Here is a 527,211-nt window from a genome sequence, read left to right as displayed (position 1 = left end):
AAACTAATATCAGGGAGGAAAGATCCAAACCTGAGGTGCTTTTGTGGCTTTTTTTTTTTTTTCCTGGGGCCAGCTTTCGGCCATGTTTCCAATGATCAGTCTGTACGCCTAGTTATACACTAAATGCATAAACTGTGTGTGCTACAAATGATGTTTTTCTAGCCTGTCCGTATAGCCTATTAAACCAGAGTTGGCAGTTTTCCATCCCTTAGGAGAAGCATTTGGCATAAATAATATTGTCATTTGGGAAGGCTAGACATGGTCTGAAGAAGTGACCTTGTATAAATATTGTCTGAGGTATGACTGAGGCTAAATTATATGACAGGGAGCTAGTATAGTCTGGGCTCTGGGCCCTCCTGGTAATGAAGTCGCTTCTTGTAGTAATGGAACTATTTGAATTGAAAATGTAATCAAATATATCAGATGCTATTAAAAACACAGGAACCAGCCCATTTGTGTACCTCTAGAGTCCAAAGGATGGCAAAGTGGTCCTGGAATTTCTTTGTCATTCCAATGGCTTTGTCTTTTCAAGAGACAAACTGTCCTAGAAAGTGCCTTTTCTCTTCACCACAGAATTGCACCCCCCCCCCCCCCCGCCCCGTGTTGAGACGGCTGAACAGGCCAGGCAGCTGTTGATCCTCCACCCACGTCTGGGATGAGCAGTGGGCACAGAGCTGGCTTTTTGTGGGTAAACTGGTGTATCATCAGTAGCACAATACAACCCCCCACAGCCAGTTTATTTCCATTCTCCTCCCACCATCCTTGTTTAGAATTTTACTTCCTCTTTCCTGGCTGACGTTACTCGAATAGCCTACTAAGTATATAGGACTCCTGCCCTTCAGCTTTCTCTTCCTTTTAACTGATTCACCAGAAAAGCATGACTTTATTTTCATCAATTCATCGATCTATTCATTTATTCCTTCGACAGATATTTGTTGAATGTCAACTGTGTGTCAACCATTTAGCTCTCTGCTATAATAAGATTTACAGTCCAATGGGGCAGGCAGATATTAGACAAATAATCCCAGGATCCAATAGACAATTATAAACTGGTGTGAACATTCTGTGGGAATGAAGCGTGATTCTTTGATACTATAAAACAAAAAAACTCTCTCTGGATGGAGGTGCAGGGGAGGCTTCTCTGAGGAAATGATAATTAAGTTGCAATGTGACTATGTATAGGTGTGGGGTTTAGCTGGGCAAAGGAGTAAGCTGGAGAGTAGGGACAGAATGGGGTGGGTAGAGTGTTTCCCAAAAAAAGGAGCTGGCCATGGCAGGGAGCAGAATTGTGCCATCTGAGGAATGGAGAGAAGGCCACTGTCACCGGCATATGGAGAATGAGGGCCACACCAGGTGGGCTATGTAAGGCATATTAAGAATTATGGTCTATGTCTACCGGCTATGGAAAGCCATGAAAGAGTGTGTAAGTAGGCTGTGATTGGATCAGATTTGCATTGAGAAAAGACCACTTGGGCCCCAGTGGGGAGGATTGATTGGCAGTGGCCAAAAGGGTCAGGAAGATAATAGTGGACCCAGTTATTAGCATTGGGGTGAGAAATAGGTTTGAACATTGTTTATGTGGGGAGAAAAAGACACAGTGTGTGATGATGGATTGGACATGAGGGAGAGGATGATTGAGAGACTCCGATTCATGCAGCTGGATTGGTTGAGCAGCCATTTACCAAATGGGAGATTACTGGAAGAGAGGAATCATGAGCTGGGACCTCGAATTAGAACCAAACTTGACGATTTTTCAAGGAATAGTAAGGAGGAGGGCAGGAGGAGATGAAAATGCAGAGATCCCAGACTGGATCATGGAGAGCCTTATAGCCCACTGGAAAAGGATTTAGCTTTTAACTGAGTTGGGAAGCTACTGGGGGGCTTTGATCAAAGGAATTACATGATCTGACGTGACACTTTTGAGAGATTACTGTGGCTGCTCTATGGAGAAAACGTAAGGCCAACCTCAAGGAGATCATTTGGGTAAAAATTACAATAATCCAAGTGGAAGATGGTGGTGTAAATGATGCCTTACATCAGAAGTGGTAGCTGAGAAGTGATAAGAAGTAGTAGAACCTGGATAGGTTTTTAATGTAGTACCAGCAGCATTTTCTGATGGTTTGAATGTAGTGAGAAAGAAAGGGTGAAAGATGACACAAAGATTTTTGGCTTAAGCTATCGGAAAGATGGATTGCCATTCACCAGAGCTGTAGAAGATGGATGGAAATTCAGGGATTTGGTTTTGAATATTACATGTGAGACCCTTATTAGATATCCAAGTGGAAAGATTAAGGAGGCTGTTGTACATACGGCCTAAACTTCAAAGAACATATATAGCATAAAAACATAAATTTGGTTATATTTGAGGTATAGATAGATGATACTCAAACTCATAAGAAAGAATGAGTTCGCCAGAGGAGAAAGGATAATTAGAGAAGAATTGAAAATGTTTTAGAAGCTAAGCATAAAGGAGAAAATCTAGTTGGTGATCAAGGTTGATATCACCGGTAATAAGACCTACTGACATCATGTACCCCTTGCTGTGATGCACTGGGAAGGCTGTAACATCACTTCTGTGGTATTTTTGCCCCCCCCCAAAAAATGCATAACCATCTAACCATGAGAAAACATCGGACATCCAAATTGGGAGACAGTCTACGAAATAATTGACCGGCACTTTTCAAAAGGCCAAGGTCATGAAAGATCATGAATTTCTGGAAACTCACATATTAAAGAAACTAAACAGGCATGACAAGAAAATACAATGTGAGATCCCAGATTGGATCCCGGAACAGAAAAAGGATGTTAGTGGGAAAACTGCTGAAATTCAAATAAAGACCGTAGTTCAGTTAATAATATTGTAACAATGGTATTTTCCTGGTTTGGATCCTTGTACTATGGTCATATAAAATGTAAACACTAAGGGAAACTGGCTTAAAGAAATGGGGGAAGCTGGCTTAAAGAAATGGGGGAAGTTTCTGTCTTATTTTTTTTTTTTTTGCAGCTACTTGTCTCTGAGTCTAAAATTATTCCAAAAGAAAAAGTTTTAAAAATTAGGTTCATGGCTTTTAGGCATGCACCCCCCAAGGATGTGGCTGCCCTCGCCTCTAGTCTTTCTAGCTTGGCATAGACATGCTGGAGACGTAGGCAGGACCACCCATTGGGGCCTTTAGAGTGTGTTAAGGATTTTGGACTTTCCTCTAAAAGCGGGTGCAGGATTAAGCAGGGAACATGGAAGAAGATGGGAAACTAGACATGTTTGTTTTAGGCAAAAAAGAGACAAGAAAACAGAATAAATACTGGGTTAGGCCCAGATTCAGGCAAACACCCAGTTACTCTCAATTATTCATCCTGTTCTCCAAACAGAATTGACCATGAGTTAGTTCATGACTCACAAGGGTGTTAGCACATTGTAACGTCTGGCTGGGAAGATTGCTCAAATCCCAAAGGATTATCCTTGTGGAGCCTTGCAAGCGTCCTGTTTTCTCCTGGCACTCCCACAGTTCAGGCATAACTGTAGAGGGGATTTTAAGCTTGTAAGCCTGAAAGGTAAATCGTGTGTGCGTTGCTTCTCATCCTCCCTGTCCAGAATGATTCTAGAACAAAGGCTGCAGCTGGATTGAGATACCAACCTACAGTGAATGAGGAAATGATCATTAGGAATGAGGCAAGAGACTCCTCCTGCACCCGCCTTCTCAGCCAACCCCACTGGGGGAGAGGGCTGCAGTGAGGTGGGGTGGGGTGGGAAGTATTAAAGATTCCATCACATCAAGGTTCCCAAGAGTGTTGTGGACCAGTTGGAGATGGTGACTGAGAAGTGCTAATTAGAAAATTATATATTAAATATTAGCCTTGGGGAGAATTGTAAAAGTGGTTCATAGAGGAGACAGAGGTTTTCTGAAGCTGGGGAGGCGCTGCCTTGGCCCACAAAAAAGGGTGAACCATTGAGACAGATGTGCTCTTTAATCTGCCCACTGTCCTATGGGGAATGGACGAAAATCAGAGAATCCCTGGAGTGTCGGGTAAGGTCACCTGTGCACCCTCCTTACCACCAAGCTCTCTCATTGCCTGGCCTGGCAGGAAAGTGCACGTCAGCACTAACGGCTAGGTCTGTTCTCAGAGACTCTGAAATCATGCAGTCTAATACCCTAAGACGTAGATCCTACAAAATGCTACAATTAGTGGTAGCTGTCAATTCCTGAATACTTACTACGTGCTAGGCCCTTATAGAGTTGTTCCTAATCCTTTTAGCAACTCTTTGAAGTAGTCATTATCATCCCCACATCACAGGGGATCTTAACTGGTGAGGAAATTGAGGCTTAGCTTGTCTGAGGTCCTACAACCAGTGAGGGGCTGAGCCAGGATTTGAACCCAGGCCTGGCTTCCCACAGAATCCCCCATGCTCTCCACTAAACTTAACAATGTTGAACGAACCCATGGAGTCAGAAGTCATCCCCGTGAGCGCAGTAGTGACTCTGGAAGGGCCGTGACTGGTGCTGACCCAGTGTTATAGGCCTGTACCAGTGTGCAGGGTTTCAGGAAGTTTCCCCAGGGCTGTGGAATGGGCAGCCCATGACTCCTCTGGCCAGATTCGGGGGAGGCCACCTGAAGGCCCTGCTGCTGCAGTTTACCAGCCCTGGGGGGTGTGAAGAGCGAGGGGGAAGGGCACGAAGAATCATGACCAGCACACCTGGGCTCCTCATGTTGGAAACTCCTGAGGATGTCTGTCAACGTTGGCCTGAAGCTACATTTCTGGCTTATGTTTGGGTGGCTTACCAAGCCTCAAAGGCGGAAAGAACAAATCACGCTGAGCATCTGACAGTGAGTGAAGTCCAGGGTTCTATCTGGCCCTTTGCCATAGACTCGACACGTGACAAGGAGCAGAGAAGCTCCCGCCTTACCATCAAAGTCTGTCATGTGCCCTAGCTGTCCCATGGAGGAAAAGGTAGCCAGGCCTCAATTCCACTTTCTGGAAGGAACCCCTTTGATGCAGAATGACGGAGAAGTCCAGGCCCACAAAAGTCGTCCTGTACCCCAGGCTACCACACTGATACGATAGGTCGGCCATGAACCCTCCCTTTCCCCGAAGCTCGAGCAACAGGGCAAGAGAATTTTGGGGTGTTAGGAACATTTTAACAAGTCGGTGTTTTGCAGAAAAGGTAAAGGAGGAAGAAAAAAAAAGTCACCTTCTCCTTATGGGTATTGAGGAGACAGTAAAGCATGAACTCTGTAGAACCATTGATCCCATCACACCCCTGCCTTTTCCTTATTCTGTCTCCCACTTTTGCTTTTCTCAGCCTCTGCTCCAGCTCTGTCACCGCCTTGCTGGTCTGCTCTTACGTGTTTCCTTGCTGCCCATCACCACGGTGGCTCCTGCGTGTCCTTCATGACTCAGCCCAGTGGTCCCCCTGGGGACGCCTCCCCTGTCTCCCTGGGCTGCTGCCAGCTGTAGCCTAGACCTCTCTACATGCATGTCCCACTGGCTTCTACTGACCTGACCTGACCTCCACCTCCACCTGGCTTCCTTAGCACTTGGCCTCCACCAACCATCTTGGATTCTTCTCTCTCTGCTTCCTTTATTCATTCACCCAGTAAGTCCTTGTCCATTCGTTTGGAGAAGAAGAAGATTAAACCCTTCCTAGACATTAGGTAGTGTCAAAAGCACCCTACGTGTGTTAACTCATTTAAGCCTCGCAACCCTAAGGTGGACCCTGTCGTACTATTGCTTTACAGGTGAGGAAGTGGGGGCAGAAGAGGATAAGCAATTTGCCTAAAGTCACACAGCTCTGAGCGATGGAGCCACAAGTAGAACTACAAAGCCCTCGTTTCCTAAATATGTCTCAGTCCCCTCAGGCCACCATAATCTCCTTTCCCCCTGCAGTCTAGCTCCTCAAGGCAGCCAGAATGATTTTTTTGTGAGTAAACTCTCCTTAAACCCTTCTGGCTTCTTATTTCCCTCCAGACAGGGTCCAAATTTCTTAGAGCAACAGAGAAGACACTCCCCATGTGCCTCTGCCCACCTTCCAGCCTTGCTCCGTGCGGCTCCTCACCTCTACCCCCAAGGCCAGGACTTCCTGCGTGTGCAGCCCTGTGGCCTCCTCTTCTCTCTGCCCGGTCAATTTCTCTTCGCCCTCGCATCTCAGCTTAGATGTCACTTCTTTCAGCAAGTTCTCCCTGGACCCCTGACCCTGTCGTCCCACCACGCCATCCAGTGCTTAGCCCTTTGCAACAACTATTGAGACGCTCACAAGGCCTGCTCCATTCCTCCGACTCCTCCGTTAGCGAGCTGTAAGCTCTGAGGGCAGATCCTGGCTCTTGTTCTCAGTGAATCCCTCACCTTTTCCTACACCTTCCCACTTTTATACCACACAAAATTGCCAGATTTGTGAGCAAAGGTGGTAGTGCATGACATGGAAGAGGGGAGCACAAAGGGAAGTTGCCACTCTTCCCTTGACACAATACCAACTTCCACTCCCCAGGGGGACACTACGCCTTTCTGGAACTTTTTGCATGACAGCCTGCCTGGCTTTAAATCCTTTGTCCTGCACATATCTACCAACCTGCGGGCGGCGTGAGAGTTCAGGCTACCTGTAGTTCCTTCCAGGTGTCATCACTACTCACTCACTGGCTTTTGGACTTGGATGACACGCTACAACGCCTCACTTTACTCATCTGGAAAAGACCACCTGGATTTCAGTTTTTGGCAGTATAACAAATTAGATGCACTGACTAACCCTTCCAACAGAAGCAACTAAAATGAAAGAGGAGGGGGAAGAAAAGTGTTTTTTTAACCACATTATTAAAGTGTCTTAAAAATAAAGAATCTGGGGATCCCTGGGTGGCTCACTGGTTTAGCGCCTGCCTTTGGCCCAGGGCGCGATCCTGGAGTCCCGGAATCGAGTCCCACGTCAGGCTCCTGGCATGGAGCCTGCTTCTCCCTCCTCCTGTCTCTGCCTCTTTCTCTCTCTCTCTATGTCTATCATAAATAAATAAATAAATAAATAAATAAATAAATAAATAAATCTTAAAAAAAAAAGAACCACTTTAAAAGAAAGAAAGAAAGAAAGAAAGAAAGAGAAAGAAAAAGAAAGAAAGAAAGAAAGAAGAAAGAAAGAAAGAAAAGAAAGAAAGAAAGAAAGAAAGAAAGAAAGGAAAGAAAGAAAGAAAGAAAGAAAAAAGAATCTGTGAATCCCTGGGATCCCTGGGTGGCTTAGCGGTTAAAGTGTCTGCCTTCTGCCCAGGCTGTGATCCTGGGGTCCCGGGATCGAGTCCCACATCGGGCTCCCTGCATGGAGCCTGCTTCTCCCTCTGCCTGTGTCTCTGCCTCTCTCTCTCTCTCTCTCTCTACCCGCCCCCCGTGTGTGTGTGTGTGTGTGTGTGTGTGTGTGTGTCTCATGAATAAATAAATAAAACCTTAAAAGAAAAATCTGTGAATCCCAAAAGTGAGATGAGAGCAGGAACCCAGAAGTAATTCAGGAACAAAATATTCACTCCGATTTTCACTCTGAGGTTTTTGCCTAGGCCAGGATACTTGAACTTCTCTTTGGATGGACGTGCAGGACTTGAGAGGTAGGAGATAAAGCCTTGAGCTTGCCCCAAGTGGAGATTGAATCAGATGCCCTAGCATAAACTGGGATCCCAAAGGCATGAACTGGGGAGAAAAAAACCCTGCTACACAGAAGGCAAGAGCAAGGATGGACAAGCAATATAATATTTGCTTATATTGACCGAGTCCCTGGGTGGAGGGACAAAACAAGTCCTCCCCCCAAGATTATATAACCAGAACTGAGCCCTCGGAAGGATTTATCAATCTGAATTCATGCCACCGGTGTGGTCGAAAAATGTTGCCTGAAGCAGCAATTTAAAGTAGTACCAGAATAGTGCCCCCAGGAGACAGGCAGCAGTAATTTGAATCTTCTTGAAAGGAACTCAGCTTCAACTCAAGCCTTTAACATTTTCTCCAGATAAAGTTACAAGGAAAATGAACAACTCATGATAAAATAAAACTCAAAAAGCGTCCTAGGAAAACAGTACACTGTGAATGAAAACAAAAAAGAAAGAAAAGAGAGCACGAAGGAAAATTGCCATTACGAAAATATTTAATAGGTGAAAAGAAGACATTCTGAACAACTTTATACCAATTAATTTGAAAACTTAGATGAAATGGGTTGAATCCTAGGAAAATAAAAAACTCGGAAAAACTGACTCAAAAAGTAGAAAATCTGTAAAAACAAAAATAAACAAAAAATCCCAGAAAGTCTGAATAGTCCTACAGTAGCTACATTAGCATTTTTTTTTTTTTTTTGGAATTGTCCTACCTTAATTTTAAAAAGACATAATTAGTAATTCAAAAGCTTTCCACACACTCAAAACAAAGAGCCACCAGACTCAAATGACTCAGAAAAGTATTTGATAAATTTTAGCATCTACTCATGATTAAAGAAAGAACACTGGAGATAAAAAGGGGTCGTACCTAACCTGGAAAACCGTATCCACAAAAATTTCTACAGAAAACATTTAATTTCAAAGGAAATATTGAAAGTGTTTTTATCTTTTTAAGTTTAATCTCCCTAATATGGGACTCAAACTCATACCCCCAGGTCAAGAGTCACATGCTCTTCCCACTGAGCCATCCAAGCACCCCAAACATGAAAATGTTCTATTTCAGATTCCTCCCCACCCAAAAGAAGGTCCATTAGACATGCAGTATTTTACTGGAGAATCCTAATCAATGTAGTGACTAGAAAATTAGAAAAGATTAGAAAGGAAAAAAAAATAAATAACATTGTTTATATAGCTAGTGCTTGAAATTTTAAATGAGAAGAAAGGCTCTGAACACTCCAAAGGATCTATGGATTGAGGATGAATAAGTGAGTTTGCGAAAGAGTGGACACACAAGCAATATATGAATAGTCAATCACATCATCAGTGCTCAGTAAAAAAAAGTATTTTAAAGAAAATAATCATTTATGAAAACACCAAAATATAAGTAGGAACAAATCTAAGAAGAAAACGTGAAACTGTTTTGTGAAGAAAATTATAGAACTATATTGAGAAATTAAAGAAGACCTAATAAATGGAGCCCTATTGCTGATTTTTCAACAGGAAGCTTCAATAGCTTTAGTACTGTTAAATATAGAGATTCAGTAGAGTTCTAGTCAGTATTCTCCAGAGATTGTCCTGGACCCTGACAAATTACTACTAGAATTTTTAAAAAAGATTTTATTTATTTATTCATGAGAGACACAGAGAGGAAGAGGCAGAGACACAGACAGAGGGAAAAGCAGGCTCCATGCAGGGAGCCCGACGTGGGACTCAATCCTGGCCCTCCGGGGTCACACCGTGAGCCAAAGGCAGACTATCAACCGCTGAGCCACCCAGGTGCCCCTTTACTAGAATTTTTACGAAAGAGCAGGAGTCCTAGAATAGCCAATACTCTTGGGAAGACAAAGAGAAGCTGGGGGATTGGCCAGACAAGATATCAAGACCTAATAAAGCTATAGGAATTAAGTCCATGTGATTTTGATGCAGAGACTAAGGACCAACAGAACAGAATAGAGGAATCCAAACAAACTTGTACATATGGAAACTCGAATTAAGACAAAGTAGCCATTGGAGTGCCTGGGTGGCTCAGTCGGTTAAGACTAAGTAGCCATTGCTGTCGCACGGAAAGAAAGAAATGGTGTCAGGACGTTTGGTTATCCATGTGCAAAAACCTGAAGTTCAGTCTCAATTTACACCAGATACAAACAGCAAGCTCAAGTGGAGTAAAGACTTAAATACCAAAGGCAAAGGTATAAGCTTTTAGAGGATAAATTAGAAGAATATCTTTAGGACATTCTAAGAGTAAAGATGGATTTCTTTAAGCAAAATACAAAAACATAGACCATAAAGTAAATATCGAAAAATTCAGTTCTGTTAAAGGTCTGTCATCAAAAGACATCTTAATTAAGGGGCCCCTGGATGGCTCTGTTGGTTAAGTGTCTGCCTTTGGTGCAGGTCATGATCCCGGGGTCCAGGTCATGATCCCGGGGTCCAGGGATCTCAGCAAGGAGCCTGCTTCTCCCTTTCCTTCTGCTTGCTGTTCCCCTTGTTTGTTCTTTCTCTGTCATAATAACTAAATAACATCTTTTTTTTTTAAAGACATCATATAGAGAATAAAAAGAAAAGTCATAAAGATGAAGAAGATATTTCAGCACATAAAATCAATAATCAAAAAGCCTAGTACCCAGGGTATTTCAAAAATTAATTTCAAATGGGCAAAAACCTTAATTCTGATAAATCCAGATATTGGCCAATCTGTAAAGAGCCCTTTCATTCACTGTTAGCAGCAATGTAAGTTGGTACAAGCATCTCAAAAGCACTTTGGCATTCCCTAGCAAAGTTATAACGTGCTTATTCTAAACCCATCTATTATATTTCTGAGTAGGTAGCTGAGGAAAATTCTGCCTGTGTGCCCTGAAAGACATGCGAAGAATGTATTAGCAGCATCGTTCTCGATAGCTCCAATTGATAACACCCCAAATATCCATAGAGTAGAATAGATGGTGGTTTTCCATTCAACGGAAAGTTACACAGCAGAGAAAAATGATCGAGCTACTTTCATATGTGTCAATCTTTAAAAACGTAATGAGAATTGAAAGAGATAAGACTACGACAGGCAGTACGATTCCATTTATAGATAGAACAGAATTGGCAAAACTAAATGTTGCGCTCTAAGAGACGCATGCGTAGTTGGTAAGCTCTAAAGAAAAGCAGGGCTGTGATTAAAACACAGTTCAGATGCTGGGGGTTTTTTTGCAAGGAAGAGAGGGTGGTATCATTGGTGAGAAGCCCGCAGATACCTCTAAGATACTGGTAATATTCTGTTTCTTATCCGGGACAGAGGTGACACATCCTCTCATTTTAAAAAAAAATTACGTATGAAATTTATTCATTTTAAAAATAGGTGTATTCTGCAATTAATTGAAAACTCCAGTTTCTGCTGCTGTGGCAAAGATTGGATGACACGAGGTGTACCAAGTGCCAGGCATCTAAGAAGTGCTCAATATGATATGTGTCTAAATTTAAAAAATAGGATCAAATAACTCTTCCCTGAGGCCTGGAGAGGGTGAGACAGGGAGGCACAGAGGAGTGGGCTGTGGATAGCAGGACAGATTCCTATGGGCCCCAAGTAAGGATGCAAAGACTTGGACGTTGGCTGGAGCTCATCCAGTCCTTGAAGAATCTGCCAAGTGAAGCAGGCAGACACATTCCAGAAGATGGCATGTTTACAACTTCTTGGCCCACACCATTGCCATAAAAGCAGCCTGCCCAAATCCCTTTCTTCTTATCCACAAATGAGCCCCAGGATATTATACCTTTCCTGGGAGGAAATATTGTTTTCTAAGAGGAGATGAGCCTCATTCACTCTGGCTCCTCTCCCCTCAACAGCCATGCAGAGATTTAGCAGGGGATGATGTGGCCATCAGACAGGGCTTATCCACCGCACCTCTCCCTCCCCATGGGTGGAGGGTCTCAAACACACTGGCTGGAGGCCAGGTCTCCCTTTGGTGGGAGGGGGGGAGCTCAAGGTCTTTTAACAAACCTTAACTGAGCATCTGTTAAATGTAAGACAGTTTGACCAACACATGGTGTTATGGGTTGAAGTGTGATCCCCCAAAATATGTTGAAGTCCTAACTCCCAGTGCCTGTAAATGTGGCCTTCTGGAAATAGAGTCTTTGTGGATGATCAGGTTAAGATGAGGTCATTAGGCTGGGCCCTAGTCCGAAGTGACAGTCTCCTTATGAAAGGGAAATATGGACGCAGGCACATGGGAAGATTAGCATTCCCCTGCCACGAGCAAAGGAACCTACCAGAAGCTGGGAGAGAGTCCCAGAACTGCCCACACCTTGGAATTCCACCTCCAGAACTATGAGCTCCCCAATTTGTGATATTTTATTTTGGCAACCCCGGGAAACTAATACAAGAGGGTGGAAATAGAAAGGAGGGAGATAGGACTTCCTGCCCTCCAGGAGCTTGCTGTCTCCAAGGGGAGTCATATTTCAAGCAGAAGGAAATAAATAACAGAAAAGAAAGGCAAGGAAGGTGTTCTGGCCGTGTGTAAGCTAGAGAGGGAGGGGTTCTAACTGTACAGTACACAGTTTCACACTTATGTTGACTTATCCTTTCTTCCGCATGCTCACTCATTTACTCATGGGGGCTGTGGAATATATTGAAGACTCCAGGCTTTGAAGTAAAATAAAAGTTCATATTTCAGGTCAGTTGGTTCCTAGTTGTGTGATACGAGGAAAGTTTCCCTCATTTATAAGATGAGGGTAATCATGCTACCTGATGGTGCCTGACGCATTGTGAGGCTCCATAAACGGAGACAACCCGCAGGAGTGGCAGCGTCACTCTCCACCCAACCTAAGTTTACTGTATCTACTATGAGCCAGACTCCGTGTGAGGGATATAAAAATAGGCAACAGTTCCCGCCTTCGCGGAGATCACAGTCTAGCCCCCTCCTGGCTTGGGCACAGATGTAAAGCAAACAGCACCCTAGTAGAATAAATCCTGATAGGCATCAAGGGAGTGTCTGCCCTGAATGAGGGGATCAGGGTAAAGGCAGACAAGGGGTGGTGCTTGAGATGCATTTTGAAGGATGAGTAAGAGTTTGTTGGGGAAGGGCCATCCCAAGGAGTCGGAAGACGTGTGTACAAAGCAACAGAAGCAGGAGAGAATAGGCGACATTTGGAGAAGAGCAGTTCGGTGCAGCTGAGACATAGGATCCTACGTAAGAGAGAATCTTGGGAGGATGGAGCAGGGCCACATTGTAAAAAGTTCTATATGCCAACCTGAGGAGTATGGACTTCATCTATGGGCAATGAGAGCTTCTTTTTTTTTTTTTTTTTTTTTTTCAGTAGGCTTGAATTCAAGACCCTGAATCAAGCAAGACCTGAGCTGAGATCAGGAGTCAGATGCCTGACTGACTGAGCCACCCAGGCACCTGGGCAATGAGAGATATTGAAGGACTTTTCATTCTTAATAATGGACGGTAACCAAGGGAGCGACGCTGCAAGGCTCACTTTTAGATGTGTCGTTGTGGTATTAGTGTGGGGGTGAGAAAAGAGGCAGGGGAGCCTCTTAGGAGGTTATCACATTAGTCAAGACCACGAGCTCTGAAGCCTGGGGCTGAGTCAGTGGTGGTGGGGTAGACTTGGGGAAATAGAAGACAGTGTGAGCTGACATCTGCGATGCCGTCCAGCTGCCCAGCATTTCTCAAACATCCTCCCTATGGTTGGGGAATTTCCCAACTTAGTGTCCATCCTCAAAGAACAAGCCAGAAACCCACTCTCCCAGCGTTTCTGTCAGATGGGGCACAGGCATATAATCTGGGCTCTGCCCATCAGGACTTTGTTTTTGGGAAAGAGGGTTGTGAAGAGTCCGTTCTGATGAGGTTAGTGGTGGGCCGCTGTGGGCCACAGTCCCTCTTCCCCCAGGGTCTGCCTGCAACGCACAGTGGGCCAGCAGTAGCAGCAGCAGGGTTCCTACAAGCCAGCCAGGCTCACAGGCCCTCCTAAACCAGCTTGAGTGGCTTCTGGTGTTTGTAACTAAGAACACAATCAGATGCAAGTAGGAATGACAGGACTTGGTGATAGATTGGGGGTGAGAGAGAGAGCATTAAATCTACCGTGATGCCTAGATCTCTGCCTTGGGTGCCTAGGTGAGTGGTAGTGCTGTTAATTAAGCTTGGGAATGAGGAGGGAAGGGCAGCTTGGCGAAGAGAACAAGGAGTAATAATAATAATGAGCTCAGTTTCCAACATGCTGGGTGGGAGTTCCCTTTGGGACAGATGGGCCATAGACAGATATGTGGGATATATGGACCTGGGTATCAGCAAGGAAGTCTAAATATGAATTTTAGACTTGTTGAAATATATTTATTCATTAAATTAATTGAACACTTGAAATGTTCCGGTCACTGAGGAAACAACTATAAATAAAATAAGATACCTGCTCTCATGAAATTTATCATTTAATAGGATAAATCATAAGTAAACAAGTATGAGACGTGGTTTTGGGGTGATATGTACTACAAAAAAGAGTGATGATCGGAGATGGGGTTGGGATAGCTCTTATTTTAGAAGTGTGTCCGAGGATGTTGTCTCTGTGGAGAAGACATTTGAACAGAATTAGGAGTGGGCTCTAAAAAGGTTGGGGACTAGGGAAAAGCAATCTAGGCAAAGGGAATAGCAAATGCAAAGGGATAATAAGCTTAGAGCATTTAAGGAACAGCAAAAAGGCCAACGTGGCTAGAGTTTAATGAGCAAGAGGAGAGTAGTAGCAGATGACCTGGCAGAGATAGGGACCAGGTCATGGAGTGTCTACACTGTTGACCATGATGAGGAATTTTTATTTCATTCTCAGTTTGATTGGAAGCCATGAGAGGGTTCCAAGCAAGGAGAGAAATGATGTGGTTTATGCTTTTAAAGATCACTGCTTCCACGTGGAGTAGCATCTTTGAGGGAGCAAGAGTAGAAGAAAATAGACCAGCTGGGAGGCTAGCACAATAATCCAGGCAGGAGATGGTGGTGGCTCAGATGCACGAGGTGATGGGGATGGCGGGTCCTGAGAAATGGCTAAATGCTGGGTGTCCAGAGAAGAGAAAACCAAGAGGACTTGCCAGTGGGATTGCTGTGGATGTTAGGGAGGGAGAGGTGTTGGATGACTGCCATGTGCTTGGCCAATGGACCTAGGTAACCCATGGTATGCTTTAATGGGGTGGGTGAGTGCTGGTTGGGGAGCGGCGGTAGAAACAAAATAGTTTGGGTCTGGATGTAAGTTGGAGATGTCTATTAGATACCAAAGTGGAAAAGCTGGAGCAAGACTGATCAATTTGGAAGTCATCGTCTCAGAGACAGGATTTAGCCATGTCCCTCCCCTCCCCCATAAATCCGTTCTCAAATCCCCCCTGCAGCCTTGGGGGGAAGCTTCCTGTCACGGGTGACTTATGAAAGGAGTTTTTATCTGGCACAAGTCTTTCCCCAGGAGGTCTGTTTTGGCCTACCACGAGTAAAATCTAGAAAATAGAAAAAGCAGAAAACCAAGGCAAGACATTATAAAGAAAAGGACACTGTACTGCATCACATTATGAGCTTAAAAATTGCAAGTTGAGTATATCAAATATGTGCCCTACATGTTTTAGGATTTAAACTTCTGTAAGGCAGCAGTTGTTCTGTATTGTGTCTTCTTGGGAGGCAGTTTAGAGACCTGGTTAAAATCACCGGCCTTAGAATCCCACTTCTTGCGTCCACCTTAGAAATATGTAATTTTGGTCTAGTTATTAAATATCTCAGCACCTCAGTCACCTCATATGTGAAGTGGAGGTTGTAGTAAAACTACCATCTTAGGACTATTGTAGAGATTAAATGACTGACTGAGTGTGACTAAAGCCCTAAGGAGGGTGCCCGTTTTGAATGAACTCAATAACCATTGGCTGTTAGTACCTATTATGTGTTCTACAGGAACATAGACATATTGCAGACTCCACCCAGGAAAGGCTTAAGCAGAGGCTGGAATATTCCTATAAAAATGTAGGAGAAACACCATATTGGGAGAAGGATAGTTTCTGGGCCTCCAACCTTCTAATTTTGGGTTCTTTTTCAATGATGTAAATTCCGTGCTGCCTGGGAGCATGGTGTGTTGACTGAGCGTATGATAAACTGAAACTGGTGAACAGGGGACTTCTTGGTTTCCTTTTGATGCCAACTTTTTTTTCTTAAGATGCTTACACTTATCCCAGATGCCGGATGATGGATCTGCTTTCCCTGCCTCTGTTACTCTCCTATGGATTCTTGATTCTTTAGGCAAGAGTCTGCTAGCCAGCTGCCCATAAGGATTAATCTTGCCTCAATCCTTCTGGGTAGTATTCACATTTTAGCGGAGGCCACCGTGACAAGTTTGCAAAGGTGAGTAGTGATGGGCACAGCAGGTGAGGGAGGCCATTGCAGACCCCACACTGGACACTATAGTATTTGGGGTAGGGATGTAGGGATTTGGACAGTTGTAGGTCCCTGTGGCCCATGCTGCTGGAGCCCTTGGGAAAGTTATTCTAGAAGGAACTAGACATATTTAAAATCTAAGCTCTTGGAAAGAGGAAATGAAGTTTGTATACCCACTGGTTGTTACCATGCTTGGATATAGCACTGGACTCTACTTTCTCTGGAAGGAATGGATGAGATCTTTAAGTCTGGGGCACCTGGATGGCTCAGTGGTTGAGCATCTGCCTTTGGCTCAGATCACAATCCTGGGGACCCGGGATCGAGTCCCACAATGGGCTCCCTACAGGGAGTCCGCTTCTCCCTCTGCCTGTGTCTCTGCCTCTCTCTGTGTGTCTTTCATGAATAAATAAATACAATCTTTTAAAAAAAGATCTTTAAGTCTGAGCATAAAGAGAGTAAAACTCCTTTGCAGCTGTGTCTAAGTGTTGCACTGCTATTCTGGGGTACGTACCATATCCCTGCACTTGTTTCAGAAAATCTAGGTCAATGTATGTGCTTTGCATTTAACACACACACACACACACACACACACACACACACACACACAGGAACCTAACCATACGGTCTCAACTCCAGGTGGCCTTTTTTCTCTGCTTTTCTTTTCTTTACTTTTTTCTTTCTTTCGTTCTCTCTTGAATTAAATCTGTTCAGTATCTTTAATAATTCTATCACTTCTAAGTCCTTCCACAAAGGGCATTACAGTTCTCCAGTTTATTGCAGACATCTCTCTAAAAAAAGAGCCATCCTTAGTGCTGAAGCTCTAACACAAATGTTTAGTTCCTGGCACTACACTCTAAAGCAAAATGAGTAACATCTTATTTGAGTAAAACGAATTATAATATCTCACTGGGGAATATACCCAGCACATTTTTTCTATATATATATCTATCTACATCCAATGGTAGTCATTTATGGGCTAATTTAAAAACAAATGCAGATTTCAAAAAAAAAATTAAAGCCATGTTTTGCCCAGGAATAGTATCATATACATGCCCTATAGCAGATACTAGGCGGCCAAACTTCAATGGCAAGACTCTAAGCTGTGAGTTTGGTATTGGCCACCTTTTCTCGCTGCCTTGGAATCCGGCGGCGAGTGATGTTGAGAAACCACCTTGTTGCCACCCTTTCTCTTCCTTATGGGCGACTCCACTGTAACAGAATATTCATATCCTGAAGGTGCAAGACGGAGCAAAAAGCCTCCCACCAATCCTCTGGATGTCACAACGTTCTGTTTGATAAATTCTGTTGCTTCTTCGCTTATATTGTAGATTCCTTATTCGCTCGTTTCTTGATCTGTCCTTTTGCCTTGTTTCCTTCTTTTTTTCAGCTGTCTTCCAGTCAGTCTGCACGTAGCCTCTGAAGGGAAGGAAAGCCACCACGACTGCAGGTGTGCAAGTTTTCCAACTTTCTGGAACAAAAATCCCTCACACCAGCCAGTCCCTCCACCCTTTGCAATCCGGGGGGGGGGCTACTGAGTATTCTTCTACTGTGGGTCTGGGACTGTGGCCAAGCATGTGATTCCACTACTGGTTTCTCCTTGCAGACGCAGTTGAATCCAACACTTCAGAAGACTCGTCTTTGCTTTCCTACACTTGGGGAGGGGGTTCCTTCCGGTTCTGGGTTGCCATGATACCGCTGGCCCAGGTGGCTCCTTTCAGGTGTAACTGCACCAAACCTCACTCTCTCCCCTGCCCCTCCCTCACAGAGGCTGTGAGGAGTGTGGTCCTTGTCTAGGTATTTAATGGAGGAGGGTCTCACGAGGAGAAATGTCAACACTGTCCCTGGGTCTTTGTGTAACCAAATAAAGCAAATGTAGTGCATGATTCCTGATTAGGTCCTGAATTTAAAAAAAAAAAAAAAAAGAAAGAAGAAGAAAGAAAGAAAAGAAAGAAAGAAAGAAAGAAAGAAAGAAAGAAAGAAAGAAAGAAGAAAGAAAGAAAGAATGAAAACTGTCAAAGATATTTAGGGATAATTGAAGACCGTTGAATATGGATTGAATATTGATTAGCTCCTCACTATGCAGGATGTGGACCACTGACCACACCAGCAGCATCACCTGGGAGCTTGTAAGAAATGCAGCTTCAAGCCCCACTCTATGGTCTACATGTGCCTTGAAGGTTGAGAGGCATGTGTGTGAGTACATATGCTCATCCCAAAGTAGAAGAATCTGGGGGTATGTCTGTAACCTTGAGTGAAGGAGATGCTTTCAAAGGAACAGACCCCTAGACTCCTACAAGGCATGCTGGAGCCATTAGAGTCTTCTCCTAGGTGGGATAGACCAGGCATGGAGGAGGTCTATGCACTGAGAAAAGGGGGAATGATGGAATTAGACCAACCCCACAGGGAGACTCCCAAAGGTGCCTGGGGATTCACTGCACTAATGGACAAGAAGTCAATAAGGTTAGGAGTTGGGGTGTGTCCCCTTAACTTGATGGGGATTTTTTTTTTCCCTTTGTTGGATGACACAGCTTAAAATTCCTTCCTTCGTGTGTTGTAATTCCCTCTGGTTTTCCCCAACCCTAAGGTTGGACAACACCCCTACAACGTTGTGTGTCGGTGACCGAGGAGAAGCCCCTGTGGTCACAGCCCTCCATGGAGGCCTTTGTGGGAGTAGCAGCATCACTGGCAGGGGGCAGGGGTCGCCGGGGTCCAGGCTGCATTTTCCAGCAGGGTCGGTGAGCCCCTGCCACTCCTGTGTCTCATTCTTTAAGTGTCTCCATCTCCTCACAGGGCCGGAGGCTTGTGGTCAGGATCACTAACCCTGAGCCCTTCTCTCTGATTGCCAAATCACAGAAGGGGCAGCGTGAGGATGAGCCTCCCCCAAGTCCCCTATTTCCATATCTAAAGAGGATTTGATTCATGCTGGGGCATTTATTAAAAAGAGAGAGAGAGAGAGAGAAAGAGACCAGCATGAACTGAAAAGGACTGAGAAATTACATCCTCTCATTCTTGTTTCCAAATTCCACTCAGGTTTGGAACTTATTTGAACAATTTTCATCCTGAAACATGAAAAGGTGGAGGAATCCAGCCTCTTTCTGCTCACAGTAGACAAAGATAAGCATCTCTCCACAAAGGTACGAGATTATGTTACCCTTCTGGAATCCTGGTAGCCAATTCCAGTTGTTTTTGAAGCACAATGCTACCCATGAGGCCTAAACCAAAAGAACCAGACATTCCAGATTGACTCAAATAATTCCATTTTTTAAATGTAATGTTCTGGCACCTTTATGATTTCCATATTTGTTCCAGTTTTCATCACACCCTGTGATACTGAATGGCAAGATCAGGAACAGAATGCTTCTTTGAATAACTCAGCTGCCTTCCTACCTTGTGGCTGTCAGGTATAGGACACAGTGTGTCAGGAATGCAAGGAAAACACAATTGCCATTCAAGAAGTTAATTCTCTCTCAACACATATAAAGAGGGGAAAAGTTGTTTTGTGGTTTATTTATTGTGGGGAGGGGAAGTTTTCTTAAAACAAAACAAAACAAAACAAAACAAAAAAACAAGCCAAAACAAACAAACAAACAAACAAACAAAACCCCACACCACCCAAAGGAAGGAAATTCTTAATGGAAACCATGGATCTTTAATGAACTTTTTACTTCTGCATAATTTGAGATTTATTAAGAGCCAAACTAAAACCTATTTTGTTTTTCATTGTGTCTTATAAGTAGAGGAAAAAATGACATTAGTCACTATGTATTGAGCCATATGACTCTCAAATACATAGTAACTTGGCTTTACATGCAAGTCACATTGCTTCTAGAAACCCCAGGATAGGAAGGTTAAATTCTTTTCATTTTCTTTGGCACTATCTGGAAACATTCACAGCTCAGAGCTGGGATGTCCATCCTATAGTTTATGCAGCGTAGCTGCATAGTCTCGGACTCTACAGAACAAGAGTTTACAACCAAACTGGAAAAACAGCTCTCCTGCGCTACATCTAGTCTAGTCTAGTCTATGTAGGCCAGACTTTATCAGTTTTTGGTACTCCATGTGATAATCACCGCTTGCCAAACACGCTTGTCTGAATTATTCCATAAAACATGCTTGATAAATGGACTTATCAAGACCACTAGGTCTTGAAGAACTTAAATTAGTCCCAGATGACTCCCTTTTCAGTTAAAAGATAAATTTAAATAAAATGTGAATGTAAACATATTTTCGACTCAGAGTTCTGTTTTAACCGCTGAAGCACATTCTGGCACTAAGCACTGTATCTATTTTTGACGTTTTATGGGTTTTGCGTTTGTTGGAGACAAGATCTCAGGTGGCCGCATCTATTTTTTATATTTATGACTCTTTTGTATTTGCTGGAAACAAACAAGTTTCAATTTTCTATCTGTAAAATGAAATAATAACAGATGCTTCGCAAGGATCTGAGGATGAGTACATAAGATAGTAGACATAAGGTGTTTGTCACAATGCTGGGCACATAGTGAGTGTTGAGTAAATGTCACAACTTAATTCCCTTAGCTTGTGGAAGATATACACAACACTTGAAAGGTGATGCAAATATATTCATTTCTATTGGTTTTCAATTTAATGTGTTTTTCTCTCATTGTAAAATAATGGGTTTGGGGGCAACTGGGAGGCTCAGTAGGTTAGGCATCTGCCTTTAGCTCAGGTCATGACCCCGAGGTTCTGGGAACAGCCCTGCATCGGCCTCCCTGCTCAGCGGGGAGCCTGCTTCTCCCTCTCCCTCTGCCCATACTCCCCCCACCCCACCCCAACCGCTCATGCTCTCTCTCAAATAAATGAACAAATGAAAATTCTTAAAAAAAAAATAATGGGTCTAAAAGTATTTGATTTATTTATTTGACAGAGAGAGAGCAGGAACAGGGGGAGGAGGAGAAGGAGAGGGAGAAGCGGCTCCCCGCTGAACAGGGAGCCCAGTGTGGGGCTTGATCCCAGGACCCTGAGATCATGACCCAAGCCCAAGGCAGACACTCAACTACCTGAGCCACGCAGGCACCCCAGAGCTTTTTTTTTTTTTTTTTTTTTTTTGCATATTAGTTGTTTTAAATTTTTTTTTTTTTTTAGTTGTTTTAAAATTTTAAGGCTCTTACTGATCTGCTAATAAAGCCTTCTGCGTTTCCAGTGCTACTTCACTACGTTTCTCATGCTCCTAACTCACCATTTGGACAGAGCCAAGCTGGTCCTGTTATCCCCTCCACAGTTTCTTTTCCAGTTCTATAATTGATATATAACACAGTGTAAATTTAAGGTATATTGTCATGTATTGACTCATACATTTTTTAAAAAGATTATTTATTTATTCATGAGAAACACAGAGAGAAAGGCAGAGACCAAGGCAGAGGGAGAAGCAGGTTCCATGCAGGGAGCCCGATGTGGGGCTTGATCCCAGGATCGCGGATTCTGAGCTGAAGGCAGATGCTCCACCACTGAGCCACCCAGGCGTGCCTTGAATCACACATTTATACATTGCAAAATGCTTACCATCATAGGATTAAGTACCGCCTCCATCACATCACATAATTACTATTTTTTCTTTTTTTGTAGTAAGAACATTTAAGATTTACCCTCTTAGGAACTTTCAAGTTTATAATACAGTATTATTAACTGTAACCATCGTGCTATCCATGAGCTCCCCCAGAATGTATTCGTTTTCTAATGAATATGAAACCAGAAGTTTGTACTCTTTGGCCAACATCTCCCTATTGCCTACCTCCTACCCCTGGCCTCTGGTAACCACCATTCTACTCTCTGTTTCTAAGAATTCTGCTTTTTACTTTTTTCTTAGCCTTTTACTTTTAATTTTTTAAAGTAAGCTCTATGTGCAACATGAGGCTTGAACTCATGCCCCTGAGATCAAGAGTCAGATGCTCAACCTACTGAGCCAGCCAGGCGCCCCGAATTCAACTTTTTTAGATTCCATATATAAGTGAGATCATACAGCATTTATCTTTCTCTGACTTATTTCACTCAGCATAATGCCTTCAAAGTCCATACATGTTGCCAAAAATAGCAAGATGTTCTTTCTTGTGACTGAATAATTTTTCACCATATATATGAATAATATTATTCTTAGCAATATTTATAACTAATATTTGTATATGTGTGCTTGTGTGTGTCACATCTTATCGGTTCCTCCACTGATGGCCCTTCATGGGCATTTAGGTTGTTTCCATACCATGGCTATTGACTCCACAGTTTCTTCTATTATTTTTTTTCCCTGTCGAGAAAGCTTCTTCCGGTTCCCTTTATTATGATCCTGCTTTTCCTTTAAGGTCTGATTCACCCATTTTTTTCCTCTTGCAAAGTCATTTTTGATTCCCTTAGTCTAAAAGTAGTATCTCCCTTACAGTCATTCTAATGACATTGAAAAGGTTTTTTTTTTTTTTTAAATTCAAGTTTAAAATAGGATTAGATTTACAGAAAAGTTGCAAAGATTGTACAGAGGATTCCTATATACACCTTAGCTCACGTTCCCTAAGGTTCCCATCTTACATTACTATGGTAGTGCCACATGGATTCAGCCCTTTTAACTTACGCTGCAGCAGACTCAACTGTGAGCTCCTTGAAGCCAGGCTCTGTGGCCACTGATTTAGTGAGTTCTGTAATGTGTGTAAAGTTTGTGTTACCGTTGTGTACTGAGTGGGCATTAAGCAGTATTTGTTCGGTGAATAATTGCCTTCATTGCCTGAACTGCCTACTTCAACGGAAGCCCTCAGTTTGTTTTTGCTTATTGTAAGCCAGCTTTGTGTTGAAGCAGAACTTACATGCGGAAAACCGTGATCACAAATATAGAGGTCAAGCTGAATTTTCCCAAAGTGGACACACTCATGTAACTATCGCTAAGATCTTCCAACAGAACATTTCCTGCATATTTTCTTTCCCCGGAAGCCCCCCAGCACAGCCCTCTAGCCGTCCACTATGACTTCTTCCATTGCCCTCCGTTTTAGTGTAACAGCGGGTCACGGTGTCATGGTTCGTGATGATAACGTAACTCTCTTTTATATTGTTATCATATCCATGCAAAGTGGTTTGGATCTATCTATTACAAAATTCACGGCTTGATTAAAGGAAGTACCATGAGGCGAATTTTCCAACCGCCAAACAATGTCCATTGTCCTTGTAGTTTATAGAGTTTCTTCATCAAGGCCCAGCTTAGAGTTGGGTGTACCCACTTTGGGCTGAAAGACAATCCCAGCCTGAAAACATCAGTCAGGCCACTGTAGGAAGTCGGATATAAACCATTTTGGTTTCTGTTCCCTTAGAAACACATGGAACAAAATAAAGTTTGCCAAATGGAAATATACAAAAACCACTGGGGAAATAAATGTTATTTTTAAGCTTCCAAGAGGCTATCACAAATAATTGGGAGGAGAGTGGAAAGAATTCAAAAAGCAGGTGACCTTTGAACAGACAGAGCACAGCAGGGCTAGCAAGTGCCTGGAGAATGTTGGGACTCATAGAAAGAGATGCTGGGACACCTGGCCGGGCAGGACGGACCTCAGTGGACGTGATGAGAATGGAGCCGGCCTCTCCTCGTTCTACGAGAGAGCTGGACAGCAGAAAGAGAACCATCCTCCAGGAATGAGAGCTGTGAGAACCCCTGGGTACTAAAAAAAGGAGCTGACTTGGAGATCTGGGAGCTGGTCGTCTGTTGTTGGCAGCCAGGTCTGGGGCGTCACCCTTAGGACACTGGTTTTCTTCTACTCTCAGAGCAAAGAGCACCCTGTGGAGACACGGTGGTGACCCGTCCCCTAGGTGGAGACCACAGAGGCAGGACAAGTGGGTTAGAAGGAGATTGGCGGCACTGTCAGGACAGACAGCTGCCCTGCCAAGGGGACAGGGAGGAGGGCAGGCATCTCTTCTGGGCTCAGAGGGAAAAGAAAGCCACCGCGGCCTGTCTCTGTCCTTCTGAACTCACATCACTGCTTCCCTGCCAGTTCTCAGACGGGTCAAGACTTGACAGCTACTTTGCAAAGTATATGCCAGTGACACAAATGGCCTGCTTTGTGGTGTGTATTTAAAACAAGACAGAAAGCGTTGCCAGTTGGTCAGGCTAGCTTTCCACACAGATAGCATTGGCTCGACTAGAGACAGTTTGTGCCACGTTTTCTCTCATAAAGGAAAAGCCTCCACAGGCTGAGCAAAGAGAGATGCAGAGGGAGACGCCAAGAGCTGGCCGTTCCTGGGTTACAGCCTTCCCTTGGGTTACAGACGATCACAATTCCAAGCACACCAGGGACCTGTTGTGTTTTTGTATTCACATAACTACTAGCGTCGCATGCCCTTTACGAAGCAGACTAACCAACAATCGTATGTGGAAGACCTTCTGGAAAAAAGGCCCTGGGAACTTGAACGTAGTCTTTAACCAGCAGCCTTTCTCCCACACCCCCTTTTTAAAAATTTTATTTATTTATTCATGTGAGAGAGAGAGAGAGAGGCAGAGACACAGGCAGAAGGAGAAGCAGGCTCCATGCAGGGAGCTGGATGTGGCACTTGATCCTGGGTCTCCAGGATCACGCCCTGGGTTGAATGCGGCACTAAACCGCTGGGCCCTGCCCCGGGCTGCCCACCCTCTCTTTCTACCACCACAACTTTCAGTCAAGGTGACTTGCAGGAGGTTAATAGAAGTAGGCATCTGGGGCAACTGGGTGGCTCAGCGGTTGAGCGTCTGCCTCCAGCCCAGGGTGTGATCTTTGAGTCCTGGGATCGAGTCCTGCATCAGGCTCGCTGCATGGAGCCTGCTTCTCCCTCTGCCTGTGTCTCTGCCTCTCTCTCTCTCTTTCTCTGTGTCTTTCATAAATAAATAAATAAAATCTTAAAAAGCAAAAGAAGTAGGCATATGCAGGAGCTCACAGAGAGGCACTGGGTGGCTCATTGGCTTCGTTTATCCTAGGCATCTGGGATCCTACGAAAACATGTCAATCTCTTTCTAGAGGGGCAGGTCACAGCAAGGCAAAAAGGGCACTAAGCAGTGTCACTCTTCCTTAAGCCAGTTCTTTCTCTGCATTTCTTTGATTTTTTTTTTATAAGAGAATGAAACAAGGAGACTTTTCCTATATAATGTATACATACCTATACACATACATTTCCTATATAATACATACCCGCTAAGAGCTTGTGCCTAACAATTAAACCTGAATGTTCAACACCCGTGTTCTAAAAATCACCAGGTGCTCATCTCCATGGAGAGTTCACAGGAGGACCAGCTCACTGTTTTTCCTTGGTCTCTCTGCCTCGAGGGAGAGATGCACTGTCCTCTGCACTCACCTCCACCTCCATCGGGAACCCTGTGGCCTCCCACTTCACAGGCACAGAAGCTCATCCTACTGTTCAGCCCCATCAACCCTCTATGCTGACTCTACCATCAGTAGTGTGGAAAAGAGCAGAGATATCCAAGTTTCTATCCTTCCCGAACATACTCTGGGTGAAATTCTTAGGTGGGACTTGTGAGCTCCACCGACCAACCAACAAGCCCCAAACCCGGGGGCCGGTGCCCACCTGCCGGTACAAATGAGAGCCCTATTAGGTGTCTCTACATTGAAATTGTATTTAATTAACTGATGCTACACCCACTTTCTGAGCTTCAAAGCGGTGCCTGCTCAAAGTACGGAATAGGTTTCTGCTGCGGTATCAAGTGCAAAAAAAAAAAAAAAAAAAAAAGATAGGATGCAAAATAATGTATTTATTACGTGAATGGAGCTCGGCAATGCTTGAAACTGAAAAATCTGTTGCAGAAGAAAGAAGAAGGAAAAGGGGGAGAAGGAGGAAAAGGAGAAGAGGAGGAGGAGGACGAGGAGGAAAAGGTGGAAAAGGAAGAGGAGGAGGAGGAAAAGGAGAAGGAAGAGGAGGAGGAGGAGGCAGGGAAGAGGCGGCGGCAGCGGCCAAGGGCGGCCGCGCAGGGTCCCCGCCGACCGGGGCTCCCCGAGCTCCCGCCTGCCCCGCAGCCTGAGCCCGACACGCCGCGGCCCCGCGAGGACCCGCCGAGCGCCCCGACCGAGCAGCGGGGAGGAGCGCGTGTCCCGGGAGCTCGGCCGCCGCGCATGCGCCTCGGGTCCCGCCGGGCCGCGGGAGGAGATCCGGCGCAGGCGCAGTCCGGCCCCCCCGCCGCGGGGCGCCACCTGCTCGCCGTGGCCCAGCCTCGCGCCCGCGGCCGCCCCCTCCCCCTCCGCGCGGCGGCCCCGCGCCCCGCCCCGAGCTCAGGCCTCCCGCGGGTGGCGGACGGCGTGGTGCGAGCGGCCGCGGGGGCCGGGCCTGCAGGGGAGGAGGGGGGCGCCCGAGGGGACAGTGCGGGGTCAGGGGGTGCAGCCCCAGCGGCCCGTCCGCCACCTGCTGAGCAGAGCCCGGTGGGGGCGAGGGGGGGGCCGGACCTGGAGGGGGGAGGGGGCTAGGGAGGAGGGGGAGGAGCCCCGGAGGGGGGAGGGGGCTGGGGGACGGGGAGGGAGCCCCGGAGGGGGTAGGGGCGGGGTGGGAGGGAGCCCCGGAGGGGGTAGGGGGGAGGAGCCCTGGAGGGGGTAGGGGCGGGGTCGGGGGAGCCCCGGAGGTGGGGTGATGGGGGAGGGAGAGGAGCCCCGGCGGGGGTAGGAGCGAGGAGGGGGATGAGGGGGGAAGGAGGAGGAACCCCGGACCTGGAGGGGGTGGGGGTGTGGGGAGGAGTCTTAGAGGGGGTGGGGTGAGGGGGGAGGGAGCCCCGGAGCCAGAGGGGTGGGGGGTGGGGGGATGGTGGGGAGCCCCGGACCCGGAGGGAGCCCTGGAAGGGGTGGGGGGAGGAGCCCCGGACCCAGACCCGGGGGTGTGGGGGGGCCCTGCCCGGCTGGCATCGCCCAGAAGTAGCCCCGACCAGGTGCCCTACAGGGATGGGTTTTAACCGCATCAAGGCTTCTCACAGGCTCTTCTCTTTTTTTTTTACTTTCTCTTACAAAACAGAGGTCTCATTAGGGTCGTTTCATGAGCTTCCCCAGGATGCTCTGCATCATGTTCGACTGCCTTGGCAAGGAGAAGGGACTTCTTTTTTTTTTTCTTTCCTGAATCTTCGATCACCATTGGCGTCTCAGGCCTTTAAATCCTTCGAAGTCACATCCATGTTCCCCAACCGCGGTGCTCCCTTGCTTATTTATATTTCTTTGGCTGGCGTGTGGCATCCTTTCTGTCTCTTGGGCCCAGGGGGCTGGGACGTGGGGGCAAGGTTCCCAAGCCTTAATCAGCAGCTTGAGTTCCTGTGACCTGTTTTGGAATTCATAGTAACCAGAGTCAACAGCCAACGCGGGTTAGGAGAAACAGCGGCAGGTTTCTGGAGTTCAGAAGAGATAACCCAGTTCCAAGACATGGGAAGAAGAGAGAAGGATGTTGGGTAGTTGCTAAAGTCAGAGCTTCTCAGGCTGGGGTTATCACCAGAACCACCCAGGCAACTTAAAAATACAGGCTTCCAGGGTCGGGATTGGGGCAGACATGGGTGTTTTTCAAAAACTTGAGGGATTCCGACCTCAGCAGAGGCAGGGCCCGCCGGTTTAGGGCTCGGGCTGTTGTGCATCAAGGGCAATACTGTGTGTCGGGGGCTGGAGTTGCTGATCATGAGGCTCTGGAGATACGTTTGGCCCAGTTTGCCAGAATTATACTTAGTGTTAGATGTGACCTGAAGATTTGGGACTCAGCTGAAGGGATCTGAGAGGAGGACAGACCAAAGTACCCACCTCCTGAGTGACTAGGAAGCAAAGGTTGCAGGTCCCTAAACCCCGAGTAAGGGTGGTGGGCTCGGGTCAAGGAACCATCAGTGGAGAGCGATGGTAACAGGAGGATCCAGGGGAGCTGCACAGCCCTGCTGAGCACCCCCTGACCTGATTCCTGGCTCTCACCATAGGCAGGAACTGTGAGTTCAAGCTTACAGCCACCTAAAAGTCACAATTAGACAAGGGTTCTAAGCTAGGTAAGCTTTGACTGAAGGAGGTAATATCAGTAATAATTGGTAACACAAATGCTATTGTGGTTTATTGGGCTCTGTGCTAAACACTTTACAAGAACGAGCTGATTTAATCCCTCACAATGATCTTTTGAGGTAAACCAGGTGTCCAGTTTACAGATGAGGAAACCAAAGCTCAGAGCATTAAAAAAAAAAAAAAAAAGCTCCGAGTGTTTAGGTGAATCGTCTAAGAAGTCCCAACTGGTTGGTGGCAGAGACAGAACTTGAACATGTCTGTTTGTGGAATGTGAGTTCTTTTGATGTGAGACTTCCCATTTCAGAGGCCTCTTTAGTCCCAGAGTGGAGTTGAGTGCAAGTCAAAGAGTGAAGTGATGGTCAGAGAAGCTCAGGAATGAATGATGAATAAATGCTAAAATATGCAAAGAGCAGTTAATTTGAAAACTCATGTCTTATATAATTGGGGTCATTTTTTCTTTTTAAAAAATGTATTAAATTTAGAGAGAAAGAGAGACAGAGATGGTATGCACACAATCAGAGGGAGGGGCAGAGGGAAAGAGCATGCCAAGCAGACTCCCTGTTGAGCAGGGAGCCTGGCACAGGGTTCCGTCTCAGAACCCTGAGATCATGACCTGAGCCCAAATCAAGAATTGGATGCTCAACCAACCGAGCCACCCGGGGCGCCGCAGTGTTGTTGTTTCAATTTGTATTCATAGTCTGAGATCTTAATAGGTCTGTGACACCTTAATATTAACCTGAGGATTAGGTAAGGCACATAATAAGCCAAATCAGTGGGCCTGGAGGATAGGTTCTAAATCTTAGTTCTAAATTTTATTTTAATAAACAACTGTTCATACCTTTCCAGAATCATTTAAAAAAAAAACTGGTATAATTTTGTTAATAGAGCTTTCACATGTTAGCAGTGTCTCTAAAGTGGTCACCAACTGGGTTCAAGAAGGAGATTGGCAATGACTTGGAAACTATGTGGCCCTTGTAACATGGGCTTGAGAGTCCAGTGAAGGAAGAGTAAAGGAAATGACAAAGCACCCTTTGGAGGATGATGACAGAAATCTACGTAGGAAAATAATCACACCTTGGGGATCTTGGAGGGTCTGCAAGCACTACTGATTACTCACCAGTTGTAAGCTCTCCCAGCATTAATCCATCTTGGCAGTGGGAAGGACATTACCACATGACTGCATTGCCTGCTGGCTTCTTACAAACTCCTGGCTGGAAAAGAAAATGAGTGAATATTCACTCTGGAAGATGGAATTGTTTCCTGTGTAGAGTCTACCTCATGGAGGTCCTTCAGGCAAGTAAACCAGGTTTTAAAATTTTATTTTTCTGCTGACCACGTTCCAACAAATTCTCAAGCATCTAATTCCTATCTTGGAAGAGTTTCCCATAAGGTTCAACCAGACTCCTGTCAGGCCAGTGGCCACTAAGGTGACTGTTTTTTTTTTCACTATTGTAATTTTAGACTTGGTTGGAAGTGTCAAACCTTGCCCCCATCATATTGGCCGAGAAAGGGAAAAAACATCTACTTGGTTCTTGAAGGTGCTTTAACATTTTCAGGTCAATGTTTCTTCATTTTTAGTACCTGAGATGGTTGGAGGAAAAGTGCACTTATAGAAAAACAAAACATTTTTCCTCCTATTGGTGGGATATGTTTTATTCACAAATAATGAGGATAATGTGGGATACAAGGCAAACGGAATGGGCACTCAGATGCTGGAAGACTTCTTTGGCCACCGTGGGTTTTGAAATGGCTGCCTCTTTCTGGACTAGCCAGGGAAAGAAGCCAATAAGTTCAAGAGACGTTGTCTTAGATATTTAAAGGTGGGAGGAGGAGAGAGAAGAGGGGAGAGAGGAGTATGTTTTCCACGCTAGCGTATTACTAACCCCTGTTAGCAGAGAGGAGGTTTTCTTTGAAGAGAGGCACTAAATGCTTTTCCCACATTCTGCATACGGAGAGTGTTCACTCAGGAGCTGGAGGCAGGTCATGGGCCATATTAGAAGGTCATCCAGGAACACGATCTTCCCCTAGCCTGGTAGGTCATGATGGTCTCAGTCTTAAACATGGGACTCTCCCTAGCCTGTGGAGAGACACCTTAGCTACCCATACAGCTTACAGGGCTGTGATGAATGTCTTTGTTCCTCATCCTACTGGATGGCTATTGAATCGTAGGCTTGGTGAAGAACCGTCGTGAACTTCAGCGTGCTGCAGAAGGGTGGAGGCCAGGGGCAGAGGGCTGTGGTCCTCTGCCAGAAGTCTCCTTGGTTGCTGTGGAGTCTGAACTTCCAGATCCTTTTCCTGGACAAGCCATGGGCTTCTACATGTGCGATAGAACATCTCATGGCCCAAGTCACGGGTTATTGTCTTGTTACTGCATCTAGAGGCCTGTGCTCCAAGTTTTGCAGGAAGATAAGTATTTCCTGGAATATATGGGAAACAGTGAAGTGGAGCAGATTAAGTTGTATGGAAGCCCTTTGAGCTTCCACCCGGAAAAATGCCTTAGCTCCAAAGGACATTCTATCTCAGGGAAGGAATATTGCCCAGATTACTCAGAACCAGAGCCTCAGAACAGAGCCCACCAAAAACAGAAGCAGAACAGGAATTGCTAGTAGGAAAGGGACAAAGAGAAATCAGGATTGAGAGTAGGAGGAGAGAATCCCAAGAAGGTAGATTTGAATTTGGCAAGAAGAGTATCAGGGGTGCTCTTTGGGAGAGCAGTTCGCTGGGGTGTCATGTCAGTAGGACTCGCAGAACCATTTGGGCTGGCTGGCAAATGGAGAAGCTGGAGAGTGAGGGGGGACAGAAGGAAGAGCTGTCTATGGGGTTGTGCCCTTGATCACTGCACAAGGGTACCGCCACTAAGGGGACGTGATTCACGTCACCCGCAACATAGATTTGATAGTTACTATCTCCATTTTTCTTGCAGATGCGACGAAGTGTCTTGTTCCAACAAAATCAATATATCATCACAATTTTCTGACACACGGAAGTAACGTGTCTTGGGGAATGAGTGCCTTTTTCTAATTCACACAAAGGCACCATATGAGCTAGAAATGACCCTGAGGAATAAAAGTACATACTCAAAAGGCATCTCAATGCTATCAATAAGCTATAGAATCGTTGACATAATTAAAGAGAATATATATTTTTTTACCGTTCTCAATACCGTGGAGGCATTGAAGGTCAATATTTTTATGTGAGTGATAAGAATAAAATGAATATTTCTCTTTTAACCTGTATCAAAAAGCATGTACTTATTATGTACTTTCTGTGTTTTTGAAAATTTGTGAAGGTTTTCTTTGGCAATCCTATCTTGTCCTAACCCTTTCCCACTTGGGCATGAGATCATTTTCTGTGGTTGCCTGATGAGATTTGAAAGTGGCAGGAGAATGGATAAGTGGAAAAGAACCACTCCTCAGGTCAAAACCACTTGGCTTACTTGTGTATCCTCCATGTGTTTCAAAAGCATCGTTTGAAGCATATAAAAAGTAAATTTGATTTTCAGTTGTGACACCTTAGGTAAGTAATGAGGGCCTCTCACGAAATTCTCCCGATTTTTCTTCCCTGGAAGAAGATTGAAGAGAATGAATTGATTTTAAGGCAAATGCAACTGTAGTATCGGATAAAAAACAAAACAAAACAAAACACTGATGTTTCTCGTACTGTAGTATAGTCGTTGCTGCCAAAAAAAGCGGCACCTAAGAGCTGATATGTAGAGAACAAACACTCTAATCTTGATGTTATGATGGAGGACGTTTCACTGATTAGCCTTTTGAATAACTAGTTACCTATCAACTAATTTCAAGGTATTTCTTATAAAATGATGGCTGTGGGAAGATTAGATTTAAATACCTGGATAAATCACCCATTGTTTCAGTGACCTCAACTGTTCCCCAACCCCCCCTTCAATGTGATAAATAAGTGACTCACTTAACCTTGGAGCACTAGAAAGATTTACCAAGATCATTTGTTACATTTCCCCATCATGTAAACATTGTGTTTAGGAAGGGCTCTAGTGGGAAGTGAACTGAGGACAGACAAGCTGTCCTACTTGCTTTCGAGGCTGCTCGGGTTGTTTGCATAGATGTTCTTGACTTGATGTTTTTGTGGAAAATTCTGCACATCAAAGAACACAGTGAATTTACCTAGGAGCTTGTTACGTAAAGGAATAACGAAGGGATATGACTCTTAAGTTGAGAAAAGAAAATTAAATCTGTTTTTTAAGTATTTTAGATTCATGTGTCCAGTAGATGTTTTACATTCTCTAGCTTTCTGCTTTAGGGCAGCACGTCGAAGTACAATTTTCGGAAAACAGGCATCATAATTAGTTGGGAGGGCTTGTAAAACAAAACAAAACAAAACAAAACAAAACAAAACAAAACAAAACAAAACACCAATAGCTTCTTGGGCTTCTACCTCAGATCAATGGTCATGTCATTTCTGAGGCCTGGGAAGCTGATTTTGACAAGTTTCCTGACCCCTCTGCCTCCTCCAGGGTGATTTTGAAACACAATGATGTATTTATGATCTTACATTCTGTTTTATTCCTCTGGTTGAAGGAGGTGGGGAGAGAGAGAGAGAGAGAGATCGATTCTCAGTTTTGTACCAAACCATGAACAAAGCGAGATGAACGTCTGTGGAAGGTTCTTTTCTCTGTTGAAATGAACAGGGACATTGTTGGAGAAAACCTGGGTGTGTTCATAAAGGGCACACAACGGCTGTGTAGGCTGATAGGCCTGGGGCTGTAAATATTTGAAACTGCAAATTTGTAAAACCATGAATTGCATGGATATTTAGAATATTTTTTTTAATACACATGAGCACGCTATTATACAACTAGCATAGTTTGAATCTAACAGATTGGAATTTGTGTCTCCTTATAAAGATAAACTTGATTCTTATCAAATAAGATCCTTCGAATTTTTAAAACTCTGCAGAACATCTACACCAAGCGTTGAACATTCCAAGGTTTCATAAATTAAGGACTTCAAAAAATCCATTGTAACTCCTCGGATTCAGCCATTAGTTTGTGCCTTCTAACAGGCTTTCCTAACGTCAGTGTACTGTGTAGGCTCTGATGATCTCACGTCATCTAATTTGTTCCTACCCGTATGCATCTTAAGTTTACGTTACATGCTGGATAAGAGCAACTGCCATTAAAATACCATCCTTTTAGACTTTTCACTGAAATCGTGTCTACCTGTCACACTGAATCCATAAAAATCTCAATCCTTTTATGAATTTGGACATGAAAGAAGATCAGTGTTGGTGGCTCATGAACGATGAAGGACCCTGACTATGAGAGACGTGTTTGTGGTTCAAGTTCCCTCTGCCTGTGGGCCCGGCTGTGGCCTCTGAATCAGAGGTTGAAGGGAGGAGTCTCTTGGGGATCCCCTCTTGCTTTCCTACTGTGGTGAGGCTGAAGGCAGCTGCTTTCCCAGGCCTCAGCACTTCCAACCTGAGGGTGATGTGCGGTTTCACTCCCTTGTCTAGCCATCATGACTTCCTGTTCTTTTTCTGTAATGTTTTTCAGATCTGCTCCTTCCTGTAGCTTTCCCAAGCCTCCTTCTGGTCCAGGCTCTAATTACCTCACACACACCTGCACTCTCCTAACATCCTCTTTCCTGTCTGCAACTTTTCCTCTATTTATTTATTTATTTATTTATTTATTTATTTATTTATTTATTTATTTAATTTTTATTTCTCAGAGTTGTTAGAATCCTCTTCCCGAAGCATCCTTTCCATCACATTCCTCCTCCAGCAGCTCCCAGTTGCATCAAATCTAAGCTCCAGGTCCTCTGCTCCTAAGCCCCCTCTCATTGCCGGGGCCATTATCTCCTTTACAGCTGGACTCCACTCCAGCCAAGCAAACGTCCTGACACCATGTCTATACGATGCTGTAACATCTGGTTAATCCAGTCAACTCTGTCAAATCTTCAGTTAATCATCTGGATGTTTTGTCTACAAGATGCCAAACATCTGGATTGACTGAAGAAATTCACTATATCGATAGAGATTTTTTTTTTTAAACTGAATTGACCAGATGTTTTGGCATTATGCAGACACATTGCTGTCTCCTACATTTATCTTAATAGCTTGTCTGCGCAGCGTCCTCTCCACCTGAAGCACGACCTGTCTTCTCAATGCCATGTTCTCCCTTCCTTCCGAATTATGGTAAAAATTGCCTCTGCCACGAGGCAGTTCTAGTTTAATGCCACCAAACTAAAATCTTGATTCATGCTAGTATTTTTACACATAAGATTCATGTCACAGGAGATCACTGTGCTCTGTATTTTATTTTTGGGTGTGGTCTTCCCCCTTTGCCTCACTAGATTATGAACTCTATAGGTACGGGTAAGGTGTGCCATCAAACAATCTGCTGTGTAATGAGAGGCACGGTATCCTAGTGATCGAGGGCAAAACTCTGGGAGTCAGCTTTGAGTTCTAGCTCCCCTGCTACCGTGTGACCCAGACAAATTATTGAACTTCTCTAAGCCTCGGATCTCCTCCTCATTTACAAAATGGAAATAATAATAGAGCCTGCTCAATTAGAGTTGTTTATAAAGATTGAAAGAGTTACTACAGATAAATGCCTTCAACAGGGTTTGGCATAAACTATCCATTAAATCTTTGCTCTTATTGTTAATAAGCTTTGTAAGAACTCCGTTTTCTTGTCTATCCTTTCTTTTGACTGTGACGGGAAAGGCAGCTGTTATTGTTCCCATGTGAGAGCAAAGAAAACAGATATTAGAAGGTTCTATTATTTGCCCATTAAACCAGTTGCAGGTCTGAAACCTTATAGCCTTACTTTCTGCACTTACATGTTGGCCCTCAGTTCTTTCTAGTCTCGGGAATTAGATTATTGCTTTCTATAAAGAACAGGTACTCAGGGAATATGGGTAGAAATGTGTTTCCCTACAGAGCAGTGGTTCCCCAAAACTGGTCTGTGAGCCAATGCCCATCGGTGACAAAGTATCTTATGTTAAAATGAGAAAAAGACAATGTAGTAAGGTTTTCCTAAAGCTGAATTTATTCAAATGTTAGAGCTGTGCCTGAACTGAGGTTGAATCCTTCATTTTTAGTGTAAAAGTGTTCTAACTCTGTGAAATGATAGTGATATTAAATTATAAAATGTGGAATAACAGGATATTGGATACTATTTGCTTATTATTTTTAAAGATTTTATTTATTTATTCATGAGAGACACAGAGAGGCAGAGACACAGGCAGAGGGAGAAGCAGGCTCCCTGTGGGGAGCCTGATGTGGAATTCGATCCCAAATTCGATCCCAGGACCTCAGGATCATGACCTGAGCTGAAGGCAGATGCTCAACCACTGAGCCACCCGGGTGTCTTGATACTTTTTAAAAAGTACTGGTTGATTTATTCATTCAATAGGTATTTATTGAGTGTCTACTATTTGTTAGACATGGTTCTGGGCACTGGAACAATAGTAAAGTAAACTTACAACAATTCTCGCACTCATGTAGGGCACTCTGGGGTAGGAAATTGGATGATAAATAATAAGTAAAGAACCTCTCTAAGGAGGAAAAAATAGAACGAGATGAAACCAGACAGAGAGACCATAAGAGAGTCTTTTTTTTTAAGATTTTATTTATTTGTTCATGAGACACACAGAAAGAGAGGCAGAGACATAGGCAGAGGCAGAGGGAGATGCAAGCAGGCTCCATGCAGGGATCCTGATGCGGGACTCGATCCCGGAGCCCCAGGACCACGCTCTGGGCCGAAGGCAGATGCGCCTACCACTGAGCCACCCAGGCGTCCTGCCATGAGAGACTCTTAATCATAGTAAACAAACTGAGGGTTTCTGGAGAGGAGGGGAGTATGGGGATAGGGAACCTGGGTGATGGATGTTAAGGAGGGCAGGGGGTGTAATGAGCCCCGGGTGTTGTATAAGACAGATGAATCACTGACCTCTCCCTCTGGAACCAATGATACACTCTATCTTAATTAATTGAATTGAAATTTAAAAAAAGAAAAAAAAAAAAGAGAAAGCTCTCTAAGGCTCAGTTTCCTCATCTGTGAAACGATAACAAGGGCCCCTGCTGATAGGGTTGTTTGTAAGAGTTAAATACATTAATGAGACAAAATGCTTAGGTGTTTCTAGTATTACTGTATATAACGGGAGGTGGAGATTTAGAAAGATGAGCACCTGGGGAAGAGGTGGGTTGCAGTTTTAAAGTAGAGCTGTTACTGTCGGCCTCACTGAACGAGCGTCCGTTTAAGCAGACTTGACGGGGCTGAGGGAGTTCGCCATTGGGACATCCTGAGGAGAGTGTTTCAGGCAGAGGGCTCAGTCAGTCTTGTAGCCATTGTGAATGTGTGGGCTTTTAATCCCACTTCTGGGGGAAGTTCTGAGGGAACTTCTGAAGGGTTTTGAACACAGGAGTGTAACTATGTGACTTCTGTTTTTTATTTTTAATTTTTTAATTTTTTTGTGACTTCTGTTTTAAGAAGTTTCCCTTGGCTGCTATGTTAATAATAAATTAAAGCAAAACAAGTGCGAAGCAGGGAGACTCGCTATAGTGCTCTTATTGTGGTCCACGTACAAGGTGACGGTCCCTTGACAGGGTGGTCACAGTGGGAAGTGGTAAATAATGGTGCACTTCTGCATATAGTTTGAAGGTACAGCCAACAGAATATCATAACAGAATCATGTGGGGTGTGATGTAAAGACAGGAGTCCAAATATCTAGCCTGAGCACCTGGAACAATGGCGTCGCCAATGCAGAGATGGGCGACAGTGTGGATGAAGCAGGACTGGTGAAGACAGGACTAGGAAGTGCAGAGGAGAGTTTAGTTTTGGACATGCCACTGATGGGACATAAAGTCCATTCAATGAAATGTGAAACTTCACTCTGAAATGGACTTGGGCCTCAATACTATCATGTATAACTTGTCTAAGTTAATTAAAAAATCACTTGTTGGGGATCCCTGGGTGGCGCAGCGGTTTAGCGCCTGCCTTTGGCCCAGGGTGTGATCCTGGAGACCCGGGATCGAATCCCATGTCGGGCTCCCAGTGCATGGAGCCTGCATCTCCCTCTGCCTGTGTCTCTGCCTCTCTCTCTCTCTGTGACTATCATAAATAAATAAAAATTAAAAAAAAAATCACTTGTTGAATTCTTTAGTTGCTCGCGAGATAGTATCCATTCTTAATCAGTCTACTCATTTACAGTAATAATATAACTTTAGGACAGAGATAAAATGATCCTATTCCTCTTACCCTAAATAGAATATCTCCTCAAAACTGACGTTTTATTTATTTATTTATTTATTTATTTAAATATTTTATTTATTTCTTCATGAGAGACACAGAGAGGCAGAAATACAGGCAGAGGGAGATGCAGGCTCCATGCAGGGAGCCCGATCCCAGGACTCCAGGATCACACCCTGGACCAAAGGCAGGCGCTAAACTGCTGAGTCATCCAGGGATCCTCAAAAATGACAAATTAAAGAACAATTTGTACACATCCAAAAATGAGTAAACTCACAAATGTTTACTCTCACTCATAACTGTTGAGAACTAACCATAAAATATATTCTACTTTAGTCATTTATTTTCTTTTTCTTTTTTTTTTTTTAAATTTATTTATGATAGTCAGAGAGAGAGAGAGAGAGGCAGAGACATAGGCAGAGGGAGAAGCAGGCTCCATGCACCGAGAGCCCGACGTGGGATTCAATCCTGGGTCTTCAGGATCACGCCCTGGGCCAAAGGCAGGCACTAAACCGCTGCGCCACCCAGGGATCCCAGTCATTTATTTTCTATACAAGATACCCTTCATTTCAAATATATTGTCATTAAAACATTTGAATAGGATAGTGAAGCTCCAACTAGGCTAACTCTAGAAAATAAGTGGGAAAGTCACTTAAGAGTTTCCTGCTCTGAAAACTATTTTAATTATTAAAACAGAACTTCAGCAGGTATCATTTTTGGCATCATGAAAATGAGAGACTATAATTTTCTAAAAGACCCAGAATACCTTGTGACTGGTGCTGAGAAGAAAGCCCCTAGAATTTTTTTTTTTTTTCTGAACAAGTAACATGAATTAATACCATGATCTAACCTTAAAGGAATAATTCCCAGCAGATGTGGAGAGAGACCAGATTCCTGTCTGCATTTTAATTAGAAGCCAGTCTTCTTTTCTCTCCAGGTAGGATTCTCTATTCCTAACCCAAAATAACCTTTAAAAAAATTAAATGAATTGGTATGTTATCACTTATAGGAAATAACTCAAAGAACTATAATTACATTTCTTTTCTTCCTCCCTCCTTTTTTTTTTTTTTTGCGAGATGTAGTTGCTTCTTGAGTTGGACATATGACTGAGGCAAAAATGACAGGCAGAGGGAAAAATAAATGTGAGCCAAGTGGCTTTGGAAAACTTTGTTGAAAGAGAATCTAAAGATACACACTAGTCATCAAAACATAGGATGCAGATGTTACTAGAACTTAGAACTTGACCAAATTTTGTGAAATACTCACATAAAAAAGAAATACACATGAAGATTGTGATCTTGGAAAAAGTTTAAAAGCTTTTGTGAGTTCTTTAGTGCCCGTGCAAGAGTTTCTATATGAGCTTTTAGCTCGCGGTAAAAACAGAATGGGAAAAATCACCAGTTGTATATTGGGGTTTCCTTTGGTGGCTTGAAGTCAGCCATGGTATTTACACCATGGAAATCTGCAAATGCTACAAATCAGGGCTTTTTAAAAAATTTTTTCTTTCCATTTTTTTTAGGGAGCCAGTTTACCAGCACACCACTGAAAATAACTGCACAGGGATTAACGAAACCCTTAGCACCTGTAACAAAGATATTCCTTGTATGGTTTTGGTGAGGGGGGCTTGGGGGAAATAAATGAGTATTCTTTCTGTAAACAAGGACTTCTAAAACCCACCTTTGTAAGATGTGGTGTTTAATTCTTTCTTTTGCAATTAAAATCTCACCAAATTCTTATTTGAGAAGATTTCTCTACAATATGGCGTCTGTTTCACTTCTTTTCATTAAGAAGTAAAAGAAGATAAACTATGTATGTGTGGCAGGAAAGCTTCCTGCTTTCTAGTAAGTAGAAGTAGTACCACCTGATAAACTGTATAAAGTCACTGGAATGGAGTCAAAGCCATAGAGAAGCTACCAGACTTTTTTTTTTCTTTTTGTGAATGACAGTGTTAAAGAATGTAACCCCTCTCAACTTCTCTACACCCCGTACATACAAATTGCTCGTACTGATACAACCCTCAATCGTGACTCACTTCACACCTCTATTTTTTTTTTTCTTTCTTGTTATCACCAAGATTAAACAGCATGTTTGGGCAGTAGTCTGCATTCATCTAACCTTTTCCATCCAGGCCACACTGATACAACAGAACAGGTTTATGTACCTCACACGTCAGATCCTATCAAGAAACTTGGTAGTGACAGTTTGATAAGGACACCGTAGCTTATTGAACTTGTTCTAAAAACAACAGCAGCAAACCACTCATCTCACACGTTTTAGTGACCTTGTTCTATGGTGTCCCCATTTTTAACTGCAGGAGATGTATTGCTGGGTGGCTTCAGAGCATATAACAAAGCTGAGGCATGTGACAAGGTGTGTTTTGATATTACGCCACTAAAAATGCTGCATTTACTTCAATAACCTATTGAGAAAGGAGAGGTCTAGGGTTGGTGTTAACGTCCACCTTGCCAACCGATGTAATCAAAGTGAAAAAATGGCTAGTCAGAAAATGAGAAAAAAATTGCCAGGAGTTGCTTTTCTCTTTGATCTTCAGAAGGTCCAGGCTTGTGATAGACCATGAACTGTTTCAGGGTAACATCCCTACAGCAAGACACAGCAAGAAAAGTAAACTCAAATAAACATAAAATCAGAGTGAACTATAAAGCTCAATTTTCTTACATGGTTTTTGTTTTTTTGTCTCTGATTTATTTATTTATTTATTTTTGGCCCAAACACATTCTTGAGGCATGCCAAAGACTTTACTATAAGCACATTTAATACCATATTTAACTATATTATTAAGCTTTAAAAATTGTTATTGCTGTTATGTAGTCAAGTTCAAAGTGAATTTTATTATCATGGTGAAATTTTTGGATGGGATTCAAATCTCTGTAAAATTTCAGATTTTTCTACTCCTTGTGGTGAAAGCAGGATAAGGAGCATTTGACTAACCTGAGGGTTTAATGTTATCATGCAGTTATCTTTCTGAATCTAAAATATTATCCTTCTGGCATGTGCTCTGGAGGCCTGTGGCCCCCTCTGTTCTTAAAGATGGACACATTCAGGGAGAAACAGAACCCCTTTAGGATTCTTCGATACAAACAAATCCAGTGCTGATCTATTTCACAATAACCAACAGAAACTTTGTGAGTTTGGAAAACATAATTTTGCTTTGTGACTATCTGTAAAACAACTGATATCACAACTCTGTGGTGAGGGGAAGGCAGGGCACACTTCTAAACACCGGCCTATGTTTTGGTGGGTTTGTGTCTAATCGCTCTGCTTTGGAGTGGGTTGGTACTTCCTCAGAACACCCCTATCTTATCCCCCCTCCTCCTCTTTGAAGAAACTTTCTTCTACTTCTGAAACAAAAAGAAAGTGTTCTTGTTAGTATTGGGAGTCGTCCTCTGTCTTCTCACCTCAGGTTCTGGATGTGATCACAAAGGAAAAAAATACGAAATATTTAAGGCCTACTAGAACTATAGAGGCAATAATATAATGAGGACTGAGTCCCCAGCATCTTCCTTGAGAAATGAACCATTACAAACACAGTTGAAGCCCATGTTATTGTTGCCTCCTTAGAGGTAATTACTATTTTCATACATGTTTTTATACTTTTGCTACATGTGTACATCCATACAAAACTGAATGCTGTGTTGCATGGTTTTTTGTTTTGTTTTTAAGATTTTATTTATTCATGTCAGAGAGAGAGGCAGAGACACCGGCAGAGGGAGAAGCAGGCTCCCTGTAGGAGGAGCCCGATGTGGGACTTGATCTGGGGAATCCGGGATCATGCCCTGAGCTGGAGGCAGATGCTCAACTGCTGAGCCACCCAAGCATCCCTGCGTTGCATGTTTTGAATTATTAGATAGATGGTTCCCTTTTATCCACATTATTTTTAAGGTAAGCTAACACTCTTGTTTATTGGTCATCACTATACAGTATTCCATAGTTCTGATACACAGTAATTTAGTTGTTATACATTCTTGTGTTGATGCTTCGGTGTATATTTAGTGCAGGCCTCCTTGAGGAATGTGTGGGGATTTCTTTAGGGGACAGACCGAGGATTAGAATTTTTGGATAACCGGATATGCATGTCTTTAACTTCTCTAGATATTGCCATGCTCCAAAGACTGAATCATCAGCAGCGAAGCCAGCATCTGTGTCACACACCCTCTGGGTTCGAAGTTTCAGATTCCGTAGTCTGAAGTGGGGCAGTGGTAGTGGTGGGGAGCGTGGCAAGAGTGGGCATTTCCAACGGGGCTCCAAGTGATACTGCTGCCGCTGCAGTGTAGTAACCGGGACCACATTTTGAGAGCAAGTGCTCTAGAGAGAGAGTCTACTGGATTACTTATATCGGGAAAAAGAAAGTCCATGAGACCTTATCTGAGAAGAGGTAACTGAAAGTCAGCCTGTGGTATACTGTGAGGATTCAGATTCTAGAAAGACTGAGTGGAATATAGATAACATATACTAAATAACCAGTATGAGTGGTCGTCATCAAAGGCTAAACCGATGAATTCTGTTGCTAGAATGGGACCCCTAAGTGAGCTCCTGCTCTTGCTGTGCTGAGAAGGGCAGAGGCGTGGACAGGTGGCCCAGTGTCAAGCCAAGGTGGCCAGTGTCGGGCCAGGGTGTGCAGAAGCTTGGCTGCTGTTACTTAGTATCTCAGTGTTTTGATTACATCAAACCCAGGCATTGGCTTAGATGCAGGTGAGAATATCCCCTTGGGATCCCTCCAGCTTTAAGGCCTGGCGCTATGGAGTCAGAATGATTTGGCTAGTTTTAGATGCTTATATCCAAAACACAACAACAAAATCAATCTTTACATTATGTAATTTTTTTAAAAATTATATTCCAAATTTAGTACTGTGGTAACAGAATGCCGGGGAGCTTTCCCTTAAATATTCTTTCTAGCAAGGACTTCTTATAAAAAAATCTTAACAAAGCCTTCACATATTTTAAGATAAAAAGACACACACGGGTTGGCACAGTCTACAAATAGTTAACAAACATGTAAACTGGCAGGAAAGTTCTCTTTTTTCAGATTTAGCAATATAAAAGGTCAAATGGGGGGTGGGGTGGGAAGCATGTACCAGTAACCAAAATCATTCCACAATTTATACAAGAAGATAATTGTTTTTTAAAACCAGACAACAGGTTCGGAAATACTTCTTTTAACACCCTTAAGTGATGCTGTTGGGAACAATGGCTGTTACAAGGCCATTTGTCGCAGGCACGTTTCTAGCTAGCTCTAGTTAACATTACTGTAATTTTATCTTCTCTCTTTTTTCTCTCTCATCAGCTTTTTGCTTTCTTCTCGTCTTCTCTTATTCACTGGATTCCGAGGATCATAGATTTCAAATGTGTCTGAATCTTGCATGCTTGCGTCCTTCACTTTTCTGCTTTTATCCTCAAACTGAAGTACATGTGACATCCTGAAGAGGGGAGAGATGGATGGTTCAGTGATTTTGGCAGGAGAACAGAAAGTAGACGTTTTATACTATACTGTCCTTGGCATAATGCACCATAGGGTACAGGACACCAACATGCGCTTGTTGTTTATTGGTGCTTACACCGCATGGAAACACCTCAGAAGACACTTAAATTTGAAAAATGTGTCTGGAGTTTGTTCTGTTGGTTTGTATTTTTTAGTAAAGAGTCTCTTTGCCTCAGTCTTCACTTGAAGGTCCTTTCCTGATGGGAGGTTAAAGGAATTGTACCAGAATGTTCCTTCACCTAAACTCAGAGAACATTTTGCCAGCTTCCTTTAAATAAAGGGCACGCTCACTTAGCCAGAGAGGGCAGGGCGGCAGAGCACAACTCCTGACAATAAACCAGCCCTATCTGATCTTTTTGTTTTCAGTAGTTAAAGGGGTCAAGACTCAGGAATGTGTTAAGAAAATTCTTGTTCAAATGATGTTATGACTGCCTTTTCAGGGGAGCTGCAGGGTTAAAAACAAAAAATGATTTTTTTTTTCGTGCAAAAGGAAACTAAGCTTTGGCATAGCTCCATGGACTAATTTCCTCCTCTTACTGTTGATTACAACAAATTTAACCATCCTGCTTTTCCCACTTTATCAAATGCTTACTGGTCTTAAGGTATCAACATGTGCTTGAGTCCTAAGTGGTCATAAGCTGGCTATCCGTAGCAGCAGGGAAATATGTAAGTGATTAGCTCTGCCCCCATTAGGAGGTGTCAGAAATAAATGGGGAAGTCAAAGACCAGATTTCAGAGCAACTGAATGAATTTGGAAAGAGAAAAGTCAGTTTTGATATATAAACAAAACTACTAAAGCTTTTCCCACTTGTTATTTAAGCACTTTTAAAGTGGGCATACCCAACACTTTTATCACAGCTGATAGGGCTAAATTGCCTATAGGATTAACACTCCCCATACACCCGCTGTAACTTTCACATGAAACCCAAATATTACATTAATTTCTTTTTCCCTGAATAAGCAGGGATTTGGGCAGTAGGTACCAGTACAAGTCCGCCACCCCTTTTCCTTGCAGTAGCAGAAATGCTGAGTGAAGCTTACTTATGTGAAAACTCTCACGGATATATTCAGATTTTGAAGAAAACATTTTGGTGACAAATAAAATGTTATAGTATTAATGATACTGAAGTTACTAAGGGTTCAGTAGCTACTGTTCTCAAGGGCTAGCAAGTTGAGTCTTAACTACCATTCCCATCCCTTCTATCCCAGAAAAGCTTGCTGGGATGCAGTTAGTACAAGTGATATTATTATATGGATGACTTAGAGTCTACTTTAACTTACTAAATGAAGTAAATCACATTCACATTTCTATACTTTATTATTATCTTTATTTTCTATACTTTTTGTACTTTATTTCTATATAACTAATATGTAATTTGCATTAAATTTCATAACTAATTTCAATAACTAATGTTCAATATGAACATGCCATATCACCTGTAAGAACTGCTGAATCCTTACACTTCTTTTGCTTGAGTGAGTATCTTTATTTAGAAAAAGGCATCATATGAGATCTTGCCATTTACAATACGGGTGGACCTAGAGGGTGTTATGTTTACTGAAATAAGTCAATGACAAATACCGTATTATTTCACTTAGATGTAGAATCTAAAAAAACAAAACAAATCAATAAACAGAATCAGACCTATAAATACAGAGAACAAACTTACCGTTGCCCAGAGGGGGTAGGGGTGGGAGGATGGGCCACATGGGTAAAGGGGAATGGGTCGTACAGGCTTCCACTTACGGAATGAATAGGTCATGGAAATAAAAGGCACAGCATAAGGAATATAGTCAATATTGTAATAGTGTTGCATGATGACAGATGGCAGCCACACTTGTGGTGAGCATAGTATAAGGTATAGATACTTGAATCACTATGTTGTACACCTAAATCTAATGTAACATTGTATGGCAACTATATCCAAAAGGAAGGGAGGGAGGGAGGGAAGGAAAGAAAGAAGGAAAGAAGGAAAGAAGGAAAGAAGGAGAAAAGGAAAGGGAGGAACAAAGAAGGAAAGAAAAATAGAAGCAAAACAACAGAAAAAGAAAATCAGTAAGTATAGTTACCTCCTTACCATAGCAATGACAGTGGAAAAACCATGCTGGACAGGTAATTTCAAGAATGGTGATATTGAGGCCTTTGCTTCCTAAATTTCCACTTTAAATTGTTTCTATCTTCTTTGAAAATGATCAGATATATTTAATGGAAGAAATGGAAAAAAGAGCTCTGAATTAAGCTTATGATAACAGAATAAATAGCACCAATTTTATTATGGATAATCATGCAATTTAGTAGGATAAATTTGTAGATTCTTTGTGGGAGGAGGATGTAGGGTGTTCAAGGGAGTACAACATAGGATCGTTGCTTATTTAAATAGATTCCTCAAGTGTGACTTTCTTACACTTTGAATTTCCTGCAGTGTTAGCTTCTGAAAATAAAATAATCCCAACTCCTAGAAAAAGGCGGATTGTTCTACATTCATGGTAACCAGGGACTACTAGAACTGGTTTGAAACATACTCAAACTGGATTTAATCAATTAATGATGATTTGCCTAGGCCTAAAGGATCAGTGACAACTCAGTTCAGTAAACACACCTCTGAAAGCCAACTAATCAGTGCCGGCCTTATGCTTTTGACAGTTGGTCAATCAGTGGTGGACTGTCGAGTAAACATTTCTGAAAGCTGGCCAATCACTGAGAGCCTCTGGTGCATAATGGGGCTTCTGAGGCTGATAACCCCTAATAATCCCTGACCCCAAAACTCTGTGTAAGATTTGCAACCCACTTTGCTCAGAGACTGTGCCTAAAAGCATAACTCTTCCTTACTTAATAAATTAAACCTTTTGTTTCAGGTAAACAAGAGGTGGTCTTTTTCTTCGACACTTCTGATAATCTGTCCTGCATTTCCTACAAAGTATACTTTTTAGGAATTGTATTTCTACTCTTGAGGAACAAGTTTAGAAGGATGGCAGGATGTCCTTTTAAAGGTCCTTTACCACACATCGTGGGGAGTACAGACCTTGCACTGCATTTCAGTAAGTGCTTAGCAAATAAATGATTCTTGTGCAGATACCTAACCCAGGTAAGTAGCTTGAAACCAGGAAGTACCTGAAACATGCCCTTTAAAACAATTTTATTTAATACTCCTGTACTGATAGTAAAAAACAAAACCACTGTCTTTAGTTAACTTATTAATAGCTTTCTATATACACATTTTTCTATTTCAAAAATTATTGCTCGGGGATCCCTGGGTGGCGCAGCGGTTTGGCACCTGCCTTTGGCCCAGGGCGCGATCCTGGAGACCCGGGATCGAATCCCACGTCAGGCTCCCGGTGCATGGAGCCTGCTTCTCCCTCTGCCTGTATATCTGCCTCTCTCTCTCTCTCTGTGACTATCATAAATAAATAAAAATTAAAAAAAAAATTTAAAAAAAAAATTATTGCTCTTTCCAAAAATGCAGATGGATTTTTTTTTTTGTAATATCCATTTCTATTAGGGACTGTCCACATTTCAAAAATGACTTTACCAGAACTTGTCAATTAAAACCTTATAGGCACCTTCTTCCTTTCTCTCCCATGAGAGAATCTTGCAACTACTGGATTTAGCTCCGGTATAAGAAATGAACTTAGACATGTGAACAACAGCACAAAGTCCACAAAGAGAAACAGATTTTCCTACAAATTTGAAAAAAAACAGAAAGCTGTAAATTAAAGTAGCTGTCTTTTTCAACTGTTTGTTTCATACACCACTGCACTAAACAAGTCCAACATTTTGATTAATAACAAACCTAAACCCAGAGGAAAGAAGGGGCTATCAGCTTACACACTACTTCAGCTTTAATATCATAATACTTAGCATGGCTGGTTACTCAGCAATAATATTTAATCTTTAATAGAAATAAAAGCATAATCAAAATGGTTCACCCATTTATCTTTCAACATGCTTTGGTCACTTCATTTTAAACAGCAAAACAAAACAGTTATTATGATTTTCAGCATAATAAACTCCTGACCTATGCGCCTCCATAAATCACAGACTGCACGAATTGAAAGCATGCCCACATTTTACAGTCTCCTGTGAGAATACACATGCAGACTTATACTACAGCCTTAACTCAAGTACATAAGGGTCTGGTCATTTACAGTTTTGTACGTCCCAATAACTCAATACTATTCACTCTGTGTCTGGTCATGGAACTGGCCCAACAAGAGCAGTTAATTTTTTGGAATTAATTGCACACTGATCATTTACATGTGACCATCTTAGGACTTGTTCACTTGAAGGTAAAAAAATTTAGTTCTGATTAGTAAAAAAATTTACATAAGCTCGCATTCTCCAGTAACATTGACTTTAGTGTGTTACAGAAATATGGAGGCTTGCCATTTTCATAGAGGTTATTTGGTAGAATAAAGTTGTTTTTTTTTTTTTTTCAAATGGGATTGTATGAGATTATAAATGAAAGCAAACAACTGATTCTTTAAAAAGGACCTGGACCTTGACTAAACTCACTCATTCGACATTGAGTTTTTAAAGTTCTCCCACAATCATGAAATAGATTAAGAAACAACAAATAATATTAATAGAAAACAGGAGAGGTACTCATTCTCAAACATACAGTAAATAGTACAATACAGAATTCCAGTATTAATAATTTGTTTCTAAAATGCAGTAAGATTATTTATGCTTATTTAATGTAAACAGCCATCTTTTTCTTTGGAAATTCTTTTTTCTTTCTTTCTTTCTTTTTTTCCTTTGGAAATTCTATAGACCACTCCTTCCCAATTCTCTCCAATTTAGGAACTTACCACCCCACCTTAGATTTTTGTAGGTGTTCTGTTCTACATGTGTACTATTTCTCCTTCTTCTAATCCTCCAAAGGTTCTAAAATAATCTTAATTTTTTTTTTTTTTTTAATTAGGTAGACTCCACACCCAACATGGGGCTTGAACTTACAACCCGGAGATCGAGAGTCACAGGCTCTATTGACTGAGCCAGCCAGGTGTCCCTTAAGTGATCTTTCTTAGACATTTCTTTGACCAGAAATGATTGACTGCTGGATTAGACTGAACTACCTTAGCCGGACCCTTAAAACTCTTAGCAACTGCATCTTCCTATCTCACTAACCTTATTTTGTTTCTTTCATCAATTACCCTTTTGAAACTGGCTGTTTACTTAATTGTGAACAGACTGTCAGTTATTCCAGACGGTTTGAATCTTGTTCACAGCTGTATTCCCACTGCTGAGAGTGGTGATTTGTGTTGTAAGGCAAAGCCTCCAGGTCCTTTGTACTGGCCAGCCCTGCTGGCTGGTGCTTGCAGGTTTGCTAAACTAGTACTTGGTCTCCTTTTGTGGGCAGAGAATATCTCTTATTTCTGTGATAAACTTAAAAATGTCTAATAGCTCTGTAGGAAGTCTCAGGCTCAGCACAAGCCCCCCCTTCTTTCATGACCTCTCATAGCTCAGCACATACCGACTGCTGTTTGCCACTGTGCCCCTGTCACTTAGCGGCTAGTTGTCACTCCTCATAGACTGCGGTGGGACGGTGCCTTGTGTTCTTTTCCACTGACTGTGGTTCCTAATGTAAAACTAGATAGGCTGTGTTTTTTTTCTTTTTTAATTTTTTTATTAAGTAAACTCTGTGTGCAACATGGGCTTGAACTCACGACCTCGAGGGAACCAAGCAGGTGTCCCTTAATAGATATATATATATTTTAAGCAGTTTCTCACAGACTGATCCTAGAGCCCTGCACCAGACACAGGCTGCACATTAGAATCACTTGGGTAGCTTTAAGAACTATGCTAGGCTTCTACCTCCGGAGGTATGGATTTAATTGTGCTGGGTTGGGGCCCCAGTACTGGTAACAAAATTTTTTCTTGGTGATTTAAAAATACAGCCAAAGTTAAGACCACAGAACTAAAGTTTAAGAACCTTTACATTTCCACATTGATTTATTTCATGAGCCATTTGTTCTGGCTCCTTCCGAGATGAACAGCAAGTTCCTAATGACAAACCACTCACATACTTGAAGAAGCCTAAGTGGCCTCTGTGTCCATTAACTGAATAATTTCAAGTGTATTATCCTTTTATTATATGTGCTTTGAAGATAAGGCAAGAAACTAGATTCAGTTATTCACTCAGAAAATATCTGAGGATTTTTTTATGTGTGAGACCCTGCCTGTGTCAGACCCCAGGGACACAAAACCAAATATGACCCAGACCCTGCCATCCTAAGGTGAACAGTCTGTTAGGGAGATGAACACAAAGACACCAGAACAAGTGCACATTTTGGAATTGCCTGCAAAGTGTGAGGTGACAACAAGAACATCCACTGACACAACTCTACAAAAAGCTTTCCCGTGGTGTCTGCTATGATCTTCAGAGTAGTAACTGTATGGGGCAGGCAGGAAAGATGTCATCATCCCCACTGTGCAGGCAACTTGTGAGACTCATGGTCAAGAAACTTGTAGCTGGTAAGCAGTTGATGAGGGGCTCTACTGAATGTCTTCAGAGGTAAGAAATTTTCCCAACGTGAAGATGGATTTGACTTTAGGAATAAATAAAAAGTTAATTCAGTGTTAAGCCGAGTAAGCAGGATAAAAAAATCAGATTGGGTAGTATTCATTTTAGAATAAAAAATTTTTAAAAATGCAACTATAAAGAGACAAGCATGTCTCCCAGGCTGGCCTTTAAAACTATTCCCAGAGAAGTTCTAAATGTCCTGAGCAGTGTGGGAGGCTGTTTGGGAAAAGGTACCTCTCTTTTAGATGAACACTTGTTTAAAAGAAAAAAAAAAGTAATTAATTTCCATTGTAAATTTTTATCCCATTATTGCCTCTAATCACTGCTCACTAGGATCTCAGTCTCCGTTTCTTCTTTTACTTCCTAAAATGAGGATGCTAGGTTGGGACACCCTGTTCAGCTGGAGGTTCCCAGGGTGGGAGAGCCAAGGGCCCAGGGCCTGACTTTGTAAGGGTAGATCTCTGGCAGTCTCCTGTCAGGCATCTAATTGCTAAGGAGTGCCTTGTGGTTGATGATGATAGCCAGGTCTTTTCTGTTATTTATATATTTTTTTCAAAGATGCAAATCTAGCCATGAGAACTCTTCTGTTTTAAATCCTTCAGTGCTCCCCACTGTCTATAGAATGAAACCCAAATTTCTTATGTGGCCTCTCTATAATTTGGCTTTTGCTTCCAAGTTCCTGTGTCACCTTCTCTGATCACAATTATACTCCAGACATCCCGAATTACTTGCGGTTTCCTGAACAAAAACTGCTTTCTCCTGCCTGCTTACTAGCTCTCTACGGTGATACACTTCCTCCCTTGTGCTGGCTGAGGTGTCATCCCCTGTGGGAGCCAGTCCCTGATTCCTCTCCTGGACTGTCCTCTTCTTCCAGTGGTGTTAGGCCCTCTTCTGCACATCTCTCTAGTTTAGGCTCCCTCACTAGACTCTAGTTGGCTCTGTTTTACTTGCCTTTATACCAGCACCAGTCACCAATGCTTGGCAAGAAAAATACCCTCAATGTATTTTTGATGAATAAATAAATGTTTCTGGGTTACCAGTCACTTCAAAAATATTTGGCTAGAATTCTGGTTTTGTTCACCATTCTCCCTGATAATTTTTTTTTTTTTAAAGATTTTACCTATTTATTCATGAGAGACACGGAGAGAGGCAGAGACACAGGCAGAGGGAGAAGCAGGCTCCCCCAAGTGAGCCTGATGTGGGACTGAGCCTGATGTGAGACTCGATTCCAGGGCTCTGGGATCACGCCCTGAGCCAAAGGCAGATGCTCAACTGCTGAGCCGCCCATGTGCCCCTCTCCCTGATAGTATTAATGTATAATTCCAAATTATTTAGCCATTATGTTTATAAACCGTTGAGTTTTCTAGGTTAATAACTCTCAAACTCCACAAGACCATAGGAAAGGCTAAAACAAAGTATTTCCACCACTAATAACTTCATGCTATGAAAATCCAACACTTCTCTTCCTCAATTGGCCACTTAAATTGCCTAATGATTAGCATTTGTCTTTTGTACTCTTGGTCTTTGAGGGATGAAGGGTGGGGGGAACCACATGTACTGTCCTCAGACAGCCTCCCTCTACTTGGGCTGAAAGGCCTTGCCATTCTTTGGGAAACTTTGTCATCCACATAATTTGTCTTTAGCATATTGTGTTGACAGCTTCTCATTTCTCTGTTAAATTAGAATTCCTAAGAAACCCAACTAAATTACTTCTGGTTATAATTTAAGCTTATCATTCTATAGGGCTTTAGATAAGAAACTTAAATGATCTGATGGAAGGTTTTTTTGAGGGGGAAGACTGAAAAGGAGATTAGCATTTGAAAAGCAAAAACAGCCCTTTTGTTTTTAAAGAAAAATTTTAGCAAGGCAAAACAGTTTTCAAGTTTTGCCACATTTGATTCTTTGACAGGACCACACCCTGCTCTGTATCATCATAGATGGCCTGCAACATACTCTTTCCATGTCACTTCTCTGGAATGTCCTACCACCCTCTTCCCACTGGTCCGTGTCCCCTGTCCTTTCAAAGTCCAGTGTAATTCCCATTTCGTCCTAAAAATCTCTGACTGCCCTGGGTTTCAGGATCTGCTCTTACTTTGGAGTTTACCTGATACTTCTATGAAATGGTGCATCACAGCTGAAGACCTGGGTTTGAGTTGTACTTCAATCACTAAATGTTACTAAAAGAGTCACGTTGCTTTTCAGGCTTGTTTCTTCATGTAAAGAGGAGATGGTGATATGCACCCTAGCTACCTCACATAATTAGAACAAGATTCCAGTAAGTCCAACACTTACTATCTGAATTTATTTTGTGTGTGCTACATACAAACTGTGCTTATATAAAGTTATCCTTTTATAACATCTATTACACCGCGTAGACTTTTTCAGATGCTTCCCTGTACACCATCATGCACACATAACTTATTTGATCTCACCTAACTTTAGAAGCTTATACGTATATTTTAAAATATATCCAGTCTATACTAGACTACAAGCCATTCGAAGAGTAGAAACTGTTTACAGAATCAAAGAATGATAGAAATTTTGCTTTTATAACTTTCATAGCACGGTTGACATATATTCACTGGTTTTATGTTTTTTCTTTGTCCAAAGTAACACAATCCTTAGAAGAAAAAAGAAAAAATGATCTGTGATGCCATAGCTCATCAATAACTACTGTGAACATACAGGCACATGACCTCCTATACTTTTCCTACACCTCTGTGTGTACATGTGTATGCAGACATGTATTTCAAAGAATCAGATGTTGGTAAAGTGTTTGCCTTTGGCTCAAGTAGTGATCTCAGGGTCCTGGGATCAAGCCCCACATCAGGCTCCCTGCTCAGCGGGTTGTCTGTTTCTTCTTTTCCTTCTGCCCCTCCTCTCTGCTCATGTGTCCACGAGCTCTCTTTCTCAAATAAATAAATGAAATCTAAAAAACCCCACAAAACTGTCTAGTATTTGATCCTACAGATAATTTACAGACAACCCTGTGTTGTAAGATTCTTAGGCTTGTTCAAATTTTCACCTTTATAAACAAAATGCTGCTAACAATTTTCTTATTTGTAGAAATTTTGGGGAGGACAGGCTAGTTCAACATTCTTTCTTTTGGTAGCATAATTCTTTTTCTTTCAGAAATGACCCTTCACCACTCTGAGTCCATGTTGTTGGAGTGGGATGACACCCCCTGTCCATTTCCCAGAAAGGGGACACATGGAATAGGTCTGCCCGGAATAACCAGTGATTATATCAGGGCATGGGCATTTGAATTTGAAAAGGCCAAACAAAACTGGTTCAAGACCTTTTCCTGGAACTACTGGGTTGACCGTAACATAATCCTAGAGGTTCTGAAGGTCATCTTTGCCACCCCCTAGGCGAAGCTGGCTTATGAATGAGGCCAGTTGAGAGAAAGATGGAGCCAGGAGACAGAGAGGAGCGATTCCTGACACTGGTTGAGTTTGCTGATTTAGTCATGCCCTAGCTCTACGCTATAAGCTTTCCATGCTAATAAATACCCCATTTTTGTTTAAGATATTTCTATCATTTGTAACAGAGAATCTTCACTAACGCTTAGGATATATTCCCAGAAGTAGAATTCTTAGGACAGATTTGTACATTTTTAAGGTATTTCATACAAATGGTCTAACTTCACTCCAGAGAGGATTTATCAATTTACAGTCTCATTGGCAGAATGCGTTAGTTTGCTTTAATAGCTTTTGTTTTCTCCTTTTCCCCATGTTTTTGGCTATCTGTATTTCTTCTGTGATAGGTGTGTGCATCCTTTGCCCATTGAAAAGAATGTGATATTCATCCTTTCCTTAAGGATTTGCGAGAACTTTTACTATATTAAAAATGTAAACTTATACTCATCACATAAATTGCAAATACCTTTGCTAATTTGTCATTTGTCCTTTAATTTTAATCTTTCCCAGATGCCAAAATTATGATAATAAAATCAGCGGAATGGGATACCGTATAGGGTGGATTATTCTAGAAATGAAATTGGAACAACTAGGTGTCCTTTAATTTTTTTCGTTGAGTTTTACTTACCTATCTCCTTTCTTCCTCCCTCCATCCCTCTTTCCTACCATCCATATAGAACTTTAGAATTTTTTATATAGTCATTGTGAGCAGCCTCTTCCTTTGTGGTCTTTAAAGTCATGGTTAAGTCTTTCTACACATTAATACCATGTAAATATCCACCTATGTTTTCAACAGCACTTTCACAGTTCTCTTTTTCATTTGTTAATCTTTTATCAATTTAGATTTTTTTTTTAGTTTATGTGGCTAGATAAAGTTCTAATTTAATTATTTTTTCCAAGTGGCTACCTCATTGTTCCAACTTTTCTAGAATAATCCATTCTATACAGATCTATCCAACAAGAGGACTTAACAATCCTCAATATATATGCCCCGAATGTGGGAGCTGCCAAATATTTAAACCAATTAATAACCAAACTGAAGAAATACTTTGATAAAAATACACTTATACTTGGTGACTTCAATCTAGCTCTCTCTATACTAGATAGGTCTTCTAAGCACAACATATCCAAAGAAACGAGAGCTTTAAATGATACACTGGACCAGATGGATTTCACAGATATCTACAGAACTTTACATCCAAACTCAACTGAATACACATTCTTCTCAAGTGCACATGGAACTTTCTCCAGAATAGACCACATACTGGGTCACAAATAGGGTCTGAACTGATACCAAAAGATCGGGATAGTCCCCTGTATATTCTCAGACCATAATGCCTTGAAATTAGAACTTAATCACAACAAGAAGTTTGGAAGGACCACAAACACGTGGAGGTTAAGGACCATCCTGCTAAAAGATGAAAAGGTCAACCAGGAAATTAAGGAAGAATTAAAAAGATTCATGGAAACTAATGAGAGAATGAAGATACAACCGTTCAAAATCTTTGGGATGCAGCAAAAGCAGTCCTGAGGGGGAAATACATCGCAATACAAGCATCCATTCAAAAACTGGAAAGATCTCAAATTCAAAAGCTCACCTTACACATAAAGGAACTAGAGAAAAAGCAACAAATAGACCCCACCCCCAGCAGAAGAAGACAGTTAATTAAAATTCGAGCAGAACTCAATGATATCGAGACCAAAAGAACTGTGGAACAGATCAACAGAACCAGGAGTTGGTTCTTTGAAATAATTAATAAGATAGATAAACCATTAGCCAACCTTATTAAAAAGAAGAGAGAGAAGACTCAAATTAATAAAATCATGAATGAGAAAGGAGAGATCACTACCAACACCAAGGAAATACAAACGATTTTAAAAACATATTATGAACAACTGTACGCCAATAAATTAGGAAATCTAGAAGAAATGGACGCATTCCTGGAAAGCCACAAACTACCAAAACTGGAGCAGGAAGAAATAGAAAACCTGAACAGGCCAATAACCAGGGAGGAAATTGAAGCAGTCATCAAAAACCTCCCAAGACACAAGAGTCCAGGGCCAGATGGCTTCCCAGGGGAATTCTATCAAACGTTTAAAGAAGAAATCATACCTATTCTACTAAAGCTTTTTGGAAAGATAGAAAGAGATGGAGTACTTCCAAATTCGTTCTATGAGGCCAGCATCACCTTAATTCCGAAACCAGACAAAGACCCCACCAAAAAGGAGAATTACAGACCAATATCCCTGATGAACATGGATGCAAAAATTCTCAACAAGATACTAGCCAATAGGATCCAACAACACATTAAGAAAATTATTCATCATGACCAAGTAGGATTTATCCCTGGGACACAAGGCTGGTTCAACACTCGTAAAACCATCAATGTGATTCATCATATCAGCAAGAGAAAAACCAAGAACCATATAATACTCTCATTAGATGCAGAGAAAGCATTTGACAAAATACAGCATCCATTCCTGATCAAAACCCTTTAGAGTGTTGGGATAGAGGGAACTTTCCTCGACATCTTAAAAGCCATCTACGAAAAGCCCACAGCAAATATCATTCTCAATGGGGAAGCACTGGGAGCCTTTCCCCTAAGATCAGGAACAAGACAGGGATGTCCACTCTCACCACTGCTGTTCAACATAGTACTGGAAGTCCTAGCCTCAGCAATCAGACAACAAAAAGACATTAAAGGCATTCAAATTGGCAAAGAAGAAGTCAAACTCTCCCTCTTCGCCGATGACATGATACTCTACGTAGAAAACCCAAAAGCCTCCACCCCAAGATTGCTAGAACTCATACAGCAATTTGGTAGCCTGGCAGGATACAAAATCAATGCCCAGAAATCAATGGCATTTCTATACACTAACAATGAGACTGAAGAAAGAGAAATTAAGGAGTCAATCCCATTTACAATTGCACCCAAAAGCATAAGATACCTAGGAATAAACCTAACCAAAGAGGTAAAAGATCTATACCCTAAAAACTATAGAACACTTCTGAAAGAAATTGAGGAAGACACAAAGAGATGGAAAAATATTCTATGCTCATGGATTGGCAGAATTAATATTGTAAAAATGTCAATGTTACCCAGGGCAATTTACCCAGGGCAGTTTTTTATTGTTGAGGAGAGCTCTTGGTGCCTTTATTGAGTTACTTTAATCCCTATCAAAATATCATGGACTTTCTTCAGAGAGTTAGAACAAATTATTTTAAGATTTGTGTGGAATCAGAAAAGACCCCGAATAGCTAGGGGAATTTTAAAAAAGAAAACCATAGCTGGGGGCATCACAATGCCAGATTTCAGGTTGTACTCCAAAGCTGTGGTCATCAAGACAGTGTGGTACTGGCACAAAAACAGACACATAGATCAATGGAACAGAATAGAGAACCCAGAAGTGGACCCTGAAATGTATGGTCATCTAATATTCGATAAAGGAGGAAAGACTATCCACTGGAAGAAAGACAGTCTCTTCAATAAATGGTGCTGGGAAAATTGGACATCCACATGCAGAAGAATGAAACTGGACCACTCTCTTTCACCATACACAAAGATAAACTCAAAATGGATGAGAGATCTAAATGTGAGACAAGAGTCCATCAAAATCATAGAAGAGAACACAGGCAACACCCTCTTTGAACTTGGCCACAGTAACTTTTTGCAAGATACATCCACAAAGGCAAAAGAAACAAAAGCAAAAATGAACTATTGGGACTTCATCAAGATAAGAAGCTTTTGCACAACAAAGGATACAGTCAACAAAACTAAAAGACAACCTACAGAATGGGAGAAGATATTTGCAAATGACATATCAGATAAAGGGCTAGTTTCCAAAATCTATAAAGAACTTATTAAACTCAACACCAAAGAAACAAACAATCCAATCATGAAATGGGCAAAAGACATGAAGAGAAATCTCACAGAGGAAGACATGGACATGGCCAACATGCACATGAGAAAATGCTCTGCATCACTTGCCATCAGGGAAATACAAATCAAAACCACAATGAGATACCACCTCACACCAGTGAGAATGGGGAAAATTAACAAGGCAGGAAACAACAAATGTTGGAGAGGATGTGGAGAAAAGGGAACCCTCTTACACTGTTGGTGGGAATGTGAACTGGTGCAACCACTCTGGAAAACTGTGTGGAGGTTCCTCAAAGAGTTAAAAATAGACCTGCCCTACGACCCAGCAATTGCACTGTTGGGGATTTACCCCAAAGATTCAGATGCAATGAAACGTCGGGACACCTGCACCCCGATGTTTCTATCAGCAATGGCCACAATAGCCAAACTGTGGAAGGAGCCTTGGTGTCCATCGAAAGATGAATGGATAAAGAAGATGTGGTTTATGTATACAATGGAATATTACTCAGCAATTAGAAACGACAAATACCCACCATTTGCTTCAACGTGGATGGAACTGGAGGGTATTATGATGAGTGAAATAAGTCAATCGGAGAAGGACAGTGTATGTTCTCATTCATTTGGGGAATATGAATAAGTGTATGTTCTCATTCATTTGGGGAAACGAACTAGGGGTGGTGGAAGGGGAGGAGGGCGGGTGTTGGAGGGGAATGGGTGACGGGCACTGAGGTGGACACTTGACGGGATGAGCACTGGGTGTTTTTCTGTATGTTGGTAAATTGAACACCAATAAAAATTAATTTAAAAAAATCCATTCTATACAGTATCCCATCCCACTGATTTAATTATCATAATTTTGGCATTTGACTAGGAAAGACCATTACCTTCTTACTCTTAAAAAAACATTTCTCAAAATTTATTTTTTAAAATAGATTTTTTTCAAGAGGTTTAGATTTACAGAAAAATAGTACAGACAGTTCCCTTATACTCCCAAACCAATTTTCCCTATTATTATTTTCTCATGTTAGTATGGTACATTTGTTACACTTAATGAACCAATATTGATATCTTATTATTAAATCCATAGTTTATTTATGTTTCCTTAGTGTTATGGACTAAATTTTGTTCCCCCAAATTTATAAGTTGAAGACCTAACTCCTGACATGACTGCATTTGAAAATATGGCCTTTACAGAAGTATTTAAGATAAAAATGTCATTTGGCAATACATGCAAACATTGAATAATTACATTGCACATCTGAAACTAGTATTTTATTTTATTTTTTTTAAAGATTTTATTTATTCATGAAAGACAGAGAGAGAGAGAGAGAGAGAGAGAGAGATAGGCAGAGACACAGGCAGAGGGAGAAGCAGGCTCCATGCAGGGACCCCAATGTGGGACTCGATCTGGGGACTCCAGGATCACACCCTGGGCCAAAGGCAGGCACCAAACCGCTAAGCCACCCAGGGATCCCTAAAACTAGTATTTTATATGCTAATTATACCTCTATTTAAAAAAGGACTCCATGAGCTCCAGAAGGTGTGCCTTAATCCAAAGAGCACTAGTATCCTTAAAAGAAGAGGAAGAACCACTAGGAGCACATGCCATATGATAACAATGAGAAAGTGGCTAACTGTGAGCCAAGGAAAGAGGTCTCACTAGAAATCAACCCTGCTGACACTTTCATCTTTGACTTCTAGCCTCTAAACCTATGAGAAAATAAATTTGTATTGTTTAAGCCTGTATTGTTAAGCCTGTTAAGTCTGTGGTATTTTGTTATGGTAGCCCTAGGAGACTAATACATTTAGCTTTCACCTAATGTCCCTTCTTCTGTTCCAGGATCCCGCTAAGGGTATCACATTACGTTTAGTTGTCATGTCTCCTTAGGCTCTTCTTAGCCTATGGTGATTTCTCAGAATTTCCTTGTTTTGATCACTTTGACAGTTTAGAGGCATACTGGTTGGGTATTCTGAAGGATGCCTACATTATTGAAAGTTATCTGATGATTTTCTCATGATCAGAGTGGGCTTATGGGCTATTGGGAGAAAGACCACAATGTAAAGTGCAATTTTCATTACATTATATACAGGGTAAATGCTATTGACATGATTAATGATGCTGATGTTGACTTTGATCACCTTACTGAGTGCTTGTCACTTTTCTCCACCCTTAAAGTTATATTCCACGCGCTGCTTTCCATGTTGTACTCTTTGGAGGGAACTTACTATGCATAGCCAATACCTAAGGAGTGAGAAGTTATGCTTTCCTACTCTTTTTATTTAAAAAATTCTTGGCTATTTTTGCATGCATATTTTTCTTCCTCCTTCAGCTGATATTTTTATTTGGATGTTAGGTTCATGATTAATTTTGAGATAATTTGGTTTTTGTTAAAAATTAAGCATTCTAGACACATAGCATACCTATCTATTAGCCGTAAAACAGGTTGTGTTTTCTTAATTTAAAAATACATGTTTTGGGGGGCACTTGGGTGGCTCAGTTGGTTAGGTATCTGCTTTTGGCTCAGGTCATGAACTCAGGGTCCTGGGATGGAGCCTCACATCGGGCTCCCTGCCTAGTGGGGAGTCTACTTTTCTCTCTCTCCCTCTGCCTCCCCTACTTGTCCCCTTTTTCTCTCAAATAAATAAAAATCTTTAAAAATATTTTTTCTTTTTTTCCCTTCCCCTCCCCCAAAAACATATTTTCTAAGTGATTATTTCAGAGCACTGATTGATTAACTGATACTGATTTTTGTGTATTTATTTTGTATCTGGCCACAATACTGAAGTCTTAGAACTTTTGGTAGATAACCGGATTTTCTAGATCAGCAAATGACTTGCTTTCCCTCCAATCCATTTTAGATATAAGTAACTAAAGAGAAGCTAGTGAACTTATTTATCAAACTGAAGCCTGCCTCCCAGTTCATAGTCTAGAAACTTTGGAAGCCTAAGGATGACAGATACTTTTACAGGTACTTTTGCTGCTAATGAAAAATAGAGATAAAAATAATTTCTGGAGAATCTGGGTAACTATGTTAAACATTTGGTACTTAAAACAATTCTAAGAAACTATCTAATATATACTTTATTAGATATAAGTATATGTAATATCTTATATCTAATAATAAACTTTCAGTTTTACTTCAAATGAATTAGTCAAAACTAGCCATATAGAGAATAATGACATTATCAACCCAAATATTACAACTATTTTTCTTCTGTGATTTTACTTTTGATACTGTTTAAAATGTAAATGACAGTTTTGTTTAAACGTTTTGACGTTTTCATATGATTTCAAGAATATATTTTAAGACATCAGATGATTCATTCTGACAGCATTTTAATTATCAAAATGTAATATTTAGGTAAAAACCTTATGAACTTTTAATTTTAGAACACTTCTCCATCACTGATTACAAGTAACTTAGGATTCTCTTTTCACAAATGTTCAAAGCTTCTTTAGGAATTAAGAAGTTAAAGGGTTAAACTATCATTCCATATGAAAATAGTGTGGATCTTTTTCAACATGAATTAGATAGCTATACAAGATAAAGAAATCAAGGAGGAAGAGAACAAAAGAAGACTCAAAATGGGAAACAGAAACAGTGACAAAGGAAGCAGAGAAAAATGCAGACAGAAATGTCCAAAACTTAGGAGATTTAAAAATTGACAGGAGGACAATAGAAATGAAAAATTAAAAAAAATATTTTTAAATATTTGAAATACAAATGAAGATAAGTATAGGAAAACAGAACATTAGGTAAACTACAAGAGATGCTAGTCCATGGAAAAAGAAAACAAAGATGAACACTAGTGGAATTTCTTTTTCTGTTCATCGTTAACATGGGAACACTTCCTTTGTTCTGAATTTTGAATGAATGTTAATATTTCTCCATTGGTTTGGAGTTTGAAAAGCCAACTCTTAAAAAACAATTTGCTTCCCTCATTTAAAAAAAAAATAATCCTCATATTATAGAATGTTGTTAATAAGTATTGAGTATTGTTGGAGCAAAAGTGAAAGATGTAATTTTTAAAATATCTTCATCAGCATGGGAATAATTTCTCAGCTTTCTTCCCTATCTAGCATGCTTCACACTCAGTAGGACACAGGTGGAAGGATTTAAGAGGCTTTCCAGAATAAATCTGTAATATGCATTCTTACACCTGCCCTCGGGTTTAACCAACTGCTCAGCCAATAATATTTAATCTGTGGCTGGTGAACTAACAAAACAACTTGGGAAGATGGAGTTCTCAGTCAAAAAGGCCTGGTAAGCAGCTGGTGTACATGGCTATCTGCCCGTCTCTCTGAGAACAAATCCATGAACAAAAGCAAACTTACCTAATGTGTAGAAATTTATTTCAGGTCAAACTGTATGAAAGTAGAGTCTATACAGAAGAGTTTTCTTTATTTAGAAGGAAAAAGCAGAAAAAGAGATAACTTCAGGGATTGGACAGAGAGAGAGAGCTTAGAAATAAAATAACCACCTTTCCACAGTCAGCTCTTAGTTATGACAAACCTCATTGGTCTTCTGCAGCATTATTTATAGTCCTTTAGAAAATGAACACTAATTAGGGAATGAGATCTATAATCATATTCCTTCTTACTTCATTTTTATCACTACCTTAGAACTTGCCTAAGAGAGGAATGGAAGAAAATATTTACGTTATATTGAGCTTATAATTCCATTCTCTAAAGTGATGTGTTTGTGCGTTATATTTAAATTCTATTTTCAACTGATATACCCCCCACCCCACCCCTTTTATAAGTACCAGCCTCAAGGAAAAAAAAATAGTATTTCATTCATGAGGCATTCATGTTCACCACAAAACATCAAATCGCAAATTTATTTATCTCAGAAAGAATTATGACAGAAACTAAAAACTACTGCAACTTATTATAGTTTGGGTTAATTAAGAAAAGGTCATAAAAAGCTGTCAAACATTATAGAAATGGTATAAACGCTTTTTTTTTTAGAAATGGTATAAATTCTAATCATTATTTTGATAGATCTACTGACCATCAAATATAGCGAAATTAGTTTTCAAAACTAATGACAAAATAAGAAATGAGAATAACTAAAAAATGTATTGAGCACTGACACCCTGCTAAATCCTCTAAAAAAAAGTATTTCATTTAATTGGGCAACCTGGGTGGCTCAGCGGTTGAGCGTCTGCCTTTGGCCTGGGGTGTGATCCTGGAGACCCGGGATCGAGTCCCATGTCAGGCTCCCTGCATGGTGCCTGCTTCCTCCTCTGCCTGTGTCTCTGCCTCTCTCTCTGTGTCCCTCATGAATAAATAAAAAAAATCTTTTTTAAAAAAAAGTATTTCATTTAATCCACAAACCAACCTATCAGAAAGGTACTATTATTATCCTCAGATTACAGTTTAAGGAACAGGATTAGAAAAGTTATGCAATTTGCTTGAAATCACACAGCTAGTAAATTTCCAAGTGGGGATTCAAATCAGGTCTGACTCCAAATCCCATACTAATAACCACTCTACTCTTTATATTCCCATGGAAAATTATGAGTAAATGTGGCAGGAACTTCTTGTTTAAGTTAAACTTTTAAATAGCTTTCTGAATTTTAATTATTCAAATAATATAGAGTTTTAATATTAAGGACACGGACTTAATATCTGCCATGATTTAAAGGGGGAATGGGGATCCTTGGGTGGCTCAGCAGTTTAGCACCACCTTCAGACCAGGGCGTGATCCTGGAGACCCGGGATCAAGTCCCACATAGGGCTCCCTGCAAGGAGCCTGCTTCTCCCTCTATCTGTGTCTCTGCCTCAATCTCTCTCTCTCTCTCTCTCTCTCTCATGAATAAATAAATAAAATCTAAAAAATAATAAAGGCGGATAGACAATTTTTTACCAAAAACTTATAATTTTTTTTAAAGATTTTATTTATTTATTCATGAGAGAGAGAGAGAGAGAGAGAGAGAGAGAGGCAGAGACACATAGGGAGAAGCTGGCTCCATGCAGGGAGCCCGACGTGGGACTCGATCTGGGGACTCCAGGATCACGCCCTGGGCAGAAGGCAGCGCTAAACTGCTGAGCCACCTGGGCTACCTGACCAAATATTTATAATAAAGTCCTGAAGTCACTTGTTTGGCCTTGTTACTACAGTTTAAAAAATAAAAACACTGCTTTATAAGCAAATATGAAAAATATGTAGGCTACTTCAGTTAGAGGAATTGTTACAATATAAAATCACACACGCAACATAAAAACTATTGAGCCAAGCATGATTAGCTATTTTTGAGATCTACTACTTCCTAGCTATGAGATCTTGACCAAAGTTATTTAACCTTTTTGTGCCTCAGATTCTTCCCATATGATTTCAGCATAAGAATAACATCTAGCTTATATGTTTGAAAAAGACTAGTGCTTTATAAATGTTCAGTATGAGCGAGCTTCTTCTTATACCTTTTAGATCTACCAAAAATCAGCTCAAGCCCAAATTCTACATATCATGGCCAACTGAATTAGCTGCACACAAAGAACAGAACATTATTATTATATTTAACTCGATTATCTGCATCAATACCAGAGAGGATAAGGGACGTTAATAATTCAAAATGGTAGGAATATTATTAACAAATGTTTTTGGAAGATTTTGTGGCTTGTATTTATATATGGCCATCCTAGATGTCCTGGGGTTTGACATCATGTAAAATAAAAGTGTTATCTACTGTATGACTTTGTTAATCCTTTGTGCTTTTTTGTTCAGTATCAGGGAGATGGAAAAAATTCTGATCAAACTTCTCATAAAAAAAAATATAAACCTATACTATAAAATGGCAATCAAATATCCTAGATTTTGTTCTTTTTTATTCCTCATGCTACTTATTTTCCACATGCAATCTTTTCCATTACTTTGAAGGTAGGGAGTTTGTCTAAAGACTGATTATTTCCTTCTTGGCACTAGGGCTGCAATTCAGGTAGTGGCCACCTGTTAAATAATGGGGCCTTTTTATTGATTCCATGGTTAGTTGTCTAAGATTTTTCCAGGTGTGGTTAACTCAGAGAAAATAAGAATGGAGCACATTATCCAGAGGCTTAAACTTTTAAAGTAAAAATATGTGTTGAACAATAAAGGTCCAAATTGCTTACCAGATATTAAGTAGTATTATATGGCTACAATAATTTTTTAGTTAAGTACTGACATAGGAATAGACAGAAAAAATTCATGTAAAATAATGAAACTGACCCAAAAATATTCCTAAAACCTTACTCTATGATAAAGGACATGTTTCATATCAGTGGGAGAAAACACAGGATTATTCAGTTGTGGAAGTTAGCAACTTAGAAGAAAAAGTTGCAAGAGTAACTTAACATCATACACCAAATAATTCCAGATAAAGATGTCAATTAAAAATAAAAATGAAATTATAAAAATACTAGGGAAAGATGTAAGTAGGTATTTATATAATCCTGGGATTATGAAAAACTGAAGAATGACACCAGGCCACAAACATGAAGAAAAATATTGGTGGATTTAGCAACGCACACTGAAAACTTCATGTTAAAAACAAAACAAACTCTTCACAAATTGTTTTGACAGGGGCAGCCTGGATGGCTCAGTGGTTTAGCGCCGCCTTCAGCCCAGGGTATGACCCTGGAGACCCGGGATCGCGTCCCGTGTCAGGCTTCCTGCATGGAGCCTGTCTCTCCCTCTGTCTCTCTCTCTCTCTCTCTCTCTCTCTCTCTGTGTGTCTCTCATGAATAAATAAATAAAATCTTAAAAACACACACACACACACAAATTGTTATGACAAACTAGTAAAAATATTTAAAACAAAAAACATCCTTCATATTTAAGAGATTTTGTAAATCAGCAAGAAATACATAATCATACTATACAATTAACCACCACCACCAAAAGGATGAAATGTAAATGACCAGTTAACATATTCAAAAAGTTTACTTTGTTTCTTTACCAGTAAACAAAGAAATACAAAATATAATACAAAGTAGGAGCTGCCAAAGATTAATGTATCTTTATCTGTTATCTGCGATATATTACAATATACACATACATAATATTTAGGGTAAGGAGAAACCAGCAACTTCATACTTTGCTGGTACAGGTAAATGATTTAATTTTCTGGAATGCAATCTAGCAGAGATCTTATCAAGACACACCTGAGCCGACAAAAATCAGAATGATCTGGGGAAAGACCTGGTTAAAAGCAGCACGAGGGAACTTTCAGGGGTGATGTATATGTTCTAGATCTTGTTTTGGTAGTTTTTACATGGGTGTATACAATTTTTAAAACTAATCAAGATGAACAAATAACTATGCAACTTCTTATATGTAAATTATACCTTGTTAAAAAACAAACGCACAAACAAAACTATACCTGACTCAGCAGTTTCACTTCCTTTAATCTAAGGAAATAGCAGCGCACTTACAAAATATATAACTGTTGGATTATTCACTCATGAAAGACTTACAATGAAAAACTGGATAAGTTTTTCCATCCTTGAGAAAGGTGTAATATATATATGAAGATAGAACCATTAATGATGATTCTCTGGGGGGTATGAAATTACCATTTTTTTCTTTCCTGTCCTTTTTCAATGTTTTTTAAAATTGTATTATAAATACAAATTAGGTTATTTGAAAAATCAATATGTTAGTATTAATTTCATCTAATAATTGTATGAAAGAAAATGACACAAATCAAAATGTTTTTATAGAAACACAAGCAACTATGTGCAAATTCTGCATCTTCCTTCACTAAATTTCACCTGGAATCTTAGTATTTGGGTTTTTCATTCCCTCTTTAAGCATCACTTAACTTTTTTCATATTTTCTTGATTGCCTGTGTACAATGGCAACTTTCATTTTGTACTGGCTTGGTTGCTATCCGTAACCTCTCCCATTGTGAAATAACTTTTTTACTACATTGTGCTTAATCCCAAGGACCTTGGCTCCTTAAATTTTCTAATAAAAATGAACTACTTATGCCTATAGGGCCTTTCTCTGTTTCAAAATGCTGTTAGCTAAAAAAAAAAAAAAGAAAAAAAAAAGATAGATTCTTGAGAGAATCCAAGTCCATAATCTATGATGTGTATTCCCAGCATAGAAAAGTAATCTTGTCCACTCTTTTCTTTCTCTATGAATGCTAAATTTACATTAGCTACACTCTGGGAGCCTTAGGATTTTATAATTTGGATACAGCTAAATAAACTGCTTTATAATACTTTTCTCCTTTTCTCAAGACATTTTAAAATAGAACCATTGAGTGCAACTACCAAATTTAATGGCTATATTTACATTCCTTTGAGGTCACAGACAATGTAACTGAGGTAAATTCATATTTGCTCGCTCGCTCCTTCCTTCCTTCCTCCCTCCCTCTCTCCCTCCCTCCCTTTTTAAAAGATTTTTATTTATTTGACAGAGAGAGAGAGAGAGAGCACAAGCAGGGGGAGTGGCAGAGGGAGAGGGAGAGGGAGAGGGAGAAGCAGGCTTCCTGCTGAGCAGAGAGCATGATGTGGGGCCTGATCCCAAGACCTTGGGGTCATGACCCACGCTGAAGGCAGACACTCGACTGAGCCATGCAGGTGCACCTGCCTTTTCATCTTATCTTTGATATTATTACATCAAGATGAGTATATAACAGTTTGTCAATTTAATTTAGAATGTTTATTTTGTGCTGCTTGAGTAATTTGTCAGGGGGAAAGTATTACCCCAGTACCATGCATGCCCCTCCCTCTCTCACACCTAATATTTCCTGAGCATTACCTTAGAGTTGGGCACTTTGTAACTTTATAATTGCATTACATGCATTTCTCCTTTAATTCTAATAACCTTGAGGTAGATATTGTTATCTCTACAGGTGAAGAAATTGATGCTTGCAATAGAGGTTGCTTGCTCAGCCAGTCTGATTTAACAGCTCTCTGTATAATTAAGAGATAATTCAATACGTAGGATGGCAGAGCCTCCATGGTAGTGTATTTCTTTAGAGGAAAGTGGAAAGTATTCCAAAGATGAGAATGGATGGTATATGCTGTAACCAGCTCCAGAAGGCCAGATACTATGATTTAGGATCAAAGGTCTTTTTGAAAGTGAGGTTGATTTTCCTTTCCACTTTCATTCTATTAATTATGTCTCCATGTTGAAATCACTGTTCTAGAGGCAACATGGACTTTTAAGTGTGACCAAGAGCCTCACCATTTATTACAGTGTGATTTTGGGCAAAAAACCCTAATTTCCTGAGCCACAGTTTCCTCATTTATAGAATGGGACTAACACTAATTATCTGATGGAGTTTTAAGAAACAAATCCACCATAGCTAGTCTCTAACCTATGAGCCCTCTGAGGGTTCAATGAGGGAAGATATCATTAAGGTTCTAATAGGGTACCTGGAATTTAGCACTTGCAAATATCTGCTTCAAGAATGAATTGGCTGGGGATCCCTGGGTGGCGCAGCGGTTTGGCGCCTGCCTTTGGCCCAGGGCACGATCCTGGAGACCCCGGATCGAATCCCACGACGGGCTCCCGGGGCATGGAGCCTGCTTCTCCCTTTGCCTGTGTCTCTGCCTCTCTCTCCCCCTCTCTCTCTGTGCGACTATCATAAATAAATAAAATTTAAAAAAAAGTATGAATTGGCTGGATTCAGAGCCATGTTTATCTCCTGCTGCCAGTAGAATATGAGCAACAAGCATTAAAAAATAGGTATATTTACTTTAAAGTCAAGTATAGGTGACTTGTACTCTTGTCAGTTATTTTTATAATCTTATTAATCTGAATAATTGATAATTGGCTAAAAATATACTTAACAGGTAGTTTTAAAAGAAAGGATGAGATTGTACATTAAAGTAACTCTGTGGGGATCCCTGGGTGGCGCAGCGGTTTGGCGCCTGCCTTTGGCCCAGGGCACGATCCTGGAGACCCCGGATCGAATCCCACGACGGGCTCCCGGGGCATGGAGCCTGCTTCTCCCTCTGCCTGTGTCTCTGCCTCTCTCTCCCCCTCTCTCTCTGTGCGACTATCATAAATAAATAAAATTTAAAAAAAAAGTTGTTTTTTTTTTTTTTTAAAAGAATGAATTGGCTGGATTCAGAGCCACGTTTATCTCCTGCTGCCAGTAGAATATGAGCAACAAGCATTAAAAAATAGGTATATTTACTTTAAAGTCAAGTATAGGTGACTTGTACTCTTGTCAGTTATTTTTATAATCTTATTAATCTGAATAATTGATAATTGCCTAAAAATATACTTAACAGGTAGTTTTAAAAGAAAGGATGAGATTGTACATTAAAGTAACTCTGTGGGGATCCTGGGTGGTGCAGCGGTTTGCGCCTGCCTTTGGCCCAGGGCGCGATCCTGGAGACCCGGGATCGAATCCCACGTCGGGCTCCCAGTGCATGGAGCCTGCTTCTCCCTCTGCCTGTGTCTCTGCCTCTCTCTCTCTCGCTGTGTGACTATCATAAATAAATTAAAAAAAAAAATAAAAAAAAATAAAGTAACTCTGTGGACTTTTGCTAAAACCAAATAGTCTGTGAAAATGTAAACACTCCACTCTTGGGCCCATGGGATCCAGAGGGGTCGGGAGCACCAACCACCTTGTCACCCTTGCCTCAGGACTTGGCCGCTACTGGCCGACCACCAAGGATCCATCATCATGGGGAGACAGGACCTACAGGAAACAGAAACCCACCTTACCTAACTCCGTACCATATATAGACAGAAGCAGCTATCACCCTACACCGACACCACCCTACCCTTCCCTAGAAAGGCCTGCGGGTGTTATCCCCGCGCCACTTCCCGGTCTTCCTCCCCCAACAGCACTTCCATTAAAGCTTGCCTCACCCACCTTTGCCTGGCCTCTCTAGTTCATTTCACTACCAACCCGATCAAACCTGACATCCAAAGCAAAATAAATAAATAAATAAATAAATAAATAAATAAATAAATAAATGGAAATGAAAATAAATCTATAATTTATTAATAATTTATTATAATTTATCTATAATCTGTAATAAAAATAAAATAAAATATAAATAATATAATAAAAATAAATCTTCCTGATAACATTATTATGTTGCCTTCTTGTTTTCTCACTTTGATATTTAAAGGATGTTCAGTACACCGTTTGTGCTGCTGTTTCGCTTGAGCAGAGCCAACAGCACCATGGCCCGGCTAGTTGAGTGCTCTTTGGGCTGCAGCCTCAGCTGAGCTGTGTACCCAGCAGAGCACACTTGGTACCTAGAGGAAGCATCTGACGATAGGCCATGGCTGTAACGGGGATTGTGTAAACTTGCAGTTTTTTTTTTTTTCCTGCCAGATATTGTATGTATGGTGGTTTATATTTCAATATATTGGAGACTTTTCATTTTATTCAAGGAATCTGTTCCATGTTTAAAAGCCTTGATTAAAGAGGAAGTTTTTTATAGTCTAAAAAAAAAAAATGCACAGACCTTACAGACTTCACAAAAATAATTCAAAATGGATGAGAGACCAAAGTAAACAGTAAATAAATTACAGAGATGAGAAGTACGGCACAGGGAATATAGTCAATTAATACTGTAGCAACATTGTGTGGTGACAGAATGACTACACTTATCGTGGGTTAAGTAATGTGGAGAACTGTTGAATCAATGTCAAATACCTGAAACTAATGTAACATTGTATGTTAATTATACTTCAATTAAAAAATGGATCATAGACTTAAATGCAACACACAAAACTGTAAAACTCCTGGAAGATAATATAGGAGAAAACCTTGATGACCTTGGCTATTGGATGCAAAACCAAGGGAATGATCCATGAAAGAAACAATGGATAAGTCGAACTTCACTGAAATTAAAAACTTATGCTCTGTGAAAAACCGTCAAGAGAATAAAAAGACAAGCCATGGGCTGGGAGAAAATATTTACAAAAGACACAAAATATTTGTATTGAATATACAAAGAACTTTTAAAACTCAATAATAAGAAAATGAACAATCTGATTAAACAAGTGAGCAAAAAACCTTAGCAGACACCTCACCAAAATACATACAGTGATGGCAAACAGCATGTGAAAAAATGATCAACATCATAGGTCATTGAGAAACTGCAAATTAAAATAACAATGAACTATCACTCCACACCTATCAGAACAGTCAAAATCCAAAACACTGAGAACACCAAATGCTAGTAAGGAAGTGGAGCAACAGAAACCCTCATTCATTGCAGTGGGAATGCAAAGTGGTCAAGCCACTGGATGACAGTTTTGCAGTTTCTTACAAAATTAAACATGCTCTTACCTATGATATAGTAATCATGCTCCTTGGTATTTGCCCCAAAACTTATGTCCACACAAAAACTTACACATGGATGTCTACACCAGCTCTGTTTATGACTGCCAAAACTTGGGATCAATTGAGATGCCTTTAATAGGTGAACGCATAAGTAAACTGTGCTACATAGAGATAACAGAATATTATTTAGCACCGAAAAGAGAGCCATGAAGCCATAAAAAGATGTGGAGGAACCATAAATGCATATTACTAAGTGAAAGTAGCCAAACTGAAAGCTACATACTCTGTGATTCCAACTATATGACATTCTGGAAAAGGCAAAACTATGCACACTATAATATCATCTGCTGTTGCCAGCATTAGCCAGAAAGTCAGAGATGTACAGAATGATCACAGAGAATTTTGAGGGCAGTGAAACTATTCTGTATGGTACTGTAATGGTGGGCACATGTCATTATACGTTTGCCCAAACCTGAGAATATATATCACTGAGAGTGAGCCGTAGTGTGAACTGTGGCCTTTGAGAGACAATGATGTGTGAATGTAAGTTCATCATTTGTAACAAATGTACCTCTCTGGTGGGGGGTATCGATAGTGGAAGATGGCCGTGTGTTGGAGGGGGGAGGGAAGACAAGGGAATATGGAAACTTTTCATACTTGGTGCTCAATTTTGCTGTGAGTCTAAAACTGGTCTAAAACAAATAAGGCCTATTACAAAACATTTCTGAAAAAGAAAAAAAAAAAACAGTTAAGGACCAGTTTGGAGTTGCTGTGGGCATGGTAAGAATTATGTTGTAAGCAGGTCTAGACCAATAGGTTGGGCACATTTAATTCAGAAAGAATTACTTTGGTACTGCTTGAGAACAATGATCACAAACCAGGAAGCTGAAATAAAGCTTCCCAGGACCTATAGATTGCGTTATTACATTTAACAAAAAAGAATCATCATGACACAATGACACAACGGCTAAAAATGCTTTAATCCACCAATTCTCAAAGTGTGACTTGGGGATCTCTGTGTCTCCAATGTCAATTATTTGCCTTTTTCATTCTTATCCTGTCAATGTACAGAATTCTTCACAGAATACATGATGTGTGGGATCAGAACAGCTGGATGAGAATCCAGCTGCTCCTGTTATGTTAGACATTGGAGTTATGTAAAAAAAAAAAAAAAAAAAGGAAATCAATGCAACTCTTCTTACTAGATTTTCTCCTATGATAGATAATAAAGTGATTCTTTGTAAAAATTTTGTTTATTGTTAACATGACATATGTTTATTGTTATTTTTAAGTGATTTAAATTTTTTAGTTTTAATTTCTAATAAGATAAATATCAGTGGATATATTCTATACAAGTAAAAGCTCTTTGGAGTCCTCACTAATTCTGGAAGTATAAAGGGATCCAGAGACAAAAAAATTGAGACCTGTTATCCTAGCTAATGTAATGGGTAAAGAAAATCTCTCAATTGGCTAATGTGGGCTTTCACTCCTCTCTCAGCATGTGTCCTTTTACCTGTATTTAGGTTTGTCTACACTAACTTATTACCCATGGCTGTGCTTGGCAATGTCCTGATGGGATGAAGTGCAGACTGTAATTAAAATATTCATTTGTAGTTATTGCATCCTTTACTTGATACACCACTAAACCATATACAAATTATAGTATGTGTTATATATAAAAGGTGTTAAAAGCTTTGCCAATGAAATGAAGCTATGTCTTTCAATGGTATCTTAAATGGTTCTAAATGGGGCTAACACTCAATAATTACTTTTACAGGGGGGATCCCTGGATGGCTCAGTGGTTTAGTGTCTGCCTTCGGCCCAGGGTGTGGTCTTGGAGTCCTGGGATCAAGTCCCACATCGGGCTCCCTGCATGGAGCCTGCTTCTCCCTCTGCCTATGTCTCTGCCTCTCTCTCTCTCGGTGTCTCTCATGAATAAATAAATAAAATCTTTAAAAAAAATTACTTTTACATTCACATTATTAAATTTTCACAGTTTTGGATACTCAGACAACTGGTACCGGTTATGCCCACACTATGCTAATTACAGAGGAACACTTGAAATCTACTTCATGCTAAATCTTGGTTCTTGAACTCTAATCTCTAACACAAACAAATTGTGACTGATGGACAAACTAATTTTTGATGCAAGTCCAGGTGCAGTAGTAAAACTGAAAAAAACAAACGAAAAAATAATCTAGATCCAAAAGTTCTAACCTATAAGATTATCTATCTTAGAAGGAGAATTTGTTTAGAACCAAGAACAAAACCACTTAGACCTGAGGATGTTGAGGAGTCATGATGAAATCTGTACCAGTTTATTAAAAACAGAAGCAAACCAGACTGTGTTTGTATTTCTTAAAACTTTACAAGTACAAAGCTAAAATGTTATTCTCTTTCCCTAAGTACTGCAAAGTACCTTAATTAATTCTTGAGATTCTAACAGCCCTAAAAGCAAGTCATAAAAATGAGATTTACATGGGAATATAAACTGGAGTGACATTTTGGGAGGGCCACTTGAAAATATTTAGCAGAAACCTAATATGCATACCCACTGACTAAGAAATTCCAGTTTTGGAATTGATCTGGAAAAAAATGGCAATGATGAAGACACATGGATGTTCATTACAGTGTTGTATATAATTATAAAAACTGGAAAGAGCCTAAATATCCAACACAGGGGTGATCAAGTAAACCATGGTTTATCATATAATTAAATACTATGTGGCCATAATACAAACATAGAAAAATTAATCATAAAGTTATGTATGGCAAGGAAAAGTACTTACCGTACACTGTGAAGGGGAAAAAAGCAAGTATATGATCTCATTTCTGTATACAATATGTATAGGCATAAAAATATCTGGAAGGGTACAAATTAATAGTATTTATTGTTGAGTTTGGGATTACAGGTGATGTTTATTTACTTTCTTTGAGGGGTCTGTATTCTGGTTCTGCTACAGTGAACATCTTTCCTTTATGTAATAAAAATACTTACTTGAGGCAACCATGCAATTGTTAGTGTTTCTCTAATTCTTATGATACTGGATACTGTATGTACTATGGAAAGTGGTAGAGGGGAGAGAGATGAGAAGAGAAGGAGGGAGCAAGGCAGACATATTTTATATTGTTGATTATTTTATCATGTATATTTGTTGTAAAGTATTAGGTTAATCTTAGATTTAACAATCTGGAAAAGATTTCAATGGAACATAGATCACAGGATCACACTCTATTCTCATAGATTTAAATTTTCTTCTCTCCTTGGAGAGCTGATTTTGTTCTGCAGGAGCAGGTGGCTTTCTTTTTTATGTCTTTCTACTATCTTGTCAGACACAGCTCTCTCAAAACTTTTTTGGGAGCTAACCAAGCTTTATCTAACCGAACCCCAAATGGCATATGGACTTCATCCACATGGTCATATGAATCTGTTGGCCGATGACTCCTGCCCTGTATCTAATTGATTTTATGAAGTCCATGCTTGAAGAAAGATTCTAAAGCTATAAGAGTGTGATGCTGTGGGATGAAGGAATGTAGTGGCAAAGAGGCTACTTTAGTTGCTACACTGGAATCTGGGAGCCATCACTGCCACCAAATATTGGCAGCATATATCCCAACAAAGGAAGAATCCTAATAATTTGGAGTGAAAAATTTCTATCATGCATTTCAGCTTAGATCTACTAATAACACTTCTTTAAATGTCTTGTTAGACAGTGAAATCTGGGAATAATTATCAAACACCATATACAGTGTTTACAATAGAATCATATTTCTTTTCTTTCTCTCCCCCCCCACTTTTTTTTTTTTTTTTTGCATAAAAAGGAGAATGCTGCTGAATGGTACCCAAATGTCTGTTGTATACCATGCCAATACGGCAGCTCAGCCAAAAATGCGAATAGAATAGTTTGCCAAGTAAAAGAAAACATAACAAATTGGTAATGGTTTCTATCTTGACAGAAAATGAAAATGATCCCTCAATGTGTGGTCACTCATGCGGACACATAAAAATGTCTGAGAAGCAATCATTTTACCTCAGATAACAGACCCTGACAGTGTAGTACAGCACTGGCTGACTTTCACTTCTTAGAAAAGCGGTAACCGTGACCTACAAAATAGTCTGGTAACCATGTAATTTATGCATAACACACATGCACATGCCATGCACTCATAATATTTGCCATAAATCATTTTGAATACAAGACTTCTTTTCTGAGTGGAATATACTTTATGAGAGATGATCTAAATCACTAGAGACCTGATACAGTTGAATGGGTGTATTGATGAACAGAAAGGATGTTGCTGCTTATCAGGTTACAAAAATTTCAAAGTCTATATTGCAATAAAAAAGGTCCCATGTATTCTGTATGATTCTGTGTCATGCCTTGAACACTAAAGGTATTTTATTAGAATTCGGATAAGACAAATACAAAAAATGTGTAGGTACATAGTTTATAGTTCTGACTTTCTGTTTAAGAGACTGCAATAGAGGGTAGAAATGAACCCCCTGAAGACTCGGTAATGTGTCCTTACCTTATTTACCCTTCCTTTACCACTTATTTTTGTTCCCCAGATGGAGAAGTGGTCAACATCACTGACCATTGATTTTACCATCTGGTAAAGTTTTTCCATTTGTTTACTTTCTAATGAGGATGTTAGAACATAGATTGTACTGTGAAATCACAACAAAAGCAAGAATGACAATTTTAAAAGCACTAATTGACATCTGAAGCTAATGAGGAATTCACAATGAGAGAATACTGAACCAAGTGGCTAGGAAGAACCTTGGGAAGTTAAATGGTCTTGCCAAGTTAAAAGTAAATTTGAATCCTGCGGGTTATGAGTTTCAAATGAAACTTCTGGGTTTAAATTTGTTGGTGACTTTCCTGTTCAATAAAAAAGGACTTAAATGGCTTATAAAAAGGTTAAAAAAACTTATTGGGCATCAAACTGCTCTTACAAAACACCATCTTGATGAGTTAAGTGTAAATGAATCAGAAACACATGGATCATATTTCCTTAAAAAATGCATATGGATTCAAAAATAAGGGGAAGAGGACTTGGCAAAACATTTTTTTGTGTGGTGGCTGAACCCAAAACATTTGAAAGATATTTTGAGACATTCAAGGAATCCAAAATAAAACTAAACCTGTCCAGTCGTATAAAAAACAGAAAGTTCCTCTATGTAATGTGCATTTATCTATATGGGTCAATCAATACTCACTGAGCCTTCCCTTTTGTCAGAGGACTATGGGAGAAGCCAGCTACTGCCTCTAAGCAACTTTGAATTTAAGCAGAAACAAATACACAAAAGTAATAGAAACCAATTAAAAAAGTCTCAGGGTTAAAAAAAATATATAACCTACATCATACAGAAACTATATATTGAGAAATATATAAATACTTAAGGGTCCTAGGGGAGGTAGGATTCATTCCATTCTAATCATCATGCCCTCAGCCCTTTTGATTAAAGTTATGTAGAGTTGTAGAATCTTACTTACTTAAATGCTTTCTTAATAAGTGTTTTTATGTCTTTTTTAGTGTGTGTCCCAGCCTTCTTTCCTCCACCCTCTAGATTTGTGAGTGCTCAACAAATCTTGCTGACTGGTTTCCTGGAGGATGGGAGTGTTGAGCAGTTTTGAAATAGGAGAGAGATGCTGTCTGGCAGAGAGGAGTGAGGCTATGATTCTGGGTTGGGGTAATGGCACATGTGACAGTTCAGAGGCTCCAGAGGGTGAGTCATATGTGGGGGGTGACCCATTGGCTTGCTTGCAGCAATGTGTTCTAGCCAGGGTGGAGTGGGAGGTGAGGGCAGTTAGGTGTGGGGAGTCCTAATATACTACATGTGAAGTCAACTGGAGGACAGAGGAGTGTGATAAGGGAAAGCACGATTCTTATTCCTTTTTTTTTTCTTTTTGCCATTATAGGATAAAGTGCTAAGGATAGGACATGTACGAGTCATTAATTCCTTTATTTCTTATCAGTGTCTTAAAAAGCTGAAAAATAGCCAAAGAAAAAAATAAGTTGACTGTGTATGAATTGCTAGGATCCTGTAGGTCATAAATTTTAAGAGGAACTTAGTAGGATTATGAAATGTATTACTGAGTCCTAAAATGTTTGTGGGAAAGTGTAAAACATTAATGATTTAGAATCTTTTGAAGCTGGTTTCTAGCTGTTTAATGTGGATCTTATCTTTTCCACAATATTAGAAAGTTATTTAGGACAGGGAGAGTGTCACATATTTCTTATATATTTTCTGCTGGCTAGCACAATACTGGGAACACACCAAGCACTCAATAAATGCTTACTCAAGTGAAATGAAGTCAAAAGGTGCTGAGGCCCTGTGATGACAAGGGTTTGATGAAAGGTGAAGTCTGAAGGGAAAAAAAAAGTAGGAATGTCCTAACAGCGTCTCTGCTCTGAGCCTGTCTGTTCACGATTAATACAGAGGAATCAAAAGCCCTTACCATCCTTCATCATCCTCTACTTCTGCTTCAGAAATGTCATTCTCAGGAGTTTCAGCAATTGCTTGAGTGAGTTTAGATTTAAACTGGTTCAGCAGTGCCAGGGTCTGGAATAACAATTGTATTGCTAAGTTTTCTGATAAAGATAAATAGGACTTTATGAGAGACACTGAAGTTTGGTAGAAAATATAATGTGAAACACTAACACATAAAGCACTTAGATAAATTTTTAATTTTGAAGGAAAATATAACAAAATTCCAGCAGTGACTGATATTCACAAACTTTGACAATGCCCTGTTTGCATTTACACTGACATTTTCTCTCAGACATATGTGACTGTTTCCTGATTTGGGGAACATAAATTTGCTTATATAAAAGATGCTTAAACATTAAAATGCATGCTTATTAGTGGCTAATTTTTAATGTCCATCAGAAAAGGAGGTACTTCACTAAAATATGCTGCTAAAACGCCAATAACAAATACTATTTGTCATTGAACAAATTTCCAAAAATGTAAAAAGTTCATTTTTAAGGAAGGTAGAATGGATGAACACAGTAACTCTTGGAAGATGGATAAATGGAAGTGATATTTTCAGAAGCTATTTGTATTTATCACAAACTTTAAATAATTCCCTTTGATTCAATCACTTCAATCCTGAGAATACATGAAGAAAAATAATATGAAACACAGAAAATGGCTTATGCAAAAGATGTACACTGCAGCAGTATTCATACAAGTAGAAGAGTGGGAACATGTTAAAATGTCTGTCAGTAATGAACTAGATAAATTTGCTAAAAAGCAGTGACTATGCTATTACACTATTATTAAAAATTATATTCATGAAGCATTACATTCTATTGTTAAGTAAAAGAAACGGTACATAAATATCATGTTTCAGTAGGTTTTAAAAAAGGGGACATATCTCTGATTCTTGTTTGTCTTCCATGTCCTTCGTGGGTAACAAACAAGTGCCTACAATTTTGTAATCACATTGCACCCTGGCTATAACTCAACAGATGACTCCAGAATTTGAGCAGAGAATAAAAGTCGGAAAAAATTTTTTTATCCTACAACTTAAAAAAGGATGTAATTGTGAAATGGGGTGAAGTACTACCTGTCTAAAAAGCTGCATATCTAATTAAGATCCTGACATATTGAATTCAGTACTAAAATATTCATATTTAAGAAGGAAAAAGGTATTATAATAATAGTTCAGTATGCAAATAACAAATATAAATAGTCACAATAAATTGCTAGGCTCCATAATTTATCTAGGAAATACCATCAAGACCATGGTTCATGAAAAAATTAAGTAGATTTTGGTGGTCCAGAACTTAAGCTCAGTCAAGACAGGTAGTGCAAGGAGCAAAAAACAAAACAAAGGCAGTTATTGCTAAAAATGATAGTGAAAGTGCCTTATATATGCTTTGTAAGTTCTGTAAAATTTAATGCCCACATGGACAACAGATAAAAATATGGCCATAGCTGTTGAATGAGAGGAGTTTGGGGGAAGCACTGTAAATTCCTACAGAATATCCTCAGAGGGATTCCGAGGGCTGCCTATAGTGCATTAGGGTTTAGATATTTGATCTGTTTCCAGAGCAGTAATTAAAAGACTAAGCTCTTCAAACAGTTTTAACAGATAAAGAAGGCATCCCTTGTTTTGTAACCTCACTCATTAAAAAAGACTATTGTGCTTACAAACTTTTATTGTATTTGCTTTATAATAAAAAAAGCTTAATTTAGAAATACTAGAAAACAAAGAGAAGCAAAACAAAAATATCTATTATCCCACCACTAGGAATAATAATTGTTGACATTTTGGTATATATCCTTCAAGGCTTTTGAGGTGTTTTTGTGTGTATGTGTATGAGCTTAGATTACATCTGATGTATATTATATAAGATTTATCTCCATATGCATATTTCTGTATCTATAGCTTAAAGTAAATCCCATCAATTTTTAATGGTGGACTTTTGTACATTTGGAAATGTCTTTTCTGAAGGCATAAAGGAAAATGAAAACAAAGTAGATTTCTTAGTGGAATCAAATTTTAAAATTTCCTAGAAAATTACACGGGACCTGGGTCTTCTTCCTTGAGTTGAAAGTGGCAAGAGCCAATTAACTGGCTACTGGCATTTACTCAGAGAAGGGGGCCTCTAACAAACAAAAAACATCCTCTTGGCTTTTCTTAGCTTCTCCTGTATTCAAGATTGGATTTTCTCTAGCTGCATTCTAAAGGCAAGGGAAGACACGAGGCAGAGAAGCAAACATCACAAAAATAACGGGGCACCACACAGAGTAAAGAAGATAGGATTTGGGGGCTCCTGGGTGGCTCAGTTGGTTAAGCATTTGCTTTGGCTCAGGTCATGATCCTGGGGTCCTGGGAAGGAGCCCCACATGAGGCGGGGAGTCTGCTTCTCCCTCTGCCCCTCCCCTCACTTGCGCTCTCTCTCATGTCTGCTCTTTCTCTCTCAAGTAAAAAAAAAAAAAAGAAGATAGGATTTACATAGAGACATTTCTGTTTGGCATCAGCAGGGGAGTTAGTCTTCTAGTTTTTGCTGAAGGAATGAATGGCCAACTACTTAGAGCATGGCTCTTCAGCACTGTGAGAGCCTTCCTAGCAAGCGGAAACTGTTTTGAAGAGGCCCTGCCTTTGTAGACTTTGTGCATGCATATCTACACAGAAGAGGCTCTTCAACTGGCCTCTGTACCTCTATTCCTGTCCTGGTTTCAGTATGTTCTCTATACTACAGCCAGGTTGGAGGGATCTTTCCAAACTGCAAATGAGATCATGTCACCTCCTTTTTTCAATGGCTCCCCGTTGCTCTTAGGGTAAATATAATAAATTTCTTAATATGGCTCAAAAATGCCTTGCATGAATTGGCTTCTGCTTACCTCTCCAGCCTCATCTTTCTCTTAGTTTATGTTATTGTTATAGTTAATATCTTATAGTTTTTGCAAAGAGATGAAATATTTCTTATATACTCTTCCTTTTGTCTGGCTACCTATCTCCTGTTCAACCTTCAAAGTTCAACTTACTAATCATTTTTCAGGGGAGCCTTCCCAGATTCTTAGGCCATGATAGGTCTTACTGTTATGTATTTATATAGTTCCCTATACTTAACCTGTCATAATGCTCACCTTCTTTTATTGGGATTACTTAACTGGCTCTTTTCCCCAGTAGCTCAGAGAGGACAGATACGTGTCCACCTTGTTTACCACCAAATACACTGATTAGTACATGGTTCTTAATAATTATTCGCTAGGAGGCAAAAAAGAAGAATGCTTAAGAGTGGTCCTTAGGGTAGCTTTGGTAGTATACTGACTGCTATTGCTATTCAAAGGACTTTGTGATTCCATGAAAACAAGTTAATAATGTACTTTTTTCTTAATTTCATTTAATGTGCCATTTCTTTTGAAAATTACTCAGATTAGTTCTTTATAATTTCTCCTATAGCTGACTTCTTATAGAACTTTCCCCATGATTATTTTCATGCTAAGTACTGATGGATGATCCTTTTTTACCAGTAACTAGGTGTCATTTATAATGCAGTCCCTGATTAACTTAGCCAAATAGACTTGTGCTTTTTAATTTACTTTTATTTTGCCTATTTTATTTATACACCTAAAATGGCATGTTCTCAAATAGATATGTATGGCAGTACCAAAATTAAAGGATTTTGGTCTTCCCTTTAGCTTTTCAACATGAATGGCTGCTGAGGAGATTTATTTCATTGAATGCTAAGTGTTACATGATGTATAAAATTGACTTTCAAATTGTTGAACCATCTCTTTTTATTCTTATTTCTAACAATCTTCTTTGATTAGTTCTTAAAGATTCAGAGATTATTTGAAATAAGCAGAGTCCTGTATGATTACTTACAGTAGAAGTCAACTAGTGGACCAAATATCTTATTTATAGGCAGTGTACAATTTTGAGCAGATTGGCTAGTCAGCATGTGAATGCTATGCTAGAAGAGATCTCTTGATCATTTATAATCACCACTTTTCCATTTCACAATATTTATTTAGATACCTGGCTATCTGAGAATATGTGGCTTTACAAGGTTCCTATGTTTGAAATGGGAGTACAAGGTTGAAACCTGAAAGTTTTAGGCTTTGCCTACAATGGCTGGAAAGAACATGAATGGTCAAGGTTCCTGTCACCCCACTCTATACGAACATATCCTTTTTCATTTTTATTTTATTTTATTTTTTTAAAGATTTTATTTATTTATTCATAAGAGAAACAGAGAGAGAAAGAAGCAGGCTCCATGCAGGAGCCCGACATGGGACTTGATCCCAGGTCTCCAGGATCATGCCCTGGGCTGAAGGCAGGCATTAAACCACTGAGCCACCCAGGGATCCCTCCTTTTTCATTTTTAAAAGGTAATGTTTTCCTGATGTATAATCAAATTAGGCTTCATTAGCAACACTTGAAGACAATGAAAAGGCAGTGCATTACATATGGACTTAGGCTTGTCAAGTTACCTGGTCTTCCCGAGAAGTTCCTTTCTTTGCCTGTTGCTTCCTCAAAGCTTCATACTTTTGCTTTTCTCTTCTGTATTCTGCAACAGCACCATCTGGAGCAGTTTCTTCCTCTAAAGAATAATAGAATATTCTTAGAATAAATAGTAAAAAGGCTATGTGGTTTCATATTAACAACTATGCTTATTACAGAAGAGTAGGTCAGATACTGGGATTGGTTTTCACCCATTTAAAAATCAAACCAATAAATGCCACCAGCTCCACAAATATTTCCTATGCTAGACAGTGATGGATATTAATTTATGAGGCAATTTTATAAACATCTTTATTATATAATGTACTACTATAGTTTTTCTCACTTGTTTGACTATAAAATTACCTATCTCACTTTAAATTTTTCATTTTCATTTCCTAGCAGTATACTCTGAATAATTTCCTTAGTTTTATATTTCAGTTCATTAATTCCTTGTTTAATTGTATCTAATCAGTTTTTAAGTCCTGACCAGGTGGACAGTTTTTCTAGTTCCCATTTCTCTTGAGCCATGGCCACATCTCTGTCCAAGTCTGAGATTAAAACTCCAGCTTCTAGCAAGTAGAGCCTACATCTGGTTCCAGTATTCCCTCGGGCAATTATAATATCCGTTTGCCCAAATAATGCTCTGGTTATGCCTCCTCTTCGTTTCTGTACCTAGGTCTTTTTTTCTTTACTTTCTGTCTCTGTCTTTCTGTCTCTATTTCTCTCTCTCAAGCTTAGCTAAGTATTTAAATTGGGCTGGATCATATTTTATCCAGCATTTCTATATATTTGTAGGAGAAGGAAGTTCTGTGCTAACTCAGTTCATGTTGCCAGAACAGGAAGTAGCACATTCATTTCTCATATGCTTGAATCCCCTTGAATAAACAAAAATTGAATAAGTGACTGGATGATTTTAGTGACATAAAACTGGCTAATAAAATACACAAGGAGTTTGAAAAATTTAGTTTCTCTAAGTACAGGCTGTTCTTTTACTTTTATCATAAATCTCAATATATAGTGGATGATAATTCATAAATAATAATGATGTAGTCTGATGACTGTCATTAACTGAAATTCCTACAAAGCATGCTAAATGAATAGGGATGAAGTATGGTGGGGAAAAAAAGAACATTTACTAAAGCCTATATGTTGGCACCATGCTTAAGTGCTTTATCTATGAAGGATCCATATACCAAAAGAGGAAACAGAAATTAGAATATGATAAAACTGCGATTTGAGCCTAGGTCTGTATGGTACAAAAGGCCCACACCTGTGCCCTACTGACTTCAATTAAAGCTTTAATCAGAAAATAAGATTTTTACCTAGTGTCTCTCATATGGTGGGCATTCTGAGAAATGCTAGGAAGGACATTTAAAACATAAACGATACCAGCTTTTCATTCTATAATGTAATCTACAGGGTGAAATTAACCTAAGATAGGTGAAAAGAGTTAAGAAACCAGGGCTTTGACTTTAAATATCAAATTGCTGATTCCTTAGAGGGCCTAAAGCTTACCTGTGTTATACTGTTAGAATAAAGTATCTTAGTTATCTTGGAGATAAAACTAGGTAATATATGTGAAAAGGTCTGAGGAAAAGAATGGTCAACATCACTATAATCAGTTTACTACTGGAGTATCAGTTCATGAGAGCACCAGAGCTAGAAGTTACTTTGAGGATTTTCTAATCTAATCTACCTTCTCAGTTTATAAGCGAGTGTTTAGGTAAGTTACTCAGCCAGTCTCCCAGGGGGATCTCCAGCAGAGCCTGGGCTAAAACTAGTGTTCTGACTCTTAGTTTAGGTGACAATCTAAGTTTTAAGTACCGTACTTCTGTCCCTGCATGTTATAAAGAATGCCTTTAACCCCTCCTCTAAGAGCTAGTTGGAAACTTAACCCTTGCTTCACTTAAACTCTTTATCTCAAAACGTTTTTGCTCTAAACATGAAGGGATGATGACTACTCAACTGTGGTTACTTAGCTCATGAACCAATGGTATCCAACTACAAATCTCATATTTTTAGATAAAAGGCTTATTCCCTCCATTGTCTCAGGACCAGAGTTCAGGGAGCTTAACAGCTCTAAGTAGCTGTTACATTCATTTTTTTTTTTTCTAAAAAAGCTTATCAAATAATCATTATGTATCAGAAACTGTTAGGGCTACTTATAAATTATTTTGAACATACCCAGTATTTCAAGGAAATTTTTGAAAAATTCCTGTAATAAACAAAAACTTTTATCCAAATAAAAGTAATATATTACTGCTAATAGTAAACAGCATTTGAAAACAAAAGGGACAGACTTCAATGGATATAAAAAATATCAATGCTGCTGATACCTAGTTGTATCTTTTTTCTTTTTTTTTAGATTTTATTTATTAGAGAGATAGCAAGCATAAGTAGGGGGCAAAGGGGGAGAGAGAGAAGCAGGTTCCCTGCTGAGCAGGAAGCTGGACATGGGATTCAATCCCAGGACCCTGGGATCACAACCTGAGCCAAAGGCAGATGCCCAACTGGCTAAGTCACCCAGGCACCCCAGTCTAGTTGTTTCTTATCATACTTTTTGGAAGCTAAACTATGTATTTTCTTTTTAAATCAATTTTTGTATATACCAGTTCTTAATTCTAGGAAACGTACCAGACTTGAAAGTAGATAACCATGATAGCTAATACTTTAAGTACTCATTATATTCCAGATACCAGTACCTGAGTTACTTGATTAATCCTGATAATCAAACCTATGGGGGAAGGCATAGTATTAGCCCTATTTTGCTGATACGGAAACTATAGTAGTAAGAGGTTACATAACTTACTATTAAGGGATTATGAACATGAGAATATAGACCCATGTAGTCTGACTCTAAATGACAAATTCTTAACCAGCTTAGTTACTTCTTCATGTTTGACACACAAGAAAACTTAGGAAATATTCCAATTTGACATAAAAAGGCATCAGGTAACCAGTTGGATGTGTCTGATGAAATAAAATCCTGCCAAAAAAAGGCTCTAAATTCCTCCAAGACCATAATTAATGGGAAATACAGTCTGCTAAACAGTGGATTTATGTAAATAATTTCCACCTAGGAAAACTCCTTTATAACTCTTTTCTGATAATCCTTAATTAGTCATATGTCCCCCCCTCATTTGAACCTTTAGACAGTTTTAACTACTTGTCTGTATTTGCCCCCTAGGCTACAAACACATACAGCAGGAATTATGCCCTGTTTGTGGCCTAGCATATGCCTTGCAATATAGTATATGCTCAATAAATAGTAGCTGAATGGACAGATGAACAATTTGATCATTTTTAGATCTTTAATTACAACAGTGTTTATAGTTACCTTATTGCTCTTGCTGGATGGAAAGACTCCCTGAGGGACTTGTATGGGCTTAGGGCCCTTAGCATACAAATACTTTTACAATAGATAGTTGTTTAATTGAATTATAGATAAATAATTTCTGACACGTATTAAATAGAGGTAAGAGGAACAGAAGTCAACTTTAAGGCAGTTTCCTCTGATTACCTGAACACTAAACTTTTTGCGTAGAATCTCTGTAAGAGTTATACCCATTCATTGAGGTTTTACCATCTCCTTGAGGAGCTACTGGGGATATACTATGTATCTTTCCCCTAGTCAGAATGCCTATTGTTTTGTTTGTTTTATTAGGAAAATCCATTATGGAAATGACAATATTGGGAATATATTCTTTGACATTAAGATGAGAGCTTATGTATAATATACTTTTTATTATCATTTCTTGTAATTATAATCCATAGTGTTTACTGAATGACAAGAGGTGAAATTTGTACTAAGTTTGTTTTAAAGATAATTGCAAGTTGCTTAAATGACGTCTTTAAAAAGTGAATCACTAGAAACCTGGTCTCTTTATCCAATGAAACTGCCTAAATGAAAATTATTCACAATAAAGAAATTATTTACTAGAGGTGTCTAAATGCACATTTACAAAGTCTATACAGAAGCTTAGGGGAAGACTAGGCTGAAAGTTTAATTTCTTTCTGTTCTGTGAACTAAAATAAGAAATCTATGATTTATTCATTTTATTTAATCACTTTATTTTCAGCATATTTATTGTTACAAATTGAACAATACTGGCTCCATCTGGTGGTCAGAATAAGCCTATAGTTCCAGAGTTCCGTGAAGATATGTCAAAAGTCGTTAAATAATTCAGGGGCTACCTGAATTGAACACTGAACACCGACATATGCTTTAACGCTGAACAGTGATTAAATGCAATTCAGTCTACATTTTCTTTTTCTTTCCATTTTCATCCTAGCTTCATTGCTTCATGTTATTTTACACTTAAAGTAATCCTCAAAATAAAGTAAGAATATTTTCCTGTGTTTTTCTGTTAGCTGATTTGAGAAATGTGAAGGTAATAAGTTATAATACAGTTAAATTAATCCAGACTTTCAGACTGTATTCCATTTTGGAACATAAACACAAAAATACTGATTTTCACTGTGTATTTTGTAAATCTGACTATGATATGCTTTGGTGATGGTCAGCTTTTGTTGAATTTAATGGGAGTTCTTTATGCTTCTTAGATTTTGATGTCTGAGTCCTTCCCTACATTAGGGAAGTTGTCAGCTATAATTTGTTCAAATAAACCTTCTGCCTTTTCCTCTCTCACCTTCTGGGATTCCTATGATATAAATGTTACTGAGTTTTAATAAGTCAGTTGAGTTTCCCAAGTCTACCTTCATGATTCATTACTTTTCTTCCCCTCTTCTTTATCAGTTTTATTATTTTCCATTGGCTTCTCAGCTTTGTCCATCCTTATTTATATGGTCTCCATTTGGGCTTGCATCTTAGCTACAACATTTTGGATTTTGGCCTTACTAGATTTTAGTTCTTTTACCTCTGCGCAAAAATACTGATTTTCAGTTGTATTTTCTATTAAACATTTCTAACAGGGGTAACCTGTGAGTGAATGAGAGTTCATATCTAGGGATTCTGTATATTTACAACCTCCTGGCTACATTTGCTTATTTGAGAAAGAGAGCGTGCAAGAGAGGGTGAGAGAGAGCACGAGTAGGGAGGAGAGGGAGAAGCAGGCTCTCCATTGAACAGGGAGCCTGATGCAGGGTTCCATCCCAGGATCCTGGGATCATGACCTGAGCTGAAGGCAGATGCTTAACCAACTGAGCCATTCAGGTGCCCCTTAATATTAATTTTTAAATTCACTATAAAAGGAGCATGTCCACAATTACAACAGAAAATAAAGAACTAAGAAGTTCTTAGACAGCAATAACCCGCTCCTTTACAGACGGAAAAACGGAGGTTCAGAGAGGTCAAATGATTGTGCTAGGTTTGGAATATCAGAAACCAGATCTTATGACATCTCAATGTTATTTCCTTTCTCTATACACTACTATGTGTACTTTCTCTTTGGAATATGTAATCACTACAGATGTATTTCATTATAGTCTAATAATCACTTTGAAATTATATACATTTAAAGTATGCTATGACTATTTATAAAATGGCAGGACTTCCAATATAGATTTAATTCTCTAGGAATTTTCATAATTTTAATTTTTGTTGTTTTCCCTTAAGATTTTTAAAAACTTGTTTTGGGGCACCTGGGTGGTTCAGTCAGCGAAGCGTCTGCTTTTGGCTCAGGTCCTGATCCCAGGGTCCTGGGACTGAGCCCCACTGTGCTTGGGCTTTTGCTCTCTCTCTAATAAATATATAAAATTTTAAGACAACAACAACAACAACAAAAATTTCTGTTAATACCCTGGTCCTACCCAAATACAAAATTTTACCTTTTACTTTCTCAAGCATATTGCTTTGTTGAGTTTACTATTCAAACAGCAGTCATGTTGGTAATAACTGATATAACAACACATAGATTAGGTACTACAAAGTATTATGCCAGAAATAAATTCAAATGAATTAAATGAACTTATCTAATAAATTAAGAGATAAAGAGAACTTATATCAGTAAAGACAGGTTCTGAAGCCTAAACATGAAATTGCTTTAAAATTGCTTTAAACTTAAATTGTTTTAAGTTACAGTTTATTATATAATTCTATCTCAAAAGCTTTTTATCAGATGTTTCTCCATTTTCTTAATGATCACAAAAAAACAATTACAATACAAAAATGATTACTGAGAATTATTGAGGGACACGAATAGCTTCTCTTCTGGGGCTCCAACTTTCCACCTGTCAGCTCTAGTCTGTTGTTTCTTTTCAAATTTACTTCATTCTTCCTCACTTAGACCCCAAGACTAGAGCAAAGATTGATTGATATTGCCCCCAGGTCTCTCAACAGAGCAGACTTTGCACTTCTCCAGATGGCATGAGCCACAATTCTTGCAGTTTGATGGCCATTTTGATAACATCCCTACGTTGACCTGTCATTCTGGATGTGGAAACTACAAATTTTATATTCTGTGTTGTAGCAATAAGAAAAAAAAAATACAAAATTCCTCAAGATTTCATGAAGCCAATCAGGGAGGATACTGAAGAAAGAATTGCTACCTAACACTGCGTAAGGCTATGATTACCCTGGCAAATTAAACACTTCAGAGTATCTGCATTTATAATAGCACTTAAAGGAGAGTTCCAGTGTTTTGTAGTAAATTCATGAGACACTTTTCTCCAAGTAGATATAAGAGTTTACAGACCAATTCAAAAATAGTCCTTAAATACTTGCATGTGTGGTATGCACAGGTTTCTTTTTATCCCCTGTGTGACTGAGGCATTGAAACAATAAAGTGACTAAAATATAAGACCATTACTACTAGTACTATCACTGCTTTTAGGACCTAGCACGTCTGAGATATAATACTAAGAACTCTGTGCCTGCTTTCTCACTTAATTCTGTAACAACAGAATGGATATTATCGTCTCTATTTTGTGCAAGAGGAAACAGAGGTTTAGAGAGGTTAAGTATCTTGCCCAAGGTTATATAGCTAATAAATGATGGAGAAAGGATTTGAAATCAGGGCTGTCAGACTTCAAAGGCCATGCTGTTTTTATTCTATTACACTGCAAGCAGTTATGGGGAAAAGGGGGGGGGGCACTAGTGTATATGGGAGTGAGTGAAACATAGATGGTTCTTGATGTGAAGGAGCTTATAGGCTGGAAAAGGGATAAGATACATATACTCTTTTAACTGTGCAGTGGTACCAACGACATGAGAGGTCCTGATAAAGTACTTAGGAAATCCCTGCAGAGGAGACAGGAAAAGTTGGGAGGAGGAAGTGGCAGCAAAACTGGGCCTTGTTAGAGAAGGAAGATCTAGCCAAAGCTGGTAGAAAAGACATCATAACCAAGCAGGGAGGCAATATAGTGCAGGATGCCATGAGGAAGACAAAAAATGTTCTGTGAAAGTGAAGAATGGGTGAAATAAGATGGGGAATAAGGAAAATCAGAAAAATCTGCTTATGCATGCAATTACCTAAGGGCTGGATTAGTGAACTGGAACTTTATTTTGTTGAGTAACAAGTAGACACAAGACATGTCTTATAGGTCTACACTACAAGGAAATAATTTATAAGTATTTGCAAGCCTTTTGTAAAACTAAATGAACTGTGTTGAACCACCCTGGACTGGTATGTTGTTTGAACTCATTTCTTTCTTTTTTTTTTTTTAAAGTATTTTTGTCGCTTTTTTTTAAAAAAAAGATTTATTTATTCATTTATGATAGACAGAGAGAGAGAGAGAGAGAGAGAGGATAGGCAGAGACACAGGGAGAGGGAGAAGCAGGCTCCATGCCGGGAGCCCAATGTGGGACTCGATCCCGGGACTCCAGGATCGTGCCCTGGGCCAAAGGCAGGCGCTAAACCGCTGAGCCACCCAGGGATCCCCTGAACTCATTTCTAAAAAAAAAAAAAATAAAATAAAATAATATTTTCTTTATATGATACTAGTTTGAATTAGTTGATAGAACGGACACTAAAGTTCCAAGTTTCCTGATGCCCACACTTCTCTTAATGAAAACAGTGCCTTCTGCAGTAATTCAGTGAACAAGAGGACAAAGGCCAGTAAGTAATAGAGAGACAGAGAAAGACTGGCTCACAAAATCTTGTTGAGATTTTCCCCTAATCAGTTTAGGAAAGAACTTTAAAAAGTATCTTGGTAAAATTATTTTCCCAAACCTATCAGAATATTCTACCTTCAAGGTGAAGTATGTGCAATTACTTGAAATTACCATACCCAGTTGTTTCAGAATTTTTTAACCTGCCTAGACCATATTCTCTACCATAGGTTCATTTAGTCCGATTCAGATTTCAACCTTCTTCCTCAATTTCTATCTTAAATATCTCTAACAAGCTGTATTTTGAGATGAGGTGAGGATAGGACAGAGATTATCAAGTTTTGCTTCATCTGAAGTCGACCTGTGTTCAGATGTGCTTTCTGGAACCTGGGATTGGAGTCTGAGTTGGATGGGGGTCACCTTGCTTAGTTTTACTGATAATGCTGTGAGCTGTAGGCCAGATCTCAGTCTGCTGATTCTGGCTTCCAGTTAATAGGTCATTTTGCTTGTGGCTTATTTTATTTATTATTAATTTGTTAATTTTCTTAAGGAAATAATGCTTTGCAATTTTATAGTGGAGACTATTGGACAGAAGTTCTGACTTCTCAAATCTGATTCAGTTAGGCTGAGTTCTAAATGTCTTTATTGCTTTGGTTTCTTCATTTGCAAAATGGAAATTATAGAACTTGCTTAATCTACTTCTCAGACTGTTACAGAACTAAATGTGAAAGGGCATGTGACAAGACTTTGTAAACTTCATATTATATAAATATGAGGTTTTATTATTTGGCATTGAATCCAGGGCACCCTATATTATAAGCTACTTTCTAGCATGGCTCCCTTCAAAAGATTAAATCTCATTTGAAGCAGCAAGGAGTAGATATAATATTTTTCACTTTATTAACATGTTTGTTGGAAAAAAATATTTCTGTATATTAAATCATATTTTCAAAGCACCAATAAAATTCATAACTGGAAGAAGTGTGGGAAATTCATTTGTGAAGCAAATTATCAAAACTTAATTTATATTTCCATAAATGTGGATGTTCAAATGTAGCATTCTTATAATGAGGCTTACCTATAAATCTGAATTTGCTTAAAAATAAGCACTATCTGGCTGGTTCAGTCAATGGAGCATTCGACTCTTGATCTCAGGGTTGAGTTTGAGCCCCACGTTGGGTGTAAAGATTACTCCAAAAATAAAAAAATCTGGAAAAAAAAAGAATAAGCACTATCTGCTGGCATACAGTAGGATGGAAAATGCTCTGCTATTCTTATCCTCTGCCTGTAGGACACTTGTACAAATAGTGCTTTCCATGTGCCAGTGAGTATTCTAAGTGCTTTATGCATGATAACTCATTTAAATATAACATGGAATGAGTTGCCACTGGAAAGACATATCTTTTGAAAAAAGCTGAAATTTGGAAAGGCATGTAATGAGTGAATGCCAGTGAGCTTTGACTGACATGGGTACCAAAGCTAGGCCCAAGAATGTGAGTTCCTAAAGGGCAGGAACTTTTCTGTTTTATTCTTCATTTTATGTCTAGAGATTCAAATAATGCTTATAAGTTTTCAGACACTTGACAGATATTATTTACAAGAATTAATATTTTTTTAAAAGATGATTTTTCAGAAGAAAATGAATTCCTAGAGAAACTAACTGAAAGGAAGTGTGGAGAAGGAAGGGACAAAGCAGAGGGGTCTGAATAACTGGCCTTCCTTGAAAAGCTGCAGTTATTAGGTTCCACCTTAAGCTTAATGGTTCTTAACATTTCTTTTGTGGTATTTGCAGCCAAAAAATGATCCGGAAACAATAGAAATATAATACTCATTAAGATGATATATCAACTAAAGTTAAAGTCTCTGAACTCTATATTACAAAAACATATGTGCTACAGAAAGAAAAAAAAATCTTTTAAGGTGCCTGAGCTTTGAAATGGCATTAATTAACTCTTTTAATAAAGAAGGATTATTTGGGTTTGTTTGATTAATTTCATAAGCTGAAATCGTTACTAAAGCAATCTTACATTTTTTTCTTGGCGAAGTGAAAAATTTCTCACCCTCTTATTTTGGATTAGAACACAATTACAGACACATTCTCACTGATTAATTTTTTAAAGAAAACCTTTGGCTTAGTCACAAAACAAAGCCAACACACTGAATGGACTGGGTTCAATATTTTGAGTTAGCAAACTCACATTCTGTTCTCAGCTTTGTCACTCACTGGAGTGAAGGCTTGAGTTGCCTCCCAAATGCTTTGTCTCTATTGTCTTAGATGGTAAATTCATTATTAATTACTGTTTAAGGCATTTAATGTAGTAAATTAATTAGTATGCTACATACTGTTAAAATATCTCAGGCAGTACAAGTATGGATAATAGAAAAATAAGCAAGCCAACCTTGAGAAGTACTTCTGAGAAACTGAGTTGCCTGGATTCTATCCCAATAGTCCGCCTAGCATCTTCACAAGATACCAGCCATCTTTGGCTGTAGTAAATACTGCAATCGTTGTGTCTTTAATTACAATCAAATCAGTAAGAATAAACAATTCTTCTATATATGCATCATATGGCAACTCATCACAGTGTAGTGTAAGGGACTTCTCTATGGGTTTTGTGGAAGGCAAAGTACAAAGGACTTATTTTTGTTGTCGTTTTTCTATGGCAGACTCACTCTCCTTATGTCACGGATAATACTGAAAATAAGATTTTCAGAGATAAATCAGACAAAAGTGGTAAAAAAGGATACTGATGCTAATTCTTGGTTGGGATTATTTGACAGGGGACCAGACTGTAAGGTTGCTTCTAGAGAGAAAGTATAAAGTGTCTTGTGTACACTGCCAAATAGTAACAATAAAAATATGGATTTACATAGTATAATAAAACTTTTATTATCTTTCTTAGGTATTGGAAGAGTAAATAGATGTTCTGTAATTTAGATGCCTAAATTATTATAGTAAGTGAGAGGGTAAAAGTGACTGCATAAAAAATGCCATATCCTTTCCACTCTGTTTCACACACACAACTTGCAAGATAAGAAAAGGTGCCATGCTTTCTTTTATCTCCATGCATTTGCATGCACTGTATCCTTCATTGGCAACACTTTCAACTAACTTACTCACCTGAACCAGTAGCTTCAAAAATTTATAAAAGTTGAGAGGTTTCTAGTGTACAAAAGGACCCACTTGAGAGGTGAGAAGAAAATATTAGAATCCTTTATATTTATTTATTGGTTATTTATTTATTTATTTATTTATTTTTAAAGTAAGCTCTGTGCCCAGTGTGGGGCTTGAACTTATGACCCTGAGATCAACATCATGATCTACTAATGAGCCAGGCACCCTAAAAATGTTATTAATATTTAAACTATTGTTTTTTTGTTGTATGTTATATATAGTATATAGCCTATGTCTTTGGTTATACCGACATATGAGTCACAAATACATATAAAAATACATGTTTTGGAAATGCTCACAATATATTTTACAACCCAAATGTCCATCAGTTGACAGATAAACAATATGTGGTATAGCCATTGAAGGGAATATCATTTAGCTATAATGGGGAATGAAGTATTTGCTACATCCTACAACACAGATGAACCTTGAAAATATGCTAAGTGAAAGAAGCCAATCACATTCATATGAAACATCTATAACAGAGAACTCTATAGTGATATAAAGCAGATTAGTGGTTATAGAGGGCTAAGGGAGGAAGGGAAGGCTGAACCTGTAGCAGGAGATGGTAAAGGGTACAGGGTTTCCTTTTGAGATAATGAAAACATTCTAAATTGTGGTGATAGTTGAAGGTATCTATGAATATACTAAAAGTCATTGGATTGCACACTTAAATGGGTGAATTGGATGGTATGTGAACTATATCTCAATAAAACTGTTAAAAATAAAATTAAAAACTTTATTCTGCAGGTGTAATAAAACATTTTTGAAGACCAGTGGTCTAAATAACTGATGATTCTACTTGGGTTTGTGTGTCTAGAAAGATATGTTGCCATCTAGATTTAACTTCCTTTCTTTTGCTCCCTCAAACCTTCATCAGAATATGTACCACGTTGTATCAATACTGGTAGTTTGTCTCTTTCACCTGCTAAATTACAAACCATATATGTTCACCCCATGTCGTGGACTAAAATAATTTCCAAGTGGCTTAAGCAATTAAAAGCAAAAGTAAAAAAAAAAAAAAAAGTCCAGGAAGATACAGATGAATATTTAAACCATCCTGACCAGATACCTGGAGAGTTTCAAAAAGTACTGACATGTGGGTTTCACTCCCTGAGCTTTGGTATTTCCAGGTGATTCTAATGTATAGAAAAAAGCTTGGGAACCACTGGTCTAGTGATGAAGGAGATCAGAAAAGGCATTTCAGAGAAATGGCCTTTAAGGCTATTTGAATACTGAGGAAACTTTCATTGCATACAAGAGGCATTCTAGGAAGAGGAAGTTGTGGCAGCAAGGGCTCAGGTGGGAAATAGGTTGGTATGTAGCATAATAGAGCTTAGGATCCATAATGAGAGATGAGACTGGTGTGGCAGGCAAAGTTTAGGAACGTAGGGCATTGCATGGCACACAAAGGATTTCATCCTGTAGGAAATGAGATGCCATTAAAGAATTTTATGAAGGGGATTGACACATGATCAAGTTTGTGTTTAAGAAAAGCCACACACAGAATGCACTGGCAGGATCTGAGATTAGCAACAGAGATCTGTTGGCAGCCTGTTAGCAGGTTGTTAAAATAGTCCAACAGAAAAATTGTGGCTAAAAAGGTCACAGTAGGACATAAGGCACAGACTAGAAATCTATAAGAAAGGGGTGGAGTTTGTAAGAAAAATGTACCGAGAACAGATTTGTTTTGAGGATACTGTAGTCTTTTCAGATCTAAATCTAATTCTGGGGCAGCCCCAGAGGCCCAGGAGTTTAGCGCTGCCTTTGGCCCAGGGCATGGTCCTGGAGACCCTGGATTGAGTCCTATGTCTCCCTCTGCCTGTGTCTGCCTGTGTCTGCCTCTGCCTCTCTCTCTCTCTCTCTCTCTCTCTCTCTCTCTCTCTCTCTCCCCTACTCTCTCTGTCTCTCATGGATAAATAAAATCTTTTTAAAAACTCTAATTCTGTTCACTCAAGAAAATATGCAAACACTAACCCCTCATTGACATGTGATGAATGATGTTTTTCTCTAAAAATATATTTAGGTATCTAGACAGTAAAAGTATCCAAAATAATTCTCCCTGAGGTCCTGGATTTCACATTTATTTTGGGAATTTTTTTTTTAAGATTTATTTATTTATTTATTTGAGAGAGAGAGAGAGAGAGAGAGCGAGCTAGGGGAAAGGGGAAGAGGGAGAAGGAGAGAGAGATTGCTCAAGCAGACTCCCCACTCAGTGCAGCCTGACACGGGCTTGATCTTACAACCCTGAGATCGTGACCTTAGCTGAAACCAAGAGTTGGATGTTGAACAGACTGACCCACTCAGGTGCCTCCATTTTAGAAAAATCCTAAGAATTTTTTTTATTTCCTAAGTAAATACATAAATTTCTAAGTGAATAAATAAACTTATTTATTTCCCTGAGGTTATAGTTTCTACAGGTTTTTAAAAGAAAAATAAAAAAAAAAACAAAAAAGAAGAAAAATTATATCTAAAAGAAAAACTAAAAAACATCAACTAAATAAGATTACAGCTCTCTTATAAGGTACTATAAGCTATAAAGGTCAGATAAGTCTTCCTAACCAGAAAGTCCTTTACCACATTAAAGTTAGTGATTGTCAAGTTGAAACTGTTTCCTGATCCTATTTCATCAAACCTGGGTACTACTACTCATGCTTTTTGAACTATAGATTATTTCTTCTATAGAATCAAGGTTCTATAAACTTTTGAACTCTTGGTATAGATATTAAGATGTTACAGGAGAGTGCCCTTTCCTCTGGTCAGACTAATTTTTTTCATTTCATTTCCCTCAGTGAAGCCTTCCTTAACTAGAGCAGTTCTCACTGTTCCGAATGTCTCTAAATCTTATAGTTCATCTGCACACCAAAATTCAAGAAAGCACTTGATATTCTATTAATTATGAATGCTGTTTAATTGACTATTAATACAGTTTCATTATTAAATATAAAATATCTGCTTCTCATGAATTAGTCTTATTCTACATAAGAGAGGCCAGCTAAGTTAGAAGCAGGGAAAAATATTCTGTGGGTTTTGGGAGGCTTATTTGGCACAGTGCTATTAGACATTTATTCAAACTCAGTGGTTTTTTTAATTCTTTGTACTGTGACGGATCACAGGAAATTTTTTTTCATATTAACTACACACATATTTTGGTATATAGCTAACATCTGAAATTGTATATAAGGTTAAGCCATATGAAAATACTAACATTATGTTTTGTTTACCTACAAAAATGACAATTTTATATTGTTCAAAATGTAAAAAAAAAAATTTCAAAATTTCATAAAAGAATACTTACTTACCCTTACTACATGTGATACATTCTTATGTTTTCTGGTCTATGCCATTTCCTTAAATAAAAAATGCTGATTAAGATATGCCTCTGAGTTTAATGGCCCACCAGTAATTACTGGCTACAATTTGGAAAACCCTGCTCTACCCTCTAACCTGTAGTCTAGACTAACAGATAGAGGGATTCTGAGAGACTCACAAAAAAGCAGCAAGGTGGGGGCAGCCTGGGTGGCTCAGTGCAGCTTAGCGCCAACTTCAGACCAACGTGTGATCCTGGAGACTTGGGATCGAGTCCCATGTTGGGCTCCCCGCCCGCATGGAGCCTGCTTCTCCCTCTGCCTGTGTCTCTGCCTCTCCCTCCCTCTCTCTGTGTCTCTCATGAATAAATAAATAAAATCTAAAAAAAAAAAAAAGGAGCAAGGTAAAAATGAAGCAAGTAATACAGATGGTGCAACTGCCTGGTAACTCTGTGCCCTTAGCAGAACTGGCAACGATCGTACTAACTGGAGAGAATTCAGAGATCAAAGATTTTGACTAAATCTTTTCTGATTTGACACTACTAAACTCATCACAGAATGTGATTCAACATGGTTGACTGGTAATGTTCAGAATGAACGTTATCCCTTGGGACACAGTGAGATTTTCTAAAAGTGAAGCTTATCCAGTTCTGTTAATATCTAGTGTGAAACAATACAGATGGCAACAGATTGTAGGCCTATTACTTATATTATGATTAGGCTTTTAGCTTATTATTAAAAATGATGTTTATATAAAGATCGTGTACGTATGCTTAATTATTAGCCATTTTGTCAATGAAATCCAGAAAACATGAGTTCTTTTCCAAATGATTAAATTATTATCAGACAGACATGGATATATCCATGAACAGGTGTCAGTATCAGCACATAGTACAGGAATACTGGAGTAGACTTCAAGGCACAGGCATGCAGGCTAACATGGAAGCAGGAAGAATGCTGTTAGGCAGGTCGTTGGAGCCTGAATTGTATGCATATACACTACCCTCTCTCATCCTTTACGTTACCAACAGCTTTATCTGATGGAACAGTGTTGACAGAACTTGAATTGGTGCCAGCCCTACTGATGAGGAACAAGGTGGAACAGTTGCTGGCTGGAGGGAATGTTTCCTTTTTAGGAAGTAGCAGTAAGATGATATATAAAAACATGGTTGGAATGGAACTATCACAAGTTGCCGATAAAAGAAATGTTTTTAGTTTTTAGAAGACAAAGGATCAAAGAAAGTAAAATAAGTGGCTGATGTAGAAAAGAAGGTGCTCAAACAATGAGATGAAAAATATAAATCTAAAGGAAATAATAAGTGGCCACATAGATATGCATACTAGCAACCACCCTGAGTTCTAGTTGATATAGCTTATGCTTGGTCCTTTTACTTCAGCAGATTAAGCATGAGAGTAACAGTAAAGACAAGAAATAATAAGTCCTAGTCAGCTAGGAGAGGCCTGATTTCTCACCATGGCAACCAAAAGCCACAGACAACCTAAGATGTTCATATAAAAATCAGATAGAAAGGAAATTGCTTGTCTGATTGCAGGAATGAAATAAAACTTGAGACAAGTACTTTTTATAACTGTAAAAGATAATAAGAACAAATGGAAATACTAGTTTCATTAATAAACAGCTTTCTTAAACTCAGCATAGACGTATTCATTGTCAAGTCTCAGACCAAGATAGGCCAAGTGCTTGCTTCTGCTCTATTCTCCAACCTCATGTTAGAACATAAGGGCAGCCACTGTGTCTTTTTTACTGAATGGGGAGCTTGAATGTCCATCACTCCATTTTCCACAAGTTTTGTGAACCTGAACATCTGTTTATCAACAATGAAATGATAAATAATAACCTTGACATTCCTCAAAAGAAGCCACAAAATTCAGAAGTGCATTTTGAAATGTCAGAGGGAATAAATCACATTCAATATAGTTTTAGACATTTTGCTATATGCATTATATAATGTGTACATATTTATAGTATATGTGCATGTATATAAACATAGCTAGTATATTAGTATACTTCGTATATGAATATCTCGGGATAAATAATCCTTCTAGGTAAAAAAGTTTAGGTAAAAAAGTTTACAAGAATCTTTTTCTTTACCACCTAACAAAAAATAGATGATAGACATGCCTGCTTACCTTACTTGACTGGTTAAAAATTAACAATTTTATTTAGCATTTGGAATATTCTGATTGTAGTTCTGGCTTGAATGGTTGCTAGGAGATAATTTTTGGTAAAGAGGAGAGGGGAATGATGTGGGCCAAATATGGAGGAATCTGATAGTAAAGCAACATATTCTGGTAATCCATTTTGTTAAAAAGTACATACTGGCAGTAAATAATATATAAGTAGCTAATTTATCTATATAAGTAGCTAATTTATCTATTACAAAAGTACTAAATTTAATCCAAGATACAGGAAAGAATAACATCTTATATTAAATATGCAATGCTTTGGGGTTTTGTTTTTCATTGTGAGATGACAGGCTGAAAAAAGAAGGCAGATTCATAATCACTTTATGGAAGGAAAGGTTCTCTTGGCTCACGTGGAAGATTTATACAGTATTCCACACAATGTTGTCTTCGCTATTCACGGCTACTACTCCGGGAAGAGGACTGCAGGTGCTATCAGGCAATTTAGGTCCTCACAGCTGTGTTGGTGCTCTCGGGGAAAAATTAATTATCTGAGCCACAATTCTTTTTGTGCAAAATACTGCCTGTCCTACTTTTCATGGGTTCTTGTAAGAGACAAATGAGGACAGGGGAAGAAAATAAAAAGGTATAAAGTTACTCACAAGTATGGGCTTGTGTTAAAGACATAGTTGACTGCCCGAGTAATAATCCTTCTACCTTCTTCTTCTTTTTTTTTTTTTTGCTAACAAAATCCACATTTGGTTTAGGGAACAGAATGCTCAGTATCAGGGGACAAATCACGACCGATTTAGTTTAGCTTTCATCTTTGACTTCACTCATTCTTCTCCAAATATTTTTTTGAATGCCTACTACATGCCAAATATTGTTCTAGCTGTTTTCTTAGAGAAAACAGACAAAAATCTAGTGGGGAAGACAGAAAACAGTAAATAAGTAAAACACACAAGTATATCAGAGGGTGATAATATAAAACAGAGAACACTGAAGTAAGGAAAGGAAACTCAGGGAGTGCCAGGCAGACATGGTCAGAGGAGGCTTCACTGAGAAAAAGACCTGAGAGGTAAGGAAATAAGTCATGTAGATTATCTGGAGGACTTGCAGTCCAGATGGTAACAGCATGTGCAATGGCCCTGAGGCAGGGAGCACGCCAAACGTACTCAGAGCGAAGAGGCTGGTCTGCCTAGAACAGAGTGAATGAGAGGGAAGTAAAAGGAGATGAAACCAGAGATAAAAAGGGGGTGGAGCATAGATGATGCAGGCTGTTGCAGACAAACAGAGGGGCTTTATTTTTTTAATTTAATTTTTAAAATTCATATTCAATCTGCCAACATATAATACAACACCCAGTGCTCATCTCATCACATGCCCTCCTTAATACCTGTCATCAGTTACCCCATCTTCCCCCTCTGCAACCCTCAGTTTGTTTCTCACAGTTAGAGGAGTCTCTCATGGTTTGTCTTCTTCTCTAATTCTTCCTCATTCAGTTTCTCCCCCTTCTCTTATGGTCCCTTTCGCTATTTTTTATATTCCACATATCAGTCAAACTATATGATAATTGTCTTTCTCCGATTAACTTATTTTACTCAGCATACCTTCCAGTTCCATCCATGTTGAAGCAAATGGTGAGTATTCATCCTTTCTGATGGCTGAATAATATTCTACTGTATATAGAGATAACAGCTTCTTTATCCATTCATCTGTTGAATGACATTGTGGCTCCTTCCACTGTTGGGCTATTGTGGACATTGGGGCTATGGACATTGTGTTGCAGGCACTCTGTTGTCTCACATCTGTATCTTTGGGGCAAATACCCAGTAATGCAATTGCTGGGTCGTAGGGTAGCTCTATTTTTACGTTTTTTGAGGACCCTCCACATCGTTTTCCAGAGCGGCTGCACCAGCTTGCATTCCCACCAACAGTGTAAGAGGATTCTCCTTTCTCCACATCCTCGCCAACCTTTGTTGTTTCCTGTCCTATTAATTTTAGCCATTTTCAGTGGTATCTTACTTTTGATTTGTTTTTCCCTGATGACAAGTGATGTGGAGCATTTTTTCATGTGCTTATTGGCCATGTCTAGGTCTTCTTTGGAGAAATGTCTGCTCATGTCTTGTGTCCCTTTCTTGACTGGATTGTTTGTTTTTTGGGTGTTGAGTTTGATAAGTTCTTTATAGATCTTGGCTACTAGGGTCTTTATCTTTTAAGAAACCCATTGGTGAGTAAAAAAAAAAAAAAAAAGGAGTGTGACAAGATGTGACTTAGATTTTTGAAGGACCATCCTGGCTAGTATATTGAGAACAGACTTTCAGAGACCACTGGTAGAAACAGAAACCAGTTATTAGACAACTGCACTAATCTAGGTGGCAAATGGTTGTGGCTCCTACCAGAGTGATAACAGAAGTGGCTAGGTTATATATCCTAGATTTGTTCATCAGTTGAATGAGTAGTATAAAAGAAAGAGGAGTCAAAGGTGACTCAAAGATTAACCGTGATGGGGAAGATTTCAGGAGGAGCAGAGTTGGAAGATAAGATCGGTAGTTCAATTTGGGACATGTTAAGTTTAAGAACCGATTAAACACTTTGGAATTTATAAGCATATAGATGACATTTAAATCCATAAGGTTAAAAGACACCAGTAAAGAAGTAAGTGTAGTATAAGAAGAAATCAAAGGCCAAGTAAAAAGGTGATGCAAAGAGGAGGGAATGATCAACAGTGTACAATGCTGGCAATAAATCACTTAAGAAGAGGTCTAAGCAGTTGACTTGTGAGAATGGAAGTACAGCAGGTAAATTTAAGAGGGAATGAGAGGTGAGGAAATAGGAGATGGCAGGCATGTATGTTCTTTCAAGGACTTTTTTTCTGGAAAGGGACAGAGCTAAAGTGTAGTAGCTGGAGGGGGATGTAAAGACAGGATTTTTTTTTTTTTTAAGTGGAGCAAATATGGCATGTTTTCATGCTGATGGTAAATGATCCAGTAAAGAAGGAAGTTTAATGATGCAGGAAAGAAAGAAGAGAACTGCTGGAGTGTTGTCTACAAGTACGTGAGAGGCAGCAAGATCTACTGCACAAGTGAGGGAGTTGGCCTCAGTGTAGGAGTAGCTCATCCATAGTCATAGGAGAGCAGGCAAACAAATGGCCCACAGTACAGATGAGTTGGTTGTTGTGGTGAAACTTTTCTTCTGGTTGCTTATAGTTAAGAAATCTCACTTTACTTTGCCAATGATTGGTCCTGTCACATGTTTATTCTCAGTAGATCCACTTTTGGGCAGTGATATGCAAAGGGAAGTCTGGTGGGGGTTCTGAGAAAGATTTTCTTTCCTATAAAGAAAGGTCCAGAAAGAGAAAGGTCTTTGCATCTACCTTTCCTTCTGCTTTGGATGCAATTCTATGAAGACAGTATGTTTAGAGCTGCTGCATACATCTTATGACAGTAAGGGGAAATCTATAATCTATGTGCCAATAACTTTACAAATATGAATAGAATATAGGTCCATTAAGGCAGAAGTCTTTTTTTTTTCAACTTGAGATATAATTAACAAATAAAATTTTAAGATATTTAAAGTTTACATTGCCAGGATTTGATATGCATATACATTGCAAAGGATTCCAGAGGTCTTTATTTTGTTAACTGGTGATTCCAAAGTATCAAAAAAGTACTGGCACATAGTACACACACAATAAATACTTGTTGAATAAACGAACTATGATCAAGATAGACCACGTTTTTCAAAAATTCACAGTATATTGATGTACACCAGCAAATAAAGAGATAATTACACTCCATGCTGTAAATGGTAAGATGGGGTAAGTATAGGGTGCTAAGAAGTTGAAGCAGGTTTAGCTGATCTTGACTCTGAAATGCAATGAACTTTCCAGATTGTGAAAATCAGCTTGCTACTTGCTATTGTTTGAATGCTCATTATAAAATGTTTTGTCCTGTATCAGTATTTTCTGATAATTTCTTGAATTCCTTTATAAAAATAAATATATTTCATATAATCCTTATGCTTCTCCTTAGTGAGACACAAATAGGGCCATGATCTAGGGTAACATTTGTTTTATTCATTAACTTCATTTTTCCCCCTTGTCTCTATCTTTTTTTGACCTAGGAATACAATCATACTGATGAAATATTTTACCACAGCTATCACCAGCTTTTATTGAAAAGCATACAGGATGCCCTGTTTTAAACATTTAAGAGTTTCAATGTCTGCTTTTTTCTTTAGAAGAGTTATATTTCTATATTCCATGCCAGCATTCTCTTTCCCTCTTTCATTTTAGCAGATACCATTATCTTTTTCTTCTGGAATCATTTTTGTATACCTGAGTACAATGAGCTCCTTCACCATATGACAGAAAATAAAGTACTTACAGTTTTATTATAGGAGCACACATGTGGCATTATATGCAAAGGAATAAAATTAAAGCTGAAGTGTCCACAGCCTGGACTAAAACCATATTTATGCTGCTGAAGGCAAGAAAAATTATTTAGTCTACAGTAACAAGTAAGTAGCAGCAAAACAAATATTTGGTTGACTGGAAAGCCAATGTTTTCATTACTTGTTATAAGCATAAAAGCTAAAAACAGTCTGACCAAGCACATTCTGACAGCAAATAACACATGTATTCATCAATCTTGTGGCGCTTATAAAACTGACTCTTAATTTATGAATTTACATGTAAATAAAGCTATAATCAACTTTGCCTTAAATATATTACATATACATATGTTAATTTATGTAATTTACAAAATATATGCTTTTATGCATTTATATATAGTATGTAATTGTACAGTTTATTTATTTAAAAAGATCTGCAAATTTTTCTTTACTAGTATAATATATAATACCTTCTACCCTTAAAAATGCTTTAATAGAACTAGAACAAATAATTCTAAAATTTGTATGGGACCCCAAAAGGCCCTGGATAGCTAAAGTGATCTTGAAAAAGAACAAAACTGGAGGTATCACAATCCCAGATTTCAAGATATACTACAAAGCTATAGTATCAAAACAGTATGGTATTAGCACAAAAACAGAAACATAGCCCCAAAATTAACTCCACGATTACGTGGCCAATTAATCTTTGACAAAGGAAGCAAAAATATGCAATGAGAAGTCTTTTCACCAAATAGTGTTGGAATAACTGGACAGCTACATGCAAAAGAATGAAACTGGACCACTTTCTTACACATACACAAAAATCAACTCCAAATGAATTAAAGACTTAAATGTGAGACCCAAAAACATAAAAATCCTAGAAGAGAGCACAGGCAGTAATTTCTCTGACATCAACTATTGCAACATTTTTCTAGATATGTCTCCTGAAGCAAGGGAAACAAAAGCAAAAGTAAACTATTGGGACTACATTGAAATGAAAAGCTTCTACAAAGCAAAGCAGTAAACAAAACTAAAAGTCAATGTACTGAATGGGAGAAGATATTTGCAAATAACATATCCGATAAAAGGTTAGAATCCAAAATATATAAAGAAATTGTACAACTAAACACCAAAAAAACCAAATAGTCCAATTAAAAAAAAGGCAGAAGATCTGAACAGACAGTTCTTCAAAGAAGACATCCAGATGGTCAACAGACACATAAAAAGATGTTCAGTATTGCTCATCACCAGGGAAATGCACATGAAAACCACAATGAGATATTACCTCACACCTGCCAGAACAGCTAAAATCAGAAATACAAGCAACAACTGTTGGTGAGGATGTGGAGAAAAAGGAACCCTAGTGCACTGCTGGTGGGAATGCAAACTGGTACAGCCACTGTGGAAAGCAGTATGGAAGTTCCTCAAAAACTTAAAAATAGAGCTACCCTAAGATCCAGTAATTCCACTACTGGGTATTTACCCAAATAATATGAAAATACTATTTCGAAAGATACATGCACCCTTATGTTTATGGCAGCATATTTACAATAGCCAAATTATGGAAGCAACCCAAGGGTCGATGGATGAATGGATGAAGAACATGTGGTATACATACACAATGGAATATTAGCCATAAAAAGAAGGAAATCTTGCCATTTGCAAAAACATGGATGGACCTAGAGAGTATATAATACTAAGTGAAATAAGTCAGAGAAAGATTGATTTCACTTATATGTGGAATTTAAGAAACAAAACAAATGAATGAAGATAAAAAGAGACAAACCAAAAAACAGACTCTTAACATTAGAGAACAAACTGGTGGTTACTAGACAGGAGGTGGGTCGGGGGTTTGGTGAAACAGGTGAGGGGATCAAGAGTCCACTTATCCAGAATGAACACTGAGTAACATATAGAATTGTTGAATCACTATGTTGTACACTTGAAATATAATGTAACACTGTATGTTAACTATACTAGAATTAAAACAACAAGAACAGCAAGGCTTTAATCTAGTATATATTCACCATACTATGAATAAATTATTTGTCTACATATGTAAATAATTGCTTCCATAATCTGCAAAACAGTTGTAAATTGCTGACTGCTTGCTATGCTGAGTCTGTGATTGGTGACATACAGTATTTATCTTATAACAAATTTACTACCTTATTCATTATTATTCTTATCTTACAGATAATGAAACTGAAGTCAGAAATGACTTGCCCAAGATCACCTATCCCCTAAATCAGAGTGAATAATGATGAAGCCATCCTCTATCTGAGATAGGATTCTGTAAAATCATATTCCTGATAGTGCAGCAGAGGGGCTAAAATGCCTCACAAATATAAGATTTTTGCATTTAGCAATTTAATAAAAATCTTCTGCAATAAATGTGCTATTATTATATTTTTTTAGAGAGAAAGAGAGGGAGAGAGTGTATAGAGGTGGGGGGAGGAGCAGTGGAAGAGGGAGAGAGAGAGAGAGAGAGAGAGAGAGAGAGAGAATGAACCTTAAGCCCTGATGCAGGGCTCGATCTCGCAACCCAGAGATCGTGACCTGAGTTGACATCAAGAGTTAGACACTTAACTGACTGAGCCACCCAGGCACCCCTACATACACATTAATTTCTAAATAATGTATTTGCCTGAATAAAAAATAGCAAAGGAACAAAGATTCTTGATATTGGTTACAAATATGGAAGGAGGGAAAGACTAGAATGTACCCTGGTGTGGGACTATAATTAGTCTATCAGTATTTCTTCCTGCTCTGTTGGCTGAGAAAGCCTAGAAGCAACAGGAATGAGCACCTCATAGCTATATCTTGATTTCTAAATAGTGTTCTCCACTAAAAGAAAACAGCTCCTTAGAAAAAATGGTGATTCCAGGGCCAGGGCAAGGAAAGTATAAGTATAGAGAATCTAGTTAAATAAAAAAAATGAGGAAGTACTCAAATAATAATAGAAAAATATCAAAAGAACATAGGAACCAGCCTGAAGGGGCTCCCACTGGCCAAATAAAAGTAAAATAAAAATATTTATTTTGAGCACCAAAATAAATAATGATAAAAACAGACTACAGCCCATGAAATAAGATTCCATGAATTTATAATGATATACTTCAGTAAATTGAGAAGGGAAGCTCTCTTTTTTTTTTTAATGGAATGCAAACTATAAGAGGAATGCCAGAGTTAGGAAATCATCAGTGAATACTAAAACTAATGGATAAAAGTTTGATGAAATATGACATATTTACACAATTTCAAAATATTTGCTTAGAACTAAATTTGATACATTACCTTAGATTGGTTTCTGGGCTACGGAAAAACCTAAATAGGTATAAAGGACATTAAAAAGAAAAGACAAATATGAATTCTGACTGTGAATTAGGTAATAGTATTATATCAATGTTAAATTCCTTGATCTTGATAATTGTATTGGTTATGTAAGAGAAAGTCCTTGTTTTTAAGAAATATATGCTTATGTATTTAGAGGAAAAGACATTGCATCACTAAGTGCAAATACTTCAAGAAAAAAATGTTTATACACAAACATACATACATACATACATAGAGCATATATAAATGTAACAAAATATGAACCACTGGCGAATGAAGTAAAGATATATAAGGGTTCATCATATTGTTCTTATAACTTTTCTCTGACTTTGAAATTTTTTTTAAAAAAGGTAATCATTGCTTCTGATTTTAAGGCTTAATCTCTGGGACCTAAGGAAAATCAGTTTTTCTGGGCTTTAAGAAAAGAGACTTAACTTCTACAGTTGACCCTTGAACAGTTTGGGCATTAGAAAGGCAGAGCCCCAGGCAGTAAAAAATCTGCATGTGATTTTTGATTCTCCCCAAACTTAACCACTAATAGCATACTGTTCACTGAAAGCCTTGACAGATAATATAAACAGTTGATTAACACATATTTTATGTTATAATATTATATACTATACTCTAATAAAGTAAGCTAAAGAAAAAAATGTAAGAAAATTGTAAGGAAGAAGTACATTTTCAATACTGTACTATAAAAATCCATGTATAAGTGGACCTGGTCAGTTCAAAACCCTGTTGTTCAAGGGTCAACATATATCCAATGGACAACTAACTCATTGTAAGACCTGATGCCAGGTCCTACAGATTAGCTAGAACAGTAGTTCTGAGTGTGGTGCCCAGAGTGAACCTGTACCATCAACTTTACCTGAAAACTTCACAGAAATGCAAATTATTCAGCTCCACTCTAGACCTATTTATGTTCTACTGATATATATGGGGGCTGTAATAGGGTATAGAATGATAAACCACTTGAAAGCAAGATTCTGGAAAACAGAGGTAGATGATTTTTTAAAGAACTTAATGTAATATGCAATAAGACACTCCTAAAAGTCTTATTAACAAAGGAATAGTATAATAATTATCTTAAGATCACCCTAGTACCAGGGTATAGAATGGGTCACTTCTAGGGAGGTTCTAGAGGAAAAGGCCAGTTTCAGTTTCTCATAAGAGTACCAAGAGAGATGTGTTAGGAATATTAAGAATCTCAACTAGTCTGTGGGAGTAGAAGAGGGCATCTGCTAGATGTGGGACTAGAAGATTGATTCACAATGGGTGAGTGCCTAAGAGTTATCACTTGGCTGAATGTGACACGAGCTCAGGGTAAGGAACCAAGGATAATGACAAGGGAAAGGGTGAGGAAAAGACAAGAGCAATTAAAGGTTAACGAGATTTCAAGCCTGGATGGCTGATAGACCAGTCTGGATTCAGATGAATTCAAGGAAACTTCCTATAGCTGGCCCTTTTAAAGGCCAAGGATCCCAGTCTTATAATCCTATAAAAGCATGTTCTTCTAAACAGTGTCAAGTAAGGAAGCCGGTGATTCCAGCCTTATGATTCCATAAAGCATGTTCCTGTAAACAGTGTCATGTAAGGAAGTGGTTTTCAGACTTGCAAATTTTAAAGATCTGTAAACATTCCAAGCAAACTTTAATGGATGCTTTGCTTTTTAATTTTACAAATTAAGAACTTTAAAAAACACTTCTATTAGCTGTTGAGAGTATAACTTGGTAAAACCATTCTGGAACAAATAGCAATATCCAGAGGAGCCAGATGTGTGCATACTTCACAGACTATGGTTTGTGTTTAGTGTATTTGCTGAGAACATACATAGAGTTCAATCAGGGCTCTGATGCTTCCTACCTATAGGATTTTGGGACATTTTATTTAACCACTATAACTTAGTTTCTTTATCTGTAAAATATGGATAATAATAGCATCTTGTTTTGAGAATTAAATAAATACCTATGAGACACTTAGAACAGTTCTTGGCATACAGAATTGGTAAACGTTATCTGCTATTACAATTATGATGACAATGACAACCCAGACCCAGCAATTCCATTTCAAGACATAACCTAGAAAAACTCTTGTTTATATGCACAGGAGAAATATATAAGGGTGCTTTCTGCAAAATATTTGAAGTAGAAAATACATGGGAAAAACCTCAAAGTCCATGACAGAAGAAAAATAAACTGGCATAAGCATTCAATGTCTATATCATTTAAAATGAATAAACATGTATTATATTTAAAAACATGGATAAGTGTGGAAAGCATAATGTCAAGTAAAAAAACAAGGTGTGGTTGGACACATACCATTTGATACCACTTATATAAAGTGGCATATTCAACAATATTATTACCTTTAACAGCTACATATAAACCCATGTAGTGAAAGGTTAAAAACATGCATAGGAAGGAAACACATTCACTTCTGGGTAGTGGGTACTTTTGTGGGGTAGAGAAATGAAACTGGAGAGTATATAGTGGACTTAAATGGTATCTGTAAAGTTTATATTAAAAAAAAAAACTAAGACAAGTAGAAAAAAAAAAAAAGATTCGTTCGTTGGGTAAAAAACCAGGTTAAATCCCTGTACTTTTCTGTGTATTTAAAACACTTCATTAGGTAAAGGAAAAAGCAAAGGAAAAAATGACAGTCCATCAATTTGATTATATTTTTTTAAAAAATCACATATTAATGTTTTTATTTTGAAATAATTTTAAACTTACAGAAAAGTTAAAGAGTACTATGAAAACTCATGTATTTTTTCAACAAGATCACTAATTTTTAACATTTTGTCGCAGGTTTTATTTTTTCTCCCTTTGCATACATATATATATTTTTTCAACTTGAAAATACTTTCTCATACTTTATGGACCTATATTCCTTAATACTTCAGTTTGTAATTCATAAGAACTAAGATAATCTCTTATGTAACTATTGTATGGTTATCAAATCCAAAAATATAATATTGATGCAATACTTTAATATACCACTGTATTCCAATGTGGTGAAGTGCCCAATAATGTCCTTTTTAGTATTATTTTGCCTTTTGTTCCAGGATCTAGTACAGGATTATGTACTGTGTTTAGTTTTGATGTCTCTTTAGTCACCTCAGCCTTTCTTTGAATTTTGTAACATGGACATTTTTCAAGAACACAGGGCGGTTGTTTTTCTAAAAAACACTTTGGGTTTGTCTCATGCTCCCTTACAATTAGACTCAGGTTATGCATTCCTAGCTAAGGAGCACAGAACACTGGCTGATTTTGTATTCTTCTCAGGATATCATTAGGAGATATATGTTGCCCCTCATTACTGATGTGAAATCTTATCAGGCAGTCAACCTGTTACCTGGTTTCTCTGTGTGTGTTTTACTCTGCACCTGATAAGCAATCAGAAAGACTTAAGATCACACGAACATACTGCTCTTCATCAAACATTCGCCCTAGACTTGGTATCCATTGATGATTTTTGGTCAAACCAATCTTTACTATGAAAATAGTAATTTTCCAATTCTACAAGGCCCTTCACATTTACTGGGTGGCATCTTACTGTAAGGAGAAGACTTCCCTTCTCTTCTCAGTATCCATTCATTTATTTACAGCATTATTAAATCAAGGATTCCTATTTTTCCCCAAATGCTTAAATTTCATTATTGTCCTTGGTTATTATTTTTTTGATCTTTTAATTGAGACAAAATTCACGATTTTAAGTTGTAGTTTTAGTGGTTTTTAGTATAGTCACAGTGATATAATTCAGAACATTCCCACTGCTCCAAAAGGAAACCCTTTACCTTAATAGCAGAAACACTGTTAGCAGTCAGAATTCTGACCTCCCTGCAGCCCTCACCAACCACTCGTCTTTCTGTTTCTACGGAATTGCCTATTCTTAGACATTCCATATAAATGGAATCATACACGTGGCTTTTTTTGATGGGCTTCTTTCACTTAGCATAATATTTTCAAGGTTCATCTATGTTGCAGCATGAATCAATACTTCATCACTTTTTATGGCTGAATTATATTTCATTATATGGATATACCACATTTTTTTGGTTGTCTTGTTTCCACTTTTTGGCCATTATGAATTATGCTGCTGTGAACATTTGTGTACAAGTTTTTGTTTGAGCACTTGTTCTTAATTCTCTTAGGTATATACCTAGGAATGGAATTTCTGGGTCATACGGTAAATCGATGTTTAACTTTTTGAGAACTGCTAAACTTTTTTTCAAAGTGGCTACATCCTTTTATAATCCTACCAGCAATGTATGAGGGTTCCAGTTTTTCCACATCTTTGCCAACACGTGTTAGTTTGTTTCTTTTATTTTATAGCTAATTAATGGGTGTGAAGTAATATCTCATTGTGGTTTTGGTTTGCATTTTTCTGGTAGCTAATGATGTTGAACATTTTTCATCTGTTTATTAGCTGTTGGTATATTTTTCTTTGCATAAATGTCTATTCAAATGCTTTTACCCATTTTAAAATTGGGCTGTTTATCATTGTATTTCTGAGTTATATATCCTCAATTATTTGAAGTCCAAATTATCTCAGACTTGACCTGGGAGTCAGGGGAAGAGGTTTCAAGATGCCTATTATGACCTCTTGACATGGTACCATCTTTTTTTTTGGGGGGGGGGGGGCATTTTCTACTTTCTTGCATAACAAGTATTCCAGTTTGGGAATAGCCATTTCTCCAAAGAGCCCTGGTTCCTTTCAATGTGAAATGGTATCAGAAACTAATATGTCAGGTATGCTTTGTTACTGCTTATTATTTTCTACAAATCACATCTATCCCCTGAAATTTTCCTGTCTTTTCTCATACCATATTTTTATGTCCTTTCTTCTATAAGAATAATAACATATGTACTGCTCCTACAACATCAACATACGTATTCATTTACTAAATCTCATTACATACATCAAACAGTACTATAATCAGTATGCTTATAGCCCTACAAAAACAAAAACCTACTAAAAAGAGCTCAGGTTTTGTTTACTATTCCTCTTCTTTACTCAAGACCAAAGATTATATAGTCAAAATATTATGTTCAAAGTTCAAATTCATTTTCTCTTTCTTCATAATGTGTAGTTATCTGTACTTATCAGTGTGATGTTACTGATTAGAAATTAGTTGTTTCTCTTCACCCTGTTTTAGTTTCTTTTTCCTTTCTGCTATTGATTTAATTTTTAAAATACATAGAACATGAATACATTTCCTAATGTCCAAAGTACACCAAAAGATAAACTCAGAGGTGTCCCTGCTTCTCCATCTCTTCTACCCATTCTCATTCTTCCAGTTCTTACAAATAAACAATTTCATTTTTTTTTTTGCTTATCCTTCCTATGTTTTTGTAAAAGAAAGAATGTGTATGTGTGTGTGTATGTATGAGTGTTCTTGTACCTTATTTTTCTCACATAAAAAGCAATATATATTATATAGCATATATTGCTTTACACTTAGTTTTTTCCCTTACTTTCAAAGAATAAAAAAAAAATTAAGATCCTAAAAAGGCATTTTTCAGGAAGGAAATGATAAATTCTGACTTTCTAACAATGGGAAAAAAACAATATAATCATTACCTAGTATTTATTGAATATCTGCTCCTTTAAATGTTTATTTTTACTATAGAAAAGTAAAAGCTGTATTTTGGAAACACAGCTGGGACCCCTGTGTTGTCAGCCTGAAGAGGCAGTGATGGGTGACTGCTGACTTCTGAAAGAACAATTTTGGTATACTTGTGAAGTTGGGAAGCTACAGCCCAAGAAATAATTAATAGTTGTGAATGAGGGAAGGCAGGAATTTCAGACTATCTCCTCAGAAATTGGTTAACAGTGGAAGCAAAGTTTGGAAGGGAATACAAAGAAGAAACAAGGTTAAAACCATATCTTTAAGGTTAGGGGTGAAATGAATAAATTGAGACAGAAGGGAAAAAGTCAGTGGATTTGGAGACTTCTGCAAAAGAACAAAGAGAAGAAAAAAAGTTTCTGAAGACCGTAAGAAGGGGTTGGGGGATGGTTAGCCTTGAAAAGAACTAGGGTCACTTTGTCCTGACAGAAAAGACAGGCTGGAAAAAATGTGTGGGAAAACAGAAATTCTGTGGTAGAGAGAAGCTCATATTAGATGGTCTTTTCAAAAGAGTAAAGATGAGGTAATCTGTACAAGGTTGGGGCAGAGAGGGAGGGTTGGCACTGGAGATGTGAAGACTGTGGAAAATGCTTGGCACAGAGAGGCCATGTGGAGAACACAGTACAGAATGAACAATATAAACATGACAATCTCTCTATTGGAATTTCTTCAGCTTTGTGAAATGATGTAACTGTTCTGAAACTCTTGCCATCCTTCTATTATTGAACTAAAAATTTAAAGCTATCCCATAAAATTACAAACAATATATCAGTTGAAGAAGAGTTGAATCTTAAGAAATACCGTATTTGCTAAATCTGGGTTAAAAATATGCATATTTGTGATTATATGCACATTTTACTTACATATGTATTATTTTAAACTAGTAATAATATCAAATATCTAAAGAATTCAATTCATCATTATAAATACTTAACCAAATGAACTAATCTAAAGTCTAATGTTCAACAAACATTGCTATTACATAACACAACTCACCATTTTTTTTTGAGAATAGCTTTTAGGAATGCCTCTTGATTTAGACCAAATCAAAAGAAGCTGACTGCTCAAAATTTAAAATGGCAGTTAACCCCAGCTCAAAGACAGATTAAAAAGTAACAAAGTCAAAGAAGTTGAAAAGGCTTTCCTTGGCATAGCCATTGGGCAGGCAGTAGTGTAATATATTCTTTCCCTCCCTTTATTTGAAGTCTGCCTCCTAGCAATTTCCTTCCCAGAACTAATCTTAAAACAGAGATATTAAAAACAAACAAACAATCTTTTTGTCGCCTTAAAACCGGCAGAACTGGTATCACGTAACATGATACTGTGTATTTGTTTTCTTTACTGCCAGTCCCTACCCACCCCATTCCCAGCTCCCAACTGGAATCTAAGGCCCATGAGAACAGACACTTCATCAACTTGTTGTTTTGTCCCTACCACCTTGAGTAATGCTTAGAATACAGTGGCATTCAATAAATATGGATTAATGAACAGAAGATCAAATATAGAATACTCATGCATGGTGAGGAAAAAGAAAGTCTGGGAAAAATAGTTTGTTTGTTTTTTTTTTTAAATGACATTAAGTGATAGCAGCATTATGGATTACCAGGAACTGACTAAACATTTGGTTTACTAGATCATCACCAAATATCTAAGATATACTATATTCAAGAGTATAAAATTTCTTGTTAAGGTTAAAAGTTTGTCTTAAGTAAAATAAATGGTTTAAAGTTTTATAAAGTATGTATATTTAGTTGAAATTGTATTTAATTCAATGAGATACTTATCTTGAACCTTCAAAATTTATGATACAGAATGACATATAGGATTAATATAAGGAAGAATATGGTAAGTAGCATAAGAAATTCACTGAGATATGCAAGGAAATGTGTGGTTTTTTTTTGTTTTTTTTTTTGTTAGGGAAATGCGTTTTGAAATGTATCTAAGGCTTGGAGCTAGAAATGTATATTGGGGAACCATGTGTCAAAGAAATCAACCTATCTTTTGTGGGATTTTGAAGAGTCTAAAGGAGTTTGGAAGAGGTTTATAGGATGTGGAGTATTTGAGATAAGACATGAAGGGGATGCCTGGATGGCTCAGCAGTTGTGCGTCTGCCTTTAGCTCAGGGCCTGATCCTAGGGTCTGGGGATCGAGTGCTGCATTGGGCTCCCTGCATGGAGTCTGCTGCTTCCTCTGCTAGTCTCTGCCTGTCTCTCTGTGTCTCTCATGAAAGAATGAATAAAATCTTAAAAATAAAAAAAAAAAAAGAGAGAGAGATAGGACATGAAGGAAAAAATCCCATAGACAAAATTGCACAAGCAACATGACACACACCAGAGACAGTAGGGTAAAGCCTATGATTCATGAGGGCAGTTTGGGGAGAATAAGGAATCTATCCAAGGAAGTAATGGAAGAAAAGATTTAAAATCTGTAGTATTTATTGTAGATCTTGAATACAGTTTGCTAGAAGGATGGGCACTGACTGATCAAGGGCTTTGCTTACTTTATCTGAGTTAATCCTCTGGACAATCATGTGAGGTTGGTATTACCATTGTGGTGGACACACTTCTCCCTGTAGTCCTGAGTCCATGTGACTCTAGTGGTTCACTCTATCTCTGGCCTGAGAAATGGCATATGACTCAGGACTGGCCAGTTAGAGGCTTTATTTCCATAGCTACAGTAATTGTCTCAGGGATGGGCACATGGCAGTATCAGTGACAATGAGATGGCAGGAGATTTTTGTTGAGACTTCTGGGACCTATGGAAGCATCCTTGTCCAGTGGATTAGAATCTGGGAAGATGTGAGGAGTTGCTGTTATGACTACTCAAACACATGGGGAAAGCCTGAATGGCACAAATAAGGGTGTGTACATGGGGGATAGGGTGAAAGCAGAATCAAGAGATGGAGATATAAAGAGAAAAAATCTAGGCCCACTTGACATTATTTTAGCCTCTGATAAAGCTGTGCTTGGAATCAGTTCTACCTATAGCCCCAAAGGAAAATTAAAAAAAAAAATTATTTATTTGAGAGAGAGCGAGAGCAAGAGAGTGAGAGCAGAGCACGCACATGTACCAGCAGAGGGAGATGCAGAGGGATAGGGAGAAGCAGGTTCCCCACTGATCAGGGAGCCCAACTTGGGGCTCCATCCCAGAACCCCAGGATCAAGACCAGAGCCACAGGTGGATGCTTACCTGAATGAGCCACCCAGGTACCCCAGAAATGTTTCATCATAAGCCTTTTTAACTATTTGAAACCATAAGATTCCTAACTAAAAATGCCATTCCCATTTTACAAATGAAGAAACTGCAGGATAAAGTAATTTAAGATTACATAAGTTTTAAATAACAGACTTCTATCTCTAACTCATATTTGATGGCTCCAGGCCCATGCTAACTACAAATTTTTTATTTTTTATGTTTTCATACATATGTGTATGTGTTTCTAAGAAAGAGGGAGAGAAAAAAATCAGAGCTTGACTTTGGCTAGTTTATTTTAGCATATACAAATAATAGTACTCATTGAGCATTATGCTAAGAACTTTACATAAAATTTCTATAGGTAGCAATCATTACCAGCTTGCCCATACCCACTTCTAATGGAATCTTTCTTACTCACAACTGCTATTCCCTCTGTTAGCCTGAGAAGCTGGCATCAGGGATGGCATATGTACCAGATATGCTCACAAGGGACTATGGCTTAGCTAATTAAAATATGAGATGGGCCAGTCAGACTCCTTTCTTGCAAATATGGTGACACTGAGCCAATTGCTGACATGCAAAAGGATGTGCACATCGAAAGTTGGGGTGATCATTTGAGACCACATGCAACACAGAATTCTAAAGGAGAATAAAAATAGAAGACTGTGTATAGAAAGAAGAGTACAGGGCAGACATAAAGGAAAGAAGCAGAGGTACAAAGACAAGCAAATTACATAGCCTTGAAAGGAGAACAGCTTCAGTTTCTGATCACTTTCTACGTGTCTTACTCTTAGGCTGTTGTCTTTGAGTATTCATGAGACTCCACTGTGTTTACAAAAAACCCCTTAAAGTAGCTTGAATAATTCTTGGACAATGAAGCCAATAAAATACAGATTAGAATAAGACACCACTGTAGTGAAATACCACAGCGAATTAACTCAGTAGGTAATTATCTTCAAGATAAGCTGAGATTCAGAGAATTTAAGTTAATTCTTTGAGGGAAACAACTAATTTGAGATGAAGCTAGGATTAAAACCTAGGTCTATGTGTCATAACTTCACAAGTATTAAGACTAACTGGAATAAGGAAATACCAGAGACAAGGAAAACAAGAAGAATTAACTTCAATATTTGAGGAGGAGGTAGTGAGAGACACACATAGAGCAATGGAGGAAGTAATGGAAATGAAAAGATAGGAACAAATGTATAGGGGTATCTATGGGGGCAGGGCTAACGGGTGAGTGAAGATATAGAAGAAGCCTAAGGTGATATGAAGTTTTTATTATCTTGGCTGATTGAAAGAACAGAGGTGCCATTAACAGTGCTAGCAGGGAAATTCTGGGACTTGTTTTTGTGGGGAAGAAAATACACTTATTTTGGTCATTATTAGTTTTAAATCAGCGTGTTTAAAAAGGGAGTTGAAAATGTGGGCCTAAAGCTCAGAAAAAGGGATTCAGGTATTATTTTAAATAAGTGACTTCAATGAAATCTTTCTAAAATTCAGTAAATCATCATAGATTCAGGAAAAAACTCAGTATTATACAAGTACAAAACTTTAAATTCAGAGATAAAAACTGTATTTAATCCTAAAAAGAGATTCCCTTACTTCTAATTTTACTCTGGCAGTATTTATGGTGACAAATTTATTGGACCCAAATGACGGAATGAAGCAACAGAATCTGGTTATTTAGTTCTATATAGTCAATAGTGTGCATGTACACACACACACAAACACATATACAGGCACAAGCACACACACACACAAACATACTCAAACATTTATTATCTTTAGAGGATCTAGTAATGTTTTAAATTGTACAGCAAAAATATATGGATATAACATAAAAAATGACTTGTTTTTATGCCTTGCATTTCTCCATGGAACTTAAAATCCTTTAACAGACATTATCTCATTGTTTTAAGAACTGTTATGAAACAATCTGACATTTATATAACACCATTCATACTCAATAATCCCAAAGGGCTTTACAAACCCTGGAAGAATGACTTTGCTCATGTTCAGTATGCAACCACTGAGGGATGAAGGTGGGATGGGTGGGTAGAGGAGGGCACAGGACTGTGGTAGATATTCCATGGAATGTAGCAGTAACATTATATAACATTTAAGAAAGGAAGTGAAAGACCTTATTAAACAGAAACCATAAAGAGACAAGCAGAAAGGATCCAAGGTAAGATTGTATTACACGTGTTAAATTCGGGAAAAATATTAATACCAAGTGGTCTTTTACATTTTTGTATCTTATTAAAATAATATATAGATACCTCCTAGATTTAAAAAAAAATTGAGAGGGGATCCCTGGGTGGCTCCAGCAGTTTGGCACCTGCCTTTGGCCCAGGGCATGATCCTGGAGACCCGGGATCGAGTCCCATGTTGGGCTTCCTGCATGGAGCCTGCTTCTCCTCTGTGTCTCTGCTTCTTTCTCTCTCTGTGTGTGTCTCTCATGAATAACTAAATAAAATCTTAAAAAAAAAAATTGAGTGTCATCTGCTAAGTCAAGAACTCCATTGCCTTATTTATTTATTTAGTTAGTTAGTTAGTTAGTTATTTAGAAACAATCTGAATACTCAATGTGCGGCTTGAATTTATAGATCAAGAGTTGCATGCTCCACTGACTGAAACAGGCAGGCGTCCTAAGAACTCCATTTTCTTTCTTTCTTTCTTTTTTTTTTTTTTTTTAAGAACTCCATTTTCTATAGCGATTTTTTGTGTGGGTAGTGGTGTGTATTCCAACTATCAACCACATCGAGGATACTAAATTGTTACTGATTTAAAATACTCTGAGGGGGCTGTATTTTTTAAAAGGTTTCTCTTCCCCTCCTTTCTTTCCTTTTTGAACTAAGACTAGGATGCTGAAAAATATTCACTCAATTGGAAAAATGAAAAAGAGCTTTTTGTTTTGAACTTTTCAGATGTATTAGAAGGAGAGAATCAACAGGATGCATATATATGTAGAAAGAGATTTTGTTGTAAGGAACCGGATTACCAGATTATGAAGTCTGAGAATCCAGTTTGAGTCTGAAGGTCTGCAAATCAGCAGAACCGATTTTAATTCCTGTTTAAATTCCAGTCTGAAAGCCACAGGTTTGACACTGGAGTTGATGTTTCAGTTTGATTCTGAAAGCAGGAAAAGCCTGGTGTCCTAGCTCAAGACAATCAGGCAGGAGGAGTTCTCTATTACCTCAAGAAGGTCAGCCTTTTTATTCTATTCAAGCCTTGAACAGTTTAGATGGGAGCCACTCTATGAGGGAGGGCAATCTACTCAGTCTATTGATTCAGCTGTTAATACCATCCAAAAGCACCTTCATAGACACACCCATAGTAATGTTTATCAAATACCTGGGTACCCTGTGGCCCACTAAAATTGGTAAATAAAATTAGCCATCATTTCAAATAAAGGTCCTCTGTCCTTCCATGACAAAACTAACAAAATTCAGTTTTCTGAAGCATTTAAGGTCAATGTAATGATGGATTTAAAGAAGATATTGCCAGATACCCTACTTGGACGAGGAAATATGCCAGTTAATGCCAAAAGGTTACTGCAGTGCCCCAGTGTTGTCTCCTTTAGTCACATTCTACATGAAGGAGACTATAGAAGATGATGACAAGCATTTTGATTGGGCATATGGGTGGAAGTAGAGGGAATTCAGGAGGAGAGCTGGATATCAAAAATATTGCAAAACCAGTCTCAGCACCACATCATATGGTTATAATGGAGCCAGCTTTCCACAGGAATGAGAACATAAGCTCCAGAGCTACACTGGGGCTTTGACTATCTCTCTAGCCAGCTCATGGTTAGAAGGGGAGAACATCCTTATTAACTTTCCAAAAAATACCACTTGAGGCCCTGGATCTGTAGATCACCTTTCAACACAGTGCTCTGGCTAAGCACAAATTTTCTACTATCACTACTGCCACTACCACTGTTGCCACCAAAGTTACCATGTATTTTAGATACTGAACACTTTAAAGCTTACACTTAACAAATGGATATACCCATTTCACAGATGAAGAAACTGAAGCTAGGAGAGGCCAAGTGCTGTAATAGGTTTTTGTTTGCTTGGTTTGTTTTTGACCCCTTCTTCTAACAGATTCTGCCCCTGATAACAGAGGGCACATGATCAGTCATTGTCGGTCTCCTAGGAGCAGAGTACTCTAGAAAGAAGCTAAAGTGAGTCATCTGATGATAGATCCTAGAATCAGTCCAAGAGTTCCTGCATCCAAGGTCCCTGGTCTTCCTGCTCATCCTGAAGTTTGGCCATTCAGCTGTGCTCCATTTTGTGTGTTATCTCAATATCCATCCTATCCTCTGGCTTGAATTTTAGGTGATTGTGATCAAGAACCCTAAGAAATACATATCTATGCTATATAATTTACCCAAGAGCAGGTAGGTATCAATGGAAGGGCTAAGACTCAAATATATATATATATATTTATTATTTTATATATATATATATTATATTTATTATTATTTTATATATATATATATATATATATATATATATATATATATATATATATATTTCAAAGGCTATACTTTTAACCATGACACCTCACTGGTTTTTGAAAATTGGAATCCTGTAATGGTATCTGCCACCAAAAGGAATGAGAGCATTCTCTTGATTTTATGTCTTGGCTTCTGTAGTAATTCTTTTGAAAAGAGTTCAAGTAACATGGAAAATCTTGTAAAATTACTCTATAAAATATAATTTCATTGTTGAAAGGGAAAATCTTTAGCGGGCATATCTGAGTTAGGTTATTTGGATATTGTATAAAAGGGACAGCCAGAGGTATAAGAAAATGGTACTTGCGCCATGCTTTTTCTCAATTAGTGAGAAGAAATTAAAATGAAACCTTTAAGAACCTTCCAGATAAGCAGGCAAAAAGTAGTACAAAAAAAAGTACAAAGAAGACTTTCTGTTGCAGGATCACAAAACGGAAAGACCCAAATGTTCAGTCTTCCAGGTCTACAATTGTGTGAAATGGGAAAAATTAATCTCTCTGAGCCTATTTCCTCATCTGTAAAATGGGGATAGTAATGTCTATCTATATAGGGTCATTGTGTGAAGTTAAATTCACTCTCACTCTCTCTAGTAAAGTTTATGTCCAATGAGGGGCTTGAACTCCCAACCTTGAGATCAAAAGTCACACGTTCTACTGACTGATCCAGCCAGGCGCCCCCAAATAAAATAAATAAATCTTCTAGCATAAGAGTCTGGCACATGGTATTTTTGAAATGGTAATTGCTATTATTGTTGTAGCTGTCATTAAACTGAGTCAGATGTTGATGGTTAGGGGGCTGACAGGAGAAGGCCAGGGAGAAGAGTGTGGAAATAACACATAGTTGGAACTCAAAATGATAAAAGCATTTGAAGGACAGGAGTTTTTAATTCTTTGTTAGGATAGCCTGCCTTTGTGTGTGTGTGTTTAATATTGGATTTATTGTGAAAGTAATGCCAATATTGAAAAGGACACTGATTTTTTTTTTTTAAATTTTTATTTATTTATGATAGTCACAGAGAGATAGAGAGAGAGGCAGAGACACAGGCAGAGGGAGAAGCAGGTTCCATGCACCGGGAGCCTGACGTGGGATTCGATCCTGGGTCTCCAGGATCGCGCCCTGGGCCAAAGGCAGGCGCCAAACCACTGCGCCACCCAGGGATCCCAAGGACACTGATTTAAAATATAGAGCTCAGTGATGTATCACAAAGTAAACAGCCAGGTAAGGAAACCAAACCCTGCTGGTCCTGTAGAGGTACTCCTGCTGCCTATCCCACCTACTGTCTAACCTTTCCTCTGGGACAAAAGCAGCCATCATAATACCCTTTGCAACAATCACATCCTTTCTTTTCTTTAGTTTCAGTTTATAGTAACACTTCAGCATGTGTGACTAAATACTACTTAATTTTGCCTTCTTTTTCATTTTATATAAATGAATTCATAAATGAATTTTTGTGTGTAGTTATAGGTCATTAATTTTCATTGGTATATAGTATTCTATGAATGTATTACTTTTTTTTGTATTACATTTTTAAAAACCATTCTACTGTTGATGGGTATTTGTTCTGTGTTTTGTCTGTTTTTGGCTGCTAGAGGTAATACTATCATGAACCTTCTCATACACTGCATACATTTCTAATGACTGTTTACCAAGGAAAGAGTAGAATCTATGGGTCACAGATTATATGTATTTTTAACTTTGGAAAAAATGCCTAATGTTTTCTTGGATGCTTGTATCAATTTATACTCTTAACAGAGGGTAAGAGTCCCATTGTTCCACATTCTCAATGGATATTGATATTGTCATTCTTTTGGAGAACGTGTGCATTTTCCTGAACACACATGAGGTTGAGCAAATTTTCTTCGGATTATTGGGCATTGGATGTTTTGCTAAGTGGCTATTGCAGTCTTTCTCCCATTTTTCTTTGAGCTATTTATCTTTCTTACTGATTAATAATAGTTCTTTAAATCTTCTGGCTATCTTGTAAATATCTTCCTCCATTTCATGGCTTGCCTTTCACTCACCTCAGGGTGTCTTTAATGAACACAGGTTTTCGATTTTAACATAATAACAGAGCAAACATTTTCTTTATAAGTAGTTCTTTTTGTGTCCTAATCTTTATATCTCTACACCAATGTCATAATGAGATTCTCCTAAACTATTTTCTAGAAGTTTTACTTCTGTGCTTTTCACATTTAGATCTACAAGTCTATCTGGAATTGATTTTTATGCATGGTGTAAGATGGCAAGTATTTTTCTGTCCTCAAATTAATAATCTAATAGTTCCAACACAATCACTAAAAAACTATCCTTTCATCATTCCTTTGCAGGGCCAACTTTCCAGGCTGCCTGTTCTGTCTCCCATAACCACCAGTCATCGTATCAATCCCACACTGTCTTAACTACTTAATTTTAAGATATCAGATAACATACGGTTGTCACTATCTTCATCTTCATTATGACTCTTAGCTACTTGGATTTCCCTATACATTTTAGAATCAGCTTATTAGGTTCTACACAACCTGTTGGATTTTGATTGAAACAGCACTGAAATTGTAGAATTTTGGAGAAAATTTGCATCTTTAATGTTTTTTCTTTTCTGAATATTTTCACTTCTAATTCTTGCCTTATTACACTAGCTAGGTTCTCCAGTAAATCTTTAAGAATGTAATGATGCTGAATAAGAGAGATTATAATGTACATTTTTATATCATGCCTGATATAATTTTCTCTATATTTGCTATAATTTTTAGATACCCTTTTTAATAGTACAGTCCTATTTCTAGTGTGCTAGAATTTTTAGCTAAAATCATGAACACCTGTTGAATTTTATTAAATGCTCTTTCTCCTCTCAAAATGATAAAATAATTTTCCCTTGATTCTATTAATATAGTAATTTATATTGGTTGATTTTGAATCTTCAAATCTGCGTTCTTGGAATATATCCAAACTTGTAAGAATGCATTATACATTGAAAATATTGCTTCATTTGATATACTAGTATTTTGCTTAGGATTTATGGAGGTTGGCCTATAATTATCTTTTCTTGAAATGTCTCTACCAGGTTTTCTTATCAAGATTGTACAAGCTTCATAAATTGAACAGTAAAGTGTTCGCTCCTTTTTTAGTCTCTGGTTGAATTTCTGTGAGATTGGTGTTATGTCTGAGTCTTAAATTATGGATTTGATTTCTCTAAGTTAGAAAAAACATTCAGAATCCTATTTCTTCTTAGGTTAGTCTTAGTAAGGCACACTATTTCATAGTAGTATAAAGTTGTTTAGATCGTCTTGAAAGCATTTTAGTGTTTGTGAGATCTGTGATTATGTTTTTAAAAAAACTGTTATTGGCTATTTACATTTTTTTCTTATCCAAGTTAATTAAAAGTCTAGCAACATGATTAGTCTTTTAAAAGAATGTGTTTGTCTTTGTCAACTCTATACTATATGCATGTTTTTTTATTTTTGCTTTTCTTTTTTATTATTTCTTTTTTCTTTCTTTGTGTTTAACTTGCTTTTGCTTTTTTTCTAGCTTAAGAGGGGCACTCAGTTTTGTCTTTGAGCTTCTTGAACAAAGTAAGTATATTTAATTTAAAGACTGTTTCTGATAATTTCAATTTCTGGAGTTCCTTCACAATTGTTCCTATTGGTTGTTTCTGCTGGTTTCAGTCAACTGATTTTGTCTCTTTGTATGCTTGCTTACTTTTAACTGTAGGTCAGATACTGCATTTGCTGAACGGTTTGTAGAAAAATGTAGTGCCTGGGATGATGTTATTTTCCTTCAGTGACAGTTTATTTTGGGTTCTGCCAGTATATGAAGGCACTAGCAATCCAAGATCACCTTAATCCAATTTCAGAGACTGAGATGATTTGAAGCTGTATTCCTACCCAGGCCTGTCCACTTCCAGTTAGCCTTCACCAGGAGAGAAAAGACCCAGACCCAAAATATTCACAGACATCGTCTTTCTAGGTCCTGGAGTCCATTCCCTGTCCCCTCTCCTTAAGAGGCTATCAAAAGCAATGCATTACATTTTAATCTCACCACTATGCCCTCTGAATTTAGCCAATTTTCTTAAGGGAAGAGTTGCCCCCAAATCTGCACCTCCATTCTTCACTGGCTCTTAGTCATGAAAGTCTTCACTCTCTTGTTAGTTCTCTAATGTGCTAAATATTTTTAAAAAAGATTTTAAATATTTGTCCAGCTTTTCCAGTTTAGCTCAAATTACCTGGCCCACCTTTACCAAAAGTAGAAGACTCCTAACACTGCTTCATGGTCTCCAACAACTAATGACTTTGACCCATACTTCACACTAAATACAAAAAGTAACTCAAAGTGGATCATATACATCAATGTAAAATCTTAAACGATAAAATTGCTAGAAGAACTGAGGCACCTGTGTGGCTCAGATGGTTAAGCATCTGTTTTTGGCTCAGGTCATGATCTCCAGGTCCTGGGATCAAGCCCCACATTGGGCTCCCGGCTCAGCAGGGAGTCTGCTTCTCCCTCTCCTTCTACCTCTCACCCAACTTGTACTCTTTCTCTCTCAAATGAATAAATAAAATCTTAAAAAAATTTTTTTTTTTTTTTTTTAGAAGAACACATAGGGGAAGATCTTTGTGACCTAAGGCCGGGCAAAGATTTTTTAGATCCAACATCAAAATTTCAATCCAAAAATTTAAAAAGTGAACTAATTAGACCTTATCAAAATGGAAAAGTTTTTTGAAAGACACTGGCATGAAGATGAAAAAGAAGCTATTATTAGGAGGAAAATATTTGCAAAATTATATATCTGATAAAGGATTTATATCCAGTATATATAAAGAACTCAAAATCTAATGGCAGATAACCCACAATAAAAATGGGCAAAAGAATTGAGTTTGCCACAAATTATAATATAGATGAAAAGATGCTCATCATTATTAATTAGAGACATGCAGATTAAGCCACAAGATAACACTACAAACTATTAGAATGACTAAATTTAAAGAGTTCTAGGGTGCTTGGGTGGCTAGCTCAGTCAGTTAAGCATTTGCCTTAAGCTCAGGTCATGATCCCAGGGTCCTGGGATCAAGTCCCACATCAGGGTCCCCCTCAGTGGGGAGTCCTATTCTCCCTCTCCTTCTGCCCCTTACCCAACTTGAGCTTTTTCCCTCCCCCCCTCCTCAAATGAATAAATAAAATCTTAAAAAAAAAAAAAGAATGACTATACCACTGTTAATGGGGATCGAGGATATCTCTCTCATACATTACTTGTGGGAAATGTAAAATGGGACGACTTGGCAGTTTTTAAAAAGTTAAATATAACCGATTACATGACCCAGCCATTCTGGTCTACATCTTTACCCAAGAGAAAAGTATATGGTTACATAAAACCTTGTGGAGTATCATCTGTATCATGGAAAACTACTTAGTAATAAAAGGAATGTTACTGATATACACAGCCACATGGATAAATCTCAGAATACTTATGCTGAGTCAAAGTAGCCAGACAAAAAAGGGTACAGTATACAATTCCATTTAAATACAATTCTAGAAAATACAAATGGTTTTATAGTGATAGAAAGAATTTCACTGGTTGCCTGGGGATTGAAAAGGGGATTACTCAGAGGCATGAGAACATGTTGGACCTTCAAGAATATGTTCACTGTGTTGACTGTGAAGGTTTCAAAGGCACATGCATGTGTCAGAATATAACAAATTGTTCACTTTATTCTTCAATGAAGCTGTTAAAATATTTTTTCTATTTTCTGATGACTGTTTGTAGAATCTGTTTCTTGACTGGTCCTTTCTGATCCCTATCCAGTTTATTTTTATTTTTTTAAAAAAGACTTTATTTATTTATTCATAGAGACAGAGAGAGAGAGAGAGAGAGAGAGAGAGGGAGGGAGGGGTGCAGACACAGGCAGAGAGAGAAGCAGGCACCATGCAGAGAGCCCGACATGGGACTCCATCCAAGGTCTCCAGGATCACGCCCCCGGGCTGCAGGCGGTGCTAAACCACTGCACCACCGGGGCTGCCCCCTATCCAGTTTAAAACAGTCCTCCAGGGCAGCCCGGTGGTGCAGCGGTTTGGTGCCGCCTGCAGCCCGGAGTGTGATCCTGGAAACCCGGCATCGAGTCCCACGTCGGGCTCCCTGCACGAAGCCTGCTTCTCCCTCTGCCTGTGTCTATGCATCTCTCGCTCTCTGTGTCTCTCACAAATGAATAAATAAAAATCTTAAAAAAAAAAAAAATAGTCCTCCAGTCACTATATCACATTGTCTTATTATATAGTTTTCATAGCCCTTATTATCTAATATTACTTTGTTCATTATTTGTTCATATATGCTCATTTTACCATAAATTCATGCTCAAAAATGTAGATTATCTTGAGTCGTCTTCATTCTTTTCTTTTTCCCCGTACCTTATAAGTTATATAATTATTTACTTAAATGAAGGTTAATTTCATTAATTCCTCCAGCAATTATTTGTTGAATGCCTGTATTTTGCCAGTCACCATGTCAGGCACCAGGAATATAGAGATGAATCAGTTATGACTGCTGCTCTGCAGGTCACTGTTCTAACTATTGCTCAACTTACTGCCCTTCATTTTGCAGTGAAATCTTATTTATTTCTTAAAACCTGGCTTGAAGACTTGGTCAAGTTTTCCTGACCAAATGGACTACTACCTTTTTGATTTTTCCTAGGTTTATGTTAATATTATGTAACAGCATCTGTTAATTGTCTCCCTGAATTCATTCTCCCTCTTTATATTTTAGTGATAGGACAAAACGCCATCCTTCTAATCCCCAACATTAAGTTTAAACTAGGCACTCAGCCACCCAATGTAGCTTAGCCTTTCTTACAGCTAGGTATGGGCATCTGATTCAGAATAGTAGGATATGACTACTATTAGTATGTCATTAGTATTAGCATTAGTATGACTGAAACTGCTGTGTGCAACTTTTGGGTCAAGTACATCTTCAAGATGAAGCCACTTGTCTGGTACTTATTCTTTCCCCTTCCTTCCTGCTGAACACGGATATGAAGGTTCAGCGAAGGGCCAGGTTCAATGATGTAGGCTATGAAAACATCCTCAGAGATGATAGAAAAATAAAATGAAAGAAACTTGGGTCTTTGAATGAGCTGCTAGCCATGAAGTAGTTTCCTTCTTTCTACTTTGTTGGGTTAACTTTGCTGCATTTTTAAAGCTTCTTTACATGGTAAATGTTTCCAGTAATTTCCTGAAATATAAGTCTTAAAGCTATAATTTTCCTTCTAAGTATTGCTGTAGCCACATCAACACATTTGGAAATCAGAAACTTTAAATCAATTGTTCTTAATTGTTAACAACTGTATTTTGTTAGAGCAGGTAGCTGGTTTGAAAACAATCCTCTGAAATTTTTCTTTCTTTATAGCCCACAATGTGGCCACTTTCCATAAAAGTTTCAAGAGTGCTAGAAAAAGAGTCTGTATTCTGAAGTTGTTGAGGGCTACACTCTGTTTATGTGCACGATATCAAGCATGTTAATTATACAGTTCAAATTGTCTATGTTCTTATTAATTTTTTATAAGCTTATTTACTCAGTTACTGAGAAAAGAGTATTAAAATTTCCCAATACAAAGGACTTGTTTACTTCTCCTTATAAGCCTATCAGTTTTGCTTCATGTATTTTGTGTCTGTGTTACTAAGTCCATTCACATTTAGGACTATTACATCTTCCTGGCAAAGTGTTATTACGTTGAGTCCCTCTTTATGCATAATAATACATTTGCCTTAAAGATGCAATTGTCCAATATATTTAAGATGTTTCTCTTGTAAATAGCGTAGTATTGAATTTGTTTTTCAGCCCAGTTTGATAGTCTTGGTGTTCTAGATGAAGAGTTTAAGTTTTTGAGTTAGTTCAATGTAATCTATCTATATAAAATATAGATCTACTGATCTATACACTGCACTGTTTTTAATGTTTTCAGTATACATGTCTTTTTCTTTTCTTTCTTGTCTCCTTTCAGATTGAATTTCCCCCCTCTAATTCCATCTTTTTCTCTACTAGATTAGAAGTTATGACCTTTTCCTGTCCTTTTAGTAGTCTTCCTAAAAATATTAACATGGATATTTCATATGTTACAGTCTAAAGTTAATTTGTATTTCCATCTTCTTCCAGAACAAAGATCCACACAAGAATACTTTTCCAAACTCCTTTTACCTGCTTCTCCAACTTAAATAGTATTTTTATTATGTATTTTATCTTTATTTTTTTTAAGATTTATTTATTTATTCATGAGAGACACAGATTGAGAAAGAGAGGCAGAGACATAGGCAGAGGGAGAAGCAGGCTCCCCACAGGGAGCCCAATGAAGGACTCCATCCTGGATCCCAGGATCACAACCTGAGCTGAAGGTAGGTGCCCAACTGCAGAGCCACCCAGAAGTCCCAATTTTATCTTTATCTTAAATACTAAGACATTATTATTTTACTTATTATTTCTTTAGATATATACGTACTACTTTCTATGTTCCTTTCTCTCTGCAGTACAGATCTTCTATCTATGCTCACTTATCTTTTGCCTGAAGTATGTCCTTTAGAATTTCCTTCCTTAGGTAGGTAGTAAAATATCTGTTTTTCTGTCTGAAGAAAACTTTCCTTCACTATACTGAAGATAACAAGCTGTCTTATGTCCATGATCATTGCTGTTGAGAAATTAGCTCTTGCTTTTTAATTTTATTATTTATGTTTTTTGGAGCTCACAATGGGGGAGGGCAGATGGAGAGAGAGAACATCTCAAGCAGACTCCCCGCTGAGCACAGAACCCAGGGCTGGGCTCAACTGCACAACCCTGAGAATGTGATCTGAGCAGAAATCAAAAGTCAGATGCTTAACCAACTGACCCACCCATGTGCCTTTTTTTAAAGGTAATGTCTTTTCTCTCTGGCTGCTTTTAAGGTCTCTTTGTGTTGAATGCTTTGAATATTATCATGGTGTGAATACATCTGGATTTATTCTTACTTACCCTCTTTTAGGTATTTTCATTCTTCTTTACTCTATGAATTGATCTCTTTCATTTGTTACAGAAAATTTTCAGCTATTAGCTCTTCAGATAGTGTCTCTGTTTGTCCTTTGATTCTCTCCTAGAATTTGATTAGATTTACTTGATATATATTTTTTTTCTTTCTATTCTTCTATGTCTCCTAGCTCTTTTTTGGGCTGACTTCCATATAATTTTTCAATTCTTTGTTTACCAATGCTATTTTAAGCTATGTCTAATTTGCTATAAAACCTATTGAATTTTTAATGTCAATTATTATATACTTTTCATTGCTAGATTTCCTAAGTTACTTTTAAAATCTTCTTGTTCTATATATGTTTTAATATTTCTTTTCTTGAAACATGTAACATATATAATTAACACTTAATATCTAAATAAAAACTGAAGAATTTGTGAGTCTGATTCTGTTGTCTGTTATTTCCATTAGCTTTTTGTCAAGTATCTGGTGTGTTTGTCTTTTCATTCAGAGCTACTCATTTTCTTCCGAACTTTCTGTGAGCACAGTGAATGAAAGTAGGTTTCTCCTGAAAGGATTTATGTTTACTTGTATCAGTCTTCTGGGGGTACTAAGGATCCAGGATTGTTTCCAACTGAATTCTTGGTTGAGGCCAATGAGACATGATAAAATTGGGCTCTAAACTGATGAGAAGACTTTCTTATTGCTAGAGTCCATAGGAAATGTTCTTGCCCCAAAATAACTGCCATGATTCAAGACAGGCAGTTTTCCTTGTAGTTCTTTGATGGGAGTGAGGTGATTCTGCTTATTTCTAATTCGTCCCGCCACTAAGGATAGGGATGTTTGGGCTCCAAACTATATGGGATACTCTTCTATTAGATACTCCCTACTTTGAGAAAACCTTAGCTTTGTAAGACTTCAAAAAACAATTCTCTAGTTCAGCCAGTTTAGCAAATGTCATTAGGGTTAAAGCCAGACCGAGTGCTCCACTTATTCTCTAAATTCACATTTTTACTTATTCCCTGGTTTGGTTATTTCTTGTTTTGTTTGTTGTGCAAGTTCATAAGATAATATGAGAAAATGTTTTTATATTATATCCAACATTTTTAGTTGTTTTCAGTGGAAGGATTAGTTTGGACTCTTAGTCTGCCATGTTGCCAGAAATTAACCTTTTCAAAAAAAAAAAAAAGAAAGAAATTAACCTTTTCTATAACATTTACAATTTTTTTTTGCCAGACATTGCAAAGTTACATGTTTAGCCTTTGAAAAGACACTACAAGTATGACAATAATCTGCTCTTCAAAAGACTCTAGGTTTGTAGAAAGGGTTTTAGAAACAATTTTTCTCACCAAAACCAAAGTAGATTTCAATAAATACCAATGAAAACTTTGACTGTATCTCTTCAAGGTTTGATCAAATTGAAAAACAGAGCCATGGAAGCCAGAGTACCTGAGCTTGCTGTGTGATCTTGGGTCACTCCCTTAATTGGTGGCCTTTGGCTTTTTATTTATTTATTTATTCATGTGAGAGAGAGAGAGAGAGAGAGAGGCAGAGACACAGGCAGGAGAAGCAGGCTCCACACAGGGAGCTGGACACAGGACTTGATCCCGGGACCCCAGGATCATGCACTGGGCTGAAGGCGGCGCTAAACCACTGAGCCACCCGGGCTGCCCTGGCCTTTGGCTTTTGATGTATATGATGAAGGGGTAAGCCTGGATGCTCCTTTCAGGACCCAAACTCTGTAATGACTGCACAAAACTATTCATTGAAAATAGAGCATAGTCAAGATCAGAGTTTCTTCTATAAAAAGATTTTATTTATTTGACAGAAAGAGAATGTGCACAAGCAGGGGAGTAGCAGGCAGAGGGAGGAGGCAAGCATAGGGAGCCTGATGTGGGACTCAATCCCAGGACCCTGGGATGGTGACCTGAGTGGAAGGCAGATGCTAAACTGACTGAGCCATCCAGGAGCCCAAGATCAGATTTTCTGATGTTCAAGACATTCCTTAAAGCTAGCCTACTTTCATATTTTAAACACAATGCAGCATAATGTTTTAAATAGGCATATTTGTGTGGCCATTAAAAAAAATCAATATAAACTACTTTTGTACTTCAAAATAGAGTCTTAAAGATTCTTAATATTTTGATATCTTTTGACATTCTGAGAGAACTTCTTCATTCTTTTTGTCCTTTCTGGCATTTCAAATTTTTTATTGTACCTATTAATATAATTTAGGGATTATGTGTTTTTTGCATGAAAAATTATGAATACTCAAAAGCTGCATCTATACTGTCTGCCAGGAGTTTATTTTGAAGAATTTAGAAAATATAACCACTCAAAAGTATCAGCATATTGCATTAATTGTTAAAAAAAAAAGATCAACTTAATTCCACACAGATTAAACTGTCCAAAGTAAGTTTTAATGAAACATATTCACAGGTTTACACTCTAAAGTTGTGAAAAGATTATCTTTTTCAAATTTGATTAAGTGCTGCAAGATGTGGAAGAAACTCAGCACTCAAATGAATTATATGTTTGATGTCATTTTTGGCAAAACCTCATAAAATGTCACATAAAAGAAAAACATCTCACTTAAAATAAGGTCTTGACAGCAATCTGGAATAGTTAACAACTCCACTCCCAAATGGGAATGCTGGTTATAATCAAAATTTAATGACGATATTAGCTCTCCCCTTGAGACAATCTAAACATCAAAACAAAACAAAACAAAAAACAACATGTGCATCCACCCACATACCCCTCCCCTCTTACTTTTTAAAGATGACAAATTTGTAATTATTTCAGTTCATGCTCTCAATATTGATTATAATGTTTCCTTGCAGATTTATCACTGGCCACTTGAGAAATGAAGAGGTGACACGCTGCCAGGCAATGTCAATCAGTATTTTTGTTGTTGTTTAGAATTAATTCATGAGAAGTATAAATAATGCTGGTCAGTAATGGAGATGGAGTTCATGGGTGTCAGTGCCCTCACACCTTATAAACCCTAGAGCTGAAAATGGTGGGAACTTTTTACCTTTCAACTACATTTATACAGTCTTTACATCCATCCATTGTCCTCTATATTCCTCTGATATGAGAAAATTAAGAGGAAGAATACATCTAAAATCAGGTTGTCCATTTAAGAGTTATCAATTTCACTTGTAAAGTTTTTTAAAAAGCATATTACAAACAAGACTATGATAAAATAGCATTATGGAAAATAATACATGTGTGTTTCTGGCATGAAGATAAAAAAATTGAAAAATATATCACACAGTTAACAATGCTGGTCTTTGGCAGAAGTATTATGGGGGTGATTATTTTTTCTTTTTTTAAAGATTTTATTTATTTGAGAGAGCATGCATGTGCGCAGGCAAAAGCATAAGCATGAGTGGGGTGAGGGGCAGAGGGAGAAGCAGACTGCAGGGAGCCTGATGCAGGTGTCCATCTGGGGACTCTGGAATCATGACCCGAGTGGAAGGCAGATGCTTAACTGACTGACCTGGTGCCCCTACAATGATCTTTCTTTTTATCCTTTTTATCTACATTTCTGATATTTTTGCAAAGGTTGTATATTACTTTTATAATTGGAAGAAATAATACAACTTTTTAAAAAAGAGACAGTTAAGGCCAGAGATTATTACTAACCTGTATCAATTAAATCTATTTTTACTGCGTTAGTAATGACATCAATATTAGTAACAGGAATACAAAGTGCAGTTCCTAAAAATATAGCTAAAGGCGCTTGTCAAATTTCCTATATTGGAATTGCACCCATTACCAGGCAGAAATAATTCTTATTTTGAAAACTATTTTAAAATAAATAAATAAATAAATAAATAAATAAATAAATAAATAAATAAATAAAACTATTTTAAGACAGTGAAGGGTTGCAAAGACATACCTTTAACACACTGGCTCAGAAAAACAGCAACAGATGAGAGTTAAGTTTCTCATTGTACATAAAGTTAAATATGCCACTAATGTATGATTCTTAAAATAAAGCTCAACAAGATTTGCTCATGATGGCCACTGAGAAAGTCTAAGATGGACTGTCCAAAAACGAACAAAGTACTTCATGGACTCTCAAATTAGAGATGATCATCTCTTAGTCACTTTACCAAAAGATTAAATTCTTGGTCTAAATGTGAGGGTATGCACATCTTTACATTTGTTATATGTCTTTAAAAGTCTCCACTATTTTAAAGTAATATTACTGAAAGACATTGTTAAAAATATAGCATGCTTTCTGGCACACGAAGGTAATGACATGTATTTAATAAAATTTTACTTTAGAGACTGATTACCCTGGCAATAGAGGGAGTCTGTTTTTCTAGGACTTCTAAGAAATGAAATATTCCTTACAACTGAATATCTCAGAAAAGAGAATCTTTATCTTTAATTGATTAAAATGATTAATTTTTTTTTCCCAATTAGAATTGTTGCCCAATCTCTCTCTGCCTTACTAAACAATAATAAGGACCATTAAACTTTTCTTAATTGAAAGAGCATCAATAACTTTAATACTATTTGCTCTCAAAGTATAACGAAGTACCACAAACCAATAATATTGTTACTCTTAGTTCTTGTGTTTTCTTGCTGTCAAGCGGTCAGCTATCACCTCTTGCTGCTGCCAGAATGAATGTCCCTTGCTGTGCCTTTCTCTCTCACTTTTTCAATTTTAATTTTGTTTAAGTCCCATAAAATAGTGGGCTAGCAAGATCCACAGGCCAGGCCCTACCTACCCTGGATTTTCTTTTGTTTGCTTGCTTGCTTACCTATTTATTTTCTAATTCTTGAGGTATATTTCATATACCATAACATTTCCCCTTTTAAAGGGTACTCTCCCTCACTTTTACTATTCTTTAATCTGTTCTGTATTTAGAACCGAATAATCAGTTAGTACCATACACAAAGTAAGAATAAACAGAGGATTACTGATGGCTGGCCTGAGAGGCTTTCTGAGTCAAGTACAAATACACCTTTACTTTTTTATGTAAATAGCATTAAAAGTTAGCATACAGACTAGATTAAGAGTTGACTGTGGGAAAAATAGGCTTGATACTTACAGCCTCCAAGAAAAAAATGATGACTCAAGTATCTGAAGGAAGTTAAGTGCTTTGGAAAAAAAGTACCAGTTTGCTTAGAGAGGGGAATGAATTTTGCATGGTGTTTAGGCACAACACAGAGCTAACGTTCCAAAAGAGCTTCTGTTTCTTATAAAAAGCAAGATTAAGCTAGTTTAACATTATATGATAGATGAAAAGTAGTCATAAACGATATACTTTTACAACCTATCAAGCCTGAGAGGCCTTAGTCTGACTTAATCCAAAGAGAGTCTCACGAAACCTGAAATGGTCCAGTGCAATTTGAGAGGTACACAACACTCTAGGGATGTGTTCATGAAGAGGCTTTAAAATTCTTTCTTGATCTACAAGCTCAGATTGCCCTCCCTCCTCTAATTTCTGGCACTAGTTAGAGAATAGGTATTGTGTGCTTTGAACTTTGAAAAGAGGATCTTTCCAAAACTGATTAGAGAAAATGTCTAAACCTGTACCTCTATGTGACTATGTTCAGTTTGATACTAGTTTTGATAGGAAGAAATTCAAACCTGGAAATGACTTAGAGACATAATTTAATGAAAAGGATTATATAGTTTGCTAAAGATCTTGACAGTCAATACAGGAAACCAACTCTATCTCCAATTAACTATCAATCCTATTCCAAATTGGTATAAAAACCCTATGCACAGGCCTGGATGACTTACAGTGGGACTAAAGAGACTCCCAGGCTGTAAACAGGATTGTCCTGTAATACATCTCTTCTGACATTGCTGGTATGTAAAGTAAAATATTACATTCCTCATTCACCTAAACTGGGGTGTTAGAACGTACAGATTCTGCATTCAACTGAGAATACAATTTAACTGTTTTATTTTTATTTTTAAAAATTATTTATTTATTTATTTATTTATTTATTTATTTATTTATGAGAGAGAGAGAGAGAGAGAGAGAGAGAGAGAGAGAGGTGGAGACACAGGAGGAGGGAGAAGCAGGTTCCATGCTGGGAGCCTGACACGGGACTCGATCCCGGGACTCCAGGATCGTGTCCTGGGCCAAAGGCAGGCGCCAAACCGCTGAGCCACCCAGGGATCCCCTAATTTAACTATTTTAAATTATAGAGTCAAATTTCACACTATCATAAAAATTTCTAGTTATAGACGAAAATAATGGCTTTATTCCTCAATGTTTTCTTTCATTTTCAAAAGTGAAGCTTTTTTTTTTACTTTTTTTGTGAAACCTCTTTTCAGACATTATCTGAAGCCTTTAGACATATTTAGATGGCAAACCAATGGCAAAAATTATGAGGTTATATTTATGTAATGCTTTTCTTATATTCTTTCTATACTTATGTAGAAGTACAACCATATTTGTTATCTGACAATATCCTTGTGATATAAGGAATAGTAGACTTTGAGCTTTCCTGAGAAGACTGAAGAAAAAAATAAATGGTCCTATATACATTTTTACTTCATTAGAGAAGCTTTGTTTTACATTGGTTTGCAAAAGATTAATAGGTTGGCTCAACTGTAAGTGTATGTTTTCTTATGAGGGCAGAGATGTTAAGAGGTTTATGGATTGTGCATTAATATTCTTGGGGGAGCAGCTTTGTTGAGGCATAGCTGGTATATAAAAGAGCTGCACTTGTTTGGACATGTATAGATTGATGGGTTTGGACGTGTGCCTGTACCCATGGCACTATCACCATAATAAGGTAGTACTGAATAGCAGTATATTTAGGATTGTTCAATTGTATGGGGCCCAAAGTATTTATTGATGTAAAAGCAACAAAAGTATTTTATTTTCTGTTATGATGGAACTGAAGGAGTTAATAAAAAGGAAATACTTAACAGTAAAACATTATAAAAATAGGAATAACACATTTTATTTATCTTAAATTTATACAGAGAGAAATAAATGGGTCCTGATTTTAAAGTAACTTGGCTCCGGTGATAGAAGAGATTTAGAAGTACAACTATAGTTAGAATATAAATTCCTGGTTGTCTATACACCTTTGGCTAAGGATCTAGCCGAAGAAACTGGGTAAAGATTATAAAACCAAAGGCATTCTGATCAAAGGAGACTTCCTAAGATGACTGAAGCCCTGATAAAGTATCACATCTATTAGAACACTTGGCTAAATGCTAAATGGGAGGCCTCCATTCACACAAGGCCAAAACTGGGAAGATGAATGCACAAACATAGAATGCAAAGCTTTTTTGTTCTGATGATTTCTTCTCAAGTACTTTCAATCTGAGGATAATACGTTAAATTCTAAAATAGTCTGCAAGTATTAGAATTGACAGATAAATTCATACAATCAGGAAATAATACTAATGGATGTTTTACTTAAGAATGTAGACAGCCTCATACATAAACCCCTTTTAAACAAAGAATATTATTATAGAAATGTAATTTTGAAAGTACCTGAAAGGAATGTTTATTTTGAAATTTTGATTTATGTTGTATTTTACACCTAGCTATATTGATTATATATAATCAGGCAACACAGTATTAAAATTCAAAATTTCCATTAATAGGACTTGGATAGGACAAAATGGAACCAGAAATAGTTATATTTTTCTCCTTACAAATTTAAAATTATTTGTTACATAGAACTGTAAATTTATTAAAGGTCTTCTAATTATCTAATTCACTTCTTAACAAGAACTGTGAGGGGCACACAGGGCATTTTCTACCTGGATTTATAAGAAAATGGAGTCCCACAGGCTTAAATAATGTCACTGCAAAAAGTAAATGAACTTAAAAATCTTAACACTTTCCTGTTTATTTTTTGAGAAGATATAATACTCTAAAGTATTCTTATAATCCTTAGTGTTACATATAACAAGCACTTAATATTACTACAAAGTTACTATTAAAAATATCAAAATTAGTATATTTTTTAGTCTTTCTAAATTAGCAGATGTGGTACACGCATCTAGATGGAAATTCATTTGGAAAATAATATTGTGTCTATATTGCACAATAGTTTACAAACCAAAATACCTCATAAAAACCGCTTTTTAATAAGTCTATTGGCAAATTAAATTTTTAGATATACTATATAATATTCAAAAGACCAAATCATCCAGAGTTGTCCCAAAACTTAGATAATTTAGTCTTGGATTAAAAGAAAATGTTTTATAAAAGCTAGATATGTAGCCATATAACCCAATCAAGAAATCTCTCCTGAATAGGTTCGGCTGATATATGAAGTTATAGAGCCAAAGTCAAGTAACACTTTCAACTTCTTTCCCTGTGATGATCTTATTATGAAAATGCTTATGAGAACCTTTGGATCTGTTCCCAGAGTTTATATAGATCTAACCATGGAATATCTTTCAGCTGAGAAGATAGGCTAACTTCTGACACATATTCAGGGATGCTTAAAATTCTACTTTGTTTCTAAAATGATGTGTAATGAGATGCCTCATGGGGTCATTTTTAATCATGAGGCAAGAAGGAAAACTGGACTTAAAAACTTCATAGGAGGGATCCCTGGGTGGCTCAGCGGTTTAGCGCCTGCCTTCGGCCCAGGGTGTGATCCTGGAGACCCAGGATCGAGTCCCACGTCAGGCTCCCTGCACGGAGCCTGCTTCTCCCTTTGCCTGTGTCTCTGCCTCTCTCTGTGTGTGTCTCTCATGAATAAATAAATAAAATCTTTTTTTAAAAAAAAAACTTCATAGGAACATGTGAATTTCAAATATAATGTAGTATTTACTGAAATTCACAAATATTTCATAATAAACAATTTTCTAACATTAGCCATACTAGTCAATTTAAAAAGGTCAAGTAAACTTAGAGGAAATACAATTCCAGGAAAAAGGTAAATCATAATGCATCACAGATAGGGGCTAAAAGCAAATTTTGTTCAGCATTTTAACAAAAAGGTGATAAAACAATATTGCTCCTAGTAGGACTCTAAAATTATGAAAATCAAAATAAAAAGACTGACTTAGTGCCTAGATCTTGATTTCTAAATACACTGGAAAACCAGAATTCCTTGGAGAAGTGATTGATTCCAAATCTGGAGTGGGGAAAACACAAGATCAACTTGGAGCATCTTATGCTCAAAAGTAAAAATGTGCTCAAAGTTGGGAGCAAGTTAAAAAGACACAGGAGCCAACCTTAAAGAATTACTAATAACCAATTCTGGTACTATTTGAACAACAAAATAAAGTAATGATAGTTTGGGATGATAACACATAGAATAAATATTCATAAGCCAAATTGATATAAATAAGTAAGTAAATAAATAGAGAGATATCTTTCTTACAGAAGAATTTCAAGTAATAAAAGAGGAATCAGGGAAATAAAAAGTCATCATTAGAACATCACTGTAAATAACTGTTGCCTATAGGCAAGATCCACCAATGGATACTAAAGTTGGTGGGAGGAAGCTTGAAAAGAAACAGGATAAACAGTCTCAAAGTATTTTTTTCCCCAAACACTTAAAAATCTCAAAGGGAAAAAAAGTAACTTTAGAGAGTAGTAGCTCAACAGACATTTCTTTAAACACTAGTGATCCAGGTGGTATCAAGAGTAAAAAGACAATAGATAGCTTTATAATGCACTGGAAAGGACATATCATTTCTGTGGCAGTCTTGCCAAAAAAATGCATAACCTTAATCTAATCATGAGAGAACATTAGATAAACTCAAATAAGACAATTTCACAAGGTATCTAACCAGGACTCTTCAAAGTCACAAGGACATGAAAGACAAGGAAAGATTGAGGAACTGTCACAGATCAGAGGAGACTAAGGAAAGACATGATGACTAAATGCAATATGGAATTCTGGATGGAAAAATAGGAGAGAAAAAAGTTGTTAGTGGGAAAATTGGTGAAATTCTAATAAGGTCCATAGTTAGTCAAAACCAATGTTTGGTTTTAATCATTGTACTATGGTTGTATAAGACCTTAACATTAGAGGAATATGGGAACTCTGTAACTTCTCTGTAGGTCTAAAATTATTTCAAAATAAAACAATCAAAAATAAATAAATAAAATGCCCTATTTTTTGTGGAAGCTAATATTAGCTGACATTGAGATTTAAGGAAAATCCAGGTATTTCTGGAAGATACGAGGAAAATTAAATTCAGAGAGGTAATTACTAATATAATTTCTAATTATGGCATAAAAAAAGATTTTAACATGGCTAACTTTCTCATAAATAGACTGAAATAAGCTCTGGAAGAATCTAGAAGTCCTAGAAGAATCTTCTCTTTTGTGTTAAGAAATCATTCTAAGATTCAACCCATTCTTTAAAACCTTTCAGATGCAGATAAACAAACTAAAACAGCACTGTTTATATCTAATATAAGCCTTAACTATAGAACACTATTACAGTGATTATTTCCAATTCTCTCACTCCTCTATTAGATCATAATACAAAAGGCAAGAACCATCCATTTTTTACCAACTTCATACCTCTGGCCCTGCATGGTTCTTGAGACATGGGCATACTAATAATTATTAGCTCAAAGATGAATTAAAAGTTCAAGTAAAAGCTTTTTCTGGTTGAAAGGAATTATTTCCATATATTCAAAATGTTTTTAATTATACGGAACAGTACTCTGAGAAAATTATGTCTAAACTTAAAAATAAAATAACCCTCACTGTACTTCTTTGAAACCTCAGTACTGCCAATATAGCTGGTTTCTGTTCTGGGTTATACTTTACCTACATGACCTAGTCACACATAAGTTTATCCTTTCTTTTAAATTTAGCTTATATTTTGTGGCATTATGATGAGTTAATTTTTTTATAGTTTCATTCAAATCAATGACTTTGAATTTTTCACTAAATACTTGTGTTTACTTTGACACTTTACAGTCAGTCAGTGGGGGATATGGTGCAAATAACCTAAGAACTATGTCCTTTAGATGGTTATGTGGTATTACTTGAGCTACTTAAAAATAAATACTGCCTATGGTCAAATGCTGTACTGCTGATCTGTATCAGAATATGTAATCTTTAAGGCCAGATGTGGCATCCTATTCTTTGATATATCTCCAGTAACTGTTACAACAAGAACCTAGTAGATAAACATACTTCTTGGTATCCAAACAGCATGAGTATATGGAAGACATATGCATAAAGCAGATTTGTTAAGCCAAATTTAGTATATATTATTAAAGCTAACAATAAAATTTCTCATCATGTTCATTGAATATACAATATAATTTATTATTGGGACAAGATAACAGAGGGTTCCAATCTGTGAATTTGGAAATTGAACATTACACTTTCTATAGCTGAAACAGTTTTAAATTAAAGATCATCAGTGAAACAGCTTTTTTAAAAGCCCTCTTAGTTTCATAAAAATAGTAAAATAAAGAACACATTTAACCTGTATTAATAGCAGGATATTATTTTGAATGGTTTCTGATGAGCTTTATTTATTAGTATTTTAGATTTTCAGTGTCTTAACATAAACAAGACTTTAATTTCATATTATTCAAAGCAATGCACAAATGTTTACTGAAGTTATTACAAACATAGTACCTAAATGCTTTTCTTAATGTTTTAAAGGGTATATACAATATAAAAAACGAACACTCCATTCTTGTGAACTCCTAAATATGTTATGGCAGTTAAATTTTGTCTGAAGTCAAATCTCTGTTAGTTTTCACTACACTTTTTAGAATAATACTTATGATCATGTTTGACTGAATTTACTTCTCAGACAAAATCCTAACTAGAAATTTATTTTGTTGGCTGTCAAAAAAAAAAAAAAGTATTAAAAAAAAAAAAAAGCAAAACTCAGGAAGGAATGAAGAGGGAAAGAAAAGGAAGTCAGAAGAGATTGAGGGAAGAAAGATATGTACCAAATGAAAATAAAAACCTGATAAATATCCTTACCTTCACTTTTCCTTTCTGCTTGTTTTGCTGCATTTTCTACTTTTTTTTGTTTTGCTGCTAAGAGTTCCCGCTTTAACTGTCTTGCTTCTTTTCTGAGTTCATCACTATAAGCCAAAAGCAGTTATGTAAGTATATAATACACTGAGAAAGAAAATTGTCTAGCAAAAACAGGATTATTGGTTTTCAGGTACACTAAATATCTAAGAGAAACAAAATTTAATTCATTTTGCTTCTTACATGTGTATTATGATATGGACACACAGATAAAGAATATGGTAAAAGCTGAAATTTTTCATAATAGCAATATGAATTACCTATAAAAAATCCCTTTCAAATACATAAAACAGAAACAGGTAAGTGATAAATGATCCACTTTTCTCCTTCTAATTCACCTGCAAATTTAACATTCTAGTTCCAGTGTAATAAATCTTGGAGATCCTGAATCAAAACAAAATTTTAATAGAAATTCTATTTGCTAAACCCAGACCTATACAAAAAGATGTGGCTTTAAAACTTGATGAATCCCTGAACTGGCACCAGAAGCTACCATTTATTAAGCAATTACATGCTAGGTGCAGTGCTAAAATATTTTAAACTGAATTTTTAAAACTCAACTAGTTTTTAACATACTCAATACCACAATTCCACCCTTTGTGTGAAATCTAGCAGGCTGATGTATTCTGATTATTAATACAATCATATATTAAAGGTAAACTGAGATGTAATACTGACTTTGTTACAAGTCCCTACATGACTGGTTTCTAACGCCAGTTTTAGGGCAGATTCACATTCCTGTGCTCTGTACCCATGACATGAAACCTTAGGGTCATTTGTGGCCTGTCAAAACTTTGCATTTCCTATCTGTGAATGTCAGGCATCCACTCTATTTCAGTAAAAGTTAGAGTGAATAACAGATATTCAAAGAACATTGTAAACTTGAGTAGGTTAACAAGTTTGGAGAAGGTCTAAAAGATACTCAAGCCATCTTTCACAAAAGCTGAAAGATTTTGTGAAATCTTAAGTCTAAATAGCTCCATACTGATTCAACCTTTGTGTTTCTTCTTGATCCCCAAATCTTATACATTTTTTTTTCCTCGTTTAAATCACTGTCTTAAGGGCACCTGAGTGGCTCAGTTGGTTAAGCGTCTGCCTTCAGCTCAGGTCATGAGCCTGGGGTCCTGAGCTCCACATTATGTTCCCTGCTCCGTGGAAAACCTGCTTCTCCCTCCCCCTCTACCCCCTGCTTGTGCTCTCTCTCTCTCTCAAATAAATAAAATCTTAAAAAAAAAAAAAAAAAAGCCATTGTCCTGTATCAGTTACCAAAGTGCATTACTCAGTTCTTTTGACCTCTTATCTACATCCAACACATAAAGCCATGTTTTCTATCTGCTTGGCCTCCAAGATCCTGGATTCTGAAACTTCCTCCTCTGGTCAAAATCTATTTCCTTTTTAACTTTGTCTTTCATTCTTATTGAACCTATGCTCATTCATATTAAAATGAAAGTTAACACTTTCACAGTTCATGATCCATCAGCCCTATTCTTACCCACCAAGCTCTCTATCCATTTTAGATATGGTTGGCTGTTTCACTGATATCTTTACCAGTACCGTTAATCTTCTTGTTTGCTCTTATGAACATGCCATAATCACCTAGAAGAACTTGTTTACAACATGCTCTGAGACAAGGCTCCAGAGAGTATGATTTTGTTAGATGTGAGATATTGCCTGGGAATTTGCCCTTGTAACAAGTTCCCCAGGTGATTCTAATGTGCGTGTAAGTTTGGGATCTAGTACATAAAAACCGCCCGATAACAATGATCTTCTCTTCCTTACAACTCCAAGTACGCCTGCTTCACTGATCCTTTCATTCAGCCAAACAACATACTCAAATTTCCCTGGATTCTGCTCCAATCAAGTGATGATATCTTCACCACGGGATTCCTTGCCTGAACGAACAGTTTATGTATAGAGTTTACTTTCTCACCCTCAAACCTCTTAATCTCTTGCAATCTATCCTCCTTATACTCTACTGAGACTGCTTCTGAATCAACTAAGTTCAATGGCCTTTTCTCAGTCTTCCTTTTCCTCTTCAGCTTTTTTGTCATTCAATATTAACTCTTCCTTCCTTCTTGAAATTCTATTCTAATCAGACTATGTACCCCTTTAGAGTTGTGATTCTCCAATTCTTATTCTCTTAATTACTCCTTCATTCTCGACCTATCATTCTTGGCATTTTTCTCATTTCTATACCCTGTACACTGGCATTTTTATCTAACCTCATAACATCAAATGTCATTTTTATAGAAGTTATTTCCAAATCTAGATGTTTTGCCCTGATTTTTTGGTCCTGCATTTAAAAAAAAAAAAAGATTTTATTTATGTATTTGAGGGAGAGAGAACAAGCAAGGGGAGGGGCAGAGGGAAGGGAAAAGCAGGCTCCCCACTGAGCTCAACATGGGGCTCGATCCCAGCACCTTAGGACCATAACCCAAGCTGAAGGCAGGCGCTTAACTGACTGAGCCATCCAGGTGCCCCTGGGCCTGCTTTCTGTTATAAATCTTCATGTACATTAGTGCTGCCCAAAAGAAATATAAGGTAAGACATACATGCAATTTTAAGTTTCCTAGCAACAACATTTAAAAAAATGGTAAAAGAAAACAAGTTAATTTTAAAAATTTATCTTACTTCAATAATTTAGTATGTCCAAAATGTCATTATTTCAACATGCAACCAATATCAAAATATAATACAATATTTTATATTCTTTTTTGTACTGAATGTTCTAAATCTGGTATGTATTTTACACTTACAGAACATCTCAGGTTAAAATAGCCACATTTCAAGGGCCCAGATCTAGATGGATAGTGGAGGCTAGACACTGCATAATTACAAACTTCCTGTCTTCAAACTTGAAGACATCTCCTCCCTGCCCAAATCTGTTCCTTTCCCCCAAGTCCCTATTCGATTGTGGAACCATTTTCCTCCTAATGACCAGACTTTAAACTTCCTCTGGGATTGTTTACCTACCCTTTCACTAAATCACTGTCGAAGTATGTCATTTTCCGATCTGTCTTATATAGAACTACTCCTTTTGATTCTCAACATCCATGCCTAATTTAGGCTCTCATTGTGTATTCCTCAGATAAATGTAATTACTTCCTATTTCTTGAAGTTATACGAGCACAGGGAATAGCAACCACGTCTTTGCTCTATCCACTAAATACCATTATCTTTTTATTATACTATTTGAAAGAATTTTAATTTGGAAAGTAATTCAGACATTTAGATGATGTTTTCTGAATACTAAGGTCTTTGAGGGGAAGATTATTTTGAAATTGAATAGGAAATGCTGCATGATGGCTGAACAAACTAGTTATGAGAGTCATTTGAAGTATGCAAAGAATGAGAGGCAGTGACAGTATAAGCTGACAGAGGCAGTAAAGTGCAATTATCAAAAGATTAGTTTTGAATTCAGAAAGTCCTAATTTAAAAGCTAACTCTCTTACTTATTATCTGAGTGACCTAAGAATAATTACTTAACTTCTCCAAGACTCAGTTTCTTCAAATATAAAATGGAGGTAAGATATTTAAAATATTGGGCACCCAATACATGTTCAAAAGATGGTAGCTTCTATTCTTTAGATCATGTTGAAAATAGCACTACAGTTAAGGGTTGTTTGTGATGTAGACATATTTCTTTATTATGTTAGTTACTATAAATAAATGTTACTTCTACTATATGTGAAGATCAACTCTGTTCACAATTTTTATAAAGGGCAATGCACACATAATGCCAGCTTCTAAAGATCTATCCTTAAATAGCCGAAGTCTTGGATGCACTATTGAAGGAGCCATAATAACATACAAACTGAATAAGGATGAATAAAAACTCAAAAAAGACAAAGTGAGACAGAAAAGGGAAGGTCTATAAGATGATTCAAAATTGCTTCATTATGTTGAATTTTTCAAATGATTGAGAATTTACAACAGTGTTAAAATCTTTCAGGCTACTGAAACAACACTATCTGTTGGTACTTGTGGAATACATAACTCCTGGAATGAAGTGCAAGCTTTTAAACTAGTTCTTAGGTCACAGTCTAATTTTAGGGTTTCCAATCTTATATTCTCTGGAATATAATCTTCAACATTGCCCAAGTTAATAATGGAACTGTAAACATGATACATACAGACTCCGGATTCTTTATGTGGTTTCTCACTTAGTTTGCTAATTACTCACTGAATGAACAGTACATTTAGACTTGAATACCTGATTTTTAAGCTGAATGTTTTTTATACAGAAGACACTATGAATAAGTAACTACACAGGAAAGTTTTTATAACTATAAAGTGTGTATTTTCATCAGACTGTTCATATCACTTTATAGAAGTAGTTAAAAGCTTGCAATGTTTTAAATTGTGCAGCTTTTCAACTTGAGGTTGAAGATTTAAAATAGCAACAACACTTACCTTGCATAATTTTCAGTTTTTATTTTTCCTTAGATGCTTTTTAAAAAAATATTTTATTTATTTATTTTAGAAAGAGTGAGAGTGAGCATGAGTGGGGGGAGGGGCAACAGGAGAGGGAAAGAGAATCCCAAACAGACTCCCTAAAAGAGCGTGGAACCTGATGTGGAAATCGATCTCACAACCCTGAGATCATGACCTGATCTGAAAAACAAGAGTTAGATGCTTAAACAACTGGGCTACCCAGGCGCCCTCCCAGATGCTTTTCTTCTTTTCTTTATTCCAGGAATGTGCCTTAGGAAAATTCTGAGTTATATCTGTTCTTTTTTCTTATACCATGAGAAATATCTTAATATTAGGGTGATGAACTCCAACACTGGCCTTTTCTAACATTCACCTCCAAAAAAAAAAAAAAGAAAAAGAAAAAAAGAAGAAGGACCTTATGTTTGACAGGCTTTTGAAAAGAACTTTATGAAAATGAAGTGGACATTGGACAATAAATGAATTTGCTTAGAGATGTTATTAAGCAAGCTGACAGCTAAACATATGTCCATTACAGATCATTGTTTCTTGGACCATAGATACAGTATTTGCAGTTAGCTTATGCCTGCTATTTCCTAACATCTGATAAGAATTCATAACACATGGAAATGATTGCAAAGCAAACAGTACACCCTTCATGGTTTTCAGTCTGCTGCCTTAAAACAAAGATACCGAATCTGTTTGTAATGAAACAATGGCTTGGCTGTTGATGAAATAATAAAATAGCATAATAATAGCCTATCAGATCCATTAAAACTACAGATGTATGGCATGATTTTTAGCCTTATAGTATCATCAGCAGACGCGGGGAATGGAGGTTTAGCATGGATCAGAAGGTATCATAATATGTTGTAGTATACACATGAATTGTGAAAATATATACATATATTCAGGAAATAGCTAACCTATTATATTAAATCAGGGAAACCGACGTATGTTTACCTAGTACCAGCAGTCTGGCCTTAGACAACTAGGTTAAAGCAATTTGAGTCTCAGTTTCTGCAACTCAAAATGTGAAAAATAGTAAGGCTGTAAGAAACGAATACAATTCCATAGAAATTGCTTAGCATAGTTAACATGATGCTTGGCCCAGAATATGTACTCAACATTGGTTTGCTTCTATTATCACTATTTTTCTCATCCCCACCACAAACACCATTTCTGTTTTTACTATTTACAGAATCAATTACTGATGAACTGAGACATTAGGCTAACTAGAGATTAAAATGGCAAATTCTTTTATTTTTCTCATGAATGCATAGATTTCAAAAGCTTACTGATAAGTTTTTGGGTTTGATGCACTGCTTGGATTAAGTACCATATGCTATGAAAATGAAAAATGCAACAGTTCAAAAAATCTAAAAATTACAAAATTCCCATATCCTAATTCTGGTTACTAAACACTTGGAACTGAACTGCTTTTCTTTTTTTCATTATAATCTAGTTGAGAAGGTGAAGAATTAACTAGTCAAGAAAAGTACACATATTTACAATTTCTGTGAGGAAGGCTAACATAGAACCTACCTTACTTTTAGTCTACGTGATCTTAGAAGGCATCTATCAAAAGATGAAGGGTGTACTCTGAGAGATATAATGCTCTACATGTCTTTCACAATCTGTTACACCAATATGTAGGAATAGAAGACTGCCATTTGGAAAGAAGGAGTCTAAATGCACCTGCATATAGCCTTCAGACTTAAAATCTTACTCATTTCATATGAAAGATCACATTTATTTCTAAATAAAAAGTTTAGACATCTGATGTAGATTGCCATTAATCTTGTAAGGTCTCCTTCACATCTTAGAAAGTTTTATTCTTTTCCAAAAAGCCTAAACAGTGAATCCTGCACAAAATCATGAAATGTCCATAACAGTAGGTGGTATTGCTATTCTGTCTAAAACCAAGTAAGAAGTTCAGAATGAAGCATGTTATTTTACAGCAAGATCTTGGCTTAGCTAATATTTCACAGAAGTGGAGTAAATTTGTTGTGGCAGAAATTCGGTCTTTAGCCATATGTCTATTCCACAATCCAACTTTACAAATGATATTAACTCAATATGAAAAACATGAGATTTCCATTTCCAGTAAGGCAACATACAAGGAAACCTGAAAATTTTCTTGCAATCAAACACTCAGAAGAGCTGAATAGATTTAAATAGCTGAATACATTTATAAAAATGTAATACATTCATAACTTAGCTCTTTAAATACATAGCTTAGTTTGCTAAAAACCAAGGGGTTGAAAAATAAGAAGACTGACAACCAGAGCAAGAAGCACGGCAACTATTATTGGGGTACTCTGAGTTAAGTGGTCTTAGTAACCCAGGATTGTAGGTTTTTTTTTTTTTATTTTTTTTTTATTTTTTTTTTTTAGGATTGTAGGTTTTAACATGTGGCTTTAGTCATGAGGATCGAAGTATACTCCTACACATAAATTTAACGATTCTCCACTCATTGGAAAGCTCAGAATAAACATGTCTACTAAAAAAAACACAGGAAGACTATAAAAAAGGTTGTCTCTTTCAGGTCCATGCAGGTAAGCAGACTCTCAAGCTAATATTCTCAGGATATCTAAGGAGGATTTTTAATCAAGGGTGCCCGGGTGGCTCAGTAGGTTGAGTCTGACTTCAGCTCAGGTCATGATCCAAGGGTCCTGGGATTGAGCCTCACATCAGGCTCCCCGCTCAGTGGGGAGTCTGCTTCTCCTTCTCCCTCTGCCTCTTCCCCCGCTCAATGCTCTTTCTCAAATAAATAAATAAAATCTTAAAACAACAATAACAACAAAACCCAGTAGTGAGCTATTATACTGTAATGTGCCTGTTGGAACAAAAGGCAAATTCTCTCTGAAGGAAGAAATTTTCAGTCAGATTTCAAAGGACTCGGAAGAGTTCTTTAAAAAACAAACAAACAAAACCTCCCAATAAAAAGATTTCCCAATATACAAGGAAATAAGGCATTGTGAGAATCAAAGGAACAACAAATAATAATAGAACTCGACCCTCAAAACTTTAGACTGTAAAAATAAAACAAGTATATTTATCACATGGAGAGAATAAAAAATTGAATACAAAATCTACATCAATGACTGGAAGAAGAATCAGAACAACCTTCAAAAGCGATAAAGAAAATAGTTAAACTCAATGAACTAGTGAATAGATGAAAAAAAGAGACTGAGTGAATCAGATATATCTGAAAACACACATAACATAGGATGCAAAACAGAGAAAAAAAATCAACAACTGTAGGAAGTTAAAAGAAAGGAAGACAGAGTGAGAAAGTCCATTATAAGTGGAACAGCAGAAAGAAAAAACAAACTGAAATTGAGACAATGCCTGAGAATTTTTCCAAAACTGATGAAAAATATTAGTCTTTAGATTCAGGAAGCTCAATGAATTCAAGCAAGATAAATAAAAAGAAAATCCAAATGTAGACATATCATCGTCAAAATGCAGAACACCACAAATTGGTGTTTATCCTTTATCCAGGATAAAGGCACCTGGGTGATTCAATGAGGTTAAGCATTCTACTCTTGCCTTCAGCTCAGGTCATGATCTCGTGGGTCCTGGAAAAATCAGTCCTATGTTGGGTTGGCTCATTGCTTAGTGGGGAGTCTGCTGGAAGATTCTCTTTCTCTGTCCCTCTCCCCATGTGCCTGTGCGCGTGCTCTCTCTCTCCCCCAAATAAATAAATAAATAAATAAATAAATAAATAAATAAATAAATAATTGTAAAAACCAGCATAAGCAAGGATAAATCACTTAAAATTAAATTCACCTTTTTCTTTGATAGAGCAAGTAGCTGGACATATTGTAAAACTAGTCATGGACTTATTCAATATAAAATGATGTCTTTCATTATTGTCATTAAAAGCAAAGGACAAATAATGGCTTAATGCTTAAACAAAAACGATTATGGATTAGTCCTAACTAAACTATTTCAAGAATGCAAAATAACAGGTCAAAGTTAAGCTTGGGATATATTTCTACTAATATACTATAAAATAGGTGCTTACCCACTTTCTGGCTTATCATGCTGCCTTGAGTATAAAGCAGAAGACAAACCAATACAGGTGTAGGATAAATGGGTGGGCCAGGAGGTAGAAGGAGTACTAGCAGCAGTAATATACAAGACCGATTGGCATTTAGCTAACAGCACAATCTGAGTCAACACCACGATGTGACTGCCCAAAAAAGTATGTATGATCATAGGTCTCATTAAAAGTACAGTATTCCCAATATGCATGTTACATCTTTTGTAATTGTTCCACAGTCCTTGGATATTCTGTTCTATTTTGTTCAGTCTTTGTTCTCCTAGGTTTTTGGTCTTCAAAGAATCTATTGATATATATCCTCTCGCTCAGAGATTCTTTCCTCTGTGTCTAGGCTACTAGTAAGCCCAATGAAAGGCATTCTTCACTTCTCTTACAGTGTTTTTGATGTGGTCTACTTTAACCAGTAGAGCTCTTAGCATATTAATGATGGTTGTTTCAAATTCGCAATCTGATAATTCCAACATCCTTGCCATATCTGGTGCTGATGCTTGCTCCATCTTTTCAAATTGTGTCTTTTGCCTTTTGGTATGCCCTGTAATTTTTTTCCTGGTAGCCATTCATGATATATTAGGTAAAAGGAATTGTTATAAGTAGGCCTTTAGTAATGTGGTGGTGAGGTGTGGGAGGGGATGCCCAATAGTACCATGATTAGATATTAGTCTTTTAGTCATCCCATACCTCTGGACTATGACTTCACAAGTGTTTCTCAGACTTGTTTTTTTGTCCCCCATTAGGTGGGGGCAAGATGGCTACAGTGGACTAGAATTTATGTTTTCCTTCTCCCACATGGAAGGCTAGAGGAACTGGAATTAGGTGTTTCATTTCTCCCATAAGGAGGGATAGAGCTAGAGGGAGTTGGCTATTTCCCTTCCCCCAGGTAAGTTAGGCTCTGATAATTGCCCAGCAGGTTAGGCTCTCTAGTTAACTAGTTTTCTCCAAAGACAAGCAGGAAGAACACCATATTCCATTATATTTTAAAATGGTTCCTTTTACCCTTTTCTGGAGGAATCACTAGGGGATTTTTCTGTTATATGTACTATAAGAACTTAGTTGAACTCTCAGAGGTATAGCTCACAATATTGTGGGGAGGCCTCTGTATAACTGTGTCCCCCTGGAGTCTTTAGCTCTCACATTTGTCCACACAGAGCCTCCAGCAATTCAATTATAGTTCAGGCTTCTCATCCCAGCACTGTTTCCATAGCAGTTTCTCCTTGTGCTAAGGCGAGCTGCATGCAATTCCCTGTGGTCACCTGTCTGTCTCTCCAATACTGAAGGCAGAAGTTTACCCTGTCCTGTTTCCTCATCTCTGGTAGTGACTCAAGAAGAGGAAAAAAAGCAAGATTAAAACATTTTATTTTAAAAATAATTTATTTTTATTTTACTTGAATTTAACATAATACTAAATGGAAGACTAAAAAAAAAAAAAATTCTAAATTTATATAAATGCTTGTGTCCAGAGATTTCCTAAGAAAGTCTTCCATTTTATGAAAAAAATGTCATTAAGAAATTGGATTTTATTTTAAATGACATGATTCAATTTTAGGCTGTACTGATTAACTTCCTGACTTAAACGTTGAGGAAATTAAAATACTTAACTTTTTTTTCACTTTTTCCTTCCTCCATTTTCCAATTTGGGTTATATTATTGTTTTTATGTTGTCAATGTTCATAGCATGTATATATAGAATTTTCAGTTACATGGTCTTAGTTTCATATTAAAATGGATTTATTGTTCACCACCATCACTTTTTCCCCTAGTCCTCAGTTTAAGAAATGTTTGGAATAATGTTCACTTGCTGTTAATAATAGTTATTTCTGGATGTAGGTGTATTGTTTCGGGTTTCCTATTTTCTTCTTGCTCTGATACACAGTCTTAATTTTTTATGAGTAGGCATCATTTTTTTTTTTTTGTAGGCATCATTTTTACAAAAAAAAAAACTAAAGACATTTAGAAAAAAGTTTAATGAGCTACATTTATTACAGTATCAAACATTGTGAGTCAATATGTAGTAAAGGATAAATAAACATAGGCATAAACTAAGGGAAAAATGGTTTCAGAATACTAATCCTAGGAATCTGAGAGATGTATGGAGGCTAGAGAAGAGGAGAACTTTTATGGGAAGACGTTTCGAACATAACATAAAGAATAAAAACCACTAAGAAAACTGCAACAGATAAAATAATGGATACTGAAAAATGATGAGTTAATTTTTGTAAAGGTCCTACTTAGCACAAATAAGCATTATGTAAATTATTTATTAAAGATTTCCCTTTGCCCACAGTATTCTTGCTAAGTTTGTTTTACATACATCACAATGACTTCAATGTTATGTAAAAGTATGAAAATGTGAACAAATGATTTTAAATAGAGTACATGATATGAATTAAATGAGGGAAGAAAGTGAGGTAGAAGTTTTTCTGGCATTCAACTAGACTTTCATCAGCATGGATTAGAATTACACAAATTGGGTGCTATAGGATCATTTATACAGTGTTTCTTTCATAAATGGAGTTGCATGTGGGTGGGCCTTTTAAATCACTGAAACTTCCCATTTTAAATTTAGGGACCGTTGGCCCTGCCTTCTTATCTAATGCATGGAGAGACACTGGGGTCCCTCCTTCACCTGTAAGCCCCTTTCATGTGGCTCCTGGACCATTTGTGATGAGGACAAAAAGTACATCATAAGCTTCTATTCCACTGGAGAATGAGTCACACTGCTGCAGGTCTATAAAATCAAATCTAATCTGAGTGTAGCCTTTCTGATAGTAACTAAAAGATGGTGGTCTGATTATGATGGTGATAATGATATCATATCTTATTTTTCTAATTTTAATTTCAGACTCTTCTCACTGGGTGAGTGGGAGTTGCCAAGTTCCCCAAGAAGTACTTTGCTTGCTTTTTCAAGACAGATGAGCCATTAGATAAATGGTGCTCTTACTTACCTGACTTTGAAGATTACTCTTCCTATTTGCCTAGTCTAATGAGCAAGCTTAGACTCTTTTGGTACAGATGCCTTTCCAGATCAAGTTTACTGCAAGGTTACTTTTGACCTTGGGACACTGATTTGTCTTGCCTTCAAGTCAGTCTCCAACTAGAATCAGGGTAACGTTTTAAAGCTCACATTTGATCTTATGGATTCTTTGCTACAGCATCCTTTGATGCTTAAAGCCCATACTTATTAACTTTACTACACGGTTCTTCATGGTCTTAGCTATGCTTTATTCTCTAGCTCTATCTCTGATGCCTCACCCCTTGCATGCATTCATTCCACACATTCTCAAATCCCATTAGTTCTTAGAATGTATCATAATCTTTGACACCTACTCCTTGTGGCCTATACCGTAACTCCTCTCTTCCACCTCCTTTCCACTCAAATCTCAGTTTCCATGCCGCTTTCTCTGCAGAGACTTCTGAATTCCAATACTGGTACACAAATACACAATACACTCCCTATATTTATCCTGTCACACTTACAATACCATATTTTAACTGCCTGTTACTTCTTTGTAATATCCATTAGTCTAATAAAACCAAGTCATTTTACTTTTGTAACCCAAAAAACTAGCACAGAATCTGACACATAAGCAATATTCATCACTCAGTAAATATGTCAAATAGTACACTAACTAAAAAAATAATTCATTTCTCTTAAGCATGGGCAAAATGTATCAATACTAAGTGTGTGAACACTTTAACTCAGCAATTCTAGGCATGTATTGTAAGGTGCCAAAAGTATTCAAGCACCTGGACAGATGCAAAATGTGCTGCTGTTCATTATAACACTGTTAATAATGGGAAATGTCTATTTAAAATAATTATGCTACATAACACAGATTATATAATAAAGACAAAGTATTATTTGATTTATATAGAATTATGTGTTTGGAATGTGTGTATGCCTACACACAAAAACAAAAATAGGAGCACTTGGCTGGCTCAGTCAGAAGAGCCATGCGACTCTTGATCTTGGGGTCATGAATTCAAGCCCCACATTGGGTGGAGTAACTTCAATCAATCAATCAATAAACTTAAAAAACAAAAAAGGAGGGGCGCCTGGGTGGCTCAGTCAGTTAAGCACCTGCCTTTGGCTCAGGTCATGATCTCTGAGTCCTGGGACAGACCCCCACATAGGGCTCCCTGCTCTGTGGGGAGCCTGCTTCACCCTCTCCCTATTTTGCTCCCCCTGCTTGTATGCTCTCATTCTCTCTTTCAAATAAATAAATAAATAAAATCTTTAAAACACACACACACACAGAAAAGACTTATCAAAATGAAAACAATGATTAGCTCTGTAGAGTGCAACGCCATGTGATGATTTTATAAACAATTCATATTATAAAGATTAACCTATTTCTGTTCAGAAAAAGAAAGGTTTCCCTTTTTTAGGGGGACTATTTTAAATGGTTTCCTTGGAATATCCATAATAGATATTATGGCCCATTGTTCCTTCTGTACTCTTTTTCAAAATTAAAAAAAAAGTTAAACTAAGAAGTTAATCAATTAAAAATATTCTAACACCCAGGACACTTAATGCATGATCTTTACTGATTTTTGATTTTCACAGTGGTCTCACCGAATACTCTTAAAATCTTATTTTAGTAACGTATATTAAGTCAAGCACAGGAGATAAGGTGTGGCATATCTGAATGCTTACACAACATTTACATTTAGATTTTTCTATTTGCAAGACATATGAAATTTAACATAAAGTATACTCCCATTTGTACTAATAAGTTTACTACTATAATGACAATATTTAGTCTTTAAACAAAAGGTTCTTAAAAATCTCCACTGCGATTTAATTATCCATTACTGTGGATAAACAAACTCACTTTATGAATTTGATGAAACTACAAGTCCAGGTCACTACAAAAACATTTTCCTCACATTTGATCTCACCTCTCACAACTAAACATTTGAAGCCTACGATATATGCTTCTGTTCCATGGCTCTAAGCCACTAAGGATGTTTTGGAGAAGGAATATAAACTTTCATAGTATTTTAAAGCTTCTTTCCTATCCTAAAGGCCATGGGGTCAAGGAATGGGGGGAAGAACTAAGGAAACAAGCCAAGGTAGAAGAGGAAAGGTTTTACATTTTTTTTCATCAGTAAACAATAATGCTTCAAATTAAGGGAGAGAGGAAAAAAAAAAACTAGTTTCTTTCCTTTCTAGATACATAAACCACACAGTGCAGTATGAGTACTGTGGATACAATAGGCATTAAGCCACAGCAGGGGCCGTTGGTTTGTGCTTCCTGACTTTTCTAAAAAAAACTTTCACCTACATTGTGGCTAAAGATATGCTCTAAATTAAGCTTCAGATTTTCTGCTTCTAGAACTCTGTCTAGCATTTAGCTGGCAAGTTGCATTCTCAGAGGACTAGTGATGGGATGCAAGAATGGACTCATCCCCAGGATACTGCTGCAGAAAAAGCCAGTTTTTCTATCCTGTGAGTCTGTGTAGGATTTAACTTTTCTGTGGGTTTCCTACTCTGTTACCACCTGGCAGACAAACAAGACCAAAAAATTTGCTTGAACTGTGCTAGACCAGCCCTTCAAGAAAATAAGGACAAGATGTGAGCCAGGAAAAGCACTTTGGAAACTACTTGCACCTAATAAAAACATATTTTTAATTTAGCTAATGTGAAACCCAAACTAGTTCAATCCAAATGGAAAAGATGCTTTATTTATATTTATGTGAGTTCTTAATTTAAGCTTGATTCATGCTTCATGAATAAAAGCCACCATTTTATAGAATAAGGTGCACATTTGGCTGTGCATCCCTTTGCTTTTCATTAAACCACTATGAGAGATGTGGCAAGATTCAACATTTGTCCTTAATTTTGTCAATAAGCTGAAATTTTCCTTTATTTTTTATTAAAAAATTATAATCAACAAGGTAATATGATTAGAATTTCACATGGTTACTTTTATCTTTTTTTTCTGTAGTCCCAAAATGTTCCAAGTACTGTGCCAATAAAATAAGCACACCCATGCCTACTATCTCATTTAGTCCTGAGCCAATTGAGCAACTCCAACTAAGGCACCAGATAAAGTCGAGCAAAATGAACCATTCTTTTTTGCACCCTGTCTAAATTCCTCATCCACACAATTACAAGTCTGTTTTAGTCACCGAGTTTTGGCATGGTTTTAATACGGCAACAGATAATCAAAACAGGACTATGATATGTAGTCATTTATATATTAATAATCTACCAAGAGGACTCATAAGCAAGAAACTATTGACATCTTTTGAAGAAATTCACTATTATTAGTCATTTCAAATGGTGTCCACAGAGTTGGGTCCACGTATTTTGAGTTAAGAGGTAATACAAGTGTTTACATGACATTATAGTTTAAAGTATACTGTTATATATGTACAACACTCAAAAAAATCCATGGGAAATCTTCAGCCAGAAAGATTGATGCTGTTATATTAACATTAAAAACCAAAACATCCTCATGAGATCCAGAAACAGGTACCCATCTTAAAACATAGAACAACCAAAGATAAAAACTGAAAATCTAGCCTGAAAATCTGGAGCCTGGGCTAGCACTTCAGACATCTATCAGTGGTGGTGTGCTATAAAATCATATGGAAGGCAGCATGTGGGGTAGTATCGGCACTCATCCCAACATCCTAGGCAAGCAAAAGCTCTATTTAGACAGATGCAGATTTGTGATGCTTTATTTTCTATAAATGTTAATGACTTTTGTATTTTATTAATATTGAGGGTTTAAGTATATTTTAAAATCTAGTATCATCATATTAGGTATTGTAAGTCTTGTCCTAATAACATCTGAATTCATTTACGTATCGACACCTGAATAAAACTGTTAAATTGTGATCATCTGTTGTGGTTAGCAATGTAATGGTAGCTTAAGTATGGCACAGTAGTTAAATGTATTGTTATCTGAAGTGAGACTACCTGAATTGAAAGTTTGCTCTGATTTTTTATTTTTATTTTTTGCTTCCCACCACAGCTCCCCAAAAATACGCCTAATAATACTAATTACCTTGTAGGGATGCTGAGGGTTTAGTGAATTAACACAGAAGAGTGTGTACACAAGATGTGTTAAATAAATATTTGTTATTATTGTTATATTTTAACTTTACCAACAATAAAATGTTGATGCTGAGGTCAAAATTAATAATCACATTTTAAATTTGCACACTCTCTGTAAAAGGTCTTGATAAAAATGAGAAAACCAACATAATGGACTCAGTATAGTTCCTGAGACATAATAAACACTTATAATAATAATAGAATCCTAATAGGAAAGAATCTTAAGAAATCATCTGGTTCTGCTTCTAGATGTTGCCTTCTTACTGTTTGTACACACAGTATCTTCCTCAGACAAACTTTTATATGAATAGTCTGTTTTCTTTTAAAAAATATGCTCAAAACAAACACTCTTAGTGCTTTACCATTCCTGATAGGTCTATTTTCTATCACACTAATTATGTGTGCAATTCCACTCTGAATTCTAATCATGTCTTGCTATCTATTTAATTTTCTTTTCTTTGACCTATCGTTTAGAAGCAATGTAACAAACTGTATATTCAGCGTGTATAGTTTAATGAGTTTTGACAGATGTATACACCTGTGTAACCTGAATCCCTAGAACGTTTTCATCATTCTACCCAGAACGTACAACCCAGAAAGTTGCCTTGTACCCTTTTGCACATAATCTCTGCCATTCCTGCCACCTCCCCACCCCTTGCCTACAACTACTGTTCTCTTTTCTACCACCATCTATTAGTTTTGATGTCCTAACAATTCACGTAAATGGAATCAGACAGTATGTTCTCTTTGGTATCAGACTTATTTCACTAAGCACAAAGTGTTTTTTGAGGTTTATGGAAATGACTACAGTATGTATCCGTTTCTTTTTACTGCTAATATTTTATCATATGACTACACGTGGCTTATCATTATCCTGTTGATGTAAATCTGGGTTACATCTAGTTTCTGACCATTATGAATATAAGTATTATGAATATATATAACATGTATATGTATACATATATACAAGTCTTTTTGTGAATAAATGCTTTCGTTTCTCTTTGATAAACACCTGGGTGTGATAAATACCTATGCATGATGGGACATGGGGTACATGTATGCTTAACCCTAAAATACTGCTGAATTGCTTGTCATATTTTGTATTCCCACCAGAGATTAGCATTTAACAGTTCTGATATGCTGTCTCCTTGCTGAAATTAGGTTTCTCAGTTTTTTCCTTTTTTTTTTTTTTTTTAAGCCAGTCTAGGGAGTTAACAGTTATCTCACAGTAGTTTATGTTTTCCTGAATATGATATTGAACATTTTTTCATGTGCCACCCATCTGACTTCTGATGAAATGTCTGAGTCCTTACTCCATCTAAAAAGGATTCTAAATACAAGTTTTTAACAAATTTATATGATGCAAATGTCTTCTCTCAATCTTCAGCCACCTATTTTTTTTGCATTATATTTTGATATGCAGTATTTTTTAAATTCTGTGGAAGTCCTTGTTCTCCCTCTAAAGTGCAACTGATATAAAAATGATGTAAACCAAAGTCACAATTTTAATAATAATTTATTAAATCCCCAAAAGAAACCCAGGATGAGGCCCAAGGTGAGTTTTCAGTAGGAAGCCTAGATCTGTCACTGACTTCTAATCCAGAGTTTCTTCCATTACTCTGATATATCCAACCTAACTAAATGGCTTTCCATTTTTAAGTCTTTTTAAAAATGACTTATTAATAAGGTGATTTTGAATGATTCCTTGACTTCTAGCATTTTAGCAATGTTACCTTATTTGTGCAAATGTGTTATTATCTTGAATCCTTTTTTCAAAGTCAACAAATTGGGTGCTGGCATGGAACAGGCACTCAATATACCCAGGTTGCCAAAAGCTGCTAACAGGTCCTCGTGGGTGTGATTCTTAAATTACCCAACAGTGGGACCCTGTCAGCGGTTCCACTTTTATAGGCTTTGTATTGCTGGATGTCTTAAACCTGATAGCCATTAGGCAAATTCCTGACTGAGCATATCCTGCCCACACATAGGTATTTGTCTTTGTCTTCTTTTGAACAGTGGTAGAACACTAGTCAGTGAGTAAATGTGGTGAAAAAGGAAGTCCAGTCTTTATTAGGCAGTGATGAATGAATACTGAAATTTAAACTGGTAATAAATGGTGCTTCCTAGACTTTATTCTTTAAAACAATATATTGCCAGATGTTAACTTACTCAAACCTTAAATCAAGGAAGAACTTACTACGTCTCTAATCTGCTACCTTCTCAGAGAGAATGGAATGGAAAATGCATTGTCAACTGACACTTTTCTCTTTGCTATGAAAATATTACTATTCTTTACAGGCTTTTACACATTTATAGATTTTTATCAACATACTTCTATTTTCAACCTAGGCCAGTTACATTAGCTAGCAACATCTGGTCAATCACAAAGTGTTATTGTAAGGAGATCATTTACAGAAATACAATTTAATTCAGATCTGATTTTCAGAATTATAAAAAATAGAGCAGAATTTATTGTATTTATTATACAGAAAGGCTGTGAAAAGACAACTAAGATTAAATCAGTTTCTTTTTTTTTTAATGTCAGTTTCTATTGCTTCCAAAGATTCCTTCAAATGATTATCTTTAACTCAATTTCTTTTTTTTTAAAATTTTTTTAAAATTTTTTTTTAAAATTTTTATTTATTTATGATAGGCACACAGTGAGAGAGAGAGAGAGAGAGGCAGAGACACAGGCAGAGGGAGAAGCAGGCTCCATGCACTGGGAGCCTGATGTGGGATTCGATCCCGGGTCTCCAGGATCGCGCCCTGGGCCAAAGGCAGGCGCTAAACTGCTGCGCCACCCAGGGATCCCTTTAACTCAATTTCTACTCCTAAGACTACCAATGACTTAAAATGATCTTCTTTTCTTCTGATGAACATGATATCCCTGAATGATCCAAGTCCCTAAGTTCTTTGAGGAATTACTTTTGCAACTAGAGCAATAAGAGAGCCTCACAAATTTCTAAACCCAAATGTCACTACTGAAAACAAAGACAAAACCTTCCTGAAAAACTAAACTATTAGAAGTTCAGACTGAAATACAGGAACCTATCATATATAAATTTCTGTAAGACAAATATGAAAGTACCATAACAACTCTAAAAATATAAATAGAGGAGATAGTTTTGAGAAAAAAAAATTTAAAAGCTAACTCTATCCGGAACACCTGGGTGGCTCAGAGGTTGAGCGCCTGCTTTCAGCTCAGGGCATGATCCTGGAGTCCCGGGATCAAGTCCTACATTGGGTTCCCTGCTGGAGCCTGCTTCTCTCTCTGCCTGCGTCTCTGCCTCTCTCTGTATCTCTCTCATGAATAAATAAATAAAATCTTAAAAAAAAAAAAAAGCTAACTATCAGTTTTAGAGTATGTGCTTTATAATATTTCTTCTAATATGGAAAACTATTTGCATTTTCTTTTCAAAATATACTCTACAAAAGTTTTAATTAAAACAAATATATTTCCTTTTTAAAAAACTAAAATGGAACAAGTCAATTATGTCCCCGGAAATACCGATAATGAATAGGTGGTGGGTGCTAGTGATGTAACTGGTCCATCAAAGGATCCATTTTGCTTTTTTTTCTTTAAACTTATTTATTCATGAGAGACATATATATATATATATAGAGAGAGAGGCAGAGACATAGGAGGAGGAGGAAGCAGGCTCCATGCCGGGAACCCGATGCGGGACTCGATCCCGGGACTCCAGGATCACGCCCTGGGCCAAAGAAAGGCGCTAAACCACTGAGCCACCCAGGGATCTCCCTCTTTTTTGCTTTTTTTTTTTTTTTTTAAACATCTTTTTTGCTTTTTTAAGAGATTGTGAGATATTTGCTTAAAAAAAATCCTTAATGTTGGAGACTAAAACCATCTAAAAAAACACAAAATATGTATCCAAAAGGATAATCTGTAAGTTTTTTTTGACTAAAAAGGATGTTGATGTTAATAATTCCCCCTAAGCCAAGCTTCCTCCTGCTAGTTGAATTTACATTTGATTTGTTCATATTATGGGTTTCTAACAGTTTTTTTTTTTCTTTGCTTATCTGTTGGAAATGTAGAACAGTACTGCATTAGATTGGGAAAGAATTTTCTCCCATAAAAGCAAGGGTAAGGGAACCTGTCTGAATAAAAACGGTTACTCCCATGTGTTTAGTCTGATAGTTGTGCATACTTCCATACACTTATCCTTCTTGTCCTATTAAGTAAACAGAAGAACCTGAACAAGCTTTCTGAAGAATCCTTTTGTATTCAAGCAAATATTATTTATGAAATGGTCATGATAGGGGCATAGCTTAAGTAGGTACAGTGTTATCAGGGTATCCCTAACTACTCACTGTGTAGGCTTGCTTTGGTCATTATTCAATAAACACTTATCTCTGTAAGGTCAAAAGAAGTATTTTACTCATTTAAGCCTAATAGCACTTGGTTTTGATTCATAAATAGAGCACAACTGTACCCCACACATTTCTTATATTATTTTCAAAGAAGGAGTAAATTAATTGAAACCTCATTTTAAACACAGAACTAATGGAGCCCTGATCTATATCAACACTATCTATATAAGGTGAAACACTTACAAATCACCTATTATGCCAACATGTTCAGAGAAAGATATTTATCTTCTACTTGCAAACACAAAAGTCTCTGAGAATGTTGCTTTCACTCAGTGCTATCAAATATACTACTTAAAGCATTCTTCTGCAATAATTACTAAGGAGTTAAGACATTCTGCTCTCTTATTCGCAAATCATTTTTTTCAAGTATGACAACAACAATAAATCTCTTTTTCAAAAGGCCAAGAATTGCTAATTATTATACCATTAATATTAAAGTTACCAAGCATTTATCCAAGATAGCAAAAGTTTAAACATGACCACACTAACTATAAACTTGGCTCAGAGCACCAGTGATCTCATATCAGCCTGTAGGCACTGCAGGGGAGGAAAGGAGAGAAAAACTAAACACCACAATTCTAAATGTAGCAAACTAGAGTCTTTTTTTTTTCTTGACAAGCTTCTTAAAAAAAAACAAACAAAACTCCAAAACCTCAATTCCTTGGTACCTGAATGGTTTTCTTATAGAGGAATCAGCATGTGTCTTTCACAGGTATTCTACAAATTCAGTGGACTGAAAGTGAGAAGCAGACTACTAAAGCCATGGATAGTTTATGACCCTAAGCTAGAACAGTGATGGGTGTTTATAAGAATAACACATAAAAGTCAACATCAGTGCTGAAAAGTGGAATATTAATAGTGCAACAGGCATAAGAAGAGCTATTTCTAAGATGGGTCTTTATTTTATCCTAAAGCACAGAACATTGAGTTCATTAATAATCTCTATCCAGGATCAACAATATAAAGCAAACACTTTATGAAAACATAAAAGTTTTAGTACACCTCAACCATGAACTTTTATAATACAGCTGCTATGTGTAGGGTATTGCACAAAGTTCTGAAGTCAAAATTACGTCAGTACTCCTCACATCCATTCAGATAACTACTGTCAAAACAAACAAATAACAAGTGTTGACAAGAAGTGGAGAAATCAGAATGCTTGTACACTGTTGGTGGGAATATAAAGTGGTACAGCATTATGGAAAAGAGTATGGTGATTCCTTGAAAAATTAAAAGTAAAATTACCTATGAACCAGCAATTCCACTTGTGGGTAAATGGTTAATGTCCAAAAGAATTGAAAGTGTGATCTCAGAGATATCTGCACACTTATGTTCATAGCAGCTTATCCACAATAGCTAAAATGTGGAAGCAACCCAAGTGTCCATTAATGGATGAATGGATGAACAAAATGTGGTACTAAATACGGTGGAATATTATTCAGTTTTAAAAAAGGAATTGGGGGGAATTCCTGGATGGCTCAGCAGTTTAACACCTGCCTTCAGCCCAGGGCGTGGTCCTGGAGTCCCAGGATCGAGTCCATGTCAGGCTCCCTGTGTGGAGCCTGCTTCTCCCTCTACCTGTGTCTCTGCATCTCTCGTGAATAAATAAAGAAAATAATAAAAAAAAAGGAATTGGGCACATTGTATAATGCAGATGAACCCTGAGGACATTGATGCTAAGTGAAATAAGACCATCACAGAAAGACAAATACCATGCAACCTTACTTATATGGGGTATCTGGAGTAGTCAAATTCATAGAAATAGAAAGTAGAATCACGGTGGTTGGAACTTGGACAGAAGGGAAAATGGGGAGCTAATTAATTGGTAAAGAATTTTAGTTTTGCAAGATGAAAGTTCTGGAGATTGGTTGTACAACACGAATATATTTAACGCTACTGAACCATACACTTAAAATGTTTAGGATAGTAAATTTTATGTTGTCTATACGTTACCATAACTAAAAAAATTTTTTAAAGTGATTTCCAGGGTGGAAGGAAAGAAATTATGTCAATATTTTGCATTTGATAGTGCTCAGTACCTACTAAGCAAGTTAAATTCATTTTCAAAATAGAATTGTAACTGGCACACAATGTTATATTAGGTTCAGGTGTACAACATAATAATGCAACAAGTCTATATGTTATGCTATGCTTGTCAAAGGTGTAGCTACCATCTGTCACCATATAATGCTAATACAATACCATTGAGTGTATTTCCTATGCTGCATCTTTCATCCCTATGAGTTACTCATTCCATAACTGGAAGCTTGTCTCCCCCACTCCCCTTTATCTGGTGGTGTGTGTGTGTGTGTGTGTGTGTGTGTGTTTGTGTGTGTGTGTCACTCTTATTTATCCATTCACCTATTGATAGACACTTGGGCTGCTTCCTTATCTCAGCTATCATAAATAATGTTGCAGTAAGCATAGAGATGTATATGTCTTTTTGAATTAGTGTTTTTGTTTTCTTTAGGTAAATACCCAGTAATGGAATTACTAGATCATATGGTAACTCTATTTTTAGTTTTTTGAGAAACCTCCATACTGTTTTCCATAGTGGCTGCTCCAATTTATATTCCCCCACAACAGGATATAAAAGTTATATCTAGGGATGCCTGGGTGGCTCGGCAGTTGAGCCTTCAACACAGGACGTGATCCTGGAGTTTGGGGATTGAGTCCCACATTGGGCTCCTGTATGGAGCCTGCTTCTCCCTCTGCCGTCTCTGCCTCTCTCTGTGTCTCTCATGAATAAATAAATAAATATTAAAAAAAGTTATATCTATATTTTTTCCCATAGCACCTTTGGCAAAAGGCCACTAACTTCCATTTGAACATTTGTACTTCCCTGTGTTATGGCAGCCCCATTCCATTTCACTACTTTTTTTTTTTTTGCAGTAAGTCCATCAGCCCATTGTCTTGAAGGATGGGCAATAAAATCCATATCATCCTACATCATTTTCTCTCAAAACAGAGTTCAAAAAGATCTGTTTAGAAGCCTTCCAAGAAATGTGAATTCATTTGAAATCATAATTTTAAGTTTTCTATGTAAAATTGCCAGCCCTTAATTTCATAACTAAAAGGGATTTACTTTTGAATCACCTGCATCCACACCCTGACACTCCATTTGGCTTTTCTGTCCTTCCAAGTAGCTCTTAGACACCTAATAAATGCTGTTAGTAAAGTGTTTTGGGCTGAAGGTTATGACAGAAGAATAATGTCTTATTAGTAGCCATTTAATTTTCACTTGTGTTGGAGATTTTAGCTGTTCAACACTTACACAATCTGAAGTGATTAATACATTTTTAGTCACTGTGATCACTGGGTTCTTTTATGTACACATAAACATGAAGTAATACTAGGCATTAGTTAGCAGCAACTACAAAATTAATGAAGCACTCTTATTATTTATATTTTAATCTCTTGGGTTTCAGTATAGTGAAAATTTATTTTGGGAAATAATAAAAGTAATTTAGATAAAATATCGTATTTTAAAAAAATATACCAACAGGCTATGCTCTCTAAGTTATAGTGATAGGCTATAGCATGCACTGAAATCATTGTTGGTAAACTTTTTTGAAAAGTTTCGCTTTAAGTACTTAATAGAAATTTTTTATTAGCTTTAAAAGGGCTAGAATCCATTTGAAAAGGGAAAAGAAAACAAATGAGATTAAATTTTCAACAAAGTATAGAACAAATGAGCATGCAGTGCCTTGCACTTAAAAAGTGTTTAATAAATCTGGAGTTAAAATGAGCAAGCTTTTTATTCTGTATCCTTTTGTGTTTAAATGAAATCATATAAGTAAGTTTGTATTTCTCAAAAATTTTCCAATACATTTTATTTACAAAAGGAAAAATCTATATAGTCATCTGACTGGGTACAGACACATTTCCATTTTGATTTTCCAGGACTATAACAAATTCTGTTAATGTTCAGAAAAAGAAAAGCAAGTAATTTCTTTTCTGGAGCATATGTGATCTCCCCCAAATCAAAATATCTCAGTTCCTTTCATTTTCAACCTAGAAACAAGGTTCTTTTCTTCTCCCAGAATTCTTTCTACTATATGCAGATTTACCAAAACATTTACGTAGTATTAAGTTTTGTTGGGATGGAGGGCGGAAAAAAGACTAATTTCTGCATTCTTCCAGTCTCTCTGGGAATTCTGTCAATAATGGAATCTGTTTGAGACTAACAATGCAAATGAAATGCCTTAACACTTACAAAAAGAAAAAAAAAAAACCCAAATCCTCCATCTGAGCTAATTAGAAATGAAATGCTAAAATGAACACTTAAATGAACATATATGAATATGTGGCAAAACTCGGATTCTATTCTTTCTTGCATAAGAGAGCTATGTTTAATTTTTCCATGGTGAATTTGGAATTCCTTATCTTTGAGTTTCCTGATATAAAGTAGTGGTCTACTCAGAATCACAAAATAAAACAGCAGAGGTGTTAAAATATTAGCAAGCCTCAGAATTATTACTACACAAGTAAAGCTAATGTCTGGCAATAATATTTACTTTCTTCCTTTTTACTGACATGTACAACTGACAATTGACCAGGGTTTTCCAAGAAATACTATCTCATAAAAATACAGATTCTTCAAAGAATCTCCACTCAAGATCTTAAAAGATTAAACATTTTAACATTAACATTATTAGTATTGTTCTCATGGAAAGTAAACCATTACAAAGGATGTAAAAATTGCCAGGGTTTACTGGCAAGGTATTTTGAGGAAAAATTGGAAGTTGAAAACTATTAGAACTTATCACCTGCTATTCTAGCGTTGTAAATTCAATTCTCTTGGTTTTTGGGAGCCATTAAAAAAATGCAAGCAAAGTGGGGAGGAGTGGACATGAACAAAACATCTTTTAGGAAAATCATTCCATCAACACAGTAAAGGAGGGACACCAGTTATGTTTCAATATTACAAGCCAGGGGTAACCAGTATTTCTGTAGAGGACCAGATAGTAAATATTTTAGGTTTTGTAGACCACATGATCAATATCACAACTATTGAACTCTGCCACTGAGGTATAAAAGCAACAATAGACAAAATTTCTAAATAAACGAGTGTGTCTATGTTCTACTAAGACTTCAAAAAACAAGAGATTCAAAAAACAGGTGGCAGGATGGATTTGGTTTGTAGGCTGTAGTCTGCTAACCTCTATTCTAAGTCAAAAGTAAAAGCTAGAACTTGGCAAATACAGTGGCAATGAAGATGTAAAGAAATAGATTTTAAGGATTTAAGCGGAAGATCTGGTAGGTTTTGGTGAGTGACTAGATACAGAGGTAGACGTTACAGAAATAAGAGTCTAGGATGACTTCCAAATTTCTAGCTTGGGCAACTAGAAATGAGTGGGTGAGAATAGTCACTGTGAGAAGGAATCTAAGATGGGGAGTAATTTTGGTTAGAATGGTGATAATTTGTTTTGGACATGTTGAAATTTAAGTTCCTGTGGGACATCTAATTTAGACAGTTTGAAAGTGATGTAATAGAGACAGGAAAGAACAGTGTGCTTTTCCACCTCCACACTGTATCAGTGACCACATCCTGTCAATTCTTCCTTATAAAACTCTCAAATTCCTTTTTTACTCCCCATTCCCAATGCCTTGGTTAGTCCTTTATGACCTGGGCTATTGGAATAGTTTCAGAATTGGTTTCCAGGCATCAAGCCTTGGGCCCTATAATATACTGTCTGCACTTTGACCAAAGGAACCATTCTAAGATATAAATCCAATCATGGCCCTGCCCATGCTTAAAACTTTTCCACAGCTTCCCAACAATGCATAAGCCCTTTAGTGATCTGACTTCTATCTACTTGCTGTTTACAAATAGTGACATGCAATCACAGTAGCTCTCTTTTGCTTTTATTTGGTGCATCTTGTTACCTTCAGCTGAAAAAAACCTGCTTGATGGAAAGAGCTGTAGAAATTATGCCTAAATATTAACAGCTCTATACAGATGGTGTAAATTCTTTCTTTCTTTTTCTACCTACATTTTTCTAAGATGTACTGAATGACTGCATATTACTTTTTTTTTTAATGAAAAGGGAAAGTTTAAAACATATAAAAATAACAACATATTCCCTTTCCTGCCAACTTCTGATTATTCCTTGGGAAGGCTTTGTCCTCAAATTTGTTATCTCCTGAGGACACTGCTCGCCCAAGTGCGGCAGTCTTCCCTGTCCTATCTGGCTTCTGCTCCTGGTCCTCCCAAGCATCCTGCAAGCTTAGTCGTCAGTTTTGCACACTTGCTCCCACCACAATGACTCTCAAACAGACTAGTAGGGGATTCAGCTCTGGAGAGGGCAAGCTGGGAAAGCTAGCTCATTGGCAGGGAGCTCATCTGCCCTTAGAGATTAGGTTTAAGAGAGTTTATAATTTGCAGTTCTGGCCACAGGTGACCTTGCACAGGCAGCTACTATGACCTTTATAAGAAGTGTCAGGAATTCTCTTTGATTACATCCTCTTTGGGCACTCAGTCAGCTGCCATGCCCAGCTGTCCTTTCTTCTTTTACAACCAACTCCCTCCCCCCTACTTCTCTTTTCTGTGTTCTTGTCAAGTGATTTAATCTCTCCCTTGTATAACTGCCCAGATTCCCAACTGATCTTTTTGCCTCTAGTCTTCCACTGCTATAATCCATCTTATTAATGTAGTGCTCAGAAACTTGAGCAGATCTCTGAAGAAGCTGAAACAGTTTGCCTTAAGATCTCCACGCTTGAGTGCTTCTCACTTCTTTTCCCAGTATTCGCCTATAGAGATAGTTGGGCCTCTCCCAGATGCCTCACCAGACCCCATTCTTTCCTGCTTCTAGGTACTTTCTCAAATCTCCTCCAAAAAGGGACAGCATCCTTTGCTATACCTGTCTTTATCCTACTAAGTTTTAAGGCTTAAATGCTACCTACTCTGTTAAGCTTTCTTCTTTGTTCACAAAAGTCAACTTGAATTCCTTTCACACTGCCTATATCATACACACTTACTCCCCAACCTCTGTCCCCAACCCATCCCAAATTTCCTTATACTATAGCTTTTTATCCTTATCTTATTCATTTTGGAATCTTCACAGAGGCCACCATAATTCACTGTACAAGGGATGAATACAGAATGAATGTTTCTTCTCAAGAAATATCTTAGGGACTGATTCTCCTCACATCTTAACTGCTGTGCAGCTAGTATATTTAAGAGCAAAATGAAAGTACTGAATGGATACAAATATTTTACTCATTTGCTCCTTTAGTAAACATTTCTTGAGCACCTAGTGTGTAGGCACAGAGGTTAGGAATTCACAAAGAGGACTGAATTAAGTTTACAAAATGAAGAAAAGAATAAGAAGAAAAAAATATGTATATTTGGTTTCTACCCCTGGTTCCTGACAGAGAAGCCTTAAAACCATTGTAATTTCCCTGAATGATGGGAGTGATAGAAGTGTTTTATGCAGACCTCCTAAATTCCTTGGAATTTCCTGGCTGATGGGAGAGTCTTTTGTTCTAATAAGGCAACTCTTGGTGAGCTAACTGGACAGCTTCTGGATGGGGGCTGGTCATTAGAAAGAACATGCCCTGATTAGAAGATCCCTATACTAGGAGTGTGGAGAACTGAGTTGTCCAAAGTATCCATATGCTGGAAGGGCAGTACACCCTAAACTTCATGGGGAAAGCAGCTCTATTTACCTATTCATCTGGCTGTTCATCTACATCCTTTATAAAATCCTTTATAATAAACCAGTAAACAAAATGTTTTCCTGAGTTTGTGAGCTGTTATGGCAATTATTGAACCTGAGAATGGGGGGGTAGGAATTCCAGAGTTGTAGCCAAGTAAGACAAAAGTTCTGAGAGGTAACCTGGGAACCTAGAATTTGTGATCGGCATCTGAAGTGGAGGGCAGTCTTGTGAAACTGGAGGGTAAAAAAACCCTACAGTATAAGAGAGTATGGAACGGGGCAGGGGGCAGAAGTTAGGAAGTAAGTATGTATGAAACCTGTGGAGTGTGTGCTAATTCTGGGTACTAGGTATCAGAATCAAATTAAATTGTACAATACCTAGTTGGTATCCACAGAGAATAACTTGTAAAAAACCCTCACATTTGATATTTTTGTGAAGTTTTTGTGAATAGAGAAATAGGTTTCTTTTTTTCTTTTATGGTCCAACCTTGTATTGTTTTGAAAGACTGTTTTCCTATCAAAGAAGAGATAGACCAGATGGCTTCTCAGTTTGTCTTGAGTCAGATTTTCATAGCATGATTCATTACTTTTCATAAATACCCTAAGCATATAGGGCCACAATGAAACCTGAGTATAAAAATCATTCTAAATCCAAACACAAGTGATTTTACAAATTTGGTTAATTTTGATTACCATACTTCTGTTCCTTTTCTTTAATGCAAAAAATCAAGAGCTTACTAGGTTATCCTAAGATTCAAAGTTATAAATTTCAGCTTTAATACTTATGGGGAAATGGTCTTTCCAGAACACTTGTAAGTTAAAAGGCAGAGGACACCTGGGTATTAACTCTGCTTTCTCCCTCTGGATGAGAAAGTGTCCTTGCTGACACTGAGTTTGGTTCAAGAACCAGGAAAGTCTGGTAATTATAAACATTTCCATAAAAGGAAGCCCAGAGATTGTTAGTTCAAGTTCTTCTGGAATAGTGATGAAAATGGAATAGCCCACGGATTGCTTGTTCTCTTAGAACAGTAAATATAAAAGGGTAGTGACACAACAAGAAATGAACTTTCCTGACTCAGGACCCTATCTTGCATGTATATTGTTGTTAGCAACTGCTGATCCCTAATAGGCGTCATGATGGTGATAAGAAGCTATGAGAAGATGTGCTGTATCTGCTTCTGCTCTTACTTTACTTCTGATATAATACTGGATCTATGGTTCATTAAATTGGGAACTAAAGTTAAAAGGCACATATGTGCATGCATGATTGTGTGTATGGTTTCCTCCTGTCAATCTATAATCCACCCAAAACACTGTACTTGACTTAGAGAAAAACTAACATGGCAAAGGCACTCTAATCACTTTAAGTAATGCTAATTACTCAGGAAAAAAGGCAATAATGTGATCAATACTGATTGTGAGACTGCTCATTTGGTTAAATGAAAAGAATCACTCTTAAGAGAACTTTGCCCAGGACACAAAATATAGATAACTCAAGAATCTCTAGGAAGAATGTAGTTTAGGAAGGTGCTTTTTAAGATACTTCATCTTAGAAATGATACCTCAAAATAGAGAAAAGGTTGAAAATGTCTTCCAAAGAAATAGTATTCAAAGTTTCAACTTCAAAAATACTTCAAAAGGAAATGGGTCTAGAACCAGGAATAACTAACTACTTCAGGTTTCATATTTTGGAACTAACTACTTCAGGTTTCATATTTTGGAACAAGTTCAGCAAAATTACACACTAAAATTAATCACTAAGTGGTAAATTTATAAAATTCTAAATAAGAAAGATTCCTATAAGTAGTTTTTGCTTTGCCTTTTTTTTTTTAATGTTCAAAATGGAAAAAAAGAGGAGCAAAATGAATTCCATTAAGCCTGGACTTCTTATTGGCTTAATGAAAAGCCATTTTGAGATATAGTAAGGCATAAAACTAATGCTAGATATTAAACACAACTTCATTGAAACCTTATCTCATTTCCTTATGAAAAAGTAACTAATTAGAATATTTTTATGAACCCTGAAACTAAATTTGGCACTTTAGTAGCCAACGTAAGCAACAAAGTCACATTTAAAACTTACCAGGACACAAAAGTTCTTTTTAAAAGTTAACATAAAGTAAGCATTGAAGATTTTAACATCTTTAAATCCCAGTCTCCAAAACCAAAAAAGTAGTTACATATGATAAAGATTATAGTAGTATCATTTCACACCAAAGGTGTTAGAATTCCTTTCTGGAAATAAAGTGAGTCTCTGATATATCTACTTTTATGCAAAATGAATGAATGAATGAATGAATGAATAAACAAATTTATAAACCTTAAAAGCTAAACCTCATTCCAGAAAAGGAGAATGAGAGCTGATTTTCTTAGGGTTTCTCATTTGTACCTGAGTCTTGAGCTCAAATGGCTTGTGAACCGCAATTACAAACACTCACAAATACCCTGCTACAGACATGAATATTTGTTTGTAACATTTGGTGAGTATAAAGTGGCAAGCACAAAAGCCATCCTTTTGAAACTTTTCCTGGTGTATGGAAAATCTTAGTTTTTCTCGTTTATGTAAACCAGTCCTGTAACTCAGATAAATACTGCTTTTTAGAATAGAAACATTACAGCAGCCTAACTTTTCCTCAGCTAAACTTAGAGCATTCAATGATGGGCACATTTTCTGGGCTCCACCTTCTGCAAACAAATTTAAAAGTACTGAAAAGCAACCAAGGCTTTACATCACAGAATAACAGATTTAGGAACGAACACTGGAGAAATGTTACAAACAGTACTGTTGCCTTGTTGGGTGATTTAAACAGTAAGATTTATTGTCTCCTTCTAGCCCAAATTTTAAACGTGGATTTTGTCAAAGGTTAGTTCTAACTTAGATCAAATTAAGCTTGATGTGAATGGGCCAGCTCACTCCTAACCACATACTAAAAGTAGGAAAATGATTTGCCTTTTTTTTTTTTTTTAAAGGTCACATGCCTGGGACCTCAGGGAACAGTAGTATTATTAAAGGGAAAACTCCATGTGATTTCAAGAATGGCAAAAACATCTTCACAGAGGAAGCTCCTGATTAGCAACTGAATGAAAGTAAAAATGTAATAGTTAAAGCAAAATCTAAAAACAGAATATACCCTATAATGCTCTGCAAAAGCATAGCAATCAGTGGTATTTGTGCCTGACCACTGGAGATTCACCTCTTTTCTCTTTCCTGTCCATTGTGTCCTAGAGCCACCAGTGAAAGTTAGGTCACCTCAAAGGTGTAGGATTTATAAACACTGAGAAAAAGGTGGGCCTGAGCAAAATCTGAACTTAAGTGTAAGCTATTTGCTGAGGGTTCACTGGATACTATTATTATATAAGAATAATATAATCTCAGTCAAGTGCCATGAATGTGACAATTAAACACTTACTTGAATTAGTATTCAAATATTTGTTAAACTGGATGTAGGATATGATTTATAAACTAGTTTACTTCTCCATTAAATACTTTGTTCTTGAGTTAAGAAACTTAATACCTATTTTATCATCAAAGTTAAACTAGCAAATTTTAAATCTTTGCTTGGGTCTGACTGCCTACCTTTCAACAGCCCCAGGACTAAAGTCTTTTTTTTCTTAGGCAAGAATACAGTGGTTTCTCTCAGAAAACAAAACAAAACAAAACAAAACAAAAAAAAACAACTAAAAAACTAAAAAGAAAAAACAAACAAAAAATGACACTCACATAAAATATAAAGGTATCCTGTAAAACAAGTCACTTGAGAAGTTTGATTAATTTTGTTGGAGCTTATAATTCTATGGAAATTTAGAGGGAAAAAAATCAATTATTGAAAGAGACTGGATCTTCCATACAATGAAGAATATTAATATATGAAATTTAAGTTATACCAAAGCCTTGACCAGCAATTCATGGCAAATGATGCCTTCTAATAGAAATGAATCCACATTACCTATATTTAGCAAAATAACATCATAGAGAAATATACAGCTATTTCCACTGCTAATTTACATAATGGAAAGTGGAAAAGTTCGCTGTTTCCACATCCCAAGCCAACTATATAATTATCTTTGCCAAACATTCAGCAATCTACAGAGTTTGAATATATAAGATATCCATAGCCAGAATTACATCTGTTTTATGGACATGCCTGTAATGGGAAGGAGGAACACAGATTTACCCTATAATCCTGTGAAAATGTGATTTAGACTTTTACTTTACACAGAAAATAATCATTCATTTATTTAGTAACTTTTTGAAAAGTAAAATTTCCAATTAGAACGTTGAAGATATTTACTATTTAAAGACATTCTGCTAATATACTTTTGTTAGAAAAGTTTCTTCAGTCTATTATCTGCCTGGAAGGGTGGCTTTCTGTTTATTAGAACAAATAAAATTATACTTCTAAATCTAAAAACAGTAAGAATATATATTTATTATAATGTTCTCCATTTCTTTTTTGTTAATTCAGGTTTCAAAAGATATGTCTCTGTACTGTTGAGAAGGAGACCTCTGCAGGCTCCAGAAACCTTCAGTTGTTTGGGTGGTGGGAGCCAGGGGAACTCCCAGAATTGCAAACTCTTTTCCTGTTCCACAAGTGAATCCAAGGACAAGCTTTAGAAACAATTCTTGCTTCACCAAACATAAAGCTTACTTTTGGAGATGGCTCAGGGGAAAGGATTAAGAGCTTAGGTGTACACAAGTCTAAAGAAACAGCATAGTAGAAGCATATGAATGGGATATTTTGGACTCTCACTATAGAATACATATGTGTCCTTGGAGTTTACAGAGACATTTTAGTTTCAATCAACACAAATAACAGAAAATACAAGAAAGGATGTTCATCAGTAAAAATAAAGTTAAGATAAATGCTCAGAAATCTCTCTCACTTTGAACGTATAACTGCACAGAGCATTACCTTTTGGCCAAGCCGAGAAGAGTGATTATCATCTAGTCTAACTTAGAGTGAAAGGCGTTTCATAGAACTCCAAAAACCAAATTATAAACATGAGGTTAAAACAAAATATTAAATTATTCCAGATCTTTTGTAGGTTCCTAGCAAATTACATCAAAGTGCTCTTGCCTAAAAAAAGAAAATTTCTTTTTGTGTTTATGACATGTAGAAGAATACTAGGATAGGATGAGGAGATGTAAGTCAGAGCTCTATAGAAGGGTTCATTTAAAGTTCAAACCAGAACAGAGTTATGTTGCTGGTTACAAAGATGACCAACAAAACTGTACTTATTACCCTTTTATGCAAAGAGATGTAATTCAATAAATGCTGAAATTTTTCAAATTAATATGGTTTTACTTTTTTTGGTTTAGAACGTACAGTTTGAATATTAATGATACAAACAAGATCTTTTGTAAAAAGAGGGGCAAATTTTGAGGTTGTTTGCAAAAAAAATTCAGCTGATCCTTCTCCCGCCTCCCTTTTGGTGATATTCAGGTAATGTTATTACTATTCTAATAGAATAATAGACTAGACTGGTTAATGGCAAAAAGGCTCCTGCTGGCCCCAAAAGGATGGTTAAAGCTACTTTTATATTCAATCAAAAGTTCTGGTAGATAAGCTCAAAAATGATAGAAGCATTCAACAGCTTGTGTGTTTTGGATAAATGATAGATTTAACTTTAGCAAAGACTAATTTTGACTATATTCAAAGACTCAACATTTTCCTCTTACACTGTGGACAAAGATGGTAACTAGCCTCTTAGCACAAAGCTCTGGGTGAAGACCATAAGAGAAAAAGAATCGAAATCATGATTCTGTCACAGAATGAACATCCTTCAAACAGATCCAAATTACAAAGAATATATGAACTGGAGGCAAAAGCTTATAGAAAATAGTACAGATTTTTGCTTAATTTAAGACTAGTCATTGTGCTATCATTTAATGCTGAAGATCAAAACAATCTGACAACCCCTTTTAACACACTGAAAATAACTCTCAAGGCCATTTAAACTGCAAAAGGAATCATCTCAGAAGCACAGAGTGATCAATAACAGAATCCAGTTACAGAATATATCAATGGAAGCTCTTCTCCATCACTGCTATTAAAGCAATTCAAAGTATACTTTGCAAACTGAAGTAATATAAGCAAAATATCCAAAGACCTGTTTCTGACGGTCTTCAGACTACAGTATGTGCCATCTGTTTGTTCTGGTTTAAGTATGGGCTGATTTAAAAGCAGTGAGATGATCTTGGATGGAATTTTCAAATGTCCAGAATTAATGGAATATATACATGAATTGTACAATACAAAATAATAATTTGCAAACACATAGGTTTACTTTACATAGTCAGGTACTGCCCTAAGAACTTTATATATATTAACTCACATCCTCACACAAATACTATTATATAGCACTATTATAAGCTTACTTTACAAATAAAGCTGAAGCAATTACTTATTCTAGTTCCCTAGAGCTCACAGATACACAGAACCAGATTTGTTTGGTTCTAGAGTCTGTGTTCTTTGCTCTTAAACCACTATACAAGTATCCTCAAAGTGTGTTCTGAGGGGACCCTGGGAAACCCTGAAACTACTTCAAGAGAATCCACAAGGTCAAATTATTTTAATAATATTATTATGATGTGATTTGCCTTTTTCATTGTTTTGACATTTGCACTGATGGTACAAAAACAACAGTAGGTAAAACTGTTGGACCTGTAGCATGAATCAAGGCAATGGCAGCACACTGAGCTACAAGTCATTGTATCCATCCATCACTGCCAGGTACTGACAGTAAAGAACAAATTTAAGCCAGTTTCACCTAAGAATATCCTTGATGAAGCAATAAAAATCATTAATTTTATTAAATTTCAACCTTCGGGATGCCTGGGTGGCTCAGCAGTTGAGCATCTGCCTTCAGCTCAAGGCAGGATCCCGGGTTCAGGATCGAGTCCTGCATCATGCTCCCTGCAAGGAGCCTACTTCTCCCTCTGCCTATGTCTCTGTCTCCCTCTCTCGGTCTGTGTCTCTCATGAATAAATAAATAAATCTTAAAAAAAAAAAAAAAAAGAAGTTTCAATCTTAAGCAGTGATATTTTGTGTTGAAACTGACGTATGCATAGAGCACTTTAACTGCATACACAAATAGGATATTTATTTTGGGGAAAACATGCAATTATTTGAACTGTGAGCTAAAACAGTCAGGGTTTTTTTGTTTTTTTTTTTTTATTTGAAGGAACAACTGACAAATTTTAGTTATTGTGATCTGGGAACAAAGTGATCTTCTCACCAAGGAAAAAGACTGAAAATATTTGTTAGCAATAATACAATTTGAGCTTTCACAGAAAAAAAGATTTTGGAAAATTCAAAACTGCTACCATGAGACTGACCAAAGACAGTAAGACTCTAAAGAGATCAGTGATGATATTAATGAATGGGATTTTTTTTATATTGTATGGCAAAGTGTATCAATATTTGGAAGATCTGCATAACTCAATGGACCAATACTTTTCAAATGATCAACTCATAATGTTACAAAATCATGCATGAGTAAAAGACCTAGTCAAAGTGAAAAACCAATGGATTTTAATGTGTAGCAGATTATGAAGAGTCTCTTTCCTTCTTTTTTTTTTTTTTTTTAAGATTCTATTTATCTATTCATGAGAGACATAGAGAGGCAGAGACCTAGGCAGTGGGAGAAGCAGGCTCCCTATGGCGAGCCTGATGCAGCACTTGATCCCAGTACCCCAGGATCATGACCTGAGCCAAAGAGAGATGCTCAACCACTGAGCCACCCAGGCATCCCATGAAGAGTTTCTTGATTTCACATTGCATTTAGTTAATAAGACAGTAATATTTGTTGAGTTTTGGTAGAGTATCAAAAAAGACTAACCATAATTATCTAAAAAGGTTTTAAATACTCCTCATTCCTCAAAGTTTATATTTGTATGAGGTCATATTTTCTGCCTATAATCTAACAACACGGTTCATAAAGCAGAATGAATGAAGAAGCAGATATGGGAATCCAGCTGCCTTCTATTAGGCCAGTCATTTAAGAGATTTATAAAAGGGTAAATTTCTTGTTTTTGTCACTAAATGGTTTTTTTTTGGGGGGGGGGATGGGGAAGAATAATTTTTTCTATAACATGTATTATGTTAAAATATAGTCTGTTGTTATCTTAAAGCATATTAATATTTAAATTTTTTTCTCAGTATTAATTTCTAGTAAAGTATATATTAATATATATAACCCCCCCAAGAAACAAAAGCTCTTTGGGGTCCTCACAGTTTTTTTAAAAAAGGATTTTGTTTATTTATTTGAGAGAGAAATAGCAAGAGAGAGCAAGAAGAGGATGTGAGGGAGAAGCAGGCTCCCCTTTGAGCAGGAAACTTGACAAGAGGCTTGATCCCAGGACCCATGCCCTGAGCCAAAGGTAGATACTTAACCAATTGTGCTACCCAGGTGCCGGTCAGTAATTTTTAAGAGTGTAAAGTGTCCTGAAAACAAAAAGTTTGAGAACTGCTGCACAAAGCTACATTGTCTCTCCTCTGTGTGTATGTAGGTATACATGGTAGCAGCAGGGGTGTTGGAGGGGTAACAGTAGCTCTTAGTTGCTTCTGTATTCACTCCTCTTCTGGAGCTTTGTTTTGCTTCTGAAGTAGGATTCCCTACTTTCATACTGAGAAGAGAATGTACTGAAGACAAACATAAAAATTACCCTGGAATTATAATTTTCTATTATAAGAAAGTGTTATTCAGCATTTAAAAGAAAAGTAGTACTTTGACTAGGAAGAAAATGCTTGTAATAAATCAGAAAGTTCTAAGGGTCAAATGACCAACAAACCTATTTGAACACTCCTGAATGCTTGAAGAACATACAATTAAATTACAAACAGACCATATTTGTAATGTAAAACAAATACTGATATAAACACAATACAATGTAAAATATCACCTATTCAAATCTCATTCATCTTTCAAGATCTAGCTGAGATATAAGTTTTTTTAAATATATGCTAATCACACAGGTGTTCAATAAATTAGTTATCTGTTAACTGAAAAAATAAGTGACTAAACTGAATAAAGTTATTTCCCTTCCTCACCTGTCATTGAAATTATTGTCAGGAGACCTGTAGCAGTCACATACATACTGCCTTATGTAGTTCTAATGGCATTTCAGGGGCGCCTGGGTGGCTCAGTTAGTTAAGTGCCTGCCTTCAGCTCAGGTCATGATCCCAAGATCCTGGGATCGAGTCCCCTGCTGAGTGAGGAGTCTGCTTCTCCCATTCCCTCTGCTCCTCCCCCTGCTTGTGCTCTCCCTCTATGTCTCTATTAAATAAATAAATAAAATCTTTTAAAAAATAATGGCATTTCATAAATTTTAAACACACACAATTTTGTGTATGCATACAGACATAGGTTTACATATGTACATCTTGATAACATTTTTGCCCCCCCGGGGGTATTCTAATAGATCCTAAATGTAATTTCCCAAATTGGGGAAAACCAATAATCAATTACAGCCTGTTTCTATAGGAAAATTTTCTTAAATTCTAGATAACACACAAATAAAATTGCAAACATGATCCATTTATGAGTCATTAAGTACCCCTGACATTCAGCCAGTAATTCTAAAATTGGAAAATGATTGAATTTCCTGGACCTAACAAGTAATCTAACAACAAAAAAGAATAAAACATGAGTCATAAAAGGTATAGATGAGGACTGTTTTTAGAAAACACAAATCAAGAAAAATCATTTTATAAGAAATGACATTAAAAGCTTCATTATACTTTTAGAATCAAATCTGTGTTAAATTAATATAAAAATAATAAAAAAACCACACTTGCATTTTGCATAATCATAATCATCTGCATGATCATAGATTTGATATTCACTTACTCCTTTAAACAATGGTTGAATATTCACAATATACTAGATAACCACTGGCAAAAGTTGTGACCAATTCTCTAGGTGGTCTCTTGGCTTTTCTCTTGCTTAGTCCCCTTTTTATTAACTGCTTAGTGAGTGGAGGAAAAACAATGTGAATTTAATAGCTGTTTCCACTATTTAAAATGTTGTTGTAGACCAGTGAGTAGTTTAGAAGCTTTCAGAAGGAAGTAAAGGAAAAAGTATGCTAGATTCACATTCAGACTTGCTGAGATTACCTCGAATGACAAAAACAAAAATGATTTGTCACTTATCCTCTATAAGTCTTATCTGTAAAATGAGGAAATTGAGAGACAGTTGATATGGATCTTCCAACTTTAAACTTCCATAATCTATTTAAGTACTGTGAACATTTGGCGTATGAAGATTAAGTGGGGCAGGAAATTAAATGCTACTTAATGGGAAAAAGTAGTGAGTCATCTAGCTATTTTCAGAATTATTATACATACATTAATCATTTTTTCTTAAGTAAACTCAATAGTAAAATGAACATTATTCAGAATCACTTGAAATATTCTGAAAATATTCTGAGAATATAAGTATGTAGTACCATGAAAACAAAAATATTATAATTGATAAATTTTAATAACTATTACTTATTGAATGCCTATCAACTCATCTCATCATGCAACAATCTGGTAAAATAGGTATTTATTTTTAAAGATCTTATTTATTTCAGAGAGAGGGAAAGACGATGAGCAGGGGGAGGGTCAGGGGGAAAAGGAGAAGCGGGCTCCCCATTGAGCAGGAGGCCGACACGTGGGGCTAAATCCCAGGACTCTGAGATCATGACCTGAGCTGAAGGCAGACGCTTAACCAAGCCTTTCAGGCATTCATTCATTTTACAGAAGGAAACCAATAAATACTCTTCCCACTATAACAGCGTAAGGCATTTTGATTGCTACAAATGAGTCTCTTTTTTATAGGGTAGTTTCAGTTACTAATGGTAACAAGAATAGGAACAACAAGGAAAAAGAAATCCCAAATAAACATGGTGTAACAGCTTAAAATGTGAATAAATTTCAGTAAAATAAGTTAGTTCTGGGCTGGGTGAGATTCTTGATCAGATGGCTTCTCAGGTACTTTCAATGTCTCAAATTTAAGTAGTAATCTCAATTCACTGAAGCTTAAACAGCTATCTGATCTGTTTTCCCACTCATTACAGAAACTTCTTTATATTACATTAATTATAGATTAGTCACAAATAGGAGGTATATAACTTAAAGTAGTAATACAGGGAATCTTCTAAGGAAAGGATCCAAAGACTTGCTTTTTTTTTTTTTTAACTTTCTATTTTCTCACATTGAGTTTACTTAAAATAAAAATGCACTGAAAATTTGCAAGGCCATTTTAACCTTGGCTAATAATGCTTTCTTAAAAACAAGAAAAAGTTGCTCGAGAAAAGAATACACTGATTTGATTTTTCATTTCCATGTACATTTTCTGTTAAGTTGAGACAACAAAACTGCCACACACACACACACACACACACACACACACACACACATATACACAAATGATCTGAAGAAAATTAAGTAGGACAAGTCCAAGAAAATTTACCAACTAAAAATTTATTCTTGGATAATCAAAAGGAAACTGAAATGTCTAAGTATTATACAATATAAAACTGAAAGCAAAAGACATGAAACTAATAGTTATATTACGGACTACTGCAAATAATCAAGTAGTAGGAAACAAAGTTAAAAATACTATTATTAGTTGAAATAATTAATGATGTATAACATCAGAAATTACTACTTGGTCTTTTAGTTTTTCAGAAATAGGATCATTTCAAGAAAATCTCCTCAATCAAGGAAATTTGTAACTTACCAGGTATAATTTAAACATGAAATGCAAGTCTAAACTGCCATAGAAAGTATTGAGGTAATTTATAGAACATTCCAAACAACCACAGTAGAATACGCATTCTTTTCAAGTGTACATGGAACATGCACCAAGATAAGCCATATTCTGAGCCAAAAAACAAGTCTCAATAAATGTAAAATAACTGAAATTGTACAGAATATGTCCTCCAACCACAATAAAATTAATTTAGACATCAGGAACAGAAAGATATCTGGAAAATTCCCGAATATTTGGAAAATAAAACAGCACACTTCCAAATGACCCACAGGTCAAAGAAGAAGCCAGAAGGAAAATAGGAAAAATTTTGAACCGAATGAAATTCAAAGCAAAAATTCTATCAGTACAGGTTCAAACAGAGAAACAGAAGCAGTAAAACACACTGTGTGTGTGTGTGTGTGTGTGTGTGTGTGTATGAACTGGCTTATGCCATTATACAGTCTAGCTAGTCTGAAATCCAAAAATGTGGACCAAGCATTTGAGCAAGTAGGCCATTAAGAAGGGCAAGCTGGAACTCTCCACAGTATGAGCTAAAGCTGCTCTCCAAAGATGGAATCTCTTCTTCAGAGTAGCCTCAGATCTGTTCCTCAGCCTTCCAACTGATTGAATCAGGACCCCCAGATTAAGTCTGATAATCTGCTTTACTTAAAAGTCACTGATTATGGATTTTAATTGCATCTACAGAATACCTTTACAGCAACACCTATATTAGTGTTTGATTAAACTCTAGCCTAGCCAAGCTGATGCATAAAACTATCTTAACAACAACAAAATTGGTGAGACGCAGAAAAGCCATGTTTAGAGCTTTAAATGCTTACATTAAAAAAGAATAAAGTTCAAAATCAATTATGTAAACTTCCAGCATAAGAAGCTAAACAAACAAACAAAAAAACGACAGCTACCACCACAACAAAAAATAGACAAAGAAAAAGGAGAAAAGAAGTAAATTAAACAAAATAAGTAGAAAGTTGAAGAACTACTTGATTTCAAGACTTATAGATGCTATAAACACATAAAATACATATCTCTAGGAGTTTAATGACATTTCAGATGTGCCAATTTGAAAATTCCCAGTTCAAACTTGTCCCTGCTTATCACACTCCAGATATAACCTTCATAGAAGTCAAGAACTGGATGCACCCTTGAAGGCTGAAGATAGTTCTATCCTTTCATTTTCAAGAAAAGAACACCCAAGGTCAAACACCTATGTTTAAGGGCTCTGGTTTCCAAAACCCCCTCCCAGAGCTCTTTCCACTGCAATATACTGTCTCCAAGTTCCTTTCATGCCCCTAAAAATGTGCCACACATCTGTGCTGCAGTAACCACTGAGAAAAGCTACCATCCATCTGCCCATTTTCTTTTACTTCTTAAATGATTTATCCATAGGCTAGCACTTAAAGCACTTTTGTGTTAATTACAAAAGGGCATACCCTCTGGGGGAACCTCCTAAGAAATAAACACCTTTTCTTGGCTCAAAGATTAGAAAAAGGCACCTGTTCCCAGGGCTGATGTGGCCATCCCCAGTGCACAAGGCTTGGAGGAGAACTCGATCTAGATTCCAGCTCATATTAACATTCCATGGCCAAGTCCTCTGCACACCTATCTATAATAGCCCTGCCTCTTGGCCATTCATCAACTTGTCAAATGCAGAAAATCAAGTAATATCAGTCCATAAAAATTTTCCATTCTTAAACAAGTCAAATATAAAAAAACTAAAAAAATTGTATATTAAAATCCTTAAGCTGTGTTTTAACTTTTGGCATATCAAGGTTCTAGTATTAGAAATATTCAATCAGAACTACAGTGTTAAAAGTAGACAGGAAAACTTTGTTACCAGTACATTTTAGAAACTGACATTTTATGTTTGTTTTGTTTAGTAAGATTTGAAGTGTTTCTGTAAGTGCTATATTAAAAATCACATAAAAGGAAAAATATAGCAACATGTTTTCCTAAGCAATAAATGTCATCACCGAATTTTCAGCAAGAACATTTATCTTTCTAAAATAAAACAGTTGCATACACTAGCTAAAGTTAGAATTTTATCTTTTAAATTTGTTTCCTTAAATGAACATGTCCCTAATCACACTTGTAGACATGCTATTTTTGTTTTATGAAGTTGTCATTAAGTTTTTACTATAAACAGGATGTTCTCAAAAATAATACTTCCATTTTTTAATAAACATTCAAAATGAAACAAATGAAATAAAAATAGTAATTAGCAATTTAGGTAAAATGCAACAAATTAGCAAACTCATTATCTTAGAAGGGAGTATTTCTTTAACCAGCAAAATTACTTCTGTAATCTACTTACTCCAGTTTACAGTCTGGCATTTGGCAGTATAAACCTGCCTGAAAACAAACCTTCAAGAAAATTAATTAATTTCATCTGACTTCACACCATTTTACTTGGGATTTCCTATGTATTTACTCAGCCTGTCTACGCCATTTTGTACTTTTTAATGTATTATTTTCTTAAGTAACTTCATGTGCTCATGTTTTGTATAGCATGATTTAGCCAACAATAATCACATCTGATGCAGAGTATATTCTCTGTAGTCTAGAGAGGGTTGTGGGAGGTGGGAGAGCCAGGATGCTTATGAAGGATAGCAGTGTCTCATTTTCCTACTAGGTATGCTTAGCTTGTCTCCCCAAATTGTCCCCGTGGACTGGGTTCATCTCTTCTACTTCATTAGTGTCATGCCCCTTAAATACATACATCCCCTTAAATACTACTCTGGTTGTCATATATGCTTATTAACCACTGTCAATTACCTGGCATTAAGCTTTCATTTTATTTTGAAATATGGCATAGTTGGAAGGGGCTCCCAGAAAGTGAGCTATTCTAAGGCTGTTAAATGAGAAGGCTGGATTGTGTGTCACCAAAAGGCACTTTAAACTCTATAATCACTGGCCATCAATGGCATAATGTTTTAAAAGTAATTTCATACATATTATTTCATTTGATATGACCACAGCTCTATTAAGATAGGAAGGGCAGGTATTAATCACATTTTATAGGTGAAAAAGCATTCAGAAATGCTATTTGTTCAGTTCTCATTTAGAGTAATGATTGTGAGATCAGAATCTAAACTTTTATAAATCACAGCTGTTATTTAATGTTAATTATACACGTAAGATTTTTGTCAAAGTGCTAGAAATAAAATTTGTTTTCATCTTGTCACTAGGTAGATTCATTCCTCTCCCTAAACTACCACCTCATTTACTACAGGGATTTAGTGTTCACTTTCAAATTATAAAAACTAAAATAAACATAATTCTCTAATATAGTAATCTCACTAAACCTTCCTACTCATAGATCTCCTGTCCAAAAATGTAGGAATCCAATATTCACCCAACTTTTAATCTTTCAAACTGGTTTACCTAGAGTAGGTGAAAAAAGAAGTTGATCTATGTTTTTCTGTACATTTGCATTAACACATAAATCAAGCAAAATGAGTTATATTTGCACTTTACTCTCCTGGAAGGTACCTCATGATCTGGTCCCAACCCTATCTTTTCCATCTTTATTTCCAACTATATCCTCTCCTCTAGTCACAACAGATTGTTCCTCAAATACACTCTGGGCTTTTCTCCATTTCCTCTACTGGAAATTCCCTTTCCCACCCATTTCCTCTTATTCAAACTCTACTCCTTCCTCAAGGCCTAGTATTAATGCTATCTACTTTGCATACATGCAGACTTCCTGATCCCTAAAGTCAAAATTAATCTGTCCCTCCTCCATGAAGCTGCTGGACTTTCTCTGAACCTCTGCTTTATACAGAGTTCATTATGTACAAGACAGCTATACTGTCTGGCTCAGCTGAGAGCAAACATTTTTGTAGGCAAAGGGAGTATCTTTATCTTTCTATCTACCACATGCATATTGTAGATGTTTGGAAAAATGTTTCCTAAATGCAAATCTCCTTGCAACTGTCTTGGTTGGGGTTTTCATTATATCTTACCTGGACTTGGACTATTAAAGCAGTCTTCCAGTCGGTCTCCTCAACCTCTAGTCTTGGCTCTTTGCAGTTTATTTTCCATGTTACTACCACAATGATCCTTCTAAGACAAAAAGCTAATCATGTCACTTTCCAATTTTAAACCTTTTATATTGTTTCCCACCATCTGAAGAACAAGTCCGGTTTAAGTATGCCATACAAGGCCCATCTTGATTGGCTCCAGTTTATTCCTCTAATATTTTCTACCTCAATTCCTACAGATGTGCAACCATATCCACACTTATCAGGATATCAAATTCTCATCAATCCCTTGGTCTGCATCCTGACCCACCATTCTAATATCCCATTCTTTATGGCTCATCTCAAGGGAGGTATATAGTACGGCAGTTAAGTCAAATATATCTGTATTTAAATCCTGGATTGTCCATTGCTTGGAGAGTAATCCTGGGTAAAATGAATATTGCAAATACAACTAAAGGAAGATTAGAAAGCAGTCTAGCCTCACCATTCTTCCCCTATTCTCTCTGCAAAACTGCTCTGTTTCTGTGCGTTGGTGGACAACTCTAATATTTTGTGTAAAATATAAAACTAAGAGCCAGTATTAGAATCTAAGGTCTAGGTGCCTTGTAGGTAGAGTTAGTCAAGTTCCAGATTGAAAAACAGATAGGCTTTAACTTTTGTTTTCTTCTAGCTCCTTATTTACTGAATACTAAAATGTGAAGTAAATAATACTACAAATTTTAAATCCTTGCTTACAGTAGTGGTCCATTTCGGCAAGGATGTACATATAACATTTTCATATAGTGCTTGCCTCATGTATCTTTGGTGAAATATCTGTTTGGATCTTTTGTCCGTTTCTCAAATGGGTTTGTTTTTTAGTGTTGAGTTTTCAGAATTCTTTATATATTCTGGATACAAGTCTCTTACCAGATATGTAACTTGCAAGTATTGCTGCCCAGTCTGTGTCTTATCTTTTCATCCCTTAAAAGCATCTTTAACAGAGCCAAAGTTCTTTTAATTTTGATAAAGTCCAATTTATCAGTAGACTTCTTTTTGTGTCTAAAAACTTATTAGCATACCCAAGTTCATAAAGATTTTCTCCTATGTTTTCTTTTAGAAGGTTAATAGTTTTACTTTTAAGTTCATGATCCCTGTAAGTTAATTTTTGTATAAAGTGTGAGGTAGGTGTCAACGTTCAGTTTTTTGCAGACTCTCAATTGCTCTAAAAGATTATCATTTCTAATCAAACTGTCTTTGCACTTTTGTCAAAAATCAGTTCATTATATTTGTGTATGTGTGGGTCTATTTCTGGGCCCTGTATTCTCTTCTATTGATCTCTCTCTATATATATCCAATAGCCATCTCTTCTTTCCACCTTTAAGACTTAATAGGTATATAATGCTATAGGTTTTTGTAAACAACATATACTTAAGTACACCTAGTTCCAGGTATCATAGCTCCAAATAAGGACTGCTTTCTGTTCTAAGAATCAGAAACAGAAATGTAACAACAACAAAAAGTAAACAACCTAATATGAAACAGGAAAAAAAATGCAGTGATATTTGAAAGCTAGGCAACTGCTCTGCTTGGAAACTAAGTTTTCAACCTTAAAAAGCCCATATGAGGTGAATCCCTTTGGTATAATCTATTTCCATGTCAGATTTATAGCTTTGTAGAGAGGTTGTTTGCATTTTATTTTAACCTGGTTTAGGTGCCAGGTCTTAATCTAAAATTCTGTAGCTACAGTGTTTTAAAAAAGAACAATTCAAAGATACATATAGTATGAACTTATAAACACCCTTCAAATGCTACTTTAAAAATTTTTATCAAGAACAAACTAAAATTAATCTTCTCATACATTTCTCTCTTGCTTTTTTGTTGGAATAAGCAGTATTTAATCAGTGTTTTATGAAAATTATTTTGAGTTAATAGCTTTCATACATTGTAAAAGGTTATCTGTTATCTTAAGAGTCCATGAATTAAGGCAACACAAATATCCTTCCATCTTATAGCCATAGCACCGAAGACCCAAAATGGTGATGCTGCAGTCCCACCATTTTTAGGTTGTAACCATCCTCAGGAGGCCAGGCTCTTAGGTGTTTAATTTTTGTTGCAGGCTGTGTTTAGGTACTATAACAGCTGTTAATGACCCTTTATTACTACTTAAAATTGTTGTTGCTATTCACCGGCACAGCTCAGAAGTAAAGGTAGTTTGGTTAGAAGAAAGGACTCCCTCTCACTTTATCTTTCTAGAATAGGTAACCTTGTCTTCTGCAAACATCCAGGCCTAGCATTGGAAAAGACAGGTAATCTAGATCCAGACTTGCGTTTTAACCTATTTACCTTAATTTACTTCTGCTCCCAACATAACAGGAAAAGGTTAAGTAATACATGTATTTTCCTCACTAATTCATTTGCTACAAAAGCTATGAGCAAAACCTTTAAGTATCTACTAAAATGTAAACATTTTGTTCCAAAATTTTTCCCATAATGTACAGCATAGGTTAAAACAATAAAATGAAGAAAACATAATTTTTAAAACTTCACTGAACTACTGGTAAATCCTGAAAATATAATAACGAGCATAAAGCCAAACAGTTATGGTTGGTGAATAACTTTGCGATGTTATCCTATCTTTCAATTTCTGAGCCACTCTCCAGCAGCATCAGGATTAGACACTTGTACCTTCTATCATACTAAATGTACTTCCACGGGTCAGCTATATATCCGTTAGTCTAGGTGACTGGGTAAGTACCTACACACTATACCTAAAACTGACTCTTATCATATAGCAGCAAGATATAAAATACAAAGACTACAACACTCTAGAGTTTGTATGAGGTCTACATGGTACCTTTCTAAACTCTCTGATGCCAACCCAAGGAATTTTCTTTTTAATTCCCTCTGACAAAGACTGCCTTTAAAATTATTTCAAGTTATTGTTAATATTATGAACAAATAAGCATATCCAGAAATTTTCTAATGATTTGTAATGATTAATAAGACTAAAAAAGTAAATGCCTACCCAAAAAGAAGAAAAAGGAAGTCATTATATGTAATTTTCATAGTTAAGAAAACATTCTTTTTCACAGAATCCAGAAAATCAAATATACAGCAAAGAACAAATCTAACTTCCTGTCTGTTGACTCTGTGTGTCAACTGAAAATACAAATTAAAGAGAAAGGATTTGGTACTTAAGCTCATATGTCAATTGGTATCTTTCTTTGATCATAAGAAAAGTACTTTTCAGTAGGAACAGAAATCTACCCATTATCATAATAAATTTGAGACTGTTTAAACAAAATAATTTTTTAAAGAAGAATTAAACCAGACTAGTTGACATGATAAAATTAGCAATACCAGAAAAATGTATTAAGGATCTTTAAAATAAAACAAAAATTTAAGTGAGTAGAAGAATAATAAATCAAATACAGAATTATATTAAAAATCGAGTAAGCCACTGGTAGACTTCAAAATAATAATGGAAATACTAGTTAAGGTTTAACACTCACATAGGTGCATTTACATAAGTAAACACAGTGAAATCAACATGAATACACAAATATACTGAATGAACTAATACACGTGGTGTAGCAGTATCTAAACAATAAAGGCTAAGGAGAGAATAGATATCAAATATTATTAAAGTATCAAAGTTGGCAGAAAGGAAAGAACTGTAATGAATTCTGTGAGATTCCTCTTCAAAGTAGGTCATTACTGAATAGTTTATATTGTGTCTACTTTTTAAAAGACAAGCTTAAATAAAGGCAAAGATTCAATAAGGTGAACAAAATAGAATAAAATCCACTCATTTAGATTAATGTTGATGAAATATTCTGGCAATGGTTCTTAAAGAAGTTATAGAACTTGTAGAAAACTGATTTTGGCTGGGTGAAGAGACCCTCTTACTTTGTCTCCCTACAACAGAGCAACCTTGTCTTCTGCAAATATCTGAGCCCAGCTTTGAAAAAGACAGATAATCTGGATTAAATTTAACTTTTAACCTTATTTACCTTTATTCGCCTACACTGCAACATATAGGAAAAGATAAGTAATGTGTATATTTCTATCACTAACTATTTGGCTACAAAAACTACAAGCAAATCATATCCTAGCACTACTGATGGATTTTTTGTTTGTTTTGTGTTTTTTTTTTTCCTCAGGGGTGTAGATCCCAGGATATCCATTTTGTAAAAGCCAAACAAATTTTTAAAATTTGTCTTCAGGTTATTTGGATATGTACCCCTGGTAGGCAGGGGGGGAATTATTTTAAATAGTGTGGTCTGAAAAGATAATGTCTGAGCAAGGAACTGCATGGAGGGAAGGAATGGTTACTGACAATCTCAGAGAGGAAATTTTCAAGCTGAGATAACCCAAAGTGCAGAGGCCTGAGAAAAGAATGACTCAGTGTGAAACAACAAGAAGGACAATATGCCACATTTGAAGTGAGCCATAAGAGTAAAGTGGATAACAGGTTGGCCAAAGTGTGTAAAAAAATTAAGGATATGAAGACCAAGAGCACAGAGTAAAGGGGTTGCCTTTGCCAGAAGCATATGAATTCAGATGCAATGGATACATTGTTGGTGGGAAAAGAAGGCATTTCTCTAACTACTTCTGTTTTCATAATAAAATGAGAAGCCAAGTCATCAGCCAAAAGTGAGAAGAGCAGGGAAGATGTTGGGTGTTAATAATTAATATGATTCTGTGCCAGGAACAACAAGGAAACCAACTAAGAAAGCTATTAAAACTAACGAAACAGCTATTCATTTCCTCTCTACCCACATGCCCACCTTAGAGAACCTTCTCTAGTTACAGCCCTGAAAGAAATAGCCTTACTGTATCAGTTAGATTTTGGTTCTGTTATACTTAATGGAAACTCCAAATAACGTGGCATAAATAACTTAAAGGTTATTTCAACGGGTCAACTCCAGCTAGGAAATCCAAGCTAGAATCATAGCTCCATGAGGTCTTTAAGCACCCAGGCTCTTTCAACCTCCCTGTTCTACCAAGGCTAGCCCCTTCCCTCTTTCCTTTAGAAAAGACTGCCTGAAACTCTGATATGCCTCTGTTTCTCTCATTAGCCAGACTTTGTTCACAAGGCCTTACCTTGCTACAAAGGAGTTTGGTGAATGTCCTTTAATGAGGCAGGTATGAGTCCAGCTAAATATCTGGGTTCTCATTACTAAATAAGAAGGGAAGTGGTTAATGGAGGGACAAGCCATCTCTATCATACTGACATATCTCATGGCTTTCTAAGAGCCCCTCCACCATCACTGTCCTCTCCAATGTCATAATTGAATGGCTAGTTAACCCAAACTAAGCCAGTAAGATTCTTTCTCTGGAGAGTCAGGCTTTGGGACACAGAATTAAAGTCAATTTACTTCTGAAGGGCTGAACTGCAGGAGACAACAGGCTAGAGCCCTACAGAGAAAACATCAGATTGTAGAAGGTAACAGAACAAATAAAGAAAAAGAGCTGGGGCTGCAGAAGGAGAGGTAATATAAGTTTCTGACAACTTCGCTTCCTGTCAGCCCTGTACACAATTCTTTTATCTGGATTCTGTGCAACTCCTCTATTCCTTTATACAGAAATCCCTTCAGTTTACTTTATAAGTAAAATCCCTTTATAGAAAAATTTGAGTTTTCTTGAGTAGGTTTCTGTTCCCCACAACCAGAGGATCCTTAAAATATCTCATAAGATATTTATGATTTAATGTTACGTGCATATGAAGGGTTTCTGCGTCTTCTGTGAAACTTGTGGAAGATTGCCATTGTGTTCTTCTTCACCCCTTGTGAAAAGATGGATAAGAGAGCATTTCCTTTAGATTTTATACATTTTAAAAGTAGGTGATAATTAGGAATTGATATCCTCCTTCCTAAAATTCAGATAATGGCAATCAAGTAATGTTTATTATGTCTCTTTTTGTCCTGTCTACCAGGAAGATGATGGCTAAATTTATTACACAGTCATGAGTATTTATACTATTCCTGATTAAAGCAAAGCCTGGAGGAGATTACATTACTATTTCTAAGCATTCACTGCTCCTTCTTGTGAGAGGTTTATACTTAACCATAGAAACACTAATCTTGGCCACATCACTTGCTCTCACCAATGAAATGGTGAGGTGATGGATGCCACGTCTTAAGCAGAAGCTTTAAGAACTAGTATATGATGATTCCATCATCACTCTCCTCCCTCTGCTGTGCCTCTTGGCAAAAGGCTTCTCCTTCATCCTGGGCCTCTGAATGTAAGTGATGTGGAGTCCACCCACCCATCTTGCCAGGATGTAGCCAGAACGAGAGAACAAACATTATTTTAACCCAGTAAGATTTGGAGATTGTTTGTTACTATAGCATAACTTAACTTCAGCTGACTAAAAAAGGAAGCAGTTCAGTATGTTTGTATGTAGGACATTGAAGAATATCAGGAAGGACTAAAAGTACAAAAATGTCAGAGGGAAGTACTAAGAACACCCAGAATTTCTATCCCAATACTTCTCACCACCACTCAGCCAAGTAATCTAAACCAGAAACCTAGGAGTCATCTGAGGTATAACTTTTTCCTTTAGGTCTCTTATATTCAAATCTATTACCTTCTCATTATCTCGAAATCCATCCCCATAGATACTACTTTAGTGACTTAGACTCTGATTACCTCTCCCTTGGACTAATGTACTAATCTGCTCATGTGTCTTTCTGTTTCAGTGTCCTTCCTCCAATCTATCCCCTGCACTTATATCGAATAATATTTCTAACATGATCTCATACCTTTGCTAGAGACATTCCGTGAGAGAGTTTCACTTCAGCTGGACACGTGTGAGCTGGCCCTGGCCCACCCTTCTCTGGGCTCCAGAGAGGTGTCAGACCATTGCAGGTTCAAGGACCAGCTTTGCCACTTGCTTGTTTTCTTTCTTTTTTATTGAAGTTTGATTTGCCAACATACAACATCCAGTGCTCATCCCTGAAGGGACGGGATCAGCTTTGCCACTTTCTACATACAAATCACTTAAACTCTTTAAGTCTAGTTTTCTTTACTTTTAAAATGAGAGTTATAATACAGACTATACCTTGTAGCCTTGTTTTGGAGATTAAATTAGAGTAATAAATTGATTTGGCGAAGTGTCCAGTCACACGTAGAACAAGAAATATTTGTTGAATAACACAACAACTGTCTGGCTAGGGTACCTATGAATACCTCACAGCCTTTATGTGTTCATTCAACTGTGTCCCTTTACTAGACACTTACCAACTTGTAAAGAAACTCAGACTTACTAATCTGAGCATCCTAGGACCTAGCATAGTGTGTAGTACAAAAGAGAAACTCAACATGCCTAAGTGAAGCCATACTTGGAAGGTGGTAAAATCCCTGAATGGTGAGGGGGAAAGGATAGAGAAAACTAGAGAGAGAAAAAATAGAATCACTAATAATAAATCTCCCTCAGGCCCATGTGTAACTTCAAGTGCTTTTAACTTTGTGCTAAACAAAGACCTTTGCGTCTTGAGTGGCATCTTTGTTCTGTATTTTATCCAAGTTATATTTGCAAATTTATCTTTATTTTTTTTTTAAGATTTTACTTATTTATTTGAGAGAGAGTGCATGTGAGCAAGGGTAGGGGCAGAGGGATAAGGAGGGGAAGACCGAAAGAATCCTAAGCAGACTCCAGGCTGAACATGGAGCCTGACCTCAGGACCCTGAGATCATAACCTGAGCCGAAACCAAGAGTTGGACACTTAACTGACTAAACCAACCAGGTGCCCCTAATACTTGCCAATTTAATTTATAGGTGAATTCACAATGTACAGACAATGAAAGTAAGAAAGCAATGAGTCTCAAAACTCTTTAATATGACTAGATTTGTTCCAGGGTAGAGAACACTTCCTCAAATGCTTGAATAACTTAAAGAATGTTTTTTGCACATAATCTTGACACTACATTTCATATGTGCAATTCCATTCTCCAAAAACAATTGATACTACCAGATCAATGGAAGAGAACTCTCAAGGGTAAGAGAAATCAATACATTCTAAATAGATGCAAATACCTCTCCTCCATTTTGACGGGAGAATCTCCCCCACATGTGCAGTTCACTGCTTCCTGTCTGCCATTTGAAATATAATTGTAAAAACAGTAGGGTTGTTGTATTTCTTAAATATATAACTCAAGTTTGGGGATTTTTTTGTTTTATTTTGAAGGTGATTTCTTGGATGTGGATTAAGGTTCTCAATGAACTAACTGGGCATTTTAAAAGTGTTTTTTTTATTATTATTATTTTTATTTCAAATAGCCCACAAAACAGTTTTGTTCAGAATATCAAAAATCTTTGCTATAAAGACCCAAACAGAAGAAAAATGGAATCTTGCCAGAAATGCCAAATGATGGTATGGTTTATAATTGTTACTATTCCAAAAATTTAAATGTAATAGGTAAAGGCAGTAAAATAAACCATCAAGTTTATGCTGGGGGATTATACAACACTAATTTAAAGGGCTGAACTTAATGCTAAAATGTTATTTCTTTCCAATAATGCCTCCAAATAATGGTTTATATTATTAGCATTAGGGTGTGACTTATGAAATTGCTGATATTTGACCATTCTTGATCTACAGAAATGGCAATTTTACATTAACTCTTTTCGACCTGGTATTTTGAACTTTTCCAGAAATATATATTGCCTACTTAATATCCATAATAATTTACATGCATGTCTTTTAGAGCATGTGACATACTGAATTGTAATTGTTTATAATCTAATTTTTGCCCTATATTATGAACGTCTGCAGACAAATCATTTCTCCTTTATTTTCATGTTCCTGAAATCTATCACGGTCTGGTACATAGCAGTTCTTGCAGTGTTTGGCAACAATAGTAACATGTTTGAGAACAGGATGACTGCTTAGGAAAGAACATACAAAAAATAAAAGTTGGGACACCTGGGTGGCTCAGAGGTTTAGCGCCTGCATTTGGCCCAGGGTGTGATCCTGGAGTCCCGGGATCAAGTCCCACATCGGGCTCCTTGCATGGAGACTGCTTCCTCTGCCTGTGTCTCTGCCTCTCTCTCTGTGTCTCTCATGAATAAATAAAATCAATAAACAAATAAATGTCAAGTTCTAGTACAAGTTACCGCAAACTTCGTTAAAATTAGGACGGCTCAAAAGCTAATATCTACTGGCAAACCCAAATATTTCTTGAAAATACAGTATTTCAACCACTACTACTCCATACCAGAGAAATACTAACTGCAAATTTTTTTTATTCAGAGACCAGATACCCACTACATAGAACTCACATTTCTTCCTCTTCTTCTTTTTTACCACTCGCTTCAGTACATCCCAGAGCAAAAGAAGGTAAAAGGAAGCAGAAATGCTTTAAATGGTTAATGCACTCCTTGCTTGTAAATGTTCTATGTTCTAATAAAAGGAAAAGGGGGACTTCTTAGAGATGACAAATTCTAATGGTGCAAATAGGATTGTTAAAATATCTGTGGATTTCAACCTTTGTTATTATCTTTTAAATTGATGCTATAATTTAAAAATGCATACTATCTTCCAAATTTTTGAAATTTAAATACTGTATTATTTTTTTGAATCTGTACTTCCAAGGTCTAATCATATTAAGACTAAGAGATTCTCCAACCTGAGAGAAAGGTTACAGATGCTTTTGAGAAGGCTAGAAATCCTGAGAAATAAGAAATCCTAGTAACATATGTCAAACCAAACAAAGAGAGACTTGAGAGAGGAAAATTGGCAACATCTAATGTGGGTGTCCACCCAGGCCTCAGGGAATATACTCAGGAGGTATTTATAACTACATTATTCCTTGCTTCATAATTTAAAGTTCAATCCAACTCATTAGATCTTTAATCTCAATTTCAACTTCAATATCCATCTCTAAATTCCTGGTGTTATCATATTTCATATTCAGTCAACTAATACAGGTCATAACTAAAACACAAATTCCACTTAACTTTACCAAATAAGAGAGTTGTTTTATGAAGAAGGTCAACTAAATATGATGGGTAAATAGAATATAGCTGATCAAACGGGAAACTGTTCAAACACCAAAACTAATAACATTCTAGTTAACCTTGAAACATTTCTATCAAATGTTTGATGATTATAATTTGAGGGTATGTATTAGGATTTTTTGATTTATATTTTGATTTGATGAAAATAATTTAAAACAGTAATCACAATACATTCATAAAAGTTACACAAAGACCGAATTTCCATAATGACTATAATCATCACAACAAACCACTGATTTCTAACTATTTGGTCTGCTTGTTAGATCTAATTATACTCTCTGGTTATTTATTACATATCAATACACAGATATTCAAAAATAGTAGGGCAGACAACTCAATTTGGCTTATAGGATTAACTTGCAGCAGTTGAGCTCCACCTACAGGCAAAAAAATAATTCTTTACCATCAACTTTAAAATAGATTTTCCAAAAGACCAGCTCCAAATAATCCCAAACTCACAATTAACCTTGAGTGCACATTAGAATAACCTGGGGTACTTTCTTAAACTTAAGGTCCCATACCACAAATTCTGATGGACTTAGTCTGAGGTGGGGCCTGTTCTCAGGTGATCTAAATGTACAGAAAAGATTGAAAGGCACTGATTTAAGTCTTTAGCAGCACATATTCTAAAAAAACAAAAACAAAAACAAAAAACAAAAACAAAAAAAACATCAGAAATACTCAAATACCATATTTTATTTCTGATGAAATTGAGTCCCACTATACCTACTGTTTTATGTTTTTCAAAGATTAAAACTAAATTCAGTTGATATAAATGTCTTATCACTATTAGGCTGCAAAAACTATCTGAGGTGACACTGATGTTTTAAATCCGCTTTTATATTATTCTCTACCCCAGAATTAATCAAGGGAGTATGTCCGTGGTGGGGAGTAGAGTTCTTAAACCTGGAGGCACATTAGTATATCTGGGGAGATTTTACAAAGTATTGTTACCCTAAACTATTATCTGTTCTTAGAAGTTAGAAAAGCAGTGAGGGGAGAAGTAACCAGAATGGGGCAAGAAAGAGAGAGTCCGGGTTTCACTTCAGACCAAATGATTCAGAATCTATGGCAGTGGGGCCTAGCCATCAGTATTTTTTTGAACATTTCCCTAGTGAATCTAATGGGCAGTTAGGATGAAAAACCATTTCATGTATACATCACATAATGTATCACAAATATATTCATTCACTTATTAATCCACTCATTACACAAACTTTAAGAACCATCTGCTTATTAGACTAGACTCAGAGGATATAAAGATAAAAGGGACACGGGGCACCTGGTGGCTCAATTGGTTAAGTGTCTGCCTTTGGCTCAGCGTCCTGGGATCAGCTCAGTGTCCTAGGATCGAGCACCATTTCAGGGCTCCCTGCTTAGGAAAAGATTCTACTCTGTGTAAATTTGTTGAAAATCATTTTGTTAAATACCATCCCCAGCTTACATGTGAAGTACACAACAACCTTGCTTGTAGATTTAACATCCAAAGTGATAAACAGCTTTAACAGGGTCTAGTTGTTTCTTTACCAATAGAAGCAATACCACAAATTTTCAGTAAAATTATACTCCTTGCCTAAAGGGCTGGTAGGCTAATCCACTGCTTGAATCAGAAAATGACTGAAGGATAATGGACTACTTCTAGCACATGCAGATGAAAAGGCTGGATATTTGAATGGACATCCTATCTGGCTGACAGCTATGCCCTTATAATTCAACTTAGACTGAGTAGTAATATTCCTTTAAATTTAACTATCTTTTTTTATCCCATTATAATTTTTTAAGATTCTTAGAGATTTTTCTGGTTTTTCAACGTAAAATTAACTTGAGACTTGAACTAGAGTTAAGCTTTTATGCCAAAAGCACTAATAATTTTGGAATTTTTTGCACTCAAGTGGTCATGACACAAGCATGAAAATTTCTAGGTTGGAGTGAAAAATTATTTTCCCTTTGAAATTCTGTACTTTCTACTCTATCCTGTTCTCCTCATTTTTTTTTTTTTATTTCTGATTGTAGGCAGGAGAGGTAGGATGAAGGAGGGAGAAAGAATATGAATACTAAAAATCTGGGGAAAGAGTTAAAAATCTAGTTAAAAATAGATGTTTTGGGGGACACCTGGGTGTCTCAGTTGGCTAAGCATCCTAACTCTTGATTTTGGCACAGGTCATGATCTCAGGGTCCTGGGATGGAGACTCGAGTTAGGCTCTCAGCTCAGCAGGGAGTCTGCTTGGGATACTCATTCTCCCTCTCTATGCCTCTTCCCCAACTCATGTGCATATGTTCTCTCTCTCATATAAATAAATAAATCTTAAAAAAAAAATAGGTGTTTTGGTGTTTTCACCATTTATTAGGGCAAATTTTACCAAATAAGCTTTAGTTGTTTTGTTTTGTTTTAAACAAAGGCAGACTGCCATATGCAGCACCTCATTTGGATGCATCTGGAGTCTTGGAAGCTTGACTACTCTACACTCTCCTGCAAACAGACCTTGAAAGCTTGTTAGGTTCTAGCAGGGGAGTGCAGCTATTCGTATACCCTTGACTGAAGAATGGTCCTCCTCTATCGGGGAGGGTCATCCTCTTCGACTGAACGCGGAGCTTCAGGAGGGACACATATGGAGCGGTAAGGAAGGGGACACCCGCCTAGCCAACCAGATCAGCTGAATCAACCCTGGTGATCAATGGGGTGACAGATGTCAAGCCAGATAGCCCTCACATCTGCTCTATTTAGTTCTTAAAGAAAATTCAGGGCAGCCCGGGTGGCTCAGCAGTTTAGCGCCTCCTTCAGCCCAGGGCCTGATCCTGGAGGCCCGGGATTGAGTCCCACGTTGGGCTCCCTGCATGGAACCTGCTTTTCCCTCTGCCTGTGTGTGTGTGTGTGTGTGTGTGTGTCTGTCTGTCTGTCTGTCTCTCTTTCTCTCTCCGTGTCTTTCATGAATAAATAGATAAAATCTTTAAAAAAAAATTTAGCTCTGCTAAATTATAAGTTATACAGATTACAGGGTATATAAGTATTGGAAACTATTAAAATCAATAAGATAGTAAAATTGATGACTTAAGCACTTAAATATAACAACTATTTGTTTCATTTATTAAAAACTCAAAATGGGGATGCCTGTTGATCATCTGACTCTTGGGTTTCAGCTCAGGTCATAATCTCAGGGTTTTGAGATGGAGCCCTGCTACAGGCTCTATGCTCAGGTGGAGCTGTTTGAGATTCTCTCTCTCCTTCTCCCTCTGCTCCTGCTCCCCACCCCCGTTCATGTGTGCTTTCTCCTTCTAAAAATAAATAAACCTTTTTAAAAAACTTAAAACTGTATTTTTTGCCACATTATAAAGCTAATCTTTAAAAAATTCATAGTTCTTAAAAATCACAAAGTGCATGTCTTAAACCAGAGAGAGAAAATATTGAATGTATATGTGATCTGACTTAAAGTTACTGAGCTGATGTGATGTGTAGCACCAAATATTGTCAATAGTGGCCCAAAGTTAATCTACTATACTTAAGTATTATTTCTGAATATAAAAGTTTTTACCATCAGTGGAAACTTCTGGGAATTACTTTTCTGGTTACATAAAGGATAAAATTGGGGGACCAAAGCAATGACAACATGGAAATTTATTTTTTTTAAGTTTTTTCCTTTTAAGTTTTCTATATGAAGTTGAGAAACAGATGAAAAAATATTATTTACATGTAGTAATGTCTATTATTATCTCCAAATGTAGGTGATCCAAAGAAAATATATTTTTAAAGACTTCATTTATTTATTACAGAGAGAAAGAGAGTGCACACAGGAGCTGGGGAGGGGAAGGGCAGAGGGAGAGGGAGAAGCTGACTCCCTGCTGAGCAGGGAACCCAACAGTGGGCTCCATTCCAGGACTCCAAGATCATGACCTCAGCCGAAGTCAGACACTTAACTGAGCGACCCAGGTGCCCTGAAAACATTTTTTAAAGCAATATTATTTAAAATGTATACCATAAGGTTGTAATAATAAAATCATCAAGGAGAGTATTTCAGTTAAGTTAAATTTCAAGAGTCACAAACTCAACAACTCTTTATCACCAGACGTACACTTAAATTTCTTTTATGATACCACTGAGATTAGGAGAGGTATACAGTATAAATCAGACTTGAAAAGAGATTTAAGAATGTTTTCAGACCCCCCCACACACTTTCATAACCAGTTTTGACAAATTTTACCTAAATCTGAGGGCTTCTCTTTTCATTCTCTACATTACTGTTCATATTGGCATTAAACAAACATAGCATTCCACGTCTAACATATTGTTTACCCCACATATAAAAATTTATAGAGGCTTTTAAAAAAGAGATTAGAGAGAGATGAAGTAGAATTTGACTCATAGGACCAGTGCTATGAATACTTTAAAACTGGTCTGTTTGAGGCCTCCAAACAGGCTAACACACAAATAGTATACATACCAAACATTATGAAAATAGTGTTTAAAAAAATAAGTTGAATAGAAGACTCGATGCTAATTTGAAGTGAAGTATAAAAAACAAACTGATACCTAGAAGCACAGTAATTGACTCACCTGCGGCTAACTGATTTCTTCACTTCTCCCTCTCCAGCTGACTTAACATTTCCACTAGGGTCCTTTTTTAACTTTTTTGCAATTCTTTCCCTCATCAGATTCTTCTCATCACCATCAAGATATTCATCATGCTCTGCACCTTCACATTCTCCGTCCTGTAGAAATTGAAATGGAGTATTTGCCAGGCATCCCATTTCTCTTTACACTTCCAGAGACCCATTTCAGACTCTCCTTATTGCAGGCTAGGCCAGTTTTGCTTTTTGTTTTGTCTTGAATTAGTGAGGGCTTAAAGAATCTGTTCCAGGTGGGAATACTCCTGGGGTCTGCTCTAAGCCAATTATGTAAGTAGGGGATACCTGAGTAAGAGGTGTTTGCTTACTTCACCCAGAGTCCCTCTGTGCAGCACGAGCTGTGCTCCCTGTGTGTCACCCAGGATATTGTCTATCTACATTTCTATTCTTTCCCAGTGGGAAAAGTGGCTTCTGTAGGCAGTTTGCCAGCATACTGACCTGAACCAGAGATTACTTCACGTAGATGAGGACGAGGTGGAAAGCTGAGATTCCTATCTTCCCCGTCATACCAGTTACTCCTCTTCTCAGAATCGTTCAGTGAATCACCAACTCACTCACAACCCTCTACAATCGGTACCTCCCTGACATAGTCTCCTACAGCTCCAGGCCAGGAACATGAGCCAACTTTGGAGCTAGTGCTCAATCCATCTCTAAACACCCATATACCATATATTTGCATTGCTTGCTCTTTCATCTCCTTCAGGTCTTTTCTATCAGCTTTAATAGCCAATACCACTAATAAAGAAAGATCACCACAGTCTTGAAGGAGGATCCTCTGAATTGTGTATATAAAAGAATACTATGATAAATGGATATCCATGTAGCAACATTTAAACTTTTAACAAAAATAATTGATATCTGAATTTTGAGCATTCAAGTAGTGAGGGGGAGAAAAAAATTGGCTAGAAATTCATATACATATAAGATTTCAGTTTTGTAGGGAAATACACATCTACCCACATACTTGAAGGAAATATTCCAATCGAAATAAATGATTTACTTTCTCAAATTTTTAGACTTATTTCAGAATTTTAAATGTATGATTATAAAAGTAACATACACTACCTTTTAAAGAAAAAATAATCTTTTATAAACATTTTGAATTTTCTATTGTTCAAATATATTTATGCTAAAATACTTACATTAGCTGAATCTCCTACTGCATCACCTTTTTCACTACAAAAAGAGTGAAAACAAGTAAATTTTAGCTTCAAAGTGAAACTACTAAAATTATTGAAATTTTAGTATTATTCAGATTTAGAATATTTTGCTGGGATCAAAAGTTCAAGAACCTATTTCAACATAGCAATTTCAGAATGGCATTGTGGAATAAATAGAAACATTCTTCAAGAGAGTCATTTTTATAAATAGAATAAGAAGTATGCTCCATTAGCACATATATGAATTCACTAGAATTAACAGAAAAAAAGGAAACAACCAACGGTGCTTTTTTATGAACAAAGTACTGCAGTAAACAGTTTCTTCTGTTGGCTTGATGTAGTCTGGCTGAAAAAAACCAAATCCTTCAAATACAACGATATTAAGAAAAGATTTTTTTGAAATAGAATTTTTGAGAATAAGCTAAACTCAGAGCCATAGCATTTTAATCCCCCTTTGAGACACCGGCTCAATATTTCATGTGTAATTATATTTAACATCTTCACTTTGCAAGGAGAAGCAATACAGACAATTTTCTGTTAACTACTAAAATATGTAAGAAATAACTACTCAGTGAATTGGTCTCAAATGTAGTGACTCCTTCACAAAACCTTTCAACTCTGACTTGTTTACCCATCGTACCAACAGGCACAAAAATGCTTCAAAGAAAAAGTTAACAAAGCAACTTTGAATTAAACATTAAATTTTCAAAGCAAACTCCTATTCAAACTATCCCAAGATTTAAAAGTTTAGCAGTTAATTTTAAATTTAGTTAGGTCAACAGAAATAGATGAAAGGGCCAGAGTGCTTCCCTCCTTTAGGCTAGAAGCTCTGCTACCTCCATCACCAAAATGCTTTTGTTTTTTGTCTGAGTTTTAAAAAAATTGGACTTAAAAGAACTGACCAGGACGTCTGGGTGGCTTAGTCGTTAAGTATCCGACTCTTGATTTCTGCTCAGGTCATGCTCTCAGAGTTGTGAGATGGAGCCTCACACCAGGCTCTGCATGCAGTGGGGAGTCTGCTTGAGATTCTCTACCCTCTCCCTCTGCCCCTCTCCACCCCCACACGCTCTCTAATAAATAAATCTTTCAAAAAAAAAAAAAGAAAGAAAGAAAGAGAGAGAGAGAACTGATCACTTTGTTACAAAGGCAAGAAAATACCTGAGCCAGAAAATAATGTAGCATACTAACCTTCCAACAGCTGGAACAGAACTGAGATGGGGATCATCCTTAAGCAAGTCATGACTACTTTTGCTTTTCCCCTTCATGCTCTGGGAAAAAATGTAGGATATAATCAAAAGTGAGGAAGAAATAAATCTTTCAAAAGGATAAATAACACATTTACATTAAATCTAGTACTGGTAAAATATGGCTAGCAAAAGATACATGTTCCTGAAATTGTCAGTATAGAGCTTTATAAATAAGAAGCTAACTCTCACATTGATTGAAAACATTTTAAAAACACATTTTCTTCCAAAAAAAATCCTTTTCAAACACTGAATCTTCAGTATGATTTACATAAAATTAAACTAATTCTTTGACCCAGATAGTAAAACTTAGAAGAAAATATACAAGAGTAATTTGAAGTAAATGCACACCGCTTTTTTTTTTTTTTTTTTTAAGATTTTATTTATTCATTCATGAGAGAGAGAGAAAGAGAGGCAGAGACACAGGCAGAGGGAGAAGCAGGCTCCATGCAGGGAGCTCGATATGGGACTCGATCCCGGGACTCCAGGATCACGCCCTGGGCCAAAGGCAGGCGCCAAACCACTGAACCACTCAGGAATCCCAACACACAACTGTTTTTCAAACATACTGGCTATATTGCACAGAATTACCTGTATACATGTATTCTGTTTCTCTCAAAGCCCTATTACATTCTCTAACCTTTAGCACAGAACCAGAAAAGCTTAATAGTGTAAAATAAAAAGATTTTATAGGCCACTTAATCTGGTATCTCACCCAAAGCAGGAATCTCTTTGGACTCACTGCTAACTAGTCACCCAGTGTCTCAACACCTGAAGGGAGCTTATAACCTTAGACACATACAAAAATCACTCCTTTTTAAATGTCTTCTATTTTTGGACAGTTTTCTAATTGGAGAAAAAAAAATCTATGTGTAATTTCCAACCATCCAACCAATCCTAGTTCTATATTTTAGAACTAAAAACGAACTATTAACAATTTGTTACCATGTATACTAGAGTTTAGTTTAAATACAAAGAGATTGGTAGGTATAATGATGGCCCCCTAAAGATGTCCACCAACTCGTCCTCAAAACCTTTGTATATGTTACCTTGGCAAAAGGGATTTTGCAGGTAAATTAAGGATTCTGAGACGAGGACATTATCCTGGATTGTCAGGGTATATCCAATGTAATCACAAAATTCTTTACAAATGAAATAAGGAGGCAGGAGAGTCTGTTTCAGAATGATAAAGCTTAGAAAGACTCTATGGGGGATCCCTGGGTGGCTCAACGGTTTAGCCCCTGCCTTCGGCCCAGGGCATAATCCTGGAGTCCTGGGATCAAGTCCCACATCAGGCTCCCTGCATGGAGCCTGCTTCTCCCTCTGCCTCTCTCTCACACATCTCTGTGTTTCTCATGAATAAATAAATAAAATCTTAAAAAAAAAAAAAAGACTCTATGGGTTACTGTTGGCTTTGAAGATGGAGGAAAGGACTTTGAAGATGGAGGAAAGGGCCACAAGGAATGCAAATAGGCTCTAAAAGTTGGAAAAGTTAAGGGAAGAGATTCTCCCCAGAGCCTGCAGAAGGAAGGCAGCCCTACCAATACCCCAAAATGTAGCCTAGTGAAACCTGTTTTGGACTTCTGACCTCCAGAATTGTAATATATTAAATCTGTGTTGCTTTAAGCCACTAAATTTATGGTAATAAATTACAGTTACAGCAGAAATATGAGACGAATATAAGTATATTAACATCTTTTAAAATTAAATACAAACTAGAAAGATAAGTAAAGTTTAGTATAATTTAATGAGGCAAAACAGTTTATAGACTGTCCAACACTTCTTACAACCTCTGTGCAAAAGGCCTTTCAGCATTCTTCATGTCATGTCCACCCCCAGATCCCAACTTTTTGGGAAACTTTAATTTCTTGGAATAAATAAGAAGACAAAGTATTCTTACTTTTTATTCTCAAAAGTGGTGTATTTGTCTATCAATGTAACTTTCTAAGTGAGAAAAATCTTTCTTAAAGTGTAGGATTTGAGGTAAAAATGTTAGCATATCTTGCAGTGAGAGAAATCCTATGTGTATCACTGTCAGTGTGACACAGCTTAATCACTATTTTTAAATCTAGCTATTGAAATACTTTTATAATGGACCTAACATTTAACTTGCCTCATGAAAACTACTTGTCTGATTGTAAGTTTTCACTTGAAAAATATTTTCTGACATCTGTTTTTAAATTATACAAAGATTCAGTAGTAAACTGTAAACCAGCACAGACATTTGAATAAAACTATCATTTAAGAAAGCAAAATGAAGGAAGGCATCTTCCACAAAAGCTTTTTAAACATCTGAAGCCTCGGATCACATTTTTATGTAGTTTTTACTTCTCCAAAGTATGTCCAATTCCTCAAGCATTCTCCATGGGCAGTGGTTCTTGGCTTCATCACCATTCTCCTCACGATCCTCCCCCCTTCCTCTGAATGCATTTAGTTTGTCAGTTTCTCTCTTTCTCCTTCCTTCCTTCCTTCTTAAATGTGTTCTGAATTGAACAAAAGGCCGCAAATATGGTCGCCCAAAATGCAAATTCCTTATTCCAGAGATCCTACTCTAAATAATTCAACTAGGGCTTACGGGCTATTAAGTGTTATACCTATTCGGCTGATTGTGTTCAACTAAAGTACAGAATTTACATGTACTCCTACTACATTTTAACTTACTAGTTTAAAGAATCATGCACAGGTTGACAATGAAGCACTTTTTGGGCATAAATATTCAATAAGCTATAAATCCATCTAACTATACTATCTCCCAGATCACATTTCCTCACGTTGTCCACAAGAATACCATGAAAGACTCTGTCAGTGTGCTTTCTGGAACTCAAAATATGTGACTATGGCATCCTCCTATCATGCAATCCTATCAAAAAGGAAATGAAGTCAGTCTGGCAAGTCACTTAGCCAGAGTCTCAGTTTCCTCATCTATAAAGAAAGGAAGTTGGACTAGATCCCTTTGAGCTATAAAATTCTATTATTCTAAAAGATTTTTATCAGGTAGTAGAAAGATACTGAAAAAAATAATGAAGGAAAGCTAACCTATGTGGGAGAGGCACCTTGTCATGAATAAATGAGTGGGGTGAAGTAGTGTCTGTAATCCCATACTGATAATCCATAAACCAGAGGGGACTCTATCTTATTTCTCTTTTCACATAAAGTAAAGCCCCAATTCAGACTTTACCAATTATTAACTTGGGCTGTTAGACAGGTTCTGGAATAAAGCTTAACGCACGGTGGAGTCACTGAAAAAAGAAATTTGATAAGTAAATGAATAATGAAACAATTATTTTCAAGACCTCTAGAAATATTTAATTTCATGGAACCACTGAAACTGAAAATTGTTCTTAGTTGTCATAAAAGACACTTACTTGACTTTGGTTCTAATTATTACATACATTTAAAAATAGTAAGGCTAACTTTTAAAAAATATATCTATTGGTCATACTTTTCCAATATTAAGGTTAGTATTCCTTTTTCTTACCAAGGTTTCATTTTACCCCAAAGGTAAGATGTATTGGAGGGATTCTCAGTCTGAATAACCGTACAAAAGAAAAATAAATAAAATATACTTCCATTTTTATTCACTCTAGAATTTCTCATGCCCTCTAGAGAAATTTCCTTTCCTCTAAGCCAATAAACTTCAATGATTTCAGATTTTGATAATTCTTTAGCTCTCTGAGAATCAAATATAAATTATAACATAGAGTATGTTCCTATGTATGACATTTGACTTTCAAAAACATTTTCCGAGGTTGCATATTGTATAGAAGTAATGACTGACTATCCACATCCTTATTTCACAACTCTAAATAGTTCATGGTATTTTCACTGTTACAAAGAGGAAAGCTGAAGCTCAGAGAGACTAAATTATCCAAGGTCACAGAGTATCTGTGGAAAGTGAAGTGGCAATTTGAATGTATATGATTCCAAATCCATGCTATTTCAGCTTCAATCCACTGCCACTGAAAAATGACAGTTTACCATGAAAGAACTCAGCCTAGGACTCTACACACTTAATAAGGCAGAAAGAAAAGGAGATAAAGTTTGAGCAGTATACACTGAGAACATAGTCATATATTTTTTATGTAATAAAAAAAATGGATGTTTTTAAAAGGAAAATGTATCAAAAGAAAGGCAAAGGTTAGATTGGAAAAAGGAACAATTAAGAAAAGACATTTAGAAAAAACGGTATTTTAGGTATTGAAAATAAATATCACTTTGACATCCAGAATGGGATGGGACACTTCAGGCAGGGAAAAGAACACGAACAAAGACATACAGAAAGGAAAACACAAAACATATACATAGAACAGCATATAGTTTAGATCTGCTAACAGTGTTTCCTACATTTCCCTGATAAGAAGTCCAAGGAATTCATTAAAAAAACAGCTTCCCAGGCTCCTCCCTTGGAAATTCTAATTTCATAGGTCTGCAGAGGTATGGAAGAATGTAATTTTTATTTTATTTATTTATTTAAAAAAAGATTTTATTTATTTATTCATGAGAGATACAGAGAGAGAGAGAGAGAGAGAGAGAGACAGGCAGAGGGAGAAGCAGGCTCCATGCTGGGAGCCTGATATGGGACTTGAGCCCGGGACTTCAGGATTGCACCCTGGGCAGAAGGCAGATGCCAAACTGCTGAGTCACCCAGGAATCCCAGAATGTAATTTTTAATTTTTAAAACAGTGTTGGACCTGATTTTTCAGTGGTTTTTAGGTGGTTTAAGACGTAAACTAAAGGGCAGTTTGTAAAAGGAGAGGAAGGTCATGGTCCTATTTCTATCGTCAACAGAGAGTAACTGTGACATATTAATGAGGTTTCAGGAAGACTTTTCTGATGGTAATGAGTGGAAGGGAAAGAAGAGCAAGGAGATGGGAGACCAGTCTAGAGACTAGGGCTCAAAATGAAGGCCTCAGCAAGCGTAGTAGCAAAATAAATTAAAAGGGAAAAATAGATTTGAGAATGTCATGGATGAAAAATTGGTAGAACAAGGAACAAATTGGTTTTGCAGAGAAAGAGTAAGAAAAAAAGTCAGAATCTAAAATTCTTCTCTAGAGGATACTGATATCAGGGGATAGAAAAAAAAGTCACAAAATAAGGAGAAGTCTGAGAAACAAAGATAATAAATTAAGCCTTGGCCAGGACTTGGGTTACTAGTGAGATATTCAAATAGAGAGAGATGGTCAGTAGGCAGCTAGAGAAAAGAAAAGCAAGCTAGCTTAGAGATACAGACTTGAGAGTCAGGAACAAACATTTGATAATTTTATCATACAGCACAGAGTCAGATGAGAGAAATATGATGACACAATACTAAGCTTATACTATTCATGATAATGGATTGTAGGTTGCAATGTTTTTTGGCAAAAAAGGGAAGAATTTACTTAGTCTTTCCACTGTGAAATGTTTTTCAGGTTTGAGAGCAAACATAAAGGGCAAGCCAACACTATCTGCAGTGGTATCCTTGCACATTTCAACCTTGTAGCAAATTCACCATGGTCAGTGTCAGTTACACATTTTGTTTGATTGTTTTACTTTGAACAATAGTAAGCAGCAGAGGAAGATATGCTTCAGACATCTAACACATCCGATTGTTACAAATAGAAGAAATCCAAATTAATTTCCTAGTAAAGTTGATCTCAAAGTAATGGTGAACAAAACTTACTTTAGACTAGAAATTTAATTCAACAAAAAGACTGATAGAGAAAGTCTTTTCTCCTGCCCTTGTTCTCTCTTCAAGGCTGCTCAGCCTAATATCCAGGACCCTGTGTGAGTTAGGAAAGGGCAGGGGGCCAACTGAACTCAGTTGCCTTCCACCCCAGAATGCTGTGCTACCTGTACAATTTCCCATCAGTCTCCTAGACGGCTTGAGTTTGAAGCAGGCAGCTTCTGCAGCACTCAAAATCATATTAAAGACTTAAGTGGCTATAGAAATCTAAGTTCAAAATTCTGATTGCACCACTTCCTAATTGCATGATCTTGCACAAGTGACATAACCTTTCTGAGTACTGATTTCTTGTATGTGGTTGTTATAGAGATTACATAAAATGTTATAGAAATTACATAAAATAAATATTTAGCACAGGTAGCAGAGAAGAAAATAATTACAGTAGGGTATAACATATGCTTTGATGGTCATAGATATGTATATATAGATATATGGCCCCGGAAAGAAGTTAAACTTAGCCTGGGTGGGAGATGGGTAGGGGAGGGAGGTGGAAGTAGTTCGGAGTTGATAGTGGAGCTAAAGCCTGAAGAAAAAACAAATTAGCCAAATAAAGGAGAACATACTTCAAGCAAAGGGAAAAACAGCAGTCGGGGGGTGGGGGTGGGGTGGGGTTGTGAGTAAGGAAGGCATGGGTATGTAAGGAAACTTAGTAACTTTAGAAAACATCAGTGAAAGGGGCTCCTGGAAATTTCCAGATCTAATGTTTGTGGTTTTATTCATTTACAAATATATCCACAGGATCATGACGTATAATGTATCTTTCATTTTAATAAAGCAGAAATTTGAATCATGAATAATGCAAGACTATTGCACTGACCTAAAGAGGACAACTTCTGAGATATCAGAGTGGTAGAGTGATTGATAATGTTGACCAGGCCTAAGGAAAGGAGATTTTTATATAAAGATGAATTTAATTTTGACATCTAAAGAGATGTTTCATAAAGGAAATCAAGAATATGAGATAAAAGCCCAGAAATATTTGTCCATGTCCCCTAGAGTTCAGAATATTGGTATACAGGGGTAGTTGAATCCATGGTATCGAATATATCACTCTGGGATGATGAAGACAGCAATACAAAATTATGACTGTAACATTTCTTACCCATGTCCATTTCAATTCAGTCTTAATGCAATGGGTAGAAGTAGTGTGCTCAGTGTATGTCCAACATTAGCCTACCAAAACCATTCTCCATGATGAGGGAAGCATATGGATAAAGAATTAAAAACAAAGGTAAAAATAATGTGCTTTTAAGTCAGTGCTATTATGTTGGTTAGAAATAGGTAACTATATTAAGCAAGTAAGACAGGGCTAAGTTACAGAGTTTTAATTACCACAATAAAACTTCTAATCCTTTAGGCCTCTGTGTTCATTAGTTTTCCTTCTTTTTTTTAAATACTGCAAAAAAAAAAAAAAAATCTATTTATAAAAGAGTGATTTAAAGGCGTTATGGGCGGGATCCATGGGTGGCGCAGCGGTTTGGCGCCTGCCTTTGGCCCAAGGCGCGACCCTAGAGACCCGGGATCGAATCCCACATTGGGCTCCCAGTGCATGGAGCCTGCTTCTCCCTCTGCCTCTGTCTCTGCCTCTCTCTCTCTCTCTCTCTCACTGTGTGCCTATCATAAGTAAATAAAAAAATTATTTTTTAAAAATAATAAAGGCGTTATGGGGCAGCCCCGGTGGCGCAGCAGTTTAGTGCCACCTGCACGCAGCTCAGGGTGTGATCCTGGAGACCCGGGATCGAGTCCCACGTCAGGCTCCTTGCATGGAGCCTGCTTCTCCCTCTGCCTGTGTCTCTACCTCTCTCTCTCTGTGTGTGTGTCTCTCATGAATAAATAAATAAAATCTTAAAAAAAAAAATAAAGGCGTTATGTTTTCTTTACAAACAGATAAAAGGACAGGAATTATCCACTAAAAAAAAAAACAACACAAAAAACAAAAAAAAAACCCAAAAACTCTACATTTCAACCCTCCACTATTACTTTTAACTAATTATATTTTTTTAAGAGAGAGAGAAGGGGTGGGGCAGAGGGAGAGGGAGAGAGAGAATCTTCCACATAGGGTTCGATCTCACGATGTTGTGATGACCTGAACCGAAATCAAGAATCAGACACTTAAAGGACTGAGTCAGCAAGTGCCCTTTAACACTCTACTATTATTATAATCCTCTAAACTGCCTGTATCCCCAACTCCCCTGGCTTTTCTCCCATTTGACTCTCCAAACAAATTTCCATCATTTCTTTATCATCTGAGGGAAGACATACCAGAATCTTTGGGAGTAAAAACTCTTGAGGATGATTTTTTTAGAGTATATTTAACAGATTCACTGCTCTAAATTCATGTATCTTAAACTGAGAGAGACATAGGTTCAAATCCGAGCATTTACTGGTTGTGTGACTGAGGAAATTATAACCTATCTATACCTTAATTTATTTGTGGGTAAAATGAAGATAAAAATACCTATCTCAAAGGGCTGTGATGAGAATTAATGACATTAATAAATATTAACAGATAATATTAAAATGAATATAAGAGCTTTGGTCTGTCACTATTTATTTACATAATGACCATAATCATTATCATCTAGCAAACCACTTGAGCAAATAGCAATTAAAATCTGAATCACAAAGTTGAATCATTTTTTAACTTCAGTTCTGATTAAAAAAAAAAAAAAGGTTAAAAATCCCCACAAAATTACAATTTCAAGTGGGCATATCATCTTAGAAGTTGCAAACATTACTGACAAGAAATCATTTTACAAATCAGTTCAATGAACACTTCCTGCTGGTGTACTGTGAAAAATACACTGTGCAAGATACAAAAATGGGTGAGATATAGACCCTAATGTCTTTTGTAATTCAGAACAAAGGGATTAGAGTTTTACCTGACTAACTCGATTTACTTCCTCCTCTTCTTCTTCAGCTTCCTCTCCAAATGAAAGTAAACTAAAATTTCTTATCAAAAAAAGAATGAAAGAAAATTGAGAAAATTAAACAAAACTTATAAATACTGTATTTTCAAGGCGATAAATAGAATTTACAAGAAGAAACACATTTTGGCTGTTCACACAATGAACACAATTTCTGTATTCAGCAGAAATATAGTAAGGATCAGTATAATGCTAAGACATTGGCCTCAGACCACAGATATTTCATATATTAGACGAAACTAATGACCAAAAATCCATCCCGAGCACTCCTATTAAATATATCAAGTCAAACAGGACAGAAATAATTAAGCTTTTTATATTTATAAAAACAGGTTAGCAAAATAGAGATTTCTGAAAACCTAATATATAGCCCTGAGAGCACTACAAATGAGAATCTAGTGTCTTCCAAAATGTTTCAGTATTTAAAAATTGATAAGATACACAACATTGTTAAATAAAAAAATATATAAGCAATAAACTTAACAAAAAAAAATAGCCCATGGGGAAGAATAAACTGTTTGTCCTCTTTGAGGCTTCAAACTAAAGACATCCCAAGGAAGATAAATAATAAGTTATTAAAACTCTCTCTCAGATATTAAAAAAAAATAAAAGATTTGGCAACCAGAGGAATTTTTATTTCAAAACCTAGATGTAATCAATGAGTGCCACATCATCCCTAATATATTTGCTATAAATTAAAAACAAAATCCAAAACACCCAACTTTTGGGCTGTTATCAAGATAATGAATAGTGATGAAATATTTTATCTGAATATGGGGACTGTAACCTTTCACCCAAGGATCAATTAGTCAAAATAAATAAATCAAAAAATAGAAGAATATCAAATATTCAGCTATATAAGAATTTTTTTTGCCACAAGACATTAAGGGCTTATTGAAGTGGCTCATGTTTGACAGTTTATAAAAGCAGCTTAACTTCCTTATAATGTAGGATGTCACAGAAAGAAACAAATGTGATTGATACCTAATCCACTGGGTATTTTCAAATTCCCCCTGCTTATTTTCTCTTCATAACAACCAGATGTTGTAATTATAATCTCCATTTTATAAGATGGGGAAACTGAAGCCCAGAAATATGAACACACTTTGCTGCATATAAATGGCGTCAGGCAGGATTAGACTTAGAGCTGTCTGAATCAAAAAAAAAAAAAAAAGAGCTGTCTGAATCTAACAATTATGAATACACTAAAATTACTAATATGGATGCTATAATTCATCAAAAGAGGAAATTGAAATCTAACTCTCTGAAATCTATTTTATTAAAATAAGCAAAACTAATAATGTGAAAAATATTGTTCATAAGATACTGAAACTTATTTACTCCAAAACAGAAGTGAAAAACTTAAATTATGTAACAATGCAGTCATTCTATCCTTCATACTTGATTTTCCAAGTGCTTTACATGGAGCATATATTAATTGAAAAACAAGTAAAAAACAAAGAATAATTTTCAACAACTCATTTATATAAATAATTTTTATAGTGATCACAAATATTTATTAGTACAGATCTCATATAGACATCTGACATCTTTAGCTTAAGTTACATACAGCACTTAAACAAAAGAAATACATAGAGAAAAAAAACAACAACCTCATAATTCAGATAGCTTCCCAGTCCACACTGGCCTCCCCCTCATTAGTAAACAGTTGTTACAAAAGTAAACAAAATAAATGAATTTCTATTATTTTATTATTTCTGATTACTTTGTGCCTTTGGGTTTCAATTTCTTTAGTTCTTCTTCTGGTTTCTCTTTTTTTGGCTTTTTTATTTCTCTTGGAATGATGTCATCAAAAGGATTAAACAAAACCTACAAAAAATTTCACAAAAAATTAAAACTAGTATTTACTTGCATTGATATTAATCTGTATTTTTTTTTTTTTTTTTTTTTTTGCTCACATAACTATTATAAGTCTAGTGATATATTTACTACATAAAGTGCTTCCACTTACAGGGCCTCTCTGGATTCTCCTGATAATCCTATGTGCAATTAAGTAAATGGTATTTTATCTTTATTTTAGGAAAGGGAAAAATATTCAAGAAAACTTAATACCCCGTAAGCAAGACCAACTCAGACTTATGACCCCAAAATAAATGCTTTTGAGGACCTTGCTTCCTCAATGAAGGATCACTCTTAAACTACTAGGAAAGCACTTCATTGAGTTTAAATAAGCCTTATTCTTCTAACTTTCTCTTACAAGTCAAGCTTTTCATGCACTGGATTTATCAACTAAAGTTTCATCTTTGTAACCAAAACCTTCAATTTTAAAAAAATTTCTTAATCAGAAATTGTGCCTGAATTACAGAGATACAATCTGAGTTGTAATGCTGATTCAATATAAAGCCTTCATCCAATAGTTTAAAAATACTAACAGTCCACTTCTCTTACACGATAATTTAAGTGCTGTATCTCAGAAATCATGTTCCTACCTCACAGCTTCTTATTTTGTGTGGATTACGTGGTCTTTCTTCCTCACCAATGTCTACTTCTGTCAACCGCAGCATGTTATATATTGTATCCCCTGTGACCTATCAAACAAATAAGAAAGAGCTCAACTGCAAACTATTATACTCATTCTCTGAAATAAGGGAGGGCTTCTGAAAATATTTTTTCAATAATTAAAAGGAAATCCCATATTTTTCTATAGGAGCCTATGCATTAAATATTGCAAATAAAGCAACTTCATCTTAAAGGGTAAAAAGCAGAAATGGAGTTCAATCCCTCAATAACATTTTTAGAAAACTTCCAATGTATATTTAATATCAGGTTTTGTTAAAAGTGAGAATATGATGCCAAGTAACCTCCTACTGAATGACAACTTTTCAAACAAAATAAACAAATTCAGATTTTAGAATTGGGTAGAACAAGCAAATAACAATACCATGTGTAAGTGCTTTGCAGACATTATCTTGTTATATTCTCTTAAACATCCCAAAAGCAGGTATTGTCATTATCTTCCTTCTCCAGATAAGAAAACTGAGATTCAAAGAAGTTACAGAGCTGACCATGACGGCCCTTCTGAATTCCCCTTGCTATGTTATACTTGGTCTCTAATGGGAAAGTTATATAAGCGACTGTAAAAAGTGGTGTAGAAAGACATTCTAAATCTCATTTTATTATATGCTTTTAGTTTTTAAAAATAACAGGAAAATCTATGACTATCAGACACCCGGTGTTGCAGTGGTTCAAATGTGCCTATTTCTTAAGCTATATTGTTAAGTTGTAAGCAACAATATTGTATTACATGTTTTCTACATAAGTCCTTTCATTCAACATTTCTCAGGAGTTTTAAAATAATACCAGTTTTCCAGTTGTGCTCAGTTTGTTTTTTTTCTCCATCCTCACAAAATTGTTTTGCCTAGCCTGTGGGGAAACCATTCCTATTGAACCAGTAGAGGGAGCTGATACACTAGTGATGTCTAACATATTTAGACTTAAACCATAAACATATTTTTTAGAAGGGAGACTAGGAAAACAAAACCTCCAGAATCTCCTTTTAAAGACAACTATTGAAAATTCTATGGAAATGACATGCCCTGATACAATGTTAAATATGAGCAGGATTAAATAGGTAACATTCAAAGTAATATTTCAGGTAAAAAGTTTTAATGTCAACACAACTTCCACTGTAAACTTATGGGAATTCATCATTTACAAAAATAAACACTAAACTACTAAATGTTGTTACCTAGATAATACCTAGGTTTCTAAAAAATATAAAAACAATATCAGCTGAGTGATACAGTAGCTAATATCATTAGTATGATTTAAGAAAAAAGAAAATTTAAAGTCATAATCAATGACTTAATTGAAACATATACACAAAAAAAACTCAACTCCCTCATAGTTCATTGTAAAAGGAATATATCCCATCATTTTTAGAAATAATAAATACATAGCCCAGGAGATATTTTGATGAGGGCAGCTCCTATGTAAGTTGGTCATATGCATCAGAGAAGCTGAAGATAACTGAACACAAACCTTTCCAAAAATGGTATGCTTATTGTTAAGTTCATCTGCTCGACCCAGTGTAAAGAAAAATTGGCTTCCATTATCGTGGGGACCAGCATTTGCCATGGCAACCAGTCCTCTCCGATTAAAACGTAACCGTGAGTGGAATTCATCCTGAAGCATAAAAAAATTAAAATAAAGATAATTTAGTAAATAATCTGTTATAAGGGTCTTCATATTCAGTTAAGAAGGTCCTATACAACTTCTAATAAAAAATGCTAAAGTTTTATTTAACTGATTTTCAAGTATAATCAAATCCAATACTTACTATTCCTTCAATTCTATTAAACTTACTTCACTAGCCTGTAAGCATCTTCTAAATATACTCAACCACAAATTTAGCCTAAATACACAGAAACAAAGGGCACCTCTAAGGTCATTCCCTGTTTCCAACCCTCAAAGTTCTCTAACTTTTTATAACCTTCTATTTTTTTTCCTCCAAAAAAACTACCTTTGAATCATTGTAGAGTTTTCAGCTATTCCCCTCCTCACTCCATTCTAAAGGTCATGAAAAAACTACTTCTTGTTTTTCAATTTAAGGAATCTACTATAATTGTATTATGTCCTTTACTCTTTTTTAAAGGTCTTTGGTGAATCTTTTCTGAACTGGCCTTTGTCTCATTGGCCAGTTTTCCAAAGAGCAAGAGAAAGCCTTTCTAAGGTGGATTTCTTGCTACGGCAGGGCTACATAACATATGTTAGTTTCTCAGTTAACAGAATTCCTACCCAGACCTGATACTACTAGACTCATGTGTAAAACAGCCATATTATGCAATCAATGCTTTTCAGAAAGAAAGTTATTTTTCCTTAATAAATAACTCAAAAGATTTGAGCTCAAAGAGTCATTAACTCTGTATATTGTATCAAAAATGACCTAATTTGAGGGGAACCTGGGTGGCTCAGTGGTTGAGCATCTATCTGCCTTTGGCTCAGGTCATGATCCCAGGGTCCTGGGATAGAGTCCCACATTGGGACTCCCTGCATGGAGCCTGCTTCTCCCTCTGCCTATGTCTCTGCCTCTCTCTCTGTGTCTCTCATGAATACATAAATAAAATCTTAAATAAAAATGGCCTAAATGAAAAATTTAACAAGATAACAGTATTCTATAATAAGCAAAAAAAATCTCAATTTAGAAAGGAATTGTGAGAAAATACTATTCTATTACACCAAACAGTAGAATAAAGGAATGTTTCCTGCTAGATGGAAGCTCTAAAATCATGAGATATCTCAATTTGGTAAAATGCAAAATAGCGTGGTTTTTTTAAAAAAAATTTTATTTATTTATGATAGTCAGAGAAAGAGAGAGAGAGGCAGAGACATAAGCAGAGGGAGAAGCAGGCTCCATGCGCTGGGAGCCCGATGTGGGATTCGATCCCGGGTCTCCAGGATCGCGCCCTGAGCCAAAGGCAGGTGCTAAACTGCTGCGCCACCCAGGGATCCCCAAAATAGCGTTTTATAGTGACATGTGAGATTTTTAAAATTATAACAATACCTCATTTTGCAAGGCCATTGTTGTCTGGAAATTAAAGCAAATAGTTCAAGTATTTTTCTCAAGAATCACACAGTAACCCAGTAAAAAATTAAAAGAAACTCCAGGCCCTCTCATTAGTATAAAAATTCTTTAAAAATTCTTGTATTTTAAGAGCCACTGATGTTTACTCATTCAAAGAATATGACATTGGTACCATCAGATTAATAAATAACCTAACTTGTAGTTTTTTATTTGAACCCACTGTTATTTTTTGTATTTTAACTATGACATTACCTCTTTTTTTCTTTTTAGATCTGTTGGCAGTTAACAAATCACTGACCTATTCTTGATTAATACATTTTTTTCCTAACATTTTTTAGGTTAATTCTTTCTTCTGTCCCTTGTGATTTCCTGTTATGGCATACATTTTAGACTACAGAGGTCTGTTGTGCATTAATTTAGAATGAATTCTGCTTTAGAGTGAATTGTGTCTCCCCAAAATTCATATGATGAAACTCTAATCCCCATTGTGACTATATTGGAAAAAGGGCTGTAAGGAGATAATAAGACTTGTCATAGGTACGAAGCCCTAATCCAATACTGCTAGTGCCCTTATAAAAAAAAGGAAGAGACACCAGAGCTCATGCTCTCTCAGCGAGCAGGTGGCCATCTGCAAGCCAGGAAGAGATCCTTCACCAGAAATTGCATGCCACTAAGCTGATCTGTACTTCCTAGCCTCCAGAACTGTGAGAAATAAATTGTTATTGTTTAAGCCAACCCATCAGTTACATTTTATTATAACAATCCAAGCAGATTAATATAAACTTCATATAGTGTTAAATAAAACATTTTAAAATATGATGGCATATGAAATGTCCTAAAAATCCTTTACATTTACAGAATTCCAGAGATCAGATACAGTCAGATATCAAGAATTATGTTATATTAGTTTTTTTTTCTGACTCACATTTTCCTCATGACTACCTGTAGTTCCACCTGAATTCAGTCTAGCATAAAAGTTAGCAATAAGACAACTTAGAATGCTTGATAGAAGTGCTGCTCTTACAACTGTACAATCCTAAACATGTGATAAAGTTAGCCAGATTTTGTGCACAAGTGTGAAATGCACTTTTCTTCCATGTAGGGCACAGTCATTTTTGATTAAGCAATCCAAACTGATTTGCAAATAAACAATAAAAATTCGGTTTTACCTTGAATGGGGCTCCATAGATGGACTCTCCACCAGCCCCTGTGCCAGTAGGATCTCCCCCTTGGACTATAAAACCAGGTACAACTCTATGAAAAATGGTGTTGTCATAATATGCTGAAAGAAATCGAAAATAATTTAGCAAAGTCTAAAATGAAGTATATAGCTTTCAGAATTAATATAATTAGAATTACAAGATGTTTTTCTCAGACTTTTAAATAGGCTCATAAACCAAGCCCTTTCTCCCCTACTTACTACAAGATGTCTACTCAAAACAGCACAATTTCTACAAAAAGCATGGTTGTTGTTATGCTGTAATTATTTTCAGGATTCTCTCAAACTCTGGATTGCAGTTTACATATAAATATATTATTTGGAAGCTATAAATACACAAGAGAGATCACATATAATCTTCTAATAGTATTTATTATCAGGAACCTAAATTCCTTACAGAGACTTCACCAAGGAAAAGAAGTTGTATGTGGCCGAAGCATGGCATCTCAGTGAGGTAAATCCTGAGCCAAGAATTTGGTGGGGGCAGAAGGGCAATATTTAGGGTTTGAGAGAATCTTAGAGTTTATATTAAGAAGTAGCAACAATGGCCAATATGAATAAGAAAAGATTCTCAGTATCATTAGTCATTAAGGAAATGCTAATCAAATCACAGTCAACTACCACTTCACACTCACTAGGATGGCTATCATCCAAAAACTGGAAAATAACAAGTGTTAGTGAGGAGGTGGTGAAACTGGAGCCTTTGCATATTGCTAGTGGGTTGTAAAATGATACAGTCACTGTGTAACACAGTTTGGTGGCTCTGTAAAATTTAAACACAAAATTATCCATCAAATTCACTTCTATGAATATACCCCCCAGAAACTGAAAACAAGTACTAAATGAATGTCACAGCAGCATTATTTGCAACCGCTAAAAGGTAAAAACAACTCAAATGTCCATCAGTCTGTGAATGGATAAACAAAATCAGATATACACATACAATGTAATATTACTGAGCCAAAGGAGAGAATGAAGTACTGATATACACTGAGACACAGAAGAACCTCAAAAATATGCTTTGTGAAAGAAGACAGACACAAAGTTACATATTATATAATTCCATTTATATGAAACATCTAGAACAGGTAAATCTGTAGAGATGGAAAACGGATTGTGTGCTTGCTGGAAGATGGGAGTGATTGTTTAGTGAGTGTTTTCTTTTGGTATAATGTTTTGAAATTAGTAAGAGGGGCTGGTTGCATAACATGGTGAATATACTAAATATCACTGAATTGTCTTTGAAAAGGCTACTTACATATTATGTGAATTTCACCTCTTTTTATAAAAGATCGCTTGAATGAAAGAAATTATTTTATTTCAATCAAGTTAGTTTTGAACTTACATTAATTAATGAAATAAGTACAAGAGGAAAGTATATGTAGAACATATGTGTAGCCCTGAAGGAAATGCTGAATAAACAAGACCTAGATCATTGTTGTAAAAACAAAGAAACAAATAACAGGTAGCAACGGAGTGGACTGAAGTGGAGTTGATTACTGAGTGTAGTCCTAGTTTGGTCAACGTGCTTAGGACTGCAAAATAGAAAGATGGAAAAAGTATAGTTTCCTGAAAGCTTCACTGAGCTGCAGAACTGCCTGACGCCAGATTTCTTGTCATATGGGATTATAAATGTCTTTATTATGTAAATAATATTGAGCTGAGTCTTCTCTTACTTGTACCTAAACATAACCTAATTCATTTTAAGACAAATACTAGTCAAGTGCCTACTTTATGAGTCAAAACAAGACTATGGTTTTTCATAATTCATAAAGTACTAGAATACAATAACTTGCAGACACCTTCATAATTATTTACACTTGCAAGGTATAATTGGATATAAAATCCATACTATAATTTTTTTTAAAGATTTTATTTCTGTAATCATGAGAAACAGAGAGAGAGACAGAGATATAGGCAGAGGGAGAAGCAGGCTCCCTGCAGGAAGCCCAACGTGGGACTCAATCCTAGAACCCCAGGACCATGCCCTGAGCTGAATGAAGGCTGACGCTCAACCACCGAGCCACCTCAGCTTCCCCAAATCCATACTTTAAAGCTACGCTGGCAAGAGATTCCCAGTGCAAACAAGTACTCCTTGGTTACAAAGAGAAACTGTAAAAACTGAGTCTGAAAGTATCCCTCCTGTAACCTTAAGTAACCATTTACTCAGGTTGACACTATGTAACAGTGCTGTTTTGCCTCTTGGCTGGGTAGCCTTAAACAGAATTTTTCCCACCCTTTTTAAAAAATTGAAATATAATTAACATTTAACATTATATTGGTTTCAGGTGTACAACATGATTCAGTATTTATATATGTTGTGCAACGTTTACCACAGTAAGTCTCATCAACATCTAGCACCTCACATAGTTACGAATTCCTTTTTCTTGTCATGAGAACAAGATCTACATTCTTAGCAACTTCCAAATCCAGTACTATTAACTATTGTCCACCATGCTGTACATATAATTTTCTTATTATAAAATTAATATTTTAAATTAACTCACAGTGTTGTTCTGAAGATTAAGATAATGTGGAGGTAATCTATAAATTTTAAATTCAACACAAATGTGACATCAAACTGTAGTATTTTCACTTAAATTCTAGAAATTTAAATATAAAACATATCCCAGTCTATATCAGAAAGTGATTAATAAATAATCTGTTAGGTCCATAATATACAGCCAATTGACTTTTTTTTTTTTTAAATCAGATCTGCTTTTTTCAAAGATCACTCAAACTCCCAGTATGGAGAATGGAATGGAAGCGACACGGCTGAGTGAGAGGGAGCAACTTCTTGTCCTTAAAGTAAAACCTGACTGTGGATTATATTGAGGTCATATATTTAAGAATCCTCCAGGAAGCAGGGGCTCAGTAATCCATTAGATGTGAGGGAAGGGGGACATGAAAGACATCTTTATTACTTGTGCTTTCAAATTTCAAAATTACCCATCTTCATTTTCCTATTTCCTCTTAAGCCCTTCAGTGATATTGGCTTTTTACTTTAAGCTATTTTATTTTGTTTTATTTTATTTATATATATTTTTATTAAAGTTAGCTTTTTTTTTTAATTTTCCTAATTGTATTCCTGTTAGATGAATGAAATTACAATACTATATATACTGAGTAAGAACTTTCCATAATTCCTCTATACCATGATTTTGTACTCTACCAGAGCTAAATTTCAAATTTCCACAAAATTCCATATTCATATCTATTTCCATGTGACTTAATAATACTGCTAAACTATGCATTATGGTTGTCCTTAAAGTTTACTATGTACTGTAATAGATTCTGCTGCATGCAATGTTTATTTGACTTCTTAAATATTTATGTATCAGTCCCATAGGATTTTGAAGAAAGGCTTTATAATTTCATTATGTGTGTTCATAGCACCCTCCTGAATTTTCCTGAATTGAAGAAAGATATTTTCATGTACCTTAAATATGAAATTTCCTATTTGGCTGCTGTGGTTCTGGCATTTTCCATTATATTTGTATTTCTGGCAGTACAATATATGTGTCTCATAATATATTTTGTCTAATTGTATTTCTGCCAAGTACAATATAGGAATTTACATATGCATTTTTATGTGGTTTATGTGTATTTCTTCCAGAATCTGGTGCTTATGTTAAATTTTATAAATATTTATTTAAAACTCACAGTTATCTGTCTGCCCTATTTATTTTAGCCACTTTTTTTTTTTTAAAGATTTTACTTATTTATTCATGAGAAATACAGAGAGAAGCAGAGACATAGGCAGAGGGAGAAGCAGGCTCTCTTCAAGGAGCCCAATGTGGGACTCGATTCTGGATCCCAGGATCATGCCCTGAGCCAAAGGCCGATGCTCAACCACTGAATCACCCAGGCATCCCCTAACCTTTTTGTTTTTTGTTAAATATTTCTGCTTCCCACTTTGTTTTGCCAGCCTAGAATTTTACTCCTTCCTCATACTTCAGAGGAACCAAGCATGGTGATTATAGTTAATAGTACTGTATAGTATACTTGAAATTTGCTAAGTGTTTTCACCACATACACACACTCACAAGGTAACTATGTGAGGTGATGGATGCATTACTTCATTTGGAGAACCATTTCACAGTATATATATATATATATATATATATATATATATATATATATATCTTGAATCACCACATTGTACATCTTTAAAAATCATGTTGTACAACCTAAATATATACAGTTTTTGTCTATAATACCTCAATAAAGCTAAAAAAAAATAAAGACTAAAAACTTCCCTTTAATTGGCATATTTATGTCATGCTCCACCTTCCTGGTTTTTACTCCTTTCCTTTTCAATTCTGGAAATCATCCCTTTTTGAAGAAAACACTGATATGATGTTACAAGATCTAGAAATATCATGATTTGTTTAAATCATAGAATTAGTGAATTAAAATGGGGTTCTCTAAGTTACATTTTTAAAACTGGCTTTATTTGGGCGTATCTTCATTTAAATTAGTCTTTCTCAGGTATGTTAGACTTTGCAGTAATAATTCTATCTTTCACATGATCAATTAAAAGAATTGTTCTAGTTATTTTTCTAATGATTTTACTACTCTTTTTTCTTTCTCCTTGTTTTCTTATAAATAGGGGAATAATTTTTTGTTGTTCCAAATAAGTTCCACCATGACCTAACTTAAGGACTTTATTTCTTCTTCACTATCATATTATATCCAGATGTTTTCTGTTTCTTCCATTCACCTGGTCATGGATTATTAATTACCATTCATTCTTTCTAATGTTTTTGTACTTTCACTCTTCCCCTGTAAAATTCGAGCTTTGAGTCTTCAAAACTTCTTTCCAGAAACAAGTCTGACTTTTCTATGTCTACTCTGTTTCTTGGTTCTGTTGATAGTTATTTGAGGCTCTTCTGACTGAACTACCTGTCTGACTCAATTTCCTTCCTGCCTGCCATAGCAATTATCAATAATGGTCTTCACAGATGTCTCTCTCTCTCTCTCTCTCTCTCTCTCTCTCTTTTGGCATTGTTTTTCGGGGGGAGGGGGAGGCTATGTATTTTTATATTTTAAATCTTCCCCTGGTAATTATTTTTGTAATTATTACCTATTTGGAGAGCTCTTGCTGTACCCTCCTATTGATTATACTGGATTCTCTTTCACACCTTGCTTTTGACTCAAAACACTGCTTTCTGATACCTGATTAACCTTGTCTGTCTCTACAAATCGGATAGAACTTAGAAAGATAATGATTTGCCACCATTGGGTATATTCAAAACCATATGCCATGTATTCTAAAAGCTAACAAGTTACAAAAATGTTTAGAATGTTTAGTTATATAAGAGAATATCCTGAAGGAGAAAACACTCAGGTGGATGTATAATTCTGTAGTTTATTGAAAGAAAAATAGTCACTTCATGACTCAGTCTAAAATCATACTTAAGACACTGATAATGAATCAGTGAATTCTGGATGGAAAGCTTCGTGGAGAAGGTGGAATTCTGGATAGAGACTAAAAAGTGGATAGACTTAAACAGTAAAGAAAGAAAGAATAAGTATTTCAAAAAGGAGACTGAGGATATGAAGGAAGATAAGAGGCTAGGTGTGAAAGTGGAAATGGGAAGGAACTGCTTAGGAAATGAAAACAGTCAACTGAAACTTTTATTTAGTGTAATGAAAAACAAGGCTGGAAAGCTAGAAGCCAAGCCATCTGAGGATTCAGCTACCAGATGAATATATAAGAGGATAAATAGATTAAAGGTGACAGAGAAAGACCAGGTAAAAGACAACCCCATCATGTAGGTCAAAGTCAAAGCAGTCTGGTTTAGTTACAGTAGACAGAGGAAGATTGGAGTAAAAAAGTCCACTAGGCACTTTGATATGTAAATTAGAGTAAGTAGAGAGGAAATGGGTGGAATTCTAATTTTCATAGTTATTTGGATAGAAGTAACAACTAAAGAGTAAAGACAATGGAGAACTCAAGGCAATCTTAGGGAGTATCCTTACTTAGAGGATGAAAGAAAGAAGTGGGGAATAAACAAAAAGATCAAAAAGGAACAAAGTTTTATTGGTGAGATAAATTTCCCTGCTAAAGATACATAGATTTATTTGAAAGACAATCTTTTATATCCTCTATTTCCTGACACAAGAGCTCAACACCATATCACTTGTATCAACTCCTATCATTCGTCACCATTTAACAGCAAGCTTCAATGTTGTGGGAAAATTCAGTTTATTTTTAACAAAATTTCTCCTACAGAATAAAACTCGAAAGTTATAATTACCTTCCAAACAAAGCTGAATGAAATTCCTGCAAGCTTTAGGAGCTTCTTTTGACCACAACTCTATGTCAATATCTCCAGCTGTAGTTTTCAATAAAACCTGTAGGAAGAATATAACATCGTTACATTAAATTATAATTTTGGCTTGAAAATTAGTTGAAAGACTACTCAATTTGAAAGATTCATTGAGGAGTTTTTTTTTTTTTAAGACTTTATTTATGTATTTATTCATGAGAGAGAGGGAGAGAGAGAGAGAGGCAGAGACACAGGCAGAGGGAGAAGCAGGCTCCATGCAGGGAGCCCAACATGGGACTCCATCCCGGGTCTCCAGGATCAGGCCCTGGGCTGAAGGGGGTGCTAAACCACTGAGCCACCCAGGCTGCCCCATTAATGAGTTTTCAATTTTAGAGTTAAAATTAAAAAACTTTGCTGGGCTTTTCTTGTTATACTCAAAAAATTTACACTCAAAGTACAACAGGAAAAAAGTCTCTTCAACAGATGGTGTTGGGAAAACTGGATAGTTACATGCAAAAGAATGAAACTGGACCACTTTTCTTACACCGTACATAAAAATAAACTCAAGATGGATTAAAACCTTAAATGTGAGACCCGAAACCATAAAACTCCTAGAAGAAAAGACAGTAATTTGACACTGGTCTTAGTGACATTTTTATAGATATATCTCTTCCAGCAAGGGCAACAAAAGCAAAAAGAACTATTGGGACTACACCAAAATAAAAAGCTCTGGACAGAAAAGGCAACCTAATGAATGGAAGAAGATATCTGCAAATGATGTATCTGATAAGGGATTAATATCTAAAATATATAAAGAACTTACACAACCCAATTTAGGATTTAAGAAAAAAAATAGCATATACTTTTGTTTCAATCAGAAAAACTTACTCACTTAAAAATCAATCATCTAAACTTGCTTTAAGTTTTTTGCAACTTTTCTTCCAATAAAATTGACATAGCAAATTAAGAAGTTAAAGAACGAACCCAAGAAATATTGACAGTATAAGACAATTTTACAATTATTTTTTTACATACAAAACACTCTACTTTCTCATCCAAAACCATGCCATTCCTGGAGCACCTGGATAGCTTAGTCAGTTAAGCGCCTGACTCCTAATTTTGGCTCAGGTCATGATCTCATGGTCATGAGATGGAGACCCTTGTTGGGCTCCGTGCTAAGTGGGGAGTCAGCTTAAGATTGTCTCTCTCTCTCTCTCTCTCTCTCTTCCCAACCCCAGCCCTCATGCACTCTATCTCAAAAAAACAAAAAACAACCCCACAACAAATCATGCCATTCCTAATTTACAATGAAACTTCTTAATCTAATTTTAGGTTGCATGTTACTAAAATGGTATGTCACAAAAATCACCATCTACACTGGAATCCGTTGATAGCCTCTGTTTTACCAGCCCATGAAGGTAAGGACTTCTAACTTGGCTTGGCATGAAAACAGTGCCCAAAAGAAATACCCTATCATGGGAGTGCCTGGGTGGCTGCCTTCAGCTCAGGCCATGATCTCAAGGTCCTGGGATTGAGCCCTTCATCCGGGCTACCCACTACCCACTCAGCGGGGAGTCCACTTCTTCCTCTCCCTTTCCTTCCACCTCTCCCTCTCCTGGCTCATGTGGGTGGTGTCTCTCTCTCTCAAGTAAATAAATAAAATCTTAAAAGAAAAGAAAAAGAAATACTCTATTGTGACAAACCAACCCACCTGGTTTCTCATTTACTTGAGAGGTATATGTCTGGGATGTTAACCGAGTAGCTGAGTAACTCCCTAGATTGTATCTAGAACCCTGGGTAACACCTCCTTATTCTGCATGAAAACCAGTTATATATCTCAATCCTAAAAGTACAGTATATTTAAAAAGATAATATCCTGTCCTACCTATTATCACCTTGTAGACCTGAAATGTCACTGTCAAAGGGAACCTAGACATGTCTTCTCTTCCTTGCAACTCTAATACAGTAATTCCAGCTTTTTCAAAGCATGCATTCCTATCAGCAAAGAAGAAAAGGGAAGTGGGCAGGGGGGGAATGTAAGAATTGGGAGCAGAAGATAAATATTTCAAAGGATTACATAAAAACAGTATTTTTAAATAATTCTGAATCTTCTTTACTAGTAGTATAATGAAACTAAAAAAAAATACTGTGAGATATATAATATTTACTGAGATAGAATTCACATACCAAACAATTCACCCTTTTAAAGGTAGTTTTTAGTATAATTCAGAGAGAGAGAGAGGCAGAGACACAGGCAGAGGGAGAAGCAGGCTCCATGCAGGGAGCCCGATGTGGGACTCGATCCCAGGTCTCCAGGATCACACCTGAAGGCGGCACTAAGCTGCTAAGCCACCCGGGCTGCCCTATATGTTCCTTTATATATATATAAAAGATTACATTTAAACAAGTAAGGAGGGATCCCTGGGTGGCGCAGCGGTTTGGCGCCTGCCTTTGGCCCAGGGTGCGATCCTGGAGACCCGGGATCGAATCCCACGTCGGGCTCCTGGTGCATGGAGCCTGCTTCTCCCTCTGCCTGTGTCTCTGCCTCTCTCTCTCTCTCTCTCTGTGACTATCATAAAAAAAAAAAATAAACAAGTAAGGAAAAAATAAATACAACCGGAAGAACATATATATAATACATAATTTTTCTTCCTGCATTTCATGGATGGTTTTGCTCAGTCCCCGAAGTGTGCATTCACTGTTTAGAAGCCACTGCTCTAAGGAACAAACTAATGTACATCATCCCTTCCTTTACAGACTATGGAATCATGTTGCTCAAATACCAATACTGACCCTTTCACTTACAAAGGGTAAGGTAGCTTTTCTTACTTCGGACATGATATTTAACATACCTGTGACTCAACTTTCTTATCTAAAAATAGGGACAAAATATCCTCATGGGTTTGCTGTGAGGACAAAATCATTTACTATACATAGCTTTTGAACAGTACTTGACAAATAGTAAATGCTCAAAAAATGGTAGTTATTACTATTGTAGTAAAATTACAGTAAAAATTATATTCTTATATAATTTTTTTGGCCACAGTAAACTTACATCTAGTAAAAGGAATGCATAATTGGTTGGGCTACCTTGCTTACCAGACTTTCTTAATCTTTCCACTGATGAGATATTGAATTAAAAAAGAAGGCACATGCGGGGAACTAATCTTTGACAAAACAGGAAAGAATATCTAATGGAAAAAAGTCTCTTCAACAAATGGTGTTGGGAAAATTGGATAGCTACCTGCAGAAGAATGAAACTGGACCACTCTCTTACACCATATACAAAAACTCAAAATGAATGAAAAGCTCAAATGTGGGACAGAATCCATCAAAATCCTAGAGGAGAACACAGGCGGCAACCTCTTTGACCTCGGCCGCAGCAACTTTTTGCTAGACACATCTCCAAAGGCAAGAGAAACAAGAGCAAAATTGAACTATTAGGACTTTATCAAGATAAAAAGCATTTGCACAGCAAAGGAAACAGAAAACAAAACTCTAAGGCAATGGTATTGGAGAAGATATTTGTAAATGTCTTATTAGATTAGGAGCTAGTATCCAATATCTTTAAGGAACTTAACAAACTCAACACCCAAAAGACAAACAATCCAGTCATAAAATGGGCAGAAGACATGAACAGACATTTCTCCAAAGATGACATACAAATGGTTACACTTGAAAAAAAGCTCAACATCACTGGGTATCAAGGAAATACAAATCAAAACCACAATGAGATACCACCTCACACTGGTCAGAGTGGCTAAAATTAACAAGACAGGAAACAACTGATGCTGCAGAGGATGCAGAGAAAGGGAAACCCCCTCTTGCACTGTTGGTGGGAATGCAAACTGATGCAGCCACTCGGGAACAGTATGGAGGTTCCTCAAAAAGTTAAAAATCGAGCTATCCTACAACCCAGCAATTGCACTACTAGGTATTTATCCAAAGAATACCTACATGGTGGTTCAAAGGGGCACATGCACCCCAATGTTTAGCAGCAAAGTCCATGAAAGCCATAATGTGGAAAAAGTCCAGATTCCATCGACAGATGAATAGATAAAAAAGATGTGGCATATTTATACAATGGAATATTACTCAGCCATCAAAAAGTGAAATCTTGCCATCTGCAACACCGTGGATGGAATTAGTGAAATAAGTCAGAAAAAGACAAACACCAGATGATTTCAGTAATTTGTGGTAATTTAAGAAACAAACCAGATGAACATAGGGGAAGGGAAGAAAAACAAAATTAGATGAAAATAGAGAGGAAGGCCAACCCTGAGATGCTGACCTCTAAGGAAACAAATTGAGGGCCGCTGGAGGGGAGGTGAGTGGGTGAAGGGATAATTGGGTGATGGACATTAAGGAGAGCATGTGACGTAATGAGCACTGGATGTTACATAAGACTGATGGATCATTAAATTCTACTGCTGAAACTAATAACACAGTATATGTTAACTAAGTTCAATTTAAATAAAGAATTAAAAAAAAAAGGCATATCCCTCCTCTATGCACTTCTATTGGCCAACACTACTTTGTCAGGTTTAAGTGGCTCCTTTTCCCAAAGCTCCTAAATAAGACAATACTTTGATAATAAAATGTTTCTTAAGAATAAATATATTAATGTGATATAAATTGAGTGATCATAGTATGGAAATTTCATGCTGACTGTATAATGACATTTCTGTCAGGTGGTGTATTTCTGTGCTTCATCTTCAGAGGGGCCACAGCAACTCTAAAACACAGCACATTTACAGACAATGGCCAGGAGTCTGCCACTGATACAATGTGTCAGTTACTTCCCAGTTGATACTATGCTCTTTGAAGGGAGGAATTTGTCCCATATATTCTGAATGTCTCCTTATTCTTTTAATACCTAATGTATCATTAAACAGCGTAGGCACTAAGCATTCACTGAGCAAATTTGTTATTATATCTCTTTAAATTCTTTCCAGGTGCTCTCCATGGTACAGAACTTTGAAACTTCAATATCGTTAATTGGTCTTATCCTGGAAAAAAAAGTCCCCAGTTGTTTTTGAAGGAAAACTTTGGCTATGCCTGATATTCTCTGTAAGCCCAATTCTGTTTTAGAAGGACAGCGTATATCACAGTTTGCATGTACTTATTGCATGATTACTTGGTGAATGTGTATTTCACCCCACTGATTCCATGATAATAGGAACAATGCTGGATTTTCTTTTTCTCATATCCCTAAAACCTAGCATAGAGATTGGTCCGTGCTAGTTGCTCAATAAAAGTTCTCCTGTTCAGGCATGTATCTCTGTTAAAGCTTTTCCTCTTTATGACCATGTCAAATCATCCTCCAGGGCAAAGCACTAATCTTCCCTTGACCAGCAACACTATAACCTCAAACTCACTGATGCTTAATACTTTAAGAGAAATATAGTATTGGGCAGCCCCGGTGGCTCAGTGGTTTAGTGTCGCCTTCAGCCCGGGGTGTGATCCTGGAGACCTGGGATTGAGTCCCACCTCAGGCTCCCTGCATGGAGCCTGCTTCTCCCTCTTCCTGTGTCTCTGCCTCTCTATGTCTCTCATGAGTAAATAAATAAATTCTTAAAAAAAAAAAAAAGAACACTTAGAAATATGAAGGAGGTGTTCTGAGTTTTCACAATGATGCGAGGTAGGGGTGAGGAGGCAGGCAAAGTTTAGACAACAAAGAATTAGAAGAACTGCTCAAAATACCCAGTGAAGTTTGTGCTGGGGCTATCAATGACAACATTATTGGTTTTGTTTTCAAAATGCCTTCCCTATATTACAAAATGTCAACCAACAGAAAATTGCATGAACTATGATGCAATCATGTGACAGAATTGTATCTGATGTGAATTTAGTCTATCCTTCCTCAACTATGTACTTTCAGCTCCACTATTTTCTCCAGTATGCTGCTTCATGGTGTTGCCTACATGATACAGACTAGCCCTTTGTTTAAGAATTCAGGTGATACTGATTCCATGACCGCCTCCTCTGACTCACACTGCATATAAAAATCTTCCATGGAAATTGACATACCGTGGCCATTAAATCAATCAAGATATCAGGGGACATCTGGGTGGCTCAGCGGTTGAGCATCTACCTTTGGCCCAGAGCGTGGGGATCCCGGGAGTCCCGGGATCGAGTCCTGCATTGGGATGCCTGCAAGGAGCCTGCTTCTCCCTCTGCCTGAGTCTCTGCCTCTCTCTGTGTGTCTCTCATGAATGAATAAATAAAACCTTAAAAAAAAATAAATAAATGAAGTATTTCTCTGGATTCTCATCAATTCTTTTTAAAAAGTCAGTTTGTTTTTCTTCTAAGGGAGAACAGGAAAACATTTGTTATCCTGAATGTTCATATGTATGTATATGTAGTAACTAGTATATTTAAGTGAAGTTTTAATTGCGGGGACACCTGGGTGGCTCAGTGGTTGAGCATCTGCCTTCGGCTCAGGTCAGTGACCCCAGGGTCCTGGGTTCGAGTCCCACGTCTGGCTCCCTGCATGAAGCCGGTTTCTCCCTCTGCCTGTGTCTCTGCCTCTCTCTCTCTCTCTCTCTCTCTCTCTGGGTCTCTCATGAATAAATAAAATCTTAAAAAAAAAAATCAGGAAATCACGCTCCCATTCTAATGTAGGCACATTTCCCAGTCTCTGCTTTCTCTGACAGTCATCTCGTGTTTTAAGGCCAGCTCTAAAAAAATCCCTCATCCATGAAGCTTTCCCGCCTCCCGCAATTGCTCCCTCTTTAGTGCTCCCATACCACTAGCCTCCTCTCACCACAAGCGTGCCTACCAGACGCATCACAAAGTTTTTTCTTTACATGCCTGCCTCCCAAACAAAACCGTGAGCTCCTCCAGGGTGACCACTACACCTTCATCCTTCACTGCAGCCCCAGCACCTAGTACAGGGCCCAAGGCTACCAGCAGGCGTTCAATAAAAGATTGTAGAAGGAATAGAGAAAGAGTAGTTCCCAGGTAAACCAAAAATAAATAAATAGATAGCTAAATAAATATAAAAAATAAACAAAAATTAAAAAACCAAAAAATAGAAAATAAAAAATAAAAATAAAAATAAATAAAAATAAAAATTTAAAAATCAAAAATAAAAATAGAAAAATAAAAATTAAAAATAAGTAAAAATAAAAATTAAAATCAAAAAATAAAATAAAATAAAAAAGAATAAAAATTAAAATTAAAAATAAATAAAAATCAAAAATTAAAAATTATAAATAAAAATAGAAAAATATAGAAAATAAATAAAAATTTAAAAACCAAAAATAAAAATAGAAAATAAAAAATAAAAATAAAAAATAAAAATAAAAATTTAAAAATCAGAAATAAAAATAGAAAAAAATTAAAAATAAGTAAAAATAAAAAATAAAAATGAATAAAAATTAAAAATAAAAATAAAAAATTAATTAAAAAATTAAAAATCGTAAATAAAAATAGAAAATGTAGAAAATAAAAATTAAAAAACTAAAAATAAATAATAAACACAAAAATAAAAATAAATAAAATTAAAGTTAAAAATCGATAAAAATTAAAAATTAATAAAACCTAAAAAATCAATAAAAATTAAAAATAAGTAAATAAAAATAAAAATTAAAAATAAATAAAAGTTAAAAATAAATAAAAATATAAAAATAAAAAATAAATATAAATAAAAACAAATATGAAAATATAAAAATATAAACAAATAAAATACAAACTAATAAAAACATAAATAAAATATAAATATAAAGCATAAACAAAAATATAAACAAATAAATATAAATATAAATACAAATACAAATACAAATAGAAACAAACCAACAGACCAGTTTTCAGTGTACTTAGTTTCCCCCTGGGCCCTAGAGGACGCCTGCCTGAGCCAGGCTGCAGCAGGAAGCGGGGCCGCGGGCCGGGAGGTGCGGGAACGTGGCCTCGAGGACTGGCGCGTACCCGCGGGGCGGAGCGCGCAGCCGGTGTGGGAGGCCGCGCCCGGGGACGCGGAGGACGGGGACGCCCGGCGGCCGAGCGGTCCCGGAGGAGCCCGCGGCCCCAGGCGAGGCCCTCACCTTCCCGTTGGTGGGAGGCTCCTGGATGTAGATGTTGCTCATGCCGCCCGGTCCTCGGGGCTCCGCTCCGGGTTGCGAATGAGGCCGGAGGGCCGACCCCTCCCGCCGCCCCTACCAGCGCAGCTCCCTCTCTCGGGGGGTCGCGGAGCGCTCCAGGGCGTCAGTGCCCCCAAGACGGCGACACCAGCCACTACCTTTACCCCCCAAACTAGTCCCTCACGGGCGCCGCCATGTCGCTCCTGGACCTGAGCACCGCTAATCCCGAGGAGGGGGGATTCCAATAGCCTCAGAGGAGGGGGGGGAAGAAAAGACCGCTAAGAGCCGACACATTAATTGAATCTGTGGTACTCCTTTTGAAAAAAGCAATCTCTAAGCCTTGGTGGTGTTTAACCTCAGTAAACGGGCTCGGGTCTTATTCACTCCTCCCCTCCGCTTCCCCCCCCGGGAGCGGGCGGCAATGGTTCGGACCGTATGTGCTCTGCAATAGGCCTCCCCCCGCGGAAACGGCATCGACGGGACTTGGGTTCCGCTGTCGCCAGCGGCCTTCCCGGACTGTCACGGCGGTCCCGCGGCGCCGGCCGGAGGAAGAGGCCGCCCTCGCCGTTTGCGGGCCTCGCTGCAGGCGGGCGGCGGGTCCTCTCGGAAGCCCAGGCCTCCTGCGACGCCTCCCCCCGCCTCCTTGCCGTCTTCCAGCGCTATGGCCGTCCCAGGTGAAGCCCGGCGCCGGGGCCCCGAGGTCGCGGCGAGCAAGGCAGCGGGGCCAGGGGAGGTTGGGGTGCGCTCGGGTCGCGGGGGAGCGCCGGGCGGGGCGGGGGGGGGGGGCGTAGCCTGAACAGGCTCGTCTGGTCTGCAGGGAAAAGTTTCTCCTCCAAAGAGAATCAGCGAAGGGAAGGAGGGGCGGCGGAAACGGCGTCCCTGCAGCGCCGCGGAGCTCCAGCTGCGCTGGATGGAGGGCGGGGGGGGGGGGGGGGCTGTAACCGTAGGCCGGGCGGCGGGCGGCGGGCGGGGGTGCAGGGGTCCGGGGCAGCTGGCTTACCTCGGCCGTGGCTTGAAGACCGGGTCCCGGCGGCGCCCCTCGACGGAGCCGAGCAGCCGGAGGCATTGCTGCAGCGGCAGCGCGGGCCCGGCCCCCGGCGCTCCCTGGTGCCCCGAGCTCCCGGGTGGCCCTGCACCCGCCGCTTTTCGTGCATCTGCAAAAGCAGCCTCGCTCCTTGACGCCTGTGGGTCCTTCCAGGCTCTCGGTTCTGTGGGTGGGGGTGGGGTCACCGTAAGCGAGCCCTACCTACCAAGTAAGCGCCCCGGAGCCCCCCGGTCTGCAAGGACGAGCGTCGGGAGGGCGTCTCTTTAAGCCAGGTTTGCTCCCTGTCTTCCGAGGAGCCCTGGTTGCAGGAGTTAGTTGGAGAATTATATCCCTCCCCGCACCCCGCACAGCTTGGAGATTTCACGATGCACTTTAGTGCAGGAGCGACTCAGGTGCTGCGGTTCAGGAGCCCGCCCTCCCGCCCTCTCTTTGTTTCAACCTGCCCTTCGCGGTATTATTGAGCCGTGTTTGCACTGTGGCAGCCTCTTCCTGTCTCTTTTTGAAAAGACTGCATGTGTCCATGAGAGACACAGGGAGATGCAGGTTCCCTCCGGGGAGCCCCACGCAGGACTCGAACCCACGACTCCCCCCCCCCCCCGCTCCCACCCCGTGGATCACGACCTGAGCCCAAGGCAGCGGCTCACGCGCGGAGCCCTCCCCGCCCCCCCCGCAGGTGTGCCCGTTGCAGCCTTTTCTGACCTATATTTTGCAGATCACTGTTATAGGACTATTGGGCTTTTCAAAGCACTACAATTTTGGGAGGAGGTTCGGGGGAGGGGGGGCTTGTGAGAGAGGAGAGATACCCTCTCGCACACACAGAGGGTATCTTTATTTAAAGTGCCTACTAAAAAAAAAAAGTGCCTACTGACTGCATGCTGGGCAATGTGCGAGGCAGGGGGAAGGCAGTGGGAGAACAGGACAGTTGCTCTTCACACGGAGCTGGGAATTTAGGAGTGGAGAGGAAGGACCAGGAAGTCAGGTGTATGTGTGGCAGGGGAACTTTGGAAGCCTTCAAGAGCGCATAGGAAGGACACCTCACGGAAAACGGGAGAGGCCGGATGGGCTTCTTGGAAGACGTGGCATTTAGGATGAGTCCTGAAGAATTCCAGCAGGGTTGGAGTGGTAGGAGAGGAAATTGCAGCCAGGTAATGGATGGGACTGACAGGTAAAGCAAGACGCACCTGATAGGCTGGATGGGTCAAGCAAGAGGCAACGTGTAAGAAGGGGAAATAAAGGATGCTCCCTATAGGCGGAACTCAGAATAGGCATGGGAGAGAGGTGGGACACTAAGTAGAGAGTTAATAACACTAGCCAATATTTCCTAATGTATCAGGTGTGTAAATAGATCTGATACTATGTATCAGATGTGTGGCATACTGTGTCAAGCATTGGGTTTTATCTCCTTTTACCATCCAGGTCCACTGGAAGATGAGTATTAGTATTTCAATTTTAGGGGCACCTGGGTGGCTTAGCGGTTGAGCATCTGTCTTAGGCCCAGGGCGTGGTCCTGGGATCCGGGATTGAGTCCCACATTGGGCCCCCTGCATGGAGCCTGCTTCTCCCTCTGCCTATGTCTCTGCCTCTCTCTCGCTCTCTGTCTCTCATAAATAAATAGAATTTTAAAAAATAGTATTTCAATTTTATATGAGGATACTGAGGGACAAACAAGTCACTTGCTAATTAAGGGATAGCTAGTGATGTGACAGGTCAGTGGGGCTCTTCTAGCCCTAATGGGCTTATTCATCTTGCCGTGTTACAGTTTAATTTACAAGGTAGCTTCCACCCCATGGCCACCTTGTAAGCCATGACAGATATTTGGATATTTTCCCAAGGACTGTAGGAAGCCATTTAGGAGTTTTAAGAGATTCTTATTTTGGAAAGATCACTCTAGCTGCACAGTAAATTGGAAGGGAGCTAGCTAGGAGACAGTCATTAAGAGTAATTTCTGGTAAGTTATGATGATGCCTCAAGGACAGTATCAGGAAAGGAAGAAAGCACATAGAATTGGAGATACATTTTTTTTCAAAGATTTTATTTATTTATTCATGAGAAACACCGAGAGAGAAAGAGAGAGAGAGAGAGAGAGAGAGGCAGAGAGACAGAGACACAGGCAGAGGGAGAAGCAGGCTCCATGCAGGGAGCCCGACGTGGGACTCGATCTCCGGTCTCCAGCATCACGCCCTGGGCCAAAGGCAGGCCCTAAACTGCTAAGCCACCCGGGCTGCCCCATGGAGACACATTTTTGATGGTAAACTCACTAGGAATCAGTGCAGCGGTTAAGACAGGAAGTGGGGTATTGTAACACAGTGGGGCGGTTTACTAATGTAGGCAGTACCTGGGAAGGAGCAGGTTTTAGGGGGATATGATGGGAACTTCCGTTTGGGGTTCGTGTTGAGGTATAGTGAGACCTACGAATGGAAACCTCTAACAGGCAGTAAGAGAGAAAATTTGTAGCTTAGGAAAGAAGCCAGAGCCAGAGACAACCATTTGAGTTCCTCCACGGATGTAACGGAGTGGCTCCCTGTGCTCAGGTGGGATGTGCAGAGTGTGAGGGAAGGGTCTGTGGCTGAAACCTGGAGCTTATCAATGTGGAAGGAGCTAGCAGGGGAAGGCCCGTCTGCAGAGCCGATTGCCTAGGCGTCCTGAGCTGTCACATCTGCCCCGGGGATCTTTGTATTACACGGCTGCAGCTAGAGTTGAGTTGCTGTCACTGGTGGGTTTATTACTTGAGCAAGCGTTTTGAGCACCTACATGGTATCGACTTTCTAGGGGACACAATATCACAGCTTGCATCCTCATGAAACTTAAGTCTAGTAATGAACATGGGGTGCTTAAGAAAGAGGGGGAAAGTGATTTTTTAAAAAGTCCTTATTGGAAATGCCTTAAACTTAGACTAGCGTTATTGATATGTTAGCCTTCTTCCAATTCAAAATAATGCACCGGAGTGTAATAATCTTAAATTGTGCCATTAAGCTAGACGGCCAGACATGGACAGCCTGTTTAAACTGGGCAAAAATTGAGATAATAGACATGACATCACTGTCAGAGTACAATGATGTACAAATAGAGATACAGAAAATGTTGGGATAATTTCTTGGGTGATCGATACAGATAGTGTATTAGAGAAAAACAGGGCTCCATCAGAAATCTTTTGAGATAATTATTGAGAAGGCCGTCTATTATGTTAGGCTCTTTTATTTTTAGGCATAATGTTCGTATGGATTCAGCATGGTATTTCTAGGGCGGTCTCGCAAGTGATAAAGTGGTGAGGCTGCCTTCCACAAACAAAAACCTGCCTCTCCTGTTTTATGGTCGCCTATTTCAGCTATTTATCCACAGTGTTATGTGTCAGCATTTACCATTATGTAGGCAACACAATGAAATGTGTACTTTCTTAGGGAAATCATAGACTCTTCGTTGTGATTTTAAAAATGACACTTACATACAGGTTTCAGTGAAGTTTACTTTCTTTTAGAAACTGCTTTGCCCATTCACAGGTGTTGAAATTAGTTCTGACGTTCACGTTAACGATTCACCATCATTCCCCGCAGAGTCGACCTGCCCTACGTGGCAACGTACGTTACTGATGTGTGTTAGCACGAAAACTCTTTTTCTCTCATTCAGAAAACTCTGTCTTGCCAAGATAGTCAATTTCCTCTAGCCAAATTAACATTCTACCTGGCATATCAAAGTAAGTCAAAATTTTAACACATAAAACATCTTAGTAATAGAAGAATTCTAAATTACAGGGCACCCAATTTCTTTTCACTCCTAAACTGTCCACAATTTCTTTTCTCTCTAGTCTGTGCTGCACGTTGCTACTGAAGTTTCCTAAACTATGTGTCTGATCCTGTCATTCCTGGGGGAGGGAGGGTGTGTGGCAAGAAATTAGTTCTTGGCACCTATCTGTGAATCACATATTTCTTATTAAGTAACTTAAACTTTGTGAGGCTCCTTGTCCTTACCTCTGTAATGAAGGAGTTGATGACTGCACTTTGTCTTCCTTCTAAACTGTTCTAGTGCCAAAGCTCCCCATCTTGGCAGGAGTGAAGTTCACCCTCCTAAGCATGGCCAGGTCTCTCTTGCCACTCTTTCCTCCCACCCTTCCTCTCTAGCATCGTACAGTCTTCAGACTTGGCCAGCTATTCCCAGAACCCCTCGTGAACTCTTGCTTCCATGCTTTTGTTGTCACCGCCCCTCCTCTGCCGTCCATAGGTATCTCTGGGAAGCTTTCCTCATCTCTCAGCTGAAAGTCGGGCATGCCAGTTCTTCCTCCTTAGTAGTAGAGCTTTGTGTTTTTTTTACTCTGGCACATTCTGCCGTGTATGATAGCTGTGCAGGTGCATCGTCCTAGTACATTGTAGTTTCATTTAGGGTAGGGACTTGATTACATCTTTATGGCTTCTGGAACCTCCATTTGAGAGATTTGCCCATAATAGGTAAATAATAATAATTAATGATTAAATAATAATTTAGAGGGACTGTTGCAAAGCAGATCATTAGAACTGTTGCAAAGCAGAATCTAGTACTAAAGTTGACAGGCTAAAACTAGACAGTGATTGTGATTCTGTTTTGTTAGTTGACAAATTCAGATTTCTAGGCCTCTTCTTAAGCTGGTAATACCTTTTTCTTCCTAGGTTTTTTTTTTTTGTACCTTGAGGCAAGTGGATGAAAGCACTGTATACATTTACTTAAATGCTACTTCTTTCATGTCAGTAGTTTGAAAGAAGCAACTCTTTAATATCTCTCCTTAGGAGGATCAAATGTTTGTGCTGGCATTTTTAACTAAAAGCAACGACATCTGTTCTTTTCAAAATGTTTACATCAAGGATCTCCTTTAACTCATTTTTGAAATTCACAGGTAATTAAAATACTTGATGATCCTAAAGTAAGGATTATATCTATAAATTCTTAATATAAAGCAGTAGAAAATTTAAATACTTGGAGTTTTACTTTGCATTCAGTTTTAGCTATTACATAGCTATTTGTACCTCTTTGGCATAAAATCTGGCCACATTTTGAATTTTAAAAGCGGAATAAATGGAGGTTACCTTTAAGGGTTCCCAAATTATGATGAAACTATAATGGAGTAACCAAATGTAAAACTTAAAATATGACAAAGCAGAAAAAGAATCTAATTGAATCTAAGTAAATTAAAAATGAAAAGAATGGAAGGGTGATTGTAGTTTCTAAGTAATGTAAAGAAAACTTAGTGCCTTGAGCTGTTTACTTTTAAATTTAAATGATTATAGAAGATATTTTAATGTAAAGAAGACTTTGACAGGCTTCCCATATCTAAAATAGAGAAATGTACTATTAAATTCCAAGCATTACTGTTATAGTTCCCAGTGACTAAATTGTTGATTTGGAAACCTAGGTGATGTGAAATTTTCAAAAAAATAAATTTAGGTCAATATGATGTTTTACCATATCTCTGGGGGCCACTAAATAACCAGAAGCATCTGCCAGGGGGATGCTACCACTGCATCCATAGTGCTCACATGCTTGTATTTTCTCCCTCTTATCTTTGTCCCTGCTCTTTGGTCTTCTCTACTCTTTTTTCCTTCTTTTCATACTGTTTCTTTTTTTCCTTTTATGCTAACTACTTTAAGGCATAATTAACATATGTTAAAATGTACATCACAAATTGTGTGTGTGTGTGTATATATATATATATATATACACACTATATGTACACCTATCACCCAGATCAAGATTTTAAATATTTCTATCACTGTAGGAAGGTCCCTTATGCCTCTCTCTTTCCCCCTTCCCTTGCCTAAATAGCCATTATTTTTATTTCAGTTGTCCTTCTTCTGCACCTGTTCTTCAGGAGCCTATCACTCCTCAGTGACCAATGACATGGGCCAATGACACTGTAGACACTAGTTTCATAGCTAGCAACTGGGAGCTGCATAAGTCACAGATTCCCAAGTGCTGAGGTATTAAGTTTCTCACCTCAAAGCAACAAGTGTTTGTTAAGGACATCTGGCAAGTCTACACCATGCTCAGCAGTGAATTGTATACAGGATTGTCTGGCATGTTCTGGAACCTAGAGAAACTGGCTTTCTCTACTCCTTTAAGTTCTTGGAAGATGAAAAGCCTTCCAGATAACTGTACTCTTACCTGCCACTCAGGTTGTTTAACAGAGTTCTAGATCCACAGCAAGCCCTTGCTAGTATGTAGCATAGATAAAGATGTCTGCAATTTATTCCTAAGGCATTAGTTAATAAAATTTTATTGTAAATCTGTAATGTAGCTTCTCTGAAGAACTTACAAGAGCAATTACTGCCTTTGTTATAGAATCTTGCACAAGAGCAAGTCTTCTTCATTATGAGTTGTTTGAGGGGCGTTTTTAGTTTGGTTTTTGAGAAGGAAATTCATCCACATATTTCAGATTTTAAATGTACCAAAAGGTATATAATGACATACACCCTTTCTACCCCAGAGGCACTTCTTTTTTAGGTAACTAGTTGATGTTTTTAGAGATCTTTTTTGTATATTTCCATCTATGAGTAAAATCTGTGTTTAATATGTTTTATCTATATCTAATGTCCTTTCATATAAATGGCAATATACCATAAGCACTGTTCTATACCTTGCTTTTTTTCTTTATCTTAGAGATGGTCAGCTATCATTAAGACTAACCATAATTTATTTAGATCTCAATTATTTCTACTCTTCTACTATTACAAATGATGCTGTAGTGAATAACTTTGTATATAAGTCAATATAAGTCAATATGCATTTGTGCAAGCAGATTGAGAGGGAGAAGTGCTAGGTCAAAGTAGTATGTACATTTATAGTTCTGATAGATTTTGTCAGCTTGCTTTCCATAGAGGTGGTATTGATTTATACTGCTATTAAGCACTGTATGAGAATGTGTCTGCCCCGTACTTTTCTCAACCCTTTCTTTGCTATTCTGATAAGTGAAAATAGAATCTCACTATAGATTTTAATGTACATTTCACTTATTATGAGTAAGGATGAGCATCTCCATGTTTCAGACTTGTTTCTGTTCCTGCGAGCTTTTTGCTTAGCTCCTTTGTCAATTTTTTTTCTTGTTGGTGTTTTTTTTCGTAATAATTTTCTGGGTTCTGCATGGTAGGGATAATTGCCCTTTATTGGTGCTATGAGTTGCATATATTTGTTCCTACATTTTCCTGTGTCTTTTGAGTTTGTTTTAGGTGGTCTTTGCCATTTTTTAAAAATGTAGGCAATTTTATAAGTTTTTATTCAATGATTTTAGGATTGTAGGTCATGATTACAAAGGAACATTTCGAGGGAGACAGGTTGTATTACTCTGAACAGCAGTAGCAAACTTTAAATAGGAATGGAACAAAGAACAGCATGAGAACCTCAGATGGGGAACTGGGTAACTTCTGATTGAAGTAATAAGGCCTCTCAATATGGCCTTGCTATTCAGCTTGACATAGATCTTGAGTACTATTGTATCAGCAGAATTCTTGTTCCAAACAACAGAAACTGACTTAGTTAATTGAAGAAGAAAATGAAAGATATCAGGGAGCTCACAGAACATAAGCAAAGGCTAGATAACAAGACTTGGAAAACAGAAAAAACCAAGGACATCCATAGCCAAGATCCTGCACAGCCCCAGACATGGTTAGGAGTGCTGCTCTCTGGCGTCACTCCCACTAGAAGCTGCATCTTGACAGGAGAATGAATGAAATGTCCTCACTTCATTGTGTCACTTGTCTCAGAGTTATTGTATCAGAAGCATCAGATTAAATGTCCCAGGCAGAAGCATTCAGTTGGCCCAACACTCAAGGAAATTAGGACAAGTGAAGCCTGAGATTTTAATGTAACCAAAAACTGGTGAGAAACATAGTTGATATGGAGTTATTTATTTAGAGTTCTTGTTGCATAAAGAAGTTACAACTTTGTTAAAGAAACCTACTCTGAAAAAGTTTGATATTTCATTCATTATGAATTCTGAGGTAGAGTTCGTCATAAGTAAGTTAATTTCTCATAAATGCTGAGATCTGTCCATTACAACAGTTTTAGTTCATTGTAGGAATGATAATGGTGCATTTATAACAGTTTTGTTCTGTCTCATCAGCGTCTATGGTTTCTATGGAAACAGACTTAACATTGACCTGGATTCTCTGCATTTTGGGTTTTTTTTCCCCCAATGAGCAATTATTTCATAATGAAAGAGCCTGAGATTTTATTATTAATCCGGTTTTATACCACAGTTCTACAACAGTGCAGCATATGTATTACCACAAGGTTGATGAGAAAAAGTGAGATTGAGGCACAACACTTAAAAACTTCATCAATGATACATAAAAATTGATAATAACCTAATAACAGCCTAGTTTTGCACATATTAATTGGTTAAAAGGCACATAAACAATACAATAAATAGGGTATTGTACCTTCTAGAAGACCTGGAGTTTGCTGTGGAAGTGGACTTCATAAGAATTAGAGCTTGTGAATTGTTCCAAAGTAATGGTAGGAAGAGGATGACATGAAATCAGATTAGAGTTATTACATCTTATGCAGTTGGACCCTGCTCACAGCACACATGCTGAACTGAGGTCACTAGAAATATTTTGGGTGCATTTTGTATATTCTTATAAGCCTCCGAGTAACTGGATACTGCATTCACTTAGTGCATTCTGCATTCACTTAGTGTTTTCCTTGGACAAAAGTCACATTATATTAAAATTGTTCTCTTTTATATCAGTTGCACAGAAACAAATTCATGTTTTTAAAACAAGCATTATAGCATACTTGACTGTACTTTTACTAGAATAACTCAACTATATATATATATATATTTTAAAGATTTTATTTATTTATTCATGAGAGACACAGAGAGAGAAAGAGAGAGGCAGAGACACAGGCCGAAAGAGAAGCAGACTCCATGCTGTGAGCCCAATGTGGGACTAGATCCTGGGTCTCCAGGATCAGGCCCTGAGCTGAAGGTGGTGCTAAACCGCTGAGCCATCTGGGCTTCCCAACAGTATATATTTTAAAGTAACTTTGGGATTAGGGAAAATGACTATTGTATTGTCTTCATAACTGTAAGGAGATACTTTGAAAATGACCTTCCTTTTAAAATTAACAGTATTAAAAAATAAAAAAATAAAATTAACAGTATTTTATATTTGTGCTATATGTATTTTATTAGTGAATTTGGATTATAGCTTCATATGAAGGGTTTAGGAATTAGAAGCCTTTCATTAAGGGAATGGAGCAGTTCTTTCCTGACCTTCTGGTTGGTGGAAGTCCTTATTAGAGGTTAAAATTAGTCATATATATAATGCAGTCATAAAAATATTCTGATATATGCTACAATATGGATGATCTTGAAAACATTACACTAAGTAAAATAATTCTGGTACAAAAGGATAAAAGTTGTAGGATTCAACTTATATGAGATTCCTAGAATAGGTAAATGTATAGAGGCAGAAAATAGAATAGAGATTACCATGGGCTAGAGGGGAGAATGGGAAGCTATTTAATGGGTACAATTAGTGTTTGGGATGAAGAAAGATTTTGGAAATTGTAGTGATGGTTGTAGTAACATTGTGAATGTACTTAATACCATGGAATTATACACTTAAAACTGCTTAAGGTGATAAATTTTATGTTTTTTTTTTTTTTACAAAAATCTATTTCATCTGTTATTTCCTCTTCCAACATTGTTCTCATGTACCACTAATTATACAGAGATAACTATAAATGTTTCTAAACTTTGATCAGACTGAATTTGTGACTAGAGGTTTGTTTTCTTTTGTCAGAATCTGATTGCTGAATTCAGATGTTTCTTATAATAAGTAGCAATTAAAGTATTTCTTTGGATTCTCATCAATTCTTTTTAAAAAGTCAGTTTGTTTTTCTTCTAGGGCAGAACAGGAAAACATTTGTTATCTTGAATGTTTATATATATGTACATATAATAACTAGTATATATAGTGAATATATGTATGCATATACATACATAGCTAATTATTTACATTTGAGGGACAAGCTGAAGTTCTCTGGAATTTCTTCCTCAGTGTTCTAGAATTCTGGAAATATTTAAGCTCTTGACCATAACACTGCATTTCTGTTAAAGAAAAATAAATATATTCTGGAATTATTCTTAAAATAGTGTCAAAGAAAATAGTGTGAGTAAATTGGCTTTTCCAGTTACTTCTAATATTCAAAACAATTGAATGAATAGTGTTACTAATTTGGGTCAGGAATGACTTTTTTTTTTTAAAGAAAGAAATTCTACAGTAAGAGGTTTCTTAGTTTATTCATGTGATGAAATTCTTATTTTTCTACTTTTTATATGTCTCCTAAAATGTTATCCGATTGTATTTCAGGTTGCAACAAGGATAGTGTCCGAGCCGGCTGTAAAAAATGTGGCTATCGTAAGTACATTAAAAAATAATGCTTCGAAGAGTGAATCATTGCCTCTTTGGGCAGTGTATTTTAGCATCCTGATTTCAGTGCCATGATTTCAGCATAGTTCTATAGCCTTGTTATTTAGCCGGGTTTGCAGAGGATTCAGAAATTGCTCTGTCAACCCCAAATAGTTACTTTCTTCCCTGCTACAGACTCAATAACAGATGACTGTGTATCTAGTGACTAGCAAATATGTCAAGTACAAGTGGAGTAGTAGATTTTGGAGACTGAAGAAAGTATATTCCAAAAAAAAAGTATAAATGTATTTAATCTTTTACTCCTTGTCCTTCTAGATATTGGATGAAGAGGGGAAAGCAATGAAAATTTTTTATGAAGGGTTTTCCTGTAGATTGACTTTAGTCTTTTTAAGGATGAAATTAGTCCCAGAATTTCTGCTCACAGGCAAAAAGTTGATGTAAACAATCATTAATCTCTGTTATGATCAGTGAAATGGACCATAGAAATGGATCAATGAAATGGAATAGAAAAGTAAACTTTAACATGTGCAATTTTGTAGCTTAAATTTGTAATTATGTATCACAAATACCACTTCTTTAAAGTAACATTTCCTAAAGCTTTGATAACAGCTATAACAGTAGCATTTGTTGTTTTTTAAGTTGTTTGGAGACCATGCAAATGAGCCTGGATTATGGTTAATACTCTGTATAAAATTAGTTAACTAATTAATTTACATAAAAGTGTAGTTATATTTGAAGCAAAATGTTACATGAGCCTCAGATGTACAACATAATGATTTGATAAGTTTTTACTTTAGGCTATGCTCACCACAAGTATAGTTACCACTGGTCACTACATAGTGCTATTACAATACCATCGACTGTATTCCCTATGCTGTACAGAAAAGTTATTTTTAAAAAGATAAATGTGATGTAAAAAAAAAAAAAAAAAGTCCATTCAAGAGCATGTGAATTGAGAGCACTCAGGGACATAAATCTCCATTAAAAGGGCTCATAATGAAAGCATACTGAGAGTACCAAGTCACATTCCTCCAAGCAAAGGCTGAAATCTGTCTCAAGGGAATCTTGCTCATTTAGCATAAGCATACATTAACCTTCGTATAAATAAAAACTCCTGAAGAATATACTTGCACGCAAGAAATGAGTACAATAAAAATCTTTCTGTGTTTTAAACTTGTTTATATTTATTTTTGCTTTGTTTTTTTTTCTTTAAATCTTTGCTAATTTCCATGTTTCATTTCTTGATTTAGGTAGGACTTATGAACCTGCTTGCTCATGTGCATGTTCTTGTGCATGTGTGCACTTGCTCGCTCTCTCTTCTATATATGCTGTTTTATTTACTTCAAAATCCAGAATGGATTTTCCAATCTATCTACGAATACTGGTTTATCTACTTGGACCTCTTCCAAGATTTGTAAGAAAATAGTGAAAATAATTTGTTGGAAATATTTGTTGATTTAGTCTCCTTATTGCTATTTTATTTTACACTATAATTGAAGTATCTGTAGTAATTAGAATTTTCTTATAGAAGCCAAGTAAACAAATAGGTTTGGCAATCTTTCTAAGTTTAGTTCCTTCTGCTTTATATTTTAATCTATGATTTTAGTGATTATTAAATAACTCATTTGTCTCCTGTGGAAAAATTAAGTAATACTTCCCTTCTGGCTTAAACTTAACACCTTATACCTATTAAAAAGGGAGATCTTCTCAGTTTATGTGTCTTTCTAATGGAAACTACATTTAAAAAATTACCTGTTATTTGGAGGCCAGAATCTTAGTATTGATGGAGTATCTAAGAGAAAAGTCCACAAAAATCTTTGAAATGTTTTTAATGCCTAAAAATGTGCATATTCATCAATCAGTTACAAAAGAGTATTGTCTCTCTAATGTGAAACAAATGATTTAGGTTGTACAATTTAAAAATTTTAATACTTGAAGAAGACTTTATTGTCAGTATGTTTCAATATGATTATATTGTTTTCAAAAGCTTGAAGTTAAGGCGGCTGTATTACAAAAGTTAAGATGTATTACTAAATAACATGAATGTCACTTTTTCATGACATTCCTCAACAATATTAGAAGAATTATTATTTGTATGATGAGTTTCTGAATTTTTTTTGGAGTTGGCAACTTCTGAATATTTAAAAGCTACGAAGTCACTAAGCCTTTGTCCATGGAATAAATGTCTCAGATAATTATCATAGTTCTCAGAAAACATACCTTTAAAAAGTTCAGTGTACTGAGTATATTCAATAGTGGAGCATTTGATTATAGCAGCAGGAAATAAGAACATACCTAAATACCTTTAATATTTTATTTAACTTAAAATACTAATCTATTGATAGACATTCATAACCTTTTCTTTGCCTGTGGGTCTGCTCATTATTGTTTCTCATGGTCTTTTAAGTGCGAATACCTGAAATGCATTTCCTACTTCTTAGTTTGTTTCTCCAAAGATAAGCAAGCAGTGAAAATAATAAGTCTAAATGCAAAATCATTTTATCATTATTTCTCAGCTAGGGGTAATACTGCCCCCTTGGAAATCCGTGGACTTTTTTTTTTCTTCTTAAGTTGTCCATTTGAGGTTAAGAGCAACAATAGGACATTTAGTATGTAGGGTTTAGGGATTATAAACATCCTACAATGTGTAGGGCAGTTCTAGGCAGTGGAGAATTATCTACCTCAAAATGACAATGGCTCCCACTTTGACAAACAGGTACTTTTTATTGTTTTAGATTTTTTTTCTCTGTCTTGTACAGTCTTGCACCAGTACCTAATTTGAAAACTGCTTTTTAAAAATAATTCATTTAAGTCAGGTGTTTCCCATAATACAGCTTTGTTTATAGAAACAACCACTCTTCTTTTGTCCTGGATTCATATTTTTGGCCTTACATGATTGTACATAAGCAAACTTATATATAACAATAACAGACTCTTAGTGGAATAAAATATCAACAGGTAAAGTAAAATATTTAGTCATGAGCTGAGGAAAGACCAAGAAGGTACAATGCTAGGAGAAGAAGAATAGATATTCAAAAGTAAGGGAAAATTGTCATGTGCCACTGATAGGATTTGTAAGAAATGGTTTGGAAATTGTCATTGGATTTACCAGATAGGATGCTTTTTTGACCTTAGGAAGTTCAGTTTAAGTGGAGTGGTAGGTCATGAAGCAAACTGGGCAGATTTAAGCCTGTACGGGGAGGGATAAAAAAAAATGGAGTGGCTATATAGTCTCCAGTTTCATGAAATTTGCATGAGGAAAGTAAGGAATTGTTTTAGTCCTTATGGGCTTCTATAACAAAATACCACAAGGTCAGTAGCCTATAAAGAGAAATGATTGCTCATAGGAGGCCGAAAGTCCAAGTTCAAGGTGAAAGCATGTTTTCCAGGTCATAGACTTTTCATTTTATACTCACATGGTGGGGGCAGCCCCGGTGGCTCAGAGGTTTAGCACCGCCTTCAGCCCAAGGCCTGATCCTGGAGACCCGGGATCGAGTCCCATGTCGGGCTCCCTGCATGGAGCCTGCTTCTCCCTCTGACTGTGTCTCTGCCTCTCTCTCTCTCTCTCTCTCTCTGTCTTTCGTGAATAAATAAATAAAATCTTTAAAAAAATAAAAGGGACTCCAGGGACATCTCTAGTCCTTTCCATCACGTGAGTGTATATATATATATATATATTTTTTTTTTTTTTAAGATTTTATTTTTAAAATCTTTAAAGATTCTATTTATTTGTTCACAAGAGACACACACACACAGAGAGAGAGGCAGAGACACAGGCAGAAGGAGAAGCAGGCTCCACGCAGGGAGCCCAACGTGGGACTTGATCCCTGGTCCCCAGATTGTGCCCTGGGCCGAAGGCGGCACTAAACAGCTGAGCCACCCAGGCTGCCCCCTCTTTTATAAGGCAATAATCCCATTCATGAGGTTACCACCCTCAGAACCTAATCACCTCCCAAAGCTTCCACCAACTAATACCATCCTCTTTGGGGGTTAGAATTTCACTATATGAATTTTGAGGGGGCACAGACATTAGGTCATAACAGGAACATATTGAATATACTTGACCCTTGAACAAGATGAGTTTGAACTGCACAGGTTTAGTTGTGAGTAGGATTTTTTTTTTGTCTTTGTTTTTGTTTTAATAAATACTGTATAACAGTAGAACAGGAACCACCATGTCTCCTTCTCTTCCTCCAAACCTCCACTTAGCCAAACTAGATCCTAGAGTGATACCTGTATCTTGCTCCTCTCTTGAGAATGTGGAAAACCTTCCAAGTGGAGTCTAGGGAAGGTAGATAACCAGGGAAGTTAAAGCACCTTTACCCTTCTCTCTAGGTCGCTTGTTCCACCTGGTCCCCTTTATGTGATTCTAATGCAGTTTCTGCTTGTGGGGGAAATGCTGTCAAGGGGTGAGTTCCCCCACAATATTAGCAACCCTCCTTAGAAGACATTCAGCACCTTGGACAGCACCCCCATACTGAGCCCAAGGCTTTTGTCTGGTGCCGTCCTGCCCCCCGAGGGTTCTGCACTCCTTGGTGGAGAGTCAGTAACCCCTTGGGTGGGTTATTATGTGGTCCTTGGCTTCTTTGGCAACAACCCTTCCCCAGAGCCTGTTTCTTGCACCTCCCAGTTCAAGACCTCAGTGAAGAGAGTTCCCCACGGGTAATAGGATAGATTACCAGAAGCAGGGAAGAACCCTGATGTTCCAGCCTTTCCTGCAACTTGCCTCCACCTTTGCTTTTTTTTTCATCATTTGGTTACTTCTATCTTACTTTTCTATCACAAAAAATACAGTAGTTCAGTTTTGAGGGAGCCAGAAGTTATATGTGGATTTTTGAGTGCCCCTACCCTACCCCCTATGTTGTTCAGGAGTCCACTATAATTCCTGGAAGGGAATTTGGCATAAAGGGAGGGTTTTATATTTAAGATATAATATGTTTATATAGACTGAAGGGATATTATAGGAAATGTTGCAGATCCTGGAGACCGGAGAAGATTAAGCAATTTCCTCTAAGAGTTATAACAAGGATATTTCTTAATTTTGGAGAAAGCTAGGTGAGAAGAAGTATGGCTATTTTCAGGTGTGGAGACAGTAGAATGAGACACTGTCTGGTAATCTTAGGAGACTGAATTATCTGTTTGGGGAGGGGGTATTGAGTGAGACAGGAAAGTGTTTGGACCATAATTTAAGTCAGTCATAAGTTTGGAAAAGTCACTGAGGAAAATAGGACATGCACAAAAAATGAAATGTTTTGTATTTGTGCTAATGTTCTTGAATGTGTGATTGCACTCAAGCATTGCTTGGTGACTCAAGGATAGGAACTATCCAAAGAAAGTTTAGCTTTGAGCCAGAGTATTTGTTTTACGGTGAGATATGATAGATGATCAAGAATATGAATGAGTCATAGAGACTTATAAAAGAGTGTTCAGGGAGTCAGGAATGAGGAATTTGATAGGCTAGGGGAAAATGAAGGGATTGAGTGAGTTAAGATCTTAATAAGATTCCCAAACAGATCTGTGTATGAGTGTGAGGGAGTGAGAAAGCTAGAAGGATAAGTGCTTATACTGAGAGTATGAGTTTGGAGTTTAAAATTTCCAAAATGGAACATTTCAGGTGATGACAGGGAGCATAGTGTGGCCATGGCATCTAGAATATCAAGGAACTGAGAAAAGCCGTACAGCACCCTAGACTGTCCATTTAGGCCTGTAGAAGGGCTTAGGGTGAAGCACTAGCGTATGAGCCAGATTCCAAAGACTTCAGTAGATAGGCAACAGGGCTGCGTGGGAGAGTAGAGGACTGCTTTATTGGGAAACAGTATTAAGAAGCCTAGAGGATGCTAATAATACTGAAATAAGCTGTAGAAAAGTGTTCTCGGGGAAGAGCCAAATATCCTTTAAAACAAGCGGTAGAGGAAGCAAACTGAGGACAGGTAGCACAATTTGTCCACTAGGGATTGTGTGTTTCAGAAGCAGTCATGAGAAGATTGGGAGAGAAGGGGGTAATGACCCATTAGGTCAGGAGCACAGAAACAATATGAAGATGAGACTTCCAGGAAGATATATGGATACAAAAGCCTGCATTTTTGGGTAGGAATCACAATGATAGGGACATGAAGCTTGGTGGAATTAATTGTGTTTAATGATTCAGAAGTTTGTAATGTAGCCTCATGCTTTCAGAGCTGAGGACCTTAGGGAATGCCCAAACCTGGTTTACTTAGCACTAGTTCACATGGTCTGCATACTCCCTGAGCCAAGCAATAGGTACATGAGCATCCTGATTATAAAACATAATTTATCAGGATGCCTGGGTGGCTCAGCAGTTTAGCGACTGCCTTCGGCCCAGGGCGTGATCCTGGAGTCCCGGGATCGAGTCCTGCATGGGGCTCCCTGCATGGATCCTGCTTCTCCCTCTGCCTGTGTGTCTGCCTCTCTGTGTGTGTGTGTGTCTCTCAAGAATAAATAAAATCTTTAAAAAAATAAAAAATAATAAAAACATAATTTATCATTCTTTGGTAAATCTTTGTCAGCACGTTCTAAATGAAACTAAGTTTTTATTGTTATGTGGCACTTCGAGTTGCCCATCCAACCACTCCTTGAATGCAAATAATGGAGAACGTACTTTTGCTTTTAATGATACAATAAATGGTCATAATCCGACACCATGTATTAAATACCTACTTGGTGCTATAGATTGTGCTAAGCACTTTAAAGATACAACTCACTGCATTTCATTCTTAAAACAACCTTATGAAGTAGGTTTCCTGGTGCCCATTTTCATGAACAATCAAAAAAAAAAAGATTGATTCCGGCACCAGATTGCCTTAGGAGCAAACCTCAGCTGGCGCTTACTCGCAGTGTGACATCAGGGAAGTTGCTTAGCTACTCTGCTTCAGTTTCTTATGAAATGATGTAATTATAGCCCCTAGTTCCACAGAGTTGTTGTGAAGATTAAGTTAGTTAATTCAAATGTTGAGATCAATGGTTTGCCATAGGAATTCCTCAATAACTATTACTGATGATTGTTACTGTTACAAATCAGAAAATAGGCTCAGGAGGATTACTTTATTATTAAGTGGGGAGACTGGAAATTGAAATCTGGTAATCTGTAAGACTTTACACTATGCCATCGTCTTTTTCCCACTATTTTTAAAAATTGTGGCAAAATATATATATAACATAAAATTTGCCATCTTAAGCATTTTTAAGTATATAATTCAGGTGCATTTATTACATTCACAGTGTTGTACAACCAACTCCACTATTTATTCTGACACTTTTCATTACCCTAAACAGAAATGTTTATTTCTCCAGCCCTCCCTTCCCCCAGGCCCCATCCTCCAATTTACTTTCTATTCTATGAATTTGGCCATTCTGACTATATCATGTAAGCATAATCATATGGTATTTGTACTTTGTGTCTAGCTTATTTCCCTTAGTATAACATTTCAAAATTCATCTCTGTTTTTGTTTCTTTGTTTTGTGGTTGATATGATACATTGTATTTATCCATTCATCTGTTGGCAGGCACTTGGGTTGTTTCCACTTTATTGGTATGGTGACTAATGGAGCCATGAAATTATCTGTCGGAATCCCTTTTTTCAGTTCTTTTGAATATATGCCTAGGAGTGGAATGCTGGGTCACCTTGTTCAGCTTTTAGAGGGCCTGCCAAACTGTTTTCCACTAAAAATGGAACATTTCATTTTACATTCCCACTAGAAATGTGTAAGAATTCCAACTTCTCTGCGTTCTTGCCAACATTATTCTTTTCCTTTTTTTTTTTAATTGTGTAGCCATCCTAGTAGATAGTAGGAATTGATATCTCATTATGGTTTTTGATTTGAATTTCCCTAATGATTAATGATGGTGAGCATCTTTTTTTTTTTTTTTTTTTTTTTTTAAGATTTTATTTGTTCATGAAAGAGAGAGAGAGAGGCAGAGACACAGACAGAGGGAGAAGCAGGCTCCATGCAGGGAGCCTGACGTGGGACTCGATCCTGGGTTTCCAATATCAAGCCCTGGGCTGAAGGCGGTGCTAAACCACTGAGCCGCCTGGGCTGCCCATGTGAGCATCTTTTTATAGTCTTATTGGCCATTTGTATATCTTCTTTGGATTAATGTCTACTCAAATCTTTTGCCCATTTTTTAATTGAGTTGTTTTTTGTTCTTGAATTGTACGACTTGTATATACACTGGATGTTAAACCCTATCAATGTGATTTGCAAATATTTTCTCCAATTCTGTCGGCTGTCTTTTCACTTTCATACTAATTTCTTTGCAAAAAAATTTTAAATTTTGATGAAGTCTAGTTTATTAATTTTTTCCTTTGTTGCTGGTGTTGTTGGTATTTAGTTTTTGGATCTATTTATTTATTTATTATTTTAGAAAGAGGTAGAGGGACCAAGCAGGAGGGACAGAAGGAGAAAGAGAGAGAATCTCAAGCACACTCCACATTGGGTGCAGAGCCCGACATAGGCCCTGATCCCATGACGCTGAGATTACGACCTGAGCCCACGACCCCAAGATCAAGACCTGAGCTGAGACCAAGAGTCAGATGCTTAACTGACTGCACCACCTAGGCACCCCTGGTGCTTTTGGTGTTTACCTAGAATCCTTTGCCAAATTCAAAGTCCTGAAAAAATTTATCCTTTCCTGTCTCCTAAGAGTTTCATGGTTCTAATTCTTATAATAAGTCTTTGATCCATTTTGAGTCAGTGTTTGCATATGATGGGAATAAGATGTTCAACCTCATTAGTTTGCATGTGGAAATCGATTTGTTTCTGCACCGTCTATTGAAGACACTATTCTTTCCCCAATAAGTAGACTTTACACTGTTGTCAAAAATCATATGGAGATACACACACACGTATTTATTTCTGGGTTCTTAATTCTGTTCTCTTGGCCTATATGTCTATCCTTGTGACAGTACCATCCTGTTTTGATTAGCTTTGTGGAAAGTTTTGAAATCAGGAAGTGTGAGTCATTCACTGCTGTTCTTTTTCAAGATTGTTTAGGCTAGTCAGAGCACCTTGAATTTGGGAATTAGTTACTATTTACTATTTCTGAAAAGGCCCCTTCATTTTTTATAACCAACTATTAAAATGTTGTAATTTGAAATGTCTCTGTATCTGTGGTCAGGATTTGTGTCTGGTCACCTAAGAGTTTTTTCTGCTCATTGTCTACTTAGAGTCTATTTAGAAAAGACATCACAAGAACTGTAATTTGGAATACAATTATTTCCTAAGTTTGTTCACTTATTCCCCCAGTAGAAAAAAACAGGAGACTCTATTTGTAGCTTTATGAGTAACTTGTCTTAGTATTAGTTTAGGGTCAATTTCATTGAAATAAAGCTAAAATGCATGTGAGATGGAGCTTGCTGCCAGTGTGGTTATTATTTCAGTATTTACTTTAAATATTCATTGCAATATGAAGTGTTTGAGTGCAAAGCTAGCTTAAGTTAAAGGAAAAATTATATCATCAGGAGTTCTGATCAAAATGGCAAGCTGAACCAAGATAGAAAGTCCTCCTTTGTGCTTTGAACACAAAAATGCTGAGAAAAACAGAGTAACAACAACAATAAAAATAACCCAGCTCAAATGAATGAATAGGAAATCCCTAGTGGTGGAAATGAAAAGTTGCTCAAAGCCAGACAGGGAATGATAGCTGAAAACATTGAGGTCCACAGGCCTACTGGGTAGACTTTTATGGACTAGAGAATGAAGCCTTAGACTACTGTGGGATGGCAGCTTGGCTGGAGTAGGGACTCTTGCATAAAGCCCTGTTTGAAAGGCTGTGAAGCTGGGATTAGAAAAATCCCACTCACTATCTAGAGAAAATGGCGAGAAACTTTACTGTATGAGTTCCTACAAGATAATAACTAGAAGAAAAGGAATAATCAAGAATTGGCAACCCAAGCTTATAGCATGTATGAGGAGTGAATTTATACTGCCACCAATGAAGCAGGATCTATTTTTCCAAGTTGAGAAATTAACATCGAAAATAGATCTGGTATTGGGGCACCTAGCTGGCTCAGTTAGTAGAATGTGCAACTCTTGATCTCGGGGTTGTGAGTTCAAACCCCATACTGGACATCAGAACATACTTTAAAAAATTGGTCTGCATATGATTTTACTCATATGTGGAATTTAAGAAACAAAACAAATTAACACAGGGGAGAAAATAGGCAAACCACAAAACAGACTTAACAATAGAGAACAAACTGAGGTTGATGAGGGAGGTGGGAGGGGGAATAGGGGATTAAAGAGGACTCCTGTTGTGATGAGCACTGGGTGTAGTATGTAAGTGATGAATCATTAACTTCTACACCTGAAACATATCACAATGTATGTTAACTAACTGGAATTTCAATAATTGGAAAAAAATTGGTCTATCAAATTAGATAGGCTTAAGTGCAGTTATATGTCATTATTAATAAAACAACATAAAGGCTGCATAGAAATTTTCAAAATAAAGGAACAGGGGAGGAGATAGGTTAAATATTGATATTCAGAAGTTTTCTCACAAAAATGGCAACTTAATATGATTAATAACAGAAAGAGCGTAGTAGAGTAATTTCAGTATCAGACTTTTGAGGTAAGAGCGGTGTAGGAATAGAGATTCAGGGGCACCTGAGTAGCTCAGTTGGTTGAGCGTCTGCCTGAGGTCGTGATCCCGGGGTCCTGGGATCGAGCCTCATGTCTGGCTCCCTGCTCAGCAGAGAGTCTGCTTTTCCCCTCCCTCCGCCTCTCCCCATGCTTGTGCTCTCTCTCTCAATAAATAAATAAAATCTTAAATTAAAAAAAAAAGGAATAGAGATTCAAGAACAATCAATGAAAAAGGTAAAATGATAATGATCTTGATTGTGCTTACTAATATAATCTTCAAATATTTATAGCAAAAACTGTATTATAAGGAGAAATTGACAAATTTTTAATGATAGAAGTACTTGAAAATTATACTATCAGAAGTTATTAGACAAAAAAATGAAGATTTGAACAACAAAATAGACATAGCACTCTATTCAACAGAGTGATATATGTTTTTAAAATACATACCAAGTCATTTCATAAATTTATTACATGATAGTCCACAGAAGAAATCTCAGCAAATACCAAATAACTGATCTCATACAGATCCCACTTTCTTTTTTTTTTCTCCAGAAGTTCATTTTTTAAAAATGAACTTTTTGTTGTCTGATTGTTGGGGCTAGGACGTCTAGTACTATGTTGAATAGCAGTGGTGAGAGTAGACATCCCTGTCGTGTTCCTGATCTTAGGGGAAAGGCTCTCAGTTTTTCCCCATTGAGAATGATGTTTACTGTGGCTTTTCATAGATGATTTTTATGATATTGATAGATGTTCCCTTTATCCCTACATTCTAAAGAGTTTTAATCAGGAATGGATGCTGTATATTGTCAAATGCTTTCTCTGCATCTTTTGAGAGGACCATATGGTTCTTGTCTTTTATTGATGTGACCTATCATGTTGATTGTTTTATGAATGTTGAACCACACTTGCATCCCAGGGATAAACCCCACTTGGTCTTGGTGAATAATCCTCTTAATGTACATTGGATCCTTTGGCTGGCTAGTATCTTGGTGAGAATTTTTGCATCCGTGTTCATCAGGGATTATTGGTCTGTAATTCTCCTTTTCGGTGGGGTCTTTGTCTGGTTTTGGGTTCAAGGTAATGCTGGCCTCATAGAATGAGTTTGGAAGTATTCCTTCTATTTCTATCCTTTGAAAAAGCTTTAGTAGAATTGGTATTATTTCTTCTTTAAATGTCTGGTACAATTCCCCTGGGAAGCCATCTGGCCTTGAGAAGTTTTTGATGACTGCTTCAATTTCCTCGCTGGTTATTGGCCTATTCAGGTTTTCTATTTCTTCCTATTTCAGTTTTGGTAATTTGTAGGTTTCCAGGAATGTAGCCATTTCTTTTAATAAGTCTGGCTAGGGGTCTATCTTAATAATTCTTTCAAAGAACCAGCTCCTGGTTCATTGATCTGTACTACAGTCTTTCTGGTCTGTATTTTATTGAGTTCTGCTGTAATCTTTATTATTTCTCTTCTGCTTGTTTTAGACTTTATTTGCTGTTCTTTTTCCAGTTCCTTTAGGTATAAGCTTAATTTGTGTATTTGAGATTTTTCCAACTTCAGACCCTACTTTCTGATCAGAAAGTAGCATAATCTGAAAACTGTGTATGTTTGCATATAAAAAGAATACTTCTGAATGATTCATTTGGAAAGAAATCACAACAGAGGAAACTTGTTTCCAGTAGTATGGCAGACTGGATCCTCTTGTAAACAACTAAGAAACTTGTATAAAATGCACAGGACATTATTTTAGATACAATAGTGTTCTAGAAAGAAAGAATTAGAGGGCAACAATCAAAGGAAAGCAGAAATTTAAAAGAGGTAAGAATTGAGGGTATTTCCTGAACCCAGTGTTCATGAACTTGTATTTATATGGGTTGACAGAGTACAGGGGATAAAAGCAAGGCTTGGGGTCCAGGTTAAGATTGGGACTCTAACTAGAGTTGTTACTGTATAAATTTAGAACTTCCAAAGGATTTCACACTCAAAGAGAGAACTAGAAATAAACCCTAGCACAAAGTTAGTGAATCATTAGTGGGTTGTGAAATCAATTATTTGGTTACGATCAGCACTGTTGGTTGTTGTTTTTTATTTTTGTTTCTGAGTATCAAGCGTAGTAATGCTTCAGGTAACTTTTTGTTTCATTGTGAGTGTGTTAGTGTGAATTTGTATTTGAATGCATATATGAATACAAAACATAATATTGAGAGGCAAAAACTAGTTGCAGAATGATAGGTAAATATCACTGAGTTTATGTTATAAAATAATCCAATATGCTGTTTTGGAAGGATGAATACCAACTGCAGTGTACCAACTTCTGAAGACAGAGGGAGTAGAATGAGATTAAGACAGGGTTCCAAGGAATTGTGCAAAGTCCCACCTGTGTGTATGTACGTGTGTATGCACACGCACGCACAGGCATGCAAACATTTACCTTAAACACTGTAAGTGAATATGACAAAATGTTAACATGTGGGTGATAGGCACTTGGATATTGGTTATATTATTTCCTGTACTGGGGGCACCTGGGTGGCTCACTGGTTGAGCTTCTGCCTTTGGCTCAGGTCGTGATCCTAGGGTCCTGGGATCAAGTCCCTGCAGGGAGCCTGCTTCCCCCTCTGCCTGCCTCCTCTCCTTGTGCCTCTCATGAATAAATAAAAATCTTAAAAAAATAACATTTAAAAATAGTAATAATAATTTCCTGTACTTTTCTGGTATTTGTCCTATTTGATTTTTGAATACATGGTATGTGATAAATAAGTAAATATTATAGCTTTATTATTGGGAGAGTCTTTAGGGCGCAAATGATGCCAGAATGAATTTTTTTTTCAGAATGAAATTTTTATTTAAGTGTTCTTTAGAAGAGTACCATCAGGGGATCCCTGGGTGGCTCAGCGGTTTAGCGCCTGCCTTTGGATCAGGGCGTTGTCATGGAGTCCCGGGATCAAGTCCCGCATCAGGCTCCCTGCACGGAGCCTGCTTCTCCCTCTGCCTGTGCCTCTGCTTCTCTCTCTCTCTCTCTCTCTCTCATGAATAAATAAATAAAATCTTAAAATAAAAAAATAAATAAATAAAAAGAACGCCATCAGGAGCCCCTGGGTGTTGCGGTCAGTTAAGCTTCGGACTCTTGGTTTTGGCTCAGGTCATGATCTCAGGGTCCTGAGATCAAGCCTTGTATCAGACTCTGTGCTCAGCAACGAGTCTGCTGAAGTTTCTCTTTCTTTTTCCCCCTCCCATGCTCATTCTCTCTCTCTCTAAAGTGAATGAATAAATCTTTTTTTTTTTTAAAGCACAGTTATATTATCATGGCACTTTTAATTAGATGAAAGCTATATAGTTACTCTGTAAGTAAGTACATAGAAAGGGAAAATACATGAAGTATTCTGTAGCCAAAAAGTGCTTATTAAATTAGAAGCTCTGGGATCCCTGGGTGGCGCAGCGGTTTGGCGCCTGCCTTTGGCCCAGGGCGCGATCCTGGAGACCTGGGATCGAATCCCACATCGGGCTCTCGGTGCATGGAGCCTGCTTCTCCCTCTGCCTGTGTCTCTGCCTCTCTCTCTCTCTCTGTGTGACTATCATAAATAAATAAAAATTTAAAAAAAAAGGATTTAAAAAAAAATAAAATAAATTAGAAGCTCTGATGAATAAAGGAAAAAGTTCTCTCTCTGCATGGTTCATTCAGGAAAAGCAAAGTACTACCCACTGAATAATAAAAGTTGGAACTAAACATTAAATCATTAAAAGTGTAACTGGAAAAAAAATAAAAATAAAAGTATAACTGGTTTCTTAACCATGAGGCAACAAAATAAAAATATATAGTGTATGTGTTATTTTGTCATTCACATTTTTGTTTGTTTATTTTACTTAGCTGGTCACCTGACATTTGAATGCCGCAACTTTCTCCGAGTAGATCCCAAAAGGGACATAGTTTTGGATGTGAGCAGTACAAGCAGTGAAGAGAGCGATGAAGAGAATGAAGAACTGAATAAATTGCAGGCATTACAAGAAAAAAGTAAGTAATGTTTTTCTTTCCCTCCATCCTTTAAAAATGTTCCTAAATATTCTGTTGTATTATGTCATGTTTATCTATTTTTCTGTTGTATTTATCATTTAGATATCTTGTGTATTTTATATAAGAGATAGTGCATAGGTAAGGAAATAGACTTTGAATGTTGCAAGTACTTTGCCCAAAATCAAACAGCTGATCAGTGTTAGAACCAGGAGGCAAGTCTACTTCTGATTCCGCAACACAGGTTTTGTCATTGTTGTTTTTCCATCACATTATCATGTGTCACATGGTACAAAGAGTCTGATTTAAGACTTCGTTTCTACACTTGTTTGGCCATTTGTAGCATGTGACTTTCAGCAAGTCATTTAACCACTGTGAACCTTAATTTCCTTGCGAGATAACACAAAGTGTTAGTTTGTTAAATCATATTCCTTCAAATCAGTGACCTTAGCCATTATCCAGCTTTACTAATAGTTTCAAATATATAAATGATCATGAGGCAGAGGGAAAGCTGCAAGAGTTCTAAGACCACTAGTACAGCTCCCCAGGTATTTTCTTTCTATGTCAGAACCCACTCTGGCTGAGATTAACATGAGGTTTCTTTATTACTCACACACAAAAAAAAGTCATTTAATCGCGAAGCATCTTAATTTTATGTCCATATAGTTGCATTTTCCAGGGTGACATGCCTCATAAATCCATAGATCCTGGGATTATTTACCATACGCAGTCTTGGACAAAATAGATACATCCTGCTATAAGAAATCTATACATAAGGATTCTCTTGCCAACAACTTGATCATAGGCTTGTAGCTTTCAGAATTATAAGAAAATAAATTTCTGTTATTTAACCACAATCCTGTTTCTGCTCCCCCCTCCAAAGTATTCTCAAGCTAGCAAATACCATTAATTTGTTTCCAGGAGGTCTCTCATTAGCATGTTTACAAAGAAATTTGATAAATTATCTGTTTTCTTTCTTGGTGGCATCCTCCTCTCTCCTCAAAGAGAGAGTAGATTGCGTACCTGTTTAACCATTTCTTTTCCCATCTTGTATATAAAATGGCCTATCCTTGCAAGCAGTTTTTAGGAATAAAATAATGCTGTATGTATGTGAAAATACTTTGTAAACTTCAAAATGCCAAATGGTAGATGTCATACAGAATAAAAATGCTTGGAATGAGAGAGATACAAAAAGGTTAAAATCTCATTTTAGATCACCAGTCAAAAATAAACCATAAACACTTTAAAACTTTTTAAGTTTTCCATATTACATCTAGTGAAGGTAAATGAAGTCAAATGCCAGCATACTAGGACAAGCTGGGAAGGCAGAAGAAGGAGAGAATCCTAAAAAAGGCAGACAAGACTTAACTACATATGAGTATATACAGCTTCAGGTAAAGATAGCTGCTTGAATGTACACCTTTGATTTTATCACATACTGAAACACCACGAAATGATAGTGGAAGAATTTTTTTCTAAACATAAACCCACAAAGAGAAAGCAAATGAGATAGCAATAATAACAAAATTTTAAAAAGCAGATGAGTTTAGTGATGATGCACTGCACACTTGAGAAAGTTCAGTGCTTTAATAGTAGGAGGTCTAAGGAGTAACCTGATAGTATACACTTCAAAACTCCCTAAAGACTTGATAACAAGTATCCTCAGGTACCTCTGTGATGACATTTGTAAAGCTAAAAACAGAGGATTGGTTAAAAATCTGAAGTAATCCTCCTCAATTTGCTTTCCCTACTCTGTGAAGCCAGATGGCTTCCCTCTATCACCTCAGTGGCTACTATAGTTCCGTTTTCTAGACAGAGTAAAACAAAGGGTCTTAAAACTAGGACATACCAAACACAGATGAAAACAATAAGTTAAAGTACAGGTAGAAAATGATGAGAACCTTCCAGCCATCTTCACCTCTTTGGTTCCCAGACTCTGGGTAGAATCACTCAGGTAGAAGATTTAAAGTTTAATCTCTAGGAGGTCTGACTGGTCTCAGAAGAAAGAAATAAAGATACTGACCTCAGGGATTCTTAAAGGATGTGACAGCCAAATTACCAGCAAAGTTAAGATTTCTAAGTTTCACTTGCTCAAAACTTTGTGTGAGATTTTTACACAATCAGGGAGCACTAAATTTCTGAGGAAAGACTCTCATGTGAAATGTAGATACCAAAACCAACCAGCAGACAGATCAACCTGAAGGATAGAGTCTGTGCAGGGAGAAGAAAACAAAAGTCATTAATATCCAATTTTGTAGAAAAATAAGCTATAGCACCCATGAAAGAAGGAGAAGATTCTATAAAAAGAACAAAACAACAAAAGAACTTTTGGAAATTAAAAAAGAAGCAGACATAAAAAAACTTGAAAGAGATGGAAGATAAATCTAACAAGCAAAACAAGAGAAGAAAAAAAAAGATTAGGCAATTGAAGACTTAATCAGGGGAATACTTCATTCAGATGAACTCTAGAAAGAGAAAGATGGAGTTTCCAAGAACTGAAGAACATTAGTTTCCAGATGAAAGGATTCAACAAGAACTAAGCACAGTGTCAGAAATAGAGCCACACAAAGCCACACTTTTAAAAAACTTCATACAATAGGAAATAAGGAGAATATAATTCAAACTCCCAGAGTCAAAGATAAAACAGGTTACGGGTGAAAGATCAAGAGTCAGAGTAACTCTGTTCTTCTCTAAAGAAATACTAGAAACTTAGTAGATGTGGTAATGCTTCAGATTTTTGAAGGAAAATTATATCAAATTATACCCAAATTATCAACCAAGTGTGAAATAGAATAAAGGCTTTGGCAGTCATTCAAAGTAAAAAAAAGAAAAAAAAAATTCCTCTTACATACTCTTTGTTAGAGCACTGATTCCAGAGGTTTCTTCCAAAGTAAGGGAGTAGACCCTAAGAAGGAAGACTATAGGAAGTAGAGATAAGAAGGTTGTTTCTGGAGCACTTGTAGAGGAGATCTCCCGAAGACAGCCACACCAGTCACAGAGACCCGGCTGAAAAGAGCAAAGCTAAAGATTCTAGGAGAAAAAGCCTAAGATTGTCAGCTTCATGGGGACAGTTTCTAGCCCATCCATCTACACTGACCTATCTTAAAACAAAAAAAAACAAAACAAGCAAAAACCAAACCAAGAAAACCCAGAATCAGACCAAACTAAAAGTTTTAGAGTTAGTAAGGCTTTTAGAGAACCCATAATTTAAACCTAGTTTTACAGAAAAAGGAACTAAGGACAGATGACTCTGTAGGTCACTGACTTGTCACAGTGAAGCCAGCACTGTGATCCATGTTTCTTTCCCAGTAGCCCCATACCGCTTACAGTACAGTGTGCTGCTCTCCTACCTTAGAGATTATCCAATCTATTGGTTCTTCACCTTTTTTCCATCACCACATTGATCTGAAGGATAAAGTACACTCTCAACATGAATAGTGATTTAGTCTAGAGGTGATTTTTTAATCAGAAAATCTGGGACAAATCTCACCTTGGCAGGAAAGGGAGGGAGTTAATATTACTATAACCACTAGGATAGGAAGTAGTGGGTAAAACTTTCTTGTTAGAAGCAGCTTTCCCTTAACCTCATATTGAGAATAACTGACTCAATGTAAACTTTTTTTTTTCCTTAAAAAGATACACTTGCCTATGGCCACTTAAAGTTAAGCTCAGAACTTGTTTCCAAGTCTCATGGCTCCCTCTCAGGAGAGTGCTTATTTCAGCTCATCATGCATATTTTAATAATAAAGAATTATAAAAGGGATCCATATTTATTTCATGGTCATCTAATGGAAGCTCAGTGTCCCCCTACTCACATAAACAATAAATTGGTTCCTCAATACAGGGAGGAAGGGAGTATAGAGTGGTGGTTAGTTCCATGGGTAACTTATCTGCTACTGCTCAGGATGTCTGATGGGGTGAGGATACAATGCTGACGTGTTCAGTTCTCATGCCATAGCCTTTAGTGGTTCTGAGGGCTCCTTGAATCCTTCCTTGGTTCTTAGAGAGAGCTCTTCTATCAGCAATCTTGAGTAAGTTAAGGTTTGGGGAATTTTTAAATTTTTTTTTATTTGTTTATGATAGTCAGAGAGAGATAGAGGCAAAGACACAGGCAGAGGGAGAAGCAGGCTCCATGCACCGGGAGCCTGACGTGGGATTCGATCCCGGGTCTCCAGGATCACGCCCTGGGCCAAAGGCAGGCGCCAAACTGCTGCGCCACCCAGGGATCCCTGGGGAATTTTTTATAATCACAGTAAGAATAGCAAGCCAGAAGAAAGTGAAGAATTTTTAGTGTGCTTATGTTAATTAGTTTTCCTGCTTTTATGAAATAGAAACATAAAGGGGAAGAGAGGTAAACATCACCAAATAAAACTCAAAACTTACTTTTGTATAAGTTGTATTCTTTTTTGCTTCTGCTTTCGTTTATTTCTATCATATTGTATGTTTTTCAATGTATTTAATGTATTTAAGGAATTAATAGAAAGTAATTTATTTCATTTAAAACAAACAGATGTCTAAATGACAAATACATCAATTTTTGACACAAATTGGAAAACCTGAGAGCAGGACATGACATGGATAGGAGCAAACATTGTTGTCTTATAGCATGACACCCTGGAACCTGTGAAGCCTTATACAGTTGTATTACAAGTGCTGTGAACAGGGAAAGGTTGAATAATCCATGTATAATGAGGATTATATGATGTTATGGACTCACTGTGTGTGTGTATGAGCATGCTTACTGTTTAGTGACACTACAATGCTTTAGGAAGCTTGTGAAGGTATTAGAGGTGTTAGAGTATGTTTTGAACTTGCTGCAGAAACTTGCCTTTGGAATCGCACGTGGTAGTAGCAAATATCTGAAGTCCTATTTATGTTATAGTATGTAGAAAGTCAAGGTAAAAGGATTTTACTATTTACCAAGGTCCCAAGAAATTCAAGAATATGGATTTTTTTTCTCCTTCTATTGTACCTGGAGTTATTTAATATTAATTAACTATTAACTATTCACCTGTCATCAGGAAATAGTCCTCATATCTCATCCCTTAATATTTTATGATATTCTTTTAGTTCTGTCCAGAAAAGAAGTGTTGTGTTTTGGCAAATTTGGGAGTTTGGGCTTAGTTTGATGTTTCGGTTTGGTTTGTTTAAGAAAGTTTTTTTTTTTTAAGATTTTATTTATTTATTCATAAGAGACACACACACACACAGAGACAGAGAGAGAGAGAGAGAGAGGCAGAGACACAGGCAGAGGGAGAAGCAGGCTCCATGCAGGGAGCCTGACATGGGACTCGATCCCAGGTCTCCAGGATCAGGCCCTGGGCTGAAGGCAGTGCTAAACCGCCGAGCCACCCACCCTGTTTAAGAAAGTTTTATGTTAAATTCATACTTGATAGTATTTAAAGATGGTTGATACTGAATGCTGCTCAGGAGAAAATGCCCAAATCAGGTATTTGCACGTTACCAATAATTGTGTCGCTTGTTCTCTTTAGTAACTGCTGGAATTAGATTCAAGTGAATGACTTAAGTGGTGGTTTCAAGCTTCATAAAGATAGAGCTTAAATGAATCTGTAACATGATTGGAATAAAACCTGTATTTGGCTCAAAACGTACTTTTTATAAGAAAGCCATGAAATATATTTGCTAAGTAGTTGATTAGAAGTAAAACAAAAGTGAATGGGAAATTTAGATTAATGGATCTAGGTTTGGAACTATTTTGTTAGGTATTTAAAAGCAACTGGAATAGCTACAAACCTGGTGACATATGCAAACAAAGATCAAGTAGCTAACTCTGCTGATACTACTAGGATGGTTTTTTCATGTTATCCCAAAGTTGTCTCTAAGCACTGGATCATATACTCTGACTCCTGTTTTTTACACTAGAGACAACCATTCTTTGCTGATCATTACAAACTTAAGTGCAAAAGTACACATGGGGTTTTTGCCTTTAATTTTATACTCCAAGGGTTGATTGTATCATTTTCTAAAAAAATACGGTTTTGTAAAAATTTAGATTCTTTTCCCTATGTCTGTGTACATTTCAACATTCTGTCTCAGAAGGAACTTCAATAAATAGAGGTGGAATCATTTTAAGAGTGGTAGCGTAGAAACACTGAACTAAGTGGAACTTCTGTTTACAGTGTGTGAATTCACATGTACAATTATTGTTAATAATGCTAGTTCCTAAGTAGTAGCTAGGAAAAAATAGTTCTTAAATTCTAGAATTATTTTGTCTTTATTAGAATTAATTTCTCTGTATAACCTAGTCCCTGGACTCCTTGTCCATCATTCCTAAATGGAAGTGGTTATTTTTCCCATAGCTACTTATTTGCATGGTTTGTTATAACTTGGGGGGAGGGGCATGTTTATACTAGTCATTCTGAACTTAGATACAAAAAAAAAAAAAAAACCTGCATTAGAGAAAGTTAAAGTGACTATTTTTTTTTTAAAGATTTTAAAGATTTTATTCATGAGAGACACACAGAGAGAGAGAGAGAGAGAGAGGCAGAGAGGCAGAGACACAGGCCCAGGGAGAAGGAAGCTCCATGCAGGGAGCCTGACATGGGACTCCATCTCAGGTCTCCAGGATCACGCCCTGGGCTGAAGGTGGCGCTAAACCGCTGAGCCACCCGGGCTGCCCAAAGTAACTATTTTAATATCAGATCAAGTCAGTTTCAATACAGAATATTACTAGGGATAAAGAGGGTTTCTTTATAATGATAAAAATGTTAGTGAAGAGGACATATGAATAATAAGTGTTTATGAATACTAAGTGGTCATGCACCTAATAACAAATTCAAACTATTTGAGACAAACTGATTGGGTCTAAGAAAAAACAAAAGGAAATTAGAAAGTATTTTGAACTGAATAAACCAAAACACAACATAATATTTATGAGATGCTCCTAAAGTAGTATTAAGGCAAATTGACAGCACTAAATTCCTATATTAGAAAGGAAGAAATGTCTCAAATTTATAACTTAACCTTTGCCTTTAACACTAGAAGAAGAGTATTGAAACTCAAAGTGAGCAGAAGAAAGAAAATAAAAAAGATCAGAGATGAAGTCACTGGAATGGAAAATAAGAAAACAATAGAAAAAAAGTAGTAAAACCAAAAGCTAGTCCTTTGGGAAGATCTGTAAAATTGAAAGATTGCACTCTGAACTGATCAGGTAAAAATCAAAACAAGCCAACAAAAACCAGTATCAGAAATGAAAGAACTGACAACACTACTACTAAAGATATTAAAATAAGGGAGTATTGTGAAAAACTTTATGCCAATAAATTGGACAACTTAGATAAAATGGTCAGTTACTTGAAACATACAAACTAGCAAAACTCTTTCAAGAAGTAGACTGAATGGTGTGCATCTATTAAAGAAGTTAAATGTTTAGGTTAAAAACCTTGAACACAGAAGACTCACTCCATAGCTGAATGGCTTCTCAATTTTACCAGATGTTACAGAAGAAATAATACCATTTCTAAATAAAAATCTTAAAACTTGAAGAGGAGGGAGTACTTTTCAACTCAATTTATAAGACCAGGGATCCCTGGGTGGCTCAACGGTTGAGCGTCAGCCTTTGGCCCAGGGCGTGATCCTGGAGTCCTGGGATCCAGTCCCACATCAGGCTCCCTGCAGGGAGCCTGCTTCTCCCTCTGCCCATGATTGATCAATGGGCACAAAATCAATTATATTTCTGTATTGTGACAATGAACCATCAAAAACTAAAATTTTAAAAATACCTTTTATGACACCATGAAGAATGTGAAATACTTAGGGATAAACTGACAGAAGGTGTGCAAGCCTGAATGAAACATACAAAACATGGCTGAGGGAATTTAAAGAAATGAATGAATCAAAAGATAGATCATATTCGTGGAAGAGAAGATTCAGTCTTTTCAAGATATCAATTCTCCCCAACATGATGTATGGATTCAAACTAACCACAATCAAAATTCTAGCAGGCTGTTTTAGAAATTGACAAACGAATCTTAAAAGTCTTGTGGAAATGTAAAGAACCTAGAATAGCCAAAATACTTTGGAAAAGAGTAATAAAATTGGAGGACTAGCGAGCCTGATTCCAGAACTTAGTATAAAGCTACAAGTAATTAAGGTGGTGTGGTATCGATATAAGGATAGCATAGAACAAAAAAGAGCAATACATTTATGGCCAATTGATTTTTTTGAACTTTTTATGTTCAGAGAATTGTAGATTCATGTGCAGCTATAAGCGATAGTGTAGAGAGGACTTTGTGCCCTTTACCCAGTTTCCCTCAATGGCAATATCTTCCACATTTGGATTCTGACATTGATAAAATCAAGATATAGTATATTTCTGTCACACCAAGGACCACTCATACTGCCTTTTTAAAAGCCACGCCTACCTCCCTCTGGTCCTTACTACCTTCTTAATTTCTGGCAATCAAAAATTTGCTGGAATTTCAAAATGTTTTATGCTTTCAAAAATGTTTTATAAATGGATTAATATAGTTTATAATCTTTTTAGATTGGCATCTTCCACTAGGTATAATTCTCTGGAGATTCACTCAAGTTGCTGTGTATTTTCAATAGTTTGTTTCTATTTCTTGTTGAATAGTATTTAAGTCCATGATTTTTTTTTTTTTTGAATTGGTTTTTGTGTGAAAGTCTTAAGCCAAGTCTTAGTCTTTTGCTTAAAGACAACCAGTTGTTCCAGCACTCTGTTGGAAAGCTATCTTTCTCCATTAAACTGCTCTTGCATTTTTGCTAAAAATCAGTTGATCTAAGTTCTATCTTCTATTCCACTGATCTATGTCTTTCCTTCCACCACTGCCACACAGTCTTGATTAACATAGTTAAGTCTTAAAAGTGACTAGACTGATTCTTCCCATTTTATTCTTATCCAGAATTGTTTTAATTATTCTCTGTTCTTTCCGCATAAATTTTATAATACTGACTATATCTACAAAGAAATCTTATTGGGATTTTGATAGAAATTGCATTATACATGTATATCAGTTTAGGGAGAATTAGGACATCCTTACCTTCTTGAATCTTCCAGTCTATGAACATGATCTGTCTCTCCATTTATTTAGGTCTTTGATTTCTTTACTCAGCATTGTGTAGTTTTCAGTATAAAGTCTTGTACATGTTTTATTAGCTTTATACCTACAACCATATTTTATTAAAAATAACTATAAATGAAGTATTCTGAATGTTGTTGTCTCTGTTTATTACTAGTATATAGAAATGTGATTCTTTTGTGTATGTTTATACTTGCTCAGCTCACCTATTTCTAAGAGTTTTTTGTAGGTTCCTTGGGATTTTCTATGTAAGCCAACATACCATCTACAAACAGGAATGGTTTTATTTGTTTCTTTTCGATTTGTAAGTCTCTTACTTCTTGTTTCTTGCTTTATTGCCATGCCTAGAACTTGCAGCACTGTGTTGAGAAAGAGTGGTGAGAGACGATGTTCTTACCTGGAGTCTAATCCTGGAGGAAAAAAGCATTTATACTTTCACCATTAAGTATAATGTTAGCCGTAAGTTTTATATAAATTGAAAAAGATTCTCTTGGGGGCTGCTAGGTGGCTCAGTCAGTTAAGCGTCTGCCTTTGGCCCAGCCCAGGTCATGATCCCAGAGTCCTGGGACTGAGTCCTGCATCAGGCTCCCTGCTCACTGGGGAGCCTGCTTCTCCTTCTCCCCTCTGCCACTCCTCTAGCTTGTGCTCTTTCTCTCTTTCTCTCTCTCAAATAAATAAAATCTTTAAAAAGGAAAGAGAGGGGATCCCTGGGTGGCTTAGCTGTTTAGCGCCTGCCTTTGGCCCAGCACGTGATCCTGGAGTCCCGGGATCAAGTACAACGTCGGGCTCCCTGCATGGAGCCTGCTTCTCCTCTGCCTATGTCTCTGCCTTTTTGTCTCTCTGTGTCTCTCATGAAAAAATAAATAAAATCTTTAAAAATAAATAAATAAATAAAAATAAAAAGGAAAGAGAAATATTCTCTCTATTCTTATCTTCTCTGAAAGTATTTATTATGAAATCATTGTCAGTTTTGCTAAATGCATTTTCTGCATTGAGTTGAAACTTTTATCTTTGTATTAAATCTCTTTCTCTCACTGGTAATTTTCTTCATTCTGAAGTCTGTTTTATCTGCTATTTATATAGCCACTCTAGCTTCCTTTGGATGATGTTTGTTTGACATTTCTATCCTTTTGCTTTCAGTTTGTCTATATAATTTTATTTGAGGTAGGAGTCTTATGACAGTGTGAGGGATGGATCGTATTTTTCAGTCTACTCTGCACATTTCTTTTCATTGCTTTTTTTTTACATTAATTATTTACATGTTAGGGCTAACCCTGCCATTTTATTACTTGTTTTCTGTTCCCTCTATTTTTCATTCTTGTTTTTTTCATTCTTGTTTTTTTTTTCTGCCTTCCTCTGGGTACTTGAACATCTTTTAAGATTATCTCTAGTGCTTTGATTTAGTTATAGCATCACTGAAACACTTACGGAATTGCATTCTGGTTTGCCTGTAGTGTCTTCGACTCTGTCCATAGTGTTTGTAAATTTTTCTGTGATGTTTTGTATAGCAATTTATAGGGATTGCTGTAGGTATCATATATACATAATTAATCACAGTCTACTGATATTGTCATTATACTAATTGAACAGTAGAAAACTTGCCTCCCTTTATTTCCCTTTACCCTCTCCCCTTTACTGTACATTTCTCTTGAATGTGTTCTCTACATACATTTAGAACTACATGAGATGATTATATAGCTTTTGTTTCCATCACTAAACATAATTTAGGAACTCAAGAGAAGAGAAGCCTATCGTATTCATGTTTTTGTTTCCTATGTTCCTATGTTCGTTCTTCTCAATGTTCCAGCATTCCTTTTTTTATCACTTCCTTTCCATTTAGAGAACTTCCTTTAGCCATTCTTTTAGGGTCTTTCTGCTGGTGACATATTCTTACTTTTTCTTATCTGAGAATGTCTTAATTTCTCCCTCATTCCTGAAGAATATTTTTACTGGGTAGAGGATTCCAGGTTGACCTTTCTTTTCTTTCAGCACTTATAAAATGTTGTGCTACGTATTTCTGGCTTCCACGCTTTGTAATAAGAAATCTGCTTCCATTCTAATTGTTTCATTCACATAAATAATGTGGTTTTTTCCCCTCTGGCTACTTTTAAGATTTTTTTCATTAGTTTTCAAAGGTTTAATTGTTTTTTGTCTTGATATGGATTTCTTTGGATTTATCTTGTTTGGGATTCACTCAGCTACAAGTACTTTTTAAGCCCCTCCTTCTTTATACTCTCCTTCTAGAACTCTAGTAACATAAATATCGTATCTTTTGTTATTGTCCCACAGACCCCGAGTCTCTTTTTTAAATCTGTTTCCTCTCCACTGCTCAGATTGGGTGATTTTTATTCTGTTTTCCTTTTCAGTGATATTTTTCTTACATGCTTTGCATTCTGCTACTGAGCCCATCTGCTGACTATTTTAATTCCATGTAATGTGTTTTTACTTCTAAAATTTTTATTTTGTTCTTCTTTGGATTTTTAATTTCTTTGGGGCTTTCATATTTTTTCATTTATTTCGAGTACCTCATTATTTGGTTCATAGAAACATTTTTGTAATGGCTGCTTTAACATCTCCTTCAGATTATAATCTCTCATTATGGTGTTGTCATATTGATTGTTTCATTTTTCATTCAGTTTGAGATCTTCCTGGTTCTTGACTTGATGAGTTCTTTTCAACTGAAATTTGGGCATTGTTATATTATGAAACTCTAGGGATCCCTGGGTGGCTCAGCGGTTTGGTGCCTACCTTTGGCCCAGGGCACGATCCTGGAGTCCTGGGATCGAGTCCTACGTCGGGCTCCTGGGATGGAGTCTGCTTCTCCCTCTGCCTGTGTCTCTGCCTCTCTCTCTCTCTGTCTATCATGAAAAAATAAATAAAATCTTAAAAAAAAAGAAAAAAAAGAAACTCTGACTTTTCTTAAACTTTTTCTTTTCTGATTTTCTCTGGTACCACCCCAGAAGGGAAAATGAAGATGCCACCTTGTGACTGCCAGGTGGAGACATAAGTTCTGTTTTTCCACTCAGGTTCCACCAGCACTCAAAGTGGTCATGGCTTCTTGTGTGAGGTGGGAGTGATCCTGTTACCACTATTAGGGTATCCCATGGTGGGAGTGGTCTTGATGATGATGAAGGCCCTGACTTTCATTAGATCTCCTCTGACAGCACTTCATTGTAGATGGGAGGAGTACCTCATTACTCATTACATTCCTATGTGGTCTCCATTGACACTCTTAGTGGAGATCTCTTTACTGGCCAATAGAGATAAAAGTTCTGGCCACCTACTTAGACTCCTCAGACTGTGGAATTGAGGTGCCCTATCATAGCTTTACAAGGGGAGAATGTCTAATTTCCTATCTAGCTGCTGCTTACATGATTGGGGTTGATGCCAGAATTTTCTGTGGTGTTAGGCTTGAGTAAGGGCAGATAATATCTACAGCTACCTCTCCCTAGCCTTTGGCTAAAGAAATCAGGCTTTTGTTGGGGCATTTTTGTCTGTACCTGTTGACATTGCCAAGTTGCCAGCTTCTTCAGCTCCAACTCTGGGCTATAGGAAGCGAGAAGAATTCCAGGGAATCCACTACTTTGTCATTCTCTGGGTTTCAAGATCCTTGACCGGTCTATCTTATTTCTACTTTTCAGGCTTTTTTAATGTTTGTTTTTAAAATGTCTGGTATTTTTAGTTGAACTTACTGGGAGGAATAGGAAAAGTATACTTACTTCATCTTCCCAGAAGCAGAAATCTAATTGATTTTTCTTCCCTGTCCAACTGATTTTTAACAAAGGTGAAATAAGTTGCAAAATATTATATATACCACTGTATGTATATATCATATAAAATATCATATCTGTCTTTCAAAAGAGAAAAAACTTGGGAGTCATGTAATTATTTTATATAAGTGATTATATGTACATATTTGGTTATTAGCAAGCTTAGAAGAAAATACACCAAATTGTTCATTTTAGAAACATGTTAGAAAATAGTATATATCCTTTCCTTCAGCGATACCAATAACATAAATATTAGATCTGTTGTTACTGTCCTGTTAACCTAACCTCATGACCCTTGAGTCCCATGATGCTAAGTTTACTTGAAAAAGAAAATTTTAAAACTGTATTTGAGGGGCACCTGGCTGGCTCAGTCAGTAGAACATGTAAGATCAGCCGTCTTGATCTCAGGGTGGTAGGTTCAAGTCCCATATTGCGCATGGCATCTACTTTAAAAAAAAAAAAAGAAGAAGAAGCTATATCTGATTGTATGTTTTGTTTTTTAAGATCTGAAAAGGTACACACCAAATTGTTGACATTGATTTGCTATAGGAATTAACAGTGGAGTATATGAACTTTTTCCTTAATGTACCTACTAGTATTTGAAATGTTTATTGAAAGCATATAATATTTTTATAAGCTTCTTAATAAATAAAAATAATTAATGGACCTAAGGGTATTAAGCTAAGTGGAATAAGTCAGAGAAAAACAAATACTGTATGATTTCATTTAAATGTGAAATCTTAAAAAAGAAACAAAAACAAGCTCATAGATACAGAGAAGAGATTTGTGGTTATTAGAGGCTGCTGATAAGGGTGGTCAAAAGGTACAAACTTCCAGTTATAAAATAAGTAAGTCATGGAGATGTCACGTTCATGTTGACTGTAGTTAATAAATAGTGCTGTATCATATATTTGAAAATTGGTAGGAGAGTAGGTCTTAAAAGTTCTCATCATAAGAAAAAATATTTCTGGTAACTGTATAACGTGATAGATGTTAGCTAGATTTATAGTGATTATAACTGTATAACATTGTGATAGATGTTGACTTATAGTGATTACTTTATGATGTATGCAGGTATCAAACTATTATGTTTTATGCCTGAAAGTAATATAATGTTATATGTCATTATACCTCAATTTAAAAAACTATCAAGAAAGGAGAAAGTGTTACAAGAAAAGCATAATATTCTAACCAATGAAATTGATCAACAAGCAAAATAAAAAAATGTGTACCTACCGTATTAGATATGGATTCATCATGTCCTGATTCTTTCCCCTCAACACACAGGAGTAAATGAAGAAGAGGAGAAGAAAAAAGCAAAAAGCAAGGAGAAAATCAAGTTGAAAAAAAAAAGGAAAAGGTATTTTTTAACATCATTGTTTTTTAAAAGCAGGACAATAAATCCAGGATGAATTATAAAATTTTATTTTGTGCGTGTTGTCTAGTTAATTTGGCACTAGTTTTTTTTCTTAATGGGAATTAGATAATCAGTTGTTTAAAATATTAAAGTCAGGAATCAAAAATAAAGTTGATATTCAGCCACCTTAATTTTTTTTTGTAGCAAATTAAGGTATAAATAAATAATAGCCACCCTCCCTTCTTTTATGTGTTCTAGAATTTTGAGTTTAAAACATCATCCAGGCTTTCAATTAGATGATGTCTAAATTATTTACATATATATTTTGTCCTCATATATATGAAGTTGGAGCTTAAATATTTGTATTCTCAAAAAAAATTTGTATTCTCAAAATATCATTGCCATGGCTACAGAATTAAGTTATTAATAGGATTTACATGCTCACTAATCATGCTAAAAATTCTTTCAGGTCTCAGAACCCTCATCAACCACCCATGAATTTTTAGTATCAACTCTTTTAATAACTGGTTAAAGAAATTGATCAAAATAATTAAGCAGTTTCTTCTATGGTTAATGGGTGCAATTTCATTTATACTAGAATAAACATGTACATACAGACATTTTTAAGGCCCTTGACACTAGTAATGTCTGACTTGGACCCTAGTTCTCTAATAAAGTAGGTTCTGCAAATCAGAACCTTTACTTCAACAAGCTTTACTTCATAAAGCTTTTAATATGTACATTTTAACCCTCAGCTCTTTATAAATTGGAAAAGTTTTTTCTTTCTCTCAAATGTTGGGAGTTAAATAATCTTTAACATAAAAACTAATAGGGGGCAGCCCCGGTGGCTTAGCGGTTTAGCGCCACCTTCAGCCCAGGGTGTGATCCTGGAGACCCAGGATCGAGTCCCACATCAGGCTCCCAGCATGGAGCCTGCTTCTCTCTCTCTCTCTCTTTCTCTCTCTCTCTCTCTCTCTGTATCTCTAATAAATAAATAAAAAATCTTAAAAAAAAAAAAACTGGGAGGTAGAACCCAGTGTATTTTGTAGTCTGACTCATGTATTGTTGAATGATTTGCATTAGCACAGCAAGATGGATGGCTTATAGGAAAAATGAAAAAAATTTCTTCCAAAGTCTAATATACTTGTTTTATCATAACAGATTATTTATTCAAGACTGGGGTATCACGACCTCCAACAGGACCTGAAATTAAATGAACTTTTCTGGGCATACTTAGCAGAGATTTTGCCACCTTAATAGAATTGTTATGTGCAGGTCTAACACGGTACCTTAAAAATGAGAATCTGGGACCAAAAAGCCAAAGAAAAATGTATAGGCAAAGAAGCTGTAGTCAGAATGCAGAGGTCAAGCAGAGTCTTTAAAACAGGAAAACAGACAAGAGTTAACAATAACAGAATTGAAGAGGGAACAGGAGAATCCTTGAGAAAATAAGCCCATGAAACAGGTAAAAGTCCAAGTAAGTTAGACAAGATGGAAAAAGGAGTTACAGGAAACAAGGGAAAACTCGTGAGTTCCTAAACAGGAAGGTCAGGGAATTCATACGAGTCACTCTGCAGACACAGCCTGGTAGTCTCACGTGTTTATTTTTTTACTCCTGTGTGTCTTTGTCAAATTTTCTTAGTTTGAGGTTTCACTTCTAACGGTCAGATCACTCAACTATCTCTTGAGATGTTGAAATCTAAGATCTGTCCTGTCACACATTTAGAGTTTGGGTGTGGGCACATGGTTGTATACCTGTTCATACAAGATCTTAAGAGATGGCTTCTCTGCTTTTTTGTTACTTTTCTTTTTTTTTTTTCATTTTAAAGGAAGAAATTCTATACTTTCCCCCCTAATTTTGTATCAGATTAATATTAGAAAAATAAAGAATAATGATAAATCATCCCATTTATTTATATTTATTTAAACACATCTTTTTTGTAACTAGTCAGAATTACTTTGGAATGCAAGTGCTCGTCTATATCACTCTGCATCTAGAGGATTCAAGTATTCTAACTTGAAAAATCAAAAGAATTAACAAAAGTGCTTTTATTTTGCTGATTTCCAGCTTTCACCCATGTATACCAAGGTACAGTTATAGTCCTTTTTATATAATTACGTCTTTTTTTATTTTTAGCTCTTTTAAGAGACTCTGCTAACAAGTTACTGCATATGTGAATGAATTGTATATATAATAAAGGCTTGGTAAATGCTGCTTTGTTTACCTTATAATATTTTGAAGGATATGACAGGATGAAAAACTGAAAATCACAGAAAAAATCATTACATCCTTACTGAATTTAACTTACTACTAGAGTCAAACAGAATAGAGTTATTTGTTTTGTCAGTTTCTGTGGCCAAGGAGCAAAAATTCCAGTCAGTATTTTAAGAGAATACGAATATATAAAGCACATTTTGAGTTTGCTTAAACCCCGCCTTGCTTCAAAAATGATTTAAGGCAGGTAAAATCCCATTTACAGTGAACCTCTCCAGCCATAAATGCAATTACCAGTCCATGTGTATTATTGCCCGTAGGTCTTATTCATCCAGTTCCACTGAAGAGGACACTTCCAAGCAAAAGAAACAAAAGTACCAGAAGAAAGAAAAGAAGAAAGAAAAAAAGAATAAGTCAAAGAGAGGGAAACATCACAAAAAGGAAAAAAAGAAGAGAAAAAAGGAGAAGCATTCATCCACTCCTAATCCTTCTGAGATCTCCAAAAAGTAACTGAATCTCCGGCCTAAGCCATTAAATTCTAAGATTTGGTTTTGAAAATTATCTGACCTTCCTTGGAATTTGCTATACAATTATGCTTTGCAATAAATCACAGCCTTTTCCATATAGACATTTTTTTCATATATGGGACCATTGTCTGGCAATACATTTTTAGTGTGCTGACTCTGAAGTATTGAATCAGTCTTATTACTTGATAGTCATGCCCCAAGTGTGGATATTTGTACCTTCAAAACACATCATTTTTGGTATTCATGACTCTGTGTCTGACTCTAGTGTTATTACTTCATCAGTTGATTGTAAATGGCTTTATTGCAGTCAACACAAGTAATCGACCTAGCACTTAATGAGTATTTGCTAAATCAAGTGTCCACCTCCCAGTGATAAAGTGAGGTAGGGGATAATGCTTTGCTCTTGACTCTGAAAAATTTAATAGCTTTATATCCTATGATAATATATAAAGATAGTGAAATTTTTCACTGCTGTTTTTAAATTTCAAGCCTTTCTGGATGTCATAGGAGAGGAAGCTGCTTTATTGGTCTTAACAAGGACATTTTAAATCAGTGGTGTTGGCAGGAAGACAATAATTAAAAGACTTAAGGAAGTTTTACCATTACACAAAACACAAAGTGTCTAGTACCTGCCACCTCTATTATTGTAACAATTACAATTTTCTTCCTTGTTTAAAAAGACAAGTGCAAGTGTAGTTCAGCCTCATAGAGTTGATGCTGTGTTGGATAGAATTTTTAGGATAGACTCCTGGGTTGTTTTACAAATGTGCCATATTGGCATCTCTTAAAGTGATACCTCAAACACAGAACTTTTTAATTAGGAGGATGACAGCTAAATCATCATCAGAACTGATTTTTATTGTATTCTGTATGTAAATTTTATGAAGCTTGTTTCTATGAGTAATGTGGAAAACTTTTATAAATGTGAACATAAATATTTATTTGTCTAAAATAATTTGTAGTTTTAAAGCAGGTTTCACACTGAATTTATGGTTTCAAAAAATGACCAGTTTGGGGCGTTTCTCTCTTTTACTTCAGTCGTAGACCTTAAGCTCAGTGACAAAAATTTAGGATTAAGAATTTTATTCTGTACTTTTTAAAATATAAGAGCCAGGGAGTTGCATCATGAAAGCCTTTATATAACAATGGAAATTTTATATGGGTAAGCATTTTCAAACATATATTAGTAGATATAAATGTTTGTTACATTTTTAATTTCACAATGATCAGTGTTACTTTGCTTAGTATTCAGATAGCCCTTACACCCAATGAGTTAGACACTTCCTGTGTGGCAGCAACAAACATTAACCAGTTATCATGGCTCGGCACCAAAGACTGCGTATACCTCACTGTGGTGCAGTTATAAATTTTCAAGTTGCTAACTTAAGAGACATGGCTACAGGTGAATTCATTTTTGTGAAATCAGGTAAGTACACGTGACCTCACAGGCTGGGAAGGTGTACTGATTCTTTATCCAGCTCCTCTCACTGGCATGACCTAAGTCAGACTAGGGGTGCTTCTTAACTCCTCTTAACACGCGCACACCATATTCAAAATCTAGTAAGCTACACCCACATCCCTATTCTAGCACTGTAGCTGAGGAAGCTTTCATACTTCTTGCTTTTTCATAATCTAATTTAGGCAAATGACCTCCTCAAAAAGAAATCCTTTTTTAAAAAATAGTTCTGTCAGTTGTTGGAATAGGTTTTTAAGGGTTTGTTTGGCCTTGTTGTATTTTACCTATTTTTTTAAACTGCATTTTATGTAAATACAGTTCTTTATCATGATTAAAAAGATAAAAAAGCTTTTAAAAATGATTAGAAAATGCTACATGCACAAGGATGACCCCATCCCATTTAGTGTGTAACATGGTTTAAAAAATGCTAATAATTGTAATGAAACAAAGTTAATTCAGGTATTTGTGAGTTTTATTTCTGTTTGTTATAGAGATTATAGCTCATTAGATTTGTTTTCTGAATGGGGACACAATTAATAATGGTCCAGAAAAGTTATATAAAATTCAGCACTCATTAACTAATACAGTGTGCAAATTAAAAAATTTTAATGCTCCGCAATTTTTTCCACTAGATTCATTCTTAGAATTATTCTCAAGTAAATTCCCCATAGTATGAGAATAGTTCATAAAATCGCTCATCTGAATAAAATTCATTTTACTAGTTTTCTTCCAAAGTAATCTTGTTGTGGGGATGGCATATAAATCTCACTAATAAATTTTAGAAGATTAGTGAAGTTTTCTCTGAGGCAGTATGGAGCAGAGGGAAAAGTGAATTTAACTGTAAATATTCCAAAAAAGTCCTGGCCTTCCTAACCACGTGTGACTTTCAACTAAATCATTTAGTTTCTCTGGGCCTTGGTGTCTTTCATCTATAGCATAGTGTACCCAGTTTCCCTGAGAGCCCTTCCAGTCCTTAATGTATATGCTCATCAATATTTTAGTACAATTCAAGTAATATTATTCATTTTAGAAATTGTTTTAAGTAAGCAGGTAGCATTCTATAATGGTAGATTGAATTTATTAATATAACTGTTAAACACATTCAGCTTCTTTAAGCAGATAATTGATATTTGGTTTACATTCTTACCAACCAATGTATGTCATTTTCACTAGATGCATATAGAATTTATGTTTAGCTTTGTATCTGTAACCTGATAATCTGAACACTCTGAGGCTATCACTTTTAGCTGATGAATCTACTGCCCACACATTCCCTTTCTTTTCTCCATATCATCTGTTGGCTAAAATCTCTCCAGGTATCCCTAATTGTTCACCCTTAATACATACCTGTTTACATCTTTGATTCTCTGAGGCCAAAACATCAATAAATAAGGAGTAAAACAATTTTATGTGTCTATATTTACGATTCACTCCAATATTATATGACCCTATGTCACCTTCAATGAACTAGGTTGCAGAATTATTAATAATGTTGATAAAAAAGGCCATTGATTCCTTTCTTCAGCAAACATCGATTGAGTGCCTGGCATGGCAAACACTGCTAATAAGTATTGGGGATACAGAGATTGGTGAGACTCATTTGCTTCCCTGAAGAGGTTCATATTTAGTTGGTAGGAGAAACAGCAGAACACATCAATGTGTAAGAAGTGCAGTGATTGACCTGAGCATGCATTTATAGAAACACAGAAGGATACTTAGCCTGGAGGAGTTAGAAGAGGCTGCCTAAAGAAAGTACTGCTTGACTTGGATTTTGATTTGAGGATTAAGGTGGAAGTCCTGGCAGTTACTGATGAGTCGATACTGTGAACAAAGACCACAACAGAAAAGAACTAAGGGGTGTGTGTATCAAGAATTGCAAGCAATATGTGAGGCAGGAAGTGGGAAGAATCAAGACAACCATTAGGTTTTCAGGAACACAAGAAAAGTCTTATGTTCCATGTTTGGAAGCTTGGACTTGAATCTATGAGCGATGAGACACCTTGAGAGAGTCTTATGGAAAGAAATGACTTACTGGAGTTTGGTTTCATCCACTTCAGAATCCAATTAAGCAGTTTTTACAAGATGAAATCACTCACATGAGAAGGTCATATAGAAAATAACCTGAGTCTTTTATATACTATTATTTGTATGTTCCTATTATGTCCTCTTCTAGACCCACTTGCCTTTCTGAGATTTGATTATTACCAAAAATCCCAGTGACTTGTCTTCTAAAAACACATAAAGCTACTGTATTCCTTACAGAATGACCTACATATGTGCATACTTTGAAATGTGTTTTGTTTTAAATGTTTAGATAATTTTTGACTGACTTAAATTCTGTCACTAGGCTAGTATTTGTTCCACCCAAATAAATCATATAAAATATTTTTCATTGTATAGTCTTGGCTGTAATTTGATAAGTCTTCTTGCTTAATATTTTGTCTCAATCTATGAAGCACAACTGCTTCAAAGTTAGAGACACATGCCAGTTGGCCCACTGATTGAGCCCGGTGGCTGTCCCCTCAGGTAACCTGGGTTGGCAGAGACTAGCTAGTACTAGTACTAGGACTCAGTTGTCCTTGGGCCATTGGCCTCCAAGGAGAATATGTTTCTTAAGCCAGCATGCTGGTAATCCCACTTGTGAAGCCCAGCATCTTCTGACCTCATTTGTCTCCCCCCAAATTTTTAAAAAAATATACAGAATGCCAGAGAATTGGGCTGCCTCTCCTAGGACACAACCTGTGACACACGCAGCCATGCCCAGCCCCAGTATCTCTCAAAGGTTAGGAGGAGTTTGAGGGACCATGAGCATTTTGCTGGCCTTGACCGGTTTGCCTGCCAACTGTCATTTATGGCATCTGCCCTTGCCCTTGAACAACAAAAGTAGAACTGTACCAGTGCCTTAACTTTCTCAACCTAGGTTTTTACCTGATGCAACATCTGACTATTAAGATAATTATGAATATCTGTGTATCAAGACAGCCAGTGTGAAATCCAGTACAAGCAGTAGATGCTGCAATAATGATCTGGAGCTATGCTCTCAATATAGCCACATGTGGCTGTTTAAACTTAGATTAATTAAATATAAATGTATTCTTCACTTGCATGAGCCCCATTTTAAGTGCCCAGTTGCCACATGAGGCTAGTGGCTACCATGGACAGTGCAGATAAAGAAAACTTTTCCATCATCCCAGAAGCTTCTACTGCACAGTGCTGGTCCAGGAGATAACATAGCTCTTGGTAAAAATTTTGACAGCCAAATGGTCAAAAGTTTGTAAAACCTGAACATGACCAAAAGCAATAGGGCATTCCTTTTTTTTTTTTTTTCTCTTCTACCAGAGAAGCCATATTTGACACATTTTGAAAGGCTGGTCTTTCAACTACAGGTATTTTATACAACACAGTAGATGTGTTGGCGGAGCCAGCTTTTAAAATTAATCCTTATTTCCTAGTGAATTCCGTTAGAAAACAAGGTCCGTGTTCTTGTAATAGAAATCACACTTAGGAATAAAAATCTTTCAAGACAATTATAATTTGCAGAAAGCATAGTTTGATTTCTAGGTGTCTAAGTGGTATTACTGCAATAGCCTTAGGTGGAGCTAGAGAACTTTATTTATTTTTTTTATAACTTTCATTATAGAAGTTCCATAGAAACTTCATCAGTGTAGGATTTTTGTTAGGGTTACCCCTTTGATATGCAGAAAATATTTGTCATGCAGATTACACATTGTGAGGGAATGTTACTGAATGTTAGCTTTTATAAAGACAATATATTCATTTTGTGCCCAGCAAGCCCTCTAAAAAAGGCATGGGTTGATCTCTAAGAGACCTAAGAACCTGCCACCTCTATTTTGTAAGACCATTCCCCCTGAGATTTCCCCTATCCTGTACCATCTCATAAAAAGAACTGCCTCTAAGTATCAAAAGAATTGTGAAATGTTGATGATATGACAAGTTTCTCATTGTTCTGCACTGGCATAGGCTTGCTTGTCTGTTATTGATAAGTTCTTTAATTTCTCATGAAGTATTAGCCTAATTTCATGTAATGCAAAAATATCTTAATTAGCAAATAAAAGTAAACTCCACATGATCAGAAACCTTAGTAGGTTTTTAATAAATTAATTGAATAATCGAAAATGCAGCTGTGTCTTGCTTTGTGAATTTTTAAAAAGCATAATTACGAACTGTATTTGGAATGCATTCTTTATTTGTATGGCTCCATCTCTGCAGTGAGCTTTTACAACACAGGCTGTTTAATAATACACAGTTTTGATTTGTGTGGTATCCATTTTTGGATCTTGAATTATATCATCAGCTTCATAGGATGTTTCAATTGTTGAATTTGATGCTGCGTTTGAATTGGGGGCTTTGGTTTTCCTGTTCGGGTTGCCTGCAAAACACAAACCAAATGAAATAGTTATTTGAAATTATGACATAACATTTGGCTTTTTAAAATGTGTGCTTAAAAAATACACTTTGGAGCCGTATTGAAAATATGTCTTGAAAACACTCCATTGATGAGTGAGAATTGAATCGTTTTAAAGTTGTTTTTGAGCATTTCCTTCTGAAAGTGAAATTAGGGAAATGATAACAGAAGTAAGAATTTCATTTCCGTGCTTACCTTTTTTATTTTTTTGCCTCCATGTTTCCATGGAGGAAATTACACATTGAGAAGAAGGCAACAATTTCTGGGTTGCTAAATAAAAGTGTGATTGTCCCTGTGCATAACGAACAAAACTATACTAAAGCTAATCGTAATAATTTGCAACACTCTTAAGGCTTTGCCATCATAATCAGTTTAGATGTAATGTTTAAAAAGAAACACATTTGTGGGGAATCCCTTGTGGCTCAGCAGTTTAGCGCCTGCCTTCGGCCCAGGACGTGATCCTGGAATCCCAAGGATCGAGTCCCACGTTGGGCTCCCTGCATGGAGCCTGCTTCTCCCTCCACCTGTGTCTCTGCCTCTCTCTCTCTCTCTCTCTCTCTCTCTCTCTCAGTCTCTCATGAATAAATAAATAAAATCTTAAAAAAAAACACATTTGTGCCACAATCTCATTCACTCATTCCATGTAAATATGAGTCCAAAATGCATAAGGGTAGAGGAATATGGACCTTTGCTCATCACCAAAACCAAACCTCATAGCAAAGAAATGGATTATTCTTCAAGAATGATTGTTAGAAAAGTTAAGGGCGCTCCTGGGCAGCTGTGTTGATTAAGCATCTGACTTGATTTCAGCTCAGGTCATGATCTCAGGATCTTTAGACTGGAGCCCCATGCCTGGCTCAGCACTCAGCATGGAGTCTGCTTGAGATTCTCTCCCTTTGGCTCCCCCTCCTTCCTCCTCAGCACCCCCCTCCCCGGCTTTCTCTCTCTCTCAAAAAAATCTTAAAGAAAAGTTATTGTATCATATAGTTCACCAACATATCCAAATTTAAACAACATAAATATGTAGAAGCAGTAGATTAATCCCTGCTGTCACTAATGCCCTCCTGGTGCTGAATCCCTAGCCCAGTTCACAGTCCGCATGTCTGACCTACTGGCAGCATTGTCCTTCCTTGGTCTCCAGGATACCACCCTTTCTTGACTCCCCTCCTCTTTCTCCATTGCTCCTTCTCAGTCTCTTGTTGGTCCCTTTTTCTTCTCTCAGGCCTCTTAGATTCAGGAGTGCCTCAGGGCCCAGCGCGTTGGTTCCTAGCCCCATCTTCCTCCCCAGTTAGTCTCATTTAGAAAAAAAATCTGCTCTGAACCTCCCTTAGAGGAAGTGGGATCCATTGGCCAAGAGGTTCCCCGATTAGAAACAGCTCCTTCCTCTACTGTTTCCCACTTACATCTTTCAATGTGTTCATACTGCCTGGCTTTGCTCAGTTATAAGTAATTGTACAGACTGCTTTCCAGACCCCGTCAGCATACCCCCACGGTGGGTTGATTTGGGACCTCAGCACTCGCAGGGCAAGATATTTACAAGTGGTGAAGAACAATGTCTCCCTCCAGCTCCCAGATCCTGCCCACAGCACTGGGCAACATGGGTGGCACTGTTCTCTGAGCTCACCTTAAAAGTATCCGAAGTTTAAAGCGTAGGGCCTGGAATCGTTCAAAAGATGCCTTTATTTCATCACTTCTGAACCTCTGTGGTGGTAAAGTACATGTTCTACTTCTCAACATTCCATCATAATGTTTCACCATAATAATGTGATTTTTTTTTTTTAGAAGTTAATTTGTTGTAGGCACAACATTTTCTACCTGGTAAGTAGCTCTATGCCCAGTCAGCAATCATTATCTGTTAAATGGAGTAGGGAAAGCTGGCATGAAAAATCTAATAAACCGATAAATTTGACTTGACTGTCACTTGCAGAGTGGAATTTTAGAAACTAATAGATGGAAATTTAACTACCAAGCACTTCAGTGGTGGAATTTATTCTCTATGGGGGCCACTGAAACTGTTTTCCTCTGGGAACATTTGAAAAGCAAAAATATTTCTAGGTTTGTTTTTCATTTGCACAGCAATGTTTGGTTAGTCCTCTTCAGTATTCAGCAGGTAAAGATAAAAGATCAAGGATAGAGGGTGTAAATTAGCTTCACATCATCTGGGAGGCTTTTGCATCTTACGTAAGCATTTCTTGACACATCTAAAACTTAAGACTTTTATTGGAGTTTCTGAAATGCTGAACTGAATGTTGGTTAATTCTAGTCCTTTGTGTTTCCTAAGCTTTTTTACAGACTTAGATTCATAAGTTATTTCAATAAGATTTTCAAGGTGTTTTTTTATAATAAATTAATTTTTTATTGGTGTTCAATTCACCAACATACAGAATAACACCCAGTGCTCATCCCGTCAAGTGTCCCCACCTCAGTGCCCGTCACCCATTCACCCCCCCCCACCCTCCTCCCCAAGGTGTTTTTATCTACCTTGTCACATATAGTTTTTGTATTTTAAAAAAAAATAAATTCAGGAAGTTATTTCCTAACTTAGAGGTTCTCTCTAAGAACCCCTTAGCTTGGGGTTCTCTCTTAGTCATCTCAGTTCTGACAGCCCCAGTTTCCATTATGTATTTTCTGGCAACAACCGAGAGAGTTGAACTAACCTGTCTACTGCCTTCTGAGATTTCAACGCTTGCAAAATATACTCCAGTGTTACAGGTTTCTCTTCATCCGGGACTTGTAAAGACACCCATTCTCCAGCCCTGCCTCCTTATCTCCTTGGCTACTGGATCCTTCTAATCAGTGTAGGCACAAATTTGTTTTTTAGACTGGCTTCTGACAGCAAGGCAGTTCCCCTCATGGAACCAATCTGCTTCACAAAGCAGAAAAGATTTGTCAGAAACACCCTTCCAATGTCACTGGAAGCAGGAATTTTGATTAGCAAGTTAACACCCCTAGTGTTCACTCCCTTCTCACAACTTATTAAAAAAAGAAAAAATCCAAAGAGGCTTTCAACGTGTATCCTTTCTGGTAAGTCAGAGTAATTGGACATAGAGAAAAACCACTGCAGTGAGTAGCTATCGCGGTAACAAGAGTCCAGCCAACTGCACCTCTTTGGAATCCTCTTAAAAGAGAAAGCAAGAAAAGTCTGAGCAACCTCACCTTTTCCTCGTTTTGCTTTGATAAACAGATGCTAATTTTTTAGCCAACAAGGTAGAGAAAAACCAGCTGCCTCTTCTTCTGCGCCAGGATTACAACATGGACTGGATTTTAAATAAATCTATCATTCCATGGAGCTCCCAAGGGATTTGTTACATCTAAAGGTTTTTCTTTTTTAATTCCTCCTTTTCCTTACTGAATGCAGATTGTGAGGCTCCAACATTACTGTTCTTAACTAGGTTTGACATTAGTTGTTCTTTCCACAGCTTGTGGCCCATTTTCTTTTTCTTTCTTTTTTCTTTTCTTTTTTTTTTTTTTTTTTTTTTTTTTGGTGTCTGGTCATCAGAGAGAAATCTCAACCTTCCTTTAATTCTATACCTCTCAGATTGGCATTTAAATTAAAGCTTTGGCCTTTGCCAAAATTCAAATCCAATTCCTCAGACAATCTTTGCACGTATCCTCCACAAAGTACGCCAATAGATTTTTTTTTTTCTGATAATAGTTGAATTTTGCATTCATTTTCAGAACCATTCCTCGGGAATCCATTTATCTTATAACTCATCTGTGAACTCTGCCCTTGCTTGCCATTTCAAAATACCAAAAGAGTGCTGGAGACCCCTGCAGGTCTTCCTCTCTTTGACTATCTGGCCGGAACTGTAATTAAGCTTTTCTGCTCTCATCTGCCCACATCCCCCTAGCTTCTGTGTCACATTCTCCATCCTACAGCAGCTTCTAATTCCTAATTAGCTGGCTCACTTTATTGCTGAGTGGAAAATCTACACATCTGACTCATCCCACAGTTCCTCCTAGGGAAAACAGGCAACCTTAAATCTACCCTAAGTGTGATTGATTTGCAAGAGGATGTTTTCCCTTCGAGTTTAATATGGCCCATAGGCTGGATCTGAAGGTAATGGTCAAGTGGGCAAAACTTGCCTAGTGACCTACTGATTTATTGTGTTTTCCCTGTCTCCTTCTCCTGCCTTAAGAATATATAGATATCTCAGATAAATACACTTAAAAATTTACTGTAAAAGCTACAATCTTTGACTCGCCCTTTTGCTTTATCCATCCACCGATGAGTGAAGGCAGTTCTCTCCAGAAATGTTTTTCCTATCCTATTTTTTTCCACAATGAGCTTTCTTTTTCTTTTTCTTTTCTGCATTATTAAATTTTCCCAACCACTGGTGAATAACATAACTCAAAAATAACCTAGTGGATATTTAAAATCCTTTAAATGAATTTTCACAATTTTCCGGCTTCTGTTTTGTTTATTGGTTCCAACATCAGCCAAGATTGCCTAACCCTGAGCCCTGAGGAGGACCCACAAATACTAAATGTGGCAGTAGCTCTGCTGAGCAATTTGATCTTCTACATTCTAGGAACAAAAACGGTCATAGGAAATTATATGATTATAATTATAATATTATTATATTATATAATTATATGATTTTAAGTAGAAAGACCCCTTTAGGAGACATATTAACCTTTTCTGCCATTGAGTTCAAATTACCCCATCTTCTACTAAGATCTCAGTGAGTTCTTAAAGACTTTCTGAAACAAAGAATGGTATTACAAAATAATTTGGCAGCCTACTGAATAAGAGTTTTGAGCAGGGTTTTGTTGGAGAGGTGTTAAGGCTATTAAGAAAAATAGATCCCAAAGTTATCTGTAAACTTAGTGCAAAACCCATCAAAATACCACTTGATTTTTAAAAATTTGGCGTGATTCAAAAATTTATTTGGAAGCCTGAACATTACAGGAGTAGCCAACAAACTTTGATAAAGAAGAATAGTGGTAAGGGAGGAAGGAGAAAGTCTTGCCTGGTCAGATATTAAAACCATATCACTACCATAATTTTTAAGGTATATTATTAGCTTAAGAATAAATGGATTGATAAATTTAACACAGCAAAATAGCGTTCAAAAAATTTTGGACACATTTCAAAAGGGCAAAGGACCCAATTTAAAGAAGGCTCCCACAGGCCAAATCTGAGACAATGTAAGGATTAGAATAAATAATGACAGTAATAGAATATTTTAAAACAAAGAATCTGAGTCCATACTGATCTTAATAAATAAATGAATAGGTAAATAAATAGGGGAGAAAGGAAAGCTCTTCCTTGTAGTAGAATAGCAACCAACATCAAAGGAATGTGAGGCTTGGAAAGTCACTATTTTATAACTATTGTAATGATAGGTCTAAAATTATTTTGAAATTTTGAATGGGGACACCTGGGTGGTTCAATGGTTGAGCATCTGCCTTCGGCTCAGGTTGTGATCCCAGGGTCCTGAGATCAAGTCCCGCATCAGGCTCCCTGGCAGGGAGCCTGCTTCTCCCTCTGCCTGTGTCTCTGCCTCTCTCTCTCTGTCTCATGAATAAATAAATAAAATCAAGAGAGAAAGAAGAAAGAAGAAAGAAAGAAAGAAAGAAAGAAAGAAAGAAAGAAAGAAGAAAGAGAAATTTTGAATCAAAAAACCCAGTCAAGACCCATCAATGAATGGATGAAAATTTGAGAAGGAACAGAATATTTTCCATCTCAAAGTACCTCCTCACAAAGTACTTAGTAATTAATAGGGAACAATCGTGACTTTACAACATACTAATCCAGCAAATACAACCTTAACCAACGAATCAAACTTAGTATCACCTCTAATGGGACAAAACAATATTATGTGCTTCCTGCTATGATGCCCTGAGAATATGATTTCCATGTATTCCTGTCAAAATGTATTATCTCTCTCCAATCATGAGAAAATATCAGACAAATTGAAAGACACTGTACAGAATAACTGGTTTTTGCTTTTCAAAAATGTCGAGATCATGAAAGACAAAGAAAGGCTGACAATTAAAGGAGGCTAAAGAAATATGACAACTAATTACTAGACTAGATGCGGATGAGAAAAACATCACTATTAAGGATATTGGCAAAATCTGAATACGAACTGAAGATTAGATATTACTGTATCCATGTTACATTTCCTGACTTTGATGAACATGCTGTAACTATGTAAGAAAAAAATCCTCTTCTTGGGAAATACTGAAATATTTATGGTTAAAAGGCACAATATCTGCAAAATTATTTTCAAATGGTTCAGAAAATATACATTGAATGGAAGTCAATGATAAAGAAAATGAGGCAAAACATTAAGAAGAGGTATACAACCTCTATGCAATTCTTGCAATTTTTCTCAAAGTGTGAAATCATATCAAAATAAAAGAATTAAAAAAAATCACAGCACTCTGTCAGTAAAGTGGAATTATTCTATGACAAAGGCATTTACTTATTGGCAAACAAAGATGTCAATATTGTCCAGTGGAAAAAATGCGTAAGACTCATCCCTCCTCCCATTTTGTTAGATCCACTTGTGTATAGATGCATACCAAAAATCCATGAAAGAATTCAACATGGTGTTCATAACCCCCATCTCTGTACGGTGCAATCACGTAAGACCCTGTTTCTTTGTTTCCCCATATTGTCTCATTCTCCACCAATAAAAGTGAATTGAAAGAAAGGTCTTTCTTTCCGGGTGACTCTTCCAAGAAGAAGAAACAGAGCAGACCATTCTGAGCCAGGCCGAGTCATGTTGGTGCTCACGGGCAGAAGAAACAATTGCATGATCCTCAGATGTGCTTTCTCAGGATTCTATAGGTAATTTCTATTTTTCTCCTAGGCAGCCACACCTTACTGAGGATTTGCTTGCTCTCTCTCATTTAGATCGCCTGCCTTTACAAGAGAGACCACCAGGTAGATACAGGCTTGGAGTTTCTACTACCTCTCTACAGCTATATTGTTCTCTTTGTGCCAAGCAGCTCTACTAATAACTGTCCTTTCAATTTCCATCCCAAACTCTGCTTCCAACAAGCCCTGTCCTTAGGCCTTCACCACTCCCCTCCCCCCCCCCCCACACACACTCCCCCAGCGTGTCAGAACCACAGGGTGGTTGTGCTTAGGCTTCCTGGAGCTCCAATCTTCTTCAGATGTGAGGAGGAAAATATGTTATTATTAAAGACAAGCCTTCACATTCAGCCAAATGGAAAAAAAATGACGTAAATTTTAAAAATAAGATGGGAAAAGGGTAAACATAAAAGGGGAACTTCAAATAATTTAAAGCTGAGATCATGACCTGAGCCGAAGGCAGACACTTAACCGGCTGAGCCACCCAGGCACCCTTTCTTTCTGATGTATACAATTTAAGCTTTTATACATTTTGAATTGATCCCGAAAACATCAGATCACTGGCAGTGACTGCAGTGTTTCATCGGGCTACATCCAGGGTACACTTTGTGGACAGGTACTGTCACCAAGAAATTAATTACCCTTTAAATTGTGTCCCATCATCATTTTCTTCCCTCTTTCCGTGTTTTGAGTTATGCACATTTCCAATGCCCCATGTGGTCGGAAGGGGCTCCCTGCACAGCAGGGAGTCTGCTTCTCCCTCTCCCCCTGCCGCTCCCCTGCTTTTGCTTCTCTTGCTCTCTGTCAAACAAATAAAAAAATCTTTTTTAAAATTAAAAAAAATAAAACTGACTTAGGGCACTGCACTTTGGTGTTTCTATAAGTGACAATAGTCTAAGTCTAGAATAGTTTAATAGACAGTTTTGCCAAGTTTTCCTTTGTGTATCTTTATTGGGTTTTATTCTTTTTTTAAAAAGATTTATTTATTTGAGAGAGAGAGAGAGAGAGAGAGCACGCACTTGAGCACGAGTAGAAGGAGGGGCTGAAGGAGAAGCAGACTCCCTGCTGAGCCCAAGGTGGGGCTCAGTCCCAGGACCCTGAGAGCATGACTAGAGCCTAAAGCAGATGCTTAATCAACTGAGCCCCCCAGACACTCCAAGCAAGGTTTACTGAGACATAGTAAAGTGATAGTACAAAGCTTCGAAGACAGAGGGGACCCGAGAGGGTTGCCCACCCTAAGTCAGTTTTAGAATGCACACAAAAACATTTTTCCCCTCCAAGCCATTCAAATTGCCTGTAATGACAACAGTCTCAATTATAAAAATTTTATAAAAATCTAAAATAATGGGAGGTCGACTCTTAGGAATAGGTCACTTTGAAAGAAGAGAGTCGTAACAGAAAATACCAGTTTCCTCTGATGTAATATTCACTTGCTTGCTCTTCTGCAAACATTTCATTATGTCCTTGACCTTGAAGGCATTCTTTAAGTGGAATAAGGACTTTTTATTTTAATAGCTAGGACACGGGAATCTATTCCTAGGTGGAACAGAGCATATGCATATTTCACAGCAGCACCACAATGTTTGCACTTTAAAGGATCACTTTCAAATATAAACCATCTTCTTTTCCTGTCTCAGTAACATGTGGACTGCCTATTTTGTTTTGGGCTCCCCACCATGTCTGATTTGGTTAAAACCAACCCAAAGAACCCAAATCACTTCATTTGAAAGCAGCAGGAAGGTGGTGATCATATAAAACCCTGCCTTGTCAACAGCACACAATGTTTTTGAGAGGAAACATTTTGATGCAAGGAAGCAACTCCTTCTAACTACCTCAGAAGGGCATTAATGGATCTCCTTATCTAAACAGCAATAAGAGGACAAGACTTGAATCAACAAGCCAACTAATTCTGTCACTGGGTTCTCAGAGCCAACATGAAATAACATGAAATAACAACATGAAATAACATTCTGGAGCAGTCCCTGAGATAAATCAGGAAAAACAGCCAACTTCTACTTAGCACAACGCACTGCACACAGGAGACATTCAACGACTGTTTGACGACTCTATAGGTCACAATAAAGATGTCCCTTTGATCATCTACTATAAATTGATCATTTACTTCATTCAACAAACATCGTTAAGTGTTCTAGGCAATAGCGATACAGTCGTAAGGAAACAAGATGAAAATTATTACTTTCTTGGAACGTACTCTCCAGTGGGAGTGGAGAAAAGTTAGACAGTAGATAGCTAAAATATATAGTATAGTAGTGCTGACCGCTTAGGAGAAAAATAGAACGGGAAGGGTGTGTGAAATAATGAAGGGGAGCTAAAAAGCCAGACAGGGTGACCAGGGAAGAACTCCCTAGGAATGTGACCTTTTAGTAAAGATGTGAAAGGCAGTGCAAGTCACATGGATATCTCAGGGAAAGGCCTTCTGGACAAGGGTGGCAGCACATGCAAAGGCCCTGCAGCAGAGGAGTTTCAAGGGACAGCAAAGAGGCCAATGTGTCTCCTCCACACAGGAGATGAGAGGAATGTGGGTGGAGAGGGCAAACTGCAGAAGCCCTGATAGGTCCCAGGTAAGGCTTCAGTATCTAACAAGATGGATGGGAAGTGATTAAGGTTTTGTTTTGTTTTGTTTTTTGTTTTTTGTTTTTTATTTTTAGCAGAGAACTGACAAGACCTGGCTTGGGTTTTAGCAGCCTCACTTTTCCTGCTTTGTGGACAGCAGACAGCAGGGGAGCAAGGGGTTAGCTGGGAAGGGGAGCTATTTGTTTTAAAATGCAGAGTCTGGGGATGCCTGGGTGGCTCAGTACATCCTCCTGCAGGGAGCCTGCTTCTCCCTCTGCCTGTGTCTCTGCCTCTCTCTGTGTATCTCTCATGAATAAATAAATAAAAATCTTTAAAAATAAAATAAAATGCAGAGTCTGGAGTTCCCTAGGTGATTCTTAGGCATAGCAAAATTCAAGAATTTCTACATTAAATTATCTTGAGACAAAAATTGATTTTATGATCTAATTCTTTGGTGATCACCAATCCAGTGCTGCATTTCGCCAGTGGAGAAACAGGATCTAAGCTACTGGACTCACTTCAATGAACAACCTGTCCATTCAGCCGCACAGTTCCAAACAGCGCTTCAAAAAAAGATCCGCCAAGGGACCCTGGCCTCTTGCTCTGTGATGCAGGACACCCTCTGAGAGAGATCTCCTCTGCAGAAAAGGAAAGTAGAGCCAATGCAATCATTCAGTCACAGTGTATTTGATAAGGTCACAGAGCATCTACTCCATAAATAGAAGTTTCAGGATTCAGCCCAAGGAGGGCATCTGAGCAGGTGACTTTCCAAAACTTTTTAAAGTAAACTTTTCAGTTCCTTTTTAAGTAGAAGTTGGTGAGCACTTGTATCTTGTTCTAAATATATAGATCCTACATTTTAAAAAATATTTTTATTTATTCATGAGAGACACAGAGAAAGAGGTAGAGGCAGAAGCAGGCTCCCGGGATCAAGCCCTCAGTCAAAGGCAGATACTCAACCACTGAGCCACCCAGGCATCCCTACATCCTAAATTTCTATTAAAATACACTTTAAGTATGTATCTCAAAATGTTTGATTACTACTTTTTAATTAATACACCAAGAGAAATTTATATTCACAAAAGTCACAATTCTTTCTGATTGAATTTCGCATGCTAATGGTTAGCATTTGTGTGACACTTTGTAATTGAGATGATGAGACCCAGTTCCACAAACTGTACATAAAAATTTCTTTCTAACTCTATAGGCACTCTCCACACAAGCGCACAAACACACACGCATGTGTGTATCTTCACTAGTGTGTAATCCATTCAAACACTGTCTTCTATTGACTTTTCCTCTGCTTTTATTCCTTCTGTGGGCCTCTGCAGTATTTTATGGGCCTCCCCTGAATATTGCACCCCTCAAACGCTCAGGGGAAAGCCCAACTGATCACTGACTGGCCCATCTTGAGCGATGCAACCCTGAGAATTAACCACCAGAGATTTTGCTCATCTATTCAACTTCTTTGGCTCTATCAAAAACAAAGTTAATTTTTTTTTAACTCTAAGAGGATAAAAACCTTCAAAACGGAAAGAGACTTAAATATAATAGAGTGGATCTGCTGGATCCATGTGTTGGTTTTCATGAGAACATCTACGTCCTGCCACTCTTTTGTCCTCTGGCCCAATTTCTCGAAGGGTTTTCACCGTTAACGCCTGATTTCATGTGAATCTTTTAAAAGGCGCCTAACATACCGAGTTTTTGAAAAGCGTTCCTTGTCAACGGTCTGATGTGTCACCCAGGGATGGGTGATCATTTTGAATCGCATGCAGGGAGTTGGCTACGAATTACAGACACGGATTACCTTCTCGAGTGGAAGATGCCTCTAGTTGCTGAAGCTGGAGGCCGCTGTCTAACCTTTGAGGCTTTGTAGACAGAAATAAGTAGCACAGGACACAGACGCTGATGACAAAGGCAAGTAGAACAAGGGCAGCAGTTCCCAGTCCAACCAGGGCACCGATGCTGGAGGAGACAAGAAGAACATCCTCACTGTCGCACAAAATGGTTTGCACACACCCCCTAGAGGGCAGGTTTGAATGTAGTTCATTCTTGCTCCAGGCACTCCTAGCCAAATTATATGTTAGTACAAACGGTCTCTGATTGGAATCTAAAGCTCACCTCCTGCCTTCCGCAGGTTCTTACATTTTCTCAATACATTTACATGGTAACGTTAGTAATAGAATATCATGCGAGCTCAGATGGCAGGTGGATGGCCACATGATTCTCTAAATACCGCAAAGGAACCTCTGTCAGTATATGTTAGAAGCAAACATCGTGTTCACCAACAAAAGGGGAATTAGCAAAATACTCTCTGGGACAAAAGTAGCAATGCAGATGTAGAACTTTTCTTTTGGAGACGTGTATGGAAGAGGGCACCTACCAATACACGAAGCCACAGCTCTTCCAAAAGAGAAGAAGGTTTAATGAAAGGGAAGCAGTACTTATGAAATGTATATAAAGTCCAGGTTTATCTGGGTTTTTCCTTTCTAAAAGAGCATAATACCAAAGGCCTCTAGTGCCAAGGAAGAAACCCTTGGGCTTTTCTCCAAAAAAAAGGGGGGGGGGATATCTGATACTCTTTTCTCCGCATTAACTTTGTAATAATTCCTTCCAAGCAGTTATCTAAGACTAATCGTTTGAGAGGTAACACAGTTTACATAAGCCTGTGAACTTGATACTTTTAAATAGGAAAAGGATCTTGGGAAAAAAATTATCTCGAAAAACTAATAAGCTTTCCTTATTATTTTGCTTTCCAATGTATGTAAACATGTAGAGAGAGATTTTAAGCTGCTCAAGAGCACATAGTTCTGTTGACTTGCCCATAGTGCAGTGCCCCTGACAAGTTTGAGATGTACCCAGGGAAGGAGGGAGGGGAGACTCTGACCAGGGATGCTACGTGTGTTAGGGCTCTGGGAAGAAGGAGAACAAAATCAAAAGCGAGCCGCTAAGCTTATTCCATTTACTTTGATTTTAGGAGATAAAGCCCTTCTGCCATTTAGAGATGGCCTCCTTGGCCACAGACTTGGAGTCAGACATCCAAAGACACGTGTGTCTGCTATATTCATGTCGGCCCCTACTGAAGACTGGATAATTTTGTGGTTAGAGTCAGTATGTAGTTTTATATCTAAATTGGACTTCGCCCTCGCTTGTGCACTCTGAGTCCAAGGGGTAGACTCCCTGGCTCCGGCAACTCCGCTTTCATGTTAGTTTGCACCAAAGCTGACTTTTGTAGAGTATGTGCATCTGGGAACGTTAGGACTACGCACAGACACAGGGGAACATAATCCACTTAATTAACATTAAGTTAATGCTGCCTAAGACAGCTAGGCTGCCGCACATCTAGGAAGATTCCTGAAATGAGAACAGGTTATTAAAAAAAAAAAAATCTTCAAAGTAAAAAAAGTAATTTAGTCAATTTAAAAGTCAACTTAATTAAATTCAACACGCATATTGGGAGCTTTCAATGTGCACAGTTGAAAAACCAGCCACATGATTTGAAGGAAAAAGCAAAGCATGCTGTTGCTGCTTTCTTTCTTTTTTTTTTCTTTTTTTTTTTTTTTTTTGCTGCTTTCTATTATAAGGAAAGAAGGTCCTGCATAATCTTGGACAGTTAGAGTCACAGTTCCACTACGTTGGAAATGCTGCTTTGTGCGCACAAAACTCTAGATACATCTCCTAAAATATTCATTTTGGGAAATACTTACTGACCTCATGTGTTGCCCTGTGCAATAGGTATTATTTTCCTAGGTCCTCAAAGCAGGTTGCCAAAGGAAGCCCTGAGAGGTCAGGGACTTATTTGTAAGAGAAGAAAGGATGCTGTGGGGGAGGATGGTGGTGGTGGTGGTGGTGGGGAATGCAGAACAGGCCAGATGATCCCATCCTCGCAGCATCCTGGGCTCTGAAGCTGCAACCACATTCATGTTACCTTTCCCCGCCTTAGCAACTTCGCTTACCTGGTAGTAGCTGCGCCCCGCCTTTCTCCAGCAGCTGCATAATCTCAGAACAAATGTTAGTGGCTTTAGGAATATTTCCGTCATGGGGACTATTTTAAATTTGGGTGGAGAGCAAAGAATAAGAGGGAAATGAAGCTCTGAATTTTTACTTCCCCAGTGCGTTCCCAGCGCTCAGTAACTCACAGGATCCCCAGGTTTAACATGGCCAACAGATGCCATCAGTTGAGATGGTTTTTATGTCTCCCAGGAGCTGAGCTCTCCTGTCTGTGTTGTCCAGGCTGAGTGAAGACCCCAACTAGCTAGTCGTTCTCTGTGCCCTCATAAACCTATCCTCTGCTGCCTGTCACTTTGGAACTATTCAAGGGTCTGAGAATCCCAGGCACTTTTCTGAGTTTGACTTAAGAGTTGCCAGTCTCTGTTGGAGGTGCTGCCCTCATTATTAACACCTCCAAAGACTCAGAGCTGGCTTCCAAAAGTGCTATTTTCCAAAAGGCCAAATGATATGCAATACTGATTACTTCTCCAGATGAGAGGGATAAGCCACCACTATTTTCTGAGATTTTGCCCCACTCTGGCCACAATACAACGTTGTCACCTGAACTGACTGGTTAGCAACACTCCTTTGGAGGAGTTTTTGAAACTCACAGTATTTAAAAAAAAAAAAAATCATTTCATTGCCTCCAGAAGTAACAGTTACAGTCAGCCGTTGGAGACTGGACAAGTGTGACAAATTCTGGATCATGCTAGAGGATTAGAGAAATAACACTCTTCTCCTTGCTAGCAGCGTCTCTCTCTTGTCGGGCATCATCAGCTCATTGGTTTGTGAGAAACCAATGAAGGTGGGTTTGGAGTTCTTTCCCGTTCATTATCCAGGCAAAAACCAAAGGATGGAGTTCAGAGGTTGCAATCTTCTGGAGTAGAAAGGGGCGGGGGGGGGGTGGTGGTGGGAGCATTTCACAGTGAAAATACCTACATCAATAGTAGGTGGACTAAGTAAAATTGCCATCATAGGAAAAAGAGGCAAGGAAGGCTCCACCTTAGAAAGTCTCCTGTCTGGGGTCCGTCGGTGGCTCAGCGGTTTAGCGCCTGCCTTGGGCCCAGGGTGTGGTGTGATCCTGGGGACCCCAGATCAAGTCCTGCATCGGGCTCCCTGGATGGAGCCTGCTTCTCCCTCTGCCTCTCTCTCTGTCTCTCATGAATAAATAAACAAAATCTTAAAAAGAAAAAAAGAAAGAAAGTCTGTCTTGGCTCCAGGGGCCAAGTGGCCCACGTGTTAATCAAGGGGTGTCCTGTAAAGGTTCTAAGGAGCGGGTATCAATCACAGCAAGTAAAACTTTCCCTCTGCCTGTGATCCATCAAATTCGGTTCAGGGTCATCTGAAAAGAGCAAATTTGGGGAGTCCAGTCGCTCTACGCGCGCGCACGCCTCTTTTTGATTCCTCCGCACACTCCAGGAGACTTTAAACCCTTTAAACACTCCGGTCTTCGGTGAATACCTAAGAAGGCGCCCCCCCCCACACCAAGTGTCTGTCTCCCCCTTTGTATTCAAATGCACCAAATGCCCGAACAAATGCAAAAGAGCGAGAGCTGTGCGCGCCTGCCCCCCGCACCCCGCACCGCGCACCCCAGCGCCCAGGGCGCACAGCCTCGGGGGGTCCCTCCGCCGGGCCGGGGATGGGGGGGCGGGGGGTGCAGCACCGGGCGGGTCCCTCAGCCGCCCCCCCTCCCCAGGGAGCCGAGCCTGCACCACCACCACCCCCCGGAGCATCCCCCCTCTCCATCCCGGGCCCGCCGCCTGCGCACCTGAGGCTCCACATGTAGCCGTGCTTGTAGGGGAAGTAGCTGCCCGGCTCCCCGCAGCAGTACTTGAGGTCTGCGAAGCCGCAGCAGTAGCGGAGGGCGGCGCCCTCGCCGCTTCGGGGGCACTCGAAGGGCTCCACGAAGGTGCGGTTGAGGCTGTAGTAGCCCGAGCACACCCGGCCCGCCTCGCTCATCGCGGCCCCGCTGCGCTCCTGCGGGGGGCGGCCTCCGCGCGCCCCCTCCCCTCCCCTTCCCTCCCCTCCCCTCCCCGTCCGACCCTGGGCCCTTCTCCCACCGCGTGGTCTCCTGCTCGCCCCCTGCCTTGGGCGGCTTCCTCGCGCTCCCTGCACCGGCACCCGGGAGCTCAGCTGGCCCGCGGCGCGCCAGAAGGCGAGCTCACCCGCAGGAGAAGTGCGGGTGTGGCAGGTGCCTGCCGTCTGCACAGGTGCAGCCCGAGTTGCCGCGCCGCCTGCCCGGGATGGGGGGGGGGTGCTCCGGGCACGCGGAGCAGGACGGGCCCCCCCACCCTCACCCCCCACCCCGCAGAGCCACAGCCACTGCGCTGCCCCGGGAGCTGGGGGGGTGGGTGAGGCGCACCCCGACTTTGAGAAGGACGCGCGACGCCCTAACAGCTGCCAGTTCAAAGAAATCAAAGAAGCAAGGTTTTTTTTCACCCCAAAGCTGGCCGTGCGTTCCGCATTCTGGGAAGCGGCCCCGCAGAGGGAAGGACAGGTGGTGGTGAGGACCTGCTGCGGAGACGGAGACCGGGAGAAGGACAGGGGGGCAAAGGACAGCTGGAGAAAGACACCGGGCTCCGTGGGGAAGCGCTGCAGAAATTTCCCTGGTTCCCCCTCTGTGTGGTGTTCTCACTTAGGGACGCGGGTGCCCGTAAGGGTGGGAAGGGATGCGGTTGTAATAGAGCAAACCCCTGTCGGTGTGCAAAGAAGAAAGTGATAATAGCCCCAAGCTGGAAAAGGAGGGGACTGTGACATTTGTCGCATTTGCAAGACAGAAGAGCAGTCCTTGCCCTTAGTTTTCTGTGTCCTTCCCTCCGGCCACAGGGTTGATTGGATGTTGCGATGATACCTTGTTGGGCGCTGGGTATTTCTGTACAGTCTGAGCACTCCCAGAAATGCTCCCGAGCCATGTGGAACCCGGTTAAGTCATTCGGGGGCAGCTGGGGGTCCCTCGGAGTTTGCTTGCAATCTTAGTAGGCAGAACCAGAGCGGCCTGAGGACTGCATGCTCCGCATCCCTGACGGGAGGCTCTTGAGGCCTCTACTCCACCCCGGGTGAATCCTGAGACTCACCAGTCCGGCTGGTGGAACAAACTATTGCAGGCATCCTGTAGATCATAGGTGTGCTTCCTCTGCTCCTTTTATGTGGGTCTTTTCCTGGATTCTAGTAGTTTCTCGACAGACATGTGCTCATCAGTACTCAGCTGAAGACTCAAGAAGATCCTCCAGTGACCTCTCTCTCTCTCCAGTTCTCTCTCTCTGTCTCTCCATGTACTCATCGGTACTATGTCTTGCCTTTGGGGACCCTTGTCCCACACGACCTGATACCTATGTTCAGTACCTGTTGTTTCTCTCATTACTGTGGTTGAATGTTTTGAGGCAGAAGGGCTAATCTTGTCTCGGTGAAGCCATTTTAGCTGAAGTGGGCCAGGCGACTGGGCCTGATCCAGGGGCCAGTTGGGTTCTCTGTCCTGGGACTGGGGTTCTACCCTGGTGACAGGAATCCACAGGGAGCTGGTCTGCAGAAAAGACAAAATGAGGCAGGGAGGAGCCGCACAGAAGGGTGGAGAGAGTGCTGATGGTTTTGCAAGTCCTTTTCTGAGATCCATCCTACTCCTATTACTGCAATTCTGGGGATGGCCCTGACCCCTTAGAGTAAAATGCCCTTTCTGGCTGAGGTGCCTTCCCCTCAGAATCTACTGCTTGCACCAAAGGGTTCTAAGCCCTGCAGCACAGCTGCAGGTGAAGGCCAGGGCGAAGGCAGTTAAGAGGCAGACCCAAGAGCTGCTGGGCCAATGAAGCAGGGAGGGGGTCGGGAAGGGGCTTTAGGCTTTTCTTCCCGTTGTGCAAGAGGAAAAGAAGATGAAAAGAATGAAAGTTCTTTTGGGCGGTGATGGCAACTGTCTCAACAAAACGCATCAAAGTCTGCCTGGAGCAGAAGACATCAAGGTGGAAGAAGCTGAGAGCAAAGGCCTGGAGATGTGCTCGGGCGACAGGCGGAGCAGAGTACAAGGACTGGCCCCTCGCCAAGGGCCCGGGGTATGATTAGAAGTCCTGGCTCTCCGGTGGAACCAACTTGCTGGCTCCTGTGATTTTTCTTTTCTTTTTTTTTTTTTTTTTTTTTTTTTTTTTTTTGCAACAACGAACAGTGGATGGTGGGGAAAACAGGAGCAGGGAAATGAGCGGTAGGACTGGGCAGGACGATTCTCTGGGGCTGTGCTCCAGCCCCTGATGCCTCTGCAGTCACATAGGTGCCTCGGCCCTGCCCTGGCCCCAGAGCCACACCATATGCACAGGAAACATGCACACAGAGAAGGGCACGCCCACAGCTGCCCGACTCCACCAAGCCTGGAGTACCTCCGAAGGAGCCTCTGAAGTTCAAGTAAACACAAGAGCCTTTTAACACAAGAGGTTTAAGAGCAGGGTCAAGGTTGAGGCTTTCAGCAACGCCGGTGGAGAAGATGCGCAGCCTGCTTGACTTGGCCGCTGCCTGGTCCCCCCTGTGACTGAGTCCTCGGCTCTCAGCCTCCAGGCAGGAGTGACAGCCAGTGGGGTGCAGCTGGCCCAACCTCAGAAAATTGCCAGAAATTATACCCTTCATTTTCATGTATCTCGCTGGTTCTCAGCAAAGATGGTACCACCCTTTAGGTAATATTTTGCATGCAAGTTTGGGTGGTCATGATGCCCGAATGCCCACCTGGTGATAGGGATGTAGGCCAGCGAGCTAGACATCCTGACATCCTGCAACACCTACAGAAAAACGAAGAACTGTCTGTGACTTTTCAAACGTGCCACGGGATATGCACATGGATGAAAACTGTATTTATGCATATCTAAAACCCGTTCCTGTGTTACAAATGAAATACAAATAAGCAATTGTTGAATTTTCCAGGAACGTAATCCGAGGGAAATTGTTCTTTGTTTTGTTTGGAACTTCACCAAGTTTTTCACTCTTGGAGAAAATCATGCAACAGGGGTAAAGTCGCTTGAGATTTGGTATTTGAGTTGCGAATACCGTGCACTGTCTGTGCCGGCCGGCATCTGCGCTGTCACCCTGTAGTGACTTCTAGCTGCTGCGTGCACGGTATTGGTGTAAATGTGTCTCTCGGCCCAGTCGTGCTTGAGCACTTCCACATGGAAACACATATTGTATATAGATTCCCTTCCCTTTATTTCTTCATCATACCACAAGGAAGCCATTGCACGTGTCGTGTTAGTTTGCTAGGGCCGTTGTAACAAAGTACCACTGACTCTGTGGCTTTAACAGCAGAGATTTATTTTCTCAGAGTCCTGGAGGCTGGAAGTCTGAGATCAAGGTGTTAGCAGGGTTGTTTTTTTCCAGGGCTGTGAGGGAAGGATCTGTTCCAGGCCTCTGTCCTTGGCTTTATCGCTGGCCATCTTCTCCCTGGGTGTGCACATTGTCTTCTCTCTGTGTCTCTGTCTGAATTTCCTCTTCTTATAAGGACACCAGTCATAATTAGGGCCCACTCTTACAAACTCATTTTAACTTAATTACCTCTTTAAAGACCTTATCTCCAGCCTGAGGTGCTGAGGGTTAGGACTTGGTCATATGCATTTGGGCAGGGAGTGGGGGTGGGTGGGAGGGGTAACAATTCATCCCATACAATTGGATATATATATAGGTCCATCCTACCATATATACATTTTTCTTTCTTTTTGTTTTTTAAGATTTTATTTATTTAATCATGAGAGACAGAGAGAGAGAGGCAGAGACACAGGCAGAGGAAGAAGCAGGCTCCATGCGGGGAGCCTGACGTGGGACTCGATCCTGAGTCTCCAGGATCACGTCCTGGGCCAAAGGCAGGCACTCAATCACTGAGCCACCCAGGCATCCCAACATTTTTATTTCAAAATAGCAAAGGGAGACTTACAGGGACACATCTTAAATGGGGGACACTGAGTCTGACAGGGCTGAGAACTGCTATGCTCTCTGCGTAGACAACTGCATGTGGCATGTCTCAGAGGTGAGGGTTGCTCCTTACCTCTGATCTCCAGCGCAACATTATTCACCCAGGACTGGCAGGCCGGAGCACGTGGAGAGAGATTGAAAACAGCAGCCATGTGGCTGCTGGGTTAAAGCAAAACAAGGCTTCAACTGAAGCCGACTTGGCTGCAGGGAAAATGAAGAGGCCAGATGAGAGCTTTGCTCAAAAGCCCTCCATAGATCCTTATTTTCAAACCCGCTATAATCAGTGCCACTCTCCTCTACGCACTCCATTGCCCTCTAGGCCGTCTCTAACCTGCTCTCCGGCTCTGGCAAATCAGCCTCCCTCCTGCCACAGCAACCTCTTCATGTATTTTTCTGTCCAAGGGATGCTTTGACTTGCTTCTCTCTCTTGAAATCTTTGTCCAAAGCCCAGCTAGCGGAGTCTCTCGCCATCCAGCTCCCTGAAGTTGCTAGACTCGGGCAATTCCTAGGTAGGATGGAATTGGAAAGGACACACACGAAGAGGCCACGAGGAAGCAGGGGTCGTGAGAAAGTGAACTCACGGCTTCCAAGCCCCGGGCAGCAGAACGTACACATACACACATGGAAAACCAAAAGGAGTAAAATTACCGGCTAGTGATAAAAGGTTAGAAGTGGGAGGGGAGGGGCGCTGGGGGGCTCATGGTTGAGCATCTGCCTGTGACCCCGGGGTCCTGGGGTCATCGGGCTCCCCGCAGGGACCCTGCTTCTCCCTCTGCCTGTTGTCTCTGTCTCTGTCCCTGGGTCTCTCATGAATAAATAAAATCTTAAGAAAAAAAAAAGAGGTGGAAGGGGAGTTGCTGAGTGAGCGGAAGGCCGATGGTGGGCGGTGCTCTTGCTCCCCTGGGGTGATGCCAACCCTGCCCCTGAGCCCCTGGGGGACCCGTCTCCATGAGAGCTGGCTATTCCTGGAGTCATGTGAGTGCCCCGTGGTTGGGACAGAAATCGCCTTCAACGTATTTCACAGCCAGGATTTGCGGTCGAGGAGCACAGAGCAAAGGTCATGAGACCTTAAGATGCTCATCCCCCTCCAGCTTTCAGATCACACCCCTCAACTCTAAGGTGTATTTGCCTCTCCCTTTTATTCATTTCTGGGCGCAGGCCTGAGCCTCCGGGGTGGCTGGCCCGGCCCTGACACTGGGGACAGCCCCCGGCCATGCAGCTGCGATCACTGGTTCTAGGCTCCGCCTATGACCTAGGCATGCTGCATCAGGGTGCGGTTCGAAGTCTTGCTTGCCACGCAAGGCAGAGGCTGTCTGTCCCCTCACGGGCCCCGGGGGAACTGGCAGTCTGCTGTCCTAGCACAAGGAGAGGAGCTGCCTTGGGATGAAAGGGACCTGCAGGTGGCAGGGCTGAGAGAGAAACTGGGTCCTTCCCACACTCAGTCACTGGCATGAGGTGTACTTTAGGAGCCACTTATTTTTTTTTATATTTTATTTATTTATTTATTCAATAAGACACAGAGAGAGACAGAGACAGAGACAGAGACAGAGACAGAAGCAGGCCCAATTCAGGACTCGATCCCAGGACTCCAGGATCACACCCTGGGCTGAAGGCAGACACTCAACTGCTGAGCCACCCAGGTGCCCCCCTTTAGGAGCCGACTTATTGCCTTTATTGCCTACACCTCCGTGAGCTGGGTTTTCTGATACTGAGGACCTCCTTCCCCCTGGAGGAGCCCAACCACGGACAGACCAAAGGAAGGCTGACCGTCCCCGCTTGGTGGCCCTGCTGCACGCGCCAGGCACTGTCATGAGCACTTCCTGTAGATTGTGCCACTGAAGCCTCAGGGCTTGCTCCTCTGCAGAGATGAGGACGCTGAGCCACAGGGAGGTGAGGGTCCAGGGGCCAGTAAGAGGTGGAGTCGGGATTTAACTGCTGCCATGTGGCTCTGGTTAGTCAACCCTTCTCATACTAGGGCCTTAACTTCTGAGCTGTATGCCCTTTCCTGCTTCTTGGATGCCTGCAGTGATTTGTGGATGGATATTCATCTTTATGCTCTGAGGTATGTTTTGTGTGTGTATGTAGCCTGCCCACGTGTGTTGTATAGGCATAAAATTCTATATTCCTTTTTTAAAAAGATTTTACTTATTTATTCATGAGAGACAGAGAGAGAGAAAGAGAGAGAGAGATGCAGAGACACAGGCAGAGGGAGAAGCAGGCTCCACTCAGGGAGCCCGACGTGGGACTCGATCCCGGGTCTCCAGGATCACGCCCTGGGCTGAAGGCAGCGCTAAACCACTGAGCCACCCAGGCTGCCCTCCACATTACTTTTTATACTTATATTATTGTTCATGATGTAAAAAAAAAACAGTCCCCAGAGTACCTCCTTGCCTAAGAGGACGGGCTGGCTGGGATCCATGCTGGGACTCTCAACACCAGCTCCTGCTAACGGAAGGGGGCCTGGCCCAAAAGTAGGCCCCCCCTCCTGAAGACCCGTCAGGTAGAGGCAGGAGCCAAATTTAGAATCACAGTCTGGTGTAGAAAGAACTGTCAGGTTTCGTCTCAGACCCGAACATGCCGGGTGAACATTCTGGCCTGTGAATAGGCTAAAAATCCTCATGGCTCACGGCCCAGTGGACCTCTCCTCCTCTCCTCTCCGTCCTTCTCCTCTGTGATGAGCACCACGTAGGGACATGTGAGGAGTTTGTGCCCTCAGGTGAAGAATATGACTGAGCCCCTGCACAGGTAAGGAACCCAGCCAGGGACTCTGGCCCTTCCTCAGGAAGAGGTGACTGTCACCAACAAGTGATACAAATGTGCCCCTGAAAGCCCATCCCACCAGGTGTGTTAACTCATGGCTTGAGCTGAGGGGAGACTCCTTCCCAGCTCCTACGGGCCGGTCTTCCATTGGTCCCCAGTGTGAGCAAAAACGAGGTAAGGCTACTGTATCACAACGGCTCGGGACTGATTTCTAAGCCTCTGTGTTCCTCAAACTCTCCATATGTAGGGAGAGGAAGAAGAGGCTCTTACTTGGGTGAGAAGTCAGTTTGGTTAGAGTTTCATTTGTCAGGATGTTATTTTGTAACTTTAAAGCTTTCTTCTACAGTACTCTACATTTAACAATTATTAATCTACCTTTAATAGTCACTTTTTAGGGTCGCCTGGGTGGCTCAGCAGTTGAGCATCTGCCTTCGGCTCAGGGTGGGATCCCGGGGTCCTGGGATCGAGTCCTGCATCCGGCTCCCCTCAGGGAGCCTGCATATCCCTCTGCCTGGGTCTCTGTCTGTCTCCCTGTGTCTCTCATGAATAAATACATAAAATCTTAAAAAAAAAGTTATTTTCTAAGCTGCCCTCCTCCCCCCACCCAGAGAAAGGAAAAGAGTCACTCGTCTAGCATTTCCAATGAATCGGATGTTGTCCTAAAGAGTATCTTGTCCTTCCCCCACCTGCCAGATGAAGGTGGGATTGGCCGTCTGTGCTCTTGGGGTCTGGAATAAGGATGGCGGGGTCACCGTTCAGGTGGAGGCTGTTAGCACAGGTGAGGGAGTGGTCCAGAGCAGGTGAGGTAGCCTAATCCACCAGCATCTTCAGATCTAGTGCATGGAACCAACGGTTCCCCAGGACAAAACCCATGGTCTGGCATGTATGGCTGGAGAAACTCATCGAAATCAGGATTTATCCAAGGACCCTGCCTCTTTGTCTCCTAGATTTTGTAGGTCTGGGAGTCAAGGACTGGGGATGGGCTGTGCTGGCCAGAAAGTCTGGGTGCCTTGGGGAGGGATGCTCCTACCAGGAGAAATTATTGTGTTTTCTAGACCATGAGCCCTGAGGCTCCTGTTGGCCTTCTCAGACTCTTCATGCTTCCTGGGGAATGTTCTTTCCTTGTTCTCTTCCTAGAGCAAAGTGTCTGTGTTCTTAACTTTTGGTTGTAATCTCAAGTACCTGCTACCAATATCCAACTGTCTATGGGCATCTCATAGGCCAAGTCAATGCTGGGCCACTGGACCGGTACTGGCTGTGACAACAGCTGTGACAGCAGCATCTCTGTGGAGGTGACCTGGTGTGGCAGTGGAAGCCGGGGGCCATTGTGGCAGCATGGGTTGGCCTTAGGTGGCCCCAAAGCTTTTGGAGGCAGGAGGGATCTGTGAATTGACAATGGCTCAGAGGGCTTATTTGCAGAAATTAGCCATCCCTCTGAGCTCACCCACAAATAAATGCAGGTAATTGAAAGGATGGGAAATGACTGGAATCTCTGCAATAGTGAGTGGAGCTGAAGTGAAGAAAGCTTTTAATTACTATTTATATGGCATTGTGTAATGGTACGACCTGAGCAAACACAGGCTGAGTAATTTTCAAGCCTGAAACGTTTTCTGTGACTGCCAAGTAGGCGAGGGAAAAGAGACTTTTTTATTTATTTTATTTTTTATTTTTTTTTATCATACCTACACAAGGCTTTCTGGTAGGAGAATTGTCTAGGGAAAAAAATTGTTGGTAAGTTTTAGGGTAGATCTATTTTATGGATTTTTGAAAATTTGACCACCTCCTCCCATACTGTAGCAGAAGAAAAAAAATAGAAATGCTCAGATTTTTTATTTTTTGGAAAAAACAGATGCTTAAGCATGTAATAGAGCACTTATGTTAGTTATTTATCATGGCTCTGTTGTTTTATGATATGATGTTACTACAAGTGATACAAATTTACTTGACAACACTCAGGTAAAGAATCGTGTCTTAAAAACTGAATGAAATCGGATGCAAACTCCAGTCTCCCTGGCTGGCTGGAGGGGAGGGGGGGGTGTTACTCAATCTCAGTTTTTCCTCTTCCCTGGAATTGCAAATGTCCTGGCAAGATTAGGCAATTCCAGACAATTTGTGAGTGCCACTGCGAGGACGAGTGGGCTGGCGGGAACAGTCTGCCCCAGCTGCTGGCAATTAGGGAAGCATTTTTTTTTTGTAGGTAATTAAGAATAATAATAATGCTGATGAAAAAGTTGCTCTGCTTTTTATTATCACCACGCACTGGCAATTTTAAACTGCAATAGATAGAACTCCTTCAGTAAACAAATCTCTGTGGGCATAAAGTCTAAACAAGTGCTTTGAATACTGTTGAGTATTTATCAATTAGCACCTTTGATGGCTTGTCCTTTAATAAATGTTTCATTCCATGTGGACTTCAGTTAGAAGAATCTTCAGCTCATCCCTGCTCCCCTTCCCTCACCCCCCACGCCTGCCGTGGCAACATGGGTCGAGCACATCTGTTTAGCTCTGCATTTGTTAAAGATTCGCAGTCCTTCGAGTAAATCCTTGTGAGGCTCCACATTTCCGACCCCGCAGATTCAGTTCAGAGGAGACAAAGAGGGGGGCTCAGCGGTTTAGCACTGTCTTCGGCCCAGGGTCTGATCCTGGAGACCTGAGATCGAGTCCCGCATCAGGCTTCCTGAATGGGGCCTGCTTCTCCCTCTGCCTGTGTCTCTGCATCTCTCTCTAAAAATGAATAAAATCTTAAAAAAAAAAAAAAAAAAAAGAAAAGAAGAGGCAAAGAGGGGCACACTGGTTACACAGACAAAGAAACAGGGTTCAGTCTCCCATTCTACGTGACAACTTGGAGTCTTACTCGTGTGTCTACACTTTAAGCCAGTGAATCAGAGTGCAAGCGGCAGCGCATCCTGCTCTCCTTGGGGGAGGGCAGCTTTATCTAGGGAATGTGCGCAATGGCTCTCAAATTGAATTTTTGTATTATTTTACGTTCACTGTTTGTTTTGAAACTGAGGAATGAGTCATCAGGAACATAGTTATTATTAGGTGATTAACTCTTGAAAAATTTTGGCTTATGGAGAGGAGAGAGCTCCTAGCTCTGCCCCTGGTGGGTGTTCATTCCAGGGTAGGTGCCCCTGTTCTTGGCTCTGGGGTCTGTTTGAAGGTGGCAGGCCTGCCCACCACGGTCACTGGGACAGTGTCTGTGGCTCCCGGGCACGGGGTTCGGGCCAGCCACACACCAGCCCCTTGCAGCCTCACGGTGGGCAGAGCGGGCATCCTGGCAAGTGCCCTGCTCTCCTCGTGCCAGGGCTGCCCTTGCCCTCGGCCCTGAGCACCGCACCTTCCTGGATCTGGAGAAGGTGACAGGTGAGAACAGGGACAGGGGATGGGGAGCAGTACCCCTCATGGCTTTGGCCCCGCAACAGTTAATCTCTCAAGCTCGGTTATCTTGCGGGGCCCGGAGTCAAGAGCACCTCGGAATCATAGTGAAGCAGGAATTCTCACGAGCCCCATCAACTTAGAGAAGTAAAAATGATCGCACTTGTAGTCCTCGACTCCCCCAAGCTCCCAAGCACTATATTCCACTTGAGTCACTGAGTTCGTTAATTACCACTTGGCTTCATTTTCGTGGGATGCGGCCACGTTCATCGCTGATTATGTTATTGTTCTGTAGCCTTGTCAAGATAACATGTTATTTTCTATTATGTGGGTGGTGATGCTCCTCTTGAGATGACCAAAAAGAAAAAAAATCACATTTTTTTGTAAGACAATACAATACTCCTCAATTAAACCGTGAAGGGCCCCGTCGTTCGTCCTCTTAGGCGAGGTGCTCACCTCGCTCTACACATTGTTCGGCGAGTCCGTTGGAAGGTGCTCTTCTGTGGCCTGTTTCCCTTCACGACAGTCGTGACTCTTCAAGCCAGATGGTTACTTTTTCTCTTATGTGCAGATAGAAAACAAGTTACTGATCCTAAGAAGTTATCCGTGGAGATGCTCTTGGGTTTGGGGCACTTAGCCAGAGAAGGGGGAAAAAAAAATCCTTTAATGGTAGGCCTGGGAGCCCTGGGCAGATGCCCCAGCAGCCCAGGTCTGGCCTTAGCGTCTGACTCCAGGTTGTGCCTAATGGTCATCACAACCGACTGTGTGGGGTTGTGTCCCCCCGACCGACTACCCCACCCATTCCTGAGATGATGTTGGCTTTCCCTGCAGCTCATCTCCGTAATCTGAGCTCCCCCGAAACACTGGTGCCCTCCCCCTGCCGGTCCTTTGATCCCTTTTCCTGAATGAACAAATGAATGAACAAAGGAATCGTTCCTTCTCTGCTGCAACCAGTTATCTCTGTTCCGTGGCCTCATGGAAGAAGGTGACAACATATAGTCTCCAAATTTTTATATGGGATACCCCAAGTGTCCTGCGGGTGCCTCAATTCTGCTTGGGAAGGTGAAAAGCCTTTCAATTGTCTCATCTAGGTGGATAAGGTATAGTGCTTAAATTACCCCAGTGGCCCCCGGCTGCAAAGACAGGATGGGGGTAGTGGTGGGGTTGTGGGGGAACAGTTTTTGCAAAGGAGATTCTGGACAGAAAATTCCCATTGGTTTTTTTCTTCCCCCCACCTTCAATCTCTCGTCTTCATAATCTCTGTCCTGTCCCAGATTTCATACAGGAAGCCCCCCCTTTTGATTATCCTGGGTCATGTCAGTTTGCTATCACTCTACCAGTGGCCCTGTTTGCTCAGGCATGAGGGTTCTCAGCGGACACTGTCCTCTCTACCTCCCTTTCTCTGCTGCATAGGATCCCCACACCCCAGCGTCTGTAGCAATAACTGAGGCCAGTGTGCTTTTCCTCCCCCCCCCCCCCAGCCAGGTGTTGCGTTAACTATTTGCATCCCGGCAACGACTTTTGGACTCCACCTGCCTTTGTCAGGAATGAGGGAAGGAAGAAAGGTCCCTTTCCAACTCCTGGGCTCACAGGCTTGCTCTGGAACTGCTAGTTAGAGCCCACAGGCTGTTGCTTCACAGAAACAGTTTCTGCCAGAATTGGAGTGATGCTCGAGTACGGTACCTCTGGTGCATTTCCTACCAAACAGGTTTCTCATAGGCTAACCCAAGAGACCAACTATGAGCTATAGCATCGACTCTGAAGTCTTTGTTCCCCGGGGACTCAGTTATTGCCTTAGGAATAGACTTTTCTGGGGGCACAGAACCCATTTGTAAGTTAGAGACCCTCTGATACTTCATTCGCAGTCTGGACCGGGTGCTCTAGCGCACGTCCAATGTGCCAGTGTGGGCCTTCATGGTCAGAGCAGAGGTTCAAAATAAGAGCATTGGAACAAGGCATAAGTACATAGTGACATCATGCCTTAGGATTTATCATAATAAATGAATAATAAGATAAATTTAAATAAACATGAAATAAGATATATTTTCTTATTTATAGGCATGGACGTTGGAACTTGGGGGTGTATGTGGGGAAAGGATTGCATTCGGAAGGAGGAATGAAGCCTGGGGCTTAGTATTCGACGTTTCTAGTCAGGTAAGGCTAGGAAGGGAGGAGCTGGATGGTTTTCACCATCAGTCACAGGCCAGGGAGAAGGTAGGAAGCCCCCAGCAGGTGCAGGCTCAGAGGTGGTGAAGTGAGGGCCAGTGATAGAGCTGGAACGTGCTGTTGTCATTATTGAGTATCTGTCCCGGGATGGGGTTAAGACTGGGAACTCTATGCAAGTTCTTGAGAATGGTACAGGATCTTCAACTGGTAACATGAGAACTGGTCCTCAGAACTATAATGTATCAGGAAGGGGAAAGAGAACATATGGGGGAAAGAGATGCTTACTGAGGCCCACAGATCCCATGAGCAGGATGAGGCATCAGGGTAGGGAATGGGGATGCGCTGCAAACTAGGGCCCCAGAGAGGAGCCCAGGGGCTAGAGCTGGATCCCTACATCTTGGGCCCACCCCACCCCTGCTCCTTAGACCGGTCTCCTGAGGACAAGCAATGACTGGCAGGTCTCCCTACCTACACTGCCAAGACCCAAGCACGAGGCATCCTGCCTGCCTTCTGTTGCCTAGCGACAGCACCTCCTTGATTATCAGAGTTGTCATAGTTTTCCTGTAGCTATCTGCTCTGAAACTGGGTACAGGGGGATGCGAAGAAGATGGCAAAGTCCTGCTTGTTCAATGAAATACAAGCTCACTTGCGAGTATGGAAGCAAGTGCACCATCAGCCCAAGCTCAGAATAGGGGCAGAAACAAGACCCATTTCATTGCTGACCCCAAATACGGAGCAGGAGAGAGGAGGGCAAGGGAAGAAGGAAATTCTAATGATGCCGTGGATCCCAGAATGATCAGAAGTGCAAAGAGGGACTGAGAGAGAGAAAAACAAAGGAAAATATCCCCCGAAGATATCTTAAATAAAAGGAGGTATGTTTCAAATGTTTATTAACATAACATTTCCCTGTCAGTCATTCTTTTCCTAGGATGGAAGTTATTTAATCCTGTCAAACACAAAGAAAAGCACGTAGGCTCGAAAAGCCTAAAACACCCTAGATTAAATGGTCACAGATAATGCTCCAGATTTGCCGTCACGAAATACTAACATTTAAAATTGTGGGGAAATCATTTTCTGGGTGGGGTGGAACAAAGACCGAGTCATCAATGAGATGGCATCATGCCACCAACAGTTATGGCAGGTGCAGGGCAGAAACCTGAAGATTCTACTCCTTCCAGAAGGATCACCAGAGGGCAGAAATCCTACCTGCCGGGGGTCAAGTTCGAATCCAGACGCACAGTGCTTAGGAGGGGAACAGCAACTTTGGGGTGCAGGTCTCTGCCCAAGGATGCCCCTCAACTACGTAGTCATCAGCCGTAGCCTGTTGGAAAACACGCCTGTTCATTTTTCTTCTTTTAAATCAGGGATGTCGAGTCTTCTTTTATTATTAGGTATCGCTGACACTCCCACCCAACTCAACATTCTCAACCAAGTTAAAAAAAAAAATAAAACAACTATATACACCATTCTTTTGGTCTTTGTGGGTTTTTTAAAAACCATTTTTGTGGGTGCCTGGGTGGCTCAGTCGATTAAGCATCTGCCTTTGGTGTGGGTCATCATCCCCGGGTCCTGGATCGAGCCCCACATCAGACTCCCTTCTCAGTGGGGGGGTGGGGAGCCTGCTTCTCCCTCTCCCCTCTGCTCATGCTCTCTCTCTCTCTTTCAAATACATAAACAAAGACTTAAAAAAATCATTTTTGTTTCAACAGTGACATTTTTGCCATTTCACCTGTCACTTATTTATTCAATGGGGTGTACCTAGAAAAAAAGTCTTTCATGCTATGGCCAGTGCTGGTAAAAGTTGGAGCGGGGACGGGGGACAGGAGAGCAGACTAGAAGGGACAGAGTCGGCCCTCACATCCTTTGGGCGGTCAAGGCCATAGACATCTGTCTGAGAAAGTGAAATATTATTACCTACCTCTTGAAGTTTTTATTCCTTTCTTTTCTTTCTTTTTTTTTTTTTTTTTTGCAGTGGAAAAGATTGCCTGGTCTCTTTTTTTAAACCTCAAAGTTCATTTTCTCAAGAAATGACTACAAATTTTCCCCCTGAGGGATCATCTAAGGATGTAACCTGTTTTCTTAAAATTATTACAAGGGTTGGTCGGTCGGTTTACACAGCCTGCAGTACAAAAAAGTCCTTACTTCTCTCCCTTTGCCAACTGAAATTCAGAAAACAAACCAAGCATTGCCCACAAAGGTACAAAATCTGGATGCTTTCCTCTTAATTAGTTTTTATTCTTTATTAAAGTCATACGTGTGGATAGTTAAAATAAAAATTCAAATGATTCTCAAAAAAGAACAAAGGTTTTCAGGGAAAGCAGTAGTCTTTTAATCGACTCCTTCCCATCTGCTTGCAGCCCCCAACCCCGTCCTGATGCAATTCCACTTCCCCATGGCGGTCCCTTACAATTGGCTTAGCTGGTAAGTTTGATACTTTTTGATGCTTTTCTCCACATTTTAAAATAATACATTCACGATGTATTGATTATCTGTTTTAGACATCACCTATGATTTACTTTACGGTGTAGATGACTTAGCTTTCAAAAAATATATCCTTCCATTCCCCCCTGCCCTGCCCCATATAGTTGTATCACTCTACTTAGTCTGTCTTTACATTGTTATGATAATATTATGTAGAATTATGTTAAAATAAAAAATAAAAAAAATCATACTTATTCACTCCTGAGGCAAATCATCTATTATGATGGTGCTTCTTTTCTTGTGCAATGCTCTGTCCTCCTTTAAATTCTTTTGTCCCTCCTTGTAGGGGTGTCTTCCATTTTCTACAAATGTCAGGAGTGTGCGTGTGTGTGTGTGTGTGTGTGTGTGTGTGTGTGTGTGATGGTCTCTTTCACATGGAGCATTCCTTAAATGTCTGGTGATCTTTGACTCTGTTCATATTGAAATGTTAAGATCTAACAATCTGAATCCAAGTGTGGGCTTGCCAGACTTGTATTGGAAAACCACTAAATGTCATTTGTGAAAATCTTTTTTTATTTTCTCTGTGGCATTCATTTTTTCCAGAAGAGAATCTGCTAATTTTTCGTGTGTGTGTGTGTGTGTGTGTGTGTGTGTGTGTGTGTGTTATCTTGGCTGCTAGCATTTGGGGGGGAGTGGATTTGGCGAAGGAGGCTGCCTGTCCCACCATTCAGTGTACAAACTGTCGCTTAGTAATCCTGATTCAGACCAGACCCCTCTTCCGGCCCTGGAGGGGCTGGGATGGAGGTGGGGGGTGGGGTCTCACCTCAGCCTGTGCCAGGCCCCCAGGTCACAGCGCTGCAGCGAGTGCCTGTGACCCGAGGGAGACTTTCTCCCTCTCTCCTGGCTGGTCATCCCTGTGCAGACCCTAGGCTATGACTTTTTCAGCTTCTTCTCCATTTCTCCATGTTCTTTCCATGGAAGTTACTATGTGTCATGAGGAGTTAATCATGAATGAAAAACACCATGAAAAGCCTTTGACTTATACACTTAAGTGGGTGAATTGTGAGGCATATAGATTATATCTTAATAAACCTGCAAAAAATAATCCTTCCATCAAAAAAACTGTGGTGGGGGCACCCGGGTGGCTCAGTGGTTGAACATCTGCCTTTGGCTCAGGTCGCGATCCTGAGGTCCTGGGATAGAGTCCTGCTGCCTATGTCTGTGCCTCTCTCTCTGTGTCTCTTACGAATTAAAAAGAAACTAGAAAAAAGAGAATGCTGCTTTTCTAATGAAATAAATTGGAAGATCTGTATATGTGTATAAAACAATTTTAATATCCTTTTTATATTGGAGATGAAAAGTAAAACAGTGGAGAGGTTACAGGGTGCCTGGGTGGCATGGTCAGTTAAGCATCTGCCTTCAGCTCAGGTTGTGAGCTCTGGGTTTTGGGATTGAGCCTCAAGTCAGGCTCCCTTTGCAGCTGGGAGTCTGCTTCTCCCTCTCCCTCTCCATCCGCCTCCCTGCCCCCACCCCACGCACTCTCTCTCAAATGAATAAAGAAAATCATTAAAACAAAAGGTTACAAACAACAGCCAACTTGGTAGCCATAAATAAAGTAATGTAGATAATAGAAACTATCCAATTTGAACTTCATAATTAATATGTAAAATGTATAAAAATCTGAGAAATAATATAAATATGCACAGCAATGAAAATCATTCTCTATAAATGTTCCGCTTGCTAGAAGTTCCTCTTGTAGGAATAATTCCCAAGGAAATTAAGGATCAAAGCAAACAAATGAAGAAAAGACCCAACAAGCAGAAAAACATGAACAGCAACTTCTCTAATGAATGCTCTTGGTTGTAAACATATGGTGTAAATAAAAGGGCCTGCTACTCTTAAATTCTTGGTCTCATGAACTATGGCTTTAAGTGACCCTAGAAAACACATTGTAAGGAGAAGCCATGCATATAAAAATGTAATAAGAAATGAAATCTTGAGAGCAAGCTTCAAAACGTGTTTTGAGAAAAATCCACCTCTTATAAATATATGATTATTATTATTTTTTTAATTTTTATTTATTTATGATAGTCACACACAGAGAGAGAGAGGCAGAGACACAGGCAGAGGGAGAAGCAGGCTCCATGCACCGGGAGCCTGACATGGGATTCGATCCCGGGTCTCCAGGATCGCGCCCTGGGCCAAAGGCAGGCGCCAAACCGCTGCGCCACCCAGGGATCCCTAAATATATGATTAAATCAAGTTTAGAAAAGCCTTCTATCTCATCCTATGAATAAAACCAGAAAAGCTACAAAACTTAAAAAAAAATCCTTGAACCATTAATCAGGAGAGCAGAAGGATCAGAAAAGACAAATGGCAAAATGGTACTAACAGAAGAGTTTACGCAGTTTAAAGGACCAAGCCATGGGGTGTTGTGTGTGGAATGATAACCTCAGTGCATCTATTATACATAAAGGACTCTCTTGCTGTTAAAGACTGAGTATAGGGGATCCCTGGGTGGCGCAGCGGTTTAGCGCCTGCCTTTGGCCCAGGGCGCGATCCTGGAGACCTGGGATCGAATCCCACGTCGGGCTCCCGGTGCATGGAACCTGCTTCTCCCTCTGCCTGTGTCTCTGCCCCTCTCTCTCTCTGTGTGTGACTATCATAAATAAATACAAAAGAAAAAAAAAAGACTAAGTATAGGTTCTGAGGATAGAAAGGATTACTCTTACAATTTTACAAATAGGCAGATGGAAATCTCTCATTTTCTTTGCTCTTTAGGAGATAATGGCTCTTTCTCCCTCTGCAATGCCTTAAGCATATCATCTTGATGCAAGGCAGACCAGGCTTCCCAACCAAAATACTCATTGCTCTCTTAGTTTGGGGGAAATAACGGAGAGCCATATCAGTTTCTTGTAGCTGCTGTAACAAATTACCATGAAGTGGACATCGTGACACACAGAAACGTAGTCTCTTCAGATTAGAAGTCTGAATCCAAGGTGTCCGCAGACCAAATATTAGACCAAAGGATACACTTAGTGTTCTTATCACTTAGGAAATCACAAGGATGCTGGGAGCTCTGTACCAGGAATTGCAGGCAGAAACCGATATATACACGTTTTCAATCATTTTGCATATGCATACCAAAATAAATTTCAAGTCTAAAGGCATCTTGTTGAAGAATGTCTTCTTCTGGGGAGGTCAGTTTTTTTCTTATTGAGGCCTTCAACTGATGGGATGAGGCCGACTCATATTACAGAGGATAGATCATCTGTTTTACTCAAAGTCTGCTGATTTGATAGCTAATCTCATCTTAAAAAAAGAAAAAACCAGCTTCCCAGAATATTCAGAATAATATTTAGTCAAACATCTGGGTACCGTGCTCTACTAAATTGACACTGAATATTAACCGTCACTGTGATCTTTGCTTCAAAGCTCCTGCTGGGTTGCTTGAGACTGTTGGACCTAACTTGATTGCAGTCTGAGGGCATTCCAAACAATCCTGACTCCTTCCTCTTTGCTTTTCACAGGTGTCAGGTCAGAATCATGGTCCCAGACCTTTTCCTGCCCACTCCTGCTTCCTTCTCCTTTCTCTCTCCTGGGTACTGCCCTGTTCCTCCACCACCCACTTGTCCTCCTGCCTGCAACCCTGCCCACTGTGTCCTAGGGTGCTTCCTGAAGGACTGCACAGGCCATCAGGGGGAATTTGGGAATAAACACTGGCAGTCCTCTTTTTTTTTTTTTTTACCCCCTTATTCCCCAGACTCTTGCCCATGGGAGAAAGTTGATAACCTGATCGACCAACTTTGACATTGACTGGGGCCATTTTTTATCGGTGGGTATGGTTGCCTTGTAGCAAGGTCGTTGCTGACGGGTGACACATAATCTTTGTGGCCTATTTTCTGGATGCATGCTACCAGCAGTTAAGTGGGTCAAGGCCTTTGTCCCCTGTGAGAAGTGGGGATAGAGGCTGGCTGTTCTTTCTGGGTTCTCTCCTCCCACTGGCATCCTGGCTCCAGCCTCAGGACTCACCCACAGGCCAGGTAGCTGGGGTAGGGGATCATGTTGAGGAGGGCCTTGAAGAGACTTTCCTTCTCGCTCTTGTGGCGATATCCCAACTCTGGCTTTGTGAGGAGAGAGGATAAAACAGCAAAGGTGAGAGAACTGGGGCAGATAAGCTTCCCTTAGGCCTCCTTTACCAAGCCACATACTTTGCTTTAGCTTTTACCAGAATGATGTTCTAGGTTAAAAGGGGCTTCCCAGCCATCAAACATTAAAAAACAATTTTTAAAAATTATTTAAGTAAAGTTGACGTACATGTTACATCAGTTTCAGGGGCACAGCATAATGATGTGACAATTCCATACCTTACGTTGTGCTCACTACCATGAATGTAGCTACCATATATGTTACCATCTAGCCATCAAACATTTAAAAAATACTTTCCTGGTGACATTTTACTCCCTTATTTGGCTATTGATACAATAAGGATCAATCCTCCCTCAATGAGATTATTTGAACCCCTAACAATACTGAGAATGGTACTGGGTCGTTCATTTATCATCTTCACTGAACACAAAGTTGAACAAGATGAAGTTCCTGAAGAAGTTCCTGATCTTGGGAGGAGATAGCTGCCAAACACTGGCAATGCTCCAGTAGAGACATGTGCACACTGGGGGTTGGGCATTGAGTTTTCCAGCTCTCCCTGGGGAGGGTTGGAAGGTGGGTGAGGGAGTCTGAGTCTGCTGACTTAGAAATAGGAGCAAGAGTCTGCAGGGCAAATGTGGGTAAGAGAAAGGAACTTTTTCCCGGGCATAGAGTCTCACAGATCCTGGTACGTGCAGAAAATGGAAAGTAACTTTGCAAAAGGGACCAGGTAATAAAGGACTCCACAAATCACCCAACACGGCAGCCTCCAAGCCCACCCCCATCCCATCCTTTTTGGCTTTTACAACAGCTGGTTGATGATAATACTAGATATGATTTAAGAGTCTATGGTTGAATATTTAATTTATAAATCTTCATTACTTTACTGGCCTTCTGATTGTTGAGAACATTATTACTTTTTCTTTTAAAGAACTTGGCATCTTACAAGAATGACTTTTACAAGAAATTGCCAGTGGGGAAAAGAACAAGAGTAGTAGGAACCAGGGTGAGAAGGGCCCGAGGAGGGCGCTTCAGTGAACATGCTAAGACCTCACTCAGGTACCAAGTGGATTGTTGCATGTTATTTCAAAAAAGGTCTCATAGTCATAGTTCAATTTTTTTCCCATCTACATGACCCAGGGAACCTGTGGACCCTGTTTCTAAAGAGCAAAAATGATAACTGTGTAGCGTGGTACATCAATTTATGGTGCCAGGGTCTGAACTTCATTTCCTTCCTTACTCCTTTCATTTATTCATTCAACAAGCATTTATCACACATTAACAGTATATCAGCACAGCCTAGAGCCCAAGGGAGGAAGGGGGAAAAGTCAGAAGGTTAAAAAAAGGAAAGTGTAAAGGATTATTAGCTTTCCAGTTTTGCAAATGACTGGACGTGAATATAGAGATCCATAGAAAATCCGTCTTTAGCCTGATTGGGCTGTTGTCTTCTTTGCATTGAGCTTGATCTTTCCTTATTTATATTTTTATTTAATTATTTTTTAAAGATTATTTGAGAGAGAGAGAGAGAGAGAGAGAGAGAGAGAACAAGCATGCGTAGGGGTAGGAACAGAGGGAGAGGGATAAGCAGACTCCAAGCCTAGCACAGGGCCTGATGTGGGGCTTGATCCCAGCACCCCAAGATCACGACCTGAGCAACCGAAATCAAGACTTGGACACTCAACTGACAGAGCCACCCAGGTGCCCCCTGATATATTTTTTAGAGCCAGTGCTTGAACTGTGTGGTTAAAGCTGTAGAAATTTCTAGTATGAGATCATCCTGACTAGAGCAACATCTGTAGGATCTGTCATGCAGCCTGTTGCCATAGATTTGGATCCACTGACTCTTGAAAACACTTTTATCTGAAGCTGTGTATGGTCTCTTTCTTGCTTTCTCTCTCTCTCTCTCTCTCTCTCTCTCTCTCAAAAAACAATCTTAAAAAAAAAACTTTGTTCTCTTACCTTTACAAAATGGCCACTGTTACTCATTATGTTATTATAAAACATAATTTATTATGAGTATGTCGGACTGTGGGGTAGAATGTTGTCATTCCTAGTAATTTAATTGAGGTGCATTGACTTAGATACTTAGTTTTCTTTTTTTTCTCAGATTCAAGTATCATTTTTTAATAATAGCATTCATCTCAGTAAGGCAAAGCATTAGCAAGAAGTCCAGACAATTTAATTATTCCTATTTTCATATGGTGTATTAGAGATCTATTACTGCATAACAAATTACCTCAACTCTTGGCAGCTCAAGGCAACAAATGTTTATTATCTTGGTTTCTGTGGTCAGAATCCAGGTGCAGTATAGTGGGGTGCCTCAGCCTTGGACTCATGAACCTTTCCAGTCAAGGTCTTGGTTAGGGCTGCAGTCATCTCAAGGTTTTCCGGGGCTTCCGAGCTCACTCATGTGGCACAGCTGGCGGGCTTCATTGGCTGTTAGATGAACATACTAGTCTGTTTTTGTCACATCAGCCTCTTACCACATGGTGACTGGCTTTCCCAGAATGAGGACTCTGAGAGAGACAGACAAAGAGACAGAAAAATAACAGTCTTTTTATAACCTAACCTCAGAAGTGTCAATCCATCACTTTTGCCTTTTTTCATTTATTAGAAGGGAGTCCGAGAAATAATAGAAAATTATATATATATTAGGTGTCTGTCTCCGGTTCTCAGCGCAGAGCTCCTAAATCCCCTGGAATTTCCTAAGTGATAGGAGTATCTTTTGTTCTAATGAGGTGACTCTTGGTAGACTAATGGATAGTCAGGATGGGGCTGGTCACCAGAAGGGCTTCAACCCATGATTAGAAGCTTGGAACTTTCTACCTCATCTTCTGTCCTTTGGGAAGGGGAGAGAAAATGGCCCTGAGTTAATAATCAATTATGTCTAGAGGATGAAGCTTCTGTTAAAATCCCTAAAGCATGGCGTCAAAGAGCTTCCAGGTTGGCGAACAGGTGCTGAGAAGGTGGCTGAGGGGGTGCATGGAAGCTCTGTGCTTCTTCCCACACACCTCACCCTGTGTATCTCTTCATCTCCTTCATCTGTGTCTTTTATTACGTTCTGCATGAGAAACCAGTGTAAGTAATTGTTCTGAGTTCTATAAGCCATCGTAGCAAATTATGGAACCCAAGGAAGGGTTGTAGGAACCACAATTTAGAGCCCATTGGTCAGAAGTGAAGGCGCCAACCTGAGACTTGGGGGTGGCGTCTGTCGTGGGGCAGTGATGGGACTGAGCTCTAAACTTGTGAAGTCTGGTGCTAAGTCCAAGTAGACTGTGTCAGAATTTCTTAGACTCTGGGCCACACAGCTGGTGTTGCAGAGAATTGCTTGATGAGTGGAAACCCCACACACCCACAGAGGCCCTTGGAAGTGCTGCGGGGGTGTGAGTAAGGGAAGTACAGGAGTGGTTTTCCTAGACAGAGCTGTGCGGTCTACACCACCTTCAAGGAGAAGGAATTCCATGAGGGAAGGTGCCTGGAGGCAGGGGTGGTTGGAGGACCTTCTCCAGGCTGCCTACCAAGAATGACAGCGTAGGTTACCATTACTCTCCATGTTTTCAAATGGTGAGTGAGACTGCACCGCATCATTGGGGTTGTGGCAATGATGTTTTAGTTTGGGTTTTGTATTCCAACCACGTTGACCAACATTTCTGCCAGAGCCCCAGCCCTGGCGAGATGGCACGTTGACTGTTCAAGAAATGGAAGTGTGGGTGGTCTTTCTACCATGGGAGGAAGACCTGTCACCGCCTCCCTGACTTTGGGCTCTGACCTGGTAGGACTTGCGGGGGGGGGGGGGGGGGTGGAGAAAGAAACGCAGGGCCAGTTCTTAGCCTGTGTGTGTTCCCACATCCCTTCTATCCTCCTCTCTGGCAGGATGGAACCCAGGGAACCAGGGACATGACACAGACCTCAACTGGGGCCTGGCCTGAGCCAGCTGAGCCACAGTCGATCGGAATGAGAACCGAGAGTGAGGAGTAGGTGCCTGTTGTTGTAAGCCTCCAGGGTGTTGCGAGTATTATTATTGCTACAGCACAGGCTGACTGAGGCACACGGGGACCCCGGGGATGGCACGGACACCCTACAGAGTGTCTGCTTCTGCCCGTATTCTGTTTCCAAATCGCCCTGAGACTGACTGAAGCCCGGTCCCCATAGGTATTTGCATTGAAGCCTGACATGTTCCAAGAGCATTCAGTCCCCAAGGCCTGCTGCATCGCTGTGGAAAAATTCTCAGGGCCCTCGGTAAAGTTTTGAGCACAAAAGGATAGATATATGTATTTTTTAAACCAATGACTTCAAGCCGTTGTGTTTCAAACTTGGCAAATGTTCAGTTTTTGAAAATTTTGGATATCATACTTCCCTGTCAAAAACTTTTCAGTTTGGCTTACTTTGTAATCGAGATAGGTGCCACTGAATCCAAACAGCCAAAGAGGAAAATTCCAGAACGGAGAAGTGAGTGTACAATTATTGATTCAGTAAGAGAGCTGTCTGGATAGTTGTGTGATTGTGCTATTTTCCTGAACAGAGAGGCAAGAACAGGAAAGGAACTTGGTACACAACGTGTTGCCTCTAAATATCTTTGGCAATGCTGATGAAAGTCGAACAATCATCTTCTTTATCTGAAACAAATGTTGAACTGTGTAGGAGACACTCATTATAGAGGTGTTTTGGTTTTTAGAATTTTGTCTCATTTATTTGTTTTTTTTTTTAACCCCTTGCCTGCATATTCAAAGGAAGGCCAAGGGTGACAAAATCATTTAATACCACCAGGATCAGAAATCATTTTGAACACAGCATTTAGGTCATGCAGGTACATTGTGTGTGTGTGTGCGCGCAGGCGTGTGCACGTACATGCGTAGGTGGTCTGAACCTGCATGTCTAGAGTGATTGCTAGAATTTCCAAAATACACTTATTGATAGCTCAGCTTTCTGCTCTGTTGACCTAATAGTCTAATTGCTGTATAATATGTAACTGAGGGACAGAAAAAAAGAGTAAAATAGTCAAAGTTACATTAGGAAAAAATATTGCTCAAATGGTAAACTTGTGGTTAGCTTGTCAATGAATCAATGTAACAGAGATCAATTTCCACATAATCTTCTATGTTGCGATGCTTAGTGAATCACCCCTCCCCTACTGACTTCAATTATTCCTCTGCAACTTTGAAAAATTTTAGTACAAAGAGAACGATTTGAATCACATATAATTGATTTGATTTTTCATTCCTTTCGTTGGAATGGGAATAATTTCCCCAATATAATTGAGTTAGTTTCCCATTCTTTTCTTTGAGCCCTGCCTCTCCAACCCCTACCCCTGTCCTTCCCATTCTCTGTCTGTCCTACTGTCAGCATCCTAGTACCAGCTATGGCCCAGACCATGGTGTGGATCCCTAGCCAGCTTTCCTATTCCAGGCTTGGTTCCCTTTCAGTTCATCTAATCCCCAGGTGAGGTACCCCCTCCAAAAATGTGAGGATAAGGAAAACTTTGTCCACTAAGAAAAGTCATGTGAACAATGCATGAGCAAGAGCAGAGACAGTGAGTTAAAGCAGGGGTGCTCCAAGGCCCGCAGGAAACTTCTGTCAACCAATGCCTGGCTTCACCCCCAGGAATTCTGATTCCATTCACCTGGGGTGGTGCCTGGCCTTGGTGTTTTCTTTAAAAATTTAGGTGACTTTGACATGTAAAAAGCGTGTATACTGAAGATGTGCAGCTTGATGTTTTGATATATATTGTGAAAAGATGACCACCATTGAACGATGAACAAATCTACTACCTTTACATGGTTACCTGTGTGTATGTGTGTGTGTGTGTGTGTGTGTGTGAGAGAGAGAGAGAGAGAGAGACAGAGAGACAGAGAGACAGAGAGACAGAGATAGCCTTTAAATTCTCATTAGGAGATTCTGACCCAGGATTGAGACCCTGGGTCTCAATGACACATAGTGGATGAGACACAGATGAGACATAGGTTCATGTCTGCCATTGACCACGGCCAGCTAACAATTCAGCCAGATTCCGTGCTGGCTAAGCAAGCCCGTGATTGCCTGGGGTTCCATGATGAAAGAGCTCACTGCTCATCGGGCAAAGTAGACTTTGCGTCCTTGTGATGTTTCTCTTGCACCTTCAAAGAGAGCTTCTTGTCACGATTTCCATTCCATTCGTGGAAAGAATGCCTCCAGGTTATTAACACAAGAATTCCCAATCTGTGTCAGGGATTTCTCATGGTAAATAAATAAATTGAAATCCCTGTTTTCATTCTGGTCCCTTATGAGTTTTCAGTATCATAATTTTTGCCTTTGCCCCTTAGTGCAAACGAGGTCCTTTAAGCAGAGGTAAGATCTTACTGACCCTACATACACCCACTCCTCGTGTCCACATCCTGCAGCTAACTTCAATCTCGCTCAAGTGCAGTTTTGGTCAGGTTATTAATTCTGCTATAAAGTCTTCTGGGACTTCGCCACTGCCTTCTGGTCCTGCTCAATCTTCTTCTTTGCCTTAAGAACCCAACCCGTGGGGCGCCTGGTGGCTCCCTGGTTGAGCATCTGCCTTCAGCTCAGGGTGTGATCCCGGGGTCCTGGGGTCGAGTCCCACATCGAGCTCCCTGCATGGAGCCTGCTTCTCCCCCTGCCTGTGTCTGTGTCTCTCATGAATAAATAAAAAAATAACAAAAACCCAACCCTCTGCTCCCTCTGCTTGAATCATACAAGTGTTTCATTATCCTGTCTCTTCATTTTTAGCTTCAGCTGCCCCCTCCATCTGGTGCACGCTTACTTCCGTTCTCTTATCAATCCTCACCATCTTACCTGGTTAATTCAATTTACTTTTAAATGTGACCTCTCCATCATGGTGCCTTCCCCCATCACCCCAGCCACAAGCGAACTGTTCCTTCTGGACGTGTGTTCGTCGATACTATCACAATCTGTTTTCTCAGTCTAGAATTCGCTCCTCGGCCTTCCCAGTAGCTATTTCCCACTCATATTTTATTCAGGTTTGAACTTGAGTATTTTCCTTAGGGAGGCTTTTTCTGCTTCCTAAGCCTCAGTGAGATTTCCAGTACGTGTTCTCGTAATGCTCTCTGCTTCTCAGTCACATCAATCATCACATTGCAATTACTTGCTCAGAGTCTATGATCCCTGCTGTCCTGTGAGTTCCATGAACATGAGGGAAATCTACCTTATTTATGGCTGAGTATCAAGCCTCTAGCACAGTGCCTGGCACATAGTTGATTCTGTATATTTGCCAAATGGATGTACGATGAATTCAATTTCAATTCAATACATTTTTGTCAGCACATACAACAGGCCAGGCAATGTCTTAGGTGCTTGAGGTATATCAGTGAATAAAGAAGATGAAGATCCCTTCCATCATGAGCTCAGATTCGATCAGAGAGAGATAGACAATCAACATATTGAAACGTAAATATTATAGTACATTAGAAAGTGAGAATTGCTATGGAAAAATGAAAATGAGAATTAAAACATTAATAATGAAAATGTATGAAAAAAACGGGGGGTGCATAATTTTGTGGTATTAAATAAGGTGGTCAGGTTAGGTCCCATTGCAGTGGTGACATGAGAGCATTAGTCATGCAGATAGTTAGGGGAAAGAATGTTCCAGGCCAAGGCATGGCTGATGCAAAGGCCCTGAGAATTCCTGGTGTGAAGGGGAAAGAGCAGGGGGTAGCGTGTCTAGGGCAGAGTGAGCAATAAGTAGTAAAGGAGCTAAAATTGCTGGGGGTCCTTCAGTCCTTTGCAAGAACTTTGGCTTTCATGCTAAGTGAAAAGGAAAGTCATTGCAGGGTTCTGAACATGATCTGACCTATGAATTTTCTTTCTTAAATCTACAGTTGACAGGATTTCCCAAAAGATTGTGTATAGGATATGACAGAAGGAGGGGAACCATGGATGACTCCAAGGTTTTAGCCTGAACAGTTGAGAGGATAGAGTTGCCATTACCTGAGAAGCACAGAGTTGTGGGTTAAGTAGGTTTTGGAGGTCATGGGGAGATCAGGAGTTCGGGTTTGGACAAGTTGAATATAAGACATTTATTAGGCATTCAAGTGAGAGTTTCGAGGACCCTTTGGGTATATGAACCTCAAGTTTAGAGAAGATGTCTAAGTTGGAGATATATACTTAGGACTTGGCAAGGAAGCTGTAGCAGAATCGTGAGCCCAAATGCAATCCTTGAAGGGGTGAGTGTAGACACTGAGGAGAAGATTGACAACCAAATCTGGGACCCTCCAATCTAAAGAAATCTCAGGGAAGACAATGAGCCAACAAAGGATAGCAACAGAGACCAGAGAGAGAGAGAGAGAGAGAGGATGAAACCCGAGAGAGGTTGTCCTGAGGGGCGAGGGCTGACAATATTTCAGGAAGAATGATGAATTCTGACAAATGCTGCTGCTAAATCAGGTATAGTCAAGGAACTGGCTATTAGATTCAGCATTTGGTCACTGGCAACTTTATGAAAGCAGTTTTGGAGGAGTCGTACGGCTAAGAGCCCTTTTAGAGTAGTTTTAAGAGAAATTGGGAACCGAGGAATTCAAGGATGACTGAACTCATGATCTTTATCTTCTTCTACCTTCTATTGTCACCATTAGATCTTCCTCTTGTCTCCTCTTCTGTATTATAAACTCCCTCAAGGCAGGAAGAAGCTGTGTCTTTGACACTGACAAACCTGCATGGAGAAAGGCAGAGTGCCCACATACAGCAGGCACTCCATAAATGTTGGTTGACTTGCCTGATGGGTTGTTTGAACCTGAAGAGTGCAATTAAGTTTGTCCCTAACCTTTTGGGCTTCCTGTTTCATTTTTCATTCTTTCTTCCCTCCCCATAACACCTGACAGATGCCCAGTGTCCTGCTACCCTCAGGCTGCACTCGCTTTTCCCACCCTCCTTTCACCCCTCACCCGCTTGACAATCTGCCCACAGTGAACCTCTTTCCTCAGGGTGGCCATGGGGTAGGAACAGGACAGCTAATCTCATGAGAGAATTTCCATGAGAACCTAGCCTCCTAGTATGGGTGCTTCTCATGGGTCATACCCAACCAAAAGCAGTATCCTAATGCTGAGTAGTAAAAACCAGGAGGAACCAGATCTCACATCATGATAGAAGGAACTTGAAATAGGAAATGTGGGGTTTAAAAAATTTAATCTGAATTACACACATCTTTATTTTTGTAAAGATTTTATTTATTTGAGAGAAAGCGTGAGGGAGCACAAGCAGGGGGGAGAAGCAGAGGGAGAGGGAGAAGCAGACTCCCTGCTGAGTGTGGAGCCCAACATGGGGCTCGATCCCAAGACCCTGAGATCATAACCTGAGCCAAAAGGCAGAAGCTTAACCCAACTGAGCCGCCCCAGGGCCTCTGAACTGCACACATCTAATAGGAATATTATTATTTTTTTCTAATAGGAATATTAATCAGCTGTTTCTAATAGAATAAGAAAACAGGCCAAAATAAAGTACCACAGAGCTGTTCTTAATTACTTTCTCATGGGATTAGCTTTTAAAGTCGTAAAATAGTATTACATTTTTTCCAATGAGGCATGGCCCCATCTGTCTAACGATTTAATGTACTTTCTCCAAATTAGTCACTGTAAATGCTTGATTTTAGGCTGCCATATAGCTTTAGTTAATTTTGGAGGATAGAATTTGAGTTGCTGGATTTCATCAATTCATTTATTTAAGGAGTACTTAGATATGTTAGACACCGTGGTATTAACAACAACAACAACAACGACTGCGACAACAATGACAAAAACCAACATCAGTAAAAACTCCGCATAAAGCAAGCCAGATAATGTCACTTTAAGAATTAGCAGCCGCTGTTGCCATTAGGGCGGATCGGTTAAAAATAACTGTAGGTTTTCTCTTGTCCCTTTTCTAACCTTTCCTTTGCAATTGTGAAATCCCATTCATCTGTGATCCTCAAGCATTCATACAGATCTATTTTGAATAACTGAATCCTCAAACAGATAGGAGCTACGAACCATTGTCAATGAAAACATTAAGGCACAAAGAAGGAAACTGACTTAGTTCAAGTAATTTGACAATCATTATGCTCAAGCAGCATAATTATCCAGGCATGAATCCTGCAAGCCGCTTGATAAACACCTTCCACTAGGTTGAAGGTAAGAACTGTATAAATTCAATAAAGCAAATTATTTCCTCAGGGAGAAAGCACACAGGAAGGGTGCTGGGAACATTTCTGTCATGCATATCTTATTATTCCGGACAATTAGTAAAAAGTGAACATAGGACTTTTCTTTGGTTTCCTTTAAAGACGGCCTGGAAACCAAAGATGAGCATGTGGGGGGCAAGGTGTGTGACAGGTCTCCGTAAGGTGAAAAGAGCTGAGTATAACCTGTAAGTGATATGGTCATCAAAGAATATAAGTGTACATATTATAAATTCATTAATACTGAAATCAGAGGTAAACAGAAAAAAAAAAGACATGAATCATATAGGTACTGTGTTTATTTAGGAAATAAAAGAATATCAGTTTAGCAAAGTGGAGTCATCATTCAGTTTTTCCCTAAAACTGTGTTCTAGGCTAGGCGGTGGCCAGCTGGAGCTGTTCAAAGTTGGGCCTGTGTTAGTCAGGCAATTTTGCCTTAGATAAAGAGTTAAAATCAGCCAGCTCTCTCCATTTCCTTTTGCAGCCCTTCCCCCAACCATCAAGCTCTCAGAACAGCAAAATAAAACCCAGTCTCTCAATAAGAACATTTTATGAGTTTCCTCTCTGTCATTATTCTCTTTTGGCTGAGCAATCTTTTTTTTTGACAACAGAATATTTATCTTCTTTGCAATGCCTGGATTCATGGTCTTATGCCATCTACAGTAGTAATAATTTAACCGAATAAAAAGAAGAGGAGAGTCCATTTAGAAAGTCAATTTGTAATGTTTGCATTTTAAGCTCTTTTTTTCTCATGCCCCAAATGCATTTCAGATGGGTTAAAGGATTGGCTAATAAAATACTAAAGCTTAGAGATCAGAATGAAATATAATTTAATGGAGGATTAATTTATGAGGATTGCAAAGAGTTATTCTTATAATTATAGGCTTAGAAACAATAGATAAAATAATAAAGGAAAATAATGACACATTTGAGTGCATACGAATAATAACTTTGGACATAGAAAACCAGAAATGTTATAATCTTTATTTTATAGACAGCTCTTGAAGAATGCCATTCCTGTGGTATTAGCAGATCTGCTATCACTCTTATCATCCTATAAGGTCTTTTCATAATATACTTTTAGAAATCCTGAGTGTCAAAATAAATCTGTAAATAATAAGTCATAAATCAAAATAAATCACAGAAGACTGAATAAATAAGAAACTAAGCTTGAAAAAGAACAGCAAATGCCATAAATAGTCAAATTCTCATGAAAAGAAATCCAGGGACTCAATAGACCTATTGGAAAAACTTTTAGCTTTATTAGTGAACAAAGAAATTCTCATCAACCAGTGAGATGTATGAATTAGAAAAATGTGTAATGATTAAACATATTGCTGGTGAAGAATCAAAATAGTGGCTGTTCAGATTGCTTCAGTATCTTGCAACCCTACATTGGGTTCAAAATGCTGGGTCCCCTATAGGTCAAGAGCGAGTAAAATGTCTCTGTTTCTGCTCTCTGCCAAGAGGGTAGACCAGCATGCATTGCAGGCTGCTACCCTTCAAAAGCAATTCTGCAGTAATTGTGGAAGAGGAAGGTATGGATTCCTGGGGCAGCACCTCCAACAATAATAGTGAAAACCCCCTCCCTCCCTGGAAAGACTGCAGTCTGTCCTAAAAGAGGAGGAGAAATTGGGTGGCTCAGCCTGGGCTGCTGCATGTGACAAAAGGTGGGGCATGGATTTGAATAAAGCTCTTTAAGTTCTACTCTTTCCTCTCTTTTGATTTATTAGCTTGGAATAATCACCTCTGACTCTGGTGTGCTAGGAATGAGATCAGGGCAGCAAGTGAAGTATGGTGTTAATGAAAGCAGGACAGCGTTGTTCTTTCCCCATTGCTCTTCCAAACCCTTAGGGCTATGACTTGAAGCTAGTCTATTCCCAGTGTTGCCCTTCCCTAAATTTCATGGCTTGGGGGCCAGGGCAAGGGACTGTCAGCGGTTCTATTGCGCCTGTGACTCTCCATCCTTGACTCACCTTTTCTTCTGTTCCCTCAGCATACCTGGACTGACACAGATGACAGACAGCCTGACTCGGGGGGTTCACTGGTGCACATTATTAGAGGGATTAGCCGACACCACAGGAGAACATGAGCTCAAATGCCAAAAAGGCTAACAGATGATGAATTCAACTATCTAAAACAGTGACCCAAAATTGGACAATGTTCACTGTCTGAGTTAGAAATGTTGGAATAGAAGCCCTGAGAATATAAAATTAGCATGGGATAGATACAGAGATACAGAGCTAAGGAACAAGATAGTGAAGTGGAAAATTGGATCTCTCCCAGAAAGCAAGAAATGATGAAGAAATAAAGCAGGAAAGGAAACACTAAGAAATTTAGAAGGCAGGGCCAACATTTAGGAAATGGGAGATCCCAAAGGAAAGGAAAAATTAAAGAGGAGGAAATATTTAAAGAAATAATTAGGGCTAAATTTCCAAAAATTAAAGAAAAAAAGATAAAACATTTCAGATGAAAAAAGAGAAATAAGGAAAAATCTAGACCCACTAAGCAGATTAAAAGAATATCAGTCTATGAAAGCTTTCCCAGAGAAAGAACAGATCATCAAAAAGAAATAACAGTCACATGTTTCTCATCAGCAACATGAGATGCAAAAAGGCAATAATGTAAAGTATTTGAAGAACTAAAAGAAAAAAAAAACCCTCAAAACTAGAAATTTATACCCAGCCAAATTTTCAACCAAATTTGAAAATTTAATAAAAATATATTCATGCATACATACCTCAGAAGACATACGCCACAAACTTTGAAAACACTTGTAGAGAAAGAGAAGTCTAGACTCTACAACAAGAGATAAGTATGCGTGGTAGAAAATCTTTTTAAAGTCAATATTTTTATTTTTAAAAGTCAGGAATAAAGAAAATGAAAACTCTTTTATCTGTAATAGGCAAAAATAAAAATCCTAGGTATTATCAACATGATAAGTGGGGGGTTAAATGGGGAGCCCTACAGGGACATGGCAGTGTGTTACATTACTTTTCCTATTAGCATTAAGTTATAGATATTAATAAAATAAAAAAAGCAACAGTGTAAATAAATTGAGTGTGGGTATTAAAGGACAGCCACCAAGAAAATATATAATAAATAGAACTATGAGACGAAGAAAAATCACTCGAACTCCCTAATGGAAGCAGCAAAGGAGAAAAAAGGAACAAAAAGGAAGGATGGTTAATGATAGAACAAAATAAGAAGACAGAAACAAGCCCTAATATATCAAACGAAAATGCAAACGGTTCAACAGATAAATTTGGATTGGACCTAAACAAAATTCAACAGTATCTTCTCTATTAGGAGCCATATTTAAGACAAAAAGTCAATAAAATGTTTAAGAGGGCAGCCTGGGTGGCTCAGCAGTTTAGTGCTGCCTTTGGCCCGTGGCCTGGTCCAGGAGACCCAGGATCGAGTCCCACATTGGGCTCCCTGCATGGAGCCTGCTTCTCTCTCTACCTGTTTCTCAGCCTCTCTCTTTCTCTCTCTCTCTCTTTCTGTGTCTCTCATGAATAAATAAATAAAATCTTAAAAAAAATGTTTAAGATAAAAAGAGACATATATCAGAGAAGTATTAAACAACAGGATGTGGAACTTATGTGGCATTGCAACTTATGTGGCAATGGTAATAACTGAGAAAGCAGAACGTGGGCAAAAGAATATATGTGACAAAAAAGTATTATATCCTGGAAAATAAAATATAGGATCATAAAATATGACCATTAAAACTATATGCATCCTTCAACAGCCTTAAAATACAACAACTGCCAGAACTATAGGAAAAAAAAATAGGTAAATCAACAACTGAATGCAAATTTTAACAGATACTTAGAAACTGAAAGGCCAAGCAGACAAACTAAGGATTGATACCAAAAAACGCCACAAGAACTATTAGATGTGTAGAAAACCTTGCATCTTACGGAGAATACACATCCTTTTTAAGAACCCACAGAATATTTACAAAAATAGATTGTATTTTAAGTGAAGAGACATGAATAGAATGTTTTCCATTCTAGAAGTTAAAAAGTAACTCACGCACTGGGTGTTATACTATATGTTGGCAGATCGAATTTCAATAAAAACAAAAAAACCCAAAGATAAATAAAAAAGTAACTCATGGAGAGCACTTTCAACAAGCATCGGGTGATGTTCGGAATTATTGAATCACTATACTGTACACCTGCAACTAATATCACACTGTATGTCAGTGAACTGGAATTTACATGAAGACTAAAAAGTGTAACTCCTGAAGATATTCTTAAAGTTTTACTAATTGAACAGTCACCAATAGCCCTTTTAAAGACTTCAGTGACATTCCCACTTTTTCTGGTGGGCAAATACTCTGTCTCTTGGAGATGTTTCTTTACTCTAATTTACTGTGCCTCTCATTATTTTGAAATTACATTTTTTAAAGATTTTATTTATTTATTCATGAGAGAGAGAGAGAGAGAGAGAAGCAGAGACACAGGCAGAGGGAGAAGCAGGCCCCATGCAGGAAGCCTGACGTGGGACTCAATCCCGGGTCTCCAGGATCAAGCCCTGGGCTGAAGGCAGTGCTAAACCACTGAGCCACCCTGCCCTGAAAGAGGGATGAAGGGGATGTCACCATTGCCAAGAAATAGCTTCTGATACAGCAGCCCTCTGTGCCATTGCCTGTCCTTAGGGTCTGTGACGTCTCTGAGTCCTTGAAATGCTCTTCTTTCTTTGGCAGACTTAGTTTGTTCTTGGGAACTGACAAATCCCAGCTTTAGTCCTACATCATATACTTGTGCCCATATTTTTTTTCCATTCTTTTTTGTTATAGAGAACTGAGTTTTGGGTTACTTTATCTGTGGTTATCAAACCGATGAGACTTTGCCAAATATTTGCTTAGAAAAACTGCAATATAACGTATTAAATGAATACAGCATCTTCTTTTGCAAGAGTGATACAATTCTTGTGGATCTGTGACTCTCTCACTAAGATTTAGATCTGTCTGCAGGCAATCCAACCAAGGGGAACCCAGCAGTACCTCCTCCCGTGTAAACCTCACACATGCATCTAGCTATGTTATCTACCAGAAATTGGTAGCTCAACTGTATGTAGCAGGATCTACTGTGGAAACAGACCATGTCCTAAATTTTAAGAATGTTTATGGTTGATGAGTCATAGTCAAAGTAAGATATGAAATACCAAGGATATGGAAGGGTGGAAATTCTGAGCTCGATTAGGGAAGGGAAAATATGCACAAGAAGGTGACCAGCAGAGTGTAGTTTGGTGGGTTTGATCTTCCCCTGGGTCTGGCCCTCCCCAGTGGCTGCTTCAGTCAGCTCCAGAGCTGGCCAGAGGTCTGCTGTGAGGGGTTGGACATTGCAGTAGATGCTGTTACTGTGTAATCTATGTGATAGATGTCTCCCTCACCCCCTTCATCAGACTGGTTCACCCACCCCTCTGCTGCTTTACATGTTAGCAGCTAACAACAGCTCACAGGGACACCCTTCTGAGACCTGCCTTTTGCCAAGAAGGGCCACCTCATCAGGAAATGTTTGAGAGGTTACACTCTCTCCTCAAGGGTGGCTCACAATGTCTGGCTGACACATGGATATAACAGCCTGGAACCCTCATCTCAAATTAGGATAACTTGTGATCCCTGGGTGGCGCAGCGGTTTGGTGCCTGCCTTTGGCCCAGGGCGCGATCCTGGAGACCCGGGATCGAGTCCCACGTCGGGCTCCCGGTGCATGGAGCCTGCTTCTCCCTCTGCCTGTGTCTCTGCCTCTCTCTCTCTCTCTCTCTCTCACTATCATAAATAAATAAAAAAAAAAATTAGGAAAACTCTGTGGTGTTACTCTGGCTCCAGAGTCCCCTGAGGGATCAGGCTAGGGCTAGATTTGCACTGAACCCCTACATATCTTGGCCTTTTCCCTAACCCTATCCTGCTGTCCCCATTCTTCCTTAGCGTTCCCTGAGGGCATTCTCCACAAAGCACTTGCATGGAAATCTCCATCTCATTTCTATTTCTAGGCAGCCCAGTTAGACACTCATCTAGGATTTAATCTGACTAAGTGAAGGTGGTATTCCATTGTGCTGCTGTCTAGATTTGCTGGCACAGCAGTGGAGGAATAATGATCCTGGATGACCCGTTATACTTTCCTTCCATGAGAATCCTCTCCAATACATCATATATGTTTACCACTTAGCACTTGGTGCCCAAGTCCTCTTAATGGCTTTGTTTAGGAAAATGTCTCCATGGGCTGTTTGAGGGTAAAAGGAGAGACTCTGAGGGCATGCTTTGGAAGAGGATGATGAAACAAAAAGATAAATTGATCTGCGTAAGAATCAACAAAGATTTTATAGTCGGGTGAATCTGGGAGGGTTGAGGATCCAGGGAGGAGAAGGAGAGAGAAAGACTTGGCAGTAAAACAGAAGGAAGGAACTTCCCAATAGCAGAGTAGCCAAGACATGTGAGACCAAGGACATCAAATTCTCAGTTTGAAGTCGTGCTGCTGTGAAGTTAGCTTCCTAGAACTCTAAATCATCAGAATACATTTAATTTGCCACAAAAAAACTTGTAGGTTGGTGAAGAGGGAAATAAAAAGTCAGGGCAGTGAAAATCCAGTCCCCTTTGCTGACACCTACAGTGGGGAGCAACATCTGTTCACGTGTCTTGGTGGCAATTGGCAGCAGAGCAAGTGATGACCTGGGGGGACACTAGCAGGCAGGGGGAAGCAGCTGTGGAATGGCCTTGACTCAGGACAGGTACAAGACAAACCCTCATTCCCCCAAATAAATTAGAATAAAATGGCTTGGAAGCAAGGAGAGAAGGACTAGCATCTAGATTACACACACACACACACACACTCACATCCCCTAATCGGTACCTAAGTATTGTGAACTCAGTCTTTAATGACATTCTGGCAAAGAGGAACACAAAGCATTTGTAACATGGTTACATAACCTGTATTTGGCTGTCCTTCTTTCTCTCTCTATCTCTCCCTCTTTTTTTCCCCCCAGAGTAGACAATATCAGAGCCTCTTAGTGCTGTCCCTGGGAAGATTAAGTGCTTTTAGAAAGAGTACCCTGGAATAAACAAAAGACAAATAGAACCTGGTAACTAAAAATGGTTTCCTAAGAGGAAAGCCATGTACCTTTCTTTCCTCCTCCTCCAAGTGCTACTGATTTTTTTCATGTTCCATCTCAAAAACCCACCTTCATGGAGTGTCTATTGACCTGTTCCCAATCAGTGATGATTTCTTCCTCCTTTGAGCCCTCTGTATCTTAGAGTTTGGAGAGTTCTTAAGTTAATGTTAAATCTCGCTCTGTTTTTAACGTTATATGCAAGCAGGACTCATCTTGGGAAATAATAATTCAAGACAGAGACATTTAGCTGGCAAATTTTTGAGAGTTTTACTGGCCATATGGAATTCTTCACATCAAGAAAATCAGTCCATGTACCAGGCCATGTCTAATTCAGACAAAGGATTTCATAATGACATAAGCTCCAAAAAATACAAGAACAACAGTTAATACTTGTATAGAATGAGCCACACACAAGCTCTTTGCTCATGGCAATTCATTTCATTTTCATTATGATCCTATAAGTACTATTCCTATCCTCATTTTCCAGATAAGTGAACTGAAGCACAGAGATGCTAAATAGCTTGTCTAAGGGAGCAGCAGAACTAACAGGCAACCCAACTAGTCTGCCTTTATTTTTTTAAGATTTATTTATTTATTTTAGAGAGAAAGAGAGAGAGAGCATACATGAGTTGGGGGAGGGACAGAGAGAGAGAATCTCAAGTAGACTCCCCACGAAGCTTGGGGGCTGGACGTGGGGCTTGATTTCATGACCCATGAGATCATGACTTGGCCCCAAAAAAAGAGTTGGACGCTTGACCAAGTGAGCCACTCAGACGCCCCAGCTGTCCTTCACTGGTAAGCCTTACTGCCGATTGTAAATTTTAAAAATTCTGATCAACAAGTTCAATTCTTGTCCCAACAAAGCAACATTATGGTTCACATATTAAAGCTGAGGAGGGTAGACCAAATGGGACAGTATCAGAAAAATGAATTTTCTTTCCCTTGGTCCTGAGAGTCTCTAATTTTATAAATTCTTGGATATTCTCTGCTTTTTAGCAAAAAAAAAAATTATGCATTCCTAAATAGTAAAGGAGCTGGGTCTTTGCTATATAGCACATGGCCAGCCCCACTTCAACCTTCCAGGGTCTTAAGTGCATATCAGATAGGTGTTGAGATGAGTCCTAGGTCCAGAAACATGTTTATTAAGGTAATCAGGCTCAGTTACGACAAAGGATAAGGCCAATGTATATACCCACTCTCTCTTGAAGAGCCCTTTAGGACTAATGTGGGAAAAGAGAAAATTTAAAAGTTGTTTGCTTTCTCCGGGGTTGCCAATTATTCTATTTTAATATATTACATCTATGAGGAATCAAATTGATTCATATGTTGAATATACGACTATTTGTACGTCTTCTTGCATGCCTGTTCCTCATGGGCAAGACTGAATCTTTGTTTCTCCCACATTACCTTGTACAAGGCCGCATACTCCAAAGATGCATTGAATTGGATGGATTAAGTACTTTGGGAACATGTTGCACCTGTCAAGGTGGAGCTGGAGATAGGAGAGGAATCAAGCAGAAGAATCCAAAGAGAAATTGAAAGAAGGGACTATTTGCAAAGGTGTGGGTTAAGGGGAGGTGGTGATGGTATGGGGCTAAGAAGAGCAGGAAGCTGTCACCTCCCCATAGGTGTAAAGGGACAAGGACAGGGAGTGGCTGCTAGCATCTGGCAAGAGCTGAGGCTATGGGAAAGGGGCTGCCCAGCAAGAGCGGTGGACTTGGGTGGCGGGAGCACAGCCCCTGCCAACCCGGGACCCGGCAGAGAGGAGAAGGAGGGAAAGAGCTGATGGAGTAAATACCTGGTGACCCCTTTTCTCTTCACACCCTCAGATCTCCTGGAAAGGCCTCCCACTGCCTGAGCCAACTGGAAGTCAACAGCGTGGATAACAGTGGAGAGTAATCTGGAAGGGCACACGGAGAATTATGCAGCAGACACATAATGCAAGGTGCGTTCATTCGACACCCATTGATTACCCTGGTACGTGACTAGCACCGCACTCAGTGAAGGGAGAGAAACAAATATGAAAATGGCACATTTCCTATGGTCAGTGGTTATTTACATCTTGAAAATGATTCATGAGACTTTATTCCATTTGCTTTTTAAAAATTTATTTATTTATTTATTTATTTATTTATTTATTTATTTATTTAAGATTTTATTGAGAGAGAGAGAGAGAGAGAGAGAGAGAAAGAGGCAGAGACACAGGCAGAGGGAGAAGCAGGCTCCATGCAGGGAGCCTGACGTGGGACTTGATCCCGGGTCTCCAGGATCCCACCCTGGGCCAAAGGCGGCGCTAAACCGCTGAGCCCCGGGGGCTGCCCTTCATTTGCTTTTTAACTGCAATTTCCCCACACTTGTGGATGATGTTCCCAAATGAAAATTCAATATCTCAAAGATCTACCAGTTGCATAGGACATAAAGGAGATATATTAACGCCCAGAAGCAAACATACATATATTTTTTTACGTGAGTACAGTTGACACACAGTGTTACGTTAGTTTCAGGAATACAACTGAGTGATTTGACAGGTTTGTACAGTGTGCCATGTTCACCACAAGTGTCACACCGTCTGTCCCATCACGTAGCTATTACAGTATCAGTGACTCTATTTCTTACGCTCTGCCTTTTATTCCCATGACTTATTCCAGTTACTTCCATAACTGGAGACCTGTATCTTCCTCTCCCCTTCTCTCATCTACCCATCTCCTCACCAACCTCCCCTCTGGCAACTGTCATGTGGTATTTGTAGTACTAGATACAGTCTCGAGATATGCATAAACTACAGTAACAAAACAATTTTAAATTTATTTAGGGAGACTTTAATAGACTTCATACTTAGAGACCAGTGTATGAGCCCTTTATTAAAAGTCATTTTGTTTATTAGTATGCACGCCTTATTCATTCTACCCCAGTATTACAGTCACTCTAAAAATACCTCATATTCCCATTATGACCTGTTGAGACATGAAGATAATTGCTTTACTTCCTTGTCTTGCATTCTGTAAGTTTTTTCTCTATTAATAACAGTGAATTACTCAGTCCCTGTCTCTATTATCTCACTTGGATCCTACATTTGTGCCCCCCGCCTGGCTCTGAAATATCTATATATACTAGGTCTGTATCCTTTTTCAACACGTTGGTAAGGATATTATGTTCCAAAGTTGTTTTGCAAAGAACCAATTCAGTTCCATTTTTGAATGCCATCTTTCCCCATCATTACAAAAATCTTTCTGAAAGCATTCTTTCTACTAGATGACGGTATGGTGTCTATTTTGAGCATATGAGCAAGCAAAATTATTTCTAAATCAGAGCATAGTGTTTAAGTTGCAATTGAAAGTTCCATTCACTTCCATAAGCCCTTATTAGACTGTATGTGGTTGTCCTCATCACAGAGTGAGGTTCTGATATATGAGACACAACACCTTCATTCAAGAGGCTTATAGTGTTTGGAATGACGCATGCATGGAGTAAGGAAGATATGAGCTGTATGGAATTTGAGAGCCAAAATGAGTGATACAGGCAGGCAGGCAGTGCTCCCCATTTTGGGGAGACCAGTGTGGCCTGAGGTAGCTGATGGAAGGTGTCCTGCAGTTGTTACAATCGGAGAGCCTTGAAAAAAGAGCCATTGAGGTGGGCAATGTGGGACAGTGGAGAGCAGGACACAGGGCTGAAGTGCTATGTGGTGTCTGGGAGACCCTGAAGACCCCAAGTTCACCAGTGCCTGTGTTGAGTTGTGTGGAGAGAGCTAGATCGAGCCCATCAGGCAGGTAGCGCTTGCCTTCCACACTGTGGAATATGACGTTGGGATGCTTTTGATTGCAAGGATGTCTTACTACAGATGCCCCCAGGGACATATAAGTTTCAACTCACACAGAGGGGACCTTAGAAAAATTGTTGCATGACACGCACTAACAACATTTAGCCACAGGAAAGAATTCTGGGTGGTGTGGAGCTACAAAGTGGTTTGAGGTGGAGAAGATTATCTCAAAGTGAGCACAGGCATGCAGGCCCCCCTCCCCCACCCCCCCGCGAAAGCACCGTACTCTTCCTGTGGATGTTCACAGCACAGTGCAGTTTGCTTCAGGGTTATCCGGAGCAGACCACCTTCCCTCCTCCCCCCATTTCCCTTCTTTCCTCTTTTGCAATTTGATTATGTCTGGAATGATTCTGGAAAGGCTCCACCCATATTTTGGAGAGCCTCTCACACCAGACTTGGGGCTGGTCATGCCTGGTTCATCGGATTTCATGTTTATGCCAAAATGGTGAGGGTGCAGGTGCTGATATGGAAGCAATCTCAGTGTCTTCAAGTGTTTTCAACTAGTGCAAACTCCGAGTTGCTAAGACAATATAGAGTCAAAATAAACATCATGAGAGTGGGGATTCTCTTTATTTCCTTACCAGTGGGCTGAAACAGATCAATTCACTGAATAGCAATTTATAAAAAGATAATTTTGCTTAAAAAACCAACTTGCTGTGTACCAGTTTGCCACATTGTGATTTCTGGACTAGCAATTAGCTGATTGACTAATCCATCGAAAGAGCGATTTGCTGAATTATCAATACACTGAAAACTGCACTGTATTAACTACAACAACAGAATGGCTTATTTACTCATTCTATTAAAAAATGCAAAGAAAATGTTACTCGTGAACAACAAATCCAGTCTTCATCATAAGCACTCCCCCCCTTTACTCCTACCCTACTGGGTAGTATGAGCCAAGGAAATATAAATTAAGCATTTATCTTTATATTCTGATTTCATCGGCTTCCTTTGCAGTAAATTTTTATTCTTCCACAGTTCCTCATCCCATCCTTTCATATCAATTCACTGAACAGCAATTGATCAAAAGATAATTTTGCCCCATCCTGTCCCCGAGAACAATGGCTTCTGGGTCATGGCCTTACTGTGTTCTTGTGGAAACAGGGGAAGTGGAAGGGACTGTTGTGCTCCTGTGGGTGGAATGCTCCCTGTTCATCTTGTCCCTGCTCTCCCTGCTGGCTCCTGTTGCTGGGGTCTGCTGCAGTTGCTGGAGAACTTGTCTAATTTCTCTTAGAATAGTCTAGCATGTTGGGTAGCCCGGGTGACACAGCGGTTTAGAGCCATCTTCAGCCCAGTGTGTGATCCTGGAGACCCGGGATCGAGTCCCATGTTGGGTTCCCTGCATGGAGCCTGCTTCTCCCTCTGCCTGTGTCTCTGCCTCTCTCTCTCTCTCTCTCTCTCTAATAAATAAATAAAATCTTAAAAAAAAATAGTCTAGCATGTTGACTCAGACTCCCACCTCGGCTGCTGGCGATCCTGCATATTCTCCCTAAGATCCGGCTGTGAATCCTGTTTGATTGGTTCTCTCTCTGGGTCATGGTCCTGGAGACGTGATTGTCAGTGTAGAATGACCTCAGCAAGCTGACCAGCCAGCTCCACCAACTCCTGTGGGCAACATTACAGGCCACATGGGAGCTGCTAGCAAATTTCTATTCCACCAGGAGCTGAGAAAGATTGGATAGCACCCCCCAAGACCATGTCATCCCATAGCCCTTCCTGTAAGCAGGAACTTTACTGTAAGCAGCTACCTTGAGTTGCTAAAGGGCCTCACCTAATTGTGGCCTCTGGCCTTGTATGACACAGGGGTCCTGAGGTATCTCTGGGAGGTCAGCAGCTTTCTTCTCAGCCTGCCTTCTCTGTAACATCAGCCCAGAAATCCGAGGTCAAGCCTTGCTTTCTCTACTTCTGTCTTCTTCTCCATGACCTCCTGGACACTGACTGGGGCCAGATTGCCACTTCTCCCTGGCTTGTGACAGGCCATCACATCCTTCTTCCTAAGGGGGCTTTCTCACTCCCCTCCTCCCTTCTCGAGGGGCTATAATGACAGACCAACCTCCTGCCTGAGAACTTCACTTACTAGGGAGGAGAAAGAAAACTTCAAGTCCTGAGACACTGACTGTTTTGATGTTCTCAGGGACATGCTCGTCTTCACATATCCGTAGTTTCACGGGTAATAAACGACTGGCCATTCGTGTATCGTGCATTCAACATTGATGAACTGCTTTCATATCTGAAAGGTGAAAGAAATTGGTTTTGCTTTATGTTGTGTTAGTGTGGAGTCTAGTAGAGCAAAGTCCCTCTCTTCCATGCATGTTAACTTTCAGCTCCTGTACTTTCCTGCCCCCCTCAAAACCTGCCTCAGTACAGAATATTAAGACTTCAAGGAAGTCTGGACTAAGCTGAGATGAGATGGGAACAGGATTGCAAATAATGCCCGATGGGCTGAGCTGATGAGTCTACAGTCAACAAGAGGAACTCCAATCTAGGAACTCCTATCTAGGAAAACTCAATCCACAGTTGGAAAACTCCAATCTAGGAACTCCTATCTAGGAAACAGTAGGAAAAAAAATTTTTTTTTACCAAAGAAAACACAACACTGAATTAAAATTTCATAAATATTAATTGACTAGTGTAAAGTACAAGGCACTGTGCTGGGTACCACTTGGCAGAGCTTTAGGAGAACTCTTGGACACCTGTCAGTTAACCGGTGCACAAGGTGACTCTGGGTGCCCATCACCAACTATCCTCGTTGGCTTGGGGGTGAGGATGCTCCCAAGATGTGGGACTTTCAGTACTGAAACAGATAAAGCCCCAAGCCAACCAGAGTTGGTCACTCTACTTATTAAACAACCTCACCTCCAAATTCTATGATTTTAACACCAAGTTTCTGCTGGATCATAATAACCCCCAATATTTAAAGGAAATGACGGACCTGTCGATCTTTGCTTTTTGCTAAGTGGAGGTGTGTGGAAAAGAGTTCTGGTCTTTGGGAAACTGGTTCTACTGCTTTTACTACCCGAGTGACCTTAAATTAGGCATCATTAATCTTTGACTCTCATGATATGTATTAAAACAATAATCATTCGGGTTTGTGGTGAGTATTAAGTGAAATCAGGTGTGTGATAGTGTTTTGCATATTTCAAAGTACTTTGCAGAGTGTGGTGTCATTTATTCGCAGACTTGTTCCTGTAGCAGTCACAGAATCAGAGACCACAAAAATTCCATGTTTTTCCCATCGCTCATGATTCCCCCCCCCCAACATGTTTCAGTACTGAAAATCCCATATCTCCAAAAATATTTGAAGTTACTGTGGATCATAGAGTATAATTGTACTGCCATCTTTGGGACATGCTTTGAACTACATTTGTGTAGTTGAGGCAAACGTTTTTCAAAAGAAATATAGTTATGTTTTATTTTTTTGTTTTAAAAAAGATTTTATTTATTTATTCATGAGAGACACAAAGGGAGAGAGGCAGAGGGAAAAGCAGGCTCCATGCAGGAGCTCGATGTAGGACTTGATCCCATGACTCCAGGATCAGCCCCAGGCCAAAGGCAGGTGCTAAACCACTGAGCCACCCAGGGATCTCCTATAGTTATGTTTTAAATGTGTCAACAACAGTGATTGTGATCACCGGTATAGAGCTTGAAGGCTTTTTTTCTTTTTTTTCTACTAGATCAATCCTAAGGAATTGAGTTAACAATGACAAACACCTGTCACACAGCTGTGCCTTATGGATGAGGCTGGTCCCCTGGAATGATGAGCTGTTAAAGCTGGAAAGAGCATTAGAAGTCAGTCCTTGCAGATGCCTTCCTGTGTGCCGCCCCGAGATCAACTTGGGATTTAGCAACAGGAAGAGGAGTAGGTTTCAGCTCCGGAAGGTGCCCAGGAAGAGGAGATAGGCAGTCTCTGGCATTAAGGAGAGACAACAGACATCCAGGTGCCACCGTGTGTATGTATCATCTGTTTATCTGTGGGTGAGTGGAAGAAGGGATGAGCAAATGAATGAACATGTCAGGTCCTCTTCCTTTCTGACCCTGGGCTCTTTCTGGGTTGAGGGTGGAAATCAGAGAATCATCCTTGGAGCCTCTCATCCTGGGAATATGAGTGTTGGCAGGAGGGGAATGCTGTTATGTCTTGATCTAGCAGTGATCACATATTGGTGTTTAAATAGGCAAAGTTATCAAGCAGTACGCATAAGGTTTACCCGTTTGGACCTGCTGTAAATTTTGCCTCAGTGGGGGCACTGTTAAAATCTCCTTTCCTCGCCCTCAGCCTTTCCACCAATCAGAATTCCATTTGGGTTTATTGGGTCCTCTTTTACAACGCTCAGGTGGCTGATGGTAGGGGTTAGGTCAGCCTGGAGCATCTTAATGTTGGGAATCAGGATGGAGGGAGGTAGGACATCTCCAAAGATAACTCACTCCTATTTTTTAACTTTAATCAGGAGTCAAGTGATGGCAACTGCTTCTGATGTCACCAAAGAATATGTCCACCTACTCCCTGCCTGTATCCGGATGGCTGTGGCTAGAGAAGAAACACAGCTGTGCTAACTTAGTCTCACATTATATTTATCACCACAGATCTCAAGTGAGCTCTCTGCAAATCTTTGCAAACCTATTATATATTTAATATATATTATGTATGTATATATTATGTATATATATTATATGCATATATATATTTTTTAGTAGACTTGCTTTCCTATTTCCTTAAATTATTTCCTACTTTAACCTTCTCTTCAATCCCACGACACCCTCTCTGCTCAGATCTTGTTTTATATTTTGTCGGTTAAAATAGAAGCTATCAGAGAATTGCCTCATCTTTCAACCAAGTTGATTCAACTACCCGCATTTGTACTCAATCTGTCTCTGCTGGTTCAGTGCTTCGGTAGTTATCAACAGGGGCTATATATAGATTTCTTTAAAAAAAGATTTTATTTATTTGAGAGAGAGAATGCACGTGCGAGTGGAGGGAGGGGCAGAGGGACAGAGAAAGGGAAAGAATACCAAGCAGGCTCCGTGGTGAATGAGGAGCCCGATGGAGGGCTCTATCTTATGACCCTGAGATCATGACCCTGAGCTGAAACCAAGAGTCAGATGCTCGACTGACTGAGCCGCTCAAATATCCTTCTACATAGAAGTTTGAAATCCTGATGCCCAAATCCCACTCCTAGAGATTCTGAATTCTTTAATCTGATGTGGGACATTCTTTTTTTAAATTCTCAAGGGATTCTAATATACACTGGAATTTAGAACCAAGAATTTAGGACGTCTGAGGTCCTATGAGTGGCCAACTCCTCTGCTTACAGAGTGGGTCATTGTTGAATCTCCTCAAAGCCTTTTTCCTTCATTTACCTCCCCTCTTTCCTACCTGATCAGCTTTTCTCTCTGTGCTAGATAAGTCCCGTCAGCATACAAACATGCTCTAATATCTTCTGTCTTAATAACAGCCCCTCTTTGATGCCACCTTCACCTCCAGCTGCTCCTCCTCAGCAAAATTCCTTCAAATAGTTATTTGTGCTGGCTGTCTCCATTCTATAACCTTCAATTTTCTCATTAACCTACTTCTGTTTCTACCATTCATTGTTGAAATCATCAACATCCTCCATGTTGGCAAACTCCATGATTTAATTTTTGGCTTTCTCCCATTCCACTTGTCAGCAACGTCTAGTACAATTGATTTTTCTTGAACTAACTTTTACTAGGTGATCTAGCTCTCAGTCTTACATGAGTCCTGAACATCCATCACCTGTCAAAATTTTCCTTCTTTTTTACTGGTGCCTTTTCTTCTTTGCTAGCTCTTCCTCTTTTTCCCGAGCTTTATACCCCAGCCGATGCTCTTGGCTCACCCTGTTCTCTAGGATAGTCTTACCTAGTCCCCTGTGTGGGTGACTCACGCAAATGGGTGTTGAATTCTCATCACTTTTGTAACAGCCAGGCTCATACTCAACTGCCTTCTCAGTAACTCAATTTGGGCCTTGAGTAGACACTCAGATTCTTATTTCTTCATGGCCATCCTAAGCTGCAAAAGCCTATAAAAACCCAGTTTTCTACAACTCAGTAAATGGCACCCAAGTCACTGAGACCAAAAATTTTCACAGCATCCTCTGTTCTTTTTTCCCTCTGCATCCAATTCACAAGCAAATTGAGATACTTCCTGAGTATTGCTACTTCTCCGCAGCTCTCATTGTCATCAAATTGGTCTAGGCCACCATTATCCCTTACCTCAGCTATTTTAAACACTCTTGTAATTTGTCTCTCTGCCACTCTTGCTATATAGTTTGCTCTTGCCAATGGATCTTGATGGATTTATATCCATGAATTTATACCCACATGGATTTATATCCATCCCTGCAAAGATCAGTCTTGTTTCTGGCCGAGAATCATTATTCCTGTTTGTCTCTCTGCCTGGAAATTTCTTCCTAAAAATCCTTGCACGTTTGGCTTTTCATGTTGTCCTGAATTCTATCTCAATGTCATCTCTTCAAGGAAGGCTTCCCTAATCAACCATCTATGGTTGGAGGGAGAGGATTTATTCTTGTTATTCACTGCTCTATTCCCTAAGGCCTGGCAAGGTTGTCTCTCAGTGAATATTTGTTGGAAAGAGTGAGTGTTTTGTGCTGCCTTGAGTATGAGAGCCTCAGCGTATCTGTATCAACTCTAGGATGTAAGATACAAGGTGACTGTGTAGCTGTGGGAAACATATGGTTGGTTTGAGGAGAGTTTAATGAAAGTTCTTATAAAGTGTGGACAGGGTATAGGAAAACCACAAGAGATAGTGTGGGGCCCCCAGGCTAGTAACGATAGGGATACGAGGATGCGATTACCACCCCTATGGAGCAGAACCTGGAGAGAAAGCAGTATGAGAAGGGCCCTCTGTCAGGATTTGAGAAATTCAATCAAGGGATTTAGCCCGTCCATTGGGATTCTGAAGGGACAGAGTCAGGGTGACACTCTGACTTTATTCTCTTTTCTCTTTCCTCCCCTCCTGCCAGGGCTTCCCTTTGGCACAACACATTTGGAAGCCAAAAGCCAAGGGATCCCACTGATGGAATTCACATGGGTTGTCCTCCTGGGGCATAGAGTGGGTTGGGGAAACATGGAGTTAGATCTGGAGGGGTAAAAGGAGAATATCGAATGCTCCTGCTTAGAGCTGCAAAGTAGCTCCTCTCCCCCACAAGGCAGGTTGACTCTAATTATATGAGTGCTTGCTTCCTGCTAACAGTGCACTGTCCTTCTCAGGGCTTGTCTGCCTCTTGCATGGTGAGCTGCTTGCAGGCAGGCAGTGCTCAGGGGTGGCATGCACAGAATGTGTGGTGAAGTTATCAAAATATCCCATAGAATAGTCATACTTTCCCCAGCTGCTTGATAAAATTCTCTTACCACTGGGCTGCTAAATTTGTACAGAATTTTATAACTTACGGATCTCTTATAATAGTTCTGTCTCCAGACCAGGACAGAACAGGTATTTATTGTCTCTACAGGGATGATGGGTGATGGATAGAGAGTTGCCAAATCCATTCAGCTGGTGGAATTGGAGTTGAATCCCAGGAACTCTGACTTAGAGTTTAGCGCTCTCAGCTATAACAGGCTGCCTCGTTTGGGGGTCATATTTGTGGCTTATGACAATTCATCTTCAATATTCCATTAAAAAATAATTTAGTGAATGATTGCATATCCCCCCTGTTGCCACTTTGTAAATGGTACAAGGAAATGAAAAGGAAAATTCCCCTAAGGACTTTGGAAGTAAAATTTCCCTCTAAGAATTAAACGATAGTATTGGCTCACAAATAAGTTACAGCACAGAAACGCAATGTCACCTTAAAGAGCAGAATTATTCCCAGGTCTGCCCGACTCAGTTATGACTCCGTCGAAGGTCTGACCAGCCATGAGAGAGGATGTATTCCTCATTGGTGAGGTTAATCATCCTTCTAAGCTTAGGAAAACAAGAGTCATAGAAGCCAAGTGTTAGCAGAGCCCAGCCACGTCTGTCTTGGGCAGGGCGGTGGGGGGAAGGGGGATGCCTGCATCTCTCAAAAGAAACCCCATTGCCTACCTCACCCCAAAAGAAACCCCAAACCCATTAGTAGTCACTCCCCATTTCCCTTCCAACCCCCTTATCCTAGGCAACCAGAAATCTAGTCTCTGTCATGGAGCCGTACAAAATATGGTCTGTTGTGACTGGGTTCTTTCCCTTCGAGTACTTTCAAGGTTCATCGATGTTGTAGCTCGCATCAGTACTTCCTTCCTTTTGATTGACACATCGTATTTCATTGTATGGATATACTAAATTTTATTTATCCCTTTATCAAATGACTGATGCTGTTTTTTTTTTTTTTCTACTTGTTGGCTCTTAGGAATAACGCTGCTATGAATGTTTGTACATACAGATTTAGGGTGGATGTTGCCTTCATTTCGTTGGGGACATACCTGGGAGTGAAATTGTTGGGTCATATGGTAACTCTATATCTAGCCTTCTGATGAACTGCCATGCCGCTAAGGCAGCTTGAACCATTTTACATGCCCATCAGCACTATCTTCATGGTCACATTCTAGTCACCATTTGTTATTTTCCATTTTGTATTGTAAGTTCTTATTCATGATGTATGAATAAGCATGGTGAGAGTAGGTGTCCTTACCTGTTTCTCTTCTTCAGGAGAAAGCATTTAGTCTTATGTGTGAATAATGGTAGCTGTGGGTTTTTGTTGATGTCCAGTATGTTCCTTTTGTGGAGGTGTTGCTTAATTCCTAGTTTGCTGAGAGTCCTTTAAAAAAAATCATAAGTAGACGTTGAATTTTATCACGTGCTTTGCCTTGCACCCCATTTATTAAGATTTTCACATGGTTTTCCTTTTTTGGTTTCTTGATACGGGAAGTAACATTGATTGATTTTTAACAAACCAGTCATGTATTCCTGGGACAATCCCCACTTGGCCTGTATTATCTCTTATCTATTTTGTTGTGTTTGATTGGCTAGTGTTCTGTTCAATAATTCTTTTGAATTTTTATTTCAGCAGTAGATTGGAGTTTTTATTAGCTCTGTTTTCATTGTTCCTTTTCCCAAATATCCTGTGCTTGTTTGATGGGGCTGGAATGTATTTTAAAATTTATTTGAGTATAATTAGGAACATCTGTGTTTTTGTTTTAAAATTTTGTATGTATTTATTTTTTTATTTGAGAGAGAGAGAGAGAGCACACATACACATGGGAGTGGGGGAGAGCAGGAACAGAGGGAGAGAGAGAGAATCTTAAGTAGAGTTCATGCCCAGCATAAGCCCACACAGGCTTTGATTTCATGACCCTAAGACCATATCCTGAGGCAAAAATCAAGTCAGATGCTCAATGAACTGAACCACCCAAGTGCCCCATTATCAATATTTTTGATTTGTTTGATGATAGTCTTTCTCTTTCATGTTAGACTATTCTTTATATGTCCAACGAACTTTGTTTGTCTGCTGTTAAGAATGAATAGTTAGGGCAGCCTGGGTGGCTCAGCGGTTTAGCGCTGCCTTCAGCCCAGGGTGTGATCCTGGAGACTGGGGATCGATTCCTGCATGGGGCTCCCTGCATGGAGCCTGCTTCTCCCTCTGCCTGTGTCTCTGCCTCTCTCTCTCTGTGTCTCTAATAAATAAAATCTTTAAAAAAAAAGAATTAATAGTTAAACTGACTATGAGTAGTATTTGTTGACTAATGGCTTCATTTTAGGGTAAGTGTATAAGGAGCACACCACAGGTCTTAGCATTAGACTTTTTTTTTGCAGAATACATTTTGAACAATTTGCCAGGTTGCCCTTAATCATCAATGTAACCCTTTTTGGTAGAACTGTTCACTTGGGGCACCTGGGCAGCTCAGTGGTTGGGCATCTGCCTTTGGCTCAGGTCGTGATCCCTGGTTCTGGGATCAAGCCCCGTATTGGGCTCCCCCCAGGGAGCCTGCTTTTCCCTTTGCCTGTGTCTCTGCCTCTCTCTCTCTGTTTCTCATAAATAAATCAATAAAATCTTAAAAAAAAAAGTCTCATGATCTCAGCTCAGTGACAGGCTCACCATAGCAAAAGTAAAATTTCTACTTGATCACAATTTAAAGTATGCACTTGTACCAGTGTTCTAGAAACTCATGGGTACATATGAATCCTTTTCTAATCTATGAGAAAGTGAAACACAGAAGTGATTTCTAATTTGAGGGAGGGGAAGCTTTAAGTACAGTGGGCTGCTGAAGGAGGTGGAAGGAGCAAGCCTGAATCAGGTGCCTTAGTTGGGGTTCTGAGCATTTGGAGTAATGTGAATGCTGGCCCCACTCTACCCTAACTTGGGGCTTATCCATATGGATGATGAGTTCTGATATGAATAAGGGACAAAAATGAAAGCTTCAGAGACATACAATTTACTGTTTTAGAGGATAAAGTTTTAGTAGGAGAGTGAAGATTTTAAAAAGTGAAATTAGATTGGAACAAATTCAGCCTGACAAAGCTTTCCTGCATGATGTTAAGTTTCTTTTTTCTCTCTTTCCTGTAGTGCAGTAGATGGTTGTGATGATTTTTCCTTAGGTGTATTATTCCACCTTTCGGATGGAGTAACTGAAGCAAAGTAACCCAGGGTCACATAGAATGAGCAATACGTGTGCTTCTGGAGTCATACAAGAACTAGAATAAAAACCGGTAGAAAATGCAGAGCACTCTTCTCCTGGCTACAGTGTCCTATATCGAGTAATATAACGGAGGGTGTAACCTTGTGGAGTTCTGTGAAAGATATCCTTCATATAAAAGTTTCTTGTACAGAGTCAAAAGTAACAGCTGAGACCCAAGCACTGGAAAATTGTTAACTCCATAGTGGCATATTTTGATATCTATTAACTTATTGCTTTTGGATTATTTTCCCCTAATAGATATCGATGAGAACAGAGCTCAAAGATCTTAGAGGAATACATAGTGAAATCTTTTAAGTAGTCTCAACCTTGATGTTGATGGGACGATGGGAGTTGCCAATTAGCAAGTAAAATATGCTGAGGAAAGCCCAGGGTAGAGATATGATTGTTTTGTTGATTAAAAAGATAGCCACGTGTGTGACATACCTGGCAATACAGTTCATGCTGCAGACTCTTCCTCTCCTGCCCCTGATAGCTTAGATTTTACCTGAGACAACTTTGCTCAGCTCTTTCCTCTTTCCTATCCTGCTTCCTTCTCTCCCAAAAAGCATTCTTTCAAAAAAAAAAAAAAATCAAATGCACACAAATCCTTATCTTAGGACCTGCATCTATGAAACTAACCCTAAGATGGTAGATACTAAAGCAGTCTTAGGAAGCTGACCCTGAGGATGGTATTCCTCACTAGACAGAGGGCGGTGAGGTCTCCAGCCATGATGGCAGGTGGAGCAGTGAGCCCTGGCATGTTCTAGCAGTGCAATTGCTAGGACAGTCACCTCTGGTGAATTTGGAGGGGATACAGAATGGAGGGGATGCTCTGGCTCACATGTGATGGCTCTACATGGGAGAGCTACAATTAGGGAGCTGTAGAAATGGGTAGTCATTGATGAGAGAAAACAAGGGGCTCAGGGTAATCAGTCAACAATTTTAAGCAAAGTTTGAGAGTCGGCGGGCCTTTGGGAAGGAATTTAAAGAGGCTGTCATCTCCTGGAGCTGGAGGGCAGACATCACTGAAAACCAGATATTAGACTTAATTGTTAAGAGTGGCAGCATTTCAGAGCAGGCTAAATTCTCAGTATCAGAGTTAAGGCCCTGATAGAGATGGAGATCTGGAGAGGGAAGCTCTGAATATTTTCATGAGAGCATCTTAGATCCCTAGATTTTCCCGAACCCTCTAGGCCTGAAGACATAGCCCACTCTACCTTGTGGAAGATAGAGTCCTTGTTCCATCTTTTTAAAGACCATATAGACCCTTCAAATGGGACAAGGGCCTTATGAGACAATGCTGGTTTTTCTCAAGATCTGCTTTCATTTCCTTTTCTGGCTCAAAAATCAGTTATAAGGATCAGATGTACAATAGGCAAGTGTTGGGCCTAGGAAGGGGGGTAATGGATTATACATCGAAGGTGCTGACTCCGTGTACCAGCAGAAACCAGGAAAGCATGCCCAGGAGTGGCCCAAAGGGTACTAGATCAGGGATGACAGATATAAAAGATGGTTATGAAGACACTCATGAGATAGGATTTAACACTTTGGTAAGGGCTCTGGAAGGAGGTTTAAATGTGCTGCTGTTCAGGCACTTGAAGCTTGAGAAAAATGATGAACTCATTAAATAAAGTTGGGATACCAAAGCTCTCATGGCACAGTATAGAGGAAGGAATTTACTGATATGGATTCCCTAGTAGATCGGAAAATCCAACAGCTGACTCTGTTCTTTGGGAGGACCCATGGACCCTTTATTTCCAAGGCAATAAGGAAAGTGCTGATGAAGGGAACAACCATGTCAATAAGGAGCTCAATGGTGTGCATCCTTTATAGGCCAGGCTTATAGTTAAGATACTGTTATTGAACAGACCTTCTAGTAGCAATGGGCATGATAGGATCCTGGATTGGAAAAGGCTAGCTGAGAGCACATAACCATCAGAAGTAAGGTGAGCATAATTGCTGTCATGGGCAGCAAGATCAGAATGGGGTCCGCAGGGATCTTTGGAGATGGCTAATAATGATGATCATGGGATCCTAGCATACGACAAGTGGGCAGGGTATTAATACAGATAAAAATGTGTATTTATATATACAATTTCACTATATATATTTATGTATATAAATATGTTTATAAATATATGTATAATTTGAAGGGCTCAAGAATAGACAAGCAGAAGACTGACATAGCCTCCCCAAAGGAAAGTGACAATCTCTTACTCAGTTTCCAGACCTGAAACAGTCAAACCCAAACCTGTCTATGGAAGGAGAAGCTGCACAGATATTAAGACAAACCCTGCAAAACTTGCCAAGTTTATATAGTAGTGATTCTTATAGTCCTTCCCCAAAGGGTCCTGTAGCCATTCAGACAGATAACCAAACCATGGGAAAAGGAAATATCTGGGTCTTTTGAGGGTCTGAGTTGACACAGCTACCCAGGGATCCAGACCTGTCAGAGGAAAGATGAATAGAGGTAAGGTCATAAATGGAGTCCTGGCCTGTATCTGCCTTACAATGGGTCAGCCATACCCATGGACCCATCCAGCAATCTTTTCTCTAGTTCCTAAACATATGTTATGGATATACTTTGTGGTTGGCAATACCATCACATACAGATATACAGAGGAAAGGCTACTATAAGTATTTAATCAAAATTGTTATTGCAAATCAAAGATGATGAAAGAAATTCAGAGGTTGTGTGGTTCTTATCATATCTGCCATTTTAATTACCGGTTTGGCCTCTACAAACACTGGATGGATAATGGCAGATTAAGGGCACTACCATAGGCTTATCCAGGAAGCCCCCATAACAGCTGCTGTGCTCATTGTGACATCTACCTGTACTAGAACAGATTAATGCAGCCTCAAGAACATGTCATGAGACTTTAACATGGTTCCAAAGATCCCCAGTGACTGTGCTTTATGGACAGAAAATTTATAAGAAATTCAAAGATGATCAAGATAAGAAGTTTGAAGAGCATCAAGATTCTAGAGATGTCGTGGGTCTCCCATAAGAGTTGCTACTTTCATCTTCCCTGCAACACATTAACTATCCTTAAGTGTTCCCAGCAGAGGTTTTATGGAAGCAGGTGGAGATGAGATCCCTAAAAGCCCCGGCTGAGTTTCTCAACCAGTAAATGCATACATGCTATTAGAAATTATGCCAAATTGTTATGGGCTTTTATCTAACAATGAGAACACAGAAAATGGAACACTATGTACTCATTGTGTAATATGATTACTTAGCAGCTGTGTATATGGGTATAGCCCCACTCTACACTCTCAGATGACCTTTTGGAACCAGACTTCACCACCCCTAGTAGATCGCACATGTCTATAGCACGCCATGTCTTCATTGCATAATATTTGCTTTCATCATTCAGTATTTTGGTACGGAGAGCTTAGCATAACTCTATGTTCTTAGATGACCGTTTGGAAGTAGGCTTGTATACCCCTAGATGACCTCACCAAGGTTCACAACAGCAGAGTCCAATCCTATTGATCTGAGTGTTCTTTCTAGAGAACATCACATTTGCCCACCAAGTTGATGATATCGTGTTACCTGGACATAGCAAGCATGAAATGGCGAGTACTCTGAATGCCTTGGTAAGAAACACAAACACCAGGGGACAGGAGATAAACCTTACAGAGATGAAGGGGCCTGCTACATCTGTGTAGTTTTTAGGAGTCAAGTGATCTGGGAAATGCTGTGACCTGTCCTCCAAAGCAAAAACAAGTTTTTGTCCCTTGCATCTCCTACCACTAAGATAGAGACATTAAGTTTGGGCAGCCTCTTAAGGGTTGGCATGCAGAATATTTCACACATGAGGTAAAGCTCTGACTTACCTTTGGGTAGTAATGGGAGTACTAATTTTAAGTTAATCCCAGAGCAAGAGGGGCCTCTGCAGCAGGTTTGGGCTTTAGCATAAGTAGTCACTTGGGCCATATCATTTGGCAGAGGCCATAGTACTAGGGGTATCTAGGTATAAAAGGATGATATGGACACTGGCAAACTCCAATAAGAGTCCTAACCCAGCCCAGACCCTTGGAGTTCTACAGCAAGTCCATGTTATCTGCAGCAGAGACAGACCATTCAAAATGCAGCTCTTTGGCAGAGATGGAAGCTGTAAACGGGTCCAACAGCACTGGCTTTGTATTGGACAGAATAATGGTCCCCCAGAGATGTTCACATCCTAATCCCTGGAACCTGTAAATATGTTACTTGGCAAAAAGGAATTTCTGATCTGATTGGGTTAAGAATCTTCAAATGGGAAAATTACCCTGGTTTATCTAGGAGAGCCCAACAAAACAACATGTTCCCTCTAAGAGGGAGGCAGAGAGAGTATGAAGGATATGTGAAGATGGGAGAAGGAGAGAGGGCGAGAGAGCAAGCAAGAGAGAACATTGAAGCTATGCTGCTGCTTTGATGATTTGAAGATGAGAAATGGGGCCAAGAACCCAGAAGTGAGGGAAGCCCCTAGAAGCTGGAAAAGAAAAGGAAAGAGATTTTCCCCTGCAGCCTCCAGAAGGAACACAGATTTGCTGACCTCTTGACTCTAAACCGGTGAAACTGATTTTTGACCTCTAGAAATGGAAGTGATAGATTTGTGTTATTTTAAGCCACTAACTTTGTGGTAATTTGTTATAACAGCAACAATGAGAAACTAACATGAGCTTTTTTCAGCGAAATGTATTTATAGCTGCTGTTAAGTGTCAAGTCCCTGGACAGCAGAGATTGACACAATGCCCTCGATATATACCACTCATTTGGGAGAACAAACTGCCATCTGGTGACAAGTGGAGACATCCACCCTGACTGGGATTTACCTGCTTTGTGGATAGGAGTTTGTCATTATTGTCTGCAGCGTCTTAGCCAGCACCAATATTCAGGGACTCACAAAAGTGTCTGATCTACCAAGACAGGGATCCTATATAAGACTGCCTAAGACCAAGGGCCCCACTTTTTAGCAAAGCAGGTGCATCAGTGAAGACTGTGGGATCTGCTTTTTCTTACACATACTCCATCAAGCAGAAGCTGCCATCCTAATGGAGTGGTGATCTGGTCTCTTAAGGGACAGGATGCCCTGTAACATCGGGATGGTACAACCTACAGGATGCACTCTACTCCTTACGTCCATCAACGGTCATTACATGGTTCTAAAGTCATGAGTCCAAAAGTCAAGGGGTGAGAGTAGGAGTGGTTCTCACGATCCACTGAGGAATTTGTGCTTTCTATGTAGGGGTCTAGAATCTGTGTGTCTAGAGGTCTGGGTTGTAGAGTGGAGAAAATAAGAGTCCCTCTAAGCTTTGGTGTACCGCTGCTACAATGGTGACTTTAGGTTCCTAAGGCCAGAAAACTAGTAGGCAAGTAAGAGTTAACATACTGACAGAGGTTATCACCTCTGATCATCATGAACAGAGAGAGTTATTGCAACATGATGAGGGCCCAGAGGAGTATGTTTGGTGCTCATATGACCCACCGGGTCATCTCCTGTTATGACAGGTTTAACTGTAAGCGGGCAAGGATAGTAATTACAGTGTACTTAGGGCAGGGTAACCAGGGCCTCAGACCCCTTGGGAATGAGGGTCTGGATCACTCTATCAGGCAGCTCAGAAGTGCCTGACTTCAAGATTCCCTGAAGGGAATCTTGCATGGAATAAGAGGAAGCTGTGGTTCATCCCACTGGCCCTCTTTTTGTATAGCGAATTGTGATAACAGAATCCAGAAGAAGCTATATCTGGGTGGAGTGAAGCAACGTGAGAAGCAAGTGGATCTGAGCAGTACAGGGGTGAACTGTAGGAGGTGCTGTGGTACCTGCCAGCGTGTGTTTGACTGAGCCACAGCATCCATCTCTCTCACCTGTTGGGAATGTTGGTTGCTAATGGCAATACACACTTTTTTTTTTTTTTACACCTACTTTTTGTTCATCATTATAATGGTTTTGTTCTTTTATCTGGTTATATGTAGCTATAATGGAGTTCATTTATTTTTTACTGTTCATTTCTTTTTTACTGGTATTCAGTGGTCTCAATATAACACAATTTACTTTTCTCCTGTTGATAGATCTTTGAAATGTTAGTGGGTTTTGGTTATTACAAATAATGCCACCATGGGTATTATTTTACCTGTCTTTGAATGTACACGTACTTATCTGTTGTGCTTCTACCTAGGAATGAAAGTATGGGGTCACAGGGTACACATAAGACCTATAATAGTAGACAACGTCCAACTGTTTTCAAAGTGGTTTGTGACTTGTTAGGAACCATTTCACAACTCTGTGGGCATGAAGATATTTTTCTATATTATCTTCTGGAAGCTTTATTGCTTTCCTTTTACCTTTAGATCAGTAATCAACTTGGAATGAGGTAGGGGTGAAGTTTAATTGTTTTCCGTGTGGAAGTCAGTTGACCATTTGATTTAAAAAGGCTGTTTATTTAAAAGATTTCTCTTTGTCCACTGTTCTGTGGCCCAGTATCATGTAGTGTTTCATTTGTTGGATTTTTCTCATGAAGAAGCTTTAGTTCTAAGCAAGTAATTGAACACTGAGCATTATTTGGTTGACCATTTTGTGACATTAACATTATTATCCCCACTTTACTAAGGAAACTAAAGCTTACAGAAGTAAATTAATTTAGTAAGCAGGTTTTCCTTTACTAAGATTCTTGTTATTAATGCCTTAAATGAAATAGAAGTTATTAATTAATTAACTAACCAGGTAACAATATGGAGACAGGTGATTCAGACCTGCTAAGGCACTTTGCTGTCTTCATGTGGTGTCCATCTCTGGGTCCAATACTCATGTTTCAGCTCCCACTCACATGTTCTCATTGCAGCTTAGTGGGATGAGAGGATGAGCATGGAAATGCATGCTCCCTAATTTAGGGGCCTAAAATTTAGGGACATACATTTACTTGGAAATTACACAATTTTACTCATATCCTATCGGCCAAAATTCACTTACCTAGCCACATCCAAAACCAAGAGAACCTAAGAGAGAGTGGAGTCTTTAGGTGGCCAGCGTTTGCCAAAATTTGAAGTCTCTGTTTCTAAGGGGAAGAAGGAGAGAATGGGTGTGGGAACTGCTAGCCATGGTTATATACTTGGTTGTGGCAGGTCTGAGATTCAGATAAAAGCCTGTGTTCCTTCAGGTTCTACTGCACAGCTCTGGACAACCAGCTGGATTTCAATAGTTCACCTCTTGAAAAACTTCTTGGGATACCTTCCTGTCAGAACTGAATTTCTAGATGTCTCTCCAGACATGTATAGAATTCCTTTCATTAGAAAACAAACCTATTTAGCTCCATGTTTTTGGTTTTTGTTTTTGTTTTACTTGTTATAGCTATCAGGAAAACTGAGTTAAATTTAGAGACTCACTGCTATTGTCAGGGAATACGTTCCAAAGCCTGCTTTAATCCTTCCACTGTTGATTCATCTTCACTTAATTTGTACTTTCTTTCTTCTCTTCTTTCCTCCCCCCCCCCCCCTTGTCTGGATCTTTATTCTATCTTCCAAAGTTACGGTGCTCTGGTGTTTCCTCTCTGGAAACACTGCCCACGCGTTGACGATGAGGAGTAAGTCGAGGGGGTTGGTGGGGAGGATGAGAGCAAGTGGTTTCACGATGTCTCACTTTTTCATTTTTTTTCAACTTTTATTATTAGTTTTTATTACACAAGGAATACATATTCATTGTAGAAAAATTAGAAAACACAGAAAAGCAAAAAGAAAAAATAATCACCCATAATCCCACTACCCATAAATAACTACTATTAACATTTTAGTGTATGTCCTTCTAGCTTCTTATGCATATATATATATACATACGTAGATATATTTATATATAATTTTCTTTTTTTTACAAATATTGTGTCATACTATACATACGGTTTTATAACATGTTTTTTCATTTAATATATGTCGTGAACATTGTTGTTTATTCCCTGAAAAAATTACACAGATACTACATGCTCATTGTGGAAAAATCAGAAATTACAGATATGCAAAAAAGAAAATATAATTGCTCCAAATCTCACCTCCCAGAGATAGATGCTGTTAGCATTTCAGCAAATATCCTTTCAGATGCTGTAATGCACACTGTGTATGTCTATTTTTAAAATGGGAACATATCATGTTCTTCTGTAACTTACATTTTTATTTAACAATATAGCTGTTTACTTCAATAAATATACATCTAGTGCTTATTCTTAATTGGTGCACAGTATTCCATTGAAAGGATATACCATATTTAACCAACCCTATATTGTAGGCTCATGTTTTTTCCATTCCTCCAAATAATGCTCCTAGAAACATCCTTTCTTGGATATATTTTTTGAATAATGAATGAATGTATCTTAGTTCATTTTTCTTGACTTTTTTTTGAGGAGAATTTCCCTAACATGGAAGTATTTGGCATACACAAAAAATATACTGCCAAAATATTTTTCCAGAATCAATTTACACTGTTGTTGACTCTGTAAGAGAATGTTCATTTCCATACTTCCTTGTTGTCCCTGGGAACAATAATTCTTTATACCCTTTGTCTTTCTGATACATAAAAAGGAGTATATTGTAATAATTTGCATTTTTGATTACTAGTTAAATATTTTCATATTTATTATTTGTTCATTAATTTATAGTACACTGCCAGTTTATGTCCTTGGCTCAATATTCTACTGGAAAGTTTGATTCTTTTTGATCATAAAATGTTGTTTACTCATGCATTCATTATTCACTCACACAATAAATATATTTTCAGTATTTGCTTTGTGTCTAGCACTGGATTAAGTATCAAGAATATAACAGTAAGCGAAATAGACATGGTTGCTGCTTTCTTGAACTTCCAGCTTAGTGGATATAAACAGACAAATAAGTAATAATTTAATAAGTACAATGAGGAAGCAATGAAATGCAAAGACTTGGTTGGGAAGGTTGTAGATCTTAGAAACTTCCCAAGGGTAATGGAGCTTAAGCTCTTGATATATACTAGGGATCGATGCTCATTGTTGCATATATTTCAAATTTTGTTTTCTCTTAATTTGGTTTGTTATTTTTTACTGTATAGGCATTCCACATTTTAATTGGTCTAATCCATCCATCTTTTTCATTTTTATTTCGTCCTTTGTTGTCATGCTTAGAAAGGCTTCTTTTCCATAGTAAAATTACACAAATATTTGTCAGTATTGCCTACTAGTCCTTTTACATATTTATGTGCTTTAACATCTAAATCTGTACTTCACCTAGAATTTATTTTGATGGAAATTATGAGGTATAGATCTAGTATTTCCTCCAACATATGGCCAAACCAATCATCCCAAATTATTTAGTAATCCAACTTTACTCGAAGATTTGAAATGCCATCTTTATAACGCACTTAATTCCTCTATGTTCTTGGGTTTATTTCTGATCTTTATACCTAATTATCATGATTTATTATGGGCCAATAGCATCATTGGTTTTTCCTCATCCTATCTATTGTGATCTGAAAGCTGAGCATTTCGCATTTGGTGACGTTTTAGAACACAAAGAAATGATAGTGCTTAATTAGGTATATGCGTGTGGCATGGGACGTTAGTCTGGATGATATCCTTAATCCTTTCAACTTTGAGACTTCCAGAATCTGAATTCCATATGGGATACTGTTACCTGGTCCCCCTCCTTTTTTTCCTGTCTAAAATAAACAAGATGCTTTCATACTCTTTGCATTTATGGTCTCTTCTTATGCTAAAGCTCAGCATTCAGTAGGTGGCAGTATTGCCACACAGCAAATATCCAACCATTGGAGGAGCACCGAGGAACAAAATGATCTGGATTTTAGAATTTCCCTAAGAGCTTTCATTAGAGGAGGCATCAGGGCTGTGCTACTTCTAAAGCCTTCTTTGTACCCTTGATCAATAGCACAACCAGAAGTCTGCAGTCACTCTGTTCCTATAGGCGTGCAAAACATCAGTATTTTAGAGTGATAACTTGGCCTTGTGGGCATTCGTGCACATACCTTATCCATGAGTGTCTTTGAGCCCAGCCACTGACTGATTTAAAGCCTGGAAATGTGGTTTTAAACAATATGATTGTGGTGGGATTCAGGTGATTTTTACTTTCTTTATACTTGGTGGTATGTTTCCGATTTCCCACAAAGAACATATATTGCCTCTGTAATCTGGAAAAAAAACAACAACGATGCATCAACATGGGATATTAAAATTATAATGGTTACATGGTGAGGGTGTGCCAGGAAAATTTGACATCCTTTTCTGTTTTTAGCATGTGAGCACATGCAACAGAATGGGTTCAGTGTTCTCTCCTTGCTTCTAGAGAGCAGCTCAATGTTATTGCTAATCTGAGAGCAAATTACCAGAAGGAAGCCAAGACAGTAGACCTCTATCTCATGGACTACACCTGAGAAAGTCCTTTGGTAGGTGAGAGGAGAGTCGGGTCAGCTCCTAAAGAGATGCATTGGCATATCTAATGGGAAATGGTGAGCTATCTATTGCCATTATGAGTCAGTGTAGGTCATCATGACTTGGAGCACTGAATTTAATTTTAGGACCGGCTAGTGAAAGAAGATCTATAAATCTTGGAGTGTGTCCACAGGAACTACAAAACCAATCAAAGTCTGGGAAACAGGCACTATGAATAAAAGATAAGGTGGCTGAATTTATTTACCTTAGATATGGAAAGCCTAGCTGGGGAATTAGACAAATTCCCATCTCCATGAATAGCTACTACAGCCCTCCTAGACCTGGAGGTGAGACCTGAATTTATTAACAGTCTTCAGTTGTACAAAGGACAGTGGCACAGGAGGTAAGTGTTCCTTTCATACCGAGACTAAGGCGAGAGTGAGCACAAATTAACCAAGCAGAAGTGATTTAGGTCAAGCATTTAGAGGAACGTGCTGAACATCAAGGTTGGGTTTATCAGTTAATAACTTTGCATGAATTAAAAGGAACTAGATTGAAGCTAAGGGTTCCATAGAGTGGAAAGGTGGGTGAAGGCAAAGATGGGAGCTGAGAGTATGCCCAATTGGGATATTTTGTAATTTCTAAAACAACGGGCCCTAAGTGAATTAACCACGTGGGATGAAAATGAACCATATTCAAAAAAGATATTAAACTTTAGTCAAACCTGATTTATGAAATCAGGGTTTGCAGACAAGATAAATCTAGGAGTGGTTACCTGCTTTGCAAAGGGGTATTCATTCTAAGAGTCTTTAAATAGCATATTCCAACAACTGTTTTACCAATATTTGATTTAGAAAGTTGTGATTTTCTCATAAAACTTTCAAGGATAACTCTTTATATGCATTCCTATAACCATGCATGAATTACCAGTTCATTGAAACACAACTCTGGACTCCAAGAATAAGGCCAAAAACCAGCTGGTATCATGTAGAGAACTGCGTAGCCTTTTGAGGTCTCTTCCAACCCTCTAAGCCTTTTGCTTTCAATCACAAAAGCTAGAAGACAATTCCAAGTATAATTTTCACAACATCAGATATTAGGTTGAACCATATGAAATTGCCATTTTTGTGGGTCAAAACAGTCAAATACCAGCAATTTTGTATAGGTCAGTCTAATAAAAGAATTATTCTGGTAGCTCAAATAAACCTAATCTCCATCTTCACTAACGCTAACAGCTTTAATGTACTTATTGTTGGGCCATAGTATTGGACATATAAATGCCTGTGCACATAAGTACTGAGAAAGTATAGGGTTGGGATTAACGATGCATCTTGGATAAACCACTTATAGGCATCTAGTTCATCCTTTTATTGTACTAGACACTGGTGCCTCTTGTCTGACTTTAGGATTTCTCAGATTTTAGAAAGCAAGAAAAGAAGTCCAAAGGCCTGATTCTCTCAACTCATGGGAAATTCTGTTTGGGTAAAGGGCCAAGGAAGAACAGGGGAAAATATAACACAATTTGTACCATGTTACAAGTTTAGTGAGGAAGATCATAACAAAGCTGTGCGCAGAAAAACAAAGCGTGTGGCTTCCTCCTTTCTAAAATATAGTATTGCTTAATGTGTCCTGCTTTCAAGATTCTAAGCATAAGACAAGACACCAAGTACACATTGGAAAAGTCATATCTGCATAGTCATCTAAAATGAGACAAGCTTAGCGTAACTAAAAAGATTTTATTAACGTAAAATGTTAAATAGTTTTACGATCTGAGCTAATTCCAGCATGCCCTATAAGATTTAACACTATGCTGATGTGCAGACATCATGCTTCAGATTTCAATTAGAACAAAATGTGATAATATTCAATTTTACATTTGAGGGTAATTGTATATGTTACTACACCATTTTCTAACTGGATTACTTCATTCTCCAAGAAGCTGAAAAAGACACCATTGGATCAAAAGGAAATTAGTTGCCCATATGCATTGTACGAAGGTCTTAGGATTATTGTGTATTTACAAAAATTTAAATACTTCTCATATATGGTTTTTGTTGCATTATAAATTAAGATATCTTTATGTAGAAGCTCTTGGATTCTGACAGAATGGAAGACTAAATGTAAATGAGTGCAGACAAAGCAATAGGTGAGGTGGTGTATGTTTGATTATAATATTTCTAATAATATTGATTGGATTTTTGAACACAGTTTTGCAGTTTTAGATAGGTTTCTATGTTTAAAGACTTTCATATATGATAAATTGTTCACATGAGATCAGCAAGAGCTAAAGATATACTATTATACATGAAATAATTTTTCTCTGTATAGTACATTTAAAAAAACCTTTAAATAATTTAAAAACCATAATTCTTGCATCTGTCATGGTATGGTTTGGAGCAGACATGCACAATGTCAGCTTTAAAAATCCTTTTAAAAACAGCCTGCTTTTCGAATCTTTTTTTTTTTTCCCCTTGACAGCAGCTGCTTTCAAATGTAAAATCATTTAAAAGGGTAGGGGGAAGCGAATAAAAGTAATAAGGAAGCATAGAAAACATAGTCAAAAACCAATAATTATGGTTCAGCTGTCTGGAGGTCCTCAGGTTCTGTGATATTTTCAGGTCTTCACGATCGTGGGTTTCCAGGAGGAGCTGCCTAGCTTGAGACCAGACAACACAGCCCAAAGAACCTTCTCTTCCGTCTTCTAACCAGGGGGTAGGGAGTTAGATTTAGAAGGCTGCTGTCATCTGTGATGGAACAGAATGTACATATGAGCGAATTACAGACACAGTAACCTGGGTTTTATGAATTGGCTTTTAAAATCCACCTTTTTAAGATCAAGGTTTCTTGACTTCAGCATTATTGCCATTTAGGACCAGATAATTCTTTGCTGTGTGGGCTGTTCCGGGCACCATAGCGGGTTTAGCAGCATTCCCTGGCCCTACTTACTCTCTAGATGATGGTAATGCTGCCCCACCAGTTGTGACAACCAGAAATGTCCCCACATGGGGACGAACGTTCGTTGTTTAGTGGTGGTGGTAGTAGTGGGGGCATATAGACTGCAGTTGAGAACCAATTAGAATCAAACAAGCAAGCTGCTTGGAGGCCCTTTCTGAGTTGGGGGAAATATAGCTTTTTAGAAAGAGCCCATGCTTTGGGGTAAAGTTGGCCTCTTTTCTAAACCCACCTCTGCTATCTCCTAGCTCTGTGACTTTGAACGTGTAAATTGAAGCTTGCTACGCTTCAGTTTTCCCAAATGTAAACTAGGGTTTACTAATACTTACCTTAGATGAAGATTATATGAAATACTCTGTGAAAAACATGAAGCTTGGCTGGTATCCTAGGTGCCTAGCACAGAGGAAGCATTCAGCAAATAGAGCTATTGTTAACTATTTTTCTTTACCATTGTAAAAGAATGTGGTTCCACGCGCCTACTTCATGCCTCTGAAAGAGGTTTCTCAACTCTTCCTTGTTGAGTCTTTGGCTAGCGATTTCTATAGATTTCTGTACACAAGGGCATCCCGGGAAGATGGCCCAGTGTTAAATTGGTAAGTTTTGATGTTGAAAGTTTTAGCACGATGACAAGTAGAGGAGGGAAGAAACTGGTAAACCAAATTCAGTTTAGTGAACTGGTTTTGAAGAAATGGTACAAACCAAAAGAGAGGGTGGGTAGGCCTAGCCTCTTGCAGCAGAACAGGCAGTCTGGTCCCCGGGGTTGGACAGGGACCACAAGGACATGACTTGGAAACTGCCAGTGTGGGCAGCACTAGGACATGATTGGAATGGAGCTAGGGGCCACCTAATAGTTGGTTGGCTCTGGCAGCTGTTTATGTACCTAAGCTTGGCCAGGATCAGTTGCATTATCTTCCCAGAGCAGAGCCAAGGGGGTTCCTTCCTTTCCCCATACGAACCTTGAGGATATAGGACCTTGGGAAAGAGTCCAGAATCAGGAACTGGATGAGGGGGTAGATAAAGTGAAAAATGTGCCTCGCTTCCATAAAAAAATGAGTTTGGAGATGAGGGTAGACTTTTCTTGGTTACTGAGCCTGGACACTCAGTAAACTATCAAGAGCACAAGAAGTTTGGGCTTTCCAGTCCTCTTCGGTGCAGTGGGTCATCCAAGTGCCTGGGCTTTCCCTCCCCTTCCCCAAAGGCTGCCGTGTGTCATACTTATTTGTAAATTAGCATCACTCACTGGTTCCTTGGAATGGCGCCCTATGCTATACATTTAGATGGAACCAAAGTAGCGAGTCAGAGTCAAGGAAGAAAACAGGTGCCCCAGCTGAGGACACCAAATGAATCAAACACGGTGTACTCTCCCAGTCTCCATGGATGAATTTTCTCTCTTAAGATTCATATTCCGCCAATGGGGAGAAAAAAACGGATGCTCCTTGTCCTTTCCGTGGTGAAAAGAATTTCACTATATTCTGGATGTCAACATTTTGAGTCTAAAAATAGGACCTCTCCCTTGTATAGTTAAACTTGCCCCAAATAGTGAAGACTCTGAAAGCAATGTCAAACACTGTATGTGAGCCTCATTTCTCAGGAGAATCTCTCAGAGATGATTCATGGTCTATTTAGAACAGAAAGAAATGATAACCCCCTTTTCTCATGAGTTTTAGGACTCTTACTTCTTTGACCACCAAATGATCAACAAACTTAACCTACTTGGAGATGGCAAAGCTACAGCAGACTGTGAAGAGTAAAGAATTTCATTTTTTGGTATCTCTTTGTATACTGGCTATGCTTCCTGAAACACAGGTTCACCAGGAATTCAGTGGTTGCTCGAACAGAATCCTCAAAACTATGAAGATATTTATAGGGAGGAAAAGTCTCCTTATTTCCATTTAAGACTTGGAAGATCTATTTCCCAAATGCCCGCATATATCCTTCCCTTGCTGCAAACCCTTAAGAGATCTGGGGAGTGACCTAATGGGTATTTACATATTATAAAATGCAACATGGATGTGTATTGTTCCCACTACATGCGGAAATGTCAACTGCATGTTGTATTTACAGAGAAACTGTGTGTGTGTGTGTGTGTGTGTGTGTGTGTGTGCGTGCTGCGGGGGCACGGTTGCTCCCGTATCCTCTTCTTTTTGTATTCAAAGCACACAGGTATTATTCACAGGTATTATGAGATTCGTATCAAGACTGACCTTTGTATCTGTGCATTCATTACAGTGAATCAAAAGGCCTTTTGTGCTATTGAAATTCTCCTCACTCAGCTTCTTTTCATATCTACCTGCCTATATATAGTTCGATAGATATACACACATACATTCACTTGTGAGTGCTATATATACACGCACGTGCACGCACACACAGCACTCACATGAATAGAAGTGTTAGAATTGATGAGAAAGTGCTCAGATGCTCAGCAGAGGACAGGCTGCCTGTAGGACAACTGCTGGCTTGGGGCATCCTTGTGGAGCATTTGTGACACCTTTGCCTCTCCTGGAGCTTGTCTGAACATCACCTAGGGCTGAGGTGACACAAAAACTCCAAAATCCTTGGCAGAAATTCAGAGCAGCTTTCTACACCCTAGGAAGCCGACACGGACAGTAAATGCTGAAATCCACCAGCAGTCAATACGCCTGGAATGGTCTGGAGTGGATTCAACTCCAAGGAAAGATGTCTTTCCACATTGATTGAAATCCTGTCTCTGAAATTACAGGCTGCCAAAAGCCTGGGAACAAAATGGAACGTTTCCCCGCTCATTCTCAGCTTTCTGGGCTAATCCACCTGACCTTGCTGGAAAACCTTTGATTTTTATTGTACATGTTTGAGACTTTTATAGCATCTTTTCTCCAAAGGGCATGCTCTGAGACAGCTGTAACCAAGGACAGTTTTAGATCTGAAAATGAAAAGTGGAGAAAGGGAAAGGGAGGGAGGAAAGGAGAGGAGATAAGCGGAAGAAAAGGAGACTACGCAATTCAGCCATCGGCAAGTTCAAACCTTGGTCATTCGAAGCTTAATTCCTGGGTATTACCAAAGCCAGGGACACTGGAACCTCCTAGGGCACAGTGATACCATTTCTCAATTTTTGCTCAAATTTCCTTTGCTAATACAAGATTTCTTGTATAGATGCTATGTTAAGAAACAGAAGGACATAAAAATATGAAGTTTTCAAATAATTGAACATTTGAGTTTAATGCTATGTTCTCAGATAGAACCAAGAGAAGTGGGATGCCTGGGTGGCTCAGCAGTTGGGTATCTGCCTTTGGCTCAGGGTGTGATCCCGGAGTCCCAGGATCGAGTCCCACATCAGGCTCCCTGCATGGAGCCTGCTTCTCCCTCTGCCTGTGTCTCTGCCTCTCTCTCATGTCTCTCATGAATAAATAAAATATTAAAAAAAAAAAAGAACCAAGAGAAGTGCTCATGATATAATGGTAGTTGCAAATTTCTCTTCCAGAAAAAAGAAAGGAGACCATCACCCACTGGTTCTCAAACATTAGTTGCATTAAGCATCATCTGAGCGTGTGCCGAAGTAGAGACTGCTGGCCCTCCCTCCAGAATTGCTGGATCAATGGGCAAGATCAACTTAGATCTTTCTTACAAGTTCCCAGAAAAGCTGATGTTGCTGGTCCTGAGGCCACGCTCTGAGAAGCCCTGCATGAGTCAAAGGCTGCTAGGTGCAGGCTCCATGTTGGGTGCTGGGGATCATACCCGAGGGGGCCTAAAATGAAGGTGGTTCTTGGTGTCAAGGATGTTTGCTTGAGTAACCATGACACATCATCAGAAATGCCGTAAGAGTGACACAGATACACAACACTATGGCAACTCCTAAGACGGGAATTGTCTCCCAAGCAGAGAAGGAAGAAAATGATCATGGAAAATCATGGAGGTCTTGGTATTGGCTCTGGGCCACAAGGGTTGAGGAGAACTTGGACATCTGATGAAGGGGGAGACGGATTTTTCTGGATGGAGAGAACAGTGTGAACAAAGTCATGGAGGTTAGAGGCAACTTGAATGTGGGTTCAAGTAAACAGTCCAGTCAGGAATGAAGGGTGGACTGAAGGGTGGAATAGCAGAGGTAGAATTCCCTAAATGTGGCCATGCCTTCTCTTGCCCTCTGCCTTTATACGTGCCTTTTCTTTTTCCTGAAAAGTCCTCCCTTCTTGGACAAATGACAATCCCTCCTTCAAGCTTAGCTTGCAACTTTATTTCATAACATTCTTCCGATTTTCTTCTCAGTCCCCTTTAGAAACCTCAGTTCTTTCCTCTCAAAACCTAAATTGTGGCATTCAGGGCGTGTGTCTATGCACACACTCCTTGGCTGGTGCCGATTGTTCTTAAGGTTTCAACTACCATTTATGCGGAGATGCTTAAATATGTGTTTCCAACCTCCCAGCTCCCACGTCTCACATCAGCCTAAGACGTGTACACCCGCTCTTCACCACCGAGCCCCACTCTTGGAGTTCTTTCATCTCCAAAACATCACCGTCCTCTCTCTCTACTGCTCCTCCTCTGTTCTCTCCAACTTAGCAGACGCCAGCGTCCACCCTTCTGTCCAACTGTGAACCTGGGCTTCTTCCTTGACTCTGTCTTTTGTCTTATGCAACCCATTAGCTGTTCATGTCCTCTTCTCTGCCTGCCCCCTCACTCCCCCGCTTCTTGGGCACACCTGAGGCGTTCCTCACCTGGATTTTTGCACCTGCCTCCTAACTGGATCCCTCCAATGGCTTCAGGATAAAGTCCAAACCTCAACGTGGATTATAGGGGCCTTCACGATATAGGCCCACCCACTTTTTAAATCTTTCATGGCTCTTTTCTAGCCACTTTCCCAACTAATGAAGTGCTTGTAGTTCATCAAAATGCCCTCCCCTTTCATTTCCTCATCTACCTTCAAGATCCAGAATCTTCTACCTAGGCTCTGGATTCCCCTCCCCCCCCACACCTCTTTTTTCTTTATCCTTTTTTCCATTTCTTTCTTTGGCTAACTCTCATTCATCCTCAGACATCTCTCCTCTCTTTCCAAAAAGCAATTCTCGATAACCAACAGCCCTCTTCCCCATCCCATACTCCGACCTCTTACAACTCACATCGAGCTAGGTGAGAATCCCATATGTCCTTGGAATGACCTGTGTCTAGCTATTATGGCACTGTTATATTCTAAGCACTAGTTCTTTGTCCAATAGTGCATGTGTGTGTGTGAGGTGTTTCCAGAAATCACATGCCCTACCCCCAAAACATTATCTCAATCTCTATGATGGGAAGCACGTCATTTGGGAAGGCTTTCCAGGTGATTCTCACCCAATCTCTTCTGTTGCACTAGAGAGCCTCTAGAAGGATACATATCCCCAGCCCCGGACACAGAACTTGGCACATTATAGGTTACCATCACATGTTCGATGATGGCGGGTACACCAGATGCTAGGGTAATGAGTTCTTCCTCTAGCAGGCAATGAGTAGGCATGTAACATTTGTGAGTAGGGACTGAACCCAGAGTAATGCATTGAGAAAGTGCTATGTGATCGGTGACGTGTGAATTAATTGGAGGAGAGAGGGGAAGTACATATGGCATACTGAATCCTGGATGGCAAGTGGCTGAGATTACCGAGGATATGGGGCTGCCAGTGTAAAAACTACTCAGAGTGACATTCAGACCCCACATTGAAGCACACAAGTCTTTATGGGAGTCCCTGGTGAAAGGACCTAAGAGGTCATCTGTAGGCAACCGGGTGGCATAACTGCCTAACGGTCTTCAGCCAGAGAGCAAACGCTTCTGCATGACATGGCTAGAGTGGATACGGGAGGTCCAGACTGGAGTGGACCCAATATGAACCTGGGGCAACTGTTTCTAGATCCAGTTTAGTCTGGAGAAGCCCGGCTCTAGGAGCGGACCCATTCTAGAACAGATTCAATTCCCAGCTGATCCGCTTCAGACTGATTCTGACCAACAGATTCTGGTATCAACAACCAGATTCTAGGCAAGAGTGAATGAATGCACAGACACACCCCCTAGCCTTCATTAAGTCAGAATTCTGGAAAAGGTGAAACTGCCTTTCAGGCTGAGTTTTTTTTCCTGCCAACTTGTTTTGTTTGATTACAACAAACATCTAGAAGATGCTTGTCCTTCACTTTCGGTCTCCTTTTAGCCTTTGTCAGTCACCTTGTGGGCTCCCCACAGGTGGTTCCATTTGTAATCCATTTGACACAGCAAGACTATCATAATTAATGAAGCTCCCTACAGCACTGCCAGTGACCCAGAATGTAGGACAGGAGAGGCGCTGGAGCAGTGGAAAGAAGAGCGGGCTGAGAGCCAGGAGACCTGGACATGGTCAGGAGCCTGCTGTGGGGCTGACTTAGAAAGAGGGCAGCTCACTTTTCTTTCATGCCTTTATCTCCAGCCTTAAACGGGAAGGATGGGAAAGAAAAGGCCCTGCCTAAAACGAGGGCATCATCACGAACCATTAAAACTCCTGCTCTTGGCTGCCTCCCTTCATTTGTCACCGAAAAGCAATTTAAAACACACTTGAGTTGTCAACTCAAGGGGTGACTGTGGTGGGAAAGGGGGAAGACACAATTGAATCTTTAAATGCTAAAATAAACATGGAAGTTTCCGAGGTGAGGAGGAGAGTGAGGCCCCGAGAACACTGACATCTGGGCGCTTCCAGGGTAGGATCCCCAGAGCCCGCCTGGTGGGATTTTCACATGGTCAGGGTTGGAGGTAGGAACACAGGGACCCAGGAGTGGCATCTTTTCCCTTTTTGTCTCTCTGCTTCAAACACACATGGAATAAAAAGAGAAAGGAAAGAAGAAGCCAGAAGAAAACCAGATGGCTTTCTATAATGGTTTTCATCCAGTTACAAAGATGTTTTGACAATAAGGTCCTGGAGAAAAGGCCTGGAATATATTTTTCCACATTTCACCGTGTACTGTTTCTTGCATATGTTCACCTACACCCATATAATAAACAGAGCAGCTGCTAAAGGATTCCAGGAAGGTCACGGGAAAGCTCCTGCGCCCTATCCTGGTACACAGAGTCAGACACAGGAATCTGGCCGATTTGTTCATTAAAATGGTGCCATATGCATCTGCTAAAGAATGTTCCCAGAGGGACCCAAGAGGGCCTGCTCTCCTTCTCTTGGGCCTTCTCAGACCCTCCGGTTCAGACTTATATCCCCCTTTCTCTCCTGGTCAGCTCATAGTGACATCATGCTATGAGTCCCCAGGAAACTTCAAGAACAAGAGCTGTGGCATCACATGCCAAGGGGCCCATTTTTCCCCTAGGTGAAGAAGGCTTTACGTGAATTGAAGTCTTCACCTCAATTTTTTTTAATTGTTCTTCAAAATCCTACTGCCTTAATATCTCTTGAACAGGTCCCTGAATCTCCTAGCTTGTTCCTTTTCAGGTTCTAAACAGATTTAAGGTTTAAATCCTGAGTATCAGGGCACCTGGGTGGCTTGGTGGTTGAGTGTCTGCCTTCAGCTCATGTCATGATCCCGGGGTCCTGGGATTGAGCCCTGCATCGGGCTCCCTGCAGGGAGCCTGCTTCTCCTTCTGCTTATGTCTCTGTCTTTCTCTCATGAATAAATAAATAAAACCTTAAAAAAAAACCCAGCAAATAAATCCCGAGTGTCATTTATTTGTATTATTCACATTTATTTGTGAAAAGGGAATAATACATGCTTTTCCTCACAGTATCAATCATTTATTACTATTATTATATTGAAAATATATTTAAAATTCTACTTTTTTTTTCTGTTGATAAAAGTGATACAAAGTCATACAAAATATGTCTAGTCTTCAGGATGATAAAAATGCCCTAAGTAAATAAAATGAAATTTCTGTTTTTCCATTACTGCGTGTTTCGGGAACTGTCGGATGTATTTCCATGAGATGTAGAGGGAATGTTCTGGAGGGTTTGATTTAAAATAGAGACCACATGGCCCATGTACCGTTCAGTGTGAGGGCCCTGGCAGTTGTCCTCCTGGGCAGTGGATTGTGGGGCCTCCCCGCTGTCGACCAGGGGTACTTGCCAAACATATGAAGAAACTGAGGATAGCTTCAGACCTGAACTCCACCCCCAAGTCCCAGGGACCAATGTTCTGAACTGCAGGCTCAAGGCCAATGAGCAGTAGCAGGGGTGGTTCTGTTTGGTGAGGACGGGGCATCTTCCTGAGCCAAGCCGGGCGGGCCTGCTGGTAAAGAATACTGGTACCACCAGCAGTAATCACAGTAGAGCCTCAGTCCAGCGTCTGCTCTCTGAGACGTTGGGAGAAGACCCAAGACCTGCGGTGCTTCATTTAACCCCCCCAATGGCCCCCTGGAGTAAGTGATGCTATTCTCTCCTTTTCAGGGATGAGGAATTTGAGATGGCTGGAAGTGAAGCTGCTTGCTCCATGGCACAAAGTTGGTAAGTGGCAGAGTCAGCATTGGAACCCGAGGGTTGCCTTCATCCAAAGTCCCCGGTCCCCACCACCAGGCGTGTTTCTAGCAACAATCTGCCATGCTGTGGGCAGAGGCCTCTCTCCTCACCACACCGCATCTGCTTCCTGAAACCCCTGCAAGGTGCCCACAGCGCTAATACCCAGGGTTCAAGCCAGTTAGTCTGCTCCCGGGGCCCACATTTATCATGTATGCTGGCTGTTATTCTACTATGTTCTAGGCATTGCTCTGGGGACAGAAGCATGTAGAGGCCCTTCTGTCATGCAAGTTACATCCTAGGGAAAATATCTCCCCATTTCTGTGTCACAGTGCATATTCCCAGAGGCTCTGGGATCACATCCCACAGTCCTTGTGACCTTGGCTAAGTTAGCTCATCTCCCTTTGCCTCAGTTTCTTGTAAATTGGGAGACATGAATAGCATTTCCCCCAGAGATGTTACTAGAATTAAAGAGGTTAATACACATAAAGTATTGAGGGTAGTGGTAGTGATATTGTGATTTATGGTAAGGCATATGTGATATATATATATATATATATATATATATATATATATGTATATATATATATATTTTTTTTTTTTTTGGCTTCCATCTCATTCCTGGCACAAAGCTTCTAAAATCCCTGGAATTTCCTAAGTGATGACAGCAGTAAAGGTGTCTTTTGTTATGTTAATAGGTTACTTTCAAAACCCACCTAAGGATGGGGGCTGGTTGCTAGGAGAACCGACTGTGTGATTAGAGGGCTGGAACTTTCATTCCCACCCGAAGGGCTGGGGAAGAGGAGGAACCGAAGATTGAGTTCGATCACCAATAACCAGGGATGTAATCACTCATGCCTGTGTAACGAAGCCTCCATAAAAACCAACAAAGGACAGGCCCGGAGAGCTGCCGTGTTGGGCACGCATGGAGACCTGAGCAGCGTGGTGCGCTGGGGGAGGGATGGCATCTCCTTGTCCTTCCCCACGCCCTCCCCTTGCATCTGACTTCTGGCTGTTGCTGAGTTACCTCCTTTTATAATAACTGGTGATCTAGCACATAACATGCTTCTCTGAGTTCTGTGAGTCGCTCTAGCAGATTAACCTGGTGCGTAGAGGGGGTCCTTGGAACTTCCAACCCGTACATCTCAAGTGGTGGGAGAGGGCAGTCTCGTAGCCCTTAGCTCGGGGGATCTGCAGCTGCATCCAGGTCATCTCAGAATTCAGTGCCCGTGTCCACAGATTGGTGGTGTGGAAAACCACTCCTGCACGTTGGAATTGGGTGCAGACATCACAGTGGGAGGCCGTAAGACCTCAATATATGTTAATTATTAGTACTTCTTTTAGAATACTAAATAAACATCTAGATGGCAGAGGTCTTTCTATGGAAATTTTTCTTTCTATCTTTTCCTTCCTTCCTTCCTTCCTTCCTTCCTTCCTTCCTTCCTTCCTTCCTCTTTCCTTCTTCCTTTCCTTTCCTTTCCTTTCCTTTCCTTTCCTTTCCTTTCCTTTCCTTTCCTTTCCTTTCCTTTCCTTTCCTTTCCTTTCCTTTCCTTTCCTTTCTTTCCCCCTTCCTATTTCTTTTCTTTTTCTTTCTTTTTTTCTTTTCTAAAGATTTTATATACTTATTGAGAAAGAGAGAGAGCCCCCGCAGAGAGAATTTCAAGCCGACTCCACCCTGAGCACTGAACCTGAGGTAGGGCTTGATCTGAGGACCCCGAAATGATGATCTGGTCAGCAACCAAGAGTCAGACACTTGACTGACGAAGTTACCCAGGCACCCCCCCCTTTGGATATTTCTCAAGTGTCCTCCTCTAGGCTGTAAACTTCTTAAAGACAAGAGCCAAGTCTCCAGTTCTTTTGTTTGCCCCACCTGAGGACACCTGCTCTTGACGGGGGAAGCCAGTGGGGAAGGCCTCTGTTTGAGGGTCAGAGTGTGTCTCTGCTCTACTCAGAGCACAACTGTGTTCACCTGAGGGGCTCCATTTTCATCATCGTATCTTCTTGAGCAGAGAAGAGTGTATACTCAGTGCCTTCCATCGTTTGTGTAAAACAAATTTGTAATATCTCAAGAAACAGGTCCCAAGGCTATCACGTTAAAAACATCCTGTGCCTCAAAGAGAAACGACAAGACTTACCTTGATTTTTCAATGGTAAAGGCATAGTTTCCCTGAGTTTGCTTAAAAGGTTTTTCATTTCTCGCATGTCTCTGCAAAAGTGATAAAAAGAAAAAAAAAAAATCAGCTGTAAGTTTTTGAAATGCAATCCCAAACAGTCTGTTCTATGAGACAATCGGGAGACGAGAGTCTGTGCTTAATTGTACTAGCTCTAGTTTCCAGTAGGCAAATATTGAATTTATTTTGCTTTTACAAGAAAAAAAAATCTGAGACTGATGGCTGTGGGAGTGAGAGCGACTCTGGCAAACATTTCCACGGGGCATTCTGCTGTGGGAGCCCTCGTCCCTGCCTTCAATTGGACCTGGCTGGGGTCAGAAGAGTCTCTGGTGACAAGGACAGTATTGCAGCTTTATGAGAGGGAGGTCAAGGACATGCAAGTAGAGTAACAGGGGTCCTCGGGGCCAAGCTGAGGCTGGATGACGCTGCTCTCAGACTTTCAGGTCAGATGGCTGCTGTGGTTGTACAGGTTCACTTGCTACTGTCCCAGTCCCGTGACTGAAATTCAATGTCCCACAGGAGTTAGGGATTCACAAGGCTCAACATTCATTAAATTGACTTGGACTGATGGGAGACTGAAATTCTAAAACCTTCAGAGAAGAGCTCTTCACAATGGCAGGAGAGACATTGTGGAAGACAGAGAAAGAGAGAGAGAGGGAGAGAGAAGCACCTGGGACAGAAGGACCTGCCCCTAGCACCTCGCATGTAGGTAAGCCACTGCGTACCTCCAACATCGCCACGCTCGCATCTTAAGAGTATGTGTGACCCCCAAATCACCAAACCATGGAGCAGGAAGCCATTCCAAGGGCTTCTAGTTTGGGGTAGGGGTCAGTTGGACTTTTCAAGTCCTTGGGGCAGTAGTTCTCCCCATGTTGAGTTCTCTCCATGTAACTCATCCATTGGAGTTAGTGCTCTTGAAATCATGGGACATCGTGGTAGATTTCATTTACAAGAGCAAAAATCAGATACGTCTTTTTCAGTTAGCTCTAGGATAGGGACGCAACAGCAGCAGGTGCTGAGGATTTAAGAAAGACTTTTGGGGGAGGATCATCTGAAAGTTGAGGAAATTTTATTCACTAACTTGTTTTTCTTTTGCTCTATGAAGAACAAGAATCATCATTTAATTTTCCATATGAAATCCTTCAGTTCCTTGCGGTATTTCTTTACAAAATTCTTTTATAGGCTCCACACCCAATGTGGGGCTTGAATTCACAATCATAAGATTAAGAGTTGTACGCTCGACCAGCTGAGCCAGCCGGGCGCCCCTGCCCCAGTCTGTTTCTTGATATACAACTGTTCTCTTGAGTATGGTTTGAGGAACACTTGTTCTAGGGGAGGCCCGGGACCCCACAGCATCTCTCCTTAAGCACCGGCTAATATGTAAAAAGGAACTCTTTTTCAGGAATAGCTAATTGGAGAGGGCACCTGGGTGGCTGAGTAGTTGAACATCCGTCTTTGGCTCAGGTTGTGATCCTGGGGGCCTGGGATCGAGCCCTGCATCAGGCTTCCTGTAGGAAGCCTGCTTCTCCCTCTGTCTATGTCTCTGCTTCTCTCTCTGTGTCTCTCATGAATAAATAAATAAAATCTTTAAAAAAAATCTAAAAAAAAAAAAGGAATAACTGGAAAAGGAGAAGAAAGCAGCTTTGTGGGTCAGGTGTAGAAATAAACATAAAAAAATCAGAATCCTTTCCCATAAGTATGAGGATATGTCTGTGGGGCACAGATGTCTATAAGGCCCAAAAGGTATTTCTAGAGAGAGAAGGTGAAAGAGGGAGGGGAGGGGGGACTAGGAAGGCAGGGCCCCACATCGAGGAGCTCAAGGGGCATATTCTGATTTCCTGTAAAATCCTCAGGGGCAGATGGGATGGGAGGTGGGCGGGCCGACCGTGGGAACCGGCTGGGAGTGCAGAATGTGAGACTGAGGCAGAGTCTCCCCAGAAAGCACCGATTCTCAGTCCTGGTGCTCCAAGGAGAATCACCATGTGCCAAGACCCCACCCCCTGAGAGCCTGATACAGCTGGTTTATGGGGATGGGGGCTCGGGAATCAATGTTTTTAAGAAGCCCTCCTGGGTGACCCACCCAGTGTTAGGCGCCCTGATGTGTTAGGGCAGAGAGGGAGAACTCAGGAAGCAGCCTTACCAGACCTGGGCTCCTGAGCCTACTTATTTCAGCCATTCCCACCTCCTTTGAACCTGAATCTGGACTTGAGGGCTGAACTTCGAAACTATGGGTTATACTCTCCCGTTTCTTTTTTTAATTGAGGTAAAATTGGTATCGAACATTATTGAAGTTTCAGGTGTCCAACATTACAAATTGCCATCTGTACGTACTACAAAGTGATTACTTCTGCAGGTGCAGTTAGGCTCCAACACCCTACAATTGACCCCTTCCAACCATTTTGCCTCCCTCTATCCCCCACCCTTCCCCTCTATAACCGCTAATCTGTTCTTTTGTATCTGTGAGTTGTTTTGTTTGCTTTGTTTTTGTAGATTCCACAGACCAGAGGGATCCCATGGTATTTGTCTTTCTCTGTGTCACTTATTTCACTTATCATAATACCTTCATGATCCATCCATGTTCTTCCAAGTCGCAACCAAGCAGTATTCCATTAGGGTGTGCGTGCACTCACACACACACACACACACACACACACACACAAACACCCATCTTTTTGTGGTTTTACCATCTTTCTTTTTGTAACTGATTTCTAGTTTCATACTATGATAGTAAGGAAAGATACTTGATATGATTTCAATCTTCCTGAATTTACTGAGACTTGTTTTGTGGCCTAACATGTGATCTGTCTTAGAGAGTGTTCCATGTACACTCGAAAAGAATGTATATTCCGTTACTTTTGGATGGAGTGTCTGTATATATTTATTACGTGCATCTCATCTAGTGTGTCATTTAGGGTCAATGTTTCCTTATTAATTTTGGATTTGCATGATCTATTCATTGATGTAAGTGGGATGTTAAAGTCCTCTAACCATCAGTACACTGCTGTCAGTTTCTTCTTTTAGGTTCGTCAATCTTGGTTTTATATATCTGGGTGCTCCTTTGATGGGCATATATATAGTTAAAAGCGTTATATCTTTTTGTTGGATTAACCCTTTTACATTATGTAATGCCCTTCTTTGTCTATTATCATAGTCTATGTTTTACATAGACTCTACCCCCAACATGGGGCTTAGCTTGGATTCATGACTCCAAGTTCAACAGTCACCATGCTCTACCTACTGACTCAGCCAGATGCACCCCCCCCCCCCCCCCCCCCGTTATCACAATCTTTGCTTTAAAGTCTATTTTGTGTGCTATGGATATACCTACAGCAGATTTATTTTCATTTCCATTTGCATGAAATATCTTTCTTCCCTTCTCTTTCAGTCTCTGTGTGTCCTGAAGTGAGTCTCTTGTTGGTAGCCTGCAGATGGATCCTATTTTTATTTATCCCTTCAGTCACTCTATGTCTTTTGATTGGAGAGTTTTGTTCCTTTACATTTAAAGTAGGCTTTGATAGGTAAGTACTTATTGCCATTTTGTTAATTGTTTTCTGGCTGGTTTTGTACTTCCTGTCCGTTCCTTTCTTCTTTCTCTCCTACCCTGTGGTTTCATGGCTCTCTTTAGTGTTTTGTTTAGATTTTCTCATTTTCTTTTGTGTTTTTATGGTAAGTTTTTGCTTTGTGGCTTACCATAAAGTTCACAAATAAGTTCCTATGTATAAAATGGCCTATTTTGAATTACTAGCAACATTCCAAAACTTTACATTTCTTCTACCTCCTGCTATTTTATATTTTTGATATCCCATTTTACATCTTTTAATTCATTAATTAATTTTTAAAGATTTTATTTACTTATTCATGAGACACACAGAGAGGAGAGAGAGAGACAGAGACAGAGACAGAGACAGGCGGAGGGAGAAGCAGGCTCCATGCAGGGAGCCTGACCTGGGACTTGATCCTGAGTCTCCAAGATCAGGCCCTGGGCTGAAAGCAGTGCTAAACCACTGAGCCACTGGGCTGCCGCTACATCTTTTAATTTAATTACACTTTAAGTCTTGTAGCTTCAGTTAGCTGTACTATTTTTGTCTTTTAACCTTCATAGTTGCTTAGAAAGTGACTGATTCACTACTTTCACTACATATTTACCTTTTCTGGTAGGATTTTGTATATATTTCTTTGTTATTAATTAGTGTTATTTCTTTTCAGTTTAGAAAAGTTCCTTTAACACTTACTGTGATTCTGGGTTAGTGGTGATGAGCTCCTTATAGCTCTTGCTTATCTGGAAAACTCTTTTTTAAAAACTATTTTATTAAAAATATTTAATTTACTTATTTGAGAGAGAAAGCACGAGCAGGGGGAGAGGCAGAAGGTGAAAGAGAAGCAGGCTCCCCATCGAGCAGGGAGCCCAATTCGGGGCTCAATCCTAGGACCCTGAGATCATGACCTGAGCTGAAGGCAGATGCTTCACCAGCTGAGCCACCCAGGTACCCCTTGCTTGTCTGGAAAACTCTGAATCTCTCCTTCAAATTTTTTTTTTTAAGTGGGCTCCATGCTGGGCACAGAGCCCACTGTGAGGTCTGAACCTGTGACCCCAAGGTCACCTGACCTGAGATCAAGCATCAGACACTCAACAGACTGAGCCACTCAGGAGACCTCTCCCTCAACTTTGAATGATAACTTTGATAACTTGCTGAGAATTCTTTTTTTTTTAAGACTTTATTTATTTATTTGACAAAGAGAGAGAGAATGACCCAGAGACCACAAGCAGAGGGAGCAGCAGAGGGAAAGGGAGAAGCAGGCTCCTGGCTGAGCAGGGAGCCCGATATGGTGCTTGATCCCAGGATGCTGGGATCATGACCTGAGCCGAAGGCCAAGGTTTAACTGACTGAGCCACCCAGGTGCCCCAACTTGCTGAGAATTCTTGGTGAGTTTTCTTCCTTTCAGCACTTTCCTTTCAGCTACTCTCTCCTGGCTTGCAAGGTTTCTGCTGACAAATCTGCTGGCATACTTATGGGGTTTCTTGTGCTGTTTTTAAGATTCTCTCTTATCTTTAACTTTTACCATTTTAATTATAATTTACCATTTTAATTATAATTATAATTACCATTTTAATTATAATATGTCTTGTGGATCTCTTTGAGTTCTTTTTATTCAGGACTCTCTATTTCTTAAATCTAGATTCCTTGCCCAGATTAGAAAAGTTTTCAACTATTATCTCTTCAAGTTTCTGGTTTCTTTCTATAAGTTTTCTGGCCTTTTTTTTTCTCTCTTCTCTTTCTGGAGCCTCTATTATATAAGCATTATTCCACTTGATATCTCAGAGGTCCCTTAAATTATCTTCAGTTTTTACAATTCTTTTTACTTTGTGTTCTCCTGCCCAGATGACTTCTGTTGCTTTCTCTTCTAGCTTGTTGATGAGATTTTTGGCTTTATCCAGTCTGCTCTTGAACCCCTTTAGTATACTTTTATGCTTTTTAGATCAGTTATGGTATTCTTCAGCTCTGTAACTACTCTATGGAACTTTCTTATATTTTCTATCTCTTTGTTGAGGATCTCCATGTTCATCCATTCTTCTGAGTTCATTGAGCATCTTTATGACCATGACTTTAAACTCCTTATCAGGTGGGCTGCTTATGTCTTTTTCATCAATATTTTTTTCTGCTGTTTTGTCTTTTTGTTGTTGTTGTTATTATTATTGTTTGTTTGTTTGAAACATAATGTTTTGTTGAAACATTTGGTCTTATTCTCTGTGTTTGTTTGTATGTAATAGTCAAATCAACTACCTCTTCCAGCCTTGAAGAATGTCTTTGGGCAGGAGAGGTCATGTGGAGCCCAGATATGCAATCCCCTCTGATCACCAGAACTAGGTACTCAAGGATTATTCTCTGATGGGCTGCACATACCCATATGCTGTACCAGGGTTATATCTGTGGTATGGGGGTGGGTGGGATTGGCTCTTGGCCTGGCTGTGACATGTGCTTTTGCTCTGATGGTGAGTGGGATTTTCACCTGGGCATGCCTGCCAGCTCTAACAGGTTAGAGAGATAGTTCCAAAATGGTGCCCACTGACACTAAACTTAGCAGGGTAGGAAGAGGTCACATATATAGTGGCCACCAATGTCTCTGTCTCTGGATAAAGTCCCAACATTTTCCTGTCTCTCTGTCAGGTGCTTTAGGATTAGTAGATTGGTTTCCTTCATTTATGATCTAGGCACTTTTCAAATTAGTGTTTTTGTGCTGGGTCCCAGGGCAAGTGAATCTGTGCATGAGTCCATAAGAGTGGGTTCTCTAGTCTCTTGAGTTTTATAGTTATCCTGGATGTACTCTTCATTGGCTTTTAAAGCCTGGCATTTAGGGGACTTGTATCTCTCATGCAGGGCCTAAAGGTTAGAAGCCTGATGTGGAGCACAGGCCCCCCCACTTCTTAGGAAAAGTTATATACTTTTTGAGGTCCCTCCTGATTATGGGTCACAGCACTTATGGTGTAGTCTTTTTTGGCAAGGCAGTGTCTTTGCCTCTTGTACCCATTTCAGTGCTGTATTTCTTGTCCTTTGTTGTGGAGGCTCCATGCATCCAATTTTTTGGTCTTTTTCAGAGGAAGTTATAATTGTGTATTTGTTGGATCCATAGGACAGAGTAAGTTCACATCTTTTTATGCCACTATCTTGAACCCAACTGCACTCTCTCTTATTTTTATTCCCAGCCATAGCTGGCTTTCTTATAAACTCAGAAGACTTAGGTAGTTGCTGTGCAAGGTTTCTGTAAGGGAAAATGTCTTTTCTGATGGATTATGCCCTGATCATGGCACTCTGGCAGATATTTCTTCCTGGGAATGGAGCAAAGCATTTTCTATTTCATAAATTAAGATAAATCATTCCCTCACCATTTGTCTATAGCTGTATCAGACCGTGCCAAACAGCTTTATTGTTTGAATTGTTAGATTTCCAAGCTTATACAAAATCCAAGTTTTATTAATAGCACATAATTACCACATGGTTCAATTTTCTATAAACACAGAAATTCAGTAATTAGCTTTAGAATTATATTACAATATGAAAGTAGAACCACAATGGCTATAAATGCCATTGTGTGTTACATTTCTAAAAATAAAAAAAAATAAAATGTTCATTATCTTGTCAATGATTCAACTCCACACAAAGCCCTCAGTGGAATTGCCCAGTATTCATTCAACTGCTTTGTGTCAGCTCTGGGGACATTAGTAGCAAAGGACATGATATCACTGTGGAGGCCAATAAACAAGGGCCTCATCCTCCAGCCTCACAGAATGGCATTTTTAGCATCTAGATGAGCCATGGCACTTACTATTATATTATTATTGCTTCCTTTCCCCAAATGAAATTTAATCACTGTAGAATCTTTTCTTCTTAAGAAGGAAACTCCCTCTACTGCTTGTTAAGACAAATGCATTAGCTCACTTTGACCACTAAGCAGCCATCAGCTACATTCTGGGAAAGTTTGAGAAGGGAGCTCTAGGAACAGCTGTCTGTCAAATGGACAGAATGCTTAGTTCCTGACTAGCAGTTCAGCAGGCCATTCCCTACACCTGAAATCCAGGAAGCTACTTTCAGCATCTTTGCATGATCGTGGATTCCTCTTCTTTAGATAAATGGAAATTTTGGTACCCGGCCCAGGGGGTGAGCTGTGATGGTATCTAGATTCAACGGTCTTCCTTCCCAAGGAAGCACACTGTTTTCATTTCCATGGAGACACAGTGTGGTAGTATAGGATAAAAAGAGGCCTGGGAGCCTGTGACTGCGGGAAATTCTGCTATCATTCTACTGTAGGATTCGGACTCTCTACCTTCTGTTACCTCAGTTTTCTGAGATTTCTGAAACCTGAATCTTGAAGACAAAAGCTGAATCTGAAAGAGAAAAATCTCAACTTTCACAGCCCCTAAGAGTACTAACTGGAGGAATACTGGCAGCCTATTTAGGGTAACTTCCCACTTACCTTTCAGTGTTCTCAATGTCTGTGGAAACCTGCCAGGAATGTTGCTGAATATCTACAGGGGATGATGAGGAGTCCTCTAGAGCAGGTGTTTCGGTACTCTCCTCAATTTTGCAATCCAAACTCTTGGTTCCCCCGCCAGGCTCCTTTCCTGAGTTGGGGGCGGTGAGAGGGGGTGTTGGTAAAGAGAAAAGGACAAGAAATCATAAATTCAAGTTCTATAGCCAAGATATCATTGCAAGGATTGTCCGCGCTTTGAGTTATAGGCTCCATTAACCCTAATAAATTTCTGACTATTAGATACAATATTAATTCAGTTGTTTCTGAATAACATGAATATGTTATTCTATCTCTAGCTATATAAATATATGTACGTGTGTGTGTGTGTGTGTGTGTGTGTGTGTGTGTAGCATGTTTCGCAACATTCTGGGAAAGATAGTTGGAGGTCAATGGAACCTTAAGATCAAGCTAAAAGTAAGGGCTTAGTCTTTGATGGAGTACTTGGTGCTCTGTTATCCATTCCTAGTGAGGTAGATCAGGTTAGCTTGGGGGGGTGGTTCAGCTTGTAAAATCAGGCTGCTTTTTGGTTCTTTGATTCAGAGGCAACTAAGAGGACCAGGAGCAAGTGACGACCAGCAGGAAGAATGGGTGCTCCTGCCCTTCTCTCTGACTCTGACACTAGCTATCTTAGATTCATATCCCTTAAACAAATATAAATTTTGGGACTGTGTATGTGGATAGTAGTAGTATCTTGGTATATAGCAAACAGGAGAGATTGTGGACTTGCCTTCCATTTCCTTGGCTTTCCAACCTCCTTCAGTTTATGCTTTTATGAGGAAATAGTTCAGCCTCAAGGTCCAGACTTGCTCTGCTGAGACCATAAAGTGCTATCACCTAAAGTGCCATGTGCTTACTAGGTAGCCATCCACAGCAATGCACTGCCAGTCCACTAAGACTTGTATTTACCATTACTAATCTCAAGGGAATAGATCAACACTTCCTAGAAACAAAGCTTCAAATTGGTTCAGCAATGAACTCACAAAAAATTAAATGGGAGAGTAGTCTATGGCCCAGATACCCACTGTTAACATCTGTCATTCTGCCCTGACCGTTTGTCATCTGCAATGGTGTGTCCTCATATCATGGGAATGGCCTGTGAAGCTGGAGAACTGAGTTTTATCAGTTGTTTATTCACTGACTTATTCATTTATTCACTTACAAATATTTCTCAACTGTCAGCTAAGTATCAGATCCTGGGCTTGGTGCTAGATTGTTTCTTTTACTTTTTTACCCAGTGTTATTTGTAGTACATTGATGTACCTCTAGACTAGTTGTTAAGAATTTGTTATAGCACAATATCATTGAATATTCATGAGATAGCAGCTATACCAGGTTACCTCTTAGCTCAGTTTCTCTAAACCTGATGTGTGTTTTGCATGGTTAAAAAAAACAACATAGGGGCACCTGGGTAGCTCAGTCGATTAAGCATCTGCCTTTGGCTCAGGTCATGATCTCAAGGTCTAGGATCGAGCCCCACAATAGCAAGAAGTTTGCTTCTCCCTATCCCTCTCCTCCTCCCCCCACTCGTGTTCTCCCTCTCTCTGCTCTCAAGTAAATAAATAAAATCTTTTAAAAAAATAAAAAATATATAAACAAGAAATAAAACAAAAACACTTGTGAATAGGATGGTAAAATCTAATAGGAAGAATATCCCTTGGATGCTCGACTGGGGGAGATTAACAAAAATCTCATCCCTAAAAAAATAAAAAAAAATAAAATCTCATCCCTGTCACTTCTAACCTATATGGCAGCAACACAAGGAAAAAGAGACAAATAATTAAGTGGTAATTAACTGTGCACCATTCATCAACCTATAGTAGAAATGGACCTCTGACTATTCAGCCAAAGCACAAACACAAGTTTACTGATGAGAACTTTTGGTCCTTTTGTGTGTACTTTATGCACATTGATCCTGGGTGATGGAATGGCTTTTCCAATTTTATGGTATGCTGTTGGGGTGAAATTTAATTACGCACGTAATTTAGCATATTATCATTTCGCAGTCGGAGGGCACTGACCTCCTAAAAGCATTTGCACTGGCTTCCTGGGAGAGTGTACCAAATACAGTCCATCTGCCACCACCCCCCACCTCCCACCCCCGCTGAGCCGGGTCAGCCTTAGGATACAGTTCTGCAGGGGGGCCAAGGTCTGCGAGAGAAGCAGAAGGGGGGCTCCCCAGACAGCCCTCTGCTCCTCAAAACTCTGAAGGATTGGGCCATCTGAAAGCACACATGCTCCCGCGGTACTCCTGGGGAGTTGAAGTGCATTCGGGAGCACAGTATGCTCTAGGCAGCAAAGGGGGGAGAAAGAAGATACAGAAACAGACTCCATCCTCTGCCTTTGGGCTTTGCTTGGCTTGGAGCCACCGTAGCCCCTATCCTGCTGTCAGAGCTGTCATTCAAATGAGAACAGGGGAGGACACAAGGGAGCGTGATGCTCTTTCTTGGAGTCCTCTCTCTACCTCCCTCATATGTTACACACACATACACACACACACACACATACTTTTTACATGAAAAGACATAAATAGAATCCAATCTACAATTAGTTTGTTTGAACTTGCTCCCTGCAGTAATTCTCCTTAATAAGACAAATATTATAATACCATTCTATAACTTTTTCTAGGTAAAATCACTGTTCCTATATTCCTGAAACACACCTGTGAACTTGTAATGCCAAGGCATAGCCTCCTTTTCCTTATTTTTCAGTGGCTAGTTCTAACTTGGCTCATGTACATGAACAACAACAACAAAAAAAGCCTTGGATGTTGGGCTTGCAGTTTGGTGTTGTCTATCAGTTCACAAAATCTCCGCAGAATCTTGGTCATACTATATCTTCTCTGGCTGAAACATCTTAAAAGACAGAAGGGATCAGTATGAATTTAAAGTGTTTTCAGTTCCAGAGTATTTGCAGGGTCGAGTTCACCCTGCATGTAGGTAATTGCTTTCATGTACGGAGAGCAGTGATTTTATGCAGGGCGTCCCTTCCCAGGACAGTGTCTGATTATTGCCGTCACGGGACTTACTTATCTCTTGAAGAAATTATCTTGCTTATGCATTTGTCACCTAAATACATTTTAAATAATTTATAAATTTGAGTCTTTTTTTCCTTGTAACTCTTTCATATCTCTAATGCTATGTGCTCATGGCTCCCGATTTCTTTGCATGCCATCTCTTGGGTTCCACATCTTCAGCTTTTCTGGATTCAGTTTTCATTGTGTTGCAGCATATCTGCAACTAATTATTTCAGGAATATCTGTGGAATGTAGAATTTCTTACTCTTTATGTAACTGAAAATACTTTTTCTTCTTCTCTCTCTCTTTCTCTCTCTGTGCTCATACTTAAATTTTAATTGGCTGGATATAGAACTCTATCTTCAAAGTAAATTTCTCTCAGAACTTGGGAGATACTATGTCCTTATCTTAGTACCCATATACAGAGTGATTTGCATGTAGACTGTTTATGGCTCTGTGAAAAAAATTTATGGTATTATCTTTAAATTTTTGATTTATGAGATGCCTCCTAAGTATGTGTAGGTATAGCTTCCCTTTGTGTTAATCTTTTCTGGCATTTGACTGGCATCTACAATCTATTATTTCACCTTTATTATTTTGAGAATTTGCAAACCTTCTGCAAACCTGCAATAATACAATGGATACCCAGATATTTGGGTTTTACCAACTGTTAACATTTAGCTATATTTTCTTTTCTTTCTCTCTCTGTAGCTCTATATAGGTATGTGTATGTATATAAATTTCATATATAGAGATTATATGGATTATGTGTAATTTTTATATAAAACTATATATATATAAATATAATTTTTATGATCTATTTAAGAGTAAGTTGCAGACATTAATGGCACTTTATTCTAAATACTTCAGCATATATCTCCTAAAGAACAAGTATGTTTTCCTACATAACCTCAGAACAATAATCACACCAAAAAAATATTTAACTTGGATTAAGTATGAGTCAACTTGATATAATACCATCATTTATTTGATATAATACTATTATTGAATATATAGTCTATATTCACATTTCCCTAGTTGTTCCAACCATGTTTTTTTTTTTCCTAGCTTTTTCTTAAATCAAAGTCTCCAGTTAAAGATTGTGCACTGCATTTGGTCATCCTTTTTCTTTATTCTCCTTTTATCTAGAACAGCACCCTTGCCTTTTTGTCTTTTATGTCATTAATATTTCTGAATGAAGAGTTCAGGCTAGTTGTTTTATACTCTTTCAGTTTGGATTTGTCTTCTTGTATCTGCAGTCTAGGTTCAGAGTAAACCTTTTATGGCAAGCATATTCTAGAAGGGATATTGGTTCCTTCTTAGCATAGGGCATAAGAAAGCACATGAGTCACTTTGTCCCATTATTGTTAGTTTAGTATTACTGATTGCTTGCTTTCTGCCCAAAGCTTTCATTCCAATGGGAGAAAGGGATCTGCCATTACAGATGTACGCTTCTCCTTTCATAATCACTAAGTACTCTGTGGAGTGATTCACTGAGATGTTATGGCATTTTCAATTTAAGTATTTCTTTCTTTTAGGTTTGGGAGAAGTTTTTCTATTTTTCTTGATTATCTACTTCTCTTTCTTTCAGAATTCCTATTTCTTATTGGAGTCTGTGGAACCGTCCTATATGTTTCTCCACTTACCCCACATTTATTTTGGGGGTGGAATTCTGGGAGAATGCTTTGACTTGATCTTATAGTTCACTCTCAGTATATTCATTATAATACTTGTTGAGAACTGTGAAGGGTCCGAGATTTTACTCTACCTGTGAGTTAGCCTGCCACAGTTTCATGGATCCTGGAAGAAGACTTGAGACTTCTAAGTCAGAGACAAAACCGGTTAATTACTCACAGAATAGCAGTGGCCAGACTATAAGCATTTATGGTGGTTTCTTGAGTCCTAAGTCCCACAGGGAGACACAGAAAGGGCCACATCACTGCCTATACAACAAGGGGCTGTGTGACAGCAGAGGAACCTGGAGCTCAGGGATCCTGACTTTTCTAAGCATGTCTGCCTTTGCCCCCGAGGGAAACATTTTCATTATACTGAATAGTCAGTATGCCCTGCTCTGGAGAGAGACTCTCTCTTTTCCATGGCATTCACTAAGTAAATATTCTTGAAAAGACAGTATAAAACAAAGGGCAGTCATCACTGTGCAAGATGTACAGAAATGCAAGAGACTGGTGGGACATCTCCCAACACCAGTGAACCCCTCTATTTAGTTTTTATTTGATTGATGACATTTTTACCCCCAACAAATTAGGTAATTATCTTGATTAAATTAAAATCTTAATTATTCATGAGAAACAGAGACAGGCAGAGGGAGAAGCAGGCTCCGTGCAGGGAGCCTGACGTGAGACTCAATCCCGGGTCTCCAGGATCACGCCCTGGGCTGAAGGCGGCGCCAAACCGCTGAGGCAGCCCAGCTGCCCTGTTTCCTTTTTGCTACAGACTATTATTGTTTTATGGGTTTGATAGAATCCTAAATTTCTCTGAGAATATCAACCGCATATATTTCAAATTCTTCATCTGTTTCTACTTTATATTTGTTCTTCAAATATTAGCTGTTTGTTGCGTTTGGCATCCCCTTTTGGGGTGTTGCCTTTTTTCTTTTTTAATTTGTCATCCCTGGATGTCTATCTAGATTCATCTATGAGGATCTCTGTTTGCTTCTCATTCTGATTAAAGTGTCCTCCTTCTGATTATTGTGGAGAAGGGACAGGATGTGTGGCGGCAAAATGTGTGTTTCAAAGCTTGTCTTCTGGGTGCTACTCATCTCCAGTGATAAGTGACCTGGGCTGTTTTTCTGGGGCCCCATGTCTATTCAGAGTTTCATATTTAAAACTCCTACTACACTGAGCTATACTGAGCAGTTTAGCCTGACAAAAACACTGGAGTAATGTGCTCATTTTCTTTTTCTTCTACGGCTGTCTTTATGGAGGCGCAGTTATTTCACACCCTGCTCTGCTTAGCTGCCCCGTCCTGACAATCACACCAGATGTCCTCCTGGGGCGAGCAGTGATGTTCTCTGTTGCTCAGTGTGGGGCAGCCCAGCTTTTTCTGAATGCAATTTCCAACATTAATTTCCCTGACAACAGCTCTAGAAATCCTTCCTGTGATTTGCATTTGTTGATTCCAACTTCAAAGTATTTCTGGAATTGATTTTACTTTTGCTGTAATTTTCTCCTGCTTGAATTTCTTTTGTTTCTTTTCGAGTGTCTCATCAGCTATGGTTTCTTCTCTTCATTTATATCCACCAATCCAATCCCAATAGCTTTGTGGCTTTGAGAAATTCTTCGAGATTTCTGGTTTGTTGAAGGCATCCTTCCTTGTTTGTGGGGGGCATAGAAGACTGCGCTGACCCCTTTCTTCTTTTCCTCTTATAATTAGGAGGGGCCACGTGACAGAGCTACTGCCAATGGATTGCAAGTAGGAGTGATGTATGCCTCTTCCAAATTGGCTCCTAAAAATCCTCCCATGTGATTCCCTTTGCTTTCTTTTCTCATCCTGACTATTGAATGGATGCAGATAATGGAAAGAGCAACACTGCTCACCCACCCCAGCTCTGGCATTGTATGATGTGGATAAATAACGAACTCTTATGGTTCAATCCATCAAGGTTTGGTGTTGTTTCATGTAACAGATACTCTACCCTGACAAATATAAGAACTAATATGGATTTATTTTTTTCATTATATCTTCTTCTGCTATTTCAATGGATGTTCAGTACCAGGGAAAATATATGTATGAGTTCAGTGTCACATCTCTGCACAAGCTTTTCCACCAATTACACTCCTCCTCTTTTGGTGACAGATGCAGAATGAAAGCAGTTGATTCATTCGTTCAGTAGTTATTAATCGAAACTTTGCGCTAGGCACTATACTAAATTCTGAGGATACAGAGGTGAACACACTTAAGGAGATCAAATCTGAGAGGACAACAGACAAGAAACCAGGGAACTACCCCTCAATGTAAAAGGTGCTAAAATCTGTGCTGTGAAAATGCTTCGGGGACGTATGGGATGTGTATCAACCCAGCCTTGGAGGGCCAGGAAAAGTTTCCTGTAGTAAATCACATCTCAGTTATGACCCAGATGACCCAGATGAAAGGGATGGATGTGAGATGGGTAATATGTTCCACAGAAAAGGAGCAACCGAAAAGAATGTGCAAGTTCAGGTACCTATAAGTAGTTCAAGATGCCTGGAGAGTGGAAGGGCAAGGTGTGGGGGGGCAAGTGAGGTGGGGGTTGCTGGTGAAACATGAGGCTGGAAAAATTAGGGTCAGCTCATAGACCTTCTTCTGAGCTACATTAACAAGTCAGCGGAGGAGTGCTCCACAAACCTGGACAGTGGCCAATCTGAGTTCTTTATCCCTAGCTTCCCCGCTTTGACCAGGTGTCCTTAGAATGGAGTACCAGTTCTCTACCATCAGGTGGGCCTTCTGCCCTGCTCTCAGGAAAGGGATCAACCAACCTGCAAGTGATAACTTCAAGTCAATGTTTTACTTTACCCAAGAGAGTGAATATGCATTTAAAATCATTTCTGATTATGAAATGAAAAACTCTGTCCCCTAAAAAATCAATTTCAGGCCTCAGTGAACAAATATTTGCTCAAGGAAGGGATGGAGGTAGGGAAGAGAGTCCGTAGAGTACCTTGAAATCATACTAAGCTGGCTTCATCACTTTTAAGAACTAGGACATCAAAAAGTTGGCCACTTTCCTCAAGGCCTTGCAAAGCTTTTTGCCTTCAGCTCCTTTGGGATTTCCATGTATTTTTAGCTTGTTTATGGATAATATAATAGGCATGTTTGAGGAAAAGTTAAGGGAAACCAACCATGAAGCACATACCAGTTCGCAAAGCTGGTTATTCTTATATTCGTGAGAAATGGCCAGTTGTTTGGGAGAAATAAAAACACATCTGATGCGGGGTGAGGGGGGTGGGCAGCCTCAAGAATTCCACAGAGCACCCATCACCTCAGAAGTCCTAGGCACTGACCCTGGCAGATGGAGCCGGGGTCCTCTATTTACAGTGGGAGGTTCTTTATCACACTCTACTTTGACTTTCCTTCTCCCGATTTCTTGTTTCTCCCACCCTTTTTCTTCTCTATCCACATTTTCCTCTATTCCTTTTCCCTTTCTCCCTTCCTTTCTTTCTTGCTTTCCTGCCCATCATCAGTCTACCAGTGGCACTGCTATAGACAGTGTCTCTTTGGAGGGCCTGAGTTTGGCCTCTGGTGTCTAGCAATGTCAATTTTAACCATTTGCGTAAATTTCCCTAGGAATCAAAACTAAACAAACCAATCTTCTCTGAGCTAATATTATACCACTGCACTATCATTTCCTTGATAATAGGGGCAAATTTCCTATGTTCTTTGTATTCTTGACACGTTATCTGCTACCCCAGGGAAGGCTTTCACGACAGCATCATTCGGACTGTGAGCAAGATGAACACAGTTTACATGAGATGCATGTATGGAACCTTATCTAGATAGTTCTTCTCTCTGGTAAGCATTTCTATAACTGGTAGATGTGCTGCAGGAAACAAAAAGAAAAACCTGAGGCATTGGAGGCTGTTTGTGAGGTAATCCACTTTACTCTTGTGTTTCTAAAAAAGCATGTCATTTACATAGAAATAAATTATGTTAATTCATTTAGTTGCTTACCTGTATTAAAAACAAGTTTCAAAGGTTTTTCTCTAATGGGATAGGAAGATATTCAGAGTGCCGAAAAACACATAGTGGAAAATAAAAATGTTATCAACAGAGCTCCATTTTACCCATACACTTGGAAAATAAACATTTTCCAGTTCAGAAGAGATACAGAACTATCCTCCTTCCCCCTTCTGTGTGTTCCTTGTGATACTGTAGTCCCATCCCTGCCCCCAGAGTGGCTGTCATTTTGGGGGCTCCATGTGTGAGAAAGCAGATGCACAAGGGGCCCCCTGCAGCAAGAGACAAGAGCAGATAAGGAGATGCATTTGGAGGAGGTCTCTATGAGAATTTTGCTGCTCATTTTCTGGCCCCTAAAGTAGGGCAAAACAATGTACAGCGTATACGTACTGTACAATTAATTAATTCCAACTTTCCCATGATGGATATCATGGCTGAATCAGGCCCCCTTTGGACCACACAAATGCTACATTTTATTTCATTTTACTAAATATACTCATTTCTTTGTCATAATTCTTCACCCAAAGTAAAATATTTTATAATCATTAAATGATCTATGGAGTTAAGTCTCCCTTCCATCTTAGAAGTAGCTCTCTAGCTTTGTGTTATTTTGGTACGAAATCAAATACATCATGGATTTTAGCCATTAAATGTGGTAATCTGAAATGTGCACGCTAATCATCAAATAAGTCAAATCTGTAGAAAAATTTCAGCCAGTCACACTACTATTTTTTATTTCTCCGTTTGATATGTCCTTTTCCAATGTAGCTTAGTGGGAAATGGTCTGGTGTGGTGGAATAATCAGAATTTTGCAGGGGGATTAATGTGCTATGTGACCTTGGACAAGTTGTCTCTTTCAGCTTTGGGGAAAATAATGGTTAAGGATAAAATGAGATAGTGAGTAGAAAGCACCTGGTAGTAAAAAGTACACAGAAAGTAGAAGCCACTGTTACTCCTATCATCCTAGCCCTCGGCTGACATCTACTTTGACAAAGGGTGATTAATATGGTGCCCTACTCACTGTTGGGCATCTGAAGACATGGAGACAGAATGATAGACGGTGTAGATGACCCCAGTTACAGATTCCAGAAGGTGGTTATGTTTATATTCTTCAAACAGCATAAGTTTGTTCTAGTCTTGGATTCCTTTGCATCAGACACCAGTCTTTAGGAGGTTGTTCCCTTCTTGTCATTCAAATCTTGGATTCAATGCTATCTCCTCACAGAGCTTTGACCATCCCTTCTAGGGTGGCCACTCAGTCGCTATCTACTATATAACCCATTCTATTTTAATTGTGAGATTACTGACATTGCATTTATTAGTATTTGGGATTTTGATACAACATCTGACTTTTTTCTTTTGTTTCTTTCCTTTTTTTTTTTTTTTTTTTTTTACTATTTCTCTGTACTTCATTATATACTCCACAATTATAACAGGGATCTCTTCAGCCTTGAACATTAGAGTCCCCTAGCACCTAGAGCAGCACCTTAGATACAATAGCTGCTCAATAAATTTTTGTTCAAAGAATGAATGCATATTTCCCCTCAGAATTTGAATCATCATCTATTTTAAGACTTATTCTGCTTCATTTCTTCTAACCTGCTGTTCTATTTTAGTATCAGCTGCCTCATTACTTTGGAAAATAAAGTCTTTATTTGTGGCTATATTCTATTTCTGTTTTTATGTTGTTTGTTTCTTTTATTGGTGTGGGTCATTTCCTTTACATTTCTTAATAGGATGCTTGAATACTTTGGAGTCTTTACTGCTCAGATTCTATTCTTTGTCTTGAGCGCATCCTGTATTTTGCTGGACAACAGTTCATTAATTTCTCATTATAGCATCTCGAGCTCTCAGCTTCCACTAGATTTTGAATTAAGATTTTTCAGCCTTTAACATTTCTCTCATCCCTTCCCTTTGTAATTACATTATACCCTCTGAGGACTTGGGGATGATTTTACTGTAAGCTGGGTCCAAGAGGTGGAGCAGAGTCAGAGAGGGTCACTGACAGAAAGAGGTGAGACAAAAACACAGATGGAAAGCTCAAGTTCACATATGAGGGGGACCTGCCTTGGAATGTTTTATTGTCTCTGCTCCTTTCAGAATGGCAATGTTACCAAAACAGGTTGAATGGGAAGAGAATGTGAGAGAGGAAAGCCATGGTCAAAATAGCAGGATCATTCAATTCCCTTAGTAACCTGGCTCCACTTTATCTGCCAACAGAGTGAATGAGACCTGCAATCTCATTTTATTGGGAGGCAGGAAACAGGGACTGATGGTCAATGGTCAATGCAATACATGGGCTCACTTATGGGAAAGTATTTCCTGCCTAACTAAGTGGGAAGAAGAGAGAGCAACTATTCTGTACTATAAACATAGAAATTACACTTTGTCAAGCAGTGGTCCAATCTACAACTTTAAGTGTTAGAATATGAAACTACAAAATGACTAAAATTATTCCCATCTGTCATCTTCTTGAAACAAACAAGTCTTTAGAACCACACGCTACATGGTACAACCCAATGCCTTTATTAAATCTGGATTTTACTTCACATTACTGTAATTGATTTTAATTTTGTTGGCCATGAAAAAAGCAAATCATTTTATTGCTGTTTTTCTTCTTCTCCTCCTCCTTCTCCCCCTTTACCTCCTCCTCCCTCTCCTTCTTTCTGGCAGTAGCATGATTCGTAAATTATAAAAGATTTCCAAGTAGACTGTACCAATGAGACTTAATGAGACAGCAAAAATGCAGAAGCATGGTGCATGGAAAGGGCATGAAGCTCCACTGGAGATACTGTTGAGGACTAAGGATACTTATAATTTGCTTAATTGGGAGAGGAAAACAATCATCAGGACTAAATTCAAGCTCACCGAAGGAGCTTTAAAATGATTTGAGCCTTATTTTTCCCGGAAAGAAACCATACTCTTAGCTCCTGCAGTGACTGTGTCCTTTTTCTCCAAAGGGTAAGGTCATGCCTACTCAATACAATGGTAAAACTAAATGTGATATATAGTACTTGCTGGACTTTGGTGGTAGCCATGAGGTAATGAGAAATGAAACTCAATTAAAAGTACACATAACTGTGAAACATTTTGGTTTCGGTATCTAATCTCAACAAAAAAATTGGCTGGAGACTCTTCTATATAGCCAAACTTGATGATTCGGGGACATTTCCTTCCTTTTCTCTGATGGGAAAGCAGTAGTGAAAGAGAGGGGAATGGCCAGCCTGTCACACTCACACAGAGCGAGAAGAAATGAGCTAACCTAAAAGTTATCCGAGTACCATTTTTTATCATATGTTAGAAGAAACATACCAGAAAGCAATTCTAAGCAAAAAGATATTTGGAGCATCACAGACTAGGGGGGGAGTCACTATTCCTGAGACTCTGAGGACTATTGATTTCCTGAATGAAGGGACTCAGTGACATCTTCTAAACAGGCCACTTCCCTTGCTTGAGGCCACACCAGAGATACCACTGGGTTTGGATATAGAATATGTTATCTGGCATCTTGAATCTTGGTGGACAGATTTGTATATATCTGGTGGAAGGGGACTGGTTTCTTGATCCATGTAGAGGCTGCTGCCTCTACCACCTTGAAGTCTAGAAACACCTACACTTCAGGTTCCACTCTGTTGCTCATTTAAAGGCTTTACTGGGTGTCTGGGTGGCTCAGTGGGTTAAGTGTCTGCCTTTGGCTCAGGTCATGATCTCAGGGTCCCGGGATGGAGCCCTGTGTCATGTTTCCTGCTCCCTCTCCCTTCGCTCCTCCTCCCCACATATGCTCAATCTCTCTCAAATGAATAAATAAAATCTTTAAAAATAAGTAAAAAGATAAATAAAGGCTTTACATATTTTTCCTTAATCACTCGTCCTGACTCCATTTCTTAGTCACATTGGCAGAGCCTTCTTCCTCACCCCTTCCTCATTTCTTGTTCTCATGCAGTAAGACTGCTTAGGCTTGCTGATTCCCCTATGTCTGCTGTCAGGAGTAGGGACTGTATGTTTCCAGGACAAGGTGCATGCTACATCTCTTAATTTGTCCAATTCTTTTTTTTTTTTTTTTAAGATTTTATTTATTTATTCATGAGAGACACACACACACACACACACAGAGGCAGAGACACAGGCAGAGGGAGAAGCAGGCTCCATGCAGGGAGCCCGATGTGGGACTCAATCCCAGGACTCCAGGATCACACCCTGGGCAGAAAGCAGGCGCTAAACTGCTGAGCCATCCAGGGATCCCAATTTGTACAATTCTTAAAGTACTCTTGTGCTGTGGTCTGTGGATACATTTCCTCCTTTTTTTTTTTTTTAAGATTTTATTTTTAAGTAATCTCTACATCCAAAGTGGGGCTCAGACTTATAACCCTGAGATCTCGACATGCATGCTCTACTGCCTGAGCCAGCCAGGCTCCCCTTGACATGTTTCTTCCAGTCATTTCTGGCAGTCAATGGTCATTGGAGTCAAGTATTTCTATTCTTTTCAGCCAGGGCCTTCCAGATTGTTAGAAGTAGATGTCATATACTTATCGTGTATTACCTGGAGTCTTCTGAGCACAGGTTATTCTACAGTTTCCAATGATACCAAAAAAAGAAAAAACAAAAACTAGTGACATCAGCTGACATTTTCTATGCCAACCAAATGGTGGGACTATAAGATAGTGAACAGTACAAACAAGCCAAATGTTGAAAACAGTAATTACAGGGTTAATCTCTTTGGTGTAATGAGGAAATTAATGGAGAGAATAAAGAAATGGAGAAGTACAATACAAAACTGAGACCAGGAAAATTTAAAATGATTTCTTTAATGGAATCATCCCTCTCCCAAGAGCTAGTATTTTCTTGGTATCCCAGAAATTTTCAGGGTGTTTGTTAAGTGTGTATTCTTTCTTTCTTTTCTTTTCCTTCCTTTCTTTTTCTTTTCTTTCTTTTTTTTCTAAGATTTTTCATTTATTTATTCATGAGAGACACACAGAGAGAGAGGCAGAGACACAGGCAGAGGCAGAAGCAGGCTCCCTGCAGGGAGCCCGACGCAGGACTCGATCCTGGGTCTCCAGGATCACGCCCTGGGCTGAAGGCGGTGCTAAACCGCTGAGCCACCCGGGCTGCCCAAGTGTGTATTTTCATACATGTTTTCTAGTGCCTTGTTTTCTCTGGTTTAATGACATTTTCCTTGGGGCCTACTTTTAGTGACTTATTTCCATTTTCAATGTCGTTTTTTAACTTTAAGTAATACTATTTTCTTTACATCTAGCTTGAAGATGTCTCTCTAGGGCAGCCCAGGTGGCTCAGCGGCTGAGCACCTGCCTTCGGCCCAGGGCGTGATCTTGGGGACCCAAGATCGAGTCCCATGTCGGGCTCCCTGCATGGGCCTGCTTCTCCCTCTGCATATGTCTCTGCCTCTCTCTCTCTCTCTCTCTCTCTCTGTGTGTGTCTCTCATGAATAAATAAATAAAATCTTAAAAAAAAAAAGCTGTCTCTCTAATAAAAAAAAATGTCCTCATTGCCTTACCTCTATGGGTACTCAGAGGTAACAATTCATAAAACACTCAGCTCTTAGACAGGTTTTCTGGAAGCACAGGAGGAGGCTTGTCAGGGTAGATGGTATATACACGTTTGAAAAGAGTAGAGTATGGTTTGCTGATGATAAATGGTGATTAGAGAAGGTTACAAATATACTCAGTTGAAGAAATGTCTCCATGAATTGTTCTTTGAATTTTTGTCAAGCAGCAAAAAAGTAAATTGAGAGGAGTTTCTGATTCAGTAGGTCTAGGGGTGGGGCCCAAGAATTTGCATTTCTAAGAAGGGGTGCTGGTACTGCCTGTCCAGAGGCTACACTTTGAGAACCACAGCTTGATTTCAACGGTCATATCAAGGGCTGGCGGAGAAAGCGTGAGTGGTCACACACAGCTCTTGGTCCTCAGAGATACTTACTACTTTTGCATTTGCTTTTCATCAGTGACCTTGGGTGATAAGGAGGAAAGCAGAGAACAAAGTGGAAAACATATACTTAGGTGACTAGAGAATGGCAAGGAGAGGAGTTGAAAGTTCTAATTTGTATTCCTATAGTGGGGTGATTTCCTTTAGTTTCTAAGGGTAGAGCAACAGCCCTCAATCTTCACTGTGTTTCAGAATCACCCGGAGTGCCCCCAGAAATTCTGATTCAGTGGGTCCTGGGCACAGTCCATGAGCCTGCATGTTTATTCAGCATCCTGGATAATCCTGAAGCAGATTTTCTAAGAATTTGCACTTTAAGTAATACTGATTTTAGAAGAATAAAATAGATGTCCAAGGGGAGTCTTAATCCTACATGTGGGAGAAATCAAAGATATTACCAGGCAGATTCTTTCCAGCGTTGTACGTAGAAGACAAGGTGCTAGAGCAGAGAGCAGAGGGGTATTACTTTTAAAAGAAGAGGTAAAGAAGGAAGCGGATCAGAGACTAACAATGAAGACAGGAGCCAGTGAAGACCAGATGAGCTGATCAGTTACGAGGTGATGTGGTTTTTACTTGTGTGCTCAAGACCAAATACAATAAGGAAAAAATCTGGATGACAGAATCCTTTTTACTTTTTTTTGAGGGGGGATTTATTTATTTATTTTAGAGAGAGTGCATGAGTCGGGGTGGGGGACAGATGGAGGTGGAGGGGGGACAAGCAGGCTCCGTGCTGAGTGGAGCTCCTTGAGGGGCTTGATCCCACCACCCTGAGCTCATGACCCAGAGGTCACGACCTGAGCTGAAATCAAGAGTGGGAAGCTCAACCGAGTGAGCCACCCAGACGTCTCTACCGTCTCTACCGCTTACTTCTCAACGGCAAGCTAGCGGAGAAGAGTCTTTCTTGCAAAAGCCAATTGTGCAAAGACAGAGTAGGAGTGGATGGCAGGAGACCAGGCGAAACACAGAGGAGTTAGAGCGAGAGTGGAGGTGGAGGACCCTGGGTGTTAAGGACGTGCCATCAACCTGGGAGATTCCAGTGGCAACAGGGCCATGAGATGAAATATTCTAAGAGCAGCCAAGACAGACTGCAGGAAAAAACTATTTTGTTCTGTTCAATCATGATTAAAAAGAGTGAGAATAACTCTGTATGTGAGTTTATGTGAGAATGCACGTGTGTGTGTGTGTGTGTGTGTGTGTGTATGAGAGAGAGAGAGAGAGAGAGAGAGAGACTGAGCAGACAGGATAAGTGAAGACATCGGGCCAGGGACACCTTGCTTGAATGGCATCGGTGTACGTTGAGTATTCAATTTTCTGGTCAGGCATCAGGAGTGTCTAGGAGCTAATCTCTCCAAACATGTTCATTTGTATTAATAGCAGAAGTAAAGAAGGAAGCTGTTGAGAGGTCTGCCTTTAGAAGGAGAAGGAAAAAAAATACTCAACGTTTCAAGAAAATGTTCTCTCTCTGGAGCAGTGTAGCATAATCCTATTTTTAGTTCTGCCTTGGACATATACCCGTGTGTACACAAGATTCGATTTTTACAAGTGCTTTGTCATGCTGCTTAGATCCCCCCGATTCCATGCCCATGTGATTTCAAATCTGTACTTGGACTGCTTCTTCCCTTGCAAGGTCCTGCTGTTCCTTCCCTGCTTGAACTTTATCTTCACAACCTAGCTCAAGCCCCACCCTTTCTATAAGATTTTCCCTGAATATTCGAGGGGTTACTGTTTCTGGACTTAAAATCACAGGCAAGGATTACTTTTTACACATCATCCTAGTCTTTTGAGCTCACGCATCAAGTGTTTGCATTCAGATCTCCAATAAATTATTGTGCAATGAATGAGTAAAGAAAATATAGCTTGAATCCTCCACTAACAGAAATGTCTGGTTTCCTCCCCAGCATCTGTTCCATGCCATCTGTCCCATCATGTAACAGGCACTGGTTGGGTAGAGTGGACTCCTCTTCTAGCTCCAGGAATGGGCCTTGATTAGCTAAATCAATCAATATAATTGATTTGGCTAGAGTGATTGGTTCGAGTATAGACCCATGATCCAACCTGGTCCAATCAGAATGAAGCTCAGGACATTCTCTAGTCTCTAGTGGGGAGAAATTCTCTTTATGGATCTTTTAGTATGCAGATGTGATGACTGTTGGGATCTGTTGGAACTGTTGGGATCAGTTTGCTAACGTGGGGGAAAGCAGTGTGAGGGTAAAGGCAAACACCCAGGAGAAGGTGGGCTAACATTCAGAATGCGATTCAAAAGTCTCATCAAACCACACAACCGTCACCGCCACCTCTGGACATTTCAGCCGTTTTAGCCAATGTATTTCTTTATGGTGTAAGTCAGGGAATGAGTTTTTCCTGTTACTCATATGCCTCCCTATTGTTGGTTGAGTTCCCCCTATTTTTAAATCTTTGAGACATAATATGTAATTTGTCTTCTTGCAGCCAAATTCATTTAGGGAAATAGCAGCAGTCTTGGATGGCATTTACCCCTAGTAAGATTGTTGTATATTTTTGCTCTCCCTGCTGATTGTAACCAAAGTCATGTTCACAAGTGGGAAAATAATACATTTGAGAACAGTTTCTACCACAGTTTCTGTTCAAGATGATCAGTGTTCTTAGGCGCTCGGTACTGGTGTAGACTTCTTTTGTTAATTTGCATCAAATGTTTCCTGAACATTTACATCCATCCTAATTGTGTGCACATGGGGTGCTTATAGGCCAACGGAAAAGGTAAGCCTTTGTTTAACATCCCTCGGTGTCTATGATGGTACACTAAAGGCAGATACCTTTTCGGTGAAACTGAAGAGACCCCAGCAGACATATGGATTTGAGCATTTCTGTTGTGTACATTTCTAAGCAGCACTGCAGCTGGATATAAAGCCGACAGATTTCTGGATGGATCTCACCATCTTCCGGGCTGTAACAGAACGAAGGAGAAAAGCCGTGAGCATTTCTCAAGATTTCCCTCCTCAGCCATTTATCTCAGCTCCAAGGGGGGAAAATGCTTGATAAAGATTCCTTTAAGCCTTGACTCTAAAATATAGGACTTCCTGCTTTCATAGCAATGACCAATGTCATAGTTCTTACATAAGCGTCTTTCTGACTAACAGCTCTTAATTTTTTTTTCCCTCTTCAGCAGCAGATTTCTGCTGGGAGCTTAAAATCATAAATGTTTTAAGGAACTGAGTGTATCAGACATCTTCCATTTAACCATTGAAACAAATTTTCAAAATATATTTAAATCATAAGACTCTCCTAGTCTGCAAGAAGAGATGAAAAACTCTTATTTTTAGAGAAACTAACGAAGAGCTTTTCAATTACCAATTATGAGAGCTTTTTAATATTAAGGCCCTAGAATAATATGATTAGAGAGCCAAGATCTCAATTATTTTGATCATGGTCTTTTGTCTCAGTCCGAAGGATATTCCTTTATTGTTTGCTATGGTTAATTTATAAAAGGCCAACTGATTTTCATGGAAACATAAAAATTTTATGAAAAAGAAGAGTAACACAACTCTAATAATTATGCTTAACAATCTAAAGCTAGACAATTGCTGAACTTATGCTCTAAAATTTAAAGTCCTTGAGCCTTTCTCTACTGACCATGATAAAATATATAAATGAGGGGTGCCTTGGTGATTCATCTGCCTTCAGCCCAGGTCATGATCTCAGGGTCCCATGTCGGGCTCCTTGCTCAGTGGGGAGTTTGCTTCTCCCTCTCCCCCCTCCCCCCTTGTGCTCTCTCTGTCTCTCTCAAATAAATAAATAAAATCTTTTGAAAAATGTATAAAGAGGAACATGGTAAAACACCGAGTGATCACTTTTTTTTTAATTAAGGGACTAGTTGTCCTTACAACTCTTTATATGCCATTAAAATAGCATGTGTTGAACAAGGCAAACAAAATAAAAGGGATAAAATTCAGAGATGCATTAGAAATGGAAGTAGCCTATAAGTGAGCCCTGTCACGTGTCCTGCTGTGTTATCTTCACTTCTATCCTCGTTCATTTAGAATGCAATGAAATCTGATTAAATAATGCAGCATTTGGATTTGATTCCTGTATAAAGTGGTCGCTGGCAAAATGTTAGGGGCAATTATCAGAGAAGAATGATGACTTGATTTTTATTTAAGTTCTGGACTCACAGTAAAAAGAATTTGTATTTATGCAGCACTTCACAATGATAATCAATTTTCATTTTCCATACTTCTTTAGTAGATGAACCAGAGTTTAACTATCTGGCTTATGTAACATGGGAAAATGCACGATTTTTTTTTTTTTTTGCCTCAGTACTATCAATGCCTGCAAAGTTATTGTCTTTCCTGTCAGAACAAAGTGCCTCAAAAGAGCTTACATGCAAAATTTGGCTTTCTCTGGGAAATAAAAGACAACACCAGTTTCTCACTTTTGTCTCCTGGGTCCAGCCCCAGGCCAACATTGGAAACAAGGGTTATCTTTTGCAAAAATCCCAGAGTTTCTCTCAGAGCTTCCTCCCACAGGTGCCTTCACCCTCAAGCTGCCCTCCCCCCTCCTGGGGTTCCTCTCCAACCCCTCCACCACGCAGACTCAGTGTCTCATTACTTCATATCCTCTTCAGCCTTTCAAAATGTCTCTAACTGTGTGCTCCATCCCTGGTTCTGCTAGACTCTGGAGGAATAGTGGACATTAATGGTTCATATAATAAAAGGTGACTCTGGTATATTACCTGCCGATACATTGGTTTTGATAGAAAAATTTGAAGATAGTGTCTTATCCCTAAGGCAGGCTAGAGGAAAAATATCGTAAAGCAGGCAGGTCTCTTCTGCGCTGCTATATCATCCCAAAATAGCTGCCTCTTTTCACCTGTGTATAACATTGGCTCTGGTGGCACATATGCACATTAAAAACAAAAAAAAAGGGACCTATGATAAACCTGGGGTACGTATTGCACATTTGATGTTTGGGACAATTAGTCACTGTCATATCATTTCAAGCCATGGAGTTTTGTTATTTTCAGAAGCATATCATATGTGCCTAGTAGTTCCAAAAATATGCAAACTCACATATAGGTGACATTTTATGTAATTTAAACAAATTATTACCTTATTAACATATCATAAGAACCAGCATATTTTATTATCTTACAGCTAGACAGTGAGTGATAAAGCAGTGTATTTAGGGCCCCTGAAAAAGGCAAGTCAGGACAGAGATTAAAATGCCTAATTCATAACATGCCCTCAGGTGCCATCTCCCCAATGCCTCTGTGACCAGGGGCATTCTCAAAACTGTGGGAGCATTTTGCCCTTTTCTAGATGTTACGGGAAGGAACGGAATCGGTGCCACCAGAAATATCATCTGCCTAACAAAAACTAATCGATACTAAGGTTGCATTATAAAATTTTCCAGCTCAAAACTTCCTACATATACTCACAGAGTGTCCTTTAATATCTTGGAAAACAGAAGTGCAAAGAAAGAAAGGGACTAGTTCAGAGCAGTAGAAAAGTTAATATATCATATATGGTAGTGTTCCATGAGCTGCCTTGACTAAGTTATGTTAGCTTCAGGACTTGTACAATTTGTTTCTCCCACTTCGGAGCTCTAAGCAGCATTACTGCTACAGACCACTGAAAGTTCATTAAAAGAATATCAGATGAGTTATAATGACATCTAATGTTATATGCAGTGGACTGACATACATTTTTGACCAGCATTAAGATCACAAAGGTTATTTTCATAATGAACAAGCAATAAAGTGAGAGCAAGGAGAATGCGGCAAAAGCCAAGAAACCAGCAATATAAAAACTTGAAATTTTCTAAGGATCATTTAGAAGTCCTGAGGAAGAATTTGCATTAAGAAAGAATTAGGCCCATGACTTCCTCCAACAACTGGAAGCCATTTACCTTGGGTATAACTTTACCATGTATTACTTAAGCTTGCTCTAAATGGATTCAGACTTACTAATAATAAGTTTTGGTCTGAGAGAGTCACCCCTGTGGTGGTGCCCATTTAACTCAAAGATATTTTACAGGTTAGTGAGTAGGTTGTGCTTATTTACTTATTTTTCAATTGAGCAGAAGTCAAGAGCTAACCTGATCATTTTGATGCATTTGAAAGTCTTAGGATTAATGGAAAAACATCCCAAAGATGAACTTCAACGATGCTTGATGACTTGGAGCTTAGGTTGAAGCCAAAATCATTTTTTTTGAAGCCAAAATCATTTAAATAACTATCAAATACTGAGTCTTTCAATCAACTCCCGAAGGATGAGAATCAAGATTTAGTGTCTTAATCCACAGGGCTTAAGAAGCCTGAATGGGTAGAGTGATAGGAGGATATCAATATAAATATTCATAAACAAAAGGCTGAAATTAATTAATTAATTAATTAATTAATTAATTAATTAATTAAAAATAGCCGAAGATGCCCCTTAATAATGCAAGTGTGGATAGACGCTGTGGATATTCTTGTTTGGTAATTCAAAAAGTATGATGATAAACACCCACTAGAATGGCTAAAATGAAGAAGACTGAAAATGCCAAATATTGCTGATGATGTGGAGCAACAGAGACTCTCAGACATTGTTGATGGCAAGTAAAACAGTCCAACTGCTTTGAAAAGGGTTTGGGAAGTTTCTTATGAGACTAAACACATACCTACTTAAGGACCTGGCAGTTTCATTTCTAGGTGTTTAACAAGAGCAATGAAAACATATTCACAGGAAGATCTCTATACGATTGTTCACAGTAGTTTCACGTAGAATACCTGAAAACTGCAAGTAGCCCAGGTGTCTGTCAAAAGGAAAGTGAAGCAAACTAGTATATTCTTACAGTAGAGTAATGCTCAACATTTAAAAGGAGTAAAGCCTTGATACACAAAACAGCATGAATGAATCTCCAACACATGATCTTGAGAAACACCCTACACAAAAGAGTAAATATTATATGACCCCCTTTATATGAAGTTCTCAAAGAGATAAACCTAATCATCCATGATAAAGATTAACATAATGGTGAGGAGGGCTTTTGGGAAGGGGCACGAGGAGAAGGAACTTCCTGGGGTTAGGGTAATATTTCGTATCTAGGTAGAGGTTTGAGTTACATGGGTGTGGGTGTATACATTTGGCAAAACTTCTTGGATGGTACACTTAAGATTTGTATTTTGGATTATATGCAAAGTTTACTTAAAAAAAATAAGAACCATTGGCAAATACTGAATTCTAATTAATGATATGCAAGCCAAACTATTTAGGGATAAACTTTACTGATATCTGCAACCTCAGAAAAATAATATGGATTGCTGATTGGATAGACGGATGGACAGTTTGATATGCGGCAAAGCAAGTATAGTAGAATGTTAATTGTAGCATCTAGGTGGTGGGTATTTACTTGCTGTCCCAGGATTTATGGTTCTCCAAGTAATTACATGGCGTCAACTGAACACATCAACCAAGAAGATTTATGACTAGTAAGGTCAAGTTCCGGGGTGGACACACTAAGGATTTTAGTTAGGAACTGTTCTGGCCTTGCACCTGTCTGCTCTGTGGTCGAGTTTGCTGGATTTTGGTGTCCAAGCAGCTGCTACCAGTTTTTGACAAACCAGCAAAATGTCTGTGGTCTTGAAAGTCTGTCCCTAATGTCACGGTTTGTAGATTCAGCTGAGGGCAGCGAGACATAAAAAGAGCAGAGTGGGTCTGGAGTCAGAAAACTCAGCTCTAAATATAGACGTTGCTGCTTAGAACTGTGATCCTAGGAAAACCATGTTAACTTGTCTGAGACTCAGTTTCCCCAGCTGTGAAATAGGGGTGACAGCTATTCGTTGATTGAGTACCCCAAGGGGCCTGCAAGGAGCAAATGCGACCGTGTGTGAGAAAACAAGAAAGAGCTGTGAAGGCTTGTTAGAAGTTGGCTGCAATCCATCCTAACCCATCGGAGTTGTGTTTACTTAGCTTTATGCTTGAGTGTAGTCAGTCTTTGGTCTTAAAAATTATCTGTGACTCTGTAACACACTTGATTTGCTTACAGTTCCCAAATATGGGCTTTGCTTAAACAAATATGCCATTGGGCTGCGGAAGAAAAGGTGACCCCGTTGATAACCCCTCAGCATTTCACACACTGGGGTGATGACAGATGAACACTTGGGGTTCATCAGCTCCGGGAGATGGAAACCAGAGCTTGTGCTTGCAGCAGCGATATCCCAGGTTCTCTCTTCAGACTCAATCCTGTTGCTGGCTACGAGGGGAAATGGCAAGGAAAGACTCAGGAAGCCAAACAGCCTGGAGGGAAGGGGGATGATCTCCTTTGCTTTAGTTTTTAGAGCAAACAGCTGGGGAGGATGCACATTCACTGGCTTGGGCTCCAGCTCGTCTCTGAGTCCTCCCACTCCCCTGCCCCCCAGTGGTTTCCTTTCAGCTGGATTCCACTTACAACCAACCTTGTTCTGGGTCAAACGTGGTGACAGATTCAGAGTCCCGCCTTCCGTGAAGGGGACGGCTCAAGGTGACTGCATAGTGTGAGTGATCAATGGATAGTTAGAGGACAGGGAAGGCACAGATTGCATGTGCGGGAGTGTGCCTTTGTGTGTGTGCGTGCATGTGCGTGTGGTGCAGTTATTTTAGGTTTCAAATCCTTAAGCATAATTACAGGAGCTAGCCAAGTTCATAAACACAGAATAGGGGCTGGGTATCTACTAAATGGCTACACTCTTTTATACCAAAATAAGCACTGCAATAAAAAGAGGAGCCCAATGAGGGGCACCCGGGTGGCTCCGTCTGTTAGGCATCTGACTTGGGCTCAGGTCGTGACCTTGGGGTCCTGGGATTGGGCCTCGGCTTTGGAGATTCTACTTGCCTCTCTCTCTCTCCTCTGCATCCCTCTCCCCGCTCATGCTCTTTCTCTCTCTCAAATAAATAAATCAAATCTTTTTTATTTATTTATTTTTAAAAGATTTGATTTATTTATTCATGAGAGACACAGAGAGAGAGGCAGAGACACAGGAAGAGGGAGAAGCAGGATCCCTGCAGGAGCCCGATGCGGGACTCGATCCAGGGGCCCCGGGATCACACCCTGGGCCAAAGGCAGATGGTCAACCACTGAGCCACCCGGGTTTCCCCCTCTTTTTTTTTTTTTTTTTTTTTAAAGGATCCTAGTAAATCAGAAGATCAGAAACAAGGCATTTTTTTCTATATATGCAACGGTTGACTCTTCCTATTGTCTGCATTTTTCTCATAAACTTTCTTCGGTGAGTTCTCATGAAACTTGTATTTTCGGTGGCAGTCTCTTTGGTGATCTTCATAGTCATAGAGCAAGTTTGGTTCCGCCCGGAGTCTTTGAGGAAGTAAGTGCTGGGACTCCCCCCACGAGCCAGTGTGTCACTGCACACACAGGGCTCCAGGGCTTCCTCATCACTCAACACGAGTTGGGATCAAACTCTGTCCCACAGCTGTTCAGGATCAGTCAGAAAGGAAACTTGACTTTCAGCAGCAAAGTGAAGTCATTACCTGTGGGTAGTTTCTTTGGGTACCTGTACGCCAGGCTTTGCGGCCCAGAGGGGCCAGCACCTTCTATGACTTAGGGCCCTGCTCTGGTCTTCATCTCCCCGTGGCTTTCGGTTTGCCCTCTGGCGGGACCTTTGACCTTTTCCCAAGAGCCAGAAGGGAGAGTGGATAAGTAACATTACCGAGCACCTTATTTATATTTATTTATTTTTTCCCATTTAAAGATTAAAAACTATATTTAAACACATAAAACAAAGGTCAATAGCCATCAGTTTCCTGACATTATGATACTTGTAATGAAGACTCAAAATGTTACTATTGAATTATAAATCATCTTTTATTTATTTTAAATGTTAGCATTTAAGGCATTACTGGGAAGGAAGGGTTGGGAAGAGGTGGGGACTTCTGTGGTGATTCTGAAGGGACTTTCTGGGCCTTTCGTGGGGCATTAGAGGTCGAAGGAGTTAAAGGGCTGCCCATTATGACTTCCTTTGCTTGATACTTGAGACTCATGTTTATCCATCAGGGGAAAGCTAACACTTACAAAGCGGTATTTCTTCACTCTCCAAAATGAAATATCTTTCTTATTTCTGTCTTGGCCTGATTCCCCACCCTTTATCCTTTTTCACTTGAGAATCTCTGGGAATGTCCATTTTTCCTCTCTGATTCTCTCAATGTTTCTCTCTTTCTGGTCCTTGGTTGGGAGTCATCTGGGGTCTGCAAACAGCTCTTTAGGTCCTGGTCTCCCAGGTCTTGTGATTCTTACAGGTGAGCAGAGAGAGGCCTGAGGCTGATAGAGTCTGAGGCCTGGATTCTTGAATCTCTGCTGGGATGACGATCAGCAGAGGGTGACATGCTTCCAAAAAGCCCTAACCCTTGACAATAGCCAGGATCAGGTTAATTTTAAATATATATATACATATATATATATACACATATATATATATGTATATATATATATATATACGCACACACACACATTTAAATTAAATGAGTATATGTACGTTTTCACATTATAATTGGAAAATATGTTTTGCATTGGAAATCAAGATTTTTATCCTCTAATGCTTACTGTTTTCACCTGATAGATGATCGCAGAAGGTCAATTATCATTCAATTATCATGTGTTATACTGGAAAGAATTCAGCTCATTACTTTTCATTATATTCAAAGTCAAGGTCATTAGTTGCAGCTTGCAGTTAATTCCCGCTTTTATCCCTTGGAATTTTAGGGCTCGGTATATTGAACTGTTGGTTTATCTAAATGGCATTTAGCCCTTCATTTTTAATCATGTCATTAGTTCAGGGGATGTCATATTTCCCTGCAGCTAAAAACCTACAGGCTTCATCGATATGGCTGAAACGATAACACGGTTCTAAGACAACCTCAGATAACTGGGCTGAGCAAATTTAACTCATTCACTTTATCCAAAAGAGAGTTTTTAATTACAAAAAAAATAAAATCCTCATCTCATTTAATGGTAACAGCATGAAATGTTGATCAATACTTGAATAACGAATGGTGATGGAGCAGTCGTAGAGTTAGAGAGTAACTGTCACATCCATTGTTGACAGTGCCAACGGCTTCCTCCTACATGTGAGAAGCTGGTTCGGGTGAGGGTCTGAAGGGTGACAGGCGACCACTGAGAGTCCAAAATATGGTTTCTGAAATTATTATTATGTTTTAGCCTCAATAAAGGATTAAACCAGGGAGGCTCTTTGGGGAGGGTTCGGGAATAGGGTAGAGAGATGGCATCTGTGGCATCTGTTTACCACATTCATAACAACAGCAGAGACACAGAGCTTCTGCTATGTGCTAGAACTTTGGTTAGGCCCTCTGGTTCATTCTTTTGTTTACATGGAGGATTTTTAAAAAAGATTTTATTTATTTATTCATGAGAGACACAGAGAGAGGCAGAAGCATAGGCAGAGGGAGAAGCAGGCTTCCCATGGGGAGCCCGATGTAGGACTCGATTCCCAGACTCAGGAATCATGTCCTGAGCTGAAGGCAGATGCTCAACCACTGAGCCACCCAGGTGCCCCTACATGAAGGATTTTGAGAAGCATGAGGATTGATTTCTTTCTTTTTTTCTTTCTTTCTTTCTTTCTTTCTTTCTTTCTTTCTTTCTTTCTTTCTTCTTTCTTTCTTTCTTTCTTTCTTTCTTTCTTTCTTTCTTTCTTTCTTTTTCTTTTTCTTTCTTTCTTTCTTTCTTTCTTTCTTTTCTTTCTTCTTTCTTTCTTTCTTCTTTTTCTTTTCTTTTCTTTTCTTTCTTTTTTCTTTTTCTTTTCTTTTTTTTTTTTTAGCATTTTGCAGTTTACTTTTTCAGCTCCAGACTCCTACCCAGCCCTAGAGGTTCTTTAAATATTAGACCTAATAGGATTCTGTGGGGGTTATTCTGTCTTTCTGTTGGCATGCAATGATAATTTGTGCTTTTTTTGCATAGCTCTCAAAAGATGACATTTCATGCCAATATGGCCATGTGCATTTCTAGATTGATGTAATAGCAAGTTTCTGCAAAAAAACAAAAACAAAAAACAAGCAAAATCTTCATGCAGACAGAAAAGACAAGTATCTGTGTATGTGGAAAACAATGTCATATTTCATCATTTTTCCACTAGAAAGTTTGTCTTATTTATCTCTATAACTTTCAACATTTAACAGATTGTCTGATACATAGCAGGGTCTCAATTAAAGATTTCCCCATGGGCAGCCCGGGTGGCTCAGTGGTTTAGCGCCACCTTCAGCCCCGGGCCTGATCCTGGAGACCTGGGATCGAGTCCCACATCAGGCTCCCTGCATGGAGCCTGCTTCTCCCTCTGCCTCTCGGTCTTTGTGTCTCTCATGAATAAATAAATAAAATCTTAAAAAAATAAAAAGATTTCCCCAAATTGGCTTGAACAAATGGTGCCTCTAGGGTGTAAGGAGTCAGAAGGCTGCGGTTACACTGCTGGTTCTGCCTTTGTCAGCTCCATTTCACTGTTAGAGATTAGTTCCCTAATGGTTTCTTTTCTTGCAGCCCCTGCTTTTCCCCTTCAAGCTATTCTATAAAAGTATTAACATCTGAGTAGACGTTTTTTGCAGGTAAGAAAAAAGAGGAAAAGATGGCTTACACCAATGCCAGAGGTAACCATTATTACCATTTTGCTCTATATCCTTCCAGCCTGATATCCTCAGGAGCAGGAGGTTTGATCCATTTTCCTGGGTCCCAAAGCCCTAGCATCAAACTGAACATTCAACGCTGATCCTGTATCTGAGTCCCTGGGATGGATCTAGGGTCTCGGAGGGGCAAGGCTGGTAACTCCAAAGTGTTCAGAAGAGTGAAGGAAAGCAGTGGGAATGTGAGCACAGGAGCAAGGGGTCTGGTTTACTGCAGAAATTCACATTTTCTCTAAGAAGGAAAAGAGATGAACATAAAGGCCACTTTCCATCCTCCTGAACATGAGGCCATAAGGGATTTGAGGTTTCTATCTCGATTTCATGACTTCTAACTGTGACCCTGGGCACACTTGTCAAGTTCTTGCTGCCTGAGTTACTGAATTAGGATAGAGATACCTACTTCATACAGCACTGAAAATATTCAAGTCAAGTCATATATGGGAATTATGTGATTATTATCAAATATGGGGATTAGGTGATCATAACAAGCACAAACGAACAAGAGAAGTGTCATTCTGCTCTTAATGCCTTGACATCCTTACACCTTTGTTATAGGCGTTCTTCTTACGTAATCATTCAAATAATATTTCTTGATTTCCCATTATTCATGAAGGGCAAATCTGGGGGGAAAAGAGGAAAATATTAATTTTCCTGGAGTCCTTTTTTTTTTACAGAGTTCGGGGAAACTTCTGTGATTATCCTCTGGTGTTTTTATTGGATAACAGTGTGCTATAAAGTCTCCTCTGAGACAAATTAATTTTTCTAAACAGTGATAGAAAACTTGCAGTCTTTTATTCCTTCCTTGATGCAGTATCATTTTACTGCCATCAAGTTTTCAACTCAATGGCTCCCGCGTGGAGATCTACATCTAATTTTCCCCTTGTCTCTTAATGATGAAGTATAATGTACTATTAGGTGAAATGGAATGAAAGGACTTGGCACCTCTGCCAGTAGTTACGGCTCCAGAGCAAAAATAGCCCTTCCAGGCAGGCAGACAGACACATGGGCAGGAGGAGATGGTGATTAACGAAGGTTTGGGTCAGTCTCTCCGATAAAGGTATTACTCCTGATTTTCAAAATAGCATAGATTATGTAAGATCATTGGCCTTAACTAGGAAAAAGAAAAAAAAAAAAAAGATTTGTGAGCTTCGCCAGCCAAGGACCTGGTAGGGATCCGCTTTACTATTTTCTGGCATCTGATTCAGTTTAGCAACATATGACATGGCTCATCTTAGCTGGGAGTTTATCATGTGCCGGATATCATGCTTACATCTCATTTAAATCTCACGGTGAGGGGCGCCTGGGTGGCTCAGTGGTTGAGCATCTGCCTTCAGCTCAGGGCGTGATCCCAGGGTCCTGGGATCGAGTCCTGCTTCGGGCTCCCCACAGGGAGCCTGCTTCTCCCTCTGCCTGAGCCTCTGCCTCTCTCTCTGTGTCTCATGAATAAATAAATAAGATCTTAAAAAAAATAAATCACAGTGAGTCTGTGGAGGACTTAGTATCCTTAGCCTTAATTTACAGAGTGAAGGAAATGAGGCTTAAGAGAGGTTAGGGAACTGCCTCAAGGTCACATGAAGGGTAAGTGCAGAGTGATAAGCCTCAAATCTGGATTTATGCTTTGAGCTGCTATGTAATGTAATAGTACTAGAACTCAGTGCCCCGGAACTCAACTATATTTATACGTTTGTTCATTCATGCCATGCAGTTTTGGAAAGCATACTTTAGGTGCATATTATGCTGGGAACGAAATAATCTTTTTTTTTTTCTTTGTTGAGCTCCTAAATTACCATGGCTTAAAAGTTAGCCCTACCCCCGGTTCCTCCATTCTTCCATTTATCTGAAGTGCACAGCAGTGTTTGCTGAGTAGCTGAGGAAGCATAAGATCAAGGGGGCTTAAGTGTGTAACCCAGAAGGCTTGCTGGGCTGGGGGAGGGAGGAACGAGAACAGGGTACTCACCCCTGCCCCCAGACTCCAAGGGCTCTTCCATCTAAGCAGAGCAATGGGCGTGGGAAGAGGGCATAGCAAGGACTGGACGCAGGGTCCTCTCTCTACCTCTTTGTACCCTTTCCTGCATGCACATTTGCTGAACGCGCTGAGGGGGATGTGGGAAGGTGCCACTGATGCTGTTCATGGGCCACCACTGTTCTCTCTTTTGTTCAAGGACAGGCAAAAAGAGTCCAGGATACAACACAGAGGCCTCTTTTTCTCACTTTCCTGGGAATGTGAGGGTTCTTTGCACAAAGGGAGAAATGAGGCCTATAAAGTTTGTGCAAGGCATTTCAGAACCGAGGAGAAAAATATATTAACACAAATGTAGGTCATTGTTGGTGGCTAATAGCTCAGTTGGATTTAAAGCAGCAGTGTTTTTAAATGTTCTACAAGTAGTCTGCAAACCTTGTCCATCAGGTGTCCCTATCAACAATGTTCAACACGAACCCCTAATACACAATATGTGTTTGCCAATAAATCACAGATACAATAACACATATCAGGTATACAGCAATGCACAAAAACAGAAATGGGAAACGGAGGCTATGAAATTCAAAGTTGCAATATCTTCCATCAGGTCACTGGGCACAGGTCACCTTGGAGCTCACAGGCTTCTGTAGGGAGCCCCCAAACTTTAATGAGCATCAGAATCACCTGGAAGGCTTGTTAAGCCACAGAACGCAGGGCCCCATCCCTAGAGTTTCCAGTTCAGCGGGTCTGGTCTGGGGCCTGGTTATTTGATTTTTAATAAGTTCCCAACTGATTCAGGAGCCAAGCTTTGTGAAGCAATGGGGTAGCTTATTTACAGCCATACCCTTCGGGAAAGGCAGCCAGCCTCTAAAGGAAAGGAGTAATGATATGAGCACACCAGTGGGAATGCTGATACTTAGAGCGGATGGCCCGACCGAGTGCCCCCAAATCATGACACACAACTGCAGATCTAACCCTGTTACACAAAAGAGTAGCTTCAGGAAACATCCCAGTACATTCCAGGGCCATGGAGAGAAAAACGTCTTTGGATCCCATTCAGGGTATGCATTAGGGGAGATCTTAGGAAGTAGATCCAAACCCACACCTTAGCTCAAACTCAAGCAGATGGAAGACCATGGGAGGTTCTGGGACTGCAGTAATAAGCCCCGCCCCCCCCCAAGTCTCCACTCTGGGAAGTCAAGCCTTGCTTGGCACATTCTGCTGAGAGGCTTCCTGGAGGGAGCGCACTCAAGTTGCAAATCCTATTTCCTTGGCACTCCAGGTTCTACTGGGCCGGGTTTTACCCTGATGTTAAAAACATCTTGTATTATGAATTTCATCGTGGCCTTCCTTCGCTTCCTGTCCTATAGCTCATGTCATAACACCCTGCGAACGAACTGCCGTCTTCCTGCAAATCAAAGGCAAAGGGGCAACCCCCACTTTACAAATTAGAACAAGAGTTCAGGAAGAGCCCCACGTGGTGAGGCCCCCGGAAGGTGGCACTGTTCCGGGCAAGGGCAAGGGCAAGGCAGGCATGATAAACTCTGAGGCTCTCTCTCTGCCCCCCACTCTGAACAAATCACTTACTGGGGTGCTCACTGGGAAGCAAGCAGGAAAGAGAATGTGCAAAGGCACCTGCCAGCTCATGCTACTAAAATGCTAGGGATCCATCACAGACACCCAGACCAGAATTGCCTGGAGGATGCGAGGCCGCAGCACCACCCAGGGCCTGCAGGCTCCCTGAGCAGAATGAAGGACGGCTCCGACCCTCTTTGTTAAGGGTAAAAATCCTCCCTGTTTCTCTCCAGACCTGCTGCAAAGAGCGCTTGGACCAGGGGTGGGAAACAGGGTGCAGCAGGCCTGGGCAGGGCAACTGGAAGAGTTGATCTCAGCAGGAAATGAAAGAATAATAGAAAAGGGACTGGTTGACAATAAGAGAGAGGGAAAGGACCAATAGGGGACAAGTCTGCGTGGGAACTTGACTACCGTTCACTAGTGTGGAAGGTTCCACATGCTGGACGCCAGTGTGACCCTGAAACGTCCTGGGGACCACAGCCCTGTTTCCCCAAGGGTTCAGGTCGAGCAGGAATTAATGCTCAGTTTTCACACTACTGTTTCTCTTCGTCTTGTGTGTTTTTTTTTTTTTTTTTTTTTTTTGAGCAGTGCTGTTCCACTTCTTCCAAGACTGCCCCTTCTTTTCCATGCTCACTACTGGGGCTAGTGTGTGCTGAAGTTCATTTCCACACCGTGGGTATGTGAAATCTCCAAGCAATATATGTGAATTCATTTCCTTCCACTTGAATTATGAAAGGCAGTTTCCTTTGCAATTTAAACATGTAGTCTAATTAAAGATACAAATCTTGAAATGCTGTTTTTTTTCCTCTCACCACTCTAGCCTTGCTTTTACACACACACACACACACACACACACACACACACACACACACAGATTTTTTTTTTTAGGTCAAGCACACAGTGTTCTACCAAAAAGGAATAATGTGAAATAAAAATAATAGCAGGGATAAAGAAAAATAATCACTCCGTCTACATGGAGCCAAGAGGAAGACTTAGAAAACAAAGAATAAGAACGCGTCCTTTTTTTTTTTTTAAACTTGTCACTATCTCATAAACATGTTCCTGTTTTAAAGAACTTCAGCAGGGTAACGTGGAGAAAGAAAACCAAATAGGAAACTCCCAGAAGAGGAAATAGGAAGGGCTAATAAATGCATGAAAAAATACTTGACCTAATTAGTAATCAGGAAAATGCAAATTTCAAGCAGTGGGAAATATCATTTCACACCCATTAGATTCAAAAAATATGTCTGAAGACGCTAAGTGTTTAAGAGGAGGTTGGGTAACGTGTGAGTGGAAGGGTCGACGGCTGAACTGGACACATTTGAGTAACTGGAGAACAAGCTGAAATAACCATGCATGGTGGAAGCTGTTCGCCTTCAAAAAACTTCCACTCCTGTGTCCGTCTGTCCTCCACCCTCCAGTTCAGTCGAACTCTCTGCATAATGGACAGATGCTGTGCTAGGCGGTATGAGAGGCACTAGTTTCATGTGGCTTTGCACACTCCAAACAACAGGCTAGTGTGACTACAGAACTGAATTTATTTTTTTTTTTACATTAATTATGTAAGTATACATTTCTATGCCACTAGAAACATCTAACTATCCCAAGTTTACCACAAAACTAATAGCACCAGCTGTAATCACACTTTGACATTTTGCTCATGGTGTGGACAACTCTATATTTTGTTTTAACATGTGGGGTTTTTCTCACCTCTTAAAAGAGTTGCCTGTTTTCTCTCCTGTTTGCTTATTCCAACTGTCCGTCCATACCCTTTACCTATTTTCCAGCCAAGAAGTCCCAGGTGGTATTTTCTTTTCCTTCTGGCACTGGTTCCTACCAATTTTAATTAATTAATTAATTAATTAATTAATTTTTGGTTCCTACCAATTTTAGACACCCCTTCATTTCTGTTTGTAGCCTCTGAAGCTTTTGCACAATTTTTTTTTCTCATTGCATTTTTCTTTTTCTTTTTTTTAAAAAGTACTTTTATTTATTCATGACAGAGAGAGAGAGGTGGAGACACAGGCAGAAGGAGAAGCAGGCTCCAGGCAGGGAGCTTGACATGGGACTCTATCCTGGGTCTCCAGGATTACACCCTGGGCTGAAGGTGGCGCTAAATTGCTGGGCCACCGGGGCTGCCCTCCACTGCATTTTTCTTTTTTCTTTTTTTTTTTTTTTTCCACTGCATTTTTCAATAAGCACTAAAATATTTCTGCATTTTTACCTCCAGCTCCTTGTTGGAAGGGTAAAGCAGATTTCCTTAAGACCAACAGGTTCACCCAGATAAAAGCTAGGCTACTACTGCGGCGCCCAGGTGGCTCAGTTGGTTGACCGTCTGCCTTCAGCTCAGGTCATGATCCCCAGGGACTGGGATCAAGCCCCGCATCGGGCTCCCCACTCAGTGGCAAGTCTGCTTCTCCTGCTTCTCCCTCTCCCTCTGCTGCTCCCCCCGCTTGTGCTCTCTCCCTCCCTGTCTCTCTCTCAAGTAAATAAATAAAATCTTTAAAAAAAAAACCCTAAACTACTATTAAAAGAAATATGCCAACCCTGGATTGCATCGAGTGGCAAAGACACAAATACGTTTGTGTAGCGTATGAAGAGGAAGCTGTCAACTGAGAGGTGCAGCAAGGGTTCTTGCCCATTTACTGAGTGCTTGTTACCTGCTACACATTTTATTGCATTGCCCAGCTGCCTTCAGTTTTCATCGTGGAGGAAACTGCTTCCACTTTAATTGCAGTTCTTCTGTAGGTAATGACTTTTCTTTGTGGTTGCATTCGTTCGTTCGTTCATTCATTTATCCTGGTTGCTTTTAAGATCTTCATCCCCCCTCCCTCCCAGTGTCCCTTGGATCCTTTTTCTATTTTCTCTTTCAGAAACTCTGGTTAGCAACATATTGGACCTTTGCATTCTAGTCTTCATGTCTTAACCCCCTTTTTCTATTTCCAGCATCTTAATCCTTCGCAGTTGAATTCTTGGCATTTCCCCCCCATCCACCTTCCTTTTTACTCTTTTTTTGTATGATCTGCCCATTTGGTTTGATTTTTAATGATGATACGTTTTTCCTTTCTGGAACTTCGTCGAGTTCTCCTCCAGGTGTGCTTGGCCTTTTTACATCCTCTCTTTGGTCTCAGGTCTTCAAGTCTTCATCAGTGTCTTTAATAATTGAAGACACACTTCCTCTAAGTCATTATCAGGGAACGCTTCTAACTAAGGCCCTTGGAGAGTTAAATCCTGTCTGTTTTGCGGGTCTCACCTTTGCGAGACTCTTTCCTGGTGTGTTTTATCATTTAAGGTTGTGATCTCATTTGGCGGGACTTTCTCTGTACATACTGGAGATGTGCTGCCTTTGGACTACAGTGGCAGTGTAAAGCATGGTTACAACTTCTTACAAGGCTGAGTCATGCAGGTATTCTCTTTGTGCTGGTTGTATATTTTCCCTGGATTCTCTTTTCACTTTTCTCTTTTCTCAAAGTCGTTCTTTGAGAGTCTTGGTTTGTATGAGAATTAGCTAGAAAAGGTTTAAGGAGCATTTCTTCACACATGGATCGATTACCAAGGTATAGGGGGCACATGGGAGTCACAGCAACTGCAAACTGACCACCTGTGCTGTGATCACTCACAGGTGCTGAGGAATGAGAGGAGAGAGAGGTTCCTGGGAGCCAAGGGGAGAGAGCTGTATAGGGCAAGCCTCCGGGCCTGGAGTGATGGGACACGGCCACTTCAAAGGGATGGCATAGGGAGGGAAACAGGAGAATAAATATCCTCGCCTCATTCTTTCCTTCCTTCCCAACTTCTTCCTCTTTGGCTGAGGCCTGCTGGAAGCCAGAGGAGAAGGGAGCCCAGTGATACGGGGTGGAGATGTGTGAAAAGTGGATCTGCGGGGGCAAAGAACAGCCAGCCAGTACATGACTTTATGAAGTTGTCTGGCTTCTAAGTCCTGTCCCCACATGACCTTCCCACTGCCAGCTCCTCAGAAGCCAGCAAACTCCCTCAGGGAAGCCGTCGGATCAGCCAATGCTGTCTACCAGCCTACTCTTTATTCCTTCTTCGTTTTCGACTTTAGGGATTTCTCTTTCCCACAAGCTCAGTTATACATTTAAAGTGGTGTTTACTTGTCCCGTTTTACACAAGGTAGTTGTGTTGTGTGTCCTGGAGTCACCTAGCCAACTGTACTGCCAGAAATAAAAGGTACAAATTATCCTGCCCAATCTTACACAGACTCTCTGATATGAAAAATGTTAATGACGGGTTACTTTCTGATGGGTCACAGAATTAGTAGGCTGGGACTGGAATCCTGCCTCCAAAGTCAAGGCTCTCTATACTACATTATATACTCCATGCAGGCAGGCTGTGTGCCTGACATTTTGGGGGGGGGGGAAGGAGGGAAGGAAGGAAGAGGAACAGAGAGGAAGGAAGGAAGGAAGGAAGGAAGGAAGGAAGGAAGGAAGGAAGGAAGGAAGGAAGGGGAGAGGGAGGAAATCTAACAAATTCAAGCAATATGAAGTCAGCTATGAAATTAACTATGAAGCTCCAAAAGGAAAAGAGAAGATAAATTAGGCTAAAACACAAGAACACCAGAAATTCTGTAAGAAAAGAACTAGCATTAAAGGATTACAGGTTGCAGGTGTGACTCTGACATTACTTCTTTCACAGAAGTCATCATTAAGGGAGAAAAAAAAGGTAAATCTTAATCATTTATTTTCCTTTGGCTCATACAAGACCATGAAATTAGAAATCCTGATTTCAGAGGATCTAAGCACTTACAGCTGCACCGTGATCATGTTGTTTCAAAACAGAATCAAAGGCCCCCAAATAGATGAAATGGTTAACACTCCATGGAAAGGAGAAAGGAACATTGACAAGTCCAGGAAACCCTCGATTTAAATTCAGAGCCAGATGTTAGGAACAAATAGAAGAAGTAGAAGTTCTATTTCCAGATTATGTCGAATCAGGTCAAATAATTGCTTGAATATGTAGAAGAAGTTAAAAATGAATATATGTTAGGCATATTGGGTCATTTGTATTCCAAAACTTTTGTTTCACAAAAAAACAAAACAAAACAAAACAAAACAAGGAAATCTGCTTTTTGAGAAATCAGTGCAAAGATGAAGGGGAAAAAAAGATACGCAGTAACACATATCCTACTTCAAAGGCTAAATAATCAACGAAATGTAAGATGTAGCTAATATAATCCAAAAACTGGGTAATTTTGGAGAGGTGGCTCAGTTTCTTAAAATTCTGTTGATTTTGACTGAGGTCATGATCTCAGGGTGGTGAGACTGAGTCCTACAGTGGGCTCCATGCTGAGTGTGGAGTCTGCTTAAGAGTCTCTCTTTCCCTCTCCTTTTGCCCCTCGTCCCACCCTTCCCCCTCGCACCCCTCCTGCTTGTGTGCACACACTCTCTTTCTCAAAATAAAAAATAGTAAAAATAATAGAAAGTACATTTGAACCAGGTGATACCTTATTGGAACAATTGAAAAATTGTCTTAAATTTTTTTTTTAAGATTTTATTTATTTATTCATGAGACACACACACAGAGAGGCAGAGACACAGGCAGAGGGAAAAGCAGGCTCCCTGCAGGGAGGCCGATGTGGGACTTGATCCCAGGACCCTGGGATCATGCCCTGAGCCAAAGGCAGACGCTCAACCACTGAGCCACCCGGGCATCCCAATTGTCTTAAAATTTAAAAAGTAAAGGATTTTAGATTAACAGTAAAGAAAAGCAAATACTATACTAATATGAAATATACAAATTAATGCAATATTAATAACTGCATCACATATAGTAGAAGGAAATAAAGATGCAATATTTCAACATAGTATGGAAAAAACATACTGTATTATAATGACTTAAAAAAGATCATCCGATGCCGGGTGGTGCAGTTGGGTAAGCGACAGACTCTTGGTTTCAGCTCAGGTCTAATTCCAGGGTCGTGGGATCCAGCCCTGTGAGGGCTCTATGCTCAGCATGGAGTCTGCTTGGGTTTCTCTCTCCCTCTGCCTTTCCCTGTTACCCCCAACCCTGTGCTCTCTCTCTTTTTCTCCCTCTAAACAAACAAATAAATGAAAGATCGGGAGTTGCATGAAAAAAAAAATGCCTTTGTTCTTATTAGCCAAAGTGCTGATCTGAAATACTTTTTCTGAATACTTGATGTCTAAAAATGAAGTACATTATGGTTCTGATATAGGCTGACTTCCATAAAAATCCTTGAGACACAGTGTGTTTCAGTAGAGAGTAATCTTTTTCTATTTTAATACTGTGTTGGCAGAAGGGGGCACATTCTTGAATGAGGGTGCCACATAAATAGCCCAATACAGAGACTAGCTGGTAACGACTGGAGTTTCAACACAATGAAGTATCAGCTCAGTGAGCACTCCGTTTGGGAAAGGGCTATGATTTTATTCTGGTGTAATGGCTTTAGAAAATTTTATTGCATAGGTTTAGACCATTTCATTTCCAATCTATCTAAAAATGCCTTTGTTTTACAAGATGAGGCATGTTCTTTATTAGGGACTTCAGGTTTGCGTCCCTTCAGAATTGGTATGTTGAAGCCCTAACTAAGCCCCAGCGTTGATGGTGTTTGAAGACGTGGCCTCTGGGAAATGAGTCAAATTAGATGAGGCCAGGAGGGCAGTGCCTTGGTCTGATGTTCATGCCCTTAAGCGAAAAGCCAGCAGAGAACTTGCTCTCTCTTGCTCTCTGCCGTGTAAGGACGCAGTGAGAAGGGAGCCACATGCTAGCCAGGGTAAGGACCAGAACCCGTCCATTCTGGCACTTTGATCTTGAACTTCCAGCATCCAGGACCATGAGAAGATCAATTTCTTGTTTCAGCACCCTAGCTATGACTTTGTTAAGGCAGCCAGAGCAGCCTGAGAGTTCTGTTAAAAAGGGAGGGCTCTTGGGATGTCTGGGTGGCTCAGAGGTTTACACCTGCCTTCGGCCCAGGGCATGATCCTGGAGTCCTGGGATCGAGTCCCACATCGGGCTCCCTGCATGGAGCCTGCTTCTCCCTCTGCCTGTGCCTCTGCCTCTCTCTCTCTATCTCTCATGAATAAATAAATAAAATCTTAAAAAAAAGGGAGGGCTCTTTTCTTCAAAACTGTGATAAAAGATAAACAAATAAAAAAGTCTTTAGAAATGGCCCAGGCTAATGGGAACTAATGTGTCATAACACCTAAATGCAATACCTGATCTAAAGTAAAGCCTGTATCGGAAATTTGGGGGGAAAATGCTATAAACAACAGATATTAAGGTCAACTGACAACTATGGAAGATGGCCAGTAGATTATATCATTATTATTTCTTTTTTTTTAAATTTTTATTTATTTATGATAGTCACACAGAGAGAGAGAGAGAGAGAGGCAGAGACACAGGCAGAGGGAGAAGCAGGCTCCATGCACCGGGACCCCGACGTGGGATTTGATCCCGGGTCTCCAGGATCGCGCCCTGGGCCAAAGGCAGGCGCTAAACCGCTGCACCACCCAGGGATCCCTCATTATTATTTCAGTGTACATTTATTGTGTTGTTGACCGTACTGTGGTTATAGAAGACAATATCCCCATTCTTAGGAAATATCCACTGAAATATTGAAGTGTCAAGAGCCGTGATAATATTCAACCTACCCTTTAATGATTCTGAAAATGAATGTATTTAATGATACATATAGATAGCAAATGATGAAGGAAATAGGGTGAAGTATTTGCAATAAGTGAACAAGATATTTGCGATAGGCATGCAGGTACCTGCACAGTCTTTATTTCTGCAACTGTTTTGTAAGTCTGAAATTATTTTTAAAGAAAAATATATCGTATTTGGAAATTCACTTAAGAAGCAAGGTTTCGGTTTGATTCGGGGTGGTATGCTATAAATGGTGTCAATCCCTGAGAACAACAAATCAGGCACAATTGGACCTAGTAAGCATGAGGTACTTTGTGGACAAGTGCTTAAGAAATGGCTCCTGAGGGTCTATGGAAACAGGAGCCTGGCTCCCCACCCACTACCTTTCCACTGAAGGGAAAGATCCAGCTCATCCCTGTGACCTTCTCTTTGCTTAATTATAAAAGCAAGAGATCAGACTTAGTTCAAATGCCTTCATAGGGTTTTGTGTGGGTAAAATGTGGGAAAGTACTTCATATTTCTAGATACAGATTTAAATCAGACAAAAATATAGCAGGGGCTCCAATCAGGTTGGTTCTGAACACTTTTCTGTGTGGCAAAAGGAACTAGGGGGGAGAAATCTTCTCAAGACTGGCTGAGCTCCAAATGGATTACTTTCTTTTAAAGGTAACATTTTTTCCCCCTTAATAAGTAATGAATACATGCTCATCATAGAATCTTTGGCAAGTAGCTTCAGAATAAAGACGGCAAAAAAGCTACCCCAAAATTCCCAGTAATAATTGACTTCCATTGTATTTTTCAGATGTTTTCTTGAGTAAATATGCACTATGTAAGCCCAATAAGTTTAGAAGGAGTGGAATCATGTCATAAATGGTATTTTGTAAACTGCTTTTAGAATAATGCCACATTGTGAATTTTTCCATGTTAGTGCAGCCACATTTTTATGAAAAACTTGTTCATTCATACTTGGAAAATGTTGGACTATTTCCTCAGGATAAATGAGTACAACGAAGGTTTCTAATCCAAGGGTTAGAATATTTTTAATAAGCTTTAATGAGATATAATTGACAAGATTTGTATATATTTAAGGTGTCCATTATGGTGTCTTGATATATGTATACAGTTGTGAAATGATTGCCACAGTCAAGCTAATTAACCTATCCATTACCCCACAGTTACTATTTGTGTGCGTGTGTGTGTGTGTGTGTGTGTGTGTGTGATGGGAAGATCTACTCTTTTAGTAAATTTCAAGTATATAATACAGCATTATTAATGGTAGTCACCATGCTGTACGTTAGCTCTCCTGAACTTATTCATCGTGCATGAAACCTCATACCCTTTGATCAACATATCCTCATTTCCCCTACCTCAACCCCTGTAAGCACCATTCTATTTTCTCCTTTTATGAATCTGACTGTTTTAGATTCCATATGTAAATGAGATCACGTGAGTATTCATCTTTCTGCGTGAGGCTTATTTTACTTAGCATAATGTCCTCTAGGTTCATCCATGTTGTTGCAAATGACATGATTTCCTTCTTTCTTAAACTGAATAATATTCCCTTTTATATGTATGCCAAATTTTCTTTATCTGTTCACCCATCCAAGGACACTTCACTTGTTTCTATAACTCAGCTATTATGAGTAATGCTGCAGTGAAAATTTCTTTGAGATACTGATTTCATCTCTTTTGGATATGTACCCAGAAGTGGAGCTGCTGGATCATATGGTAGGTCTATTTTTAGTTTTTTTGCGGGACCTCCATATTGTTTTCCATAACGAAACACCTATTTACATCCCCACCAATGGTGCAGAGGGGTTTCCTTCTCCACAGCCTCATCAACACTTGTTACCTTTTGTTAATAGACACCCTAACAGGTGTGAGGTAATACCTTATAGTGATTTGGATTTGCATTTCCCTGATGACTAATAATGTTGAGACATTTCTCAAAAGAAGACATACAAACGGCCAATAGGCACATGAAAGGGGGGAATCAATAACAGGATTTCGATGTAAATGTTGCTAAGGAGTTACCCATCAAGTTTAAGCTAATTTATGTCCCATACCAGCCATTTCTGAGAAAATATAGATTTCCTAACTTTTTTCAATCCTTGACAATCTAATTTGCATTTCTTTGCTTACCAGCAAACTAGGAAAAATTTCCATAAGCTTTCTGTTCCTTGTATGTCTTTTTTCATGATTTGGGATTTTATGTCCTTGGCTTCTCTTACTTGTCTTCTACTAAAGTGTAAATTTTTAAAGGTACGTTATTAACTTCTTTCTGAAACACTTGTTGAAATATTTTTCTTCGTATGTTTGCCCTTCAATTGCTAAATAAATAGCTATAGAAATTAACTGATAAATACATCACATATGTAATGAGTTAATATAGAAAACATTTAATACTGTTTTCAAATTTTCTTGATAGTGCCGAATTATTTTTTAAAATTTCTCTTTCTTTTCTTTTCTTTATTTTTTATTTTAAAACATTTTTCAAACCCAAAGTCCATGAAGGCTCACACAAGGTGTGAGGTCTCTTTCATCTCTTCTTAATCTGTGACAGTCTGTCACATTTTTTTCCCCCATGGCATGGGCTTTTTTTTTTTTTTTTTTTTTTTTCTTTTGAAGAAACTGGATCAGTTGTCCAGTAAGATGGTTCACATTCTGAATTTATCTGTTTCAATGTGGTGGTAATTTATTTGCATATACAGACTTAAAAGTTTTACATAGTCAAATGTATCCAACATTTTATTTATGGCCACTGGCTTGGGTTCATTTTTAGAAAGGCCTTTCCAAAACTTAATTATATAAATGTGTATCTCTACTATTTTGCAGTACTTTTATCACTTCAGGTTTTTTTTTCTTTTTTAAAAAAGATTTTATTTATTTATTCAAGAGAGACACAGAGACAGGCAGAGACACAGGCAGAGGGAGAAGCACGGAGCCTGATATGGGACTCCATCCCAGGACCCCGGGATCACGCCTTGAGCTAAAGGCAGATGCTCAGCCACTGAGGCACTCAGGTGTCTCTCACTTCAGGTTTTGAACCTAAATCTGTAACCCATTCTTTTATGGCAAATATGTGAATGGATTTTGTAACAGATTTACCATGATATATGTGAGAATTAAATAAATTATTAGCTGATGGTGTTGACTACCAATTTTGCATCTAATATTAATGTGAATAAATATTTAATGCAACAACCAATTGTAGAGATAACAGTATTTGTCCTATACTTGCTTTCTTTATCAAGTTTCGGATATTGCATCAAACAGAAACTGCATCAAAGAAAGGGAAAAGCTGTGAGTCAAATACAAAATAATCAATATTTAATTGTAAGTGAGTAGTTTATTCTATTTCATCATTTTCCCCCAAAAAACTCACTAGCATTTTTCAAAATAGTAGTTTATAATTCTGATCATAGTGAATGATGATTTCAAATATAGTTCATTAAAATGAAAATGAGAAGAGGAAACAGAACAATTATCTCCAAACTCACTGCTTATATAGAATCAAATTGGAATAGATGTATCAATGAAGAATTTCCACCACCATGTAAGTAACTTGATTCTTACTAGTACATTTGATGATTATATTTCCTACATCTTCATATTTCGTGGTGAGACTCTTTCTGAAAGGATCATTAGGTTAAATTTAGCTAACTTTAAAGGAGAATTAAATTATTTCTTTGTCATGAAATATCTTGAATTATGTTTACACGTTTTTAATATTAGATTTGGTTTACTGAAGGGCAATTGCCAGTGATGGGAAGTGTTTAAGGTAGAAAGCTTTGAAATTTGTATTTGTGCCAACTGAGAGGCTGTGGTTTATTATCTCAGAAAACCTGACTTTCAAAATGTCTGCTTCCGGGAAAGCTAAAATGAAAAAGAAAAACAATATCAAACTTTGGTGAGAAGAATTTATTTACATTGATTTGGGGACGGTAACAGGTACTGCCCTTTTAAAAAAAACTGTGGATATATTTACTCAAGCTAAATTCATACCTATCCTGTGATCCAGAATTTTACTCCTATAAAATTAAAAACCTATATTCACCTTTATATCTGTTAATATTTGCCTTATGGACTTAGATGCTCCAACATTGGGTGCCTAGATATTTACAACTGTTATGTCCTCTTGTTGGATTGATCTCTTTATCATTATGTAATGTCCTTTTTGTCTCCTGTTACAGTCTTTGTTTTAATGTCTACTTTGTCTGATAAGTATTGCTAACCCCCCCTCCCCCTTTTTAAAAAACTTCCATTGACACGGGAAATCTTTTTCCATCTCTTCATTTGGTTCTCTATGTGACTTTACTTCCGAAGTGGGTCTCTTTTAGGTAGCATATAGTAGCAATCAATAAAACCAAGAGTTGGTTCTTTGAAAAGATAAACAAAATTGAGAAACCTTTAGCTAGATTCATCAAGAGAAAAATAAAGAGGACTTAAATAAATCAAATCAGAAACAAAAAAAAAAAAAAAAGAAGAAGAGAAGTAACAATTGATACCACAGAAATACAAAAAGATTATGAGACTACTATGAAAATTTAATGCTAACAAATTGGAAAACCTAGAATAAATGAATAAATTCCTACAAAAATACAGTCTGCCAAATCTGAATCATGAAGAAATAAAAAATATGATCAGACCAATTACCAGTAACAAAATTCATTTGGTAATAAAAAAAGTCCCAACAAAGTAAAATCCAGGGCAGATGGATTCACAGGTGAATTCTACCAAACATTAAAGGAAGAGTTAATACTTATTCTCCTTAAGATTTTCAAAAAAATAGAAGAGACGTAAAGCTTCTATGAGGCCAGCATTACTCTGATGCTGAAATCAGACAAAAATACCACAAAAAAAGAAAACTACAAGCTAATGATCCCTGATGAATAGAGGCAAAAATTCTCAACAAAATATTAGCGAGCTGCATTCAACCATACATTAAACAGGTCATTTTTATTCTGGAGATGCAAGAATGTTTCAGTATGTGCAAATCAGTCAATGTGATACACCACACAAACAAAATGAAGGTGAAAAGTCATATAATCATCTCAGTAGATGCAGAGAAGGCATTTGACAAAGTTCCACATCCATTCATGATAAAATCTCGCAAAAAAGTGGGTTTACAGGGAACCTATTTAACCATAATAAAGGCCATATGTAACCAACCTACAGCTAACATCATACTTAGTGGGGACAAACTGAGAGCTTTGCTCCTAAGATCAGAAACAAGACAAGGATGTCCCTCCCCTCTCCCCACTTTCATTCAACATAGTAGTGGAAGTCCTAGCCATAGCAGTCAGGAAGAAGTTAAACTGTCAGGATATGCAGATGGCATGATATTGTAGATAGAAAAGTCTAAGACTCCACCCAAAAAGTATATAAAGTAATGAATTCAGTGAAGTTGCAGGATACAAAGTTAATATAAAAAATCAATTGCATTTCTATACACTAATAATGCAGAAAGAAATTAAGAAAACAATTCCATTTGTAATTGCAGCAAAATGAAAAAATACCCAGGAATAAACTTAATCAAGCAGGTGAAAGATCTGTACTCTAAAAAGTATAAAACACTGATGAAAGAAATTAAAGATGACACAAAGAAATGGGAAGATATCCCATGCTCGTGGATTGGAAGAATTAATATTGTAGAAATGTCCATACTACCCAAAGCAATCTAGAGATTTAATGCAATCCCTATCAAAATACCAATAGTATTGTTCACAGAATTAGAACAAATAAGCTAAAAATTTATGTAGAACCATAATAGACCCCAAATCACCTGAGCAATCTTGAGAAAAAAGTATAAAGCTGCAGGTATCACAACTCTGGATTTCAAAATATGTTACAAAGCTACAGGAATCAAAATAAGATGGTACTGGCACAGAAATGGACACATAGATCAATAGAAATCAACAGAATAGAAAGCCCAGAAATAAACCCATGCTTATATAGTCATTAGTCTATGACAAAGGTAGCTAGAAAATACAATGGGTAAAAATAGTCTTTTCAATAAACGGTGTTAGGAAAATTATACAGCTACATGGAAAAGAGTGGAACTGGATCACTTTCTCACACCATACACAAAAATAAACAGAAACTGCATTAAAGACCCAAATGTGAGACCCAAAGTCATATAACTTCTAGAAGAAAACATAGGCAGTAATCTCTGGCATTGGCCTTAGCAAGTTTTCTAGATACATCTGCTGAGGCAAGGGAAACAAAAGCAAAAATAAACTACTGGGATACAGCAAAATAAAAAAGCTTTTACACAGCCAAGGAAACCTTCAACAAGATGAAAAGGGAACCTAATGAATGGGAGAAGATATTTGCAAATGATATATCTGCTATGGGGTTAATATCCAAAATATATAAAGAGCTTATACAACTCAACACTAAAAAAAATAATCCAATTAAAAATGTGCAGAGAAAATGAATATACATTTTCCCAGAGAAGACCAACAGATGGCCAACAAACACACGAAAGGATGCACAACACCACTAACCCCATCAGGGAAATGCAAATCAAAACCACAATGGCACATCATTTACACCTGCCAGAATGGCTATTATCAAAAATAAGAAATAACGAGTTTTGGCAGAGGATGTGGAAAAAAGGAAACCTTCGTGCACTGTTTGGTGGGAAAGTAAATTGGTGTAGTCACTGTGGACAGCACCATGGAGGTTCCTCAAAATATTAAAAATAGACATGCCATCCAATCCAGTAATTCCACTATTGGGCATTTACCCCCCAAAAACACTAATTCGAAAAGATATATGCACCCCTACATTATTGCAGCATTAGTTACAATATCAAGAAGTGGAAGCAACCTATGTGTCCATCAATAAATAAATGGATAAAGATGTGATATCAGTATATATTGATATATATATAGATATAGATGTATTTATGGATAGATATATCAATAAATGGATAAAGAAGATGTATACACACAATAGAATATTACTTAGCCATAAAAAAGAATGAGATCTTGCCATTTGTGACAACATGGATGGGGCTAGAGGGTATTATGCTAGTGAAATAAGACAGAGGAAGACAAATACCATGTGGTTTCACTTAGTATGTGGAATCTAAAAGACAAGACACATGAACAGACGAAGCAGGAACAGACTCATAAACACAGAACAAACTGGTGGTTGCCAGAGGAAAGGAAATGGGGAGATGGGGGTGTGGGCAGAGTGAAGTCAGTGAGAGATCCAGGCTTCCATTTATGGAAACGGTAAGTCATGGGGAGCCAAGGTACTAGGGAATATAGTCAATGGTGTTGTACGAGTGTTGTGATGGTGTCGTATGGTGACAGATGGTAGCTATGCTTCTGGTGAGCACAGCATAACACATGGACTTGCCAAGTCATTATATTGTACACCTGAAACCAACGTAATATCAAGTAATATAATATAATGTCAGTAATACTTCAATAAAAAAAGGCAGAGAGAAAGAATTAACTATATGTACGGTTTAGGTTAAGTAGGTAAAATAATGCAGTTATTAGGTTTATCAACTTTTAAAATTCATAAATCCACAAGAAAACATGCTAAAGGAGAAGGAGAAAGGAGCTTTATAATTAATTAGTTGAGTCAGTTACAGGTAGGACTGTGATTTCTCTCCTATTTCTTTCTTCTTTCCCACTCTTCCCACATGGATGCTTTCAGACGTGAAGTTTACCATGTGATTCTTCATGTATGTATCAAGCTTTGAATGGTGTATTAGAAAGCTTAGATATCAGTTTGATAAACCAGGCAGAGATATTCTTCCCATGGGTCCTCCATGAAAGTCAAGAGTCTAACACTAAGATCATATTTTTTGTGAAGGAATATGCATCATCATATAGAGAAAAATGGTCTGCAATATAATGTTTTGGGGCTCTGACCTGATCCAGGGATACAGCTTAGAGAAACTCATGGCTAACACATTTATAGGATATTTCTCTTGAATATAAATGATCTTAGCCAAGCTTCTATTGAGAAGGAAAGCTCAGAGGCTCCAAACTGTCCATCCCTACAGGTATAGTAGAGACTCACCCAGTGTCATTTAGAAGATGGGCAATTCGGTGGTTAATTGGTTGGCTATAACTCTGTACATTAAACTGTTATTTTAAGCTGAGACGTAATTACATACTCCTCCCCCAGTCTTCTAGTGAAGAGCTAAGGACTTTGAGGTTGGAGCTCTCCATCTGGCAAAAACCACACTCACAATACGTCATCTCCAATTTCCCATTTCTGTTTTTTAAGTGTACCAGAACTTAAAGATACTCATGATGCACCGTGAGTGTAGACTCTTCCTAGAATTTTATGATTATTTTTCATAGCCTTGTATCATCATCCTTTCCACACCTAATTTGGTTATACATTTTTTTCTTATCAGTTCACTTTCATGGTTACTTTCTAAAGTTATTCAACTACTTAGTTTTTATACTGGCAGCTCTCTCTCTCTTTTGAAAAAGATTTATTTATTTATTTATTTATTTATTTATTTATTTATTTATTTGAGAAAGAGAGAAACAGAGAGCATGAGCCAGATGGGCAGAGAGAGAGGGAGAGAGAATCTCAAGAAGACTCTGCGCTGAGGGTGGAGCTTGATGCAGGCCCCCATTTCATGACCCTGAGATCATGACCTGAGTGGAAACCAAGAGTGGGATGCTTAACTGACTGTGCCACCCAAGCACCCTTATGCTCTCTTTTTGCCCCTCCCATCTTATATTATCTAATTGAAATTACAGCATAAATATAAATAGGTTTGGAGACTAATATAAATGGACTCTTGATGATGAGCATACAACTTGGCTGGTGGGACACAAGTCCAAAGCAGGTGGAGAAGATGCTTGCTACCATGAGCATGAATCAATTAATTTTATGGGGGGTGGGGGGGAGTGAGGAGCTTCCCTTAATCCGGTGACTCAAGTAAGTGAAGGTCAGTTAAAATAATGCCCATGGGACTTGAAATACAGATATTCTGTGTTGTTGATTAACAGACTACATGTGGGCTTTATGCATATTTCATTTTGAAAAGTAAAGTGTATGGTATGTATTCCTTGCCTTGATTAGAAATCAACCCCCCTCTGCACAAAGATGCATTGCAGAAGTGCAAATAGAATCAAGATTTTCATCCTACAGCCACTACTACTGCTACTACTTCTACTGCTACTTCTGAACACATTTGGATTTCTTTATTGTGAATGTACATGGCAATAAACACCAGAAGGAACATAATCACCCCTGTTAGAACACATTTCCTTTTTCTCCACTCTCTCCCTGACGCCGACCAGATTCCTCGCATGGTTTCTCTCAGAATTTTCTATACTTCTTTAGTTTTTCACCATAATCACCACTTGCTCCCAATCGAGGTCTGCCCATAAAAATCAGAATTGTCTTCCTTTTACTGCTACAGCTGCAGGCTTCTGTCTTCAAACTTGACCCCGCTCCGAGATTATGGGCCACTATCGAGCTGTTCCTTGATGTCTACGGAAGACATTACCTATCTAAAGGGACTTGTGGACCCCAGCTCACAGAGCCCTGTTGTACAGAGCAACACTATGTTGACTTGGAAAGTTACAAACTATCCTTCTCCAATGAACAAAGACTTAAGTTGACACCCCTACTAATAATGTAGGTTCAGTCATGACCGCACCCCAAGGGCTTGTCTGCATGGACACCCCAGGCAACTAAATCTCTGAATCTTTTTTGTGTTATATCCATTTTGATTTCCAGGTCTCACTTCCAAAAGACTAGATTTTTGCCTTTAACCCCCGCCTCCCATATTAAGCTGTTCCACTGACAGTTACTTCCAAACACATGCAACTACTTCTTGAGGCCACAACCTAAATGGTGATGGCAGGTCCATATCATCTCTGTAAAGGAGGATGTACAGCTTCCTATCTGCTGTGGAAGGAAGGTGAAAATCTAGTTCACCTAAAAGCCGTATGAATTTATTCAAGTTTTAAGTGAAAATGATTAGGAATGTGAGGAAGTGTTATTTTATGTGATTTAAGGTTGAAGTTATATTAGCTTTCTCTGTCATTTGATAATCAGCTTCCATTTATAGCTTTTTCAGCTGACCATATAGTTTGCTCTTTGATCATGATGGTTAACTGGAGAGGTGGGCCTTGTAGGGAGCATCTTTCTAGAAGGAAAATGCACAGGGTAAGGGCAGAATCAATCCTACCCCAAACATTTATTCAGTATTTCCTTTTTTTTTTTTTTTCCATTCAGTGTTTCTTGCAGCCATTAGTCCAAGCAGGGGATCCACTGAATGTATGGCATGCAAACTGGGGGCAGGCATCTAAGGTATCCACTTCTGTCCTGACAAGAGAAGTGTGCACATTTCTAATGTGTCCTTCTACTCAGGGTGTAAGTCCGGACCCAGGGGAGCGCATGCTTCCAGGCACAGCAAAACTTGTTGGTCCATGTGTCAGTGGCCACTCCCCACCGCCACCTCTCCTACCACCGTTTCTTCACCCCTCCTGTCTGGACTTCTGTCCCCATTGCCTTACTGGCTGCTCATGTCAAGGTCACCAAGAACATCTCACGGAATCACTGGTCCCTCTGTCTTCCTCGTTAGACATTTCTGACATTGCAACAGCCTTTGGCACAATGATCATACCTTCCATTTTGAGATCCTTTTTCTTTAGGCTGTCAGGGCCCTATAACTCTAAATCCCCAGCCCTTCTTCAGTCTCAACTGGCTCTCCCTTCTTCCTAAAGGTGAAGAGTAACTCAGTGCTCAGTCCTTAGCGCTCTTCTGTTTTCAGTCTACAATTTTCTCCCTAAGCAAACTCTTGCAGCCCCAAAGTTTTAAATACCACTTCCATGTCGATGACCTTCAGGTTTAAATGTACAGCCCTGACCTTTCCTCTGAGCTCCAGACTTGTCCTAATGGACACTGGCTTCTAATGGATATTAATGAATGCCTAAAGGAATCTCAAAGTTTTTATGTCCAGGGAAAGCCGTTGATTTTTGCTCTCTCAGCTCCCAAAATGCTCCTTGCCGAGACCTTCCTGCTTCATGACATGGCAGTGCCGTGCAGTCAGTTGCTCAGGCCAAAGGCAGAGGACTCATTTTTGAGTCTTCCCTTTCCCTCATCCCTCGCTACCCCACCACCCTCCAGCCCTCAGTCCATCTGGAAGTCCTTCTGGCTTCGTCTCCAAAACAATACAATGAGCCACTATTACCAGAGCAACTGATTTCTCTCTTGCCCTCTATAATCATTCCCCACACATTTAAGAAACGTGAAGCTCATCCTCCAGTGGCTTCTTACCACATTTTGAATCATATCCACTCTTCCCTGTGACTTAACAAGGCTGGGTAGCTTCTAACTCCTTCCTTGACCTTGTCTTATCCTTCTCTCCCACCTGGTCACCACATTCCACTCTGTCAGAAACTGGAACTTGCCAAGTTTGCTCCTGCCTCAGGGTCTTGGCACTCACCCTCCTTCTGCCTGGAATGCTCTGCCCCTGATCTCCACATGGCTAGTTCTTCACCATTCAGGTCTCATCTCAAATGTCACTCCTTCAGAGAGGACTTACCTGGCACCTACACCAGCTGCCCTCTCCCTGTCCCTGGAAGTGACACACTTGTTGCCACATTATCCTTGTAAATGATATTCTTGGTCTATATATCACATTGGTGATAGTCCTGTTTTTTTTTTTTAATTTCATTTATTTATTTGAGAGAGAGAGAGAGAGAGAGAGAGAGAGTAGAAAAAAATATCAGGTGATGATATTTATGTTGCATTCCTCCACCTGACAGTTTTGAGGGCAGTGGTTCTGAACTTCGGTTGAACTTTGGAATCATCTGAGTAGCTTGGGTCTCACCTCCAGGGATGCTAATGTAATTGATGTGGGTTGTGGCCTGGGCATGAGGAGTTGTAAAAGCTTTCTGGGTGATTCTAGATGCATCCAAAGTTGAGAACACCTGTCCTAGAGGATATTTTTTGAATCTCATGAAATCTACTTCCCGGAGCCCATAAATTCTGGAAAGTAGAGCCATTTGTCTTAGAATCTAGTATTAGAGGTTTCTACAGGGTTTTCTGTTTTTTATTTTTTATTTAGTAATACAACCAGGGTTGGTCTGAAAAGGCCTCCTTATCTTGGCTGAGTTTGGGTATCACCAACCACCTCGGTCCCTCTAAAGCTGGGAAGACAACACAAAGACTAAAATGTTTGCAGAAGTCATGCTAAGAGAATTGAACGCAGGTAAGGAATGATGTTTCACTCAAGAGGAAAGAAAAGAAGGGGCTACCTGTGTGGTTGAGTGGAGAAACTGGTATGGTTCTCACCTGGATCATATCAAGACACAGATGAATTCTCAGGGATGGCACCCGGGGGAGGCTTACACAGGGGGAGAGGTTAATTGGTAACAGCAGCCTTATGGTAGCATTGCCTTGGGAAATCATGCACAAGAGTGGTAAGCCAGATTCCCACCAGTGTGTGGATGGGATGAGGCGGTGAGGAGGGAGCCAGACACACAAAAGGCAAGAGCAATACCAAGGGGGTGGTCTGCTAACATGGGTGATTCAGGGGGCAGCCAATGCAGGACGAGCCCCCAGCTACCCGGAGCATCAGAGCAGAACAGCCTTGCCCAGGAGTGCGAGGAGGGTGGGGAACACCAACTAAAGGTAAGAGTAGTCCCTCACAGACTCAAGAATGTAGAGACACTTTCTTTTATTATTTATAGGTGTATTTGAACAGCTGCTTTTACTTTCTCTGTGAAGCGGGAGACTAGATCTTCCTCATGTTTTACTTAATGTTTTAAAATGGAAATGGCCTTCCAAATACTTAGAAAAGCAAACATGGGTGCTCTCACATTCAACTTCCAGAAATAAAAAGTTATTATTTTGACACTCGAACAGGTATTTACACAATTTCTCCTAGGAGTAAATGCTTTTTGGAAAGCCCATTCCGCCTCTCTGTGTTTTTGCAGATTAAGCCTCATTGTTCTAGGGCGCTCTTTCTGTTTTGGTTTATGAAAACAGGCCCTGCGCTGATACAGCCCAGGTACAGCTTCAGGAAAGAAAGGATATTACCAGAAATTGTGGTGGTGCTTGCACGGTTTCGAAAAAGATTTAAACACCGATAACACGAAGTCCTTGTCAGCTCTTCCCATATATGGCTCCAGCTCCGTCTTTATCACTTAAATTAGCCTGACTGTAAGTATAAACCTGTCTTTGGTGAGCTCCCTTCTTTTTATTTTTCTGAAAGACAGCATGCTGAACAGATTTATGGAACAAAATCTTTCAAGACCTAAGATTCTCTCTAAAAATAGCACTTAGCAATAAGGACTTCTTATTTCTTAGTGGAGTATGGATGCACATAGCCAAGAAGGGAGAAAATCTGGCAGGTAGGAGACTTGAGGATACAGCAGGAGGTAAATTTCCAAGATGATAAATTTTGATAAGGTCTAAACATTTTAGTCTCTCTACTACTCCAGTAGCAGGTTACCTACATACCCTACGTGGTTTGAAAAATTAGATTATCTCTTATTCTTGCATTGCAACATACACAAACTCAGGTTCATACCTGCAAGCACAGGCCCACCACACACAGGAACAAACAAGATGTTTTTCCAGGGTCTGTGTATTTTTATCTCTGTATTCTAGTACCACGTACTGAAAACCTCAATGCCCAGCACATAGAAAAATGCACAATAAATATCAGCTGAATGAATGAATGAATGAACAAGCAGTGTGTCTACAGACCAGCCTACAGCTGATGTGACCCTGTTGCATGGGGCATTTTTTTTCATGGACTGAAGTTGGGTTATTAGAAGGCTACTGAGAGTAATAACCCCACAGACCTCCTAGGACACTCCCCAGGGGCAGAGTTTTGTTTTCTCAGTGTGCAAGCTGACTAATGTCACCAATGACTATTATTATTAGCCACAGATTTTCTTTTTATAATGAAAAGAATGAATAAAGATCCTTTTTATAGTAGCTTATAATTTTCCTTAGAAACTTTGCTTAAGGGTCTCCTAATACTGGGGCGCCTGGGTGGTTTCATCGGTGAAACGTCTGCCTTTGGCTCAGGTCATGATCCTGGGGTCCCAGGTCGGGATCCCAAGTCGGGCTCCCTGCTCAGCGGGGAATCTGTTTCTCCTTCTCTGTCTGCCCCTCCTCCTGCTCATGTTCTCTCTTTCAAATAAATCTTAAGAAGGTCTTCTAACACTGCGGCAAAATAGAAAAGTATAGATACGTCCTTTTAAATCAGTGTTCTGCAGGAGATAATTGTCATTTCTTTGGCTCTCCCAACACACACCCCTTCATTCTGTTGGAAGATTCCCAATTACCTGTGGTGTTGAGGGGTCTCCCACTGCAGAAGCTGAGAGCAAGACAGCCTCTCTCCCGGCACCTGTAGGCAGGACACCGTGCCTGACCAACCTCAGTTTTGACTCTGTAGTGTGTGACCTAAGAGGAAAGGATGGCTCTGACTTCTGTGGGGCAGCAGCGTCGAGCAGTGACATTGGCTAGGACAACATGTTAGCCAGCCTTTTTCTGTTTTGTAATCTGTGCAATCTCCTTGGTTCACATCCATTTCCCAAGCCCTCCCTCATGCTGCCCTTTTGATTGGGTGATCCCCCCAAAACTACATAACCTCCCAATAAATCCTCTTCCTTAAGGTAGAGGAACCTGCTCTTCCTTGCAAAAAATCCTAATACATCTCCTCAATTACTGATCAGTAACAGAGCCAAGCCTATCACTGGCATTTATAAAGAAAATGAGGGGAAGAGCAAAAAATTAGAGATTACCTAATAAATTTGAGTCTTGGTCAGCCATACTTGTATTCTTGTTGTGGCACAACACACTTGTATTTCTTGTTGTGGAAAGTCAAGCGGCCTTTGAACGAAGAAGTCCTGAGTTTGAGTACTGACCCTATTTATTGACCAGGTGACCTTGGGCAAGACACTTAATCTGTGTGAGCCTCCATTTCCTTAAGTGGAACAGAAGAATAAAAATATCACACAGGTATATACTCAGGACAAGTTGAGATTATTTTTATCATGAAAGCGCTTTTAAAACTTAAAGCTATTTTAATCATTCCAGGCCAACAAAATTTCTTCTATATAATTTCATTTTGTACATAATCCACATCTGTTACATATTTCCTAGTTTCCTTTTTGGATATAGCCTGGGAGATAAAATGCTTGGGGCCTTCAAAGTTTAGTTTTAAAAGTACCTTATATCATTACTTCACATGTAAGCAGTAGAGCTTAAACTATGTTAAAAGGGTGAGAGGACTTCCTCCTTTCTCAATTCACAAATTAAGTTTATATTTGACACAATTTAGCTCAATCCCATACAGACAGACAGACACACATATAAAGCAGGGCTCAAACCACAGGGCATGTGCCTGTGGATCACCAGATCCTTCAAAGCTACTGTCTGAATTTGGCTTCTACCTAAAATGAGTAATTGAAACATGTTTTCTTAATTTCTTGATATCTTTTAGAACAGAATTAAAGTCCATGGAGGCTTGTAGGTGGCTATCCACAAAAGTGTTCTGGTTCGGTGACACAGCAAGAGGAAGGGTGTCAAAGCTGAGACAGAGATGCAGAGAAAGGGAGGTGGCATGATGCTGGCACAGCATGAATTACCGTCTGAAATCTGATGGTTGGACTTGGATCATGTAACTCATATTGTTTCTGGGCAGCTGATGTAAGTCTGCCAGCACCGGGCAGAGAAAAAGGGGAAGCAAAGAGGGTCCCAAGTGCCTCCTGCTTTCCATTGTTATGCCCTGGGGACATCCCTCTTGAGGAAAGAGGATGGGAGACACCTGGGGGCCATTTGCTCAGATGGACCCTTTGTCTATGGCAGGGTTCTCAAGCTTGTTCGTGCATCAGAATCACCTGGAGACACTTAGTAAATTCTGGAGCCTCGATCATGTCCCACACCACGTAAATCAGAATCTCTAAGAGCAAGGCCCCGGCACTAGCATTTTTTGAAGCTCCCCAGATGATTTCTATGACACCGTAAGTTTGGGAACCACTGGTCTGTGTTGTTCTTAAACCTGTTTATTTCAATAAAGCTTGTGAATTGGAACCATCAATGTCCAAGTTTCTTTTCCCCCATTCTTCTATCAAGTCCTGGTCCTCTTGAACCCCGAGCCTGACAACGAGAGTCATTACACATTCATCATATTATATGCATACACCGTGTTGTTTTGAAAACATTTCTAAAGGCGTAATCACTTTTATAACATAAAAATACTTGCTTTGAGCCCAAAGTCATTTTGTAGTGTAATAACCTTTATCGGTGGCTCATCATTTCTCTTAGGCGTTCTTTCTGAAATGAAATATTCTATTCTTGGTGTTAAACCACAGAGGGATTATTCTTGAGCACTTGAAATAATAATCTTTTTTTAGTACCGAAATGGTGAAAAAAAGTACATTTTTCTAATCAAAATATAATCTTCCAAACTATTTTTATCATTCTTATCCCAAACTGTTAGAGCTATACACTTGTATAAATTCTCTCTCAGAATTACAGTGAAAATCTTATCCAATGCTGCAAGGTGTTTTTGCTTAGGGAATACTGGACTAAATCGTAATATTAATAACAACTGGCATGTATTGAGTGCTTACTAAGTGTTCAGAGCAACCCAGGAGGGTGGGTGCTGCTATTTTTCTTACTTCTTTAAGGATAGAAACAGATGTGAAGGAGATGAGAATGCCTTGAGGTCACACTCTTGGGGGAAGTAGCTAGCTTATTTCCCCTCACAGAAACATGCATGAACGAACAGGAATTTGTTGAGCAGTTGTGTGTCTAGAGGTGTGCTCAGTCCTTTCACTGATGTTCTCATTTTATCTTCATAACCACTGACACACCAGGCAAAAAATGTGACCAAATGTTCTAGAAAAGAAAAACAGATCAAAAGCCTTCTCCCCTGGCTCTCTGGCCTCCTGACTTTTTCACTCCAGCTTCCTGTCTAATCATTCTTTCCAGGTAAATGGGGGATGCCCCACCAGTACCCAGAACAAATACCGAAGGAGAATTCAATTGTCTCATTTTTCCCCCCTCTGGAGCTTTAGTTCCTAATAAGGAAGATGAATGAATTTAAGGCGAGTACCTTTCTATAAGTAACTTAGAAGCAGAGTGTCAGGGTTTTGCATCTATCTGCTTTATAAATACAAGAACTAGAACTTTACCTATGTAAATAATTATTTTTGATATTTTCTCCACTTGTACTTAAGCCTGATAGTCAAGGCTTGGCATGTGTGATTTCTGCCTCTTAACATTTAATAGAGAATATTTAGACAATACAGATGCGTAAGAAGTAGACGGAAGTCATGCATCTAGAAAGGAAACACCGTAAAGATTTTGGTGTCTATCCTTGCAGTTATATCCAGTTATATAATTTTCATTTTGTTTCAAAAATGGGGTCATTATGTAAAACTGTTTTATAATACGCTTTTTTTTTTCACTTAATGTCATTTTAAATGTTTGCACAGTATCTCAGCACCTGGGTATATTAGTCAATCCTCTATTGGATATTTAGATCATTCTTTTTTTTTTTTCTGTTACAAGTCATGCTGTGATGTGTACACACATTGGTGCAGCTTCAAGGAAATATAGGAATAATATCTATCACCCAGAGTAGTCAAGGGGATTGATCACACCCTATTGAAAGTATGGCTGTAGCTCCAAATAGGGTCCTCTGGTTATCAGTCCGGTCTTCTTTCCTCTCAACTTCTTGGTTCTCAGACCCTGATGTAGGTCTGTACTTGTAGTTATTTAAAAAAAAATCCCAGTTCCAGGCCTCACCCTTGGACATTCTGATTTAATGGATCTGGGGGTAGAGCCTCAACAAGAGTGTGTTAAAAAAAACTCTTCTGGAAGCTAGAATGTGCAGCAGGGTTAGGAACCTGCTTATGTAATGGGGCTTCCTGGAACTAGGAGCTCACAGAGGTGACCTGGGATCCTCTTGGCACTCACTCGAGTAAATTAATGGGGGGACTAAAAATATCTTCCAGTTGTTCTTTCTTGAGCTACTAGCACCCGGGTACATTATTTGAGTGACTTCTTAATTTTCAGGGGGTCTTTGATCTTGAAAGTGGAATATCTATTCTTGCAACTAAGTTCTTTTTTTTTTTTTAATTTTTTTTTTTTTTATTTATGATAGTCACAGAGAGAGAGAGAGAGAGAGAGAGAGAGAGAGAGAGGGAGAGGCAGAGACACAGGCAGAGGGAGAAGCAGGCTCCATGCACTGGGAGCCCGACGTGGGATTCGATCCCGGGTCTCCAGGATCGCGCCCTGGGCTAAAGGCAGGCGCCAAACCGCTGCGCCACCCAGGGATCCCTTGCAACTAAGTTCTTAGAGAGCTTTGAATGTTTGCTTTAGAGCTGGGACAGGAGGACAATAAGGAGCTGTGGCTGGAGAGCAGCTACCACCTGCACCCACAGCTATAAGGTCCCTTAGCGTTAGTCCTCAGATCACCACAGCTTTCAGCTCCCACCGGCTTGGTGGCAGCCAGCCTCCCGTAGGCATCTCCAAGAACCCTGAGGTTATTTCTGTAAAATATTGGTGGGTGTCTAAACAATGCCTTTCGTTGCTCACTGCCACAGTCTGCTAGCCTGAGCCTCTGTAGCCTCAGGGCCCAACTGTCCCACAGAGGTGCCAACTGGACTAGAACTGTCCATCACTGCCATTGCCCCTTCCTGGCTACAGTGGAGCTGGAAATTGTACCCTGAGGCTGAGCAAAGTAGAGCTTACCCACCACTCCTCTCGTGTAGAGACTGCAAGTTGGAAAGACTGCTATGTTATCCATTTATTTGGAGAAGTATCTAGAAGCAAAGTTAATTGGGCTGCAGAGCTCTAGCACTTAGTGATTCAGCTTTTCAGTTCAAAACCACAGATTCCATCCCAGGGCCCGGGCTAGGGAGAGTTGAGGGGCAGGATTCCTCAAGATGTTTGGGGGCTCTGGGGGCAGAGAGCATAGGCTGAAGCAGGACAGAGGGAGCAGGGTTGAAAGAGCACAATGCCTGTGATAACTGACAGATTGGTGGGCTCCTGTGTGTTCTCTCTGCAGGGATTCGTATAATGATGACAAAAATTTTTAAAGCACTTTGAAAGGTCAGAAACTGGGGACCTTACCTCAAAACCCCAGAAGGTATAATGGTATGAACAATATAACATTGGTGTTTGAAATGTTGATGCCGGATCATAGATACAGGCGCTGAATCTGTAACTAGAACAAACTATGAAGAAAAAGTTAAATTGTCATAGAAGCCCAGCATCTTCGAGTTATTATGACTTTACAGGTCAGCCACTTGATCTGGCTTCTCTCCAAATGCTTAAGCTCCTCCTGCAAGCCTCTGTCCCTCTGCAGGGGCCACCTGTGCCTTTCAAGCCCCTATCCCCTGTACCTTCACCTTCACCTTCACCTGCATGCAGATGGTCCCTGCCTCCCGATGGTCTGGACTTAGGATTTTTCAAGTTGATGATGGTGAGAAAGCAAGACACATTCAGTAGAAATTGTCCTTTGAATTCTGGATTTTGACCTTTTTCCAGACTAGCAGTGTACGGTATGATGTGCTCTCATGACCTGGGTGTGGACAGTGAGCCGGGTCATGCATGAGGGCAAAAGTACCACAACACTGGCAACCACTCTGTTTCTCACTTTCAGGACAGTTAAATGACATGAGCTATTCACCACTTGATTATAAAACAGATTTGGTGTTAGATGATTTCACCCACCTATTGGCTTGAAGGCAGGCCAGGTTAAGCTATGGATGGTCAGTAGGCTAGGTGTACTAAATGCATTTTCCTCCTGGAATTTTTAAAAAAAGGTTTCATTTACTTATTCATGAGAGATCCAGAGAGAGAGGCAGAGACACAGGCAGAGGGAGAAGCAGGCTCCATGCAGGGAGCCCAATATGGGACTGGATCCCAGGACCCCAGGATCACGCCCTGAGCCAAAAGCAGACGCTCAGGCACTGAGCCACCCAGGCACCCCTTTTCCTCCTAGACTATTTTCGATTTACAGTGGGTTTATCAGGATGCAACCCTACTGTAGGCCAAGGAAGATCTATGGGTTATTGAGTGACTGGGGGTGTGGTAAGCAGGGGGAAGGGCAAGAGAAGAATGGATAAACCACGGGGCTACATGAAGTCTTGAATCTTAGACGAGGACACCTTGAGTATTGAAAGGAAAGATTTGATGTAGGCTCCACACTTGTAAGCAGAAAAAAGAAAAAGAAAAAAAAAAAAACGGGTCAAAGAATGAATACCTAGGAATTCAGAAATAGCTGTTTAGAAATGGTCATGATTCTTGGGCGAATGGGCATTTGTCAGTACTCTGTATATAGTACCTTCTCTCAGTGAAGTCCTGTCAGCTGCCAAGTGATAAAAATAACAGAAATCAGGTTGATTCTTGCCATCCCCCCCTCCCAGGATTTCATTTGTTAAAAAAAAATTGCTCCCTATTCAGCATTCATGTGGACCTCAGACTCTGTTACATATCTGACAGGCTATTTGTCTTGATCTTGATCATAATAAGATCAATGGCTCCTGTTTGATATGAGAAAGTAATGTGTCAGCTGTATGATGATTTAAATAATTGCCCTCTTATCAAAGGAGAAAGGGTCTTTTAAGGAATTTGACTTCAGGGCAAATGTACAAATATTCTATTTTCTCTCCTTAGGTTTAATTCCGGAAATGTTTAACATGTTCCTAAGGCTGATTAAGTATTTTTGGCCTTGCTTCCCTAACAATTCAAGGCTACAAATAGAAATATATATATTTCTGTATTTGGTTATTATTTTGCTTAATAAAGTGACGGCTACTGACAGATTTTAACATTCCCAAGGGGCCATTCTGAAAGCCATGAAGGAATTGAGAAGATAATATAAGTCGGAGTTACTTATATGAACCCAAGATGAGAAGGCCTCCTGGTATTTCTTATTGTTCGCATCCAACAGTCTGCAAATACTCTGGGCAAGAAGCAGGTGATAATTAAAGAGGTAGCAATAATAGCTGAGGGCCACTTGAAGTTTGTAGAATTCTTCTCTTGGCCAACACTTTAAAATCGGGTTGACACACAAGCATGAATTCATGGATCCTCTTAAATGAAAAAGCCAGAAATATAGCCCATTCGGCCCCCCTCTTCACATGGGAACCAGCAAGTAATGAAGCTTGGTGGCAGTCACCTGCTTCAGGCGCAGGCCACCTCCTACACCACCTCGCCTGGCGCACTTCACTTCTTCACTTTGGTTCCTGGACCTGCGATGGACCTGGGTTTGGAAAGCTTGACCTTCCTCTGACCACTAACCCCGTGGCTGCATATTTCCCTTCATTTTCTCTTCACTTCTTTCCTTTATCCCTTGGCAGCACCAGCTCCTTGATCAGCCCGTCTCCCAAAGAACAAATTTGTTCTTCCTCCCCCACTTTCTTTCCATCCTCTTTTCCAGATAAACAGTTCCCCTTCCCTGTATCTTTCCCCTATGTGCCCCACATAATTTTCCTCATCTGAGCTTGGACAATGCCTGCATGAAGAAAAGCCCATCCCAGAATGACTGTGATGACCTTTCTTTTGCAAAGATTACACCTAAATAGATCCCTGAAGTCATTTCCCATTTTCATGTCCGATCTACGATGGTGCCCATACCGTTAACCTAATGCTGAAATTCAGAGCATAATTTGAAGGCACTCTGAGTCTGAACAGACTTGGTAACTTAAAACATATTTCACCCTCAGAAAACAAAAGGTTGAACCTCTGAATATAAAAATGGTTGATAAGGCTTGTTTTGTGGAGAGAACATTTGCCGAGTGATTTTGCATTATGGTGCATGCTGTGGCCTAAAATAATCTGAGCAGTTTCCTCATTATTCAGTGATGGTACAGTACTAAAACAGATGCAGCCATTTGAGCTCAAAATTCAGATAGTACGAAAACATGACTTTTGGTGAAAGATGTTCATGGGAGTCACCCAGTTGGGAAGATCCAGCCATCTCCTCTGGAACCTACTGTTTGCCATGTAGTTACTCCCTGGTGAGAGGTGAATGATGTCCTGATTCCTGACCATGTGCTGACTGGCTGGGGCTCCTTCCAGTCTCTCGTCTCACTGTGCACATACAGAAGGCTTCTCAAATGTCCACAGGTGATCTCCCCACAGCTATGCACTGAGAATTATGAGTTATGGGGCATTTAGCCATCTGCTGTGATCAAGGGAACAGACCCAGTGTGATGGTTAATTTTATGTGTCAGTTTGATTGAGCCACAGGATGCCCAGATACTTGGTTAAATATTATTTCTGTATTTGTCTGTGAGGGTGTTTCTGGAAGAGATTAGTGTTTGAATTGGTAGACGGAGTAAAGCAGATGGCTCTCCCTAGTATGTGTGGGCATTGTTCAATCCACTGAGGGCCTGAATAGAACAAAAAAGTTAAGGAAGGTTGAATTCTTTCTGCCTGGCCATGGAGCTGGGCCATCAGCCTCCCCCTGCTTCTTGGACCAGGACTTAAATCACTAACTCCCCTGGTTCTCAGGCCTTTGAACTCTAAACTATACCACCTGCCTTCTTGAGTCTCCAGCTTACAGAGAGCAAATTGTGGGATTGCTCAGCATCCAAAACTAGGTGAGCTATTTCCCCATTTACACACACACACACACACACACACACACACACCATATACCCTATTGGTTTTCCTCTGAGGAACTCTAGCACACCCAGTTTAGAAGATACCTTCCACTCCCCTCTAAGTAGAGTATTTCTTTGCTCCGTGGAGGGGACAGCTATACCTACTCAAACTACACATTCCCAAATAACAACCACAGAAAGGTTCTGATCCTTTACATTTTGCCTTATCTAGTTCATTTGGGGGTGAAAATTCTGTAGTTGTCCTCATAGGGAAGGTCTTTCTACACAAGCCCCTGTTTTTGAGCAGCACCCAGAAGAAATTATTATGAAATCAAAATGAGTAGATTTTTATGAAAGTTAATAACATGCTAGTAAGGACAATAGTTTTAAGATTAAGATTTATCCTTGACTAGATTTCCTATTATTCGTTTTTTTTACTCCACCTGCTGCCTGTTATAGTAGAATAAGTACAAACAAACATGGAATACCATAAAAAAATCCCCATTTGAATAAAAATAATGACACAAAACCCAAAACGTTTTAGCTACAGAATTCAAGAAGCAAGAAGTCGTTCCTATACACCAGTAACGATTTTAGGAACTCTATTTCTACCTAATAAATTGGCGTATCAGAAACCTGCATCAGAAACAGGTCAGTGTAGGTGAAGGGGAGTGGTTTATCCTTTAATTCTGAGGTAAATTGGAATTGCCACACTGATGAAATGATAGGAATGATACTAAAATATGAAAAATCAGAAATGATCTGTTGATGGACCATGAATATGAGAAAGGGAAAAAAAAATCAGCTTCACCTAATTCCTCAGCTCAGTGAGTAGATGGCAAGAATGGAAATAGGAATTCCAAGTCAAATTGAAATATTTCAAAATTAGACCCACTAAGGGAATAAAGGAGTCCAAGATTCAAAGCCTGAAGCTCTAACAAGCATCATTCTGGCTAAAAACTGGAATTCTGTTTAGGGGGGCAATGTAGACAATAACTGCGATGATTTTAAACTCCATCTGCTTGGCAAACAGGAGCCCTTGGGGGTTCATTGAAGAAGGATTTGAGTATTTTAAGAAGTGGTGTTTGGAGATTGGGCAGATTGGGCTGATGATCTCTTCCCATTCTTGTTCTTGTTAGTTTCTGGGGTGTCCCCACCACTGCAGTAGGGATTTTTCTTTGCTTTGAGTCTGTGCATGCTTGGGACCACTCCTCCCTTCCATTTCACTCTTCACCCTTATGCTCCTTGATGCCTTAGGTCGCCAATGTCACTGTGGCTAGGGGGTGTCACACTCCTACTGTCATGTCCCTTGCTGGGAAGAAGCACATTGGTTCCTAAAACCCAGAATTCAGCCTACCCAGAGCTAGGTCACAGTCTGAGGGCACCTGCTCATTGTTGGGACTTGCCTGGGCAAACCAGTAAGATGATGCCTATGAATGGAACAACTGGAGTAGACCTAACCGGAGGAAGAGAGTCTGAAATAGTCGGGGCTCAGAGAGAAGTGCTGAGGCCTCCAGAATGCAGAGTCAAAGTCCATTCACATTCTACTAGCAGCTTCTGAAAGACCATAATTGTGTTATTTTTTTCCCCTTCCTGCTGTTTTCTTCTTACTAGCTGAGGAAACCTTAAAAGCCTTCACATCAGCTGTGTGGCAGCTGAAGAGGTCCTTGTCCTGAAGTGTGTCCAGGGAAGGTGAGAGACTTCAAGTGGAAACAGTATTTAGTGGCAGTGAAAGGGGAAGGAAAGCAGGTAGGCCAATTTTGGGGTCATTCCAAGAAAGGGACCATCTGAGGAATAGCCCAGCATAGCCAAGAATATAGACTCAGCTAATACAGAGACCAGTGTTCAAACCCCAGTCCCACCAGTTAACCAAATAGCTCAACTTTCTCAACCTAGATATACTACAAAATGAAAATTAAAAAAAAATCTAGGATTCTGGGTGCTCTGGAAAGCTTCCAGGTGTGCTTCATCTGGATTCAAGAGAGAGCCCTGAAGCCTCACTGGCTCTTCATGGGGCCATTAGAGTGGAAACATGAGGGAAAAGTATAAAGAATCCTAAGATTGGGGGTGCCTGGCTGGCACAATCAGTCAAGTGTCCAACTCTTGGTTTTGGCTCAGGGTCGTGAGATCAAGCCCCACATGGGGCTTGGTGCTCAGCAGGGAGTCTGCTTGGGACTCCTTCTCCCTCCTCCCTTCTCCCCCCATGCATGTGTGCACATGTTCTCTCCTTCTCTCTGAAATAAATCTTTGAAAAAAACCTGAAAAATTTAAAAAGAAGAATCCCAAAGACCATAGTCCTGACGTGATTGAACTACTGAGGTAACCCCGACTACCTACGTGGTTGGTTCTATGATTAGGGTCCTGTGGTCTAATCTCTGCTACTTTGAGGTAAATGCATTTCTTAACCAAAATATCTGACTTGAAAACATCTCACTGGGTTCTAAGTAGGTATTTTTTCAGATGAACTCATGTACTCATGAAGTAATATGTGTAAAGCAATACATGAATTTTGTGAAGTAGTATGTGCAAAGGGTGTGTATAGCATACAGTTGGTGCTCAGCACATTGACATTGCTGTTTCTCTTTTCCCTTGGTTCATGTTTACTCATGTCAGTAAGCCTGAGGCCACACAAATTGAAGAGAAAGGACATTGGCACTTGTTCTTCAAAGTTTGGTCCAAGGCCATTATCCCCTTTATGAAGTCTTGTTTCCTGGCTAAGGTCCCTCCAGCAGAGCTGATAAGCTGCCTCCTTTATGTCTGTCCTGTGTCCCCTGCATATTGTTTTTAAAAATATTTTATTTATTCATGATAGAGGCAGAGACACAGGCAGAGGGAGAAGCAGGCTCCATGCAGGGAGCCCGATGTGGGACTTGATCCCGGGACCCCAGGATCACAACTTGAGCCAATGGCAGATGCTCAACTACTGAGCCACCCAGGCATCCCTACCTGCATGTTTCTATAGCAGTGCTGATGACCCCATTCTGCAAGGATTCGTCTCTACAGATGCTAGCCCGTAAGTTCCACAAGGACAGAGGCTGTGTTTTATTTATCTTTACATTCCCAGAACCTAGCACAGCGCCTGATCCAGAGTAGGCGTTCAGTGTTTCATGGATCAATGAATGAACAAGAAACCCAAGAAGAAAATGGGCAGAAAGGGGCAGGAGGACATTGAGGGATCCCCTCCCACTTCTTTCTCCCCACTGTAGCACCCCTTTCCCACGTCTCACGTCCAGGCTCCCTCCCCATCCCTTGTCTTGCTAAAGATCATGTCCTGGCCCTCAGGAAGCGTCACTTTGGCTTACAGCTTGGGAACATTTTGTCCTCACTGGACAGTTAGTATGGTGAGAAGTGTATGTGAGTCAGATCATGAACCTGTGGTCAGGAGATCCGCATGACCAGGTCCTGGCCAGTGACACGTTCATAGACATTCTTGCGAGGCTTCTGAGAAAGTTCTTCAGAAAGGGATGCACTTAATTATCTTATGTTCTTGCCTTCTGCTCTCTGCTGGGAACATAGACACAATTTCTAGAGCTGGAGCAGCATTCTTGGGACCTTGGGGCCTCTCATATCTCATACCTGATATCCTTGAATCATGAACCAATGTTTGTCATCCTGTAACCTTGAGTTTTTAATTACGTGAGAAAAGAAACTCTTCTGTATTTAAGTTGCTGAAATTCAGTCTATGTCACCTGCAGCCGAAGACAATTGTTTTTTCTCCTTAAACATGGTGAGGTCAGTTTATTTTTGAACGTTTACATGTGGTCTTCCCTCTAGGTGAGGTGCTTTTCTCACAGATCATCATGTGACCTGGCCCCTTGTCAAGGTCAAATAGTAGGTTAGAATGTCACCTTCCAGGAGGGGCCTTTCTGAAAACCCCATCTGAAAATAACTTCCCACACTCCTCCATCATTCTTTAATCATAATCTGTTTTCTTCACTGCAATTATCACTCTCTGTGCTCTCTTTTGCCTGCTTTCTCTCAGTGCATTCAGGCTGCTATAAAAAACATGATGGACTGGGTGGCTTACAACAACAGGAATTTAGTGCTCATCAGTCAGGAAGCTGCGCAGTCCAAGGCCTAGGCACCACATGGTCGGTCTGGCGAGGGCTCCCTTTGCGGTTCAGAACTCTTGCTTTCTGGCTGTGACCTCACATGGTGGAAGGTGCGAGGGATCCTTTTGGAGCCCCTTTTATAAGCATCCCATTCCCATTCATGAGAGTTCCCCCTTGTGGCTTGGGCTCTACCCGAAGGCCTACCCACCAATACTAGAACTTTGGGCATTAGGATTTCAACATAGAAATCGTGCGGGGACACAGACATTCAGACCCATCGCACTTCTTGATCGTCCTCACTAGGAATGCAAGAACCTTCTTTATTTTGTTCAGAACTGCTCTATCTCCAGCACCTGGAAAAGCACGTGGCATATGGTGGATACTCTATAAATAGTTTCGCAGAAAGGGAGGAAACTTCCCCAAGTTGCAAAAGAATATATTTCCGCGTAGAATACACCATCATGTGTTGCCCAGGTTTATAGTTTAGGAAACAATGGGTCAAATGCATCTTATGACCTAACTGCTGTATGTAACACAGTTTATATGAGATGAGTTTCAAGTTCAGTTTTTCTTAATGATCTTATTATAATCTTGATCACAGGTCCTCTTTTTTTTTTTTTTTTAAAGATTTTATTTATTCATAGAGACACAGAGAGAGAATGAGAGGCAGAGACACAGGCAGAAGGAGAAGCAGGCTCCATGCAGAGAGCCTGACGTGGGACTCGATCCAGGGTCTCCAGGGTCTCCAGGATCATGCCCTGGGCTGCAGGCGGCGCTAAACCACTGCACCACTGGGGCTGCCCGATCACAGGTCCTCTTGCAGCTTATCCCTATATCCAGAAAACACTGCCTCTCTCTTATTCTTAATAGCTCATCAGATTTTAACACCTTGATGAAATTCTTTCTTTGTTGTACTAAAGGAAGTTCTAAAATTGTTCCAACAAGAATCTCACCCAATCTCAGGTAGATATTTTCGAATTGATTTCTTGAGTGCCACTGCTTAGACTCTTTGCAGGCCCTATCCCATCCCACATCCTGTCTGGAGATTATACTCAACCCCTTTCAGAGGTACCTTGCCTGACTTCCTGCCCTCCCAAGGGGTTCCTGCACCACTTATCTTCTCCGTGGGTCCATTTAAAAGCAGCAGAGACTTGTTAGTCCCTTTGGGACGACTCCTTCTCTTTTGGATTTCTGTATGGGGAGCATGGTGGGCTCTGATGAGACTGTACATAAGACCTTGACCTCCAGGAGAGGAAATGATCTCTTTTAGTGGCTACAGGATCAGCTTTTTTTAAAAAAATTTTTTAAAAAAATTTATTTATGATAGTCACACACAGAAGGAGAGAGAGGCAGAGACACAGGCAGAGGGAGAAGCAGGCTCCATGCTCCAGGATCGTGCCCCGGGCCAAAGGAAGGCACTAAACCGCTGCGCCACCCAGGGATCCCAGGATCAGCTTTTATAGAAAGAACCCACAGACTGAACTAATAGGATAGGACCATCTTTTATATACTTTTAGGGAATAAGGGGTCGACCGGTTTGAGTAAACAAGGAGTTTACAAGTCAGATGGTAAGAGAAGAGCCCAGGAATATAGGTTGGGTGCTGTGGCAGAGATTGCTGTAGGCCAGTGTCCATCTTTCCCCTTCCCCTTCCAGTTAAGGTGTCAAACAGAGGAAAACACTTCGCAATCTCTTCTGTAGTTAGGTGTGACCATGTGATGCAGTTCTGGAGGTTTTGTTTGGGTTTACTTAAGGGACACCCCTGGTGGCTCAGTGGTTGAGCATCAGGTCGTGATCCCAGGGCCCTGGGATCTACTCCCACATCAGGTTCCTTGCAGGGAGTCTGCTTCTCCCTCTGCCTGTGTCTCTGCCTCTCTCTCTGAGTCTCTCATGAATAAATAAATAAAATCCTTTTTTTTTTTTTAAGAGCTGACCCACTTGGGAAATGTGCCCCCCCCCCCCCCCACTTCCTCCTTTCCTCTGGCCTGGAATTTGTACTGCCGGCTGGAGTTCCTGTCATAATCTTGCATCATAAAGGCAGGTTGAGGGTGGAAGGCATATGCTAAGAACGGGCAACAGAGCAATGATTTCATAGAGCCACCTCACCAGTTCTGAATTCCCACTCCACGGTTCCTTCTCCGTGAGAGGATAAACCCTGGTAGCTTTAAGCAACTGCTTTGAATTTTTTTGTTCAGTGGAGCCAAGTATAAGCCAGTTTGATACAGATGCCCACTTGAGGAGCTTTAAAAAAATCTCAGCGTCCAGGCCACATCCCAGATAGTTCAAATCAAAAACTCGAAGGATGAGCTTCACGCATCAGCAATTTTTTAAAGCCTCCCAGGTGATTCCAGCGTGAGCCCGAGTTGAGAATCACTGCTTTAGGCCATGGGGCCTCATGTTTAGCATGTTCAAGAATCCTCTGGGGGATGGGGTGGTGCTAGCTAAAAATTCGAATTTCCACCCCTCACTCTCCAGAGATGTTGCTTCTTTAGGTGTGAGGGCTCGCCAGGTGATTCTGAGAGAGGCATTCCGGGGAGAATCACGTTTGAAGAGACACTGCTTTAGGGAGTGGGGAATGGCTTGAAGTTTTAAGGCAAAGAAGTGGCAAGATCGGAGGAAAATTATAAGAGGATTAGTCTAGAACTAGTGAATAAGTTGAGAAGAGGTGAAGGAAAACTGGTACAGAGACCGGCTGGGAGATAGTGTAGTGGTTGATGCCTTGGGGGGGTTGGGGTGGGGGGGTGGCTGTGAGCCAAGAGGGTGACCTCAGAAATGGGGAATTAAGGAGAGAGACCAAAAAAAAAAAATAAGGAGAGAGACAATAGACACCGAATAAGATAAAACATCACAGTTTGCTCACTGACCGAGTAGGGGTGAGGGGATTTATTATTTACCGACTCACTGATCCTTAGTTACTAAAGCATACACAGGGGGTTTGACTTCTGGGTTAGGACGCATTTCCCCCTTGTGCTCAAACTCCATTAAATCGGTGTGGATGATTAGTGTCCTTACTGCTGCAAGTGTGAAGTTGATTTTTGTTAACCTGACTGGGGAACCTTTATTTGCTAAACCAGCAATTCCAGTGTAAAGGCTCAGACACTTTATGCTAACAAGAGTCTATTTCATGAATTTTAGTATTTGTTTATGTATAAATACATGCATAGATAGACAAACAATATACATATATGCATGTATGTATATAGACAAGCAGTTAAATATTCTTCATGCCGGTTTTGCTTTTTTTAAAGTCGTGTCTTGCAGAGCAGAGGAAATAAATGGATATAGTTGCTGCTCTCGAGCTGTACTTTATGTAGATAGCCTTTTAGAAGAGACGCAATTAAACTTTCAAGGGCTGAATATTTAAAGGATGGCTTTTAAAGGTGATCCTAATGGAAGATCATTATTTAACTATTCAGGATCCGTGGAACAGATAGATGTTAGGGTGATATTTTATCAAGTAACTTTAATGAAACAGAATTGGAGTAATCCTAAAATACACCTTGCCTGGTGATCCCTGTGATAATGAACACCCATGCCAATGAAATTGATCTTAGGGGTGTGTGTGTGTGTGTGTGTGTGTGTGTGTGTTTTAGGATTTTATTTATTTATTTGAGAGAGAGCAAGAGAGAGAGAGAGAGCTTGAGGTGGGGGAGAAAGGGAGAAGCAGACTCTCCACTGAGCAAGAAGCCCGATGCGGGGCTCGATCCCAGGACCCCGGGATCATGCCCTGAGCTGAAGGCAGACACTTCCCTGATGGAGCCACCCAGGTGCCCCTTAGGTGTGCTTTTTAAGTCTTCTATTGTTGATAAACAACATACTGGTGTCACAGTTACAAATCAGAAAGAAATAAGGTCCAAAGTAATAGATAAGTCATGAAATGTTGGCTAATTTAACTCATGAGTTCTTACCAAAGCCTTTGCCCGAGTAGGTTTTACAATACCAAGTAAAGTTAACGAATGCACAAAATGGACATATCCTCACTGACTTGCCGCTCCAGGTGCAAGCATGAATGAAACACCACCTTGCTTTCTCCTAGTTCACTATCTAAATAAAGCGACAATAAATTTCCCTCAAGGTCATCTTAGTTTAATTTTCTCTCAGCTGGGAAACATTTGTTAAGAAGGCCCTAGCAGGGTGAAGGTCATTGGGTCTGTTCAAAGCATAAAAAGGCTAACTTCAACAGGCAACGGGAGAGCCTTTGTCTAGATCCCATACCACCTGGCATTTTGGGGCTAATACGAGACTGTTATTTAATCTGGTGTGAGTCAGTACTGTGTCAGTTGTTTATGGTCCTTATGCAACAGTGTTAGTACCACCGAAGGACCACCAGCACCTACCCAGTTCTGGCCACACAGACCAGAGAAAAGAACACCATGTATGTGGACTGTCATGTGGCCCTCCCCGCCCCCCACCCAACATTATCTCCTGCAGCTGGATTTTTGGTCCCTCTTTTCTCTTCCATGTTTACTCACTGGTAATTCAATGGGTTAGAGCCAAGTGCTGACCACTTTGGGGATTCTGTACCTTTGGGACCCCATGCATTTCATACAGAAAGTGATCTAGTCCATGGTCACAACCCTCACCTCTAACATGAGCTAAATGAAGTTTCTAAAGCATGGGGCACTGGGAAGTCTATACTTCCCGGAAAAGACTTGGAAGTGTTGAGAAAAGGTACAAAGTGCTGGGTAGAGCTCTACCTCTATTTCCACTGGGCCCAACAACCCAAAGTAGGCATTCTCCTACAGATAGGTCAAAGGAATCTGCTCTGGGTTGAGTTATGTCTCCTCAGCCCAAATCCATCTGTGAAGTCCTAGTTCTCAGTACCTCACAAGGAGATCTTATTTGGAAATACGTTGTTGCAGGTGTAACTAGTTCCGTTAGTATGAGGTCCTACTGAAATAGGTAAGGCCCCCGAATCCAGTTTGACTGGTTTCCTTATAAAAAGAGAAAATTGAGGGCAGCCCGGGTGGTTCAGTGGTTCAGCGCCGCCTTCAGCCCAGGGTGTGATCCTGGAGATCTGGGATCGAGTCCCGCATCGGGCTCCCTACAGGGAGCCTGCGTCTCCCTCTGCCTGTGTCTCTGCCTCTCTCTTTCATGAATAAATAAATAAAATCTTAAAAAAAAAAAAGAGAAAATTGAGACCCACACACATACACCGGGAGGAGGACACGTGAAGATAAAGACAGAGATGGTTCAACAGGGAACAACCACCAGGAACCAACAACCAGGATTGTCAGCAAACCACCAGCAGCTAGGAGAGAGGAACAGATTTTTGCTCCCAATCCTCAGAAGGCACCAAGCCTCCCTACACCTTGATCTTGGATGTGTAGCCTTCAGAACTGTGAGACAAGAACTTGGTGATGTTTAAAAGCCACCCAGCTTATGGTACTTGGTTACTGCAACCCTAGCACACTAAAATAGAATTGTTCGCTCATCCTTCCCTTTGATGGATAGCATATTCTTTTGGCACACACATAGCTTCCCTTTGATTATTTGACCAGTGAGAGTTAAAATTTTTAAAGCAAAAACACCTGTAATAGAAAGGGAACATATAGGACAGAGTGGGTGGCTTGGCATGCCTGCCAACCAGGCCTCTTGTACTAATAAGGCCTCCTCCATCGTGTGGATTAAGAAAGCTGTGAGGGCTGCCTCCATGCTCACCAAGCACTTCCATACTCTCCCACCCCACGTACTGGCTGCTGTCTCAGCCCCAGTGTGAAAAGGAAGCATTACTGAGTGAGCTGCGAAACTGAATTCTCTCTCTCCCTGCTCTCCCGACTTCCTAGCAAACAGAACAAGGAACACACAAGAACCAGCTAAAAGTGGGACTGGAGGAAAAGGAGTGGGGAAAAAAAAAACAACAACCATGAGAGATAGATAGAAGCAGAAAAGGAGAGTGAACTAGGCATGGTTGGTCAGGAAACTAATTGCTGGAAGAAAAATCTGAAATCTCTGGCTATGAATATCCATGATATTCAATATATTGTTCTCAGAAGCCATTAGGAAATTAAGATTCTTCTTGTGGCCATAGTATGTTCATATCTCAACAAATTATCTCTGGAATTCAAACTTCATGCATAATACTTATTTTTTATATCTTAGTTCTGTAACCATAGTCTGTGTGATTCCACCTGAATTAACACAGAACACTGGAATGATGAAGCCAGAAGACAGGTCATTCGGTTCAGCGCTCTCCCTGAGGTGGACCGAGAATGTAACAGGCCTGTCCTCTGTCACACAGCCTGTTTCAGAGCTAGGCCAAAAAATTTTACAAATATGACATAATTTATGAGGAATATGGTTTGATTTATACAAAGACTTTAAAAAGATTTTATTTATTCATGAGAGACAGAGAGAGAGGCAGAGACACAGGGAGAGGGAGAAGAAGGCTCCATGCGGGGAGCCCAATGCGGGACTTGATCCTGGGATCACACCCTGAGCCAAAGGCAGATGCTCAAACACTGAGCCACCCAGGCATTGCATGAAGAACATCTTTCTAAACCACTTTGGAACCCTCACTTATCCATATTAAAGTATTAAAGAAAAAGCCTTTGGGCGCCTGGGTGGCTCATTTGGTTGAGCATCTACTTCTTGGTTTTGGCTCAGGTCATGATCTCAGCGTCGTGAGATCAAGCCCCACATTGGGTTCTGTGCTGGGAGGAACCTGCTTGGATTTCTCTCTCCCTCTCCCCCTCCCCCTTATGCTCTCAAAAAGGAAAAAAAAAAAGCCTTTTGATAGTCATCTGGGAAGCCTCAACCTAGAAAATTCTTCCAAAGGTAATATAAAGACCTACGATAAGCATAAATTAATTTCAACCCAAGTCTTTGAAAAATACTTGATGGATAAATTTCTTTTTCATATTAAGTATTCAGGATGTCCTGAATTTTGCAAGTCTTGTGAATAATTATGTGAACGCTAATCTGAATTTCATAATAGTGTAACGGTGTGCTAGTCAGTCTCAGTGCTTAGTGTCTGTCCACTTGGTCCTTATGACACCGTATGGTTCAGTCCCGTCTGCTATTCACCCCATTCTCTGATGAGAAAACTGAGGCAGAGAGGGTGACACCATTTGTAAAAGGGCTGGGCTGAGATCTGGGCACAGGCCAAGTCTGCGTACCCACGCCAGTGTACCTGCCTCACCTTTGCCGCCCCGGGAAGCTGTGTGTAGCTCAACATGCACGGGTTCCTAGCAAGTGGTATAGCTGGGATTTGATCCCAGTCTCAGCTGATGCTAGAGGGTCCTGGCTTCTTGGGGTTGCTCCTTAGCCCGGAGGGGGTGGTCCTCTCTTTGTCCTCAAGATGTGCATGCTTCATGGACCTGGCACCAGGCCAGGGAGCCACAAGCCTGGGTTCCAGGCTTAGAACAGCCTTGGACTGGAGGGTTGTCCTCTAGACACTGGGAACCATGGCCCTGGCCCCACAAACCCTCTCAACCACCCCGCGGGGAGCAGCACACTGAGACTACAGGGGAGGAGAGTGAGATGCACACAGTGAAGTGGTTCCGTCAAGGTCACGGAATGGGGTTCTCTGCCTCAATGCTCAGTCTCCACATGTCCTGAACCACCTTGCCTCTGAAGTCACTCGAAATCCTCTGAATCTCTTCCAATACAAAAAAAGACAATGGTGCTAAGTCCTAGGGATTCTTCAAAGGTGTCTCAGAAGTCATTTTAGGAAGGGAGTCCAAGGACACTGAGCCTGGCAGCCGCCTATCCCTGAGGTGTGCACGATGCATGCATGCGCGCGCACACACACACACACACACACACACACCCCAAGCAGGGCACAGCACTGCCACTTTTGATCTGCCTTTTAAGTCTGATTTTGCACGTTTAGTTGGAAAGAAGATTCTGCTGCTAAAACACAAGTCAGGGGACCATTCTAGGAAGTGACCTTTGAGGCCTTTCTTAGTTTGAATAGTAAGGAGAGGATCAGCCCCATAAGGGGACAGTAACTGTGGTTCCTCAAACCAGGCAGGAGAGACTTGGGATCTACCTGGCTGGCTCTGTCCAGAAGACATCAGTTGCCTTCGAAAGAAAAGGAGGTGCTGCAACTTTAGCTGATGTAGACACAGTTTGGGAAGGGGGTTTTGATGATGTCTGTGACAATGGCCCTCTGACCGGGGGCCAGCTGATGAGAAACACGGTGGGAGTTTTCATCTCTCCTGGCCACCATCCCTTGAGGGTGTCACTTAGGGATGAAGGGGTGTAAGCAACTATGGCTTAATCCCAACTGTCTGGTTTTCCTCCTCTTTTTCCCTGGGCTACCTGCAACCCAGACTCCCTCCTCTGGCCCCAAAGCCAGGTGATAAACAGGAAAGGAGTGATCTGTGCTGGTTGGGAAATAAGTCAATTCATTTACTCCTTCAGGTCTTGCCGTTGCCCCACCTATGTTCCTACTCAGAGTAAAGTCCTGGTGTGTAGGTGATAGCTGTCAGGCTGGCGTCTTGATGAATGCATGGAGAGCTGGGGGTTCTGTTTGCCCAGCCCTAGAGTTCACACCCCTTTCACTGAAAGCTGTGTGTGTAGAAAATAAGGCCAAGTGTCCTTATTCATGGTGATGGTGATCATAACTTTTTACAAGATACTGAGCTATATTTTACCCACCATAAACTTCATCGTTCCGAATGTGCCATTCAATGATTTTTTTTTAGTAACTATATAGTTGTACAATCATCATCACCCCATTTCAATTTTGGAACACTTCCAGCACCCCAAAAAGTCACCCCAAGGTTCATTGGTAGTGACCCTTTGTTCCCACTCGCAGATCTAGGTAACCACCAATCTACTTTCTGGTGCATATAGATGTGCTTTTTTGTGAGCATTTCATGTAAAAGGAATCGCATGACACGTGGCATTTTGTGACTGGTATCTTTGAGCAAACTCTTCTTGCAATTCATCCATATGTTAGTGTGTTTTAGTATTTCATTCCTTTTTACATTATACCTTTTTAAATGGCAGTATTATGTAGAGGAAGGATCATGAATTTCTGAAGCACACAATGTGGGGCCGAATCAGAGTCCTACAAGGCCTTAGTGGTGCAACTTTGGGCAAGTTTCTTAACCTTTTTGAGACCCAACAGTAAGAAGAAGGATAATAATTCTCCGTCTGAGGGTTAGTCTATGAATTAAGTGGCAAGGGATGAGTGCTCAAGAAATCCAGTCTTTGTGTCTCCATTCCCCAGGAACCTTTGCTTTTCTTAACCCTGCTTCAGATTTTAAAGTGAATGCTACAGGTCCCCTACTAGCTTTCACGTCAAGCTTGACATGAGAGCCAACATAACTAGCAATGTCAGGAACGGAGTTCCACCAAGAAGAATCACATCCTTCATTAATGACAACTAGATGGAAAGAAGCTAAAGGGATTTCCTTTAGTTATAATGCTGTTTTTTTTTTTCAGAAAGAAGGTTGAATTGTGTTCATTATTTTAAGGAGGAAATACTTCAGATTCTATTCTAGAACATTGTACGGAGTTGGCCTTACATTTTCAAGGCTCAAAGAACAACACTTTTTCCCACTAAGACTTACAGAACTGTTCCCAATAACATCAACCTTCAGGAAACACAAAAATAAGTAGCAAATGGCTACCAACCCCTGAGTATATAAAATCCATCTCAAATCCTCAAAACTCAAGTTTGAGCCAGTAGTTTCAGATTCCTTCTTTCCCGAAACTTTGGAAGAACCAAATTTTGTGTGTGTAGTAAAATAGACTAAATTGAACTCCTTGTTTCTTTCTCTGGTCTATCTTCTGTGATTAGAACATGTCATCAATTTGCATTTCCCCTTAGAGGGATCCTCAATATACATCATACTGCCTTGGACACAAGATTGACAAAGCTGCTACTTTTTAGCTCTGTGCATAAAATTTCCTGTTCTAAATCTGTTTTCCCTTCTGAATCATTGTTTCCCTACAGTTTTTATTCCACTGCTATCCCCCTTTGTGTTTCTGATTGTTTTACCTCCCTTATTGTCTGGGATTTATCACAGCTGCATTTCTTCCCTACGTTCCTTAAACACTGACTCCCTTTCCACCTCCTTAAACATTGAATCCCTTTCCACTTCCTAGATGGAATCCCAGATTCACTTCCTGTTAGGCACAGTGTGACAGTTAAAACAGAAAAGGATAAAGCTTCTAAATATTTCTACCAAATGAGATAGGTTTGTAATACACTTTATGTCTCATATCAAGGGCATTAGATAGTGTATCTTTTCTCATGATATAAGACGCCACTTGTTAAGTGTAGTTATTGAGAAAGGCAACATAGGGCTTTCTATTCTATATATATCAATAGTGGTCATCATACATATTATTGGCATTATATATATTGTTGGCATTAAAGATGGCAAAGAGTGATTCTTTCAGATGCATACGTGAGATATAATTCCTATATGTGATCAATCTGCAACATTTTCAGTTTAGCCTACAAGACTTGCACTTTGATTGTAATCCAGACATACACAGATAAACAGATAAAGGTTGTATCCAAATGGAATCAAACACTTAACGTATTTCCATAAGGATTCCTGTGTTTTCTCGCTCTACATTCTTATTTGAGTATAGTGACTGTTGACAAAAACCCATGACTAACTTCTTTCCTGATATTGAGAGAGCAGGAAAAAGTAGAGGGGGATCTCAGAAGAGAAGTTTTTGCTCACTGCATCAGCATCTAAATTAGGACAGGGAATCCATGAGGGTGATAAAATAAATACAAAATAATGGGGAGGGGCACATCAACAGCCTAGGTTTAGTTGGGTTTGTGAATTTCCCCAATCTTCACAAAAACGTTCTTCTGTTAAAACTTTCCTCTTATACAGTACAATGAGGAGAGTAATTTATATCCAAGACTTTATTTTAGGGATTTTATTTTAAATGGTATCACAGGAATTTATCTCACGGTATAAATAGTTGAGTAAATCTAGGATTTAGCAAAGATTTTCTCTCTACTGAACTAGCCTTTCGTGCAGGAGATGTTTAGCAGCAGATGACAAATAATCTTGAGGTGTGATGACTTAACTTCATTTTGACAGCCAAACATTCCGCAGAAAAATCTGAAGCACAGAGTTTCAATATGTGGACGGCATATTGAAAATCAATTTTTTAAAAATCACTTAATGACCCCAAACTTGAATCTACGTATATATTCAAGGATCACACAACCTTCAGATTGTAATTTGGCATGAAATTAGTCTTTCTATGGCTCTCAAAAGAATCCTGATCTCAGGGTGATGAGTTTAAAACTTCAGATTTGCAGAGATCACCTCTGAGGTCTCTGCCACCATAAAGAACTGTCAGCCTCCATGCATCATGTGTCTGAATTACCAAATAATGCCAAAGAGTCTCCTACCCCGAGATGGCAGCAAGTTTTTGGTGTGCCTGCCGGGCCATTTCACAGCCTTTGGTTCTTGTCTTGTGCATTTCCGCCCGGAGTGAGGGGCAGCTGACAGAGACGTCCCCGATAGAAATGACCAACTCCCGATACAGAGCCACTTGCGTGTTGAACTCCTGGACAAGCTGGAAAAGAAGTGAATCGCTTTCACCAACGTGTCCTATTCTGGTGTACACAAACAGGGGTGTTCTGTGACCCTGCGGCCAACTCCACAAGTCTCCAGCTCAGGAGCCCACACTCCAGACTGCTCAAAGATCAAGGCACAAAGGTGGGAAGTTTCTCTTTGTCCAAGGCAAGTGTTTATTTTTCATCGTGCAGTCCGAGCGTGGAAGCTCTATTTCCGGATCCACCCCCCACCCCCTCCACCGGTCCCTTAGACTCAGTTTCCCCGAGACAGCGAGAGCATATGCCACTCCCAGGTCCCTAGAGCTCGAGGATGGAAACTCTCACGCAGAAGGCTCCCTGGCACCACAGTTAAGAGAGGGATCTGAAGTTGCGAGGGGATAGAGGCCCAAGACAGGTTGTCACAGGGAAACTGGGCACCTCCAGCCAGGCCACTGAAGCCCAGACTCCCGCTCTGGAGCCTGCCGGGAAGCCCGGCCACAGCCTCTGCGCTGCAACCTTCGTCCCCTCTGCAGCGCCCCGTGTGCTCTGTTTGGGTTTATTTGCTGCCGTCTCCCCAAAATCAGCACCTCCACCTTCCCATCCCTTCCCTCCCTGGTGGAGCAAGCCACTTCACCGTGTCTTTCGCATCCCCCGACCCCCACCCCCCCACCTCCGAGGGGGTAGAGGCATGACTTACAGCCGCTGACCCCAAGACCCTGGCCGTGGCACTTCTTTGCGGGGCCATCGCGACCGGGGTTGTCACCCCGCATCTGGGGACTGCAGATTTAAAAATAGTGCCTGTGCACGTGATCGGCATGGAGGAGCCGAGGGTGGGGGAGTGGCTGGCAGTCAAGCAAACGACTCACAGACAAGATTTCCCCCACCTTCCTCTCCAAAAAAAAAAAAAAAACAAAAAAAACAAAAAAACAAAAAAAAAAAAACACGCAGTTTTCACCTACCATCTTGCAGTCGTCCAGGGCTCGCTGGGTTTTGTGGGCGCTCTCGGAGCCGCTGCCCCTGCGCTCCCAATCTCCGCTCTGCAGCGGTGGCTTGCTGATCTGGAAGATCGAGGAGCGGGTGGACCGGCCGGGGCGCTTTTTGCGCCCATTCGGTGCAGAACTCATGCATACACATCCACCAAGCCGAAGCCGCTGGTGCAGTGCGCCCCGGCGCGGGCGGCCCGGTCGTTGCCCTGCGCGCCGCCGCCGAGCAGCCGCCGAGCAGCCTCCGAGCAGCCGCCAAGCAACCACCGAGCAGCCGCCGAGCAGCCACCGAGCAGCCGCCGAGCAGCCGGAGCAGCCGGAGCAGCCGGAGCCGGGAGGCGAGGCGCGGCGCTCACAGGCTCGGGGCGGGCTGCGCGGGCGGGTAACCTTGAGCCTGCGGGAGAGCCGGGGGAGCGGCGGCGGCGCCGTGCAGCATCGCCTCCACCAGCGGCGGCGGACGGGCTCGGTCAAGTTCTGCTCAGCAGCATCGCCCGGCCTGTCCCGGGAGCTGGGCGCCGGCGCGGGCTCGCACTACCTCCCCCTCGGCATGGACCGCGAGGCTGGGCGAGGAGGAACGCGCCGCCAGGCGGTTCTGAGTTTCCATTCAGATGGGCGAGCAGCTTTCAAAGCCTGCGCTGCAAGGTGGGGGTGGGGTGTGGGGTGGGGGGACGAGTGTCGCTCTGGCTCCGGTGTCCTCCCGCAGCAGCGCAGCGCCGCTCCGTCGTCTTTCCCCTCCCTCCCCGCGTCGCCAGGCCTGGAAGGGCTGGCGGTCCCCCCCCACCCACCCGAAGCAGGCACCCGGCTCTAATAGGCTGCCTTGATCCCCCGTCTCTACGGGCTCGTCTGCTCCAGGATCCCAAATGAATCCGTGGCGGGACTGGCGGACGCAGGGAGTCGGGCCGCCTGACGTTGTGCGCTGCCCCGCACATTGATAGGACGGGAATACTAATGTGATCCGGCCGGAGAACCCCCCCTCCCGCTCCCTCCACAGTTTATGCACTTATCCAATCAAATCCCCGGGAACGTCAGTTGCAATATTACTTCATCGGCTCTATTCTTAGAAACGAAAAGTGTCATCAGAGTGGAGCACATTGCCACATGCTGGGACCTAAACACGGATCAACCTGTGTGCGTCTCAGGCCCGGGCCCGTCAGAAAGCCTCTGGGGGCCGAGGATAAGCAAGGCCCAAAGGGAGGGGGCAGCGAGGTTTTTGACTCCAAAGGAAGACCTCTTGATGACCTAAAAGGAAAGCTTTGTTACCCTCAGTGGGTTGTTGCTGTAGTTCTGCTTTTTTGTTTTATTTTGTGGGGCACATGCGGGGAGGGGGACTGGGAGCCAGTAGGGCAGAGCGCACAGAGGGCTTCAAACTAGCCCTGGTCCCATTTTAACCAGTAAAGTTGCTGGCCTTGCGTTCCAGGGTGTCCAGACCCGCGCGCTGAGGGTTTCCCATGAGAGCCAGCAGGCCTCCCTCGGGCATTCAGAATGAACAGTTCTTTCTGGGCGCTCAGTGAGCCAGAGGCCGGGGGGGGGGGGGGGGGGGGGGGGGGGGGGGGGGGGGCAGGGGAGTGGAGGGGATGCCTGAGTGAAGGGCGATGGCAGCGAGCTCGGGCCATTGAAGTCCACTTTTACCACTGACACCCTAAGGTCCTTAGGGGAAGGAGAGTTGGCCCTCTGCCCCCGTGATGGGAGAATACTTGTTCCCATGAATAATTTACTTGGAGGCGACGGATAAAGAGGTCTACCACCGAGGAACGGATGATGGGTGGCAAGGCCTCAGGAAGAACAAATCAGAGGTTCCTGGTCAGTGTCTTAAGGGGACATGGAGAGTGCACAGACAGGGAGAGCCAGAAATAGGAAGGCTGAAACCCATAAGGGGGCGGGGGTGTCTCCAATATATGTGTGTGTGTGTATACACACACACACACACACACACACACACACACACATATATATATATATATATACATATATATATATATATATGCTTTTTTTTTTTTTTTACAAGGCTGGTAAACACAACGGAGTGGTATAAGAAAGATATTTGGTCTTTGCCCCCAGTTCCCGTCGCAGAGCTCCTAATACCCTTGGCATCTCCTGAGTGATAAAGGTGATTGGAGTCTTTGGTCACCAGAAAGACTAAGAGCTGGCTAGAGGTTTAAATTTTTTTTTTTTTTTTTAACGATAGTCACAGAGAGAGAGAGAGAGAGAGAGGGAGGCAGAGACATAGGCAGAGGGAGAAGCAAGCTCCATGCAGGGAGCCCGACGTGGGATTTGATCCTGGGTCTCCAGGATTGCGCCCTGGGCCACAGGCAGGCGCTTAACTGCTGCGCCACCCAGGGATCCCCTGGCTAGAGGTTTGAAGCTGTCAGCCCCACCTCTGACTTCCCTGCAGAGGAGATTGATGTAATTGTGAGCAGCCAGTGACTTTATCAATCGTGACTACATCATGAAACCTCCACAGGAACCGCTACACAGTGGGATGCAGGTTGTTGAAGGTGTGGAGGGGCTGAGGAGGTGGCAAGCGCAGGGAGGGCACAGAAGCTCCGCATGCCCCCCCCCCCCCCCCAATACCTTGCCCTGGGCATCTCTTCCTTCATCGCATTCTTTACAGTCAACTGGTAACGAAGGCTCTACCCAAGTTCTTTGAGTCACCCTGGCCAATTGTGCAAGTGAAGGGGGGTTTGTGGGAACCCCTGAATGGATGTCAGATGTGACAAGAGTGGGGGCAATCTGAGGTACTTGTGACTGGTCTCTGAAGTGTGGACAGTGTTGTGGGACAGAGTCCTTAACCCGGGGCGGGGTGGGGGGGAGCAATGCTGACTCCAGGTAGTTAGTTGCAAAATGGATATAAACTGTAGACCACCTGTTGGTGCCGGAGAGTTGAGGAAATAGTGGTGAAGTAGAAAACCCTAACAGGTGGACATCTGGATGGATGTTCGGTGGTATTTGTGTAGTATTTTTACAAAAGATTGAGAATCAGTTTCCCCGAGGAGTGGGAAGCAGGAGGCATTAGTGTCCACATTGACCTTGGGGTGCTACCCTCACCCCAGGTGTTTGGATGACTTAGAGATCGGGGTGGGGAGACCTCGTGTTGGCAGAGTCTCCCCAACTGAGGAAGATCGCTGCAGAGAAGATGCAGACAGGCTAAGGGGGCCTTCTGGAAGAATGGGCAATGCTTGTTTGTAAGCTGTTAAGTCTTGTGATATAAACCTCCCCCTTTTTTATTTCTTTTAAAGATTTTGATTTATTTATTCATGAGAGACCCAGAGAAAGAGAGAGAGGCAGAGACACAGGCAGAGGGAGCAGCAGGCTCCCTGCAGGGAGCCTGATGTGGGACTCGATCCCAGGACCCCAGGGTCATGACCTAAGCCAAAGGCAGACGCTTAACCACTGAGCCACTCAGGTGCCGCCCTGGGTAACTAACCCAGCACCCACAAGAGTTAAAGTCTGCTTTAACCCAAGGTTGGTAGGGCTTTGGAGAATTAAAGGAGGCTTCGTTTTACATGTGTGTGGTCGGAGGAGGATAAAGGAAACAGGACGCTGGCAATCAGTCCTTGGGAAATCTTTGCCACCGATTCTGTTATTTCATCCCTTTCCCTGCAGGGCCCTAGTGGCTGCCACCAGCCACCAGATTTGAGTGTCTCAGTGCCCCTCAGTAGTAGGCTTCTACTCCAACTACAACCATCTGGTCTCTACTCCCCCCTTCTTCTGCCTAGAGACAATTTCAACAAACGAGAAGAAAAAAGGCAACCTAACTGTGCTGCCCAGTTTCTAGCCATATTTCTTGGAGGAGGTGGGGAGAGGGGGACAAATGGATTCAAACTCCATACCCCATCGGAGGGACTGCAGACTTGGCCACCTGCTAGGGGATGAAGTGGACATTGTCATTTGTGGGTGCCCCTGGGCCTTCCCTGTACACAGCCCAAGCCATTTTTCCCGAGAGGGGAGAAGAGGAGCATTGGTGCCAGAGCTGTCTCTCCCGGGGACAAATGCTGTAATCAGAGTAGCAGCAGGCAGGCTGAGCTCCCTCACCTTCCCCCACACTCAGAACAGCATGAATTTACATTCCTGGGGCTGTCTGACTGCCAAATAGAAGGGTAAAGTGCAGTTGGAAATCCCAACAACAAGGGCACATTTTCTGGTTGTCCGGACCCAGTTTTGGCACAACCCTACTAATGGGTCCTCTGTAGGTTTATTTGCATTGACCCGTCTCCTACGCTAGATTCTTGCCAATGTGAGATCCACCCAACGTCTCCCATTCTCTCTTTGGTACTCTTAGAGAATTCATTTTGATTTGTAATTTTTAAAAATAAATGTTAGAGTGAATAATGAGTGTCTGTTAAGTTTCTTCAAGTTGGTGCTAGAAGGAACCATGGGGAGACCCAGAGATGCCATCTCACAACCCAGGTAGGCCTCTCGCAGGAACCGGAGATACTGGGAGGCAGGTTCCCCATGAGAGTGAAGTTCGTGGTGGAACAAGAATGAAAAAGGACCTTATTTGTGTTGGTCTGTGACACAGGCAAAGACCTATTCATGAGGATGCTGAGTTTTGAGAAGTTGGGGAGATCTGAAGGGAATGGTCATGTTTATTTCCTGTGAGCGTCAAAGGAGCCTGAGTAATCGAGAAGGATCTAGTGAATCAACTACCTACAAAATGGTTTATTTCCACTAAAAGCAAAAGGAAGTGCAATATGCTGGGCATGCATACTTACTAGTTTCAAAAATATGTTTGAGTATTTTTACCAGTTGCACTTCCATGTTTTGTTGGTTCTAAAGCTTACATAATTTGGAGGCCTCCGTTGAAAGAAGAATCCTGCCCCCTTGTTTTGTGTGTGAAATAAAGCGCATGCTGCGCTCATTACCCTTGCCATCATGCCGATGAGAAATCTCTCTCTTTTTTTTTTAAGATTTTATTTATTTATTCATGAGAGAGAGAGAGTGAGAGAGAGAGAGAGAGAGAGAGAGCCAGAGGCACAGGCAGAGGGAGAAGCAGGCTCCATGCAAGGAGCCTGATGTGGGACTCGATCCTGGGACTCCAGGATCAGGCCCTGGGCTGAAGGCAGGTGCTAAACTGCTGAGCCACCCAGGGATCCCCCGGATGAGAAATCTTTAGGTGGGATCTGTGCTTGGGTCAGGGTGCCAATAAAACTCACTTGTAAGAAAAAAAAAATTAAAAATCGGAAAATGTAAATAAAATATTAGGTATATGGTTTTGGAAAAGCCTGTGCAGGTGAGGCTCCCTGAAGTGAGTCTCGGTTACCTTCCCGGAAAATTGACACATTTTTCGTCTGTTCTTTGCCTAGGAGGCATCTGATGGTTCGCCTCCTCTGGTTTTATTCCCCTTTTACTGATAACAGCACCCAAAATTTTCTTTGAGGAATCAATCTTAACGTCATTTCTTGTGACCTGGCCCATGTGTGGGCATGTGTCTCTCAGACGTGGTCAGAAAGCATGGTCTGTTCTAGTGGTCGCAGTGATTGGATTAATAGAGGGATTAATAGTGGGCATGACACTGAAGCTGAGCCAATGAACTTTAGGCCTCGGAGACTCTGGAACTATTAGGTTGAAACTTATGAAATGGCCAGTTGCCATTAGTCAACCATTTTGACTTCTAGCAATGGTGATTTCCTATGTCTCCACCTGGTACTGTCTCTTTCTGTTGGGTGTCTAGGGTGATAAGCTGAAAGCCTGGAGTTTCTTTTTTTTAATTAAAAATTTTTTTTAAAATATATTTTTATTGAAGTTCATTTTGCCAACATTTAGTATAACACCCAGTGCTCATCCTGTCAAGTGCCCCCCAGTGCCCGTCACCCAGTCCCCCCACCCCCCCGCCCACCTCCCCTTCTACTACCCCTTGTTCATTTCCCAGAGTTAGGAGACTCTCATGTTTTGTCTCCCTCTCTGATTTTTCCCACTCATTTTCACTCCTTTCCCCTATAATCCCTTTCACTATTTTTTTTTATATTCCCCGTATGAGTGAAACCATACAATGTTTCTCCATCTCTGATTGAGTTACTTCACTCAGTATAATATATTAAGCCTGGAGTTTCTGGGGGCAGTCTTTTTTTTCTTTTATACTCATGGTCAACAGACTGCCCGAGAACCAACTCAGAAGAAACCAAAATGGAGAGAAAGCCTTTTTAAAAAAAATTTTTTTGAGGGATAATTGACATGCAACTTTGTATTAGTTTCAGGTATACAACTTATTCCATATTTGTATAAACAATTGACACGATGGAGCACCTGGTGACTCAGTGGTTGAGCATCTGCTTTTGGCTCAGGTGGTGATCCCAAGGTCCTGGGATCGAGTCCCACATTGGGCTTCTTGTGGGGAGCCTGCTTTTCCCTCCACCTGTGTCTCTGTGCCTTTCATGAATAAATAAATAAATATTAAAAAAAACAATTGACACAAGTCTGAACTGCAAAGGTCCACTTAAACATTCATTTTTTTTTTTGATAAATGCCGTGTAGTACTGTAAATGTATTTTCTCTTCTGACTTAATATTTTCTTTTCCCTAGCTTACTTGATAAGAATACAGTAAATAGTACAACTTTTAAAAATATAGTCATTATTTTGTTTTTGGTCACCATGAGGCTATTAGTAGCTATTTTGGGGTGGTCAGGAGTTACATATGGCCATTTGACTGCATGGGGGTAGGCGCCCCTTTTCTCCAAATGGTTCAAGGGTCAACTGTATTGCAAAGCGATCACCACAGTAAGCAGAGTTAATATTGTCAGCATATGTAGTTGCAGAATTATTTTTCTTCTGAGAATTATTGAACTTCTGAGATTGACTTTCATCAAGTTTCACACATGCAATACGATTATTTTAAATAAGATTGTATTTCTTTATTTGACAGAAAGAGAGAGAGAGCACAGGCAAGGGGAGCAGCAGGCAGAGGGAGGGGGAGAAGCAGGCTCCTGGCTGAGTGAGGAGCCCAGTGGTGGGGCTCGATCCCAGGACACCCCCGGGATCATAACCCGAGCCAAAGGCAGATGCTGAACTGACTGAGCCACCCAGGTGCCCATGCAATTCGGTAGTAACTATATATGCCATGCTAGACATAATGTCACCATAACGTATTTATTTTATAACTGGAATTTTGCAGCTTTTGACTCCTATTGCCCATTTTGCCCACTCCTGCCCCATACCTCTGGCAACCACCAATCTGTTCTCTGTATCTTTGAGCTCAGTTTTTTTTTCTTTATCTCTTTTTGGATTCCACATGTACGTGAGCTCAATGCAAGATTTGTCTTTCTGCTTCTGACTTATTTTATTTAGCATAATGCCCTTTTGGCCCATCCACACTGTGGCAAATAGCACAATTTCCTTTTTTAATGGTTGAATAATATTCCATTCTGTGTGTGTGTGTGTGTCTGTGTGTACACATTTTCTTTATTCATTCTTCTACTGATGGATACTTAGGTTGTTTGTATATTTTGATATTGTAAAGAATGCCATAGTGAATAAATGGGTGCATATATCCTTTTAATTTAATTTTTTAAATTTAAATTATCTTTTTTTAAAAGTAGGCCCTATACCCAGTGTGGAGCTTGAACTCAAAACCCTGAGGTTAACAGTCACATGCTATACTGGCTGAGCCAGCCAGGTGTCCCAGTACATATGTTTTTGAGTTAGTGTTTTCATTTTCTTAAGAAAGTGAAATTCTCTGGAAGGTAATTGTTGGATTATATAGTGGTTTTATTTTTAATTTTTTAAGGAGTCTCCCCACTGTTTTCCACAGTGGCTGCACCAATTTACATTCCTACTCATTAGCACTTGAAGGTTTACTTTTCTCCACATCCTCACCAACACTTGTTATTTCTTGTCTTTTGAAAAGTACCCACTTTAACAGGTGTGAGAAGACATATGTTTGTGGTTTTGATTTGCATTTTCCCTGATGATTAGCGATGTTGAGCAGCTTTTCATGTATCTATTGGCCATCTGTCTTCTTTGGAAATATGTTGATTTAGATCCTCTGCCCATTTTTAATTTTTTATTATTATTTTTAAAAGATTTTATTTATTTATTCATGAGAGACACACAGAGGCAGAGACATAGATAGAGGGAGAAGCAGGCTCCCTACGGGGAGCCCAGTACCCCTGGGGTCACACCCTGAGCCGAAGGCAGGCGCTCAACCACTGAGCCACTCAGGCATCCCCCTCTGCCCATTTTTTAATATAATTTATTTATTTTTTGCTATTGAGCTGTAGGATATTATATATATAGTATTATATTATATATTATATATTATATATTATATATTATATATTATATATAATAACCTCTTATCACATAGGTGATTTGCAAATATATATATATATATATATATATATATATATATATATATAAAATAACCTCTTATCATATAGATGATTTGCAAATATTTTCTCCTGTAGGTTGTCTTTTCATTTTGTTGATGGTCTCCTTTGCTATGCTGGAGCTTTTTAATTTTAATTTTAATTTTTTTATTTTTAAAAATTTTTTGCTGGAGCTTTTTAGTTTGATGTAGTCCTACTTGTTTGTTTTCACTTTTGGTGTCAGAGCCAAAATTTCCTTGCAAAGACCAATATCAAGGAGCTTGTTGCCTATGTTTTCTAAAAGGCGTTTGATGATTTTAATTCTTACATTAAAGTTTATTTTTTTCCCAGAGAGAGAGGCAGAGACACAGGCAGAGGGGGAAGCAGTCTCCACGCAGGGAGCCCGATGTGGGACTTGATATATATAGTTTGAAACCAGAGTGTGTGATGCTTCCCACCCTGTTCATCTTTCCCAAGATTGTTTGGGCTTTTGGGGGTCTCTTTGTTTGCTCTATTTCTGTGGGAAATGCCATTGGAATTTTTATGGAGATTGCATTTATTCTGTAGATTGCTTTGGGGGAGTATAGACATTGTAACAGTATTAATTCTTCTAATCTATGAGCACAATGTCTTTCCATTTGTGTCTTCAGTTTTTAAAATTAATTTCTCAAAGTTTTCAGTGTATAGGTCTTTCACCTCCTTGTTTAAATTTATTCCTAGGTATTTTATTCTTTTTGATGTCATTGTAGAAAGATCCATTTTTAATATTCCTTGAGCATGTGGATTTAGATTGGCCTTAAATTAATTTACACCTATAATTTCAGTTAGGTGAACCAAATTCCTTTTAATTTTTTTTTTATGATAGTCTCACAGAGAGAGAGAGAGAGAGAGAGAGAGAGAGAGGCAGAGACATAGGTAGAGGGAGAAGCAGAGGGAGTAGCAGGCTCCATGCACCGGGAACCCGACGTGGGACTCAATCCCGGGTCTCCAGGATCGCGCCCTGGGCCAAAGGCAGGCGCTAAACCGCTGTGCCACCCAGGGATCCCCCCAAATTCCTTTTAAAGTAAGTTGGTTTGATCGGGGTTGCCACAACATGAAGCCAAAAGAGTTCTGACTAATACACAAAGGTAATTGTGCTCAAGTCTATGATGCGTCAAATTATGGTATCATAGTAGTTATCCCCTGGGAACAAGCCACCATGTTGAGTATGGAGAATACAACAAAATCAAAGATACAAGTTTTCCTTCTTAGGTACTTAAATTGAGGAGATGAATGTAGGCACACATGAAATATGAAGAGCAGTAAAATCTATATTAGAGTTATTTTCTGCTGTATATGAATACCTGCAGGAATTTAGTGAAGGGATCAACCTCCATAGGGTGAAGTTACCACAACAGGCTACGTGGTAGAGATGCAGCCTGCTGGAGGTATGTGTAGGATCTCGTTAGATGAAGGAGTGGGGAGGGCTCTCCATGAGTTGGCTAATAGCAGGAGCAAAGGCACAAGGGTGGAGTGTGTGAAAAGCCTGACCTGAATTGAAGAGAAGGAAGACAGGCTAGCTTGAAAGTGATATGGTGCAGGTCATGGAGGCAGGATAAATGGCTTAGGTCCTTTGGTCCATGAAAGGAAAGAAGACAGTAAGTGAGAAGCAGAGAAAATAATTTCCTTTGAATGACAATAACTTGAATGATTTTAGTAGATATGAAGGGATAACTTTGAGGTCTCCCACTGACTTTGTAGACTATGGAAGGAGTGGACTTGGGGGCTCTACTCTGGTGTTCTCAGGAAGCAATGATGCAGGTTATGGGCAGAGAGGGAGTCAATGGTGGCTAAGCATGGCATGTTTCACAGTCCTAAGAACTTGTAGAGCAAAGCAGAGGAGTTTGATCCTGATGGTGTGTTGGGATAGACTGTGGGCAAAAGAGAATTACTGCTGTTTCTTGATTAAGTGAATTGATAAGAGGCAAGTGATACTTTAAGAAAATTAATTTGGTTGTAGTAGGTAGGATGCATTGTAATGAAGAGAGAGTGAAGTCTATTACGATAGGCTATTTGTTGGGCTATTTGTTAGGCTGTTAGCATAATCTAAGTGGCCCAGGAATCTGACGGTGCCACTAAGACTGGGAGAGAAATTTCAGATGTTTTTAGGGTGAGAGCATTACCTTAGAACAAGACTGACTAGAAAATAGTGTAAACTAAGGTAAAAAGTAACAGGCATTTCAGCCTTCCATAGGAAAAAAAAAAACAAAACTCATTGACAATTAGCCCTGAAATGGGTCTCTAACTTTCACTCTGCAGAGCTGTTACTGCCTTCTGTGTACATGGGACACGTACCTATTGGCCAGATGGCCTATCTATGGATTCTTCTGGAACTTTTTGCCCATTGACAAGACCTCTTTTTAGCCAACCATGGCTCTGGTCTAAACCTGATCTGCACCATGTCATACCAAGACACTACACAGCCACTGCGTTGCTGGCCCCACCAGCCGTGTCTGCAGTGGCCACTCCTTCCCATGCAACTCCTTCCTTTGAGGACACTTCTGGGCCTGCCAAGTGTGCTGAAGCACACGTCGGAAGAACACTGCAGTGGACAGGCTGTGTCTGCAGAAGCATTTCCCTAACTGTCCTTTGATCCATCTGTGCCCTGGCTCATTTCTGGCTATACCGTTTTCTACCCTTTGCCTCATTCCCTGGTTCCTGTTTGCTGTCTCCCATTCTCTCTTTCTCTCTCTCTCCTCTCTCCCTCTCTCTGATCACTTCCCTCTGTCCTTATCTCTCCAATAAGTACATAACTAACACAAACATAACTTCTCCTTATTGTTAAAAAAGATAGTGGAGATAAGGATAAGGTCCCCTTTGACATCCTTCCCAGTCTTTGGTCCTGTCCTGTTTGTCTAGAAATAATCCGTCCTATCAGTTTGCTGTGTAGATCTTCTGTTACACAGTTGCGTACTTCCCATCTCCCCAAAAAGAAGGTAGTCTTTTAGTGTTGTTTCATATGTGTATGTTTTTTATAGAAATGGCACGTTGTGTGTGTTACTCTGCAACATGCCTTTCTTCTTCTCAACACCGTGTCTTTGGAAAAAGCTCAGTCTTGTGGCACCACAATGTATTGGAGAGTAATGGATAGATACAACCCAGTTTACTAAACCATTCCCTAGTTGGGACATTTAGATTATTTCCAAAATTTTTATATTAACAATATTGCAAGGAAATTCTTAAGCATGCCCCTTTCTTCAGATGAAGGCATGTATTTCACAAGAATACATAAAGAAGTGAAATTACTGGGTCATAGAGTATGTGCATTTACATTTGTAAGAGGCACTCTGAAATTTTTATCTCAAGTAGCTGTTTCAAATTACATGCATGCTGGCTTCTTATGAAAGCACCTGTTTCCCCACATACCAGTTTGATATCATTAAACTTTTAAATGTGTGCCAATTTGACTTTCTATATTGATCATATATTCTCACCTCTCAGCCTTCTTGTTTCTCTTCCTAGGCTTCTACTTACTCTCTCTTAGCAACGAATCTTTGGAGACTGTCTGGATTGGTTAATGATCCCCTACATATATAAACACACACTCACACTCACTACCTTTCCACTCATCATGGTTCCAGGACTCTTGTCCACATGAGTAGCCCTGATGGGTGCAGCCCATCTCTGAAAGAGTAGGCTTCCAGGTGGAAGGGGACAGAAAAGGCGGGGATGAGGGAAAAGAGTAAAAAAGATGAATTCAGATTTCCTAGCCTTAGAAATTATAAAATGGAGCTTTCCCTGATAGAATTGAGCAATTGAAAATGTTAGACTTGGTAATAAGGTTAGGGCTGGAGATGTAAATTTAGAAGTCAGAAGCAAAAAGTGGTCAGTGAAGCCTTGAGAATGGTTGTGTCTCCAGGAAGGAATAAGTGAAGAGAGGAAAGAAGGCAGAGGGATGTCATCTGGAGGCATATCAACAGATAAGAGGTATGATGAGGCGCAGAGCCAGCAGAGGGATGGGGAAGAGACTGCCAGAAAAACAGAAGAATCACTGAACACAGTGTCAGAGAGCATAAGGCGGAGTCCCTATCAAGGAGTGAGCTGTAAATTGCCCTGGAGATATTAAGGAGAAAAGGGACATAGAAAGATACCTTTTGGCAAGAAGAGGTCATGGTGGAAAGATGTGCATATCTAGTAAAGGAAGGAAAAAAATCCAAATGCTAAGTTAGCAATTAAGGTGAGAAGCAGAAGTAGTCAGGGACAATGAGTATGAGGGCAAGGACAGAGATAGCACAGTTGATACAGACTCAGAAGTTCTAGTGTTTGTCTTTCAAAGCACGTTTTTTAAATAAAGGGAAGAACCAGTGGCTAAGCAAAGTTATATGTTGTTTTAATAAAAACACATAATTATGGAAAAAAAGGCATCAGAGAAGAGGAGAAAGGATGTGGTCCAATGTGCAAATGAATGGAAATCTACTGATGATTTTGGAAACGAGAAGAGTGTGGACGATAGTTCCAAGAGTTCTTCATCGGAAATCAGTGTTGTTGATCTCCATTCAACACTAAAATAAATAAATAAATAAATAAATAAATAAATAAATAAATAAATAAAATTCAGATTTAAAGTATCTAGGTCCTTAGAATGTGCTAATAAAATAATCTATTGAATAAATAAAGGACCACAAAATAACACCACTCCCTGGCTTTGGGGATTCAGGATTTGAACTCTTGAATTTGCAGTCTGATGAGTGACATTCCTCTCCGACTAGAGAGCCCAGCTGAGAACCTGGCTTGTGTTTCCACTCCAAGTTTGGTTCTGGGGGATTTTATAGCATATCTCAATACCTTGCTCTAGACCCAGAAAACTGCAGTCGGGACATAGTTCTTTATGCATATTATAAAATTCTCCCCGAAGCAATTGCATTCCATTTCCTTAGCGAATATAGGAAATTCATAGCATTTGTGGCCAGAAGAGAAGTGAGACGGATGAGTTAACATCAAAAGGGGCTCTTCAAAGTGATGATGTAGTGAAGTCTTTTAGACTCTGGTAGAAATAGGGACAGAAGTGAGGCTGAGCAAGTGTCCCTTAATTCCTAGGTGTGGAGGATTGGGGATGTTTTCCTCCACAGAGGAATCAGGGAGTGAGAGGGCCATTCTGGGGCAGTGCGAGATGGAGGTTTCAGCATCAGCCTAGGATGGATTCCAGCCCCTCATGTCTGGCTCACTCTGTCCTCTCTCCATTTCTCTGGAAGTTGGAAGGACTTATCTGATGTCTGTGTTCTGGCAGAAGGACAGTGTGTCTGACTTCCAGTTTGGCAGTAAATGCAGCTGCAGTACCTCTGGCTTTTTCAAAACTGCCAGTGCCGAGTCCATCACCAACTCCCCGAGTTGTTGAACGACTGTGGGTAAAATGAGGCCACCGGTCCCTCCACAGTAGCTCTTACATCCTTAAAGAATGATAGCAAGTCACCTTTCAGGTTTTTTTTCCCTTTAAGACAAAAAAAAAATTCACTTGCTTCATCATTCCCTCAAAGAGGCACACATTCACATTTGTTATTTTGAAATAATCTAACTCTGTAGTAAGGACTCTGCTAACCCGATGAAAGTAAAAGCAACTTTATTGTACCTTCATAGTATATCCCACAAATACAGTAAGGCTGTAACTACTGCTTTTACAATGAAATTACTGCTTTAATAATCTCTGTTGACGTTATGCTCCAAATGACATAAAGTAATACTCACCTTATGTGATAATGTAAGTTAAGAGCAAAGATGTGACAATAGGCTTCTAGATCAGGCCTAAAAAAGATAAAATAAATAAGACAAAAAGGTTGATTGATTCAGAAATTTCAAAAGGAGAGGACCTAATTTTATTATTTGTCAGCATTAAATTGAGCTATCAACTCCCTCTTTTTTTTTTTGTAAATAAAATAGTTCTTACTACTCTATAGTCATAATTGCAATGCAAATTATTAAAATTCTTAGGCAAGGAGACTGGGAAGCACTGTACATCAGAAATATCCAGGTCTGGCACAGTCTGGGATATATTGAGGAATAAGAAACCAATATTGAGTCATTGATAGGTAATTCTTCATTATAAGACTAAAAGACAACAGAGCACTTCAATTTTATTTTAAAAAACTCAGATCATGATCAACAAAACTTTATCGAGTGTCTGGTGTTTTTTGGGCACTAGGCTATGCCATACGGAGTCCAAGAAATTAAATGACAGTGTCTATCCTCAGAGTCATCCAAACAGATGCCAGTCTAAGGAGGATGGCAAATGCTAAATGCCATAACTCATGCCTGACTCAGGCATCCTGGGAGGCTAGTAAAATGGGCATATAAGGAAGGGAAAGAAAAGAATCTGGGCAGCACTGAAACAAGGAGAACTGCTCCTTGGTAGATTACTATTATGTCCTGTGCAAAAGGAAAGGACAAAATTGGCATGATGCAAATGAGCACAAAAATTTATGGCCATCTGATTTAGTGGAAACATTTTTTTGGATTCAAAAGCATGACTCGTGTACCTACTGGGTGCTAGTTGCTGAGGAACTTGGAGTAACAAGTAGAAAAAATGGTCATCAATCTATAGGGTGGCAGTGTCACCTGTGAGACTAGTCCATTGGGAATGCATCTCCCAGAAGACAGGGTAATATGAAAGCAAGCTGACTAGAGCTCAAAAAGATTTTGGTCACAGAGAGTGGGCTGCAATACAAAGCTAAATCCTAGTCTCCAGAAGGTATCGGAGAGCTAAAGAAAATTTTAGAACAGAAGTTTGGTTCTACAGACCATGCCAACACTCTTTGGGACAGAGAGAGTTTGCAGTTCAGTGACCACAATGGTATGCAGACTCATCTACATCAGGCATCTTGCCTTTACCAACAAGACTGACTTTAGATCTGGAGGTTCTAGTGCATGACCTGTCTTGAGAGTGTCTTGGGGGCTGGCAGCAAGACTGAGTTGGCTTGTGGCACGCAGAGTGACTTACTTAATTACAAAAAAGGTGGTCTCACATGCTGTTACTAAATGAGTAGTGGGCCAGGTTGCCCATAGAGGAGGGAGCCAGCACATTGCCTCAGTTGGAAAGAAAGGTTTCAGGAAGAAATGAAATTTGAGGTGAGTCTTAAAAGAGGCCTGAGATAAGGAGAAAAGAACAACAAAAGTTTTCAAGGTAGGGGACTCACTGTGAACAAAAGCATAAGAGGAAGGTTCTGATACACATAGTATGCGTGGGGAATGCTAAGTACCTCAATTTGGCTGGATCAGAGGGTCTGCATAAGCAAATGATAATCAAGTAGATTGGAAAAGTGGGTTGGAGCCAGATTAAAGCAGATACTGAAAAAAACAGGCCAAGTGTTTTGGACCGTATCCTATAAACAATAGAGAAAATTGATTTTATTATTTTATTATTATTGTTGTTTTTTTTTTAAATTTTGAGGCTTAAAAGTCCGGCAATATTTTGAGACGATTAATCTGGTATCAGTATATAGAACACAGGAGGTACAGGTTAGAATGAGAAAGACAAATGCCATAAAGTAAGGGAAGCTGGAATTCAAAAGCAGTGGTAGGGAAAGAAGGGGGTGGTTGCAAGGAACATTACGTAGGAATGCCCAGCTGGGGAGGGTGATGTGGGGCATGTCTCCAGTGTCTTACATTGAGGAAGCCCAATAAATGATGCAACCATTGCCTGGAATATGAAAATGCAGAGGAGCAGCTAGTTTGGTGGGGGAAATAATTAGATTGCATCCAGGTATGTTAAGTTGCGGTGGTAATAAGACTTCTGCAGGAAGACTTGCAGGTCTAATAAATGCTATGTCTGAAATTCAGTGAAGAGATGAGGACTCTGGATGTCTGCCTGTGAATTCCCCTGGTAGAAGTGAAAGTGGAAGGCCCGAGAATATATAAGTCTCTGAGAGAGAGAGGGTGGAACAGTGATTCTCCACCCAGCCCATAAATCAAAGTCACTGGTGCAGGGGCAGCTGTCTTTTCTGCTTGCCCCCCTCTTCTGCTAACAGAAGACCTCTTCATTTTAGGAGCTGCTTCTCTCCGTCTTCTTGTGATTTTGGTGACAAGGGCATACAGTTATGGGGTCCCGCTCCTCCACTACAAAGGAGGATCCCAGCTGTATGTGGACAATCAAAACATCCATCTCCTAGATGTAGTGACTAGTGCAAGGGTAGGGACAGGACTCTCTAACCTGTTAGTATTGAGCCTGGAGATCAAGGTAAAGAGGGCCTCACTCTTTGCAATCACTCACCGTGTAGATAATGGAAGCCAGAAGCTTCCTTGTGGTCTTCTTTTCTACCACATATAGAAAGCCTACCTGAAAATGCAGCCGCCCCAGGGGGAGGCAGAGGCAGAGCCTTAATGACAGCATTTGAATACTCAGAACCAGACATTGCTGAATATAGTTTTAACCACATGTCTGCAATATGCCACTTCATTTAGAGGCCACCAAACCACATGGCAGGTGGGAGGGAACACTGACAGAGGCTACCTAACATCAGTTGGCTAAGTCATCTTGTTTATTCGGCTGTTTAGGTCCTTGTGATAGCAGGATAGTTCTGTTTCTTGAGTACAGTGGGAGTTATGCAAAACTAGATAAAATGACCTAGATCTCCACACACATTCCTGATGTCAGCTTCCTGGTTTTAATATTGTACTATGGTTATGTAAGATGTAACCATTGGGGGAAACCGAGTGAAGGTGATATCTTTTAAACTTCCTATAAATCTGTAATTCTGGGCCGCCTGGATTGCTCAGCAGTTTAGTGTTGCCTTCAGCCCAGGGCGTGATCCTGGAGACCTGGGATCGAGTCCCACATTGGGCTCCCTGCATGGAGCCTGCTTCTCCCTCTGCCTGTGTCTCTGCCTCTCTCTCTCTCTCTCTCTCTCTGTGTCTCTCATGAATAAATAAATATTTTTAAAAAATCTGTAATTCTTCCTGCAATATCTTTTCAACTTCTTGTAAACTCATAATTGTTCTAAAATAAGAGTTGTAAAAAAAAAAATGCTGTTGGTAAGAGACATATTTAAATGTAAAGATGCAGAAAGATAGAATGGTAGAAAATACATCCCAGGCAAGCAATAACCAAATTCAAGTTAATGGTTGTATTAATATCAGAAAAAAATATACTTTAAAATAAGAGGCATTAGGGTGCTTGGGTGGCTCAGTTGGTTAAGCATCCGACTCTTGATTTAGGCTCAGGTCATGATCTCAGGATCCTGAGATCGAGCCCCAAGTCAGGCTCTGTGCTCAGCAGGGAATCTGCTTGAGATTTTCTCTCCCACTCTCTCTGCCCCTCCCTCCCAATAAATAAATAAATCTTAAAAAATATAAGGGGCAGGCAGCCTGGGTGGCTCAGCGGTTTAGCGCTGCCTTTGGCCCAGGGTGTGAGCCTGGAGACCTGGGATCGAGTCCCACGTGGGGCTCCCAGCATGGAGTCTGCTTCTCCCTCTGCCTGTGTCTCTGTCTCTGTCTCTCTGTCTCTCTCTCTCATGAGTAAATAAATAAAATCTTTAAAAAATATATAAGGGGCATTAGCGGGAGATAATCACTCTGTGGTGGTAAAAGCTTTGCTAGGAACCATCTGAATAACATAACTTCAAAATATATAAAGCAAAAATTGACTTAATTAAAAGGAATAGACAAAATCATAATGGAGATTGTAGCATACCTTTCTCAGTAATTAATAGATATAAAATCAGTAATAATGTAGATCTGTATAGGACAATGAATTGATATATGCCCAGGATTGTTATTTCCTTTCAGAGGAGTTGGGAAACATTAGAATAAAATACTAGACATACAAAAAACTACAGGACCTGGAAGAAGGAAAAGGAAGTAGTTTCAGAACAAAGAAAAGTTACAAATGGTTCAGGAGTCCCAGCTAAAAGTTTAGGTGATGGGTTTACTTATTCATTGATTATTTAAAGGGTATCAGAAAGTGCTCACCATATGTCTAGCTTTGTGCATACCACATGCACTCTGAAGAAGAGAGATTATATGAAGAGGAAAACTTCTATTTGCTGCCATCTAATCTTTAGAAGACCATGGGAGTATAAGAGAGATGGCAAAGGATTAAGTACTAGCCAGTTCTGAATTCTTCAGAGTCTTGGGAAGAAGAAAGTCTAAAAAAGGCAGAGAGAGAGAGAGAGAGAGAGAGAGAGAGGGAGAGAGAGAGGAAGTGAAGGCTGGCTGAGCCAGCACAACCCTTTTAAATATTCCATTTACATGGTAGTATGAAAGATGATAAAAGTGTCCATATCTCTTTCTACCCTTTTAACCACATATGGTGATCACTAGCAAGCAGAAGTGGCCAATGAAATGTCCCTGTCTGGTCAATGGTAACAGCCTTTTTTTGAGGGTGGCATGAAATGTGTGTGTGTGTGTGTGTGTGTGTGTGTGTGTCTTTTGGAGAACGAAATGGAGAAGAGCAGTTTCTTCTTTCTAGAGGCCAACATTCCTATGCATTAAAATTTTTTAAAAAGGTTTTTGTCTCTACTAATAAGCTTGAAATTTGACCATTGGTTTGCCAAAGGTATAGTTTATTTGCTTTGAGAAAAAGATATCAAAGAGAATTCTTTTCCATAACTTTGTATGGTTGTTCTTTCAGTTTTTGCCACTATTCCTTACTATTAGGGTTGTCCTCTGAAATTTCTAAAATAATCAAAACTAATAAGTGATTTGAGGCTTCCTTAAACACTAGGCCAGGGATGCCTGGGTGGCTCAGCGGTTAAATGTCTGCCTTTGGCTCAGGGCATGATCCTGCAATCCTGGGATTGAGTCCCACATCAGGCTTCCTGCATGGAGCCTGCTTCTCCCTCTGCCTCTGTCTCTGCCTTTTTTTCTGTGTTTCTCACAAATACATACATACATACATACAAACAAAAAGCACTAGGCCAAGAATTCACCTCTAGTCCTACTTCTTATTTGAAGTTATGCTTGGGGGATCCCTGGGTGGCACAGCGGTTTGGCACCTGCCTTTGGCCCAGGGCGCGATCCTGGAGACCCGGGATCAAATCCCACATCGAGCTCCCGGTGCATGGAGCCTGCTTCTCCCTCTGCCTGTGTCTCTGCCTCTCTCTCTCTCTCTCTCTCTCTCTGTGACTATCATAAATAAATAAAAAAATTAAAAAAAATAAATGAAGTTATGGTTGGTAACATCGTCTAACTGAATTTACAGAACAAAGATACTGATGTAGGAAACAAAGGCAAAAAAAAAAAAATAAATTTCCTTACAACTTAAAGCCCATTGACAAATCCTTGAGGGAGGCAGAATGACCTTCCTCTAGGAACTCAACTGACTAAATGTTGACACATGGCTAAGGGCAAAAGGCAAACTTAGCTTAATGTCATCCTGACTTCCAGGATCCTGTAAGTCTCCTTTAACCTATAAAAATTCCTTTGGCAACTTCTTTATCTCTACCCAAGATATATTTTGTCAATCATCCTCCATAAATACGGTCCACGGATATACATCTGAAGGGTCCATGACTAAGGTTTTACTAGACAGTAGTACTTGACCTTCCCTTAACAAAAACTAGCCCTCTCAAGGTCATGGAGACCTTGCTTCCAAAATTCCTTAGAGACTTACCCTATCCCTGACTTCCTTGAAGGTGCAGCTTTTTCTGCTCATGGATCCTGTCCCCATGCTTTAATAAAACCACCTTTTTGCACCAAAGACATCTCGGGAATTTTTTCTTGACTGTTCACTCCCAACCCCACGTCAGATACCACCAGATAATAATATAGTACAAATAATATGAAATTAGCAAGTGTAAATTTCCTGAAGTTTAAAATTAAAAAATATGAATCCTTCACCTATTATCAGATTCCCTTGGAGAAGCAAATTCCCCTTCTAAGTAAATTCCCTCTTCTAGTTTTCACTCTGCCACTGAAATTTTAGTAGTTTCTTTAGCACTCCCTAAGCTAATCTTAAATCTCTCATCTAAGTATACAGATTGAAGAAATTGCATTCCAATAAAAATAAATAAGAGATCTACCCCAAAACATATGCTTGTAAAACATTTCTAACATTAGACTAAAAAATCCTATAAGCACAGAGGTAAAAGGATACCTTAATTACAAAGTAAAAAAAAAAAAAAGAAAATCAGGCTGACCTCAGAACGCTTTTGCAATATTATGTATTAGAGAATAATGAATAAGTTCTGTAGTTATAATGAGGAAAGATTGTATTTTCCAAATTTTATTCCCAACTGGTTTCTACATCTGAGAATGAAATAAAGATATTTTATTGTATGTAATGACCTATATTTCCTTGTAAAAAGCAGAAAAGCCCAAGAGTGGGAAAGTATAAAAAAAAACAAAGCTAAATATGATGAGTTGCCATTGATCTAGTTATATAACTAATCTTGAAAGAGGCAATGAAGAGTCAATATAACACCATGGTAATAATCCAAACCTCAAGTCTCACACTTTGTTAACCAAAACTGAGAAATATGCATGCATGAAAAAAAAAAGAGGGTGAGCAGTAAAAGCAGCTCAAACAAAGCTGTTTGTAAGCAGTTGTGATACACCTTGATATTAATTTATGTTGAAGATGTTATATGATATGTAGTAACACAACAATAATCTAGACCTCAAATCTCAGACTTTATTAGGAAAAACTAAGAACTAGAGGGGAGGAGGATGGAGTTAAAATGTGCTTATTACAATAGTGGCATACTTCCTACCAAAAGAGAGGGGAGTTGTATTTAATCAGTGATATTGTTTAGAATTACTAGTGCATGGCAATACTAAAAAGGAGACCAACTTTAAGTTCATTTTATTCTTTTCAAATTTCCTAAGTCATTTAAATGTACTGAGTCCATTCAGACTGTTCCCAATGACCACCACCCTCTCCTATACAATGGTCTCAAACAGGGACACATAAATACATTGTGTAGTGTTGACTTTAACAGAAATGAGTATAAGTTTCAGAATGTCTTTAAAGATGAGCACTGATAGCATTTAAAAGAACTTGCAAAACCTGAGAAATTTAAAGTAAAAGAGAGGAGGGGAACCTTCTAGTAGATGGCTGTGGTGTGATGTTATTATGCAAATCGCACTACACATAATAATTACAATAGCTGGATAAAATATTTTAAAATGCGGTGGATTGAAGGTACTGTGAACATCTGAAATAGAAGCTGGAGGAAAGGTTTCTCTTGAGAAGAACAAAACAAAACAAAACTCTGGCTGGAAGAGTTAAGAATTTCAAAGTTGTGATTTGACCTGAGAAGGGTTGACCTTATTCCTAACCCCCAGGGCTACAGAGTTAGGAAACCACAGATGTAAGTCACCATCTTACCAGCTCCAGGTGCCGGATCACACTTCATCATGGCAAAACTAGGTGGAAGTATAAGAAGAAATTCTGGCTGGGACAGTAATAAAGAGTAAGACCAAAATCTGATATAAACTCTACCTAAATTCCTGGCTGACAGCCAAATTACCCATATGTGGGGCCTGGGGGCGGGGGGGAGACAGCAAAAAAGAAACTTGAAAGAGCCTAAACAAGCACCCATGAATTTACCGCCTTGTTATAATTTTATTTTATTTATTTTGTTTTGTTTTGTTTTATTTTATTATTTTTTTAAGCAAGTACATTTTCCAGTTGTGTGCAGTTTGGTCAAGAGAAAGCTGAAGATTTAAGAATCAAACCAACTGGAGGACAAAGCCTGAGATTGATCAGATTATCTTGAAATTGATTGGAGGGTGGGTGGCCCAGAAACAAAGAAACTTTAGGGTGATCTCTCAGATACGAGTGTAATGTGAGTCCGAGTCCTTGGATGACTGTGAGATGACACAGGCGCAGAGTGTGCCCTGGGCTAACACAGCAATTACAAACTGTAAGATTGCAACAGATACATTAGCAGGAGCACAACCCAGGAAAGACTAAGTTTGCAGTTTCAATGCAGGCAAATGAACTACTGAAAGGAACAAAAAGGCAACAATCTGCAGATGAACACAACACAATTCTAAATCACTACAACATTATTATATAATGTCTAGTTTCCAACCAAATATTACTAGACATGCAAAGAAACAGGAAGGTTTGACTCATACTCAGGAAAAATGGGATTCAGTACAAAATGACTTCAAATGGGTCCAGATGTTGACTTAGCAGACCAAGACTTCAAAGCAACTATTAAAAATGTATTCATAGAATTAAAGGAAAATGTGTTCGATGAACTAAAAATAAATGTTCTTGTTTGTCAAAAATTTTTTGGCAGTTTAGATCCTTTCCTGTTCCGTATAAATTTCAGAATCAGCTTGTCAGTTTCTGCAAAAGAGCCTGCAGGAATTTTGATACAGATTATACTGAATCTATGGATCACTTTGGAAAGAAATGATGTTTTAATAATATTGAGTCCTCAAATCTATGAACATAAAATGTCCCTCTCCATTTGTTTAGATCTTCTCTAATTTTCCTCATTGCTTTATGATTTTTGGCATACAAGTCTTCTATTTTTTAAAAACGTATTTCTAAGTATTTTAATCCGTTTTAAAATTTCAATTATTTAAAAAACTTTCTTTTTTTGAGTTATTTAAAAAAATTTTATCTATTGGGATGCCTGGGTGGCTCAGTGGTTGAGCATCTGTCTTTGACTCAGGGCATGACCCCAGGGTCTGAGGATAGAGTCCCACATTGGGCTCCCTAGAAGGAGCCTGCTTCTCCCTCTGCCTATGTCTCTGCCTCTGTGTGTGTGTGTGTCTCTCACGAATAAATAAATAAAATCTTTAAAAAAATAAAAAAATCTTTCTCTTTCTTTCTTTCTTTCTTTCTTTCTTTCTTTCTTTCTTTCTTTCTTTCCTTTCTTAGCGCCACGCTCCATGTGGGGCTTGAACTCAAAACTCTGAGATTGAGTCACATGCTCTCAACAGACTGAGCCAAACAGGTGCCCCAAGATACATGCTTACTTTGAAGCTTTAATTAATTTTAAGTAATTTCTACACCCAACAAGGAGCTCGAACTCATGACCCCCAGATCAAGACTCAGATAATCTATCAACTCAATCAGCCAAGCACCTGATTTATTCTATATCTAGTTGAAATAGAGCTGACATATATTAATTACAGGTGTACAACCTAGTGATTCAGCAATTATACACATTATGACATTCTCCCATAATCTAGTTACTGTCCATCAGTATACAAAGTTATTAAAAATTGATTATATTTCCTATGCTGACTTTTGATCCTGGGGTCTAAATGTTTATAACTGCAAGCTTACCTCTTAATCTCCTTAAACTATTTCACCTATCTCCCCACCTCCTCCTCTCTGACCCCTGCTCTTTGTTCTGTGTATGAGTCTGGCTTTGTTGTTGTTGATGTTTATTCTCTTTCTTTTTAAGATTCCACATATAAATAAAATCATGTGGCATTTGTCTTTCTCTGTGTGACTTATTTCGCTAGGCTAATACTTTCTAGGTCTACTAATATTGCCACAAATGCCAAGATTTCATTCTTTTTTATGGCTGAGTAGCATTCCGTTGTATATATAATGCCATATATTCTTTATTAAATTTTTTTATAAATTTATTTTTTATTGGTGTTCAATTTGCCAACATATAGAATAACACCCAGTGCTCATCCCGTCAAGTGCCCACCTCAGTGCCCGTCACCCAGTCACCCCCACCCCCACGCCCACCTCCCCTTCCACCACCGCTGGTTCATTTCCCAGAGTTAGGAGTCTTTCATGTTCTGCCTCCATTTCTGATATTTCCCACTCATTTTTTTTCTCCTTTCCCCTTTATTCCCTTTCACTATTTTTTATATTCCCCAAATGAATGAGACCATATAATGTTTGTCCTTCTCCGACTGACTTATTTCACTCAGCATAATACCCTCCAGTTCCATCCATGTCGAAGCAAATGGTGGGTATTTGTCTTTTCCAATGTAATGCCATATATTCTTTATCCATTCATCTATTGATGGACTTTCAGGTTGCTTCCACATCTTGGCTCTTATCAATAGTGCTGCACTAAACATAGAGGTGCATATATCTTTTTGAATTAGTTTTCAATTATTTTGGGCGAATACCCCAAAGTCAAATTATTGGGTTGTATGATTTTTTAATTTTTAATTTTTTTGAGGAAACTCCATGCTGTTTTCCATGGTAGCTGCACCAGTTAACATTCCCTCCAGTAATGCTTGAGGATTCCTTTTTCTCTACATTCTCACCAACTGTTGTTTCTTTTACTGAGTCTAGCCATTCTGACAGGTCTGAAGTCATCTCATTGTGGTTTTGATTTGCATTTTCCTGATTATTAGTGATGTTGAGCACCTGTTCATGTGTTTCGGCCATCTGCATGTTGTCTTTGGGAAAATGTTTATTCAGGTCGTCTTCTCATTTTTAATTGGATGGTGTGGGTTTTTTTTTTTTTCTGGCTTTGAGATGTATGAGTTCCTTAAATATTTTGGATATTAACCCCCTATGAGCTAGATGATTCGATAATATTTTCTTCCACTCAGTAGGATGCCTTTTCATTTTGGTTATAATTTCCTTTGCTCTGCAAGAGCTTTTTAGTTTGATGTAGTCCCAGTTGTTTACTTTTGCTTTTGTTTTCCTTTCCTAAGGAGACATATCCTGAAAAATATTGCAATGGCTAATGTCCAGGAGATGACTGCTTATGTTTTCTTTTAGGAGTTTTATGGATTCAGGTCTTACATTTGAGTCTTTAGCCCGTTTTAAGTTTATTTTTTGGTAAGGAAGTAGTCAGGTTTCATTGTTTCATAGGTAGGTAGCTGTTGAGTTTTCCAAGCACCATTTATGAAGAGATTATCTTTACCCCTACTGTATATTCTTGCCAACTTTGTCATAAATTAATTGATCATATACGTGTGGACGGATTTCTGGGATCTCTGTTCTGTTCTATTGACCTATGTATTTGTTTTTGTGCCAATACCGTACTTTCTAATTACTATATCTTTGCAATATAATCTAAAATATGATATTTGGATACCTCCAGCTTTGTTCTCTTTTCTCAAGATTTCTTTGGCTCTTCAGGGTCTTTCATGGTTCCATACAAATTTTAGGATTATTTGTTTTAGTTTTGTGAAAAATACTATTGGATTTTGATAGGGATTGCATTGAGTCTCTGGATTGCTTTGGGTAGTAAGAACATTTTAATTATTCAAATCAATAAGCACGCTCTATCTTTCCATTTGTGTCTTCCTCAATTTTTTTCATCAGTGTCTTAGAGTTTTCTGAGTACAGCTCTTTCACCACCTTGGTTAAATTTATTTCTAGGTATTTTACTCTTTTTGATGCTGTTATAAATAGGATTATTTTCCTCATTCTCATATTTAATTATTAGTATATAAAATTGTGAAAGCTTTCTGCATATTGATCTTGTATCCAGCAACTTTACTGAATTTATTTATTAGCTTTAATAGGTTTTGGTGGAGTCTTTAGAGTTTTCTATACATAGCGTGATGCAACCTATAAGTAGTGACAATTTTACTTCTTTCTTATCAATTTGGATGATTTATTTCTTTTCTGATTGTTGTGGTTAGGACCTACAGTAATATGTTGTGAATAAAAGTGGTGAAAGAGGACATTCTTATCTTTTTCCTTACCTTAGAAGAAAACCTGCAGCTTTACTATTGAGTTGAATTGTAGCTGTGAATTTTTCATATATGACATTTATTATGTTGAGTTATGTTCCCTATTTATCCACTTTGTTGAGAGCTTTGTTCATGAGAACTTTTCTCATGAACAGAGGTTGAATTTTGTCAGGTGCTTTTTCTGCATCTATTGAGAGGATCATATGATTTTTATCCTTCATTTGGTTAATGTGTATCACATTGATTGATTTGCAGATGTTGAACTTTCCTTGAATCCCTAAGTAAATACCAATTGATCTTGAATGTTGAATGATCCTATTAATGTATTATTGCATGTGCTTTGCTAATATGTTAGGATTTTTGCATCTATGTTCATAGGTATATTGGTCTGTAATTTTTTTGGTAGTATTGTGTGGGTTTATTACCAGGGTAAACTGGCCTTGAAGAATGAATTTGGAAGCATTCCTTCTGTTTTTTGGAATAGTCTGAGAGGATGGGTATTAACTTTTTCTTAAATGTTTGATAAAATTCACTTATGAAGCTTTTTAGTCCTGGGCTTTTATTTGTTGGAACATTTTCTTAGTCATTGAATTTCAGGAGTAGGAATTAGTCTTTTCAGATTTTCTATTTCTTCCTGATTGAGGGTTAAAAGATTGTATGTTTCTAGAAATTTATCTGTTTCGTCTAGGTTGTCCAATATGTTGGCACATCATTTTTCACACTTGTCTCTCATAATTCTTTGTTTTCCTGTGGTGTCAGTTGTAAGTAACTTCTCTTTGATATGTAATTCTGAGTAATCCCTTTTTTCTTGATGAGTGCGGCTAAAGGTTTATCAATTTTGTTTATCTTTTCAAAGAATGAAACTCTTAGTTTCGTTGATCTTTTCTATTGTTTCTTAGTCTCTATGTCATTTATTCCTGTTTTGATCTTTATTGTTTACTTCCTTTTACAAACTTTGGCCTTTACATGTTCTTTTTTTAGTTCCTTATGTGTAAAGTTAGATTGTTTATTGTTGCTTAAGGGTAGCCTGTATAGCTATACAGTTCCTTCTTAAAAGTACTTTTGCTATATCCCAGACTGTTTTGAACTGTTTCACTTATCATCAGATATTTTTAAAATTTCTCTTTGATTTCTTCTTTGACCCATTGGTTGTTTAGTAGCATGTGGTTTAGCCTTCACATGTGTATTTTTTTTCCAGATGTTTTCTTGTAATTTATTTCTAGTTTCAGAACATTGTGTTGAGAGAAAATGCTTGATATGATTTAAATCTTCTCAAAATTTTTCAGACGTGTTTTTTGGCTTAACATGTGACCTATCCTGCAGAATGTTGTATGTGTACTTGAAAAGAATGTGTTTTCTGCTCTTCTAAAACTTTTTTAAATTTAATTAATTAACGTCTAATGTATTATTGGTTTCAGAGGTAGAGGTCAGTGATTCATCAGTCTTATATAACACCCAGTGCTCATTACACCCCATGACCTCCTTACTGCCCATCACCCAGTACTCCATTTCTCCATTCCCGTCCCCTCCAGCAATCCTCAGTTTGTTTCCTATGATTACGAGTCTCTTATGGTTTGTCTCCCTCTCTGATTTTGTCTTGTTTTATTTTTTCCCCTCTTCCTCTATGATCCCCTGTTTTGTTTCTTAAATTCCACATATGAGTGAGATCATATGATAATTGTCTTTCTCTGATTGACTTATTTTACTGTTCTTCAGGGATAATGCTCTATAATTCTCCTTTTTGGTGGGGCCTTTGGTCTTAGGATAAAGGTAATGCTAGACTCATAGAGTTTGGAAGTTTTCTCTTTCTATTTTTTGAAACAATTTCAGAAGAATAGGTATTAATTCTTCTTTCAATATTTGGTAGAATTTTCCTGGGAGCCATCTGGCCCTGGGCTATTGTTTATTGGGAGATTTTTGATGACTGCTTCGATTTGCTTCCTGGTTTTGGGTCTGTTCAGGTATTCTATTTCTTCCTGTTTCAGTTTTGGTAGTTTATATGTTTATAGGAATGCATCCATTTCTTCCAGATTGCTTAATTTGTTGGCATATAGTTGTTCATAATATGTTCTTATAATTGCTTGCATTTCTTTACTATTGGTAGTGATCTCTCCTCTTTCATTCATGATTTTATTTATTTGGATCCTTTCTCTTTTCTTTTTGATAAGTTTGGCCAGGGGTTTATCTATCTTATTAATTCTTTCAAATAACCAGCTCTTAGTTTCACTAATCTGTTCTATTGTTCTTTTGGTTTCTATTTCTGCTCTCATCTTTATTATTTCTCATCTGCTGGGTTTAGGCTTTATTTGCTGTTCTTTTTGCAGCTGCTTTAGGTGTAAGGTTAGGTTGTATTTTTGAGAACTTTCCTGTTTCTTGAGAAAGGCCTGCATTGCTATATACTTCCCTCTTAGGACTGTCTTTCCTGCATCCCAAGGGTTTTGAACAGTTGTACTTTTATTTTCATGTTTCCATGAGTTTTAAAAATTCTTCTTTAATTTCCTTGTTGACCCATTCATTCTTTAGTAGGGAGCTCTTTAGCCTTCATGTGTTTGAGTTCTTTCCAACTTTCCTCTTGCAGTTGAGTTCCAGATTCATGATCTCAGTCTTTCGGTACCAGTTGAGACCCAATTTATGGCACGTTATGTAATCTATTCTGGAGAATGTTCCATGTGGATTCAAGAAGAATGTGTATTCTTTTGCTTTAGGATGGAATGTTCTGAATATATCTGGGAAGTCCATCTGGTTCAGTGTGTCATTCAAAGCCCTTGTTTCCTTGTTGATCTTCTGCTTAGATGATCTGTCCATTGTAATGAGTGGAGGTGTTAAAGTCCCTTACTATTATTGTATTATTATCAATGTATTTCTTCAATTTTGTTATTAATTGGCTTATATAATTGGCTGCTCCCATGTTAGGGGCATACGTGTTTATAATTATTAGATCTTCATGATCTAATTGTGATATAGTGTCCTTTCTCATCTCTTATAACAGTCCTTGGTTTAAAATCTAATTTGTCTGATATAAGGATCACCACCCCAGCTTTCTCTTGATGTCCATTAGCTTGATAAATGGTTTTCCACACCCTCATTTTCAATCTGGAGGTGTCTTTGGGTCTAAAATGAATCTCTTGCAGACAGTATATCAGTGGTCTTACTTTTTTTTTTTTTTAAATCCAATCAGATACCTTGTGTCTTTTGATTGGGACATTTAACTCATTAACATTCAGAGGAATTATTGAAAGATAAAAATGTTGTGCCATTGTGTTACCTATAAAGTCACTGTTTCTGTAGATTGTTCCTTTCTGGTTTGTTACTTTTGGGCTCTCTCTTTGCTTACAGGATCCCTTTTAATGTTTCTTGAAGAGCTGGTTTGGTGATCACAAATTCTTTTAGTTTCTGTTTGTTCTGGAGGCCTTTTATCTCTCCTATTTTGAATGGCATCCTAGTCGGATAAAGTATTCTTAGCCACATATTTTCTCATTTAGCACCCTGAATATATGATGCCAGTCCTTTCTGGCCTGCTAGGTCTCTCTGGATAGGTCTGCTGCCAGCCTAATATTTCTACCCTTGAAGGTTACAGACCTCTTGTCCTGAGCTGCTTTCAGGATTTTCTCCTTGTCTCTGAGATTTGCAAGTTTCACTATTATATGTTGGGGTGTTGACCTATTTTTTATTGATTTTGAGAGGGGTTCTCTGTGCCTCCTAGACTTGGATGCCTCTGTCCTTCTCCAGACTAGGGAAGTTCTCCACTATAATTTGCTCCAGTATACCTTCTGCCCCCCTTTTTCTTTCCTCTTCTTCTGCTCCACTGCTGTATTATTTTCTGGTAGCTAGTTGATCTCCTACATTTACTGTATGCTTGCTTTTACTAGTGAAGTCTTCTACTTTTATAATCGTCTGAGTTGTAGTTAGGATCATTTCTTTTCTGCTTAAGGGAGTCCCTTTAATTTCTTGTAAGGTCAGTATAGTGGTGATGAACACCCTTGATTTTTGTTTGGGAAATTCTTTGTTTTCTTCAATTCCAAATGATAATCTTGCCAAGTTAAATATTCTTGCTTGTAGGTTTTTTCCCTTGGGTATTTTGCATATATTATGCCATTTCTTTGGGTCTGCCAAATTTCTGCTGAAAAATCAGCAAATATACTTATAGGGTTTCCATTGTATGTAACTAGTTGCTGTTTTCAACATTTTTGCCTTATCTTTAATCTTTTGACATTTTTATTATATGAATTGTGGACTTCTTTGGGTTCATCTTGTTTGGGGTTTTCTGTGCTTCTTCAGCTTAGATGTATTTTTCCTTATCCAGGTTAGGGAATTTTTCTGCTATTTTTCAGGTAAGGTTTTTTGCCCTCTTCCTCTTTTCCTTCCTCCCTATAAAATGGATGTTAGTACATTTGATGGTGTTGCAGAGGTGCCTTTATCTATCCTCATTTTTTATTATTCTTTTTTTTCTCTCTTCAGCTTGGTTGCTTTTCACTACCCTGTCATTCAGCTCTCAGTTGTGTTCCTTTACATTCTCTATTCTGCTGTTGATTCCCTTTCGTGTAATTTTTATATAAGTTACTGTATCCTTCAATTCTCATTAGTTCTTGTTTTACATTTTCTGTCTCTTTGTAGCCGTTCTCACAGAGCTAATCCATTGTTTCAAGTCTAGTGAGTATCTTTATGATCATTATTTTGAGCTCTTTATCAGATTGATTGCTTACCTGTTTTTTGCTTATCTTTTTCTATGGCTTTGTCTTGTTCCTTTACTCAAATCCTATTCCTCTGTCTCATCATTTTGTCTAGCCATTTGTTTTTATTAGTATCTGATCAGCTGTGTCTCCTGGTCTTCAAAGTAGTGAGTGGCCATATGACATCTGGCACCCAGTAATGTTGTCCCTCTGGTCACCAGCAGTGTATCCTTTGTGAGCTATGTGTACCTTCCTATTATGGCTCAGCCACCACTGTTAAGGATGCCCCACTTGGCAAGGCTGGCCCTCAGCCTGATTGTCTGTAAAGACCAGTGCAACTGCTGTGTGCTCACTGGTGGACAGGGTTAGCTCCTGGCACAGCTGAGTGAGAGGTCTAGCTATAGCTACTGTGGAGGCTCCAGTGGATGGGACTCATTTCCCCTACCCCCAGGCAGGAATTGCTCTTGAAGGTGCTTGCTCTGGGTGGGCTGCCTGCAGAATGTGGTGGGGTTGGAGCTTCTTTGGAGGGATGCCTGGTAGGGTGGTCATTTGGGTAGGGTGGGCCCAAAGGGGATTGCATGGTGGGGCAAGCAGTGCCAACAGGGTAGATGGAGGGTGTCAGAATTGGTTCCACAAGCTTCCAGCTAGTCAGACTGAAGGAGGCCAAAAAATGGCACCCCCTAGCACTTTTCTTCCCAGAGACTGATCCTGTAGATCCCTGCCCATCCAGCACATATCCTAAAATTAGTCAATACATTTCCTTCATGTATACCTTAGGTGTTTTTCAAACTGCTGCTTCTGTGTCGCACCTCTGGCTAAGTCATACAGCATGCTGGCCCTTTAAGAGCAGAGACTCAGTTTCCTATAGCCCTCTGATTCTCCCAGAGTTAAGCCACACTGATTTTCAAAGCCATATATTATGGGAGCTCCTCTTGCCACTGCAGATGCTCAGAGCCAGGGATAACCGACTTGGATTGGATTCCCCTTGTTTCTCAGGTTGTGCCCCCACACCTGGGATATCTCTCCTGCTTGTGGGTTGCCACCTGTGTGTGAGGAGTTGGTTCCCTACTGTGCCTCTTTCCTGCCTGCCATTCTCAATGGGGCTTTTTCTTTATCCCTTTAGCTTTGAAAGATCTGCTGTGCCAGTCTCAGGTTTTTTTCAGAGTGAGCTGCATTACCTGTAGCTGTTTCCTCTGTGCATCCTTGGGAGGAGGTGAGCTCAGAATCTTCTCACCCCACCAACTGCCATATTACTGTCAGAATTTTGTTATTTTTGATGTTATTAGGATTGGAATTGCTTTCTTAATAACATTTTCAATGTGATTATTTGTAATGTGTAGAATTAAAATTAATTTTTGTAAACTGATATTGTGTCCTTTGATTCTGCTGACCTTTATGAGTTCAAATAGCTATTTTGTAATGTGTATTCATTAGGATTTTTTTTTAAACAAACAGGACCACATTGTATGCAAATAAAGAGTTTTACTTCTTCCTTACAATCTGGCTTTCTTTTATTTCTTTTCCTTGCCTGATTATATTGTCTAGAACATTTGTTTAAATGCTGAGTCAAAGTGATAGAAGCAATATCCATGCATTGTTCCTAATCTCAGGGGGGTAAAAATTCAGACTCTTAACATTAAGTACAGTATTAACTTTAGATTTTACAGAAGTGCTCTTCATCAAGTTGAGAAAGTTCATTTCTGTTCCTCAGTTGTTGAGAAATGGGCATTGGATTTGGTCAAATGATTTTTTTGTGTATATTGAGGGGCTCATAGGTTGACCTATGAGTTGTGTCACTTATTCTCCTAATCTGCTTATTGCATTAATTATTTTCTCCCTTGCATCCTTTCTTCGTTTACTCTCCCTGTCCTTTTTTTTTCTTTTTTAATATAGTGTTATACAGGACTTTCAATAATCTGTTAATCCATGTTGGTCATGGGGTCACCTTTGTCTTATTTCTGATCTTATCAGGAACACTTTTGGAGTTAGTTTACTATGTAAAATTTTGTTGTTGGTTCACCAAGCTGAAAAAGATCCCTTTATTATTTAGATTTTTATGAATTTTTAATGATAGATGCCCTTAGCTTTAATAGAATTCCCCCCCCCCTTTGTTTTGCCATAATCATTTGTTTTATATTTCAACATATTAATATGGTGAATTACACTGATAGATTTTTCTGATGCTAAATCATACCTACATCCTTAGGGTAGACAAAAATGTAATTTTGAAAAGTATTACTATATGTAGTTGTTTCTGAAATAATTTTATAACCTCATTCATAAATCAAATGAGTATATATACATTTTTCTTTTTTTACTGTTATCTGATTTTGGAATTATAATTGCCCTGGCCTGTGCAATAAGCTGAGCAGCTTTGTATGGCACATCTGTTAAACATTCTTGGCTTTTTGGAAGGAGAGATCTCTGGCCATCGCTTCAATTTCTCTAATGTTTACTTATTTATTCAAGTTTTGTTTTGCTTATTTGATCAAATCTGGCACTTTGTATTCTTCTAGACGTGTCCATTTAATCCAGATTCAATTGAACAAATGACCACCTGGCAATATTCCAAGGCCTTGCAGTACTCTGAGAGTACTTACTGATTAACTGGGATTCCATCTATAAAATAGGATTCAGTACATGCATTAGTTTTCCCTCCAGAGGATGTCAGAGCCCGTGCCACAGGAAAATACAGTATTTCTGAGTTTCAATATTAGATGTGATAAAAAACTATACCTGAAGAAGCCTGTGGTGAATCAAAGAAAACAAACAAACAAGCTAACTAACTAACTAACTAACTAACTAACTAACTAACTAACTGTGGAGTGCCTAGATTTTAAGTTAAAGTAGAAAAAGGAAGGGCCTTTTAGAATTCCAGTAGAAGAAAAAAAGGGCTGCCAGGACTACGGCAAAACCTTGAAAATGGAATGGGGTGGGGGTGGGGAAGGCCGCCAGTGTGGTCTCCCTGAGGACCCTGTATTTAGTCTGTATTTACACCCCTCCCCAAGGCTGTATTTATTCTGCTAGTTTTATCCTTAGCTCCACACCTGCATGAAATAATAGTATTTAATTATGTTGAACTAACTGACAAATTCAAGGACCCTTTTTTTTTTTTTCAAGGACCCTTTAGACAGAGGCATAACCAGGGAAATGGATGCCAGAAATGTCTTCTTTAAAGAGTTCTTGACTAACAGGATGTTTTCTTATAAGAGGGCAAAATCCTGACAGAGAAGAGCTGTGAGATTCCTAGAGAAAAATGTTTGCCCAGCAATGTCTTAACCCAGTGAATTTTGACCACACTGAGACCTGTTTCATGCATCCCAGGAAGAGGAAACTCGGGCATTGGGGTTAACCTTAGGCCCTCAAGGACCCCACTGTCACTTGGGCCCAGTCCAGGTTTTTGAGAATGATTAAAAAAGTGTTTGTGACATGACAGTATGTTTTAGCAAAATGAAGGGTAGTTTTTTTGTATGTGTGTGTGTGGCAAAATGGATTTGGGGAAATAGGTGAAGAGGAGAATTCGATGAGGCCTTGTGTACTAGGATAGTTAGAAGGAACAGGTGGGGCAAGGAGAACCAAAGGAGCTCATGGATTTGAGAGACTGCTTAGATGCAGTGAACAAGATGTGGTTGCTCAGTCAGTGCTGTGTGCATCAGTGTGTATACAGATGCAGGAAAGGGAGGGATCTACAGGTGCGTTGTCTTATACTGGGTCGCAAGAACATCGAACTATTTCTGGCAGGGTAGCTGGTGGGATGGGAATTGGTGTTGGAAAGGTTGATTGAATTTGAGGTACCCACTTACCTTGTAGGTAGAAGTAAATAGCAAACCGATGGGCAAAATGCATCTCCCAACTATCCTTTTTCTTTTTTGGTATTTTAATTCTTTTTTTTCCCTTCAAGCTCTTGTGTACATGTATAGCTCTCATGTATCTTGAAGAAAAAAATTAAATCTTTCAATTCTGTGGCTTCTGTAAGAATTCCATTTGTGGTGGTGCTGGCCACTTTGGGGGCCTCTACGTACCCCATATTAGGAGTAGGCTAATTTGCCTAAATGTTTTCACTGAAGACTGTCTAGCTCAGGATCCTCTGGGTTATGTACTTGGAATTCTATGTTGAGGATCACATAGGAACCTGCATATGTCTTTGTGTTTAAGAACTGTAGTGCACTCACATCAGAATGTGAGCTGCTCCAAGGAGGGATTTGATTTTTAGGCATCACTTGATTCTTAGCACCCATAAGAGAGTCTGCTATGTACATAGTGTGCACTGAATATTTTTTTGAATGGTGAAGTATAGGAACTGTGTGGTACAATCAGAACCAGAAAGCATGGCTCTGAATGATGACTCTAATTGGTGCTGGTTGTAGTGGTGAGCTGAATTCTAGTAAATTCTTGGCCATTGCTTTCTTTTTAATGAACTTTAAGATTTATTCTATTTCTCTAGACTTAGTTTTTGATGATCTTGACAATTGATTGGAGTACCGGTGAGGTATTTTGTAGAATGTCCTTGAAATCTATCGCATGATTTTCTCATGAGTACGAGTGTCATGAGTTTTTGGAAGGAAGACCATCGAGGTAAAGTGCCATTTTCATCAAATCTTGTCATCGCTGCATAGTATCCACAGGACTTATCACTGTTGATAACTGACCTTTGTTGGATTTCTCCACTCTAAAGCTAATCTCCACAACACTGTTCTTTCATACTCTCCTCTTCATAGGGAAGTGACTGTGTGCAGCCTACACTTATGTGAGAGTGGGGGAATTCTTGCTCCACTTCCTTGAGGTTGAAGTAGTCACATAAATTATTTGGAGTACCTCTGCGTGAGTGATTTATGTCTTCTTCCTTAATTATTTATTCAAGCATTTATATCAGGGTTCGTTTCTCAGAACTTTTGTAACAAAAGTACCATCAACTTGGTGGCTGAACATGGTAGAAATTTATTCTCTTATAGTTCTGGAGGCTAGAAGTCTGAAATCATGGTGTTGGTAGTGTTGGCTCCTTCCAAGGGCTCTGAGGATGAGTCTCTTCCATGCCTCTCTCCTAGCTTCTGGTGATGGCTGGTAATCCCTGGAGTTCTTTGGTTTGTATGTGTATTATTATAATATCTGTCTCTTTTCACATGGCATCATCCCTTCGTATGTCTCTATGCCAGAATTTCCCTTGGCTTTTAAGGGTACTGGTCACTGAATTAGGGCTTACCCTAATGACTTCACTTTAATTTGATTATATCTTCAAAGACCCTACTTCCAAGTAAGGTCACCTTTACAGATCTGAGATAAATGAGGTTGTATGAGACATGTGGTAATCTATGAGAGAAATTTCAGGCCGAGGAAGTTGTAAGAGCAAAGATTTCAAGGTAGAGATGTGCTGAAGGGGTTCCCTGAACATCGGAAGATGACATTGGCTGGAGCAGAGGAAGCAGAGGGAAGTTTGGTAGAAGATGAGCTAGGAGAGGTAGCATGGGTCAGATTATACAAAGCTGTGTAAACCATGTTGTCAATTTTAGCTTTTACCAAATAGTCTCAAACAATGGTTTGGGGATCCTTGGAAGTCTCTGTGAGATCCTTTTGGAGGTCCTCAGAGCCAAAACTATTTTAATAACCATCTCAATAGATGTTACTTGCCTTGTTCACTCTAATTTTGTCATGTTTATAGAATTTGAAAAGTTTATTATTATGGTTTTAGATACCACATTCCAGCCAATTGTTAAGAAACTGTCTCTGGTTGAATTTTGAGGTAGATCAAAGAAAAATATTCATAATCATCTGGAAAGTTTGTTGAAATGCCTTTCCAGGTATCTGTATGGGGGAGACCTGATTTGCCTCACATGCTTCTGCCAAAGCATTCTCTTCCAATAGATTAAATGCAACAACAGATATGAGACCTTGGCTATTCCTATTAAGCTAGAGATTTCCAGAAATCCATAGTACTGACTTTTTTGTTTTTGCTTTGAAAATAAATTCTTCATAAAAATACATGTGAAGGGTTTATTATTGTTATTTAAATAAATTAATAGGTATATATTTTAATTTTTCAATTTTAATTTTAATGTGGTAAATATTGATCAATATAACCCAGAAAAAAAAGCTTTTTGAGGTCCTCAGTATCTTTTAAGAGTGAAAGGAGTCTTGAGATTGAAAGTAGAGATCCTCTGATGTAGCTTATGTCTTGTTGGGGACAATGGTAGGGTCTATTTCTGTTCATCTTTGTATCCCTTGGAACTAACAATGTGTAGCAGTTTATAAATCGTTTTGGAATTAAGTACTTTGTATATTCTATTCCTTTATCAATGACCTAGCCCTGACCTCTTTTTAAAAAAGTTTTCACTTAAATTCCATTTAGTTAAAATACAATGTAATATTTGTTTCTGGTGTACAATACAGTGATTCAATACTTCCATTACAATACCCACTGCTCATCACATCCTTAATCCGCATCACCTATTTTACTCATTCCCCTCACTGGATAGTTGGCTCCTATACTTACTCTTGGTGCTTATCTCATTCCTGTCTATGCAAGAGCCAGTCCAAATCTATAGATTTACTTTCCTGAGAGTCCTCCGAACTCTCGTATTACTCACTTTTTGTATTCACATTTTCTTTTATTGCCATGCACAGTGTGTCTGTATTATTTTCAATTGGTTTTTGTTCATTTCTTTCAAGATTTTATTTATCTATTTGAGAGAGAAAGAGAGAGCCCAAGTGGGGGCAGGTGGCAGGGGAGGGCAGGGAGAGGGACAAGCAGACTCAGACTGCCTGTTAAGCAGGGAGCCTGGTGCAGGGCTGTGACTTAGGACCCCGGGATCATGACCTGAGCTGAAGGGAGACACTTAACTGGCTGAGCCACCCAGGTGCCCTGGTCTTCTTCTTTTTTCCTCTTTCTTCCTCTTTCTCTCTTTCTTCTCCTTATCCTCCTTCTTCTTCTTCTTCTTCTTCTTCTTCTTCTTCTTCTTCTTCTTTCTTCTTCTTCTTCTTCTTCTTCTTCTTCTTCTTCTTCTTCTTCTTCTTCTTCTTCTTCTTCTCCTCCTCCTCCTCCTCCTCCTCCTCCTCCTCCTTCGCCTTCTCCTTCTCCTTCCTTCCTTATAAAGTAGTGTATTAAATTGAAGTATACAAATCTTATGTGGGAAGCTCCATGATTTTTTTTTCTAATGTAATTATCACCCAAACAAAAATATGGTTCTAGCACCCTACATGACTTCCTAATGCCCTTTCCGAGAACATACCACTATTTTTTCATTTATCACAATAGGGAGTACAAATTGTACTCTGTTGTGTATAGCTTCTTTTGCTCAACAATGTTTATTTGAGATTCACTTATATTGTGGCATGTGTTAGTAATTTGTTCTTTTTTTATTACTGAGTTATATTCTAATGTGTGAATGTATCATAATTTCTTTATCTGCTCTACTGTTGAAGGATATTTGGATGATTTCCAGTACTTGTAGTTATGAAATTATTACCCTCAACATGCTTGTATAATTTTTTTAGTGGACAGAAGCACCCATCTCTGTTGGGTGTATGCCCAGGAATGGAGCTTAAGTGTCAAATATAGGTATATGTATAGCTTCAATAGATGCCACCAAGCATTTTCCAAAAATAGTTTTACCCACTATATTTTCATGAATAATGATTGAGAATTTTAATTGCTCCACATTCTTGCCATTTGGTATTGCTTATTTAATTTTATCATTGTGGGCTTAATTTGCATTTCCTATTAAATATTTATTATGTTTATTGGTCAGTTGTATTTGTTTCTTAAAGCTTTTTTTTAATTTTTTATTTATTTATGATAGGAACACAGTGAGAGAGAGGCAGAGACACAGGCAGAGGGAGAAGCAGGCTCAATGCACTGGGAGCCTGACGTGGGATTCGATCCCGGATCTCCAGGATCACGCCCTGGGCCAAAGGCAGGCGCCAAACCGCTGCGCCACCCAGGGATCCCCTTTAAAGTTTTTTTTTAACCTATTAAAAATAGGATCGTCTTTTTTTTCTTATTGACAAGAACAGTCCTTAATATATTTTGGATATTTTTCCGTCTTCAGGGATAAGCTTTGCAGATATATTAAACTAGTCAGCGGCTTGCCTTTTTCCTATTTTAATGGTGTACTTTGATCAACATAAACTCTTAATTTAAATGAAGTCCAATTTATCAATATTTTCTTTTATGATTAGTGCTTATTCTGGTTGACTTCAACGGTCTTAGCTCCAGGGTTATGAATAGATTGTCCTATGATCTCTTTTTTTTTTTTAATTTATTTATTTATGATAGTTACAGAGAGAGAAAGAGAGAGGCAGAGACACAGGCAGAGGGAGAAGCAGGCTCCATGCATCGGGAGCCCGACGTGGGATTCGATCCCGGGTCTCCAGGATCGCGCCCTGGGCCAAAGGCAGGAGCCAAACCTGCGCCACCCAGGGATCCCTGTCCTATGATCTCTTATAGAAGATTTATTGCTTTGTTTGTATGTTAGATGTGATCTATGAATAGATCTTGAATTAACTTTTTAAGTAGTTGAGGTGGGGGGGTCAACTTTTTTCTCCTCTTATCATTTGTACATGTTTATAATATTCACATTTATGTATTTTTATTTAGTTGCTCCAGTACTTTTATCAAAAGAGCTGTACTTTTCCACATTGAACTGATGTGGTGTCTTTATAGTTAATCAAGTGACAGTGTGTTTGTGCATGTGTGTGTGTGTACGTGTGCCAATTGCCGTATTGTATTCACTTTCATTGATTGAAGACTATACTGTCTTAATTACTGTAGCTTTATAATAGGTTTTCATGCCCAGAAGTGTAATTCCTCTGATTTTCTTGTATTTCAGTAGTTCCTTGGACTTTTATATTTCCATATAAATTTTATATGGAAGGTTATGTGATAATTTCTAACTATGAGGTTTTCTACTTCTAAATTCTTTTATTCCTAGTCAGCAGGTAATTTTTTAAAATCATGAATGAGGATTAAAATTTATCACTTTTTTCTGCACCTCTTTAAATAGGTGTAGGAAATCATGGTTTTCATCCTTTATTCTGTTAACATGGTGAAGTTATATTAATTTAATTTCAAATGTTAAGCTATTCTTTAACTTTTGGAGCAAACCTTACTTGTTTATGATGTCTTATTTATTTTTATTATTGAGTTCACTTTGCCTAAATCTTGTTTAAGAATTTTGGACTGTGTTCATGAAGGCTATTAAACTGGAACTTTTTCTTAAAATGTCTTTCAGATTGTGGTATTAAGATAATGGTGTCTTTGTAAAAATGATGTTGGGAGTCTTTTTCTCTTTTCTGAAAGAGTTTCTGAAAAAAAAAAGAGTTTCTGTAAGAATAGTAGTATTTTTAAAATGTTTGGAAGAATTTGCCAGTGAATTCTGAAACTAGAGTTTTTATTGTTGCTGTCAAAATGTTTTAAATAATGGTTTCAATTTCTTCAATAAGACAAGAAAATTCTGATTTTTATAACTGTTCATGCCAATTTTGTTAAATTGTATTTTTCAAAGAATTTGTTTTTTTTGAGATTTTTAAATTTATTGACAGAAATGTGTTTATAATATCTTTATCTCTGAAAAATCTAGAGAATCTGTAGGAATCTGTAGGGGTGTTCTCTTTTTTATTTCTGTTATTGATAATTAGTGATTTCTCTGGTTTTTTTTTTCCCAGTCATTTTTACTAGGGTTTATTAATTTTATTTTTTCAATGAGTGAGCTCGTAACTTCATGGCTTTTCTCTTTATTGAATATTTGCCTTTTTACTTTGTTTATTTTGCTCTTATTAGTATTCTCTCTTTCAACATTTTTTGCCTTTTGTTTTCTAGCTCTTCTTGAGATGAAAGCTTGATTATATATTTTTCAATGTTTCTATTTTTTATCCATTTTCACCTATAAATTATCATCTAAGCATTGTACATTCCACAAGGTGTTTTTTTTTTAATTTAAATTCAAGTTAGGGGTGCCTGAATGGCTCAGTTGGTTAAGCATCTGACTCTTGATCTCAGTTTAGGTCTCAATTTCATGGTCGTGAGTTCAAGCCCCACATTGGGCTTCACACTAGGTGTGGAGACTAGTTAAACAAAACAGAAAAAAATAAATTCAAGTTAGTTAACATACAGTGCACCCCAAGTTCTAATATATTGTTTCTTCATTATTTTTCACATCAAAATTCCATTGTGATTTTTTCTTTGACCTGCAACTCAGATTTTTCCCCCTAATTTCTAAACATTTAGAGCTTCTTTAGTTATACTTTTGTTAGTTATCTTTTTTTTTTTTTTAAGATTTATTTATTTTAAAGGGAGAGAGAGCATGAGTTGGGGAGAGATTTCCTACAGAAAAGGGAATCTGACACAAAGCTCCATCCCAGGACCCCAGATTCACGACCTAAGCTGATGGCAGATGCTTAAACAACTGAGCCACCCAGGCACCCCTCTAGCTGTCTTTTTATTAATGAGTGCCTGGTTAGTTTCATTATGGTCAGAGAGCATACTCTATATGTTACACTACTGTGAAATTTTTGATGCTTGTTTTATGGGCCAGAATATAGTCTGCTTTGTTAAGTGATTCATATCTCCTCAAGCACAAGTGTATTTTATCATTTAGTGTTTGATATGCCAGTATTGTCAAGTTGCTTAATCGTATTCTTTGAGTATTTTATGTCTTTATTGACTTCTTGTTTGCTGGTCCTATCAGATACTGAGAGAGATCTTTAAAATATTTTAAAGTTAGATATGATTGAGATTTATAGTATATTTGTTTTAGTTGTACAACCTAATTATATTTATATGTATTGTAAAACAATTGCTACACTTAGTCTTGTTGACCATATATAGTTACAGATTTTTTTCTCATGATGAAAACTTTCAAGATATATTTTCTTATCAACTTTCACATGCACAATATCATTATTATTATTATTATTATTAAATATTTATTTATTCATGAGAGACACAGGGAGAGAGGTAGAGGGAGAAGCAGGCTCCATGCAGAGAGCCCGATGAGGGACTCGATCCCAAGACCCTGGGATCACACCCTGAGCCAAAGGCAGATGCTCAACACCTGAGCCACCCAGGTGACCCACATATACAATAATGTTAACTATCGTCCCCATTCTGTACATTAAACCCCCATGGCTTATAAGTAGCAGTTTGTAGTTTTTAAACTCCTCCATACATTCTGCCCAAACCCGAGCCTGCTTCAGGCAATCAGCTTGTATCCTCTGTATCCATGAACTTTATTTGTTGTTGTTTTGTTTAGTTTTTTTGTTTTTAGATTCCAATACACAAGTGAGATCACACATAAATGAATATTTATCTTTCTTTCTCTGACTTAAGTTCACTCAGAATAATGTTGTCAAGGTCCAAAAAAAAAAAAAAAATGCTGTCAAGGTCCACCCATGTTGGAAGGTTCTCCTTTTTTTTAATGGCTGAATAATACTTCATTTTTTGTGTGTGCATGTATCTCTGTATATGTGAGTATATATACATATATGTTGTGTAGACATGTATGTGCATTTGTGTATGTATATATAAATGTGTGTATGTATATATGTGTGTGTCCATGTATCTCACATTTTCCTTATCAATTCATCCATCGATGGACAGTTAGATTGCTTCCGTATCTCAGCTCTTGTAAATAATGTTGCGGTGAACGTGGGGATGCATATCACTTTTGAGTTAGTGTTTCATTTTTATCAGATACATATCCAGAAGTGGAATTTCTGGATCCTATGGAAGTTTTAGTCTTAAATTTTTGAGACGTCTTCCCACTGTTTTCCACAGTGGCTGCACCAATTTATATTCTCACCAAGCATACACAGTGGTTCCCTTTTTTCCACATCCTCACCAACACTAGTTATTTCTTGTTTTTTTTTTTTTTTTTTTTTTAATACTACTTATTCTGCTTAACTGGCTGAGCCAATCAGGGGCCCAGAAATGTGTGGGATGAGAAATGAGAAGATAGTGGTCTGGGCATTATTTGCCTATGGTGAAGAGATTATTAGGGAATGTAGATAGAGGGTGACATAATATGGATCAATATCTATCCAGCTATCTTATCTTAGAGATATAGAGTGGTTAGCAGTGGTTATAGCTGGATGATACAGAGGTTTTTAATTTTTTCTGTGAGCTTTTCTAAATTTTATACAATGAACCAATGAGATCATTGATTCCCTTTATTTAATGAGTGGCTCCCATACTATATTAGTTCATCATATTATAGTATTTTCACTTAAAAAAACCACAATACCTTGTGAGCATTTCCTGTGTTATCAACTTGTACTTTTTTATTATAGTAAAATCATATATTATAGATTTTACTGTTTTAACAATTTTTACATGTGCAATTGAGTGACATTAAGTATATTCACTTTGTAGTACATGAGATAATCTTTTATAAAATTAATTTTAATAGTTGCATAGTATTCCATTCAATGGATGTTTTATTAATCTTTTATTAGATATTTAAAGTTTTTCTGATTTTTTTGTTATTACAAAAAAATGGACATTAAAAGGCATTAGGAGAGGCAGAGGGTGGGGAACAAAAGGATGTTGAAGTATTTTATTTTATTTTATTTTATTTTTTTATTTAAATTCAATTTGCCAACACATAGTGTAGCACCCAGTGCCCATTCCATTAAGTGCCCTCCTCAGTGCCCAACCCCCAGCCACCCCATCCCCCCTTTATATTTTATATAGATATCAGGGAATGTCTACCCCAAGGCTGCTAGGGTGGCAAAGCCAAATAGTTAAAGAAGGAAATAATTACATATAAACAAATAATTTGTTCTCTCCTTTCCAACTCTGAATGGGCTTTGTTTCTTGGGGGTGACAAAGAAGATAATGACTGAAGGAGAAGACATAGAAATCAGTCCTGACATTTAGGTGCCCCTTTTTCATTTACTTGGCATGTTTTTTGTTTTGGCCTGACATACACTAAGGAATATTTTTGTCATTACCATGTGGATTTAGAAGTTAAAATCTAGAAATGCTCCACATTTAAATCCAGCTTATATTTGATTACTAATGTTAGTTTAAACATTACACTGGACCATATGTGCTAACTTTGTTGTACGTCCCCATATTGTGACAATAGGGAACTACGAATGTTGACAACTTAGTGTACTAGCAGCGTTCTCTGAGCTCAGGAGTGTTTGACTTCCCTTTCTGAGATATGTATAGATTTGCTGAAAATGATGTTAATTTCAGTTTGTTTGACATTCTGTTTATACCATAAATCTGTATTTGCATGACTTCAATTTTCTTTTGATAGGCCTTTTCGGGGTGGGTTCTGTTATTGTAAGAAGGTGAGAACAAATAATCTGAGTTGTATTCAGCTTTATCAATTTTGGTAAGTATTATGTTGAACTTTTGTTTTGACATTTAAAATTCTCTTTTATGAATTTCATACAATTTGAGGGGTATAGAAAAGTACCAAAGAAAAGAAAATGCTGGTAATTTCATTATTTAGGTAAGATTCCTTGCAGTATCTTTTATGTGCATTTTTCATGTAGTTGAGACTGTGCTGTAATTGTATAATTTCAGACTCTACTTTTTCTTAGCCATTATATCAAGTATTTTCCCATGAATATCATTCTAATTTTGGCAGGAAATAGATGATACACCCATGTGATTAATTTGAGACTTTTAAATTTTAAATTCAATTTGGTTAACATAACCTGTATTATTAGTTTCAGAGAGAGAATTTAGGGACTCAGCTGCGTATAACAGCCAGTGCTCCTTACATCACATGCTGTCCTTAATGCCAATCACCCAGTTACCCCATCCTTCATGCACCTCCCTTCCAGATACCCTTAGTTTGTCCCATAGAGTTAAGGGTTTCTTATGTTTTTGCGTCTCTCTCTTAGTTTTATTGAATAGAGTTTAGTAAAAGGACTTTTTACAAAGTTATGGGAGAGAAAGGGAAACAGTAAGGAAAGGATAATTTAGTATTGAGGACTTAAAATGTAGCTACTTTGGATTCAGGAATTCTGCAAGTTTAATATGTACCCTGGATTCCTAAGAGTTAGTGTGGAAATAGAAGAAGGTAAATTACCTCATTAATCATTTTTTATATTGGATTCATGTTGCCACAAAATATTTTGGATGACTTGTGATAAATAAATGAAATATACTGCGATAAATTTTATCTCTTTCTTTAAAAAATGTGGCTAGTAGAAAAATGAGAATTATAAGCATGACTTGCATTGTGTCTCTTAGACAATATTTGTATGGAGTATACTCTGAAGAGGCACCTCTGAGCCTCAATAGGTCAGGGAGGATTCCATGGCAAGATGAGCTGATAGAAACCATGACCTTCAGTAGAGGGTTGTAACCAGTGTACATTGGCCCAAAAAGGAGAGAGTCTGGGGAATAAATACTTTGCCCCTATTCTCTTTTCCAACCCTGTCTCTCAAATTCTTGTCTTGGTCTACCATTGGTTAAATTCAAAAGGAAGACAAGGGAGTTGATGCAGTCCACGGAGGTTGGCCTGTCTGAACCCAAAGCAGGGTAGAATGAGAGTGAATTTGCAAAAGCCTACTGAAGACATGAAATAAAATAACTCATTAAAATGCTTTGCAAATACGAGTTTCAAGGATTACATGTTCCACTTCATGTATTATATATACTGTGAAAGTGTCGGGTAAAGTTATAATGTAACTGGATTACAGAAATTATTTTGGGTATGAAGTTTCATTTAATATAAATGACAGTTTTTGGTAGAACAGCAATCATGCAGTTTATGGATATGAAGTTTTTAAAGTGTACTCAAGAATTTGAAAATTGATAGAATTTTGACATTTCCTATTTTATTTCCATTATTTAAAGTAACATTTTGTGTAGGATTAATCTTTTTCTATCTTTAAAGTGATAGTAGGGTGCACAATTTGGATTTGTTCCATTGACTTTCTTTGATTTGTTTACATTTATTGCTTTAGTTCTGAGAGATTAATTGGTAACAGTTCATTTTAATGAAACTTGGTGTTCCCAATATGATGAGATTAAGTAGCACATTTCATTTTGAAATGGGAGAGCATTTAAAAATGTAATTTTATTCATTAAAAGCATACCTACTATGAGGCATTTGTTGGTAAAGTTTTGATAAATGGGAGACTTACAAGGCTATCAAGGACCTTTTCTTTTACTTTACTAAATAAGAATTGAATGTCTGTTAAAAACAGTCCGAACATATTACGATATCTGACTTCAAGACATAGGTACTAGCAAGATCAACTTCCTTTAATTTTGTTCTCAAATAGTTTGAGCTATGCTTCTTACAGTATATTGTTTACATGGTACTTTTATCACAGAGCTAAAACATAAACATCAGTTCAGTTCTTAAATCCAGTACACATTCAAAATTGTAGAATCAATCAGTTTTGTGGTAATGTATTTCAGAATTAAGCATAGCACATGAAGGTTTCACTGGGTGATTATTCTGATCACTGATAGGTGTAGAAAGACAAACTCAACTGTAGTTCCTTTTAGGGTTAGTGGTGACTACTGGGGGTGCCTGGATGGCTCAGTTGGTTAAGTGTCTGCCTTTGGTTCAGGTCATGATCTCTGGGTCCTGGGATCCAGCCCGGTGTTGGGCTCCCTGCTTAGTGGAGAGTCTGCTTCTCCCTCTGCTCCTCCCTACTGCTTATGCCCTTTCTCTCTCTCTCTCTCTCTCAAATAAGTAAATTTAAAAACTTAAAAAAAATGGTAGCTACCTATAGTTTAATAAAAGGATGATTTACAAAGTTATGGGGAGAGAAAGACAAACATAAGGAAAGAGTGATACAGTATGGATAACTCAAAGCATACTCGGAGTAAATACCAGTGGTGGAATTACTGGATTGTTTGGTATGTCTATTTTTAATTTTTTGAGGACCCTCCATACTGTTTTCCAGTGTGGCTGCACCAGTTTGCATTCCTACCAGCAGTGCAAATGGGGCTCCTTTTTCTCCACACCCTTGTCAACAACTTGTTATTTCTTTTTTATTCTAGCCATTGTGACAGCTATAAGGTGGTAACTCAAGTTTAAAAGCAACTTAGCAAATGTCATCTTTCATCACAGTAAATAAATGATAGTGTTTACTTCATCGGATCTTAATTTTCATATAATCAGTTTATAAATTCATTTTGGTCTACAAGCAACAGAGATTTATGTCTAATTTAGTATTTGAACTTATTTTAACTATCATTGTGACAATATTTTTCAACACTCCAAATTCTGAAAGAATTTATTTCTCAAATTTAAGCAGCACTAAATTAATAAAAGAGCAGGTGAATTTCAATCAACTTGTAAGAAAAGTAGCTCCATCCTCTCTTTTTTTCCCCCAAAGAAGTAGTTTATAATCAGGCCATATAAATTTTTATATGTTTGAAACCTTGAAGCCTGTCTTTTGTTCCAGATCCCCATTCACATTGCAAAATGGTGCCCTAGGGGATGTGCATGTATGTTACGCTTGCAAGAGCTGATGGCAAAGTATGATCCAGGTTCTGTTTACATCTGTGCCTGCATTATCTCATATAACCTCTGGTACCTAAATTGCTTCAGTAGGAAAGGAGCTATCTGTTCTGATTTTGGTTTCAGTATTAATGGATGACTTTATGTTCAGATCAGCTTGGTGTCAGGGATATTAAATATTTTTATAACAGTTTTCTGGCTCTAGAAGTTACAGGAGCAGGCTCCTGTAATTTATAACTTGGCCCCTTAAATAGTCCTGAAAAGTTAATGATGGTTGAAATACATAGTAATTTCCTATGTCTTTCGTATTTGATATTTAGAGAGGAAAAGTTGCAATGAGTTACTTGATTTTGAGTTGGACATAAAGAAGAAATAGGAGAAAAATTGATTTAAAAAGGAGAAATGTTAATTTTAAGTAGCTTTTTTTTTTTCTTCTTTTAATATAGGTTAGAAGAAATTCTCTGCCCATTATATCTTCTTGGTCTGTCCATGTTGTTGCAAATGGCAAGATCTCTTTCTTTTTTATTTTTTTATTTTTTTTCTCTTTTTTATGGCTCAGTAATATATCTATCTATCTCACATTATATATATATATAATATAAACATATTACATATAATATATTTGTATATATAAACACACACATGCATATGTATTTATCTGTTGGTGGACATTTTCATTGCTTCCTCAAAAAAATTAAACATAAATACAATATAATCCAGTAACTCCACTACTATTTACCCAAAGAAAAGGAAAAAAATAAGTAATTTGAAAAGACATATAGAGCCTATGTTTTCTGCAGCATTATTTACAATGGCCAAGGTGCGGAGACATTCTTTTATCTACTTTAAACTCAGTGTTCATTCAAGCCTTATGAAATATTTCACTCAAGACCTTGCTCGTTTACCAATTTTCTCTTCTTTTTTTTTTTAATTTTTATTTATTTATGATAGTCACAGAGAGATAGAGAGAGAGGCAGAGACACAGGAAGAGGGAGAAGCAGGCTCCATGCACCAGGAGCCCGACGTGGGATTCGATCCTGAGTCTCCAGGATTGCGCCCTGGGCCAAAGGCAGGCGCCAAACCGCTGCGCCACCCAGGGATCCCCCAATTTTCTCTTCTTACCTGTGCAATAGGGGATGTGGAAAAAGAAATCTTGGAGGGTGAGTGGGGAAACTACTATCTAATCTACCCATTTTTGTTATGAGTCATAAGGCATTAAGAGTCTTTATAGGCAAAGACATAAGATTAATCCTTTTTGAAACCCACCTTGATTCATATGCCATAATCCAGGACTTTAGACACTGTCACAGTGACTAGGTACCTGTTAATCATTTCAAAAGTTTAGAATGTAATATCATTCAACATCCCAACCTCTTATAATGACAGTTTTTACTGATCACACAAGTGATCTTAATCTTCCACATTAATAATATACATTAGTTTGTGGGAACATTTCCTAAGGATGGGATTTAGGAAACCTTCAAATCCTTTCCTTAGCAAATCTTTGGAGTGGCCCCCTGCGGAGACCTTCAGCTTTGAGGTGCCTTAGGCACCAACATGTTGGAAAGCATGGGGAGAGCCATTTGTTATTAAAGAGAAAACAGTGGCTGACAGGAAAGCAAATCTTCCAAAAATGAATATTCTAGATACTGCTATGTAATTAAGGCAAAAGTCAATGTGAAGAAGGGAATTAAAACATGGGGTAAGGAATGGAAAAAAAGAAGGAGAAAATTTTTGTCCATTTTGTCATGCCTAATTCTGAAGTTTTGAACATAACATTGAGTTATAGAGGTGACATTTTATGGAAAAATATATCAGTATGTATTTCCCCCCCTGAAATTATTACAGACACTCTGTATGAATCCATCTACCAGGGAATTTCACTTTGTGAAATTTCACCCTGTGGCTCTCCTTCCCATAGTGGACCCTACTTCAGTTATGAGAATAACAGGTGCACAGCTGCCTGAAGGCCCTGAAAATGGGGTTTATAAATACCCAACACCACCTGGGTGGCGCAGATGGTTGAGAGTCTGACTCTTGGTTTCAGCTCAGGTTGTGATCTAAAGGTCGATCGATTGAGCCCATGCTGGGCTCTGTGCCCAGCACAGACTCTGCTTGAGATTCTCTGCCCCTCTCTCTCCACCCTTCCCACTTGTGCTCTCTCCCTCTCAAAAAATAAATCTTAAAAAAAAAAAAAAAAAACAACAACAAACCAGCTGTAAATGGGAGGTTTGTGTCAGGAAAAGGAGGATGGAACAGTAGGCTTATGGGGTTGGGTCTTTATCTCCCTTCCTCTTCCCCTTAAGCCCAAAATATATAATGTGCCTGAAGCTCAGTATTGTGATCTATACCATTATTTGCTGTACATATAATAGGGTAGTTGGCAGCAGGAATTAATAAGAGGCTAAAAAAAGAGTGAGATTATCTATCTGGAGAGAAAGCTTAGAGAAAACTTTTTTTTTTTTTAATATTTTCTTTTATTTATTTATTTATTTTTTTTAATTAATTTTTATTGGTGTTCAATTTACCAACATACAAAAAAACACCCAGTGCTCATCCCGTCAAGTGTCCACCTCAGCGCCCGTCACCCATTCCCCTCCAACACCCACCCTCCTCCCCCTCCACCACCCCTAGTTCGTTTCCCCGAGTTAGGAGTCTTTATGTTCTGTCTCCCTTCCTGATATTTCCCAACATTTCTTCTCCCTTCCTTTATATTCCCTTTCACTATTATTCATATTCCCCAAATGAATGAGAACATACACTGTTTGTCCTTCTCCGATTGACTTATTTCACTCAGCATAATACCCTCCAGTTCCATCCACGTTGAAGCAAATGGTGGGTATTTGTCGTTTCTAATGGCTGAGTAATATTCCATTGTATACATAAACCACATCTTCTTTATCCATTCATCTTTCGATGGACACCGAGGCTCCTTCCACAGTTTGGCTATTGTGGCCATTGCTGATAGAAACATCGGGGTGCAGGTGTCCCGACGTTTCATTGCATCTGAATCTTTGGGGTAAATCCCCAACAGTGCAATTGCTGGGTCGTAGGGCAGGTCTATTTTTAACTCTTTGAGGAACCTCCACACAGTTTTCCAGAGTGGCTGCACCAGTTCACATTCCCACCAACAGTGTAAGAGGGTTCCCTTTTCTCCGCATCCTCTCCAACATTTGTGGTTTCCTGCCTTGTTAATTTTCCCCATTCTCACTGGTGTGAGGTGGTATCTCATTGTGGTTTTGATTTGTATTTCCCTGATGGCAAGTGATGCAGAGCATTTTCTCACGTGCTTGTTGGCCATGTCCATGTCTTCCTCTGTGAGATTTCTCTTCATGTCTTTTGCCCATTTCATGATTGGATTGTTTGTTTCTTTGCTGTTGAGTTTAATAAGTTCTTTATAGATTTTGGAAACTAGCCCTTTATCTGATATGTCATTTGCAAATATCTTCTCCCATTCTGTAGGTTGTCTTTTAGTTTTGTTGACTGTATCCTTTGCTGTGCAAAAGCTTCTTATCTTGATGAAGCCCCAATAGTTCATTTTTGCTTTTGTTTCTTTTGCCTTTGTGGATGTATCTTGCAAGAAGTTACCGTGGCTGAGTTCAAAAAGGGTGTTGCCTGTGTTCTCCTCTAGGATTTTGATGGAATCTTGTCTCACATTTAGATCTTTCATCCATTTTGAGTTTATCTTTGTGTATGGTGAAAGAGAGTGGTCTAGTTTCATTCTTCTGCATGTGGATGTCCAATTTTCCCAGCACCATTTATTGAAGAGACTGTCTTTCTTCCAATGGATAGGCTTTCCTCCTTTATCGAATATTAGTTGACCATAAAAGTCAGGGTCCACTTCTGGGTTCTCTATTCTGTTCCATTGTTCTATGTGTCTGTTTTTGTGCCAGAACCACACTGTCTTGATGACCACAGCTTTGTAGTACAACCTGAAATCTGGCATTGTGATGCCCCCAGCTATGGTTTTCTTTTTTAAAATTCCCCTGGCAGAAATCCCTGGGTGGCGCAGCGGTTTAGTGCCTGCCTTTGCCCCAGGGCGCGATCCTGGAGACCGAGGATCGAATCCCATGTCGGGCTCCCGGTGCATGGAGCCTGCTTCTCCCTCTGCCTATGTCTCTGCCTCTCTCTCTCTCTCTCTCTCTCTCTCTCTCTCTGTGTGTGTGATTATCATAAATAAATAAATAAAAAACTAAAAAAAATAAAATAAAATTCCCCTGGCTATTCGGGGTCTTTTCTGATTCCACACAAATCTTAAAATAATTTGTTCTAACTCTCTGAAGAAAGTCCATGGTATTTTGATAGGGGTTGCATTAAACGTGTAAATTGCCCTGGGTAACATTGACATTTTCACAATATTAATTCTGCCAATCCATGAGCATGGAATATTTTTCCATCTCTTTGTGTCTTCCTCAATTTCTTTCAGAAGTGTTCTATAGTTTTTAGGGTATAGATCCTTTACCTCTTTGGTTAGGTTTATTCCTAGGTATCTTATGCTTTTGGGTGCAAATGTAAATGGGATTGACTCCTTAATTTCTCTTTCTTCAGTCTCATTGTTAGTGTATAGAAGTGCCATTGATTTCTGGGCATTGATTTTGTATCCTGCCATGCTACCAAATTGCTATATGAGTTCTAGCAATCTTGGGGTGGAGGCTTTTGGGTTTTCTATGTAGAGTATCATGTCATCGGCGAAGAGGGAGAGATTGACTTCTTCTTTGCCAATTTGAATGCCTTTAATGTCTTTTTGTTGTCTGATTGCTGAGGCGAGGACTTCCAGTACTATGTTGAATAGCAGTGGTGAGAGTGGACATCCCTGTCTTGTTCCTGATCTTAGGGGAAAGGCTCCCAGTGCTTCCCCATTGAGAATGATATTTGCTGTGTGCTTTTCATAGATGGCTTTTAAGATGTCGAGGAAAGTTCCCTCTATCCCTACACTCTGAAGAGTTTTGATCAGGAATGGATGCTGTATTTTGTCAAATGCTTTCTCTGCATCTAATGAGAGGATCATATGGTTCTTGGTGATATGATGAATCACATTGATTGTTTTACGAGTGTTGAACCAGCCTTGTGTCCCGGGGATAAATCCTACTTGGTCATGGTGAATAATTTTCTTAATGTTGGATCCTATTGGCTAGTATCTTGTTGAGAATTTTTGCATCCATGTTCATCAGGAATATTGGTCTGTAATTCTCCTTTTTGGTGGGGTCTTTGTCTGGTTTTGGAATTAAGGTGATGCTGGCCTCATAGAACGAATTTGGAAGTACTCCATCTCTTTCTATCTTTCCAAACAGCTTTAGTAGAATAGGTATGGTTTCTTCTTTAAACGTTTGATAGAATTCCCCTGGGAAGCCATCTGGCCCTGGACTCTTGTGTCTTGGGAGGTTTTTGATAACTGCTTCAATTTCCTCCCTGGTTATTGGCCTGTTCAGGTTTTCTATTTCTTCCTGTTCCAGTTTTGGTAGTTTGTGGCTTTCCAGGAATGCGTCCATTTCTTCTAGATTGCCTAATTTATTGGCATAGAGCTGTTCATAATATGTTTTTAAAATAGTTTGTATTTCCTTGGTGTTGGTAGTGATCTCTCCTTTCTCATTCATGATTTTATTAATTTGAGTCTTCTCTCTCTTCTTTTTAATAAGGTTGGCTAATGGTTTATCTATTTTATTAATTCTTTCAAAGAACCAACTCCTGGTTTTGTTGATCTGTTCCATAGTTCTTCTGGTCTTGATTTCGTTGAGTTCTGCTCAAATCTTAATTAACTCTCTTCTTCTGCTGGGTGTAGGATCTATTTGCTGTTTTTTCTCTAGCTCCTTTATGTGTAAGGTTAGCTTTTGTATTTGAGTTCTTTCCAGTTTTTGAATGGATGTTTGTATTGCGATGTATTTCCCCCTTAGGACTGCTTTTGCTGCATCCCAAAGATTTTGAATGGTTGTATCTTCATTCTCATTAGTTTCCATGAATCTTTTTAATTCTTCCTTAATTTCCTGGTTGACCCTTTCATCTTTTAGCAGGATGGTCCTTAACCTCCACGTGTTTGAGGTCCTTCCAAACTTCCTGTTGTGATTTAGTTCTAATTTCAAGGCATTATAGTCTGAGAATATGCAGGGGACGATCCCAATCTTTTGGTATTGGTTCAGACCCAATTTGTGACCCAGTATGTGGTCTATTCTGGAGAACGTTCCATGTGCACTTGAGAAGAACGTGTATTCAGTTCAGTTTGGATGTTCTGTAGATATCTGTGAAATCCATCTGGTCCAGTGTTTCATTTAAAGCTCTCGTTTCTTTGGAGATGTTGTGCTTAGAAGACCTATCGAGTGTAGAAAGAGCTAGATTGAAGTCACCAAGTATAAGTGTATTATTATCTAAGTATTTCTTCACTTTGGTTATTAGTTGATTTAAATATTTGGCAGCTCCAACATTCAGGGCATATATATTGAGGATTGTTAAGTCCTCTTGTTGGATAGATCCTTTAAGTATGAGATAGTGTCCCTCTTCATCTCTCACTACAGTCTTCGGGGTAAATTTTAATTTATCTGATATAAGGATGGCTATCCCTGCTTTCTTTTGAGGACCATTTGAATGGTAAATGGTTCTCCAACCTTTTATTTTCAGGCTGTAGGTGTCCTTCTGTCTAAAATGAGTCTCTTGTAGACAGAAAATAGATGGGTCCTGCTTTCTTATCCAGTCTGAAACCCTGTGCCTTTTGATGGGGTCATTAAGCCCGTTCACATTCAGAGTTACTATTGAAAGGTATGAGTTTAGTGTCATCATGATATCTATTCAGTCCTTGTTTTTGTGGATTGTTCCACTGAACTTCTTAAAGGGGAATTTTAAGAGTCCCCCTTAAAATTTCTTGCAGAGCTGGTTTGGAGGTCACATATTCTTTCAGTTCCTGCCTGTCTTGGAAGCTCTTTATCTCTCCTTCCATTTTGAATGAGAGCCTTGCTGGATAAAGTATTCTTGGTTGCATGTTCTTCTCATTTAGGACCCTGAATATATCCTTCCAGCCCTTTCTGGCCTGCCAGGTCTCTGTGGAGAGGTCTGCTGTTACCCTAATACTCCTCCCCATAAAAGTCAAGGATTTCTTGTTTCTTGCTGCTTTAAGGATCTTCTCTTTATCTTTGGAATTTGCAAGCTTAACTATTAAATGTCGAGGTGTTGAATGGTTTTTGTTGATTTTAGGGGGGGATCTCTCAATTTCCTGGATCTGAATGCCTGTTTCCCTTCCCAGATTAGGAAATTTTTCAGCTATGATTTGTTCAAATACATATTCTGGCCCTCTGTCCCTTTCGGTGCCCTCGGGAACCCCAATTAAACGTAGGTTTTTCTTCCTCAGGCTGTCATTTATTTTCCTTAATCTATCTTCATGGTCTTTTAATTGTTTGTCTCTTTTTTACTCAATTTCCCTCTTTGCCATAAACTTGTTTTCTATGTCACTCACTCGTTCTTCCACCTCATTAACCCTCGTTGTTAGGACTTCTAGTTTGGATTGCATCTTATTCAGTTGATTTTTAATTTCTGCCTGATTAGATCTAAATTCTGCAGTCATGAAGTCTCTTGAGTCCTGTATGCTTTTTTCTAGAGCCACCAGTAGCTGTATAATAGTGCTTCTGAATTGGCTTTCTGACATTGAATTGTAATCCAGATTTTGTAACTCTGTGGGAGAGAGGACTGTTTCTGATTCTTTCTTTTGAGGTGAGGTTTTCCTTCTAGTCATTTTGCTCAGTGCAGAGTGGCCAAAAACAAGTGTATTGGGAAAAGGAGAAAAATAGTGGAGAGAAAGAAGGAAAGAAAAGAGAAAAAGAAAAAAGAAAAAAGGAAGCAAAAAAAGAAAAAAAGAGAAGAAAAAGAGAAACAAAAAGAAAGAAAGAAAGAAAGAAAGAAAGAAAGAAAGAAAGAAAGAAAGAGAGGAAAAAAAGGGTGGGGGAAGCAAACAGAAATCAAAAAGCAAAAAAAAAAAAAAAAAAACAACCACGGGGGAGTATCTTCTGATTCTGTATACTTTAAGTCCCTTGCCTTCCCTTGGAACTTGTCCGTCCAGCTGGTCTTCTGGGGGAGGGGCCTGTTGTGCTGATTTTCAGGTGTTAGCACTTGGGGGAGCTGCTCTGCCCCCTGCCTGGTGCAGGGCTCAGTGGGTTGTTTACCCCGTGAGGCCCTGGGAGGAACAGCCACAGTGGCGGCGGCCAGCTCTGGAGCCCTGGAGTCACCCCCACAGTAGCTCCAGGGCTCTCCCTCTGCAGGGCCTGGAGGCTCCGGGGCGGGGCAGCTGAACTGCTTAGCCCCGGCAAGGAGTGTCCTTGCTGTCCTGGGCCCTCCCGGCCTCTGCCTGTCCCAGGGGGAGGCCGGATCCTGGGCTGTGTCCCCGGCGCCCAGTGCTCCCAGGTGAGCTGCTCCGGGTCCAGCCGTGCGTGGTGCAGCTCCTGCTTCTCCGGGTCGGGACTCTCCTGTCCTGGGGACACCCGCCCCGGCCTCAGCCCGGCTCCTCGTGGGGCCCCTCCCCCTTGGAGGCCTTTTGTTCCTTTATTTCTTTTTCCCCGTCTTTCTACCTTGATAGAAGTGCGAACTCTTCTCACTGTAGCATTCCAGCTGTTCACTCTTTAAATCTCAGGCCGAATTCATAGATTTTCGGGATGATTTCAAGGTTATCTAGGTAATTTGGTGGGGACAGGTGACTTGGGGACCCTACTCTCCGCCGTCTTGCCCCTACCTCGAGGTTTTTAATTTTTAAGACGGCCAATTATTAAAATGTTCTTGTTGCTTAAGCTTTTGTTGTCCTATCTAAGAAACTGTGGCCTAAAGTAAGATCACAGAGAGTTAGCATTGTGTTCCTCACAAACTTTTTTTTAAAAAATAGATTTAGCTCTTACTTTTGGTACATTGATCCATGTTGAGTTATTTTTGTGTGTGTGTGTGTGGTATAATAAATGGGTCCAACTTTATTTTTTTGTGTGTGCATGTCAATTTTTCCAGAAATATTTGTTGAGAAGATTATTTTCCTCCATTAAAGTGTCTTGGCCCCCCTGTCAAAAATCATTTACGCTAAATGTGAGTGTTTATCTGCTGACTCTCATGTGGGTTCCATTGATCTATGTGTCTGTCCTGATTTGGAAAAAACAGTCTTGATTACTGAAGCTCCCTAGTATGTTCTGAAACTGGCAAGTGAGCATCTTTTCCTTTGTTCTTTTCTTTGAAGTTTCTTTAGGCTTCTCTGGGTCTCTTGTATTTGTGTATGAATTTTAGAATTGGCTTGTCAATTTTTGCCAAACAGGCAGCTGAGATTTTTATATGGATTGCTTTGAATCTGTAGACTAATTTGAGGAATATTGCCAGTTTAATGTTAATTCTTTCAGTCCATCAACACAGGGTGTCTTACCATATGTTTAGTTCTTCAAATGATGTTTTGTTGTTTCAGATTATACACATTATACTTCCTTTGTTACATTTATTCCTCAGCATTTCATTCTTTTGGATGTTCTTCTGAATGGAATTGTTTTCTTAATTTCATTTATTCTTTATTGATAGTGTATATAAACACAATAGGTTTTTGGCATGTCAAATAAATTATGTTTTAATGTCAAACCATTCTGATGCTAATGTGGAGAATAAACTTGAGAAACTCAAGGTAATTTAACTGGCTCTGTGTACAGTTAAAGGTAAAGTGCTTGGAAAATGCTCTAAGTACCTTGTTTTCCAAAGGTAGAAATGCTTAGTTCCCACAGTATGTGCAGCTAAGATTGAGCTACAGTTAGTAGTGTTGTTGTTGTTTTTATAAGTAGTTCATCCTTGATATTAAGTGTTGTTATGTATATCCACACATTTTAATTGGGCCTTGATTTTACACTTACTTTATTTAGATTGTTGGTTTTTCTTCAACCTGTAGTTGTATTACTTGACCTTGTAGCTTCTTATCAAATATTCTCCTTTTGTGTTGGTCATTTTCTCCGTGAAAGAAATAATACAGATGGGTGGAAATCATACGGATGAGGCTCCCATGTATATTCTGATCTTTGAGGCAAATTCTCTTTCTTGCAGAGTTCCCCTGGTAACATTGGTGGTATAGTGGTGAGTTTAGCTGCCTTTCAGAGTTCTCCTGGTATAAAGTCACTCAGTGTCATTTCTCTTTTTGAGTATTCATAGACCCCAAATAGTATCTTGTACACAGTAAGGCATTTTATGCATTCTTCATTAATTTTATAGGATAGTATGAAATTAGGAGTAGTCAGGAAATTAGGAGGGAGGAGATGTAACAGGAGCAGGATGAGTTTTTGAAGTCAAAACCAAAAATGTTTTAAAAATTATAGTATGCTGGACTTCACCTTGGTTAACTGAATTTTAGCCAAATACTCATATGTTGATTTGGTAGGGTGAAGATGATATGAGGAAGGATGTAGGATGTAGAAGAGAGATAATGACAAATATAGATAGATGCTTTCCATTTCCTCCTTGGGGATCTGGTTAGTGGGTGTTGTAGCGATGGAAGTAATCTGAAAGAGTTGACTGGTGCTGATGTTTGCCTGGAGGTCAGCTTTATTAAAAAGGTGTTCTGGCTGTCAGCGTTAATTGGGCTGGCAAGTAAAAAGACTGAGTCAAATGCCAAAATCAACCCAGCTTCAGGCTTACAGCAGTGCTTGGTCAGCTTTTTTCAATGAATAGCTATTGGACACACATTTACATGTGTCCTGTCTCAGGTAATGAAGAAATTTCTATGTACACAAATCCTGTATTCTTCAGTGTTAAATATTGTTAGTTTTTAGGGAAATCCTCAGTTATTCAGATTCCAGGTCTGTTGTTAAGAAAAGCCAGATTTTTCCAGCTAAGAGTTACTTAATACCAAAACTGAAATTTTATCATTTTGGATAAAAACTTAGTAAAATGTATCAACAAGTACTCTGTACTTTGCTGCCTGCAGATGTATTACTAAAGTTAACCCTCTTACAGGACTTGACGCTATTCTTACTAACCTCGAGTAACGTATGAGAGCTATTATGTGCAAATGCAAATACCAATGATAGAAACCCTCCCAGAAAGAATTCACTTGAGTTGGGAAAGGACACCCCCTTAGGTTGAGTTTTCTTGATAAATTCCATACATGACTTAAAAAAAGTAATAGCTTTGCTGAGATAGAATTCATATAGCATACAATTCACACACATATTTAGTGTTTGAGTGATTTTTAGTGTTTCAGAGCTGTGATCATCACAAGAGTCCATTTTAGAACCATTTTATCATCCCAGTAAGAAACCCTGTCCCCATTAGCAGTTACTTCCAGTTTTCTCTCAAAACTCCCAGTCCTAGACAATTACCACTCTCTACTTCTCTATAGATTTACCTATTACAGAGCTTTCGTATACATGGAATCATGTAAAGTGTGTCATTTATGATGGGCTTCTTTCACAGAACAAGTATTTTCAAGATACATTCATGTCGTGGCACGCATCTGCATTTCATTCCTTTTATTGATAAATAATGGTCCATTGTGTGTATGTATTACATTTTATTTATCTACCAGTTGATAAATATTTGATTATTCCCTCTTTTTGTCTGTTTTAAATGATGTGTAATAAGCATTCATGTACAAGTTTTTGTGTGGACCTAAATTATTATTTTTCTTGGGTGTGTGTTTCTTGGGTATGCATCTTCCTTGGGAGTGAATAAATGTTTTGTTGTTGCTGCTTGTGTTTTTTCTCACCAAGCTGGAGTGAGGTAGGTATGGTAGTAAGACAACTTAGGCAATATAGCATTTCTGTAAAATTAATTAGCAGATCAAAGGCTGAAACTTTTCATAAGTGGTTTCTCCTCTAGAATTTTACCATCTTTTTTATGCTCTATATGTGGGTTTGTTTTTTTATTTGTCAACACCATTTCAGAATATTATCAAAACATAAGATTGAAAGTCCTGGATTGTACCTGCATGATGGGCCAGTTCTCTCATCGAGTATCTGTATCTTTTGAATAACACCATCTTCCACACATTGACTTAATGTAGTAACGTAGGGTACTAGGAAAATGGTAAAAATATTCCTAGCCACTAACAATAATTTAGAGTGAATTCTAGAATTTCATTCTTAAAAAAAGTCGCTTTGATATCCTGTGGTAAACCCATGATTCTGGAAAGATCATTTAGTGATTATTAAAAAAGAAAATAAAGTCATTGATAAAATATCAATTATTAAGTTATTTCTTTTACTTACTAAATATTTATTGAGTGCCTGGTAGGTCCTAGGCATTGTACTTGTGATTAAAACATAGATTGGGCATGGTCTATACCCGGGAGATGCTTACTGTGTTGTAGACTGTATGTATTCCTGTTATGTGAGGAGTTCTAGTCAAGTGGTTCTTCCTATATGGGAGAGCAGGAGTATACGGTGCATATGAGAAAGTGGTTTGAGTTGTGAAAGGCAAGGTCGGGCCCACCTTGGGAGCATATGTCCTGAATATTTGAGACCTTTCACTGTGGGTTAAGAGGAACTGTCATTTAATTTTAAGCAGGGGAAAGATGTCTGATTTATATTTTAGAAAAATAACTAGTGGTGTTGACAATGTAGTGAGTTAAGATGTGGAGGGACTGGAGAGGAATAGCTTGGAGCTATTTTGCAGGTATAATCAGCACCAGTTAAAACTTGATTTGACTTCTATGTAGAGATGTTGTCAGAAATTTGATTATTGATATTAAAATTGATAGTGTTAGTTACCTTTAAATTGCTCTGAGACAAGAAATACAATATTTGGGAGCCAACTAAATCTCTTAGTTATGGATTCAGTTGTTCTGCAGAATTGGCTAGTAGTCTTGAACTTCCTTTACACTTCTTTGTACTAACATTCATGGCATTTTCTGGATTAGGTACTGTGCTGTTTCCTTGTCCGTGTCCTTACTTTCTCAAAAAACAATTTCCCCATCTCCAATTGTGTTTCTAAGTAAACTGAAAGTTAGCATCTGATGAGTGAATTTGCACACAAGTCTGTGCCATGCCAAATGCATGAGAGATGGTTGAGCCGAAGGTGAGAGTCTTTGGGTAAATCGTATTGCCTGTAACTGAGACGAGAGACACTGAAAAAGGAGAAGAAAAAAGAAGAAGATAAAAAAAGAAGAAAAAAATAAACACTGGACACTTCATGTAAAGTCTGGAGTTGGATGTGGCGAAATATTTTAAACTTGAAGGATTTCAGTTTCCAGGTCTGCAAAGTACCAGCCCGAGGAAGGACAGCCAACCTGTTGCAAACTGGGAAGGTCTTGATTTAGTGGTGCTGGCCAGATGAGGAGCTAGAGACCATCAAGAAAATAGACTGATTTCCTCAAGACCGTAAAGCCCTTGAAGGTGTCGTCTGTGCTGAGGTTTCTTACAACATAGGTGAGATCACAGCATTTCTCTGCCTCAACGTCTCCAGTGTTTTTCCCTCTCATTCAGAGTAAAAAGCCAAAACCCTTCCATGCTCTGTTCCCTCTTGCCTTTCTGACTCCATCTCTTACTCCCCTCCTCCTGATTATTTTGTTCTGGTGACACAGGTCTCTTTGTCAGTGGGATTCCATGAATCGGAAAGTCCTTTCACCTCAGAGCATTTGCACTTGGTGTACTTCTCTGTAGGGGACTCTTCTCCAGATAATCAGATGGCTTCTTCTCTGATTTTTTTTTTCAAGTGTTTAGTCAAAATTTACCTTTTTAGTGAGTCTTTCATTGACCACCCTTTATAAAATACAACTCTAACATTTCATAGCCCCTTGCTCCTCCCTACCATGTGTCATCATCCACAATCAGTATGTTTAATGAATTTATTTTATTGTCTGTCTCCTCCACTGTTGTGGAAACTCCATGAGGGCAAAGATTTTTACTTCTTTTATATTCCCAGCTCCTGGAATAACACTGGGTGTACACAGTAGGTATCCTCAGATATTGTGGAAGGAAGGAGGAGAAAATATTCTCCTGTATATTCTTCTGTAATGCCATTGAACTTACACCATTGTCCTTAGCTGTGAATGCCTCTTCTTTTAATGGTCAGTCTCAGTTGAAAATGTCAAAGCCGAAAATCCAGAATGTAACACATGGCCCAAATAAATTACATTTGCTTATGTGTGTGTGTGGTGTTTTTCTTCTGATTTTTCAGTTATCTTTGAACTAGAGGTAAGGAACCGTTGCATGTTGAATTGTATTACTCTGCCAAAATTCATGTTAAAGTTTTAATGCCCTAAATCAGAATGGGATTTTATTTGGAAATAGGGTTATTGCTGAGGTTATACTGGAGCAGAGTGGGCCTGTCCTCCAGTTTGACTGTGTCCTTATAAATAGGGAAAATCTGAACACAGAGATACACATGAAGAGAATATCGCATGAAGAAACTAGGAGAGAGGCATGGGACATGGGGACATATTCTCAAACACTGCACTCAAAAGGACCCAAGACTATGGACACGTTAACCTTGGACTTGCAGCCTTCAGAACTGAGAGAGAATAGATTACTGTTGCTTAAGCCACTCAGTTTTTGGTATTTCATTATGGTCGCCCCAGCTCACGAATACAGGCATTCTCACATCTCTTCACTGAAAACCCTCTATAAAGAACAATAATCGATTAATATGAATTTAAATGTGTAATTTATGTAGTAGTTTTTCTCTTAGTTAGGTCTTTGAAAATGCGTTTGAAATACAGAAAAAGTACTAAAGGAGAAATAAGAATATTGCTATGTAACACCTGCAGTGGAAATGACCATTCTTTTAAAAAATATTTTACTTATAGTAGATTCACATGAAGTTGCAAAGGTAGTACAAGGATCTTTTCTATGTTTTTCTTTAATATTTCCCAAGGTTAAAGCTTACATAATTATAGCACATGATCAAACCTAGGAAATTGGTATTGGTATAGTATGTGCGTAGGATTCTGTGCCATTTGATCATAAACGTAAATTTGAGTAACCACCACCCCTTTGAGATGTAGAATTAGTCTATCACTGGAGCTGGGTGGCTCAGTCAGTGAAGCATCGGACTCTTGGTTTCAGCTCAGGCTGTACACCTAAAGTGTATGAGAGATCCCAGTGTCTCTGCATGCTCACCAACATTTGACATTTTCCTTTTGTCTGTTCTAATAGGTATGTAGTAAAATTGTAGTTTTAATTTCTCCAATGGACAGTTGTGTTGAAACTCTTGTTTATCTACCATATGTTTATCTTCTCTGGTGAAATGTGTCTTCACGGGTTTTTGGGGGTTGGGATAGCCTAATTGTATTGTTTGTTCTTTTTACTGTTTTGAGAGTTCTTCATATATTCTAAAGATGAATCCTGTCAGCTGTGTGGTTTGCAAACATTTTCTCTCTTTGACCAACAGCTCCCTATTTTCCCCATACCCCAGTCCCTGGCAACCAGACTGCACTCTTTCCCTGAATTCAGTAACTTTCTATTATTTTTTTAGCTTGTACATATAAATGATACCATGCAGTATTCCTCTAGCTTATTTCCCTTGGTATAATGCCTCCTAGGTTCATATATATATTGTTGTACGTGGAAAGTGAACCCAAAACTGGGTGATCGTCTTTTAATTAACAGGGAGTGAATGGTAGTTAAGTCAGAGCAGTAGACTAATGGATAGTGAAAAGATTCTTTGATGGAGTGCTTGTTTTTTTTTTTTAAGATTTTATTTATTTATTCATAAGACACACACACACACACAGAGAGAGAGAGAGAGAGAGAGAGGGAGAGAGAGAGAGAGAGAGAGGCAGAGACACAGGCAGAGGGAGAAGCAGGCTCCATGCAGGGAGCCCAACATGGGACTCGATCCCGGGTCTCCAGGATCACACCCCAGGCCAAAGGCGGTGCTAAACTGCTGAGCCACCTGGGCTGCCCGAGTGCTTGTTTTTTCATAGATGCTATGTTTACTATACTTTAATGTGAAGCAGACAGATAGAAACAATGCATCAGGAAAGCACAGAGTAATTTATTTAATCCTTAACTTTGTTCTCACCTCTCAGAAAAGCTTGTCTCCTAGAAAAAGAAAGAATAATTGTCTATCTACTACCTACCTATGTAATTACCTACTTACTAAGGCAGGACCTGGGAGGGAACGAAAAGATAAGGATTGAAATCTAAGTAGATATACAAAAATGCATGGAATGTTTAATGGCGAGTTGGAATCAGGGGTATTATTTAAGAGTGGAACCAAAAAGGATTTAGATTTTTGGAAATAGATACAATAAAATAGAGATTACAAATAAAGAGTTCAGGAAATAAAGAGGAAACAAAAGGGATTGACTTTCCTTTTGGTCTTTGTCCTGTGAGGCTGTGAGATGTACTGTTACTGGAGCTGGTGTATGCTGGTAACAATTAGAGCTCATTTGTCATTTGTCCTACACAGAATGGAAACACCGATATAATCACCTATTCGGGACTCAGGCTTTGTAAATTGGGAAGAGCGATTTGATTATTTTGTATTATTCTAGATTCATCATAAATGTTCTTTGAAGCATGGGGAGATATGAGTAGAAGTTAAGCCCCATGATAAATTCCTAAAGTATTTACTGTCATCTAACTATATATTTGTGCAGCATAGGCTTTATTCTCACATGATGGTTAGTGGTGATAAATGCTTAGATATTTTTTGAAGGAATCTGTGAGCCTCAGATAGGCAGCTGAAGGGCAAGAACACCGAATAGCAGGAGGCCAGGAGTAGCTTACAAGTCCAGCCCTCAGACCCTGCTTTCCTGGCTGTGCTGCTCTGTGCTCTGAGGCCAAGTCCTTTCCAGAGCCACATGCAGTGGGCAAGTCATAGGCCCTAAACAGGAGGTTTTAAGATATTCTTTGTTTTCCTTTTTTCTCCACACAGAGTTTGCCTGGTGATGTGAAGGGAATCATTTTTACTTTCCCAGTGTAGCATAATAAAATGTGCTCATTTAAATTTTAAATATCTGATCTTATCTATTACTAATATAAATTTTGTACAATTATCCCAGCATATAGTTTTTCCATCAAGTTGATGGAATAGAATTTGAGTTTGATCCAGTTGCAGAACCAGGACATCAAATCATAAAAGAGACCGTCAAAGTTAAAGGACAATTCCTTGGGAGAAAAGTTTATCTTCTTGCTGTTTGAAGAGTATGTTGCAAAAGTGAGACTGATTTCTTTTGAAAATCTTTTCCATAAATTCATTGTTTTATGTTAACAAATACATTCATGCACATGCCCACATCCCCACATAGATGTGGCTTAAATAAATATTTTCCATTCTATTCTTATAATTCATGAATTTATTTTATCTATTATATGCAGGTATGATTTCATTGTTGCTCTTTTTCATGATATCAGATTTTAAGGTATAGGACACCCCAAATTTATGCTTCTTAATACAGTTCTGTGAATGCTTGGCAAACATAGCCAGGGATCGCTAAAGAACTACAAAATAAAATGCACTAGTGGACTTCTGAAAATTATATTTAGTGGTAAGTCAAAAGAACACATTTAATGTTCATTTTTAAAGTATATTTTCTTTGTTAATGTCATTTTTAATTACGTACAATAAAGCTTGGGTCACTAAAATCTGTGAGGACTATTAAGTTTCGCCCAGTGGGTTCTGGAATATGCAAGTCGAGAGCTGTGTTAGGGTAGTGGCAGGAAGCTGGTTAAGAGCGCCCCAACACTGAGAGCTGTAGAGTAGGATTCAGATCATGTTCAGTCTAAACAGACCTCCAACCATTCTACTTCTGCAGTCATATTTAAGGATTGTTGATAGTCTGTTCCTAAAGCTAGAAGGCAGTAGAGCCAGGAACAAGATTCAAGGTTCAAGGTCAAGGTTACCATGTTTAAATCGAGAGAGAAGGACAGGAATTTAAAACGTTAGTTGACGCATTTGGAAATGTATGTCTTTTTTGTATGCAATTGCATGTCAGTGACTACTCTAAAATATGTATGTTTTTATTTTTTTTCCTCATTTCTGTGTTAGAGAATTGAAATATGTTTTGGTTTTCCGGGGGAAGGATGGTTATATTATTCTTAAAAGTTGGCCTTGAATGTCAGATACAGAAACCAAACAAGTGCTTCCTACGATATCATGAATCATTTTGAATCTGGAACAATTTTGCAGGAAAGAAAAGAGCACCTTTCAGGCCATCAAATAGGTGTAATCACTAGCTACAACTAAGTCACCAACAGGTGATAATAGTTTTATTTCATTAGAAGTTTAGTGTTTGAATATTTTTGTGGTGAAATCTGGACATTGGATAAATGATACTTGGCACTCTACGTTCTTATGTTTGAGGAAATAGAGTAAAAGATGACTAGACAAAGAGTGAGTGCCAAGGCGTAAGGCCACGTCTGAAGGAAATACTGCTAATGATAAGAGGGCATAAATAAAAATTTAAAGATAAAAAGTACATAGTAAGTTCTAAGAATATATGTATATATTTTTCAAAATCATCTACTTCACCATCTTACCTCAACTACCTTTTGAGTTTTTTTTCCCATGTCATTTCTACACTATATGAGCCCTTCTAATGGGCTTAGTGACTGTCCTACAAAACATCTTATCTTTTCTTACCTAATAAGCACTGTACCTTAGCAGAGAGATCTCATTTTGTTTTTGTTGAGAAACTTCATTTGCTTAAGGATTTCACAATAATTTAAAAACATATTGGACTAAACTCATAGGGGGTTTTATAATTGGTTGTTTGATTAAAAAGAATTGTCTTCTTTTGATATACCCAATTTCTGAAAGTTATAGACTTAAAAATTTGGAAGTGAAATGTATCATCTTTTAAATCAAGAAGAATTAATATCCTCTTGATTAATTTTAAACAATAAACCATCTCTGTTGATGTTTTATTTGTGATTCTACAGCTGATTATAGAGAATACCTACTCAGAAAAATTCTGTTTAAATGGTATTATTGATCTAAATTTCAAATCACTGATTCTAATAAACGTTTAGGTTTAATTTTAGAGCATTTATTTTGGTGCCATCATGTATTTTATCCAGCTTTACTGTACTTAAACCCTTTGAAGAAGAATCGGATAGACCATCGGCATTAATAATTGCATCTCCTGGCATCGACGGACAAACATGCCGTATTTCTCAGAAACCACCAACTTAGAACTGCAAGAAAACAGGGCTTAAGAATTGTTCTCATTATTAATGATAATTTATGTAAAAGTACTGATTCTGATTTAAATACTGTATAGGTCATGTGTTTTGTTGTCAATGTTCAAATAGATCTGACAAAATTTTAGCACTGCTAAGCATATTATATAATTTTGATCATTTTGTATTTTTCTAGAATTAATTATAATTCTAGGGATATTGCTCTAAAAGTTCTTTTCACTTGATTAATGAGTCATGTAGCTTTTGACTCTTCAGTGTGTTATAGAAAAACAGTACGTGTACATTTGTAAACATGGTGTTTGTATTTTAAGTATATGCACTGCATAATGTTTCCAGATTAAATGATTCCATGCTCACTTTTTTGCAGTATTTATTGACGTTACTTTTTTTCCTCTTAGTCTTTCTTTGGTTATTTTTTTCTGTCTGAATATATTACATATGTCCTTTTCCTTCTGTTGCTGCATCAAGACCACTCTAATTTCACTCTCCTTTATGAATCTGACTCCATTAAGAACAGGAAAAAATAGATAAATGTCTATAACTATGATCATTAATATTTATTTTTCTAGAAAATTTGGTGATGAAATTGTAAGATATCTGGTAATGGGATTGGATACTAAATACTATATTTTTAGAGGACCTGAGGTTTTTAACTTTTTTTTTTTTTTAAGATTTATTTGTTAGAGAGAGAGAGAGCGAGCGAGTGAGCACTGGTGGAGGAGCAGAGGGAGAGGACGAGGGAGAGAAGCAGACTCCCCAGTGAAATGAAGCCTGATACAAGGCTAGATCTCAGGATCCTGAGATCCTGCTTGATCTGAGCCCAAATCAAGAGTCAGATGCTTAACCGATGGAGCCATTCAGGCACCCAGTGAGTTTTCCATCTTGATGAAATAGACAATGTATATTTTGTATGCAATTTATTACCATTTTTTTTCAGTTAAAACTTTTTTTTTTTTGTCACCAGAAAGGAGGGAATATTGCAGAATTTATCAGTAAACTATGACAAAAAATTCACCTTGCAGTAGTTCGAGATTGGGCCAAATTTCTAAAGGGCTTACAATTCATTAGCTGATAAAATCATTTTCCTAGCCATATCTCTGATAGTTTTAAGTTTATAATTTATGAAAGTAAAACGTACCTCCTCCTTTTTCTCAGCTATAAGCTGTACCTATGCATGTAATTACAGCAAAGAAACATTTTTTTTTTTCTGGGGAGATCATGTGTGTGCTTTCCTAGCTTGTAGAAGGAAAAAGACACACATGGTTAATGTCTGGATAAAGTAGTGAATAACAGTAACCATGAGCTCTGTACAGTAGCATTGTTTCCCGAAGCATGGCTTTACAGATGGTGCAACTTTCACTCAATTTCCTTCTATTTTTAGCCTCCCAAAGCCAAAATGCATGTGCTGATAAACATTTGTACTGATGATCTCAGATCAATCCATGATAATAGAAAGCAGAGAGGAGTAGAAAATTTTGTGGCAGTAGTTTTAGCTTTCACATGAATAATCAGATACCAGGTAGATTTCTGAACTTTTTTTTTTTTTTAAGATTTTATTTATTTATTCCTGAGAGACACAGAGTGGCAGAGACATAGGCAGAAGGAGAAGCGGGCTCCCTGTAGGATCATGTTCTGAGCCAAAGGCTCAACCACTAAGCTACCCAGGTGCCCCTCTGAACTCTTTTTTTTTTTTTTTTTTAATTAGAAGGAGTATATAGATTCCTAGGTAATAAGAATTTGTTCTGAAATCCTCAGGAAATGTGATTGGTGTTTAGGTGGAGTTTAGATCATGGTCAAACTTGAGCATCTTTCACAGATCAAGTGGGCATTTATTCATTAAATTAAGTTGCAATTGATCATGTACTGTTTTTATCTCTTGAACAACTGAATGGGGAGACCTTATACCTAGGTGTTATTGCTGAGTTTTGCTGTGAGAATATGTACTGTTTTATATGAAAGCTTTAGGAGCTGGGGGAAATGAAATCCAGGAGCTCAAAAACAAAGGGAGCTCATTCACAGAGAAAAACTAGAATGATAGTATCAGAAAGGATAAAGACAAAAGGTAGCAGGTAATGAAAAATGGAATATTACCTGGCTACACTATGGCTTTAGTGTTTTCCTTTAATAATTTATTGCTATGAACTCTGAACATCTACCTTATAGGTTACAGATCACATCATTTTACTTGGGAAACATGGTAAATATAAAATGGTTTTTCAGATTGTGTCAATAAAATAGGGTTTTTACAGTTGAAGTTATTTACTTATAAAGGTAGCAAGTATAATGCTTTAAAAAGTATTTGTTTAAGTGCATATTAATTTAGACAGGGCTGAGTAAGAATGTATAAGTTTCTTTGGAAGCCCTTTATAAAATGAAAGCATATAGTATAAACATATAAGAGTTTAAAATAGAACATTTTAAGCGAGCTTCTCAAGCCATTTATATATTGACAGGTTGATTATAAATCTTCAGTCTTTAAAACGGAATTCAGCTAACCGAGGCCTCTTAGGGTTCCCCCCAATTATCTTGAATTGATGAGGTTTATGGTAATTTGTCATTTTTATAGCCTTGGAACTTGGCACTCTACTTACCTCAAGGTTTTTGTGTTTTACTTTTTCCTCCCTAGCAACCTACTTACTTATTTTTTTTTAGGATTTTATTTATTTATTCATGAGTGCCTCAATGGGGGTGGTGTCTACAAAAGCACTCCTGACCATCCTCAGGACATACAAGCCCACACTCCTTTTTGTTTCTGGATCTACAACTAGGTTCAAATCCACAGCAACTCTCAAAAGATGAGGTACTAGCTGTGACTCAGGAAGAGGTGTGATACACACCAGAAAGAACTGAATGATTTTAAAAAGTTAAATAGATGAAAAGCTAGAGGGTATATGTGAGAGTGGATATTAAAGGTGTATTATCAAGGTGGAAGGGATATAAAGTTAGACTGTGCTCACTCATCAGGGATTCTGGATTCAGTGTTTTAGCTGAAAGAGTTAGGAAGGGCTCTAAACGGTTGGTCGGTTGGTCGGTTGGTCGACTGGCTGGACCCAAAGTGTGACTATATTAAATGAAGTCAAAATGTCTTATTATATGGTAGAGGAAGGTATCCAAAGGCTTAGTGAGATTGTAATGTTACTATATATATATATAGAGAGAGATCTCTCTATATATAGATATAGAAGATTGTTTTTTGACTTTCCATCACTGTGTACTTTATTCGTGTCAGCTAGGTATTTACAAATATTTGCTAATATAAAAATAGAACGGCCAGACAGGCAAAGAGTTGATGCCATGCATCCCTTACTACAAAGACCCTCCAAGTCCTTGAGCTTTGAATTCACTTCCAAACACTTTCTCTAAGGCTTTAAATAGTTTCAAATATTTCCATGTGAAAACAATTCTGCACCACTTCTGTGCACGGAGACTGGGCTGAGCTCAGTATCTGTATTTGGTGGAGTAGTCCTTTGGAGACACAACCAGGCCGCGGCCTTTCGGGGCACCCCGGTACACAGTCTCCATGATGTCTCTCATTTCCTGTTTGTCTTCCATGGCCCAGTTGATCTTGTTGTTATTACCAGTACCCAGGTCAATCATGATGTGCTTGTTTCTGAAGAAAAACATGACAGTACACGGATCGTACAACTCATACATTTTGTTGAAGTCAGGCACTTCTGTAAAATCCACAAGATAAATAGCTGCAAAATTTTTAACCTTCTCTGCGATGCTGTACAGCACCTCGTCCATCTTCATACACGTGGGGTCCCAGTCGTGTCCAAAGTGGATGACTACCACGCGGTCCTCCCCCGAAAGGATGGCCTGATCCACCTGCCAGCCATTGTGCAGGTGTGGGAGCGTGTACGACATCTCAGGGCGGCTCCGGGATGGACTTTACATTCCTAAAGTCAGTAATCCAAAGAGTATATATATCAGGTTGAAAACTTAAAACCGCCCTTTCAATCTTGGTTCCATGTCTCCTGCAAAAAGAATATGGCAAATGGCCGTATGGGCCTCCTAGGGAACACTGCTCACGCACTGCATAAACATCCTAAAGGTCAGAGGTCTGCTGCTAACCACCGGGTGGACAGGTACCACTGGGTGAACACAAACCGATAATGCAGTGGCTGGGCACCTCGTGGCATAGAGCTCAGAGGGGCTGCTTTATTTTCTCTAAAACAGAAGAGAGTCAAAGGTTGTGAAGCCCACAAGTACTCCCATCAGGGACTAGGGTGCCATCACGGTGAATCCTTTCACACAGATCATGACTATGTTCTTAACTGTACTTTTAATTTGTATGTAATTTTATGTGAAGTTTTATGTAACACTAATGAATGTATTCAGTAAGGTAATAGAATGAAGATATTGACCTGGGATAAGATTCAATGAATTATGAAAAGCAACAGTTTAAATAAACGCACTATGTTCAAAAAAAAATCTTCGAAAGTAAACACAAAATATTATAGAAAAGAGTTCTAATGGACCAGCAGTGAATGTGTGGGGTTGCGGCGCGCGTCAGACACAGTTCTATCCGCTCCAAAACTGTTCGAACTTGACTTGCATTAGAGTGTACTTGGAAATGAACTCATCCCTGGCCACAGGAGTCTCTATTTTTTCGTAACTTTCATCAAGAAGTTTAAGAAACATACAGTCCTATCAAAACGGGAAGAATGGTTCCCACCCAGAACATTCAGCCTGGGAAGCCCGAAGCCACCAGCTAAACGGTGCACTGTTTGGTTTCCATCCAGAACAGGCTATGATGGCAGAGAGGAGAAAACAAGAAGGAAAAGGAAAAGAGGAAGGAAGAAAAAAAAAAAAAAAGGAAAAACAAGAAAAATGCTGTGATAAACCAAAAGGGGGGAAGGGACTCTCCTCCACGTGGCGGGTTTGTTTTTTCCCTAACAATTTGGACACTACAGTTGTTCTCACAAAGGATGTTCAGAGACCAGTTTGTACCGATGAAAGGCGCAACTTTGTAATCCCAACACTTTCTATTTTCTAGGAAAAAAGAAAAAAAAAAAAAGGTAAGATGTTGGATGGGCGGCGGCAGCGCACTTCGCGGGACACGGAGGATGAGGAGTCTGGTGCTTCGGGCTCAGACAGCGGCGGCTCCCGGGCGCGGGGTGGCGGGAGCTGCAGCGGGAGCGCAGGAGGCGGTGGCGGAGGCCCAGCTGGGGCCCTTCCTCTGTAATATATATATATATTGTAAGATTTGCTCTCCAACCATGGAAGGACACACTGTTAGAGTTCCTAAATTAAGACTTGGACTTCTTAGGTACAGTGAAAATAGTACATGAAGCCTCAAGAAGTAGGCACGTCTAGGTGTGACTTTTGGTTGTACCACTCAGTAGTGGCTGTGTGACCTTAGAAAAGTCACCTAACCTCTTTGAGTTCTAATCTTGTTTATAAAGTGGACATGGTCATAGGAGTCTTCTAGGGTTGTTGTGAGAAATACGATACTAATACAAAGACCATATAGGATATACTGTATACAAATAGACTATATATGAAACATCTGGATAGTACCTGGTGTGCATTTATCATTGACCAGATGCTAGCTCCTCCTCCTGCTAAGCAGAACCACCCGTATGGATGTTTGGGTAACAGGTGTTTTTCAGCCCACAGCTGGCTCTGCCATCAGGCCTAGGTGGCTGTTGCTTTTTACTGTGTCAACCTGGCTAAGCTGCAATGATGTTTCTCGGAGTCCTTTTTTCTGTATGGTTTCACTGTAGTGACTTCGTGTTATGCCTCTTTAGCTAAGTTCATGATACTTTTCTCAGATTCCCTTCCTATATGATGTCAGGTATACCTGGCCGAAAGAGAGATGTGCATGAGATGTGAAAATTAGAAGCCACACACCTGCCATTAGGCCTGAAGGTCTTCGTGGTGTGAGGCAATGAGAGGCTGGTGTAGAGGGGCCAGCAGACTCCAAGTTGTCCTTGTTTTCTCCGGATTTGCATTTAGCTCTTCTTGACAGCTGGTTCTCGGACCAGGAGACTCCAGGCTCACCCCCTGTCCTTGGGCTACAGGTTAACAGCAATCCCTGGACAGAGGCAGTAGCTCTACAGAGACCAGCTCCTCTTTGTGGCCCCGCTGCAGCGGCTAGATGGCTTCGCCACCACCCTTGCCTGAAATTTCCCTTTTCTAATGGTTTAGGAAGATTTTTCTCTGATTTTGTTTTTTTCAGTCCTCCTTTTTAGACCTTTATTTTCCCAGATTTTTCCACAATTGTGTAAGGTCTAATTCCTAAACACAGTCCTTTTTCCGTAATGCAATGGACACCTTGATTTTTTTTTCTTCCCTGGCTCAATGTTGATTGATGGCCTGATGAATGCCAGGCCAATGCAACAGCCAGCTATTAGCCAAACGTGCCTACCGAGCACTTGAAATGTGGCTGGTCTCATTTGAGACATGCCCTGTTGAATAAATACTAGATCTTGAAGACTTAAAACCGAAAACACACAATCTATCCCATTATTCTAAAACTGATGTTATATTAAGGATACGTTAAAATAACATGTTGAATGTAATTAGGTTAAGCACATTATTAAAATGTGTTTCTTTTTACTTTGACATGAGACTGGAAGAATATTCAAAATTACATACATAGCTCACATTATACATTTCTCCGACAGTGCTCATCTAAGTCCTTTTATTAGATATAAATGCTTTTTATATGCTGGTGGCTACAAGGAGGATTTTCCTTTCTTTACTCACCACCTTATTATGAAGCGGGGGGGGGGGGGGGTCGGTGTTGCTATTGAATGAAATAAACATATTCCCGGTGTCTAGAGCGAGACAGGGAAATAGTCAGGGCCTGGTAGTGGTTAGAATTGAAAAGCTGTGCGAGTGTTTTAGATGAGATTTTGTGGATTAAAGTAGGAATCCAAATATTACTATAACTCTTTTTTAAAATGAGGAAACATATTCTAATTTCCAAGAAAAATAAACTTAGAAGGAAGATTTTGTGAAAACAACTTGTTCTTAGTTGAAGACTGTTTCTATATTAGGAAACGAAACACCATGGAATATGTTGTAAGGTATTTAGTGCTTGTAAAATATAAGCTTAGGATTGACTCCAAATTATTAAAAAATTGCCCTTATTATTACATTAAGGATTAATAGCCTATGTGAAGAAATATTTTAAGTGTAGTTGAAAATTATATAATTAGTCTGTAAATCCTTTATTGTCTTTACCATGTATGTATAAAATCTTTTTGAAAGAAATCTAGTAAGAGCTGTTTAAGGATAATTTGGTATGATATTCTCAGGTTTACAATCAGAGATCTAGCTCAGTGATGTACTCTGAGTAAATGTTATGATTTACTGGCTAGATTATTATGTTTATAGTACTATTATACAAAGTCCTAACTAAG

General features: G+C 39.1%; 4 protein-coding genes and 2 pseudogenes across 7 annotated transcripts; 1 reads left to right on the top strand and 5 right to left on the bottom strand.

The window, feature by feature from the left end:
• Positions 1–17,064: 17,064 nt before the first annotated feature.
• LOC112908173 (FUN14 domain-containing protein 1 pseudogene) lies at positions 17,065–17,671 on the bottom strand (annotated as a pseudogene).
• Positions 17,672–40,845: 23,174 nt separating this feature from the next.
• Positions 40,846–229,966, bottom strand: CWC27 (CWC27 spliceosome associated cyclophilin). 2 transcript variants are annotated; one of them, XM_026019333.2, is made up of 14 exons: positions 229,524–229,966; positions 221,467–221,563; positions 215,154–215,266; positions 212,442–212,585; positions 210,890–210,988; positions 210,166–210,269; positions 208,395–208,464; positions 199,735–199,814; positions 198,529–198,562; positions 197,316–197,470; positions 139,348–139,451; positions 80,717–80,826; positions 76,224–76,327; positions 40,846–42,619 (listed from the first exon to the last, which is right to left on the bottom strand). In XM_026019333.2, the coding sequence occupies exons 1-14, from the start codon at positions 229,563–229,565 to the stop codon at positions 42,457–42,459; spliced, it is 1,419 nt and encodes a 472-aa protein (XP_025875118.1). In that variant the 5' UTR covers positions 229,566–229,966; the 3' UTR covers positions 40,846–42,456. The 2 variants fall into 2 exon arrangements, with proteins under 2 accessions (XP_025875118.1, XP_072606129.1); XM_072750028.1 differs by lacking the exon at positions 76,224–76,327 and having other exon boundaries at positions 229,524–229,957.
• On the top strand, positions 229,602–276,380 carry SREK1IP1 (SREK1 interacting protein 1). The gene is made up of 6 exons (XM_026019343.2): positions 229,602–229,682; positions 230,011–230,233; positions 240,945–240,992; positions 255,461–255,604; positions 269,721–269,793; positions 272,326–276,380. Exons 1-6 carry the CDS (start codon positions 229,602–229,604, stop codon positions 272,513–272,515), a joined length of 759 nt encoding a protein of 252 aa, XP_025875128.2. The 3' UTR covers positions 272,516–276,380.
• A 1,793-nt stretch (positions 276,381–278,173) lies between these two features.
• SHISAL2B (shisa like 2B) lies at positions 278,174–293,801 on the bottom strand. The gene is made up of 3 exons (XM_072750029.1): positions 293,576–293,801; positions 289,625–289,782; positions 278,174–278,378 (listed from the first exon to the last, which is right to left on the bottom strand). The coding sequence occupies exons 1-3, from the start codon at positions 293,764–293,766 to the stop codon at positions 278,242–278,244; spliced, it is 486 nt and encodes a 161-aa protein (XP_072606130.1). The 5' UTR covers positions 293,767–293,801; the 3' UTR covers positions 278,174–278,241.
• A 58,164-nt stretch (positions 293,802–351,965) lies between these two features.
• RGS7BP (regulator of G protein signaling 7 binding protein) lies at positions 351,966–454,763 on the bottom strand. Of its 3 annotated transcripts, none has more exons than XM_026019304.2 (6): positions 453,788–454,763; positions 452,682–452,848; positions 393,710–393,840; positions 376,241–376,388; positions 368,234–368,304; positions 351,966–357,473 (listed from the first exon to the last, which is right to left on the bottom strand). In XM_026019304.2, exons 1-6 carry the CDS (start codon positions 453,950–453,952, stop codon positions 357,382–357,384), a joined length of 774 nt encoding a protein of 257 aa, XP_025875089.1. In that variant the 5' UTR covers positions 453,953–454,763; the 3' UTR covers positions 351,966–357,381. The 3 variants fall into 3 exon arrangements, with proteins under 3 accessions (XP_025875089.1, XP_025875099.2, XP_025875107.1); XM_026019314.2 differs by lacking the exon at positions 453,788–454,763 and adding an exon at positions 453,526–453,714; XM_026019322.2 differs by lacking the exon at positions 351,966–357,473 and having other exon boundaries at positions 368,230–368,302; positions 453,788–454,741.
• A 68,261-nt stretch (positions 454,764–523,024) lies between these two features.
• Positions 523,025–523,705, bottom strand: LOC112907780 (thioredoxin-like protein 4A pseudogene; annotated as a pseudogene).
• Between the last annotated feature and the right edge of the window lie 3,506 nt (positions 523,706–527,211).

Source organism: Vulpes vulpes, chromosome 2 (assembly GCF_048418805.1).
Source record: "Vulpes vulpes isolate BD-2025 chromosome 2, VulVul3, whole genome shotgun sequence".
NCBI classification, from domain to species: domain Eukaryota; kingdom Metazoa; phylum Chordata; class Mammalia; order Carnivora; family Canidae; genus Vulpes; species Vulpes vulpes.
The sequence above is the reverse complement of the archived record's forward strand: the minus strand, read 5'-3'. Positions and strand labels throughout refer to the sequence as shown.

What these genes read in the sequence shown, in the direction of transcription:
- CWC27 (XM_026019333.2), bottom strand. Translation starts at nt 229,565, where the DNA reads ATGAGCAACATCTACATCCAGGAGCCTCCCACCAACGGGAAG. An exon ending in AGCATACCATTTTTGGAAAG is followed by an intron (nt 210,989 to 212,441) that starts GTTTGTGTTCAG and finishes TTTGTTTGATAG; the next exon opens with GTCACAGGGGATACAATATA. An exon ending in AGCAGAAAGGAAAAGTGAAG is followed by an intron (nt 80,827 to 139,347) that starts GTAAGGATATTT and finishes ATTATTCTTTAG; the next exon opens with AGGAAGAAACTGCTCCAGAT.
- SREK1IP1 (XM_026019343.2), top strand. Translation starts at nt 229,602, where the DNA reads ATGAGGCCGGAGGGCCGACCCCTCCCGCCGCCCCTACCAGCGCAGCTC. An exon ending in GTCGCGGAGCGCTCCAGGGC is followed by an intron (nt 229,683 to 230,010) that starts GTCAGTGCCCCC and finishes GCTCTGCAATAG; the next exon opens with GCCTCCCCCCGCGGAAACGG. An exon ending in TTGAAAAAAAAAAGGAAAAG is followed by an intron (nt 269,794 to 272,325) that starts GTATTTTTTAAC and finishes TATTGCCCGTAG; the next exon opens with GTCTTATTCATCCAGTTCCA.
- SHISAL2B (XM_072750029.1), bottom strand. Translation starts at nt 293,766, where the DNA reads ATGAGCGAGGCGGGCCGGGTGTGCTCGGGCTACTACAGCCTCAACCGC. An exon ending in GGCTACATGTGGAGCCTCAG is followed by an intron (nt 289,783 to 293,575) that starts GTGCGCAGGCGG and finishes TGTCTCCTCCAG; the next exon opens with CATCGGTGCCCTGGTTGGAC. An exon ending in GGCATCTTCCACTCGAGAAG is followed by an intron (nt 278,379 to 289,624) that starts GTAATCCGTGTC and finishes TGTGTTTTGCAG; the next exon opens with GCAACCCGAACAGGAAAACC.
- RGS7BP (XM_026019304.2), bottom strand. Translation starts at nt 453,952, where the DNA reads ATGAGTTCTGCACCGAATGGGCGCAAAAAGCGCCCCGGCCGGTCCACC. An exon ending in CCCTGGACGACTGCAAGATG is followed by an intron (nt 452,849 to 453,787) that starts GTAGGTGAAAAC and finishes CTTCTTTTCCAG; the next exon opens with CTTGTCCAGGAGTTCAACAC. An exon ending in TCTTCAGTTTCACCGAAAAG is followed by an intron (nt 376,389 to 393,709) that starts GTATCTGCCTTT and finishes CCCCCAACTCAG; the next exon opens with GAAAGGAGCCTGGCGGGGGA.